This window comes from Meles meles, chromosome 1, assembly GCF_922984935.1.
Source record: "Meles meles chromosome 1, mMelMel3.1 paternal haplotype, whole genome shotgun sequence".
Taxonomy (NCBI): Eukaryota; Metazoa; Chordata; class Mammalia; order Carnivora; family Mustelidae; genus Meles; species Meles meles.
Genome location: NC_060066.1, coordinates 137,386,430 through 137,902,496, shown reverse-complemented (window position 1 = coordinate 137,902,496; position 516,067 = coordinate 137,386,430). Strand labels below are relative to the sequence as shown.

Here is a 516,067-nt window from a genome sequence, read left to right as displayed (position 1 = left end):
GGCCAAGAAACGAAATAAGAATCAGATCTACACTCTTGGACACTAGAGGAAGTGATAACTGATAGAAGTCTAACCATGGAAAGGGTCCAGAAAGCAGCCTGGTGGAATGGGGAGCTTAATAGATGAGAATCTACAAGTTCAGTAAGTCACAGACTACAATAGACAGAAATCAGTTGTTTTGTATATTAGCAATGAAAAATCCAAAAAGCAAGAAAATTCCATTCATAATAGCACCAGAAAGGATTTAGTACTTAGTAAATTTAACAAAAGAAGTATAAGATTTGTGGGCTCCTGGGTGGCATAGTCAGTTAAGCTTGATTTCAGCTCACGTCCTGATCTCAGTGTCTTGAGATATGAGCCGAGGGTCAGCTCACACGGAGTACAGCATCTGCTTGAGATTTGCTGTCCCTCTCCATCTGTCCCTATGGCTCTTGCTCTCTCTCAAATATTTTAAAGGGCTGGGGGGGTGGGGAGCAGGCACCTGGGTGGCTTAGTCCAGGTAAGTGTCCGACTTGGTTTCTGCTCAAGTCATGGTCCCAGGGTTGAGAGATCAAGCCCCATGTTGGGCTTAGCACTCAATGTGCAGTCGCTTGAAGATCTCTTTTCCTCTCCTTCTGCCTTCCTGCCTGTGTGCTCACTCTAAAATTAAAAATCCTTAAAATTAAATAAAAGCATAAAACTTACAGAGTGAGAGGCGCCTGGGTGGCTCAGTTGGTTAAGCGTCTGCCTTCAGCTTGGATCCTAATCCCAGGGTTCTGGGATCAAGCCCCACATCAGGCTCTCTGCTCAGCAGAAAGTCTGTTTCTCCCTCTCTCTCTCTCTGCCTCTCCTCTGCTCATACTCTCTCTCAAATAAATAAAAATAAACATCTTTTTAAAAGTTGTATAATGAGGGGCGCCTGGGTGGCTCAGTGGGTTAAGGCCTCTGCCTTCGGCTCAGGTCATGGTCTCGGGGTCCTAGGATCGAACCCCGCTTTGGGCTCTCTGCTCAGTGGGGAGCCTGCTTCCACCTCTCTGCCTGCCTCTCTGCCTACTTGTGATCTCTGTCTGTCAAATACATAAATAAAATTTTAAAAAGAAAAGGAATAGTGTTAAAAAAATAAAGTTGTATAATGAATACTATGAAACAGAAACATTAAAGAAGGTATAGAGATATCCCATGTTTATGAATTAGAAGTTTCGATTGTTAAGATGAAAGTCCTCTGGGGCACCTGAGTGGCTCAGTGGGTTAAGCCTCTGCCTTCGGCTCAGGTCATGATCCCAGGGTCCTGGGATCGAGCCCCACATTGGGTTCTTTGCTCAGCAGGGAGCCTGCTTCCCGCCCCCCCCCCCCGGCCTGCCTCTCTGCCTACTTGTGATCTCTGTCAAATAAATAAATAAAATCTTTTAAAAAAAAGATGTCATTCCCTGACATTAAAAAAAAAAAAAAGGATAGTCCTCCCCACATTGCTAATAGATCACTGCAATCCCTTTCAAAATCCCAATAGGCTTTTTTGAAATATTTCAAGCTGAATCTAAAATTTCTAGGGAAATACAAAGGATTTCCAAAATATCCAAGACAATTCTGAAAAACACTCCCTGATCTCAAAACTTACTACAAAGCTAGAGTAATCAATACAGTATGATACTGATAGGCATAAAGATCAGAGCAGCAGAGGTTCAGCTGGGAAGATGGCCAAGTAGGAGGATGTTAAGCTCTTCTTGCCCCACGGATACAAGGGGGTAAGACATCAGTATAAACCTAAAAGATGACCTGAAGCCTGGCAAGATAAACCCCACAACTAAATAAATGATAGAGAAGAGGCCACATAGAAGAAGGTAGAAAGGGCCATGATGTGGTCTGGGAGCAAAGCGGACTAGGGCCATCCCCATTGGGAAGGGAGCCTGTAGCACAAAGACAGAAAACCAACTTTCACACTGGGGAGCCCATAAATGGGGAGGATGAATCCCCATAATACTTGCCTTTGAAAGTGAGAGGAGGCCAATTTCTTGAGTTCTTACAACCAGTGGGACTTAAACGGCTGGAATTTTTAAATCAGTGGCCTCAATTCCAGGAGAGCCTGAAGGGTATTAGGAAGTAGAGTTCCCATGCCTAAAGAATCTGGACAGATGCAGCACAGAACCAGCAGTTCGAAAAACGCCAGGGGGTAGATGGGAAGGAGAAGGATTTGTCCATCTCAGAGCATGGCCTGGAGAGAGGGATCACAGGGAGACCCATCCAGAAACAAAGGAGCCGGCAGGTTCCATATCCCTCCATCCCCCTCTGCCCCCCACATAAACAATGGATACCTGCAGGAATCATTGCAGCACTAACATTTATCACCTAACTTGGCTTACATGAAGCCCCACCCCCACACTTCTGTGAATCCACCCTTCCCAATCACGGTCACCTTAGTCTAGTCACTGGGGGCCCCCTCTCCGAGAAGACTAGTGGAAACCTTGCCAACACCATGTCTGGCTGGCACATTGTGCAGAAATTCCGATCTGGGAGCAGGTCTCATTTCACTAGCAGACCACCACACACCTTGCTAAATGCTGCCCACAATAGGCAAACAGCCTCTGCAGACAACTGGACTGAAGAAAAAAATAAGAGGGCAAGACAACAGTAGAGCACACACAACACCCATAGGAGACATTCCCTGAAGCACCAGGCCCCTGAGAACAACACTGCACCCAAAGACCTCTTCTATATGAGGCTATTATAGTTAAGAGCAAGAGAAGTAGCTGACTTTCCTAACACAAAGAAATAGACACAGGAAGTCAGACAAAACAAGGAGACAGAGGAATAGCTCTTAAATGAAACAGGAAAAACCACAGCACAAGATCAAAGCAAAATAGATATAAGTGATAGGCCTGATAAAAAAATTTAAATTATGATCATAAAGATACACATTAGACCTTAGACAAGAATGGAGGACATCAGTGAGACCCTTAACACAGATAAAAAGGAACTAATGAGAAATGAACAACACAATAAATGAAATTTAAAATACATTTGATGCAACATATAGCAGGCTGGATAAAGCAAAAGAAATAAAAATAACAACTTGAAGACAGCTGAACAAAAGAGAGGAAAGAAAATCGTGCAGATTGAGAATTGTCTTAGAGAATTCAATGACTCCATTAGTGTAATAATATTTGCATTATAGGGATTGCAGAAGAGAGAAAGGGTGGCAGAAAATTTATTTAAATAAGAGCTGAAAAATTCCCTACACATCCAGGAGGCATAGAAATCTCCCCCATACCCTACCAAATTCAACCCAAGGAATTCCACATCAAGACACATAGTAATTAAAATGGCAAAAAGTAGCAATAAGGGAAAAAAAATTGCAGCTTTTTCAGCAGAAACTTTGCAGGCCAGAAGGAGTAGCAGGATAAAACCTAGAGCCAAAAATATTCTATCTAGCAAGGATGTTGTTCAGAATATAAGGAGAGATAAGAGTTTCTCAAACAAAAAAGGAGTTCATGACCACTACTAAACCAGCTCTATAAGAAATATTAATGGGGACTCTGAGTGGAAAGGAAAAACCTTAGGTTGAGCGCATGAAATGTAGGAAAATGCAAAAGCAGTAAAATAAGCATTTCTGTAAAAAAAAAAAAAAAGTCTGTCAAGACTGGTGACTGGGTGGCTCAGTCATTAAGCGTCTGCCTTCAGTTCAGGTCATGATCCCAGGATCAAGCCCCACATCAGGCTCCCTGCTCAACACGAACCCTGCTTCTCCCTCTTCCACTTCCCCTGCTTGTGTTCCCTCTCTTGGTGTGTCTCTCTTCGTCAAATAAATAAAAAATCTTTGCAGGAAAAAAAAAATCAGTCAAGGGATTCACACACACACAAAAAAGATGTAAAATATGATACCATATACCTAAAATTTGTAGGGGGAAAGGAGTAAGGAGTAAAGAATGTTTGAACTTAAGTGACCATCAACTGCTATATGCAGAAGATACCTAATATTATCACAAATAAAAAAACAGTAACCAATATCAAAGAATAAAAAGAAAGGAATTCAAGTACATCACTGAAGAAAGCCGATAAACCATGAAAGCAAGGATCAGAGAAAATCTACAGAAACAACAAATAAGCAACAAATTGGCAATAATTACTTACCAATAATTATTTTGAACATAACGACTAAACACTCCAAATCAAAAGGTATAAGGGTGATAGAGGAGATTAAGGGGGAAAAAAAAAGATCCATCTCTCTGCTGCCTATAAGAGACTTGTTTCAGCGTGAAAGACATACTTACTGAACGTAAGGGGATGGAGATACATTTATCAAGCTAATGGATGTCAAAAGAAAGCTGGAGTAGCAATACTTACATCAGACAAAATAGGCTTTAAAATGAAGACTGTAACAAGAGACAAAGAAGGACACTATATACCAAGAAAGGGGATAATCCAACAAAAGGATACAATAATTGTACATATTTATGCACCCAACATGGGAACACCCAAATAAATAACAGGTATAACAAACACGAAGTAATTGATAGCAATATAATAACAATAAGGGATTTTAATACCTCACTCACACTGATGGACAGAACATCCAAACAGCAAATCAATAAGGAAACAATAACTTTGACACACTGGACCAAATAGATTTTACAGGCATATTCAGAATATGCCATCCTAGAAGAACAGAATACACATTCTTTTCAAGTGCATATGGGATGTTTTCCAGACTAGATCACATTGTTAGGCCACAAAATAAGTCTCAACAACAACAATAAGAGAACAAAATTAAAAATAAAAGTCAAATCATGCATCTTTCCTACCCCAACAGTATGGAAATCCATCACAAGAAAAAAATCTGGGAGAGAATACAAATACATGGAGGTTAAATAACATGCTACTAAACAGTGAATGGGTCAACCAAGAAGTCAATGAGAAAATCAAAAATTACATGGAAACAAATGACAATGAAAGCACAATAGTCCAAAATTTCTGGAATGCAGCAAAAGTGGTTCTAAGAGGGAAGTTTACAGAAATACAGGCCTACCTCAAGAACCAAGAAAAATCTCAAGCAACCTAATCTTACACCTAAAGGAGCCAAAAAGAAACAACAAATGTAACCCCAAATAAGTAGAAGGAATAAAATAATGACGATTAGAGCAGAAATAAAATAGAAATTTAAAAAAAACAATAGAGCAGATCAATGAAACAAAGGGTTGCTGGGGGAAGGTGGGATTGGGGGAGGGGGAGCGGGCTATGGACATTGGGGAGGGGAGGCGAACCATAAGAGACTATGGACTCTGAAAAACAACCTGAGGGTTTTGAAGGGTCAGGGGTGGGAGGTTGGGGGAACAGGTGGTGGGTGATGGGGAGGGCACGTTTTGCATGGAGCACTGGGTGTTGTGCAAAAAGAATGAATACTGTTACGCTGAAAAAATAAATAAAAAGGGAAAAAAAAAATTAAAAAAAAAAAAAAAAAGGGTTGGTTCTTTGAAAAGATCAACAAAATGGATAACTTTAGCCAAACTCATTAAAAAAAGGGTGGGGACCCAAGTAAATAAAATCACTAATGAAAGTGGAGAAATAACCAACACCACAGAAATACAAACAATCATAACAGAATATTAAGAAAACCTAAATTTAGGCCAACAAAATGGACAACTTAGAAGAAATGGATAAATTCCTAGAAACCTATTTATGTTACCAAAACTAAAGCAGGAAGAAATAGAAAATTTGAACAAATGGACAGTAATTAAAATCAGGTAATCAAAACACTTCCAAAAAACAAAAGTCCAGGATCAGACAGCCTCATAGGTGAATTCTACCAAACATTTTAAAGAAGAATTAATACATATTACTTTCAAACTCTTCCAAAAAATACTAGAGGAAGGAAAACTTCCAAATTCAGTCTATGAGGCCAAAACCAGATAAAGATACCACTAAATAAATAAATAAATAAATAGGCCAGTATCCCTCATGAATGTAGATGCAAAAATCCTCAACAAAATATTAGCAAACCCAATCCAACAGTACATTAAAAAAAAAAAAATCATTCACCACAGTCAAGTGAGATTTACTACTGGATGGAAGGCTGACTCAATATGTGCAAAACAATCAATGTGATCAATCAATAAGAGGATAAACCATATGATCAAAATTTCAGTAGATGCAGGAAGAGCAACTGACAAACTACAATTCATTCATGATGGAAACCGTCTGCACAGTAGGTCTAGAGGGAACATACCTCAACATAATGGAGGCCATATGTGAAAAACCTACAGCCAACATACTCAGTGGTGAAAAACAGAGGTTTTCCCTAAGATCAGGAATAAGACACGGATGTCCACTGTTTCTTTTTCTTTTTTTTAAAGATTTATTTTAGAAAGCATGCATGAGTGAACACCCAACGGGGTGGCGGGGGGAGAGGGATAGAAACTTTAGCAGACTCCACATTGAGCACAGAGCTTGATGTGGGGCTCAATCCCACAATCCTGAGATCAACCACCTTAGCTGAAACCAAGAGTCTGACCCCTAACTGTCTGTGGCACCTAGGTGTTCTTCTATTACTTTTATTCAACATAGTACTGGAAGTCTTAGCCACAGCAACTCAACTACATAAATAAAAGGCATCCAAATTGTTAAGGAAGAAGTAAAAGTTTCACTCTGTAGATGACATGATAGTATATATAGAAAATCCTAAAGACTCCACCAAAAAACTACTAAAATGAATTCAGTAAAATCGCAGGATACAGAAATTAATCTACAGAAATCTGTTGCATTCTTTCATAATGAAATAGCAGAAAGAAATTAAGAAAACAATCCCATTTACAATTACATCAATAATTATAAACTATCAAAGAATAAACTTAATCAAAGAGGTAAAAGACCTGTATTTGGAAAACTGTAAAACATTGGTGATACTGAAGATGAAACAAAGAGGGGTGCCTGGGCGGCTCAGCCGGTTAAGCATCTGTCATGGGCTCATGTCATGATCTCAGGGTCCTGGGATCGAGCCCCACATCGGGCTCTCTCTTTGGTGGGGAGCCTGCTTCCCCTTCTCTCTCTGCCTGCCTCTCTGCCTCCTTGTGATCTCGCTCTGTCAAATAAATAAAATCTTTAAAAAAAAAAGTCTATAGTACCCAAAGCAATCTATATATTTAATACAATCCCTATCAAAATACCAATAGCATTTTTCACAGAACTAAAACAAACAATTCTAAAATTTATAGTGAACCACAAAAGACCTCGAACAGCCAAAGCAATCTTGAAAAAGAAAAATCTGGGGCAACTGGGTGGCTGAGTTGGTTAAGCATCCGACTCTTGATTTTGGTTCAGGTCATGATCTCAGGGTCATGAGATTGAGGCCTGTGTCTCCCTCTGTGGTCAGTGGGCAGTCTACCTGAGATACTCCCTCTCTCCCTGCTCCTCTTTACCTCTCTCCAATTAAAAAAAAAAAAAAATCTTTATAGTGTGTGTGTGTGTGTATGTGTGTGTATTATATTAGTAACCATACAATACATCATTCGTTTTTAATTAAGGAGGGCACTGGGGGTTATAGGTAAAAAAAAAAAAAACTTTGAAAAAATTGGAGGTATCATAATTCCAGATTTTGCTATATTGCAAAGTGGTACTAATTTAAACAGTATGATACTGGCACAAAAACGGACACATAGATCAATGATATGGAACAGAAAACTCAGAAATAGACCTACATTTTTATGGTCAATTAATCTTCCACCAAGGAGAAATAAATGTGCAGTGAGAAAAAGACAGTTTCTTCAACAAATGGTGCTGGAAAAACTGGATAGCCACATGCTAAAGATGGAAACTGGACCACTTTCTTACACCATGCACAAAAGTAAACTTATAAATGGATTAAAGACTTAAATGTGAGACCTGAAACCATAAAAATCCTAGATGAGAGAATAGGCAGTAATGTCTCTGACTATATAGGTCTCCTGAGGCAAGGGAAATAAAAACAAAAATAAACTACTGGGATGACATCAACATGAAGTTTCTGCACAGTGAAGGAAACAATCAAGAAAACTAAATGGCAACTACTGAAGACGAGACGATACCTGCGAATGACATATGCAGTAAAGGTTTAGTACCCAAAATATATAAAGAACTGATACAACTCAATACCCACAGAACAAATAATCCAAGTAAAAAATGAGTAGAACATATGAACTGACGTTTCTCTAAAGACATCCAGATGGCCAAAAGACGCATGAAAAGATGCTCAACAGCACTCATCATAAGCAACATACAAATCAAAACCACGATGAGGTATCACCCCACATCTGTCAAAATGACAAACATCAAAAACACAAGAAACAACAAGTGTTGGCAAGGGTGTGGAGAAAAATGAACTCTCCCTGCCCTGTTGGTAGGAATGCAAACTGGTGCAGACACTATGGAAAACAATATGGATGTTCCTCAAAAAATTATATATAGTACTACCCTATGATCCAGTAATTGCACTACTGGGTATTTATCCAGTAGTACCAGTAATTCAAAGGAATATACAGCATTATTTACAATAGCCAAATTATGGAAGCTGCCTGTGTGTCCATCAATAGATGAATGGATAAAGAAGATGTGGCATTTATATACAATGGAATATATTTTTCAGCCATAAAAAAAGAATGGAACCTTGCCATTTGCAAGGACATGGACAGGGCTAGACAGTATAACGCTAAGCGAATAAGTCAGAGAAAGACAAATGCCATATGATTTCACTCAAATGTGGAATTTAAGAAACAAAACAAAAAAGCACAGAAAAGAGAGAAACCAAGAAACAGACACTTTTTTAAAAAAGATTTTATTTATTTATTTATTTGACAGAGATCACAAGTAGGCAGAGAGGCAGGCGGGGGGTGGGTGAGGAAGCAGGCTAAATAAATTCAGGCTAAATAAATTCAAAGTGGATAAGAAACCTAAATGTCAGAGCTGGAAGTATATAACTTTGAGAGCAAACAGAAGAAAACTTACATGAAATTGGTTTACAATGAGAGTTCTTACATATGAGGCCAAACATTCAATCCATAAATTATGGATTATACTTTTGAAACTTTCTGACTTAAAACTGACTTAAAATTTTCTGACTGAAACGGACTTAAAACTTTGTCAGACTTCATCAAATAGAAGAGGAAGGAAAACTTTCAAACTCATTCTATGAGGTCAGCATTAATACTGAAAATAAAACTACAGGCCAATATCTACAATGAATATACACACAAAAACCCTCAACAAAATATTAGCAAACCAAATTCAACAATACATTTAAGAAGTTCTTCACAACAATCAAGTAAGATTTATTCCAGGGATACAAATGTGGATCAATATTTGCAAATCAATGTGATATATCACATTAGTAAGACAAAGGATAAAAACCATACGATCATCGTACATCTGTTCCTGAGAAAAACTCTCAACAAAATGAGTTTAGAGGAACATACCTAAACATAATAAAGTCCATGTATGAAAAACCCACAACCAACATCACACTCAGTGGTGACAAACAGCTTTTCCTCTGAGGTCAGCAACAAGACAGGGATGTCCATTTTCTCACCACTTTTATTCAACACAGTATTTGAAGTCCCAACAACAGCAATCAGACAACATAAATAAATAAAAGGCATCAAAATTGGTAAGGAAGAAGTAAAACTGTCACTACTTACAGAAGATGTGATACTATATCTAGAAAACCCTAAAGACTCCACCAAAAAACCTAGCAGACAGCTCTGCTAAATGAATTCAGTCAAGTTGCAGGATACAAAATTTACAGAAATACATTGCATTTCTTTACACTAATAATGAAATAGCAGAAAGAGAAATAAAGATAACAATCCCATTTATAATTGTACCAAAAAGAATAAAATACCTATAGGTCTTTAAATTCCTCCTTAGTTAAGGAGGTGAAAGACCTGTACTCTGAAAGGAATTGCATTCGATGCTCATGGTTTGGAAGAATTAATACTGTTAAAATGTCCATACGACCCAAAGCAATCTACAGATTCAATGTAATCCCCACAAAAATACCAATAGCATTTTTCACAGAACTAGAACAAATAATCTTAAAATTTGTGTTGAACCACAAAGACCTCAAATAGCTAATGAAAGCTTGAGAAAGAACAAAGCTGGAGATATCATAATTCCAGAATAAGCATACATTACAAAGCTACAGTAATCAGAAGAGTGTATAGTACTGGAACAAAAACAAATAGATCCGTGGAACAGAATAGCCCAGAAATAAACCCATGCTTATATGGCTAACGAATCTACAACAAAAGAGGCAAGATTACACAATGGAGAAAAGACAATCTTTTCAATTAATGATGCTGGGAAAACTGGACAGCCACATGCAGAGGAGTAAAACTGGACCACTTTCTCACCCATACACAAATTAATCTCAAAATGATTAAAGACATAAATGCGAGCCCTGAAGCCATAAAAATCCTAGAAGAAAACAGAGGCAATAACCTCTCTGACATCAACCTTAGCAAATTTTTCTAGCTATGTCACTTCAGGCAATGGAAACAAAAGCAAAAATAAACAATTGAGACTACCCCCAAATAAAAAGCTTTTGCACAGCAAAGCTTTTACCTTAACAAAATGAAAAGGCAACCTACTGAATGGGAGAGGCTATTTGCAAAAGATAGATCTGATAAGGGGTCAATATCCAAAATATATTAAGAACTTGTACAACTCAGCACCAAACAAATTCCAATTAAAAATAGGCAAAGGAAATGCACACCAAGAAAACAAATAATCCAATTTAAAAATGCACAGAAGACATAAGCAGACATTTCTCCAAAGACAGATGGCCAAATGAGGGGGGCGCCTGGGTGGCTCAGTGGGTTAAGCCTCTGCCTTCGGCTCAGGTCATGATCTCAGGGTCCTGGGATCGAGTCCCGCATCGGGCTTTCTGCTAGGCAGGGAGCCTGCTTCCTCCTCTCTGCCTCTCTCTGCCTGCCTCTCTACTTGTGATCTCTCTCTGTCAAATAAATAAAATCTTTAAAAAAAAAAAAAAAACAATGAGGTACTACCTTGTACCTGTCAGACTGGCTAAAAATCAAAATCACAAGAAACGAGGGTTGGCGAGGATATGGAGAAAAGGAACTCTCTTGCACTGCTGGTGGGAATACAAACTGGTGCAGCCACAGTAAAAAACCATATAGAGGTCCTTCAAAAAAGGAAAAATAGAATGGCCATATGATCCGGTAATTGCCCTATTGGGTATTTACTGGGTATTTACTTAAGGAATATAAAAACACTAAGTCCCTATGTTTAATGCAGTATTATTTACAATAGCCAAACTGTAGAAGCAATCCAAGTGTCCATCCACAGGTGACCGGATTAAGAAGAGGTGGTGTTTGTGTATACTGTGTGTGTATGTATATGAATATGTACACACACAATGGAGTATTACTTAGCCATAAAAAAGAATGGGATCTCGCAATTTACAACAACGTGGATGGACCTAGCAAGTATAATGCTAAGTTAAATAAGTCAGAGAAAGACAAATTCCGTATGATCTCACTCACATGTAGAACTTAAGAAACATGAAGAAAAAAAGAGACAAAGCCACAAAATTGACTCTTAACTCTACAGAACAAACAGGGTTACCGAAGGGGAAGTGGGTAGGGGGTGAGTAAAATTGGCAAAAGGAATTAAGTACAGGTACACTTATAATGAGCGTGGAATTATGTACAGAATTGTTGTATCACTGTGTTGTACACCTGAAACTAATATAACACTGTATGTTAATTATACTAGAATCAAAATTTTTTAAAAAGTAGGCGGAGGCCTGGCTGGCTGGTACGGTAGGTACCAGCACTTTACACTTTAGTGTCCAACTCTTGCTTTCAGGTCAGGTCATGATCCCAGGGTCCTGAGATGGAGCCCCATATCAGACTCTACACTCAGCACAGAGTCTGCTTGAGATGCTCTCCCTCACTTGCTCTCTAATAAATCAATCTTTTAAAAAAATAAAATAAAAAATGGGCAGAGGGCCTGAATAGACATTTTTTCAAAGACAACAGATGGCCAACAGACACATGAAAAAATGCTCAGTAGTACTAATCATCAAGGAAAGGCACATCAAAACCATAATAACATATCACCACAAACTAGTACAGATGGCTAAAATAAAAAAGACAAGAATAACAAGTATTAACAAAGATATGAAGAAGACAGCCCTTGTGCTTTGCTGGAAGGAGTGTAAATCAACACAGCCACTGGGGAAAACACTATGGAGCTTCCTCAAAAAATTAAAAATAGAAATACCACATGATCCAGTAAACCCATTATTGGGTATTACCCAAAGAAAACAAAAATACAAAATCAAAAGGATATACGCACCTCTATGTTTATTGTAGCATTATTTTCTTTTTAAAGATTTTTTATTTATTTGACAGAGAGAGGCACAGTGAGACAGGGAACACAGGCAGGGGAAGTGGGAGAGGGAGAAGCAGGCTTCCTGCTGAGCAGGGAGCCAGATGTGGGGCACGAACCCAGGATCCTGGGATCATGACCTGCGCCGAAGGCAGACGCCCAGGCACCCCTATTGCAACATTATTTACAATAGCCAAGATATGGCACAACCCAGTTCCAATGATGAATCCAAGCTCAGATGGAACAGATGGAACAAAGAAGAGGTGATGTACACACACACACACACACACACACACACACACTCACTCACACACACATATACATATAATGGATTATTACTCTGTCATAAAAAAGAATGAAATCTTACCATTTGTGCCAACAAGGATAAACCTAGAGAGTATTACTCTAAGTGAAATAAGTCCAAGAAAGAGAAATACCATATGATTTCGCTTATGTGTGGAATCTAAAAAAAAAACAAAGACTTTTCAATACAGTGATCAAACTGGTACTTGCCAGAGGGGGAAAGTGTAGAGAGATGGGCAAACTGATGAAGGGGATTAAGAGGCAACAACTTCCAGTTATTAAAAAAATGTCATGGAGATGAAAATACAACATAGGGAAAATAGTAATATTTTAATAATGCTGTATGGTGACAGATGGTGACCATAATTAAGATGAATACTGATGAATGTATAAAATTGTTGAGTTAATGTTATACAACTGAAACTATTAACACTGCATGTTAGTTAAATGTCAATGAAAAAAAAAAAAAGACAAGAAATAACAAGGGTCGGCAAGGATGGGAGAAAAGAGAACCTTTGAGCACTGTTGGTGGAAATGTAAATTGGTGCAGCCGCTATGGAAAACAGTAACGGAGGTTCCTCAAAACATTGAAGTAGAGGGATGCCTGGGGTGCTCAGTGAGTTAAGTGTCTGCCTTTGGCTTAGGTCATGATCTCGGGTTCTTGGATCAAGCCCCACATAGGGGTCCCTGCTCAGCAGCGAGTCTGCTTCTCCCTCTGCCCCTCTCCCCACTGTGACACACGCGTTCTCTCTCTCTCTCTCTTTCTCTCTCTCAAATTGATAAAATCTTTTTAAAAATTTCAACTAGAATTACCATATGACCCAGTAAATTCCGCTTCTGGGTATTTATCCAAAGGAAACAAAAGCACTAATTCTAAAAGATATCTGCACCCCCATGTTCACTACAGTACTATTTACAATAGCCAAGACATGGAAACAACTTAAGTGTCCATTGACTAATTAATGGATAAAGAAAATGTGGCACATATACACAGAAGAATATTACATATCCATAAAAAAGGATAAGACTAGGGAAAGGAAAACACCACCTTCACCAAGTGATGAAGGTTCCCGTCGGTCCCTGATGCTGTCATGGGCGTGTCATATGCTCCCTGATATGTGGGATGAGAAGGCACTTCACCTCTGCGGTATTCTTCCCCAAAACCATAACCTGGGTCTAATTATGTAAAATCAGACAAATTCAGTTTGGGCACACTTCTTCAGGAAATGTGGCCAGTACCCCTCAAGGCTCAAAATCATGAAATACAAGGAAAGACTGAAAATTTGTCACAGACCAGGGGATACATACCCATTAAATCCAGTATAGTATCCTGGTATGGATCAGAACAGAAAAGAGGACATTAATAGAAAAACTAGTCTGGAGTTTAGGTAATAGGAATAAGCCATGACAGTTTCTGAGTTTTAACAAATGCACCAAGGAAATGCAAAATGTAAATAATGGGGGAAGGTGGGTGAGGGGTATGTGGGAATTTTGTACTTTTCTGCAACTTTCTGTAAATCTAATTATTTCAAAATTTAAAGTTTATTTTATTTAAAAAAAAAAAACGGGCTGGCCACAAGAAGGGATGCAAAGATAAGAGAAGCTTGCCCTCAGAATCTTCTGCCTTCCTACAGGAAGGAGCCATGACCAGGTTAAACACCTTGAAGGAACATGCACCCTGGTTTGCCTGGGGCAGTCATGTAATTAAACAGCATCATGTTTAATTACAAGCACCTCCTTTTACTTCTAAAAGTACTGATTTGGACATTAAATTTTATGATCACACCACATAAAAGCACAGAGTATGCTGTGGTGGTCAGAGATAAGAGGGAACACTTGTGGTGGCAGGGAAGGATAGATGAGGGTTAAGAAGTGGAAACAAAGGGAGAAAAAGGAGGAGGTCTGGCCCAGACAGGTGCAGCCTCAAGATGCATGGCCCAGAGGCAAGTAGCACCCAACATGTATTCTTTTTAAGACATGGAAATCTGAAGTTGGAGAAAACAGAAAAGCAGCAAACATGATTAAGAAGACGGAGTCAGGGGTGCCTGGGTGGCTCAGTGGGTTAAGCCTCTGCCTTCAGCTCAGGTCATGATCCCAGGGTCCCAGGGTCAGGATCCCCCCCCACCTCCACCTGCTCTCTGCTCAGCAGGGAACCTGCTTCCTCCTCTCTCTGCCTGCCTCTCTGCCTACTTGTGATCTCTGTCAGTCAAATAAATAAAATCTTAAAAAAAAAAAGGGGGGGGGGCGCCTGGGTGGCTCAGTGAGTTAAAGCCTCTGCCTTCAGCTCAGGTCATGGTCCCGGGGTCCTCCGGGGATCGAGCCCCGCATCAGGCTCTCTGCTCAGCAGGGAGCCTGCTTCCTCCTCTCTCTCTGCCTGCCTCTGCCTACTTGTGATCTCTGTCTATCAAATAAATAAATAAAATCTTTAAAAATATATATTTTAAAAAAATTTTAAAAAAAAGATAGGGTCAAATAGAGTTGGGAGCACATTAAAAGGACTAGCACTCTACTGGGGCAGTATGTATTTTCAAGAAGATGGGAGGGAAAGGGACTATACCACCCTACAAATGAAAAACCTACAAAAATCAACTTTCTTGAGAAAGATCCTTTTCCCTGGGGCCCTTGTCTCTTCTTCCCTAACTTTTCCTATACTTTCTCTGGACCCTTGATATATATACGGAGCTCCAGCTCACCCAAGCTAACTCTCAAGGTATTGCAAGATATCTCTGGACACGGATATTTCCAATCATTCAGCTCTCAACATATGCAAGATTCAAGCAGCTGCTTCCCCAGCCTTGGGTGTCTGACCCAAACTGCGGTTCAGTCATATGCTCTGCTGACTCAGAGCCTGCTCGCCTCCTCCCCAGAACACTAGTCCTTGACCTCCCACGTGGCCTTCTCTGCTGTTGAAGTAAAGGGTCACCTTCGATAAAGCATAACCCTCAAGCCTTCTTGTGAACTCCAAATTTCAGAGAAGGGGAAGAAATGTTTGACAAAAACCCTGTTGCTCTTTCAGGGAAGGAGGCTGCATTCTAAATAGTTTTACTTCGAAAAGTAAACTGTGATTCAGTTTCACTTTCTATTTAAATACTTCAGGAACTAATTCATATGCTATTATTTTCAGAGAATGTGGACTTTATGTATTTTTTAAATCTTGTCCTTTGAATCATTTCATTCCCATGTGATTCTCAAACACTTAAAAATCCCCAAAATACCACCAAGCTTAATATACTTCATGGAGTCTCTCTACGGGGTTATTTAGCATCTTCTGCTTGGTGTCAAGTCCAAAAACCAGCTGATCTGCTTATTTTTGAAGATTTATCTAGACCAAAGTAAGCGATACCATTCTGAAATCTGAGTATCTTTAATAGCTGCACACTACATGCCCTGGTAGAAAAACAAGTGTAAGAATGTCTAGAAGCCCATCTCTCCTGGGCTGTGGGTATAGTGGGGAGCAGGGGACTTTTCCTCTGCAACGCGCCCAGGAGGCCTGGGCAACTGGGCCTGGCTTCTGTGGCCTCTGCTGCCCAACGTGGAGGCTGAGAGGTGTGGGGCAGTGGTGGCCATGGATGCTCTCTGAGGCCACAGATAAAATTCTCCGATGAAATTTGTTCTTCCTCCATGAAACCTGCTTTCTCTGGAAATTCCTATGTCCTCTTCCAAATTAAAGCAGCAGAATAGGGGCTTTCATAAAATCTGCGCCATCCAGCCCTCTAGTCTCTAAATTTTCAAAATTCCTTAAATTTCCTTTTGTGTGTCCTTCCCTCAGCAAAAGGGCTCATGTTTTAGAAAACCGACTGCCAGTGAAGTAACAGGGAGGTAGAATTAGACCAAACACGATTCTATGAGAGCAGCTACCCCAAGCCATTCCCTCTAAAGGAGTAGGCCTCACTTCTGGGGCCAGTGGAGAGAAGCCCACTCCAAGGTGTTAGTCTTCAGGTGGCTTCCCAGCACCTCTGCAGTCATAACCAAAGCGAAGGAGAATATTGCCTGACTTCAGAAGAAAGCCGGCCACTTTGCAACATCTTCAGGAAATTCTGCACTCCCCTAGGGCTTGCAAAACTCCCTATGTCTTGCAGCCCAAAGGCAAGATCTCAGTCACCTAGCTCTAGTTTGCATAACTAAAGAAAGTGGAAGCTGGTTGTTTTCTGGGTGACCCTTGGCCCAACCAAGCTCACATAATAAGCTCACAGAAATAAGGCAGCAATAAAATGAACTACTGCAGCAGTGAGAGCAGGAAAAGCCAGGCCCCTGGGTGTTCATCTGACCCCTTAATCTGTGAGGGTCCCATGGCTAAAGCAGGGTCCACTGACGGTACTCTAAGATTACTCTTTTGAAGATGACACACGGGCAACTTAATGTAATTTCATGTCATAATCCATAAGACTTTTCAGAGAAACAATTGACTAAAATTTTCTATAATACCTTTTATCTTCCTTTCTGATGTGGAAAAGCATAGCCTGTGATCTGTTTTTTACCTTCGTTACCTCTTTCTGGTCCTTCTTCCCCTGTCCTATTAACATATTATCCATCTCTGGGGAAAAAATTAAAACACATACACACAGAGGTTCAGAGCCACATCCAGTACGACCACACAGAGGGGAGAAAGTCCCCCTTCAAAGCCAGCAGAGCAGCGCTACGTCTTCCACATGGGGCATCCAGACAGTTTTCCTTTGTACAAACAGTCTCACTACTGGGGGAAAATTTTTGAAAATCACTGAGTTACTCTAAATCCCCTCACTTTAAAGAAGCACAAATCAAGACACAGATAGGTTTACTTGGCAGGAGGTCACTTTTAGCAGAGCAATCACTAGAAACCAGACCTCAAGCTCCTAGTCCGTGGCAGCAAAAAAGCCCTAAATTAGTTTTGGAGAGACAGAAGAAGCGCCACATGGGCCTCTTTCAATCAAAAGCCACCTGGGATTAGGGCAGCCACCCTGTCTGCGGAGCTAAACTAAGAGCCCTCCCCACCACCCCCACTTCCGTTGCAGAACAAGGGTCAGGGCCACGGGAGAGCTGAACCTGTGGACTGGGTTCTGGTTTGAGTCAGAGCACAATTTGGTTTTCAAGCCCAGAATTTTTTTGCTTGGATACTCCAGCCTTGTTTAGAAGTTGAGAGACCTAGCAGCCCTTGGCTTTTCAGAGTTTGAGAAAGCAACTCAGTTGCACTAGGACAGAGAAGGAATATTTACTAAGTGGGAGAGGAAGCTGCTGCTGAAGACCTTTCTAAGCCACTTCTGGAAGGTTCACTTCAATAAAACCAGTAAACATACCTATCACAACTTTGTTCTGTGAGTAAAACCTTGAGAGAGAGAGTGTGTGTGTGTGTGTGTGTGTGTGTGTGTAAAGTGACACAGCAAGCAAGCTAGCTTGCTCATTTTAGCAAGACCGAGGGTATCTACAGAAGTGAGGTTCTGGGTCATTTTGAGGATGGGAGTAATAAATTTAGCATTAATATGAAGGTCTGTGGCATTTTCTGGATTCCTTTTTTTAGAAATATATATATGAAATTTCATAGTCTTCCTCTTGTGCAGCTCCAGGCCCTGGGAAGCAGGCTAGCTGGGGGTTAAGTAAGGTGCAGGGGAGGGACCCAGGCCTGGCCCAGAAGCCCCAGTTTTTTAGCATCTAGGCAGCATGGAATTTTTGAGTCTCCCCTAAAGTTGTCCCCTCCCCGCCCCCCACAGCCTGCATTCCTGGGGAGTGTCCTAACATCTGCCTGGGGCTTCGAACCATGCACACTCAGTCATTCACTCAATAATATTTATTGAGCACTCACCTCAGGCCAGGCCTTCCCATCTGGGACCACTCACTAAGTGCCCTCCAGGGTGCTCTGTGCCCTTTCGCAAAGACGCGTGGAGGACCAGATCCCACAGACTCCTGCACGCCCCACAGTAGCTTACGGTCAGCCTGCGCTTATAAAGCACTCAGTAAACCCATACGCACATCAGGCAAAATGAGAATAGGCTGGAATTTGTGGCCAGACTGACCCAAACGAAATCCAAACATCGGGGCAACTGGCAGTAACTAGCTGCTTGATCCTGAGCAGGTGGTTAAACTTCTCTGAGCCTCAGCTTCTTTAGATGAAAATGGAGGATAAGAAAAAATATTCCTCAGACACCTGGGTGGCTCAGTCAGTTAAGCATCTGCCTTCAGCTTGGGTCATTATCCCAGGGTCCTGGTGTCAATTTCTGCATTGGGCTCCCTGCTCAGTGAGGTGCCTGCTTCTCCTTTCCCCTGCCTGTGCTCTCTCTCCTTGTCTTGCTCTGTCTGAAAAATAACATCTTAAAAAAAAAAGAAAATATATTCCTTATAGGGTTATTTGTAAGGGACATAAAGACATATTAGGTAAATACACAGGGACTACCAATATTAGGTTAAAAACTTTTTTAAGATTCAGCACATTTTTATTTTAATATATTTAATGTATTATTTTAATATATTTAATATATTATTTATTTGAATATATTTCAAAGTAATGCCTGCACATAATTACAACAGTAACACCTGTACAGGGCACTATTCCAAATATTTTACACAGATTAAACTTATTTACCCTAACAACAATCTTCAAAGATAAGTACAATTACCTGGTGTTCAACAAATGATTTAACTGAGGCACAGAGAAGTTGAGCAACTTGCTTAAGGTCACACAGCTAGCAAGTGGGCATGACCTGCTTCAAATCATGTCCATATTCACACATTTCAATAATTCAAAAATTTCTGTAAGACTTCTTTTGAAAAGCAGCCACTCCCTGCATTTCCTTCCCTGGCATTCCCACTCTCTGTATAACCAATGCTTATAGAAGATAAGGATTTAAGTTTCTTTCACCATTACTGGAAACCACAGCATCCCACTCACACACCACCCTTCCCCTCTTCCATCCTTTCAGTATCATTTTTTAGTTGAATGTAATGTTTACATCATTATCACTTCTTTTTTTTTTTTTTAATATTTTATTTGTTTGACGGAGAGAAATCTCAACTAGGCAGAGAGGCAGGCAGAGAGAGAGGAGGAAGCAGGCTCCCTGTGGAGCAGAGAGCCTGATGCGGGCTCGATCCCAGGACACTGGGATCATGACCTGAGCTGAAGGCAGAGGCTTTAACCCACTGAGCCACCCAGGCGCCCCACATCATTATCACTTCTAACACTATTATAGGCTCTGCAGGTTTCCATCATTCTCTTTCCTCCCTATACAGCTACTACCTAGAGTTAAGACTCCTCTTATTAGTTTGTTTAGCTTCATTGCATCTTCCACGAATTCATCACCAAACTCTCCATGTTATTCTCCTCTCCATTTATTCACACACATCAGAAGTCCTTCGATCCCTTGAACACAGCTCTCCCAGAGCCTTTCTGCTCCAGCCTACACTGGACACTCCTAGGCTTCCTGCACGGCCATATCTCAGGAGCTCCTTTCATCATCCCTAGAATTACTTTTACTTCTTCCTTGGGCCAGTTCACCTGGGTCCTTTACAATTTTATGAAGTTGAATTTCTCAACATTTTCTTTCTTTCTTTTTTTTTAAAGTTTGTGTCTTGTAGATCCTATTTAAGAAATCTTTTCCTCCTGTGAAGTAGTGAAATTTTTCTAAAATTTCTTCTAGAAGTTTTATACTTTTAGCTTTTATGGTTCAGGCTGGGATCCATTTTTTAGTTGCTTTTTGTGTATGGTGTGAAGTGAGGGTTGAGGTTCTTTATCTCAATATAGATATCCACTTGTTCCAGCATCATTTCCTTAAGAAAAATTGTCTTTTTCCCTATTGAAATACCTTGGTCTCTGTCAAAAATCAATGGACTATTTATGTGTGATTCTTTATCTAAACTCTCTACTGAGACACCTGGGTGGCTCAGTTGGTTAAGGGTCTGCCTTCAGTTCAGGTCATGATCTCAGGGTCCTGGGATCGAGCCCCACGTCAGGCAGGGAGCCTGCTACTGTCTGTGCCAGCCGCTCCCCTGGTTGTGCTCTTTCTCTCTGACAAATAAATAAATAAAATCTTTGAAGAAAAAAAAATAAACTCTCTATCATTTTCTATTAGTCAATATATCTGTATTTATGCCAGTAACAGAATGTCTTGATAACTAAATTTTAGAGTGAATCTTCAAATTAAGTAGTATAAGACTTCCTTTCAACTTTGTTCTTTTCAAATTTGTTTTGGCCATTTAAGTTCTTTGCATTACCCTATACATTTTAGAATCTGTTTGATTGTGATTACACCGAATCTACAGACCAATTTGTAGAAACTGTCTTTTTTTGTTTTTTTTTTAAACAGAGAGAGAAAGAGAGGTGGGGAAGGGGCAAAGGAGAGAGAGAAAGAGAGCCCTAAGCAGACTCCATGCCCAGTGCAGAGCCCTGCATGGGGCTTAATCTCACAACCCTGATATCATGACCTGAGCCAAACATAAGAGATGGATGCTTAACAGACTGAGCCATACAGGTGCCCCTGGAGAAACTGACGTCTTAACAATATTAAGTCTCCCATCCACAAACATGGCATCTCTCTTTATTCACGTACGTCTCCTCTAACACAGCAATATTTAGTAGTTTTTCGTTTGTTTTGTTTTTTAAGATTTTGTTTATTTATTACACAGAGAAAGACACAGCAAGAAAGGGAACACAAGCAGGAGGAGTGGGAGAGGGAGAAGCAGGCTTCCTACTAAGCAGGGAGCCCGATGCAGGGCTCGATCCCAGCACCCTGGGATCAGGACCCTGGGATCATGACCTGAACTGAAGGCAGACACTTAATCAACTGAGCCACCCAGGTGTCCCAATGTTTAGTAGTTTTTAGTGTAAAAATCTCAAACAAATCTTGTAAAGTGTCCCTGACTATTTCATGTGTTTTCTGTTTGTTTCTTTAGAAAGAGACTCGATTTTTATAGAGCAGTTTTAGGTTTACAACAAAATTGATGTACAGAATTTCCATGTAACTCTGCCCCTCCCCTCCCAAGACACACACACACACACGATCTCTCCCAGCTAGAGTGCTTTTCATGCTACTGTAAGTGGTATTTTTATTTTTTATGTTTTGAAACAGTTTAAGCTTTTAAGGTTATTTATTTAAGTAATCTCAGCACCCAATAAGGGGCTCTAACTCATGACTCCGAAGTCAAGAATCACATGCTCTTCCAACTGAGTCAGCCAGGTGCCCCTCTAAATGGTATTTTTAAAATCCCATTTCAAAATTGTTCATTGTGAGTATACAGAGGGAAAAAATTAAACATTAATCTTGTATCCTATGAACTTGCTGACCTACTTATTAGTGCCGGTAGTATTTCTGTAGAATCCTTAGGATTTTCTACATACTCTATCATGTCATCTGCAAATAAATATTATTTTACTCCTTCTTTGTCAATCTGTATGTCTCACTTTACAGCCCTGGCTAGAACCTTCAGAAGGATATTAAATATAAGTGATGAAAGCTAACATCCTTAGGTCTTAGAGGGAAATACTCACCCTTTCACCACGAAGTACAGCCTCATTTGTAGGTTTTCACGGAGGCCCTTCACCAGGTTGATGAAGTTCCCAGGTACTCATAGTTTACTGAGAAGTTTGTGTCTTTTTAAATCACAAGTAAGTGTTGACTTTTGCAAAAGTCTTTTTTTTTTTTTAAGATGTATTTATTTATTTGAAAGAGACAGTGGGGAGAGGCAGAGGAAAAGGGCGAGAAATCCTCAAGCAGATCTCTCACTGAGGTTGGAGCCCGACATGGGGCTCGATCCCAGGACCCTGAGAGTGTAACCTGAGTCAAAATCAAAAGTTGGGTGCTCAACCAACTGAGCCACCCAGTCACCTTGCCAAAGGCTTCTATGCATCTATAGAGATGATATTTTTTCTCTTCATTTCTACTAATGTTGTTAGACTTGATAGTATTTAAATATTAAATTAACCTTGCACTCCTGGGATAAGCTCCACTGAATCATGATGTATTTTCCCTTTAGTACTCATTTTGCTAGTTGATTGTTAAGGTTTTTACCTATGATCATGAGGGATATTGGTTTGTAATTTTTTTCTTGTAATGTCTCTCTCCGGTCTTAAAATCAAAATAATATTGGCCTTATAAAATGCGCTAGAAAGTGTACTACCCAATTTTACCTTCTGAAAGTTCTGCGTGGCTGAAGGATGGTTTTACTTCTTCCTTAAATGTTTGGTATAATTCACCAGTGACACCATCAGGGCCTGGGAGTTTTTTGGTGGAAAAATATCTTTTTTTTTTTTTAAGATTTTATTTTATTTATTTGACAGACAGAGATCACAAGTAGGCAGACAGGCAGGCAGAGAGTGAGAGGGAAGCAGGCTCCCTGCCGAGCAGAGAGCCCGATGCGGGACTCGATTCCAGGACCCTGAGATCATGACCTGAGCCGAAGGCAGCAGCTTAAACCACTGAGCCACCCAGGCGCCCCTTCTTTTTTTTTTTTTTTAAAGATTTTATTTATTTATTTGACAGAGAGAGATCACAAGTAGGCAGACAGGCAGGCAGAGAGAGAGGGGGAAGCAGGCTTCCTGCTGAGCAGAGAGCCTGATGTGTGCCCCTAGCTTCTTAAGGCAAAGTCTAGATCACAGGTTTTAGACCTATTAAAGATACAAATTTTTTATATAAGTTTTCTTCTAAGGACTGCCTTAGCTGCATCCCATGAATTTTGAAAACTTCCTTCTTCATTCAAAATATTTAGAAATTTCCTTTGGTGATTTCTAACTTTACATTATTTAGAAGCATGCTGTTTTTTCCAAATATCTGTTATTAATTTTTAATTTAATTCCATTCTTACCAGAGGGCATACTCAGTATGATTTCAGTTGTTTTACATTTACTGAGTCTTTTTTTATGGCTCATCATATGGTTTAATTTGGTGAATGTTTCATATGCACTTGAAAGAAATGTGTATTCTGCTATTGTTAGGTAAAGTATTCTGTAAATGTCAGTTCAGTCAAGTCTGCTGATATAGTTTATTATCTTCTATCTCTACAAATTTTGTCAGTTTGTTCTATCAGTTATTGAAAAAAGAATATTGAAATCTCTAAATCCGAGGTTTCTTTCTCAATTTTTGCTGCCTGTATTTTGAAGCAGTTATTGGGTACACACACATCTAGAACACACATTGGTCCTCCTGACCAATTGTACTCTCAATTATTATGAAATGATAATTTCATGTGACATTTCTTGTTCTAAGGAATACTTTAATATTAATATAGCCACTCTAGCTTTCTTATGATTGGTGCTTGCATGGTATATAACTTTCCATCCTTTCAATTTTAATCTATGTGTAAATTTGTATTTAGCTGGGAGCGCCTGGGTGGTGCAGTCAGTTGGGCGTCAGACTTGGTTTCAGCTCACTGGTGATGTCAGGGTCATGGGATTGAGCTCTGCATTGACTCTGCACTGAGTGCAGAGTCTGTTTAGGACTCTTTCTCTCTCTCCCTCTGTCCCTCCCCCCCACACCTACACATGCCCTGTCTCTATCTCTCAAATAAATGAATCTTAAAAAAATAAAAATTAAAAAATAAAGTGGGTTTCCTCTGAACAGTGCACAGTTTGAACTTGCTTTTTCTGTCCCGTTAGTCTAACCATCTCTGCCTTATAACTGGGGTTTTTAGACCCTTTATAATTAATTATTAAGATGATTTGGCTTAATTCTACCATCTTTGTGTTTGTTCTTTTGGTCCTCTCTGCTCATTTTTCTTTTTTTCCTTTTTGGTTGCCTTCTTTTGTGATGTTTATTTTTAGACTCCATTTAATCTACAATATTGGTTTATTAGCTATACCTCATTAAGTTTTTTTTTAGCAATTGTTCTAGAATTTTAAACATGCATATTTTACTTATTACACTACACCTTTAAATAATGCTATATCGCCTCTGGTATACTGTAAAAACCTGTTAACAAAAATATGTTATCATTCACTTCTCCCATCCTTTGTGCTACTATTGTCACACACTGCACTTCTATAGATGGTCTGAATCCTACCATGCATGTAATCTCGGCTTTAAGTCCTCAATTATATCTTAAATACGTTTTAAAATGAGGGAGAAGAGAGTGTTTTATATTTACCCACATACATGCCATTTCAAGCACTCTTCATTCCTTTGTGTAAATCTGCAATCCCATCTGATATTTTTCTTCTGCCTTCATGAATAACTAATATTTTTCACACTGCAAGTTTACTGACAACACATTCTTTCAGCTTTTGTTTATATGAAAAAGTTTTTTTTTTTTTGGCTTTCACTTTTGTAGAAGTTTCACTTATTTCCATGTTGTTTTATTTTTTTTCTTTTGGCACTTTAAAGATGCCATTCCACTGTTGGTTCGGCTAGCTTTAGACCTGAAGTCTGCAGTCTTAATTTTGTTTTTCTGTGCACAGTCTTATTTCTATCTCTTTATCATTAGTTTTTAATGACTTGATTATGATATAGTTTGATGTGAATTTTTGTGTGTGAGTTTATTCTGTTGAGTTTCTTGTGTCTTTTTCTTGGCATTTTCATCTAATTTAGAAAAATTTTCAATTTTTTTCTTACTATTATTTCTTAGTAATGAGAAAGACAAGATTTCTGGAGAACTTTTCTGTGTAACCCCCTCTCATCTGGAATTCTTCTCACAACTTTCAGCTGCCTCAGTTTCCCTAAACTCCAATCTCTCTCCTCAACTAAGTGAGACCACCATGCTCTACTTGGGATTCCCCTCCCAGCTCCATGGTCTGGAATGTGCTTCCAGGTAGAAACCTAAGTGAAAATAGAGCTTACCTCATTTGTCTCTCTTCTCTCAGGAAACACAATCTGTTCTACCTCTAGTCCAATATTAGGAAACAGGTATTTCATGCTTTTATACAGTTTCTGGTTATTTCTGTGGCAGGATAAAAGGGGCTCTTATTACTCCATCATGGATTAAAACAGAGTCCATTTATACTTTTCTAAAAATCCATTTTCTGACAATTTTTGGAAGGTAGTAGAGAGTAAACATGTGTTAAATCCAACATGCTTAGCTGGAAAGCCACCTTAATTTTTAAATCTATAAACAAAACATAATAGTTTTAAAATTAATAGGTACTCCAAACAGTGAGAGATAGTCGTTTTCAACTTTTCGCCGAGGTGTCTGTAGTCAGTTCGGTGAAAGAATTATACATCAAGTTCCAGTAGGATCTTCTGATAAACTAATTATGCCAAAAGCTTGTTCTGCTTTTTCGCCAAGCCCAACACTTAATTATTAACTTTGCATAGGCTGGTTATTCAAGCATCTCCACATTAATATGACCTGTATGTAATTTTGCTCTAAGAAGTACAATTTTAAACAATATCTTTATACTTTTGGTCTCTTCTTTACATTTAATGACAAAACTAATCAGTTTCCTACACTCACTCTAGAAAATATAACTTGATTTACCACAGAGGTGATCACCCTTTATTTGAAAACTATGTTAAAATTTGCTGGCTTTGTGCCACTATAGGACAAAGTGTCAGAAGAAACAATGCCCTTGGGGACTGTTACAATGCAATAAAGTCCAATTTTCAAACATTCAGTAATATAGTTCCTATTTGAACATCTTTTTTCTACGTATTATGCTAAATCAACAGTCTTATAGGTCATTTTGTCCTAGCTCATACAGATTCATGCTGTATATTCATTCCTACTGAAACTGTATTCAATATTTACACATACAGAATTCGGTATTAGGCTATTAATAATATTTTCTTCATCATCAATGGCACCCTTTAATTATTTTTGATTTGTGAGATTTAATACAACACAAAAGTAACAAAAATATAAATTTTTGCAACTAAAAATCTCAATGATGTAAAACACATTATACAAAATTATCTATAATTGACTACTGAAATTAGCTATGATGAATTGACCAATACAGTCCTTGCAGTGAATGGATAAAACAATTATTAAGAAGGTAATAGAATTTCTATGGAAATCTTAATTAATCTTACATTTAAAATTAGCTAAGTATATGTGAACAAGATTGTTTCATAATTTTTTCCTCTAAAATCATCAAACCACTTGCGAACTCCCTGATAAACCACTAGAGTTTCACAGACCATCTCTGTAAAATCCTGTTTCAAAGATACAAATTTGTATTTTTAATCAGTGGTAGCAATTACTGATTTTCAATGATTGATATATGGAAGATATTTAATACCCATCTAATAAATTATTAAGCAGCAGTTTTGGAATTCATACTTTTTTTTTTTTTAAAGATTTTGTGTATTTGTTTGACAGAGAGAGAGAGAGATGACAAGTAGGCAGGCAGAGAGAGAGAGGGAAGCAGGTTCCCGGCTGAGCAGACTGCCTGATGCAGGACTTGAGCCCAGGACGCTGAGATCATGACCTGAGCCAAAGGCAGAGGCTTAACCCACAGAGCAGTGCCCCGGGGTTCATACATGTTAAGCACTATTCCAAACTCTGAGGATAGAGCAGTGAACGAGACAGATATTGTTTCTATTCTAGAGGCACTTCCTATCTAGGGAAAAGAAGGAAACAGTACAAAGAAAGCAGGTAAGTTCAGAAAATGTTAATGATATGAAAGAAATAGTGTAATGAGATAAAGTGTGACTTAAAAGAGTTACTTTGGATGGGGTGTTCAAGAACTCACTGAAGTTACTGTTGAACAGCATGCTGAGTGATGAGAAGGAGGCAGGCATCGAGGAACTGAGACCATTCTAGGCAGAAGGCCCAGCAAGTGGAAAACTCTGAGGCAGTGGTAATGGTTTGGCCTTTTGGGGGAAGAGAGAGAAAACTGAGGTGCCTGAAGCAGATTGAACAAGAGGAATATGGGATAAGAAGAGGTTGGGAAGGCACCCATGGACCAGAGTAACAGAGCCCTGTCGGCTGTTGAGTTTGGGAAACTACTGGAAGACTATAAACAGGTGAGAGATAGGAGCTAATTTACATCTATAAAAGATCACTAAATGTTCCATGAAGTACAGAGGAGTTGGAGAGAGGCAGAGTGAAAACAAGGAGACCGGTTACAAGGGTATTTAATAATCCAAGCAAGATGGAGCCTCTGGGTGACTCAGGCAGTTAAATGACGGCCTTCGGCTGAGACCATGATCCCAGGGCTCTGGGATCAAGCACCATGTCAGGCTCCCTACTCAGCAGGGGAGTCTGCTTCTCCTCCTTGCCCCGCTCATGCTCTCTCTCTTGCTCACTCTCTCTCTTTCAAATAAATCAAATCTTATAAAAAGAATCCAAGCAAGAGGTCACTAGGGTGGAAGCAGTATAGATGCAGAGAAGTAGATGGAGTTGGGAAGTATTTTTCATACAGAACAAGTAAGACTTGTCAACGGATTGAATGAATTAATGCATAAGAAAATTAATGAACAGTCACTAAAATGGGGAGACTTGAGAGAAAGTTTAGCATGTGCTACAGAAGCTAAGGAAAGCTTTCTGGAGGAGGCAGAATGAGAACTGGGCTTGAGAGATGAGCTAGCTATGGCTCAGAAGTACAGCAGTAGGGATTCAATTCCAAACAGAATCAGTGAGATGGGAATGAACTTCAGTGTGTCTGGGGACTCATGAGGAACAGCCTGCTAACAGAACATTGATGAATGAGCAGCACGGTGGGGTAGAGTGGGATGGAAAGAGCTGGATCATGGAAGATCTGGAAAGTCTAGAAGGATGAACACTGTGTCTATCCCTATCCAATCCCCAGAACAGCTGAGGCTTGAACTTCCTACCAAGGAGAATGGCATTGAGCTCTTTGTCCTAGTTCCATGCCTGAACCCAGGCACACATCTAAATGCCTTCCAAGAGAGGCCTCAAATGTTCACTGGGTCTGCCCAACATCAAGGTGACCTGCAAGGCAGTGAGCTGGAAGATGGAACAAGTCCCTGCGACATTTCCCATCCTTGAAGGATAGGGCAACACTTAACATCTATAAATGCTTCCAATAACAAATAAACTACCCCTTAAATTCTGAGCTAGAGGCATCAGTCTGTCTCTGACAAAATGGTGGGTCTTTCCCAACATCAGGTGGCGAGCATTCCCAGGATTGCCTTGGAGACCACGCACACCCAGAGCTCTGCCTCCTCCTTCTCTCAGCAGTCTGGCTCCCTAGACTTTGCTGTCTCTACCACGGAAGGATCGTACCTCACAACTCCATAATAAGACACCTGTTACACCTGGAGAGGAGGCCTGGATTTCAAAATGCCAGACTTTCTAAGAGACCCCATTGAGTAGGTAAGTTTAGATTCATAGACCCTGTTCCTCTGTGACTGCACCAGAGACTTCCTTGCCACGTGTGAGCTCTATAGAGGCAAGGATGCTGTCTGTGTCACACACACTTTTCCCCAGAAGCTGTCACAGGGTGTTTAGACAAAAAATAAATAAATAAATAAATGATTGACTATGAAATGTATGTTAAGGTATAGGACATAAAAACTACTCAATGCCTACACAGCACCCCCCTTTAAATCTGCCTACCTCCTCCATGGAAACAAGAGCTGCCTTTTACTTGGTGGTGCATAATGTATGACAAAGGTGCGAGGCACATTTCCCACATTACTTCACTTAATATTCACAACATCCACCCTTGATGTGCATTTCTTTTTTTTTTTTTTTAAGATTTTATTTATTTATTTGACAGAGAGAGAGATCACAAGTAGGCAGAGAGGCAGGCAGAGAGAGAGAGGAGGAAGCAGGCTCCCTGTGGAGCAGAGAGCCTGATACGGGGCTCGATCCCAGGACCCTGAGATCATGACCTGAGCAGAAGGCAGCGGCTTAATCCACTGAGCCACCCAGGCGCCCTTGATGTGCATTTCTACCCACGTTTTACTGAGGGAGGAATTGAAAGGCAGACAACCTAAGGTCACATACTAGCAAGAGGCAAAGCCAGGTCTCCCACTTGCCCGACAGCTAGGAGGTCATCTCCTAACTCACAAAATGAGATGCTTTCCAGTAGTCCTACAGCAGTTCTTTGGGTGAAAGCACAGGAGTCTCCCACCTGCCATTCTGGAGGGCAATTCAGCAACCCTTTAGTTTGCCCTCCCACCTCAGCAGGAAGCCGTTTATCAGATTAACAACCCACCTGCTCCCACAGCAGAGAGCAGGGCTCTGAGGAAACAGAACTGGGCTTGGTTGGGCTCTCCGTGGGGGCCAAGGACCCAGGGACATCTTGGGCCTTACAGCTGGGAAGACACTTTGTGCTTTTGCCCTCCCCAGGAGGAGACTAGAATGTGTTCTTTGACCTCACTGTCAGCATGAAGTAATGGGAAGAACAGGATTTGGAGCCAGACAGATGTGGGTTTGAGTCCTGATAAGCTTTTATGATCTTGGTCAAGCCACTTAGACTCTCCATGTCTCAGTTCTTTCAGCCAACACATGGCTTAATGCCCTCATGGAATTATCTTGGGCATTAAATGAGATGGCATATTTAAGGAGCCCACACCACAGCTGGCACCCAACAGTGCTCTCAAGCAAGAGCTTTCCTTTCCTCTCTCAACTGGGTAGGGCAATCATCATTGGGTCTACTTGTCAGATGAGCAAACTGAGGTGCCAAGAGATTGAGTATAACCTACAGCTAGTAGAGGTCATTTCCTAACTCACAAAATGAGGCTCTTTCCACTAACCTTTTTTCTTCTTTTTTTCTAGCTTCTCAAAGGCAAAAACAGGTCATTCTCCCCAAAATTGGTTGTTTTGCCTTAAATATGTAACTCTCTGAGCCCTTGTTCTCTTCTCTTTGCTTCCCTTCTCTAAATCCTTAACTCACCAGTCTCTGGAACACACAAATCAGACAGCTCATCATAAAGTAATAGAGTCACAAGCAGAAAGAGAGGTAAATACAATTCTCTCCGCAAGCAAGACAAGCCCTCTCTGTTGGTGCAAAATCATGACTCATTCGAAATCTTTTACGATGGCCAGATGCTGAGCACATCTAAATTGCTTCAAATTGCTTCTACAGTGTATGTTAGTGGTGGGGAGGGGAACAACCAACATCTATATATATTTATACATTTACCAGGAAATGTGTTTATATTGTTTTCCAATCAGGATTAACCACAAGCCAGAAGTTCCACACCTAATGAATAAGCTAAACTCAGCCCACTGTCAACAGTGAATAGTCCTTCTCAAACATAAAAGATTTTAAATCAAAATAGATGTTAGAAGAGCATGATTCTCAGGGCAGCCAGAGCTATCTCTAGCAGCTGGCAGGGTGAGTGATGGGTGTTTCTGGGCTCAAACTTTATCCTGGAAACCTTAGAAGCTAGGAAAGGGAGGCTTCCAAGGAAGGAAAAGATCTCTTTTTGGCCTGCAACTGCTCCACATTTAGGTCATTGGAAATTCCTGGTGCGATCTCTAACCACCCAGAACCCATCCCTGAGTTGGCCCACAGCCAGCAGTCCAAGTCACTCTGGAGCTACAACTCGGGTCTTCCCCAACGCAACCTGACCCTAGAGATCTGTGTGGACTCACTATGCCTAGATGTAACATCTTGTAGACTTAGGCCACTGTCCAAAATATAAAACTTCTCATTTGTTATCACATTCTATACTGTCCCATGTCTCTTCTCCCAAACACCAACTGCTCCTCTTTCCTGCAAAGTTTCCCTCTGTGCCCACTGGAATCCTTTATTCCATGACAAATAAATCCCCTTCATCCTTCACATTATCACAGAAGGCTCTCTTCTCTTCTTGAACTTCCCTGAGACCTAGCTATCCCCAGATCACAAGCATCTTCTACAGCCATCCTGAGGGATGATTTCTCGTTCGCCCATGTCTACGTACCCACCTGGTTCAGCAGATGAAGCCACAAGGTGGGATCAGTGTCCTCACACTCCTATGTGTTTCAAGACCATTACTCTCCCCTAGTAACTCCTTTGGGAATCGCACTATCTAACTACACCAGCTTCCTTGCATTTCTCTTTCTCCCTACTCCTGCCATCTTCCTGGAGCAGTTCAGTGTGCAGGCAGAGAACCCTCCAATGCCATAAATTATGTTCCTTACATTAAATGACCCTGATCCCCCTTCCACATCCATCACCCACTGCCACAGCCACATTTTTCCTCATCACTTCCAAATACAACGTTTTCTTTCTTTTTTTTAAATTATTGGTTTAGGGTGCCTGGGTGGCTCAGTGGTTTGGGCCGCTGCCTTCGGCTCGGGTCATGATCTCAGGGTCCTGGGATCGAGTCCCGCATCGGGCTCTCTGCTCAGCAGGGAGCCTGCTTCCCTCTCACTCTCTCTGCCTGCCTCTCTGCCTACTTGTGATCTCTCTCTGTCAAATAAATAAATAAGAAATCTTAAAAAAAATTTTAATTATTGGTTTATTCATTATGTAGTGATTTTTTTTTTTTTTTTTAAAGAGGAAGGGAGAGGGAAAGAGAGAATCTCAAGCAGGCTTCACACCCAGTGCAGAGCCCAACATGGGGCTCGATCTCACAACCCTGAGATCATGATCTGAGCTGAAAGCAGGAGTAGAATGTTTAACTGACTGTGCCCCCCAGGTGCCCCATAAATATGCCATTTTCTGACATGGCCTCCCAGCCATCTAGCTGTCCATCTGTTTTTTAGCCTTTCTGAGATCACTAATCCCTTGATCCTTCCTCTTTCTACCAGTCCATCATCCTCCAGTTTTCTTTTATTTCTGACAAAACTTGAACTATTCTCTCACCCACACCCTCCAAGCTTGGCACTCCTGTTCTGTTGCTGCCCTCCAGTCCTGTGCACCAGGTTCCATTCAACTTCTCCTTCTCCTTTCCGCAGTAGCAGCTGAGAGCTACAAAAGAAAACACGTGCCCCGCTACTCCACAAACATACCTACATCAGAGACTGCTGGTTGCCAATCCCAATATGTCTGTTAACACCATTTTAGAATCCTGATTTGGAATAAAAATCCTTATAATCTTTAGAATTTTGATCTTGAATAAAAGTATTTCCCAGCATCCCCTGGAGCTAGACAAGATCACATAATTCAGTTCTGGTCCATAAGGTAAGTAGAATTATTGTGTAGCAGCTTCTGGGAAATTTCCTTATGATATACTTATGATGTGACCTTTGTCTCTCCCCCTTCTTCTATGCTCCTACTGGAACATGGATGTGATGCCTGGAGTGCATCTTAGACCATAATGATGAAGGCTACATCTGAAGGATAGCAGGATATAAAACTAGAAGTAGTCTGTATTTCTGAGAACGACAGAGCCTGAATTGCCTATAATAGACTTCTTTGTGTAAGAGGAAAATGAACATTATCCTATGTACTCCACTATTTTTAGGGTTTCTGTTACTCATAGCTTCTCACAGTGGAACAGACTCCTACTGACACAATGCCCTGAACACACAACCAATTCTTCTTCTTGCACTTGGTTTGCTTCCTTTCCTAATACCCTCGGACTCCAGGCCAGCTCAGCCCTGCCCCCACTGACCCTAACACATTCAATTCCCACCCATTCTCTTCTCTTACCATGTAACCTTACATTCTTTGGTAAGGTGGCTAAATATATGATAAACATAAAAAAAGTGTAACTTTATTCTACCAGCAAGTATTAGCAAAGAAAATGAGTAAAGTATTACATTTAATCAACCAAAATAATAACACACTTACAGATCTATTTAATTAGAAAGAAACAGGCTTAAATGAAATAAATGCACTGGAATATATACAACAAGATCTTGAAAATGGAAAGTTATGCTGTGTTCTTAGGGAAGAAAACCTACTAGCTTAAAAAGTCAGCTTCCTCAAATTAATATGTATATAGAATTTGTTCCTATTAGAATCTAAACAATACTTTTAATGAAATCTCATAAAATTATCTTCAAACTCTTATGAAAAATGACTGTAAATAAAGAAGAAAGTCATAAAAAGAAAAGTTAGAGTCTTCCTTTACAGAACATATTATAAAGTCAAACAGAAATGGAAAATTGGTAAAACAAAAGAGAAAATCCATAAGTGACAGTCATATTTATGAATTAAGAAAGTAAAATGGACTCTAATCTTATATATTAACACAAAAAATCCAAATGGATAAAAATATCAGAGAACAAAACTGAAAAAAAATTGCAAGAAAAATTTGGAGACTTTATTATAAACTGAGGATGGGGAGAACTTCCGAACAAAGACTGGAAAGTTGGAGGTTCCAAAAAAGATGAAAGGCCCTCAGACCCGTGTCTCACTCCACATTTTACCATGACTTTCACAAGAAACCCTTTCCAGCACCCTACATGGATAATGATTCTTACTTGGGAAAACTCCGGGCTTCTAAAAAACTGCCATATAAGAACCCAATTCACCTTGCTCAGCAATAGGAACCCTGGAGTCAGTTCAGCTCAACTACCACAAACCTTCATGAGGGAGGAGGTTTATGGTTTTGATCCTGAGATACCAAAGGATGACCTGGATTTCTGCCTAGCAGCCTTGTACAACTACCACACAAGGACATTCGAGAACAAAAGTGAGATGCACAGCAGACCACCCAGGATACCCATGAAATCATCAAGACTCAATACCCTAAAATGTTTTTACCCTTTACTCTGCTACCTTCTATCACTTCCTGAGCTAATATCAGACACTGGATCAACCCCAAGAAGGAGACTGTCCACAGCATCAAGGGATCCACAGTGTCCCCTCACACCGCGGCCACCAATGGAGGCTATTCCTGAAAGAATGATGCTGGTTTCTTCTCTCTACCTAGTGTTGACAGGCCCCTGCACTAATTAATCATAGTGGAACATTCTGCTGCCTACTTCGATTAAATAGATTTGTGACAGATTAAAAAAAAAAGGTGAAAGATATATTTGACTATAAACTTTACAACTTTTGTACCACAAAGGCCACAGAGAAAAGATGTGGAAAACTATTTGTATTACGAATTTTAAAAGTTAATTTTTGTTAAGAAGTAGGTGAATATGATCCAATGAGTATATTAAAATGATCCCAAAGATCATGCATGTATATGTATATGTGCATATTTATGCAAAGATTTTGTTGGGACTCCAAAGGATTCTCCATGAATAGCACCCTCTTTCTTGTCCAAGATCCTGAAAAAGTTGAAAGACTAAAGAGTAAATATGGGAGCCAAAATATTCTATTTTTATTGATAGAGGCTAAGTTCCCTCGCCTGTATTCCTACCAGACTGTCAAAGCTTTAAGCCTCTCCTCTATCACATTCTAGGTGGCTCACAGCCAGGCTGCATATCTACATCATTTTTCATTCCATCTCTAGAAAAGAAGGTGGCTCTTCTGGTAACTCTTAAGGCCTCTATCTTCTCCTTGGTTCACTGTTTCTGAGTATACTCTTACATACCTAAACTGATCATAGTTAATAAATAAAATGAGACATGATGATTGGCTTAAACAATCAGACCCTTGCCTGAAGCTGGAGGGAAGGGTGTCAGTAATACTAACTAGGAGGTTAACTATGGGGGAGGAATGGATTTCCCAAATGGGAAGTCCAAGAACTTCCTGCCAGAAAAGAGGGAAAATGGAAGTGCAGAGTTAACCAGCAAATGTCCCCTACCCTCCTTGGAGCGTGAGGTCCCCAGCCTTGGAGGGTCAGGCAGCAGGCAAGCTGAGACCTGAAGAATGAAAAGGAATTGGCAGGAGAAAGGAGAAGTGAAGGGCTTTTCAGGCAGAGCAAATAGGATGTATAACATTCTGGGGATAAGAGACACAGAACACAGGCAGGAACTGCTAGTATTTCAGAGTGCCTAAAGCACAGACCTAGCATCTCTGCTCTCAAAGACGAAACCATACCTAGGTAGTATCAGTAAACATTTGTGGACGAAAGGACTAGCATCCCATGAGTCAGCCTTATGCCCGGATACAACTCCTTACTCCAACAGTCCCTCAGCATCCCCCTCCTGCTCTGCAGTGCCTTCCTCAATCTCAAGGAACCCGCAACTGCCAAAAAGCACCCAAAGCTTAGACATAAAGCCTCCAGAGATGACTCTGCCCCATAAATGTACTTGGCTACCAAATCCTGAAATGACACAGCAACTAGAGCTGATGGAGGGCTGGGGAGGGCCTACAAGAAGGCTAAAAGAAGTCACAGCTGCCTGAGGGAAATCTGGAGAAAGCTGGCTGAGTGAGACTTCTCAAAGCCTTTGCTGGTCTCCTTCAGAAGCCTGGGAACCTAACTCCCTCCAGCATAAACTCTGGAGCCTTAGCACCCTTTTCAAAGCATATGGAAGTGAAAAGGCCCACAGTGTCTGAAGATCTAGATGTTGGGTTTGCCACACCATCTCCCTAGAAGCTGAAGGCCTTTAGGCCTCTCTGTTCAGAAGCTCCAGGACACAGACTTTTTCCAAGTACCCATGAAGGGTCTAGGGAAATGGCCAGTGTTAACCATACCATACCCACCTGATCACAAACATGCATAGTGTGTAAGAGCTTAGACTTTGAACACAGAACTGGATTCGAACCTTGGCTCTGCTACTCACTGTGTGACCTTGGGCAAGGCACTTTACATCCTGACCCTTAATTTTCTTATTTGTAAAATGGGGGTGGTAGTGTTGAGAAGATAAGATATGGTAACATATATGAGGTGTTAGACGTAAATATTCTTTGTACATTTTAGCTCCTTTCCTTCCCTTGATGCCACCAGTCTCTTTTCCCTAACCTTGGATCCTTTCTCTTGTTCTTCAGACCCTATCTTGTCTCCTATTATTGCTGTGAAAGGACTGTCAGGAAGCTGTCTCCTTGGAATAACTGCCTCCCAACCCAAGGTACTTGCACTTAGGAGACTCAGGCAGTGAACTGATTCAGTCATGTGAATTGGACACTGTGCCTGGTTTTAATGCCAAGTATGGGGGATACCATGGAGAATAAAACACAGACTCTTCCTCAAGAAGCTCTGCTCCAATGGGAGAAAGTGGTACAGAAGAACTTATAACAATACAGCACAATAACTTAGAGGTAAAAGGAGTCTGGGGCATCAGGGAGGAAATGACAGATGAGTTAATTCTTAAAAGGATAAGTAGGTGCCAGCTGAAGGAAGGAAGGTCAGGAAAGAGCCGAGGGGAAAGCATTAGCATGTTAAGGAAAGGACATAGAACCCGGAATGTGCAAAGAAACGGGCAGTTCTGGGCTTCTGTTAGTGGCATACAGCCTATAGGATAATAATAAAGTGGCATACAGCGTGTAGGATATGCCCAGTTGTGTCTGGATAAGCATAGAAAAGAATCTGATGGGAAGTACACTAAACTGTTTACCTAGTTGAGGTTAGAAATATAGGAGATGGGAGTCTTTTGGATTTTACTTTATTTTTTTATTTCTCTTATTTGAGAGAGAGTGAGAGAGAGAGAGAGAGAATGAGCACAAGCTGGGGGGATGGGCAGAGGGAGAGGGAAAAGCAGACTCCCAATGGAGCAGGGAGCCCAATGTGGGACTCGATCCCAGGACCCTGGGATCAAGACCTGAGCTGAAGGAGATGCTTAACTGCCTGAGCCACCAAGACATCCCCCCCCCAGGTTTTACTTTATATCCCATTACATTGTTTCAAATTGTTACAAGTATATATTAATTTTATAATTAAAAATGTACTGTTTTGAAAATGTAAAACAGTTAATTTTGGCTACCATGCATGGAACTACTTAGAGTGGGGCAAGTCTGAAGCAGAAAGACCAGTTATAAGGCTACTGCAGGTGGTGGAGTTCTAAACTAGAGAAGTGGTTCTGGGGATAAGGAGAAGAAGTCAAGGGCGTCAAGACTGTAGAATTGTGTTTGGGTGGTGCCTTTACTGAGACAGAGACCATGAGGGAAAAGAGATCTGAGTTAGAAGACAGAAAAAGTAGAGACAATGAGAGCAGTTTTGTCCCTATGGCCACTGAGGTAACCGTGGGATATCTGAGCGGAGCCGCCCAGCTGATAACCTGAATATATGGGTCTGACATATGAATTTGAGAAGTATCAGCATGTAAATCATAAAAGTCATGAAGACAGATGATATGTGTCTATCCCCAGGAAGAGTATGGCAAGGGAGAAAAAGAGAGGATTCAGATGGAGAAAGAACTCATGAAGGTGTCATAGAAGGAAAAGCCAGAGGAGTAGGAAGAAAACCAAGAGGTCAAGGTTCCTTGGAGGAAAAACAGTTGGGAAGAGGGACTGTTGCCAAATACTTGAGCACTGGCTACAATGCACAGAACAGTTTAGAGTGGGATAAGTCTAAGGCAGAAAGACCAGTTACAAGGCTATTGCAGGTGGTGAAGTTCTAAACCAGAAAAGTCACTATGGGGATGGGAAGAAGGAGAAGTCAAGGGTGTCAAGACTACAGAATTGTGTAGGTGGTGGTAACTTTACTGAGACAGAGACCATGAGGGAAAATAGATGTTCAGAGGTCATGGAATTGAGGACTCAAAAGTGACCGTGACATGCCCAACAAGATCTCTGGGTTTCCTGGGAGGTGTCACTCTGAATGATCCTAGGTGGGAGGGATAGGCTATGGAGTCTTCATCCTGCTTATGGCTGTAACTTAGCCAAGATTTGCCCTTTGCTTTCTAGTCTCAATGATACAGGACCCAAATCTTGTCACTATAGTCTCAGCCTGGTTCGGTACATCTGGAGCTCTAGAGAGTCTCCTCAAAAGGAAAGGGCCAATACAAGCAAACACCTGGGCATCCTGGGAAAGGTACTCATCCTGGTGCAACCCTAATTCTCTCTTTGACCCTGAGCAAGCCACACTCCTCAGTGGGCCTCAGTTTTCCCATTAGTAATTTAGAGGGCAGAGGGAATAATTTTTAAGTCCCCCTTCCAACTCCCATAGTCCATGATCCAATAAACCACATGAAGAGACAGACTCCCACCTAGATTTTTCTGAGCAGAGAATATTTTAAAAATCTGATTTTCTGATGTAAAAAGCTTGCTCAGAGATCACAGGCTCTGTGTTAATTAGCCATGGGTAACAAAGCATAAGGCCTGCCTGAATGACTCCCTCACTCTGCCTCCACATACAGGACCTACAGTGAGCTAGATTTCAAACACAATGAAGAAAGGATATCACACTGAGTAGCTGTTTGACTTCAGAGAAAGCCCTATTCTTTAAGCCCTTCTTTGGTGCCACTATACAAACCCAGCTTCAAATCCCCACTTATGAGCTGTGTGACCTCAGGCAAGTTATCTAGCCTTTCTGTGTACTGGTTTTCTCTGACATTATATAGGGATAATAATAGTATCTACTTCATAAAATTGAGGTGATGATTAAATGAGTTAATATTTATAAAACACACAGAACAGCACCTGGCACATAAGAAACATAACACTCATGATTGTTAAATAAAATAATAATAATACATACAGTCACAATTTCTGCCCTCCTGGGGCTTAGAGCCTAGAAAAAGGCCACCGTAGCCCAGCACAAGGAGAGAAGCCAGAACGTGACAGCGTAGAGGAGAATCACTCTACTTGGCCAGGTCAAAGAGCAAAGGGGCAAAAGAGAGTGGGAGTGAAGGTTCTTACAGAGATTCCCAGAAGAGGTGAATCTTGAAAGAGAAGTGAAGCTTTGTCAGGTGAGGAAAGGGAGAAGGAATTTCCAAGCACAGAGCACCAAATGATCAAAGGCACAGAAAATGCAAGTAGTTCAGAATGATTGCATGTAGGGATGGGGAGAGGAGGAAGCAGTCATGGAAGAATGGGGAGATATGAGATGGAGAGGCCAGCAGACCCCAGTTCAGGTCAGATCTGTGCTGAAATCTATGTAGCATTGGCATGAACTCAACAGTTGAAAATCTGAGGTAAGTTGAGAATAAGGAAAAGATCACGCAGAACAAAAGGAACCAGTAAAGAGCCTGAAAATGTGTTACCAGAGAGGTAAAAGAACTCGAGTAAAATAGAAGGAAAAAACATTTTTAAAAGGAAAAGATAGAAAGTGGCAGCTATTGCAAAGAGATTAGGCAGGATACGGTCTGAGAAGACTTGTGATTAGTAATTGATGTTGACCTTGACCTCTGACAGAGCCGCTTCAGTGATGGCCAAAAAGCCAGGATTGCTTAGAATTCAGTAACCTGGAGTTAAAAGCTGAATGACAGTCAGCTACTTTTATCAAAATGTTTATATTTTACAATAAAATATGTATCCAAATACTTAAAATATGCCTTCAGGAACTTCTCTGCAGAAATTTGTACTAAAGAAATAATCAGGACTATGTGCAAAGATTTATTTACAAAGATTATATCCTTATGTTAATTACAGCAAATAATTGGAAATAATCATGTTATATTATTTAATATGGTTACATAAATAAAAGTAGCCATCAGTGGAAAAAAATTTTAGGTCTTATTTTAGAGAGATAGAGAGCAGGGGGAAAGAGCAAAGGGAGAGAGAGAAGGAATCTTCAGCAGACTCTGCACTAAGAGCTGAGCCCAATGTGGGGCTCCATCTCATGACTCTGAGATCATGACCTGAGCCGAAACCAAAAAGTCTGATGTTTAACTGGTGCTCCCATACAATGGAAATTTTAATGCAATGATTAGAAAAATACTGATAAAGTGTCAAGTTACAAAAGAGAACATCCAGAATGCCCTCTAAGTAGATCTCAAAGCCTAAGAAATAAGATTAGAAGGATATAAACCAAAATGTTACCATTGGTGGTTACCTCTAGAAGTGTGATTATGGGTGTCTGAAACATGTTTGAATTTTTGTACTTCCCAATTTTCTCCTACTATATTATTTTTGTAATGAGAAAAAAATTTAAGAGCTTGCCAGTAATGAAAAAAGAACACGATTAACCAAGAGAAATATGGCCGGCTTTCTTCTAGGTTGAGGAAGACTTGAGTTTGTTTACGTGTGAAGGGAAAGGAAGAGGAAAGATCGAAGCTAGGAGAGAGGTAGTAAATGAAAGAGCCAGGAACTCAGAGATAAAGGGGATCCTGGGGAAGAGGTGAAGCTGGCAGAGAACCAAAACCAGTGGGAAAGAGCCGTGATCACGGATGCATGATCACCTGCCACTCAGTGTGTGCAGAACAGGGAGATTAAAGGGATGGAGGAGGGTGGAAAAGGTTTACGACAGCTGCTGTAGGGAATTAGGAAATCAATTAGCAGTAAGTGAAGGGATTGTAGAGAGGCTCCAAGGGAGGGCCCAGCTGCCAGTGAGGAGCAGGACTTGATCCCACTGCCAGTTAATGTATTAGCTGCAGCCAAAGAGAAAATGTACAGCCTGGATCTAACCAATGAATGTCCAAATAATATCCAGAAAATATGACCCCGAATAACTGCAACACTAAGGACTATATTAATGTATTAACTAATTTAAGCCCTGTTTTTCTAGTTAGTCTCAGGCAGTTGTACATCTTCATTGTAATCATTATTTTAAGAGACAAATAAAGGAAGTGGGAAAAGGTAGTAAAATGAAGAAAGATTTAGGGAAATGACACTTTATCACTCAAAATGATGAGTGTTAAAACATCACTAATATATTGGTGCACGATATATAGCCAGTTGTTTCCAGGACTGCTGGTGCTTGTTCACTCCCTGGACGAGTGTCTATAGAAGTCTTCCTAGTGTCTGACAATAAACAGTCTCTTTGCTTCATCCTTGCAGGTAGATAACTAGAAAGTATTCCTGTTTCATAAATAAATGGTATCAGACTTTCCTATCCGACCAGTATAAATCAATACAATTTACCTTGAAGGGGAAGTATCAGGAAATTCAAGATTGTTAGAATAAAGTAGAATCCTCATCTAATATGGTTTGTGCTTACTGGAATAACTTCCCGGACTGAGGGAAAGCAGCTACCATCTGTTAAGCATCTACTATATGCATGTTCTTTGCTAGGCCCTTTATTTTCACTGCTCTCATTTAATCCTCCCAATAGTTCTGCAAGGCAGATATAACTTTCTTCATTTTACTGACAACAAAAGAAGCTCAGACATGGCAAAACAGTGAAAAATGATAGCACTGATCTCATAAGACTATTCTGAGTATTAAATGAGATAATAAATGTGAAGCATTTAAGATAGAGCAGTACAGAGTACTCTCCCCATAAACATTAACCACAATAATGACTATTGGCCATAATAATATGCCAGGGTTTATGCTGTTGTTTGGCAAAATTAAGGTGGGTCTTCTTATCACTATTTCCAATTTACAACAAATGAAATAGGTTTAGCCAAGGTTACAGCAAGATCACTATAGTCAGTATTTCAAATATCACTTTCACTAGGCTCTGCTAGACCACCATGCTTCTGCACCAGATTCAGGTTCATTTTATCTTCCTTTTGTTCCCAGTCAAATAACTTTACAATCCCTGGAGCACAAATCAGTGAGAGTGAGGACAAGCCAGAGAAGCAGCTTGGGTTCCGACAGGAATAAGTCTGGAATCAAAAAAAGCTCTAAAACATAAAAACCCAGAGAAGGGAAAATATTTTCAACAAATAGTGCAACAAAACTAGATATCCACATGCAAAAGGTTGAAATTGGGTTCTTACCTTACACCATATACATAAATTCACTCAAAATGGATCAAAGACCCAAATATGAAACATAAAAATTTAAAACTCGTAGAAGAAAATACAGGGAAAAGCTCCGTGACAGTGGATTTGGCAATGATTCCTTGGCTATGACACCAAAAGCACAAACAACAACTGTGCATCAAACGACACTGCGATAGAAAGAAAAGGCACATGTCTCACAAAATGGAAGAAAATATTTGCAAATCACTCACCTGATAAGGGACAGATATAGGGACTAATAAGGGAACTATAAAACCTCTTATAACTCAACAACAAAAATAATCCAGTCAAAAAGTGGGCAAAGGGGGCGCCTGGGTGGCTCAGTGGGTTAAGGCCTCTGCCTTCGGCTCAGGTCATGATCCCGGGGTCCACGGATCGAGCCCCACATTGGGCTCTCTGCTCTGCGGGGAGCCTGCTTCCTCCTCTCTCTCTGCCTAGGTGTGATTTCTCTCTGTCAAATAAATAAAATATTAAAAAAAAAAAAAGTGGGCAAAGGACTTGAATACCTATTTCTCTAAAGAACTTAAACAATGGCCAAGAAGCCCGTGAAAAGGTGTTCAACATCACTAATCACTAGGGTAATGCAAATCAAAACCACAACGACATACCACTTAACATCCTTTAGGATAAAGATTATTGGTAAATAACAAATGTTGTCAAGGATGCACAGAAATCGGAACCTTTGTGCGCTGCAAACAGGAATTTAAAATGGTGCTGCTTTACTGGGTATTTACCCTAAATATACAAATGTAGTGATCGAAGGGACACCTGCACCCAACTGTTTATAGCAGCAATGTCCACAATAGCCAAACTATGGAAAGAACCTAGATGTCCATCAACAGATGAATGGATAAAGAAGATGTGGTATATATATACACAATGGAATACTATGCAACCATCAAAAGAAACGAAATTTTGTCATTTGCAATGATGTGGATGGAAGTAAAGGGAATTATGCTGAGCAAAAATAAGTCAATCAGAGAAAGACAAGTATCATATGATCTCTCTGATATGAGGAATTTGAGAGGCGAGGCGGGCTTTGTGGGGGAGGGAAGGAAAAAATGAAATAAGATGGGATCAGGAGGGAGACAAACAATAAGAAATCTTAATCTCATGAAAGAAACTGAGGGTTGCTGGGGGAGGGTAGGTATGGAGAGGGTGGTTGGGTTAAGGACATTGGGGAGGGTATGTGATATGGTGAGTGCTGTGAAATGTGTAAGCCTGAAGATTCACAGACCTGTACCCCTGGTGCAAATAATACATTATATGTTAATTTTAAAAATACATTATATGTTAATAAAAAATGGTGCTGCTATGGAAAACAGTATGGTAGTCCTCAAGGAATTAAGTACAGAATTAGCATATAAACCAGCAATTCCACTTCTGGGAATATATCCATAAGAACCGAAATCAGGAACAAATATTTGTACATCATGTTCATAACCATTATTCACCATAGCCAAAAGGTAGAAATTACCCAAATTTCCATCAATGAACAAATAAACAAAATGTGGAATGAACTTACAATGGACTATTATTCAGCCCTAAAACAAGGAAATTCTTATACATGCTACCATGTGCATGAACCTTAAAAATATAGTGCTAAGTAAAATAAGCCAAGAACAAAAGTATTAACATTCTATGGTTCCACTTACAGGAGCTAACTAGAATAGGGAAATCCAGAGATAGAAAGTAGAATAGTGGTTACCAGGAGCTGGGGGAGAGAATAATGGGGGGGGGGGGGGTTATTGTTGATTAAAACTGAATTCAGTTTAGGATGATGAAAAATTTCTGGAGATGGGTTATCATAATAGGGGCACAATAATGTAAATGTATTTAATGCCGCTGAATTGTACATTTAAATATGTTTAAAATAATATATTTTATATTATATATATTTTATCACAAAAAAATCTACTAAAAAAGTACTGCATGTAGAAAAAAAGATGGGAAAGAAGTCAATTTAAAGGTTCACAGTGGTTGGGGCGCCTGGATCGCTCAGTGGGTTAAAGCCTCTGCCTTTTGCTCAGGTCATGATCCCAGGGTGCTGGGATCGAGCCCCGCATTGGGCTCTCTGCTTTGCAGGGAGCCTGCTTCCTTCTCTCTCTCTGCCTGCCTCTCTCCCTACTTGTGATCTCTATCTGTCAAATAAATAAATAAAATCTTTAAAAAAATAAAAAGATTCCATTTATTTATTTAAGAGAGAGTGAGTGAGAGACAGAGCACAAGCCAGAGAAGAGAGGCAGAGAGAGAAGCAAACTCCCCACTGAGCAGGGAACCCATGTCAGGACTCAACCCCCAGACCCTGGGACCATGATCTGAGGCGAAGGCAGATGCCCAACTGACTGAGCCACACAGGTGCCCCATGTTTATTTCTGTGAACTATTGTATTGCCACTGGGATAATAATGGAGATGATATGCCACCAAGCACCAGTTTCTAAAATGTCAGTGATGATTTTCTTCAGATCAAATGATGCAGTTTATCTTAATATTATATACATTGAAAATAGTTAAAAGGTACTCCATTAACCTAAACAGGGATGTAAACTGAGGCAAGGTCAAATTACGAGAAATTCAAGTGTATTTGGGAATTGCAGAGGGAACTGCAATTTGGGAAACCTGCTGTATCAAGCTACAGGTGAGTCATTTGAGGATTTGGGGCAGGCTGTACTTATGAGTAAGGAGTGCAAGGAGGGGGAAGGCCTGCCAGGGAGATTCTTGGTGGATGTTCATTGGTCAGGAGATAAGCCTCGATCTTCTGTAAATCAGGCATTTACAAGAAATCAGTCTCTCAGTTAAATTCCATTCTTCTGGGGGAGCATGCATGAGAGTCTCCACTTCATATCCTCCAGTTCAATTCTAGATTGAAATCCTCTCATGACTTCATTAATTTATTATTTTATTTAGCCACTTCCTTATTTGTGCACATCTAAGTTGCCTACGATTTTTGTGCAATTACAAAAATGAAATAAAATCGCTTGAATATTTATCCTGGTAAACTCTTATAACTCTTTTGAAGGAAAAATACCTAAAAGTGAAATTGCTAGATCGTGTCACACACTTTTAATTTATGCTCCTTAATCATACCTTCTAACCTATGCAGGCCAACCTAAAGCTATCTCAGAACAAGGTACAAACACATAGGCTGGGGATTTTACTTTCAATAGACTCAAAATTGAGGAGAGAATTTTGTGTTTTGTGTTTTTTTTTTTTTTTTTTTTCAGGAAGCCCACATAACTGGGAGTGGGTCAGGAATGTTTGGTGGAGACAGGATAGATTGTGAGATTTTACTCTATGTACTTCACTCACTTTTTTACCTTCTTATTTAGAAAACGGAAAACCATTCTGGATAACTGTCTATGGCTCATTCCAATGAACAGAAGGAAGACATCCCAACAGAAGAGGCTGCCCCGCAACAGAACTAGATCTCCTGAAGTAACTTTCCATCCCTTGAAATTGTTCACGCTCAGGTGAAATGGTGCACAAGAGAAGCCATACATTGCGCTAGTTTAAAAAAAAAAAAAAAGCACAGACCCTGGAGTCAGGATGCCTGGATTTGAATCCTGCTTCTGATACTTCGATGGTAGATCTTGGGCAAGTTAATTAGTCCTCTGTGCCTCAATTTCCTCATTAGTAAAATAACAATAATAACAGTACCTACCTTATAGATTGTTATGCATCACTTCTTCTCTCCAGTTTTAAAAATATCTTTCAAAAGAAACACAGAGGAAGTTAGCTTTCTAAGATTATATGCCTTGCAGCAGTTTAAAAAAAAAAAATCCCCATAGAAGTTAAATCCAAGATGAGGCTCGAGAGGGAAGACAACCTAAGGGTAAGACACTGATCAAGAATTTTGGCTTCTAATCTCCCAGCACTAGAAGCAGCATCATAACAAGGAAACTAATAAAACACAGGAATCACAGAGAATATTATGAGAGAATTCAAAGTACTTTTAGGAAATTCTCTGGAGGGAAGTAAAAAGGCATGCATCATACTCCACCAAGGTGAAGTGAAAAGAAAACCGGATGGCAATCAGGCACTGGGGTTTTAGTTCTAAATCTGACACGGTGCCGCCCTGCCCAACTGACTTCACCTGTTTGAGCCTCATTCTCCTCAAAACTAAATCATCTCTTTGCATTTTACTTTCATCAGCTCTCAAGATCTTTGACTCTAGCAATCACTACTTAAGTTGAAGAGATGTGACAGTCCGGGCCCTCACAATGAGACAAATGAAAGTCTGTAGAATGCAAAACCCCTCCATCAAGAAGGCAAATCAAGAGAAGTCTAGAGGGCTGGCATGTGGATTTGGGTGTTCATTGAGGACTCTGTTCTCTGGGGAACAATTTGGTTCAGCTGCCGTTTTCAAAGTCCTAAGAACCACAGTCTGCCAGAACTGGAAAGTACCCAGTCTCACCCTCTCATTCTGCAATTAAGAAGAGGCTCAGAAAAGCTAAGTTCACTGGCCAAGGTCATCCAGCAGGACATGAGAGTCAGGACTAAACATCAACCATTTTGATAGATCAGAGTTTTGCCCACTATCCTAGCTGTCTGGAAATGTGGGAACTCAGGGCCTAGCACACAGCAAGTAATCAATTACATTTGGATTTTACTCAAACAGCATCCTGGACTCAAGCAGGGCTGAGGGCTAGGGTAGTGAAGGAGACACTAGTGCCGGGTGCAAAATTAAACAAGAGGGGGTCAAAAAACCTCAGTATTCAAAACGGTATTTTAATGAACTATTTAGAAATAAAAAATTGAGGGGCCCTGGGTGGCTCAGTTGGTTAAGCGGCTGCCTTCAGCTCAGGTCATGACCCCAAGGTCCTGGGATTGAGCCCCGAGTCAGTCTTCCTGCTCATCAGGAAGCCTGCTTCTCCCTCTGCCTGCCGCTCCCTCTACTTGTGCTCACTCTCAATCTCTCTCTGTCAAATAAAAAAATAAAATTATAAATAAATAAATAAATTGAACAAAATACAAAATATAAAAACTGTAAAATAAAAAAAAACCAAAACCCTGTAAAATAAAGACAATCTGAACCTGCATTTGTACAAACATGCCTCATCCATCTTGCTCTAATTCTGGCCCTGGTTCCAGTAAAATTTTGTTTACAAAAAAAAGTTTGACAAGCCACAGCCATAGTTTTCAGATTTGATTCTTTAAAATACCGCATTAAAATATGATTTATCTTGGGGCATCTGGATGGCTCAGTCGTTAAGCATCTGCTTTCGGCTCAGGTCATGATCTCAGGGTCCTGAGATCCAGCCCAGCATCAGGCTCCCTGCTTAGCAAGAAGCCTGCTCTCCCTCTCCCACACCCCCTGCCTGTGTTCCCTCTCTTGCTATCTCTCTCTCTAATAAATAAATAAATTCTTAAAATAAAATTTTTATCTTGATTTCTGAGCTTTTTGATGCCTCCCTTAAATTTTATGCCCAAGGCTAGTGCCTCACTTTTTTCACCTTGGTCCTGCCTGGGCAAGACAAGGAATGTCAAGTGCATCTCACCAAGGCATCTGCACCTAAAATCCATGGTTTCCTAACCTTGGGTCCATGGTTCCCCCCATGGAAGTCCGCAGATGGGTTCTGGGGATCCATGAATCTCCTCCGGTTATAGGCAAAATACTGTGTTCACATATCTTTTCCTAGGAAAACAACGGGTCTTTAATTTTAACAGTCTCAAAAAGACTCCAAAAAGGTAAAAAACCACCCTACCTGCCATTTTCCTGTGTCTTCATCACTCTCTATTATTCTTCCTGCACAAAATATGCATCTATAAGAAGAAACTACTATATTCATTCTCATAGAAGTGCAAAGGATGTAAGACATAAGCCCTGTAGTAGTTTATTCATCTTAGCTCAAAAGCCTTGGGCCAATGTTAAGAGTCTCTTGGGCACCAGGGTGGCTCGGTCAGTTAAGCATCTGCTCAGGTCGTGATCTCGGGGTGCTGGGATGGAGCCCCTATGGGGCTACCTGCTCAGCGGGGAGTCTGCATCACCCGCTCCCTCTGCCCCTCCTCCTTCATGCTCGGGCACTCTCTCTCGCTCTAATTAAAAAAAAAAAAAAAAAAAAAAATTCTCTTAAGGACGCAATTTAAGTAATAGGTACAGGCTTCAGGGGGACATCTCCCGCCCCACCCCACCCCCAAATAACACGTCTAGGAGACTTCCTTAACCCCTCCCTGTCTTTCTCATCTACAACCCTTTCGACAAGTCAGTCGTGAACAGTGGGAAGGACAACACCTGCTAAAAATGAAAGAATCTGGGCGAAGACAGCAGCTCAGCAATCCCACAACCTGACTTTTTACCAAGGGTTCACCTTGAAGACCCATCAGGCCTCAGAAAGGCTCAGACACCAAGTGCTCAAGACCGGAAGTGCGGAGGCGGGACCCGCGCAAGGGCTCATGGGGAGGGGGCAGGTCACGTCACCCAAGAGCCAGGCGGGCCCTGATTGAAGGTTGATAAGTGGCTTCTTGTTTCACGCTACCACTGTTGCTGCAATCAAAGTGGCAAATATTTACCTTGGAATCTGACTGACTGAAAATATTTGGTTGGAGCCAGATGCGTCGCGTGTCTGTCCCTGAAATATTAGCTAAAGGAGTGATTTAGGAAAATAAAATGGTGGGTGGGGTACCTGCCTAGCTAAACTATTTACTTTCCTCTGCCTCCCGCTCAGCGTGTGGAGCTTCTAACAATCCTGTAGGGAATGTGAACAGCTGGGAAGCAGGTCAGACTGGGAGAGAGAGAGTGAGACGGGGTCTGTTTTGCATTGGGCGGATAGTTTTATATAAATCAGAGATGTGGACATAGACATCTTCCTTAAAGGTTCTTGGAAATGTTCTCAAAACAGTTTACCCAGGAGAAGTAAACTGTGAAGTGGTTTTGTTACATCTTTAGTTCTAGAGTGCATCTAAAATAAGGGTACTAGTTACTTGGGAATCAACAAATCCTTTCAGGAATGCTGCTGCTTTCTGAGCCGCTCGTCTGCCCTGGGGTGTGGGCGAGACAATTCACAGAGTGTAAGGTTGAGCAAGATGCTTACTATGCGCCTGCCACTGTGGTCAGCATTATTGGCCCGCTGTCTAGCAATTCTCACAACCCCAGCAAACCCGGGATGAGTTATCATTAGCTAGCTCTATTTTCCAGATTAGAATCATCTTCAGAAACACAGAATAATTTGATTCCAAGACCTCAGGACTCATGACTGGTGAAGCTGGGATTGGAACCCAGACAGTCTGACAATCCACTCTTTGCCTCCCTTTGAGAGTGCTGGTGATAATGAGGTGCATCTCTGGTCTGTGATTCTACAGATGAAGGGAATGAGATTCATGCTGCCCACTGGGGAGGTTTAACGAGTCTGTGGCTAAAGGTGACCTCTTAGGTTGATCCTCTTTGCTATTTCATGCAGTACTAGGAAATGCTGCTTGTGAGGAAAGCAGAACTAAAAATAAATGTAACTAAAATAAGCTTCTACTTAAAAAAAAAAACTTTTAAAATGATAGAGTCAATATTTTATCTTTTTTTCAAATGTAAAGAGAATACAAAGTATATGAAGTTGTGGACTCAAGTGATAGAAATTTTGTCTCCCAAGGGCAGAAACAATCAGAGGAGGCAAATTGAGCATTTGACACCCATTACAGATTATTTCTGCTTGCTCCAACCTTCCTTAACTTACTCTTTAACTAGAATGTTAAACACATGACATTTTAAAAAAGGTTAGATTAATCAAATAGTTACTTTGAGAATGACCGATGGTTTTTAATCTGATTCTATTAAAAGAAGCCATTTATCAAAATATAATTTTCAGCTTTCTAGTCACTTAGCCTAGAAACCTTCCAATTATTTTAGTCTCTGTGTCACCTTTGCTAGTCACAACCTCCTTAAAACTTTCAGGGGTTCCCCTCTGCATTGAGATGACCATGTACCTCTAGCCTGGCATTCTAGGCACTCCTTGATCTGTCCCACTGTAACTGGAAGTTCAGTCATGGGAGCCAAGAGAGCTCAAAGTCTAATTCCATCCCCACTACTGAATAACTGAGGGAATTTCCCTTTTCTGTAGGCCTTAGTGTCTTTATCTGTAAAATGAGTGTTGGGATAAATGATTCGCTGGTCCTTTGCTGATTATTTGCATCTGCCCCTTAAGACTTCTTTCCTGTGCATTCCCTTCATGTACCATGGGCTTGAGCCCCCGCTATACCGAGGACCCAGCACATGCCCTGCAGAGTCCTATCTCTGCCTTTCTGCCTTTATCTAGAATGTCCCTCCTCCTTCTCCAGATGACCAAATCCTTTACTCAAAGACTCAAATATAATGCCAACTCCCTCATGAAGCTTCCTTGATTTCCTTCTTGCGAAGTCAGTTATTCAGTCTAGGAATTACTTTAACTTGGTATCTGACAGTTGGGGACCAGCACAAGAAGTCCCAGGGGAGGGAGAGAGAGAGATAGAGAGAGAGAGAGAGAATGGTGGGGAATTAAGAAAAACAAGAGTCAGAAAGCTGGGATCGGGAGGATCTGATGGGCTGATGACCCAGTGAAGTCCCAACATGCATGAGAGACTTTATTTTATAGTTCAATAACAAGAATGTTTATCAAGGAGCTTGAGGTCAGAGGACCACAAGTCCCACGTGACTGCCTTGCTTAAAAACAAAAGAGTTTACTCAAGCATATTTACAGAGGAGCTCAAGGACCGTGTCAGCTTGACCCAGAGTGCTTATGTAAGCCAAACCAATTAGTGAGTGACCTGCAGGGATTGCGGGAGCTAGCCCTCGGCAAAACTCCCTTGACTACAAGGACCATGTCAGCTTGCAGTCAATTCCCCACATCTGACCCAGCTTTTGAGCACAGAACTGTATTTGGATTATTCATATATCTTCAGGGTCCAGGTTATCTTTGTACCTCCCCATTGCCAGGCAAAAAGAAGGCATTTTAAGAGCAACAGGTAATAAATGGAAATGAAATGTTAGCTAGTATTAACTACCAGCAGGTAGGAAATACCTATTAAATGTGAGCTATTGTTTTTAATACCAACGTTGATAATTATAGATGTTTATTGAATGAGTGGAATGATGAAATAAATTTCAAGCCAAAAGACCTATGAAAATATGCCAAGCTTTGTTAGGCTGGGTCTCAAGACAAAGTAAAAGGGCATACACTCCTTAGTAACATTGAGGAAACTGAGGCAATATTCGGGGTCAACTTTTCTAGTTGTATGCAGGTAGACATGTTTAAAATTTAAAGAGCCACAGGAACCTTAAAGTTTTGAACAAGCCATCTGTATCAGATTCCTTAGTTGGGAACAGAAGGACTCACACCACACCCAAATTCAAAGTAACATCCCAGGAGGCTCCCTGCCCTCCTCGGTTAGCAGCTATCACACCTACCAGGTTTATCTTTGGAACTGAGCCAGTTATCTTCCATACAGAGTTACAAGTAGGCCTGGAGGACGTTGTATCACAATGTGTGTAAAGTGCATGAAGCGTAGGCCTTCGCATCTATGAATTAGAATGATGACAGGGAGATTCAAGGAGTTCAAGACAGTCAGCTGAGGCAGGGGTGAATTTGAAAACTCTTTATGTAACCCGGGGAAAGCAGAGTGGGTCTGTTGGGCCGCCTACATACTAACAACCTAACTCCAGTGTGTTGATGCAGACCTCTGAGCCTACTTTTAGGAGCTCTGGAATTTTTTCCACCCTGGCTAGGAAAGTTGTCTTTAACATGTCTCCTCTGACTGGAGGCTTTGCTTTGACCCTGCTCAGTGGCCTCCAAGTGTGTCAGGCTCTAGTATGAGGGAAAAGAGCCACTGCTTCCTACCTGGTGGGACCTGAATTTACTGTGAGTGCAAGATGGCCACTCACCTTGACAAACTATTTCTTTTTCTTTTAAGATTTTACTTATTTATTAGAGAGAGAGAGCACACACGCCTGAATGAGGGGGCAGGGCAGAGAGAGAGAGAGAGAGAAGCAGACTCCCCGTTGAGTTGGGAGCCTGACCCGGGGCCTGATCCCATGACCCTGAGACCATGACCTGAGCGGAAGGCAGATGCTTACCTGACTGAGCCACCCAGGCACCCCCACAAAAACCATTTCTGAACCTGTTTGGAGATTTCCTCTTTCTTTCAGTTAATGAGAATTTGAAAGTATAGAACCATACAATTTGAACCTCTCAATAAACCAATCAATAAAATAAAATAAAATTGAAACAATACAGAGAAGATTAGCATGGCCCCTGTGCAAGAATGACACACAAAATAGAAATAACAGTCATAGTAATAATAAGTTATTATACTATATAATAAATATAAAATGATAACATGCAAGATGCTGTTCTGAATCTTCTAGATGCTATTACTATTACTTTTTAAAAAATATTTATTTAATTGAGGGAGAGAGACAGAGATAGCGAGAGCGAGCAGGAGCAGGGAAGAGAAAGAGAAGCAGGCTCACCTGCTGAGCAGGGAGCCAGACACAGAGCTCAATCCAAGCACCCTGGGATCATGACCTGAGCTGCAGATGCTTAACTGTTTGAGCCCCCCACGCACCCCAGCTATTACTGTTACTTTCTTTTCTCTTTCGTGTTTTGCCTTCTCTTGAATTGACTTTTTTTTTCTTTTTCTAATTCCGTTTCTCTCTAACCGGTTGGAAAGTACGTGTGCTTGTATTTATTATTTCAGGAATTAAACTAGCTAGTTTAGCATACTGATTTAACAAAATCTGAAGTTCATATCTTTACCTTACTCCTAAATGATCAAGGACCTTGGATTATCTTAATGCTAGTAGATAAGCCCAGTATTTTAATTTTAGTCTATTTTCCCTTCAAAAATTAAGAGTATATTGTTACATTACGTTATTCTGTAGTCAGTGTTTGCTGAGATATGCCCTCATACTTACCAAAATGTTTTTGTTCCATGTGTTTTTTTGTTTTGTTTTGTTTTTTACATCTCAGGCTTTTCTTTTTTTTTCTGCTAAAGTATATATCTTTTATGATTTCATTTAGTGATTGTCTTTGAGTGATGCATGTTCTCAAGTTATTGAAGGGGAGAAGTTGTTTTTATTGGTTTTCTCTTTTGTTTGCCTGGAAACAATATTCTTTTTTTTTTAATTTTATTTATTTATTTGAGAGAGAGAGAGATCACAAGTAGGCAGAGAGAGAGGGGGAAGCAGGCTCCCTGCTGAGCAGAGAGCCCGATGCGGGGCTCAATCCCAGGACCCTGGGATCATGACCTGAGCGGAAGGCAGAGGCTTAACCCACTGAGCCACACAGATGCCCCTGGAAACAATATTCTTATACAATCCTTTTTTTGGAATATAACTTCATTGAATGTGGAATTCTAAGTTGATGGCTATTTTCTTTCAACACACTGAGGAAATTCTCACATTGTATTCTCTTCCTTAGTTTCTCTTATAAAATGAAATGTCAGTCTAATTGCCCTTTTATATAGGTGGTTTTCTTTTCTCTTTGGCTACTTTAAGATCTCTCTGTTTTCTCTCTGTCTCTCACAGATTCATTTGTATTCTGCTGTTTCACTATGATGTGTCTAGGAGAATAATTTTTTTTTACGTATTTTCTGGATCTAAGAAACACTGGCTCTTTTACATTCTCATTTTTTTAAAAAGGATTTTTATTTATTTGAGACAGAGTGAGAGAGATCACAAACGGGGAGAGCAGCAGAGGAAGGGGAAGCCAGCTCCTTACTGAGCAGGGAGCCCATGTGGGGCTCCATCCTAGGACCCTCGAATCATGACCTGAGCCAAAGGCAGAGGCTTAACCGACTGAGCCACCCAGGCGCCCCTGCATTCTCATTCTTACATCCTTCTGGAATTCTGTTGGACCTTCATACTCTAGTCTTATTTTTCTCTCACTCTACTACATGTGGATAAGTTCTTTAGATCCAGTTCTCTGATTCTTTCTTCAGCTATGTCTGGTTTCTTTTTAATGCACTGAGGTATTTTTGTACAACTTTACCAAGGCATAATCAACATACAATACTCAGCACATATTCAAAGTGTACACTTTGATAAATTCTGACACATGCATACACTCATGAAACCATCACTACAACCAATATAATAAATAAATCTTTTACCCTTCAAAGTTTCTTATGTCTTTTTTTTTTTTTTAAGATTTTATTTTTAAAGTAATCTCTATGCCAATGTGGGGCTCACACTCACAACTCCTTGGTGGCACATTCACCAACTGGGCCAAACAGGTGTCCTTCCTCATGTCTTTTTTTTTTTTTTTTAGATTTTATTTATTTATTTGACAGAGAGAGAGAGAGCAAGCGCACAAGCAGCAGGAGAGGCAGAGAGAGAGGGAGAAGCAGGCGCATGGCAAAGCAGGGGAAACCTGATATGGGACTCCATCCCAGGACCCCTGGATCATGACTTGAGTCGAAGGCAGTGGCTTAACCAACTGAGCCACCCAGGCATCCCCCTCATGTCTTTTTGTACTGCTTTTCTCCAGCTCTTCTCTATCACTACCTTTCATCAAATAACCACTTGCTATCACTATAGATCAGCTTGAATTTTATAGAATTATGTATATATATAGAATGATACAGTATGCCTCCTTTTTTTTCTGGTCTGATTTCCTTCACTCAACAAAATTATTATGATGTTCATCCATGAACATTGTTAGATCTATATGTAGTTTATTTATTTTTATTGCTGAGTAGTGCTCTATTTTATGGATATACCATAGTCTTCTTATCTTTTCACTTGTCATTGGACATTTCAGTTCAGCTATTACAAATAAAGTTGCCACAAACATTCGGGTACATCTCGTTATGGACATGTGCTTTCATTTTTCTCAGGTAAGTATTTAGGAATCGAATATCAGAATTATATAAATTTAACTATAATAAATAAATAAATGTTTTACCTATTTTTAAATTGGGTTATCTCCTTATTATTGAATTATAATACTTCTCTGCATATTCTAAATAAAAGAATTTTATCAGATACATATTTTGCAAATATCTTCTCCCAGTCTATAGTTTATCTTTTCATTTTTTAAATTGTGTTCTTTGAAGAGCCAAAGCTTTTAATTTTTATGGACTCCCATTTATTGATGTTCTTTATTATAGTAATGATGGTTTTTGTTTTTTATTTTTTTTAAAGATTTTATTTATTTATTTGTCAGAGAGAGAATGGGAACCAAAAGCAGGGAGAGCAGGCAGAGCAGGCAGAGGGAGAAGCAGGCTCCCCTCTGAGCAGGGAGCCTGATGTGGGGCTCAATCCCAGGACCTGGGATCATGACCTGAGTGGAAGGCAGATACTTAACCAACTGAGCCCCCCAGGTGCCCCATCATTACTATAGTTTTTAAATAAGTTTTGAGATCCAGTGGTGTAAGTACCACAACTTTATTTTTGGTTTTTTGTTTTTGTTTGTCTTATTTTCAAAGTTGTTTAAGTTATTCTAGGTCCTTTTCATTTCTATATAAATTTCAGAATCCACAGGTCAATTTATCAAGAAACAAAGTCTGTTGGGATTTTGATTGGGATGTGTTGAATCTATAAGTCAGTTTGGGGAGGATTGGTATGTTAATTATCTCTAGTCCATGAACTTGATATGTTATCTCTCCATCTTTTTAGGTCTTCTTTAATTTCTTTCACCAATGTCTTATAGTCATCATTATATAGTTATTGTACATCTTTTGTCAAATTTATTCCTATTTCATATTTTTATTCTGTTGTAAGTGGTATTGCTTTTGTAATTTTTTTAAAGATTTTATTTCTTTATTTATTTGACAGAGAGAGAAATCACAAGTAGGCAGAAAGGGAAGCAGAGAGAGGGGAAGCAGGCTCCCTGCTGAGCAGAGAGGCCGATGAGGGACTCAATCCCAGGACCCCGAGATCATGACCTGAGCCGAAGGCAGAGGCTTAACCCACTGAGCCACCCAGGCACCCCAGAATTCAGTTTTTCACCATTAGGCATGATATTAGCTGTAAATTTTTTATAGATGTCCTTTATTAGGTTGAGAAAATTCTCTTCTATTACTAGTTTCCTAAAAGGTTTTACGAGGAATAGATGTTGAATTTTGTCAAAATGCTTTTTCTGCACCTACTGAAATAAGCAACTTGTTTTCTATTTTTTTAGCCTGTCAATATGGTGAATTATATTGGCTTTAATAGCAATCTTTTTTTCAACATAAATTTAGGTATTTTAAATCAAGAGTCAGATGCTTAACCGAATGACCTATCTATGTGCCCCTGTTATTCTTTTTATGTATTGTTGGATTTGATTAGTAAAACTGTTACGAATTCTTACATCTGTGTTCATGAGGAATATTGGTCAGTAGTTTTATTATAATGTCTTTCTTTGGACTGGGTATCAGGATAATGCAGTCTTCATAGAGTGTTACAAGAAGTCGTCCCTCCTCTTCACTTGTCTGAAAGAGTTTTTATAAAATCTGTATTATTTCTTCCATAAATTTTTGTAGAATTTACCAGTCATGCCAGTCATGAGCACTGTTTTCTTTCAGAAAGGCCTAAGATCAATTTCTTAAGTAGACAGAGAGCTAATTCAAGTCATCTGTTTCTTGAGTGAGTTTTGGCAGTTTGTGTCTTTCAAGGAATTTGTCCACTTTTAAGTTGTTGAATTTATTGACATAAATTATTCATAATTTCCTTATTATCATTTAATATCTATAGAATTTATAGTTATACCACCTCTCTCATTCTTTTATCTTTATTATGCTCAGTTACCCGACATAGAGTACATCATTAGTTTTTGATGTAGTGTTCAACAGTTCATCAGTTGTGTATAACACCCAGTGCTCATCATAACACGTGCCCTCCTGAATACCCATCATCCGGCTACCCCTCCCCTACACCCCTCCCTTCTGTGACCCTCAGTTTGTTTCCTGTAGTGCAGAGTCTTTCATGGTTTTTCTCCCTCTCTGATTTCTTCCCCTTTAGTTTTCCCTCCCTTCCCCTATGGTCCTCCGTGCTATTCCTAATGTTCCACATATGAGTGAAACCATATGATAATTGTCTCATTTTTGATGTGGCAATTTGTCTTCTTTTATCCCTGATTAGTGTGGTTAGAAGTTCATTTTGTCTGTTTTCCATTTCATTGGTTTCTGCTCTTATCATTATTATGGCCTTTATTCTGCTTACTTCAGGTATAATTTGTACCTTTTCTAGTTCTCTTAAGGTGGAAGCTGAGGTTATTGACTTAAAAATTTTCTTCTTTTCTAATATAGGTGCTATAAATTTCCTTCTAAGCAATGTTGTGCTGAATTCCACATATTTTGATATGCTGTATTTTCATTATCAGTTTAAAATATTTTCTAACTGCCTTTTTAATTTTTCTGATTTGTATGATACTTAGAAGTGTATTGTTTAGTTTCTAAATATTTGGATATTTCAAGATACCTTGGGGCGCCTGGGTGGCTCAGTCGTTAAGCGTCTGCCTTCAGTTCAGGTCATGATCCCAGAGTCCTGGGATTGAGCCCAGCATTGGGTTCCCTGCTTGGCAGGAAGCACGCTTTTTCCTCTCCAATCCCCCCACCCCCCACTTGTGTTCCCTCTCTTGCTGTCTGTCAAATAAATGAATAAAATCTTTAAAAAAAATCTTTTCGTTATTGATTTCTAATTTAATTCTGTTATGATCAGAGATAAACTTTGTATTATTTGAATCACTGTAAATATATTGGTACTTTTTCTATATCTCAGAATAAGGTCAATTTTGGCAAATATCTTTTTTTACTTTAACAAGAATATATATTCTGTGTGTACTTTAAAAGATTGTGTATGCTGCTGTTGTTGGATGGAATGTTCTCTATAGGTCAATTGAATCAAGTTTTTTCATAGTGCTGCTTATGTCTATTCTACCAATTATAGAGAAAGTAATGTTGAAATTTTTGATTGTAATTGTGGATTGATCTATTTTCCTTACAGTTTTGTCAGTTTTGCTTCATGTATTTTAAAGCTCTATTTTTAGTTGCATAATATTTGTGATTGTGTCATTTTCTTGAGAAACTGTCTCCCTTATCTCTATGAAATTCTCTCTTTATTTTTGGTAATATTTTTACTCTGAAATCTGTTTTTTCTGGCATTAAAGCAGGCACTCCAGCTTTCTTTTAATTAGTGTTACCATGGTATATCTCCTTCCATTCTTTTACTTTTAACCTATTTAGTTCTATATCTAAAATCTTTTTTTTTAGGGATGCCTGGGTGGCTCAGTGGGTTAAAGCCTCAGCCTTAGGCTCAGGTCGTGATCCCAGAGTCCTAGGAATGAGCCCCGCATCTGGCTTTCTGCTCAGCGCTGCTCGCAGGGAGCCTGCTTCCTCCTCTCTGCCTGCCTCTCTGCCTACTTGTGATCTCTGTCAAATAAATAAAATCTTTAAAAAAATAAAAATAAAATCTTTTTTTAAAATTCAGCATATAATTAGAACTTGCTTTTTCTATCCACTCAGATAATATCTCTGACTTTTAAAAAGATTTTATTTATTTATTTGAGAGAGATTGGGAGAAAGAGAGAGCACAAGCAGGGGGAGGGGCAGAGGGAGAGAGGGAAGGACAAGACTCCCTGCTAACCTGGAACCCAATGAATGTATTCATCCTAGGACCCCGAGATCATTACCTGAGAGGAAGTCAGACACATAAGTGACTGAGAAAGCCAAGTACCCTGATAATCTCTGACTTCTAATTGGGATCTTTGTTTTTTGTTGTTTTTTTCTGTTGTTTTTTTCTTTTTTTTATAAAGAGAGCACAAATGGAGAGGAGGGGCAAAGAAAGAAGGAGAGAGAGGATCTTAAGCAGGCTGGAGCCTGATGCAGAGCTTGATCTCATGACCCCAAGATCATGATCTGAGCCAAAATCAAGAGTCAGACACTCAACCAACTGAGCCACCCAGGCTTCCCCTAATTGGGTTCTTTGGAAATGTGCTATTAATACAGTAGCCACTAGCCACTTATCCCTATTAAAATTAATTAAAATTTAAAAGTCAGAGGCGCCTGGGTGGCTCAGTGGGTTAAAGCCTCTGCCTTCGGCTCAGGTCATGATTCCCAGAGTCCTGGGATTGAGCCCCCGCATCCGGCTCTCTGCTCCGCAGGGAGCCTGCTTCCCCCTCTCTCTCTGCCTGCTTGTGATCTCTGTCTGTCAAATAAATAAATAAAATCTTTTAAAAAAATTAAAAAATAAAATTTAAAAATCAGTTCCTCAGGCACACTAGCCAAATTTCAATAGCCACATGTGGCTAGTAGCTGGTATATTGGACAACACTGGTTTAAATCATTCACCTTTACATATAATGGAATTACTGATATGGTTAGGTTGGAGTCGCACATCTTGCTATTTATTTTCTACTTATCCTATTTTTTCTTTGTTCTCTTTTTATTTCTGAAAGTTCTATTTGCTTTCAGATCTGCTTGGTCACTCTTTATTGTCATTATTCTCTGCTCATAATTTCACATAGTCACTTAATTTCCTTAAATATATTAAACATAGATATTTCATATTTTGTGTCAGTTCCAACATCTGAAATGTTTGTGTGTCTCTATTTGCTGGAATTTGTTTCTGAGGGTTCTCATTCATGGTGTCTTATTTCCATTGTGTATTTTGTGATTTTTTTTTTTTAAGGCTGTCCATTTTCATTGGAATCAACCAGTAAGAATTCTTTTTTTTAAATTTATTTTTATTTATTTATTTATTTTTTTTTTTAAGAAATTCTTTTGAGATCTGAACTAAAGTTAAATTCCTCCTGAGAAATTTGCATTTGTTTCTATCAGTTTCCTGGGGTGCTACCAAAGTGGAACTATAATTAGATTAAAATTTTAACTTAAAATTCCCCCATTTAAATTAAAATGAATCCTGACAAAAGCACATGTGAGAACCAACTGGCTTTATGAATTCTCAAGGGGGAATTCTGTCCCTTCCACCAGCACCAAGGTCAATATAGGCATTTCTTCATTATCTCCCGTGCAGTGTGATTTCTTATTCAACCTTGCACTGAGGGTGTGATAAGGTAGCTTTCCTATCAGATTCTCCACCTCTGTCTGCCTCCTGTAACTCCTGGCTCCATGCTCTGCTTCACACAGCTGTCAAGGAGGAAAGTCTGGTGACAGCTGGCTTGGAACTTGTTTCCTGACCATATTTCCTACCTTCATTACTGGTTTTGAAATCAACAAATTCTTTACTTTGGATGTATTTACAATTATTAAAAAATATTTTTACCCAGAATTTTAGTTGCTTCAAACTGGAGAGGTTGTTCAGGATACTTAATCCACGATACTACTACAAGAAATGGAAATTTCCAGCTCTATTATTTTTCAAATTGAGCGCTAGGTGATAAATTTCAGAGCCAATTGTTAACCCTGATAGCATAATAACTATTACATGTTGAATGCCTGCTCTGGTTCAGGCAGTTTGCACATATAATCTCCGATCTTCACAATAATCCTACAAGCAGGTATTATTCTTTCCATTGAACAGATAAAGCAATGAGGATTGAATTATCCAGTCACACAACTAGTCAGCAAAGGAATTTGAATTCTGCTCTTTGCAGTCAAACCTGATCTCCCTTTGACTCTGCAGAATCTTTTCTCTTAATATTGAAAATACACGATGGCTTTTATATTTAACAGCAGGCAGTGGAAGCAGGTTGAGCAGAGAAGAGATTTTAAAGGATACGATCTTCCCAATATGTAGGCTCCTGTCATTTCACCCCGTATCCCTGAAACACTTCATCAGATTCCAAATGCTATGCAGTGAAACGGCCATGCAGAAATTTGCTTCATAACATTAGAAGCCAGAACACTCAAATCTCCCCATTCCCCTTCTATTTCCAAAGCTCCAAGTGGTCTTTATTTGTGTGAGACACAAAACCAGTTCTTTCACCTGAATTCTGTTTTAGATCCTAATATACCTAATGGGACTTTCTCATAACTGCAGCTTATAGATGTCATTTTTCTTCATTTTGGGGGTTGGTGGCTTTTGTCCTTAGCAGCTGTGGCCTTCGACTTTATCTGAGTTTGCAATCAGGAAGCTGTGATACTTCCTGAGACTGCTCAGGGTACAATTTACACAATACAAACTGAGTTCACTTTCTTCACTTTGGAGTTGCTCTGGGGTCCTGAAAGGGTTGACTGTACTCTGTCCAGTTTTCTTTCTACAGGTTGAATCCAACAGTTGGTGAGAACCAACCTCTGTGGTTTACAACCACTTTTATTTCCTGAGCAACACAAGTAGAGAATTTGGAAAGAAGGCAATGATTAGGATTGGAGTCTAGAAAACCGTTAAGAAGGAGGAAGTTTATCAACTCAGTGGGAGTAAATCTCCAAACCACCTTCAGAATGCTAACACGCACACACTGTTTCTCATTGCCATGACCAATCAGCAGGTTGTTGAAGAAAACCAACCCAATACCAGAGGCAGAGAGAAGTTGGAGAGGAATCATCATTTTTAGATATGCAGATTCCTTGGCCAAAGAGAGCCAGGAATGGCATTGATTGGTGCCACTTATTATATACAAGCTTTTTCATTTGTGAAATGCTCCCAAAACTTGACCACCATTCTGTTTTTAAAGTTGTTTCCTTGATAGCTATACTTTGAAACTCTGTGACTTAACCTGTTTTTATATGTATTGATATAATATTTATACCACTTTCAAATACCGTTAAAATTTTTGATTAATTATTCCAATGACTAAAAAGAAAGGATAATTATGCAACATGATAGAAGTACTAAGTATCACTGTAATGGCAATAATAGTACAATATAAAAACATATCAAATTAACATGTTGTACACTTCAAATTTATACAATGTCGTATGCCAAATATATTTAAATTAAACATATCTTTAAAAGCTTATTACTGGGGCGCCTGGGTGGCTCAGTGGGTTAAAGCCTCTGCCTTTGGTTCAGGTCATGATCCCAGGGTCCTGGGATCGAGCCCCGCATCAGGCTCCCTGCTGAGCAGAGAGCCTGCTTCCCCCTCTCTGTGTCTCTGCCTTCCTCTCTGCCTACTTGTGATCTCTGTCTGTCAAATAAATAAATAATATCTTTAAAAAATAAAAAAAATAAAATAAAAGCTTATTACTGAGTTTGGGTGCTAAGAGTCTTGTTTCTGGACCTTCCTGCTTAGGGTCCTGTCTTTGTTCATTTTGGTGAGAAGACCAGGGTAGGAAAGGGACAAAGGCACAAGTCAGAATCTGTGTGAGCAGATTTGGTAAAGAGAAATTGGTGAGCACAGGAGTGGCCTGAAATTACGGATCATGTCTGAATTAGAGAGGTTCAGCTTTGCTGGTCTCCACAAACAATGATGATCCAGAGCTCAATGTCCACCACTCACTGCCTGATCACCAGAAAATAACATGGTGTTTTTTTTTGTTTTGTTTTGTTTTTTTAAAGATTTTATTTATTTATTTGGTAGACAGAGAGATCACAAGGAGGCAGAGAGAGAGGAGGAAGCAGGCTCCCCGCTGAGCAGAGAGCCCAATGTGGGGCTCGATCCCAGGACCCTGGGATCATGACCTGAGCCGAAGGCAGAGGCTTTAACCCACTGCGCCACCCAGGCGCCCCAACATGGTGTTTTTTGATAGCTATAGTGTCTGTCCTCTGAAATCCAAAATATTGCTTCCCTAAACCCCGCAAAGTCCCTGTGAACTGAATGAGTAGTAGTATTGGTATTACCATTCTCACAGAGAAAGGGGTAGGGGCAGATATGCAGGCATGAGACTGCTGATTCTCATTAGGCTGAACTTTCTCCTCACCCATCACAGCCACAGAAGACTAGACTTCAAGTCTTGACTCCAACACTTCGTACCTGTGTGACCTTGGACAACTATCTCTCTGGGTTTCTTTTCTCATCTATAATACAGGCATAATGACAATTACCTAACAGGACTTTTGAATTGGGAAAATACAGACAAAAACTTGACACATTATTAGCACTTAAGAGATGTATGTCTTTTCCCTTCCCCCATGGTTCACAGAACCTAACTTGTCATTGCGAGTCTTCTATACTTGGAATGGAACAAAAGTATCTGAGTGTCCCCGAGGCTGGCATTATATGCAGTCAAACCACACTCCATTGAAGACGTGCTAAACGAGGTATTTAAGAAAGTGACCACATGGGGGAATAAAAGAGACATTTATAATGGCAACCAAAACAGAAAAACCCACAAGGACACAATGAAAACTGAAACCACAATAATCTCTAAATAGAGAAGTAATAATTGTAGCCTATATTTAAGTGTACGGGAAGCAAGGGTTTGGGGAGGGGGGTGCCTGCCATGGAGATCATGCTTATTTTTTCCAAGTTTGTGGAGAGAACTAGAGCTGATTTTTTTTTTAAGTCACAAAATGTTTCAGCTCTCTCTAGTCTTATCTTAAATGTATACAAATAAAAGAAGAAATAAAGCATGATGCTGAAGGGAATGGGTTAGGGGTAGAAATATACAGGTAGAATCAATGATATTGATTAATTCTAGTTTTTTAGCTTGGGCTGGGATCATAGTTGTTCAATTTAATTATTATACCCACAACTTACAATTTCATTACATATGTTCTTCTTTATGTAAAAATGTTACATAGTAAAAATTTTAAAGTGAATTGGAAATGGCTCCGTGAGTTCCACAACAATTAAAGAGAATAATCACTACCTAAAAGGAGATTTTATCTGCAATCAAAGTGATACATGTAGTCCCACTTCCCAAATGCTGCCAGAAACATATTCGCTTTTTTGATTTTAGAATCAGTAAGTTAGTGAACAAAGAGAGTGTAGCTTTACCTCTGGACATCAGTAAAGCCCTGGATCAGGTGTCTCACACAATTGTACTTATTCAGGGACACAGAAAAGCCTGGGTCTCCATCAGGTAGGTGGAAATAACTCAGGTGATGGGATCAAAGGGCACCAAGCAGGGTAATAATCTCAGGCTGGGGATGATGTCTAAACTTCAGGCCTCAGAAATGAGTGGCTAATTTTTATATATCCTCATGAATTGTTTGAAAGAAGATATCACTTCTGTTAATTGAATGTTTGTGATTTAGTAAGTCAGATTATCAGGATTTCCAGAATAAAAATTTGTCATGACCTAATTGAGAAATAAAAATAATCAATGACATGAGCTGGCCCCAGAGAAGGGTGCAAATCATCTGAGATCAGCCTTGAGCGCCAGATTGCCTGGTTCTGTCTCTCTAAACAGCCTGATCAATATAGTACTTCATAGGGGCACCTGGGTGGCTCAGTGGGTTAAAGCCTCTGCCTTCGGCTCAGGTCATGATTCCCAGAGTCCTGGGATTGAGTCCCGCATCGGGCTCTCTGCTCAGGAGGGAGCCTGCTTCCCTCTCTCTCTCTCTCTCTGCCTGCCTCTCTGCCTGCTTGTGATCTCTGTCAAATAAATAAATAAATAAAATCTTTAAAAAAAATAGTACTTCATAGGAATATTGTTAGAATTAAATGAGAAAATGTATGCATGCCGAGAACTTAGCACAGTTTTTGCAAAGAGTAATTCTTTTGAGAGAGAGAGAGAGGACACATGCATGTGTGTGCATACATGCGCTTATGCCAGGGGGAGGGCAAAGGGAGAGGGAGAGAGAGACAATTTTAAGCAGGCTCCATGTCCAGAGTGGGGCTCGATCGCATGACCCTGAGATCATGACCTGAAATGAAACTAAGAGTCGGTTGCCTAACTGACTGAGTCACCCAGACACACCTCAGACTAATTCTTAATAAGTGGTGGTTACTAATATTAGAACATAACAATAACGATAAAAATGTTAATGATAATAGAGCTATTTATTGAGGTTCTTCTCTGTGCCAGACTCTTGACATATACAATGTGATATTTTTGCTCCTTTTTTCTTTTTGCTCTAGATTTATCCTGTACATGTGTTTAATTTGTAAGGTGGGTGGTGAGTAAAGGAAACCAGATTTTTCAAAGAGATAATGATCACAGTGAAACTGAAAGTATAAGCTAAGGAGAGATCAATCACACCATTTTCTCAGGGACCAAAAGAGCTTTTGGATATCCACAGTGTATTTGATACACAAATAAGGAGTAAAACTAACTCCTATACACCATGGGACTAAAAAAAGTCAGCTACACTCTTGAGTTACAAGGCAGCTGCTTATACTCTGAAATCGGCCATCATCCTGTGTAGGTACAGCTTGGCATATGTTTACTATGATAACGTGGAGAAAGTGCCGCTCAACTGATTGCTGACAGCAGATGCTCTGTGGCCTGGAGAAACAGTACTTGCACTCTTAATGGTAACCTTTCTGGGCCCCCACACTTCAGTTAAACCGTGAGGGATAGTCCGTTACTAGCCTTTTGCTCATGCTCATTATTCTGAAATTCTTAGTGTCGATAGTAGACTCAGGCAAGATTAAAACACTACTCAGTAGGTAAACGTATGATTGTATTACTAACATATTCCCCCCACCCAGAAATTCTATTGCCCTGAACTTAGACTAAAACTTCAACAAGGTTTAAAATTTTTTCATTCAAAAAATATTTGCTACATGCTAGGTACTTTTACAGGCACTGAGGATGCAGTAGTAATTAAAATAGACATGATCGCTGACTTCGTAGAGTCTAAAATCCAACAGGGAGTCAGGCAATAAACAAGAAAACAAACAAATTGCAAGTCACCAGAAAAATGCAGAAAAGAAGAAAAGTTGTGAACATAATTACTTTGACATAGCTCAGCCTTTTGTGAAACCCTCTTCTAGACTGTGTGGGGCTAGGTGTATATAGTCTTTATCCTCTGGTACTCTAGAATCCTAGGGAAGAAGCCCAAGTGGTCATCGCTTTTCAAAGAAGAAGAAGAAGTTTCATGGCCACATTAATCTTTGCACAAATACCTGGTAAAATTGGGCTGGCCCCATGGCCCAGGTAAGGCTACACCCTGGGAGAGGTGGTCACCTTGATCTATGGGAACTTCAGGAAGTGAATAAACTTCTTGGTGAGTAAAATCCTTGGGGACAACCCTGATCACTGTTCTTCACTATTGGACTGTCTGAGATCTTCTCCAAGCTTCGTGTTTTCAGGGCCCAGCCAAGGGTTTTGATAGGATTACAGAACATAGATGGTCAGAGGTGGAAAGTCCCTTAGAGAGCCATTAGTCCATCCTCCTCACTGTATAGAGAAGGAAACAGTCTCAGAGAGGGGATAAGCCCAAGTTCAGAAACTCTGGCACTGACTGGCTAGATGCTCACCAGTCCCCATATTCTTTTCCTTGGCACAAAGGAAAATTACATTTTCCAGCCTTCTTTGGAGATAAATCGGAATCATTTGTTGGTATTCTGACCAATGGAATGCAAACAGGAGTGACCTATCCCATTGTCCAGTCTGTCTTTATAAAGTCCCCTTATGATTTTCTAAATATTCTCTAGCTTCATCATCAGCCAGCTAAATGCAGATAATCCAGCAGAGGATCCCAAGAAATCCTTAGAAGATGGCAGCACCATTTGACTACAGATAGGGGTGGAGATCTCTCAAACACCTGTGAAGGCAGCAATCTGAGCACACCCAAACCAACAAATAAGCTATTGCGTAAGCCACTGATTTTGGAGCAGTTGTAGCAACTAGTGCTCCTTACTCTGACATACACATACGCTGGAAGTTTAGAAACTGTGATGGTTAATTTCGTGTGTCAATTTAACTGGCTCACAGGGTGCCCAGACATTTGGTCAAACATTGTTCTGGATTGTCTGTGAGAGTTTTCTGGATGAGATTAACATTTGAATCAATTGACTGAGTAAAGCAGATTTTCATTCTTAATACACAAAGGTTTCACCCAATTAGTTGAAGACCAAACCAATTGAATAGAACCAGAAGGCTCCAACGGAACTTTGCCTGCCTAACTGATGAGCTGGGACATTGGTCTTCTTCTGCCCTTGCACTAGAATATACATCATCACCTCTCCTGGCTCTCAGGCCTTTGAAATCAGACTGGAACTACAGCAAGGGCTCTCCTTCCTGGGTCTCCACTTGCTGACTGCCAGTCTTAGGACTTTTCAGCATCTATAATCCCATGAGATATTTCTCATAATAAGTAAATCTCTCAATCTCTCCCTCTCTCACAAGAGAGGGAGACAGATCTCATTGGTTCAATACTCTAGAGAACCCTGATTTATTTAACCCTGTACAGCAGACCTCTTGACTCCTGATTCAATGGTGTTTTTCACAAAATGATACTGTTTCTCCAAGCTAAAAGAGACAAAATTCCTCAGGAAACTTCATACTCACTTCCCATACTTGTAACCTCCCCATCTTGAACCAAGAGTGACCAGTGAAAAATAAATCTCCATGTGGATGCCAGGGGATCCTTAGGGATATACAAAGTATAAGTTCATGGGTGCCCTGGGATCAGCTACACCTCTGACACTAGTAATTGGACTGCAAGGTGTCTTCCAGTCTACTGTCCACTATTTCATGTGCCTGTAAGAGCACATGTGCCCAGCAGTCTGTCAGCTAGAGAACTCTTTTTTTTTTTTTTCCCCCAGAGAGAGAGAGAGAGAGAGAGAGAGAGAGAGCGAGCAGGAGGCTGGGGCAAAGGGAGAAGGAGAGAGAGGATCTCAAGCTCATGCTGGGCATGGAACCTGATGCCAGGCTCGATCCCAGGACTCTGAGAGCATGACCTAAGCTGAAATCAAGAGTCCAGGGGCACCTGAGTCCAGGGCTCAGTGGGTTATGTCTTTGCCTTCGGTTCAGGTCATGATCTCAGGGTCCTGGGATCAAGCCCTGCATCAGGCTCTCTGCTCAGCAGGGAGCCTGCCTGCCTCTCTGCCTACTTGTGATCTCTCTCTCTCTCTCTCTGTCAAATAAATAAATAAATAAAATCTTAAAAAAAAAAAAAGAGTTGGGTGCTTCACCGACCGAGCCACCCAGGTGCCCCTAGAGAACTCTATCTTGGTTAGTACTTCTACATACCAGTAATGACCTAAGGCTTAATTTGTGAATCAAGTAAAAATTCAGTAAAATTTTAGTGTAGTATGACTTTGGTCTAATCTGATTTTACCCATACGCGGTACAAACATAGAACCGCAGTCCATTAACACAAACCTATAAGCGTCCACTGACTAGAATTGCTTACTCCTGTCCTCTCTGAATCACAGATGAAGAGACAGATTTCCAGATGGAATAGGTAGTCACAAAGCTTCCATCCTTGGTCAACCAGCAACATGGAACAATCTGGATCTCTTTTTCATTGCTCCCTAATATTAACTCTCTAAGGAGTAAAAGGACTTAGCGGGATACTCCTGAACTATGTCTCTGTAGTTGTCAGTTTAGATTAAACCCTTAGAAAAAAAGGAAGGACTTAAAATCAGAGAAACTTCGGATTGGGACAATTTTAGAATTCACTTGATTCTATCTTTAGTTTAAAATTTTTATCTTATGGGTTTTTTTAATTTCATTTCATTTATATATTTTATATTTTCTTTTTTAAATTTAAATTCAATTAATTAATATATAATGTTATTTTAGATAGTACCTAAACATGATACAACCAATGACCATGCAAAGATAAATGAGAAAGATGGTATGCAAAAATATGATACTGTCGTGGGATTCCCTTGGCTGAGTTAAGAACTTGCTGCTCTTGCTTATTGGAGTCCCATAAACAATTTTAGTAAAAGGAAAGAGGAAGTTGAATTTGTGTGAAATCTCTGGGAATGTATGTCCAAGAAATGAAATACCGATAAGTCTTCCAAAAGGCAATGAAAGATTGGTTTCTGACTCTTCCAAAAAGTCATAGGAAAGATCCAGTTAGCCTTTCCTATCCTAAAAACAACTAAGGAATTGAAGTTGCAGCAAAATCTTATAGAGGCAAGCCATTCGGTTCTATTTCTCAGAAAGTGCAACCTAGAAGTTGTCTAATTCATGTTAAAAGACAGAATTGAAACTATGCTTCCTATTTTACCAAAAATAAAAAAAAAAATTCTCAATGAAGTTCATAAAACTAACATCAAGAAGCAAATCTAACTTCCTGCTTTCGCTTGTCCTCTACAGTGACCATAAATTCAGGCTTAAAAAACTGAAAATTAGGTTTTCCTTGAATACCAGAAAATGAATAGGCAGAGTAAAGCAGTATCTTATTCTTTTGCACAAACTAATCGAGTACTTTTCTCCTCTAAATGTGTGTGCGTGATCAAAATTTTGCACACACGCAAAATCAAACAGCTGCAGAAACCAAAGTTTTTTTACTGGAAAAAATTACTGGAAATTTTATTTATCTTTTTAAAGATTTTATTTATTTACTTGAGAGAGAGAAAGAATGAGAGAGAGAATGAGAAGGGGGAGTGTCAGAGGGAGAAGCATAGTCCCCACTCCCAAAGGCAGTTGCTTAACCACTGAGTCACCCAGGTGGCCAATGATTGGAAATTTTAAATGCACTTCTAAGTACTCCCTCTGTTAAGTTAAGAAATCTTATTAATAAAATGTGAAAATAAAGGAAAGTATGCTGTAAAGGAAAGGAAAGGAAAATATGCTGTAAAAACTGTTAAAATAGAGAAGTTTGACAAAATTGGCAAGGAAACGATAATGGCACAAAAAATATTACTATGAAGTACTGAATATAATTTTAGGTATAAAAGAGATTTTTTTGAAATCAGGGAATACTCTGATTTTTTGTGCTATTTCAAACTGTTCGCGTGTTTGGGTTGCTCAGTCGCCATCTGCCTTCAGCTCAGGTCTTGATCTCAGATGTTGGGATCAAGTCCCACATTGGGCTCCCTGCTCAGTGGGGAGTCTGCTTCTCATTCTCCCTCTCTCTCTCAAATAAAATCTTTAAAAATTTTTTAAATAATAAAAAATAAAGCATATACTATTTCATACTGTTTTCATATTGATTTTTAAATATAGTGGCAATTAACTTCTTAAAGGAAACAGAACATTCCCTAAAAGATGTCATTATAGCTGGTTTAAGAAGAAAGCAAAAGTCTAAATAGAACTATTATAATGAAAGCTTAAAATATACACTCTCCTTTCCCCTTACACACACACACACACACTCACACACACACACACACAGGCCCAAATGAGCTCTATCAAGCATTCAAGGAACATATAATCTCAATCTTTCACAAATTGTTCCAGAAAACAGAAAAAGAGGAAATGCTGCCCTACTCATTTTGAAATGAGTTAAACCTTGATATCAAAATGACTTATGAGTAGTATAAGAAAGAAACATTAAAAGCATAAATGCAACAATCCCAAATAAAGTTCTGCAAACCAAATCAGTAACATAGATTTTAAAAATAACCCAGTTGAGGTTTATTCTTCCCCCCAACAATACAAGGATAATTCAACATTAGAAAATCTACAAATGTCATTCACCACACTGACAAAGTAAAGAATAAAAGCCATCAGATTTAGAAATTAACACTTTTCTCAACAGATGCCCCAAAATCATACAATAAAATTAAATACGCAGACACACAAGCAGAAGTTCTTACCAAATAGAAATAGAAATTCTTAACCTGATTTTTAAAAAAGATTTTATTTATTTATTTGACAGAGAGAGATGATAAGTAGATAAAGAGGCAGGCAAAGAGAGAGGGGGAAGCAGGCTCCCTGCTGAGCAGAGACCACCACCCCCCCCATGCGGGGGCTTGATCCCAGGATCCTGAGATCATGACTTGAGCCAAAAGCAAAGGCTTAACCCATTGAGCCACCCAGGCGCCCCCTTAACCTGATTTTTAAAAAGTTATCTACCAAAACCAAAACCTACCCAAAGTATCAAATGAAATTATGAAAAATTAAAAGCATTTCCCTAGAAGAATAAGACAAGGATACCTCTTATTCTGTCTTTGTTCAATACAACCTTGTCTTGTGCAGCAAGTCAAGGAGAGTATGTTAGAAAGACCAAACAAGGGGCACCTGGGTGGCTCAGTGGGTTAAAGCCTCTGCCTTTCGCTCAGGTCATGATCCCAGGATCCTGGGATCGAGCCCCGCATCGGGCTCTCTGCTGGGCAGGGAGCCTGCTTCCTCTCTCTCTCTCTCTCTCTCTCTGCCTGCCTCTCTCACTACTTGTGATCTCTATCTGTCAAATAAATAAATAAAATCTTTAAAGAAAAAAAAAAAAAGAAGAAGAAGAAAAACCAAACAAGGGGCACCTGGGTGACTTAGTCATTAAGCGTCTACCTTTGGCTCAGGTCATGATCCCAGGGTCCTGGGATCAAGTCCCGCATCAAGCTCCCTGCTCCACAGGAAGCCTGCTTCTCCTTCTCCCACTCCCCCGGCTTGTGTTCCTGCTCTCGCTCTCTCTCTCTGTGTCAAATAAATAAAGTAAAATAAAATAAAATAACCAAACAAAGCTATAATCATTTGCATATTTTATGACTATCCTACATAGAAAATCTGAAATACCCACAACAAGCTAAAAAGTTTCGGCAAAGTTACAAGACACAAAGTCAATATACAAAATATAATAATATTTTGTAATAGTAATAATAATTTTGTTCCTATATACCAGCAGCAGATAGTTAGAAAATGCAATTAAAAAAAAACAAAAAACTACAGGGCACCTGATGGCTCAGTGGGCTAAAGCCTCTGCCTTCAGCTCAGGTCATGATCTCAGGGTCCTGGGATCGAGCCCCACATCCGACTCTCTGCTCAGTGGGGAGCCTGCTTCCTCCTCTCTCACTCTGCCTGCCTCTCTGCCTACTTGTGATCTCTGTCTGTCAAATAAATAAATAAAATCTTATATAAAAATAAAAATAAAACTACAATAGCAATGAACAAATAAAAAAATAAATCATGCCAAAAATTAGTAAATGTTATTAAAAGATGTAAAAGAAGACCTAAATAAATGAGCAATATACCTTATTTATGGATAGAAAGGATTAATATCAAAACGATTTCCATTCCCCCAATTAAATAATAAATGAAGTACAAATGAAAAATCCAACAGAGTTTTTCACAAGCAAGAGCCAAGATATTCCTGAAGAGAACAAAATAGGTCAGAGAGAAACCTTCCTTACTAGCCACTGAGTTTATTACAGCTTTAATTAAGATGTTGTGGAAAAAAAAAAAAAAAAAAAGACATGATGACTTTGGCATACAGATGGACAAATGACCAGTGGAGCAGATGAGGAAGCCCAGAGAGAAAACCATACAGAAACAGAAACTTGACATATGACAGAGGTGGCTTTTAGTGGGAAAAGGATATATCTGCAATAAATAATTTTGGAGTAATTGGTAATCTATGTGGGAAAATTTTTTTAAATTAGATTCTATTCATACCCGTATAAATAGATTAAAAAGCTAATGAACCTGGGTGGTTATTTCAGTTGAGTGTTCAAATCTTGGTTTCAGCTCAGGTCATGATCTCGGTTGTAGGATCGAGCCCTGCATTTTGATATCTGCTTGTGATTCTCTCCCTCTCCCCTCTCCACTCTCACACAGATGTGTGACCATGCACATACACGCTCTCTCTCTCTCAAATAAAAATAAATAAATAAATAAATAAATAAATAAAATCTTTAATAAAAAATAAAAAACCTAATGTTATAAGCCAACATTTTAAAGTTTTTAGAAGAAAACTATAGGGAATGAGCTTATGGCCACCAATCTGGGAAGAGTTTTTTATTTAGGATATAAAAAGCATAAACCACAACCAGAAGACTGATGTATTTGACTACAATAACACACACACACACAACAACAAATCTTTCCTTCAAGCAAAACAAAAAGGCAAGCTACAGACTGGAAGATGTGGGCAACACATTTAAACTTGCAGAACAGTGAGTGCTTAGAACACATTTTAAAATATAAATTGGTATGGGATGCCTGGGTGGCTCAGGTCATGATCTCAGGGTCATGGGATGAAACCTCGTGTTGGGCTCTGTGTTCAGGAGGGAGTCTACTTCCCCTGCCTGCCACTACTCTTCCCTTGACCCATGCTCTGTCTTTCTCTCAAATAAATAAGTAAAATCTTTAAAAAATAAAATAAAATATAAATTGATGTAAAGCAAACAACCCAACTGAAAATGGATAAAGAACATGAACAGGCATTTCACAGGAAAGGAAAGCTGTAAGACCAATAAACTTATGAAAGGATACTCAACCCCACTAGAAATCAGGAAATGCAAATTAAAATAACATTTCACTTCCATCTGATTGGCAAACATTTTTTTAAAAGATTTTATATATTTATTTGACACAGAGAGAGAGATCACAAATAGGCAGAGAGGCAGGCAGAGAGAGGAGGACGCAGACTCCCCACTGAGCAGAGAGCCCAACGCGGGACTCAATCCCAGGACACGAGATCATGACCCGAGCTGAAGGCAGAGGCTTTAATCCACTGAGCCACCCAGGCGCCCCATGATTGGCAAACATTTTTTAAAGTCTGACAATACCAAATGTTGGTAAGGTGCGGAGAAATAGGAGTTTTCCTACATTGTTGGTCAGAATGTAAACTGGTACAACCACCTTGGAAAGCAATTTGATAATATCCATCATTTCTACTCCCAGGAATATACCCTAAAGAATCTTGCTCACAGGAGACATGTGAAAGATTGCTTACTTCAGAACTGTGTGTAATAGGAAAATGGGAAATAACCAAAACTCTCCCAACAGGAGCATACAAAAGTAATCACCAAGTACTCATACAATGGAATTCTTTATGCAGTAGTTAGATAAATGAACAAAACTGCATGTACCAAATGGTCAAATCTCAAAAAGTGTTGACTGAAAATAAAGGTAAGGTGGCAGAAGGATACATAGACTATGATACGATTTATGCTAAATAGTATTATATGTAGTTTACGGTAGTATGTGTAAGGAAAGGTATAAAAATAGTCATGGCGATGGTATGTACCTATTTCAGTATAGCAGACGCCTCTGACGAGAGAAGAAAGGGAAAAGGGTTAGGGAGGAACATATTCCACCAAGATATTCGACCATGTCTGTAATATTTTGTTTAAAAAATAAACCCTGGGGGTGCCTGGGTGACTCAGTGGGTTAAGCCTCTGCCTTCGGCTCAGGTCATGATCTCAGGGTCCTGGTATTGAGCCCCGCATTGGGCTCTCTGCTCAGCAGGAAGCCTGCTTCCCCCTCTCTCTCTGCCTGCCTCTATGCCTACTTAGGATCTCTCTTTTTGTCAAAAAAATAAAAATAAAAATAAAAAAATAACATAAAATAAATAAAAATAAACCCTGAAGTAAATATGGCAGAATTATATTTATTATATTATTTGTTATTTCTCATATGTTTGAAATGTTTTATTTAAAAAGTGAGTAACTTCAAAGTAAAATCGGGAAATATATTATCTTTTTTTAAAAATATTTTTATTTATTTGACAGAGAGAAATCACAAGATTTCTAGGCAGAAAGGCAGAGAGGCAGGCAGAGAGAGAGGAGGAAGCAGGCTCCCTGCAGAGCAGAGAGCCCGATGCGGGACTCGATTCCAGGTCTCTGGGATCGTGATCTGAGCCGAAGGCAGAGGCTTCAACCCACTGAGCCACCCAGGCGCCCTGGGAAATATATTATCTTAATGATTGATAAAATCCTAATAAAAATACATTTCAATAAAATGTAATCATTAGAACTGTCAAAATTCTCATCGTAAAATATAGACATTTCAGTTTTAAGTATATGTCCATATTATAAATAAATATGAGTTATCTAGACATAAACTGCAAATTACCCTGATCACGGGGTTTAAAACATAAAATCTAAATATACATACACGTGGGTAAAGATTGAAAAGCAGCACTAAAAATAAAACAAACATAAACTTCTAAGCTGGGGTGAAATTTCTTTAATTTTTTAATTTTTAAAATCTGACTTAGTAAAGGAAATGTTGCTAAAGTAAGTGTATTATGTACTTTCTGAAAAGTTTTTTCCATAGAAATAATATAGCTGCAGAGATTTAAACAATAGTTCTCTAGAAATGTACAGTACAAAGTAGTCAGGTCCTTTCAGGCCTTCTTCTAAATTCTCTTCTTTCTGTTAAATTATCAGGTTAAACAAACAGGAACACAACAAAACGATGTGGGTCAAATCACTATCGCCACCCAATTTTTCAAGGGCGACGGCACTCAAGAATTTACCTGGGAGTGGTGATACTTTGCTATGCCTTTAATTAAGGTGGGCCTTTTAAAACTCAATTGTTCCATTCGTGTCTCAAATCAATCAGATGAAATTCACCTTTTACGTGGCCTGAATCCTGATAGCTCGGCACACTTGATAGGTAATTTAATCATCTCTGGTGTAGATGAACGCAAACTCAAATTAGCTAGTGAAAGAGCTGGTCTTCTCTGAGATAGCTGTGCTTTTCCACTTTTATGCAAGAGCTGAGCTTCACCAACTGGCTAGCTGGAGGTGTTATTAAAAATTTAGTGAAAGAAACAAAGGTGTGCTCTGGTGTCTCTTGTTACCCTTTCTAGTGTTACTCCGGCAGACAAAAGGCATAGAGCCTGCCTCATGAATAATGTGACACGGAATATTCACGATCTATTTTTAATGGAGTCAGGTAATAACATTAAAAGAGATATTTGCAATCTTCAAATTTCACACGGTAACAGTCACAGTAATTTGTTTTGATTCTGAACTGAGGATATCAGGATGTGGTTTTTTTTTCCCCTAAAAAGGCATACTGTTAACATCAAAATTACAACTTCTCATTATAGCATAAACAAGGATTATGAAAATGGCCCAGAAGTTCTAAATGTCATAAGAGAAGGATAGGACAGATAACTAGATTTCAATCAGTCTACTTACCTCTCGATGCAAGTTCTCTACTTTTCAAACCAGGTCGGAAATAATCAACTAGTGTGTACAGTGAATTCTGTGGGAAGGACGTTTTGTGATCTTTATTCATTGGGAATTTTGTTTCCCAGGACACTAGGAAGAGGTTCATGGATGTTGTACTGGTTCACCCATCGGTTCTGAAAAATTATCTTACAGTGCATTACAAACAAATTTAAATTTTGAATGACAGTAAACTGACATGGAAAGACATGGTGTTGAAAACCAGGTGAGTGCAACCAAGGACTGAGATTTGGTGAGAATGGAGAAGAGCAGTGTCGAAGCCCCCTTACCCACCAGCCCAAGCGAGTCCTGTGTTCAGTTGGTTTCCTAAGGTCTCGAGCAATTTGTCTTCCGATTGTGCTCTAGAAAGCAGACGTGGGTAAAGACTTGACTGTCAAGATGAAGCAGGATTTTATTTTCTTTGCTTATTTACCTATTATCTCAGCAAATGCCTACTGATCTCCTATTGTGTGCCAGGCACTGTTCTGGGAGCTAAAGATTCAGCAGTGACCCAATAAATAAACCTCCACAGGACACGGTGCTCACTGCTGTGTCCCCACCACCTAGAACAGTGCCAGGCACATGTTAGGTACATAGTCAATATGTGTGAAGTTGATTTGAATTGAAACGGACAGTCTACTCATGGTCACCATTGAACCATGTATAGCTTGGCTGGGAGACATTAGAATGAGCACAGGTAGTCGGCATCTAGGTCAGGACCTTATTCCTTTATTCTGGTTTCATTCTCATAAAGGATTGATTCATGCAAGAAACTCCCACAGGTCGGATAGAGCCAGAAATAACCCAAATTCCAATTTTACTGCCCCTGATGGGTCTTTAGATTGAGACTTGCCGTAGGTGAGGCAACTAACCAGTATCACATACTTTCTCTCCCTTCCAGTCTCGACAGAATCAAATAGTCAGGGCTGGATTGGAATGACAGGGCCATATCCACATTTTATGGTCAAGGAAATAGGAAGCAGGGAGGCCAAAGAAAGTGCCTAAGCCACACAACATATTGGTGACAGAGCTTTGACTAACACTCAATTTCTGGACCTAAGACCTGTGATTTCTTTATTTATCTGGAGCCGTCTGGCCTGTAAAACAAAACAAAACAAAACAAAACCCAAACCCACCCACCAACAAACCAACAAACAAAAGCAGCCCTAAGTCCTCAGAAGCACCTATGTTCATGTGGACCCACTAGCGACTTTATAAGGTAGGAGCTTAGTTTTGTATACCTAGTTTTTCTGTTAAGAAAGAAAGGATCTTAGAGGTATAGAAAGAGAAAACAAATGAAAATCAGAGCAATTGGATTTTACTCTCTTCTGGATACTGGCTTGTCTGCTTTGCTCTTAATACCCCACTGTGGTTTCTTTCAGTGCCAGCTCCTGCCACAGACTAAAACAAAGGTCTTTCCCAAATTCCCTGCCTAAAGGAAAAGCACTAGGTCGGAGTCTTAATACTTTATTAACTTAAAACATCATTCTAATAAATACGTATTAACAAACATAATGCACTCCAGGAGATCTAAAAACATTTACAAACCTCATCAAAGTAAAAATACCACTTTTTTTTCTTTATAGTACACATGAAGGGTCACTCCACATGCCTGCTAGCTTAGACATCTTAAAAATATCAGCTTAACAGTAAAAAACTGAATGTACACATGGATCTTGGAAGTATCTCTTCAGCTATTTTGTTGTTGTTTATGTTTGATAAAATCCAAACGTCAGAAAAGAAGAGTCAAGATTTCGTTTGGTCTTCTCTGAATTCCTTAGGAGGGAAAAAACAGATTCAGTCACTTGGGGGTTCAACTGTTAGCTTTTGAGGCCAGGGGCACAGCAGTAACTTTAATCTCTGGCTCCCTAATGCCTAGCACAGGCCTGGGACCTGGTGGTCAATAAACACCTGCTGGGTGAGGGGATGGGATCTTGTCCAGAGGTGGTGTTCTGTCCTTCCGCCTCCAGTGATGGAGCCTTCACAAGCCTCCTGCAGAGAGGACTCTCCTCTCCTCTTCTCTCACCACCAAGTCCATTTTTCTTTTGCTCCTGCCTGCAACAGGCTGCCCAGGGTACTTTGTAACTTCAAAAGTATGAAGCTCCTTCCCCAAATCATTTCCTGAACCAGTCTTTGAGTAGGAGAATTGATTCCTCCAAGATTGATAGGCAGCACCCAGTAGAAAGGGGTTAACAGACACCCCAGAAAGGAAAAAAAAAAAACACTCATTTTTCATTCTAGATAAAAGCATTAGCACGTGTCTACTTTGTAAATGATGACTTCTCCTCCACACAAGTATCTGGGGTGGGGCAAGAGGAGGGAAAAAACTCGGAGGACTTTCCTGTCTGTGGAGCAGGGCTGGAAAAGGGAAGAACTGCAGGGCCCGAGATTTTAGCTGATCCCCTCTTGACTTCGAGGCTTCAGGTGTCCGGGAGCCTATTCGACATGTCCAAAGCCCAGTCAGTCATTTGGTTCCCCCTCTGGGCTGAATATTGAAAAGGGAACTTATCCCTTTTTGCAGTTCCCGGAAGTAAGGTGAAGGGGCTCACTCTGCTGGGAGCTCTGGACTGGACTGGAGGGTCTGAGAAGTCAGACATGGACAGTAGCAAGTGGGGAGGCTGCCCTCCGTAGTGTTGTGTAACTGCTACTTGCAGCCGGCGGCCAGGGCCCTCATTTGAGCCCATGCTGGGTTTCCCGGTGCCGCCTGAGATCCACCTTCCTCTGGAAGCCCTTCCCACACAGGTCACAGCCAAAGGGCTTGAAGCCTGTGTGCTTCCGGCTGTGGGTGATGAGGTTGGAGCTCTGGCTGAATGCCTTCCCACACACCTGGCATTTGTGGGGCTTTTCACCTGCGAGGAATGGAGGAGGGGAGGGGAGGAAGTGTGAGTTTATGATGAAGCTAGAGGGGACTCACTGTGGCCCACATGCTCTTGGCAGCAGCTGGCTGCATCACAGTCTAAGGCCTTCAAGCGACTTGGAGGGTGACATGTTGCAACCAAGTCCTGGGAAGTCACGGGTGCACCAGGTGAAAGGGAGACTTTCTGAGTGTGGGCTCCCAGCAAAAGGCCTCAAACCGTTTCCTGCTAAACGGAAACAGCAAAGGCCACGTGCCCAGACTCACAGCTGAATCCACCCTGGCAAGACACCCTGACTTTAGAAGCAGAGAGCACCCGCAGCAGATGTTCAATGTGGGGGTGGGGGCCATGTGACTCTGCTCTAATTCAGAGGAAGTTTTCAAATCTGTGTTTCCAAGTGGGTGTTGGTGTGTATGGACCAGTGAGCCTGCACTCTTTCTTGCTCTTGAAGGACAATAGAATGTATCTAAAGCATAGACATGTTTCAAAGTCTTATTTTTAAAATAAGACCCCACATTTGGGTCACAAAGAATTTCTTTAATAGTGGCTCCTTTCCAACTTGATTTTACTTTCTTTTTATGAGGATTCTTTATACCCTAGCAAGTCTTCACCATAAATTAATAAGTAACAAAGAGAAAAAGTTTCAGGGGCGCCTGGGTGGTTTGGTTGGTTGAGCCTCCAACTCTTGGTTTCAGCTCAGGTCATGATCTCAGGGTCATGAGATCAAGTCCCCTGTCTGGCTCTATCCTCAGCATAGAGTCGGCTTGAGATTCTTTCCCTCTTCCTCTTCCTACCCTCCCCCCACCCTCTGTCTCTTTCTCTCCCAAATAAATAAATAAAATCTTAAAAAAAAAAAAAAAAGGAAAAGGAAAAGTTTTGTCTTTCCCCCCAATTCATGTGCTATTTAATATTTGGGTAAGTAGCATGAATTTTCAAAGAGCCTCAGCATGGCATTACTGTCAGGGTTTGGTCTTAGAAAAGTACACAAAATAGATGAGGTTTGTTTTTGAGGAAACTTCTGTCCCTCTTGCTGTGCCCCTTTTTGTCTTCATGCTTCTGATTTCTTTGATAAGGAACCACCCATCAAAACTTAGCTTATCCCTTTAGGATCAAACAAATCTGAGAAACAAAGTCTAGCTATGAGGTAAATGCTTGATAAAGACTTAATGTTTCATTGATTCATGATCCTAGTTGCATTTTGGTAAGGGTCTTGAATACTTTTACTTAAAAGGAGTGAGTTACAAGGAAATTGCAGGTAAGGGGTCATGATTAAAGTAGGATATTTTTCTGAGTTTTCTAAAGGGATATCTACACTGCCCAAACATATCTATAAGCATCAAAGGTAGGTGTTTGGAACACACTGAAATTTGTTTTGAATCAGTACTCATACTCCGGAATAAAATAAAATTCTGGGTCTCCTGTACTTGTCTTATTTACTATTAAAGAGACTGCTCCTGGCATAAAAACTCCCACTGATATACAATCAAAATGTTAGAGAAAGATCTCAGGATTGGAATACAGAGCGTTCCATGACCCTAATATTTACTCTCAGTCTGATCTTCAGTAAATCATTTCATCATTGTGGTTTCATCACCCTAAGGCTACGTACTGGGGTGGGAGTGAAGATCAAAAGAAGGGATGGGGTGCCTAGGTGGCTCAGTCACTTAAGCATCTGACTCAGGTCATGAACACAGGGTCCTGGGATCAAGCCACATGTTTGGCTCAGCGGGGAGTCGGCTTGTCCCCCTCCCCACCCACCATGCCCTCTTTGTCTCTCTCTCTCAAATAAATGACTAAAATCTTAAAAAGGGGAGGGATAGATTTTTTTTTAAAGAAGGAATAGGTTTCAAAGCAGTTTGTAAATTGTAAAGTATTATAATAGGTAAAGAATTACCATTATTATGGCATGAACTTGCTGATATTTCGAAAAAGGCAGTAAGTGAACAGAAGCTTTCTACATCTACCAACTCTAATGACTCTGAAAATAGAAAACAGTAAGTCATCAAGACAATAGATATTAGAGGTCAGAAAGAATGAATTTAAGTCCTGGCCCTGCTGCTTGCTGTCAGGGCCAGGGCCCTGGACAGCTTACCTGACCCTTCTGTGCCTCACTTTCCTCAGCTCTGGAATGGGGATAAGGAATAGTCTCTACCTCCCAGAGTTCTTATGAGTATAAAATGAGATAATGCATTTAAAAATGCTTAGCAGACAGCTCAGTAATATTTACCCTGTTTTTTTCCTCCTCTACCAGAGTAAGCTCTTAGACTGTAAGAAATTCAGCCAAGAGACCACACATAATGCCTTCTGCTCCCCTAAAAGGCTGGGAGGGAGCCCTGGGGAAAGACCTCACTTTCTGGAGCTTAGTATTTCACCCAGAGCAGGCAGCAGTTGGTGCAGCAGCTAAACTAAAGGAAAATAGTCTTTGCAAAGATGGAGAACCTGAGGTTGACCAGCTGAGTGGTTCTTCAAATGCAGCCCCACACCAAGTCCCCTCTGGGGAGAACCTTGTATGTAAATAAATCTAAGAGAATCCACCTCCTTGTTTTCTTGAACACATTGCAGTGATTAACTCCGTCTAGAAGGCCTCATCTACCACTCACTCTGTAGCCAGAATATCACAGCAAAGGTGAATTATATTGGCATATATCGGGGAAAGAACAATGCTCTTCCATGCCAGCCTTCACTAGGTGTTTTCAGACAAGCCAAGGGCCTTCAGCTTACCAGTGTGGATGAAGGTGTGTTTTTTCATGTCTGACTTCTGGTGGAACCTCTTGCCACAGTACTGACAAGGGTAGGGTCGGGTGTCTGAGTGGATGAGCAAGTGTGTGGACAACGTAGATGACCTCTTGAAGCTCTTGCCACAGATCTTACAGTCAAAGCTGCGTTCCTGTGGGTAGAAAGACGTGGCATTCCTACTGTAGTCATGAAGGCTGCCATCTTCTTCACCACTACATCGACCACAAAATCCCCAAAACCAGGGCTCTCCCTTCCTTCAGGCTCCCCTTTCACTTAGCCTGCCCCATCTTCTCTCTCCCCAGATTTATTTCCAGCCTTCGTCCTCCTCACCCCAGCCTCTTCCCCTTTAACACTTTTTCTACCCAAACACTTTTCACCCACAACCCTCCACACCCCACAGCAAAAAACTTATCCCCACCCTGCTTTTTTGACACCCATTTACAAACACTTCTCCACCCTCCTCAACAGGGGGTTTAGACCTCAGTCACTTGAGACCACCGCCCCCTCCAGCTCCTGTTGAGATGGAAAAATAGTACTCTTTTTAGTAAATAAGTCTCTGTAAGTAAGCATTTGCTTGTCATAGATACTTGTGTACTTAATTGCTTATCTATCCTCTGTCACTCAACTAAACTGAAAAATTCCAGAGTGGCACCCTGTCAAGGACCTGGTGTGTTATTGGGTTCTCAAGAGTCTAGCAGCTGGAAGTTGGACAACAAATACTAATAAAGGAATGCATAAAGGAATAGAGGACAGATATGCTACTGGACGCTCCAAATGAGCGAACATGCCTTCTTTTCAGTTGGGAGGGGTCAATAAAGATTAAGTGACAGTCATTTAGTGAAAAGACTCGAGACAAAAAAAAAAAAAAAACAAAAAACCCAGAGCTGGGGCGCCTGGGTGGCTCAGTGGGTTAAGCCTCTGCCTGGCTCAGTGGGTTAAGCCTCTGCCTTCGGCTCAGGTGATGATCTCCGGGTCCTAGGATCGAGTCCCGCATAGGCCTCTCTGCTCGGAGGGGAGCCTGCTTCCTCCTCTCTCTCTCTGCCTGCCTCTCTGCCTACTTGTGATCTCTCTCTCTCTGTGTCAAATAAATAAATAAGATCTTAAAAAAAAAAAAAACACAAACAAACCCAGAGCTAATAAATCTGATATATCAGCAGCAAGAGGGCTTAGAAACCCTCCTCAAACCCAGAGTAGTATCTGGATCACCCTCTGGAGGCTTGACAATGACGTAACACCAAACTCCAGGGCTGCCTCAAAGCCGGATCCGGCCACCTTTCCTTATACACCTACCTCTCGGCAAAGGGACATGGTGGAGGATACTGGGGGCAGTCCAGGGAAACCCAAGGGAAAAGCTGCCAGGAGAGTGGCCGGTGCTGCACAGACAAGCAGAACACCCCCGATTGCGAAAACCTGAACAGGGCCGCGGGCGGCCATGCGCACCGCGCTTACCTGCGAGTGCACGGCTTTATGCTGCTCCAGGCTCACCGCGTGCCCGAAGGTCTTGCCGCACATCTCACATGCAAAGGGTCTCGTGCCGCTGTGGGACCTGCGCACGTGCACCTCGAGCCCGTGCGGCGTGGAGAACACCTGAGGCGGGTGGGGCCGGGGAGAAGGCCGCTGAGAGGGGCCAAGGGGCGCGGGCCGGGGGCGCGGGAGCGGGGCCGACAAAGCCAGGCGCGCGAGAGCCTCACCTTGCTGCACTTGATGCACTTGTAGGAGCCGCCGCCCAGCAGCAGGCGGGTGCACAGCAGTTCCGACTCCACCTTGACGCCAGCGCCCTTGTCCGCGTGCAGCCCGTGGCCGCGCTCCGAGTACAGCCCTCCCGCCGCCGCCGTCGGTCGCTCGTACAGCCCTGCGGCCGCGGGCCCGAAGTCGCCGTACAGCCCCAGGCCCGCGCCGCCCCCAGCGCCGCTTCCTGCGCTGCCTGCCCCAGGCGCCCCGGCCCCTGCGCCGCCCGCAGCCCGTTCGGGGCCGTAGAGCGCCGCCGGGTGGCCTGGCTCCGGTGCGCGCTCACAGAAGAGGCCCAGGCCGGCGCCGCGCTCTAGGGCGGCGCACGGCCGGTAGCTGTGCACCAAGTGCCGCAGGTCAGAACCCGCCAGACTGCTCCAGGAGTACGGCTTGAAGGGCAGGGGGAAGGGCTGGGCTTCGTCCAGCGACGGGCACGCCGACTTCTCCGAGGCTGTGGAAGCACAAGGGGGCGTCGGGTTAGGCTTCAGACGGCCGGGCGGAGGCCGCCCGGTGGCGTCTGCCAGTCGCCGGGCACTGGCGGAGTACTCCGTGCGCCCGGCGCCGCGCTACGTGCCATAACGCCCTCAGGATAAAACGCGCACGGGTCTCTGGGGCCTCGAGGATCACTGGAGGCGGCAGGGCGGCAAACGGATAATTAAAATGACATCGGTCGAGGAGATGGGTAAATTCGGCGCCAGGGGAGCGGAAGTGTTTGGAGGGTCTTTTCTGGCGGGACCCGAGCACCTCGCGGTCCCGCAGAGAAAAGCGCGCCAAGCTGTCTGTGCGGCAGAAATGTTCTGAGCTGAGCTAAGCGGGAGAAGGTGGCCACCGTTAGCGTCTGGACAGTGCTCCTACGCAGAGGACTCAGCCAGCGTCCAGCGCCAACACTCTCCCGGGCCCTACAGGTTCCCACTCCGTCTTTTACTTTCCGGGATAGATAAGGAAGGAAGGAGAGGACCAATAAAATACGGCCTGGCCTAGCGAAGACATCTGTTTGAAAAACAAAAAACACAAAACGGGAAGGTGTTAACATTCCTAACAGTTATTAAATAGCCAGTGCAGGTAGCAAAGGGGCAGAGGGAAGAGGATTTGGAGCTTGAACTGCCTGCCAGATACTCCTATTCTCATTACTGTCATAGTTATATGGGGGGACCCCAAATTTCTCAGAGAATAATAACAATTTACAATTATGGTTTAGCCACCACCTGCCGGGGACATAGCTTTCCCATATTCGTGGCCATCTGCACCCCCTGCCCAACGTGAATTTTTATAAAACCAAATACCCAAGCTATCCTTTCTCCACTTTGCAGACAGATTTACAAATCTGTTTCCACCGCATACTCCAGGCTAGCTGTGTGACAGGCTGCACCCCAGGTATCTGTCGGAGAGATTCTGGTGGCATCCAGTCTTGCAGGCCTTGTCCTGAACAGCCAACTAGAATCCTCTGGTCGCAGGCTCCCAGACACACTCCCTGGAGTTATGGTTTTAGCGTAGTCAACGCACTGAGTGTGGGATGGGGTTGGGCCTATCTTTTAAAACTAGTAAACACAATCTGGAAATAACAGGCACTTGGCAGAATCTGTCTGGTTTACGTCCTCCTTCCCTGGTCAGAACCCAAGACTTGCTCCCACCCAACGTTTGCTCAAACCTCAGCTGCTGTCTAGAAATTAAGTCAATGGCCTGGTCCCCAAGGCTGGGCCAACCAGGCAGAACGAAAATTGAAACAGGCCCCCAATCCGCGCGTACGAAGACTCAGAGAAGGGCAGAGATTTTCGTCCCGACCCGTCCCTCCCGCTTGGCGCCCAGCTCCACCAGGCCCGATGCTGCTGGAGCCAGAGGAAGTTTTAAAGACTGCCCAGTTCTCCGTCTGAGAGTCAGGGATCTGGGTTTTGGGATTCCAGATCTTTCTAAGCAGTCAACTGATGAGAAAACGAAATGTCGAGGTTGCTGTCGGTCAAGACGACTTATTTATTTTCTCTCCCCAAGGGTCTCCGTCGAACGAATGTTAGGAATGAACAACCCGGGTCCAGCCGCCTCGGATCCAAGCAGCAAACAGTCCCAGGAAGCCAGATGCCTCCCCCACAGGCCCTTTACCCCTTGAACAAGCTCTCTCCGCTCGGAAAGACTCTCTGCCATCCATTTAACATTTCTCCACCCACAGCTGCCTCAGTTTATTCTCTGCTGTCCCGGCCCCAGAGCTCCCAACGGGTTCCTACCTGGAGACACAGAGGGCGATGGAGGCCTCCAGAAGTCCTCAAACTCTGAGCTCCGGTCGCAGACGCTGCCCTCACAGCTGCCGGGGGATACGGAGGATCTCTCTGGGGCCTCAGTCAACTGTGACTCGGGGGACAGACGACCCCGGGGCTCCGTCTTCGCCCCGCCTGCGCTCGAGGTGCTGCCTGCGGAGAAGAGGGAAGATAGGAGCTCAGGCTGGGCCTGATTGGGCCCAGTGGTTCTCAAGAGGCGCCCCCCAGACCGTGGCACCCCAGCGTCCTCCTCTTTTCCCAGACCTGACGGGAGCAAAGAGGCCGTAGCACCTCGGCGACAATCCCGGAAGGCACGCGGACGGTAGGAAACGAAAAGGCAGCAAAGGGGGTGTCAGGGTCTCCCTGCCGGGTTCCTGGGTGATGGTGTGGCGGGGCTCAGAATCTATATCCCTGGGAGCCCCGTTCGGCCCCCACACTCCGTACCTGCTCCGCCTGGCGCCAGGACATTCTCCAGGCGGAGGGAATAGTCGGGTCCCGGGGAGCGCGGCTGGTGGTAACTGTGAGCCTTCTTGCTCTTGACAAGGAACGAACGCGGCATGGTGGTCGGGCGCGCTCTCCGCTCGGCTCCCTTAAGCCGCAGTCAGCCCACTGTTACCCTGAGTGCTTGCTCAGCCCCAGCTCTCCGCAGACCTGCGAGAGGCGAAGAACCGGATGGAAACGCGGGTCCGCACGCCCCGGGGCCCGGGACTGGGCAGCCGGGTGGAGAGAGAGCTCCGGCCGGGAGGAGGGAGGAAGGCCCGAAGGAGGAGGGGCTTGGCCCAACTGCGCCGCGCTCACCAGGTGGCACTCGGACAGGTGGCGCGAGTCCGCCGCCGCCGCCACAGCTGAGCGGTAAAACCCGTCCCGGGGCCCAGGCTCAGGCCTCTTCCTTCTGCCCTGCCCACACCCCTTTGGCCCCTCCCCTTCCCTAGCAAAACTCGCTCTCACAATCAAAGTCTCCGGAGAGCCGATGTCCCCAACTGTCCGGTTACCCTCAACTCGACCACTCACTGCCTGCCTGGCCCTGTTTTCGGCCTGGGGAGGAGGGCAGGAACGCGCTGATCAATTTAGGGCTGGGAGATGTGTTCGTGGTCGAGGACCGGGAAGGGGCTAGGAGCCAAACCTTCCAAGAGCCCGCTAGAAACTGGAGGGGGGCGGGAGGGGAGGAGCGCACTAAGCCCGCTGAGGAGCAGGGTCGGGTGACAGCAGCAGAGGGGCTGAGGGTAGCAGAGGCTGGAGAAGGAAACCAGGAGAGAAAAGGAACGGGAAGGTGGTGGGAGGGGGTATGACAGAGGACCGACCCCGGCCCCCGGTGGAGCTCGCATCCCGGTGATCTCCCTCCCTCCTCGCTCGTGCCTCACGCGAGGAAAATGTTGATTTGGAGACCCAAGTGCGGCGGAGGCAGGAAAAGTCTGGGGCAAGACATTCCAGACCATGGAGACCTAACCTCGGAAAACCAAGTCCTAGGAAAAAGCACTTTTCGTTCTGCTCACCGAAAACCTTCTTTAGGGGAAGTCGAGCCGGATTCGCGCGCGCGCCGGCTGTGAACCGCGCGGGGTCTGGAGTCCGAGGAGAACCAACAGTTTAGCGGACCCGGAGAGCGCAGGGTGCTCCGCCGCGGCCAGAGCACGGGGGGTCCAGGCGGGGGCCCGAGAGAGAGCTAGCAGCCTGCCGCGCCACTCTCATTAACCCCCAATCAGTTCACCTAATCCCGGGGTCGAAACCTGAGCCCGCGGTTAGGCGGGGCAGCGCCTCCAGCTCAGCGCGGGGCTGCTGGGGGCGGAACCAGACCGGCTCCTAGGTCTGGGGAAAACGAATTTGCCTTCCTCTCGATGGAGGCCGGGTTCACATGGGAGCGCAGGCTCTTCGGGCACAGCGGCTGTCCATGGGTTTGTCTAGTTCAGAAACAAGGGTGCTGGGGTCGCACAAGACCCCTCGTCCTTGGCCTTCGCGAGGCTTAGGCTGCCAGATTAGGAGCAGCGCGGCTCTCAGGGCAGGATGCAGGACTTAGGTCTGTCCGTTGGCGCTCCGAGTTCAAAACGAGTTCTCAGGGACTGGTTCCCTAGAGGGCATTCCACGTCCCACCGTGGTGGGGTGCCACCTGTCCCCGTCTAAGTCCGCCCCTAAGGTCGAGGCTTGGAGGTGCTGGGGCTGCCCCAGGACGCTGTTCTGCCACCACAGTTTCCCCTGGGCCTCTGCGTGAGCTGCCACTTCGGCCGTATAATTAGACACCACAAATGCAAAAACGAATTCCTTAGACAGCCGTGAAACTCGGAGGTAAAGGAAAATGGGGTGAAACGGTTTCGAGAGCCCTGCTGAGGTGTGGGTCTGCGTCGGCCCGAAGTCGGGCGGAGGGGCGGGGGGACAGAGGAGGAACTGTCCCCTCGGGAGCTGAGCCTGTGCTGCCTAGGACCGCGCAGGATTAGGCGGGCACAGAGGCGTCCTCTCCACCCAGGCGGAGGCCCGCGCCCCTCTCTCCTGCTGGCTGGCCCGACCCGATCCTGGGAGAGCGGAATGGACTGGGGGTGGTAGGGACCAGGGCTGAGCGCGTGGGAAGGCTACCTCGCACAGCAGCTGGCGGCGGGAGGGCGGGGCGGCCCCGGGGCGCACGCGGGCCGAGGCCTCTCTTCACTGTCTGGGCCCGGGAAGGCGGGAGTGGAGGCGCCGAGGGACAGCCTCCCGAGCCCAGCTGCCACCGCCTCCCCACCAGATGTTTCCTTCCTGGATGAATCCTGCTCCCCTGCGCCAAAATCCCTTGCGGATAGCGTTCTCGGGGCTCCCGCACAATGGCCAGCAGCGGGGGGGCAGGGAAACCGGCAGCGCCCTCTGGTCGCCCCCGCAGTGGCGGTGCCCGGTTAGTCCCCGCGGCCGCCCCCAGCAGGGGGGCAGGCGCAGAACAGGCGCAGCGGACCTACCTGCGGGGTCAGGGCGCGGGCACTGCGCTCCGAGAGTTTTCAAACTGAGTTGCTTTCGGGAGAGACTGCGCTGTCTCTGACTTTTTTTTTTTTTTTTTTTAATCTCCTTCCGAGCACAGCCCCCAAAACCACAAGCTTCACTTCCTGAGCGTTAAGGAGTAGCTCTCTTAGACCTCTCAGACCTGCCCCCCCAACCCCCAGTCTGGGCGCGCTCCTTTGCGCAAGGGGCTAGGAGGCGGACAGGGGGCCCGGCGTTTTCAGCCGCTCTCCCAGGAGAGTTTTTGCTCTGTGGGACTGCGGGGGATGGGGAGACCCGGAGGGCACTAGAAATGACTCAAAAGAAAATGAACCATTCTTGGCTCTTGGGAGACTTCCGCAGCGAGAAGAAGTCACAGATTCAGGACACAGATTGACTGGAGAACCAGCTCGGAGGAGGTCTCCCCGCCCCTCTGGCCCGGGACATCCCCACCCCCACCCCAGCCCCGGCCGACTGCTTGGGCAGTGCCGCCCCCGGGTCGGGGCGGTGAATCACCAGCCGGTGGTGCCGCCGGCCTGGAGCCCGGCAAGTGGCCGCGGCGTCCGCAGAGCGAAACCTGCCGCGCTGCCCCGAAATAGCTTGTTGTGGAAACACTTCGGGATAAATACGCCCAACAAGGCTGAAAATACCTTGACACCCAATCCGAGAGGTTTGCTCATTTCCCTTCGGATTTAGGTAATGGTTAAATTTGGAAGAGGTGGGCGAGCGCCGAGCCCCCGGCGGAGAGGGCGCTGGCGGCGCGTCCCGCGGGCGCCCGGCTAGGTTGGCGGGCGCGCCCTCCCCACGCGGTGCTCACCCGCGCTCTGCCGGGTCCCCTCCGCCCGCGGCTAATTTCCGGTGGTCGGAGCTGCGAAATTAAAGACTGCGCCGGACGGAGAGAGTGGGGGCAGCAACGGAGGCAGCTACGGCCGCGGCTCGGCTGACCCCGCCCTGCCAGGGCCAGCCCGGGAGAGCGGTACCTCGGGCACCTGGTCCTGAGAGGCGATGCGGCGCCATAAAGGCACCACCCTGATGACTCTTGAAGAGTAAATCTTCGCTCAGGCTGTGTGTTCCTTGAGGGTAGGCACGGATCTTCACTATTATTTCCCTGGTACGCTCTTAAGAAACGAGTGTGGACTGAATAAATGAATGAATGGAGTTAGTTTTATTAATACAACAGGTGAAAAAATGTGAACCTCACCCCTAAATAAACAAATGCAGCAACTTCCAACGCTAGGATGTCTGCCATGATCCAAAGAGGGTGGCCTGCTGTGTATGCTTAAACCTGAACCCTTTCCTGACGGGGGTGGATATCGTTATAATTACGTTACTTACCTAAGTGAATTGAGTTAGCTTTTGGTCACTACTTCGAGCACAGTAAGTCTCCAATGTCAGATCCCGGGAGAAGGGAGTGTTGCTCCTCAGTTCTTGCAAAATAACGTACGGTATTTTAGATTAACCCAAAGTTGTCACAGAAAAATAAGATCCTTATAGCCATTTCGCTAGAGAGAAATGTTTTTTAGAATGATTTTTAATTTGCCTTGTAAACCGGAAGATTTACAGAAAATATTTGGTTACCATGGCAGTAGTCCAAGCATGTTTTAATAGATGAGACATTTTATAAAGCAATGGTCCCACACCTACTGTGCGCTAGGTGCTGGATTAGACACATCTTAATAGTCTTCTTAGCTATTTTCCTTACAGGACTGTTCGTTTGTTCAATACCCCTTTCCATATAAATTGGTTAGCACCCAGAGGTAAACAATCTCAACCATAAGAATTTAAAATACTGAATAAACTGAAAGGGAAATTAAGGCATTTTGTACATAAACTTAATTCTTACATGTTTTGTCCTGGTATAAAGTATAAAAATCTCAAAGCAGTCCAAAACAGATCTTTCCCTTATTCCTTCTATCCTATGCAACAATAGAAAAAGGCAAAGTTTCAAAAGAAAATTATAAATGGAATAAAAGAAAATGTATTATCAACCAAGTTCTAGAGAAAAGGTTGAACCATTTCCTTTGCACATGAGCAAGTTCAAATTTCTTGAAAAGGCACTGTGACTAGTAGTTTAGTTGAGTGTTGCTGTTTGAAGTCTCAGAAAACTTGAGGGAGGCTATGAAGGGAACAAATAATCACCTTGTGTAGTGTCACTTTAGAATAAATCCCTTTCATGCAGATTAAATCTAGTCATCTTGCTTAGTTTGCCATTCACATCCTCTGAATTTGCAAAATAAAACTGAAGACGAACAGGGACACCCAGAGAAAAGCAGGCAGGAGGGAGAACGCACAGAATTTCTCTTTATGCTCTTTTAAAGTTTTGAACCATATGGATGGATGTATTACTGATTCAAATAAATAAACATAAAAATATCTGACTAGAGAGATCAGGTCATTCTCCAGGTATATGGTCCTGACTGCCACACTTAGGGGGAACAGAAGGTGAAAAGTAAGAAGAAGCATACCCAGAAAGGTTAAGAAACATGCCAAGGAGCAGCTAACAGCTAGCACTGGAAATGATGATACAATGAACTTGACTTCCCGCTACTTCAAACTACCTCTCATTTACCACTAAATGGAGAATGAAGACAGTTAAGTCACCCCTGCCCCCAGAGTACACATTTTCAAAAAGAAAGAATCGCTCTCCCAGTGTGCTCCTTTGGAACTGAAATAGATGGTAAGCAGAATTAGGTTTGGAGCATAGTTTTTCTATACATACTGGTTTTCCAAAAAGAGGGTGTAAAATTTGCTGTTTTTGTGAGTAATTTGTTTTTATTAAATAATAACATCTGTAGATGCCCCCCCCCCCCCCATGATGTTCTTTATATCACAAACATTTCCAAGCCCTGGCCAGTGGCTCATTTATTTCAAGTAGCATCTCAAGATCAGAATTCCCCTACAACAAAAGATTTGAGAAAAGAAGAAGAAGAAGAAGAAGGGGAAGAAGAAGGAAGGAAGGAAGAAAGAAAGTAAAGTAAAGTAAATTGTAACAGGCCATTACCAGTGTATTGTTTGTATTTTCACAAAGCTTTACGGTTACCTTCTCTGTTCTATTTGGGATAGGCATAGGAAGAGTGGGGTTCTTGAAACCACAGAGAGGGGCAATGCCTCCATTTCCAGCATACTTTTCTGTAATGTTTGCCTCATTTGATGCTCATAGCAGGGCTACCGGGAGCGGAAAGAGGCTGGGCTTTTTGCAGACAGTCTTTTGTGGAAAAGACTCTCTGTTCTGCCAGTGACTAGCCCTGTGAGCTTGGGCAAGTTAGCTCAATCCTCCCAGCCTCAGTTTCTCACCTGGAAATTCAGAATAACTACTTACCTTATAATACCACGGAGCAGCCCTGTGATATCCAGTCTTCATGGGTTCCTCTGCGCACCAAAAATGGAAGAATTCTCCCAGTGAGGGTGTCCTAGGTTTAGCTTTCTTGTTCTACATCCTGCTTCAATTTATTCAAATTTGCATAAGTAAACTTCATTATAGTAATTTGCAGGGACTTGCATTTTTTTTTAATCAAAGGTCAGAGGAAAATGAATCAAGGATCAATTTCCATTTCTAGATATTCTAAGATTTATTTAGGGGAAGTTAAGGGAGTCACTGTCAGGACTTAGCATGCCCATCTTTAAAATGAGATTCCTCCCATGTGTCAAATACCCTGAGCTATTGGCTGAGAGTAGCTATGGAAGACATACTGAAAGTAAAAATCAATGTTTAAGAAACACAGTAAAAAAAAAAATCACAGGATGGGACTGGATATGAAGCTTCTTCACAAGCCGGACAAGAGATTTTGTGTATAAGAAGGCAGTGGCTTATTTTTAAAAAATAATTTGACTATAAATTATCATATATTTAATTTGATAAAGAAAAAAAGAAGAAACCCCAGTAAAACAACATTCTAGTATTTTTGTTCTGCCTTTAAAAATCCACATAATTATAACCATATCATAGCTACAAAAGTGTGTTTTTTTCAGTGAATATTATAATCATATTTCTATTCTCTTTATTTTTCAGATTTTCTTTAATAGTAAAAAAATAACAAAATTACTGAAATAAAAATCATAGCAATCATTTGCCTTTAATTCTATCTTCCATCATTCTCAATTGCCAAAATAGGATTCTAGTGTCTAGATTACTATAATTCATGCAATCACTCCCATCTTAGCATTTAGCTTATTTTCAGTTTTTACTATTTTAAATAATGCAATGGAAAGTTTTCCAGATATAGTTTTGCCCACATTTTTTTAAAATTTTTTTAAAAATAACTTTTTATTTATTCCTTCCTTATTTTTTCTCTTTTAATTTATTTATTTTTTTCAGCATAACAGTACTCATTGTTTTTGCACAACATCCAGTGCTCCATGCAAAACGTGCCCTCCCTACTACCCACTACCTGTTCCCCCAACCTCCCACCCCTGACCCTTCAAAACCCTCAGGTTGTTTTTCAGAGTCAATAGTCTCTTATGGTTCGCCTCCCCTTCCATTTTTTTTTTTATAAACATATAATGTATTTTTATCCCCAGGTGTACAGGTCTGTGAATCGCCAGGTTTACACACTTCACAGCACTCACGATAAGTTTTGCCCACATTTTAAATTGTTTCTTTAGGCTATATTTTTAGGGGTGGAATTTCTGGGTCTAACAATGAATATTTTTAAGGCTCTTGATACATACCAGAAAAAAAGTGTTTTGGATAGCATATTTATGTAATGCATATGCCAAAAGAATTGATATCACTTAACAAACAGTTAACAGGTTATAGAAATCAACTATGGAAGAGTTAGACGGTGGTTAAAGACCAGACATAGAACAGGTCTTTATTTTGTACACAAGAAGCATTTGCTAGACAGTGGTCTCACCCTGTCATATTGCCATGGTTTTTCCTCTGGATATTAAAAAATTATTTATCTCTTGTCTTTGGGGTAGCTGTTTTGGTGAGTGTAGTCAGATAGAAATACAAGTTTTACCTATTTTCTAAATTGTATCAGTTCAAAGAAAATAAATGCAGAGTGATAATTTTGTGATACTTAATTCAAATGTTAGGTAATATAATTGTCTTCCCTCTACTCTTGTTGAGTGGCAGGCTATCAAAATAAAATTCAAATGACACCATAAGTCAAAATAAGATTAGATGGTATCATCATTTATGGAAAATGGGTAATGCTTTTTATCAACATATGCAAAAATTGGGAAATGGGGTAAAGGAGAAATTTGGAGATAAACAAATTAATGTAAGACTTATGCTATGAGTAAGACCTAATCTCGTATTAATATTTGGAACATTTTCTAACAAAAACACTGTTTTCTTTTAATAAACATTTTGCGACTGATATATTTAAATTTGTCATACTATAAAATATACTCCATTACTATGAAAAATTTAAACTTTTACAGTAATGATTTCAAACATCTAAAGACATAGAGGCGCTCAGCTTTGGTGTTCAGAGTTCAAATAAGAACGTTGTTAACCTCACCACATATATATTTTTATATTGTTCCTAAGAACAGATTGACTGAATAAAGTGTCATCTTGTGTGTGGGCTGTATGAGATGACTCTTCATAGAAGCATACCCAGCGTGAACTTTTATGGAAAAAAAAAAGGGGAGTAGATTTTACTGGTGAATGGAAAATGTAACAAGAGAGAAATGTAGAATTATTTTTCTTTTGAGTTTTTCATCATTTCCTCCAGGATGTCTGGTTATCATTTTACCCTACCCCAGATGAAACACTTACCTTTAAAACAGAAAAGACTCTATCTTGTAATTTTAAAAATTATTCACAGAACACAGCTCCCCTAGATGTGATGTCTGACCCCAAATCTAAAGGGAAGGTAGGAGCTGGGGATCCTGGAAACCTAAGCTCTGAGGCTCACATGACCTCCCCAGGCTCACCCTGAGAGGCAGATCCCTGGGCAGACAGCATGAACCTCTAGTAGGAGGTGCAGCCCACTGGATGTTCTAGCCCAGCTGCTGCTCTGCTGACCTCATGGAGGAGACGGGAAGGCTGAGAGATCTGTGAAGCAGGCATCAAGAGTCTCTCTTATTTCCCGCATAAGGACGCCAGTGTTTAAGAAGCCCAGGTTCTGATAGCTATCAGCTTTCTAAAACCCAACCAAATCTGTTAATTCCAAATCTTGTCTCTTTCTACCAAACCACATTGAATCAGTAGATTGAGTAAAGAAGATTGCCCTCACCATTGGTTGGCATCATGCAATTTATTCAGGGCCCTAATAGAACAAAAAGGTGGAAAGGAAGGGTGAGCTCTCTCTCTGTCTATCCATCTTTCTTGAGTTGGGATGGTCATCTTCTATTGCCCTCCTGGTTCTGTGCCCTCAGGGTCCAGGTCCACCAGCAGTCCTCCAGTTCTCACGTGTAACTGGAGTTACACCATCAGCTACCCTGATTTCCAGGCATTTGGACAGAGAATGGGTTATGCACTGCTCCCCTGGTTCTCTAGCTGGCAGAATGTGGCACTCCTTGGCTTCCATAATGGTGGGAGCCAATTCCTGTAATAAATCTCTTCTTACATACAGGTATCCCCTGCTTTTCAAAAGTTTTGCTTTGTGCCTCTTGCTTTCACGAAAGACCTAGTTAGTACCTGGTTTTGCTAACAGAAAGGAATCTGAAGAAGATATTGACTTGGGCGTTTATGCAAAAATTAACCACGCTAGAATGTTAAGATTTATGTGCTTTTGTTTGCATATAATTTATACATACAGTAAAATTTTATTTAAAAAAAGAATAAAGCACCAAAGACTTTATTTCTAGGGCTGTTTAAGAGGATATGAAAAAAGGCTAAAAAGCAAAAATAGTATTCAACATATTTTGCATCAAGCACTTACAGAGGCTATGCACACCCTGAGGAGTAAGAGTGATCCCACCGAGCTCCTTGCTCAGGAGCTGCACTCAGCATCTCAGCATCAAGTTGCCATAGCTTTTTGGTTGTTGTTGTTTATGATTTATTTATTTAAGAGAGAGAGAAAGGGCACGAGTGGGAGGGGCAGAGGGGAGGAAGAGACAATCTCAAGGAGACTCCCTGCTTAGCCCGGAGCCTGATGCGGGACTCGATCTCACAAACCCCAAGATCACAACCTGAGCCAAAACCAAGAGTCAGAAGCTTTACTGACTGAGCCACCCCGGTGTCCCAAGTTGCCAAAGCTTCATACAGTGTCTGTGAGCATCTGTGCTTTATCTGGACTTATTTTGTTTATCCGTTAGCAAGATGTGTCCTAAGGTATTAGAAAAGCCTAAGAGAGGTTATTTTGGGGTCTGGGAACACTCAAAAAATGTTCAATATAAATGAATGGGAATTGCTTTTTTGCTTTATACCATCTCAGCTTACAAAAGGTTTCATATGAATGTTCTACTTCAGGATAGTGGGGAAAACCTGTATATCTCTAAATATCCTATTGATCCTGCTTCTCTGGAATACAGAGAATACTGTATTCCTCACTAATACAACTGCTTGACCCATTGCAGTTTGTGCTACAGATCTGAGACTCAAGGAATATGAAGCAGGGCTTAGGATTTTGGAGCATCAAAATATCCTGCTGGTTGCAGAAGAATGTGATCTACTTTTTCCATAAAGATATTTTTGCATCTGCTTTGGGAAGTATTTTGCAGTTTGGATTGTAGAAAGGCATCAATTTTAGCATATTCCATACTTCTCTTACCAAAACTTAATGTTTTTGCTAGGATTCTCAGAGGAAGGAGTCAGAGAGGGTAGATAGACAATTTCTTTCTTTCTTTCTTTCTTTCTTTCTTTCTTTCTTTCTTTCTCTCTCTCTCTCTCTTTCTCTCTTTCCCTCTCTTTCTCCCCCCCTTCCTTCTCTCTCTCTTTCTTAATTTCTAATTGAGATTAATACTATTAACTATTTTTGGTACCAAGATCAGATATAATTTTCCCTGGGGTCCTTAAAAAATGGTTAATATGATAGAAATAAACACCATTTTCAGATATCCTTAAAATAGATGCAACAAAAGTTACTGTGTCTCATAACACTAGATATACATTGTTGACATCACACAAAAGTACAATTAGGTAAAATATATATGCTTGGGAAACTATGACACTGTCTAGCAAGGTGCCAGCTGTCTGTTGAACTGGTTTAATCCATGGATATGTTTTAGCCTAGATTGTTTGAAAAAAATGCATAAGCTGATGTATACTTTAAATAATCCTCCCTGAAAATTGCTTCTCCCTACTGCGTTTTCAAATAAATATTGGATGATAAAATGAGATTATACTCCCTGCTAAATCCTGGACTATAGCTGTTCTAAGTTATCAAAATTCAGACACATATGCCTTAATAGACAATTCAGAGTAGAGTATACCCTATTATGAAAGCTGAAGTACGAAGGACAGCTAGCTGTTTTAAAGGTATTTCTCACCTACAAGGGAAAACTGAAGTCAGGTGTAAGGTTTTCTCAAGGATATTGTTTTGAGTCTGCATAGCACACAAATGAGATCCTAAAACATTACTGCCATAGAACATGGCCAAAATAACATTCTTCCAATTTTATTATATTTTCATACAGAAAAGCTCAAAGAGTAGTATAATGAACATCCAAATAATTTCAGCTGGATTTAGCATCAACATAATCTTAATATATAAAAACATCTTTTGGGCGCCTGGTTGGCTCAGTGGGTTAAAGCCTCTGCCTTGGGCTCAGGTCATGATCCCAGGGTCCTGGGATGGAGCCCAGCATCGGGTTCTCTGCTCGGCAGGGAGCCTGTTTCCCTTCTCCTCTCTCTGCCTGCCTCTCTGCCTACTTGTGATCTCTGTCTGTCAAATAAATAAAATCTTTTAAAAATCTTTAAAAAATATTAACACCAAATTAAAATCTTAATTAAGCATGCCCAGGAGTCACAGCTTGCTACATCCTGCCATATCTTCTGGGATCAAGTATTTGTGGTGTGCCCGTAAATAATTAAAAAAAATAACTTATATAACATTGTTGTATCATCATAAACTAGTTACAAGATGAGAAATATCTACCAAGTACCTATGAAATGTAAATTTATTTTGCAAATATCTAACTTTTGGGGCAGTGATTAGTCAAGAGAGTTTTATCAGGAGCTGAGTTTGAGATAGTAAGAATTATCTTATCTGCACAGAGAATAGTGCTTGCCCTTCAGTTTTGACAACGGAAAGAGTAACCTTACTCATCTATAAAAACTATTTCGTTGCTCAGGTTCTTTCAGATTGAATGTAAGTGCTAATAGGGGGCAGCAGAATAGATTGTGCCCGTGTTGAACTTGTGTAGTTGGCCTCTTAACCAATTCCTGCCAACAGATCCGAAGGCTGAGAAAGTTCAAGGCAATAAATAGTAGAATGTTGGGAGAGAACAGAAAATTCATATCTAAAGTCTGCCTGGGGGTTGCTTGGGTGACTCAGTCAGTTAAGCATCTGCCTTCATCTCAGATCGTGATCCTGGGTTCTAGGATCAAGACCCGCACCAGGCTCCTTGCTCCATGGGGAGCCTGCTTCTCCCTCTCCCTCTGCTACTCCTCCTGTTTGTGTGTGTGTTCTTTCTCTCTCAAATAAATAATCTTTTTTAAAAAAATTCTAAAAAAAAGTCTGCCTGAGCCCAGCACAGGGCTTGATCCCAGGACTCCAAGATCATGACTTGAGCCAAAGGCAGACACTCAACTGACTGAGCCACTCAGCCACTCCAGTCTGCCTAGTCCTCATGTACTCAACATTAGCTTGATAAACCTGGGTTCGATATTTGTCAGTCGAGCTAGTAACTAATTTGTATTGGTTGTTAACTACGAGAGTGTGCCAAGTTCTTTCACCATATCATCTTATGGAATACAACAACCCTTGAGATAGGCACTGTTATTATTATTATTCCTATTTTGTGGGTAGGGAAATTTTGCCCAAAGTCACACAGTAATTTCATGGCTTTCAAACCTAAGTGATTTTGACATTAAAGCCCAGACTTCTAACTCTTGTTATGCTGTGCCCCTATAGGAAGCAAACATGCTAAATTGTCTTTTATTCAGGCAGGCTTTATAAAAGATGACATAAATGATGTTATTCTGCTGGGTGTGATCATGCCTGTAGATGGAACAGGTAAGTAATTTTATATTTTATTTATATAGGATATATATAAGGATCAGAGCTTGTAATTACAGTAATTCTTAAACAACTCTAGAAATAGTCTTGGGTGCTTTATTCTCTTTTATAGGCCTTTATTGATGTATAATTTATATACAGTAAAATAGCTTGGTTAATTTTTACATAGCTAAACATCTAAGTCAAGATCTAGAAGATTTCCAGCAAATCAGGTACCTTATTGAATTCATATTTTTAAAAGATGTATGTATTTGAGAGAGAAAAAGAGTGTGTAGGGGAAGAGACACAGGGAGAGGAAGAGAATCCTCAAGCAGATTCCCTGCTGACCTTGAGACTCTGAGATCATGACCTGAGCCAAAATCAAGAGTGTGCCTCACTGAGTGAGGCACACAGGCTCCCTGAATTCACATTTTTTAACCAGTTGCTTCAAGTGGAAGACCATTACTGAATCCAGTTAGAAACTGGCTTGTAAGCTACAAAAATACAGGCCATCAACCGTGGTTTGTAGAGTCAGGTACAATGAGCCTCCCCTGAGCCAGCTCATATCTGGGCTACAACTCCATCATCTTGCCTTAGAGATTATGTTTAAATTGCCAAATCTAAGGGCCTAAAACAGTTTCCCCCACATGTTCACAGAAAAGGAGGTTTTATTTGTGTGCATCTGTGTGTGTGTGTGTGTGTGTGTGTTGTGGGTCATATCAAACATACATAGAGAGAATAGTAAAATGTATCCTCTGTACTTACCATGGACTTCAACATTAAATTTACGGCCAGTCTTAAACATACCTCCCCACCCACTGCTCCCCTTCTTCACCTGACTATTTTGAAGTAAATCCCAAATATCATACCATTTCTTCTGTAAATATTTCAGGATGCATCTATAAAGAATAAGGACACATTAGCAATAGCTGTTGAGGCAAAGAAAAATTATAGAAGATCTTTACTTTTATAGTGGGGTTAGGTGGTTATTCCAGATTTAGGTGTTGTGTGTGTGTGTGTGTGTGTGTGTGTGTGTGTGTGTGTGTGTCTGTTTTAATCATCACTAAGCCTACTAAGATTTTGCTGGCTATCTTCTAGTCGTTGACAAATCAGGTCTAGGAAGGTGATACCTTTATTTCTGGTGAATACTAGTTATGAGTTTTCTACAGACAAAGCAGTTTATTTAAAATTCAGCTAATAATCATCAATGGAATGAATAAAGAGCCCAGAAATATACCCACAATTATACGGTCAATTAATCTTCAACAAAGAAGGCAAGAATATGTAATGGTAACAAGTTTCATCAACAAAGGGTATTGGAAAAATTGGATAGCTACATGCAAAAGAATGAAACTGGACCACTTTCTTACACCATGCACAAAAAGAAACTCAAAATGGATTAAGGACCTAAATATGAGACCTGAAACTATAAAAATCCTGGAAGAGAACACAGGCAGTAATTTCTCTGATATTGGCCATAGCTGGTTTTTTCTAGACATGTCTCCTGAGGCAAGGGAAACAAAAGCAAAAATAAACTATTGGGACTACATCGAGGTAAAAAAAACTTCTGCACAGCAAAGTAAACAGTCACTAATAGACAACCTACTGAATAGAAGATATTTGCACATGACATATCTGATAAAGGGGTTGTATCCAGAATATATAAAGAACTTATACAACTCAGAATCCAAAAAAAATAATCAATTAAAAAATGGACAGAAGACATAAACAGACATTTCTCCAAAGAAGACATCCAGATGGCTGACAGACACATGAAAATATGCTCAACATCACTCATCAGCAGGGAAATGCAAATCAAAAGTACAATCAGGTATCATCTCATATCTGTCAGAATGACTAAAATAAAAAACACAAGAAACTAGTGCTGGTGAGGATGTGGAGAAAAAGTAACCCTCATGCACTGTTAGTGGGAATGCAAACTGGTACAGCCACTGTGGAAAAACAGTATAGAGATTCCTCAAAAAGATTAAAATTTGGACTATCTTAAGATCCAGTAATTCCACTACTGGTTACTTACCCAAAGAATATAAAACCACTAATTGGAAAAGATACATGCACCCCAATGTTTATTGCAATAGCCAAATTATGGAAGCAGCCCAAGTGTTCGTCAAAATTTAAGTGGATAAGGATGTGGTATACATCTACACAATGGAATATTACTCAGCCACAAAAAAGAATGAAATCTTGCCATTTGCAACAACATGGATGGAGCCAGAGAGTACAATGCTATATGAAGTAAGTTCAGTCAGAGAAAGACAAATACCATATAATCTCACTGATATATAGAATTTATTTTTAAAATATTTTATTTATGTATTTGACAGAGACAGACACAGTGAGAGAGGGAACACAAGCAGGGAGAGTGAGAGAAGGAGAAGCAGGCTTCCTGCTGAGCAGGGAGCCCGATGCCAGTCTTGATCCCAGGACCCTGGAATCATGCCCTGAGCCGAAGGCAGACGCTGAACAACTATGCCACCCAGGCACCCCTGATACATGGAATTAAAAAAAAAAATGAAAAGAGACAAATAAAAAAAAAGACTTTTTTAAAAAGAGAATTTATTTATTTATTTGACAGAGAGAGATCACAAGTAGGCAGAGAGGCAGGCAGAGAGAGAGGAGGAAGCAGGCTCCCCGCCGAGCAGAGAGCCCGATGTGGGGCTCGATCCCAGGACCCTGGGATCATGACCTGAGCCGAAGGCAGAGGCTTTAACCCACTGAGCCACCCAGGCGCCCCAGACTTTTTTTTTTTAAGTAGGCTCCATGCCCAACATAGGGCTTGAACTCACAACCCTGAGTTCAAGCATCACTTGTTGTACCAACTGAGCCAGTCAGGTGCCCTACAAAAAAGCAGACTCTTAACTTTAGAGAACAAACTGATGGTTGTCAGAGGGGAGCTAGGTGGAGCAATGGGGAAACAGATGAAGGAGATTAAGAGTACACTTATGGTGAGCGCTGAGTAATCTATAGAATTGTTGAATCACTATACTGTACACCTGAAACTAATATAACACTGTTTGTTAACTATACTAGAATTAAAATTAAAAAATAAAAAGTAAAATTCAGCTAATGGGAATCACTAGGTATTTGAACGCTCTTGGCCACCTTACTCTCCTCTGTGCTTTGGCCACCTTAGTAAAATGCCTCAGTATCACAGCTCTAGGACAAGGATGTTTTTCGTTAAGCCAGAGAAAAGATAACTCTATGTATAATCTGGAGTATTTGTTCTAAGGGTGGTTAGAAGCATAATAGTGTTAATATATGTTATAACTATGGCCTATGAAGCTATCTCTCAGATTAGAGAGGAAAATTTCCCTCAAATATATTTAATACTGGGGCACCTGGGTGGCTCAGTGGGTTAAAGCCTCTGCCTTCGGCTCAGGTCATGATCCCAGGGTCCTGGGATCGAGCCCCGCATTGGGTTCTCTGCTCAGCAGGGAGCCTGCTTCCTCCTCTCTCTCTCTCTCTGCCTGCCTCTCTGCCTACTTGAAATCTCTGTCTGTCAAATAAATAAATAAAATCTTTAAAATATATATATATATATATATATTTAATACCACAAGATTTCATTTATAATGAATGTCTTCAGTTTTAAATTAGCTGATCTGTTTCCAAAAGTATGTTCTATAAGGAAAATAAATATTTCTTCCTTTTTTTTTTAAAGATTTTATTTATTTGACAAACAGAGATCACAAATAGACAGAGAGGCAGGCAGAGAGAAAGGAGGAAGCAGGCTCCCCGCTGAGTAGAGAGCCTGATGCAGGGCTTGATCCCAGGACCCTGGGATCATTACCTGAGCCGAAGGCAGAGGCTTTAGCCCACTGAGCCACCCAGGTGCCCCTATTTCTTCCTTTTTTAATACTTTATTTATTTGAGAGAGAGAATGAACAGGAGGAGGGGCAGAGGGAGAGGGAGAAGCAGAGTCCCTCCTGAGCAGGGAGCCTGACTTGGGGCTTGATTCCAGTACCTTGGTATCATGACCTGAGCCTACTGAGCCACACTGGTGCCTGAAAAAATAATTATTCTTTTATATTACTAATGGAAATGTTAATTTGTGGAGGGTAATTGACATAATGTATCACAAAAAAGTATTCAAAATATCTAGGAATTCAGTTTTTTAAAAAGATTTTATTTATTTATTTGACACAGAGAGCGAGCACAGATAGGCAGAGAGGCAAGCAGAGAGGCAGGCAGAGAGAGAGAGGGGGAAGCAGGTTCTCTGCTGAGCCTAATGCAGGGCTCAATCCCAGGACCCTGAAATTATGACCTGAGTCGAAGGCAGAGGCTTAACCCACTGAGCCACCCAGGCACCCCAAAATTCAGTTTTTAGTAACATACCATAAGGAAATAATGATATGTGTTATAAGTTACTTTAAGTAGTTCCATGGCAATAATAGGAACTAATAACATGCCCAACAATAAAACATTGGTTAAATAAATTTAAGATTGTTTCAGCCATTAAAATATGTAAAAAAAAAGTTAAGTTAAAAAATCGTCATGTAACGATGAATACATATATCCCAAATTTTGGAAAATGACTCACTAAATAAGAAAACCGAGAGAGAAAAAGACAGGCAAATTAGAGGATAAATCCAGGAGCCCCAGCATCTCACTAATAGAATGAGAAGGAAAGTTATTATAGAAACAACTAAAATGTTTCCAAATCTGAAAGACATAAGTCTCTCTATTGAAAGGAACAAGTAAGAGCACAATGCAATGAGTGGGAAAAAAGCTCTATACCAAAGGACAGCATTGTGAAAGAATGCAAAGACATTGGGGGACATTGGGCAGTCTCTGCCAAACTGCCCAAACTGTCAATCACATAGAATAAAAATATTTTCAGGCTAGCAATATCACATTTAACTCCATACACCTTCCTTGGGATATAACTAGAAGATGTAGTATAATTTATCTACAATTTGGGATTGATGACAAAGATAAGAAAAATTGCATCTCTTATTACTTATATACTTATATATATTAATTATATTACTTATTACTTATATACTTATATAACCTTGGGCAAGTGACTTTGGCTCTTTATGCATTAATTTCCTCATCTGCAAAGTGAATTACACTATTGTGATGATTAAATGATTTAACATAGAAAAAGTGCTTAGCTAAATGCAGTGTGGTATCCGGAATTAGATCTGGAATAGAGAAAAAGGGTATCTGTGGAAAAACTGGTGGGATCTAAAAGCCTACAGTTCAGTTAAAACTATCATACCATTAATGATCTCTTATTTTGACAGATGTACAATATTTGTGTTAGACATTGCACGAAGGTGGGTAAAGATTATAGGGGAACTCTCTGTACTATCTTTACAACTTTTCTGTAAATCTAAATGCTTTCAAAATAAAGGTTTAGATTTTTAAAAAAAGTACTCTACCCCTACCTCATATGGTATACAAAATGGATCTCGATCTAAATTTAAGAGCTAAACTCTCAAACTTCTAGAAGAAAATATAAGGACCTTGAATTAGGCAATAGCTTCTTAAGTATGACAGCAAAAGTACAAGCAACCAAAGGAAAAATAGACAAAATAGATTTCATCAATACTAAACACTTTTGTGCTTCAAAGGATACCATTTGGAACATGAAAAGACAGCTTATGGAATAGGAGACAATATTTGCAAATCAAAACATGGGAAGGGACTTGCATGCAGAGTAAAGAATCTTACAAATCAAGAACAAAAAACCCAAACCCAATTTAAAATGCATAAGGGCTTTGAATAGACATTTCTAAAAAAATGATAAGGGTTGGTATCCAAAATCTATAAAGAACTTATCAAATTCAACACCCAAAAAATAAATAATCCAGTCAAGAAATGGACAGAAGACATGAACAGATGTTCTCCAAAGAAGACATACACATGGCTAACAGACACATGAATAAATGTTCAACATTACTAGCCATCAGGGAAATACAAAACAAAATCACAATTAGATACCACCTTACACGAGTTAGAATAGAAAAATTAACAAGATAGGAAACAACAAATATTGGAGAGGAGGTGGAGAAGGGGAAACACTCTTACACTGTTGGTGGGAAAGCAAGCTGGTGTAGCCACTCTGGAAAACAGTATAGAGGTTCCTCGAGACGTTAAAAATAGAGCTACCCTATGACCCAGCAATTGCTTTACTAGGTATTTATCCCAAAGATACAGATGTAGTGAAAAGAAGGTGCACATGCACTTCAGTGTTCATAGGAACAATGTCCACAATAGCCAAACTGTGGAAGGAGCTGAGATGTCCTTCAACAGATGAATGAATAAAGAAGATATGGTTCATAAATACATTGGAATATTATTCAGCCATTAGAAAGAATGAATACCCACCATTTGTGTCAACATGGATGAGACTAGAGGGGATTATGTTGAGCGAAATAAGTCAAGCAGAGAAAGACAATTATCATATGGTTTCACTCATATATAGAACCTGAGGAATAGCACGGAAGACCACAGGGGAAGGGAAGGACAATTGAATGGGAAGAAATCAGAATGGGGACAAACCATGAGAGACACTGGACTCTGAAAAACAACAACAACAATGACTAAGGGTTACAGAAGGGATGGATGGCGTTGGGGGTAGGGGGTGATGGGTATTAAGGAGGGAATGTGTTGTAATGAGCACTAGGTGTTATACGCAAGTAATGGATTGCTGAACACTGCATCAAAAACTAATGATGTACTATATATTTGCTAACCAAACATAATAAGAAAAAAATCTAGGCTCTCCCCCCACCCCCACACACAAAAAGATATACAAAGAGTCATTAAACACATGAAAAGATGCTCAACATCATTAGTCATCAGGGAAATGCAAATCAAAACCACTATGAGCTACCACTTCACACCTAGTAGGATGCCTAAAATAAAAAGGACAGACAATAATAAGTGTTGATGAAGGTATAGAGAAATTGGAATCCTCATACATTGTTTGTGGAATTGTAAAATACTGCAGACACTTGAAACAATCTGGTAGTTCTTCAAAATATTACCAAAAAAGTTACCATATGACCCAGAAATTCCACTTTTAAGTATGTACCCAAGAGAATTGAAAAACCTACATCTACACAGCAGTAGCATCATTCATGATAGCAAAGAATAGTAACAACCCAAATGTTTATCGAGTGATGACGGGATAAACAAAATGTAGTGTACCCATACACTGGAATGTTGGGGTGGGGGGGGGGAGGAAGGAGATACTGATATATGCTACAACATGAATGAGTCGCAAAAACATTATGCTAAGTGAATCCCACACAAAAGTTCATCTATGGTTTCATTCCATGTATATGAGATGTCTCAGACAGACAAATCTATAGAAACAAAGTAGACCAGTAATTGCCTAGTCATAGTAGGGACTAGGGGGAGGAGAGAATAGAAGGTGACCACTCATGAGTATGGGGTTTCTTTCTGGCGTTATGAAAATATTCTGAAATTGATGTGAATATTCTGAAACTGGTGTGGGCCATTGCCATTAGTGATTGAATAACTGTACATATACTAAAAATTATGTAACTTTATACTTCAAAGGGCCAAATGTTTTGGTGCGTGACTTATGATAAAATTGTTTTTTTAAAAAAAATGTATTTTGGGACGCCTGGGTGGCTCAGTGGGTTAAATCCTCTGCCTTCAGCTCGGGTCATGGTCTCAGGGTCCTGGGATCGAGCCCCGCATGGGGCTCTCTGCTCAGCCCGGAGCCTGCTTCCCTTCCTCTCTCTCTGCCTGCCTCTCTGCCTACTTGTGATCTCTGTCTGTCAAATAAATAAATAAAATCTTTTAAAAATGTATTTAGAATAGTTAACAAAGTAAGTACCATGTTTCCAAATATTCACGCTTCTCTCTGGGGGAGTCTGGATCATGTGACTTACCTCAGCCAATGAAATATGGCTGGAAGTGAAGTGTATCACTTCCTGGCAAAAGTTTTGGGAGCATGTTGTTTATCATATCACTCTTCCCTCTGCCATAACAATCAGCAATGTTCAAAATAGAACTGGCTTCACCAGCTGGGGTCCTAGAGTAAAAACAGTGGAGAGAAGAGCCGTGGGCAACTTTTGATGGATGTGGGGCATGAATGAGAAAAGATGCTGTAGGCCACTGAGATTTTAGGGTATGCAGTAACAACAACAAAAACAACAAAAAGAACAACTGCTATTATTACCACTACTGGCAGAGATAGGAAACAGACGGTCAGGCCAGCTCTTCAAACAACACATTTATGTGGAAATACCCTGTTGACAGTGGGAATACAGAACTGAAAGGCAACGGGGAAGTCAAGGCAGGAGAAGGAACATTTAAATCAAAAACTATTTTCTGAGGGGCTTGTATCCATTGGTTCTGGGGATTCAGAGATGTGACGCACAATCTCTTTTGGTTACCATTGATGATCGCTTACTCACTTACTACGTGCCTAGTCCTTTTGGGTTTTGGCTCCTGTGTTGTCTCCTGTCTCACAAAGAGCAGTTTGGTGATGAACAAGAAGCTTCTCCAATTTTGACCCACAAATAGACAATTCTATTTTAGAGAAATTAGTGAAGCAAATGAAAGGCTGTGGGATACGTTTAAAATAGCTACAGATTGTTCAGGGCTGTGAGCCAGACCAAACAGCACACCTTCCCACATGCCCCACTTGGCCCTGTGATTACTCAAATCCCAGCGTTGGCCCAGGCTGCTGCCCGCCACGAACATCCCTCCAAAGAGCACAACTGGAAGGTCGTTGGCCAGGAAAGGGAAGCCCTGGACTGTACCTGGGAGGGGGAAATGCATGACATTTTCCTTTATATTTATAAGTTTATGCTTCACATCATGACTCCCCACTGTTTGGTTTTCCACCTCCTCACCTGGCAGTTTGCAGAATGGGCTGGCACTTAGCCAGGCTGACGAGGGAGAGAGGAGGGACCTGGCTCAGAGACCTCTTTAGGCTGAGCAGCCTAAGCTAGACTGGAAGCTTATCTAGGAGCACGGAGGCTGCAGAAATGAACACACCAAAGGTTTTAAACTCTTTGTAAATGGAGCGTGGTTGGTCCGATCCTGAGCTCTGGTGACGGACACAGGGACAGAAGCTGGACCTTGAGACATACAACACAGAAGTGACAATGCAGGGCCGTGGGGAATAGAGGCCGCCTCTTCCCCCCCACAGGAAGAGTCAGTCTGGTCGAGGTTAGGCAGGGCCCCGCATAATTGTGTCTTGAAGGTAGATGTGCAGCAAACACCGAGAGGGGCACCTGGTCTGGTCATGGGGTGGGAGGGGCAGAGGGGACACCAGAGACCACAAGGGCCTCTGCCTGAAGAGGAAGAAGAGCCCTTGGCCAGGGAGGAGACTCCAGGTTCAAGGCTTGGTGACTTGACGGGTTGCTGTTCTCCACTCTCTGTGGAGGGCTGTGTGCGGTGGTTGCTGGTCCCACCCCCTGAAGCAGAGGCAAAGAACAGTTAGGGGCTCCCAGGTGCATCTCAACTGCCACAGCATCTTTCAGCCTTGGAGTCTCTCATGTGTACAGTATGCATTTCCTTAAAAAAAAAAAAATCAGAGAAACAACATCTTTAAAGCCAACTAGTTTTTTTCCAACTAGCCCTGATCTCTCCCGTTACTGAGGACAGCCTCAGAGAAGATCCCTCTCAGTCTCTGACAAGCAGCCAGCCCGGGCGACAAGGGGGTGAGGACACAGCAGCCGGTAGATCTCACATGGACATGGTAGCCGCTACCTTGTGAGAGTCCATTCAGGAGGATTTAGAATGGTTCTCTGGGCCTGAAATCCCACATACTGGTTGAAAGGCTTCATTTCTAGATATCCATGGTGAAATCTAGAATGCAGGAGGGATGTGGCCATGCGCTCAAATCAGGAGATATCAGCACATAGGTATGAGCAGGCCATTAGACAGGAGATAGTAGGGCACCCCAGGCAGTTGTGAGGAATCACAGGCCCAGCCATGGGGCAAGATGGGGCTTCTGGATGAGTGGGGAGCAGGGGAAGTGTCCTACGCTGGACATAACCTTTGAATTCTCATGACATTGTATCTGTGTGTGAGGACAGGAGTTGGTCTGCTTCCTCCTTGGCCTCCTCCTCAGAGCCTGCTGGATGTCTTGTGCCAAAGCAGTGTTCAGTAATTAGAGGTCCTAGGAGCTAGTTTGGCTGCTTTGGGATTCTGGGGTCTCCACTGACATTTATGTTTCCAAAGATGTTTAGCCCATTTTAATAGTAAAAGTAGACAAACTGAGGTAATGTGATTTATTCAACTATTCATTCATTCAACAAACATTTTTTTTTTTTTTTAGATTTTATTTATTTATTTGACAGAGAGAAATCACAGAGAGGCAGGCAGAGAGAGAGGAAGGGAAGCAGGCTCTCCGCTGAGCAGAGAGCCCGATGCGGGACTCGATCCCAGGACCCTGAGATCATGACCTGAGCCGAAGGCAACGGCTTAACCCACTGAGCCACCCAGGTGCCCCTCATTCAACAAACATTTATTGTGGGCTAAAGCACTATTCTGAATAACTGGGGATAGAGCTTTCAATCTCGAGTTGGCCAACGAAAACGAATGAAGATGTAAAATGTGTAGGATATCAGACAGTTGTCAATGCTATGGAGAAAAGTAAGTCTGGGAAGAGACTTAAAAATGAACGGTCAGAAAAGGCCTCCTCTGGGGGTGATACCTGAGCAGAAACCCAAGAGGAGGTGGGGAGCTAGCCTTTGGGGAACATGGCCAAACACCAGTCCAGGACAGGCAAGATTCTGGATGGGAGTATAAATTTTATTACTATTCAGGTTTTAGTTTTTTCTCCCTTCTATCTTTATTTAAGCATACTTAATTAGAAGCTGACTTAAAGTTATTAGCATGTCTATTTTTTTTTACCATTTTAACAATTTTTAAGTGTACAAGTCAGCAGCATTAAATACATTTGATGTTCTGCAACCATCACCACCAAAGTCCATTTTCAGAACTTTTCATTACCCCAAACAGCAGTTCTGAATCAATTAAACAATAACTCCCCTTCGTCCCACACCCCTCTTCCCTCATAACAGCTACGCTATTTGTCTCTTTGAATTTGCTATGCTAGCTACTTCTTATCAGTGGAACTGTATTATGTATTGACCTTATTTTATTTAGCATGTTTTCAAGGTATATCCCCATTGTGGTATGTATTATAATTTCTTTTTTGGGGCGCCTGGGTGGCTCAGTCAGTTAAGCGTCTGCATTCAACTCAGGTCATGGTCCCAGGGTCCTGGGATAGAGCCCCGTGTCAGGCTTTCTGCTCAGTGGGGAGTCTGCTTCTCCCTCTCCCTCTGCCTCTCTCCCTGCTTGTGCTCGCTCTCTCAAATGAATAAATAAAATTAAAAAAAAATTCTTTTTTATCATTAATATTCCATGGTATGCATGCCGCATTTTACTTACTCATTTACCTGTTACTAATGGTCATGTTGCTTCTATCCTTTGGCTATTGTGAATAATGCTATAATGAACACTCGTGTACAAATATCTGTTTGAATCTTTTCTGAGTATATACCTACAGGTGGAATTGCTGGATCATGTGGTAATTGTTTAACTATTTTGAGGAACTGCCAAAATTTTTCACAATGGCTGCACCATTTTACATTCCCAACAATGCATGAGTTCCAATTTTTCCGTATCCTTGCCAACACTTTTTCTTTAATTGCCATCCTAATAAGTGTGACTGGCACCTCATTTTGGTTGAGGTTTTGCTTTTCTTACTGACTACTAGAAAGAGTCAAATTTGCGATCTGTCTTCAATAGATGCATATATTTTTAGCTTTGGCCCGAGGGGGCTCATTGTCTCTTGACCCACTTCTAAATTTATACCACAGATTCTCAACGAGGGGTAATTTCCATTCTCAATCTTCCTTACTAGGGACATTGGCAACAACTGGAGATCTTCTGCGTTGTCCCAACTGAAGGAGAGCTGGTACTGGCATCTGGTGGGTAGAAGCCACATGTGTTGCTGCACAGCCCTACAATGTGTGGGACAGCCTCCTGCCACAACTTGGTCTCAAATGCCAATAGTGCCAAGGTGGACAGACCCTGGGTTACAACTATCTATTCATATTTCAGGTACCTTTATAAAGTGTCTTCAGTCCTTTAGGACCAAAGCAGAATATGTAGTGAACTACTGCTTCTGAAGTAAGCAATGTTAACATTGTGATAAAGATGCAAAAAACATAACTTCCTTTTCACAACAGCATATTCAAATTATATATCTGAATATACTTATTGGCTTCATTGCTAATCATTTCAATGACCTAAACTACAATTTGAGATAAAACTATCACTATTAATATTTGCAAAAAGTTAGCATGTTCCTGGAGGAAATAGCAAATCTAGATGTCTTGCCTTTCGTTAACCTGAAAAATGTCATGTACCAGGCTCTCTGTCTGACACTAATTATACATGGGTGGACCAGGTGGATATGCGCCCTTGTACCCACGGAGCACAAACCTCACTAATAAACATGTGGTGTTAGGCCAAGCATTGTTAATAGTGTTTTGATGCCTCTCCCCTTTTAAGTTGAATAGTTTAAGGAAACAGAAATTCTTATAAAATGAAAAACTTTAATAATTGTTTAAAGCAAAGGCACAAGTAAACATTTCAGGTTATCATACAATGTTACAAAAAGAAACGCCAACAGTAAAATGCATAACATTATAATCTTGCATCTCTATAGTATACCTAATTTAGTATTCTATCATCTTTTCTTGGGAGTGAAAAGACAGGATAGGCAGATCAATGGATGTGCTGTAAAAAGTTGGATTATAAATAGCATCCACTCCACTTTTACCCAGTAATTTTAATTTCAGGAGAATGAATTAAAGTAAAATTAATTAGTTTAAAAAACTGTTTTATTAATGATGGAGCAGCAATAACCTTCAGGCTAAAGCACACTGTTTTAATAAAGTAAATCACTGATTTCATAAAACATTAGCTGTTGACATCTTGTACTACATGATAAATAAGCTGGCCATGAAAGGGCTTTACTGAAACGCAATTCATATATTTATTTTACTTTAAATCTGAAAATGATAGTGTATTATGTAAAAGATAAAGGAGAATATGGAACCAATTTATTTCTTATGATGTTAGAAACAAAATACTTAAAAAGGCCTAGACCTTGTTTTCAAAGGCACTATCAGGAGAGTAACAGGCTGCACGCTCAGAGCTAAGTTTTTGTTTTTTGTTTTTTTTTTCTTAGGTGAGACTTGACATCTCAATTAGTCATCAAACACCGAGTACCTAATATCTATCAACAGAAAGGGCAGAGATTGTGTAATGTGTATCTTTAACCACTTTCTTCACGGAGAAAAAAAATATTTTACCATTGATTCTTAAAAGGCTGTTGAAATATTGGCTTGATCTAAAAGTTCTGTTTCATTACATCAATGCGATTTCCATTTTATTCAGATCACCCTGTAGCTTCTACTTTTAGCTTTTCAACCTAGATGGCAACATCACCAGGAAGTAACTATCCTAAGAGAGTACTTTTGTGTGTGTGTGTTTGTTACTTATTCACTTAGTCCTCCCTGAATATTCTCCAGCTCTAAGTGTTTAACTGAATAACATTTAAATGATACAACCTAATTGTGTCAGGGATTAAATAAAATCTATCAAGAGGACATTTTCCAATACCTCATAAATCTTAATTTGAATATCAAATCAGAGCTTAGTATCCTGTTGCATACTAAAAACCAGGAAGATTCTAACCCCTTCTAAAGAGTATTTGAATCAAAGCTCTTGAATGAGACGATTGTTGTTTCTAGTTTTCCCATTTCCCAAATTACAAGAACATCAATGGGTTACGGTTCACTTACCATGATTCTCACACCTAATTCCTAACCAGAAAACAGTACTTAGGAAATTCTCTAAGAATATCTTTCAGATTTAGAATTCAAACATGATTCTAGAAAGATGTTCTTATTTTAAGTCAAATTATAACATCAGCTCATTGATGCATACCCTAAAGGCACATGCCTGCTTGAGATAGAGCAGTGCTAGGATTCTGGAATTCTTCCCTTTCTTTCTCCATTTCCAAAGGTAGAGATGTCCTTCTGAATTTGTCTTTGGCATCAAAGACTTCATGATATAAAACAGCTGGAACATTTTCCATTTAGAATAGTTATGAGTTTAAGATCCACCAGCAAATTTCAGTCTTCAAAACCATTAGTTCAACACCAAAAGCAAATAGTTTGATCTTCTACTGAGACAAACTTAAGATGCAAACCTGCATTTTAGAGGGTCTGCAGACTTCTTCTCTAAAGTGCCAGACAGTAGATATTTGGGGCTGTTTGTGCCCTATGGTCTCTGTTGTAACTACTCAACTCTGCCATGGTACACAAAAGCAGCCGCAGACAATATGTATATGGATAAGCATGGGTAAGCTCCAAAAACATTTTATTTATCAATACTGAATTTCACATTTTCATGTGATACGAAATGCTATTTTGATTCCCCCCGCACAACTATCTATAAATATTAAAAACTACTCTTAGCGTGTGGGTCACATAAAAACAAGAAGCTGGCTAGAATAGCTTCATGGCCTGTAGTTGCTGACCCTTGGTTTAGATCACTAGATTTCTTATTGTGGGGGTGAAAGCAATGTGGCCATGACTCATCTCATTTTACCTGGGCATCAAAAGCCCCTAGGCTGGCAGTAATGAACCCCAAAAGAGAATTCTAAAAGCACCAGACAATTCTAGTAGACGATTCTAGTAGAGCTGCGTAGAGTTTATGAGTGCTGATACATCTATACACAGATACTGATCTATATATATTCAGGAAACACATTTAAATCACATTAATTGAAGAAAAGCAGAGAATTGAGAAATTCATTAGCTGAACCTTTTCAGCTTGGTGTCGGAGAGATCTTGAGTAAAATTTTGGCTCTGCTACTTAACTGAACTTGTAACCACAGGTAAATTACTTAACCACTACAATTTGACCTGGTGATATGGACACAACAGGCATCTGGTCAATCTTGTTTCTCAAGCAAATAGCTACAAAGGGCTTGCTGGAAAAGCATAATCTATCACGTACCATAAACCCTGACTTCGGGCTTTAGACAAAAAATGATTTTGTTTCTTCTACTCCACTCTGTCATGTAAATTTTTTTTCTGCATGGAACATATTGTGCAAAATTGTGCCTCCATATATACTGAATTCTACTTTTCTCTTATCCTTGAAGGCTATTTTTTTCACAGGCTGCTGATGAAAATGGAAGTGGAAAGGATCCAGTCAACACACTCTTGTTATCTTTACGTCATCTCAGTGTATTCTGGTGTTTCCACCAATTTATCAATGACAGGCATTCAGGTTTCCAGGGGAAAAATGTCTGGATGAGAAAAAGGAAGAATTGGTAGTAAAGAATTCTTATGGCTTTATCTATGGATTAACTGGAGAAGCTGAAGATAATGTTCATAGATTATTCGCAGATACAGTTTTTGTGTATCTTGGACCTCAGTCCATTGCTTAAATTACATTAAGTAGATATTAGCACTAAGTAATATGTGCTATAACCTCTTTAATCATGAAAAATTTATTGTTATATACACATGAAGCAAAATATGTCACCAATAGTGTTTTGAACAAGCATTAGTTCACTTATGAATCTGCTAGTGTTGAATGCCAAGCAAAATACTAAAGCTATTAAAATATTAGTGTTTGGTTTTATTTTCAATTTTCTTTTAACCTAGTATTTACAGAAGTACTGTTAGAATGCTGAAGGCAGTCATTTGCAACATGTACATTCTCCATATAAAATGATTTTCAATGTGGGTGATGTAGATTTATAAATATGTACAAAACTCCCAATTTATTTGTAGTTAACCTACTACTCTGACTAGTAGGCAATACATGGAAGCATCATATGACATCAAAATTAGAAATTAAAACACAACTTAAGACTCTCAAGACAGATGACTGTTCATTTGTGTCTGTAAAATTATATGGGGGATAAAAAAAAGCTTTGTATATGGGAGTTTTCAGCGGCCCACTACCAAAGCAGTAATTTTAACTGAAAAACAAAAAAAACCAAAAAACCCAGAAACACTCCCCCACCACAAAAACCCAAGATAAATTAGATGTATATCCTGGTCAAATGTTTGTAGACACCTGCCCTGAAAACAAATTGATAAATATTCAATTTGTTAAATGAGCATGAAATATTGCACTAGAGCAGTTTTGTCTGAAGAAAATTCAATTTTCCATAGTCCTGAACTTCAAAATGCTTCCCACATATAAATTGCATTTTCTAAATAAGAAACATTAATATCCAATAATACTGTTAGAACCTTATTTTTCCCATTAACCATATACCAGTCTATTTTATGGCAATGGTAGTCAGTGGTGAAGATTTGGCAAAGATAAAAAGGCAGATAAGACTGTAAAATATATATATATATATATACATATATATGTATATACGTATGTACATATGAAACAAGTATGTTCCAAAAACCCTTAATCATATGATAACTGATCCCTTAAAAAACCCCACAGTCTAGGTCACAGTGATGGTCAGACAGTGGTTGAGTATGACTCTCTTCTTGGGGGCCGCTCCTTTCGAGCCACTCGGTTGCTGTCTCTGGTCTCCAACGCACTGTCTTCTGTTTCGCTTTCACTACCATCTGCCACAGCGGGGTCCAAAGACATCGGGCCAGACTTTCTGTGCAAAGGAAAACCAACGCCACTTTCCCGTAAGGAATCATCCATAAAATCTTCATCAGAGGAATGGAATGATTCATCATCTCCTATTAAATGGTTGACAATGTGGATTCCATCAAAAGGAGGCTGGCCTGAGAAGACCCTCTGGCCTTTTAGGCACCTGAGCTGTCAAAACAAAACCCATGTTAATATACTCAACTGGGGAAACACACACACCAAGAAAGCAAACATTTCATGTTTAAAAAAGAAGATAACTTACCTTTTATTATTTTTTTTTTTTTGCCATTTGTAGATAAAATAGTAACTACCAATTTTTATATGCCTCCTATGTGTTATGTAATGGACACATAACTTGTTATTTTTTTAAAAAGATTTTATTTATTTGACACAGAGAGAGAACACAAGTAGGCAGAGAGGCAGGCAGAGAGGCAGGCAGAGAGAGAGGAGGAAGCAGGCTCCCCGGCGAGCAGAGAGCCCAATGTGGGGCTCAATCCCAGGACCCTGAGATCATGACCTGAGCTGAAGGCAGAGGCTTAACCCACTGAGCCACCCAGGCACCCCAGTAACTTGTTATTTTAATTGAATTATCACAACAGTCCTATGTGATAGATTTTATCATCTTCATTAGAGATTAGAAAATGGAAACTCAGGTAGGGGTACGACTGTGGACACATAGGTAATAGCAAAATTTAGATTCAAATTGAACCTTCATTATATTACAGATAATATAATGAACACCATGCACCCTTCATCTAATTTCAATGATTAACAACATGGACAATCTTATTACATTATACCTCTCCTGTCTCTGGATTACTTTGAGGTAAATCCCAGACATTCTGTCAGTTTACCTGTAAATATTTCAGCATGCATTTCTAGAAGATGTGGACTTTAAGACCATACTCTGAATTACCACACATACTGTCTCAAGAGCATGTCCCCATAATAATGAAAATCAGTTACAAATAATAAAAATTTGCTATGAATCTCCATCCTATTATAATATCCCAAAGGCCACCAAACCACTATCACTCACTCACTCACTCAGGGCAGGAATGCTTCTTTCTACTAATGAGATCTCTCTCTGCAAGGAAGGAATGCCAGTAGTATATAATTTTGCCTTCTCTCCCCTACTCTTCCCCAGGGAAAAGGAGCAGCTTCCCTAATGAGGGAATAGGGGAGAGGAATGGCATGTATTGCTCAGCTATTTCTCTTCTCTTTCCACCTTTCAGAACCAGGTTTTGGCTATCCCAGGCGCTTCCCATGGCCACACCTTCATTGGGACATCATATGCTCCCTGTTATTGGCTGGGCAAGTCTGACCAATTCTAGAGTTCATTTTCTAGACAAAAACCCATTGTTGTCACAAATCTAAACCATGTTCTCCAAAACCAGCCTTTTCAGGATTAAAGGTGACTTCTTTCTATCATCCCCCACTTCTTTGCCCCAGTTACCTTAAACTCCCAAACCCACTGCCATGGATACAACCACTTCTACTACCATAGAATTGAGACATCAGCCCTGTCGTCCTCAAGAGCTTATGTCTTAAATAGGAAATCTAATTTTGATATTGTCACTTGTTTAATTTCTCCCATACACCATGAGTTTTCTCCTACAACAGAGCAGAAGAGCTAAAAACAAAACAACCAAAACAATAACTGAAAAAAGCTAATTACCAAAATCTACCTTGCCTTGCAAGAATTTGGCTGAAAGAGATCCCATGCCTCCTACCCTTATCACTACTATTAACCTTCAACTTTGTTTCTCAGGGACAAACTCCTGGTCACTCACTATCTTTCAAATCTTAAGATAAAGCCTGTGTGAAATATTCAGGAAATATTACATATACTTTCAAAACTAACGGTTCTGAAAGTAAAGACATTACAGCCTTGCCATACACCTGCCAGCTATCCTGACAGACTTCCAGGAAGAAGTGAAGAAATGTCAGCACTTCCCTGCTGGTGTGTGAACAACGGGAAACAAGAAGGATGCTCAGACTTTGAACAGTGATGTCTGCCTCAGGTTGACCTTCCACCCTGAAGAAATCCCTATGCCCTAGGCCGAGAGAACAAAATTACAGTGATGTGCAATGTAATTTAAGTAACACTGTCTCCCTTGGCAGGGCAGAAAGGATCTAAACTCGAGGGTGAATTTTTAGGGAAAGGGCTCAGAGCACCACAAGGACCTCCCCATAGCTGTGATACCCATGGCAATACTACAACTGCCACGTTCTGATGCAACATCCTATCACCACATTGCAACACACGATTTAGCGCTCCAAGTGTTAGATTAAGTCAGTTAATCTCTTCCTTTCTTTTCTTCCCAAACCCTTTTGAAGAAATAACACAGAACATGTGTCTTCCTTTTCCCTGGCTGTTACCAAAGGAGTACAGCAGGGGAACCACAACTTCCCAATTATCTGGAAAGCTGTAGCTCTAACAAATTTTACTGCAGTTAAAAAACTGCAGCCTCTTATCAGATGTCCTAAGAGACCTCAAATATTAAATAAAACTAATTCTAGGTGGAGAGGTCATTTCCTCAATGTCAAAGGGGATGCAACTAGAGTTTTTTTATTTGAGAACTGCTTATAAAGAATAGCAAAAAAAGGAATTTCAGAGAAGAGAAAGGTGAAGTTAAGAGACTCTCTGGTAAAACTGAAGCGGTCCCTTAGTTACCTCTTAGACCTGAAAGCATGCATACTGGTTCTGAGGGGAGGGAGGCCTGTATATGTCCTGAAAAGGGACATCTGCTCACTGAGTTCCCATCATGTGGTCTAGAAGGGGCTGAACTTCAGGTGAGGATGTCTCGGGGGACTCCTCTTCCTATGGAGAGAGGTTTGGCTAGAGGAAGGCCAGATCTGGGCCTTCTAATGTATAGTCTTTGGTGTCTGGATCTGAGAGCTGTACTAACTAGACTTTTAGGAGCTAATTATATTTAAACAAACAAAAAAAACCCCAGACAATTTTCTCAACCTACACCCCCCAAAAAGACTTCCACAGATATTATTGTTGGTAGCACACTTAGATTAGAATATCTCAAAATATGGTCCACTGATTATCTCTATCAGGATAACCAAGGATGATTATTAAAAATTCAGAATCCATACCCCGATCTAAGGAATCAAAATCTGGAGAGCGAAACATTTTTTTGAAGTTTATTTATTAATTGTTTAAATAATCTCCACACTCAGCGTGGGGCTCAAACTCACAACCCTGAGATCAAGACTGACAGGCTCCACTGACTGAGCCAGCGAGGTGCCCTGAGAGTGAAACAATTTTACAAGCATCTGAGGAGATCATGATACCTCACAGTTTGAGAATCACTGTGGTAGATCTGTCCAAACCAAATGAGGCTGAGTCAAAAAGGAGTTGATTTACCTGCAATGGAACTCTTATTCACAGTAAAAGTGCTTCTGAACAGGGAACAACTGCCCGTGTGTCTGGTATACAGAAATGGATACCACCGTTCAGTAGTACAAGCAAGCTGTTCAGACCCAATCCACTACGTGATGGTTGAAACATGGAGCAGTCTGTTTAAATGCCTTTTCCTGAAACTTTCTCCTGGCATAGGATAGGATCCAGGAATGCATATGTTCAAAAGACCTGAATAATTCTGATGCGCATCCCAGAGTAAGGACCACTACTACAGGCAACATTTTGTCTGTTTGTTCAGCTTTGTTTGGTGTCTCCTATGAATCAATCATAGGATCAGGAATCTGACAAAAGCTACTGACTGTTTCTTGAAAAGTACATATATGTATTTTTGCATATCCTTCTGCAGCCCCTTGTCTTTTCTAAGTTTTGGTTAAAGACTGTTAGAACATTTTTATAGAGCAACAACAAAACAACTAAACTTTGTGAAATGCCAGTAACACACTCCTATCATGAAAAAGATTTAAAAGGTATTATTCTTCTAGGCGAAATGAGACATAGGTTTTAAAGGCACTGAATGTGACTGGAAGTACTTTTGAGATTCACCAAGGATTGGAATTTTAAGCAAAGGGACTCTTCTCTAGTGGAATCTTAGGATTTCCCCCAAAGAAGGGTCTCAGCTGATCATAGTCAACAAACTCTATCCAGGCATTCAGAACTTCCTGTTAGCTTTTTAAGTTCTCCAGGCCTAATGTTTGAGCAGGGAGTCGGGTATTTGAAAAAACCATCTAAGAGACGCTGGGGGTGGGGGTGGGGGGACGGCAACTAGGAGGAAACAGACTATTGGTGAAAAGAAAACTGTTTAAAAATCATTTATTTCCTCTGAAGAAACTGCATCCATGTAAAACAAAAAACAAAACCAGAAAACCCAGGACACTCTACAAGAGGTTTCAGACATAATTTTTTCTGACCTGAAAGACATGTGCTTTGAGATTGAAAAAGCCTACCAAGTATCCATCACAATGGATAAAAGTAGACTTACACAATGGTACCTCATAATGAAATTTCAGGACACTGGGAACAAGAAAAGATAAAGCATCCAGCCAAAACAAAAACATATTTTATATAAAAGATTAAGAATCACAATGATAGGGACACCTGGGTGGCTCAGTTGGTTAAGCCTGCCTTCGGCTCAGGTCATGATCCTGGCTCAGCAGAGTCTCCTTCTCCCTCTCTGCTGCTCCCCCTGCTTGTGCTCTCTCTGGCTCTATGGCAAATAAATTAAAAAAAAATCTTAAAAAAAAAATGAATCACAATGATATCAGACTTCTCAACTGTAAACAGAATAGAGCAAGGCCTTCAAAATTCTGAGAAAATATTTCCAACGTACATTTAAAAAACTGAAATTATCTTAAAAAACACTTTAAATACATGGGATGATTTACTGGATTCCCATGTTGTCATCATCTAGCTATCTGGAAGCAAATGAAAAAGGATTTTTATTTTTATGGTTTTTTTCTCTTGATAAGTATGATCACATTTATTTTCAATAGATTATATTCTGCCACAAGGAATATTTGAGCATGTCTATTATATCCAGCCTTGGCCAGCATGACCATTACATATTTTTCTCCATCATAATTTGCACTATCATTGTGATTTTGTTTCTTTGATTACTGCTGGGATAGTTGAGATTTTCTTTTCTTTTTTTCCAGTATAGTTAACATATAGTATTATATTAGTTTCGGGTGTACAATATGGTGATTCAACATTTACATACGTTACCCACTGCTTGACACAAATGCCCTCCTTAATTCCCATCACCTATTTCACCCATCCACCCCACCGCCTCCGCCCAGTAATCATCAGTTTTTTCTCTATAATTAAGAGTCTGTTTCTTGGCTTGTTTCTCTCTCTTGAAATACAGTTTTTAAATAATGTTAGACTATTGAACTAGATGTTTTAGAAAAATATAATACATAACCTTATTCTGTACTTCAGATTATTTTATTCTCAAACATGAATACATAAAATAGTAAAAACAAGCTTATTGTATGATAAAATGTTTCCTTCTAATGAGTGCCTTCTAGTTCTATAACATTTAAAATTTACATATTAAGTAGATTTGCCATTTTCCAAATATCAGTTAAAAGACCCACAAACTACCACAGAGATGATCTCACAGACTATTCAACTCAGTAGGTCACTCTGGAGTCCTTACTTTGTGGAGAATGTCGATGTTAACAGCACCCTTTGACTCCCTAATTCTCTAGACCAATAATTAATAAATTGTGTTACGTACAAGAACCTCCTGGGATTGTTTTAAATATATATAGACTCTTGGGCTCTTCTCTCAGACAACTGGATTCATCAGGCAGGACTCAGGAATCTATTTTAAACAAGGACTCCAGGGAGTTCTGAATAGGATGATCTGTAGATCACATTCTGAGAGACACTGCTCTAAATGGATCATATTTAGGAGTTTACTATATTAGGATCATGTTAAGAAAATTTGGTAAGGATAAATAAATTTGAACTCAAGATGTTCTGGTTAATTTATCACTGCCACACTGGCCATTGTCATATTTTAAAAATACAATGGCCTGATGTGGACACACAACCAACTCGGGGGGAAAAAGCAAATAAAAATACGAAGAACTATAAGGTAAATAAATATTTTAAGATATGACACCTTCACCATCTAGTTTCAAATCTATTTCTTGTGGGGTGTTTCAGGGGATTCATTACTGAGGAACAGCAACCAGTTTTAGACATCTCAACATCTGAGTTTATATCAAAGTGAGAGAACATATGTTTATAAAACAGTCAGAGCCTTCTCTTCTCCTTCTCCTATCAAATGTCAACATGCAAATTCAAACTTTATTCTGAGGATCAGCTTCATATTCTGGTGACAAACTATACCTTTTGAAGGATAACATGCCTAACCTTAGGAGTATAGTTCTAGCTTTAGAACCCTTGATAGAAAAACTATTTCTTTTCTTTTCTTCTTCTTCTTTTTTTTTTTAAAGATTTATTTATCTTTTTTTTTTTAAAGATTTTTATTTATTTATTTGACAGAGAGAGATCACAAGTAGGCAGAGAGGCAGGCAGAAAGAGTGAGAGGGAAGCAGGCTCCCTTCAGAGCAGAGAGCCTGACGTGGGACTCGATCCCAGGACCCTGAGATCATGACCTGAGCCGAAGGCAGCGGCTTAAACCACTGAGCCACCCAGGCGCCCCTTATTTATTTATCTTATAGGAAGGGGGAGAAAAGAGGGAGAAGGAGAGAGAAACTCAAACAGACTCTGTGCTGAGCCCAGTGCAGGGCTCAATCTCAAGACCCTGAGATCAGGACCCAGTCAAAGCCAAGAGCAGGTTGCTTAACCAGCTATGCCACCCAGGCACCTGTAAGTAGCCTGATATTAAAGAGTCCATTCTGTATGGTTCCATGTAAATAGTTCAAAAAAAAAAAAAAAACAGCTTAAAAACAAGCAAAAAAAGGAAAAAAAATTTGAAGTTCAGTGATAGATAACACAAAGTTCATTAAACTTATTCTCCCTGCATTTGTGAACATTTGAAAATTTCCATAATAAAAAACATGTACATTAAAAAAATAAGGTCATCAATAAAATCTCTCAAAAATACTTCCAAATTCATGTGTAGCTGACAATTTTGATAAGGAGTTAGACTCACCATAACAAAACCCCCAAATAATCCAATGGAAAAAAAAACCCCAAAAGATAACTGCTTCCTTTACATTTGAAAGTATTTCTTTTTTGTTTTCTGGTATTATTTTGATATTAATAGTTTAAAATATTAGCATCTTAATAATTTTTATAACATATTTAATACATCCATAGGCATAAATATTTTCATAAACTTTAATACTGTATTGATTGACACACATATATATTGGAGTGTATTATTACAGATAAATTTTTTCCAAGTTATAATGAATACTTAAAATCGGCATTGTCTGGATGGCTGTTCTACATATCTTCTACCACTTCCGTTAGCCTCTCATGATGGTGACTGTTTCTTAATCATTTTTGTATCCTAGAACTCAGCACTCTGACTGGACAAGAGTGGGCACGTAAGAAATATAGATGAACTACAATGAAAAGATAACAGGATTCTTGAGAAAGCCCTCTGGTACTCATAATTCATTTCAGAGGAGAGTGCTAATATATGAGACCCCAATAATGTACTGTTTCTTACCTGATACGGGCTGCTTCATCATGTTATGCATGAAGAGACAGAGTAAAAAAATAAAAACATACAGAATTTGTTTAAATAATACTTAAGATATGCTGACATACTCATAGCTTAAAAAGCTAACAAAATCTTAACCTCTCACGAGCTTCAAAGAGATTAGATTTTAAGATTTCTCTCCATGTATTCAACAATGCTGACCCAAAGAAAGTATTTAGTAATTAGAAAAAGAAAGTGTTAAGATATTATACAACTTATAAAGAATATAGCACAAGAGGCAGTATAGCTAATAAGAAAACAGGAAACTGTCATGTTCATAGTCTGATGAACGTAGGTTTTGACAGGAAATAGCAGAGTTTCTAACTGCATGATAGTAAAAATCCAAACACCAAAAACTAGTATTAAAACCTATTACAGCTATTTCACATAAAAATTATCAGTAAAATTTGAAAGCAGGGAGAAGAATGTGCAGGAATGAATGTTCTGAAGGCCCAAAGGACTTTATAATCATTAAAGATACACAAGTATTTAAAAAATTGTTCATTAGTCTACTTCATTAGCTAAACCTCTAGAGGTTAAGACAGAAGTTTCTTTTTTTTGTAAAACAGGGAAATGTTACAGCACTAGAGATTTGTAGCCTTTAAATATAACTTCCTAATAAATAATAGAGAAATCTGTGCTGAGAAATTTGATCATCTGGGCCAGTGTCCATGTGGAGAGAGAGTACATGTTCTCTATGTGTTTGCTTTCTTCCAGTAAATTATAAACACTGGGAACTAGAAAAGGTTTGGGTTGATTTTTGCATTTGATTTTAAAGAGACACAACAAGTTATCCTTTCTCAATTTTAATGTGTAGGGGTAGTAAAATTAATAATAAACCCTTATAATTATGTGAGGTTTTACAGTTAAAAGGGCTTCCATGCATATTATTTCAAGTAGTTAAAAAAATTTCCCCCCATGTGTGACTGGAGGCTGAATTGTACAGACAACTACCACTTTCTGAGATTCAAAAGAATAAGAAGCGCTGCCACTGAATATTCTGAAAGACAATCAGTCCACAACAAAGTGGAAAAAAGTCATCCACACACCAAAAAAACCCCTAACCAAATGAACTTTGATCACTACTAGACAGGGTTTAAACCATTTAAGTGAGTCATGTGATACCAAGTGAACTGCAAAACAGATGCAGTAAGTTTCCAAGACTGAGTCATATCAGATTATAAAAGCTTCTATTTGTACGTTTGGGTTTATATATCAATCTTTGTAAAACACTGAACTATCACTGTTAAAGCAACATGTCTGTAAGTGATATATAAGATATAAAATTTTAAATAACATTATCCTTTACATGAGAAGATGGACATAAAGTTCAATAATCACAAAGATTTGTATTTCTATGTTCTAGAGGCTTTGCTTTCTTTCTCCAAAGTATAATTGGTAATTTTGATGAAATCCTTACATAATAGTTTTAATAGTTTTTTCAGTTTGTGAAATGTAAATGTTTGTAAATGTAAAAGGGAAATGATGTGCTAAATCTCAATTATCAGCTTCTTTCAAAAATGAATCGTACACATGATAAAGATTAAAACTAGCCATAAGCACCCAAACCAAAAGATTTCCAGTGAATCAAAACAGGAAACCAATAAAAGCAATCAATTGGAGGTCATGACTTTTCGATCATTGTATTATATAGACAGGAGCAAAAATTCAGACCTAGAATATTCAAAAGTAGATTAAGTTGAAAAGTTTAAGAGTTTTTTTTTTAAAATAGTACAAAATATACAATGTTGAAAATGGTTCTGGCTTTAAGCTAAGTAAATTATTTTTAAAAACCAGATAAAGTTTTAAATTTTAAAAACATACAGATTGTAAAAAATATATAAAACGCAATAGTTAAAACGCATGCTTTTAGAAGCAAAGAAAAAATATGTACCAACAATGAGAAGTGAAATAGGTGGAAAGGAAAGTCTGGCACTGAAGAAATTTATACTGTGTATTTGTTACCAGAGAAGTAGAGAGAGGGAAGAATTAAGTCATTTACAAAGAACTCTAAGACTTTCTATAGTGTATACTTAGATTTATCCAGCATACTATGGCAAACAAAATGAAACTGCGTCGTACTCTTCCTGGCAGCTGACACATCTTGATAAAATTGAAACCATTAACATTATTTAGAAGGTACTCTAATGTCAATGGTGATGAGGTTAGGAATATGTGAGCTTCTATGTAAATTTATGACCAATTACAGGAAATAAATCACTTCACACTTGTTTCACTCTGTACTTTTATAGCTACATCAAAGTACATTTCATTTGATTTAACCTTCAGCTGAAGCACTGAAAAAATTCAAATGTTTAGCAAAACATCCTTGTCAAAACGAAGTACTTCTTTTCTATCTGGACTGAACCGTTAAGAAGAATCATTCCTCTCTAAAGCTAAGTCATGGGTTTTATCAGTCTATCTAATTACCCAAATTTTAATCATTTATCTGATAAGGGATTTATATCTAAAATATATAAATAACTTCTACAAATCAATTATAAAAAGACAACCCAATTACAAAGTGGGCAAAGGATCTGGGTAAATATTTCTCTAAAGAAGATATAGATGGCTAATAAGCATATGACAAGATGCCCAATATGATTAGCCTCCAGAAAAACACAAATCAAAACCAAAATGAGATGACCTTCATAGTTACTAGAGTTGGCTGTCACAAAAAGGAGAGATAATATCAACTACTGGCAAGCATGTAGAGAAACTGGAACCCTCAGACACAGCTGGTAGAAATGTAAAATGGTACAGTTCCTTTAGAAAACAGTATATGGCAGTTCTTCAAACGATTAAACATACAGTGACAATATGACCCAGCAATTCCACTAGTAAGTAACATTCAAGACAAATGAAAACATATGGTCACAAGGAAATTTGTACATAAATGCTCACATCAGCATTATCTATAAGAGTCAGGAGGTGAAAACAACCCAAATGTCCAGCAACCAATAAATGGATAAATACATGTGGTATATACTCATTTGATGGAATATTATCAGGCAATAAAAAGGAATGAAGTACTGATACATGCTACAAATGAATGAACCTTGAAAACATGCTAATAAAGAAACCAGTCACAGATGACCACATATTGTATAATCCCATTTACACGAAATGTCCAGAATCAGGAAATCTGTAGAAGCAGAAAGTAGATTAGTGGTTGCCTAGGGCTGTGGGAAGGGAGCTTGTGGGAAATGAGGAATGACTGCTAATGGGAATGGTATTAGCTTTGGAGTGATAAAAACATTCTAAAATTGTGGTAATGGCTGCACAACTCCGTGAATATACTAAAAACCACTGAACTGTACACTTAAAATGGGTGAACTGTATTATATGTGAATTATTTCTCAAACCTGTTTTTAAATATGTATGTGTATATAAATCGGATAGCCATTTGGTGGGTATATTTCCAATGGAGATACTGCCACACTGAAAATAAATAATTTCCTATTCAGGAAATGTAGAAAATTTAATTGATTTAAAAAATTCATCAACAATGGGAATCTTCAACATCCATTTTTTTCCTCAACAGAAAAAAGAAGTGGTGGCTACCTTCTCCAGCTTCATTTTAAGAGGCAGAAAATATTTGCAGTAAAAAGTTTAATGCTTTAGACAGAAGTATTAAGTAAAAGGAGATTAATGCATTTGTAGCATTCAGTTTTTTCCAGAAACTAATTTTAAAAATACGTAATATACATATATAGCCATAGACCTACACTCTTTTGTCACTGAACACAAAATGAATTATCGAACAGAAAAGGTTAGTATCCCTCTCTTCCTCATTCTGAGGTGCTCATAGGCTGCTTAGTTAAGATTGGGCACTTGTAAACCACATGACCTCATGAATGCTATCTTATCATATCACAGGTTCCTCAGACAGACCACAACAACTTAAATCAGACAGGCAGCAAAGTAGCACGAAGTCTTTGACACATATTATTGGTATGACATTTTAGCTGTCCAGTTCGTGGAGAGTGAAAATCTGATTATCTCAAGTCCAACTGCATCTGTGAGATAGGGTCCATAAAAAGCACATGATTTACTGCACTAAAGACTTCCAACCACAATTTAAAATTTTTAGTTTCTGTAAATCTGAGGGAGCTAGTTCATCTTTTATCAATGCTCCTTTCATTGGCAGTACGTAGAACACATTTACAAATGTTCCTAGTTTGAAAAACTGTCAATACTATGTTACTGTTTCTTTTAAAAACTAGCATTTTAAAACTGAATTACTGGATTTACTGGATTTAAAATAAGGTTTTAAAAATGACTGGCTACATTACAAGATCTTGGCATAGCTGAAGAAACTGGACTTTTAGATTTAAGAATATATAGCACTAAAAAAATAGGTGTAAAGTATTGGGTAGCTTGGGTAACAGGAAGAGAGTATCTAAATTAAATGGAAAAGACTCAAACTGGCTCTCAAATGCTTTGTTTGGGCCAAGGTCTTAAACAGAATACAATTCAAAACATAATCAGGGAAGAAGACTCTATTTTATGGATTTCCTCTTGTTTGATTAAGAAAGCTTTATCCTCAGCCATCACATCAATATCTCTGCATGCTATTCTCAGAACCACACATGACAAACTGATCAGGCTAAGTCTCTAGTTTCAGAAGCACCCATCTCTACTGATTTCCCTGTTATTTGTAAAGCTGCTTCTTCTCTCTCTCCTGAGCTCTTTACTTGCCTCCAAACATTTGTATATGATGCCCTCTCTGCCTAAACACTCTTCTACTCTCCTTTTCCTGGTTATCCTCTACTCCTCCTTCGACACAGTTCAGGTAGCCCCATACCCAGAGACTTTTGGACACATTTCTCATGGTTCTACCACAGCGCTGTCCATACAGACTATTCTCCCTACCAGTCTGAATTCCTTCACAAGTGGGACTATGACTTCTAGATACCCAGCGCAGGACTGGGATGGAATGCACGTTAAAGATTACTTAGCATGACTGCTTTAGGATGCAGTAAATGAGGCAAGGCCTGAAGCATGTGTGGGAGCTAAATGATGTCCAAATGCTCACTGACTGAGTGACTGTATGAAGTAAACCGGCATCCTAAGGGCACACAGTTAACCAGTGATAGAACCAGGCCTAGAATCCAGGTCTCCTGACTCTAAGCCCAGTGTTCCAAAACTGATAGTGTCTCAACCATGTGCAATAAGTTCTTTTTGGAGAACAAAGACACAAAATTCAGAAACAAAACTAAACATCAAATTAAAAAACAAAAATCCAGAACTGTTATTAAGAATTTGATAAATTGCACATATATCTATAATTTTTCCTATGTGTCCAATGTGTTTAGAAATACTGGCATGGTAATGAAAGGAGAAAATAAGAGTTAGATGGAGAGAGGGATAATTAATTAAATTTTTTTTAAAGTAGGCTCCCAACCAGTGTGGAGCCCAACACAGGGCTTGAACTCATGACCCTGAGATTATCACCCGAGCTGAGATCAAGAGTTGGGAGCTTAACCAACTGAGCCACCCAGGAGCCCCAGGATAATCAGCTTTTAAACAAATGAAACATTTTAAAAATGAGTACACAAGTCTAAACCTGAGTATATGAGTAAGTTCACTGGATTTTCAGACTCTGGCTCATTTAGTTGCCCAAATCACGCTGAATGAAATCTTTAAGCAAAACCCATTAGTTTCACTTAAATGTTAACAAGTACTTCTAGTACTGTAGTCATATTAAAATCTTACTGGTATCATACATATTGATGAAATGGTTTCTTTAAAAAAATTATATGGTTTATTTTGTGTAGTGTAAGTCAACAGTTAACCATGTAATTCATTGTAGGGGAGAGAGAGACTCTTAAGCAGGATCCATGCCCAGTCTTGAGCCCAATACGGGGCTTGATCTCACAACCCTGGGATCTTGATCTCACAACCCTGGTATCTTGACCTGAGCTGAAATCGAGAGTCAGAGGCTTAACTAAGCCACTCAGGTGCCAATGAAATAGTTTGAGCATTTATATCTTATTTTTCTCATATCTAAGACTGAAGAATATGCTATTAGATGGTGTTTTCATGGGAATGCTAATGGACTAAGTCTCTCCTATCCTTAGTCAATGAAATCTATTTAAGTACTGCTATAATCAAACCTGTCACTATAGGTGTTATAGTTACTTCTAGTTCCTTTAAGAAATGCTTATTATTGGTGCATTTAGGTGGTTCAGTTGGTTAAGTGGCTGACTCTTGATTTCAGCTCAGGTCATGATCTCAGGGTCCTGAGATCAAGCCCTGAGTTGGGTTCCATGCTCAGCAAGGAGTCTGCTTGAGGATTTTCTCTCTTCTTCTTCCTCTGTCCCTCCCCTCACTTGCCCTTTCCCACTCTCTGTTTCCCTAAAATCAATCAATCAGTCTTAAAAAAAAAAAGATGCTTATTATCTGTCTTTACTTTTCATGATCTAAGTGGTATTTGACATCCAGTTTCCCTTAAGTGGTTTTAAAAAAATTTTTTTAAAGATTTTATTTATTTATTTGACAGAGAGATCACAAGTAGGCAGAGAAGCAGGCAGAGAGAGAGAGAGAGAGAGAGGGAAGCAGGATCCCCACAAGCAGAGAGCCTGATACGGGGCTCCATCCCAGGACCCTGAGATCAGGGCCCGAATGGAAAGCAGAGGCTTAACCCACTAAGCCACCCAGGTGCCCCATCCCTTAAGTGGTTTTCTATGACTTATATTTCCAATCTAATTGTTGGAACCACTTATTAAGCAATTTATAGATTAGCACTAATAGGCACTGTCTCACCACAATGTATTTGAAAATCTAGCTATTCTCGTTTACTGTAAAATACTATTTTAAAACTTGCTACTTAGTGGGGCGCCTGGGTGGCTCAGTTGGTTAAGCATCTGCCTTCAGCTCAGGTCATGATCCCAGGGTCTTGGGGAATTGAGTCCTGCATCGGGCTCCCTGCTTGGTGAGGAGACTGCTTCTCCCTCTCCTCCCTGCTCCTACTAGCTTGTGCTCTCTGTCTGTCTTTATGTGTGTGTCTCTCTCTCTCAAATAAATAAAATCTTAAAACAAAACAAAATCCCCCCCCCAAAAAAAACTTGCCACTTAGTACCAGAAAACACAGAAGTGCTCAAAGACTAATGGGGTTTTAGAAAGAAAAGAGAAAAGAAAAGAAGAGAGGAGGGGAGGGGTAGAAAGGAGGAGAGGGGAGGGGAAGGGGAGGGGAAAGAAAGGAAGAACAGAAAAAAAAAAAAAAAAGGAAAAGAAAAGAGAAAGAGAGAGAGAGAGAGAGATGTTTGAAAGACTTTCCACTGATCAAATTCAGGACAATTTGATTACCAAGAGAACTGACTGAATCCATGAGTTCATAGTACTTTGTTAGGATTTTTGAAAGACTCTAAGAAATATAAGGCTGACTAAGGCATAGTCTTTGCCTCAAGGAACTCACAGTTTAGCCTGTCCCTAAGCATCAAGGACAGTATAACAACTCTTAATTAAAATAAGCAAAACTGGGGCGCCTGGGTGGCTCTATGGGTTAAAGCCTCTGCCTTCGGCTCGGGTCATGGTCCCAGGACCCTGGCATCGAGCCCCACATCAGGCTCTCTGCTCAGTGGGGAGCCTGCTTCCTCCTCTCTCTCTGCCTGCCTCTCTGCCTACTTGTGATCTCTGTCTGTCAAATAAATAAATAAATAAAATCTTTAAAAAAAAATAAGCAAAATATGTGCTGTGTTATCTCCCATTTCTGAACTATTAAGTACTCACTATCAGTATCAACCATATAGTGTTTGTTAAATTAAGTGTTCCACTTTCCCCCAGCAGATTGTAAATTCTTTGAGAGTGAGACTATACTGCACTTTGCATAGCACAATCAGAAAAATAGCCCACTGGACATAGTCTTGTAAAGTCTGACTTTACAATTCTAACTGGTTCTGTTCCTTGGCCAGTGGAACACTGTCTCTTAAGGTTATTTATTTGGTCCTTCAGTTCTGAGTACCAGATTCAAATCCCTCATTTCTGATTGATTCTATATTCTCTAATTTGGCTGCTCACCCAGATTTTATCCCAAAAATCTCTTAACTCTTTTGAGGCTTATCCTTCCCTAGTCAATGACCCGAAGAAGCTTCTTTCCTGGGTATCTCATCCTCTCTAGGGTCTAATTCCTTCTCTTACCTTGTTTTTTACTTTTAATTTCCCTTTTTTAAGTGATTTCATTATCCCACCTTATCCTCTTCTACTGGACCTATCTTTTTTGTAGGTCTTTGTATCTGAGGATTCAACTCCAGTTCTTCAATATTATCATCATCAGAAACACATATTTTCATCAGCAAATTTAAACATCTTTTTGGACCTATAGTAGGAACAGGATACATACAGAGAGGCATATAATTGGGTCAAACACTGCCCCCCTTCTATGAATATAGCATAAAACTGGAATGTGGTCTAAAAGTCTTAAATAAAAAGTAGGGTACCCTGTGTGGGATTATTATAGTTTTTCCTCTGTGTTTAATATTCCTTTTGGAGGCAAAGAATGAATGGAAAGATATACAGTCTTGGAAATTTTAAGAAATTAGCCTAGAAATAACTGCTGGAAGTTTGGTCACAAGTTAAATAATAAACTCTTGTAGCAGAATGTATTGAATAGCTGAGCTTATTTATGTCCTTGGGTAAGCTTGTATTTCTTAAATAATAGGTATATCTGAAATGGGGTGACTATTTTTATCTAGTTCTATGTTTCTGGGAATGTCAAATTTGGCTAAAAAATATCAGTTGACTCTGTTTTCAGAAAATCATTTAATATTTAAAAGTTAAGATTTTAGTAGCACCTACTAGAAACTGAAGCAGAATCTCTAGGGTCAAGTCACACTAATTCCCCAGTTTCAGAAGGAAGAGAAATCCAGAATCTGATGCTGGAAGAAAAGTAAAGAATACTAGGCGGTAGTCGAGTTCTACTAAGTAGACGTTAGGTTTCCCTCTGAGAGAAGTAATTAATTTAATTTAATTAAACCCTTATAAACCCCTACTACATCTAACATGTGACAATTAAATGGGTCGGCAGGACTGTGGTAGGACAGTGGGATGTAGCAGATCAGAAGTCAGAATGCCTGGGCAGTAGTTCCGGCTCTGCCACTAACTAGCTGTGTAACTTTGGGTAAGTCCCTTAATGCTTATGCCCTCAGCTTCCTCATTTATCAAGTGAAAAACCAGATAAACTTTAAGAACATGCCTGGCTTTAAAAAATGTGAATCTGAAATCACAGCTTTATGTCTTCTACACAGTAATATTATTGCAGACATTAAATATTGTACACTGTACAGTTTAATCTTATGACTTCAAATAAGATAAATTATCTGAGATTAAACAGCATATATAAAAGGAATAGGAATAACAACACCAATTTAAAGAAGTCATTAAGAATGAATTTTTAGGGGTGCCTGGGTGGCTCAGTCGGTTATCTGTCTGCCTTTGGCTCAGGTCATGGTCTCAGGGTCCTGGGATCGAGCCTCTCATCAGGCTCCCTGCTCAGCCTGCGTCCCCACCTCCCTCTGCCTGCTGCTCTGCCTCCTTGTGCTCGCTCTCTCCCTCTCTCGAATAAATAAAGTTAAAAAAAAATGAATTTTTAATAGGAAGTTAAATGGAGGTTGTAAGATTTAAAAACAGTGCTAAACATTTTTTTAAAGATTTTATTCATTTATTTGCAAGGCAATGCACAAGTAGGGGGAGTAGCAGGCTCCCAGCTGAGCAGGAAGCCTGACATAGGACTCCATCCCAGGACCCTGGGATCATGACCTGAGCAAGAAGGCAGATACTTAAATGACAGAGCCACCTAGCTGGCCAGAACTAAACAGTTAATTTAAAGAGCCTTAAAGCAATTTTCATAGGAGTACAAATACAATCTCTCATTATCTACATAAGACCTTCAGCAGCAAAAAAACCTCAATTTTCCTACAGAAAGGCTTGTGTGAGCTCCTGCATGATACTTTACATTGCTTTAACTAGAGAAAAAACAAATTTAAGGGAATACGTTCTTTTATTAAAAAGTTGCCACACTAGGGGGTGCTTGGGTGGCTCAGTGGGTTAAGCCTCTGCCTTTGGCTCAGGTCATAATCTCAGGGTCCTGGGATCGAGCCCTGCATCAGGCTCTCTGCTCAGTGGGGAGCCTGCTTCCCCCTCTCCCTCTGCCTACCTCTCTGCCTACTTGTGATCTCTCTCTCTGTGTCAAATAAATAAATAAAATCTTAAAAAATAAAATTGCCACACTGGGAAACTGGGCACTTTTTACTGTAACAATATGCATGAAAGCTTATAACTCCCATCTATGGAAATTTTTTTAAACAATAATTCTATTTATTTATTTTTTTTTCAGCGTAACAGTATTCATTCTTTTTGCACAACACCCAGTGCTCCATGCAAAACGTGCCCTCCCCATCACCCACCACCTGTTCCCCCAACCTCCCACCCCTGACCCTTCAAAACCCTCAGGTTGTTTTTCAGAGTCCATAGTCTCTTATGGTTCGCCTCCCCTCCCCAATGTCCATAGCCCCCTCCCACCTCCCCCCAGCAACCCCCAGTTTGTTTTGTGAGATTAAGAGTCATTTATGGTTTGTCTCCCTCCCAATCCCATCTTGTTTCATTTATTCTTCTCCTATCCCCCTACCCCCCCATGTTGCTTCTCCATGTCCTCATATCAGGGAGATCATATGATAGTTGTCTTTCTCCGATTGACTTATTTCACTAAGCATGATACGCTCTAGTTCCATCCACGTCGTCGCAAATGGCAAGATTTCATTTCTTTTGATGGCTGCATAGTATTCCATTGTGTATATATACCACATCTTCTTGATCCATTCATCTGTTGATGGACATCTAGGTTCTTTCCATAGTCTGGCTATTGTAGACATTGCTGCTATAAACATTCGGGTACACGTGCCCCTTCGGATCACTATGTTTGTATCTTTAGGGTAAATACCCAGTAGTGCAATTGCTGGGTCATAGGGTAGTTCTATTTTCAACATTTTGAGGAACCTCCATGCTGTTTTCCAGAGTGGTTGCACCAGCTTGCATTCCCACCAACAGTGGAGGAGGGTTCCCCTTTCTCCACATCCTCGCCAGCATCTGTCATTTCCTGACTTGTTAATTTTAGCCATTCTGACTGGTGTGAGGTGATATCTCATTGTGGTTTTGATTTGTATTTCCCTGATGCCGAGTGACGTGGAGCACTTTTTCATGTGTCTGTTGGCCATCTGGATGTCTTCTTTGCAGAAATGTCTGTTCATGTCCTCTGCCCATTTCTTGATTGGATTGTTTGTTCTTTGGGTGTTGAGTTTGCTAAGTTCCTTATAGATTTTGGATACTAGCCCTTTATCTGATATGTCGTTTGCAAATATCTTCTCCCATTCTGTCAGCTGTCTTTTGGTTTTGTTAACTGTTTCCTTTGCTGTGCAAAAGCTTTTGATCTTGATGAAATCCCAATAGTTCATTTTCGCCCTTGCTTCCCTTGCCTTTGCCGTTGTTCCTAGGAAGATGTTGCTGCGGCTGAGGTCGAAGAGGTTGCTGCCTGCATTCTCCTCAAGGATTTTGATGGATTCCTTTCTCACATTGAGGTCCTTCATCCATTTGGAGTCTATTTTCGTGTGTGGTGTAAGGAAGTGGTCCAATTTCATTTTTCTGCATGTGGCTGTCCAATTTTCCCAGCACCATTTATTGAAGAGGCTGTCTTTTTTCCATTGGACATTCTTTCCTGCTTTGTCAAAGATGAGTTGACCATAGAGTTGAGGGTCGATTTCTGGGCTCTCTATTCTGTTCCACTGGTCTATGTGTCTGTTTTTGTGCCAGTACCATGCTGTCTTGATGATGACAGCTTTGTAATAGAGCTTGAAGTCCGGAATTGTGATGCCACCAACTTTGACTTTGTTCTTCAATATTCCTTTGGCTATTCGAGGTCTTTTCTGGTTCCATATAAATTTTAGGATTATTTGTTCCATTTCTTTGAAAAAAATGGATGGTATTTTGATAGGGATTGCATTAAATGTGTAGATTGCTTTAGGTAGCATAGACATTTTCACAATATTTATTCTTCCAATCCAGGAGCATGGAACATTTTTCCATTTTTTTGTGTCTTCCTCAATTTCTTTCATGAGTACTTTATAATTTTCTGTGTATAGATTCTTCGTCTCTTTGGTTAGGTTTATTCCTAGGTATCTTATAGTTTTGGGTACAATTGTAAATGGGATTGACTCCTTAATTTCTCTTTCTTCAGTCTTGTTGTTGGTGTACAGAAATGCAACTGATTTCTGTGCATTGATTTTATATCCTGACACTTTACTGAATTCCTGTACAAGTTCTAGCAGAAACGGAAGGAAAACTTCCAAACTCATTTTATGAGGCCAGCATCACCTTGATCCCAAAACCAGACAAGGATCCCACCAAAAAAGAGAACTACAGACCAATATCCTTGATGAACACAGACGCAAAAATTCTCACCAAAATACTAGCCAATAGGATTCAACAGTACATTAAAAGGATTATTCACCACGATCAAGTGGGATTTATTCCAGGGCTGCAGGGTTGGTTCAACATCCGCAAATCAATCAATGTGATACAACACATTAATAAAAGAAAGAACAAGAACCATATGATACTCTCAATAGATGCTGAAAAAGCATTTGACAAAGTACAGCATCCCTTCCTGATCAAAACTCTTCAAAGTGTGGGGATAGAGGGCACATACCTCAATATTATCAAAGCCATCTATGAAAAACCCACCGCAAATATCATTCTCAATGGAGAAAAACTGAAAGCTTTTTCGTTAAGGTCAGGAACACGGCAGGGATGTCCATTATCACCACTGCTATTCAACATAGTACTAGAAGTCCTAGCCTCAGCAATCAGACAACAAAAAGAAATTAAAGGCATCCAAATTGGTAAAGAAGAAGTCAAACTATCACTCTTCGCAGATGATATGATACTATATGTGGAAAACCCAAAAGACTCCACTTAAACAATAATTCTAAAATTAAGATTCATTTATCAACAGAATACTGTATTTATTCCTTATTTCTGCCTCCACCAGTATACTGTTGCTATCAATACAGTTTGTAAAAATGTCATTCTTAACCTCAGTAAACTAGGTAATATACTTGGAGTTCTGCAAGATTTAAAAGGAAATAAAGACTGGTAGAAACAGGCAATTACAGAATAAGCATACAGTTAAACAAAAATATTATTATTCGGTTTGAAATAAAGAGAAAAAAAATAGCTGCCAATAATTACAGCCGAATTACTAAGTTCCTTTCTACCTTTGATATTCTGATTTTAATGCCTAGATGAAGATCCATGTTAAATTGATCAATGTTAAATGAGTCTTTAAGCTTCTTCATTAAAAGTTTGGGGCACCTGGGTGGCTCAGTAGGTTAAAGCATTAACCTTGACTCGGGTCATTATCCTGGGATTAAGCCCTGCCTGGAGCTCTGCTTCTCCCTCTCCTCCCTGCTCATGCTCCCTCTTGCTGTCTCTGTCTTTCTCTCTTTCTCAAATAAATAAATAAAATCTTTAAAAAATAAATAAATAAATTTAAGTTCACGTGATTTTATTAACTACTTTTAAACTGGGAATGTAGAGCAAGGAAAAAAAGATACACAGTTACAAAAGGGTAGTCTGTCATTTGATTATAAAACCTCATTTCAAAAATTCTAGTTTTGGGGCTCCTGGGTGGCTCAGTGGGTTAAGCCTCTGCCTTTGGCTCAGGTCATGGTCCCAGGGTTCTGGGATCGAGCCCCACATTGGGCTGCCTGCTTGGCGGGGAGCCTGTTTCTCCCTCTCTCCCACTCCCCATTCTTGTGTTCTCTCTCTTGCTGTCAAATAAATAAATAAAATCTTTTAAAAAAAATTTCTAGTTTAACAAGTGAGTAGATACATTAAACATTAATAATGGACAGGACATTCAAAATACTTTCTGCTAGACACTTTATTAAATCTATAGCTCAAGTATAAACCATTATCAGAATTGAAAAACGATTACTCACATATAAACATTTTCTAAGGCAAACTTCAGAATGGGCATTCTTTAGATTTCCTTTTATTTATTCAAACTCCTAATTTTGTACTTGGCTGGTAGAAATAAAAGATTCCTGTAACATACAGTAACTTAAAAAACTGTCTTCCTTAACAAAGAAGACAGGAAGACAAAAGCCCTGGGTACTGGGAATGAGCACAGAGGCTATCCTTTAAATGAAAGTTGGCTTCATCTACCTGGGTTGTATGTTATTTATAGCATCCTATAACAGTGTTTTATGTAGTTTTGTTTCTGGCCTGCTTTGTCCTGAAATAGCTTACATTTCTTCAAGTTCTTCAGGAAGGGGGTCTCAGTAATTGTTCAGTGACAGACAATTCCTCCTGTCAAGTTCTTTCATAAATCATCCATCATTCTCTAATAAATGGTTAAAAAAAATGCTGAAGATATCTTTCTTAATACATTTGTTCTTTAAGAGGAGAGAAGTTTATAATTTAATTAAAATAACTATGTTGAAATACTCTCTTCTTGAAAGTCTCCTTTCTGGGGCTCCTGTATCTACAGTCGCCAGTTTCCCTCCCATCTCACTGGTAGTTTTGATCTCCTTTATTGGCTCTCTTGATCTTATAGGTCAGGAATAACACAGACTTGCTCCTAGAACCTCTTCCCTTTACCTATGAATAACATTTATAGGCCATTAACTACTATACCTATTTTTAGCCCCAACATCTTTTTAGAACATCATACATACCCATTGCCTACTCCATATTTTCATTTTAATGTTTAATAGGAATCTTAATTTTAACATAAACAAAACAGAGGTCTTGATAGTCTACCCTTCCCAACCTCAGTAAATGTAACCAACCAATCATTCAGATATCAAGTAAAAAATCTCTGGAGTCACTGACTGTTTTATCTTATGTCCCTCATACAATCCATCAGCAAGGGGGTATAGCTCAGTGGTAGAGCCTTTGACTGCACAATCCATCAGTAAGTTCTCAACTTCGAAAACCTATCTAATACATTCCATTTCTCCCATCCTGCTAAGGATGTGGCTAACATTTCCACTTCTCTCATCCTTCTAAGCCACCTTTGCTCTTACCTAGACTATATTAACAACCTCCATTTCCCTGTTTCTATTCTTGCTCTCTTATAATCAATTCACCATACAGCAGGCAGGGTAAATCAGATCACATCACTCTTTACTTAAAACCATACAAATGCTTCCCACTGAACCAAGAATAAAACAGTTTATTTATCCCGGCTTATAAAGCACTATTTAGGATTTGATTTCAACTACCTCTTTAATCTTATCTCATACCATTTTCTTCCCCACCCTCCACTATACTCCAGCCACATTTTAGTATGATTTCTCACGAAGTCCACTACATTTCCCTCAAGGTCTCTGTACTAGTTGTTTCTTCTGCCCGGAATGTTCTTTCCACTGATTTTCTGCACATCAGGAAGCTTCTTTGCATTCCTATCACAGCTTTGACATTACCCTACTAGCAAAGTCTTTTGAAATAATTTACTAAATTTTTTTTCCCATGGAGTATCCATTACAGGGCAACATTGTACTAGGTACTGGCTGGCGGGGGGGTAGGGTGGGGAGTTACTCAAGTACACATTAAAACCATAATGAGAAACCTCTGCACAGCCAAAGAATGACTAAAATTAGATAAAGACAGACAATCCTACATGTTGATGAGGATGCAGAGTAAGAACTGTTTACCCTGCTCATGGAGTGTAAAATGGCTTAACTGCCTGTAGCAATGTTCTTTCTTTCTTTCTTTCTTTCTTTCTTTCTTTTAAGATTTTATTTATTTGACAGACAGAGATCACAAGTAGGCAGAGAAGCAGGCAGAGAGAGAGGAAGGGAAGCAGGCTTCCTGCTGAGCAGGGAGCCCAATATGGGGCTCGATTCCAGGACCCTGAGATCATGACCTGAGCTAAAGGCAGATGCTTAACTGACTGAGCCACCCAGACACCCCTGCAGCAATGTTCTTAACAGACCAAACTGGAAATAATTCAAATGTTCACCAACAAAAAGATAAATAAATTGTAGTATATTTATACAAAGAAAAATTACACAGTGATGAGAATGAATAATCTATAGCTACATTTTAAAATAACATGGTTAAATTTCCCAATTTTAAGCCAAAGAGGCAAGACACACAAAAAATATATACTATAAGCAGCTATTTATATAAAATTCAAAAACTTAAACTATTGTATGAAAGTTGAGATCATGGTTATCTTTGAAGAGGATGGAGCGAGTAGTGGTTGCAAGAGAGTATGGACCTGGGGGGTAGTTACATGGGTGTGATCACTTTGTGATAATTTATTGAGCTCTAAACTTGTCACCTGGGCACTTTCCTCCATGCTGTACTTCTATAATAGGTTTTCAAAGAGTCTGTTCTTTAAATTGTTCAATTTTTATGATTATGAACCCATTCTATTATAGAATGTTAAGGATAACAGCTGGTCTATAATAGCTGATCATACTAGAAGGTTTCGTTCACAGATAAGCAATGAAGAAACTGTGGTTTGATCTTGCCATCAGAAATAGTTGTGTCTGTCCTAACAATTGGTCTGTTTTCATTATACATTCATTCTGACATGTTTAAAGTGACCAGGTTTCCCATTTTTGTTTAGACTCCTGAAAACTTTAGAGCCAAGTTTAAGGTCCATTTATAAGAAATATATAGACACTCCTGTGGTATGCATTTTTGAATGGGTCTTATTCATGCCTCCCACATTACATTCCTATAGTTTTCTTCACTCTGTCTCACAAAATTGTAGTTTGCTATTTTGCATCATTTACAAACTTGCTTCATTATGTCTCAAACAAGGCAGGGTATTTATTAATGAACAAAAATGCTCTAAAGATTTTTTTCTTTCTTTTTAAAAAGATATGGTTTGTTTTGTTTGCCTTCATATTCTAAGTTTAGTACATTGCAGTCAAATGAAAGTCCTACTTCAAGCTTCTGCTACTTACTGATAGGTGGCTGTGGGTGGACATGTTATTTGGCCTCTCTGAGACTATATATAAAATGGGAATAATAATTTTCACAAGATAATTGTGAAGATTAAAATAATCATCCAAAGTATTTACACCCAGTCTAGCAACTATCACTAGCAAGCTTAATGAAAAAAGGGAAAAGTTGCTCTATGTATAAAACTTACTAAGCAAATATGACTAGAATTAATTTTTTGAGATTTTAAGGACATAAAGCACATTAAAACTATTATGACAAAAAAATTCAGCAAAGCAGGGACACCTGGGCGGCTCAGTCATTATTAAGCGACTGCCTTCAGCTCATCCCAGGTTCCTGGGATTGAGCCTGCATCAGGCTCCCAGCTCAGCGGGAGGCCTGCTTTCCCTCTCCCACTTCCCCTGCTTATGTTCCTGCTGTCACTGTCTCTCTATGTCAAATAAATATATAAAATCTTTAAAAAAAAATTCAGTAAAGCTGTTTGATAAAAAAAGATTTAATTTTTAGCATAAGTGAATTATCTTTAGATGGGAATAAATTTACCTGTTCCTACAACATCTACCAGAATATATCACATCAAGAACAAGTAAAAACATAATTTATATCCAAAAACGTATTCGAATCAGCTGTTTAGTATGCATTTTCCTACAAAGTAGTACTGTAAAAGGCAGCAAGGCTCCAAAGGGCCCAGAGAACCCCAGTCAACTGGTAATCGTTGGGTGAACAATAAGATTATACTTCTCAGTATGTCTATGCCTACATGAGTCCTGAGTATATTTCTTTTAGCTTCTAAATGAGAATAACTTTCTACCTTCTTCTACCTCCCTTTCCTGGCATTTAGAAAATATTCTTTGTCTTCAGTGGTCAGTAGCCATAAGAAGACAGACCTATGTTGCAAAAGTACATGGCTTATTCATTCCTGGAACCTACAAATTTGGTTTATGTATCTGACTGATATGTTCCTGATGCTCTGTGTGACAAATTTCTTCTCATTTTTCAAAACCCAACCCAGATGTTGTTACCATTTTATTCCTATATGTTTCAAAGGAGGCACAGCATATGGTAGTTAAGTGCATGAACGGGTTTGGTGTCCTATAGTCTGAACTAACCTCCTACTTCTATCACTAACTACTGTATGACTATGGGGAGTTATTTATTACCCCAGAACCTTAGTTTTATTACATGCAAAACACAAATAATGATGATGTTTCCTATTTCATAGGAATGTTGTGAAGAAATGATATAAATATAACATTTAGGACAGTGTCTGGTATAGAGTGACTATTAAATGAATGGTAACTACTATGCAGTATTTTTCATTATGTATTATAATTTATTTGAATACTGATCTCTGTTGTTAGGCTATGAGTCCCTTGGGGGATAGGAATTGTGTTTCAATCTGTATCTTTAGTTCTAAACACAGCACCTAGTAGGTACTATAATGATAGATGGTTGGGAGGGCAGGAGGTGGGGAAGATGGAATAAGGAAAGACTTGAACTGGGATCCAGGTTCTTTTCTGTGTATGCCATGAGGACAGGATGTACAGATAGGGGAGGATTTAACCAAGGCTCTTGCCAGATCTGGGGCAGCAAGCATTTCTACAGTGGCTTCTATGAGGGTCTTCGCAGGGTGTAAGAGGCTCCAAGTTAAAACATCCTTATGTGAAGTAGGTAAAATTAAGAGCATTATTAGCTAGGTGGTGACAGTAGGAACTGCTGTGGTTGGAAGTCAGAGAAGGCACTCGGATGGATCACAGTACATTGCAGTAAGTGAAGATAAATCTCCATTTGCTACACTGACAGAGAGGGAGAGGGAGCTCTGGGTGCTAGGTCAACTGCAGAATTCACTTCTAATGTTTCAGGGAGGAACAACACAGTTAAAATATTGTCACTAAGTGCCATTCTTTAGATTTTTAAATATTGATGACATGTTTTCTAATCTAATGTCTGTAAACAGCACAGAAAAGGATAGGCCAAATTTGATTCAATCCTGGCTCAACCGTTTACTACTTGTATAACCAGGGCAAGTTACTTAATTATTGTGACTGTTTTCCTATTTATTCAACTGAGAATACTACCATCATGTGGGAATATGATGAGGGTTAGTAATAATATATGTGAAGTATCTGACATAATGCTTGACCAATAGAGGGTATTCAATAAACAGTAACTACTATTGTTATATTATAGACCTGCAAAGTTTCTCTCAACATTTCCTTCAACATTTTAAGAAGTATAATAGAGTGACTACTAAACAGTCACATGTTCACATATAACCTTAATATCTGAAAGTTAATTTTTTGTTGAAAGCTAAAGATTCTGGCAAATTCTAACACAGAAGGCAAAAGTTAAGTTGGAGAGATTAGACTGTCTTTGGTTATGGGCTTTTTTCTCCAGTGTGAAGTGCTATATAGCACAAGAATGAAAATCACTAGAATAAAAAAGTGATACCTTATGTAACCCTCTTGAGAAGCTGGTCTAACCAATAGTATATGTATAGTTAGTGCACTTACAACCATTACCTTGCTTTAAAATTTCATTTGTTTTCACTTAACCTTTCTTTAGTTGTAAAACTTTGAAACAGGTCAATGTACTAAAACCTGCTCTGAAAACATAATGAAAAGGAACCCCTAACTGAAGACCTATAATGATTTCATTTTATCTAGTAAATTTAATCTTGTCTAGCTTTGAAGATTCACCATAAGCTGGTTCTATTCACTCTGCCCTCACTTCCTACCACCTAATCACATTAATTTTTAATCGCGTCTGGCCTCTAAATCCCATACCCATGCTGGCTTACTCTCACCTCTGCACTCTTGTGTGGTCCCCAGCTGCACTTGTACTTACCCTCTTCTCTACACATTTTCTCACTGGGGCCTACTTAAGCCCAGGACCTGCGTACTTTGAATAACACAATTAGCATCTCATCACAAACTGTTCTAGTTTTTACTTTACACAATCTAGCTCTTTACTTTAACAGTAGAAAATTCTACTCAGTTAATTTTCTTTCCATGTTCGTGCAACACAAAAGATTACTTTCACAGCCCACACATACAGAAGTGACATTAGAGTGAGACCTCTCATAAACTGTTTTCTGCCAGTCCTGATGAGGAGATTATCCTTATTTTCAGTTAAGGTACGTGACAGGCAAAATTAATGTTGGCTGATTTTTAGACGAGTCTTGGAAATAAGGTCAATCCCCATACACTTTTCTTAATTCAGCAACATTAAAGCTTCCTAATCACTCTAAGTCAAAATTATAAAGGGAAGATGGCTTTATTGTAGTCAAAAATTCCTTTGAGAAAAGCTTCTGAACACAAGGAATTCCTAGGGTTCTCAAAACAATAAGAATTTCTAGAACATCTTATTTATAATTTGTTCTTTTACAAATGGTTATTAGATCAGAACAGATTATAAAAACTGCACACAAATAAGTAAAGATTATACATAATCCTGAATCCCTTAAATGCTATCATGGTTAAAAAATCACAGGAATGACCCCCAAAATTTCAGGATAAGTCACATTAAGCCACATTTAAGATTTATCATTTTTGTCAATGTTTTGTTTCTCCATTCAGAACTTAACTTAGATTGACTACCTCCGGGAGGTATTACCCAAAACACCCAGCTTTAACTGAAGGGTGTAATACCAGGAAGGAGTAATGTCCAAACTTTTTCCTTTGAGGTTTAAATTAATTTAGCATTCAAAATGAGTTTCTTTCTTAACAAATGAGGTTGTATTACCCACTCAAATCTTACCATTGTGAATAAACCTTATTGTACAAATAATTCAAGATAAGAAACATGCTTTTATATTAATATTTGGATAAGTCCTTATCATTAGAAAATAATAAAGGACAAGGAAACTGACCTAGAACCACATTAACAAAAAGTATGTCTCTAATCAAACACTTTAATTTGAATTACTTGGAGTACTTAATAATAGTATTTGACAATTTCATGAGTTGAATCTCACAGATTCAAGGTAGTGCCAGTTTAAAAAGTGTTTAGATACTAAGAAATCTGTTAACTGATATTAGGCAAGTATCCTTTTTTGCAATCTCAGTAATACCACCATAAGGGAATAAGAAGACAAGAGTAAAAAGACTTCCCTCTATCCACAACGGTGAATAACACAAATCTATTTTAAAAGTATAAAGAAAACTTAAGTTTAATTGAAGTAACTTAATGACACCTGTACAAGCTATCAAAGATTTTTAGATCACAATAAAAAAAATTTGCTGTGCAAATATTAATTGAACATTTTTAGATCATGATAAAAAGGTTTGAGGAAAATTAATTCTCAACATTGGAACAGAACAATTCTTACTAAAAAGACAAATTTCTAAAATATTATTATTTAATTATAATCATGATCCACAGATAATATTTATCATGAAAGAGTCAGTCATAACCAGTAATAAACCAGTAATACAGTGTTGTTACAATACAGAGGAAGGAAGAAAGAAATATGTGAAGATCAAAATTTATCACTTACCTCATGATTCAGCTCTGCTATCTGATCTTTCAGTTCCCTAATATACTGGTTAGAATCAGACTTGTTAAGCTGTCCTTGAAGCTTTCCTTCTTCTTTCTGTTTTGGACAATAAAACAAACCAAAAACAAAAGACAAATTTCACAGCATGTACTCAAATATTTGAAGATATAGGACAGGATAAGGGCATATCCTTTAAATGGCTAAATTCTGAACTAATCTGTTCTCAAACTATCTCTGGAAAGTAATTTATAGTAAACTATACCAAGTACGTCTAAATAATGCTTAGTAGAAGCTGTTTATAACACATACAACTTATGTACTTTTGGAGATACTCCTAGAAACCAACAACTGAATGAGTCTAGAGTGAAAAAATTACCCTAGAATTTCAAAGTCATTCTAGTTACCTTGAGCACAAATGATTTTCTATCCATACCATAAGGGATTCAACGTTTAGTTGAGAAGGTAGTAAGCTTCCCACAGCTACACTGGGAATCAGCTTTTGCTTGGTGAACACAGAAGAGAAAAAAGAAAGGTTCTGCAAACCACTCTTAAAAGGGGAAGGAGAGCTCTGAATCTCTTCTATTTAATTAACTTAGGAATGTATATTGGGAGTCCTAGATATAGCTAATTAAAAGGTGCTCCAATACTAACAGCTAGATCCAGAACCATAATGTGATCATTTTCCAGGCATACAGATCGCGAGGGAAGAAGCTGCCTTTTCCTTTACCATTTGAAAACAAATGTGAATTTTAAGACATAGGGCTGGGTGCCCAGGTGGCTCAGTTGGTTAAGCGTCTGTCTTCTGCCCAGGTCATGATCTCAGGGTCCTGGGATTGAGTCTGCCCAGGACTCCCTGCTCAGCCAGCAATCTACTTCTCTCTCTCCATCTGCTGCTCTCCCTACTTGTGCTCTCTCTCTCTCCTTCCCTCTCTCATTCTCAAAAAAACAAAAAACAAAGACATAGGGCTTATTAGAGGATGAAATTGAATTTTTAACATCTCCAGATTCTTTTTTTTTTTTTTTTTTAAAGATTTGTATTTATTTATTTGACAGACAGAGATCACAAGTAGGCAGAGAGGCAGGCAGAGAGAGAGGAGGAAGCAGGCTCCCTGCTGAGCAGAGAGCCTGATGCGGGGCTCCATCCCAGGACCCTGGGATCATGACCTGAGCCAAAGGCAGAAGCTTAACACACTGAGCCACTCAGGCACTCCAAAGGAAGCTTTATTTTTAAAGAATGTATTTTCCAAATCCCATATGTGACGTGAAGAAGAACAGCCACAAATGAGTAGGTAGATATATTTCCAAAGGGGACTAATTTGATGAGAATCACTCCTTTGGGTATGTGTTCAGCTGTCTTCTTTGATGGTCTTTGAGTCTAATTTTAGCATCATGCCATATTAATTGCCTTGAAATCATTAATTAAATGGAAAGTGCAATCAACTACTAGGAAGAAATCCTTGTGGATGAGATGGAAAGGCTAGATATTTGTGGGCTGAAATCGGATTTACAAAAGTTGCCTTTAAATCTGGTTCCCAGTGAAGGTGAATTTCTGAAGGATTTTGGATATCCCATAGCATGAATATCATGCAGGACAAAATAAAATTCTCAGGGTGAATAAAATTAGAAAGTCTAAGGTAAGTTCTAATGTGGTGAGACAGTCATTCAAGAATGCAAAATACCTTAGGTTTGAAAGGCTGTCAACTGACCATAACCAGGATTAATACCAATTCTTTCTTATAAGGAAACGTGTATGAAATAAAAATTTGGCATGATAGGAATCACTAAACCTGTTTTACAAAAAGTGACTAAGTGACTCCAAAGATCTGTTTTCTCCAAAGGTGGATCTTAGTAAGGTTTAGCCAAAAATTTTACACCTTGATTTCTTTAGAGGAAAGGCAGTATTTAACAAAAAAACAGAGCAATTGAGAAATTTTACAATAAATAAAAGGAATGTTTTAACTTAGGGGGAACAAAAAGACTCCTGAAAGGTATTTGTAAAAATCAAAGAAGCCCTCTTTAAGAATTTATTACTAAAAAACCCAGGTGTTCCTTGAATTTCTATTCATCGTAGAAAAAAGGCAGAATTTCAAGGAGAAAAACTTTATATATTTGACTAACATAACTGCATATAATTGTTCCTTTAAATTTAAATATAACCGTATATAAGGTTAATAAAACGGTTCTTCTGGAAAGCTTTTACATACAGAAAGTCAAAAGTTTACCCAAAAAAATCTCTGATGCCCATTAAACCATTATTTCTGTAAACACACAGAAACACACACATACCGAAGTAACAATTTGTAAGGACAAACTGAAGGCAAAGGAAGGATAATTAAGCAGCTCTGTGCTCTAGCAGTGACCCCATCCCTGCACAGTTGTCACACATTAGTAGCAAGCATACCAGTGTGACAGACACACCAGTTGGAAAGCTCTGCATAAGGTATTCCGATTTAAGTCTACTTAAGGGAATATAGCTGATATTTCAAAAACTAAAGTAATCTGAGAGATGTCCTAAATGCTATTTCATAAATTAAAATATATAAATAGCATTTTATCTAAAAATCCATGGTTTTTATGTTCTGCAAATGGGCTCTCATTTAAATATATTGATTCGAAGCTCTTTAGGGTCCTTGGTAAAGGTAACTAACACATTTACAATGCCAAAAAAAATACCCAGTTAACTATTATATTCTAAAAAGTGGGCAACTGAATTTCACTTTTGAGACAATTTATTCGATTACCTAATGTTTAAGATTCTTTTTTGCAAGCATTTTTATAGCTTTCTATTTTCAAGCAAGTCCACATGGTTCTTTCTGATAAGCAGGTGGGAAAATGTCAGCTATCCTAATAAATTTCCAGTAACCTGGATTTTCTTGGATGTTTTCTTTTGGTCTAGCTGATAACAACAACAGATTGCCAGTTAAGTGGTTTCCTAAGCAAAACTAATTAGGTAAGTGACAAACTTAAAGAGCTCCAACACATCAACAAGTTTGGTAATTCTATAATTTCAGTGAACAGACCTTAAATATATACCTTTTTGTCTTGCGATAGAAGAAAACTCTGTATTAAGAGAACATAAAGTAATACTTATAAAAGGCTTAAATTCACTTTCACTCTTGGATCTTTCAGTAATTATTTTAGCAATTACCTTCAGGATGTTTATAATAATCTAATTCATATTAAAGCCTTATGCTATAGAATTCCATGTATGAGTCTCTTAGTCAAAAGGTCATCAAAAACCTAAAGATGTGCATGTTTAAGTGATTAGGGACAGAGTATAACTACTTTACTTTAACTTACTCTGAAATGCACCAAAAAAATAAGACACCTTCAGTGGTAGATGGGTAAGTATCTAATAAAGCAACAATAAAAGAAATATATAAAAATATTAATTCCAGATTGGAGGTGATGGATGTTCACTGTACAACTCAACTTTTGTGTGCTTGAAGATTTTCATAGTAAAATACTGGAAGAGGTCATCAATAAGAAAACAATACAAGCCCGCCCCTCCCGCCACTAGAAAGAAAGCATTTAGTCCATACCATGGTTCATTTACATATATGAGAGGTATTTATCTCCCACAGGTTATTTACTGATTTTTCATCTAAAAATCTACCTTCTGCTCCAAGATTTGTACGTTCTTCATATTTTACTAGAAATGTAAGAAACTGAAAAATACTAAATCATAAATTAGCACTTCATTAAAACAATATAATTTTAGATCAGGCTGAGTTACAGTTCATCTCTATAACACTTTAGAGTAGATTTTATGGTTGTTACATCGAGATCTATTTTCTCTCCTTCATTACATAGTGGTCATACAATAGGAATTATCCCCATCCTTAACCCCACAGGTAAGGCCCTGATTGGTAGGGTTTAAGCCAAACAGAACAATCACATGTTTGCACTGTGGTTGGTTCAGGTTTTGCTCAAATAGTGTAACTCTCAAAACTTTTACTGGAAATTCTGGGTTATAGCTTCTTATTCTGGATATTATGATAAGTAGCTGCAAGGCTCATTTGTTAGCCATTTTAACACAATGAGAAAAACCTCCTACGGATGAAAAATGAGAAGCAGAAGGGTGCCTGGGGTAGCTCAATCAGTTGAGTGGCTGACTCTTGATTTTGACTCAGGTCATGATCTCAAGATCTCATCCAGCTTTGTGCTCAGCGAGCGGCCTGCCTGAGGATTTTCTCTCCCCCCACTCTGTCCCTTCCCCTACTACTCACACACGATCGTTCTCTAAAATGAATAGATTTTTACTTATTTTAGATTTTTGACTTTAAAAAAAAAGAATAAATCTTTTTAAAAAATGACAAGCAGAGCAGAACCTTCAGACTCATGCCTAATGCAACAAGTTGGAGCCCAAATCAAACTTTTCCTGAAATATATCCTATTTCTAGACTTTTCAGGTACCTGAGCCAATAAATCCCCTTTATTATTTAAGCCATAAATAAACACAGAATGTAGTTTTCTATTATCTGCAATAAAAAACATCCTAATGGATATTTTTAAAAATATGGCTAAGTAAAGTAATACAATAATATAAACAACATAACCTAGGAAATGCTTAAAACTGTTATTCCCAAAGATGACTATGGTTGGGAGTTTTGTAAACACACTGATTAAGACAATCTATTTCTGACCTAATGAATTCTAAATATTTGTGAATGGGGTTTGAAAAATCTGCACACTTTGAAAGCTACAAAGGTGGTCCTGATACAGCCAATGTGTAGACTATACTTGAAAGACACTAGTTTGTACCACCTATGAAAATGAACTATTTCTTAAACAGAAATTCAAAATTATATTTACATGCCAGTTATAAAGTACTTTTATGTTTTAAGAATCCCAAATAATATTTTACAAGTCTATACTCATAGAATTTACTTAGTATACTTTTACACATAAAAAGTGGTAAATATTTCTTTTAACTTGGTAAATGACCAAGACTCATAAACAAATAGTCTTTATATTCCCAGAGCAAATATATTTTAAAACAAAGGAAAACTGGTAAGGTTTCTTAAATTAATTTCTTTTCAATTCTGCTACCAGTTTCACTTCATATTATTTGTTAGTTTCAGCCAGTCAGTTCCCTGTCTACAGAGGGTGGTTCATTTTGAACTCTAATCCCTTTCTTGGTTAACCTAACTCTCAAACAGATGATATTACTATTTTAAAACTTAGTAATATATGATGAGGACCTAAATAATGTTTAAGATCAAGAAAAAAATCCCATATATATGACCCCTATGACTGAATAGTAAGGTAACTGTTCAAAAGAATAAAGAAAAACCAAAGATTTGAGGACCAGCAGAATAATTACTGAAAAACATAAAAGTATCAGCATCTATGAGGACATATGCCAATAAATAAGGGATCCAATTTTCTATAGTTTTTATTAGGTAATGGGTTGATACAGTCAAAAAACTTAATTTCTTTTCAGTGCTCCAGAATTCACTGTTTATGCACCACACCCAGTGCTCCATGTAATACGTGCCCTCCACAGTACCCACCACCAGGCTCACTCCCTTCAAAACCCTCAGTTTGTTTCTCAGAGTCCACAGTCTCTCAAGGTTCGTCTCCCTCTCCAATTTCTCACAGCTCCCTTCTCTTCTCCATCTCCCCATGTCCTCCTTGTTATGTTCTTTAATATAACCATAAATGTGTATAGAGGACAATACGGCAGGGATGTCCATTATCACCACTGCTATTCAACATAGTACTAGAAGTCCTAGCCTCAGCAATCAGACAACAAAAAGAAATTAAAGGCATCCAAATTGGTAAAGAAGAAGTCAAACTATCACTCTTCGCAGATGATATGATACTATATGTGGAAAACCCAAAAGACTCCACTCCAAAACTGCTAGAACTTGTACAGGAATTCAGTAAAGTGTCAGGATATAAAATCAATGCACAGAAATCAGTTGCATTTCTGTACACCAACAACAAGACTGAAGAAAGAGAAATTAAGGAGTCAATCCCATTTACAATTGCACCCAAAACTATAAGATACCTAGGAATAAACCTAACCAAAGAGACTAAGAATCTATACACAGAAAATTATAAAGTACTCATGAAAGAAATTGAGGAAGACACAAAAAAATGGAAAAATGTTCCATGCTCCTGGATTGGAAGAATAAATATTGTGAAAATGTCTATGCTACCTAAAGCAATCTACACATTTAATGCAATCCCTATCAAAATACCATCCATTTTTTTCAAAGAAATGGAACAAATAATCCTCAAATTTATATGGAACCAGAAAAGACCTCGAATAGCCAAAGGAATATTGAAGAACAAAGCCAAAGTTGGTGGCATCACAATTCCGGACTTCAAGCTCTATTACAAAGCTGTCATCATCAAGACAGCATGGTACTGGCACAAAAACAGACACATAGATCAGTGGAACAGAATAGAGAGCCCAGAAATCGACCCTCAACTCTATGGTCAACTAATCTTCGACAAAGCAGGAAAGAATGTCCAGTGGAAAAAAGACAGCCTCTTCAATAAATGGTGCTGGGAAAATTGGACAGCCACATGCAGAAAAATGAAATTGGACCACTTCCTTACACCACACACGAAAATAGACTCCAAATGGATGAAGGACCTCAATGTGAGAAAGGAATCCATCAAAATCCTTGAGGAGAATGCAGGCAGCAACCTCTTCGACCTCAGCCGTAGCAACATCTTCCTAGGAACAACGGCAAAGGCAAGGGAAGCAAGGGCAAAAATGAACTATTGGGATTTCATCAAGATCAAAAGCTTTTGCACAGCAAAGGAAACAGTTAACAAAACCAAAAGACAACTGACAGAATGGGAGAAGATATTTGCAAACGACATATCAGATAAAGGGCTAGTATCCAAAATCTATAAGGAACTTAGCAAACTCAACACCCAAAGAACAAACAATCCAACCAAGAAATGGGCAGAGGACATGAACAGACATTTCTGCAAAGAAGACATCCAGATGGCCAACAGACACATGAAAAAGTGCTCCACGTCACTCGGCATCAAGGAAATACAAATCAAAACCACAATGAGATATCACCTCACACCAGTCAGAATGGCTAAAATTAACAAGTCAGGAAATGACAGATGCAGGAGAGGATGTGGAGAAAGGGGAACCCTCCTCCACTGTTGGTGGGAATGCAAGCTGGTGCAACCACTCTGGAAAACAGCATGGAGGTTCCTCAAAATGTTGAAAACAGAACTACCCTATGACCCAGCAATTGCACTACTGGGTATTTACCCTAAAGATACAAACATAGTGATCCGAAGGGCCACGTGTACCCGAATGTTTATAGCAGCAATGTCTACAATAGCCAGACTATGGAAAGAACCTAGATGTCCATCAACAGATGAATGGATAAAGAAGATGTGGTATATATACACAATGGAATACTATGCAGCCATCAAAAGAAATGAAATCTTGCCATTTGCGACGACGTGAATGGAACTAGAGTGTATCATGCTTAGTGAAATAAGTCAATCGGAGACAGACAACTATCATATGATCTCCCTGATATGAGGACATGGAGAAGCAACATGGGGGGGTAGGGGGATAGGAGAAGAATAAATGAAACAAGACGGGATTGGGAGGGAGACAAACCATAAATGACTCTTAATCTCACAAAACAAACTGGGGGTTGCTGGGGGGAGGTGGGATTGGGAGAGGGGGAGCGGGCTATGGACATTGGGGAGGGGAGGCGAACCATAAGAGACTATGGACTCTGAAAAACAACCTGAGGGTTTTGAAGGGTCAGGGGTGGGAGGTTGGGGCAACCTGAGGGTTTTGAAGGGTCAGGGGTGGGAGGTTGGGGGAACAGGTGGTGGGTAATGGGGAGGGCACGTTTTGCATGGAGCACTGGGTGTTGTGCAAAAAGAATGAATACTGTTACGCTGAAAAAATAAATAAAATGGAAAAAAAATGCTAAAAAAAATGTGTATAGAGGAATATTTAGTAAAATATTTAGCAAAAAAGAGCAGTGATTCTGGTGTTTGACTACCTGCACTGTTTTTAATAACCTTAGGTATACACATTCATCTGTTTTATCCCTGCAACCACGGGGAGCTGTAATCCAGGAAAGGATGCGGTAGAGATGGAACATGCCCAAGATGTGTCCCATATTCTGTTACAGTTGATTGGAAAATCAGTACATGCTATAGTCAGCAGAAAAGAAATGAGTATTTATCCATGCAATGTGTATGTAGTCACAGTAGAAAGTGGACATTTTAATCAGAGAGATCATCACCTACATCTGCTGCACTCCAACATACTCTTTAAGAAGTTGAATAATCAAATGTGTTGGTGGTTCAAGCTAGAAGAATTAAGTAAAAATGTGAAACGTTTTCTCTATAGCTCTAAGCAGCTTGTTTTTCATGTGTCATATTGTAGCAAAACCGAGACGATGTAACTTGCTTTAAACAACTGGGGGAAAAAGTGGGGTTTAGTAGCATATAATATTGAAAAATACTGGGAATTGAGAGAAGAGGAGGCAGAGGCTCAGGTTTGTTTAAACTCACAAATTAAGTCTCAATTTTTAAAGTGACATTGTAATAGGCATGTCTAAGAGTCCATTCGTGTTTGTTTCTTTATCTATGCTTTTAATGCAGGGTATAATTTACCCTATCTTGCCACAGGAAGGACACTTCCTTAGAGACAGGAAGATAGCAGATTTTAAAAGCTGTGTTCAAGCCATAAGCTTTTTAATACTCTGTGTGACTGAATAATTTGCTTAGAAGTTTTTGGGTTTTCTTAGAGAATTTAACCAGTTAATACCCAGTTAATGTACTAGATGCATATTTGAGGCAGTTGAAAATACAAAACATAAAAGCACCTAGTATATCATTTACATTCTGCAAAAGTTTCCTTTAGCTATTCAGTTTTCAGAATTTTCAAATCTACAGAGGAGCTGAAATAGTATGATTTTAGCTATAGTCACTCATCACTACTTTGCCACATTTGCTTTCGTTCCTTCTCTCTGGACGTACAGATATCTTCTGAACCATCTGAATGTAGATTGCAGACATGACATTTCAGTACTATATATTTCAGCATGCATTTCCTAAGAACAAGGAACTGTTCCACGTAACTAAATGCCATTATCACACTTAAATAGTTTAATTCCACAGTATCATTGAATATGTAGCTCCCATTCAAATTCCCTTAAAAGGGCCCCAAATGGATTACTACTGTCCAGAATCAAACTCAGGTTTATGGTTACATTTGGTTATTATATCTCTTTGCCCTTTTTTAATCTGTAATGGTCCCTCTGCTTTTTTTTTTTTTTTGTCATGATTCTGTTAATATTTTTAAGAGTCCAAGTCTAGAGACTATATTATGCAAGGTAAAATACAAAAATCTCCCATTCCAACCAAACTCCAAGTACAGTTCTGTTTTTATTCTTCTTTTCAAACCAAATAGGCAGCAGGATAAACCCAATATAGTGTATATTTAATGGTTGGTTAAGGGAGGAAGCATAGAAGATAGGGGCACAGAAACTTAGGTATCTGAAGTCAAAGACTAAGAAAATATGTAGGAACAGCACTAGAAGACAGCATTTTATTTATTATTCCAGTAAACATCTACTTGTTATATTATTAATATATTATATTGTTATTAATAGCATATTATATAATTATATTTTATTATATTATTTTTAGATATTTGATAAATGAGAAACATAATAAATATTAGTAGTTATATTTTTTGCCTCTTATTAAGAAGCAAACCAATAAGTTTAACTCTTCAATTCTTCTGAGATCCAAAGAACTCTCTCCATACCTCACATCACTTTAAACACACAAAAGCCCTTTAGCCTTGCTGTCTTTGTGAAAATATTCTACGTTGTAGACAGATGACTTTGAATTCTGGGAAGAGCACAGGGATAGTCACAGAGAAATCACTGAGAGGGAGGACTTGTCATAAAAGGAAAGCATCCAACAGCCACTTATTAAGCTTTACCTCATTCAGTGAGACAGTGCTCACAGCTGGAGAAAATGGTAGCTGAAAAAAATGTCATGCATCTGCTGGATGGCTGGAACGTCTTATTTTAATAACCTCATATTCCATGTCATGAGGGTTTATCATCTCAGTGAGAGATTCATCTCTGCTTTTGTTTCTTGGCTTAGTGTTTTTGGTTTTTGGTTTTTATTTTGTTAAAGATTTTATTTATTTATTTGACAGAGACAGAGGGATCACAAGTAGGCAGAGAAGCAGGCAGAGAGAGAGGAGGAAGCAGGCTTCCTGCTGAGCAGTGAGCCCGATGAGGCCCGATCCCCAGGCACTGAGATCATGACCTGAGCTGAAGGCAGAGTCCCCAACCCACTGAGCCACGCAGGCGCCCCTTGTTTTTGTTTTTAATACCACAAAGTTAAACACCAAAGAGGTGTGCACCATACAGCAGCTTTTGTCTTGCTCCTTTGCCTATGAGGAAAGGATAAATGATGATACCCTGTTCACTAATGGTAAACACTGTCAGGCTAGGCTAGGTTAAGACCTGCCAAGTCCTTTGGGAGTGCTGTCTTGGGATACTGAGACTTTTGAAGAATTAGTTTCAAAAAGCCTTTCTAAATCTAAGTATACATCATTTCACTTCTTGCCATTCTACTACCCAGCACTGTTATTTCTTGAGATCCTCTTCTGTTAGCTTAAAGACCTTTTGCTCTAGACTACTGTTTTCATACTCTAGATTCTTATCACCACTTCTTTCTCTTAGCAGCATTTTCTCCAGCCTGATAAATAAGCTGTCCTGTTTTTTGGCATGGCCCCTGTACCTGTGCATTACCCTCACAGGTGGCTTGATCTAAGTATGGCCTAGATCCAACAGCACGAGAGGACTAAACAGACTTACTGGCTAATGTATCAAGGATCACATGGAAAAAGCTGGTAGAAATCAGGTTTCGCTCCTATGTCCATATTTGTGAGACAAACCACAGCAGGATTATGTGTTAGAATTGTTTTTCTAAAAATGGTGTTGATAATTTTATGTTTGATTCATATATCTTTTCCTAGACCCTCCATAAAGAGCAACACTCAGCCAAAGTTGGGGAGTACAATCCTTAGCTGTCAAAGTTTGTCATGTGTTCTTTAGCACTGAATGACTAGACAGCTTTCTATATATTCATCTCACTGATACCACATGCTCTTCTCTCATTTTTCCCCCCAAATGTTTATTTAAATTCCAGTTAGTTAACATATAGTGCTATACTCGCTTCAGGAAGTGATTCATCACTTACGCATAACACCCAGTGCTCATCATAACAAGTGCCTTCTTAATGCCCATCACCCATTTATTTTTTTAAATTTTTTTAAATTAACACGTATTACCTACCACCCATTTTAATGCATCCCCCACCTACCTTCCTCCATCAACCCTGTTTGTTCTCTATCATTAAGAATCTCATGGCTTGCTTCCCTCTTTTTCCTTCCTATATGTTTATCCATTTTGTTTCTTAAATTCCACATGAGTGAAATCATATGGTTATTTGTCGTTCTCTGACTTATTTCACTTAGCATAATACACTTTAGCTTCATCCACATTGTTGCAAATGGCAAGATTTTTTTTGATAGCTGAGTAATATTTCATTGTATTTGCAGTGATTATTGTTAGGTATGAATTTAGTGCCATCGTAAAGCTGGTGTTTCTGGTGATGTTCTCTGTTCCTTTCTAGTCTTTATTGCGTTTGGTCTTTTTTTCCCAAAGAATCCCCTTTAATATTTCTTGTAGGGCTGGTTTAGTGGTCATAAACTCCTTTAGTTTTTGTCTGGGAAAGCCTTTCTCTCACTTTCTATTCTGAATGACAGCTTTGCTGGATAGAGTATTCTTGGCTGCACATTTCTTTTCTCATTTGTTTAAAAGAAACATAAAGAGCTGATTTTGCCAACAAGAAGTTTTATCAACTTATTACATTATTGTAATACTAGAATTTGACAGGGAGCCAGCCATTTTTATCATGTAGAGGAGAAGGCCAATATGGAAAACCAAATTACAATTACTTATCAATTCAGTAACTCCTTCCCATATTAACTCAAGGGAGAACAAGGTATAAAATCAAAGATAGCACAAAGATAGTATCAATAATATTTTATATATTTGAGATTATTAACTAATACTATAAAATTAATTTCCTCTCAACAATTTCAACGAGATGGTTTGGCCTGGCTGTGAATGTACAGTTATTGAGTCATTTTTTTCCCCTGAATATGCTCCTCCATCAAACATTCATCACCTTTAGCTTATGATTTAGAGTTCACCTGTTATATAGAAGAATTTAAAGGCCTGAGGGGAAAAAAGTAAAGAAAAACAATTTCAATAATCAATGTTAACATCCTAGAGAATGTACACCCAGCTTTTTTAAAAAAGAGAAATAATTGTTTCTGTAAAGTTATACAGGTTTACCTTAAATAATTCACACAAAAGAAAAAATATAAAGATGAAAATTAATCTTAAATTTTAGCTAAAATTGATAGAAAATACAAGGAACATGAGTCAGGTTTCTATCTAAATCTGCATCCCTTGACTTGCAATTCTAATTTTCCAAATAAATGTCCAAACATGGGGTTACTGAGCTTATATGACTGAGAGACTGATTTTAATTTTGTTTAACTTAAATCAATTTAAATATAAATCACCATTATGTGGCTAGTGCCTATCAATGCAGCAGAGCCACTGCTCCATTGGTTTCTGGCATTGAATATGCTGTGAGAGATGTGGACAAGTCTTAATGTTCCTTACAACTCTGTGCATAATCTGCTTTAAATGTTTATGGAGTATTCTGTCAAATTTTCCAAGAACACAGGGTATTCTTTTGATTTGTGTATTTGAATCTTTCTGAATTTCAGGGATGACTTCTTATCTATATATTTTTTTAACTGAAGTATAATAAGCATACAGTGTTATATTATTTTCAGGTGTATAATACAGTGATTCAACAAGTCTATACATTACACAGTGCTCATGAAGGTAAGTATACTCTTAATCCTCTTTATTTCATCCATTCCCCTACCCTTCTCCCCACCAGTAATCACCAGTTTGCTCTCTGTATTTAAGTCTGGTTTGTCTCTTTTTTCTTTCTTTGGTTTATTTATTTATTTACGTAATCCCTACACCCAACATGAGGCTTGAATTTATGACCCCAAGATCAAGAGTTGCACACTCTTCTGACTGAGCCAGCCAGGTGTCACTGTGTTGGTCTTAATTCCACATATGTGAGAAATCATGTGGTATATATACTCAATGGAATATTACTCAGTCAAAAAAAAGAGAGAATGAGATCCTGCCATTTACAATGACACAATGTACCCAAAGAGTAGAAGGCTAAGTGAAATAAGTCGGTTAAGGGAAGACAAGTACCACAATCTTACTCAAATGTGGAATTGTTCATATTTTTGAATATATCTTCTTTCCACTTGTTGTGGGACACCAGTTACCTTTATGTTAGATTATCTACCTTTCATCCATACCTGCTAGCTATACTTGTTTTACATTCTTAATCTCTGCATTCACTATGATTATCTCAAGCTTTTCAGCATTATATATTGAACAGACTATCTTTTATTGTTTCCGCAATCATATATTGGGTTTCAATTTGTTTCCTTAGCAGTAAATCTTAACTGGGTTTTTTAAAAAAAATCATTTTATCTTTTGATTTCTTAATTTTATTGAATTCATGGTTGTTTTATAGTGGGCATCAACTGTAATTCCTCTCTTATCCTTGACTTACCTTTCTTCTTGGCTGGGATCTTTTTAAAATGGTATTTCTTTCACTTTCTCTGCTATAATAATATAAATCAAATTGCCATGCCATTTCTTCTTCTCATAGCTAGGTGACTAACCAGATATTTCTAATGTTTAAGAATATGGGTTACTTATTAACTCCCCTTCCACCATATTTAAAATCTATTTTCTTTGCCCTCCAAGTTGAAGTTTGTTTTGACTTTTCTATAGCCTGAGGGATAGCACAGGGAGGGAAGAACCTGGCTAAACAAGGGCTCTGTTTATTCGTCTAAAATTTTGTCAAATATCTGTATTACCTAACTGGGGGATATATGTCAAAACCTGCATTTAGGATTCATATAGTTCCCCAAATTCAGTGTGTTGTCCCCAAGGTCTTCATATAAGTTAAAATTCAGATGTTCACTTTTTAATATCTTTGACTGGGTTATACCCTCCGGAAATTGTTACAATTCCTCAGTAAGAAAATTACATACTCATTTTCTTTCTCTCCATGTTTGGGATATGATGAATCAATACTTCTGGGGATTTTGCTGACTTACCTATATAGCTTGGTGAGGGACAGGAGAAGGAGATAGTTCAGGTTAGAAGCCAAGCCCTGCTGGCTCTCTTTGCTCTAGTCTAGTCTATTTCTTTCTTAAGCTGTCACGTTTAAAGTTTATCGCACTAGGTTTTGCTCTTTTTCCTCTCAGGCTGCTTTTAGTAGAAAAGTATGTGCCTTTAAAAAAAAAATCTATTATTTACTATTTTGTTAGATGGTTGGATAGGAAATTATAGGATCAATTTCAATCTACTTCTGGGGCAGCATCATTTAAATAAATAAATCTTTACATATATAGTTCTTAGAACATTCTACCACCTCTTATGGCATAGAATATCAAACTCCCTTACACATGGCTGTTTTCTGTCCTAAGATTCATCCTGCAATTATTTTTTTTAAAGCTTTTATTTATTTATTTGACAGACAGAGATCACAAGTAGGCAGAGAGGCAGGCAGAGAGAGAGGGGGAAAACAGGCTCCCTGCTGAGCAGAGAGCCCACTGCGGGGCTTGATCGCAGGACCCTGAGACCATGACCTGAGCCAAAGGCAGAGGCTTAACCCACTGAACCACCCAGGTGCCCTCATCCTGCAATTATTTTTTGAGCTCCTGTTATATGCCAGCCAAAAGGCAAACTGCAGTAGATAAGATAAACAAGATTCTAATATATTATATGTGGGAGGGATTTAATTCTTAAGGTGAAGATAATTAAAGACCCTGAGAAGAGTCATAAATAATATAAAACATGATGAAACACAGAGTAACGGTGTGAGGGGCCAATTTTACAAAGGTGGTCAGGAAAACTCTGAGTGGGTGGCTTTTAAGTTGAGATAAAAACAATGAGAGGGAACCACCAGGGGAAGCTCAGGGAGCATAATGTTCCAAATGTACGGTAGAGCAAGAACAAAAGCCTTAAATTAGGAATGCATAACCTTGGTTCAGGAAATGAAAAGTAGGATGAGGCTGCTAGAACATAACATGTGAAGCAGAGTGTGATGATACTGTAGTCAGAAAAGTAGGCAGGAGCCAGAAAACTCAGGGATGTCAAGGACGCAGAATGAGTATGGCACTTTTGCTAGGTGGATCAAGTTGTCTTTGTTGCTATTTTCCTATGATTATTTGGAAGTTCTAATTCTTATCTCCTTTCTAGCAATGATTACCTTAAAAGTTATTTAAATGTATATTCATTTTAAAAATTAACATAGTAATAAGTTCATATAGTGTAAAAAGTGAATTCCGGTCCCTTATTCTTTTGCACCAAGCCCTCTACTCTCCCCAAAGGGAACACTGTTAACAGCTTTGATAGGAATCACACCAGACACCCTGATGATTTTAAGTATGTGTAAAACAAATAATACACACACATATACTTTTAAAAACACATGGAATTATGATCTACATTCTGTCTGTAATTTGTTGTTCTCATTTACTATGTCTTGCAGATCTTTATTCTTTTGTAATGGATTTATTATGGCTTAACAATTCTCCTACTGATGAGTAATTACCAATATTTTAAAATAATAAAAATGATGTTGGATTTAGGCATCCATTTAAGAAGTTACATAAAGAACGCAAAATAAGTATAAAATGGAAGGAAATAGTAAAAACAAGAACAACAATAAAACAGAAAAAAAGTGGCTTATCATTAAGTTTGCATTTGCTTATTAGTATTCTTCTAGACAGTGATATCAGAAGTATTGGCTACTGGAAGTAATGTTGTTTTTTCTTTTTTTGAATGTTCTGCAGATGTTTAATATATCATCCAATTCTCAATTAAAATGTATAGTTACTACATTTTTATAACTTTAGGAAATCAATATTTAATACAGTTTAACATTTTAAGCCTCACATATTAAAACTTAAAACATAGTTTACAAATAGACATCACACCCTTAAAGGAAATAACAGAAACAATTAGTAATCTCTCTATGCTCTCTTCATAGAGATTTCAAAATAAATCTAAGGTTATACATAGGATGTGGGTTTTTCACTGGGAGTAGTATTACAGAAAGTTTGTGGTATTAGAAGGGTCATGACACAATGCAGGTTGCTTAGTCTCAAATGCAAGTGTAAAGCTTACATTTTAAAAATATTTTAAATTACACTCACAGATGAAAAGTGTAACACAAAGGGAGACTATGCTAAAAATATATCAAGTTCTCTCTCTCCTTTGTAAAAGTTAAACTATTTCAGAGACCATAAGAAGGCATTATCTTAACTGTTTTTAAGGTTAAATAATACTTTTTCAAGGCTATATTATGAAACTATGTTCAACGGTCACAGAAGCAACCATATTAACTTGTAGCAGGGAGACAATTTTTAAGTCCTAATTTGATATTTTCAATGCATATATTAAAGCAAAATGTATTAAGCAAATTATAACTGCATGTGAAATTACTATAGTAGAAGAAAACCAATGATTTGAGTAAATCCCTGACAGTTGATAAGTAATCACTGTGATTAATCAACATAACCTTACTGAAACATCAATAGCAACCACTAAACTTTAGTAAGTTATTACTGATTTGTACTTTGCCCTAAGAAAAATTAATCATAATAGTAAATGTGGGAAATGGTAGCCTCCCTGTGACTTCAAGGTGACTCATTTGAAACATCTAAAGACAAATCATATTCATATCATGTACCATTCTAAGTTTCTAAAACAGTTTCCGGTAATTTAAAGTCATGGACAAAAAGGTTTGAATATTTTTTATGGTTTAGTAACTAGGGGAAAAAAGTACATATAAATACTTTTAAGAAAATAATAAGGTAATTTGTAAAAGTATGGAAGCGAGAATAAATTCAAATTTTTTTTCATGCTAAGACTGACTTAATTCCATTTGAGAAGAGAAACAACAAATACACACATATTTTAAAGTGAACTTTCTTATAGGACCAACTACATGCCCACATGAAAAATGAGCATTTGCACAAGGTCCAAAAGCTAGAAAATACTTCTTTAAATCATAGTTTAATTAAAAGCAAAGCAATTTTGTGACAAATAATTAAATTTATATAATTCCAAGGGTCCCTAAAAACCATGAAATTACATAAAATATTTTTTACAACAGACTTCTTAAAGAACAGTTTCGGGCTTACAGAAAAAATGAGAAGACAGTTTCCGTATACCTCCTGCACTCAATTTCCCCTATCAATAATATCTCCCATTAGTATGGTAAATTTGTTACAATTAATGAACCAATATTGATACCTCATTACTAACCAAAGTCTATGACGTGTTCAAATTTTCTTAGTTTTTTGTTTGTTTTTAAGCTAATGTCCTCCTTCTGTCCTTCTCCATAATGTAATATGGAGAATACCATTACATTATATTACCATTACATTACATTTTGCTGTCATGTCTCCTTAGATTCCTCTCCTTAGGTTCCTCTTGATAGTTTCTCAGACTTCACCTCTTTTTGATGAGCTTGAGGAGTGTTGGTCAAGTATTTTGTAGGATGCCCCACCATCGAAATTTGTCAGGTATTTCTTCTCATGTTAAGACTGGGGTTTAAGTGTTACTGGAAGACTACAGAAGCATTATTTTCATCACACCATAGTACATACTATCAATATGATTGATAACTACTGATGTTGACCTTCATTATCTGGGTGAGGCAGTGTTTGTCAAGTCTCTCCACTGTAAAGTTACTCCTTTTTTCCTGCCCTTTCCATACTATACCCTTTGAGGGAGTCATCGTACACAATCCACACTTATGGAAAAGGACTTCTTCTTCCTCTCCTTAAGAATACAATATCTACAACAATTATTTGGAATTCTTCTGCATAGAAATTTATCTCTTTCCCACTTGTTTATTTAATCGTTATTTTATCAGTGGACTCATGGGTATTTATTTTATACTGTGAATTAAAATCTACTATTTTAAACATTTTTTCCTCATTTGTTCTATCTTTGGCCTTCAGGAACTCTTTCTGTTGGTTCTTCTGTCCTTTTAAGATACTCCTATTAATGTAGGGTTTTGTTTTGTTTTTAAACCCTTCCTTTCTCTAGTATTACAAGGTGTCTAGGCTCATCTTAGCCTTACTGTATTTCCTCTCCCAGTATTGGAATCAGCTATTTCTCTGAGGAGTCTTGGTTTCCTTCATTAAAGAATGGTATGAGAAACCAAGATGTATATGCTAGGTGTACACAAATTAACTTTTATTAACACCAAGATGATCGCTGATATTATGGTATCTAAGAGTCTAATCCTCCATCACTAATTCTTCAGATGCTACAATGAGCTCATGTTGGGTATCTGAATGATATTCTTCATTTCTAAATACAGCAATACCTTAAAAGCTTCTAGGTACCTAATTTCTTTATAGTTAACTGTATACTAAGTTTGGGTACCAAAGAATCTGAGCACTTAAGTAAATAAAATTTTACCTGAATTTTATAATCCTTAATGACTACATAGCAAGCTGAATAAAATATCCTACATACCTAACTTCTTCTGTTGAGAATTACTGTTAAAACTAGATAAAATTAGAGAGTAGCTAATTTTTTAACTTTAAAAGTGTTTAAAATTTTGAGAAAATCATTTAAGAAAAATGAAAAATACTTCAAGCAAATTGCTCAAAACGGAAACCATTGTACTTAAAGGGGAAAAAGAATCTTCCAAAAACAAGTTTGTTAGCCAAGAGTTGGCATATCAACTACCACCTGTTGTGAAACTATTAACAAATTAGCTCAGGAAATTGAAAAGTACAAACTGATCACAAAACTTTATGATTAACTCCACTATTTAGTAATGTCACTGCAATTTAACATTATTAAAACATGTATTTTAAAGTACAGTGATAAAGATTTTATCACTTCCTCTCCATCTCTGCCAAAACTGCATACTGATCTGGGCACACTGATTTAAACCTAACTCATTCATTTTAGGTCAGAACAGAATTTTGAGTGGGTGTTTCTTAAGCCTAGAGTGGTTGGGGTATTGCCCATCTGAGGCATCCCTAGAGGTTATCTGCTGGGCAAACTAACGAAAGTGGGTAAATGTTACTGGATACCAGGAAAAGAACAAAAAGTTGAATTTGAGTAGAACTATACAGTTTTAGATTAAAATTTTTCCATTACTGGGGCGCCTGGGTGGCTCAGTGGTTTAAGCTGCTGCCTTCGGCTCAGGTCATGATCTCGGGATCCTGGGATTGAGTCCCGCATCGGGCTCTCTGCTTGGCAGGGAGCCTGCTTCCTTCTCACTCTCTCTGCCTACCTCTCTGCTTACTTGTGATTTCTCTCTGTCAAATAAATAAATAAAATCTTTAAAAAAAAAAATTTTTTTTCCATTACTTATAACAAAGCAGCATTAATTTTATAGATGTGCTTGACCCACAGAAGCTTTTAATATGGTTATGACAAGTTAATATGCTTATCTTTATAAAAACCAAAATACAAACTCAATTCTGGGTTAAATATCAGAAAGCTTGAGTTCAATTCCCACGTGTTTTCTTCAACTATGAGCAAAAATTAATTTTTCTGTGTTTTGTTCCACCACCCGCAAAGCAGATCAAGTTTTATTCAGTGTGAATATAAAAATAAAGCCTTGGACTAAAAAATAACATTTGGATCAATAGAATAAAGGTGGAAAATTCCACCAAGAGGAGGAAACACTTTTTAACCACCATTTCCTTCCTCCTAAATTAACTATGAATTACTCTTATAAGAATTTTATTTCTGAATCAAGCTCAATTAAATTATCTTAATAGGTTAAATATCTACTAATTGATCACTCCTATGCTCAAAACCCTCTAATGACTTTCCATCTTACTCAGAGAAAGGCCAAAATTCTTAGGCCCTACCTGATCTGCCCTATTTACCTCTCAGACTTCCTCTACTTCCTCTCTTACTTCACGCAGGGACTCTACTCAGACTTGCTCCTGGCCTTAGGCTCTTTGCCCTGACTAGTACCTTAGCACACATTGCTTTCCCCAAATCTGCATGACTTACAAACGCTTTCTCATTTAATACCAACAGCTCTAAAGCAGAAAACGTTCAGATTCTCTGTTCTGAATGAATAAATAAAAACGTAGGTTAAGTTTCTTGTCAAAGATACTTAGTAAGTAGTTTGACTTCAAAATCTTATATTCTTAACAAATACAAAATCTTTAGCAATTATGAGAAAACAAAAAGACAAAAAGTTGTGACCACAGAGTCATTTAGGATTTAAAATCTGCTTGTTCTTAATAATAATTAAATTTCTTGAAGCTTTTTATTCTGATCAGTTTCTATCAAATTTATCTTTGTAGGCTATTTAAATAGAGAAACCAGAAAATCAGCTTGTAAAGTATATGTGCAGATAGGAAGAAAAAACCAAAATTCTCCCTTAAAAGGTAACAACTCGCATCACCTCAGAGTAACTCAGATGTAACTGAAGCCACTGACGCCAACAATAAACATATGTGAATTTTCAGAGGTTTAAATTCTATTCAACAACCTTTCAAAGAAGAGACCCACGTTCAGTCCCTCCTTCTATAAGATGACAAATGCATTTAGACAGTCTTGAGATCATTCTATCATCCTCACCAGTGACCTAATGATAAAAAAAGTATGCAAATTGATGCGTGTGTGAAAACAGTGATAATCTCTGAACTTTAAAAACTGGAATACTCAAAGTATATACAGTAAGAGTCACTTGTAGAAACAGCAGATGAGCGAATTATTGTATTACTTTAACATCTAATACAAATAGTTGAGCGATGGCTATGTACCAAGCATTATATACCAAGTGCTGAGATATACAGCAATGGAATGACTGGCTAGAAATTCCTCATACTGAGCTTCCACTGGTGGAGAATGTGGACAAAAAGAATAACAAGAAATGTATATTTTATGGCAAGAAATAATTGTTTTGATGAAACATGAAGTGGCAGAAGAGCACAGTGATCAGAATAGTAGTATTATTTTGGAAAGAAATATAGCCAAAGGAGTTTTATCTAATAAAATCATAGAGACCTGAATGAAATGAAAGGATTATATAGTATTTAAAATTCATAATGGTAATTCTGAATGGCCAAAAGATATTAAAATGACATACATGGTATAATTTTTATGTTTAATGAAAACTTAAGAGTTTAACCTCTTAATTTTATAGGTGTATATCTGCTCGAAACAAGCATTATAACAGAATCATGACTAAAACCCATCATTTTGATGTAAGGAGGAAATCTAGTTAATAACTTTCTCAAATAGTTCTAAGAAAATGGCTAAAATTTGAAAATTGCTACACTTAAAGAAGGTTAAATTCACTGTGAGACACTAATATAAAACAGCTCCTCCAAAGACAAGGAGGAAAAGATTATAAAAATCTTAAGTATATTACAGATACAGATACCTCAAATAATAACATAGGGAAATATTATAAACTTTAAATCAGAGCAAAGATTTCAAAATGACTAAAGAATCTTTGAAATCAAATTTAATAAACTTTAGCCTCACAAATGTGTCTACCACTGAACGCTAGTGTTTATAAAAATGAATATTTGTTCATCTAATGTATTTCCTTATCTAAATAGGATACTTTTAGAAGTCTAATTTTCATGAATACTTTAAAAAGCAGATCTTAATCATATCAACAGATTGCATAATAACATAATTTATTAAATGAAGAGTTAGAGAGAAATTGGTTTATGGGGAAAAATTTATTCACAAGAGAGTAACATTAATTGGAAGAGTTGGTCTGAAGAGATATGAAGTACAAAATATTTGACAGAGTTCTCCCCCTAGTGGAACTTGAAAATGATCTAAAGTATTTCCATGACTAAGAATAACCTAAAATGTACTCTTCTTACAATTGAGAAAGGAGTTTCAGATTTTAGCAAGAGATCTACGATGGATCTGCATGTAATAAGTAAATAAATGCATGAAAGTTGAATCATCAAGACATTTACTGAAAACACATTTACTAAATATATTAATAGCAAGGTAACAAAGCACAAATCAGTAAAAAGAAATACCTTAAAAGCAGAGGACTAGGATTACAGAGAAACACAATTTAGGAAGATACAGCAGCTTGCACAATGGTACAGAATTTTGAAAATATGTGAAAATTTTGAAGAGTGTGTGTGTGTGCGTGGGTGTGTGTGTATGGGGTAAGGAAGGAGTATGAAGAGATAATGCTGAAAGATGAGATGGGCAATGAAGGTTTGGGAAACAATGAAAAGGTAAGCATTTTAGGCTGAGAAATTCTGATATATTTGCTAGGTAAAAGGCAGTCAGTAAAAATTCTTATTTTTTAGAAAGCTAACTTGGATAGCTCTGTGGAAGAGCTGAGGCTGGAGAAGTGAAACTGACTAGGAAGTTACTATAATAGTTCAGGTAAGGCTGCAGAAAGAATAATTCAGGGAATGGCCAGGGGAACAGAAAGGCTAAGAGAGGTTAAAAGAAAAGTTTCTGAAATTAAAATCACCTTTGATTTGGTTTTAGATTTATTCCAGACTTTCCTCTTTTGAAGGAACTGAGGAGTTGGGCAAGACACTTCAGTCTTCATGAGTTATTAAAAATTATCTGAAAGTGGGACACCTGAGTGGTTCAGTTGGTTAAGCAGCTGCCTTTGGCTAGGTCATGATCACAGGGTCCTGGGTTTGAGTCCCACAGTGGGCTCCTTGCTTAGTGGGGAACCTGCTTCTCTCTGCCTCTGCCTGCCACTCTGCCTGCTTGTGCTCTCTCTCTCTCTCTGACAAATAAATAAATAAAATCTTTAAAAAATTATCTGAAGGCAAAACTACAAGAGTATGTGAGAAGGTAAAATGTTGGTTATGTTAACTAGCACAAGCACTTTGTAAAGAATTTGATATTATCTAGTAAAGTTGAAAGTTTACATATTCTCTACATAGCCTTCATGTAGAGGGTTAAGAAAGGACTAAGTGAAGTTCTTACTAGGTTGAACAATCTGTTAAGCGATGCTACCACTGATAAGACTAGAGATACAGAAAGAAAAAAAAATTTGGATGAAACAGGAACACATAATTTTAAACATGTTGAATTTGAAGTGCCTGTGCAACTTCCAGGTGGAGTGGTCTAGAGTCCATTAAAACTACTAGTCTCCTCATCAAAAGACACAATAAGTTAAAGAACAACAAAAGACAAGTCAGAGTGGAAACAGGTATTTACAAAACATAGCATCAATAAGTAAATAACTACACATCCAAAGAGAAAGACAAAAACCTACCAGAAAAATACATACAAAAAGACTTTAGCAGACCTTTACAAAAGAGGAAATCCAAACGGCCAGCCTCATTAATAATCAGGTAAATGGAAATTAAAACCACAACAAAATATCACTGCATACCCACCAGAATGGCACAAGTTAAGACATCTGACACCACCAAGTGTTCCGAAGGATATGGAACAAGCAAGAACTTTCATACTTTCAAGAACTTTCAAACTCTTGGGAGTTTAAAATGGTACAAGCACTTTGGAAAATAAAGTTGAAGATTTGCATGCTCTGTGACACAAACATTCCACACTAGAGAAACATGTACCTGTGGTCAGTATAGTGCACAAGATTGCATATAATCACAGCACTGTTCCAAACAATCCCAATCCACAAACCCCCAAATGACCAATAATATTAGAGTGATACATTGTGATATAGTCATAAAATGGGAACACATGACAATAAAAATGATTACTCTTACTAAAATAATGTTGAACAAAGAAAAAAGAGAAAGATATTTAAGAACACTCTATTCAAAGTTCAGAAACAGGGAAAACTAAACTGTACAAATCAGAGAGGCATATGAAGATGACACAATTATAAGGAAAAGCAAAGGAGAGACTACCATAAAACTCAGGACAAGGGAGTCAGGTGTGATTGGGTAGACTTCTGGATACAGGCAATATTCTGTCTCTTGACCTCCACCATGACTATATGGGTAATGTGTTTACCCATATTATAACGTAGCTTTGTATTATGAACTTCTTGGTATATTGTGCTAATAATTTTTAAAAAGATTTAAAAATTATTGCTTGCGGGAAACATGTAAGGGCTAGAGTTACATTAGGATCTGTTGTACAGATGGCTTCTAAAGCCATGTAAGTGAGATCCTTCATTTGAATACAGCCTTTAAAAAGCCAAAAATTTGGGATTCTCAGAGGAATACAAACATTCAGAGATGATAAGAAGACTAAAACAATAAACAAGAAAGAAGTAAGGCAAAAGTGAGTGGTGGTGGGAAATCTATGGGAGGAGAGAAGGTAAAGAGGACAACTGGTCAACAACGATAAATGAGATAAACCTCAAGCAGGATAAATAGCAAAAAAATAGCAATGAATTTAGCAATTAGGATTCCAGGGATTATTTAATCAAGAGCCATTTGATGCCAACATATTCCTGATAGTAAAAATTTCATGCATTTTCTATTTTCAGAAATGATGTAACATGCTGCATTCCATTTTATATAAAACTTGCAGCATATCAGGCTCTTCACTTTCATAAGTATTTCAGAATAAATAAAAACAATGATATAAATCTTGCTGTTTGTGACTAACATGCATAGAAATGTAGCAAAATTTCATAATTTTCTTGATGTTAGAAAACTCCAGGCTTAAACTAGAATTGAATATGATAGCATGATTTTATTTATTTTTTTTAAAGATTTTATTTATTTGACAGACAGAGATCACAAGTAGGCAGAGAAGAAGGCAGAGAGAGAGGAGGAAGCAGGCTCTCTGCTGCAGAGAGCCCGATGCGGGACTCGATGCCAGGACTCTGGGATCATGACCTGAGCTGAAGGCGGAGGCTTTAACCCACTGAGCCACCCAGGTGCCCCAATGGCATGATTTTAAATCACTGATTACAAATATGTCATGAAGTCAATTCATGTTTGGAGTTTTTCTGAGTATGTGCTACTTTACAGGGAATATTAGCAACAGAACATAAAGGCTAATTTTTTAATAAACTTATACAAATCATAATGTATCATGATTACTTTTGACCCAGATCAAAAGATGAAGCTATAATACATGTAAGTCTTAGAAATTAACCAAATTTTAAATTGAAATTTGGTTCAAAGGATATTTTAAGTGGGAATAAAATTCTAGATGTTGCAGCAAAAACTGTATTATGGCTTGGAATAGAAGATAACACATTTTGAAAGAAATAAGATTTTAAACACAATATTTTTCCCATATTAGAAATGTGAATTTCCCAAAAAGAAATAGGACATAGAGTGACAAAATATTTAGTCTTGAATCTTCTTTCAAAAATTGCTTTGGCAATGTACAAATATGGTAAACTATCAAACGTGGACTTAAGCAGAGGCAACAAAAGAACAGGACTAAGTTAAGTTGGACTTCAACAAAAATAAAAACTTTTGTGCATCAAAAAACAGTTAACAGAACAAAAAGGCAACCCAAAGAAAGGGAGAAAACATTTGCAAACTATCTAACTGATAAGGGATTGACCCTAAGGATATATAAGGAACTTCGATAACTCAAAAACCTGATTAAAAAAATGAGCAAAGGACTCATACAGACATTTCTGTAAAGAAGATATACAAATAGCAAAAAGCAAATGGTAAGGTGGTCAACACACTAATTAGGGAAATGCTAATCAAAACCATTATGAGCTATGACTTCATTCTGATTAGGATGGCTACCACAAAAAAACAAACAACAACAAAAACCCCAGAAAATTAACAAGTATTGGTAAGGACGCGGAGAAATAAGAGCCCTTGTGCACTGGCTAGCAAGAATGTAAAATGGTGCAGTGCTGTGGAAAATAATATAGCAATTCCTCAAATAATTAAAAACAGGATTACCATATGATCTATCAATCGCACTTCTGGGTAAATCCCAAAGAAATGAAAGCAGGGATTCAGAGAGATCTGTACAACATCTGTACAACCATGTTCACAGAAGCATTATACACAATAGCCAAAAGGTGGATGCAACCCATGTGTTTACCAATGGATAAACAAACAAAATGTGGTATACAGATACAATGGAATATTACTCAGTCTTATAAAGGAAGGAAATTTTTCATATATTATTTTTCACATATTATCCATTACACATGGATAAACCTTAATGACATTATGCTAAGTGAAAAGATCCAGTCATAAAAAAACAAAGACTGGGGCAACTGGGTGGCTCAGTTAAAGTGGCCAAGTGTTGATTTTGGCTCAGGTCATGATCTCGGCGTCCTGGGATTGAGCCCTGTGTTCTGTAGATGGGTCAGTTTGTAGGTTGATCTGTTGGGCTTGCTCAGTGGGGAGTCTGCTTTCCCTCTCTCTTTCTCCCTCAGCCCCTCCCCTGACTTGTGCACTCTCTTCCTCTAGAATGAATAAATAAATCTTTAAAAAAAAAAAAAAAAAAAGACAGGGAACCCTGGGTGGCTCAGTCACTTAAGTGTCTGCCTTCGGCTCAGGTCATGATCCCGGGGTCCTGGAATGGAGTCCTTCATGGAACTCCTTGTTCAGCAGGGAGACTGCCTGCCGCTCTCCCTTTTTGTGCGCACTCTCTTTCTCTCTGACAATAAATAAAATCTTAAAAAAATAAGACAAATACTATATCGTCTTACTTACATGCAGTACCGAGTAGTCTAATTCAGAGATAAAAAAATGGAATGGTGGTTTCCAGGGGTTCGGGGAAGATGGGCATGAGGAGATGTTCAATAGGCAGATTTTCAGTTTTGCAAGACGAAAAGAGTTCTAGAGACTGACTGGTTGTACAATGTGAATGTACTTAATGTCAGAGAACTTACACTTTAAAATGGTCAATTTTATGTTATATGTTACCACCAAAAAAAGAACTTGGAAATGAATATGTGTTGAAAATAGAATCATAGTCATTAAGAGGAAGATACAAGTCACTCTTCAGGTACAGAGAGAAATTATTTTTATGTGTACTTTATTATTTTCATATGGTACCTGGATTTCTAGCTCAGCAATGTGCTGCTGTAATTCAGCCACAGCAGCTATGCTATCTGCTTCCCGGAGTCTCACAGCCATCACTTCTTCCTTGTTCTAGGGCGGCAAACAAAACAAACCCAAAAATAAAACATGTGATAAAAGTAAAATATGCTTCAAATTTTGAAAACAAAATAGATTAATGATTAGATGAGAAAAAAAGTGCCATTATTTCCTGAACTTGATATAAATGAAGACCAAATATATAGAATAACATTCTATCTTTAAGCATTAAGAAACAACACTCAGATAAACAAGTGCTGCATAAAAAGTTAAAATTAAAAATGAACTTAACCTTAAAACAATTCAAATCACTGGTGACTGTGAAAGCTGTTGATTTTTATGCAAGAACAAAAATTGAGAACTTTCAAACACTTAATTTGAACAGATTAACAGAGAATACGGATACTGAGAGAGTATATTAACTAGATAATATTTAACGATAATATTCTTTCTGAAGCAATAAATGTTAATGAACATTTACGTTACACTACAAAAGAGAATAGAAGTTCAATTCTATTAATGCTAATCTTCCCAGGAAAAGCACAGTACTTTACTACCTCAAAATTTCACAAAGAAAAACCCCAAAACTGTATTCTACAATACCGTAGCTAATTAATATGATTCAGAAACAACAAAATATGAAGAAAATATGTAACAGAAAAGTAGGGTATGCAAAATATTTTTCTCCTCCATTAACTCCAGTTGAAATGTAGCAATCTTTTGTATCAAAAATTTACAGCATGGTGATCGTTGGAGAAATTTAGCACCTGACAGTACTATAATATCAAAATTTCTAAATACAACAAATTTAGAAGTGTAATGATTAAACTACTTATTCTTGTATCTTAGATACTTCTGCTTCACGTTAAGTAGATACTGCTTTAAATATTTTTCCAGTCTGCATATGGTCATATGTGTACCCTGTGCTGTGCTAATAAATGTCTAAAAATCAGGGGCACCTGGATGGCTCAGAGGTTAAGAATCTGCCTTCGGCTCAAGTCATGATCCCAGGTTCCTGGGACTGAGCCCTATGTCAGGCTCCCTGCTTGGTGGAGAACCGGCTTCTCCCTCTGCCTCCCTCCCAGTCCCCCGCCTTATGCCCTCACCCTCGACCAAATAAATAAATTCCTTAAAAAAAATGTCTAGGGGGGCGCCTGGGTGGCTCAGTGGGTTAAGCCACTGCCTTCGGCTCAGGTCATGATCCCAGGGTCCTGGGATCGAGCCCCGCATCGGGCTCTCTGCTCAGCGGGGAGCCTGCTTCCCTTCCTCTCTCTCTGCCTGCTTCTCTGCCTACTTGTGATCTCTGTCTGTCAAATGAATAAATAAAATCTTAAAAAAAAAAAAATGTCTAGGGGGAGAAGCAATGTGCTGCTTCTTGGCAGAGGAGCAGCAGACTGAAATGACATCAGGTCCCAGGAGTTCAGCCAGGGAGTTACCAAACCATTCCGAACACCTACAAACTCAACAGGAGATAGAAGAGAAGAAGAACAGCAATTCTAGGAACAGAAAATCAAACACTTTCTGGAAGGTACGATGTGTGGAGAAGTGAATCCAAAATGACAGGAAGAAAGACCATGGCGGGGTGGGGAGGGGCTGACTCCCAGCAAGTGGTGGAGCAGCAGAGCACAAAATCAGAACTTTTAGAAGTCTGCTCCTCTGAGGGACATGGCTCCAGAGGCTAAGCGGGGGTAGAGTCCTTGCGGGGACAGTGTGGGATCAGGTCCCGTGGGGTCACACAAAGATTGGGGTTGTCTGAGTGTGATACAGCTCCCAGGTATCGGAGCGGGGAAGCCAATACAGAGACAGAGCCGAGGAGTGAGCTCTCAATTCAGGGTTACCTTAAACCATGATCCAAGGCATAGGTGGCCACTGCTCTTCCAGCAGGGACCCCACAAGTGGCAGATCCAGAGAGACCCCCTCCTTCCTTCTCCAGGAGGAGTGGCACAGAAACACACAGCAGGAATCTGCTGGGTTTGGAGACTTCAAATGGGGCCGCGTGCCAGAGATAGAAATGCTCGGTCACAAGCCAGGTGAGTACAGAGTGTAGCTGGAGACCTGGGAGACAGAAGGATTGACTACTTTTCTCTGAGGGTGCACTGAGGAGTGGGGTCCTGAGCTCTCAGTTCCTCCAGGCCCGGAGATTGGGAGGCCGCCATTTCCATTCCCGTCCTCCAAAGTTCTATGGAAAGCATTCAGGGAACAAAAGCTCCCAAGAGCAAACCTGAGCAGATTACTTAGCCTGGCCCCTGGCAAAGGCAGTGCAATTCCGCCTCGGGCAAAGACATTTGAGAAACACGGCAACAGGCCCCTCCCCCAGAAGATCAGCAAGAACATCCAGCCAAACCAAGTTCACTAATGAGAACTGCGGAACTCCAGAGCTAGAGGAATGCAACACATGGAATTCATGGCTTTCCCCCAATGATCCTTCAGTCTTGAAAAGTTAAATATTTTAAATTTTATTTTTCTTATTCTCTCTCTTTTTTAAACTTTTCCTCTTTCTTCTTTTTTTTTTCTTTTGAAAGATTTTTTATTTCCTTATGTTAACAGGGAGAGAGATCACAAGTAGGCAGAAAAGCAGGCAGAGAGAGAGGAGAAGCAGGCTCTCTGCTGAGCAGAGAACCCGATGCAGGGCTTGATCCCAGGACCCTGAGATCATGACCTGAGCCGAAAGCAGAGGCTTAACCCACTGAGCCACCCAGGCGCCCTTCCTCTTTCCTCTTTTAAAGTTTTTTAAATAGCTTATCTTAACAATACCTTTCTAAGAAAAACATATATTTTTAAACCTTCATTTTAATAGTCATATTTTATCCCTTCATTGTATTTAACCTTATTTTTTGTATACGTACAGGTTTTTTTTTTTTCTTTAAAATTTTGGGATACAATTTCTTCTAATAGATCAAAATATACCCTAAATCTAGCAACATGGCTTTGTTCTAGTCTCCAGTCTGAACACATTCTCTCCTCTTTTTTTTTTCTCTTTTTCCAACCAACTTATCTTATCAATTCCTTTTTTATAATTTTTAAAAAAATTTTCAACTTTACAGTCATATTCTATCCCTTCATTGTGTTTACTCTTATTTTTATAGATATATAAGTTTTTCTTTCTTTAAAACTTTGGAAGGTAGTTTGTTCTAAGAGACCAGAATACACCCAAAATCAAGTGGGTGGCTCTGTTCTATTCACCAGTCATATATATATATATATATATATATATATATATATATATATATATATATATAAATTTATATATATATATATATATATATTAATTTATATATATATATATATAAATTAACATCCTCATTTCTTCTCCCCCCGGTTTTGGGTCTCTTCTGATTTCATTAGCATATATTTTTCTAGGGTCTTTGCCAACCTTTTAGTATTTTATTCTGTCGTTCACATGTTCTTATCTGGATAAAATGACAAGGCAGAAAAACTCACCACAAAAAAAAGAACAAGAGGCAGTACCAAAGACTAGGGACCTAACCAATATGAATATTGCTAATATGTCAGAACTACAGTTCAGAATGCTGATTCTCAAGGTGCTAGCAGGGCTCAAAAAAGGCATGGAAGATATTACAGAAACTCTTTTTGGAGAAATAAAATCCCTTTCTGGAGAAATAAAAGAACTAAAATCTAACCAACTTGAAATATAAAAAGCTATTAATGAGGTGCAATAAAAAATGGAGGCTCTTACTGCTAGGACGAATGAGGCAGAAGAGAGAATTAGTAATACAGAAGACCAAATGACGAGGACTAAAGAAGCTGAGCAAAAAAGAGACAAATAACTACTGGACCATGAGGGAAGAATTCGAGAAATAAGGGATACCATAAGATGAAACAATATTAGAGTAATTGGGATTCCAGAAGGAGGAGAGGGGCAGAAGGTTTATTGGAGCAAATTATAGTACAGAATTTTCCTAATATAGCAAAGGGAACAAGCATCAAAATCCAGGAGGCACGGAGAATCCCCCTCAAAATCAATAAAAATAGGTCCACACCCCGTCATCTCATAGTAAAACTTACTAGTCTTAGTGACAAACAGAAAATCCTGAAAGCAGCTTGGGAGAAGAAGTCTGTAACATACAATGGCAGAAATATTAGATTGGCAGCAGACTTATCCACAGAGACCTGGCAGGCCAGAAAGAATTGGCATGATATATTCAGAGTACTAAATGAGGAAAAACATGCAGCCAAGAATACTATATCCATCTAGGCTATCATTGAAAATAGAAGGAGAGATAAAAAGCTTCCAGGACAAACAAAAATTAAAAGAATTGTAAACACCAACCAGCCCTACAGGAAATACTGAAAGGGGTCCTTTAAGCAAAGATAGAGCCTAACAGTAGTAGACCAGAAAGGAACAGAGACAATACAGAGTAACAGTCACCTTACAGGCAATACAATGGCACTAAATTCAGATCTTTCAGTAGTTACTCTGAATGTAAATGGGCTAAATGCCCCAATCAAAAGACACAGGATATCAGAATGGATAAAAAACAGAACCCATCAATACGCTATCTACAAGAAACTCATTTTACACCCAAAGACATCTCCAGATTTAAAGTGAGGGGGTGGAAAACAATTTACCATGCTAATGGACATCAACAGAAAGCTGAGGTGGCAATCCTTATATCAGATAAATTACATTTTAAGCCAAAGACAATAATACGAAATGAGGAAGGACACTATATCATACTCAAAGGGTCAGTCCCACAAGAAGATCTAACAATTTTAAGTATCTATGCCCCTAACATGGGAGCAGCCAATATATAAACCATTTAGTAACAAAATCAAAGAAACGCATCAACAATAATACAATAATGATAGAGAACTTTAACACCCCCATCACTGAAATGGACAGATTATCCAAGCAAAAGATTAACAAGGAAATAAAGGCCTTAAATGACACACTGGACAAGATGGACATCACAGATATATTCAGAATATTCCCTCCCAAAGCAACAGAATACACATTCTTCTCTAGAGCACATGGAACATTCTCCAGAAGAGACCACATCTTGGGTCACAAATCAGGTGTCAACTGGTATGAAAAGACTGGGATCATTCCCTGCATATTTTTAGACCACAATGCTCTGAAGCTAGCGAGAACTCAATAACAAGAGGAAAGTTGGAAAGAACTCAAATACATGGAGGTTAAAGAGCATACTACTAAAGAATGCATGGGTCAACCAGGAAATTAAAGAAGAACTGAAAAAATTCATGGAAACAAAATGAAAATGAAAACACAATTGTTCAAAATCTGTGGGACACAGCAAAGACGGTCCTGAGAGGAAAGTATATAGCGATACAAGCCTTTCTCAAGAAACAAGAAAGGTCTCAAGTATACAACCTAACCCTACACCTAAAGAAGCTGGAGAAAGAACAGCAAAGAAAGCCTAAACCCAGCAGAAGAAGAGAAATAATAAAGATCAGAGCAGAAATCAATGAAACAGAAACCAAAAGAACAGCAGAACAGATTAATGAAACTAGGAGCTGGGTTTTTGAAAGAATTAGTAAGACTGATAAAGCCCTGGCCAGACTTATCAAAAAGAAAAGAGAAAGGACCCAAATAAATAAAATCATGAATGAAAGAGGAGAGATCACAACCAATACCAAAGAAATACAATTACAAGAACATATTATGAGCAACTATATGCCAGCAAATTTGACAATCTGGAAGAAATGAATGCATTCCTAGAGACATATAAACTACCAAAACTGAACTAGGAAGAAATAGAAAATCTGAACAGACCCATAACCAGTAAGGAGACTGATGCAGTCATCAAAAATCTCCCAAAAACAAAAGTCCATGGCCAGAGGGCTTCCCAGGGGAATTCTACCAAACATTTAAAGAAGAATTAATTTCTATACTCCTGAAACTGTTCCAAAAAATAGAAATGGAAGGAAAAGTGTCAAACTCATTTTAGGAGGCCAGCATTATCTTGATCCCAAAACCAGACAAAGATCCCATCAAAAAGGAGTATTACAGACCAATATCCTTGATGAACACATATGCAAAAATTCTCACCAAAATACTAGCCAATAGGATCCAACAGTACATTAAGAGGATTATTCACCATGACTAAGCAGGATTTATTCCTGGGCTGCAAGGTTGGTTCAACATCCACAAATCAATGTGATACAATACATTAATAAAAAAAAAAGAACAAGAACCATATGATACTCTCAATAGATGCTGAGAAAGCATTTGACAAAGCAAAGAACCTTTCCTCATCAAAACTTTTCAAAGTGTAGGGAAAGAGGGTACATATCTCAATATCATCAAAGCTATCTATGGAAAACCCACAGCCAATATCATTCTCAATGGGGAAAAACTGAGAGCTTTTCTCCTAGGGTCAGGAACATGGCAAGGATGTCCACTATCACTACTGCTATTCAACATAGTACTAGAAGGTCTAGCCTCAGCAATCAGACAACAAAAAGAAATAAAAGGCATCCAAATCAGCAAAGAAGAGGTCAAACTCTCACTCTTTGCAGCTGATATGATACTTTATGCGGAAAACCCAAGACTCACTCCAAAAGTGCTAGAACTCATACAGGAATTCAGTAAAGTATGAGGATATAAAATCAATGTACAGAAATCAGTTGCATTTCTATACACCAATAGCAAGACAGAAGAAAGAAAAATTAAGGAATCAATCCCATTTACAATTGCACCCAAAACCATATGATACCTAGGAATAAACCTAATCAAAGAGGCAAAAAATCTGTACTCAGAAAACTATAAAGTACTCATGAAAGAAATTGAGGAAGACACAAAGAAATGGAAAAACGTTCCATGCTCCTGGATTGGAAGAACAAATATTGTGAAAATGTCTATGCTACCTAATGCAATCTACACATTTAATGCAATCTCTATCAAAATACCATTAATTTTTTTAAAGAAATGGAACAAATAATATTAAAATTTATATGGAACCAGAATAGCCAGACGTATGTTGAAAAAGAAAGCCAAAGTTGGTGGCATCACAATTCCAGACTTCAAGCTCTATTATAAAGCTATAATCCTCAAGACTGGTACTGGCACAAAAACAGACACATAGATCAATGGAACAGAATAGAGAGCCCAGAAATAGACCCTCGATTCTACGGTCAACTAACCTTCAACAAAGAAGAAAGAATGTCCAATGGAAAAAGAACAGTCTCTTCAACAAATCGTGTTGGGAAAGTTGGACAGTCACATGCAGAAGAATGAAACTGGACCGTTTCCTTACACCACACACAAAAACAGACTCAAAATGGATGAAAGACCTCAATGTGAGAGAATGATCCATCAAAACCCTTGAGGAGAACACAGGCAGCAACCTCTTCAACCTCAGCCGCAGCAACTTCTTCCTAGAAACATTGCCAAAGGCAGGGGAAGCAAGGGCAAAAATGAACTACTGGGACTTCATCACAATCAAAAGCTTTTGCACAGCAAAGGAAACAGTCAACAAAACTAAAAGGCAACCAACAACAGGAGAAGATATTCGCAAATGACGTATCAGATGAAGGGCTAGTATCCAAAATTTATAAAGAACTTATCAAATTCAACACCCAAAGAACAAACAATCCAATCAAGAAATGGGCAGAGGACATTAACAGATATTTCTGCAAGGAAGACATCCAGATGGCCAACAGACCCATGAAAAAGTGCTCCACATCACTCGGCATCAGGGAAATACAAATCAAAACCACAATGAGATACCACCTCACACCAGTCAGAATGGCTAAAATTAACAAATCAGGAAATGACAGATGTTGGTGAGGATGCGGAAAAAAGGGGAACCCTCCTACACTGTTGGTGGGCATGCAACCTGGTGAAGCTGCTCTGGAAAACAGCATGGTGGTTCCTCAAAAAGTTAAAAATAGAGCTACCCTATGACCCAGCAATCATACTACTGGGTATTTACCCTAAACATACAAATGTAGTGACCCGAAGGGGCACGTTCACCCAAATGTCCATGATAGCTAAATGATGGAAATAACCTAGATGTCCATCAACAGATGAATGGATAAAGAAGATGTGGTATATATATACAATGGAATACTATGCAGCCATCAAAAGAAATGAAATTTTACCATTTGCAACGATGTGGATGGAACAAGAGGGTATTATGCTTAACAAAATAAGTCAATCAAAGAAAGACAATTATCATATGATCTCCCTGACATGAGGAATTCGAGAGGCAAGGTGGACAGTTTGGGGGGTAGGGAATGAAAAAACCAAACAAGATGGGATCCAGAGGGAGAGAAACTATAGGAGGCTCTTAATCTCACAAAACAAACTGTGGGTGCTGGGAGGAGGGATGTATGGAGAGGGTGGTTGGGTGATGGACATTAGGGAGGGTATGGGATATGGTGAATGCTGTGAAATGTGTAAGCTGGACAATTCACAGGCCTATAATGGGGCAAATAATACATTATATGTTAATAAAAAAAATTGTCTAGCAATCAGCTTTCTCCTAGGGCTGTTTGTGTGTGTGTGTGTGTGTACGTGTGCTCGTGAATAAGTTTATTATATTTTTAATATAAACTGATATAGAGGATATATAGAATACAACATATAGATAATAAGATATACAATATTCATTGCCCATTCTGTGTAGTCACTGTATTCTCACAGAATGCTTTCACTGATTTTTTTCTAAACTACTGCATCCATGAGCCATCCATGGTTGAAACTGGGGAAAAAGTAAAGTTTTGATATAAATGTTGACTGAATATTTTTGTTAGAGAAAAGATGAAGGTGAAACAAAGAAGACTTATGTTACAATTTCACTCACTTGTTAATAATGTGAGCAAGTTTTTTGTTGATTCTGGTAACAGTAATCAAATACCGAAGAGAAATTTCCTTAAAATTTTTGTGCTAATCATAATGCATAGGCTGAAGATACAACATATTTTTAAACTTTTATCTGCATTAAAAATCAAGCACAGGCATCAAATGCCTTTCCTTAAAAGGCCAGATAGTAAATATTTTAGGTTTATGGGCCATATAATGTATCACCAATATTGTACCTGCCATTGCTGCAGTGTGAAAGTGGCCACGGACAATACATAAAGAAACAGGCAAGGCTGTATTCCAATAAAACTTTACTTCTAAAAACAGGCAACCAGACAGATTTGGGTTATGGGCTACAGTCTGCCAACATCTGGTCTAGATAGTCAACAAAAAAATCCAGTCCTGATTTGTAGTTTGACAACTAATGTGATGTAAATCCGCCCACCATGGCTCCTTTTAAGCTATCAACGTTAACATTACTGAACACTGAGTTGGGAAGAAATATACAGTGGAACACTATTATATGGTATTTCTACCGTATAGATACAAGGGGTATAAATAACCTCAAAAGCACAGATAGTACATGGGTGCCTGGGTGGCTCAGTGGGTTGGGCCACTGCCTTCGGCTCGGGTCATGGTCTCGGGGTCCTGGGATCGAGTCCCGCATTGGGCTCTCTGCTCGGCGGGGAGCCTGCTTCCCTCTCTCTCTCTCTGCCTGCCTCTCTGCCTACTTGTGGTCTCTCTCTGTCAAATAAATAAATAAAAAATCTTTAAAAAAAAAAAAAAATAAGTAGGAAATGTTAAAGTCTGATTACTTATTACCTTTGTCCTACAATTTAATTATGTTATATGACTTAATTGTTCATATGGCTCTTTTAACAAGCAAGTCACAAAATTCCTAAAAATTTAACAACTGGTTCTTGGAAGCCTTTACTGGCTGGCTCCAGCAAAGCACTGTGTCTCTATTTCATAAAATTCAAATCTCATTTTGTCACTCCCTTAGTTTAAATACTTTATGGCAGGGGCGCCTGGGTGGCTCAGTGGATTAAGCCGCTGCCTTCGGCTCAGGTCATGATCTCAGGGTCCTGGGATCGAGCCCCACATCCGGCTCTCTGCTCCGCAGGGAGCCTGCTTCCTCCTCTCTCTCTGCCTGCCTCTCTGCCTACTTGTGATCTCTCTCTGTCAAATAAATAAATAAAATCTTAAAAAAAAAAATACTTTATGGCATTCCACAGATCTTGAGATAATGACTCAGGTCCTTATACTGCTGCCCCAGTTTGTATATGATTTCACTCCCTATTCACTGCTCCAGCCTCATATCTTACCATATTCCTTATGATACTTACCTCCAGCTACAATGAACTTTTTTTAGTTCAAGCAACCTCTTCTTTCTTCTTATTTTCATTCTTCACATATGCCATTCCCTCTGTCCAGTGAACTCTATTTATTGTCTTTCCTTAACTCCTACATAGCTTTAATGTCTTAGCTCAATCATTCCTCAGTTAGCCTTTCTTGAAGCATTATCCTAACACTAAACCCCCATTATAGTGTCCTATATACCTCCTCAATCACGGCACTACTCATACTGCATTGTGCTTGTTTCTGTACTTGTCTAAATCCTTTACTAAGAGAAATCCCCTCGAGGGCAGTGATGTCTCCAATAGTTGGTACCAACTTTCAACCTTGTGAGAGGGCCACCTTAAAACACCTCATCCTTTAGCTCCAGTTAAGCCTTCAGATGACTGCAGCCTCGTAAGAGACTCTAAACCAGAACCACTTGGTTAAACTGCTCCTGAATTTCTGATCCAGAAAAACTCTAGGATACTGATGCTTATTGCTATTTAAAGCCACTAAGTTTTGGAGGTAATTTTATAAATAGTAATAGATAACTAATACATTTATAGTTTCCTAATTTTAGTTAACAGTGTATAAAAATTATATTAATCAAATAAATTATATTATTTATAATATAATATATAATACTTATAAATGTATATATTATATGCAACATATATATTACTTACAAATGTAAATATTATAAATTATACAAAATTACGTTAATCACGTAAAAAAAATTCCCCCTAATCTTCTCCCTTTCCAATCTAATCACCAAGTCCTGTTGGTTCTGTACAAAAAACAGATTGTGAACTTATCTACTTCTCTTTATTTAAATGTCAATACCTGAGCCCAAGCTAGTACCTGTCTTGTACTATTTACTGAAGATCTCATAACAGATCTGTCTCCAACCCCAGCCAAACCTCTCTCTACACACAGTGGTATGTGTGTTCTTTTGAAAAATAATTACATTAATTGCTATAAGCAATACCCCTAACAAATGCTAAAATTAGTTGCTGAAACTTTAAGGATATTTTCATGGCCTCAAAACAGTTCCCCCCAAATATTTAATAATTACTGAGGTGGTTTTAATATATGTGCACAAGTTTTTTGACACTCTTTTCTTGAGGGGGTGTAGGTTAACATCCCTACCTGCTGTCAGACTGGGCTGGACTTGGTAACTTACTTGTAATGAACAGAGTATGAGAGGAAAAAAGCTCTGTAGTGGAGAAAACTTGGCAGACACCAACTTAAATGATCAAGGTTAACAGCATTAACATATTAATACAAAATGCCTTCTAACATGATGTGCTAAGAAGGACACTTCTATTCTGTATTCTTTCCTAAAATACATTATCTCAGTCGAGTCATGAGAAAACATACAATCCCAAGCTGAGGGATATTCTACAAAATAACTGACCAGTATTTTTCAATATTAAAGGTCTAAGGAAAGATAAGAAAGCATTAAGAAACTGTCACAGATTAGAGGAGACAGAGATCTAATGGGGAGATCTGAATAAAGTCTATAGTTTCATTCACTTCTTAGTAGTGATAAATGTATCATGGTTATATAAAATGTTAACATTAGGAGAAGCTGATTAAAAGTTATATGGTAACTATACTATTTTTGCTGCTTTTCTGTAAACAAAAAATGTTAAAATTAAATGTAAAAAAAAAAACCTGAAGGAAATATAGCAAAACAGAAAAAGTCATAGTTGATTTTCTGCTTAAAACCTTTCTATGGCTTCCCACAGCACTTAAGAGTGAAACCCAAACTTATTAGTATGGGAAGTAAAATTTTATATGGTAAGAAGTGGAGTCCCAACCTCTTCCCTGGTTCTTATGTCATTGGCTTTTTACTTTATACAAGACTCAGCAACCAACTTTTCTGCTTTTGGATCTTGAACTCTGCGACCCTTTCATGGTGAGGATCTTCCCCTGGCTCTCCACATGGCTGCTGCTTTCCTATTCTTCACATCCCAGCTTCGTTACCACCTCCTGGCACTCCATCTTAATCACTACTTCCTCTTACCTCCCACTTTAGAGTACATCATTAGTAATGATCTTATGTATTTTTTATTTATTGTGTCAATAAACATTGTGCTCACTTTCTTCACTACTGAGTCCCCAGTGCCTATAATACTAACAAATAAAGACTGCCCAAGTATTTGATGAATATGTAAACAGATGCCATAATTCTTTGAAGTCTCATAATCTCACCTCCTCCCACCCTTATTTGAGAATCACTGTTCCAAAATATGCAAGTTACATCTACTTAAAATGAAAAGGTTTGGCTATACACTTTGTAAGTACCTTTGTAAGTAACATAATGGAGAAAACAGGTACTATCATGCCCTCTTGGTCAGAGTACAAAACAGTTCAACCCTAAGAAGTGTCGTCTGACAAAATTTTATGAAAGTACAAATGCATTTACCCATTGACCAATCTAAGGGAACGTGTGGATATACCTCTATAGGTACAGAATGTGTATATAACTCTGTATGTCTGAAATTATATATGTACAAGAGGTTATTCACTATACTGCTTGTGGCAGCAAAAACATGGGGGACAATCCATGTGCCCATCAATAAGAATCTAGTTAAGTATACTACGATACATCCGTGCAATGGAAAACAATGTACCTTAGAAACTAACAAGGAAGTACTGATATTGAAAGCTCTATCAAACATAATGACATAAAAAAAAACCATAGTGACAAAAAAAAAGCAAGGAGAAGAACACACAATATGTTAACATAAAGTAAAAAAGTGAAAAGAAAAATTATGTACTTGTACTTGCTTGTATTTGCCTAAAAGAAACTCTGAAAGAGGGGCACCTGGATGGCTCAGTCAGTTAAACATCTGTCTTCTGCTCAAGTTATGATTGCAGGTTCCTAGAATGGAGCCCCACATCAGGCTTCCTGCTTCCTGCCCAGTGGGGAGTCTGCTTCCCTATCTCCCCTGCTACTCTTCTCATGCTCTCTCTCTCTCTCACTCACTCTCTCTCGAATAAATAAAATCTTAAAAAAAAAACTCTTCGAAGGACATATCAGAAAATAAAAGCAGTCACCTAGCAAAAAAATAAAAGAAAGGGTATATGGTAGAGTCAGGAAGAGAATGAGATAAAAGGAGAAAGAGTGTGAGCAATGCTTTCACTTATACTGTTAAAAAATCAAAGCATTATGAAAAAATGCATATGTATTAAGCTATTAAAGTTTATATTAGGGAAGGTGGGTGGCTCAATCAGTTGAGCATCTGCTTTTGGCTCAGGTCATAATCTCAGGGTCCTGGGATTGAGTCCTGCATCAGACTCCTTACTCGGAGTTTGCTTCTCCCTCTGTCTGTCACTCCTCCTGTTTGTACTCTCTCTCTCTCTGACAAATAAATATATATATATAAAAAAGGTTTATATTATATATAAGCACCAGGTTTATTTTCTTCCTGTTTCCTACTTGTCATTACTACAAATATGTACAATGTTATAATCATAGTAAAATACCCTGACTTTCCTACTTAAAATTACTTATCATATAATTTTACAAGTTTATGTATGAATTACTGTACTATACCTTTTCCACGGATATATACATATCCATATTAGTATCTCTCTTTATATATGTAGAACTAGAAAATATAAAATCTTTCTATACTCTTCAAATTTAGATTTATGTAGGAAATCCCACAATCTCATTACTAAAATCTCGGGGACTAAAGATGTCATAGAATTTTTTATTTTTTAGATTTTAGAAAAATAATAAGATACATGAACCATACATTAGTATTATCCACAAGGTTGCATCCATAATGAAATACCTTGCTCACTACTAAACACAATGAAACTGTGAAGTATAAATATTCACACCAAGAGGGATAAAACAAAAATTATAAATGGCCACCCAAATGAATTTCTGTGAAATTTATGAGAAGATGTTTGGGTTTCAGAGTGTTTGAATTTTCATATTGGGGGGGCTCCCTGGGTGGCTCAGTGGGTTAAAGCCTCTGCCTTCAGCTCAGGTCATGATCACAGGGTCCTGGGATCGAGCCCCGCATCGTGCTCTCTGCTCCGCAGGGAGTCTGCTTCCTCCTCTCTCTCTGCCTGCCTCTCTGCCTAGTTGTGATTTCTCTCTGTCAAATAAATAAAATATTAAAAAAAATTTTTCATATTGGAGATTACAGACTTATACTATTTTCATCTTTAAGTGGGAACATTCAAATTCAGTTGTAGAAGGAAAATAACATTAATACTAAAAACAGTATCCTGATATATTACATAAATTTAATAGTTATTTATCAACAAATTACAAGCTATAATCATACATAACTAAATGAGGGGTGGGCACATAGGTGACTCAATCAGTTAAGTGTCTGCCTTCAGCTCAGGTCATGATCTCAGGGTCCTGGGATGGAGCCCAGAGTCCGGCTCCCGGCTCAGTGGAGAGTCTGCTTCTTCCCCTCCCTCTAACCCTCTGCCCAACTTGTGTGCATACCTATATATATGCTCTCTTGCTTTCAAATAAATAAAATCTAAAAAAAACCTAAATGAAAATGAACCAGATTTCCATAACTGAAGAACTAGCTTCCTTGAAAAAGTTAGGGTTTGTTCCTGAAGTGTTCCAGTATAACAGGTAAAATATATACACTTAATTACAATGTACTAGGTGCTACGGTAATAACACACTGGTCATTCTTAAAATCTACAAAAGGTATTACAAAATATTGAATAAATCAATATACAGGTTAAACACACACACAGATATAAGAATCAGCATCTGTAACAAATTTCACAGATTTATTACTGAACAGTTAAAAATAAAATAAAATAGGATCTTAAAATTTTCTAAAATTCTGAATCTGAGCCTATTACTTAAACTTAAAAAAAAATATATATATACATATAGACATATGTATATATATATATACATATAGACATATGTATATATATATATATACACATATAGACATATGTATATATATATATTTTTTTTCATCAGCAAATCCCAAAAATTATTTCCAAAGAACACCTTACTTTCCTTAAAAGGTGCTAAGGCATTTGAGGAACAATATTAAATCCAGTAACAGTGTTATCAACCTATATAAGAAAAACCCCAATAATTTGAAAAGAGATTAAGTTTACCTCTTCATTAAAAATAAGTCAGCACAGACAATATGGCATCATAAAAATTTAATCACATATTAGAAAGACAAATCAAACTGATATAACCTCATGTCACATTATTTTATTTTTAAATTAGTCTAGTCACATCCTTGTAGAGGGACTAATTTTAAGTTAGCACAAATTTCAGATTTCTGTCAGTGTAAATTGCAACAGCCATGCATATTTATTAGGATGTAATTTCATCTCTGGATTTCAGTGACACTGATAAACCACTCAAGCTTCACTCCTGGTTTTTAATGACACCAGAACAAGTTGATGGAATTACAGCTTCATATGTACCAATGAAAGTCTTATTTCTTATCATAGAATAATAAGGCTAGAATCTTAAAGGGCATCATTCCTGCTGTATCACCATGGAAAGATGGATGCCAACTTTATTTTTAAAATTCCATAACTTGTCCATAGTAATCTATTCTAATGCTGAGACCACAGTCATATCTTTAGTTATTTCTCTTTCTCTCACACTCACTCTCTCTTGTTCTACCCCCCCTCCTCATCCTACCCCACTCCTCATCCCCTCACACTTTCACCACAGTTGCACTGGAAACTGACTTCAGGAAAACATTTACTTGCATTCAAATAATTTTGAAGCTTTATAAATCCAAATACTTCATGCATAACAAATAGAAAAACTGATTAAAATAATAATGGGAAATGTACACAATTTTCCCAAACCATGGGCAAACACACTTCTTTTGCTCTCTACCCAGAAAACATATATCAATACTGAGTGCATACTATACCATACCAATCAAAGCAGAGTTGCCCTAATCTCCCTAAATTACCTATCTTTTTGGTTGTGATTTTAAAAGCTTTGGTTTTAAAGAGCTACAAGTCAAAAGAAAAATTATAAAGAGATACCAATTTTCAGCCAATTGGTTAACTTAATTTCCTAAACTGGCATTAACCAAGTGGGTGAAATGAGATTTTCTGCTTGAAATCCACCTCACAGCAAGATGAGCTAACCCTGTCTGAAAGCAACCACCAAACAAAATCCAGGAAAAGTGGGAAATCAAACTAGCTCCTTTTGGTTTTACTGCCTTTAAAATGATGAAGAGACAAAACAAAAAGCATTATTATATTGACAAAAACATTAGGTAGCCAATATATTTACCTTGCATTCAATCTCTGCTTGTTTGCGCTTTGCTTCACTTAATTGAGTAAGGAGTCCTTTGTTCTGTGCCGAAAGATACTGCACTTTCTCATGCAGACTAATAACCTCTTGTTCCGCTCTTCGAAGATGGTTACTGTTGATCTGATTCTAATAATTAAAAATATAAATACTCAAACTTTAAAGACCCCCCAAAAATCTACAAATTTTTACCTCCCCATTATATCTCAATAACATTATGTAAAATGCTATCATTAGTTACAGGTGGATTTTATTTAACATATAATAGTTAAACGCTAAAAAAAAATTATAAATGTGCTTTAAAAATCGAGTCATCCAGAAGATACTTAAGGTCTATATTAGAATCTCTTCCTAACTTTCTGTTTATACAATAACTATCTACAAACTTAAAGAATGTTTACACAGACCCTGAAGTATTAATTTCTGAAATAGACAGTATCATACAAATGAGTAGATACAGAAATATGATGAATTTAACTCCTCTTTCCCATTCCCAAAAAGACAGCCTGCTTGAAAAGTACCATCACCATTTACTAGAATGTAAAATCCTTTTTGTCATGAAATGTGTCACATGCACTTCTGTATTCCAATGTACAGCACAGTCATTTTAAGGAACATGAATTGGTTTTGAATTCTGACTTGTTATTTGGTGATTAAGCAAACTAGTTATAATATTTCTATTTTTTTTATTTGAAAAATGTATATAAAAATACTCCCTATTTCTCATTCAGGTCTCTTCAGTATTAAATGAGAGATTACATGGAACAGCACTTAATTTATAGAAATAATTCAATAAATGTTGGTGTTTAATGTATTAAAACTATAGAACATGCTAAAAAATATATAGAGACCTTAATTTGACTGACATAAAGTAGTTTCCCAATGCAGGCTCCACATGGCCTGATTTCTTTCAACCCTAAGATTCTATTAGGCGTCTGAAAGAAACAGTAGGGATTTTACAATTGAAGACAGAAGAATCTGGTTCCTCATTATACAGTTCTTCAACCTTGCTAAATTTACCTAATCCCATCAAATCCAGTACACTGGTACAAGCATAGATATTATGACTAGACTTCAAAGGCTGTGTTGTAAGAATCACATGAGAAAAGTTTATGAAAGGAATCTCACGTAATGTCTGAAATTAAACAGATACTTAATAAATCCTTGGTTGTTATTATTACATCTATTCTACCTCACTCAATAAAAACGACCCAGCCTCCAGTTTTATTAAAAAATCTGCATCATGTGGGGCGCCGGGGTGGCTCAATGGGTTAAAGCCTCTGCCTTCGGCTCAGGTCATGATCCCAGGGTTCTGGGATCGAGCCCAGCATCGGGCTCTCTGCTCAGTGGGGAGCCTGCTTCTTCCTTTCTCTCTGCCTGCCTCTCCGCTTACTTGTGATATCTGTGAAATAAATAAATAAATAAATCTTAAAAAAAAAAAAATCTGCATCATGTAACAGTTTTAAGCTCCAAAACTTTATACCATTTTTGAGTTTCTTTATTTTTACTTTTACTCTTCTTCCTGACTCAGTATTTGTCTACAAAATAGTGATCTTCTTAGTACTCAATACTTAGATTCAAAATGTTTTGCAACTTCTTTTTACTGTCTTCGCTTCTACCACTGAACAAATAACTACACTTCAAAAGACATAAATTCAACATAAGCTGCAAAGAATTCCCACAGATAGAACCCCTCCCTCAACCCCTCACTACAAGTCCATGATTCAAAATTATAAAACTCCACACATAAAACTGAAAATTGACAATGAGTGAGAAATTGTAGACAAAAGGATAACAAGAACAGATTCTTTAAAAACTCTAGATAATAATCATGTAAGGACTTTGTATAAAATAATTTATTTAAAATGATAAGACATAAAAAGAGGGAGCAAAAACATAAGCAAAGAACAAGTAACTATCAAAAAACATTTAGCAAATTTGGGGGTGCCTGGATAGCTCAGTTGGTTAAGCGTCCAATTCTTGATTTCGGCTCAGCTCATGAGCTCAGGGTCACGGCATGGAGCCCAGTGTCCGGCTCCCCACTCAGCACAGGGTCTGCTTGTCCCTCTCCTGCTCTTCCCCCCACTCATATATGTGTTCTCTCCCTCTCTCTCAAATAAATAACTGAATAATCTTAAAAAAACAAACAAACACCAGATTTAGCAAATTTGAAAAACAACCAAATACAACTTCTAGAAGTTAATATAGTCAGTAATGTTAAAAATTAATTAAAGGGTTAAACAGAGAATTAGCTACACTGAAGAAACAGTGTTCCAGAAGAGGTCAAGAGACATAGACGAGAGTAAGGAGGTACAAAATACACCTAATGGAGGTTGCAGAATAAAACAGAAAACAAAGGAAAAAGTGAGCTATGATAGTCTAGGAGATGACAATACTTAAGAATTTTTACAACTGGAAAGTTATATATATGAATCCACATTCTGGGAAACTCAACTAGTTTTAGACAGGATAAATACAAATAAACCCTCACTAAGAAACATTTTAACAAAACAGAATGCTCACAAAAAGAGATAAATCAAGGGCAAAACTGTATCTGGTAAGGGGGGAGTGAAATACTCAGCAGACATCACAAAAGGAAAAGTTTGTAGTGCTTAAAAAAATAAATTTCATCCTACAATAGTATATTCAGCTAAACTATCATACCAGCGTGAGGAAAAAAGTACATTTACCTTTAGGAAAGTAAGAGTTTACAATGCATGATTGAAATCAGAAAGAAACTGTTAAATAAAAGTAACAGAGAGCAGAAAGTTAGCAAATAGACAAATCCAAATAAGCAATGACTCCATAAAACAACAATGGAAGAAAAGCACATGAAGATCTTCCAAGGCCTTTATACAGTTTAGAAGGAAGATGGAGATGATTATCAACATCAAACTTTGTTCAGTCAGGTGAGCATTTTTTATTTTTTTAGGTAATAAACACTAACAGAAAAGGAATCATAAAAGTCAAACCAGTGGTAGAAAAAGAAACATCTAAATTAATCCAATAAAAAAGGAAGAAAGGAGGGGAAAAAATAGAAAAAAGGGAAGAAATAAATTGAAAAAAATAATTTTAAATAGATACATCATAATAAAGAGTTTTGATTCCTGATGGGGTTGTAGAATATAAAGAGCACTACTCCTATTCTTAAAAAAAAAAAAAAAAAAAAAAAAAAAAAAGCCAAACTCTAAATTCGTGATTCTTGTTAAAACCAGAGAGGAAAGGTTACAAGGCAACCAACTATCCCCAAACCTAAGGACACAGGGCAGATGTAAGAATAATTCACCCAGAATATTATTAAATTGGTTGTGGCCAAGTGTTGGCTGGCTAGAGAGTGTGGAGCCCAAGGGGAACAGCAGAGTTTACAAGCTCTTATACACTTTCTCTTCATGGACCCAAAAAGGTACACACAAAAAGACTGAGGAGAGTCTTGAGAAAGAGATCTCCACAGCATAGGCCTGAGGGAGAATAGAAGGCAATGGAGAAGGAGCACTAAACCTTCCCTCCTCTAGGGAATAAAAGGTTTCACAGGCCAAGAAACACTGTTCCCCTGGAGCACTGGGGAAACCACTACACCTGAGAATGGGACAGGACTATATTGTGGGCCTAGGAGTATGCTGGTGTGGTCAGGCAGAGTGCTAAGAAAGTCAAACACTCCAGATCCAGGGACACAATGCAGCCTAAGACTAAGGCTTTATCAGAAAAATGGGGAAGGCTTCTGCCCCTCCAACTTCCTGCAACAAGTAACATGGAATACTCTGGAGACTGACTCTCTCTGAAATGCTGTGTAAATGGAAGACCTAAAGACACTGAGAAACCCGCTGGCAAACCAGCCCCCAATCTAAAAATAAGATAGTGCTAGAGGAATTTGAAGCCTGTGGTGCAATGAGGGTAACCACAGAAACAACAAACCTCAAACCCAGCCCAACTCCTGACTATATTAACTCAAATCCCCCACATTAAAGGCCTAGCAGAGGAAAAGGTATGCCCATTTCCAGGCATTAAAAACTACTTACCTTAGCCTATAGTCCTACTCAAGATATTCAATTTTCAGCAAAAAATTACAAAGCATAGGAACAGGTAAGAAAAAACAAAACACTACCAAGAGACAAAGCAATCCACAGAATCAGCCTCAGGTATGACACAGATATTAAATTACCTGACAAGGAATTTACAGTAACACTGATTAATATGCTAAAGGCTCTAACAGAAAAGTGAAAACCATGCAAGATCACATAGTTAGTACTGACATAGAAATAAAAACTAAAAGAATCAAACGGAAATGCTAGAAATAAAAAACACAGTAATATATGTAAAGAATGCCTTCAATGGCTCATCAGACAACTCACAAAGTGGAAGAAAGAATCAGTGAACTTAATCGTAAGTCAACAGAAATATTTAAGTCAAGAGAAACTGAAACACAAAGGGAACAAATAATGAGGGGGAAAAAAGAAGAGAACATCAAGAGTTACTATCAATATCAAATAATCTAATGTATGTGTAATGGGAATCCCAGGAGGAGGAAAGAGTATGGTGGACAGAATATATATTTGAAGAAGAAATAACTAAGAATTTTCCAAATTTCATGGTAGACACAAAGCCAGAGGGCCAAGAAACTCAGAGGAAAACAAACAAGGCAAAAAAGTACATCAAAACGTTTCATCTTCAAACTGCTAAAAGTAAGAGAAAACCTTAACGGTGAACAGAAGGACAAACACATTACAAGCAGATGAACAAAAACAGAATACGAAAAATCCAAAATATGAGAAATCTGAACGTGTTGTGTATGTCTCTGTATGTGTGCTGTATCATACACTTGTTTGTTCTTCAGTATTTTGATAAATATAACTGGTTTGCTTTGCAATCCTATTATTTTACTTTATGCATTAAAAAACATTATTTTGAGAAAGGGTCAAGAGGGTTCAGACTGCCAAAGGAGTTTATAGTATAAAAAAGAGATAAGAAACCCTGTCCTGAAGAAATTCTCGGAGCTATCCACAGGGAAACATGTACAAGAATGTTCAGAGCAGCACTATCTGTAAGAGCAAAAACTGGTACACAGGAAGAAGAGTGGGGCTCAGTAAACTAGGGTGGACTCCCTAGGTGGTATTTTCTAAAAGGCACTGCAATGAAGGAGCTGAAATGTATCAACAAGGACAAATCTCTTAATCTGGATGCTCGATATGGACCATCATCAGTTTAAGCACTGGCATTTAGGAAACAGTACTTTATGTGATTCTTCTTCCAAAAAATCGATCCAAAATCACACTTAATCAGGTATAATTCAAAATACAAATTCTTAGGAAGCCTTTTCCTAAACCATCTAGTAGGAATTAATTTTGCCCTCCTATTTTCCACAGCAGTTTTCATCAAACTCTTTAATTACCAAATTTCTGAATTATACTTTTTTTAGATTTTATTGAGATATAACTGATACAGAGCACTGTGTAAGTCTAAGATGTACAGCATAATGACTTGACTTACATTAATCAGAAATGATCAGTAACCATTATGTCATATAGTGAATTATATTAAATGTAGTTTTGTGCATGCCTGATTTCTTAGGTGTTAAGTTCTCTGATGGCTGGACAGTGTTTTGTATTCAAAAGTTCTCAAAACGATGTTTATGAATTTGATACATTTATCCCTCTTAAATATAATCTGAGGCGCCTGGGTGGCTATGTCTGTTAAGCGTCTGCCTTCCGCTTCCATCATGATCCCAGAGTCCTGGGATTGAGCCCCTGGTTGGGCTCCCTGCTCAGCAGGGATCCTGCTTCTTCTTCTCCCTATACCCCTCCCACTGCTTGTGCTCTCTCATGCTCTCTCTCAAATAAGTAGATAAAGTCTTAAGAAAGAAAGAAAACTTGAACAATGACTTAAAAGCTGTGCTTGCATCTTTAATATGTACATGAAGATAAAATTTGTTATAAAAATAAAACTTCCCATTATAAAAGCTAGATTTCTAATTTTCATAATCTTACTGTTATTTTTAATTTTAATGAAAAATACAAGAAAATAACTTTGAACAATGTAAAACAAGATATATTTAACCTAAAGGATTTACAGATTCTTGTTATCATGTTCAAGTTCGGATGATCATTTTGCACATAGGTATGCAGAATGATACCTGAGTTAACTATGCCCCCTACTGACTAGATATTTTGAAAACCAAATAACATTACAGAGAATACAGAATATGGTCCACATAAATGTACCACATAAAAATCAAATGTGGCTTATAATGCAAATGAATTCCATAAAAAGGATTTTGCAGATCTTAAATCAAGTATATTTAAGGTAGAATTTATTACAGAAAGGGGAGATCTGAGAAGTATAACTTTGGAATTAATGCTCAGAGTCACCAAATTACACATAAGGAAGAATCATTCACATTATAGTCTATACCAATTGTTCTCAACCAGGGGAAATTCTGCCCCAAGGGGACATCTGGCAATGTGTAGAGATACTTTTGGTCATCACAATCTGGAGTGGGGGGGGTACAGTGACACTGGGATCGAGTTGGTAGAGGGATGCTGGTAAACATCCTGCAATGCAGAGGCCAGTCCCCCAAATAAAGAATTACCGGGTTCAAAACCTATTTTAATAGTCAAGGTTGAGAAATTTTGCTCTACATGACTATTGCCTCTCAAGTTATACAACAAGGGAACAAAGTTAAATGTAGTTTTATGACTTGTTCAAACTTTGCGGAATAGGTCAAAGAAGACACTAAATCTCTGATACCAAAGACTATAATTTTTAGCCCTTTTTCCTTGGGCTAGGAAATTAGTCTAGACAGTTTCATATATCCATCTTTTAGCTCTATTTTAGGGATGATATAACCCGTGCATAAAATTTTGATATGCTAATAGATTTTGTTTTTGTTTTTAGAGAGAGAGTGAGAGCATGTGAGGGGATGCGGGAGGGGCAGAGAGAGAGAGAGGGAGAGAGAATCTTAAGCAGACTTCACAACCTGTCTGGAACCCAATGTGGGGCTTGATCTCATGACCCTGAGCTCATGACCTGAGCCAAAAATCAAGAATCCAGTATTTGTGCTCGCTTCGGCAGCACATATACTAAGAATCCAGTATTTAACCAATTGAGTCACGGAGGCACCCTATGCTAATGGTATTTTTTTTTTTAAGATTTTATTTATTTGATAGAGATCACAAGTAGGCAGAGAGAGAGGAGGAAGCAGGTTCCCCGCTGAGAAGAGAGCCCAAGGCAGGGCTCAATCCCAGGACCCTGGGATCATGACCTCAGCTGAAGGCAGAGGCTTTAACCCACTGAGACAGCCAGGCACGCTGCTAATGGTATTTTTTTAAGCTACCAGGCTTTCCCATCATACCTGTGTTTCCATTTCCATCATCCTTTGCTTTATTTCTCTTATTTCTGCCTGAGTTTCAGCTTCTCTAAGTCGAATGGTCATCAGTTCATCCTGTAACTCATTCACAGCATTTTTCTTAGGTGGGTCTTTCCACCTCCCAGTAGTACGAGCTAAGTGGCGCTAAAAGACAAAAAAAATTATACTGCAACAAATATTCCCACTATCAAAATAAGAGCTAACTTTCCTGGCACTTATTTCATGCCCACTACTATATTCAGCACTGTATATACATTATTTTATTTAAGCCCCAGAAAACCTTAATAGTTAGGCACCATTATCGTCATTATCCAGGTCAGATGACGGAAATGGTGATTAAGTAACTTCAAAAGGTCAGTATAGCCAACAAGTGGCAGATCTGGAATACAAGCTCAGATATAGTTCAAATCTGTTTATACTGTGGCAAATTGTAAAGAATATAATTTTTACCCTAGATTTATTATAAGAGATTCCCACATTTTTAATGAAATCCCAAGGAAAAAAAAATGGGGTCATTCATGAATTAAGGGAGGAATATTAGGAGTGTTCTCAAAATATCCATGGTGAAGCATTAGTTTTCTTTTGTTTTTAATTTAGTTTATTGCTGCCTGACATTTCTGGGGAAAGAAAAAAGCTGTGGCAATGTTAAGAACTAATTTCAGTCTTTGCTAGATGTAGCCCCACCCCAAATTCAAACCGAAGTCACTATTCTGAAATGGTATATAGTTTCTTTTCCTTCCCTCTCTCCCTTCTTGCTCTGTCTTCTAGACTTGTTTTTGTTTGTTTGTTTGTTCCTTGTCAACACTTCCCCTTATATGTGAATAAACTGGCAGACATATAAATGCCTGATTTTGTGAGATAACCAATTTTCAAAAGTTTACAAAGGTATAGACAAATTTATGTTAGTGTCACCCTCTGTTGTTCCATACTAATGGATTTAATATCAACAGAAGAAATATGCCCTATATAAAGGAAAATTTTTTGATTCATTGTATATAAATCACAATAATACATGACTTGATCTCTATTTTATCTGTTTTTTAATTAAATGAATTAAAAAGGGAGAAACAGCTTAAAGGTACCTTCAACTTATAAATGCTCTCAGATTTCTACATTGAAAGAGTCCTTCTCATTTTAAACTCAAGTCCTAGTGTTGATCATCAGCTACTTCAAATTCACACAAACTGGGTATTCAGGTTTAACCTGCCTTTTAAAAAACATACAAAATATGATATACCTGCCAGTGTTCCTCTAAATCCTTGACTTGTTGTCTAAGTTCTTTCAATCCCATAACAGCTTCTGCTTCTCTCAGTTTCACAGCAATGAGCTCTTCCTGAAGTCTTGCAATGTTATTCTCATCAGGAAAGGAGTTGTTTCTCTGAAGCAAGAGAAAATACAGTATGGAATTTTTAAATTTAAAGAATAAAATTAAATAAAACATACGTAGTAAGAGCTATTTTGTCCCATATGTAACTATACTTAATTTTACACACTTTTACTGAGATATAAATCACAAACCATAAAACTTACCCTTTTAATGTGCACCAGTCAGTGGTTTTAAGAGTATTCACAGGGTTGTACGACCATCACCACAATCTAATTTCAGGACATTTTAATCACCCCAAAATGAAACCCTATACCCATTAGCAGTCACTCCACATTTCCCCTCCCCACAGCCGTGACAATCACTAGTCTACTTTCTGTCTCTTCTGGACATTTCATATCAATGGAATCACACAATACGTGGCCATTTATGACTGGCTTCTTTCATCTAGAGTGTTTTCAAGGTTCAACCCTTTTTACTGACAAATAATATTCTATTGTGTGTATATGCTACATTTTATTTATCCATTCGCAGCTGACAGAAATTTGAGTTGTTTCCACTTTTTGACTATTACGAAAATGTTATGAACATTTGTGTAAAAGTGTTTGTGTGGACCTATATTTTTAATTCTCTCGAGTTTATACTAAGGAGCAGAACTGCTACTTTTAAGAAACTGTTAAGCTTTTCCAAAGCAGATTTATTGTTTTACATTTCCATAGGGAATGTATGAGGGTAACTGCATTGAATTTTGAGGACACAAAAAGTCTAACTGCTTTACTTAATAAAACAGTAATCAGAGTTTTAAAGCAACATGAGTAAGATGTTTTTCAACATGGCAATAAGCTTACTAACCCCTGATTAGGACTCCAAGCAAAGCATGGACATCATTCATATTTTAAAGATCTGTGGAAACGAATTGTCTAAAGCCTGTTTTGTTGTATTTTCTCAGCATGTCACTTTGGAAAGGAGTATAAAATCTTTAAACATTAGTTATTATTTATATTTAAGAAATTAATACCAAGGTGATCTAAATATTTGCTTAAAGAGTACAAGATTTAGACTAATCTCCTGCTCTACTGAAAGACCCACCTTAGGATACAGGATAGCCTTTATTACTCTGGGCCATGACCAAGAGATCCTAAATTAGGCCTTAGTAAAAGCTCCTTGAGTCAACTGAGGCACTACTGAGATTTCAAGTACCGAATCTATGAAATTTTATAACTCTAAAATATTTCTAAAATATGACTATAAAATAGGACGTGAAAAATTTAGCCCACAGAGATCATGAATAAAGCTATCCTTCCCAACTATACAATTTTATGATGGACTAAATATTTTCTCAATTGCATACCAGAAATTTACTGTATATGCATAAAAAGAGAATCCTACATGAAGAAATTAACCATAGGAAGCATGAAGCCTTCTAATTTCCTTTCTACTATATAACACGAATACCAACAATGTATTTAAGAAATTCATTTTTAAACTGGATCCAAGGGCATTTTTTTCTACCAAATATTCAAAACTGAAAGATCAAGATTCTTATCTACATTATGCTACCCACAGTACTCCTAACTTAGAAACCTAATATTTTATTATACATTTTTTTATGGCATTCTTGCTGGCTTTTTCTCAACAAATAGGAGAATAAATTCTCCAAAAATAATATAAAAATAGCAAGTATATTTCTAGCAAAATTACTTCACTACTACTTACAAGTAGTTGGATCCTGCTTTATTTCAATTTGAGGCTGTCATGTTCATTATGTATAAAGCTTTGATTCAATAGCTAGATACTACCTAATAGTGAGAAGAACAAACTTAACATAAAGCTCAAGCCATCAATAATTTTACAGATGACAAAAAAGAGATTCATGCTTTGTGATCTAGAACAGACTTTTGAGTCTGAGAATTTTAAGAAACCTAAAAGCATTTCTGTTTCTTATCTAATCCTTAAAGTTCTTTAGTTACCTTGAAAAGAGGAAATTATCGTCTGTAAGTACACCTTAGGCTAAGATCTTCCCACATATCCCGAGGTGGCTTACAGTAGCTTGGAAAGTTTTAACAGTAACACTCAGATGAGATTTTTTTCTGAAATGTTTATGTATTAGTCATATCCTACCTCTTGCAGATGAAGGTATAATATTTGAAGACAACCATTATTATGTATACGTTAAGTTTCTCTTCTTCAATAATTAAATATTATTCATATCAAATTACCCTGGTTATCTTCCTTTAAAAGGGCTCTACTCCTTTTTTTTTTTTTTTAACCCTTAAAAAAGGGGCTTTGAGTAGTATGGCAACAACGAATAATTAAGAATCTTCTTTCTCCTTTACTCTCTTAGTTACTAATATATAAGGTTTCCAATGCATAAAAACACCAAGTCCAATTTAACTGTTTAATAAGTATATCTATCACATGTCCCTTCTAATTTGGGAGTGACAGTATTTACATGTTCTCACCTTCTCTATATCCAGGACTTTATCCTGCATCTCCTTTAATGCACACTGAGACTCAGCTTCACTCAGACGGGCTTGGACCAATTCCTTCTCCAGTTGTAGCACAAAATCTTCATTGTAGTTGGAATTGCATTTATGCTGTAAGTTACAGATATATAATGAAATTTCGTAGCAACTGGAACATGTACATATAACATAAATAAACGCAGTTATACAATACAGCTATTATGAGTAACCAAATGTAAAAGTTCCAACTACCCACAGCTTCTAGCTTATCTACTCCAAATAACTTTCTAAGGAATAAAAAAGTCCAGGCTTGGTATCTACTGATGCCACACATTATTCTATGTTGATAACTGGTTATTATACAAATCAAATCCAATTCATGAAAGATAAAATCCCCTCTGATCTATCCATCCATCCAGATACTAAGAATTTGTTCCGACTCTACAGACATACCCTGGACAACAGTGTAGTCATTAGCCACATGTGGCTACCCAGCACTTGAAATATTGCTAGTGCAAATGAAAAAGGATGTAATTGTAAACATAAACTGAATGTTGAAGACTTCATATGAAATAAAAAGGTAAAATATCTCAATAATTTTTATATTGATTACAGGTCAAAATAATATTTTATACACATCGAGTTTAAGAATATTAATTTTGTCTGTAATTATTACTCTTTTTAACATAGCATTTTAAAATACATATGTGGGTCACATTATATTGCTATAGGACAGCACTGTCATACACCACAGAAATATGCATTTACTGAAAATTCTATTTTCAAATAAAAATGTTTAAATAAAAATAAGGCATCTACAATAACATGAACCATCCTAAATCCCAACAGAATAAAAACGTCTTTGCTCTTAGAATGCAGACCTCTTTCATATGCATGAAAATCACTGCTGGAAACAGAGATAAAAAAGATGCCGTACAAAGAAATTAACCACGGAAGCATGAAACCTTTCCATTTCCTTTCCTGCTCTTTTTAATGTGAGTACCAATGCAGCCACTTAAGAAATCCCTTTCTAACCAGTTTCTATAAAAAGCTGTTCCAAAAAAAGCAAAAAGACATCAATTCACCATTATGTAAGACTTCCTAAAAGAAACTATTAGTTCACACAGTAAAGAAAAGAAACAACTCAAAATTCCAAAATAGTTAGAGTCATCTCCTATTAAACTAGCTTGAGTAAAGAATAGTTCCTCTCATTCTTTAATACATTAGGAGTAAGACTGGTGTCAAAATAAAACTTTATTTAAAAACTATTAAATGTTTAATTAAAATGATACTCCCTTTTCCCAGCTACCCCAAAAGATGATTTTTTAAATGAATAGTTTACTTATTTAAAAAACGAGGACTTTTTGATTCAATGTATTACAGATTATTTCTCCTAGGAATTTTCTGGTACTATTAAAACAGTATTTCTATACAAGGAGTACATCTACCACACGTATATCACTTTAGTAAATACTTACCTTTCTAAATAGGGAAAAGGCACTCTCTCTTTTGGAATGATCACATCCAAAAGGCAGGTGCCATAATTTTTGTTTAATGAGATCATGGCTATTTCACGAGTAATACTAGAATTTTTTGCCCTAGTGTAAAGCCTGACACCTGTAGTCCACGTTTGTTTGCCAAGATTCTATATCAGGGGATCCCCAGGAAAATACCAAGCCCAGGCAGCCCATATGAGAATGGAATCACAGGATCTGGTATAAACCAGTTGATATAACCAAGCACCCCCAAAACCTCTCAAAAATGGTACTAATATTGGGAACACATTTTTACCAAGAAAATTTACAAAACTTCTAATTGCCTTCTCTTATTCAAGGGATAAGTTCTAAATTCCATACTTTACACATGTTATTTCTCCTTTCATACTTCCCACTGAGGGAAGGTTTGTTCCTCAATCCACTGTAAACTAGCTTTAGTTCTCAACCATACTGAAACTGTTCTAATCACTAACAATATCAATACGTAGTAATGATATAAAAACTCAAAGGTAAATAAGCCCTTTATTCAGCTCTTACTTTCACTAGACAGTCTACGGAATTTAACACAACTGATCACCCTTAAAACTTTTACTTAGATTTTGAGGTGCTACTCCTCCATAGTTCTACTACCTATCTTCTCTGCTGTTTCTGCCAATTCTACTACTTCACATAGGTATGTATGACTATATGTACATGTGTATGTGTCTATCAGTCCCCAGGGTTTCAATATTGTGTTTTCCGTCAGCCTTCGGTTTTCGTATTTTGTAGATTCATCCTTTGTGATTTCGTCTACTATCTAATATAGTCTATATGTATAGGCATAAAGGGCATACATTAAATATTCAGAATGAATCTAACTCCACTAAGTCAGTTTCATTCAATTATCAATTTTCTAAATGGCAATTAGCCCTGTCCAATTATATTCATGTGCATTTTTACTGGACAAAAAGTACTTTCATGGGAATCAGTTCTTAATAAGCATACAGGCTCACTCTGCAGAGATTCTGCATTAGTGTTGCAAATTAGGGAGTTAGAGAAGGTTCTAGCATTTGTTTGGTTGGCTGAAACATGGCCACAAGGTGGCCATTGCGAGTGAACTGGAAATGCCAGATATGCCTTGGTTTAATGTGGAGGAAGGGAAAAGTGATGACAAAGAAATCCACAGAAGATGTAAAGAGACATCTCTAAATGGGCTAAAAACATGAAGACATTTATTTGTGCTCCATGGGAATGCTCATCAAAGGGTGACCTCCGCAGAGGATTTTAAAAATCAATTGGATAGGATGACCTATTTTGTGGATTTCCTCAGCCACCCATCACTGTCCAATAGGCTTATGAACAAAGCAGCCATAGTGGGAAGGATGGAGGTTATGCATGGGTTCAGCAACACAGACTTCCATTCACTGAGGTTATGGCCACTGCTGAGAGTCTAATCTGCCAGCAGCAAAGATTAACCCCGAGCACCTGATATGACATCATTCCCTGGGGTGACTTGCCAGCTATCATGGCATGTTGCTTACATTGGATTGTTTTCATCATGGAAGGGGCAGCATTTTGTTTTCACTGTTAAAGATACTTTGGATATGGATTTCCCCTCCCTGCACATAAATGCTCTTGTCAAAACTACTATCTATGGACTTATAGATGCCTTATTCATTGTCATGGTATTCCACAAAGCATTGCTTCTGATCAAAAAATTCACCTAATATCAAAAAAAAGTGCAACAATAGGCCCATGCTCATGGAATTCACTAGTCTTGCCATGTTTCCTAACATTCTGAAGCAGCTGACTTGACAGAATAATGGAACGACCTTTTGAACACTAAATATCTTAAAGGTTTGGGGCAAGGTTCTCCAGAACGATGAATGTGCTCTGAATCAGCGTCCAATATATGGTGCCTTTTCTCCCACAATCAAAATTCACAAAACCAGGAATCAAGAGGTAGAAATGAAGAAAATATGTGGAACAGAAGATCCTTTAAGATTGCGTCTCTTAGTATTATCATGCCCTGTGATTAAGGTCAATGAAAAATTAGGAAGGATTACTAATGGCCCAGACTCCTCAGGAATGAAGGTCTGGGTTATCTCACCAGAAAGAATTAAAATCAGCTGAAGTGCTTGTTGAAAGCAAAGGGAATAGAGCGGATAGTGGAAGATGGCAGTTATAAATAGTAGCTATGACCACATGACAGAAATGTGGACTGTAACTGTCATGAATATTCCCTTCTAATTTTGCTATGAATATGTGTATGTGTTTTCATTCCTCTTTTACTTCCTTACAAAGATGAAATGATTTTATATCAAAGTATTTAAGAATTGTTAATTTTACATCATAGTATTTAAGTTTTAGGATATCAAGAAAACAACACTGAAAGACTTTTATTTCTCTTCTGGGGAAGGCATCAGTGCATTTTCAGCTGTGCACAGACTAATCGTATCATGTTAGGCAGAATTATGACCTTGTTGTCTTTATGTGGAGACTAAGTATGGTTCTCAAGCTGACAAAGGTTGGACTTATGATGGTTAATTTTGTGTGTCAACTTGACTAGGCCATGGGGCCCAGATTAAAACATTACTTCTGGGTTTGTCTGAGGGTGTTTCCAGGTGACTCAGTAGATTGCCCTCCCAATGTGGGTGGGCATCACCCAAATCACTGAGGGCCAGAAGAGAACAAAAAGCGAAGGGAGGATGAAGGAAGGATTTACTCCCCGCCTGCCTGCCTGAGCTGGGACATGGGTCTTCTCCTACCCTTGGACTGGAATTTATACCATCAGCTTCCCTGGTTCTTAGGCCTTTGAACTGTAACTAGAATTATGCTACTGGCTTTCCCAGGTCTCCAGACTGCAGATGGCAGACATGGGATTTCTCAGCCTTCATAACGGTATGAGCCATTTACTCTCAATAAAACTCTTTGTGTGTTTGTGCGTATGTGTGTGTCTCCCCTACTGCTTCTGTGTCTCTGGAGAACCCTGACTAGTGTACAATAAATTTTACAAATAAGATTAAATTTAGTGATTTAGAAGTTTTATTTTTGTCTGGGTTTTGGTCCATTTCAAATATGACCCATTAGAGCTTCTGCAATTGAATCTGTTTTTGGTCATTATTTCTATCATTTCCAATTTTCTTGGTTCAAATTTTTTCTTTCTTGGTTCAAATTTTTGCATATCTAAATAGGAAAGTGATGCTTCTGCCAATGTTTAGTCTACTGAAAATTTTGCCATGTCAGTTTTAGCTCTTACCAGCAGCCTATGACATTTGCCAAGCAAGCTGGTAGAATAATAATAATAGAATAATGTTAATACTAATCCTAATATTAGGTATACCATTTATTAATCCCTCACTATGTGCCAGGCAAACCCTAGAGTACCAACTCCCTTAAGTCTTAACAACCCTCTATAATACACAGGACAAACTATAGCACAAAGAAGTTATGTAACTTGTCTAAGTACACATAACCTGTGACTGGAAGAATTGGCATCAAAGTGACAATGTTGGGGCGCCTGGGTGGCTCAGTGGATTAAGCCGCTGCCTTCGGCTCGGGTCATGATCTCAGGGTCCTGGGATCGAGCCCCGCATCGGGCTCTCTGCTCCACAGGGAGCCTGCCTCCTCCTCTCTCTCTCTGCCTGCGTCTCTGCCTACTTGTGATCTCTCTCTCTGTCAAATAAATAAATAAAATCTTTAAAAAAAAAAAAAAAAAAAAAAAAAAAAAAGTGACAATGTTAAAAAATGGTACCGTGGGCTATAAACTACCTGTTTCCATTTTTTTTTTAAATTTTACACAGGAAAAGAGAAAGTATTATTTATAAGACAGGGTGTTTTGTTTGTTTGTTTTTATGAAGAAAACTTAAAAAACCTAGCAAAGTCATACAGCAATTGCCACCTCTGTTAATTGGAGTATGGGCTGCAGGGCCCACATTTTTAAACTTTTAACCATTTAAGGATTGAAATACTATTTTTAAGAAATTAATATACTGTTCCAATATATATTATTTTAAGAATTGATGACATAATATTAAAAATCTAAGCATCTGGGCGCCTGGGTAGCTCTGTTGTTGAGTGACTGCCTTTGGCTCCGGTCATGATTCCAGAGTCCCAGAATCAAGTCCCACATTGGGCTCCCGGCTCTACAGGAAGTCTGCTTCTCCCTCTGACCTTCTCCCCTCTCATGCTCTCTCTCACCCTCTCTCTTTCAAATGGATAAAAAGAAAAAAAAACTTTAAAATAAAAAAAAATTTTAAATCTAAGCATCTAAAAATAATCTAAACTTCTCATGTAACATTCTTACAATAAATTTTTTTTTTAAAAAGATGTTATTTATTTATGACAGAGAGAGACAGTGAGAAAAGGAACACAAGCACAGGGGAGCTGGAGAGGGAGAAGCAGGCTCCCCACTTAGCAGGGAGCTCAACATGGGGCTTGATCCCAGGATCCTGGGATCATGACCTGAATCGAAGGCGGACACTTAACTACTGAACCACCCAGGTGCCCCTATAATAAATTCTTAGAAAAGTTTATTTCATATTGACATTTGTAACCTGGACAAATATGGGACTTATCAAATGAAAACTGCTACAATTAATGGCTAATAAGCCAACAAGGAACAATTTAATCAAAAGTCTATAAATAATGAATGACTTCCCTATACTTAACATCAAGTTCACTTGAATCAATGAATCTTTTTATGTTTCTATGATACTCACAATCCCTCTCCAATGAAATAGAAATTGCTTTTAGTAGGTGAAGTCTCTGCCTTTCAATCCCATGTTTTTCTGGTGTTACAAAAGTTACAAAGGTTAAGATTAGTTACAGTAAAACCCTTAGTTATCTTTTTTGCTTGTGTCTTGAGTAAAACAAAAAAATAAATTCTCACATTCAGTATTTGAAGGATATATGAGTGATACAGTGAAAAGCAAAAATTTGTATTTAGAGAGGTTTCTTATATTATGAAGTGAAAAAAAAAATTCCAACTGGACAAAGGATTGTCTACACAGATATATCAAATATTCCCTGAATTTAATTATAAATTAAGTAACTAAGTTCAAAACCTGATAATTATAGGTCCTGTTTGGGAACCCACACATTTCATGTAACTCTATATTCTCTTTTGTAGTGTATATCTCAGTTCTAATTAAATAACTAACTGTGCAATTCATTTGTAAAATATTTATCTCTATATATACAAGCAAAGCCAGAAAGCTTGACTTATTTGCTACTGTACTGTCAGAATAAACTGTGCTTTTCATATTAAATGAGCAAGCAATATTTGCTGAATAAAGTAGTCAACTCTTGGCTCAAAATCAACAATATGGGATGCCTCGGTGGTGTGATCAGTTAAGCATCGGACTCTTGATTTTGGCTCAGGTCATGATCTCAGGGTCATGAGATTGAGCCCCATGTCAGGCTCCATGCCAGGCATGGAGCCTGCTTAAGATTCTCTCTCCCTTTCCCTCTGTCCCTACCCCACCAGAAAAAGGGAAGGAAAAATCAACAACATGAAAAGAACAGTACAGGGAATACAGTCAATCATAGTAACTTTGTATAGTGACAGATAACAACTACACTTACTGTAGTGGGCATTTCATAATGCATAGAATTTTTGAATCACTATGTTGTACACCTGAAACTAATATGTCAACTGTGCTTTGATTAAATAACAACACCCCTCCCTCTATTACTATTATTATTATATACCTCTATACTGTATGTTAAGCATAGGGTAACTGAATGTTGCAAAAATAACCTATAAAATCTATTTGTTTCAAAAATAAATAAAATTTATAATAGTATGGAAATACGGTACATATCTACTGTCACATTTAAAGCATTCGAAATGGGGCACTTGGATGGCTCAGTGGGTTAAGCTTCTGCCTTCAGCTCAGGTCATGATCCCAGGGTCCTGGGATTGAGCCCCACATCGGGCTCTCTGCTCAGCAGGGAGCCTGCTTGCTTCCTCCTCTCTCTCTGCCTGCCTCTCTGCCTATTTGTGATCTCTGTCTGTCAAAAATAAATGAATAAAATCTTAAAAAAAAAATAAAGCAATTGAAAAAACTATTATTATACAAGGCAAGTAGTCCAGACTAGGATTCTGTACCACAAAACAAAATCATAGCAGAAAAAAATTAAGTAAAAAATTTTATCTTACAACAACAGTAACAACAAAGAGAGAAACGGACTCATAAATAGGAGTGTTTGCCAAAGGTGAGGGGAGAGGAGGGCTGTGTGAATTAGGTAAAGGGTATTAAGCAGTACAAACTCCCAGTATTAAAATAAGTCACAGGATAAAAAGCACAGCATAAGGAATATAGTCAATAACATTGTAATACACTTTTATTGTGATGAGCATTTTGTAATGTACAGAATTATTGAGTCATTGTTGTACATCTGAAGCTAACTTAATGTCAACTGTACTTCAATTTAAAAAAAAAGTTATATCTTGCTCTCACCCTCAGCATATGACCCCAAAAAGATGTCTGTAATCCTCTGTACCACATGCTCCAAATAGCTATTTTTTTAAAAATTCAAGCAATATGGATGTACTATTTAAAGATCTACCACACTGAATTTTTTTGAAAAATTGGTATATCCTTCTAAGATGATTTGTTCCCAACATCTTAAAAAACACATACATTCTTTATGGCAGAAGTTTGTCTCTGCTTATTTATATACTCAAACTGCAAGATTTTTTTTTTTTAATGCTGAAGAAAATGTTAAGAAAACAATACTTCCATTAAAGTTAAGGCTCATTTATTATTTAAGCAGATAAGAAAAGAAGACTACATATGAATATAAAACATTTAATTTTAGACTAATATCAAAATTAGTTTTGAAAGAAAACTTCTGTCCAGATTTATAGGCATATTGATGAACAGTGTTAAGACTTTACAAAATGTGTAAAGTCATTACTTTATTTGAATTTTTAGAAAGACTTAGGTAAACTTACCAGTAGTTACAAATTAATGGCTTTTTTTTGAAATGTCACTGAGGTAGAGCTAAAGGTTTAGAAAGCACGAAGATATGTTAAACATTAACTCCCATATTCATAAAGACAAGTAAACCCACTGGGTAAATCAGGTGTGGAGTAATTTCCAATGCTGCTGAATAAACACTTTTTCTAAAATAAATTATCTAGATTTCACAACTTCCACTGAGAAACTGGTTTTTAGTTTATTAACCTTTATTTGTGTGTTCATTTTATTTGATTTTATTATTTTTAAAGATTTTATTTATTTGACAGACAGAGATCAGATAGGCAGAGAGGCAGGCGGGGGGTGGGGGTGGAGGAGGGAAGCAGGATCCCGGCTGAGCAGAGAGCCCGATGCAGGGCTCGATCCCAGGACCCTGAGATCATGACCTGAGCTGAAGACAGAGACTTAACCCATTGAGCCACTTGGGCACCACTTGTGTGTTCATTTTAAGTAAGATTAGTTTTTATTCCTCATATCAAATCCTTGTTTTGTTTTGTTTTTTAAAGATTTTATTTATTTATTTGAGAGACAGAGAGCCAGCAAGCAAGCACAAGCAGCAGGGAGGGACAAAGGGAGAAGCAGACTCCCCACTACCAGGAAGCCCAACATGGGCTCAATCCCAGGATCCTGAGGATCATGGTCTGAAGCTGAAGGCAGACACTTAACTAACTGAGCCACTCAGGTGCCCCAAATCCTTGGTTCTTCAAAGTATCACATAATTCTTTCCTGTTTTCTTCTGGAATTATAGGAAAAGGAAGGAATGTCAGAAGAAACCTTTTCTAGCCTCCCCTTAAGTACTTCCAATGGTCCCAAGAACTTCAAAAGTCAGTCATTTTAGCACTCAGCAGCTTTAACTGTTAAAATTCTTGTTTATGCTTGATTCTAGCCAACAAACTGCTGGACAAAACTGCTTATTCAGAATTACCTAAATGATAAGCACTCATGTATAGGGCAAAAAACCTTTAAATAGCTCAAGCAAGACTAAAGGACAGTTGGTTACCAGGAAATTTTGTGTAAAAATCTATTCATGTCCCACCACACTCAAAAGGGTCAGAGTCAAACATGTAACTGTATGAAATATCATTGGATCACTTCTACTTCTATGTACTGCATGGAACACGTAAAACAAATACTTAAAGGAATGGTTTAATCTTAATGCTTGGTTTTATCTTATGGCTAGTTCAATATTTAATATTTAACATACTATTACTAAATACTAAGTATTAAACTTTATTTAGTGTACTAAATACTAAATTTTCTAATAAATTCACTAGATCATTTTCAAAAACCAACAATATCATATTCAAGCTATCAGGGTCAGCATAAAATGAAAATGTCCTAAGACAATCATTATTTGCAACTGCAGAAATGCTTTTTAGGGGTGCCTGTGCGGCTCAGTCAGTTGAGTGTCCAACTCTTGGTTCTGGCTCAGGTCATGATCTTGGGGTTGTGATATCAAGCCCCAAGTCAGGTTCTACCTCAGTGCAGAGTCGGCTTGAGATTCTTCCCCCTTCCTCTCCCTCCCAATTTGCTACTCCCCCACTTGTGTGTATGTGTGCTCTCTCTAAAATAATTTTTTTAAAAAAGATTCTATTTATTTGAGAGAGAGACAGAGTCAGAGATAGAGATAGCAAGAGAGAGCGCAAGTGGAGAGGACAGAGAGAAGCAGGCTCTGCGCTGAGCCAGGAATCCAATGTGGGGCTTGGTCCCAGGACACCGAGATCATGACCTGAGTTGAAGGCAGATGTTTAACCAACTAAGCCACCCAACCACCTCTAAAATAATATTTAAAGGAAGAAAAAAAAGAGAGAGAGAAGGAAATGCCTTTTAAAGAACATCAATAATCAAAATTAATTAAAAATAAAAATTTACCTTTTAAAAATTGCTGCTCAAAAGTTGTATATTATTGTGAAATAAGTATGGCATATAACTATAGAACAACAGCATTAAAAATAATTAAAAATCATATGAAACATTGAACAAACACAAGTCCATGAATCTGGAGTGATATGAGAGCCCATAGTGAGTGAGTATAAGAGATTAAAGAGGAAAAAAGAGAAAGGTCTCTTTATAGAGGAACATTAGCTAGTATGTGTAGGGAAATATTAGAAAATATGAAAACACCATTCTGGAAACCCAGTCAGTGGATGCTAAAACCATTAAGTAAAAACTGAATAGAAGATATTTATTTGATACAGAAGTATTTACCAAAAGATCACTTAATAGTTGCATAGAAAAAACCTTATCTTTACAAGGCAGAGAGGCTGTGGTAACCAAACTCAGCATGGTAACCAAAGTCAGTATTACTACAGCAGGATCAACTTATGTGCTTTCTGATTTAAAGCAAAATAAAATTCACAACATTATCCACCACTAGATGTTAACATTTTTTAACTCAATCTAATTTGTAGGAAATATAACACCATGAAGAACAACTCCAGAAAATGAGACAAGACAACTTGGCTCCATCTGTCAGAAATCAGTCATCCCTGACATTGATTACTGTTTCTTCTCCCTTTAGTCAGTCTAAACAAAATCTTATCAACTTTATTCATGATTTCAAAGAACCAACACTTGGTTTCATGGATTTTCTCTATTTTTGTCTGTTGTTTTTTAGATTTTATTTATTTGAGAGACAGAGACTGATAGAAAGCATGAACATGGGGAGGGGCAGAGGGGGAGGGAGAAGCAGATTCCCCGCTGAGCAGGGAGCTTGATGTGGGGCTTGATCCCAGGACCCTGGGATCATGACCTGAGCCCAACCAAGGCAGATAGCTAACCGACTAAGCCACCCAGGCGCCCCTCTATTTTCGTTCCGTACTGTTTTCAATTTCACTGATTTCTATTTTTTTTTCTTATTCCTTCTACCTGCTTTAGATTGGATTTCCTCTTATATGTCTAGTTTCTTAACCTTAGAATATTGGTTTGAGACTTATTTCCTTTCTTATATAAGCATTCAATGCTATAAATTTTCCACTACATGCTGCCTTAGGTGAATCCTACAAATTTTGATAATGTTGTGTCTTCATTTAATTCACTATATTCTAACTTCCTTTGAGATTTTTCTCTTTGATACATGGATAAAAATGTATTAATTTCCTAATATTTGGGGGATTTTCCAGATATCTATTATTAATTTCTAACTGAATGCTGTTAGAGTCAAAGGAGACACTTTGTATGATTTCAATAACTTTAAATTTGTTAACATTTGTTTTATGGACCAGAATATGATCTTTGTAAATGTTCTATGTGCACTTGAAAAGAATATGTATTCTAAGGTTACTAGGTAGAGTGTTGCATAAATGGACAAGCAGGTCAAGTTGGCTGATAACCTTGCACAGGTCTTCTACGTCTATACTGATTTTCCAACTACTTGTTTCATCTGTTACTGAGTCAGGGATGTACTGAAGTACAGGGATGTACTGAAGACTCCAATCATAACTGTGCATTTGTCTATTTCACAGGGATGTACTGAAGACTCCAACCATAACTGTGGATTTGTCTATTTCACCTTTCAGTTCTATCAGTCCAGCTTCACACTCCTCTATTGTTAGGAGCACACACGTTAGGAGACATGTATTTATAAACACACACAATCCTAAATAAGATAGTTACATGTTCTTTGTGAGCTGACCCTATAACCATCATGATTTTCTCTATTCTAGGAACTATTTCTTGTTCTGAAGTATACTTTATGAGATGTAAGTACAAACACTCCAGCCTTCCGCTTAGTGTTTGCATAGTGCATCTTTTTTCCATCTTTTTCCATTATTTCCCCAATTGTAACTAGTATGTTGTATCCAGCAGTTATAGGCAGACCACCTTGATCCTTCACTCCTAAAAATTCACTGTGAGGGAGTCACCCTCATTAACTATTAAGCTATTTAATTTCCAATATTCATCTCAACGTGACCACAATTAAGACATGCCCAGCCCCAGCCCCGAGGGAGCCCTCATTCTTCTCAGGTTCTTCATACAAAGCTAGCTCACTTGCTTCTGATCCTACCCTGACCTTAACCAATGGGTTCCAGGACTGCGACGTAATACATTCTCCTTATTCCCACCATCTACTGCAATCACTCAAACTAAAGGTGTTATTTCTTTGAGCCTAATACACACCTTCATTCCTGTCGTCTCTTTCTTTAAACAATTTATGGAGGCAAAATTCAAACAATCATTTTAAAGTGAACAATTAGGTGGCATTTAGGATATTCAAAATGTTCTGTAACTACCAATTCTACCTAGTTCTCGAACATTTCCATCAGCCCAAGTAAAATCTCTTACATATTAAGCAGTTTCTCGCCCTTTCCCACTAAACCTTTTGGCAAACACCAATCTGCTCTCTGTCTGCACGGATTTACCTGTTCTGGTTACTTCATATAAATGAAATCATATGTGTTCTTTGTGTCTGGCTTCTTTCACTTAGCTTAAGGTTTTGGAGGTTTATCCATAGTTGCTTTACTATACATCTGTAAGTACTTCAATCCTTTCTGTGATTGACTATTTCATTGTATGCATATACCACAATTTGTTTATCTATTCTTCCACTGAAAGACTTTTGGGCTATGTCCACTTCTTTGTGGATAATGCTGCTACAAACGTGTACACATACTTATTTCAATACCAGTTTTCCACTGTTTTGGGGTACACACCCAGAAGATGAATTGCAGATCATGTGATAACTGCATGTTTAACTTTTTGAGGAGCCACAAATTTCCACAGCGGCTGTTTTATATGTCCACCAGCAGTGTACAGGGGTTCCAATCTCTCTATCTCCTTGCCAACTGTTTTTTTTTTTAATTGCTATTCTAGTGAGTGTGAATTGGTACCTCATTGCGGTCTGCATTTCCCTAGCGACTAATGATGTTGAGTGTTTTTTCATATACCTGTTGTCCACTTGTATATCCTCTTTGGAGAAAGGGCTATTCAAGTCCTTTCTTCATTTAAAAAAAACTTTTGAGGCCAACTGACATATAATATATTAGTTTCGGGTATAAAATGTAAAGATTTAATGTTTGTTTATATTGTGAAATGATCACCACAGTAAGTCTATTAAACATATCACCATAAGTTTACAAAATTTCTCTTGTGATGAGAACTTTTAAGTATCATATTGTTTTGATTACTTTAGCATTGTAGTAAGTTTTCAAACTGGGGGTGTGAGTTCTGCAACTCCATTCTTCTCTTTTAAGATTGTTTTTAATATTTAGGGCTCCTTGCAATTCCATATGAATTTCATAAGAACAAAAAACAGAATTTTGCAAAAGACAGAACTCTGTAGATCATATTGGGTAGTGTTGATATCTTAACAATATTAAGTCTTCTAATCCATAAACATGGACTGTTTTTTCATAGTTTTCAGTGCAAGTCTTTCATCTTCTTGGTTAAATGTATTCCTAGGTACTACAATGAAACATCACCTCCAATTACTGGATGGCTATTACTAAAAAGCAAGATATAAAACCCCCCAAAAAACCAAAAAATAACAAGAGTTAGTGAGGAAGTAAAGAAATTTATTAGAACTCTTGTACATTGCTGGTGGGAATGTAAAATGGTACAGCCATTGTGGAAAGCAGTTTAGTGGTTCCTCAAAAAGTTAAACAGAATTACCATATGATCCAGCAACCCCACTTCTAGTGATATATACCAAAGAATTAAAAACAGGGATTCAAACAGATCCTTGTATGTTAATGATCACAGCAGCATTATTCATAATAGTCAAAAGGCAGAAAACCAAAATGACCATCAACTGATGAATAGATAAACAAAATGTGGTATAAACATAAAACTGAGTATTATGCAACTACCATAAAAACTAATTAAATTATTATACATGCTACAAAAGGGATGACCCTGAAGATATTATGCTAAGTGAAATAAGCTAGACACAAAAGGACAAATACTATATGACTCTACTTATATCAGTTACCTAGAAGAGGCAAATTCATACGAGCAACAGAAAGTAGAATAGAGATTATCAGGGGAAGGAGAAAGGGAAACTATTTTTTAATAGGTACAAGCCTTCTGTTTGGGATGATGAAAAAGTTCAAGAAATAAATGCTGGTTATTATTCAGAGCACTGTAAATGTACTTAGTGCCGCTGAACTGTGCACTTCAATGGTAAATTTATGTTTTATCTTTTTTACCACAATAAAGAATAAAATTGCCAAAAAAGAGTGAATATGCTAACTGAAAGAAGCCAGACACAAAAGCCTCATACCTTAATGATTCCATTTATATGAAATTCTTAAAAAGGTAAAACTACAGTGACAGCAGAATGGTTGCTGGAAGCGGAGAGATGACTGCAAAGGGAATGATAAAAAATTTGGGGGGATAGAAATAATCTGTATTTTGATTGTGGTGATGGTTATGCAACTAGATACAGTTGTTAAAATACATCAAACTATACACTTAAATCTGATGAATTTTATTGCATGTAAATTATACTTCAGTAAAGTTCATTTAAATAGTCAGAGACTTGAGGTGGTCTAGCCCTATGTAATCATTTTAGAGAAAAAAAAACTGAGTCCTTGAATATCAAAAGTCACACAATTAGCGAAACAGTCTGGCTAGAATTCAGTCCCATAAATGAAATCCAAAGCTCTTTAGATCATATAAAATGACACTACTGTAATAGAGGGTGATGGTGGTGGATGACTGTATTGGTAATTCAATACCTCCTCCTGGAATAAAGGTTTGAAACCTTTATTCTGAGTTCTGAAATATTCATGAGGTTATATTGGAAGGTTGAAATCAAAACATATAGCAACATAAGTTCACTTCCTACCACTCGTATGCTCACTACTTTGCAAAGCAACTACTCCTTTTGTCAAAATTCCAATGAGTAAGATTTTGTATCCATGGACCTTAAACACATTCTGCCCTCTGAAGCAATATCAAAAAAGGCTAATCACATTTCCATAAGATCACTCCTCAAATACTTGTAAATGACTCTATCTAAGATGTTCTCATAAAGTCTTCTTTAGTACAGTCTAAAAATATCCAGAGCTGCCACAATCTTTCCTACACTGGCCACAATGCAGTGTGTAGACAATGCACATGAGTCTTAGTTTTCTTTTTCTTTTTTTTTTTTTAAGATTTTATTTATTTATTTGACAGAGATCACAAGTAGGCAGAGAGGCAGGCAGAGAGAGAGGAGGAAGCAGGCTCCCTGGTGAGCAGAGAGCCTGATGTGGGGCTCGATCCCAAAACCCTGGGATCATGACCTGAGCCCAAGGCAGAGGCTTTAACCCACTGAGCCACCCAGGCACCCCGAGTTTTGGTTTTCAAACGAAAAACAACACTACAAATTTTTTTTCTGCAAGTTACTTAGAATTAAATTGGATCTTCCAGGAAGACTACTTGGGATGGGGGTGGGGAGGGTAAACTGTATTGCATTACTGGCCAATTCCTGATTTCCTATCAATTAAAATTCCTAGGTCTTTGTTATATAAAGCATCACTAAGACATCTCTCTGAATTTGAAAATTAAGGGCAAGGCTATAGATTTATTTCTATAAAATAATCTTTTATTTTTGTTTCTTATTCTGAATATACTTTTTTTTTTAAAGATTTCATTTAGTTATTCATGAGAGACAAAGAGAGAGATTAAAGAGAGAAAGAGAGGCAGGGGCAGAGGCAGTGGGAGAAGCAGCCTCCCTACACCAAAACTCGATCCCCTGGGATCATGACCTGAGCTAAAGGCAGATGCTTAACCACTCAGGCGCCCCTGAATATACTTTAAATATATTTTGGAATCTTTATTCACTGTGTAATGTATTAGCTACATTTCTAAAATATTTCATGTATAAAATTATTAAACATACCTTGAATATAAGGGTTTAATAACATTAAAATACTTGGAAGCATAGGTTTAGGAGACAAAGACATCTCTGATGTATTTTTGCTTCAACATGGATAACCTCTTGACATAGTTAATCATATATAAAACCAATTAAGTTTACTATTTTCATCTCTATTTCTCTACCTTAACCAGAAAGATATCATGAGAGTACCTAACAAATTACTTTTAAAACTACACTTATGGCATTTTAAAGTTTTTCTTTACTGCAGAAACGAAGTCAGTTTTGACTTATATATAGTAAATTCCCTTTTAAAGAGTAAAAGTCACTTTTCCGATTGTTTACAAACCAGATGTTCTAGGAATTTTTAATGAAGCATCATCAAAGTCACTGGTTCTTTTTTCAGATATCTAAACATTATTATTTAAAGAGCTATGTTTTGCCCACCTCAAAGTCTTCAGTATCTCTTATTTTCTAAAATCCTTTAAAGACAATAATATTCCTGTATTCCTGTATTTTGCAAATTATTTTATTATCTAGAAATATGCATTTGCTTTGAAGTTAGAAATTTAACCAAGGCTCTGTTACTTTTGCCTGTTTTGTACATCACTGCTTTTATGTTTGTTTTACATTTTATTCCAGTTTAGAAGAATGTCTGCCAAGTGAGAAAAAAATGTGAACAAAATCAAAGTAAAGATCTGCATTCTACTTGTTATATTTTAGCTCTACAATGTGAGTCTATCTTGTCTCTGAAACAGCACAGAGATTCTTTTGTTATATTTTATTTTCTAAAGTTTTAGTTCATTCTGGCCATTTTTACTTGCCCATTTTACCTTTTTCATCATAAAGAAGCTTTCTTATTTTTATGTCCTAAAAGTCTCAATATCTGAAAAAGCATGCAAAAAAAGCTAGTAATTCGTGATTCTAACGGATTATGACTGTAGCTTATGCTACATGAAAACATAACACTATCTTTCCCTATAACAAAAGCACATTACATTGATAACTCAGTTTAACCAATCCTAAACAGAAACCCCCAATTCTGTTTCTTCCATTTTTTATGCTTTGATATTGACACTTCATACAAAGGCAGGACAAAACATTTGCGTTCCCAACTTTTTAATATTCTTTTACCACCTTTCTATTCATTTTTCTTAATGATCTTCATTAACATTATAGAAAAAAAATTATTTTTTTTCAATTGTCAATTTCTTCTTGCTTTCAGTTTTTGATATCCATAGCCAGGTTATGATAGTGTTTCTTAATTTTACTGAATAAAAGTAATGTCCAACTTTGAAGTAATTCTATTTGCCTTCCTGACCCATGTAGAGTTCTAGATTTAACATAACTTTTTCTGCCTACTCCTGTTACAGTCTAACTCCTGAGAACAGAAAACTGAAACAAGAAACAATATCTTTTTAAAAATAAACAACTGGCTTTTCTTTTTAGCCCTCATATCCTTGATTAAGATTATACTAGTCTGAATTTGCCAGTGGAAAATGCTGTCTAAGCTGCAAGATACCTGAGAATAGCTGTTTAGTAACCTAAATTAGTTAACATAACTTGTTAAAAATTCATTTTTTCATTTTGAAATTCTCTCCTCTTAAAAAGATGTAAACATATATCTTAAACCATAATTTGAGGTCTTGATGTAGGAAGTTAAGGCTGTAGTTTTTCATAAGACATAAATCCCCACATTATCAAACTTTAGTGAGATAATTACACATATTCTTCATGTTGGATAATATTTCATCTGCACAATTAACAAGAACTAGCTGGAGTTAAGAATCAAAAATTACCCATGGTAAAATACCAATATGAAACAGATTTCTAAAACCTAAGAAGCAGGTCTGACCAACATCACTTATTTTCTGTTACTTAAAATATAATGTAAGAAAAGAAAATATTACCTATTTCTAACAAAACCGTGTGGACAGAGAAAGAATGTTAGAATGAAGAGTCTTTAGACAACAATAAGACCCCTAAGTATTACAGAATATAAAATTGATTAAGAATTCAATTAAAGTAGAAAACAAAATTACTTAAAACAAGAGCACAGAAGTTGTGCTTAAAAAAAAAAAAATAAAAATAAAAAAGCTTAAAGGGAAGGGGGATGAGAAAGGTGAGAAAAAGCACTACCAGACTCCTTACCCATTGTTGTTGGTGCTGGAGCTTCCTGATGGTATTTTCAGCTTGCTCCAGTTTAGCACTGGCCTCATCACTCTGCTGTTTGATGGTGGCCAACTCCCGTTTTATGAGGTAGTTTTCCTCAGCCTCCTGGGCTCTTGTCACTTGTCCCTTAGGACATAATTTGTGTGTGTGTAAAGCAATTTAGGATAGAGTCAAGAAAGACTGCCTTTGTGAGGTTTAATTATTTACTGTGACATGTTAAAAAAATAATAACCTCAGAGAATAGAACAACCTAAGTAATTATTAACCAGCAGCTCATTATTGCTCCAGCAAATTTTGGGAAACTAAATTTAAAAAATTATCTGATAATCTTAAGAACAATTCTTCGTTCAGTCAATAAAAATTCTCAATTCATGCAATATTACTGAGTTGTACATGCAGGACTAAAATTTTCAGTGTACAGCAGTTAATTTCGCAGAATCCACTGATTGGCATTTTGGAATAAATAAGGTTAGCTTCAAAACGTGCAAAAGATGTTTAATAAACCAAGATAACACACTGTTATCAAAAATTAAGTTTACACACATATATACCAGCCCAAAAAATTATTTCTAGAAAAATGCATGTAAAATTCATGCATTAAAGTGTGAATTTCTAGGTTTAGGACTTTCCTTAGAAGTAAAGTTAGAGAAAATGCTAAAAAACAAACAAACAAACAAACAAAAACTATACCTGTATCAATCTATCTGCCAAGGAAGCACTTTCCTACAAAAGGAAAAATTCAGATAGAAATTTAAGAGAAAGAAATAAAATAAAGGTGCATAAAATTAGGAATAAGAAGAAACAAAGCATACCCAAATTCCATCTACTTTTCATTGTAATTAAGATATTTAGATTTGATTTTAAGACTATTTACTGTGTTCATTATTCTTAACCTTTAAGAAAAATATATCAAAATAAGGATAGACTACAGAAAATCATATGCTTCTAGAAGACCAAACACAAATTCCAAGATGTTCTTCATCATTTGAGACAAGCAAATAGCTTCTTTTTAAAGCATACTTTTAAGTCTTCATGTTTGGAATCAGCCATATTGTCAAACAACTTATAGGAAAGGGAGAAGGAATTTGAGTAAGCAATTTCACTTATAAAGTGTGACAGCAATTTGTATAACAGCAACTTCCAAAGAAGCAAAGCAAGGAAAATATGACAAGTGAAAATAATGAGCTCACCATAATAAACTATAGCAATAACTCAATAATTAAACATTTTGGTTACAGAATTTAACTGATACATAAGTATTTATAGAATTCGAAGCACTACAGGACAGACCTAGGCTATGTAAGCCAGTAGAAAGGTACCTAATTTTCTAGAAGTAAAATCCAAACTTAACACTTTCCTACAGCACCTTTATCTTTCTGACGGTTCAGTTAAATAAAAACATTTTCTCTGTGAAAATAGCTCATTCCAAAGATAAAAGACTCCCTAAGAAGACAGATATTATAAACTGAGTATTGAGTGGGAAAAAAAATATGCAATTAGAACAACTTAACTAGAATAAGCTCAATGTTTTTTACAGAGTCACCAAAAGAGTAAAATTATTCTCAAAGCAACTCTAATAAGATGAAGGAAATACAGGAAAACTATTTTTGATTTAATATAATGTACCTGAAATTATTATACAACCAAAAGATATAAAATAAACATCCTATCCTTGTGTGTGGTGTGATGCTTTCAAACAAAAGACAAATAACCAAACTATCCATATCTTCATGTTTTCTCTCTTGAATACTGATCTGTAGATTTTCAAGGAAGATTTTAACCATATCATTTATTAACCTACTTACTCTCATCTTTTGTTTAAAAAAAAAAAAGCCCTTCCAAACACCAAAAGACTTTGTGAATTCAGGTTTTCTTTTAATAAACCAAAACTCTTAGACTATAATTTCATTACTCAATATTTTCTTATAGCATCAGAACTGTAATAGACATTGTATCAAAAGCACAATATTAAAAATAATGCAAAACTTTCCACATTTGCCCAGTTATTTTATATGAAACAGAAAGGAAGAAAGAGGTAATAAGTAGTATCAAAATAAGTTTGAGAACCAAATGTTTAATTTAATTTTAATTGAAAATCAACACCATGGTGAATTTACATATGAGAAATCCGTCAGTCATTCTGACTAAACTAAAAGGAATCCTAGACCTTAAAGGAATCACTGACACATTTAATATGTGGCTAGAAAGTCAGGGTAACATTTGAAAGTCATTTTTAAAATACTATATAGAATGAATTCTCAATTAGGCTACCTCTAAAGAATGTACTTCTTAGAGATTATATGTAAAGAAAACAAATCAATGTTACTCTAATAATAACCTTAATTAAAACTTTAAAAGCTTAAGGACTCATAGTGATCAGTTTTTATTAATGACAAGTTATTTAGTTAAGTGGTAAGCTAGGCAAGCTAAGCAGTTAATATCACAACTTTGGAGACACGATAGATTTCTTGTAACTTTATTGAAATAAACAGAAAATAGTACTGTGCATTCAACAGAAACTTGCATAAGTAGGTATTTACTTACTTTTTCTAATGTTTCAATGCGCTGTTTTAAAAGTCTATTTTCTGTGCGTAACCTCTGGAAAAAAAAAAGGAAAAAAGAAAAAAAAGAAACAACAAAAAAAGAGGTTTGTTTGCAAGCATTCCTGAGGAAAAGATACTTAAATCGTAATCCTTAAAATATACCACCTTTTATAAATAGGAAAGCTAAGGAATGGTTGGTTACATTACTGTCTGTCAAACTCCTATAAGCTCAGAGTAGGAAATATATAGTAAAGGAAATGAAATTTATCACTCCAGCTGTGACTGAATTTTAAATATAAGCTACAGGGGCGCCTGGGTGGCTCAGTGGATTAAGCCGCTGCCTTCGGCTCAGGTCATGATCTCACGGTCCTGGGATAGAGCCCCGCATCGCATCGGGCTCTCTGCTCCGCAGGGAGCCTGCTTCCTCCTCTCTCTCTGCCTGCCTCTCTGCCTACTTGTGATCTCTCTCTCTATCAAATAAATAAATAAAATCTTTAAAAAAAAATAATAAGCTACAGTACATGTAGAAATAACCCCTTTCTTTAAAGTACCTACCATGACTCATAAACAGCATTTTCTTATCTGTCTTAACATCCCCATTAGATAGAAAAGACTCTAACTCATTTACCTCCTACAGATACTATCTACACAAACAGTATTCAAATGTTTATCAAATAAACAAATAAGAAATCTGAAAAAGGCAGCTCATAGGATATTCAGAACTAGACCAGCCTTCATCTATGCCTTATATATGCAAAGCTACAAAATTCCTTACATTCTGAAAATATAAAGATTGAGTTGTTTTCATTGAATTAATTATTTATGAGTTGTTGTGACCTTAAAAAAAAAATGGAGGTACCTTGCTGACTCAGTTGGTAGAGTATGGGACTTGATCTCAAGGACATGAGATCAAAGCTCCATGTTGGACATGGAGCCTACTCAAAAAAAGGGTAAAAATTTTTTAAAAAATACCAAACTTAAAAAAATGAACAGTTCTGATTACTAGTATTTTCTTATAGTTCAAAAAGCAAAACCAGATTTGGGGTGCCTGGGTAGTGCGGTTGGTTAAGAGACTGACTCTTGGTTTCGGCTCAGGGCCTGATCTCAGGGTCCTGAGATCAAGCACCATGTTAGGCTCTGCACTCAGCACAGAGTGTGCTTAAGACTCTCTTCTCCCTCTCCCCTTTCCCCCCTTCCCACACACTCTCTCTCTCAAATACAATAAATCTTTAAATGACAAAAAAGAAAGTAAAACCAGATTTAAAAAAAAATCTTCACCTAACCATTCAATATCTGACCCCCCAAACCCTATCAAATTACTATTAAGTATTAAAACTAAAACACTCTACATAAAAAAGTCATCTTCTTGCATATTCCATTAACATTTTCATATAAATCCTGACATGTTATACTTTCATTTTAGAATCCTTGGAGTTACTTCTCCATTTTACCATCATTGAAATTTCAAATTTCCCTTACCTTTTGTACAAATTTACCCCAGAACTTAATCCAGCCTTCTTCCAACCCTACCATCGCCTAATTTCCTGCTTTTAAAAATGTCTTCCTCAAGGGCCCCTGGGTGGCTCAGTTGGTTAAGTGACTGACTGCCTTTGGCTCAGTTCATGATCCTAGACCCAGGATGGAGTCCCTCCTCGGGCTCCCTGCTCAGCAGGGAGTCTGCTTCTCCCTCTGACCCTCTCCCTTCTCGTGCTCTCTCACGCTCTCTCTCAAAGAAATAAAATCTTAAAAAAAAAAAAGAAAAAAGTTTCCTCAGAAATTTCTATTGTCAAACTATCATTTTTCCAGTAAAGGCTAAAATATAGTTTACATAACAAAAAAGTCTCATACCAAGGAAATAAAGATTCTATTAATTATTATATCTTATTAAGTAAATCACAAATTGGAACAAATAAATCAGAGTTATTATAAAGATTTGCAAATTAGATTTTCTTGTTCTATTCACTTAGAATATATTTTAATAATTAGAAATCAACTATTAAAAATTTTTTTTGAAAAAGAAATCAATTATTACTTTATGTGTGATTTCTGACTACAAAATAGCTTAAATTTGAGAAGAAAATGTTTCTCATTTCTTGGCTGTTTTATTATGTGTAGCACAGTGGTCTAGACAAATAAGCAATTACTAAATGGTTTTAAAATCTGCAAATCCAAAGAAACAAACGTGATTCTCAAAATGTTCTTAACATACTTTACCAAAAAAATAAAATTTTGCTTATCCTAAATGACTTATTAGAAAGTTCAGACAACTGAGTAAATATAGTTAATGTTACAATAGAAATGATGTTAAAATATTACAAAACTTAGAAAACATTTACCTGGGTTTCTCTCTCCATTCCCTTTAAATCTTCTCAAATTTTGCTATAAATAAAAATCTAAATTGGTTTCTTCCCCAAACATCTACCCAAATGTCTGAATATCACTTTTTAAATAAACCAATTCCCCATGTATGTGACATCGATTTCATCATAAATTGATAAATATAATAGACTTTATCAGTTATTAAAGACTATTTCAGGATTACCTATTAAATTTCCAGTGTTTCCATCCTTTTTTTGGACTAGCACCACAATATTTTGTTAATTATAGCTTTGTAATCCCCTTTAATGTCTGGTGGAGCTAATTTCCCCCATCCTTATATTGTCTTGTTTATCTTCCCCTAACCTTAAGTACTAGTATAGTAAATTAGTTAAGAGAGTGGGTTTTGAAGTTAGGTAGGTTTAGGCTCAAATCCTCACTACAAAATTAACACCTGTTCATTATGTTTACTGTTGCTCAATATTGTAGACCATACATTTTCTCACCTAGAATATTAGAGTAATAAAACCTACAATGACATGGGAAGAATTAATGAGACAGCATAATACCAAAAACTTGATTAATGATAAGGATTGCTCATAATATTCTTGAAGTCAGGCATGAATACTATTTTACAATTTTTTTTTCTTTTTTTTTTCCTTTTATTTATTTTTTCAGTGTAACAGTATTCATTCTTTTTGCACAACACCCAGTGCTCCATGCAAAACGTGCCCTCCCCATTACCCACCACCTGTTCCCCCAACCTCCCACCCCTGACCCTTCAAAACCCTCAGGTTGCCCCAACCTCCCACCCCTGACCCTTCAAAACCCTCAGGTTGTTTTTCAGAGTACATAGTCTCTTATGGTTCGCCTCCCCTCCCCAATGTCCATAGCCCACTCCCCCTCTCCCAATCCCACCTCCCCCCAGCAACCCCCAGTTTGTTTTGTGAGATTAAGAGTCATTTATGGTTTGTCTCCCTCCCAATCCCATCTTGTTTCATTTACTCTTCTCCTATCCCCCTACCCACCCATGTTGCTTCTCCATGTCCTCATATCAGGGAGATCATATGATAGTTGCCTTTCTCCGATTGACTTATTTCACTAAGCATGATACGCTCTAGTTCCATCCACGTCGTCGCAAATGGCATGATTTCATTTCTTTTGATGGCTGCATAGTATTCCATTGTGTATATATACCACATCTTCTTTATCCATTCATCTGTTGATGGACATCTAGGTTCTTTCCATAGTCTGGCTATTGTAGACATTGCTGCTATAAACATTCGGGTACACGTGGCCCTTCGGATCACTATGTTTGTATCTTTAGGGTAAATACCCAGTAGTGCAATTGCTGGGTCAATTCTATTGAATTGGTATTCTATTGAATTGAATGGTAGTTCTATTTTCAACATTTTGAGGAACCTCCATGCTGTTTTCCAGAGTGGTTGCACCAGCTTGCATTCCCACCAACAGTGGAGGAGGGTTCCCCTTTCTCCACATCCTCTCCAGCATCTGTCATTTCCTGACTTGTTAATTTTAGCCATTCTGACTGGTGTGAGGTGATATCTCATTGTGGTTTTGATTTGTATTTCCCTGATGCCGAGTGACGTGGAGCACTTTTTCATGTGTCTGTTGGCCATCTGGATGTCTTCTTTGCAGAAATGTCTGTTCATGTCCTCTGCCCATTTCTTGATTGGATTGTTTGTTCTTTGGGTGTTGAGTTTGCTAAGTTCCTTATAGATTTTGGATACTAGCCCTTTATCTGATATGTCGTTTGCAAATATCTTCTCCCATTCTGTCAGTTGTCTTTTGGTTTTGTTAACTGTTTCCTTTGCTGTGCAAAAGCTTTTGATCTTGATGAAATCCCAATAGTTCATTTTTGCCCTTGCTTCCCTTGCCTTTGCCGTTGTTCCTAGGAAGATGTTGCTACGGCTGAGGTCGAAGAGGTTGTTGCCTGCATTCTCCTCAAGGATTTTGATGGATTCCTTTCTCACATTGAGGTCCTTCATCCATTTGGAGTCTATTTTCGTGTGTGGTGTAAGGAAGTGGTCCAATTTCATTTTTCTGCATGTGGCTGTCCAATTTTCCCAGCACCATTTATTGAAGAGGCTGTCTTTTTTCCACTGGACATTCTTTCCTGCTTTGTCGAAGATTAGTTGACCATAGAGTTGAGGGTCGATTTCTGGGCTCTCTATTCTGTTCCACTGATCTATGTGTCTGTTTTTGTGCCAGTACCATGCTGTCTTGATGATGACAGCTTTGTAATAGAGCTTGAAGTCCGGAATTGTGATGCCACCAACTTTGGCTTTGTTCTTCAATATTCCTTTGGCTATTCGAGGTCTTTTCTGGTTCCATATAAATTTGAGGATTATTTGTTCCATTTCTTTGAAAAAAATGGATGGTATTTTGATAGGGATTGCATTAAATGTGTAGATTGCTTTAGGTAGCATAGACATTTTCACAATATTTATTCTTCCAATCCAGGAGCATGGAACATTTTTCCATTTTTTTGTGTCTTCCTCAATTTCTTTCATGAGTACTTTATAATTTTCTGTGTATAGAAAGCCCAGGGCCAGACGGCTTCCCAGGGGAATTCTACCAAACATTTAAAGAAGAACTAATTCCTATTCTCTTGAAACTGTTCCAAAAAATAGAAACGGAAGGAAAACTTCCAAACTCATTTTATGAGGCCAGCATCACCTTGATCCCAAAACCAGACAAGGATCCCACCAAAAAAGAGAACTACAGACCAATATCCTTGATGAACACAGATGCAAAAATTCTCGCCAAAATACTAGCCAATAGGATTCAACAGTACATTAAAAGGATTATTCACCACGATCAAGTGGGATTTATTCCAGGGCTGCAGGGTTGGTTCAACATCCGCAAATCAATCAATGTGATAGAACACATTAATAAAAGAAAGAACAAGAACCATATGATACTCTCAATAGATGCTGAAAAAGCATTTGACAAAGTACAGCATCCCTTCCTGATCAAAACTCTTCAAAGTGTGGGGATAGAGGGCACATACCTCAATATTATCAAAGCCATCTATGAAAAACCCACCGCAAATATCATTCTCAATGGAGAAAAACTGAAAGCTTTTCCGCTAAGGTCAGGAACACGGCAGGGATGTCCATTATCACCACTGCTATTCAACATAGTACTAGAAGTCCTAGCCTCAGCAATCAGACAACAAAAAGAAATTAAAGGCATCCAAATTGGTAAAGAAGAAGTCAAACTATCACTCTTCGCAGATGATATGATACTATATGTGGAAAACCCAAAAGACTCCACTCCAAAACTGCTAGAACTTGTACAGGAATTCAGTAAAGTGTCAGGATATAAAATCAATGCACAGAAATCAGTTGCATTTCTGTACACCAACAACAAGACTGAAGAAAGAGAAATTAAGGAGTCAATCCCATTTACAATTGCACCCAAAACTATAAGATACCTAGGAATAAACCTAACCAAAGAGACTATTTTACAATTTTTGTCTTTTGTTTATAACTATTCTTTAGAATTTTTTAATGCTCTTCAAAATCAGAAGAAATTAAATGACTGGACTTGTTAATGTGTATTTGATGGGGGATATCATAACTTCATTTAACACAGAGTTCTTTTTGTCCCTCCCCTTCATTCACCCTTTTTAAATGCCTTTATGCCAAGTTTTTCAGTGATAATTTATTAGGTTCTATCCTATTTCCTAGATGTTTTTATTCCTATTTTAAGTGGAATTTCTTTTTCTAAGATATATATATATATATATATATTTTTTAAAGATTCTATTTATTTATTTGACAGAGAGAGATCACAAGTAGGCAGAGAGGCAGGCAGAGAGAGAGAAGGAAGCAGGCTCCCCACCGAGCAGAGAGCCCGATGTGGGGCTCGATCCCAGGACCCCGGGATCATGACCTGAGCCGAAGGCAGAGGCTTTAACCCACTGAACCACCCAGGCGCCCCAGATATATAAATTTTTTTAAGTTAAATTTATTTTCTTTTAAGATTTTATTTATTTATTAGAGTCAGAGAGAGAGAGAGAGAGAGAGAGCACAAGCTGGGGGAGCGGCAGGCAGAGGGAAAGGGAGAGGGAGTAGCAGGCTCCCTGCAGAGCAGAGGGAACCTGATGTGAGGCTCAATCCCAGGACCCTGGGGTCATCCCAGGACCCTGAGATCATGACCTGAGCTGAAGACAGTCGCCTAACCAATTGAGCCACTCGGGCACCCTTTTTCTAAGATAGTTTGATACACAGGAAAATTGATGACTAAAATCTATCATTTGATTGAATGATAATTTTTTTGAGTACCTATCTTTTTAATTACATTTGCCAGAGTAAATGAAGAGTGTTTTCTAAACTTTAAAGTGAAAACCATAAAGAGGAAGACAGATACATACTTAAAAAAAAGAGGGAGAGACTTTTGACCTATCAAATTAGAAAAAAGAAAAAAAAATTAGAAAAGAGAAAATGAAGAGCGAGAGCAAAAATGAAATACCTAATGTAAGCAAGGTGTTAGTGGAATGGAAACTCGCTGCCAAAAAGAACATACCCTGGAAATACTCTTTAGGAAATTTACTGAAAAATACCAATATCCTATAATTCAATAATTCTACTCTTTACAACTGGGTAAGAAAACATAAGGTGCCGAAAACTTTATATACAAACATGCTAACTATACGTGCTATTTTTAATGGTGAAAAATGATTTAAAAAAAAAAACAACAATAGAACTAAATATCCCCAAATGGGGAAATTTCAGTTTCTAACAACTCACTTTATTCTTGCCATTTTATTCTTATTCATTTTATGAAATAACCCAAAGGCAATAATCTTCCTCGTTGAGACAATCCATTGATCCTACCAACTTTCCATTGTCCCTCACTCTGATGTGCTCTCTTCCCCCTTTATAAAATATAATTTCCTATCATTATAGATGTTCCATTTCTTTTATCCTCCACTCTGCCCACTCTTCCTTAGGAGACAGCATGCTTGCCTGATAAAACCACCACTCTGGGTTAACATACTGACAACTCTGTGTCTGTGCCTATGTTGGTAAATATAATTGAAGGAAAATAAAACAATGAAGTTTGTTTAAATTAATTCAGTTTAATTAAATTCAGTTGGACTACTAATGTGCTCTAGCAGCAATAATGTATTTCCTTAGACCATGCCTTGTCTCACCCTTTCAGACCCCTAATTCATACTTGTTCCTCTTTCTTCAAATCAGGATCCCTTCACCCCACTGTCACTCTAACAATCTTGTTTCCGATTTCACTGAAAGAACTGAAGCAGTAAGAACAAAACTTTGCAAGCTCCCATAACTACATCCTACCTCTTACCTACATTTTCCCCATATATTTTAGGTTCTCTCTTGTTCTTATGAATTAACTATCCACACTAGGAGACCTAATCTCCTACTATGGGCTAAATCCCAAACCACGCTGACCCTAGCAATTACCCCCTGCCGTTCACACATCACCAGTTTTTCCTACTTGGTTATCACCATGAAAACATAGTTATTTTTCCCATCTTAATAAAAAGTAAAGAAAAATCAAAATCTCCTTAACATCATGACCCTCTCTAAGCTACTGTTCTATTTCTCTCTTCTTTATAGCAAATTCCCTGAAAGATATCTATACTCCCTATCTCCATTTTTTTCTAGTTTCAATCAAGTTTTAGTTCCCACTATTTCTCTGCTCTTTTCCAGCTTACCTCCATGCTGACAAATTCAATGATTATTTCTCCATCCTTAACTCAAAAGAACACTCTAGCACTGACAGAAAAATCCTTCTCTTTCTAAAACTCTCTTTTCTCATGCCTTTAGGACACTTGGACTTCCTTTGTGTTCTCCTGTTTTGCTCTCATCTTTCTAACTTAAATGTTGGCTTACGATCAGGCTCCATTCTTGAACTCTCTTCTCTCATCTACACTCATTCCCCAAGTAATGTCATCCACTCTAAAGGCTTTTACTATCATCATTCTGCCAATAACTTCCAAATTTATATTTTGAGCCTGCCCTATCTTAAATTCAACCCTGAATATTCAAGAAGCTACTCTGAATATCTCCTCGGCATCTGATTCTTAAAATATCTCAAACTAGGCTCTTGATACTCCTTCCCAAAGCAGAACCTCCTGCAGACTTCTCCATCTCAGGTCCTGGGAACTGCAACTTTCTCCCTACTAAAGCCAAAATGCTTAATTCCTATTTCTTTCATACCTCCACAATCAACTTGTCAGCTTTATCTTTAAAGTCTATTCAGAATCCAATCACTTCTAACCACCTCAGTCCAAGCCACCATCATCTGTAGCCTGCAGTACTTCATCAGCCTTTATTAGTCTTCCAGTCCCCTGCAATGTACTCTCAGCATACCTTCTTCTCCATTGAAAACCCAAATGGCTTTCTAGGTTCAAAGACAAAATCTTGACATGTTCAACAACAGCCAGCTCCTGTTACTTTCCTGATCATGTATACTGTCCCATCCACAATGGTTTCCTTACTATTTCTTCCTGGCCACATTCCTGACTGTCCATCAGGCACATTCCTACTCTCCGTCCAGATATCTATTTATCTAGCTCGCTCACTTCCTTCACCTATTTATTCAAAAGTAATCTAGTCAACTTCTCTAAATTTTCAATCCAAACACCACCATTTTACTCTCTCTTCCCAGATGTATTCTTTTTTTAAGGAGAATTTTTTTTTAAAGATTTTATGTATTTATTTGACAGAGAGAGATCATAAATAGGCAAAGAGGCAGGCAGAGAGAGTGAGAGGGAAGCAGGCTCCCTGCCAAGCAGAGAGCCTGATGTGGGACTCAATCCCAGGACCCTGAGATCATGACCTGAGCCGAAGGCAGCGGCTTAAACCACTGAGCCACCCAGGCGCCCCCAGAGGTATTCTTTTCTCTGTTTAACACTTAACCTCATCAAAATATTATATATTTTACTTTTCTGTTTATTGTCTGACTCCCATACTAGAATGTAAGCTCCATGAGGGCAGAAATTGGTCTATTTCAGCAAAATGTTTCAAGTGCCTAGAATAGTGTTTGGACATGTAGTAGGTTCTACAAATACCTAGTAAATGGATGACTTGAATAAACTACGTTACTGTATCACCCCCATTGGTATTATTATATAGCCATTCATTTTTTATTGAAAGTTTATGATGCCACAGAAAAATGGGCATCTGAATCTTTCTTACATCACAATGTATTAAGTCTTTTTTGGAAAGCAGCACAATGTATACATTGACGAGTATGTATGGGTCTTAGAAAAACATAAATCAGATTTCAAATCCTTGACTTTCACCACTTTCTAGCAATGTGACCACTAGCATATTTTGTGAGCTTTTTGAAGCTCAAAAAGACAAGGAAAAGAACCCTTTCATAAGGTTATTAAAAGAATAAAAGTAGACGATACATGTAAATGACGCCTTACATATTAAGTGTTAAATAAATGTGTCAATACTAACACTTCATACTGATTGTTAAATGTAACGCCTGGATGACTCATATAACATTTCTCATGTTTTCCTTTTTTACACCAGACAGTGAATACACAAGTGTTTTTATATTATTCTCTCTTTTTCAGCATATCTGGAACACTTCATAATTTTTAAATTTAAAAAAAAATTGAACTTCTGACTAAAAAGCAGTCAGAATCTCTAACTCTTCCCATTTGCAGGGCTTAAATCTCTACATCCCAAAGCACAAAATTTAAATATGAATGTTAGATCATCAGCTCAACTGTCAGTCTTAAATAGAGTGGGGGAATAAAGGTTTTCTTTACAGATTTGTGAGGTACTCTAATATAAACTAGAATTTTAATTTTTCTTACCTACTCCCCCTCACCTGAAAGATCAATAGATTGGAAAAGGATACTAAGAAAGCCGTTTCTATTAATAAAAAATTTCACACAATAAAATGTAAGATTCTCCATATAAAACAATTATTATCAAAATCTTTCTGTAACACTTTCAGAAAAGGGTTGGAAAGTACTTAAAAGTTACACCTTCATCATGGAGCTTCCAGATATAATTCTTAGACAAAAAGGTCCACAACCCAAAGGTCTTAGAATTTTAAGTTAAAAAAAAAAACAAAAAACTTTATCAATGGCAGATTTTTTACTTCCACACCAAAACATCAAATAATTTGTTAATCATACCGTTTGCCTATATAAAAAACAGTTTAAGATTATCTTTCTGAAGGCTTTGAGAAGGACTAAGGCAAGAAAGCATTAGTTTAAGAGAGCTCATTCCGTTGTTTTTACAAGGGACCCTGGAAAGAAGGGAAGACAGTGTGACTAAGGAAGTGGCATTTCCCATTTTAGAGAAAGCCTCCAATAATACATGGCTAACTATCTGTAAAGGCAGTGGTCATTTGATTATGATTGAGATGAGTTGCCAGGTCCAAGTAAAAAATCAGACATACCCAAGCTTATATAAAGTAAAAAAAAGATAGTGCAGTACTACAAAAATGGTCACGGCTTTGCCCTTTTCGGTGGCAGGAGGAGTAAAGAAGGAGATGAAAATGGTTTGAGAATAAGAAAAAACTATGTTGAAACAAAATTTCGTAAAAAGAACAAACTACCTTTGAGATCAGCAGATTTTATTTACCCAATGTGATACTAACTTTTTGAACTTTCATTCTCCTTCACCCCCCAGTTTCAACTCTATAAACACTTTGTGCCATCTGTTTTTTCCCAAGACACATGGAACTGGCATTCAGAAGGATTCTGTGAGGTATATTAACTATAAATTTCTCCCAAAACTGAAGTTTCAGAAAAACTGCAAATACAAGCTAAATTGTGCTAAAGATCTTTCAGAAAGGCCTCTTGGTATTCCTACTATTCATGTGATTTAATTTTAAGAAGAAACTTCTTTAAGAGCAAAGATTGTTCATAGAACTGTGATTTTTTTTTTTTTTTTGCAATGACATAGCATGGTGAAATGAACAGGATGGCTTCCCATCCTCAGATTCTTGATTTGCAGTTCCGAATATTCGTGGTATGCGATAACCCATACTCTCTCCCCACTCATCAGGATGACGTACTTTTCTACTTTCAGTAGGTTGAAGTGGAGGGTATGATTTAATGTTACTCTTACTCATGGTACCTAAAAGAAAAGCAAATAGTAGAGCAGCATTGGGTGACATAATTTTTAAAAAGGAGGGATAAACAACCACAAGGGTCTTTCCTTTCTCTCTGAAAAATGTAAAAGTATCTATTTCCAATTAATAGGGAACACTGATAGAAATGAAAATACAACATCTAGAAAAGGGAAATAGATGAGAGAGAGGTCACACAGAAACAAAGGAGAGGTTTCTCTGAGAAGGCTTGAGGCTTTTGAGAAGGACCATAGCAAAAAAAAATACCAATTTCATAAAACTCATTCCCTTACTTGTAAAAAGGGCCTGTAGATGTGAGTAGTGAAGAGGTACTTTATAGCAAAAGTGATTAAGTCACGGCTAAATAATCGTTAAGTAAGGTGGTCATCTAATGTCTTGCCAGGTTCAAGTCAAAACTCAGACACATCCAAATAAAGAGTTTTTAAAAAAAGGGGGAGAGTCACTCAAAACTTGTTCTTTTATGTTTTTTGTGGGGTTTTGTTTTTTTTTTTGGAAGGGGGAGATTCAGAACAGACAAAGAGATAAGAAATTGGATCAGCGAGTCACTGAGTTTCTTCACTAACTCCTGCTTCTACTCATTATCTCCATCCTGAAATGTCAACATAAAACCTATAGAACTTTCCTTAACTTCCAGCTGAATAACGCCAAAGATCCTCAACTTAAGAACTTCTGACCTACAGGGGGTACAAATAAAAATTTTAAGGTATACATAGAAATTTATATATCCCTCAAAATTGGCAAGATACCTTCGTTCCTGTGGAGAGTTCAAAAGTATAACCTTTGCTTAGAGATTAGAAAATTAAATTAGCCCAAGTTTCCTGAAGCTCTAAGGCAGCTGTAATTAGTTCTGATGCAATGATTTGCTCTATTTGGTGTACTCAGACTACACTGCTGCTAGTCTATGTACATTATAGATAGACTTCTCCGCATTTTTAAAAACATGCTTAAATGAAGTGGTCATTATCTTCCCCGTAGAAGTATTTTCTCTTGACGACCCACCAACAAGTCTAGAAACAGCTGTTCTCACACTAGAATGAAAACCACTTGTTGCATTATTCTGGATTTTGAAATATCTATTTTTAACTATAACGTAGAGGGATGATAAATAAATTCATCAGTAAGTAATAACAAACATCGCTGTTAAATGTGCTATAGGAAACAGATATACCAATATAACCAAATGACTGACTTTAATAAGTTTATGTTTGGCACTTTAAAAAAGTCCTGAGATGCTTACTTTAATTTCGACTTGCTCTTCCATTTCTTTAGTTTTTATTGTAGTGTATTCTTTTTCAAGCCTAAGAAGGAAAAAAAAAAAAATTAAGGATATGTTTTTATTTAGTTACTAAATTATAAAATTTTAACCTATTTATTAACACAAAATATAATTCCAGTAAGTACCCCCAACTTACAAATTGAGATACTTGATATTAGAAAAATAATCTGAATAATTACATGGATTCTTACCTAAAAAACTATTTCACAAATAACAAAAATGAGAACCACACACAAATAAACTTTAGAAAGTGAAATACATAAGGCATTTAAGAACTGAGTTTACAGATTCTATTTAGCCCTAAACTTATAAAAAGAACTATCATTCTTCCTCAGATTAAAATACAATGGTTAAAATCCACTTCAACTAAAAAAAAAAAAAGGTACTAAAAATGGTGTTAAAAGTTATAATGGGGGAAGAGGAACAACTCTTTTTTATTCTTAAAGATTTTATTTATGTATTTGAGAGAGTGAGACAGAACAAGTAGGAGGAGAGCATAGGGAGAGGGAGAAGCAGGCTCCCCAAATGAGCAGGGAGCATAATGTGGGGCTTAATCCCAGGACCCTGAAATCATGACCTGAGCCAAAGGCAGACATTTAACTGACTGAGCCACTCTGTTCCAGGTGTCCTGGAACAGCTCTTTCCAACAAAAGGATTCCTGAACATAGAAAGAATGAGGCAAATAAAAAATCACCATGAAAAAATAGTAATAATAAAAATAAATAAATTAAAAATCACCATTAGAATTCCCCCATAAGCAAGAAAACCCCCACAGGCAAGAAAAACCAGTGGAAGGTAAAATTAGTAGGTAAAAAGTAAAAAGCACAGTCTTAAAGTATCTCTCAAAATATTTAGATATTACCAAGGGAAAAACAGTAGATTTGTACTACAGTATCTTGACAGCACCTGAACTAACTGATCAAGGTTAGTACTACTAATAATATATGTTGATATCAAGCACCCCTTGTTAAGATGCACTGAGGAGGGTACCTCACCTTCATGATATCCTTCCCAAGAATGTATATCCTCAATCTAATCAAGAGAAATCATCAAACTCAAATCAGCAAACCCACTAACTGGCTCACTTCAGAAATATCAAGGTCATGAAAGATAAAACTGAAAAACTGAAGAACTGTCACTAACTGTAGAAGAGTAAGAAATGACAAATGCAATGTACTACATATATACTACTGTAAGTATAAAATTATCTTTACAAAAATTTATAGGCCATACAAAAGTTATTCCCACCAAGTTATTTTTAGATCTTACTCTGGGCCAAAAATGTTAATAACAAGTTTAACTACTCCTAATACTAAAAACCTAGGCCTCCAAAACTTAGAGCTGTCAAAAATCAAATTCTCCCTTAAAGGAGAAAAACCTATTATTTACTATATATAAAATTTAACTCACAATAACTTTTTTTACTGTGATAAAATACACATAGCAAAATTTACCATCATAACCATTTTCAGCTACACAGTTCAGTGGTATTAAATACACTTAAAATGTTGTACAGCCATCACCATCATGTCCATTGTTCTGTTCTTTTCATCAACTGAAATTCTATACCCTTAAATAAGAAAACCCATTTCTCTCACCAGGTCCTGGCAACAACCATTTTACATTCTATCTCTATAACTCTGACATTAAGTACATCATATATATGGAATCACACAGTATTTGTACCATTGTGAGTAGCTTATTTTACCCAGCTTAAAGTCCCCCAGATTCATCTATATTATACCTATGTTGAGCATCTTTTTATGTGCTTATTGTCATTTGTATTTCTTCTTTGGAGAAATGTCTATTCAAGTCCTTTGCCAATTTTTGAATCCACTTGTGTTTTTTGCTGCTGAGTTTTAGTTCTCCTCAGTACACTGTGAATATTAATCATTTATCCAACACATGCTTTGCAAGTATCTTCTCCCACTTTTGAGAGTGTCTTTGGATGTGCAAAATTTTTAAATTTTCACAAAGTTCAATTTGTCTATTTTGTCTTTTTGTTACTTGAACCTTTAGTGTCAAATCCAAAAAGTCATTGTCAAATCTAATTCCAAGCTTTTTGTCCAATGTTTTCATCTAACAGTTTTACTGTTTTAGTTCTTACATTTAAAGATTTTTTTTTTATTTTTATTTATTTATTTGACAGCGAGAGACAGGAGATCACAAGTAGGCAGAGAGGCAGGCAGAGAGAGAGAGAGGGAAGCAGGCTCCCCGCCGAGCAGAGAGCCCGATGTGGGACTCGATCCCAGGACCCTGAGATCATGACCTGAGCCGAAGGCAGCGGCTTAACCCACAGAGCCACCCAGGCGCCCTAGTTCTTACATTTAAATGTTTGATCCATTCTGACTTATATTGTGCATATGATATTAAAAAAGGGTCCAACTTTGTTCTTCTGCATCTGAATATCCAGTTTTCCCAGCATCATTTGTTGAAAAGACAGACCTTTCCCTACTGGATGGTCTTAGCACCCTTGTCAAAAATCATCTGAGCATATATGTGAGGGTTTATTTCTTGGGAGTGCTATTCTATTTCATTGGTCTAGATGTCTATCTTTATTCTAGTACCCTGCTTTGATTATGATAGCTTTATAGTAAGCTTGGAAATCAGGAAGTATGAGTCCTCCAGCTTTTTGGTTCTTTTTCAAGATGGTTTTAGGTATTTGGGTCCTTTCAGTTTACTAATGAAGTTTAGGATGGGGTTTTCTATTTTTGCAAAAAATATCATTTTAAGAGAGACTTCAGTTCACTCCATAGATCATATTGTGTAATACTGATGTGTTAACAATATTATATTGCCTTCCAATCAATGAACATAGAATATGCTTTTATTTATGTCTTCTTTAATATCTTTCAGAAATGTTATACATCTTTCACTTCTTTGGTTAATTCTCCATATTTTATTCTTTTTGATGCAATTGTAAATGGAATAGTTTTCTTAATTCCTTCTACGTTATTCATTGCTAAGGTATAGAAATGCAACTAACTTTTTGTGGGTTGACTTTGTAACCTACTACTTTGCTGCATTCATTAGCTGTTTTTTTGTAGAAGGGTTTTTCTACATAAAAGATCAGGCTGTCTGTCAACTGAGATAATCTTAATTTTTCTTTCCCAATTTGGATTTTTATTTCTTTTCCTCTTTCTTTTGCTACTTCCAGTACTATGTTGAACAGAAATGGCAATATCAAGGATCCTTGCCTTGTTTCTGACCTTAGAGGGAAGGTTTTTAGTCTTTCACCATTGAGTAAAATGCTCACTGTGGGTTTTAATACATGGATGGCTTTTATTATGTTGAGGTAGTTGCCTTCTTTTCCTTCTCTGTTGAATGTTTCAATCATGAAAAGATACTGAATTTTGTCAAATACACTTTATCTGTCAATTGAGATGATCCTCTTTTCTTTCCCTTTATTCTGTTAATGTGGCACATTACATTGATCAATTTTTATATGTTGAATTATCCCTGCATTCTAGGAATAAATCCCATTTGGTAGTGGTATGTAGTCTTTTTAGTACACTGCTGAATTTGGTTTACCAATATTTTGTTGAGGACTTCTGCATCAATGTTTTTAGGGATATTTATGTATAGTTTTCTTGTAGTGTCCTTATCTGTCCTTATCTGGTTTTGGTATCAGGGTAATAATGCTGGCCTCATAGAATGAGTTAGGAAGAATTCCCTTCTATTTTTTGAAAAAGTTTAAAAAGATATTAGTTCTTTAAATGTGTGTAGAATTCACCAGTAAAGCCAACAAATCCAGGGATTTTCTTCTTAAGAGACCTTTGATTATAGATTCAGTCACCTTACTAGTTATAGATCTACTCTGATTTTCCATTCCTTTGCAATTTAGTCTTTGTGTGCAATGTGCACTGGCCATAATCACTTTTTTTTTAATTTATTTATTTGACAGACAGAGTTGACGAGCAGACAGAGAGGCAGGCAGAGAGAGAGGGGGAAGCAGGCTCCCCGCCGAGCATGGAGCCCAATGTGGGGCTCGATCCCAGGACCCTGGGATCATGACCAGAGCTGAAGGCAGAGGCTTTAACCCACCAAGCCACCCAGGCGCCCCCATAATCACTTTTTAAGATATTTTTTAAATGTTTAAAATTTTACCTCCAGTGTAGTTAACACAAAGTGTTATATTAGCTTCACGTATACAGTATCTACTCTTAAATTATGTAGAAAACAAGGGGCGCCTGGGTGGCTCAGTGGGTTAAAGCCTCTGCCTTCGGCTCAGGTCATGATCCCAGGGTCCTGGGATCGAGCCCCGCATTGGGCTCTCTGCTCAGCGGAAGCCTGCTTCCGCACCACCCCCCCCACCCCGCCTGCCTCTCTGCCTACTTGTGATCTCTCCCTGTCAAATAAATAAATAAAATCTTAAAAAAAAAAAAACAAAACTAGACATTTAAATCTAGTAATGTAGTAATTAGAAAAATCAGAGTCTCCCCTCTCCTCAGAGCTTGCTGTTTTTTGTTACTGATTTTGTCTTGTTGATTGTTATAGGCTACCTTTGTGCTGAAGATGAACCTGAGCTGTAAACTATCTCGGGACTTTTCTGAGACTTTCCCTGGGCATGCACAGTCACTTTGTCATTTCCCTCAAATACGCAGTTTTTTTGAATGTCCAAATCTTTCCTATCTGTCTCCCAAAAGGGCAAAAAAAGAAAAATAAGGGGAAGAGAAAGGATGATGTCCTTTAAATCTCTTGGCAGTTATGTCAGCTGGAGGAAGAGGGGACTTGCAACAATGGGGAGTGGTGCAACACCAATGGCTGCTCACTTCCTTGCACCTATGATCAGGAACAGCACAGCAATCATTGATCAGAGTACACAGATCCCTGATATCTACAAGACAAGGTCATTTTTGCCCACCCTGGTTCCCACAACTGCATGAAGGTTGCTCAAGAAATACTAGTACAGCTACCTACCATGAGGCTGAAGGGTAGAGGATAGTGCTAAGGGGTACTAATGTGCTAAGAGTTAAAACTGACCAAACTAACCACAATTCACCATCGAAGTCTTCCCCTAAAAGTTCAAAGGTTTAGAGTAAGCCCCAGGGTTCCAAAATAATCCCATCAGATTCTGCTACTGCATTTTTTTTTTTTTTTTGGTGGGAGACAGATTCCTGGTGCCCTCTACTCCATCTTCCCACAATCCTCCCTCAAATCTGACTTTTTAATGCAGGTTGTTATGCCCATTTGGAGGCTAAGAAAGATTGAGAAACTTGCCTAAGGTCACACCCTTGACTGCTGTACTACCATGTACTACCATGTCTCTTACTTTAGTATACCTACAAGGATAGCACATCCTAAAGTTTATAGAAGACTCTTAAGAGGTACAAAATGTTTTGAACAATGGCTGCACTACTGGAAGTTTACAGTCTTCACTAGTGCCTACTTTGAAGTGAATATTTTGTTCTGTGTAGGTGATAAATGTTATCATTACTCACTCATATGCCTAAAACAAAATACTAGAAATCATCATTTAATCCCTGCTTCCCTATTCAGTCACCAACCACATTCCATTCAACCTTCTTAACAATGCTCTAAAATATATTATTCCTCCTTCAACTGCACTGATAGAGGTTTTTTAATAAACTTTGTTTTTTGAGAAGAGTTTTATATCTACAAAATAAGTAAAAAGAGTATAGAGTTCCCATATACCTTGTCCCCAGTTTCTCCTATGTTTAATATTCTACATTAGTATAGTACATTTGTAACAATTAATAAACTAATATTGATACACTGTTAACTAAAGTCCATACTAAATTCATATTTCTAAATTTTTGTCTAATGTCCTTTTCCTATTCTAGGATTCCATCCAGGGAATCACATTACATTAAGTTGCCACGTCTTCTTAGGCTCCTCTTGGCTATGATAATTTCTAAGACTTTCCAGGTTTTTGATGACCTTGATTGTTTGAGGAATACTGATCAGGTATTTTGAAGAATATTCCTCAGTTGGGATTTCTCTTTTGTGACTGTATTGAGGTTATGGGTTTGGAGGAAGACCACAGAAGTCAGTCCCATTTTCAGTCCCATTTTCATTTGATCATATGTATCAAGGGTACAAATTATCACCAGGATATCACTATTGATATATTGACCTTGATCAGTGGGCCAAGGTGTGCTTATAAGGTTTCTACGAAGTGACTTCAAAGTAGCTATAGAGCTACACCATTCTTTTATTGGCAGCATTTTTAGGCCTTCATTATACCTTGCCTTAATTACCAGAGGATACTCATAATTGTTCTCTCTACTGCCAGTTTCATAATTCAATCTTTTCTGCACACTATTGCCAGGATGACATTTTTACAATGTTGATTTGGATCATGCCACTCCCAGAGGCCAACTGTTTCAGTGTCTATCCATTACCTTCAGGCTGCATTTTAAAGGCTTACTAAAAGAAATCAAGGCTCTTCGGAGAAACTATTTGCTCCTGTGCAGGAGCAGGTAAGGCAATAAGATGATCCTAGAGCTTTTTGTTGTCTTAAAATAAGGAAATTCTCAAAGAATCATGGGGACATGTCAAAAGGACAAAACAGTCAGCTTAAAAGGACTCCTACTGGACAAAGCAGGGACAACTGGAGAGTAATGAATTATAATTCACCAAATAAAAAAAGAGCCTACAAATTCACACTTATATAAATAAATGAATATATTAGCAAAAAGGAAAAGCTCTTCCTTACAGTAGAATGCCAATTAATAAAGAAGGAATGAGAGAGTGAGAAAATCATAAGTGGATGTAAATTTGGTGAGGGAAGGTGTGGTAAGGAACAAGATATTATATAATCTCAAAGCATCTGGAAACAAACAATAATAGAAGACAAAGCAATAACGTTATAGTAGTTAAGCTTGGCAGACATCACTTTAAAATAACCCAGTGATTAGAGATATCATCATCAAATCTGAGATTAACCAACGGCACATATCTACTGCATGGTTAATTGAGAAGATACATCATTGGTGTACCTGCCAAAAATGTACAACCTAAATCTACTCACGAGGAAATGTCAGAAAAACCCAAACTACAGGATCTTCCACAAAATAGCTTATACTCTTCAAATACATCAAGGTCAAGACATAGAAGAAGAGTGGAGGGAGTGCTTGAGATTAAAGGAGATTGATCTGACACAATTAATGCAATACATGATCCTGGAGTACTTAAAGTGGATCCAAAACCCAGGAGGTGAGGGGTAGGGAATGGACAAAAGAGGATTTGGTGGGGATCTACAAGTAGATGAAGTAAATGACAAAATATTAATGTTGAATCACTATAGTGCATACCTGGAACTAACGCTATGTGTTAACTATATCAGAATTAAAACTTTAAAAAGATGAATATTAACTGTTTAATCTAATGATAAGCATATGGATATTTATTATTCCAGTGTCTCTCTGTATATCTGAAAAATGTCCCGAATGAAAAAAAAAATGGCAGATAGAATATGAGGTGGAGCTAATGAGTAAACTAATCTTTCCTTCACAACTGAGTTTCATAAAAGAAGAATGAAATGCTATGTTGAGGTAGGTTTTATTTTGTTGTTTTTAAGTCAGAACTCAAAAATACCTTTGTACATTGACGAAAATGAAACAGTAAGAAGGGATGAAGATAGAAGTAGAAACAGCTAGTATAGGAAGGACCTGCAAGAGATGGAAATAACATCTTGAATTAACCCTGTAAAGGCACAGATATACTATTTTCTGAAAAGGGGAAAAAAAGAAATATGGCTAACTCTGTAAGCTGGAAGTCATAGGAGAAGTTCAGAGTGCTTGAAAAATGATGGCTGATGAATTAAGAAGCAAAATAACCTGCGAAGAGTTAGGGCAAAATGGGACAGAATCTGGGAAAAATGACAAAGTTTGAAATAATCGCCATGGGGAATGGGAGAATTAACCAAGGTCAATAAAAATATACATGAAGTGGCAATGGAGATAGAACTTAATGCCAGCAATCTGTTTATGCAATTTCCTCCAACACCTGGCTACATGAACACAGGGTCCAAGACATCAGACAAGGTATACCTATTTGGATCAGAGGAAGGCTACTTAACACCAGAGTAGAGATCCTAAAGTGGAACAGAGACATTGTATGAGAATGAAAGTGAAAGAACTAGAGGGTCATAAGTTTGAAAAGTAAATAGAATAACTAAAATTTCAGAAATGGGATTATACTGGTGATAAAATCCAAAAGGAAAATCAGTTATGTTGTTCTCTGTAATTGAAGTGAAATAAATTGTTTATTTGGCTACTGTGATTTAAATGTGGTTTTACCAAGAGCTGGAAGTTGACGTGGCTCCTAAAAGTTTTATCAATTATAGAACAGAATTGCTTTTTGGTCAATAATGTCTCAAAATCATAGTGTAATGTAATTTAGAAAGTTCACAAGTAATTCATTAATAAGAGAGAAAGCCCATAAATTGGCTTGCTTTTGCAAATTAGGGCTAATTTTATTTATTTATTTTTAAGATTTTATTTATTTATTTGAAAGAGAGATAGAGAGCAAGCACAAGTTGGGAGGAGGATCAGAGAGAGAAGCAAACTCCCTGCTGAGCAGAGAGCCTGATGCAGTGCACAATTTCAGGACCCCAAGATCAGGAGCTGAGCCAGAGGCAGATGCTTAACCTCAGAATGAGCCACCCAGGTCCTGCTAGAGCTAATTTTAATAACATAATTATCACTCATATTCTAATACACTTCCGGGGGTAGGAACATCCATGGGAGTATGTGTTACATTTGAATGGAATTTTATGTTACAGCAGTGAAGATATTGAGAAATGTTAGCATATAGTATTGCTATCATTTTAAAGTATCTTGTACCACAGAAAGTAGTGTCAGAAATGGTAATTATGACCTCTGGCTAAGATTTATTTAAATACTGGAAGCTGGAGGAACAAGAGCTGTCATTCTTAGTACCTTTATCACATTTCAAAAAATTAATCTTTGGGAGCCAAGACTGGTTACCTTGAACTTCCATTAAATATATATCAAGAAAAGTTTCATTAGAAAATAATACACAGGGGCACCTGGGTGGCTCAGTGGGTTAAAGCCTCTGCCTTCGGCTCAGGTCATGGTCCCAGGGTCCTGGGATCGAGCGCCACACTGGGCTCTCGGCTCAGAGGGGAGCCTGCTTCCTCCTCTCTCTGCCTACTTGTGAACTCTGTCTGTCAAATAAATAAATAAAATCTTAAAAAAAAAAAAAAAGAAAAGAAAATAATACACAATAAAATAAAAACTTAAACTCTCAATCTATGCCTCATGCCTATCTTGTTGGTTAGGCTAATCCTGAACTTAAGTGACACTCGGGCTCAGCAGAAAAGAACATCAGTGAAGTTGGATCACACCACAGAAGTGGTTTTCAAAATAACATCACACTCACAGCTATACATTTACCAGGTGCCTAATTCCAGTCAATGTAGAATGGGAAAGAGGAGTTTCACAGGTAGTACATAATGGTCCCAAGCACCACTACTAAGAGACGTATGAAATTCCAACATTAAATTTATGTTATATTGAAACCAGTACCACCAAGTAAAGGGCTACAGTTCTATAAACTGAGGAAGAATACTGCACTTATCACTGGACTATTTTGATACTTCTAGTTATTCTCCTATATGCTTCAACAAATAACCATGACTAAACACCAAAATTATAAAATACTTACTTCTTCATTTTTTTTGAGTTATATTTGACTTGGTAAGCTGCCTGGATTAATTTGTCTGGACCACCATCAAACTGATGTGGAATGACCTTCTGAAAGTGCTAATAAAACACAATCAAAGAAAAGTACAAGAACTACTTAGTGTTTTAGTTATTTATTATTAACTAAAAACTTAGTTATTTATATAACCATAAATTCATATAAGTACATTTATATAGATACAGAGTTATTTATATAATTATAAACTTAGTTATTTATTATTAACTAATTAACAGTAAAATCTGAAGATACTCAGGGAATCATGAACCGACCTACCTGTAACATCCCTTCCATGTCAAGTTGCATCAGTTCTGCCTGATTCATCTGAAGAAGTGCTAATCCTACTCGAAACACTATTTCTAAACCCTGTGGAAACACATTTTTATAAAGCCAAATTTATTTTACTCTTCCACTGACAAAAATTAACCATTCAAAAGAATACTAAGGTAAACATTTAGGGATCTTACTAGAAATTGGCAAACTTGTCTTGTAAGGAGTCAGACAGCAAATATTAAAGGCTTTGTGGGTTATGTGGTTACTGTTATAAACATCCAACTAAGACCAAAAGCAGATAGAGATAACACAACAAATCAGCATAGCTATGTTCCAAGAAAACTACAAAATAAGTGAAAGGACAGATTTGGTACCTGAACCAGATGGTCAGTACACAAATCATAGTTTTCTGGCTCCAAACTAAACTAATTTACTAGGTAATATAAACTAATCTTCCCAAGATGTAATTAACAAAATTAACACTGGGTTTGATTAAGATGTTCTATTTATGTGTTTATGTATTTATGTATTTAATTATTTATTTTTAAGTAAGCTCTATGGCCCTGAGATCAAGAGTTGCATGCTCTCCTGGCTGAGCCAGCCAGCCATTATTAGTAATAATTAATAACACTTTCAAGTGCTATCTACCATTTGTCACCTAACCTTACCTGCCTACCTTCTCATCCAAACTACAGAATAAAAGACAAAGGATGATCACAACTTTGCAATGACAATTAAAAGGACTACCTACAATATAATTAAGTAGAAGAAAATTATATTCACTACTTCTTGCTCTTTCGGTAACAGATGCAGAGCAATAATATTAGCTGTAAGGCAAATTTCACTTTTCACTAATTCTCACTGAATCAATCAGGAAGTGATACAGAGGTTTAAGAGTGTAGGCTCCAGGGACGCCTGGGTGGCTCCGTGGGTTAAGGCCTCTGCAGAGGTGCTCAGGTCATGATCTCAGGGTCCTGGGATCAAGCCCCACATTGGGCTCTCTGCTTGGCAGGGAGCCTGCTTCCCTTTCTCTCTCTGCCTGCCTCTCTGCCTATGATCTCTGCCTGTCAAAAAAAAAAAAAAAAGAAAAAGAGTGTAGGCTCCAGGTTTTGACTGCCTGTATTTGAACAATGGTTACTACACTATTTACGTGCTGTGTGTCCACAGACAAGCTACTCAACCTTCTTCTAAGTCTCAGCTTCTTCATTTTTCATCTATTAAATGTACTAACAGAACTTGATAGCGTTGTTACAGGTTTAAAGGAGATTATCTAGTAAGTAGTTTAGTATGGAACACATGGATCTCCCTTTATTGCTCTCCTCACTGCCCTGCACTAATGATTAACCCAATGATTCCTTTGCTCAGCCTGCCCACTAGCTTACCTCAGACATAAAGATATCAAATATCCTTGTTGCAATTGGTAATGGAAAAGTCGTAAGAAAGATCGTTAGAAACCAGGATGATGCATACATTGAGGTATGAAAACTCTGAGACTGAAAATGCACAAAGAGCTCTGGAAGATGCTCCTAAAGAGAAGAAAAGAATTAATTAAAACACAGTAAAATTGACCATTTTAAACCAGATTACTCTGTGTCCACTAGATAAGCCTATACCAAACACGAAGATCATGCATCACTTGGAAAAGTTAAGATGCAGAAATTGATACATTCAGGATGATGGTTAGTATCAGGGGAAGGGAAGGGGAGTTAGAACTTAGTCTGTACCTGTAACATTTATTAATAAAAGTAACAAAACAAGTAAATCAAACTTTAATATTTGTTTGATCATGTTGGTAGGAACATGGGTCTGATATTTTCAATACTTTTCTATAAACTATAATTATTCTAAAACAATTTTTAAAGGAAGCAAATGCTATGCTCAAATACTTTCAGGTGCTATTTACCTATCATTGATTACCTATCCTTACCTTCCTACCATCTCACCTAAAATACACATGCTTCCTCAATTCTAGTAATTCAAAACAAAAATGACACATTACCTGAAAATAAATCAAGAGAGATTAAGGTTGGTTAAAAACAAGCCTACATGGGTGCCTGGGTGGCTCAGGTCAGGTCTGAACCCCCAGTCCCACAATGAGCTCCCTGCTGAGCAGGGAGTCTGCTTCTCCCTTTCCCTCTACTCCTCCTCACTCCTCATGTGCACTTGCATGCTCTCTCAAATAAGTAAATAAAATCTTTTTTTAAAAATCCAACCATTTCAGAAAGAAAAATTTAACTAAGAATCATCTCAAGACCTATTTTGTTATTTTCTTTAAAATGTGCCAACATTTTGCATATCCCTTTTTTCCCCCTGACACATACCGAAGTAAGGATTTTGAAATTCTTATAGGTAAGGCTGCCCTGGGAAAGGTGACTTGTAAAATGTAAAAAGCTCTTATGTCAGCTGAATCATTAACCCAAATTCTTAAAGTTCTGCTTATCTAACTGAAAATTTAAGTAAATGAAAATATTTACACCATTATATTACCAGATAATACAGTAAGCTAATTTATATAATATATATGTATTAGTTAATAATATATATTAGTCTACTACATATATATGTAAATTAACTCCAGAAAGGCAAAATATTCCAAAAAGTATTTTTCACTTGATTTTGATTCCTCTCCTCCTCTTCTGTACACCCTCGCACAGTCACTAGACTCTCGGTCTTAAACTAGCAACATAAAAGCCTTATTTTAAGAAAAGATTACAGGTAGCAAAAAGAGTGAGCTAAAAAGGGAAAGGCAGGAGAAATGACTGAAAGAACCAGAAAAGACAAGTCTCAAAGGAAATTAAGGGATGTCAGTGTCATGTCATGAGCTCCTATGACAGCACAGTCCACATAACAATAGAATACAATAGGGCATAAACAGAAAACTCATGCATTTAGGCAATGTGGTTGTGAAAGATTTGGCACAAATGCTTAAAGTCTGAATATGAAAACTGCAGTCAAGCTCCAGACTGTGATCTACTTGCGAACAGCATCTAACTGGAAAGTAGCCTAAATTGTGTTAACCAATCAAGAAATGATCACATGATTAAAACACTAATTTTTCAATTGTTATAATGCTTTTAACATTAAATTTGCTTAGTTGTCACTCAAACCAATATGATGCAAATATAAAGGCAATATGCCTTTTTGTTAACACTACAATTTTACCTGTATCATGCATTCAAACTGGTACATACAAAGCCCCAATTCTGCCATACTTGGTTTAAAAAGTTCGCGAAGTCTATAATCTTGCATTAATTTAACAAATACACAGAAAGCTTCTTCTTCTGGCATCTACATTAGGAGGGGGAAAAAAGGCAAACAGGTTAATGTTTTGTGATACACAAATAAGCTAAATTCTATTTAAGCTAAGTACCCCTCATCTTTATATAAACACTGTTTTGAGTGGCCATGTGATACAATGTTAAGAACAATGAAGGAGGAATCAAAAGGTTCTAATCTCCCATTCTTAGAATGAGAAGTCAAACAAATCTTATATACTGTGAGACTAACTGCCTCACTTGCCCAACTCTTGAATTCAATCAACCAATATTCATTTAGAGCCAGATACTTCTGTTGTTCTGGGTACAGACCAGTGAACAAAATAAACACTTTACCCTCATGGAACTTGAACATCCTACCAGGGATAGAGAGACAATACATGTAATAAATCAATTAATATGTAAGCCAGATGGTTTTGAGGGCTACAGAAATAAAACAGAGTAGGGTAACAGGAAATGCTGGAAAATACACTGCTACTTATGTAGGCAGGTTAAGGAAAGTCCCTTGATAAGAAAGCACTTGAACAGAATAATGAACAAATAAGGGAGCAACTGAGGAAAGAACAGTGCTGGGAGAATGAATAACACAAGACCTTGAAGTAGAATCACAGTTTGCATATTCAAGGAACAACAAATAGGAGACTACTAATTAGGAGGAATTCTACAAGTGGTGGTTAAGTTATGAAGGAGAAATACAGGGAACCAAATTACACAGGGTTTTAGAAGCCACTGAAAGGATGTGGACGCTTGCCTTATGTGAGATGTGAAAACTTTCAATAAGCTAGCCCCCTCAAGGTTCTCGAAACCTTATTTCCAAAATTCCTTAGAGACTTAGACTATCCCTAACCCCTCCCAACTTGAAAGTATATCATGCGTCACTCCTCATGACCCCAGTGCAACTCTTTCTGACCATGGGTCCCGTTCCTGTGTTTTAATAAAACCATCTTTTGCACCAAAGACATCTCAAGAATTCTTTCCTGGCTGTTGGCTTTGAACCCAGTATTTTTCCTACATTATTCATGGGGCAGCCTCTGCCACCTCCCTGTGCTTCCTTCCTTACTGTCTATTCCCCATACAGCGTGGAGCTGCCAGAGTGATCCTTTCAGAGCACGAATTAGATCATTTCACTCTACTGCTCAAAATATTCTAGTGGCTTCTCATATCCTCAGTAAAAGTCAAAATCCTTACAAGATCCTAAATTGCATGACCCCTTACTACTTCTCTAACCTCTTCTCCTCCCACTATCTTCCCCTTTGCATTCTGCCCCTACCACCCCTAATTTTAGTCACAGTGGGAATGAATAAATTTTTTTGTCTTATAAGAAATTTTTCTTTTCGGAACATATCAAAAAAAGTTTCATTCTCTTCCTCCTCTGCAATAGTACTGATATGGGAACTGACAGTATGTTTTAAAAAGTAAGTTGAAGTAATTGAATAAAAGCCCAAAAAGAAAAAAAAATCAGTGGGCCATTCTCAAAAAGATTGAAACAATTGTCACAAAATGAAAAAGTATGACAGCAAGTAAAATATAAATATGAAAAACAATCACCTAGTTGTTTTATAGCCACTCATTTCTTTTAGAATCTGGGCCCTTGAATCTCACATCAATTGCACTACTACATACTTTCTCCATGATGCTGACTTAACAAGAATCCATGCCTTTTGAAAAGGTCTAATGGTGACCAAAACATACCTAATTTTATAGGAGTATTAAAATATACACAAAGCAGGCACCTGGATGGCTCAGTTGGTTAAGCAACTGCCTTCGACTCAGGTCATGATCCTGAAGTCCTGGGATGGAGTCCCACATCGGGCTCCCTGCTCAGCAGGGAGTCTGCTTCTCCCTCTGACCTCTCCCCTCTCATGCTCTCTCTCTCCCTCTGTCACCCCTCCCCTAGCTCTAAATAAACAAATGAACCTTAAAAAAAAGATACACACACAGCATATATCCAGCAATTTTAGCTTTTTTTTTTTTAAGATTTTATTTATTTATTTGACAGACAGAGATCATAAGTAGGCAGAGAGGCAGACAGAGAGAGAGAGGAAGGGAAGCAGGCTCCCTGTTGAGCAGAGAGCCCAATGCAGGGCTCAATCCCAGGACCCTGAGATCATGACCTGAGCTGAAGGCAGAGGCTTTAACCCACTGATCCATCCAGGTGCCCCACTTTTAGCTATTTTAAAACAACATGTACTAATTACGCTAACTTTGCAAAAAATTTTTCTCAGACTCCAACTTGTGTTGCCTAGCTGTTAGAGATAATACAGCGAAGGGTATAACAGAATAAGCTTTAGAAACTAAGATAGGGTGCTTTGGAATCTGGCTGCACCATGCTTTCTAGCTTATAACCCTGGGCTAGAATAATATTACTATGGTAATGTATTAGCTGCCACTGACAATACTAGCTAAGTAAATTCATCACTAAATAAAAGTACCACTACCAGCCTACAGTATCCTGAAGGAAAATGTGATCGCTCCTGAGGATTCCTACAGAGCTAGGTCTGCTGTTATGAGATTCCTAATTCAGGTAAGGAAAAGCTGCTCTTTAAATCCTCAATAGAAATGACTACAGAAAGATTATTTTGGAGCTAATATGAAAGTAAAAGGCATAGAATTATGAAAAAAAATCACTGGACTGATAATAGGAATGCTTGAGGTCAACAGTAAAAATCCTACCAATATTAATCAATTACAAATTAGGAAAAAAACACAATTGTACAAAACCGTTATACCTCAATATTAACAAATCTAGTTTTGTTTTATTATTAACAATCCAATGTCACCTAGAAATGGACATCTGACATCAGTGTCTCTAACATCAGGTTTATTCACTCAGAAAAGTAGTGTGACAATTACAGAGCTTTAAAACTCAGGCAGAACTGTTGGGAAATTGAAGAAAGTATAGGGGAAGAGTTTCAGATTCTTACTCTGCTTTTATTTACCAAGAAAAGTGATCTTGGGCAAGTCCCTGAACTTTTATTGCATGTCTACTATGTGGCAAACATCATAATAGGTTTTTATACTTATTATCTCATATGACCTCACAATGAATCTTAAAGTAGACAGTATTACCTAATTAAAGCTCAGAGAGAGATTAAATAATCTAGTCCACATTCAAAGAATTCAGGGCAGTACTGAGATGCAAAAACCAGCACGTATACATATACATGACTCAAATCAAGCTATCTCCAAGGTTTCTCTTCAGATTACATTTTAGTGTGAGAATAATATAGAGTATGATGGACTGAAGAAAAAAATTTCAATAAAGGTGAAAAGAAAACACTACTTGCCATTTCCCTTCAAAGATATAAACTGATGACCCTATCCCTGACTGAAAACATCCCACCCAAACCCACTCCAAAATTATTTGCCTGTAATGGAAATATAGGTTATATCTCTGGGACAGTAAGAGTAATTGAGGACCTCTATTTTAGAGCCTATAACAAGATAGGCATAACAAGCTCTCAACTCTATGACAACCAAAATTTCTGCGTAAATTTGCAAAGATGTATGATATTAGTAAGATTTTTATACCAACACCTCAGTCATGTCCTAAAGACGAGTTCTTATTAAATACTGACATATAAGTTAAGATTTAAAAGTAGATACAGGCTTTCTTGGAATATTATGGTCCAAATGTAGATACCAAGACGTTGAAATTTTGTTTAGTGGCAGGATATTATTGTTTACATGCTATTTTCAACACTTTTAATATTTTAAACAGCAAACTAAATATCCCTATTTAAATTATGTCTAGGGAAAAATTCCCACTATCTAATGCTAAATAAAAACAAGGATGATTTTTAAATTCTCCAATCCAACTCAATAAAGAACTTAATCAGACATTTAATACTTGTACTAACTTACCTGCATAAGCAACAATCCAACTATAAAAGCACTTCCTTGACAGTAACCAACCTCACGATCCACTAAAGAATAGGCCTAAAAAGTAAAAAACATTCAGAATACTTTAACATGATATATCTTTCTTCTCTAGTATATGTGCTGCCGAAGCGAGCACTATCTTTCTTCTCTAAAAACCAAAAAAATCATGACAGAGTGGAGTAAAGACATTTTTCTTAGAAAAACTTTTGCTTGCTGTTATACACGTTACCCTACAATTGTTTATAAAATAGATGATTTATTATAAATTTGTAGATATTTAAATATTTATTAAAAATATTAAATATTTATATTTAATTAAATATTAACTATTTATTAAATATAAAAGTAAATGATTATATAAAATTTTCTTTTGACAATTTCCCAATTAGAAATTGACAGTTCCTAAGGACAAGAAAATAAAGGAATTTGTACTCAGTAAAGTAACAAAGTTTAAAAAATGTTTATCTGAGATAAAACCAGAGTAAGGTTATGGTAAAGCATTGGAAAAACTGAAATGGTTTAAGAAGAAATTAGTATTTCACAGAAGTAGTTGAAAGGGAAAGGAATTATGAGAAGAAAAAAGGCAATATCGAAAGAAAAAATTACATTAGCAAACACGTTTAAGGGCTAAGAAATTTTAACAGTGCTAGCCACAGTAAGCAGAAAATTTTGTTCTGGATTGTAAAACTCACAGAAGATAAATTATCCATTTTCATAGATGCTCTTTCCATGATGTATAGTGATTTACAGGTTATTTGACTTCAACCAACTAGTACTAAGTAAAGTGATGGATTTTCTAAGTTCTCCAAACTAGACAGTAATGTAGCATCAAAAATAAAGCAGAAATTAGGCTAACAACAAATTTCTGCAAAAGAAACTCATTACTGTAGTGAAGGTTCATGCTTCATTATATATATAATTTCAATCTTCTGAGAATTCATTTCAAAAAATGAATAAATAGAACTTACCTTCATTACATTAAATAAAACCTCCTGTCCAAGGCTATCTTTTTCCTTAAAAAAGTTGTGTTCAGGATAAGTTCTAGCAATGTCCCTTTTGATCAATTTTTCACACGGTGAGGTCATTTTTAGGAGTTCTGAATACTGATCCTTAATTGGCATACTTTGTGCACTGCATAAAAGTTGCCAAACTATTGCTCTAAAGTGGTGGGGTATCCCTTTACGAACAAGCTCCTAAAAATAAAAAAGTAAAATAAAAATTTTTGAACGAACCATTTAAGTCTCCTACCTTAAAAGCCAAAGAAGACTTACGGGGGGGTTGGAATGGGGTGGAACATTCTATCAAATTTATAATTCACAAAGCTACTCTTAAGACTAGGGAACCTTTTACCCAAGGCTAAGACTTGGCCCTTGGGTGTGTCCTATTCTGATCAGAGAGCTACAATCTCATGGATAAATTCTTGACATTTCTCCCAAAGTATGGCCTCTAAAGCTATTAAAGAAGTAACTGATAATCTGCAGAGCTGTGAATGAAAGCACAGTAACCATTACCTTTCAAAGAGGTGTTTTAGGCAAAAAAAAAAAAAAAAAAAAAATGTAAGATACCAATAATTCAAAGATGTCAGAAGGTACAACTTCATTCCTGAATGTATAAAATGTGAGGATTTAATCTCCAAAATAATTTTCAGTTATATATTTCTACCATTAGAAGGCACCTATAAAAACTGTATCTACAAGTCAAAACTTTAATGGGCACAAATAAATGAAAACATATAAAGTAGAGCTCTTTATTACAGCACTTGCAAAGTACTAGAATCTGATTTTTTTAAATCTTCTATTAATCCATGCCTTGATGCCCCTTTGGAATAAGAGGAAGAACTTCAACAAGGAATATGAATACCTTAACTTGCTTTTCCTTCTTCTTGCGTACATCTTCCCATTCATTAACAATTCTTCCCCAAAGAATCCAAGAATCTTCTTCAAGGTGGCTGAGGTTGCTAGAGGCTGATGAACTTGATACAAGGGAGGAGCCACTGTTTCTTCTTGACCCATTTACAGATCTTAAAGACTTACTATCCGTCTCTAATAATCTAAAACATAATTAAAAACCGCTCAAGATCTAATTTCACAATGATGAAGCAATGATGATACTTAGAGCTTCACTATAGCCATGGTTTTAGAATATGCATAATTTCAATAATATCTGATTGGCATCAATAAAATTACTGCTATATTTTTTTTCATTTAAGCATACCAATTTCAAAAAAATTTTAAAGACTATTTATTTGAGAGACAGAGAGAGAGAGCCGGGGTGAGGCAGCAAGGTAGGGAGAGGAAGGAGGTAAGACTCTTGAGCTGACTCTACACTCTCACTGAGCACAGAGACTGACATGAGGCTTTATCTCACATCCCTGAAATCATGAGCTGAGCCAAAACCAACAGTTGGATGCTTAACTGACTGAGTCACCAGGCGCCCCACAATTTCAGAACTTGATAGTAAATTATGTTAAATATTTTAGTGCTATTAGTCCCATCGTAATTTCTCTTCATCTCCACTAAAAATACAAATTAGGAGAAATCTGGTAAGAAAAATAGTTGGGGAAAGGGGCTTCAGGAAAAAAGAAACTACAGTTGGAACAGGTATAAAAATTCTATGAACGAACTAATTCTAACATGTTTAGAATATGTCCTGGGCTAGAAAAAAGCAAGGCAGAGCCATACAAATCATACAAATCCCTTCTCTCTTTTTATTTTTCTCTACCCATACTTATATCTGCCCAAACAAAGTGTTTTGTTTGGCCATGCAGTGTTTGTATAAATTCAACAATTATTAATATTAAAATTAGAAGATTTCACTTATTTGTTTATATACATATATTTATATTTATTTACAATTCTGGGGATTCTCTTGAAAAATAAAAAGATAGGGCAAAACCAGACCCATATTTCTGCATAGGAACAACAAGGTATAGCAAAGTAAGAGCTTCTTTCTTTAGATGGAGGATTTTAATCCACTCCATCTGCACAATCCCTGCTCTCTCTCAAAAACTCAGGCCTCTAACAGCTGTTATTTATCACTGGGTTCGCACTCTCAAACTAAGACTTCTTCACTCTTAAGGCCCTATCACCTTTGTGTTTTCTTATCTGTTGAAAGATGAATTAAGATAATTTCAGAGACCAATTTCATGACTCACCACAACATTAAACCCATTATTTCTTCCATAAAGTAATAGTCTATAAAGAAAGGTTGGAAAATGTGGCTCCATCACTATAAAGATGTAAATTACATGTCATTCAATAAGGGTCCTAAAAGATCTATTTGTTTTTAACATGGATACTATTTACTTCCAGTAATTTCTTGAGAAAGTCATCTGCTTAGGATATAAGAAATGCTCCAGTAGTAATTTAAGATAAATAAAAACCAATAAAGAAAAGATACATATGTGCCAAACCCTACTAAACAGACTACAGAAACACCCTTTGTATGGGAGATTTATAACTTACTCATCCTTATATCCCTGAGAGCATTTAACTTGATTCAAAGTAAATAAATATTGACTGATTGAAATAAAATCAAATACCCATATTAAAAAAAAACTTCAGGGGCGCCTGGGTGGCTCAGTGGGTTAAGCCACTGCCTTCGGCTCAGGTCATGATCTCAGGGTCCTGGGATCGAGTCCCGCATCGGGCTCTCTGCTCAGCAGCGAGCCTGCTTCCCTCTCTCTCTCTCTCTCTGCCTGCCTGTCTACTTGTGATCTCTCTCTGTCAAATAAATAAATAAAATCTTTAAAAAAAAAAAAAAAAAAAAAAAAAAAAAAAACTTCAAATCCCAAATATGTCATATTCAGTAATACAACATAGTAACACAAATTGAACAAATTCTAACCTTATTGATGGGATAATTTAATACATTTCCATTTCAATAATTTATTAAAAATGTCCAAAATATGATAGAAACAGAAAAATGTATACAACCAAGCTAATTAAGGGCCAACTATTTGCTATATTCTTTATTAGAAAAAAAAAATGTTTACTTAAACACTGTTTTTTCCCTAGATACTATTTCAGTAAGTCCACAATATATCCTATGGAAAAATTAATATATATATATGTAAATACTTTTATGTATGAGTCTAATCCCTCAGAACTCTAAATGGGATAGAGAAACAAACTTTACTGAAACAACTTGAACCTAAGTCCTATATTTCAGTTCATTATTCATTGAGTGCTTGCTATATGCCAAGTAATTAAACTACAGTACTACCATCAATAGAGAGACATGCAGTTAAAAAGAAAATAATTATGTTTCCCAAGCTAAATATAACTTTGAGATATAATGGAAGTATAGATGAAAAAGTACTTAAAACAGAAGGCTTTTAGAGTCAGAAAGGTCTCAGAGATTGCCAAGCTGTAACTTCTGGTAAAAGCAGGAATGCCAAGTACAATCATGAGTGAGTTAGAGAAGAGGGTAAAGCAGTTTATCTTCAGAGGACAGTGAAATAATACTAAACAAATATACAGAACTGTAAGAAAAATGTATAAATGAAGTATTACAAATAAAGATATGTTATTTAAAATATTGTCCCTGCCTTAACTCACATGACATACAAAAATGACTCAAATGGACAACAGCCATGAATATAAAAGTTAAAACTACTAAAACTCCTTGAAGAAAACAGGAAAAAGCCATTACAACCCTGGAGGAGATAAAATGTGTTAATGAGACACAAGGAAACACTAACCATAAAAGAGAAAACTGATTAAAAAATAAAGTGGACTTTATCAAACTTAGAAACTCTGCTCTTCAAACGATACTCCTGAGAAAATGAAAAGGTAAGCCACAGACTGGGGGAAAAATGTTCTCAACATATGTATCTAACAAAAGATTAGTATCCAGAATATACAAAGAACTCTTAAAATCAATAGTTAAGAAGGCAAAAAACATAGCTGTTTAAATGAGTAAGAGACTGAAAGTGATAGTTTACAAAACAAGATAATCAAGTGGCCAATAACCAATGGGACATCATTAGTCAGAGAAATGCAAGTTAAAATCAAACTATGTATACAGTAGAATGACTACAATTTTTTTTTTTTAAAGATTTTATTTATTTATTTGACAGAGAGAGATCACAAGTAGGCAGAGAGGCAAGCAGAGAGAATGAGAGGGAAGCAGGCTCCCTGCCGAGCAGAGAGCCCGATGCGGGACTCGATCCCAGGACCCTGAGATCATGACCTGAGCCGAAGGCAGTGGCCTAAACCACTGAGCCACCCAGGCGCCCCTAGAATGACTACAATTTTACAGATTGACCATAACACGTGTTGCCTTGGATGGGAATAATTGTAACTGTCATATACTAATGTCATACTTCAACCACCTTTTAGAACTAAATACATTTTCATATGATCCAACAAGAGAAAGACTTGAAGTTCACAGAAGCTTTATTCATAATAGTTAAAACCCAGAAACAAACCAAATATCCAGAAAAAATAAGTGATCAAATTATGATATATTTATTCATTGCAATATTACTCTGCGATAAAAAGAAACAAACTGCTGACACATATAATAACACAGACCAATCTTATAAATGCTAGGTTGAGTGAAAGAAGCCAGATGCAAAAAAGCATATACTACATGATTCTGCATATGTTAAGTTCAAGAACAGTGTAGTATAGAAGAAAAAACAGGAGTAAGTCCTCATGACTCTGGGTTAGGTAAAGCCTTCTTAAATATGACACCAAAAGCACAAGTGACTAAATAAATCAATACATACACACACACACACAAACTGAACTTAACAAAATTAAAAAAATATTTCACACCTTCCTGGATGCCATCAAGAAAGTGAAAAGAAAACTCACAGAATGGGAAAAAATATTTGCAACCCAGAAGACTTATATCTAGAACATATAAGAAACTTACAACTCAGTGATAAAGACAAACAGCCCAACTAAAAAATGGGCAAAGAACCAGTATAGACATTTTTTCCCAAAAAAGATATACAAATGGCAAGTGAGCACATAAAAAGTTGTTCAACATCACTAGTCATTTGGGAAATGCAAACCAAAACCATAATAACACACCACTTCACAACCACTAGGATGGCTGTAATCAAAAAGACGTAATAACAAGTGCTGGTGAAGAAATGGAGATATAGGAATCCTTAGATACCACTTACGGGAATGTAAAATGGTAAAACCACTTTGGAAAACAGTATGGTAATTCTTCAAATAATTAAACAAAGAATTATCATAAGAACCAGCAATTCCACTCCTATGTATATAACCAAGAGAAATGAAAATCTGTGCCCAGGAAGGGATAGGGGGTGACTGCTAATGGACGTGCAGTTTCCTGGGGTGACAGGTACATAACTTATACAACAAATGTTCAGCACTATTCATACTAGCCAATAAAGTGGAAACAACCCAAATGTCCATCAACTGTTAAATGGATTAAAAAACACTCATATAGGGGACACCTGGGTGGCTCAGTGGTTTAAGCCTCTGCCTTCAGCTCAGGTCATGATCTCAGGGTCCTGGGATCGAGCCCCGCATCAGGCTCTCTGCTCAGTGGGGAGCCTGTTTCTCCCTCTCTCGCTGCCTACCTCTCTGCCTGTGACCTCTCTCTCTGTCAAATAAATAAATAAAAATATTTTAAAAAAAAAACTCATATAGCCATATAAAGGAATATTATTTCATCATGAAAAGGAGTAAAATATTGGTACATGCAACAACATGAACAAACCTTGAAAACATTATGCTAAGTGAAAAAGTCACAAAAGGAAACATATTGTAGGTTTCCTATATAAAATATCTAGAACTAAAAAAGTAGATTAGCTTTTGCTGAGAACTAGACTAGAAGTGAGAGGAGCAAGAAGCAAAGGACAGTGACAGCTAATAGACATGTGCTCTCTTGTAGTGAGGATTATACAACTCTGAATATGTGAAAAAACACTGAATTGTGTACTTTAAACTGGTGAACTGTATGTATATGAGTTATAGCTCAAAAAGTGTTATATTAAAAAAGAACAGGTAAAATACATCGATGACAATAAAAATCAGAAGAGAAATTTCAGTGGGGTGAAGTTGCTAGAAAGGGCACAAGGGAATTTTCTGGGATGATAGGAATTTTCTAACATGACAGAAACCATCTATGTGTTAATGGGCATGTGGGTTATACACAAATTTGTCAAAACTCAAACTATACTTAAGAACTGAGCATTTCTCGGGTGCCTGGGTGGCTCAGTTGGTTAAGCAGCTGCTTACAGCTCATGATTCCTGGGTCCTGGGATTGAGCCCCACATCAGGCTTCCTGCTCAGCAGAGAGCCTGCTTCTCTCTCTCCTCTGCCTGCCGCTCTGCTTAGCTGTGCTCTTTCTCTATCTCTCTGTCAATTAAATAATTAAATCTTAAAAAAAAAAAAAGAACTGAGCATTTCTCTGATTGCATATTATATATCAACTTGAAAATATTTTATTTATTTATTTGACAGACAGAGATCACAAACAGGCAGAGAGGCAGGCAGAGAGAGAGGGGGAACAGGCTCCCCGCCGAGCAGAGAGCCTTATGCGGGGCTTGATCCCAGGACCCTGAGATCATGACCTGAGATGAAGGCAGAGGCTTTAACCCACTGAGCCATCCAGGCGCCCCTATATATCAACTTTATAAAAATTTACAGAAAATACCCTCTGTGGTTAATGACACTAACAGCAGTGACAATTAGTTGAGAAACTACTGTTTTCTACTGTTGAAAGTCCTTAAAAACTTTTTTTTTAATAATGACTATTATTTTGAAAAGGACCTTTTTTAATATATTAAATGTATTTATTTTGTTTTGTTTTGTTTTTAAGATTTATTTATTTGAGAGACAGAGAGAGACGGCATGAGCCAGAGGGGCACAGGGAAAGGAAAAGAGAGAATCCGAAGCAGACTCCATGCTGAGCACAGAGCCCAACGTGGGGCTGGATCCCAGGACCCCAACATCATGACCTGAGCTGAAACCAAGAGTCAGACTCTTAACCGATTACACCACCAGGTGGCCCTAAATGTAGCTGTCGTGTTAAGAAAGGAAAATATGACCATTATTCCATTTTTTTCCTTTTCTTAATAATTGGTCATTCTAGCAAATTTCAGATTTTTCTAAAGATAAAATTTAGAATTTTTTTCAATGCTATAGGTATAATGAAGAAGTCTTCTGTTAAGAGAGTTGGAACATTTTCCAGAATTAATACTTGAATTGAGTATTAATTTGAATAATTGAATTGAGTCAAGACTCTCCCTGCTGAGCTTCCAAGTCATGATACACAGGAAAAGAATTTACACAGTCATTAAGAAAATGTAGACGTAGGGCACCGGGGTGGCTCAGTTGGTTAAGCATCTGCCTTCAGTTCAGGTCAAGATCTTAGAGTTCTGGGATTAAGCCCCACATCAGGCTCCCTGCTCAGTGGGAGTCTACTTCTCTCTCTACCTCCGCCTCTTCCCCCCTGCTCATGGTCTGTCTCTCTCTCTCAAATAAATAAAATCTTGGGGGGGAAAAAAGAAAGAAAATGTAGACTTTATAGAAAGTGTAGTTAGAATCAAGTATTTTTATTCCTTTTTGCTAAGTACAGTGATGAAACAACTCAGGAAGACTCCTAAACTGGTTGCCACGTAGTTTCAATATAATTGAAATATTCTGACACGGTAGCAGAGGGTGCGTACTACCTGAAAATGTCAACAATTTCCAAAGACTTCAGGCCAGCAACTGGGAAAATGGTAATACTGCATTACTCATAGGTCCTTGGACTACTGAGAAGTCTATTCAAAACATACTTGCTTTCCTCTTTCCAGAGCAAGTGGGTTCATGGCCTTGCACAGATTTATTGCAAAAAAGGACACTACCTTTCCATCCCATCGTAAATTCCATATGACTAATTTAAGAAGAAATTTATCAGATTCAAGGAAAAGAATACTGGCCCAGCAGGAATATTGTATGCTACAATCAAAGGCATTACCCACAGATCTGCGTGGCCTCCTGGACATTTTTTAACCTGCCACTGCTTTACAGTAATTCTCAAGCCCAAATCTACTCATCTCTCAGAATGCTGTCAGATTAAGACATCAGAGGTTGGATCTTCACTGCCTGGAGAATACATAACCCTCAGTCTAAGTAAGCGACTCCAAGTTTTTGTTAGAGTAGTTCCAGCTCTAAGGACAGCATTCAAAATGGCTATAGCCCCACATTATCTGAGATGGGGGTGCTAAAGCTAATTTTCAGTTAGACTTCACTTCAAGTAGCATCAAAGAGAGAGAAAGACTAGGTTTGGCTGCTTCCAGAAGCTTAGAAGACTTGGCAGAGAAAAAGCATTTCTAGTTCCTAATGTAGAGAACTTGTGACTAAACTGAGAACAAGGGAATATACCAACACAGAGTTTTATTTTTGGGGGCAGATTCCTTCACCATATCTTTGCTACTGAAAACTGAACCTTATCCTTACCAGGGGTCACCTATCTAAGGAAAACCACAGAGTGTGTACTTCATGATGGGCATGTGAGAAAAAAAGGAGTAGCTTGTGTGTGGCAGTGCACACTTGATGAACATCAAAGAAAATGCCTCTCACAATAACACTATGATTGAAAAATACAGTAGAGGAGAAGGAAAACAATGGGTTCTCTTTTGGGTATTTGAGAGTATGAAGTACTTGGGGGACATCAGTATAGGTAAGAAGCACAGCAATGGAAAAGATAAGTGTGAACCTGAGAAGAGAGGTGAAGCCTGCAAATGGAAATCTGGCAATTAATGTAGGGTCCCACCCCCCGCCTTTATTCGCAGCTTCACTTTCCTGCAGTCAGTTACCCACGATCAACTGGGGTCCATTAGCAGATGATTCTCCTTCTGACATATGGTCAGAAGGTCAACACTGACCTAATGCTATGTCACAATGCCTAGGTCACTCACCTCACTTCATCGGTAGGCATCTTACCATCTCAAAGCACCACAAGAGAACAGTACATTAAGATATTTTGAAGGAAACCTTATTTACACAACTTTTATTACACTCTATTGCTGTAATTGTTCTATTGTATTATTAGTTATTGTTGCTAATCTCTTACTGTGCCCAATTTATAAATTAAACTTTATCACAGGTACGTATGTATAGAAAAAACAGTATATACATAGTTCAGAACTATCTGCAGTCGCAGACATCCACTGCCATTCTTGGAAATGTATCCTCCACAGACAATGGGGAACTACCCTACTTGAGAAGAGTTGATAGTAAACTTTGTTAATTCCCTTTTGTACTCAGCATAACACTTTCCTATGGATACCGGAACTAAAAGATCAGGATACAACAGCAACAGGTCATCATACCATTTGGAAATGTTTAAACTGCTAAGATAATTTACAAAGACCCAAGAAAAGATCTAAGAAAAGCTAAGGTAAAAAATTGCTATATAAGAAAAACACTTGGAAAGCTAAATACACTGGCACTTACTGCAGGGGAATCAGCTTTCCAAACATGGGATTCAAATATCTCTTGTAATGTTACATCAAAGAAACAGGATATGAATGTACTGGGAGAAAAACAGCAACTAGCAAGCTAAAAGAACAGCAGATCAGCAGCAACAAAATACTTGCCTGACTCACAAGGTAGTCACACCCTTTCACATCAACATCATCAAGCACAAATTCAAGTCTCAGAGGAAGAAAAACAAAAAGGGGAGAATTAAGAGAAAGCACAAGGAATTAGCACAGGAAACAATTCAGAGACAACTCTCAGTGGGGTGCCTACATGACAGGGATCTCTTTAGTTCTGAAAGCATGAGGGCTTTTCTTTTGCTTCTGTTTCTTTAAGATGAGGTCTCAGAGAAGGCAAACACTGGAGACTTGCACCTCCCTCCCAAATATTCTGACCAGAAATTGATGGTTTGGGGATTACTTTTATGTAGACATTCCAGACAGACAAGCACAGCGGATTTAACTTCTAAGATATCTTAATTTAAGAACACCATGTGAGGGGCGCCTGGGTGGCTCAGTGGGTTAAAGCCTATGCCTTCCGCTCAGGTCATGATCCCAGGGTCCTGGGATCGAGCCCCACAAAGGGCTCTCTGCTTGGCAGGGAGCCTGCTTCCCTTCCTTTCTCTCTGCCTACTTGTGATCTCTGTCTGTCAAACAAATAAAATCTTAAAAAAAAAAAAAAAGAACACCAGGTGAAGCTAAGCTAGCTGCAACAGAAAATGTAGTTCAATAAATTCTCTTAATTACATCATCAAATTCCTTAGGAAATCAGATAACTGATACAAAATGCAAAACAATCCTCGATGAAAAGAAAAAGAATAAGGAATTTGTGTGAAGATCTTAAAGGCCTCTCCTATGATTGAAAATATATGAACTTTTTAACAGAGAAACTTGGAAAGATCTATTTTGCTTCCAAGCTTTTTAATTCCTTAATATTCTTGGCTGTGTTATAGAGTATCCTCAGGAAAACAAACAAATAATGCTTTAGTAGTAAAATTATAAACATAAGATGAAAGTTAGATCATCTAGATCAGCCCTGCCCAAGAGAAATGTACTGCAAGCCCCTTCAATCAGTTTAAATGTTCTATAAGCCACATATAAAGTATAAAAAAAGTATAGTTAATTTTAATAATTTTACCAAATATAGCCAAAATACCATTTTAGCATGTAATAAAAATTTAATTAATGAGGTATTCTTTTCCTCACATCAACTCCTCAAAATCTGGTATACATTTTACTTTTCTAGCACATAACAATTCAGACCAGCCACATTTCAGGTGCTCAACTGCCACATCTGGCTTATGGCTACCAACTGGACAGTATAGATCCAGATGTTGGTAGGATAAAGCTATATAAATTAAGGTTTCAAAGATTCCTGCTTACTATATTTAAACATACATAAAATACATTTACTTTAGTTTAAAACAACACTTATCCATTTCCTTAATCTCATATCCTCACCTCCAAAAATCTGTTAAAAAGGAAAGAATGTAAAAGGAAATAAACATGGTTATAAATGCCAAACTTTTAAACCACACAATGGCCCATTAAAAATTTAAATTAGCCTGTGAAGTGTGTAAACCTGGCAATTCACAGACCGGTACCCCTGGGGCTAAAAATATATGTTTATAAAAAAAATTATTTAAAATTTTTTTTTTATTTTTAAATTAGCAACATTTCCCCTCCTTAATTAAAATGCACTGCTATCACACTTGAAACTTACCTTCCTAAATTCATCTCTGCCAAAGCCTTTGTATTTTTAAAATGAAAAACACATTTAACACACAGGAAAAAAAATAAGTATCCCATTTCAACTTTAAGGCTATCAATTATTAACTTTCATCAAACAAGATCTTTGATATTGTACTGAACCATTTCTTCACATCCTCCTGGTGTTGCCACATGCACTGATTTTTAAAAGTTATAACTGCAGTAAAACTATGAGAAAGAAAAACAGTTCATTTGAGTTTTGATATTTTCATGTTTCTTAAATTATCATTTTCTAAAATATTGCCATTTTTATACTTTCTGAAATTAAAGAGTTAAGTAACAGAACCAGAGATTCATCTATATCAGGAGAAAAGAATAAAAAATCCTAAATAAAAGTGTTTTTCTTGGGCGCCTGGGTGGCTCAGTGGGTTAAGCCGCTGCCTTCGGCTCAGGTCATGATCTCAGGGTCCTGGGATCGAGTCCCGCATCGGGCTCTCTGCTCAGCGGCGAGCCTGCTTCCCTCTCTCTCTCTGCCTGCCTCTCTGTCTGCTTGTGATCTCTCTCTGTCAAATAAATAAAATAAAATCTTTAAAAAAAAAAAAAAAAGTGTTTTTCTTTTTTTTTTTTTAATATTTTATTTATTTATTTGACAGAGAGAGAGAAGTCACAAGTAGTCAGAGAGGCAGGCAGAGAGAGAGGGAGAAACAGGCTCCTCACTGAACCGAGAGCCCGATGCGGGGCTCGATCCCAGGACCCCGAGATCACGACCCGAGCCGAAGGCAGAGTCCTAAACCACTGAGCCACCCAGGCGCCCCTAAAAGTGTTTTTCTAATATCCCTTGTTACAAGTAGTAATTGAGTCTCATAATTTTTACTTTAGTTATGTAACTTGCATATCTACATCATAAACCACAGAAGTGGTCAGAGAAAATATAAGTTGTTATTTTTATAATTTGTCCTTGGACTTAATAGGTTGGCAGAACAGAGGGAGGAAAAGCTGGACCTAGTATTTGCCATTTTATTTTTTATTAGAGTCAGAGATATGTTTTTCCACCAGGATTGTTCTAAAGCAAAACAAGATGTCATTACATTCAGACATTCTCTACACATAAATTTTTCCCATGGATTTTGAGTTTTAATGACAGGGGGGAAAAAAAGGAAAAGAAAGAGAAGAAACTTGAAAGCCTCAAAATGTGAACTTGAAAAGAGTACAGATTTTGAGTAATCCACACAACAAGGGTGACAACCTTCTGCTCCTTTTATTTCTTCAAATTTACTTGTCAAAACCTCTTTGCTGGGGCGCCTAGGTGGCTCAGTGGTTTAAACCGCTGCCTTTGGCTCAGGTCATGATCTCAGGGTCCTGGGATCGAGCCCCGCATCAGGCTCTCTGCTTGGCAGGGAGCCTGCTTCCCTCTCACTCTCTCTGCCTGCCTCTCTGCCTACTTGTGATCTCTCTCTGTCAAATAAATAAATAAAATCTTTAAAAAAAACAAAAAACAAAAACAAAAAAAAAACCTCTTTGCTAAGCATCTTTTTTTTTTTTTTTAAGATTTTATTTATTTATTTGACAGACAGAGATCACAAGCAGGCAGAGAGGCAGGAAGAGAGAGAGGAAGGGAAGCAGGCTCCCTGCCAAGCAGAGAGCCCGATGCGGGGCTCGATCCCATGATTCTGGGATCCAGACCTGAGCTGAAAGCAGAGGCTTTAACCCACTGAGCCACCCAGGTACCCCTTTTTTAAGCATCTTCAAACTCTAGTAATTATTCTTTAGATATTAACATATACACAAGGCACATCTGGTATTCCCAAATAAACTGTGAATTACTTGGAAAAAAGTTCATCTATATCCATACTTCAGTCACAATAATTTTTAATATAGTGATTTATATATTTTAGTTGTACAATAATTATTGATCGCAACCATAAAAATAAATTCAACTCTGGTCACTTAAAACTCAGCACCAAAAATTATCTTTTTGCAAACTATTTTTCCATATAAGAACCAATTCAAAATTTACAAATACTTCATTCCCTTTAGCACTATCTGTAAGTGCTTATTAGGCCATTGAAATTTACTGTGACTATATTTCTGTATGTTTGAAATTTAAGTACTTAAGACATACATACAAATAACACTTGGTTCCAGCTTCTAGAGATAAGCCACAATGTGAGAGATGAAAAACACACTGGATGGGATTAATGGCAAATTAGACATGGCAGAAAGCAATATTAGTGAACTTGAATACACAGCAGTAGAAACTTTCCCCAAAAATGAACAATTCTCACTGAGCTATGGAACAAGATCAAGGGACTTAGAATCTCTTAAGAGGAAAGCAACAAAAACTTTTGAATAAAAAAATGATCAAAAAGTTTCCAAATTTGAAGAAAACTATAAATTTACAAGAAGTTCAACAAAACTCCAGTATAAGAAACAAGAAGACAAGTACAGGAGCGCCTGGGTTGCTCAGTTGGTTGAGTATCCAGCTCTTGGTTTTGGCTCAGGTCATGATCTCAGGGTCCTGAGACTGAGCCCTGCTTTGGGCTCCCTGCTCAGCGGGCAGTCTTCTTGTCTCCCTCTCCCTCTGCTTCCTCCCTCACCCACACGCTCTCTCATAACTTAATTTTTTAAAAAAGCACAATAAGGCACCTCAGAATTAAAGTGCATGAACCAGAGATAAAGAAAAAAGCAATTCTTAAAAAGAGATGGGGGAAAAAGATACACAGGAACAAAAATAAGCAAAGGATTAGATTTCCCAATGAAAACAACGCAAGGGGCACCTGGGTGGCTCAGTGGGTTAAGCCTCTGCCTTCAGCCTGGGTCATGATCTCAGGGTCCTAGGATCCAGCCCTGCATCAGGCTCTCTGCTCAGCAGGGAGCCTGCTTCCCCTCTGTCTCTGCCTGCCTCTCTGCCTACTTGTGATCTCTCTATCAAATAAATAAATAAAATCTTTAAAAAAAAAAAAAAACAATGCAAGACAGAAATCAATGAAACATCATTAAAGTACTGTGGGGGGAAAAGAGCTATCAACCTTTACACAGAGAAAATATCTTCAAAAATCAAAAGAAAAACAAAACAAAGATTCAAACATGTAACAGCAGTCCCACACTATATGAACTTTTAAAGAAAGTCCTTCAGACAGAAGGAAAATTTTATCAGTTGAAAATCTAGAGCTAAAGAAAGAACCAAAGAGCTCCAAAGGTGGAAACCATATATGCAAATACATGAGACTTTTTCTTATTATTTCAATCTCTTTAAAAAGTAATTGGCTTGAAGCAAATATCATAATATTGCATGGGGTTTGCAACATATATAAAAGTAAACTGCTTGACAAAACTAACAGGAAGGACTGGAGAGGAGAAATGGAAATGTACTATTCTAAGTACTTACACAACATGTGAAATATGTTGTGTGAAATATGAGATCCCTTTAAGGCAGACAGTGATAAATTAAAGATATCTACTACTGACCTTAAAGCAACCAGTTAAAAAAAAAAAGTTATAGCTAATAAATCGAAAAATAAAATAAATAGAATCATTAAAAAATATTCCATTAAGTCAAAAAGTAGGAAGAAAAATCAAAAGGAAACAATATAAAACAAAATGACGGATATAAACATAAGCCTATCAATAGTCACATTAATTATTTTCAGTGTAACAGTATTCATTCTTTTTGCACAACACCCAGTGCTCCATGCAAAACGTGCCCTCCCCATTACCCACCACCTGTTCCCCCAACCTCCCACCCCTGACCCTTCAAAACCCTCAGGTTGTTTTTCAGAGTACATAGTCTCTTATGGTTCGCCTCCCCTCCCCAATGTCCATACCCCGCTCCCCCTCTCCCAATCCCACCTCCCCCCAGCAACCCCCAGTTTGTTTTGTGAGATTAAGAGTCATTTATGGTTTGTCTCCCTCCCAATAGTCACATTAAATAAAAATGACCTATTTTCCTCAAAATCTAGAAAGCACTATGTTACATGAAAGGAGCCAAAGACCACCTATTGAATGATTCCATAATGAAATGTCCAGAAAAGGCAAACCCAGAGATAAAAAGTAGATTAGTAATTACCAGTGTCTGGAAGGAAGGTAAAAAGGTGATATTAATGATACTTTCTTCTGGGGGGTGGGGTGGGGGGATTAAAGTGTCCTGAGGGGCCGCCTGGGTGGCTCAGTGGGTTAAAGCCTCTGCCTTCGGCTCGGGTCATGATCCCAGGGTCCTGGGATTGAGCCCCACATGGGGCTCTCTGCTCAGCGAGGAGCCTATTTCCCCCTTTCTCTCTCTGCCTGCCTCTCTGCCTACTTGTGATCTCTGTCTGTCAAATATATAAAAATAAAATCTTAAAAAAAAAAAAGTATCCTGAAATAGGATAGTAGTAATGGATGCACAACTTTGTAAATACACCCAAAACCCACTATATCTGTACACTTCAAAACGATGGATTTTACAGTGTGTGAATAAATTAAAAATACAGTAACACTATGACGAAAAAACAGGAAAGGGGCACCTGGGTGGCTCAATGGGTTAAAGCCTCTGCCTTCAGCTCAGGTCATGATCTCAGGGTCCTGGGATCGAGCCCCGCATTGGGCTCTCTGCTTGACGGGGGACCTGCTTCCCTTCCTCTCTCTGCCTGCCTCTCTGCCTACTTGTGATCTCTGCCTGTCAAATAAATAAATAAAATCTTTTAAAAAAATAATAAAAAAAAAGGAAAAAAGCAGATGAAATATTAATAATAAAGTACATATCTTCGGGGCACCTGGTGGCTCAGTTGGTTAAGCCTCTGCCTTCAGCTCAGGTGATGATCTCGTGGTCCTGGGATGGAGCCCCATATCGGGCTCTCTGCTCAGTGAAGAGCCTACTTCCCCCTTTTTCGTTGCCTGCCTCTCTGCCTACTTATGATTTCTCTCTGTCAAATAAATAAATAAAATTTTTTTTAAAAAGTACATATCTTCTTGGATCCATCCCTGCAAGAAGATTGTAATTCCCACTTCACTCCATAATGTCTGGGTATGTGATTTCCTTTGGCCAATAAAATCTAAGCAGAAGTTATGTGGATCACTCCCTAATAGATACTTTGAGGTATTTCCACTCTATCTCTTTTCCATTTGCTACAAGTCCCATTGTTTGTGGACAGGGGTAGGTCACTGGTCCTTGAATGAAGAAGTGTGGAACAAAGATGTACTCAATCTGCAGCTTGAGATGAATATGAAATGTAAGGAAGAAAGAAAACATTGTTGGTGTAATTTTTAAAAAAATAAATGGTCTAAATATTCCAATTAAAAGGCAAAGATTGTTGGTTTATATTTTAAAAAGCAACACCCAATTATGTGCTTCCTCGCACAAAAACTTGAAGGATAAAGAAAAAAGAGAAGGATTGAAAAACATGTAAAATTTTAACACTATTCAAAAGAGGGCTATAGTGACTATATGAGATAAAGCAGATTTCTTTTTCAAGATTTATTTATCTTTTAGAGAGAGAGAGAGAGAGAGAGAGGATCATGCAAATGAGAACATGGGTGGGGTGGGGGGAGGAAGAGAGAGAGGCTCAAGCAGACTGACTCCCTGCTGAGCCTAACCCAGGGCTCAATCTCACTACCCCAAGATCACAACCTGAGCCAAAACCAAGACTTGGCCCCCCCCAAATGACTATGCCATCCAGGTGCACCAAGTTTATCTTGGACAATTTCTTTCTTTCTTTCTTTCTTTTTTTTAGGATTTCTTGTGAGGAATTTTTTTTTTTTTTTAATTCAATTACTTAACATATAGTGTATTACTAGTTTCAGAGGTAGAGGTCAGCAGTTCATTAGTCCTATATAATACCCAGTGCTCATTATATCACATGCCCTCCTTGACATCCATCACCCAGTTACCCCATCCCCCAGCCCTTTCCCCTCCAGCAACCTTCAATTTGTTTCCTATTAATAAGAGTCTCTTATGGTTGAACACAGCTGTTGGGAAGATGGCAAAGCAGGAGGACCTTGGCTCACCTCTTGACACATGGCCACCAAGAAACACCTACATTGGCATAAATAACCCAAAAAGCAACCCGAAGACTGGCAGAACAGACTCTCCATAGTCATACTATATAGTCATACTCTATAGTCATAGTCATACTCTATAGTCATAGACGCAGACAAGAGGCCACAGAGAAGCAGATCCACCCCCTCCGACTGCTCTTGGAAAGATCCCATCAATGCAGTGCCACAGACAATGGTCAGCACCACTGCAAATTGAATTCTGCTCCAGGGAGAAGGGAAGATAACCACACACCAGTCTGTGAGCCCAGCACCTGGGAGAGGTAGCTTGTCTGACTGCAGGCCCCACCCACCAACAAAGCTTCTCAGTGAACAATACATGAAAAGTGCTCTACAGTTTGGCGCCACTTCATCTCTAGCAAACATCTGGTCTTACTCAACTCAAGCCCAAGGAAGGCCCAGGCCAGCCAACTAACAACACAGGTAACAGACTCTGCCCACAATAGGCAGAGACCCATCCAAGAGAGGACTGAAGGCAAACAGAGGTCCACCACAATGGTAAGACACCCCTGTAGCACTCCTATGTAGACACATAGGAGACACCTCTGAAGCACCATTTTCTGGTGAAAAGGAGACACTGTACTGAGGACACTACCGGACCTCTTCTTCATAAAGCCACTACCTTCAAGTATGGGAGATGTAGCTGACTTTCCTAACACACAGAAACAGACAGAGCAATAGACAAAATGAGGAGATAGAGGAATGTGTCCCAAATGAAAGAATGGAATAAAATCATAGCGAGAAACCTACACAAAATGGAGATAAGTAATATGTCTGATAGTGAATTTAATTTAAAACAAAATTTATGCTCATAAAGATACTCGCTAGAATTGAGAAAGGAGTGCAGGACATCCATGAGACCCTCCACCAGGAGATGGGATACCTAAAAAACAACCAATCAGATATACTGAACTCACTAAATGAAAATAAAAAAGGACCACCTGGAATAAATAGCAAACAATAGGAAGTAAAAGAACAGATCAAAAACCTGGAGGACAGAGTAATAGAAAGTAATCAAGGGGCGCCTGGGTGGCTCAGTGGGTTAAAGCCTCTGCCTTCGGCTCAGGTCATGATTCCAGCGTCCTGGGATCGAGCCCTGCATCGGGCTCTCTGCTCCGCAGGGAGCCTGCTTCCTCCTCTCTCTCTGCCTACTTGTGATCTCTCTCTCTCTCTGTCAAATAAGTAAATAAAATCTTTAAAAAAAAGAAAGTAATCAAGCAGAGCAGATGGGAGGGGAAATACTCAAAATGAGAATAGATACATGGAACTCAGCAACACTGTCAAGCATAATGGTCGCATGATAGGGATCCCAGAAGGAGAGTAGCTAGAAAAGGGGGCAGATTTATTTAAAGAAATAATAGTTGAAAACTTTCTGAATCTGGGGAAAGAAAGAGAAATCCAAATCCAGGAGGCAAAGAGAGCCCCCAACAAAACCAAACCAAAGAGGTCTGCACCAAGATGCAAAGTAAATAAGATGGCCAAAAGTAGTGATAAAGAATTTTAAAAGCAGCAAGAGAAGGGAAAGCAGTTACATACAAGGGAAACCCCATAAGGCTATCAGTGAGTTTTTCAGCATAAACTTCACAGGCCAGAAGAGAGTGGCATGATATACTCAAAGTGCTAAAAGGAAAAAGAATCTATAGCCAGAATACTCTACCCAGCAAAGCTTTAATTCAGAATAGAAGGAGAGATAGTTTCCCAGAAAAACAAAAGTTAAAAGCAAAACCAGCCATAACCCTGTCACACACAATGCCATCAGCCTATGGGTCTCAAATTCACAATCCAGCTGCCCTCCTGCCCAAGTCAGCATGCACAGCCTACCAGCGGCTCAATGCCAAGTCAACATGCCTTCACTTCATATTGACAAGGACTCAAACTGACACTCTTCCCCTCAGATTCCAGTCCCTGTATTCAAGTCTGTGCACAAAAGTGGACATAATTGTAACAGCAGAATGAAGCAACCCAAATAGTGACACTAATTCTGTGGAATGTATAATGAATAAAAGGAGTAAGCTAGGCTGAGACCATCTCCAACAAGCACATCAAAGGACAATACATACAACATGATTCTGGTTAGTAAAAGAAACACAGGAAAAATAAAACAAGATGAAATCAGAGAGGAAGACACCCCATAAGGACTCTTAATCAGGAAACAAACTGGTGTTTGCTAGAGGGGAGGAAGTGGGGGATGGGTAACTGGGTGATGAGGATTAAGGAGGATACTAGATGGAATGAGCACTGGGTATTATATAAAACTGATAAATCACTGAAGCACTAATGATGTACTATATGTTAATTAACTGAATTTAAATTTAAAAAAAGAGTCCCTGCCCAAAAAAAAGAGTCTCTCATGGTTTGTCTCCCTCTCTTTTTATTTTTTCCTCTCTTCTCCCATGATCCTGTTAAATTCCACATATCACTGAGATCATATGATAATTGTCTTTCTCTGATTAACTTATTTCGCTAAGCATAATACCCTTTAGTTTCATCCATATTTTTGAAAATGGCAAGATTTCATTTTTGTTGATGGCTGTGTAGTACTCCTGTGTGTGTGTGTGTGTGTGTACACATACATACATACATACCACATACATACATACATACCACATCTTCTTTATCCATTCATTTGTCTATGGACATTTGGGCTCTTTTCCATAGTTTGGCTATTATGGACATTGCTGGTATCAACACTGGGGAGCAGGTGCCCCTTTGGATCACTACATTTGTATCTTTGGGGTAAATCTCTAGTAGTGCCATTGCTGGGTCATAGGGTAGCGCTACTTTTACCTTTTGAGGAACCCCCAAACTGCTTTCCAGAGTGGCTACACCGGCTTGCATTCCCACTAATAGTGTGAGAGACTTTCCCTTTCTCTCCACCCTCACCAGTATCTGTGAGGTGGTACCTCATTGTGGTTTTGGTCTGGATTTCCCTGATGCCGAGTGATACTGAACATTTCTTCAAGTGTCTGCTAGCCATTTGTTATGTCTTTTTTACAGAAATGTCTGTTCATGTCTTCTGCCCATTCTTTTGAATGAATTATTTGTTTTGGGGGGGGGGGGTTCTGAGTTTCAGTTCTTTACAGACTTTGGTTACTAGTCCTTTAATATGCCATTTGCAAATATCTTCTCCCATTCTGTCAGTTGTCTTTTGGTTTTGCTGACTGTTTCCTTTGCTGTGCAAAAGGTTTTTACCTTGATGAAGTCTCAATAGTTCATTTTTGCCCTTGCTTTCCTTGTCTTTGGGGATATTTCTAGGAAGAAGTTGCTGAGGCTGAGGTCAAAGAGATTGCTGCCTGTGTTCTCCTCAAGGATTTTGATGGATTCCTGTCTCACAGTGAGGTCTTTCATCCATTTTTTTTTTAAAGATTTTATTTATTTATTTGACAGAGATCACAAGTAGGCAGAGAGGAGGCAGAGAAAGCCTGATGCGGGACTCGATCCCAGGACCCTGAGATCATGACCTGAGCCGAAGGCAGCGGCTTAACCCACTGAGCCACCCAGGTGCCCTCATCCATTTTTTAGTCTATTTTTGTGTATGCTGTAAGGCAGTGATCCAGATTCATTCTACTGCATATGGCAGTCCAATTTTCCCAACACCATTTATTGAAGAGACTGTCTTTTTTCCACTGGATAGTCTTTTCTGCTTTGTCAAAGATTAGTTGACCATAGAGCTGAAGGTTCACTTCTAGGTTCTCTATTCTGTTCCACTGATCTATGTGTCTGTTTTTGTGCCAGTACAATGCTGTCTTGATAATTACATCAAGCTCTATTGTAAGAGAACTTGAAGTCTGGGATTGTGATGCCACCAATTTTGTTGTTTTGTTTTGTTTTGTTTTGTTTTTTTAATATTCCTTTGGCTATCAGAGGTCTTTCTGGTTCCATATAAATTTTAGGATTATTTGTTCCAGCTCTGAGGGGAAAAAGTTGATGGTATTGATAGGGATTGCATCGAATGTATACATTGCTCTGGGTAGCATAGACATTTTAACAATATTTGCTCTTCCAATCCATGAGCATGGAAGGTTTTACCATTTCTTTGTGTCTTCCTCAATTTCTTTCATGAGTCTTCTATAGTTTTCTGAGTACAGATCCTTTGCCTCTTTAGTTAGGTTTATTCCTAGGTATCTTACGGTTTTTGGTGCAATTGTAAATGGGATCAACTCCTTAATTTCTCTTTCTTCTGTCTCATTGTTAGTGTATAAAAATGCAACTGATTTTTGTGGATTGATTTTATATCCTGCCATGTTGCTCAATTCCTGTGTGAGTTCTAGCAATTGTGGGGTGAAGTCTTTTGGGTTTTCCACATAGTGTATCATGTCATCTGTGAACAGTGAGTTTGACTTCTTCCTTGCCAATCTGGATGCCTTTTATTTCTTTTCGTTGTTATCTGATTGCCAAGGCTGGGACTTCTGGTACTATGTTGAGCAACAGTGGTGATAGAAGACATTCCTGCAGTGTTCCTGACCTTATAGGAAAAGCTCTCAGTTTTTCCCCATTGAGAATGATATTCGCTGTGGGCTTTTAGTATATGGCTTTTATGATATTGAGGTATGTTCCCTTTATCCCTACACTGTGAAGCATTTTAATCAAGAAAGAATGCTGTACTTTGTCAAATGCTTTTTCTGCATCTATTGAGAGGATCATATGTTTCTTGTCCTTTTCTTCTTTCTTTTATTAATGTAGTACATCACACTGATTGATTTGCAGATGCTGAATCACCTTTGAAGCCCAGGAATAAATCCCACTTGCTTATGTTGAATAATCCTTTTAATGTACTGTAAGGTCCTATTGGCTAGTATCTTGGGGAGAATTTTTGCATCCATGTTCCTCATGGATATTGGTCTGTAGTTCCCCCTTTTGGTTGGGTCTTTGTCCAGTTTTGGGATCAAGGTAATACTGGCCTCACAGAAAGAGTTTGGAAGTTTCCTTCCATTTCTGTTCTTTGAAACAGCTTCAAAAGAACAGGTATTAATTCTACAAAGTCGATTTCTAAGCAAACAATATTACCAGGGATAAAAAAGGCACTTCACAAGAGGGCATAACAAATCCAAATGTTTATATACTTAATAATACAACTTCAAATTATATGAAACAAAGACTAAAGGAATTTAAAGAGAAACAGACAAATCCAGAATTATAGTTGGAGGTTTCAGTACTCCTCTGTCAATATCTGATATCACAAGTAAGGAGAAAACCAGCAAAGATATAGTAGACTTAAACATTATCAATCAAACTTATTTGATCAATGTTAACAGAATTACTCCACCAAACAACAGCTGAATATACCTTCTTCTCAAATTCACATAAAATGTTTAACAAAATAAGACTGTATTCAGGACCATAAAACAAGTCTCAATAAATTTAAATGGCTACTGCTAAAGCAGGGCTTGAAAATAAATGCACAACATCAAACATCTATATTAGAAAAGATAATATAAGGACAGAGACAGTACATAAAATGTCAAAAATCCCAAGACAACTACAGATCAATATCCACCATGAACACAGATGCAAAAATTCTAAATATAATTTCAGCAGATCAAATTCAACAATATTTTATAAAGACAACGTATCATGACCAAGTGGGTTTATACCAGGAATGCAAAGTTGGTTTAACATTCAAAAATCAATGTAATTCATAAAAAAATTAAAAAAAAATAAATGTACTTCATTATATTAAACTATAAGAGGAATACCACATGACCATTTCAGTAAATGCAAGAAAAGCATTTGACAAAATCCAACACCTATTTCTTTTAAATTCTAAGCAAACAAGGAAGAAAAACAAACTTCCTCAATCTGATAAAAGCCATCTACAGAAATCTACAGTTAACATATTTAATGCTTTATCCCTAAGACTGGAAAACAACAATGCATGTTTACCACTTAAACTAAAATTTGTACTTGAGGTGCTAGCCAGTTGCCGTAAGGCAAGAAAGAGAAACAAAGGCTCCCAGATTGTAAAGGAAGAAGTAAAAGTGCCTTATTCACAGATGACAGGGTCACCTACATACAAAAATCTCATGGAATCAGAAAACAAAAACAACATAACCTACTAGAACAAGTTTAGCAAGGCAGCAGGATACACGAGGCAATAGAGTTCCAATCAAAATCTCAGCAAGTATTTTTGTGGAAATTAACAGCTTGATATAAAATTCACATGGGAATGCTAAGTTCCAGTAATAGTCAAACAGGAGAACTATCTGGAGAATTAACACTATCTGATTTCAAGACATAAAGTCACAGTAATCAAAACAGTAGTGTTTTGGCATTAAGACAGAAAACAGATCAATGGGATAGAGTAAGTCTAGAAATAGGCCTACCCATAGAAATAGGCCTACAACTAATTTTTGACCAAAGCTCAAAGGTACCTAAGTGAAGTAAAGGATAGGCTTTTCAATAAATGGTACATGAACAATTAAATATATATATTCAAAAAATGAATTTTGATCTATACTTTGTTCCATATACAAAACTAACTCAAAATGGATCAGACCTAAACATAAAACTTAAAACTATAAAACTTCTGTAAGAAATTATGAGTCAAGCTGTGTGACTTTGAGTGTCCCAAGAGCACAATCCATAAAAGAACAATTTCAAATTGGACTTCATCAAAATTTAAAACTTACATTCTTCAAAAGATACTATTTAAGAGAATGATAAGCTACAGATTGGGAAAAAAATATTTTAAAAGTATATATCTGATAAAAGCATATATCTGATAAAGAACTCATATCCCAAATATACAAAGAACTCTTGAAATACGATGATAAGAAAGCAAACAACAACAACAAAAGAAAGAAAGAAAGCAAATAACCTAATTTTTAATGGGCAAAAATTTCAAACAGAGAAGACACATCAATGGCAAATAAGCACATGAAAAGATGCTCAACACCATTAGAAATACAAATTAAAAATACAAGATACCAATAACTGTTAGAATGGCCAAGATTAAAGCCTAACCATACCAAGTATCAGCAAGGATGTAAACAAACTAAAAATTTCATACACTGATGGTGGAAATGTGAGAAAAGTACAGGCCCTTTGGAAACTGTTTGACAGTTAAATGTGCACCTATCATATAAACCAGTCATTCCAAATCTAGGTATCTGCCCAGGAGAAATGAAGCATACATCTATGTATACAAAGGCTTGTATACATAAATAATGTTCACAGCATTTCATAACAAAAAGTGAATAAACATGATATAATCCATACAATAGAATATTACTAAGCAATGAAAAAATGATCTATTCATGGACACAACATGGATGAATCTCAAAATAATTACTCTGAATAAAATACTCCATTTAAAAAAAAGTACATACTATATTATTCCATTTCTATAAAATTCTAGAAAATGCAAACTAATCTATAGTAACTGAAAGCCGATTAATGGCTGCCTGGGGATAAGAAAGGGGATAGTGAATTTGTTCATTTTCTTGAGTTTGGTTATTATTTCACAGAGAAATACATGTGTCAAAACCTGTCAAACGGCACACCTTAAATATGTGTACTTTATTATGTCAATTATATATGAAAAAAGCGGTTAGAAGTTGTCTCTGTGGGGTGCCTGGGTAGCTCAGTTGGGTAAATGTCTGCCTTTGGCTCAGGTCATGATCCCAGAGTCTTGGGATCGAGCCCCACATTGGGGTCCCTGCTCAATAGGGAATCTGCTTCTCCCTCTCCCTCTGCCTGTTGCTCCCCCTGTTGTGCTCTCTCTATTATTAGAAAAAAAACAAGTTAAAAATCTTAAAAAAAAAAAAAAAAAAAAAGTAGTTGTCTCTGTTATTACCCTTAAAGCCAGTGGTAGTATATATCCTGACTGAACACAAAGGGCTTTTCCAATAATTTTTTTGTAGCTGATGGCCAAAAGAGCTTCTGATAATAATATAGTGAAGGGCACACAGGATTCAGAGTATACATTGTCTGTGTATATATGTATATATGTGTGTATATGTATGTATGTATATATATACATAACAACTATTTTATTTCATTCCCATTAAGAGAGAAGGATACTTTGCCTTCCTTAAATAAATTAAGAGATTTCCCACTCTAAACCATAAATTAGGTATCTACCCTAAATTAAATTACTTTACAAATTAACCAAAGGGGACTAGTTTGAGAATTTAAATCAAAAATGGTAGTTTTAGGGGCACCTGGGTAGTTCAGTCAGTTAAGCATCTATTTGCCTTCAGCAAAGGTCATGATTCCAAGGTCCTAGGATCAAGCCCTGTGTCTCAGCAGGCGGTCTGCTTTTCTCTCTTCCTCTGTCCTTCCCGCTCCCACTCCCCCGACTTATGCTCCCTCTCAAATAAATAAAGTCTAAAAAAAAGAAAAGAAATGGTAGTTTTACTGCCTTAAAAAAAATTATAAAATTCAGGAACAATTTAGGGAATTTGCCATCTTAAGAAAATCTCTAAACCTATCTGAGCCAGAAGAAAATTTTAGTACTTTAGTTTTAAGACCAACTCCTCCAAAAAAGACTTAAATACTGTTAAGTAATTTTCATAAACAAGGAGCCAAAGACTAGAAAATAAACACTCAATGTAAGTACATTTTGATTATGGCATATATATATATATAAATGGATGGTTGAGCTCATATAACTGCAAAGAAAGAAAAGCCAAGCAACTTCACTCACCTATTTTGTTCCTCCAGTTTAGCCAGGAGTTCTAAGTCGTCGGGACTCAACTGTGAAGGGGAAGATGGTGAAAGGGCTGGTGTAGATAGTGTGGTAGATGAGGATGTAGTGTGTAATGAGGCAGATGGACTTGCCACCTGACTGGCCATCTGACTGACTGTATGTGATACTGTGTTCTTCACCCATGAGAGAGTAGAACTCAGCTTTTCTGCAACCTTGTCTGTCGCCACCTACGGATAAAAATGAAAGTTGAATATATTTTAGTTTTATTGCATTCATTACCAAGAACATGATAATCCTGTTAAGTTTTACTTAATAATGACCATCACAATATTTTCTTTGAGGTGATAAAGGTAAAACCTACTTTAGCAACAATTATCCTAACACCTGGCTTTTGGAAAATATTTTGGTTCTGTAACATGAACAAACTAGAACAGTGTTTTCCAAACTACAGGATAAAATCCATCAGGGAGTAATAAAACCAATATGACAGGTAACACCTGCATTTTTAAAAATGACAAAGAACATAAAATATCAGTGTAAATATACTGCCTTATGAAATTGTTGTTAACTTACATATATGTATTAAAACTATGTACTACCTGTACATATATTTATGGGTATATTTAGTTGGGATGTAAAATGTATTCTTTAGTCAAAAACATTTAAAAGCGGGGCGCCTGGGTGGCTCAGTGGATTAAGCCGCTGCCTTCGGCTCAGTTCATGATCTCAGGGTCCTGGGATCGAGCCCCGCATCGGGCTCTCTGCTCCGCGGGGAGCCTGCTTCTCCTCTCTCTCTGCCTGCCTCTCTGCCTACTTGTGATCTCTCTCTCTGTCAAATAAATAAATAAAATCTTTAAAAAAACAAAAAACAAAAACATTTAAAAGGAAAGGAATTAAAACATGTCCCCTGGGTGATGAGGATGGGGAAATGCTGTAACATGACCAATAAGTCAACAAAAACTGGGGTTGCTTAGCCTAAATAAGATGTAAGGAGACCCGTGGTACCTGCCTCCAAACAGCCTAAGAGTATTTTTGTAGAAAAGGGACTCTTTCTAGAGGAACAAAATTATGATAAATGGTTGAGTGAGCAGAGTGGGAGAGATGCAAGGCACAATTTTCACATAGAACTATTCTGAAGGGGCACCTGGGTTGCTCAGTGGATTGAAGCCTCTGCCTTCAGCTCAGGTCATGATCCCAGGGTCCTGGAATCGAGCCCCACATCGGGCTCTCTGCTCAGTGGCGAGCCTGCTTCCCCCCTCTCACTCTGCCTGCCTCTCTGCCTACTTGTGATCTCTCTCTGTCAAATAAATAAATAAAATCTTAAAAAAAAGAACTATTCTGAAATAGAACGGGATGACTATGAAGAGTAGACATCCCCACCAATGGCTATAATAAAGCAGCTATTATAAGAACCAAATGTCAGAAGTTGAAGATAACTTTGTTTTAAATGGGCAACCAGAATTTTAAAAACACTTAAGATCCCTATTTCTAAGATTAAGTGAATTACACATATGTCCGTAAAGTTACCATAAATTATGCCCATCTCCTAAGCAGATATGTATACAAATATGTATACAAATACAGCTGAAAAACAAAATATACATAAATAATATTTGAACATGGCATCATCACTTCACTAATAAAAAAAATAATAGCCATATTTGAATACCTATATAAAACCAAACATTCTTAAAATGATTTTAAAAATAAGGTGTTAATAGGCTTTTTAAGGGACCGTATTTTCTAAAAACTATCACAAAAAGGGCTCCTTGATTGTGAAGGACTTAGATTTTTTTTTTTTTTTTTTTTTTTTTTTTTTGACAGAGAGAAATCACAACTAGGCAGAGAGGCAGGCAGAGAGAGAGGAGGAAGCAGGCTCCCTGCAGAGCAGAGAGCCCGATGTGGGGCTCGATCCCAGGACCCTGGGATCATGACCTGAGCTGAAGGCAGAGGCTTTAATCCACTGGGCCACCCAGGTGCCCCATGAAGTACTTAGATATTTAAAGCTGAAAACTTTGACATGCTTTCATGTGCTTTGAGAAGATCTTAAATTTTATGTCACAGGTAAATGGCTAAAGCACTGCAAATTATTTTCGGATTCAGCACAGTCTCAGCTAATCTTAACTATATATAGCAATTCATACACACAGAAATTAAAATACCAAGGCATATAATCCCCACTGAGACAATTTTAGCAATCACTATTCTCCTCATGGGTTGCCCAATGCTTTTTTCCTCACCTCAATACACAGATGAGACTCTATCCCTCTGCCCCCCTCAAACCAGCAGGATTCTTTTTTTTTCTTTTCAGCATAACAGTATTCATTGTTTTTGTACCACAGCCAGTGCTCCATGCAATAAGGGCCCTCCCTAATACCCACCACCTGGTTCCCCCAGCCTCCCACCCCCCCCCTTCAAAACCCTCAGGTTGTTTTTCAGAGTCCATAGTCTCTCTTGGTTCACCTCCCCTTCCAATTTCTCTCAACTCCCTTTTCCTCTCCATCTCCCCATGTCCTCCACATTGTTATCCAGCAGGATACTTTGATGTAAGGAAAGGATAAAATGGAAAAGGGATTCTAAGATCAAAGTTAAGCAACTCAATATGAGGCTGGAACTTAAAAATTTGATAACAAGTGCTGAAAGGGCCAAAAAGTTTTATTAATCTTAGAATACCTCTCATTTTCAGGAACACATTTTAGAATTTACTTCTCTTGGAAACAGTATTACAGAAGGGACAAGGGAACTCTTACTATTGAGGGAAGAATCCCCAAGAAAGACAAGCAGGATACAGCATGGGGCCCAAGGAAAAAGAGAAATGGGCAGATCATTTAGGCTTCCAGGCAAAAGAAATCCTCACCAATGCAGAGACCAGCAGCACAGCTCCTCAGGGCAAAAAGCCAGACAGGAACCAAAGAAAGGAGCCATGGTATATCACAAGATAACCTATTGTGATTTGTTACCCTATTGATCTTTTCTATATAATTACAGCCACGAATTCAATTATCAGGATTGCACTAATTTGCATCCCCCAATCACAGTAAAACAGAATACCTAACACATAAATTTACAGAAAAATGTTACCCCTTAATAATACCAACCATTAATTTCAAGTATGCTTGCAACTTTTAAAAATTAATATTTCATATTTCCATTATATACAAGTTCTCTACTAGAATTAACTGTAGGAAAGGCAAAAGAGTCCTACTTTGCTTTTGTTTATTAAAACAAATTTATCATACCCCTTCTGCACACTGTAGCAACAGGCTTCCATTTAGAGAGTCTGGAATAATGAAGAGCACGATCCTGACATCCTTTCAACTTTGCTGAAATTCAGCTGATATGAGATTCAATCTAGAACTACTGAAGGCTCGTAACTCATCTTCATATGTTAAATACTGAAATATAACCGAAGTATTGCAGTTGCATTTTTAATAGTTTAATACGCATGGTTCTAGAAATCCCACAGGACTGATTTTTTTTCATATACCATCATGTTCTATTTTTCCTTTAACTCTATAGTACTTTTCCAAATCTTCACCCTGTCACCTCTAAATCTCCTATGGTAAACTGAGGTCATGAAGACATAGTAAATCTGACAATGCCATTACATCACAAAGTTCCTGTCTACCTCATAGAGGGGTTGGTTATGCATTTATTTTTAAATATGAACATATTTTGGAAAGGTTGAAACTATCATTAAAAATGCTTAGTAATCAGGCACAAATGACCACATAGTGCAGGGCTCCACTTACATAAAATATCCAGAATAGGCAAATCCAGAAACAGAAAGTAGATCAGTGGCTTCAAGGGCCCTGGCGAAAGACTGCTAACGTGCATGGGATATCTTTTTGGAGTGACAAAACGTTCTGGGATTGGAGTGTGATCATGGTTATACAACCTTGTGAATAGACTAAATGCCACTGAAATGCACCCTTTAAGTGAATGGATGGATTTATGGTATGTGATTTATTATCTCAGTTGTAAAAGAACTTAGTCAATCTCAGGAAACTTCATAATACATTATTCCAACGATACAAAAAAGGCAAAACAATGGAGACAGTAAAAAGATCAGTAGTTGCTAGGAGTTGGGAATAGGGAGAGATGAATGGGCAGAGCACAGAGGATTTTTAGGATAGTAAAAATAGTCTGTGTAATACCATCATGATGGATATGTGTCATTGCACATTTGACCAAATCCATACAAAGCACAACAAACACTAAGAGTGAACACTAATGTAAAGTAAGGATTTTGAGTGATTATGATGTGTCAATGTAGGTACAACACTGATAACACATGTACCACTCTGGTAGAGAATGCGTGTTGGGGAAGGGGCCGGGAGTATATGGGAAATCTCTGTACTTTCCACTCAATCTTGTTATGAATCTAAAACTGTTCTAAAAAAGCAAAATCTTAATAAAATAACAAAGTTTAGTAGGAATCTCAGATATCACTACAATATTTTAATAGGATCTCCCATGAAAAACAATCATGGTTCCTCTATTGCTTTGTATTTTAAGTTATACGGATGCTCTTAACTCCCCAAAATGACTATTTTTATTTCTTTTCTAATTTTTAATTATTATTTTAATTCCAGTGTAGTAATCACAGAGTGATGTATTAGTTTCAGGTGTACACTATAGTGGCTTAACAATTCTGTATATTAGTGCTTATCGAGACAAGTATACTCTTATTAATTACCTTTACCTATTTCACCCACCCCTCAACTACCTCCCCTCTGGTAACTATCAGTTTGTTCTCTACAGTTAAGAATCTGTTTTGGAGGGTTGCCTGGCTGGTTCACTCAGTAGAGCATGTAACACTCAATCTCAGGGTCCTGAGTTCAGGCCCCTGTTGGGCAGAGTCCTACTTAAAAGTTTTATTTTTGTTTTGTCTCCCTTTTTTCCACTGTTTGTTTCTTAAATTATACATATGAGTGAAATCATATGCTACTTTTCTTTCTCTGACTTATTTCGCTTAGCATTATATTCTCTAGCTCCATCCATGTTGTTGCAAATGGCAAGTCTTCATTTTATGGCTGAATAATATTATATATATCCTATATAACACGTATATAGGATATATATAACCTATATAATGTGTGTATATATATGATATAGGTGTGTATAATATAACATATATATATATATATGATATATCTCACCTCTACTTTATTCATTCATCTATCAATGGACACTTGGGCTGCTTCCATAATTTGGCTACTGTAAATAATGCTGCAATCAGTGTAAGGATGCATACATCCTTTTCAGTTAGTGTTTTCATCTTCTTTGAGTAAATACCCATTAGTGCGATTACTGCAGCATATGGGAATTCTATTTTTAATTTTTGGAGGAAAATCCATACAGTTTTCCACTGTGGCTATGACAGTTTGCATTCCTATCCACCCTGCAAAAGGACTCCTTTTTCTCCACATCCTTGCTAACACTTGTTTCTTGTGTTTTTGATGTTAACCATTGTTAGGTATGAGGTGGTTTTGATCTGCATTTCCCTGATGCTGGGTGATGCTGAGGACCTTTCAATTTGTCTGCTGGCCATCTGTATGCCTTCCTTGGAGAAATATCTTTCATGTCTTCCGCTCATTTTTAATTGTATTACATGTTATTTGTGTGCTAATTTGTGTAAGTTCTTTATATATTTTGGATACTAACCCTTTATTGGATATGTCATTTGCAAATACCTTCTCCCATTCTGTCAGTTGTCTTTAAGTTTTGTTGATTAGATCCTTTGCAGTGCAGAAGTTTTTATTTTTATATATTTCCAATAGCTTATTCTTGCTTTTGTTTCCCTTGCCTCAGGAGACATATCTAGAAAAATACTGCTATGGCCAATGTCGGAGAAATTACTGCCTGTGCTCTCTTCTACGATTTTTATGGTTTTAGGTCTCCCATTTAGATCCTTAATTCTATTTTTGTGTGTGGTGTAAGAAAGCGGTCCAGTTTCCCCCAACGTTATTTGCTGAAGAGACTATCTTTTTCTTGTTACATATTCTTGCATCCTTTGTCAAGGATTAATTGACCACATAATCATGGGTTTATTTCTGGGCTCTTCATTCTGTTCCATTGTTCTATGTGACTGCATTTTGTGCCAACACCATACTATTTTGATGACTCTAACTTTGTAGTATATTTGAAATCTGGGATTGTGACACATCTAGCTTTTCTTTTTCAAGACTGCTGTGGCTATTTGGTTTCTTTTGTAGTTCCAAATTTTAAGATTGTTTATTCTAGTTCTGTGAAAAATGCTGTTGGTATCCTGATAGAGACTGCAAATATCTAGATTGCTTTGGGTAATATGGACGTTTATCAGTATCTTCCAATTCATGAGTATGGAATGTCTTTCCGTTTGTTTATCTCATCTTTAATTTCTTTCATTGATATTTTATAGTTCTCAGGGTACAGGTCATTCACCTCCTTCGTTAAATTTATTCCTAGGTATTTTATTATTATTGGTACAATTACAGATGGGATTGCTTTCCTAATTTCTTTTTCTGCTGCTTCATTATTTGTGTATAGAAATGCAAAGGATTTCTAAATATTGATCTTGTATCCTGCAGCCTTATGGAATTCCTTTAACAGTTTTAGTAGTTTTTCTGTGGAGTCTTTAGAGTTTTCTATATATAGTATCATGTCTTCTACAAATAGTGACAGTTTTACTTCTTCCTTACCAATGTGAATGCCTTTCATTCCTTTCTTCATGTCTGATGCTGCAGCTAGGACTTCTAGTACTATGCTGAATAAAAGTGATGAGAGTTGGGGTGCCTGGCTGGTACAGGCCATAGAGCATGCAACTCTTTATCTCAGGGTTGTGAGTTCAAGCCCCACATTGGTTCTGTTCAAACTTTCTATTTCTTTCTGATTCAGTTTTGAGAAGTTGTAGGTCTCTAGAAATTTATCCATTTCTTCTAGGGTGTCCAATGTGTTGGCATATAATTTTTCATAATACTCCCTTATGACCCTTTCTATTTCTGTGATATTGGTTATTTCTTCTCTTTCATTCTTGATTTTTTTTTTTTTTTATGAGTCTAGCTAAAGGCTTATCAATTTTGTTGATCTTTTCAAAGAACCAGCTCCTGGTTTCATTGATCTGTTCTACTGGTTTTTTTTTTTTTTTTAATCCATTCCATAACCCTGTATCTTTTGATTGGAGCATTAAGTCCATTTACATTCAGAGTAATTATTGATAGCTATGTATTTATTGCCATTTTGTTGTTTGCTTCATGGTTGTTTTTTGTAGTTCTTCTCTGTTCCTCTCTTCCCTTACTCTCTTCTCTCATGATTAGTTGGCTTTCTTTAATGATATACTTAGTTTCCTTTCTCTTCTTTTCTCCATACCTATAACTGGTTTTTAATTTGTGGATACCAGTTTGAATATAACATCTTCCGCATATAGTAGTCTATATTAAGTTGGTGATCACTTAAGTTTGAGCCCATTCTTTACTCTTCTCCCTCCCAAACCCCACCATGTTTTAGGTATATGGTGTCATACTGTATATCCTTTTATTCTGTAAATTCTGTACTGGTTTTTACAGACATACTTATTTTTACTGCTTTTGTGCTTCCTACTTTTCTCTTACTTATGGTCTTTCCTTTCCACTCAAAGAGTCCCATTTAACATTTCTTGTAGAACTGGTTTAGTGATCAGGAACCCATTAGTTTTTGTTTACCTGGGAAACTCTTGATTTCTCCTTCTATTTCGAATGATAGCCTTACTGGATAGAGTATTCTTGGCTGCAGATTTTCTCCTTTCAGCACTTCGAATATATCATGCCACTTCCATCGGCCCTGCAAAGTTTTTCCTGAAAAATCCACTGATAGTATTATGGGGTTTCCCTTGTATGTAACTGTTTTCTTCTGCAAATTTTAGAACTCCTTCTTTATCACTATTTTTTGCCATTTTAAATATTATGTGTCTTGGTTTGGACCTCCTTGGATTGATTTCTGACTGCCTCAATTAATAATATATATCAAAAATGATTACTGAAACTTACTCTTGGAACCAGCCACCAAGCTGTTGAGAAACCTAAACTGGCCCACACAGGGACCACAAGGAGAGGTCAAGTACAGGCAGTCTGGCTAATAGCTGGGGTTCCAGCATCAACCACTAGATAGGAATGTGAATATACCATCAAATGATTCCAGACCCTAGATGAAGAATCAACCCCAGCCTCTGAGTCCTCTCAGCTTCTCTGCTTCACAGGCTTTTTTTTTTTTTTTTTTTTTTTTTATTTATTTATTTGACACAGAGAGAGAGAGAGATCACAAGTAAAGCAGCAGGCAGAGAGAGAGGGGGAAGCAGGCTCCCTGCAGAGCAGAGAGCCCAATGCAGGGCTCGATCCCAGGACCCTGAGACCATGACCTGAGCCGAAGGCAGCGGCTTAACCCACTGAGCCACCCAGGCGCCCCTTCACAGGCATTTTTGAAGCAGAGACAAGCCCTTCTGCTAATGCTCTGTCCAAATTCCTGACCTGCAGAATCCACGGAATACTAAAGCAATTATTTTAAGCTATTAAGTTTTATGGTGGTTTGGTATACAGCTACAGTACCTGGAACAATATCATACTATCTCACAAAATTAAAATATTTAACAAAACTTGAAATGAAATGAAATCAGGAAATTAAAGTATAATTAGCAAAGACACCATTCTGAACTTGTTTTTGAGGGGATCAAGGGCTCAGATGGTTGAGAAAAAACATCTTTTTACATACCTGTAGTGTGATATAAGTAGATACAAGGACTAAGAAATGTAAATAGACATTAGAACCAGAGAATTAGATTAATGCTTCAGAGGCCTGAGAGAACAGCATTTAATTCAGTTAGGAAAATTTATCATTGATTTGTGGCTCAGAGTCAAATGCATTTAAACCACATCATTACTTTTCCACTACTATTAAAATGGCATTTTGATTAGCATGCTAAAGCAATGCCAAGAAATCAGAATTTCAAGGAAGCCTTTTGTTTAGCAAGTAGGCTATCTTCTTAAAGTAAGAATCTTATTTTGGGGGACATGTGGTTAAGCAACTGCCTTGGGCTCAGGTCATAATCCCAGGGTCCTGGGATCAAGCCCCACATGGGGTTCTCTGCTCAGTGGTGCACCTGCTTCTCCCTCTCCCTCTGCCTGCTGCTTTGCCTACTGTGCTCTGTCTCTGATAAATAAATAAAATCTTTTTTTTTTTTTTAATCTTGTTTTCAGGGCTCCTGGGTGGCGCAGTGGGTTAGGCCTCTGCCTTCGGCTCAGGTCATGATCTCAGGGTCCTGGGATCGGGGCCCCATCGGGTTCTCTGCTCAGCAGGGAGCCTGCTTCCCCCCTCTCTTCGCCTGCCTCTCTGCCTACTTGTGATCTCTGTCTGTCAAATAAATAAATAAAATCTTTAAAAAAAAAAATCTTGTTTTCTGAGTGATAGATATAATTAATTCGTTATAAACATTTTTATTATAAAATAAATCATAAATATATTTATGTTTTACTATAAATATTTATTTATTTATTATATGTATTCTCACTAAGAGACTAAAAATAGAAACATTTCGGTACAGATATACAAAAGAGCTTAGTTCAATGGCAAAGCAGTTTGTAATTAAATTTACATTTTAAAAACTTGGGTCACAGTTATAAAAAGGAATGAAGTGCTGACAGATTTAACATGGATAATCTTGAAAACATTATGCTAAGTCAAAGAAGCCAGGCACGAAATACCAGATATGATTCCGTTTATAAGAAATGTCCAGAATAGGCATTATCTATAGAAAGAAGGTTGATTAGTGATTGCTTAGAACTGCAGAGAGTGGAGGGGCAGTGAGCTACAACTAAAGAGTTCAAGGTTTCTTTTTGAGATAATGAAAACCACTGACTTGTACACTTTAAATGGGAAATTGTATAGTGTATGAATTATATATTAAGAAAGCTGCTCTGGGGGCGCCTGGGTGGCTCAGTGGGTTAAAGCCTCTGCCTTTGGCTCAGGTCATGATCCCAGCGTCCTGGGATCGAGCCCCGCATCGGGCTCTCTGCTCCGCAGGGAGCCTGCTTCCTCCTCTCTCTCTGCCTGCTTCTCTGCCTAGTTGTGATTTCTCTCTGTCAAATAAATAAAATATTTAAAAGAAAAAAAAAAGAAAGAAAGCTGCTCTGAAAAATTTGGTATGAACAAATTGCTCCATAAAATAACAGAGTAGATTCCGATGCAGGGAATCCTTGACCACTCTCTTCGTTATGAATCAAGTTTGTATTTTGAACATGACCACTTTAAAACCCTCTGACCTTCTCTACTCTGGACTGGTTGCCTTCTACTCCTGGTGCTCAACTGTCCCTGGGGAGCTCCCTTCACTGTGATCCAGGTATTTCCTTCATCCCTCTTTGGACTGGACAATGTTTCCAAAACCCCTTGTCTTTTTCTTCCTTTTTCTTGATACATTCTCTCATTTTGGTGAGATACCTCCTCTCATAGCTTCCTGAAAGGTAAGTTTAAGACACTGCCTATGTGAAAATATTTATTCTACTGTAACACTTAAAAATTCGGCTGCATTATAAACCAAATTGGAAATAATTTTCCCTCAGATTTTTGAAGATACTGCCTTCAGTTGTCTTTTACCTTCCATTATTTTTGATGAAGAGTCTGAAACCACTCTTACATTAATTATCCTATTTCCCTTCACTTCTCGGAACTTCTCCCTCTTCTCTTTGGTCCCTTAGTTGAAGTTTGCAATGAAATGCCTTGATGCAAATATTTTTTTATTTTATTTAGCACGTTGATGGGCTCTTTTAACTTACAAACTCATGACTTCAGTTCTGGGAAGTTTTCCTGATTTATTTGTTTGATGATATATTTCCTTTATTTCTTCTCTTTCTTAGATTCTACTTCCAGCATGTCTACTTACTACTGATATTAAGCCTCAGCTTCTTATTTGTAAAACAGAGATAATAATAATAAAATGTAGACAAAGTATTTGGCATATACCTAGCACTCAATAAACGCAGCTATTTTCCTACTTTCATTTTTTTCTTCTCTTTTCCCTGGCTTTTATAACAATATATTCTGAGGGTTTTCCTTCTACTTTTCAGGACTCTCCTTTGTTGGATCCTTTCTCTGCTCTATCAGATGTTCTCCCCACAAATCTATCTTTGGCCACTTTTTCTTTTAATCTAGGCTGGATCAATACGAACTCCATACCCAGGTTCTAGGCATTTCTACCACTTACTAGCTGTCTGACCTTAGGCAATTTACTTTAACCGCCGATGCCTCAATCCCTCTTCTGACAAAAGTAGATTAATAAGCATATCAATTGGGATGCTTGTGTGGCTCAATGGGTTAATTGTCTCCCTTGGCTCAGATCCCAGGGTCCTGGGATTAGAGCCCCGAGTCTGCTTCTCCCTCAACCTCTGTTCCTCCCCACCCCTCTAGTGTGGCGCACACACACTCTCTCTCTCTCCCTCTCTCAAATGAATACACTCTTTAAAAAAAAAAAAAAAAAAAAAAAAAAAAAAAAAAAAAAAGGCATATCAATCCTATACTCTTTCCATGAAAATTAAACGTTTCATGACACTTAGAACACTACCTGGTATAGTAAGCACTCAAATGTTTTCCATTATATACTACTACCTCTACTACCTCTGTTATTACTACTATTACTACTATTACTACAATTACTACTAAAAAGGCCCATCCATGTCTTCCCAACAGATCTCCTAAGCTGCTTCTTACAGAGATGTAAACTAACTATACATTTCAGAACTATATTTGGAATCTTGCTTGTTTCTTGTCCCCATCTCTAACAGTTTACAAAGAATCATCTTCCTACTCCTCCTCCAGACCTCTGCTGTTACTGATGGTCTCAAAATCAGTATGTTACTATTTCTTAAAGAATTTCACTCATAACTTAAGCAAGGGAGATACCTGAATACTGACTAGCATAATGAGCCATATTCTGATAACCTCAGCACATTAAGGAATTGCCAAGAAAAATATACTGTCAAAACTGAAGGGAACAAGGGTTCATTTACAAATATTTTAGCACCTGTTATTTCTGAGGTTTGATACTATTTAAAATACCTAACTAACCCTACAAAGAAAAAAGGTATAGTAGAGGAAAAAACTCCTGAAGGAAAGGAATAGAAGTAATGCTTTTTAAAGATTATTTACAAAACATGACAACACTCAAAAACTCTAGGCGATATAATACATGAGTAGTACGTCCAACTATTAGACGCAAAGTTTGAAGAACACACCGAAATGCAGGATAAATTCACAGATTTTGCTTTATCCAATTAAATCTCAATTTCCAAGGGTATACAACCAATTTCTTCAGCTTTTCCTCATACAAATAAAATTGGTACATTTTATTTGTACTTTGTACATACTTTGTAGTTTATAAAATAGTTTCACACAGCTGATCCTTAACAGATCTGAGAAGGAAACAGTCCAGTGTTACTCATTTAACAAGTATTTCTTTATTCAGAACCTCCTCTAAAGTACTTTACTGGGTGTTGAATACATATGAACATATAGTCAAAAACAAAACAGACAAGTTCTTTCTCCTCATCGAGCTAGTTGAAAGTAAAAGACTGAACAAACAAATGCAGAGAAAGATATATGACATAAGGGCAACAAACAATAACTTAATTTGATAGAATGGTTAAGGACTTTCTCAAGAGGCAATATTCAACTTAAGATCTAGAAGATGAGCAAGCAGCAGCCACTTGTACAAAGAGCTAGGCAAAAAAAAAGGCGGGGGGGGGGGGGGGGTAGGGACGACATGTACAAAGTCCATGAGGAATTTAAAAGCTTGGTGGGTTAGAGAAGGGCTCTCCAATACAAATACGAGGTTAACCACAAATGCAAACCACACTAGTTATTTTAAATTTTCTAGGAGCTATACTTGAGAAAGTAAAAAGTAAGTGAATTTATACCTTTTATTTAACCCAAACATATGCAAAACATTATTTCAACAAATATCTAATGAAATATTTTACATTCTTTAATACTAAGTCTGAAATGCAGTGTGTATTTTACACTTACAGCACATCTCAATTTAGACTAGCTACAGCTTAAGTGTTCAATAGTTAATGTGGCTAGTGGCCTCCATGTCGAACAACACAAGTTAGAAGAACTAAGAGGAGACCATTATGGCTAACACATAGTAATTTAAATGAAAGTGTAGAAAGATGAAAAGTCAATGGGTGCCCAATCATTAAGGGTCTTATAAGAAAGTAATTTGGAATCTATTTGGAGTAGAATTGGCAGTCACAAGGGTTTTAAACATGCAAAGAAAAATTTTCTTTTCTGTTTTACAAAAAGAGTACTCTGGGACACCTGGGTGGCTCAGTCAGTTAAGCATCTGCCTTTGGCGCAGGTCCTAGAGTCTTGGGATCCAGTCCCATATGGATCTCCTTACTCAGCAGGGAGCTTGCTCTTCCCTCTGCCTACCACTCCCCCTGTGTGTGTGCGCTTCCACGCCCTCTCTCTCTCTCTCACTTTCTCTGACAAATAAATAAATAAAATGAAAAAAAAAAGAGTACTCTTTTTAAACAACAAATTACAGAGGAAAAAACAAGTAGGGAGACTAGCAAGAAGACTATTACAGAAGTATGGGTGAGATACAATTAAGGTTTAGGCTATTGTGGGGGCAGGAGAGACAAAGAAAATAGATGCAGACAAAACAGATGCATGCAAGATATTATGGAAGTCAACACAAATTAACTTTTTGGGGGGCACCTGGGTGGCTCAGTGGGTTAAAGCCTCTGCCTTCAGCTCAGGTCATGATCTCAGGGTCCTGGGATCGAGCCCCGCATCGGGCTCTCTGCTCCGCAGGGAGCCTGCTTCCTCCTCTCTCTCTCTGCCTGCCTCTCTGCCTAGTTGTGATTTCTCTCTGTTAAATAAATAAAATATTAAAAAAATAAAAAATAAATAAATAAAATCAGATATAATACCCTCTGCTGGTAATATATTATTCTTCCATAATTCAAAAATAAAAATAATCCATTAGGATGTGGGTAAGTAATGCCTCCTATACATATACCAGCAAAGTCCTCAATTAAAAGGCCTATAGGTCTCTTAATAATTCTTTTGTATTTTGAAAAATGAAAAGGAAAACTTTAACTTCAGTTAATATACCTAGAAGTCTAAAATTAAAATCTACAGATAACATTTTCGAACCCAAGCTCCAAAGAACAATAGCATATTAAAGTCAAATATTGGAGTGCCTGGGTGCATCAGCTGGTTAAGGCACAGACTTTTGATTTCGGCTCAGATCATGATCTTAGGATTGTGATAATGAGCTGTACAAAGGGCTCTGCATGGAGCCTCCTTAAGATTCTCTCTCCTTCTCCCTCTATTTCTCCATCACCCTCTCTTCCTTTCTTAAAAAAAAAAGTAGCCAAATATCATGACTTCAAAATCAGTGCCAAATTCCTACAGCCAAAGTAGAAGTAGTAGTTCAGAAGCTAACCATGACTACTCTTCAGAAGAAACAAGGTGACCTTACATGCTATCTGACAATGACTCAAAAATCTTGCTACCTCAGCCTCAGGGATTTAATATTCCCTCTCAGTTCTTTACTTCCAATACAACTCTATCAATTTCACTCAACAAATACTTAATAAGGGTAAGTACAGGGCCAGGCATTGAGTGGGATGATGAGTAAGACACATGGTTCCTGTCTTGTTCTATCCTCAAGTAGCTCACCACTAATGGAGTATGAGGAGAAAAACATGGAAACAATTACAATATAACAAATGCCACAGAAAAGTATATACAGTTGACCCCTGAACAACACAGGGGCTAGGAGTACCAACCCTCACACTACCTATGCAGTCAAAAATCCATTTACAGTTGACCCTTGAACAACTTCGGTTTGAACTGTATACATCTACTTTATACAGACTTTTTACAATACAGTACTATAAACGTATTTTCTCTTCCTTACGATGGTCTTAAAACCATCTTTTCTCCAGATTACTTTATGTAGTATATAATATACATAACAGAAAATGTTAATCAACTGTTTATGTTATCAGTAAGGTTTCCAGTCAACAGTAGGCTATCAGTAGTTAAGTTTTGGGGGAGTCAAAAGTAATACATGGATTTTCAACAATGCAGGGGCTCAGCACTCCCTAGGCCCCATGTTGTTCAAGGGTCAACGGTACTGTCATTCTTTCTGGCCACACAACATCTGAATCCCCATTAGTCTGGGATTTTCCATGTAAGTCTAAAAAGTACCATGTACTCATTTCTCCTCGTCTCCCTTGAAAATAATTCATAAGCATGAGACCAAGTGTCCCACATCTACGTATATATTTCTCTCTTTTTTTCATCTGTTACCCTCAAATCTAGTAGCTTAATACACCAAGTATTTATCATCTCACAGTTTCAGCAAGTCAGGAATTAAGCTATAGTTTAGCTGAGTGATCCTACTCAGGACCTATCATAAAGTTGCAGACAAGATCTTGTCCAGTGCTATAATCTCTGAAGGTCTGACTAAGGCTGGAAGATCTGCTTCAAGATGTCTCCTGCACATGGTTATTGGCAGAAGGCTTCAGTTCCTCACATGAGAAACTCTCTAGAAAGCTGGTGAGTATCCTCACAACGTGGCAGCTGGCTTCCCCCAGAACAAATGAGCAAAACACAAGATGTAATAACTTATATGACCTTGCATTTTAAGTCACACTCATTTTTGCAATAACCTAATTGATTCCACAGATCAATTCTATTTAGTGCGAAAGGAAACTACACAGAATGTAAATCAGGAGCTGGGGTTATCAGTGCTAAGTACCTTATGTAACATATTGTGGCTATATGTTGTATTGTTTATAAATACATACATATTCATGAGTGTAAAAACGTTATGTTTGGAAAGAGAGGAGGCACCATGGTTACAAGTGCATTTGTAATTGCATTTGTTTTCTTTGTTAAGGTGGGTGATGGGAATACAGGCATTTATTACACTTTTCTTTATACATTCTGAGTTTGAATACTTCATTACAAAAAAAAATCAATGCTCTGCATAAAGTAAAAGAGTATTTTCAAACACATTACTTTGAGCACATATATTAGTAGAGCTGTTTTGAAGGACTATTTGGAAGTATATATAACAAAATTTATATGTACATAAGCTAACTCAGGAATCTGTCCAAAAGAATTATTTACCCAAATAAACAAGGATCTATGTACTAAAATTAATCACAGAACTATTTCTAATAGCAAACAACTGGTGATAACCCCGATGTCCATTAAAGAATGAGCAAATAAGTTAGGACACCACCATACAACAGAATGCAGCCATTAAAAAAAAAAAAATGAAATTCCCAATATGATGGAACCAATCAGTTATTGGTGAAGAATAGGATATGCAGTATAATTCCATTTTTTGATAGGTTATATATCAAACTATTTACAACCACTTCAAGAGAATGAAAATTAAGCAAGAGAAATAAAAGCAGAGAGAGAAAACTTCCCTCTTGTGTTTTAAAGACCTCCATTCTTGGGGCACCTGGGTGGCTTAGTGGGTTAAGCCTCTGTCTTCAGCTCAGGTCATGGTCCCAGGGTCCTGGGATCAAGCCCTGCATCAGGCTCTCTGCTCAGCGGGGAGCCTGCTTCTCCCTCTCTCTCTGCCTGCCTCTCTGCCTACTTGTGATCTGTCTGTCAAATAAATAAATAAAATCTTAAAAAAAAAAAAAAGACCTCCATTATCAAAATTCTTTACTATCCTCTACAGGCATACCTCAGAGATACTGTGGGTTCTGTTCCAGACCAGTGCAATAAAGTGAATGTAGCAATAAAGAGGCAAATGAATTTTTTGGTTTCCCAGAGCATATGAAAGTTTACAATGTAACTGTAGTCTATTAAGTGTGTAAAAGCATGTCTGAGAAAACAATGCACATACCTAATTTAAAAATATTTTATTGCTAAAAAATGCTCACCATCTGAAATTTCAGCAAGTTGTAATCACTGATCACAGATCACCATGACAAATAATAATGAAAAGGTTTGAAATATTGTGACAATAACCAAAATGTGACAGATACACAAAGTAATAAGCAAATGCTGTTGGACAAAATGGTGCCAATAGACTTGCTTAGCCACGGTTACCACAAACCTTCCATTTGTAAAAAAAAAACAGTACCTGCAAACACAATGAAACAAAGCACAATAAAATGAGGTATGCCTATACTTTGGTAATTTCTGTGGTTGTTTTGGTTTTGTGTCAAATAGACTTTATTTTTTAGAATAGTTTTAGGTTCACAGCAAAACTCAGCAGAAGGTACAGAGATTTCCCAAATCCCCTTGCCCTCACACATACATAGCCTTCAATACCAATGTACTCCATCAGATAGAATATTTGCTACCACTGATGAAACTAATGACACACCATTATCACCCAAAGTCCATCATTTACATTAGGGTACACTCTTGTGCTGTACATTCTATAGTTTTGGACAAATGTGTAATGACAAGTATTCCTCATCATAGTACCACACAGAGTAGTTGTACTGCCCTAAAAACCCTTCTGTGCTCTGTTTCGCCCCACTCCCCCCAACTCCTGGCAACCACTTATCTTTTCACTGTCTCCACAGTTTCACCTTTTTCAGAATGTCATAAATGGAATCACCTTGTGTATAATCTTTTCAGACTAGCTTCTATCACTTAGAAATAAGCATATAAGGGGAGACTCGGTGGCTCAGTTAAGCGTCTGACTCCTGATCTCAGGGTTGTGAGTTCAAGCCCTGCACTGGGCTCCACACTAGGTGTGAAGCCTACTTTAAAAAAAAAAAAAAAAAAAAAAAAAAAAGTAGAGGAAGGAATGGAGAATTTAAGTATCCTCCATGTCTTTTCACGGCTTGATGGCTCATTCTGTCTTAGCACTGAATATTATTCCATTGTCTTGATGTACCAATTTATTTATCCATTCAATTGCTGAAAGGTATCTTGAGTTCAAGTTTCAGCAATTAGGAATAAAGCAGGTTTTTGTGCAGACATAGTTTTTCAAATCCTTTAGGTAAACACCAAGAAGTAGGACTTCTGAACTACAGTCATATAAACTTCTGAATTTAGTTTTATAAGAAATTGCCAAACTGTATTCTAAACTGGGTGTAGCATTTTGCATTCCCACCAATGATGAATGAGAGTTGCTGTGGCTCTACAGCTTTACCAGCATTTGGTGTTTTCAGTGTTCTAGATTTTGGCCATTCATTCCACTAGGAGTATAGTGGTATCTCATCATTGTTTTAATCTGCATTTCCCTCATGACACATTATGTAGAGCATCTTTTCATGTGCTTATTTGCCATCTGTAGATCTTCTTTGGTGAGGTATCTGTTAAGATCTTTGGTCTATTTTTAAATCATGTTGTGTTCTCAATGTTGAGTTTTAAAAGTTCTCTGAATATTTTGGATAACAGTATGCTATCAGACACGTCTTCTGAAAATATTTTCTCCCAGTCTATAGCTTGAGAGAAATTTTTAATTTTAGCATAGTCTAAGTATCAATTCTTTTATGAATGTCTTTGATGTTGCATCTAGTAAGTCATCACCAACCTAAGGTCATCTAGATTTTCTACTGTTATCTCCTAGGAGTTTTATAGTTTTGCATTTTACATTTTTGTGTTGGATCCATTTTGAATTAATTTTTGTGAGGGAAGTAAAGTCTAAACTTAGATTCATTTTTATGCATGTGGAAGCCTAATTGCTCCAGTACCATTTGTTGAAAAGACAGTCTTAGCCACTGTATTGCCTTTGCTCCTTTGCTGAAAATCAGTTGACTGTACTTATATGGGTCTATTTCTGGGCTTTCTACTCTGTTCCATTGATCCATTTGCCTATTCTTTCACCAAATCGTATTGTCTTGATTACTGTAGCTTAAGAATGTATCTTGAAGTCAAGTAGTATCAGCTTTCACCTTTCTTCTTCTCCTTCAAAACTGTGTTGATTATTCCGGGTCTTCTGCCTCTCCATATGTTTTCGAATCAGTTTGTCAATAGCCACAAAATAATTAGCTGGAATTTTGACTGGGACTGTATTGAATCTACATAGCTGGGAAGAACTGACTTTTTTAATATATTGAGTATTCCTATCTATAAACATGGAATATCTCTCCATTTATTTAGTAGTTCTTTGATTTCATTCACCAGAGTTCTGTAGTTTTCCTTATGTAGACCTTGTACCTATTTCACTAGATTTACATCATGCCTTGAACAAATTTCATTAGATTTATATATAGGTATTTCATTTTGTGCAATACTATTATAAGTGGTATTGTGTTTTTAACTTCAAATCCCACTTGTTCATTCCTATATACATAGGAAATCACTTGACTTTGTGTGTTAACATTTTTTCCTGTAACTCTACTATACAAACAGTCCCTGACTTACAGTGGCTTGACTTATAATTTTTCAACTTTCTGATGGTGTGAAAGTGATACACATTCAGTTGAAACTGTACCCTGAATTTTAAATTTTGATCTTTTCCCAGGCTACCAACATGTGCTACAAATGCTCTTGTGAGCAGTGGCAGTGAGCCACAGCTGCCCGTCATACGCACAGTCGTAAGAGTAAGTAACAATACACTTAAAACCATTCGACACCCATACAACTGTTCTGTTTTTCACTTTCACTACAGTATTCAATAAATTACACAAAATATTCAACACTTTATTATAAAATGGGCTTTAAGTCATTATGCATATGTTATACCTTTTGTAGTTGTCCCAGAGTTATTGAATATTGTTTTTTCCACCTTTTTTCTTCTCTTTCCAGTTTTAGCAGTTTCTATTGATATTCTCACACTCAGAGAGTCTTTCCTCTGCCATTATAGTCCAGTCTACTAATAACTCCACCAAATGGTTATAATGCTTTTCTGTTACAGTATTACAATGTATGGGGCACATGGGTGGATCAGTGGGTTAAAGCCTCTGCCTTTGGCTCAGGTCATGATCCCAGGATCCTGGGATCGGGCCCCGCTTCGGGCTCTCTGCTCCATGAGGAGTCTGCTTCCTCCTCTCTCTCTTTGCCTACCTCTCTGCCTACTTGCGATCTATGTCTGTCAAATAAATAAATAAAATCTTTAAAAATATATATTACAATGTCTTTGATCTCTAGCATTTCTTTTTGGTATTTAGAATTTCTCTAACATTCCTTATCTTTTCTTATATGCTGTCTACTTTATCCATGTAGAGCCTTTAGCATTTTCATCATAGTTATTTTAAATTATTTCTTGGTCTGATAATTCCAATATCCCTGCCATACCTAAGTCTAGATTTGATGCTTGCTCTAGCTCTTCCAACTGTCCTTTTTGTCTTTTAGTATATCTTGTAATTTTTCTTGATAATTGGATACGATGTGCTAAGTAAAAAGAACTGTTATAAATTGGCTTTCATTATGTGGCGGTAAGATGTGAGAGGAAGAGAAAATACATCAAAATTAAAACCTGATCTGACCAAAAGGAAGGACAAATCTATAGATAGCCAAGCTCTTCCATCTACATCTTATATTATCTACTATACTTCCAGTCTGAAATTGATAATTTCAAGCATCTCAAGTTTCACCTTAAGTTTCACAGGAATCCATAAATTAACAGGGAAACTGGCAGGTAGGTAAATGACAGGATATTGCATTTCTGGGAGCCTTACTTAAACTACAACCCTGCTTATAGAGGTTACAAATCGCAGAACTCACCAACTTCTAACACCATGCTTTTTCAGTAGGTTTTCATATAAGTGTTTATAATGCCAAATGGATCCAGGGAAGTCTTTTCTTATTTGCTTCCAAAATAAACAGCAATGTATCCAACTTAGAAGTACATTCTAAAATGTTTGCTCAAATTTCCAAATAGTCTATGTCAATGTAAACAAAAAATCCTTAACTTTTACTTGTATACATTGTTATTCTCTTCATTCTTCAAAGTTCTGGAAATTCTGAGCCCATGAAAAACTTGATATTCAACTGAATAAATGTGTGAAAAAAAAATTATTTATACTCAACCTTGTTCCAGTAGGATTTGAGGCTGGTACAAATGTAATACACATCGTCAATTTTTTAAGCAAGTTATAAGAAAGTATTGCTCCACAGGTGCCTGGGTGGCTCAGTCAGTTAAGCATCTGAGTCTTGATTTCAGTTCAGGTCATGATCTGGGGGTCCTCAGATCAAGCCCCATGTAGGGCTCCATGCTCAGTGTGGAGTTTGCTTGGGGTTCTCTCTCCCCTTCCCTCCACCTTTCCTCCCTGCTTGCATTCTCTCTCTCTCTCTAAAATAAATAAAATTAAATCTTTATTTTTTTTAAGATTTTTTTTATTTATTTGTCAGAGAGAGAGAGCACAAGCAGGGGGAGCAGCAGACAGAGGGAGAAGCAGGTTCCCTGCTGAGCAAGGACCCTGGTGCTGAACTCAATCCCAAGACCCTAGAATCATGAGCTGAAGGCAGATGCTTAACCGACTGAGGCACCTAGGCATCCCTAAAATAAAATCTTTAAAAAATAAAAATCAGATGTCGTAAAAAGAAAGTATTGTTCCAATTCTTCAAACATGGGAATAAATATTATAAATAGCAATGTCTTGCACATTTTGAGTATTATCAATAAATACAGGGCACAGATTTTAAAACATAGCCTGTAAATATCCACAAACAATATCAAACTATGTCCTTCATTTATGTAAGTTAGCAGTTGTTAAAGAGAGATGGAAGGGAAGATATAGAGCACTGGTTTCAACAGGAATCAAAAAATAAGGCAGATATTACAGTGAAAGGGAAAAAAAAAACCAGGAAATAAGAGCAACACTACTAACAAGTCTCCTTCCTTTAAATGTCCACATGACAAATTTCCAAGTTAATTTATTTTCTGTAGGCATACGGTGCATTTCCATCTCTCTCTAATCCCTCCTACCTCTAGAGCTAAATTTCCGAAAAAGTGAAATTTGTATACAATGATATACTACTTACTACTGCTGCTACCACCATCATCTACTATATACTTTACTATATACCAAGCACTATGAGATTTACATCCATTAGCTTATTCAATCCTCACAATCACCCTACTACAGGTTTTACTGATGTTTGTGGAGGTTAAACAACTTGTCCAAGATCCATTAGCTAATAAATGATGGAGCCAGGATAGTAACCATTTGGTCCCCAAACAAAAATATCTTGACAAGTATAAATCACTTGATAGGACGGTGAGCTAAAACTATAGAATATAAAAGGTAATAAACTAGTACATCTGAACATGTCATGAGCCTAAGGATTTTGACAGAACAGAGCCTACCCAAAACCAATATGATTGCCAATTTAAGGAGTTAACTAAAATACTGAGATGGAAATTATATTTGAAAATGAAATTATTGGGGCGCCTGGGTGGCTCAGTGGGTTAAAGCCTCTGCCTTTGGCTCAGGTCATGATCCCAGGGTCCTGGGATCGAGCCCCGCATCGGGCTCTCTGCTCAGTGGGGAGCCTGCTTCCTCTTCTCTCTCTGCCTGCCTCTCCGCCTACTTGTGATCTCTCTCTGTCAAATAAATAAATAAAGTCCTTAAAAAAAAAAATTTAATGAAGTATTTTTACTGGCCATTTCAACTAATACCCAGTATTAAAATATCTTTTGTTTATAAATTCATATATTATTAGGTTACACTTATTTCTTCAGAAATAGTGCCCCTTTAAACCATCTTGATCAAATAACAAAAATTACCATGAGTTATAGATCTGAATTAAGTTTTACTAATGCCAAAAAAATGAAGTCTTATTTAATGCTATACGCTTCAGCAAAGAATCCACAAAAGATATTACACAAACCTAGAATCTCTCCTGCTACTATGCTAATCCTAACCATCCAAAGAATAAGATAGTATTTTTAAGCACACACAATATATCAAACAACAATCATTTGGTAGATATTATCATTAATCACACTAACATATTAGGAAATGATCTTATAGGTAGTTTTAGTAATCCAACTCGCTATTTTGGTAATTCAAAACTGAATATAAAACTGAAACTAATCCTGCTATCAGACAGATCTTTCTTATATACTTACTGTGCATGGGCATGAGGAATGCAAATAACAGATGTAAAGAACTTGGAGCAGTAGCTGGCATGGGTTTTATGTTCAATATAAATAGCAGCTGTTATTTTGTGATTGTGATGTTATTAAAGGAAGACTAAAAAAAATGCCGAAAGGACAAATGGAATTTATATGGAAGGTAATATATAAGGAAGATCAGATCTGCAGATCTGATCTACACATTTTCTGGTAAAGAAACAGACCAAGAGAGGTTAAGTAACAATGAAAATGACAAAGCAAAATGCTTGTTTACTACATCGTGCCACATTTTTTTCCTATTCATCAACTCTTATAACGAAATCATTTATAATACAGAATTGTACTAGATTCTCGGGGCACCTGGGTGGCTCAGTGGGTTAAACCTCTGCCTTCCACTCAGGTCATCATCTCAGGGTCCTGGGACTCGGCTTAACAGGGAGCCTGCTTCCCCCCATCCCCTGCCTGCCTCTCTGCCTTCTTGTGATCTCTCTCTCTTTCTGTGTCAAATATATAAATAAATACATAAATATAAATATAAATATATAAATGCCAAATATATAAATAAATAAAATCTTTAACAACAACAAAAAAGAATTTTCTCAACAAAATTGCCGAAGTTGATGGGTAAGGAATTTAGTCTGTTCCCTGACCTCAAACTTCCATTGTTACAAACACAAAACTATTAAAAAAAAAAAAAAAAGATATATCCGCATACACAATTTTTTCCTGGCAGCAGCAAGAGTATGTACCAAAATACCAGTTTTCCTATGTTTCAATGAAGTCTGAAAAAAAACACAAATTCAGAACAAGTACCTCCTAAAATATATCATATATTACATGAATTTTTTATTTAGTATACACAATATACAAGCACTGTGTCAAGAAGTACGTTAAGGGGTGGTTCAGTTGGTTAGTGTCTGACTCTTGATTTCAGCTCAGATCATGGTCTCAGAGTTGTGAGGCTGAGCCTTGTGTGGGCTCCACAATGGGCGTGGAACCTGAGATTCTCTCTCCACCCCCCACGTTATCCTCCCTCCACCTGCTCATGTACTCTCTCGCTCTCTCTTAAAAAAGTGTGTTAAGCGTGTCACTCCATACCCAATGTGAAATAAAAATGAATTACCACCATTCTGAAAAATCCTAAAATGGCAATAAGAATCTTCAAAATAATTCTCCAAATGGGTTAAATAATACACAGATCACAGCCAAGTCCTAAAACTTTTACTTTAATGCTAGTCATGTTAATTAAATTACACTGATATTAATAAAGGAAGAGTAATCAAATTATGAGGGGGAATATATGTCAATCAAAACTGGATAAAAGAATACATATAAAAATCAGGAAATCCTGGCACAAATATAGTATCAATGAAATAATAATTTTTAAAAAGGTCCTCAGCATCTCAGCTAGGTAAAAGTACCAGGCTCTATTTATAAGATACATGTGGCCTCGGATGGAACTAGAGGGTATCATGCTTAGTGAAATAAGTCAATCGGAGAAAGACAACTATTATATGATCTCCCTGATATGAGGAAGTGGAGATGCAACATGGGGGATCTGGGGGGTAGGAGAAGAATAAATGAAACAAGATGGGATCAGAAGGGAGACAAACCGTAAGTGACTCTTAACCTCACAAAACAAACTGAGGGTTGCTGGGGGGAGGGGGGATTATGGACACTGGGAAGGGTATGTGCTATGGTGAGTGCTGTGAAGTGTGTAAACCTGGCGATTCACAGACCTGTACCCCTGGGGATAAAAATACATTATATGTTTATAAAAAAATAAGAAATAAATAAAAAATTAAAAAAAAGAAAAAGAAAATGAAGAAGACACACACAAAAAAGATACATGTGGCCTCTACAAGTTACTTAAGTGCCTCCAAAGTTATTTAAGCTCTTTTTCCTTGTTAGGAACTTGAAAAAAGGTTGAAGTGAATGTTATCTCCAATGCTTTCCTGTTGTAACATTCTAGAGTCAACAGAAAATTGATACAAGCTTATATAAGCAGATTTTTTTAATGCAATAGTCTCAATAACAGAAAAAAATCCCAAAATGCTGCACCTAGAAAACTAAGGTCTTACTCTCTGAAACTCATATGCTAGGCTACAGAAACAAACAGAAGTTTTGGGGACAAGCCAAAACAATGAGAGTATATTAGTAGGACAAAATTTACATAGTTACACAATAACCTTAGACTTTCAGAAGATGACCAAGAAGCATGTAGGATTTTTTAAAAAATCTGATAATACTGAATAAAACTAAAATATTATAAACTACGCATAGCCACACCTCTCTAAGTCTCACCTGCCATAATCAAGTGGGTCTTCTGCTTCATCAACTCAGAAGACCTCAGGTTCTTCCAGTTATCCTGGAATTCAGGCAATCTCTCTCTCCATCCCAGTTTAAGCTCTCAACTTTCAAACATGCTGCTCTGTGATATTTAAAAAATCTCACTGGATCTTATTTATCCCTCTAAGTATCCCTGGTCTCCATCCTGCCATTCTTCATAATTAAGCAACTGGAAAGATGTTTAGCTTTTCATTCCCTTTCTCACCTCCCACTTTTTCACTGCAATCTGGCTTCTACCCTACCATTTTACTGAAACCACACTTACCAAAGTCACTCACCAAGAGCTTCTTTGTTTATCTCTCTGGAACATGTGACCCAGTATAATACTCTATCCTTTTATTGTGATTTTTCTGATTAGAAAATATGTTAATTAAGAATTGAAATAGGGGCGCCTGGGTGGCTCAGTGGGTTAAAGCCTCTGCCTCTGGCTCAGGTCATGATCCCAGGGTCCTGGGATCGAGCCCCGCATCGGGCTCTCTGCTCCACGGGGAGCCTGCTTCCTCCTCTCTCTCTGCCTGCCTCTGCCTAGTTGTGCTTTCTCTCTGTCAAATAAATAAAAAATATTAAAGAAAAAAAAAAAGACTTGAAATATCACAGAAAAAAATGAAAAGTTTAAATACTCTGTAATCCTATTCTCAAGGACTGCCTGTTAGCAATACAGTCTATCTTCATCAAGATTTCTTTTCTCAAAAAAAAAAATACATATACTAACATATAAGAATGTATGTGTTGTTTTAACTTAACAAAAGTTTAGATCATACCATACATATTTTTCTTCGAGAATTTTTTTAATGCACCTTGATCTTCTATCCTTGTTCCTATTAGTAGCTTGATTAATGGCCTCCTGGAGAGCTCTTCATCATAATACCCAGACCTAGGAATTTTACCTTAAATGGCAAAAGAGGCTTGGCAGGTTAAGTTAAGGATTTTGTGATGAAAAGGTTATCCGGATTATCTGGATTGGGCTCATGTGAAGATACTAAACTGCTGATTTAGGAAATGGAGGAAGGGGCCATAGAATGCAAAGCAGGGAACACAAGGAATGCAATTCTAACAGCTGGAAAAAGCAAGAAAACAGATTCTATCCTTAAAAACAACCCTGCCAATACCTTGACTTTAGCCCAGTGAAACACTTCAGACTTCTGGCCTCCATCACTGTAAGAGACTAAATTGTTGTTTTAAGCTGCTAAGTCTGTTAATTTATTACAGCAGCAATAGGAAAATAACATACATACAAACCATATTACATTAGTTGTATAACATTCTATCATAAGAATTATCATTTTTGTATAGCAACCCTTTATTGATGGCTATTTAGGTTGTTTTCAACTTTTTATTATTATATACTAGGTGCCATGAATACCTCTGAAACACATCTTCCACATTTGTTTTTCTCTAGGAGTTAGTCCATAAAGCATACCTGTAAGATCAAGAAATGTGAAATTTCATAATGCCTGGCTGGTTCATTGGGTAGAATGTGCAGTTCTTGATCTCAGGGTTTTGAGTTAGAGCTCGACATTAGGTATAAAGGTTGCTTAAAAAAGAAAAAAAAAAAAGAAAAAGAAGAAATGTAGGGTACCTGGGTGGCTCAGTGAGTTAGGCATCTGACTCTTGATTTCACCTGAGGCCATAATCTCAGGTCTGTGAAATCAAGCCCTGTATCAGGCTCCACACTAGGCAGAGAGCCTGCTTGATATTCCTTCTCTCCCTCTCCCGCTCACTACCCACCCTGCCTCCCACCCCCACTGCCACCCTTCGACCCCACTGTGCAACCACTCTCTCCGCCCCCCCAAAAAAGTGATATTTTAAATTTTAAGATATAGATATATAAAATTAACCTCCAAAGAGGCTATACTTATTACTTATTTTTTCCTCACAGTAACAACAGTCAAGCCCTTTTCTCGTTCTTCAAAGTCCTCAAATTCTGTTAAATCAGTTTCCTGACTTATAGTTTCTGTTAAATCAGTTTCCTGATTTATACTGTTTGTTAAATCAGCTTCCTGATTTGTATTTCCTTCTGCAGTGGCTACTCCTTCTGTTCTTTTGCAGACTCCTCTTCATCAGCTCATTTCTCTAATGTCAAAGGCTCCCAAAATTCCCATTCCAACCTGGGTCTCTCCTCACTACACACACATCCAGAGCTATCTCATCTACCTCCTTTTACCCCCAATTACTACTTACAAACAAAACAGAATTATTGCCCTCTTTTCCCTCCAAAATCTACTCTTCAACTGTATTCCCTCTATTAATGATTGCCACACTGATATTTAGCAGCCTATGACAGATACATGGGGGTCATCTGATTCCTCTCTTATCCTCACCCCACACACCATAGCTCTAGAATCCCTAAGCTTCTCTCCTACCCTATCAATTTCTTGAAACAGGAAGACATGTAATTTCCAACTATATTACTTTACTGTGTGTTTTCCCTATCTTAAGTCCTGTGCTCCACTGTACCAGAATAATCTTTCTGAAGCTCAATTTTGATTTGTCACTTAAGTAGACCTTTCACAGACTGCTAATTGGATTGTAGAATGATATAACCACTTGTGAAAACTGTACAGCAATGTCTTCTAAAGTTAAACATATATGTGCCCCATGACCCAGTAATTTCACCCCTAGTTATTTATCCAAGAGAAATTAAAATGGATGTCTATAAAGAGACCAGTAATCAAGCATTCATGACACCTTTATTCATAATAGCCAAATGGGAGAATGGATTAACTATGTTATAATACAACGGAGTACACACCAACTAAAATGAACAAATGACTGGTATGTATAAAAACTGTTAAATCAGCTAAAATCAAACTGTTAAAACAGCTAAATTTCAGAAATATTATGTTGAACAAAAGAAGCCAGACAGAAAAGAATACACATTAATTTATTCTATTTTTATGTGAAGTTCAAGAACAAGGAAAACTAATCTGTGGTAAAAGAAAAAAAAAAAAAAAACGAACAATAGGAACTGACTAAAAGAATCCTGAGGGATTAAGGGGGTGGGGGTGGGGTCACAAAGGCATATACATTTATCAAAACTCACTGTATTGTATAGGTAAGGTCTATGCATTTCACTATACATAAATTTACCCCAAAAACTTTTAAAGCAAATATTAAGATTTAAAACCTACTTCACTTAGCATTTTCCCTTACTAGTTATAAAAAGCCTCAAGATTTAAGACAAATTAATCACTTAATTACCTTTTTTTTACACCTCACTCAGAAACAATATATCAACTGTGCCTTCCCATAATTTGTAAATTTTGTGAGAGCAAGGATTTTATCTATGAAGAATAGATCACCATTACCTTCCCAATACCAATCATTATGTTTGACACATAGGAGATGCTCAATATGTGTTATCTCTGGTGGTTCTTAATGGCTTATTGATAATTTTGTAACTTCTTTAAAATTCTAGATCACTTATTGATTCATTTTTCCAATCCTGTACATTACATTGAAATGTACTATCATGCTTGACAACCTTTATAAACCTTGCTCATCTGACATTAGAAAAGCAGCTTCTCCACATTTTCAGAAAGGCAGTAGAATCTTTAACTCTGTGCTCATCTGTTATATGTATTTCAGATAAATATTCAAAGGTATAAGACTTCTCATGGGGTTACTCCCTAAAATTCATTTTCAATTTACTTAAAGCTCTATCTTCTCACCACCATGTCTTCTAAACTATCCTGATTTCTGGCACACCTGAAGATAATAAATTTTTCTTCTTTCTCTCATGTATCTCATTTAAACATCATATTACACAATTGTTCATTGAAAGTTTGCTTTTATCCAGTATCTATTAACATTAATCTAATAAACCTACTACCATAATCTATGAAAATGCTGGATTCATTTCTGAATCTGAATTCACTTCTGAATAATAAAAGATCCGTACCAGGCCAAAAAAGACAGCTATTAATCATTTTTTTTAAGATTTTATTTATTTATTTGACAGACAGAGATCACAAGTAGGCAGAGAGGCAGGCAGAGAGAGAGGAGGAAGCAGGCTCCCCATGGAGCAGAGAGCCCGATGTGGGGCTTGATCCCAGGACCCTGGGATCATGACCTGAGCAGAAGGCAGAGGCTTTAACCCACTGAGCCACCCAAGCGCCCCAGCTATTAATCATTTAAACACCAACTCAAAGTTAGACAAAATCCCCATCTTCACATCAGTGCTTGCACCTTCCTATGAAAAACAAAACAGAGCAATGACTGCTAATAAAGCCAGCTCTGTTCCTATCTCTCATCAAGGTCCCTTCCAAGAACATAGGAACCATCAGTTCCTCAAGATGAGAGTCCTAATCATGAACCCACAAGACAATGAATAACAAAACCAACAATGAAGACCCAGATAATAGCCAGTTTGACCAGCTTCATGGAACACTCTTCAGAGTACAACTGTGAGGGCTGGATTAGTACAAAGAACAATTAACAAGCACTAAACCCACATTATCTTTGGCCACTTAAGGGATAAACTGCAAACTGCACAGGCAGGGGAAAGCTCTCTTCAAGTACAGATACTATTAAAACAAGAGCTGGAAATGGCAAAAAATACAATACCAGGCAATCTTAAGTAATGAGAAATGGGATGATCTTTTCTGAGCAAACATATATGGGGCCACAGTCAAGAGGTTCTATCTACAAAACATTAATTAACCTCCATGTTTCCAAGAGGAAGGACTAGCAAATCACCAAGATAGATAGTAATAACTGATAATGTTATCTTTTATTTATATTTTAATTTTATATGCAAACAAAAGGAAAATAATTGGTGGAGGAGCAAAAGGCCACTGGGAATTGTGGGCAATGTTAAGCAGACTTTCGTATTTCACAAAACTTGTCAAAAATTAATTTGAAGAGCAAAATGGGACTGGCAGCTTTTTATGTTGCCAAATAAGGACATTACAGAAAACAAACAAACACCACAAATTTCTTATGAAAAGAGACATTTTAGCATAGAAAATGATGAACATAATTTAAAGGGAAATACTTTAAACTGTGTAACTTTAGCCTAAGAGAAAACTAAGAGATTTAAAAAGATATAACCCTCCAAGCAGGATACAACAGTGAACAGCAGATGGCAACACATTTTTGGATAAAAAAAAGCAGATGATGGACTTCCAGGTTAAGTTGGCAGATTGAACACATACAACTAATTTTTCTCCCTCCCCAAAACTCTACTAAAACAAGGATAAAGAAAATGCTGTTGTTGTGTTCTGTTTTTAGCTCATAAACCATAAGGACAGGAGAATGGAGGAAGAGATAATGGCAATAAAATTTTGGAAGCTGAAAAGATGGAGGAGTGGTAACTGATTTTGTCAAAGACAGCCAAATTATAAACCAGCAGTGCTGGCAACTTAGAACAAGCCCAATTTATACCATACAGTCCTCAAAAGGCTCAGGGATGCCAGAACAAAGAAGGGAGAATAAAGTAAGAAAGGTTCAGGTCAAAGCTGTTACAGTTAGAAACCTAGACCCCATTTCTCCTCTAAGCTACTAAGTGGCCCTTCCTCAATGCAGCAGCTGATGGGAGATTTATTCTCTCAAGAGGATAAACCATACATGGTAGAAGACACAGGTATCCCAAGAAAAAGAGGCAAATTATGTGACCTTATATACTAAATGTTGTACAGCTCATTATTCAGCCCTCCTTCTTGAGTTCTCAGATCATTCGCAACCAAATCTCTATCCTCCAAGCAAAAATTAGAAGAGACTCACGGGGAAATCCCACCAGACCAAAAAGACAGGGACACTGGAATAGCTTCAAACAGTCCAACCAAACCAATGGCTTCAATCTTGGCCACACAAGGGAATCACCTGGACAACTTTAGAAAATACTGATGTTAATCTATGGAGATAGAAATCAGAATAGTGGTTGCCTCTGGGCAGGGAGTGGGGAAGACAAAAACAAAGGGATATAAACAATTTTCTAAGGTTTTCACAATAATCTGTATCCTGTGCTGGTAACACAGGGTGTACACATGACAAAAATCAAACTGCAATGCAATCTTATCTAATTGTTTAAAAATATTGCTACCTGGCTCCTAACCTCAGAGATTCTGCTCTATTTGGTTTAGCAGTGTGCGTGTGTGTGTGTGAGAGAGAGAGAGAGAGAGAGAGAGAGAGAGAGAGAGAGAACGCGAGCGCACGAGCACACAACAGAGAATTTTTAAAGCCCCCCGCCCATGTGATTCTAATGAGCAACCAAAATTGAGAACCACTGTTCTATGCAGATTCTAGAGTAAAACTGAAAGTCAGTAAGCCCAACCTACAAACTCAGGGCTTCCTATCAACTTTTAGATGCCCACTCTCACTCATAAACAACCAACCAAGGATTATCAAAACTCTAAGGAGGGCCTTTATTGCTGAGGCTACACCAAACAGAAAAAATGTATCTTGGAGGAAACAAACTATGCAAGGAAAAGAAAGCTAAAAGAAACTATCTTTCACATTCTCAGAGAGATAAGATATGGCATCCATGAAACGAGAAAGAGAAGAACATGTAGTTGGGTAGAGGAGATGAAGCCAAACTCACAGGTCTGCATAAGGAATATGGTCAGGTAGCTGATATGCCTCAATCACAGAACCCCAGGAAGGCTCAAGAGTTGGGAGTCTCCAGATAGTATGTGGTCAGTGGGAAAGAGATGGGGCTGAAGAACAGATTAGTAATGTAAAGTCTGCATCAATCTGTATTATACAGACCCTATAGTTTCTCTTCATTTATACCATCTCATAAATTTATTCCCTAGAAACACTGATGTGGAGAGACTCCAGACTCCAAAGAATGGAGTAAGGCTAAGGCTGAAAGCCAAAGAATTAAGCAGAAGCATGTATAGTGAATAGCAGCCCCTACCTACCCACAGCCACATCCTCTGCTTAGCCCTCAGAACAGTGGGAGCCAGTCGGATTACCTCCCGGACTCCCACCCCTGCTCAGTTTGATTTAAATGTCCTTTTTGTATGCTGCCAAACCAATTTTCATAATAGCACTTACAGTGGAGGACAAAGGTCTCTTCTTGAATTTCTACTTATCCCTCCTAAACTCTAAACCCCTTAAGGGCAGGAGCTGCATTTTAATCAGCTTTGTATCAGTAAAGTCCCAACACAGAAATTGTCAATATACTAAACACTCTATAACTCCTTAATTGGTCCTAGAGACTACACCAAAAAAAAAAAAAAAAAAAAAAGAAAGAAAAGAAAAGAAAAAGAAAGAAGGAATGAACCAACTTGGAAAAGCAGAACATACCAGGTATAATTTGGATTAGGTCCTGAATGAAGATTAAACACATGGATCGACTGCACTTCTACATACTGGCCACAAATATTTTAAAATATCATTTACAATAACACCAAAAAATTTCAAATACCCAAGAATAAATAAAAGATGTCCAAGACTTTTACACAGAAAACTACAAATTATTGAAATTTTAAAAGGCCTTAAATAAATACAGGTATATGCCATGCTCATAAACTAGAAAACCCAATATTAAGATACTCTCCAAACTGATATATGTATAGATTCAATTCCAATTTCCAAAATTTGTTGAAATTGACAAGAAGATTCTGAAATTTATACAGAAATGTTAAGAGCCAAGAACTGCCCAGTATTAAAAAACAAAGTTGGAGGCCTTATACTATCACATATCAAGGTTTATTATACAGTTACATTAATTAATACAGTGATACCGGTGCAAGGATAACAAATAGGCCAATAAAACAGAAAAGAGTATCCAAAAACAGAGCCACACTTAAACAGTCATCTGATTTATGAAAGTGCCACATAGTGCAGAGGGACAAGTATGGCATGTTCCAAAAATGGTGCTGGGTCAAAAAGATATCCACCTGGTTAAAAGTGAATATTGACCCCTTACAATCCATCTGTGATTTACTGTAAATTGTACATCTTAAATGTGGAAAGTAAAACAAAATAAAACTTCTGTAAGAAATATACAAAAATATCTTCATATTCTTAGGCTAGGCAAAATGTCTTAAATAGGCCACAGAAAGCAGTACTCATAAAGAAAAACAGTAAATATATTTCATTAAAATTAAAACTGTTCATCCATCAAAAAAAGGGGCGCCTGGGTGGCTCAGTGGGTTAAAGCCTCTGCCTTCAGCTCAGGTCATGGTCTCAGGGTCCTGGGATAAAGTCCCGCATCGGGCTCTCTGCTCCGTGGGGAGCCTGCTTCCTCCTCTCTCTCTCTCTGACTGCCTCTTTGCCTACTTGTGATCTCTGTCTGTCAAATAAATAAATAAAATATTTTTTAAAAAACCATTAATAGGGCGCCTGGGTGGCTCAGTGGTTTAAGCCGCTGCCTTCGGCTCAGGTCATGATCTCAGGGTCCTGGGATCGAGTCCCGCATCGGGCTCTCTGCTCCGCAGGGAGCCTGCTTCCCTCTCACTCTCTCTGCCTGCCTCTCTGCCTACTTGTATCTCTCTCTGTCAAATAAATAAATAAAATCTTTTAAAAAAAAATAAAAAAATAAAAACCATTAATAGAGTGAAAAGACAGAGTGGAATAAGATAAATTATGTATAGTTTATAGAGAGGGGTGTGTGTGTGCATACCTTCCAGAAAGAACTCTTATCCATAAAACTGTAAATAAAAAAATAAGACTCAGACATCTCACAAAAGAAGATATATAAATGGCCCATAAAAGATAAAACTACAATCATCAGGAAAATGCAAAATAAAACCACACTAATATATTACTGCACCTCTACCAAAATAGCAAATATGTTTCCAACTGACAAGCATCAGCAAGAATGTGGAGTAATTGAATTATCATTCCCTGCTAATTAGCTCAACCACTTTGGAAAATGTTCAACAGTATCTAATACTAAAGTTTTGTCATTCAAGTATTTCACAAACCAACAATTCCACTCCCAGGTATAAAACCTAACCTAGAAATATTCTGTTTCTTGATCTGTGACGGTAAAAATTCTTTACCTGCACTCTTAGGATTGTGCACTTTTTCTGTATATTATACTTCAATAAGTTTTCTAAGTTTCCCTGACACAAAGTTCTCAGATACCTTGGGCCAGCACTTTAGAACAGAAAAGGAGCCTCAGGTAAACTCGAGAAAGTTTACTAATAAAATTAAATACCAAAAAAAGAAAGAAAAAAAAAAAAAAAGCTACTAACACGTTATCAGTCCAGAACAAAGGTAAAAACTACCAACCGACAATTCTTCTTGAACTTCAAGAAGCACTGGATTTCTTGCACAGAAGAAAGGAGTTTATTGTTCTACACTGTAAACCAAAGAAAAGATTATCTTTGCAAGAAAATGCTTTTCAAAGTCACCTCTAACAGCAATGGATAGGAGAAAAGCAAAGGTACCACTGCAAAAGTTTTAGTTAACTCTTCGGTGAAAGGATGACAACCGGCTTGATCTAAGATGCCCCAAAACAGACAGACACAAAGAAATCACGGCAATTCTAAAGCAAACACCAACACCACACTCCAATCTACCGGAAATTCTGCGGTTAATTTGAGGCTTGCCCCGCTAGTCATAAGGTGATTCAGTGATGGTTACAAACGCTCTCCAAGTGCATCGTTGGGAGTCACCTAGCACACCTGGCTAGCCCATCACCTGCCTGGAAGCGCTACCCTGCGCAGAATCCCGGGAGCCAGATCAAGACGCCAACTTTGCAAGTAAGGGGAGCGGGCGGTCTCACTCCATCAGGACACCCAAAAAGAACGGACTTCTGGCCTTGAGGGTGGGGGTGAAAGGTCAGTATCCACCCCCCACGGGATTAGTGAGGAAGCACCCCCGAAGCTGCCCGGTCTCTCCACCTCCCGGGGACTCTCCTGGAAGACCCGCTGGCTAGTTTCCTCCCCAGCGCCCACGGGAGGAGGGTCCCGGGCCGCCGCGGCCTCAGGGAACTTAGGCCCCGGCGGGGCCGGGCACGCCCGCCCCGCTCGTGCCGCAAGTTTGGTGGCGGCCCCACTCGCCGCGCCCCGGCCCCGTCGTGCGCCCCGCAGAACCCGAGCTCGCGGCTCGTCTGGCCTCCCGGCCCGCCCGGCCTGGCGCGGCGCCCCTCACCTTGGAAACGTTGGGTGGACTCCGCCGTAAACATTAACTTCCCATCCAGCCGGCAGCCTCGCCGCCGCGTCTCAGCGCCTCGGCCCCGCTCCGGCTCCGCGGGCCGCCTTCCCCGCCCGCTCAGGAGCGCCGCGCTCACTCGAGAGCTCAGAGTCGTCACCCACCCTCACGCACGCCTCCGGGCGCCGCGACTGCTTTAACTACTACCCGACCCCTACCCTGCCAGCCCGCTGGCTCCTCCAGGGTCCGGCCCGCCGCGTCAGGAAAGCCCAAGGCGCAGGCGCAGCAGGGCCTTAAAGAGACCGGCCGCCTCTACCGCATAATGGGTTCGAGCAGGTTAGGGGCCGGGCGGCCGGTCGAGAAAAGGAGAAGCCGAAGGGATTGGGCCGTGGGGATCGGGGGCGGGGAAATCCCGCTCCCTCCTCCGCCTCTCTTTCAAAGCGCCAGCCCTCGGCCTTACAAATTGCAGACTTCCCCAGTCTCTTGGACCGCCCCTGGTATGGAAGAGCTGCTCAGGACACACCCCCTCAGGGGTCCGAGAAGACCCCTAGCTCGGAGCTGCGGGCCTCGAGCTACCGCGACGCTCACGGGCCTCCCAGGCCGCTGGCACGCGACGCCGACGCGCAGGCTTCCGAAAGGCCTTCCGAGCTCCCCGAGAGGTGACCTAGGTCACTCTCAAAAACAATAATCAAGGTGCAAATAGCACTTGTGATTGCAAATCCCTCTACCTTCAGTCGTTTCGACGCACTGGGTTTGTGCAGAGTCCGACAGGGGGCAGAGCATAGGCACAAACGTATGAAGTCCAGCCGGGCAACCAGCCAATACCAACGAAGAAATTCTTAGAAGTACTTAGTTTGGGACCGAAACTAATTCCGGTCCAACTCCAAGAAAAACGGGCAAGAAAAATAATGAAGGCAATATAAATTACTTTCATTATACATTTATAAATTACAAAATGACAGTAATTATCAGCACACAGACAAAAAAATTAACCTCCAAATTGTTTGCCTAGAAATTAGATAGCCCGTGGTTATTTTCTGATATAAATTTGCAGTCTCCGGAAGGGATTCCACTGTAGTAAGCATTTCAGAAAAAGAAAAACTCTCCATTTTTTAAAAACAGGCTTAGGAAATACTAAAATAGAGGAAGTAGAGCCATGCCCTCGACCCAGCTAAAATCTTTGAAACCTTGAAATTTTATGAGGCAAAATTTATCATAACTTTTAGGTCAGGCCGTTATTTAAAGTTAACTTCAATCAGCAATTTTATTGAAATGGAACACATTCTGTATAAGAAAGTTAAAAGATATCTTGAAAATCTACTTTTCCCTCGTATAGTACATCTATCAGCAAATCCTGTTGATTTTAGCTCTGAAATTTTCCTTGAATCTATTATCCTGTATCTCTTCCATCACCACCCTAGTCCAAGCTATGTGGGTGAGGGTGAAGGAGTGCCTAACCTACTCTTCTCAATAGCTTACCCATATGTGCCCTAGTTCCCCTCTCATCTCTTCACCACACAGAAGGCTATATGACCCTGTCCCTTCCTAGGTAAACCAATTACTAGCTTCCCATTCTCTTAGACAAAACCTTTCACTAGCCAAGCCCTATGTGGTCAGGTGCCTTGAGCATCTCTTCTCTCCACCTCTTCTCACTTCTCAAACTACTGCTGTCTCTTCCATCCTGCTGTCTCTCTTCCAGCCATAGTGGCCTCTTCTGATCCTTCAAATCTTCTTCCCTCCACAGAGCTTGTGTATATGTTTTCCTCAGTGCCTGAAAAGCTTCTCCAACTTTCATCCTTCTGACTTCAGTCAGATTTTGTCTCTACCTACACACACACACACACACACACACACACACACACGATGTATATACTTACATGTATATGTAACCATACAAGATATCTACTTCCTATTTTTATATATGTACATATATAATGTACACACACATATCCCAAATAACCTAAATAACCACTGCTGTGTTAAATGCCTGAGATATTTTATCTTAAACGGCCTGAGGAGAGAGGCGTACACCAGTAGGTCTGACCCTCTAGCAATCTCCCTGGTTTACTCCTTTCCTTTTCTCACTCAGTTTATTTGATGAAAGAGTTTACACTTGAGCTTTTCACTGAAATAGCTCAATCCAACAGAGAAATAGCTAATTCTGATCTCTCACAAGAGCTTGAGCACTTGCGTAAGCGAAATTCTACTGTGTGAATTTCACACCACCACCACCTCTGCTCTAGCTCTCCACCTCTCTGCTGTTCACACTCTGAAACTTCAAAATAGAGGAAGCATGGGTGCAGTGGGCAGTGGCACCCTGCTTGGAGAAAGTTAAATTAGAGGGAAATTCGGTTAGCAATTCAAAAGTTTTCTATGTTCTAATGCTGTACCCCCTTGGCATTGATTCATGTCAACCATACAGGAGAGGGCCTGAACTCTACTCTCTAAACCGGGCAAGGGTTAAATCTCAGAACACCATGCTCTCAACTGCCAAAGGTGTTTTATAAGTCAGCCATGTGAGTCATTGCTCACAGAAATAAAAAGCAAAAGAGGAATTCTCCTGAGAGGCAAAAACTACCCAGTATACGGAAGGGGAAGTCACCAGTGGAGTCAACCCCATTTGTGAACAACACCCACCCTCACCCTGGGCATCTGGCATTTGGGGTTTCCTTAGAGAACCAGGGCATCTCAGTTACATTCTAGGATTGCACTGTCCGAAACAGCAGCCACTAGGCTCATGTGGTTGTTTACATTTCAACTTAAATTAAAATTTCAGTTTCCCCTTTGCATTCACACATTTCAAGGGCTCAGTAGTAGCCATATGTGGCTACTGGCTACTATCTTGGACAGCACAGATATAGAACATTTCCATCTCTCAGAAAGTTCTCCTGGCAGCCCTCTTCTAGAAAAAGGAGAAACAACACTCCATTGAGACTCCCAGCTAATGTTCAAAATATCTTGCTTTGGAAAAATAAAGGCTCATGATGAAACCCTATTTCACTTGGCTTATTGCTTTCCGCAACATGAATCCAAATTCAATGAAACACCGAAGTTGTGGCCTCTCAGTGTAATGAGGTTATAAGAATGGCTTTAACCTCACATCTAACACATTTCATTTGTTTGCTAGACTTGCTGTCTTAGAAAAGAACATTGTTAAGAAGCTCACAATTCTATTGCCATCTCTTGGCTCTTTGTGCACAGGTAGAGACTATATCTGCCACAGTTGTGGTAAAGAAACTGCTCTCTGGCTCGAGAGTTTGGAATAATTTTCAAGATTTAATTAATTTATTTATTTGAGAGAGAGATCACAAGTAGGCAGAGAGGCAGGCAGAGAGAGAGGAGGAAGCAGGTTCTCTGCTGAGCAGAGAGCCAAGATGCCGGGCTCTATCCCAGTACCCTGAGACCATGACCTGAGCCCAAGGCAGAGGCTTAAACCCACTGAGCCAATCAGGTGCCCTTTATTTAGCTTTTATTATGAACTGTGCTCCCCTAACAACAGGGAAGCAATGGTTGCTGAAGTCATCACTGAAAGACCACACAACCTTCAACATTGCCACCAGATGGAATTTGTGAATGAATACCATGGTGACCCAGTCATCTTCTCGGCTGTCCTTTCTCTCCACATGAGAAATTTGAAGGCCTTATGGATTCCTCTGAGAATGTACCCTCAAAAAAGATAACCAGCAGCCAATTATAGCAAGGTAAAGAAACAGTATTGAAATACAAAAATTCAGTTACTAAAATACCTTTCTTATGGTATGAAATTAAATCTAATGTTCCATAAATTCTTGTTAATCCCTCAAATGGCCGTAATACAATAACATTCTTAAAATAAAACTGAGGAAGTGTTAACAAGCTTTTCCTGTGTTTTGAAGACTAAGCAAAGTATATAAACCCTAACTCAGTAGCAAAAATATTTCCTGTTGCAGTGCTTACATTTTTATATGTTTTGATATAAAATCAAACATTGTCGGCAGTTACCTGTTTCCCATTAGTATTTCTAAAGGCAGCAGTCATTTTGGTGGTAACCATGATAAGCAGAGAAGATGGGGAGCCTGGGGATTTGAATTGAATTTATAGCTGACTCACAGGGAGTGTTTACAATGGCATCGCCACTGGGATCCACCCATTTAACACCCTTTCGGTTCCACCTTATACATTTGTTAGGGAGGACCTTTAAGGGAAGCTGGGAATGTGGGGGACTAGAAATGCGGTAACCAACACTTTTTGGTCTTTTGAGAAACTAATCGATTTGGGGGTTATTGGTTTTTTTTTTTCACCTTTCCTTCCTTTCTCCTTTCCTCCCCACCTTCCCTCTGTCCTTTCTTCCTTTCTCCATCCTTCCTTAAATGACTTGACTTGTCTCAGAATGACAGCTGTCTATAAACTGTTGTTTTGGGAGTGCTGATTCTGAGGCATGGGCTAGAAGCTGCTAAATATTAAGTAGTTTCAGCTCCTAGAATTTGACACTAGACAATGTTCTTAATCTGGTAGAATTTACCTTTTGGGTTGTTTTTTTTTTTTAACTCTTTAGCTCTTGGAATACTTCAGGCTATTGCATCCTATTAATGGATATTGCATTTGTATTACTCAGGACTATTAATTGAAATTTTACTGTGAAATACAGAAGCAAGTGATATGCTTTGTGAGAAATAGCTAAATGGAGATATTCTATTTTCCATTATTTTCCCATTCTCTTGAAAGAGATCCAATAAGATATGTTAATTTTAGAAGATTTCCTCTCTAATAATGATAGCTTATTTTTGAGAAGTCTTACCATGAGTTGGGCTTTGGAAGCACTTTTCATCTATCCTCTCACTTAATCTTCACCATAACCCTATTATGATCTTAATTTACAAGTGAATCCCAAGCAAGTCACTAGGAATGTTTCATTTATTTACTCTCATTCATTCATTCATTCACCACAAACATATTATCTACAATTGTGTCAAGTACTTTCCTAAGAGGAACTATAACTAACACTCTCACTTACTACAACATGTCAGCAATAACATTATGTGCTTTCAAGTGAGGCAGCCATCATTAGGCCCACTTACAAGATGAGGAAACTAACACTGATCCAAAGTCACAATAACTATAAAAAGAAAAGCAAAAATGCAAGATAAGTCTCTCTTCACTACAGAGCCTATATTGTTTAGAGTTACAAAAATGTAGTACCTGTGTTCAGGCTCTAATGTAAGAACATATAGTTTGATGTAGAAAACAGACATAACAAATAAATAGACAATAATGATATATTCTATCATATGGAGATATGTTATGTTGGAAACATACAAAATGGGTAGTATCTAACCCTGTCAAAGGAGTTGTACTATTTTTATTTGCTCACACACCCCTTCCATGTTCTATTAATAGGTGTAGGTACCTGACACAAGCTAAACCATATTACCCCAAGACCACACTGACTGTGTTAAGGGTGTAGGCCTGAGAGAGTTGTGCCCTGGGATTTTTCAAACCAGACCTGCACAATTAAAGGGCCTTTCTTTGCCTTCTCATTATGAAGCTCTAAGGGTATGAAGACAGAGACCCAGGCTATACTCAGAGAAACAAAAATGAGATGGAGAACATCCTGAAGATATTAGAATCCCTGATTCCAGTCAGTCCTGCTTTTCCCAAGCCTCATATACATTATATAATACTTATTAAAGCTGGTTATTTTGGGGGCCTGGGTGGCTCAGTCGTTGAACGTCTGCCTTCAGCTCAGGTCATGATCCCAGCGTCCTGGGATTGAGCCCCACATCAGGCTACCTGCTTGGCAGGAGGTCTGCTTCTCCTTCTCCCACTCCCCCTGCTTGTGTTCCCTCTCTCACTGTGTCTCTCTTGGTCAAATAAATAAATAAAAACTTAAAAAAAAAAAAAAGCTGGTCATTTTGACAGGCGCTATTCTAGATACATGTGATAGCCATCCTCTACTTTGGCCCAGTGATTTTTGCTGCCTGTTCTTCATGCGCTTGTACAGACCCTCGCATGTTGAATGAGGGCTGGTCTGTGTAACCGATAAAGTAGCGCAAAAGAGACAGAGTACAGACTCGGAGGCTAGTTCATCAGGACACTGGAGTTTCTGCCTTTTTCTCTTAGAATGAAATCTTTGGGGGAAGCCAGCCACCATGTCTGTGGAATTCTTTAAAGAAAAAATTCCATTAGCACCGAGGACAAACCTGGCGGCTACTCACTGAGCCACAGTGGAAGTGGATTGTTCAGCCACCCCAGAGAACATCTTCAAAGGACATATGTCTGAATCTCATGTGAAACCCTAAGCCAGAACCAGTCAGAAAGCTGTTCCCAAATTCCTAACTCACAGAAACTGTAAGAGAGGGACACCTGGCTGGCTCAGTTGGTGGGGTGTGGGACTTTCAATCTCAGGGTGTGAGTTTGAACCCCACATTGGGTGTAGAGATTAGTTAAAAATAAAATCTTAAAAAAAAAAGAAGAAGAAGAAGAAACTTTAAGAGAAAATAAATGTTTACTGTTATTTTATGGCACTAAATTTTGGGGTTTTTTTTTTAACCACAAATAGCAATAGATAATTAGCCTATCAGTGACCAAAAACAAACATAAACCCTACATGATGGAGCTTAAATTATAGTGGGAATAAGCAGACAAAAAACAGATATGTACTATAAGTAAAAAATATGTAGTAGGAAAACAATATCTACATGCAAAAAAATAAAGTTGGATCCTCACCTTTTACCACACTGGAAAATTAATCCAAAATATCAAAGACTTAAACTCAGGAGCTGAAACTATTATACTCTTATTTTAAAAATAGGGAAAAATCTTTGTAACATTGAATTTGGCAATGATTTTTAAGTATGACACCAAAAACATAAACAACCAAAGAAAATACACATAAATTGGACATAATCAAAATTTAAAACGTTTGCGGGGCGCCTGGGTGGCTCAGCCGTTAAGCGTCTGCCTTCTGCTCAGGTCATGATCCCAGGGTACTGGGATCAAGCCCCGAATTGGGATCCCTGCTCCACAGAAGGCCTGCTTCTCCCTCTCCCACTCCCTCAGCTGTGTTTCCTCTCTCACTGTGTCTCTCTCTGCCAAATAAATAAATAAAATTTTTTTAAAATTTTTAAATGTTTGTACATCAAAAGACACTATCAGAAGAGTTAAAAAATAACCCATGGAATGGAGAAATATTTTCAAATTATATTTCTGATAAAGGATCAATACCTAGATTATATAAAGGACTGCTACAAATCAACAAAAACAAAAATAAGCCAATTAAAAATGGGCAAAAAAATTAAATAGACATTTCTTTAAAGAAGGTATACTAAGCACATGAAAGGATGCACAATATTATCAATCATTAGGAAAAGGCAAATCAAAACCATAATGAAATGTCACATTATACCCCCTGTGATTGCCATTATGAAAAAAGCAAAAAAATCACAAATGTTGGCAAGGATGTGTAAAAAATTGGAGTCCTTGTGCCGCTGGTGGGAATGTAAAAACTGATGCATCTGGGGAAAACAGTTGGCAGTTCCTCCAAAAGTTATACCTAAAATTACCATATGACCCTGCAATTCCACTCCAAGCCACTTAAAGGAATTCGAAACAGGAACTCGGATACACCAATGTTCACAGCAGTACGTTTTATAATAGCCAAAAAGTAAAACAACCCAAGAGACCAAACCAAAAATGATATATCCATACAGTTAAATATTATTCAGCCATAAAAGGGGATAAAATTTGGATACATGCCAAAATGCAGAAGAGCCTTGAAAATATTATGCTAAATGAAGTAAGCCAGACATAAAAGAATAACTGTTGTATGATTCCACTGGTATGAGGTATCCAGAATAGTCATTCATAGAGACAGAAGGTAGACTGGAGTTTACTAGAGCCCAGGGAAGGGATAAGTAAGGAGTTACTTCTAAATGGACACAAAATTTCTGGTTGGGGTGATGAAAGGGTTTTGGAACTAGATAATCATGATCGTTATACCATATTATGAAGGTACTCAATGTCTCTGAATTATATGCTGAAAAATGGCTAAAATGGCAAATTCATGTTATGTCTATTTTTCTACAATAAAAAAAAGAAAAGAAAGCTTCTTAGGAATTTAGATCATCTTGGAGAATGAAGAGAAAGGATCTTGATTTGACTTAGTTGAAATGATAAATTGAACACATAAATAGCAATAAAAAATGTGTATGAGTTGGTGTAAGTGTATGGAGAAAACTGAAACAGGGAAGGGGAAAGGGAATATGGAGAAGGGTTATGTCTTAAGGAGGATAGTCAGGGAAGACCTCATAAAGAAGGTGGTTAGAGAGCAAGCCATCTGGCAATAAACATCCCAGGCAGAGAGAAAAGCAAGTACAAAAGCTTTGAGGGAGGAATGCGCCTAAAGAAGCCAAGGAATGACAAGGAGGCTAGTGGTGCAATTAGAATGGCATGAACCAGATAGAAAATTCTAGGATCTGAAATCAGGAAGAAAGCAGAACCAGACAACATAAGGTGCTTAACTGGCCATCTTTTACTCTAAATGGGACAAATAAGCGAGTGACATGATCTGACTCATGTTTTCTGTTTAAAAGCATCATCTGAAAAAAAAAAAAAAAAGCATCATCTGGCTCCTGTACAGTGAATCAGCTCTAAGCAAAGAGGGAGATGGGGTGACCCGTCAGAAGCTATTGAGATATGATGACGGCATGGACGGGAGTGGGAAGAGCAAGAGGATGAGAAGCGAGCAAATGTGGATATGTTTTCAGCCAACATAATTCCCCTTCAGACTGGCTATGGGATAAAGAGAGAGAAATCAAAGACGACGCTGGGATTTGGGGGCTGGGCAACTAAAAGCTTAGAGTTGCCATTTACTATGACAGGGAAGACTAAGGGAGGAGCAAGGAGAGGTGGTGGGGAGGCAGCTGGAATTGGGTTTCTGTCATACTCAATCAAGAGTCTCGAATAAGGGCGCCTGGGTGGCTCAGTGGGTTAAGCCGCTGCCTTCGGCTCAGGTCATGATCTCAGGGTCCTGAGATCAAGTCCCACGTCGGGCTCTTTGCTCAGCGGGAGACTGCTTCCTTCTCTCTCTCTCTGCCTGCCTCTCTATTTGTGATCTCGCTCTGTCAAATAAATAAATAAAATCTTTAAAAAAAAAAAAAAAAAGAGTCTCGAATAATACCAGGGTGGTCAAGGAAGTTTTCACAAAGTAAGTGATATGTGAGGCAGAGCGTAGTGAACAAGAATTCCATGAATTTCTAAAGGGAATTCTTTGGGGCAGTGCTTCTCAAACTTTCATGTGTATACAAATCACCAAGGGATTTTCATAAAATACAGATGTTGTAGACTGAGTAAATCTACACTGGGAGCTTAAGAGTCTGCATTTCTCATAATTACCCGGTGATGCCAATGCTGCTGGTCTCAGATCAGGAACAGGAAAAGAGATGAAAAATAATCCTTTGCTGAGAGGTGGGAGATGAACTAATGAGCAAAGATATAGGAAAATATGTCGTTTGATCTAAAGAAATATCTGTTTTTGTTTTTTTTTTAAGATTTTATTCATTTATTTGACAGAGAGAGAGAGAGATCACAAGTAGAGAGGCAGGCAGAGAGAGAGAGAGGAAGAAGCAGGCTCCCTGCAGAGCAGAGAGCCCGATGCGGGGCTCGATCCCAGGACCCTGAGATCATGACCTGAGCCAAAGGCAGCGGCTTAATCCACTGAGCCACCCAGGCGCCCCAAGAAATATCTGTTTAATGCTAATTTGGAGGATTAAGAAAAGGATAAAACTAAATAATAATAATAATAATAGCATTTAGGTTGGGATGACCAGAGTTAAAGTATTCAAAGTTCGTTATGTTGTTATGGAAAGAAGATATTAACTTTGGATATGGTTAAGAATGCTTTAAGGGTGATCCTTGAAAGAACAGAAATAGACTATGCTATTTCCAAGCTAGTAAAGGGGAGAAGATGGAATATGATAATATACAAGTTAACAACAATTTTTTTAAAAGCTTAATGTAAAAAACGAAAGGCGACAAAGAAGAAAAATAGCATATGAGAAAAGAAAAAGAAAAAATAGAAATTGGAAACAAGTAGAAATGTTACTAATTTAGTAAATGTAAATGTGTTGAACTAGCCTGTTATAGATTGAATTACAAAACAGAAATAAAATCTGAGATAAACTATTTGCAAGAGATACACCTGAAATATAAGAACATGGAAAGGTTTAAAGTGATAGAAAAAAGGCAAATTATCAATAGTAGTAACCTGGTTGTGATATACTACAGTATTGCAAAATGTTATTATTACGAGAAACAGGGCAAACATAGAAGGGATTTCTCTGCATTATTTCTTAAAATTGCACATGCAATTATCTCAATAAAATTATACTCTAAAGCAAATTCATTTCACTTTTAAGTATTTTTAAAGATATATTTAGGGGTTCCTCGGTGGCTCAGTCGGTTAAGCACCTGACTCTTGGTTTCAGCTCAGATCATGATCTCAGGGTTGTGAGATCAAGCCCCACATCAGGTTCCAAGCTCACATGAAGTCTCCTAGAAATTCTCACTCTCCCTCTCCTTCTGTCCCTCCCCCTGCTCTCTCTCTCAAATAAATAAATAAAATCTTAAAAATATATTTAAACAGGGGTGCATGGGTGGCTCAGTCAGTTGTATGAGTGGCTCTTGGTTTTGGCTCAGGTCATGATTTTGGGGTCCACAGATTAAGTCCCATGATGGGCTCCAAACTCAGTGGGAAGTCTGCTGGAGATTCCTTCTCCTTCGCCTTCTGCTTCTCCCACCACTGCTTACACACACACACTCTCTCTCGAATAAATAAATCTTTAAAAATATGTCTATATCTCTATTTAGACAAAGTAATTAAGAACCTTGATTTATTACCTAAAGATAGAAACCTATATCCAATAATTTGAGAATACTCATCATCTCAAGCATACATGGACCACATTTCTAAAGCCTGACCACTTTTCAGTCAATAAGGCATGACTCAATAAGTTTCAAACAATTGGAATTATATGGAATATTTTCTCTGGACAAAATGCAGTTAAATTAGAAGTCAACAACAAAAATTTTATTTATCTATCTTAAAGATAAAAAGAGAAATCAATTTTAATCCCCAGAGATCTCAGTATTTGAATATAAACTTCTCAGTGCCTCTGAGAGGCAACTCTCAGCACGTAACTCTACAGCACGGAAGCATAGGAACAGCGAGCCATCTGTGCCATACAGGTATACTGAATTACTGAGTAAAATGTACTCATTACTTGGGTTGCAATGAAAAAAGCACAAAAGCTATTGGCCTAGAATAACTTGTACACATGTGTATTGGGAGACAGGTTTGAGAAAGTTCATAGTAGCATTGTTAGTAATAGAAAAAACTGAAAACAGACCAAATATCCCCTGATAAGTGAATGTATATGGAATGTTAACACATAGGATATTATGTAACAATGCAAATTACAGCCCCATACAACAATGTGGATGAACCTTAGAAACATGATATTGAGTTACAGAAGCAACTTATAGAAAGCATGATAAGGGATGATGTTATTTTTAGGAAGTTCCAGAAAGAACTAAATAATACATTGTTTAAGAAAATATACATACCCAATAATATAATATTATTATATTATTAATTATTATAATATAATATCCATTATTAAAATAGATATGGAAATGATAAATTTAGGTTAGTGTTCTTTTTCTCTGGGAGACAGGCAGGTGAACAAGGAGTGGCACAAATATGTGCAAAGGTACTGGTAATGTTTAGTAACCAAGTGAAGTTCCAGGTTCAAGTCTGTTGTTTTAATCATTGAATTTCATTACACATAGATGGTTTCTTCTTTTTTTTTAGAAATATGATATAATAAAAAAATTTTAAAGAAAAATACTGATTTTGTAAATAAGAATGCTATTGAAATTCCAATTTTAGGGAACAGAAAAGCATTCAGTGAATTTTGATTCTACTTCAAAGAAAATTCCAGAGCCTAAGATCCTTGATAGGATGGAATCCTTGAGCCTTTCGACCTTTTCATTGTCCTTCCCCAGGAGAATGTCCCTCTCAATCATTCAGCACTTGTAAAATATAATTAGGTCCCCTCCTGGATAGTGCAAGTCAGTTGGCATGATTTTGATGTCCAAGGCTTCTTCTCTCCCACCCAGAAGATACTTCTTCTTCTTTTTTTTTTTTTTTTTTAAGATTTTATGTATTGGGCGCCTGGGTGGCTCAGTGGGTTAAGCCGCTGCCTTCGGCTCAGGTCATGATCTCAGGGTCCTGGGATCGAGTCCCACATCGGGCTCTCTGCTCGACAGGGAGCCTGCTTCCTCCTCTCTCTGCCTGCCTCTCTGCCTGCTTGTGATCTCTCTCTGTCAAATAAATAAATAAAATATTTAAAAAAAAAGATTTTATGTATTTATTTGACAGAGAGAGAGACTGTGAGAGAGTGAACACAAGCAAGGGGAGTGAGAGAGGGAGAAGCAGCCTTCCCGCTGAGCAGGAAGCCCAATGCGGGACTCCATCCCAGGACCCTAGGATCATGAGCTGAGCTGAAGGCAGATGCTTAACGACTGAAACCACCCAGGCGGCCCAAGACATTGCTTCAAATCCGCATGCTTCTCATTATTTTCAAAATGTTCTGATGCTTTGGGTAGGAGAAGACTGTTTTAATGTTTATTGGATAAGGCACCTGGCTGGCTCAGTCGGTAGAGCATGATCTTGGGGTTGTGAGTTTGAGCACATTGTGGGTAGAGATTATTTAAAAATAAAATCTTTAAATAATAATAACAATAATTCCAAAATACAATTAAAAAATAACAATAAAGTTTATTGGGTAAGTCTGTATCCCTCCAGCCACGAATACTTTTTTTTTTACCTGATTACAGAAACAATACACATTAATTGTGGTAAAATGTGATTACAGAAAAGCAAAGATTAAAAACACTTGTAAGCTCAGGGCGCCTGGGTGGCTTAGTGGGTTAAAGCCTCTACCTTTGGCTCCAGTCATGATCCCGGGGTCCTGGGATCGAGCCCCGTATCGGGCTCTCTGCTCAGTGGGGAGCCTGCTTCCTCCTCTCTCTGCCTGCCTCTCTGTCTACTTGTGATCTGTCTGTCAAATAAATAAATTAAATATTTTTAAAAAATAAAAAATTAAAACACTTGTAATCTCATGATCAAGTGATAGCCACCATTTTTTTTTCTTTTTAAAGATTTTATTTATTTATTTGACAGTTAGAGATCACAAGTAGGCAGAGAGGCAGGCAGAGAGAGAGGAGGAAGCAGGCTCCCCGCCGAGCAGAGAGCCTGATGTGGGGCTCCATCCCAGGACCTTGACATCATGACCTGAGCCGAAGGCAGAAAGGCTTTAACCCACTGAGCCACCCAGGTGCCCCCACCATTGGTTTTTTGGCCTATTTCCTTTCTGTCTCATTTCTGAGTGTATGAATACTTACCCTTTGTTTGTTTTTAAAAATGAAATCAGACTTACTGATACTTTTCTTTTAAAGCCATGAAATTGAATTAAGTGAGTGAGTATAGATGAAAAAGAGGAGAGGATCAATGGCCGACTCTTTGCTAGGGGAAAATTAAAGGTTGGGCAGAAGAGGAACTAATGAGAGAGACTGAGAAAGAGCAGCTGGTAAAGTGGAAGGGAAGCCAGGACAGCATAGTGTCTGGGAAGCCAAGAGGGAAAAAAAATGTTTCAAGAATACTGAGTCAATTGCTATTGATGGGTCAAGAGAAATGACCATAGGATTTAGCAACATAGAACTCATTGCTGATCATAAGCTGGAACAGTGTAGGCAAAAGTCTGACTGAAGTGGGCCCAAGAAAAAATTAAGGAAACAAAGTAGAATCAGAAAAACAGACAAAACTTTGGAGTGGTTTTGATATAAAGGAAAGGTGAAAAATGGAGGAGTGGTTGAAGAAAGTATTTTTTCCTTGTTATTAATACCATTGTGTTTGAATGCTGATGGGAAAGATTTCTCAGAGAAGGCAAACTGAGAGTGCAGTGGAGAAGAGGGAGAATTCTGGGATCGACATCATGGCATAGGTGAGAAGGAATGGAGTCTAGAGCCAGAGGGGAAGAATTAGCCTCAAAAGGAATCCTGGACAGCGCACCCACTGTTAAAAGATAGAAAGCATGGAGATGGATGGCTCATGGGAATTCGTGGACATTCTTTTCCGGTTGTGCTTATTTCCTGGTGAAATAAGAAATGTCATCATCTGAGAGTGAGGGTGGAAAAAATATTGGCAGTTTAAGGAGACAAGAAAAGGTATGAAAGAGTTGTCTAGGGGAGTGAAAAAATGAATTCACTAGAGAAATATAGTATGATTGCCAGGCATCATCGGTAACCTACCTGAGTTCACAGTCATGAATGTAAAATGAGGGCATTTGGCATGGTTGAGTGTTTTACCCCAGGGCTGTTGAATCACCTGGGTGTAGATACAGAGTGGGTAGCGACATAAATGAGATCAAAACTCAGATTTTGATCAAATGAACTATAATTTTCAACAATTTTGCAGCTCCATTCGTCCTCAAATTATTTCTTTCATGGAAAATAGGATGAAACAGAGTTCTAGCCCAGAAGTGCCGACAATGCTACTCCACCTTTGGCCCTCCATCTTGTTCATGTCATGCAATGCTCTCCCTCTGGGCTATGTGTTCCAGGCCCCTTACAGGTGGATGTATGCCCTGACTGGAATGAAGGAACACTTGTTCTGATCTTCCCTAAAGTTGCTTAGATAACTACCAGAGATAATGTTGTCTTTTCCCTTCTTTCCCCTCTGGCCCTCAGGTGGTGCACGAGGTCTGTTAAATGTTAAACCCTTGACCTCACCACAATGACCTCTGCACATCACTTCCTCTATAAAATCTGTGGATTAAGTTCCAGACTTTGAGCAGAGTAGCTGCACAGTACATGCATAGTTGTCTGCCTGATCTCTCTGCCCCCTCCTCCCATCAGTAGGTTACCCTCAATAAAACTGTGTAAATGTATGAAGTGGTTGCCTTAGCTCCTATCCACTGGCATTATAATGATCTTCTTGCTCCATTTTTGGAAACAGTTTCTAAATGAGAAGAAAGTTTCATTGAGTTTTAATTAGAAAATATAAGTAGATACTACTGATTATTTTCTTGAATTTTTTGTAAGATTTATTTATTTATTTTAGAGAGGGAGAGAGAGTGTGGTGGGAAGGGGCAGAAACAGAGGAAGAGAGAAATTTAAGCAGGCTGCACGCTGAGCAGAGAGCCCCATGTGCTCCTCAATCTAAGAACCCTGAGATCAGAACCTGAGCTGAAACCAAGAGTTGGACACTTAAACAACTGTACCACCTACATGCCCCTATGTACTTGTATTTAAATCAGAGGAAGCCCATTATTTTGTTTTTAAGTTTGGTTATTTTTAAAAATAATCTCTATATCCAATGTGGGTTTTGAACTCACAACCCTGAGATCAACAGTTGCATGCTCTTCTGACTGAGCCAGCCAAGCACCCCAGATGAAGCTCATTATTAATCACGATCTGATAAAACTGGAATCTCAGGAAGGTAAAACTTAATGGCAGAACAGAAAGAGGGGAAAAAAAATGCTGGTAGTAGGTTAAATGTGACCCATGGTACAAGAAACTTAAGGGAGATAAAATTGGCCATATTTAATCAATTAATATTTATAATACAAAAAAAAAAAGTTTCTCCTTAAGACAGTCCACACTGGTAGGATGCATCTTAGGTTTCCATTTGTTCAAATGGCTTCCAAATCTCAATAATGTCTTGATTTTTAAGTAATCTTAAGCAATGTGTGAAACAAGTGGTTTTTAAGTCATCTAAGTTGAATTTTTAAAACCTGAATCATCAATATGAGTAATGTCTAAACAAAATCTGAAGTAACTGCTTCATCACCCAGGTACAGCAAATAGTTTATTTGAGGTTTAATTAACAGTTTGGCCCCCTTTGGGACCCTAAAACAGCAAATTCCAACTCTGATCCCAATCACTATGTTATATCTGTGTTCGTTTTGGAAACATATAACAGCTAGTACATGACATAAACCAGGAAAGAATCCATCCTTGGAATCCTTAGGTGTTGGAGGAGAATTTTGTTCCCAGGCATTTCATTGCAAGTTACTTTGTGTCCGGAGCCACTCAGAAATAGGAGTTTGGGAGGGCCAGACTACCTGCAGTGATTCTCTCTCTCTCTCTCTTTTTTCTTAAGTAGCCTCCATACCCAGTGTGGAGTCCAACGCAGGGTTTGAACTCACAACCATGAAACTGAGACCTGAGATTAAGAGTCTACACTTAAGGCACTTAACCAACCGAGCCATTGAGGTGCCTGATTCTTAAACAATGTCATTCAGTCTTCAGTCTAACTGTAAAACCCCTGAACCATGAAAACAGAGGCAAGTCTGATAGCTCCTTCTGGGGAATCCCAGAGGGCCACAGTGAAAGGGGCATGGTAGAGCAAGCAACTCACACTGGGAGAAGATCCTCAGTAATAGTGAAGTGAAAGTTCAAAAGTTCTCCAGAGGGACCAGGACCAGCTTTATGTAAATACTTTGGGTTACACACTAGTTGAGGGACTCCCACTTCGTGTGTAAGTTTTAATTGGGTATAGTAAGCTGTATAGAGGATCTTAGTTCTCTTAGAACTTCTCTTGCCCTCTTTCCTTCTTCCACTGTATCTAGTGGATTTTCTAAAATTCTTGTGTTGATCTATGGCCAAACTATACTAAATACAAAATATAATATAAATATAATATATTACACTAACTGTATCAGTCAGGGTTCTCCAGAGAAACAGAACCAATAGGAGACACACACACACACACACACACACACGCACACACACACACTTCCTTTATTTTAAGGAGTTGTCTTATGTGATTTGGGGGATTGGCTAGTCTGACATCTGTAGGGCAGACTGGCAGGCTAGAGATTCAGGAAGGAGCTGATGTTGCAGTCTTGAGTCCAAAATTTGTAGGGCAGGCTGGCAGACGAAAAACTCAAGCAGGATTTTATCTGCATACTTGAGGCAGAATTTCTTCTCCAAGAAGCCTCAGTTTTTGCTCTTTTTTTTAATTTTCTTTTTTTTTTTTTTAAGATTTTATTTATTGTTTGACAAAGGGAGAGGGAGTCAAGAAGCAGGGAAGCAGCAGGCAGAGGGAGAAGCAGGCTTCCTGTGGAGTACGGAGCCTGATGTGGAACTTGATCCTAGGATCCTGGGATCATGACCTGAGCCAAAGGCAGAGGTTTAACCAACTGAGCCACCCAGGTGTCCCTCAGTTTTTGCTGTTAAGGCGTCCAATGATTAGATGAGGCCTATTCACATTATCAATGGTAGTCTCCTTTACTTAAAGCCAACCGACTATAGATGTTAACCACATCTACAAAATACTGTCACAGCAAGACCTACGTCAGCATTTGATTAAATATTTAGATACCATAGCCTAGCCATGTTGACACATAAGACAAACCATCATACCCCCATCATAAAAATAATTACAAAAATAGCTATATTGTATTTATTATGTGCCAAGTATAATGCTAAGCACTTTACATGAACTTACATATATTTTTTATTGGAGTATAATTAACATACAGTGTTTGTTAGTTTCAGGTGCTCAGCATAATGATTCGACAATTCTGTCATTATTCATGGCTCTGTAAGATAACTGTAGTCACCATCTGTCGCCAAGTAATGTTATTATACTATTGACTATATTCCCTATGCTGTACTCTTCATCTCTGACTTACTTATTTTATAACTATAAGTTTATACCTCTTAATCCCCTTTATCTATTTCACCCATCCCCCCCAACCATCTTCCCTTTGGCAACCACTGTTTATTCTCTGTATTTAAGAATTTGGGTTTTTTGGGGCGCCTGGGTGGCTCAGTGGGTTAAAGCCTCTGCCTTCAGCTCAGGTCATGATCCCAGGGTCCTGGGATCGAGCCCCACATCGGGCTCTCTGCTCAGCAGGGAGCCTGCTTCCTCCTCTCTCTCTGCCTGCCTCTCTGCCTACTTGTGAACTCTGTCTGTCAAATAAGTAAATAAAATCTTAAAAAAAAAAAAGAATTTGGGTTTTTTGTTTGTCTCTTTTTTTGTTTGTTTGTTCATCTGCTTTGTGAACTGTATTATTTAATAGTCACAACTCCACGAGGTATTGTTAGTCTTTCTTTTACAGATTAAAAAACTGAGGTTTAGAGCGGTTAGGCAATTTGCTAAAGTCACACAATGAGTAAACCATTGAGTCAGGACACAAACCTAAGCTTAACTCCCGACAAGCCCATGATTTAGAAAATCCCTTTGGTCTCCAGCAGATCTCCTGTGCTTGCTCAGTCCCCAAGTCTCCAGTGAAATCATGGAAGCTACATCTAAGGCTCCACAAGTCTGAGTGGGCCACCACACTCACTGTGAGCCTCAGTTCTAACCTTCAGTTTCCAAGACCACATGAATTTGCAGAGAAATTAGCCAGATAATTCCAACAGAGTGGGTAAGCAAGCTAAGAGAGGCACATAGGCAAGCCTAACCTTTCGCTCTGTCTTCTAAGACCACACCCACAGACTGAAGCTTCCCCTCTCCGTATCAGCTTTTCTAACATTGCCCAGACTCATAATCTGCTACAATATCAGGATTTTGCAGATGGACTCTCTGAACTCTGACATTTTAATCACTAAATCTTTTTGTTTGTCTTTGGAACACTCTCTTCTCAATATTCTTTTTTTTTTTTTAAGATTTATTTATTTATTTGACAGACAGAGATCACAAGTAGGCAGAGAGGCAGGCAGAGAGAGAGGAGGAAGCAGGCTCCCTGCTGAGCAGAGAGCCCGATGTGGGGCTCGATCCCAGGACCCTGGGATCATGACCTGAGCTGAAGGCAGAGGCTTTTAACCCACTGAGCCACCCAGGCGCCCCTCTTCTCAATATTCTAATTGTTTTCTCTTTTTATGATTATCAGAAGTCCGTTGCTCTCCATATTTTCTCCTTCATAATAATCTCATTCAAAACCCCTCTTTTTAGGAAAAGAGTATGTAAGAATTATTCACTCCAGAGTTGTTTCCCAGCAGTGTTTGTTTTTAGATATGAGCAAAATCTTTACCTAAGCAGCTAGAATTCTGATCATGGAATATTACCCATCAGTTGAGGAGGCATTCGATAGCTATGGAACCTTCCAGTTGCAGTCCTTCTGAAGAATCCATTTTACCACTTGCCTGCTTTGTTTATGTCTAGTCCTACTCAGTAGAAACTCCCTTTGTGTTTAGGCCCTAACACTTTCCCCATATTCATTTCAGGAGATAAACCTGAAAACCAAGACGATGATGAAATATCAGTCTAAAAATTAGGCATATGTGTTTTTCCATCAATAACTATTAATAAGAAAGAACAGAGAATATTTCTCTAACCCTTTCAGTCCTCCGGGAGGTAGGTACTATTATTATTGCCATTTTCCAGATAAAGAATTTAAGGCTCAGAGAGGTTGTGAGTGGAGAAGCCATGTCAAAATTGAGAAACTGCTCACTCTAAAACCCAGGACTTAACAAGAACAGCTAAACGAAGAAGAGGATGCAAAAGAATAGGTCATGAAAGCCACACAAATGAGCTTTCATAATTTAAAAAAAAAAGTTTTCAACATAAATCTGGGGAGATTTTTTTTTTAAATCTGGGGAGATTTATCAAAATTAACTCTTAGGTACATCAAAATTCCAGTCTTCCATCCCATTTTCTAATAGTTACCTACTTTATTTTTTAAATTCTTTATTCAAATTTAATTTAGTTAATGTATACTGTATTATTAGTTACTGGGGTAGAATTTAGTGATTCATCAGTTGCTTATAATGCCCAGTACTCATTACATCAAAGTGCCCTCCTTAAATCCCATCATCCAATTACCCCATCCCCCGCCAGTAGCCCTGTTTGTTTCCTTGAATCCAGTGTTTCTTATGGTTTGCCTCCCTATTTTCTTTCTTTCTTTTCCTCACGAGTTTATTTATTTGTCAGAGACAGAGAGAGCACACAAGCAAAGGGAGTGGCAGGAAAAAGCAGGCCCCTCACTGGGCGAGGAGGCCAATGCGGAACTCGATCCCAGGATCCTGGGATCCTGACCTGAGCTGAATGCAGACGCTTAACCGACTGAGCCACCCAGGTGTCCCGATGCACCTCTATTTTCATCTTACTTTCTTTTTCCTCCATTCCTCTATATTCATGTTTTCTTTTTTCCTTAAATTTCATGTATGAGTGAACTCATATGGTATTTGTCTTTCTCTGACTTATTTCACTTAGCATAACACCCTCCAGTTCCAACCATGTTGTTGTAAATAGTAGGATTTCATTCTTTTTGATGTCTGAGTAATATTTCATTGTATATATAATATACAATAAATATATATAATAAATATATTTTATACATATAAAATATATTATATATACCACTTCTTTATCCATTCATCTGTTAATGGATGCTTGGGCTCTTGCCACGGTTTGGCTATCGTGGATCTTGCTGTTATAAACATTGGGATGCAGGTGTCCCTTTGAATCACTGTTTGTACCTTTGGATAAATACCTAGTAGTGCAGTTTCTGGGTTATAGGGTAGCTCTATTTTTAACTTTTTGAGGAACCTCCATACTGTTTTCCAAAATGGCTACACCAGCTTGCATTCCCACCAAAAGTGTAAGAGGATTCCCCTTTCTCTGCATCCCCACCAACATCTGTTGTTTTGAGTTGTTAATTTTAGCTATTCTGACTGGTGTGAGGTAGTATCTCATTGTGGTTTTGGTTTCAATTCCCCTGATGCCAAGTGATATTGAGCATTTTTCATGTGTCTGTTGGCCATTTGAATGTCTTCTTTAGAGAAATGTCTGTTCATGTCTTTTGCCCATTTCTTTTTTTTTTTTTAAGATTTTATTTATTTATTTAACAGACAGAGATCACAAGTAGACAGAGAGGTAGGGGGAAGCAGGCTCCCTGCTGAGCAGAAAGCCCAACTTGGAGCTTGATCCCAGGATCCTGGGATTATGACCCGAGTCGAAGGCAGAGGCTTAACCCACTGAGCCACCCAGGCACCCCTGCCCATTTCTTGACTGGATTATTTGCTTTTTGGGTGTTGAGTTTGAGAACTTCCTTATAGATTTTGGATACTAGCCCTTTATCTGATAAGACATTTGCAAATATCAGGGACGTCTGAGTGGCTCAGTCAGTTAAGCCTCTGCCTTCTGCTTAGGTCATGATTCCGGTACTGTATCAGTTCCTTGCTCAGTGGAGAACCTGCTTCTCCCTCTGCCTGCTGTTCCCTCTGCTTGTGCTCTCTCTCTCTCTCTGACAAATAAACAAATAAAACCTTAAAAAAAAAAAGACATTTGCAAATATCTTCTCCCATTCCATATTGCCTTTTACTTGTGTTGACTATTTCCTTTGCTGTGCAAAAGCTTTTTATCTTGATGAAATCCCAGTAGTTCATTTTTGCTTTTGTTTTCCTTGCCTCCAGAGAAGTGTCTAGTAAAATGTTGCTACAGCCAAGATCAAAGAGGTTGCTGCCTGTGTTCACCTTGAGGATTTTGATAGATTTCTGTCTTGCATTTAGGTCGTTCATCCATTTTGAATTTATACTTGTGTGTGGTGTAAGAAAATGGTCCAGTTTCATTCTTCCGTATGTGGCTGTCCAATTTTCCCAACACCATTTGTTGAAGAGCCTATCTTTTTTCCATTGGATATTCTTTCCTGCTTTGTTGAAGATTAGTTGACCACAGAGCTAAGGGTCTGTTTCTGGTTTCTCTATTCTGTTCCATTGATCTATGTGTCTGTTTTTGTGCAGTACCAAACTGTCTTGATAATTACAGCTTTGTAATAAAGCTTGAAGTCTGGTGTTGTGATGCTGCCAGCTTTGATTTTCTTTTTCAACATACTTTTGGCTGTTTGGGGTCTTTTCTGGTACAAATTTTAGGATTATTTGTTCCAGTTCTGTGAAAAAAGTTGATGGTATTTTGACAGGGATTGCATTGAATTTGTAGATTGCTCAGGTAGTATAGACATTTTAACAATATTTGTTCTTCCAATCCATGAGCATGGAATGTTTTTCCAGGTCACTGTGTCTTCCTCAATGACTTTTATGAGTGATCTATAGTTTCTTTAGCACAGATTCTTTACCTCTTTGGTTATGTTTATTTATTTATTTATTTATTTTAGATTTTATTTTCTTCAAATAAACTCTACATCCAGTGTGGGGCTGGAACTCACAATCCCAAGGTCAAGAGTCACACTCTCTATCAACTAAGTCAGCCAGGTATTCCTGCTTACCTACTTTAAAGTAAGATATATTGGGGCACCTGGGTGGCTCAGTGGGTTAAAGCTTCTGCCTTCGGCTCAAAGCCTTTGCCTTCGGCTCAGGCCATGATCCCAGTGTCTTGGGGTCAAGCCCCGCATTGGGCTATCTGCTCAGCGGGGAGCCTGCTTCCCCCTATCTCTCTCTCTCTCTGCCAACTCTCTGCGTACTTGTGATCTCTGTCTGTCAAATAAATAAATAAAATCTTTAAAAAATAATAAAATAAGATATATTTCTGCAAAATTTGGGGGATGGGAGAGGTAGTGTTTAAAAAACAGAACCAGTAGATTCTTTAAGGTAATACATAAAAAGCTATTCTTATTACATGGGTTTTAAATTTCCAAATTATAAAGTTAAGCAATAGTTTTACTTCCTTTTAACTTAAACTGTCAGGCTTGAAGATTTGTGTCAGGTAGTGCTCTACCTTCCCAAAATAATTATCTTTGAGGATTATTTCAGATTCAACTGGGAAACTTCCTTGACCCTCAGAGAGCTCAATCCCTCCTTTCTGAGATCTATAAAATCCAATGTCTTAATCAGGATTTCTGTTAATTCCTGGTGGGTTATGATTCCATAGTCATCTCTGTTTTTGGCTCATATTTTGGGGCTTGCTGTTGCTGTTTTTGTTCCTCTTTCTTTAATACTTTCCCAGAATTCAGCCCTTCATGTGTTGTCACAAGACATTCACTTCCAACAACTTGTGAATTTTGGTAGCCTTCACTGAAGATATGTAAAGCCATGTAGAGGGGTCAACCCATAGAAAGCCAGGGCAATGGCTTCACTCTCCTCTGTCTCCCTCCCTCTCTCTCTTATCCACCCTACTCCTTCTCAGAAAAAAACAAATTCTTCACCTGGCTTTCTGCATAGCAATTTAGCAAGCTTGCTGTTTGAACATGTCTTTAGGTCTCACCCTTCACCAGCATCTTTACCAAGAATTTTCTCCAGTAAATACTGAGCTCTCCCTGAGAGGAATTCTAGTAGAGTGAGAGAGAAAAGAAAAAGTATATAGTCTCTCACAGAAAAAAAACAAACAAACAAAAAACAAAACAAAACTGAGTTTGTTTTGAACAAAATAGTTTATTTTCTGATTCTCTAACAAATATGTCACATAATGGTAACAACAAAATGTAAAAAGTCTGTCATCTAGAAAGTCTTATTAATTTTACACTCTTGGTGGGCAGAAAGTTATTCTAAATTGATTGGTTTTAAAGTAAAGAACCATTTTATAATTTTTTTTTTACCTGGCCCTTTATCTATGATTTAATGTTTTAATGATCACTGCCATAATTAAACAACCAAAGAAAGTACACACAGTAAAATAAAGACAAACATTCCAGTTTAGTAGAGAAGTTAACACTATACCTACTTGTGCCCATACTAATGCTGATCAGAACCTGTTATTCCAATGTAAACATTGAGACCTAAAGTTGGGCAAAGTTCAAAAGGCTCTCAATTGCATTACTCAAAAACTAAAGATAAGACTGTAACCATAAGCCAAGACAGGAAGCCAAATATTGTGGGTCACTGCAGATAATGAACTAGCAATGGCTTTAGGATTTCTACATAGCAGGGGCATGGGACAGACAGCTTTCTGGGTGGGGAAGGTAGGGTGGGGGAAAAGATCTTGAAGCTGCATTTACATGGTACTAGAGAAACTGAGAAAATACTAATTGTCTATATTAATTACTGTGGTGCTAATGAAGATTTTGTGCATGCTAAACCTCATTCTCCCTCTTTGATGCTCCCTGGGTCTGGGGCCCAAAATGGTCTAGGGTGTTTCTGGTTTTTTGGTTTTAAACTTGAAGCCATCTCAAAATTGATTCAGTCCCTTAAGGTCTTCAAAATATACAATTCACAACTACTGAGCCTCAGACAGTCTTGAAAAGGCATCCCACCCTGAGATGGTCTTCGCCTTAACCAAAGACTGGTAGCAGGTGTTCATGCCTTAAAGAGAGGGACAAAAATTAGGAGACAGTGGGGCCGGGAAATACAATCAATTCCATGCTAAAGGGAGTATGTCCATCCTTGTGTTATAGAAGATTGAAATACAAAAGACAGTTGTGGCACACATAGAGATTGTTTCATATTTTAGGGCCAAACTCACAAATGATGTGAGTATGATCTGTATAATGTCCATAAAGTCTTGTTCTAATTCCTGGTTTTAAGAGAACAGCACTTTGATTTTTTTTTTCACTTTTTAAAATTTCTTTTCAGCGTAACAGTATTCATTTATTTTTTATTTTTTAAAGATTTTATTTATTTATTTGACAGAGAGAGATCACGAGTAGATAGAGAGGCAGGCAGAGAGAGAGAGAGAGAGGGAAGCAGGCTCCCTGCTGAGCAGAAAGCCCGACTCGGGACTCGATCCCAGGACCCTGGGATCATGACCTGAGCCGAAGGCATCGGCTTAACCCACTGAGCCACCCAGGTGCCCCAGTATTCATTGTTTTTGCACCACACCCAGTGCGCCATGCAATACGTGCCCTCCCTATTACCCGCCACCTGGTTCCCCAACCTCCCACCCCCCGCCCCTTCAAAATCCTCAGGTTGTTTTTCAGAGTCCATAGTTTCTCATGGTTGATCTCCCCTTCCAATTTCCCTCAACTCCCTTCTCCTCTCCATCTCCCCATGTCCTCCATGTTCTTTGTTATGCTCCACAAATAAGTGAAACCATATGATACTTGACTCTCTCTGCTTGACTTATTTCACTCAGCATAATCTCTTCCAGTCCCGTCCATGTTGCTACTAAAGTTGGGTATTCATCCTTTCTGATGGAGGCATAATACTCCATTGTGTATATGGACCACATCTTCCTTATCCATTCATCCATTGAAGGGCATCTTGGTTCTTTCCACAGTTTGGCGACCGTGGCCATTGCTGCTATAAATATTGGGGTACAGATGGCCCTTCTTTTCACTACATCTGTATCTTTGGGGTAAATACCCAGTAGTGCAATTGCAGGGTCATAGGGAAGCTCTATTTTTAATTTCTTGAGGAATCTCCACACTGTGAGAACAGTACTTTGAATTGTAAAGTCATTTACTGACACCTACTGAGTCTATCATTAACCACCTTCTCTTCCTGAGGCATTCACCCATCCCCTGAAACACACACACACACACACACACACACACTCTAACTTGCTCCTGCTCTTCTGTAACAGAAGGAATCTTGACAAACTTCTCCCAGCCTTTCATCAATATTCTACTCATATATCTCACAATTTGGGGGCCAGTAGCCAGTAGCTGCCCTCTTCTTCAGGTAAAGTTGGATGTAGAAGAGTTGGTCATTTGTTCATTTTCCTATTTGCCTTTTGCTTCTTGAAATACAGTTTTATGGTCTGACAGCTTTCTGATTGCACTCCCCCTTCTGGTTCATAGAGGCACCGCAAGCAATGCCAAACTAACCATAATCAGCTGTAAACTTACATATGTCAACAAATAATTCACATAAAATTGAAAAGTGAACAACAACCCAGGAGGGAAAGAAATAATGTCCTTATTACATAAAGAACACTTACAAATCAACAGGGGAAGACATTAACAAGCCAATAGAAAAATTGGCAAAGACTGCAAACAAGTAGTTCAGAAAGGGTTGTTCAGACAGTGTTTGCAGAAGCCATGATTTTAACCCAAGTCTGTTCAGCTGCACAGAAGGAGGAATATTTGAAAGAGGAGTTAGTTAAGAATTAGAACACTTTAGGGGCACCTGAGTGGCTCAGTTGTTAAGCGTCTGCCTTCAGCTCGGGTCAAAATCCCAGGGTCCTGGGATTGAGCCCCACCAGCATCAGGCTCCCTGTTGGGTGGGAAGCCTGCTTCTCTCTCTCCCACTCCCCCTGCTTGTGTTCCCTCTCTTGCTGTGTCTCTGTCAAATAAATAAATAAAATCTTAAAAAAAAAAAAAGAATTAGAACACTTTTGATGTGTGGTCAAAATATACTTACTGATCTTTTTATTGATATTTTAATTTTTATTTAATATGACTATTTAATAATGGAGGAGGAAAGAGCAAGAATTCAGTCCTAGTGGAAGTCCATTTGAAGGGGTTTTTATGAAAGCTGGAGAAGAGCCACAGGAGGCAACACCAGAGGTAAAGTCCAGAGAGAAATGGATTTTTTTTTTAGCATAACTAAGCATAACTTTTTAACATGAGCCCAAGAAAAGTGCAGCTATTATATAGGACCATTCCGTACATACCAATGTTTTTACTGTTATAATGTTTTGTTGTTATAATAATTTCTCAAAGACTGGTTTAATTAGCACAGCAGATTATATTTTTATTTTTTATTTATTTTTTCTTAAAGATTTTATTTATTTGACAGAGAGAGAGATCACAAGTAGGCAGAGAGGCAGGCAGAGAGAGAGGAGGAAGCGGATTCCCTGCTGAGCAGGGAGCCCGATGCGGGGCTTGATCCTAGGACCCTGAGATCATGACCTGAGCCGAAGGCAGAGGCTTAACCCACTGAACCACCCAGGTGTCCCCAGATTATATTTTTAAAAGATAGCTACAACAACATCGCCCATTCTGCATGTGCTTCTAAAGCCATGCCACTTCCCCATTAAGAGGTGAAATCCATGTCTCTTCCTCTTGGATAGGCCTTTGTGACTGCCTTGACTAGTGGGGTACTAGAGAAATCAAACTATGCCATGTATTTCTACTTTGTTCTCTTAGAACACTCAGTCTTAGAACTTGGCCATCATTCTGCGAGGTAGCCCAAGAAGTCACAGAAAGCCCACATGGAGAGGAACCAAGCTGCTAGCAAATACTGAGCTCCAACTTACCAGCCGTGTGAACGAGCCATCTTGAATATGGATCCTTCCAGCCCCAGCTAAGCTGCTTTAGCTGTTGCCAAAGGGAGCCAAAATAAGACTTCCAATAAGACTTGGGAATTCTGCCCAAATTGTAGATTCACAAGTGAAACAAATGAGTATTATTATTTTAGGCCTCTATGTTTTGAGGTAGATTATTACATACCAATTGGTATGTATGTATGGAATAATTAGAATAAAAGATCAGAGATTATAGTGTGCCTAGCATAATATCATACCATTTCATTTACTGTGTTATTTCATGACAAGCTCTGTTCTTCATGCTGAGAATACAGCAGTGATTGTAACAAATAATGTCTCTTTTCTCCCTTCATGTAGTAGGAAGGACAGACAGACTATAAACAAACAGATTTATAATTGGTAGGTGGTAATAAGCACTATGGCAAAAAAATAGGAAATGGGAAATAGAGAACAATGGAGCATTCTAATTTAGATGACCTTTATGAAAAAAAAATAAGACAGTTGAATAGAGAATGAAGTAAATGAAAGAAGGCAGCACACCAAATGAATATCTGGGGGATATACAGTCAAGGCAGAGGGAATAGTTAGTGCAAAGGCTCTGAGAAAGGGGCGGCTTAGAGGCCAGTAAGTTGGAGTCAAGTAAGAAAGGGATGGAAAGAATAGAGATGAAGTCAGAGAAACCTGCAGGGAAGGCGGAGCATATAGGGCTTCATAGGCTGTGGTGAGGACTTTGGTCATTGGAAGGGTTTGAGGACAAAGTTGACATATTCTTTTTTCTTTTCTTTTCTTTTTTTCATCATGATAAATGTACCCTTTTTCTTTTCTTTTCTTTTTTTCATCATGATAAATGTACCCTTTTATCCCCATCTCCTCTTTCTCCCATCCTCCCATCCACCTCCTTGCTGGTAACCATTGGTTTGTTTTCTATAGATAAGAATCTGCTTCTTGGTTTGTCTCTCTCTCTTTTTACCTGTATTCGTTTGTTTTGTTGTTTAAGTTCCAAACGAGTGAGATCATATGGTATTTGTCTTTTTCTAATGGATTTATTTCACTTAGCATTATTCTCTCTAGATCCATCCATGTCATTGCAAATGGCAAGATCTCATTCTTCTATATGGCTAAATGATATTCTATCACATCTTCTTTAGTAAGTCATCTTCTTTATTAAGTCATCTACCAATGGACATTTGGGCTGGTCCCATAACTTAGCTATTGTAACAATGCTGCAATAAGCATAGGAGTGCATGTATCCCTTTAAATTAGGGTTTTTGCATTTTGGGGATGAATACCCAATATTGTGATTCCTAGATCATAAAGTAGTTCTATTTTTATTTTTTGAGGAACCTCCATACTGTTTTCCACAGTGGCTACCCCAATTTGCATTCCCACCAACAGTGCATGGGTTCCTTTTTCTCCACATACTTGCCAACACTTGTTTTTTATGTTTTGATGTTAGCTATTCTGTCAGGTGTGAAGTGATAGCTCATTGTAGTTTCGATTTGCATTTCCCTGAAAATGGGAAATGTTGTGGGTCTGTTGTGACATATTCTGACTTACATTTTTAAAAAGTCAGTGTGGGGCGCCTGGGTGGCTCAGTGGGTTAAGCCGCTGCCTTCGGCTCAGGTCATGATCTCAGGGTCCTGGGATCGAGTCCCGCATCGGGCTCTCTGCTCAGCATCGAGCCTGCTTCCCTCTCTCTCTCTCTCTGCCTGCCTCTCTGTCTACTTGTGATCTCTCTCTGTCAAATAAATAAATAAAAGCTTTAAAAAATTTAAAAAAAAAAAAAGTTTAAAAAAAAAAAAAAGTCAGTGTGGAGTGGGGCGCCTGGGTGGCTCAGTGGGTTAAGTCTCTGCCTTCGGCTCAGGTCATGACCTCAGGGTCCTGGGATCAAGGCCCGCATTGGGCTCTCTGCTCAGTGGGGAGCCTGCTTCCCCCTTTCTCTCCGCCTGCCTCTCTGCCTACTTGTGATCTCTGTCTGTCAAATAAATAAAATATTAAAAAAAAAAAGGCAGTGTGGAGAATAGGTTATAGGAGTACAAAATTTGAAGCAGAAAGACCTATTAAGAGGTTAATGCAATGATCCAGGTAATAGATAATGGTAGCTTGGACTAGGACACGAGTAGTTGTATTATTTTGTGTGTATATCTGAAGTGCAGCTATGTACTTAGAACTTGATTAAAAGAGTGGCATCAAGTATGACTCTAAGATGGGATGCCTGGAGGGCTCAGCTGATTAAATGGCTACCTTGGCTCAGGTCATCATCCTAAGGTCCCGCATTGGGCTCCTTGCAGGGCAGGGAGCCTGCTTCTCCCTCTGCCTGCCACTTCCCCTGCTTGTGTGTGCTTTCTTTCTCTCTGATTTTTTTTTTCTTTTTTAAGTATGACTCTAAGGTTTGTGGTATTCTCTGCTCTATAGCAAATGCATCTTAGGTGCTTGTTTTGTTTCCTCCATTAGAGGAGGAAAGAGAGTAGTTCTTTGTATTCAAACACTCATTTAATGACTATGATGTCAGTACCAGTGACTTTCAAGACACTGTGCCTTTAAGCACAGACTCCCTAAGATGCTGACCATACACAGAAATGCAGGAATGACTCAGAGCATTATGACCATCACTTTGAAGCTGTCTGTAACAGATATAATTACACCTTTTTTGTTTGCAATCTTTTCTTAAAGAAGTTGACCTGGGAGACAGGAAGAATCCAGAAATTGGCTTTACTGTCATGGGCTAAGGGGAGAATCAGCCACAATAATTTATGATGTTTCTCTCAAAGTACTTGGTGGGCTCTCATTGGGCCCAAGGTAGCTGAAGAGGGACACATATTACCAGCATCATTTAACAAGTGGAATCTCGAAAGGATTTATAAAGCTAGTCATTAGTTATATAGTTAGCCTTGAAGAACAGGCAAAATAAGACTATCGCTTATGATGATTCCAGGAATGATGTAGACACATACATTTAATTCCCAGGTAAGTTTCTTACCACCTAAAACACTCCTAGCCAGCTTCTTCCCCCTAATTTCATACCTCACTTCAATCCTGTGGCAAGAAGATATTTTTTTAGGCAAATAGGATATAGGATAACTGCCCTTCAACCAGCATTTCTAAAGTTTAGCAATCCCTAGACATTTCTAACTTTTTCTTAATGACTTATAATAAACCTAGTCTATAGGAAAACATCTAAATATTACTGAATCATTCCAAAAAATAAAAAAATAAATATTACTGAATCATTATACACTCTGACTTTCGTATATTAGCTAACCATCTAATAAAGTGGTACCGGACTTCCCAGATTTCTCCTGAGACTGCCTTCTTTAGGCTTCAAGGGTTTCCCTCTTAATTCTAATACTATGGGTTTTGTCGGTGAACAAGACTAATGTCTCTAGTTCATACTCAGCAGAGCTTTATAAGACTTCATTTTCTGGAATTTAATAATCTTCCAGGTTCAGAAGATAAGCAGTTTACAAGCTGCAGTTTCACCTTTATTCTAAACAAAATTCTTTGTTGTTAGTCTAAGCCAAAGAATGTTTATATCTTTGTCAAACAAACAGACTTTGGAATATGTTCTAAAGTCAAATATACAGTCTTGTGACTATTGAGAGCCCTTCTTTTAGCACAGTTTAAAGGCAAGCTCAGATCCGAAAATTACACTGATGATAGCCACCCATGTTCCACTCTAGTTGGCTGTGGAAGCCACTGCTTTATTTATAAAACGTGGGTAATGATACTATCTACTGGAGTTGTTTGAGATTACATGAGATAATGTGAGAAATCCTCAGCATAGGCTCTGGCACACAGTAAGTTCTCAATAGATGTTTGTTATTTGTATTATATACAAACCCTATTGCCCCCTCCCTTATCCCTGTAAGGGCCTACTTAGCGAGAGCGACCCCATCTCAGTAGAATAGCCATTTTGTTGTTTACGCAGTGAACTTAGATCGACCCTCCCCGCTCCCCCCACCCCGAGGAACTTACTTAGAAACAAGTCTGGGAAACCAGTAAAATATGGCCAACCAGTCCCTGATAAAAGGGCCCAGATACCAGGACGAGTCAGGCCAGGTGGAGGCATCCAATCAGTAAAGTGCACCTACTATCTCCCTAACCTGCAAAGAATGTAAACCCCGCCTTTTGGGCACCAATTCTTTTTTTTTTTTTTTTTAATATTTTATTTATTTATTTAACAGAGAAAGAGGTCACAAGTAGGCAGAGAGGCAGGCAGAGAGAGAGGGAGAAATAGGCTCCTCACTGAGCAGAGAGCCTGATGCAGGGCTTGATCCCAGGACCCTGAGATCATGACCTGAGCCGAAGGCAGAGGCTTAAACCACTGAGCCACCCAGGCGTTGGGCACCAATTTGACCAGAGTGATAGGCTAGTTCAAACAGCTACTACAGGGTAAATTGTAATTCAACTGGACACCTGCATGTGACCTAACATGACTATGCAACTTTCTCTGTATGTTACAATCTCATTGGCCACCTGTGTGTGGCCAGGCTCAACCACATGGCCTTTGCTCTATAAAAGTAGTTTGTGAGGGGGGCGCCTGGGTGGCTCGGTGGGTTAAAGCCTCTGCCTTCCGCTCAGGTCATGATCCCAGACTCCTGGGATCGAGCCCCGCATCGGGCTCTCTGCTCCGCAGGGAGCCTGCTTCCTCCTCTCTCTCTGCCTGCCTCTCTGCCTAGTTGTGATTTCTCTCTGTCAAATAAATATTTAAAAAAAAAAAAAAAAAAAGTAGTTTGTGAGGCTGGGAGGGGTCGCTCTCTCCATAAGGGACGGCCCTGGCTGGTCAATTTGATTCTTGGTGCTGGCGCGAAATAAAGCTTTGCTTGACCTTTGCTTTGTATCAGTCTCGCTCCTTTGATTACAGACCCCATCAATCCCCACTCACTAATCCCCCAGTCAAGTCTGAGTCACTGAGATGATTCTAGTAGAAAAGTACAACAGGAGGGGCTCAGACATTTCAGATCCTAATGATCTTTGGTGGGCATGAAGTTTTCTAAAGTTCTTGCCTTTGACCCAGCAAGAGGGGCCCTGACCCAAGCCCTTGCCCAGGCCCCTCACTTTATAATATCCTGCACATCACAAAACACACAAAGAAGTAAATTTATTTTATGATAAAGCAAATTTATGAAAGAATGCTGGGCTATGTCTGCCTCTGTCACATAAGACTTGACATTCACCTCTGACCAGAAACCCTAAGCATCTGCTTTGGTAATCAACACCTTCCAGGCCCCAGGGCAATACTATTCCACTTTTCTTGTGCTGTGTCCTTGAAACAAAAGGCAATTGTATCTGAATGTCATGAAGGTTCTGGGTTTGTGCTGCTGTTGACAGTTGAAATAGACACTGCTTTGCAGTGCAGGAGGATTTGAGTAATAGAAAACATTTTAGGAAAGAGGAAGAAAACAAATTAACTTTTCAAATCCTTTCTTTGTGATAACAGGAACCCCTCGAATTCTACCATAACAAAGTATTATGTCTGAATAGAGCCCAAACTCCATTTGCTTGTTTACCTTTATGTTCCATTTCCTGGTTCCAGAGGTATTCGTCATGTTAAAAAGATTTGATTTAGATAAGACATGAGATGCTATAGAAGAGTTAAGTGAAAGAAGAGAAGGTACTTGAATAAAGAGCAAATCAGAGTCTGGAAGAAAAATGAATTTTGAACTTGTGCTATCTAGTTATACACATAGTATTGCTTGCTTTTAATAATAATATAGGTGTTCAAAAATACATCTAATTATTATTATTTATTTATTATTTGACAGAGAGAGACACAGTGAGAGAGGGAACACAAACAGGGGGAGTGGGAGAGGGAGAAGCAGGCTTCCCACTGAGCAGGGAGTCCAATGCGGGGCTCCATCCCAGGACCCTAGGATAATGACCTGAGTGGATGGCAGATGCTTAACCAACTGAGCCACCAAGGCACCCACGAAAAGATCTAATTCTTAAGAAGATTAAACTTTTAGACAACTTTTTTCTAAATTGAATAAAACTGCATGAGAAATATTCAACAAATGTGACATTCCAATTAAATATAAAGAAATTAGAAGAAAACAGAAAAATTTGCATGACTGTGAAGAAGAAAATTCATGTACAAATAAACCTGAAACCAATTTCTATAGAGATTATTTTCTGACCTTGATAGATCAGTATATAGTCTGGTTGAAAAGACATTTGAACAAACTGGACAATATAATATTTTTATTGTTCTTTATCACACCACAGCATTGAAATATTGGAAGAAGAATAACAAAACCTATGTGGATGTGGATACTCTGTAAGAAAGTAAAAATCACAATAAAAGTGTGTTATAGGGGCGCTTGGGTGGCTCAGTGGGTTGAAGCCTCTGCCTTTGGCTCAGGTCATGATCCCAGAGTCCTGCGATTGAGCCCAGCCCGGCATCAGGCTCTCTGCTCAGTGGGAATCCTGCTTCCTTTCTCTCTCTGCCTGCCTCTCTGCCTACTTGTGATCTCTGTCTGCCAAATAAATAAATAAAGTCTTTAAGAAAATTAAATAAATAAAAGTGAGCTATATGACATGGCAAAATATCTAGTAAGTGTCTATTACATTCTATTAAAAACAATAATTTATCATATATGACACCATTGCATTATTGGAATGTGATACATAAAAATCATGATTCATTTCCAAATCTAAATAGTGTATTGTTTCAGCATAACAAAATTTCTCCTAATTGAAATTAATAAAAATTAAGTAAGAACTTCAAGAAAGTTCTTTCCAAGAAAGACTGTCCAATTTGGCATTATTGTCTGTAGAACACAAATGATGTAATATCTTAGTGGTAACAATGTAGAATTTTTGCTGAAATGAAGGTATGAAAAAGAACTTAAAAAAAATTATTTATTTATTTGACAGATAGAGAGAGAGACAGCCGGAGAGGGAACACAAGCAGCGCGTGGGAGAGGGAGAAGCAGGCTTCCTGCTGAGCAGGGAGCCAGATGCCAGGCTTGATTCCAGGACCCCGGGATCATGACCTGAGCTGAGGGTAGATGCTTAAGGACTAAGCCACCAAGGTGTCCCATGAAAAAGAACTTTAGTGGGATAAATATATTAATTGTGTATATCTTTGTTTTATTAGTCATTCAATACCAATATCTTATCAATAGAACATCCAGACATAACTATGGTGGCAATCATAATTATGTTTGGTTGCCTTTGATATTTCGCTGACTTTTGGTTCCGTAAAAACCACAGATTTACACATTTTTAAAGTTTGTTTTTTCACTGAGGGAGGATAATTACTTTTTCCTAGATAAAACTAGAAGTCTAAAATATTTCTAATGGATTAATATCAATGAAGAGAATCCAACCATAAAGTAGTCCATACTATTTGCACAATATCTTTCAGTGTATAACCATAAATTCAAATAAAGCAAAAATCAATTGCAAAGAAAAAAAATTGATATAACATAGGATGCTTTTTGATCATAATTATTAAAGTTGGTGATTTGAGTACAGAACCAGCTGATTAGGGCAGTAAATAGTTATCTCAAAATCATAATACATAAGTAACATCCCAGAAATCTTTTCATATTTTGGTGTGAAACCATCAGAATAATGAAAGAATCACTGATTTATTTCCTATTTGTAATATGTTTGACATATTTAAATTTGACAAAATTGAATTCACTTTCATTTCAAATAATAATAAATATTTGCCACTGTAGCAAGAATTGATGTTTTCTTTTTATTTTGAAATAATTTCAAAATCACACATTTGTTTTAAAAATAGTACAAAGAATTTCCACATACCCTTTTCCCAGATTCCCCATTGTTAACATTTTAATACATTTGCTTTATTATTTTCTTTCTCTTTACAAACACACATACATATGTGTATATGTGTATACACACACATACACACACATATGAAATTTTTTCCTGAGCCATATGTTGAGAGCAAGTCACAGAAATAATGCCTATTACTCCAAAATAGTTCAGAGTATATTTCCTAAAAAACAAGAACAGCTACACATAACCATAGTATATCTATCAAAGTAAAATTAACATTGATCTATTATTACCATTTAATCCACAGATTCTTTTTTTTTTTTTTTTTTTTTTTTTCAGATTTTATTTATTTGAGAGAGAGAGAGAGCATGAGCAGAGGGGAGGGGCAGAGGGAGAAGCCACCTCCCCGCTGAGCAGGGAGTCCAAGGTGGAACTTGATTCCAGGACCCTGAGATCATGACCTGAGACAAAGGCAGATGCTTAACTGATTGAGCCAGCCAGGCACCCTAATCCACAGAATCTATTCATATTTCATTGATTGTTCTGAGAATGACCTTTTTACAAATGAAATTAGTCTTCCTTTTTATCTTTTTCGTTTCCTATCCAGGATGTAATCCAGGATTACACACTGCATTCAGCTGTCTTGTTACTTTGGTCTCTTTCAATCTGGAATAGTTCTTTTCTGTTGTTGTTGTTTAAAGATTTTATTTTTAAGTAATCTCTACACCCAACATGGGGCTCACACTCATGACCCCAAGATCAAGAGTCACATGCTCTACTGACTGAGCCAGCCAGGCACCCCTGGAACAGTTCTTTAGTCTAATCCATCATGATTTTGTCACTTTTGAGAAATAGAGACCAGTTACTTTGTAGAATGTCACTCATTTCGGGTTTGTTTGTGGTTCATCAGGTATCAGAATAGTTAAATTATGTAATTAGACCAAATTACATAGATTTAGTAGGAAGTACTTTTGTGTTCTTCTAGTGCATTATATATATCAGGAGGCACACAAAGTTGACTTGTTCCATCACTGGTGATTTTTAACTTTTACCACTTGAACAAGATTATGTTCTTCAAAGGTGCTAGACAAGTTTCCCTGGCTCCCAGTGTTACCAACTGCCCTGGCTGAGGCAGCCAATGCTAGCCACAACCCCCCCCCCCGCCCCCCTGAATGCAACCAAGGGGAATAGATACATATGTTTTTAATTTTGTTGTAAAGATTTATAAGTAAGAGGAAGAAGGATAAGGAGGATAAATATGTTTAATTCAACAATGTGTTAGGTGGCTTTGTAACTTCTAAATATTCAGATGCCTCTATGTGGGCCTTCATACATACTCTTGCCCTAAAACATGCAAAAATTAGGGGTGGACATATTTCCAGGGAGACTTTCCTTCTGGTGCTTCCACCCTCCAGGGTAAGCAGGATCTGACAAAGACATGTGGCATCTTCCACCACTAATAAATTAATGAACCACCAAAACAAAGATCTTTAAGTATTTTCTATAAATACAAATCACACAGATATTTCCTTATGCTTTTCTTTTTTCCCTTTTAAAGATTTCATTTGTCAGAAAGAGAGATAAGCATGAGCACAAGCAGGGGGAGCTTCAGGCAGAGGGAGAAGCAGGCTCCATACTGAGCAAGGAGCCCAAAACAGAACTTGATCCCATGACCCCGGGACCATGACCTGAGCCGAAGGCAGACACTTCATCAACTAAGCCACCCAGGTGACCTCTTCTTTCCTTATACTTTTGATGGTTACTCAACAAAGATTGAACCATACTTGCTTACGAGGAGTGTTTTAACATTTCTCCTTGAGAGCTCTGTTGATAATGGCCAGAGTGGACTCCATGTATATTTTTCCTGTTATATATGAATTGAAGCTAGAGGAAATTGGCATCATAATTCTAATTTATTCTAGTGGCAGTTTTTTGGAGCCCACTTAACCTTGTCATCCTGTATGACAGACTCTTCTTTCTGCTCTAACATTGAGCAGTTGGTGCAATGACTTTTTCCTGCTAGGTTAAACATATGCATACTCATCTCCCAAGAATAAGTTTAAATCTTTGAAGGATGGGAGTACAGAGTTAACGTTCATTCTGAGGATGGTAATATTTTAAACGGCTGTGTGGGTAATTGGTCTTCTTTTCCTGGTAGAGTCAGTATATTCCATTACTGGGCAAAACAGGATTTGTTTTCTGCTTTCTTTTTTTTTTAGATTTTGACAGCAAGAGCCAGAACAGAAGCAGAGGGAAAGAGCCCACTTCCCTCTGGGCTCCATGTGAGGCTCAATCTCAGGACCCTGGGATCATGACCTGGGCCAAAGGCAAATGCTTAATGACTGAGCCACCCAGTCACTCTGTCTTCTGCTTTCCTGAGACCTCCTGAACTGATTAAGATTGAGGCCAAATTTAAAACGCAGATTCCTGGACTTCAAACCAACAAGTTTCATTCAGTAGAGGTGGGGGATATTCAGATTTCTGCATTTTAGCTAATACCCACGTGATTCCCATGCAATAGTCCAAAGACCACCTTTGAAATGCTGTTTGGTAAGGGCATACTTTCTCCTGAGCTGCTTTTTTTTTTGTTTGATTGGTTGGTTGTTGATTGGTTCGTGTGTGGAGAATGAGTCAGCTCATTCCTTTGTTAGAATGAGTTTTAAAAGAATTGGGGGGAAAAGGACTTAGAGAAAAGTTAAGCTCTGACTGGCTCAGAGTGATGGAGGGAGGGAAAACGAAAGAAGCTGTCAAAGATCAGGAAACACGATGGAAGCAAAGGGAAGAAGAAAACAGAGCGGTGAGTAGTTCTTTTATCATTTAACAAACACCGAGCACTTACTGAACGTCAGCACGTGTGCTGCTGGAGATTCAAAGTGAACTGGGGCAGGAGGGCCCACCCTTAGAGAGTTCACAGGCAACAGTGGACTGAAGGAAGTTGGAAGGTACTGTGGGAAGGCAGAAGGGGCCCTTCACTCTGGTTTGAAGGACTGGGATAAGGCTTCCAGAAGGGATTCTGTATGCTCTGGAGCAGGACGAGTAGTCCAGGAGGTGGTATCCTGGAGGGGGCCAAAGGGCTTCACAGCAAATATATTCTATTTAGTTTTAAGTATTTTTTCCTATTTACAAAAATCATATATGTTTGTTATGAAGCAACTTATTAGCATAGGAAACTGAAAACCTCTTATAATCCTCCCGGCTACTGTTTACCGCCCATCCCTGTGGCGATTACCAGCCCGGAGTTTGGGGACTCAGTGGCACTGAAGTTCTGTTACCGCCTGGCGAAGTCCGGCATCGGTCCTCCCGCCAGCAGGGGACGGTGCAACGCACGCCTTGAGCTGGCGCGCTCTCTCTTCCACACGTCGCTCGCGTGATCGTCAGTGCTACATACTGCGCCTGCGCACGAGCCGAGGCCTTTTCCCCCCGCCGAGTGTTGCTGGGCCTGCTGGTCTGTGGCGAGCCGCGGACGCCGGTCTCTGATCCGCAGGATGGTGAGTCGATACTTGGGAGTCTGGGCTACGTCTGCACGGGGGTTCCCTGTCCTTCCCCAAACGCCAGCGTAGGGTCCGTCTCGCACGGTGCAGGGGATGGATGGCGTTGGATTGAGGGTTCTGCTGTGGTAGCGCTGCCGCTCCCAGCGTGGCCTTAATGGCTGCCGCCGGCCGCGCAAACTTTGGGGGAGGGGTTGACGGAGAAGATCAGGAGCTAGGGCGGCGGATTGAGAATGGGGAATGAATTTAGTTGACAAGTTTAGGGGATAATTCCGGCTCGTCCGACCTGGCACCGGCAGTGCGGAGGATTGCATGCACTTGGTTCCACACTGGGGGTGGGGTGGGGGGAGAAGATTCCTGAGTGGAGATGGGCTGCGGCTCTCCGGACGCATCCACCACTGACTTGTTCCATGTTTTTTTCGGGAGAGTGTGGGGTTGGTGGATCTTTCAAAAAGTGACTTTTAAACCTAGCAGTCAGCCTGGAGGCTGTGGCTTCTCTGGGCCCCGGAAGGGAACTCATTTAGTTTGGTATGTGTTTTCTATCTCTTTCTCTAGACTGTTGCAGCACCAGTTTTTAATGATTTTTGGGATGGGATGTGTTGCTTTGATAGGTGGAAAACAAGGCTGATTTAATCGGAAGTAATTGCCAAATATGCTCTTGACCAGATGAGTTCCGTGGCAAGTGGTTTAGGCTTTGGAAAAACGTGCCTGAACAGTACGGGGGAAATTGGAGGTTAGGTTTCCAAACTGGGACATAGAGTGGTCAGAACAGACTGACGTTAGGCGAGATTGATTGCTGTCTAGACCAGCGCTTTGGAAAAGTGACTGATGGGAAGCAGAAAAGGTGATTCTTGATCCCCTGTGTTTTGAGAAACTGGACTCCACAAAGTGACAGTTGAATGGGTTCACTTTTGAAGTTAAAGTGTTATTTTGTTATGCAGTTAACTCAGATGTCAAAAATATAAACAATTTATCAAAGTTTTAATAACATTCTTTTTTTCTTAAAGGGGTTTGTTAAGGTTGTCAAGAATAAGGCTTACTTCAAGAGATACCAAGTGAAATTTAGAAGACGTCGAGGTATGGTCACTTACTCATGTTCACAATTTTAGAAGAATCTGCAGTGGAATAGACTTTTCTTAAGTTACTTTTTTCTTTCAGAGGGTAAAACTGATTATTATGCCAGGAAACGCTTGGTAATTCAAGATAAAAATAAGTACAACACACCTAAATACAGGATGATAGTTCGTGTAACCAACAGAGATATCATCTGTCAGGTAAGTTGTATTCTAAATTCAAACAATGAGTAGTAACCTCACCTCTTTAACTCGCTGCTGGAGAAGTTGTGCTTAAGCAAAACATGTATGGATTAAAAGATCCCTCTAGTGCCTGGCATTCTAAAAACATTGAGTAGTACTTTTCCTTTTAGTAGGTCTAAAGTTGGAACTTGAGTGGGGAGGGTGGTACTTGAAAATACTCTACTGAAAATCAGCCATGTGTGGCAATCCTGACCAAAGTAGTTTAATCTTGTTTTCTAATGGGCAGAAAGAGGATTAGAGAAATCTAGGCTACTATGCTATTTTATAGGGGTAAGAGGATAAATTTGAGGCCAAGTAGAAGGTTCTTGCCCATTGCAGTTCCAGTACAATAACAGAAATCGTCATGGACTAAATCCTGGCCTGCTGTACATAGCCTTATGTGCCACATAACCACTTCTTATTGAAGAGGTAGGTAGTTGTGAAGTTTTAATTAGGCTCTTAAGATTGTTTTTATTCCTGCTTCTGTTTGAAATAGGTTTTGATAAATAGGTATGAAGGTTTTTCCCACATAAAAGACCTCCCCAAAGTGGCAGTTTGCTCCTAGAAATGAGTTTTCTGGACTATTACAACTAGAGTAAATTTTCACAGTTAAGATTTTTTGAGTCTTTGCAGGGGGCAGCACACCTCTTTTCTGGGCAAACTAATTTTTTGGTTGTGAAGACAATGTGTTCCTTCATACCTGAGTTCAGATAAGTAAACAGTGTCAGAAACATTGGACTTCGATATGTGTAGTTCAGAAGTTGTTTGAAATAATGAGATTTCTTTTTCAATTAGCAATAATCGCGCCTCGGATAAACCTCATTGGCTACGATACTGCCACTGCGCAAAGCTAATGAGATTTCTTTTTGACTTTTCACTATGCCTCTTTAATTCACTGGCTGATGCAGCTAAGAGTCTGTTTTCAGTATTATTATTATTATTATTTTTTTTTTAAAAGATTTTATTTATTTATTTGACACAGAGAGAGATCACAAGTAGGCAGGGAGGCAGGCAGAGAGAGAGGAGGAAGCAGGCTCCCCGCGGAGCAGAGAGCCCGATGCGGGGCTCGATCCCAGGACCCTGAGATCATGACCTGAGCCGAAGGCAGCGGCTCAATCCACTGAGCCACCCAGGCGCCCTGTTTTCAGTATTATTAGGAACAACAGTCCCTAACTTACTCAGAGGCATTTCAGTGTTTATTGTCTATATGGTAATTATTTGCTCTATTTGTGATATTATCACATACATTTACAGAAGTAGTTGACCAAGCCATAAACTCATTGAGTGGGTTTAATAAAGACAGATTCTAAGTGTTGCAGATTTGTATCCTGCTTTTTTTTTTTTTTTAAATCCTTTGAAAAAGAAGGCACCTAGAATAAGTAAGCAAACAGTTTGAAAGCACAGGTGACTAACCTCTTGTTTCTCTTACAGATTGCTTATGCCCGCATAGAAGGAGATATGATAGTTTGTGCAGCTTATGCTCATGAACTCCCAAAGTATGGTGTGAAAGTTGGCCTGACAAATTATGCTGCAGCATATTGTACCGGCCTGCTGCTGGCCCGCAGGGTATGTAGAAGATATCTTCAAGTAGTATATTTTGGACCTAGCTCATTGTTTGGAGTTGTCTGTAAGGTAGATGTTGATACATGAGGAAGATACCCTCAGCTGTGGCTTCTAAGGAGTGTCTGCTGTTGAGCTGTTGCTTATGGGGTCATCAGGGAGGACAGCTTTATAAATACTGAATTTGAGATAGCAGTGCATTTTCCAATACTCTGGGAAGGTAATTTTTCCGGGTTTTTTTGCATTGAGTAGGTCTAGATCAGTGGAATCTAAACCAAGAATGATAGCCAGCAGCCACATGTAGGTGTTGAACATATGAAATGTAGCTAATGCTACTGAGGAACTGAATTTTTACCTTAGTTTGAATAGCCATTTCTGGAGTTAGTGGATACCTTGACTTTGCTGACCTTTGCTACTTAGAAGTATTGATCTTCTATCAATCAGCGTACATTTAAAATGCAGACTTTACACCCTTGGAATCTGTATTTTAATAGGATGTCTAGGTTATTTATATATATGTTAAAGTTTGAGAAACAGTGTCTTAAATTTGGGTTGGGGGGTTAGCCATGGGTAGTGGATTTGGTTTTGTTTTAATTATCTTTGCCTCTGGGTGGCAGCATTTCCTATAATATGCAGGAAGATGGAAATGTGATTTTGTCTTATTTTTGCTTTCTCAAGTTACTGATCTTGTTTTGCATTGGAATTGTTAAGCATGCATCGTTGTTAGGGACTATATCTTCATTGATTGTAGACAGGTTTGGGTAAGAGTGGGGAACAATGTCATACATGAGAGGAATATTGTATACAAGTCACACTGGTGAAACAGTAGCTAAGTGTACTGGCAGAAGATTCACCCTTACTAACATTAATGTAGTTGGAGAGTAGAGGCATAAAAGATGTTCTCTTATGCCCAGATGCTTCTAAGATTTTAATCAAATTAATCAAATTACATGTGGTAACATTTAATACTTGGTTCTTGAGTTACTATAGCCAAGTAGGACTGAGGAAATATGGAAAATAAATTCTTGAATAGATATGTTACATTTTTTTTTTTAAAAGATTTTATTTATTTGAGAGAGAATGAGAAAGAGCATGAGAGAGGAGAAGGTCAGAGGGAGAAGCAGACTCCCCAAAGAGCCAGGAGCCTGATGTGGGACTAGATCCTGGAAGTCCGGGATCATGACCTGAGCCAAAGGCAGTCGCCCAACCAACTGAGCCTCTCAGGCACCCAGTATGGTTACATCTTAATTGATTATTGCATAAATCAAGTATGGACATGTAGGAAGGATTCAGAAGCTATAAGACAAAGGGGTGGTGAAATTGAATATTTGAAGATTGTTTTTGTAGCATCTTAGTACTTAAGTTAGTACAGAGGATTAAGTGAATTTTGAAGGAAAATTTTTCTAGGTGTCAGGTCATTAAAGTTGTGACTTTTTTTTTTAAGATTTTATTTATTTATTTGGCAGAGAGAGGGAACACAAGCAGGGGGAGTGGGAGAGGGGGAAGCAGGCGCCCCGCTAAGCAGGCATCCTGATGCAGGGCTCGATCCCAGGACCCTGGGATCATGACCCTAGCCGAAGGCAGATGCTCAATGACTGAGCCACCCAGGCGCCCCTAAAGTTGTGACTTGATAATGTTAGAATTATTTGAATATATTTAGACTAGCTTTTTTGTTAATAGCTCCTTAATAGGTTTGGCATGGACAAGATCTATGAAGGCCAACTGGAAGTGACCGGAGATGAATACAATGTGGAAAGCATTGATGGTCAACCTGGTGCCTTCACCTGCTATTTGGATGCAGGGCTTGCCAGAACTACTACTGGAAATAAAGTTTTTGGGGCCCTCAAGGGAGCAGTGGATGGAGGCTTGTCTATCCCTCACAGGTAATAGAGTATTCAAGGCTTCATTGCTTGGACTCCCAGTATTTCCATTCTAATTGGTTAGACTTTGGAGATTACTAGATGAATCAATTAAATTAGTATGTTGCTATCCTTGTGTACCTTGTATACCTGCTATATGCTTAGTACTCTACAAAAGGAACCTGGTGGGGCAGGATGGAATTGTAATGTGTTTTATAAATGAGATTGAGGTTCAGAGGTAAAGGATTTGTTCAAAGTTTTTGGAGCCAGTAGTGGAAAAGCCGGGATTGAAACAACTAGCTTTTGTATTGTAGCTTAGTTTTGGTTAGAAATGGGCACCTCAGGTCCACTCCCCTCCCAGTGTATTTTCTTTTCATTCTGAATGAAAATTGGTTTACTCATTTATGGGAACTCTCAGCTCTAGAAAAAAGTTTGAGAAAAGGCTTATGACAGCTCTCAGCTGGAAACAAAATTGTAGACCATTCTCAAAAATTTAAGTAGGTTTGAATTTGTTAATTCCTAGGTTTTGAATTAATGGTTTTGCTCTTGTTGAGTAGATACATCTTTAAAAATGATTAATCAGCTTCTTAGGGATATTTTAGAGGTTGGTGAATCCTTAACAAAAATACTAGGTTTTGGGGTTGGGGATGTTAGCCTTTAAAATGTAACCTAACTGGAACTTCTGTAATGGTGGGGCATATTTTTTTGAGGACCTGCAGGTCTCTTGCAAGACACCTGTCAGATGTGGTTTTCAAAAAATCGCTTATTCTCATGTGCCCTGAGGCAGCACTGAGAAATTCTAGGATTTGGAGGGAGCAGTTTTGAAACCCTTTCTTGTGTTAATAAGGAGAACTCATTTTAGTGGTGGAAGCTTGGTACATTTCATGGCTTTAAATGTACTTGTAGCGTGATTTTCTCTTCTATCCTGGAATTCAGAGATAAGCTGCTGAATGATGATATCCCACTAACTGAGCAGTCAGTAGTTGGTCCTTTGGTTGCATATGATGCAATTAATTGTTTCAAGACGGGACTGATGGCAGCTACTGAAATGAATTCCGGTTAGTGAACTGATTTTAATCTTTATAATACTAAAATATGAAAAATTTTATTTTAGTACCAAACGATTCCCTGGTTATGATTCAGAAAGCAAGGAATTCAATGCAGAAGTACATCGAAAGCACATCATGGGTCAGAATGTTGCAGATTATATGCGTTACCTAATGGAAGAAGATGAAGATGCATACAAGAAACAATTCTCTCAATACATAAAGAACAACGTAACTCCAGACATGGTAAAAAATTTTAACTGAAAATGCCTGTATTAATTATAATTTATAGCTATTTTTTTTTTAAGACTATTTATTTGACAGAGAGATTACAAGTAGGCAAAGGAGCAAACGGTGGGGTGGGAGGAGCAGGCTCCCTGCTGAGCAGAGCGCTTAGTGCAGGCTCTATCCCAAGACTCCGAGACCATGACCTGAGCACCATGACCTGAGCGGAAGGCAGAGGCCTAACCCACTGAGCCACCCAGGCTGCCCCAATTTATAGGTTTACTACTTGAATTTGGTGGGTATGTTAGTAGTTTTATTTCGGGTTAGTAGTTAAAAGTTTAACATGAGTATGTTAATAGGTATAGATAGACTTAAATAAGCAGTTCTTATCTTAAAATGGAGTGACATGACGTTGGGATATTGAGTGAGGGTAAGTTAAAAGTCAAATAGGGTAGGTAATTAGAAAGAACTAGACTTACCAACATGCTTTTAGGAATTTTTTAGGTACTGAAGGCAGGCCTCAAGGATCTAAATATGAAGCCTCTGGTGGCTTTTACATATTTGACTGTTCTAAATCTGTAGACTTAATTCCTGTGGTCATAGTTAGAATCATCTGTCCTGATACAAGATTCTAGTTAACTAGACTCATTTTGAAACCATGTGGAAGAAAGGTTCTTTTTAGCAAATAAGTTCTGTGTTACGGAATTTCTGAATGTCTCAGCATGGATGTGGGGAGTTGTACAGATTAGATCACCAGTTCTTGATGTTACAAATGTGAGTTTAATGTTGGAAATTTTATCAGCCTAAAGTTGTATCTTTAAGACTGACTATTAACGTACTGTAGTCGTGGAAGATAGGCATAGAATATAAAAATAGCACTGATTTATAAAACTTGTACACAACTATGGAGTTGTAAATAAATTAATGGTTACCTATCAAATGACTGTTATGTTAGTGCACAACTTCTCGTTTTACACTGCTTTGGTTATGAAAAAAAATTTTTTTGAGTGAGTGAGTGCATAGTGGGGGAGGGGCAGAAGGCATCCAGCATGGGGGTGCCTCAATCCCAGGACCCTGGGATCATGACTGAGCCAGAATCAGAGTCGGATGCTTAACTGAGCCATCTAGGCACCCTGTGAAAATTGTTTTTATTAAAAAGAGTTGTAATTGGGAAAAAGATCGCTTTCTGCTTTTTGTATGCTTAGTACACAGTCTGGGGCTAATAAACACATAACTTGAGTTTTTTTGAGCTAGGAAAAGGGTAGTATGCCATTAGTTTTTATTAGTAAATGCAAGTGCACATTTTCAGAAACCCATACTTGTATATTATTTAATTGCCCTTGTTCACTCTGGTAAATAGGCCTTTTACTTGTGATTATAATTCTACTTGGCCTGCATAATTTTTCTTCTAAGATATCTCTTGCTCTGGTAATGTTAAACTTGTTCAAAAACTTAATAATCTCAAGCTGCTTTCAGATAGCCATTTCCTAATGCTTTCCTATATATTTGATATATTTCAGCTGGACCACTCTTAGGCTGATGTACTTTTCCTGGCTAACTCATAAGTTTGATCTTTGGAGGCCTCTTACGCATGCCTGCTATAATCCTCTGCTGACATCTGACATGTCTCCAAGAGGAAAGTGGTCTTTACTTAAAATTCAGTGCTATTATCTACATACATGGTTGTGAATCCTGTTTGTCTCTTAGGAAGGAATGGGCCGACTTGTTTAGATTTATTAAATGACTACATTTGACATCATCAGATGGATTTGTTAAATACAGTGGAAAGCCATAATAGAGTGCAGAGGTAGAGAAATTAATTTTCAGGAGGGATTTAGGTAGTTGAGGTCTCATGCAGTGTTTGCATTATTTTCATGTGCTAAGTTTTACACAGATGCATGTAGTAATCACATTTTCTCTATAGTGAAGAGTTGGATTACTTTGACTATTCTTTAGGGGCATGTAATTGCTACTAGATTGGGATAGTGAACATTCAGGTATTTTATAGCTGCTTCATGACTTCATCTTCCATAGAATCAATAATCATTATTGAGAGGTGGTACTTGAAATAATTCAGAGAATTTCAGCATTGGTTTTTGATGAGTTTTAGAACAAAATTCTCTTTTTAAGATCTAATTGATGGTGTTTGGGGGTTTTCTGGGGCAATTCAAACCTTCTGTTTCCACAGACACCTAGTAGTAGTAGATAAAAGAGGTCCCTGGTATGCAGTTCTGGGAGTAGCATTGGAAGGACCTGTCAGATACTGATGGAAAATACAAATCTAGGAAATAATGGGAGAACAAAAATGAATTTATAGCAATTGCTTGTACTCCTCTCCATATACTCTCCCTCTTATCATCTTAAGTACTTTGTTTTGGCACAAGTCCTCACTTGAATAAAAGAATTTTGGTCAGATAATACTTTAAATGAACATAAATGTTTTTACAGAAACCCATTTGCTCTCAACTTGCGTGACTCGAAGTATAGCTGAATTCCTCGGAAATACATGCAAATTTTTGAGTGTGAGTTTTGTGAATAGTGTCAGTTCACATTGCCAATGGTAATTTCTTAAGAAACTGGGTTACATGTAGAATTTAAAGAGATACCAGGGTTGACCTAGTTCCTTTTGACAGTCTGGTTTAGGGATAAAAATAGAACTAGTAGAATGCAGTGCACATTATATGACTGTTAGGGCATGTGAAATGAAACCAAGTACTGTTTGCTTTGCTTTCTTTCAGATGGAGGAGATGTATAAGAAAGCTCATGCTGCTATACGAGAGAACCCAGTCTATGAGAAGAAGCCTAAGAAAGAAGTTAAAAAGAAGAGGTATGCATCTTACTGTTGTCTTTTCAAGAGAAAGGTTAAAAGGAGTTCCTTATGTTGTTTCTTCTTATTCACACTCTCATTGAAGTTGTGCAAACTCGATCACTAGCTCTGCATGATGTTGCAGAAGTGAGGGGAACCAGGTTTGCTAAAGCAATTGTGGTGATAGAAATTTATTAGCCTCAGAAGGTACTTACTGAGCTGACCTATTCTATCCCAGTACAGTATAACTACCAATTACTGCATTTAAACATTATTTTTTACCAGTTACTCCATTTTAAAAGTTAGATTAAGATATAAATAAGTATGTGTATTAGAACTCGGATTGTTTGACCTGATCACAGTCTTTTTCAATCAGAGTAAACTATTTTCTATCCTCTATAGCTGTGGTATTTAAAAATTACATTTATCTCTTTATTTTACTTTGTTTTGTAGGTGGAATCGTCCCAAAATGTCTCTTGCCCAAAAGAAAGATCGGGTAGCTCAGAAGAAGGCAAGCTTCCTTCGAGCTCAGGAGCGGGCTGCTGAGAGCTAATAAACCAAACCACAATTTTCTATGAAGATTTTTCAGATAAAGACAATAATAAACTTATTCATCAAGCAGCTATCTGTGTTAAACTCTTATTAATGAAACTGTAGGAAATAACCTGAAATACAAAAGGAGAGGAGTTGGCAGGGTTTTTTTCCTTTGAGAAACAAGTATGACTTCACATACTGACTCAAAGTTCACACCTGCTTCTCAAGCTTGTTTTCCCTGACAGGAGTTATCCCTCTGGTTGTATGATGTGCAGCCCTCCCAAAACAGTCTGGCAAGCAAGAGACCAACTGTGCACTAGGAAATGTTTCTTCTATTCATTTATTGTAACCAGATGGCTGGTGGGAAGAAAAGTACCTTCAGAGTAAACAATTTTAAAATAAGCAAAACTGGTGCTAATCAGTGGCTTTAATTTTTGAGAGAAAGCTGTTTCAATGAAGTTCACATAACTGTAACACTTCAATCAGGTGAAACCTTCGAGCAGAATATACTGGGTCTTCAAAAGAGGTGTTCCATTTTATGGTGATGTTGAAAGGTACATGCCAGATCTTAAAAATAACATTAAAGGGCAAATAACTTGCATATCAAGTTTACATGAAAAAAATTTACATGCCTCTTAAGAAATAGCCCTTTGGCCAACAGGAAATACTGTTCAAAAATGGAAAATTGTTACTAGAAAGTTACATGATTTCAGAGTCTGGCTCCTAATGTCCCACTTCTCCATAGCTCAGATTCAGATAGATGGATCTGGATTGGGTTGATGGCCTTAAGAATGTCAGTTCTGAAGGAGTGAGCTCATGGACACTAAGAAGGACCCATCAAATCTAGAATGATGAAAGCTCATCCAGTTTCAGCCTCTAAAATTTGCAATTACATATTGCCAAGTAGAACATGTTTTGATGGATTTTTAATTTTAAGAGGCTAATAATCACTCAAAACATTCTGAAGCCATTTAGCATTTGATGTCTAAATGTTTAAGTCTATAAATACAACAAACCATGCTATTAACCCAACATCCGTTTTTAAGTAACTTTACCTGCTTTGCAGTCTTAATTTCTGTTAATGTGCAAACTTTACCATGCTAAGACTTCAGTAAATATGTATAGTTTTTTTTTTTTTAAACAGCAGCTTCAATGCAAACAATTCCAGCAATGGTATTTTGGCTAACAAATCTACAAAATACTCTCACTGTTGATGTTTATGGAATGAGGATTTCACAGCATTATTTTAGGTCATTAGTCAAAATAGTTACACAGTGAATGTACTGGAAAATCTACCAGGGCTTCCAACAGCAGGATGAAATCTTTGGACCTGTTCATCCTATACCTCCTGCCATTACTTCAGCAATCAACATGTATCTCAAGATGATGACTTCTTAAAACCAGGGGAAAGGGGTTTGTGTAACTGGCAGGGATTTGAATCAGAAGCCATCTTTTTTTAAAATGCTCAATTTTCCTTAGAATTGTTTTCTATAATCACAATGTTCAAATGAATTAAGAGTCATTTGTATAGGAAATTTTCTTCCACAGTAATGTTTTTAGGTTATTTAGTATCAAAGAATGTTCCATTTCCATTTGATTTGCTGTGACTTTGAGAGCAATACAAGAATAAAGTTGCTTTTCCAGTTCTTCACGAATTTCACTTGGAGCACCACGCAGTAGGTAGTCTTTGAGTAACTGACAGGCTTTTGCTAAGTTGGGTTGTATCACTTCTGAAGTACACTTCATTGTACTCTGATCACAGCTAGTTCGACAATCAGTGCCATAAACACAGTCCAAATCAGACTCACAGTGACGATCTTTTATAATTTCTTTCAGGTTTGTCTCTGGCACAATTTTTCTCATGTCCACCATTTTCAAATCATACTTATCGTTATATCCTAGGTTTTTGGCACTAATATCACACATTAGGAAGTTTCCATAGGGCCCGTGGAAAACATCTTCCACAAATTCTAGGAGTCCTATGGCTATTTTAGCCTTTCTAGGCCATGATGGTGTGAAGAGTTGATCCATGCTTCTTCTGAACCCAGATGGAATAAAAAGTTCAATGACCCATGGAAGGCTTATTCCATAAAGAGAGGTATATTCAACACTTTCCATCACATAGAGATCACCACAGAATCCCATTAATTTGGGGGTATGTTCTTTATCTTGAAGTATCACCATGAGAAGAAATTCATTTAGTTGAAGAAGTGCCCATGCTGACTTTGCTTCTCCCAAGGAAACCTGGCCATCTTTGTCTCCATCAGCCACCGTCAAGATGAGATTAACCAGTTCAGAGAGATTTCCTTGGTCACCCAACTTTTCCTAAAACGGTAAGAATTTAGCCAAATATAGGTTTGAAAAATTCCTCATATGTAATATACATACTAACTTTATGGGGATTACCATGCTAAGTAATAATCTTGTTACTGAGTCTCCATAAAGGAACTTAATATATCTCCAAATATTTATGATAATACTGATTTAATTAGAAGTATGTTTTATATAATTGTAGTAAAACCGACGTAAGTATATTTAAGAAATGGGCCACCCTAGCTCCCATAGCTCCCTGGGCCCTGTTGATACCCAACACATAAATTATTCTGTCTTATTCATACATTTACTTGCAAAATTGCAGTGTAATGTGCTCATGTCTGAAGTTACAATAAGGGTCAAATAAGGTCTGAAGTTAGAATAAGTTACAATAAGGGTCAAACAGGAGAAAATTATTTTCTCCTGTTTTGTAGTCAACACATTAACAACTCTGTTGTTCAAATTGTATTGTTCCAATGGTGGTTAAAAAATATGTCCCTGTTAAGTTTCTTAAAATAGTACAAAAATGTAAACTTAAAAGGAAGATTTTGACTGAAAATATGACACCAATAAAAAGATTCTTGGGGGGACGCCTGGGTGGCTCAGTTGGTTAAGCGGCTGCCTTCGGCTCAGGTCATGATCCTAGCATCCTGGGATCGAGTCCCATATCAGGCTTCTTGCTCCGCAGGGAGCCTGCTTCTCCCTTTGCCTCTGCCTCTCCGCCTACTTGTGATCTTTCTCTCTCTCTGTCTCTCTCTCTCTGACAAATAAATAAATAAAATCTTTAAAAAAAAAAAAAAAAGATTCTTGGGGAGCCTGGGTGGCTCAGTGGGTTAGGCCTCTGCCTTCAGCTCAGGTCATGATCTCAGGGCCCCGGCGTCAAGCCCTGCCCACATGGGGCGCCCTGCTCAGCAGGGAGCCTGCTTCCGGTGGCCCCCCACCCCCTCGCCTGCCTCTCTGCCTACTTGTGATCTCTCTGTCAAATAAATAATAAAATCTTTAAAAAAAATGATTCTTTCCAATATTATAAATTTTTTCTTTAAAATATTTAATCTTTGTATGAATATTTCTTTAAATTTTTAAAAAATAATTTTCAGTCAGGGCATGTATACTAATTTTAGCTCTTCCCCACCTTTTAAAAAGTGTGTATCAGGTACAGTGTCAAACTATACAGCTGCTCATCTACTTAACTCCCCTTTCATATCTGGACATTTTTAGCTAGCATAAATAATGTAGGCATCCTCCTCAGATTTTGTTTGTTTGAATTTTTTCCTCAAGATGGAGTCCTGGGTATAAGTTAAAGAATAGCAACATTTTTATGGCTTAGGATGAGGTCTTGCTAACTCTTTCAGAAGAATGTACCACTTCACACCAGCAACATGTGAATAGATATATACTTACTTTAAAGAGACTGTAGACCATTTCTTTGAATTTCTGTACAGTAGTTCCCCTAGTTGGCTTATCAAATAGCACTATTTCTTTCCTTGGTTCCAATTCAGTGCCAAAATCAAGATGAAGTGCTTGTTCCATTTGACATTTCACAACACCTGGTAGATTACCCCAAATCCCTAAATACATCTACGTGAAAAAAGAATGACAAATTAGTCCTTAGGCTGAGCAGAAAACTTTACCATGTATTTTTAGTGTTTTCTTCCTCTTACAAAAACACACAAACAAGTAACAAACATTGAGATTTAGATTTTTCTGTAACTTTTAAATTATAAAAGTAATTCATGCCTAAATAAACATATTTTTGACCATGATCAATTTTATTTTTTCCAATTTTTTATTATAAAATATTAAAAACATAGAATTTACCATCTTAACCATTTTTAGAGTACACCTCAATGGTATTACATTCACAATGTTGTGCAGCCATCACCACTATCCTTTTGTAGCACTCTTCATCTTGTAAAATTGAAACTCTATACCTATTAAATAATAACTCCCTATTCCCCTTTCCCACCCCCCCAGGCCCCTGGTATCACCATTTTACAATGGTGATATCTTTATAATTTTATCTTTATAATTTTGACTTCTCTAAGCATCTCATATAAATGGAACCATACAAAATTTGTCTTTTTGTGATTGACTTATTTCACTTAACATTATGTTCTCAAGATTCATCCATACAGTTGCATGTGCCAGAATTTCCTCCTTTTTAAAGCTGAATAATAGTCCATTGTATGGATATACCACATTTGCATTTCTATTCATCTGCTAATGGACCCTTGGATGCTTCCATGTTTTAGCTATTGTGAAAAATGCTGACCTGAACTTGGGTGTAAGAATATCTTTTGGAGACTCTGCTTTCAAATTTTTTAGATAGGTACCCAGAAGTAAAATTGCTGGATCGTAAGAACAGTATATTTTTAATATTTTGAGGAACTGTTTTTTTCAGCGGCTATGCCGTTTTACATTCTCACCAACAGTGCAAAATGTTCCAATTTCTCTCCATCCTTGTCAACACTTGTGAATTTCCATTTTTTGACAATAGTCATCCTAACGTGTATGAAATGGTATCTCACTGTGATTTTGATTTGTATTTCCCTAATGATCAAGTGATGCTGAGCATCTTTTCATATACTTATTGGCCATTTGTGTATCTTTTTCTAAGAAATGACTATTTAAATCCTTTGCACATTTTAAAATCTGGTAGTTTTCTTGTTGAGTTTTGGAGTTCTCTCTCTCTCTCTCTTTCTTTTTTTTCTTAGTAAACTCTACACATATTGGGGCACAAATTCATGACCCTGTGATCAAGAGTTGATTGTTTTACCAACTGAGCCAGCCAGGTGCCCCAGGAGTTCTCTATATATTCTAGATATATATTTTTTAAGATTTTATTTATTTATTTGACAGAGAGAGATCACAAGTAGGCAGAGAGGCAGGCAGAGAGAGAGGGGGAAGCAGGCTCCCTGCTGAGCAGAGAGCCCGATGCAGGGCTCGATCCCAGGACCCTGAGACCATGGGCCTGAGCCGAAGGCAGAGGATTAACCCACTGAGCCACCCAGGCACCCCTATATATTCTAGATATTAATCCCTATTGGATATATGATTTGCAAATATTTTCTCTCATTCTGTAGATTGGATATTCTTTTGATATACAAAATTTTAAAATTTTCATAAAGTACAATTTGTCTCTTCTTTTGTTGCTTGTGCCTTTGGTATCAGAGCCAAGAAATCCTTGCTAAATGCAATGTCATGAAGATTTTACCCTTTATTTTTTCTAAGAGTTTTATGCTTTTAGTTCTTACATTTAAGTCTCTGATCTGTTTTGACTTGATTTTTACATATAGCATTAGGTAAAGGTCCCACTTTGTTCTTTTGCATGTGGATATCCAGTTTTCCCAGCATGGTCTGTTGAAAAGACAGTCCTTGGGGTGCCTGGGTGGTTCAGTGGGTTAAGCCTCTGCCTTCGGCTCAAGTCATGATCTCAGGGTCCTGGGATCGAGCCCTGAATCAGGCTCTCTGTTTGGCAGGGAGCCTGCTTCCCCCTCTCTCTCTGCCCGCTTGTGATCTCTCTCTGTCAAATAAATAAATAACATCTTAAAAAAAAAAAAAAAAAAGACAGTCCTTTCTCTATCGAATGGTCTTAGCACTCTTGTCAAAAATCATTTGACCAGGGGCACCTGGGTGACTCGGCGGGTTAAGCCTCTGCCTTCCGCTCAGGTCCCGATCTCAGGGTCCTGGAATCAAGCCCTGCATTGGGCTCTCTGCTCGGCAGGGAGCCTGCTTCATCTCTCTCTCTGCGCCTGTCTCTCTGCCTACTAATGATCTCTCTCTCTCTTGAATAAATAAATAAAATCTTTTAAAAAAAATCATTTGACCAAATATGTGAGAGCTTATTTCTGGGTTCTCTATTCTATTGATCTGTATGTCTGTCTTTATTCCAGTACATACTGTTTTGATTACTGTAGTTTTGTAGAAAGTTCTGAAATCAGGAAGTATGAGTCCTCCAGCTCTATAGTACTTTTTCATGACTGTTTTGCTATTCGGTGTCTTTTGAGATTCCATTTTGGATAGGTTTTTCTATTTCTGCAAAAAATGTCCTCAGAATTTTGATAGGGATTTCTCTGAATCTGTAGATCAGTTTGGGTAGTATTAGCATTTAACAATACTAAGTCTTCCAATCCATGAACATGGGATATGTCTCCATTTGTTTATAGCTTTAATATATTTCAGCAATGCCTTGAAGTTTTCATTGTACAAGTCCTTCACCTTCATTGTACACTTTCATTGTACAAGTCCTTCACCTTCCTGATTAATTCCTAAGTACTTTATTCTTTTTGATGCTACATAAATGGTTTTCTTTTTCTTTCTTTCTTTCTTTTTTTTTTTTTTTCCTTAGATTGTATATATGTATGTATGTGAGACAGAGAGAGAGAGCATAAGCAGGGAAGAGAGGGAGAAGCAGGCTCCCCAAGAGCAGGGAGCCCAATGCAGGGTTTGATCCCATGAACCCTGTGATCAAGATCTGAGCTGAAGGCAGATGCTTAATGGAATGAGCCTCCCAGGTGCCCTGGAATGGTTTTCCTAATTTTCTTTGTGGATTGTTCATTGTTACTATACAGAAATACAACTGATTTTTGTGCGTTGACTTTGTTTCCAGCTACTTTGCTGAATTCATTTATTAGCTGTAAGAACTTTTTCCTACATAGATAAAAGGTTTTTCTACCCTCCATAAAATGTTTTTCTACCTCCCATGGTCTACATAAAAGATCATGTCATCTGCAAACAGATATAATTTTATTTTTTCCTTTCTAATTTGGGTGCCTTTTATTTCTCTTTCTTGTCTAACTGATTTGGCTAGAACTTCTAGTATTATATTGAATACAAGTGGCAAGAGTGGGCATCTTTGCCTTGTTCCTGATTTTAGAGGAAAAGCTTTCAGATTTTCTCCACTGAATATGATATTAGCTATGGGTTTTCCATATGTGTATTTTATTGTGTTGAGGTAGTTGCCGTCTATTACTATTTGTTGAGTGTTTTTATCATAGGAATGTACTGAATTTTGTCAAATACTTTTCCTGCTTCAACTGAGATGATCCTGTGGATTTTCCCCCCTTCATTCTATTGATCTAATGTATTAAATTGATTTTTGTATGTTGAACCATCCCAGCATTCCAGGAATAAATCCCATTTGGCTGTGGTATATGATCTTTTTAATATGCTCAATTTGGTTTGGTAGTATTTTGTTGAATATTTTGCATTAATGTACACAAAGTCTGTAGATTTCTTTCCTTGTTCAAGTGTCTTTAGCTGGGTTTGGTATCACGGTAATGCTGTCCTCACAGAATGAGTCAGGAAGTATTCCCTCCTTTTCAGTTTTTTGGAAAAGGTTGAGAAGGACTTAAATGTTTGGTAGAATTCACCAGTGAAGGCAACAGTCTCACAGCTTTTCTTGTTGGGAGACTCTTGATTACTGATTTAATCTCATTACTAGTGATAGGTCTATTCAGATTTTCTATTTCTTGCTAAGTTTTCTGTTTCTAGAATTTGTCCATTTTGTCCAGGTTACCTAACTTATTGGTGTACAATTGTTCATAGTACTCTCATGTAATCCTTTTTATTTCTGTAGAGTCAGTAGTAATATCCCCACTTCATTCCTGATTTTAGTAATTTGAGCCTTCTTTTTTTTTCTTAGACCATCTAGCTAAAGGTTTGTCAGTTTTGTTGATCTTTCCCAAGAACCAGCTTTTGGTTTCATTGATTTTTCTCTATTGTTTTTCTGTTCTCCATGTCATTTATCTATGCTGTAAACTGTATTATTTATTTCCTTCTTTTAGATTTGGGTTTAGTTTGTTCTTTTTCAAGTTCCTTATATTGTAAAGTCAGCTTGTTGATTTAAGATCTTTCTTGTTTCTTAATTAAGCATTTATAGCTACAAATACATTTTTAAGTCACATTACACAGAAAGATGAAAGGCAAAACTCTTCTGTTTCCATTTCCCTAATACCATACCCTAGAATTAGTCACTATTAATTAATATAAGATCCACGAGGGAAGTAATCTTATCTATCTAAATCATCACTGAACTCCTAATAACTGAACAGTGTCTGGAATATACTGGGAATAAGGGATTAATAATAAACATCTGTTGGATCAGTGAATCAAAGTATACAAAATTGAAGTATATAAAATTTCCTAATGCTCTGGTTCAAGAATTCTAACAATACTTCATTTAAGGTAAAATTAGAGTGCACTATCATTCTGGAATGTTTATTTGTAATGTCCATACCTGATTGTTGGGCTTGGTGGATAAGCATTTCCCAAAGTAAAGAGTTTCTGTAACACAAAGGCTATTACATGCGGGCCCATCAATAACTCCGGTCTTGTACTTGTCACACTACGAACCAGGAAACAAAAAAGTAGTTAATAGAAAAATGTTATAAAAAGAAACAATAAACAATGTAAGGAGATATCTGTATTCTTTAAGATGAAGTTCTATGATGAAAAGAACTCAGGCTCTGGATTTGGAAAGACCTGAATTTGAATCCAAGCTCTGTCCTTACCAGCTATATGATGATGAAAGACCTTGCTGGGACTAGGGTGTGCACAGAATTTGGAACATATTTTTCCCACTTAACATGGTCTGAGGTGGTATGATACCTGCTCTCCCTAAGATTAGAGTCACTCTTTTAAAAAGTGGCTGTGGTTTTAAAATAAAAAACTAAAGTTAAAATACCAAAAATAGGGGCATCTGAGTGGCTCAGCTGGTTAAGCCACTGCCCAAAGCCAAAGCTCAAGTCATGATCCCAGAGTCCTGGGATTGAGTCCCATATCAGGCTTCCCCTGCTCTTCAAGGACCCTGCTTCTCCCTCTCTCTCTGCCTACCACTCTGCTCACTTGTGCTCTCTCTCTGTCAAATAAATAAATAAAATCTTAAAAAAAAAACCCTAAAATACTGGGGTCCCTGGGTGGCTCAGTCAGTTAAGCGTCTGCCTTTGACCCAGGTCATGATTCCAGGGCTCTGGGATTGAGACCCACGGCAGGCTCCTTGCTCAGCAGGGAGTCTGCTTCTTCCTCTCCCTCTGCCCTTCCCCCTCTATTCATGCTATCTCTCACTTTCTCTCTCTCAAATAAATAAAATCTTTTAAAAAGTTCTCAAAATATTTAAAAATAACAAAATGAAATTATCTCTGTCATCTGGTCATCCTTGAGATCACCCAAAAACAAGAAAATAAGAAAAATGAACACAAACTCCATCTTTGATAAGGTACCAAGTTAACCCTAAGACACAATTAGTGAAGATGGCCTACAAAGTTGACTGAAAATTACCCCAGAGTCCAGAGTATGTTGAGATTAAGTACCTGCTGTGACTTTAGTTCTCGATGTTAGCACAGCACTAAAGAGGTAGTACACCTGAGGAGGAGAACCATCACCTGATTTACATTGAAAGTCTAAGGGGCACAAGCTGTGGAAACTTTCAAGGACTCTGGCATCCCGAAGTAGCAGGACAAGGCAGTGCTTGCTGAATGATAAATTCCTTCAAAATGTTATCTATGTTGGAGGCAGCCTGTTAATGAAACGGGTTGAGGGAGAATATAATATGAGCATCTGCTGGGGAGATAATACTGGCTAAGCATGATCTGTGTGTGTATTTTTGTCTCTAGTTTCTCCTTTTTTCTCTTTCTCACACACGACACACATACGCAATCGGCCATAGCAGCCTCACTATTAGCACAATTCACTGCTCCAGTTGATTCCTGCAAATACCTGTTCAAGAAAGAACACTTTTCATTCGATAATGAGTAATAACCAAAGGAAAATAAGATCTATACAGCAAGTCTACAAGAAAAAGGAAGAAAGGAAATGAAAAGCTAATGTTATAAAGAGACATTTTCCAGAAAAATGTTGCCATGAAGCAGACCAAACATAATGCTGTGAATTCAAAGGACTTAATGAAACAGCTTAAAAAACAAGACCTCAAAGCAGAGGAAGTGATGCCGAGACATCAGAAGGAAATGTAAAATAAGCTAGCAGAAAGGAATAAAAGGAAAAAAATCCTAGAAATTAAAACCACATTATAGGTGGGGGGCAGGGGAAGAAGGCAGATAAAGATGACAACACAGTTAGACTTAAAAGAGGGCTAGGTGTCCATACATTGGGGAGGGGAGGCGAACCATAAGAGACTATGGACTCTGAAAAACAACCTGAGGGTTTTGAAGGGTCAGGGGTGGGAGGTTGGGGGAACAGGTGGTGGGTGATGGGGAGGGCACGTTTTGCATGGAGCACTGGGTGTTGTGCAAAAACAATGAATACTGTTACGCTGAAAAAAATAAATAAATAAAAAGGGAAAAAAAAAAAAAGAGGGCTAGGTTAAGAAAAATGAGAAAATGGCAATGGAAAGTTAAAAAGAACTAAAAATAATTTGAGGCAAAATTATAGATACAGAAGACAAATGATATCCAGCATGTCTACATGAAGGAGAATAGAACAAGTGGAAATGAAAAAATATTCAAAGTATAATTCAAGGCAACTTCATGTAAGTGAAAAGATACTTTATAAATTGAAAGGACACAATGTGTCCCAAGAAAACTGATATAGAATGACCCTTGTGACCTATCCCATTGAATTGTACTAGACTTCAAAAATAAATAATCTTTTCAGCATTCAGGCAAAAAGATCAAGGCACCTTTAAAGGGAAATAAATCAGATTGACCTCAGATTTCTCCACAGCCACATCAATGGTAGATAATGGTGCAATGCCAGCAAAGTCTTTGAGAAAGAAAGTGTGACTTGCCTGGATCTTAATTTGTTAATTTTAAAAGGGGATATGGATAATACTTGACTTAGAGCATAATTATGAAGGGGCCCAGGTTGGGCATAGAGCTTTCCTAAAAAAAAAAAAAATTTGAAATAAATAGTAAAATTATAGCATTATTATGAGGTAAAATGATATAATAATGAGTACAGATCATCTGTGATTTTAATGAGTGCTCAATAGTAGGTACTATTATTTTACATAGTTAAACTTGTTTCAAGTAAAAGGCATCAGATGCTTTTGAACATATAAGGATAGAAAATAGAGCTCCATTACTGTCTCTTAAAGAACTACCAGAGAATGGATTTTAGGTAACCAGCCGATGAACAAAAGAACCTGAATGTGGAAGCCCCCTGAAATGTAGGATTGGGATCATAACAACCCTGGGAATCTACTTCATAATAATTAATAAAATATCTGATAATCACCAGATGCTTATTATAGGTCAGGCACTGTTCTAGTGCTATAATTTCATTATCATGAAAACAAACCTGTGAGGTAGAACCTAATGTTATATACATTGTAAAAACAAGGAAACAATTATCTATTAAGTAACTTGCTTAAGGTCACACACCTAAAAAATGATAAAGCCAAGATTTCAACCTAGGCAGTCTGGTTCCAGGGCTCATTCTCATAATAATTATTATATAATTGTTCAGAATGTTAATATTATTTTTTTAAAAGATTTTATTGGTCAGAGAGAGAGAAAGAGAGAGAGAACACACAAGCAGGGGGAGCAACAGGTAGAAGGAGAAGCAGGCTCCCTGCTGAGCAGGGAGCTCGATGTGGGACTCAATCCCAGGACCCGAGATCATGACCTAAGCTGAAGGCAGACAGTTAATGGACTGAGCCACCCAGGAGTCCCAGAATGTTAATATTATAAACTACACCAGTAAAAGTAGTAAAAGTAACAAAAACCAAAGTTGCCAAAAGGATTGATTTCTTTATCTTTAATATTCAAAGTCAAAAGATAATATGCCTTATAAATCAAATAACAGAGACAGAAGTATATTCAAAAGTATACCAACAACGACTAGAACAAATAATAATGTATAGATTAAAATTAGGTGGAGCAAAGGAGATGAGAATGGAATTATAATTTTGTCACTTCTTATAATAAGTAGATTTAAGAAATACAGGATAAAGTACATTTTTTAAAGCCACAGTATAAAAAGCTAAACACTAGAGGAGCTAAATACAGAATACAAACCTTCCTGATTACCAGAAGGAACATGCATAAAATAAAGAAATATACACTATCTAGAGAAAGATACAAAACAAATGAATCTTTTTTTTTTTTAGATATTTATTTATTTATTTATTTGACAGAGAGAGAGAGATCACAATTAGGCAGAGAGGCAGGCAGAGAGAGAGGAGGAAGCAGACTCCCTGCGGAGCGAGAGCCCGATGCGGGGCTCGATCCCAGGACCCTGAGATCATGACCTGAGCCGAAGGCAGCGGCTCAATCCACCGAGCCACCCAGGCGCCCCGAATCTTTTTTTTTTAAAAGATTTTGTTTATTTATTTGACAGAGAGACACAGCAAGAGAGGGAACACAAGCAGGGGGAAAGGGAGAGGGAGAAGCAGGCTTCTGAGCAGGGAGCCTGATGTGGGGCTCAATCCCAGGACCCTAGGATCACGACCTGAGCAGAAGGCAAATGCTTAACTACTGAGCCATCCAGGTGCCCAAACCAAATGGATCCTTAAAAATGGAAAGTAGGTCATAAAATGTGCTCTAGAACTAAGTCATATCTATAAATGTCAGTGGGATAAGCTCATCTATTGAAAGAAAAATATCCTCAAAAAACAGAGTCAAAAAGTTGAAAAAAATAAAAAAAGGACAGTACAGGTATATCAAACAAACACAAGGAAAATACAATTAAGTCACAATCTTACATCAGAAGAGGTTGAAGTCAGAGGTGGAGAAAGCATTAAATAAGGTTTAAAAAAAAAGGCCTCCTTATAATGTTAAAACATAAAATCCACAACAAAGATATTACATTCATGAGTTTCTATAAAGCAAATAAAGTAGAATTAAAATTTATTAAGCAAAATCTATAATAGAAGAAATAAACAGAAAGGCATTAGGGGAGAAAACCCTAGTTCACTTTTCTTAGCCCATGACAGATCAAGAAGTCTATGAAAAAAGGATATAGAAGAACTACAAAACCTGACTAGTAGAGTAGATTTAAATGCCTTGACAACAGACTTTTCAAATGTCCATGGAACACTTTACATTCCACTTAGTAGAAATGGCAGAAACAGTATTCTCCAATCACAATACGATAAAACTTGAGGAGCGCCTGGGTGGCTCAGTGGGTTAAGCCTCTACCTTCAGCTCAGGTCATGATTTCAGGGTCCTGGGATCCAGCCCCGCATTGGGCTCTCTGCTCAGCAGGGAGTCTGCTTCCTCCTCTCTCTCTGTCTGCCTCTCTGCCTACTTGTGATCTCTCTCTGTCAAATAAATAAATAAAATCTTTAAAAAGAAAACCCGGGGCGCCTGGGTGGCTCAGTGGGTTAAAGCCTCTGCCTTTGGCTCAGGTCATGATCCCAGGATCCTGGGATCGAGTCCCGCATGGGGCTCTCTGCTCAGAGGGGATCCTGCTTCCTCCTCTCTCTCTGCCTGCCTCTCTGACTACTTGTGATATGTCTGTCAAATAAATAAATAAAATCTTAAAAAAAAAAAAAAAAAGAGGGCGCCTGGGTGGCTCAGTGGATTAAGCCGCTGCCTTCGGCTCAGGTCATGATCTCAGGGTCCTGGGATCGAGCCCCGCATCGGGCTCTCTGCTCCGCAGGGAGCCTGCTTCCTCCTCTCTCTCTGCCTGCCTCTCTGCCTACCTCTCTGCCTCCTTGTGATCTCTCTCTCTGTCAAATAAATAAATAAAATCTTAAAAAAAAAAAAAAAAAAAGAAAACCCAATAGGATAAAACTTGGAATTAACAAAACATCTATCGATAATTAAATTCTTTTAATTCTTGAAAGTCAAAGAGAAAGTCCAAATTGAAATGTTAAGTATCTAGGAAAAAACAATAACAGAAACTGAAAATAAGATTAATGATAAAATCAAAGAACCGCTTAAAGAACACTAATTATGTTCATAAACAGCAAAGAACAAAACAAATGAATTAAAAATTCAATAAGTTAGAAAAAAATTCATCCAAAGAAAGCAGAAATAAGGAATTAACCAATATGAAATAATAATACAAGGTTATGGTATGTTCCTGTAGTTGCAAGAATTCCTCTGACCTTCATCTCCCAATCTTTGCTTTAGATCTCTTGCTCTTTTGGTTTTTGCAATTACCTTTTGATGGTTCTTCCCCAGAATTCTCCTTTTCTGTTTGGTTCCCTCAGTCTGATGACATAATGCTGCTTACAGCTCAATCTCGCCCAGCTCTGGTTCTTGGGATTGTGCAACCTATTAGAGGGCCAACATTGGGCTTCTCTTATATGAGATAGGGATTGTGGATAATTTCTTAAGCCCTTCATCTTGCGGGCTTAAGGTTTTCATTGATCCAAGGAAATGGCCAAAACACAGTCGAGTCTGTTAAGTACTCAGTTCTTGAAAGGGCCCCCTACCAACACTTTCTACATTTTGCTGTGAGGATGAAGATAGCTTTAGTAGAGATGGAGAACCCTGCCCATCTGAAGAAGTAAGTGCCAACAACCAGAAGCTGGGTTCAGCTGTCACTACCAGGGAAGTTCCCCAGTAAGCTGTGACCACGCCTGCTTTCTCCTGCAGACCTGGCTGTAACCAAGAACATGACGATTCATTTTCACAGGAGGAGCAGAGCAATCTAGTTCCCAGATTCAAGTTTGGGGGGACCACATGGGAGATACTCAAAACTTTCTTCCCCAGGTCAACCTCTGATTTTTAGGGAAAGCAGAACCATCTGTTTGGTATCTCTGCTTGTAACCGATGGCCAGCAATTTCACCGACATAGGTCTTCAGTGAGGCAAAGGTTGGGGGAGTTCCAAGGCCTGACTTAGGAGCTGGCGTGAAACTTCCTACAGCTATAGGTTCGAGTTTCTAGTGAATTTAGATCACATAGACCACATCCTTTGGCCACAAAGATGTAAAAAATCAACAATAAAAATAATGTAAACATAAACACAGACATGTTCAGAAACTAAAAAGCGCATTCCTAAGTATTTTGTGGACTAAAGGAGAAATTACAATGGAATATACATACTAACACTTGTGAGATGCAGCTAAAGCAGTTCTTAGAGGGAAATTTACAGCTTCAAACGCAATGATGAAAAAACAACTGACTGAATATAAATAGTAAGGACTCAACTAAAGAGTCTTAAAAAGACCCCAAGAGTAACAGAGTAAACCTCCAAAAGAAGTAGAAGGAAAAAAAGCAGAAGTAAAAGAAAAAGATCAATAATACCAAAAACTAGTTCTTTGAAAACTTTAACAAAGGAGATAAACCTTTAACAAGATTGATCAAGAGAAAAAGAGAAGGCACAGATAAAGATTATTCGGAAAGAAAAGATAGTGAATAATATAAACAACACTATGGCAATACATTTGAAATGAACAATTCTTCTAGGAAAAGAAAAACAATAGAAAACGATACAAGAAATAGAAAATCTGAATAAGACTAATCAACATTAAAAAATTGAATCCATAATGAAGAATTTTCCTCTCTAAAAACAGCAGGTCAAGGTATAGTCTGGGAGGACCTCAGGCTGCCAACCATAATGTAGTACTGTTTCTAGGTGGAAAATGGGTAAAACAACACAAATGGTCATTAACAGGGGGATGGCTGAATAAAGTGAAGTGTGTTCATACAATGAAATACTATACAATAATTAAAATGAGAGAACTGAGGCTTGGGGAACACTCTTGCACTGTTGGTGGGAATGCAAACTGGTGCAGCCACTCTGAAGAACAGTATGGAGGCTCCCCAAAAAGTTAAAACTGGAACTACCCTATTATAGAGCAATTGCACCACTTAGTATTTACCTGAAGCATACAAAAATACACATTCGAAGGAGGACATGCACAAGGATGTTTATAGCAGCATTATCAACAATAGCCAAACCATGCCGTGTCCAAGTGTCAACTGACTGATGAAGGGATAAAGAGCGTGTGTGTGTTTGTGTGTGTGTGTGTGTGTGTGTGTGTATGTGTGTGTGATGGAGTATTATTCAGCCCCTAAAAATAATGAAATCTTGCCATTTGCAACGACATGGATGGAGCTGCAGTGTATTATGCTAAGCAAAATACGTCAATCAGAGAAAAATACCATATGATTTCACTCGTGGAATTTAAGAAACAAATGGTTGAACATTTGGGAGAGAGGAAGAGAGAGAGGGCAACAAATCATGAGACACTCTTAACTATTGAGAACACACTGAGGGATGATGGAGGGAGGTGGGTGAGGAATGGGATAGACGGGTGGTGGGTCTTAAGGAGGGCACTTGTTAGGAAGAACATTGGGTGTTATATGTAAATTATGAACCACTGAACTCTACTCTTTTTTTTTTTTTTAAAGATTTTATTTATTTTTGTGCCAGAGAGAGAGATCACAAGTAGGCGGAGAGGCAGGCAGAGATAGGGGGAAGTAGTCTTCCTGCTGAGCAGAGAGCCTGATGTGGGGCTGGATCCCAAGACCCTGAGATCATGACCTGAGCAAAAGACAGAGGCTTAACCCACTGAGCCACCCAGGTATCCCTGAACTCTACTCTTGAAACCAATATTAAACTATTAGATGTCAACTAACTAGAATTTAGATTAAAGAAAGAAAGAACGAACTCAGGCTACATAGATCAGCATGGAAAAATGGTGAAAACAGTATCAAGTGGAAAAAGTTGCAAGATGATATGTGCAGTTCAGTATCATTAATTCAAGTTTAGAAACATATAAAGCAATGCTATATATTATTTATGTACCCGTATACACATAGTGAAAGTATAAAAACATGATGGTAGGATGCACACCAAATTCCAGATGACGGTTACCCCTGGGGAGGGAGGAGGAGAATATCAGGGAGAAGGAAGAAAGCTTCACTTTTACTTGTAATGCTTTTTTCTTTTAAAAATGAAGCAAATTTGGCAAAAGCTTGTTACCTAGATGGTAGGTACATAGGTATTTGTCATATTGTTTTCTATATATCAACATTATTCTAAGAGATTTTTATGTTTTTTCTTTAATCTTTGCAACCACCCTAAAAAATAGATTACCATTATCTCCATTTTTTAAAAAAGATTTTATTTATTTATCAGATAGAGATCACAAGTAAGCATAGAGGCAGGTAGAGAGAGACGGGGATGGGGGGTGGTGGGGCGGGAGCAGGCTCCCTGCTGAGCAGAAAGCCCAATGCGGAGCTCAATCATGACCTGAGCGGAAGGCAGAGGCCTTAACCCACTGAGCCACCCAGGCGCCCCACCATTATCTCCATTTTATTGATAAAGAAATAAAGGCAAAAGAGGTTAAGAAATCTGCAGGGCAGGTTAGTCGTGGTGCTGGAATCTGAAGCCAGTTAGTCTGCCTCCAGAGCTTGTGGTTTTAATTAGCCATTGAGGTAAAAGAACCAGAATTACTTAATCTTGGAGAGGAGCACGTATAGCAGATTTAATAATGGCTGGGTCAGATGCCCATCCACAGTGTTCCTACTAAGGGACTCTGGTCACATTCATTCCCTCTGCACAAGCAACTCAAAGCAGGGACAGGACTTCCACCTTTATTTTTATCTTGGGACTTGCACATTGCCTGACGCATGATCAGATGTGCTTAAAAAGTACTTGTCGAATGAATGAATAAATGAACTCTATTCCGAGTATTTATGCAGAAAGAGCACATTGTATTATGAACAGCTTCTAGAATAGGACTTACAGAGTTATTTGCTTCAAATGTCCCAATCTTTGGCTTTTGAATCTTTTTCTTTTTTTTTTGGCTTCTGAATCTTGAGGAACACTCTACTCATAACCCTGCCCAAGGTCAAGATTTAAATGTGGCCCTTTCCACCACAACCATAATCTTGACACTGTATATTTCCTTTCTGATCCTACATCGTTCCTCTCTTCTATCCTTATATTACCAAATCTAACATCACATGTTATCCTCCCTGGTGGAAAGTAAGCTGATTCAAAGGCAGAAACAAGGTCATATTCATCTTTGAACCTCCCCTTTCTAGCACACAGATCAGAGTTTAGTATTTTAAATGATCACTAAATGTTTATCAAATAACTATGATTAAAAACACAGTAGTTTTTTAAAATTTTTTATTTATTATTTTTTTATAAACATATAATGTATTTTTATCCCCAGGGGTACAGGTCTGTGAATCGCCAGGTTTACACACTTCACAGCACTCACCATAGCACACACCCTCCCCAATGTCCATAGCCCCACTCCCCCTCTCCCAACTCCCCCTCCCCCCAGCAACCCTCAGTTTGAAAAACACAGTAGTTTTGATCTTAAAACATTACTAAGAATAAAATCAATACTTTCCTATAATGCATTAAACATTTTTAAAAAGGAATAAATTAGTATCTTATTAGTGAATCGTTAAGCAGTGAATATAAGCCTGACATTCAGCTACAAGAATCAGATTCCTGTTTTGAGCTAAGTCCTCAAGCCAACCCTGCATCAAAGAGGTGGTCACAAAGAACAGGCTCTTGAACTTGTGGCTTCCATCACAAACCAAAAGCAAATTTCCCATATGCTTATATGAAAAGTATGGTTGGCCACATACAGCTCTGTTTTTCAGGCATGGCCATACACACAAACTATAATATTGCCAGTAATCTGATCTCCTAGCTAGAAAGACACAGGTTATAAAGAAGTTCAACTTTACAATAGGATACTCAGCAGAAAATATTAAAGTTTTCCAGTGGTGAGATTTTATTGCTATGAGGATTCTACCATGCATCTTGCCTTTGTTTGCACATACCTGGTAGTACCAGAAGATGGCACTCTTCAGCTACATTTTACAAAACCCATTGGCGCTGAAGGGGTAATTTCATGAACTGTGGAAACTGTATCTCAAAGAGCAATAACAATGAACAGACATATAAATCCTAGGTTTTAAATCATTTTCTAAGATTTCTTTTCTTGCCAATTCTTCCTTAGGAAAAAAATAGGAGAGTCGGGTTGCCTGAAAATTCTTCAAGTCCAGTTAGTGCCCTCTCCAATTCCCCACATCAGCTATTTTATTTTATTTTTCACATCAGCTATTTTAATCTTCACATTCTCTGCACTCTCACTGTATCATCAACATCTCTTTTTCTCTCTTCCCTGAATTCTTTCTCTCAGCCATAAATTGTGCTCATCACACACTCTTCCTCTCCCTACACACACACACACATATGCACACACATACAAGAATCCACTCTCTCCTCCCTTTCTGTTATAATGTCGTTAATGTACTTCAAAATTCTTCAGCAGACACAATGTGATATTTGTGTGTTTATAGTCCAGGAAAGTATAGGGTTAGAGAGTCCTAATGAGGTAATAAAGAAGCATGTGCTCTGAGGCAACTACTACACCCGCTTCTATCGTCCATATCCTAGTCAAGATTGATCCATTTCTGGGATTTTGTTAATTAGCAAATAACGGTCATATGAATGTTAGAAATGGACTGTCATTGGTGAAATTGAATATGTAGATATGTAGATTGGCTGAAATATGGGATATCCCTTACCTTTTTCATAATGGGGGTAGAAGAACCAGTTGAAGCTACAAACTTTATCTTTGGGAAGGTACTCAGAGTTAATTATTTTACAACAGAGATTCTCAAACTGTAGTGAGCTTCAGATCTCTTGAAAGTCTTATTAAAACCGACACAAATGGACCCCACTGTCAGGGTTTCTGACTGATTTGGTTTTATTTTACTTTTTTTTTTTTTAAATATTTTATTTATTTGACAGAGAGAAATCGCAACTAGGCAGAGAGGCAGGCAGAGAGAGAGGAGGAAGCAGGCTCCCTGTGGAACAGAGAGCCGAATGTGGGGCTCGATCCCAGGACTCTGGGATCATGACCTGAGCCGAAGGCAGAGGCTTTAACCCACTGAGCCACCCAGGCGCCCCCTGATTTGGTTTTAGGTGAGGCTGAAAATTTGCATTTGGAGCAAGTTTCGAAGTGATACTAATGCTGCTGGTCAAAGAGACCACATTTTGAGAATCACTGGTTCAGAATTTCTAGTTGCCTGATGCTAATTATGAGGGCAATAGAAGCTTGCCTCTGGAGTATCATTGCTTCCGCCTTGAGTAAATCTTTCATGCAAGCTGACAGAACACCTAAAAGGACACAATTAGAACTTTAATAAATTTACAGACTGATTATATGGAAGGTTTTGTGACTGCTTACAATTAACTATGTGCTGAATGAATGCCTAAATGTCTGCCAGAAATCATTTTCATTACAACCTAATAATAAGGTTGTGTGGGAGAATCAGTTAATACTCACTGATATCAAACATTTTCAGTAGCTACCATTATCTTTCAAAACAGAATCTAAGGAGTATTCATAACCAAACTGGATGAAGTCAATTTTAAATAAATTCTGGGGGCTCCTGAGTGGCTCAGTCAGTTAAGTGTCTGCCTTTGGCTCAGGTCATGATCTCAAGGTCCTGAGATCTAGTCCCGCATCTGGCTCCTTGCTCAGCAGGGAGCCTGCTTCTCCCTTTCCCACTTCCCCTACTTGTGCTCTCTCTCTCTCTCTCAAATGAATAAATAACATCTTTAAAAAATTAAAAAAAAAATTCCCAGCTGAAAGGCAGAAGCAACCCAAGAGTTCACCAATGAACACATGGATAAACAAAATGTGGCATATACTTACAACAGAATATTATTCAACCTTAAAAAGTAAGGAAATTCTGAAACATGCTATAATATGGATGAACCCTAAGGATATTATGCTAAATGAAATAAGCCAGTCACAAAAAGACAAGTACTGTGTGATTCCACTTTTTATAAAGTTTCTAAAGTAGACACACTCATAGAAACAACAAGTAGAATGGTGGATGCCATGGGTTGAGGGGTAGGAGAAATAGGAAGTTCTTGTTTGATGGGTATAGAGTTTTGGTTTTGCAAGATGAAGAAGTTCTGGAGACTGGTTGCACAACAACGAATATACTTAACATTACCGAACTGGACACTTTAAACTAGTTATAAAGCACTGTGAGAAACAGTATGGAGGTTTTTTACAAAATTAAAAATAGAACTACCATATGATCCAGCAATTCCACTTCTGGGTGTATATACAAAGGAAATGAAATCATTATGTCAAGGAGATATCTGTTCAGGTTCATTGCAGCACTATTCACAGGGGCCAGGATAATAGAAACGACCTAAGTGGGGACACCTGGATGGCTCCGTGGGTAGGCATGAGACTCTTGATCTCAGGGTGGTGAGTTCAAGCCCCATGTGAGGCATAGATGTTATTTAAAGAGAAATTTGGAAAAAAAAAAAAAAAAAAGAACTTGACTTATTAAAAAAAAAAAACCCTAAGTGTCTAATGATGAATAAAGAAAATGTGGTGTGTGCACAGATACATACATGCACACACATACAATGAAATATTATTCAGCTTAAAAAAAGAAGGAAATCCTGTCTTTTGTGACAACATGGATGAACCTGGAGGGCATTATGCTAAGTGAAATAAGCCAGACAGAGAAAGACAAATACCGCATGGTATCACTTATATGTGGAATTAAGGAAAAAAAAAAAAGTCAAACTCGGAGAAGTGGTTACCATGGGCTGGGGGGTGTGGGAAATAGGGAGAGGCTGGTAAAAGGGTATAAATGTTCAGTTAGAAGATGAATAAGGTCTCAGGATCTAATGTATAATATGGTGATTAGAGCAGGTAACCCTGTATTGTATAAATGAAATTTGTTGAGAGTAAAACAGGTTTTGTGACTGCTTACAGTGACTGTTTTCACCCCCATGTCCCCCAAAAGTAAATCTATGAAGTAAGGGAGGTGTTAATTAACTCAAGGGAGGGAATCCTTTCAGAATGTATATCAAATCGTCACATTATACCCTTAAAAATCTTACAATTTTGTCAATTACACATCAATAAAGTAAAAAAAGATAATGACAAAACCAAAAGCGACCAAGATGATAAATGTTATGTATATTTTACCACAATTCTAAAGAATTTAAACCAAACTAAAACCAACTATTTCCGGCAGAGCTCCTAGAAACAGTCTGTACTTGATGTTGACATTTATTTCCTCTTAGCCAAACTTAATCTTTCTTTATTCTCTGCCTTATTAAAAGGTGCCATCATCCACCCATGTATCTGAGGGAAGAAACAGGGAGTTGTCTTAAACTTCTTCTTCCTCATCACCCCTCTCCCCTCAACTGGTCACCGAGTGTTGGCAATCAAAGTATCTCCTTAATAGCCTTGAAACTTTTTCTTCTCCTCCTTTCCCACCACCAATGCCATGGTTTAAGCCCTGACTTCTCTGTGCCTGTATTAATGTAAAAACCGTAAAACTGGTTTCCCTGCCTGTGATGTCTCCAATCCAACCTACCCACCCTCCACAACTGATGAAATTCTTCTGAAACCTGTATCTGACCAATGGCTTCCCTGCATAAGGGGTGCCAGGGTGGCTCAGTTGATTAAGCGTCTGTCCTGGGACCAGGGTCCTGGGATTGAGCCTCAAATAGGGCTCGTTGCTCAGTGGGGAACCTGATTCTCCCTCTCCCTGCTGTCCCTTTCCTCCCCCCACCCCCGCCCCCACCCCGCCCTGAGGATAAAAGGCAGACTCCTTGACAGGACATACCTGGGCTTTGTGATTTTGACTGTGCAAAACTGACCTCCATAAGCTGCTCCTCAGGCTCTCTGCTCTGGCCAGGCGCTTCCTGGAATGCAGCATTCTTTCCTGTATCTCTGCAGCTATGCACATGCCTCCTACTGCTTATAAGGGTCTATTCTTCAAAATCCAGTTAAGGCATAACCTCTCCCAGAAAGTCTTCTGGGATGTTCTCAGTTGGACTGCCCAGTGAAATACTGCATTGGACATGCTTATATTGAAAAATTATTAGTTGCTAATTGGCAATACTTGGGATATACTTACACTCAAAAAATAAACTCACTGTTTATTTTAAAATAAAATTTAACTGGGCATCCTGTTTTTGTGTTTGTTTTGCTAAATTTAGCAACCCTACTCCCAGTCTCAATTACATGCTTCTTGTTTATTTTTCCGTATCCTCTACTAGTCTGTAAGCATCTTCAGGGCGGGGACATGTCTTATCTCTGTATCTGCCCATTCTAGCAAGCACTGGTAAGCACGGAACTAAAATAACATGTTGTTTAACTGATGGTCTATTTCTTCTAAACTGGCTTTAACCCTTAGTCTCTTTACTGCTTCTCAGAATTATGGCTAATAGTAACAAGACCACTTGTTTCAGGATTACAGTGACCATCACCTGATACAAGAGAGTGCCCCATAACACACAGAGGACACCAGAAATGCTACTATAACCAGTTAACATTATTCTTAGACTAGGGCTTATGTTTGTTAAGATTTGAAATAAACTTGTTTAGGAAATATTTTTCTGTAAATTCACCAAGAAGAGATTGGCAATCCAACTCAAACTGGCATAGAAGAAAACAATACTATTCTTAAAAAGAAAAAATTAAGCTTTTACTCTGAAAACAGTAGGTTCCAAGTGGATTCATCCCACATATTTTTTTTCTTTTTTTTTGAAAGAGAGAGTGAGAGAGAGAATGAGAGGAGAGAAGGTCAGAGGGAGAAGCAGACTCCCCATGGAGCTGGGAGCCTGATGTGGGACTCGATCCTGGGACTCTGGGATCATGACATGAGCCGAAGGCAGCTGCTTAACCAACTGAGCCACCCAGGCAGGCCTCATCCCACATATTTTAAAGACAAAAGAGAACAGCACAAAATGAGGGGTGCCTGGGTGGCTCAGTGGGTTAAAGCCTCTGTCTTCGGCTCAGGTCATGATCCCAGGGTCCTGGGATCAAGCTCCACAAGGGGCTCCTGTTTCCTCCTCTCTCTCTCTGCCTGCCTCTCTGCCTACATGTGCTCTCTGTCTGTCAAATAAATAAATAAATAAATCTTTTTTTTTAAAAAGCACAAAATGAACCTCTAGAGTCAAATAATAATGTTGACCCTAAGCAAATGCAAAGCTAAATGAAATAATTATGTACTACTAATTAAAACCATAGTTCCCAATATTACTAAATTTAGTGTATGTTAAGCTAGTTGTTTTAACCAACAAACCAATGTCTCTAGAAATTAGATCTTAAAAGAGACTGTAATAAAATTTAGGGGCTCTTTCTTTTTTTTATAGCTTCCAAGTTAAAGCATGTGCTCTCTCTCTAAAGGAAAAACAAAACAAAAACAAAAACAAAAGCAAAAACAGAAAAGGGGCACCTGGGTGGCTCAGTCAGTTAAGAATCTTGATTTCCACTCAGGTCATGATTTCGGGGACGTGAGATGGAGCCCCACATCTGGCTCCATGCTGGGCCTAGAGCCTGCTTAAGATGCTCTCTTCTCCCTCTTCCTCGACTCCTCCCCCATTTCCTCTCTCTCTCATGAATGAATGTATAAAGCATGTGCTCATATAATACAAAGGTTCATTAGAATGGCAGTGGATGATTCATAATTATTACAAGACATAACCTCAAAACAAACTCAATCATATGGGAACATGCCAGAAATATCACTACTAAGCAATGTTGTCCTGAACATTGTATAGAAGAAAAATTTCTCTCCCTTCCCCCAATCTATTTTTCTTTTTTAAAGAACCCAGCAAACTACACAAACGGTGCAAAATTTCTTTGTAAGGTTAGTCACCAAATAGGACTTGCAGAAATAATGAGTGAATTAGTGATTTCTATAATCAGAGAAAATGTACAATGAATTATACAATGTATTATAATTAGCTTGCTGGATAAAAGAAAAAAGAAAACTGGAAAAAATAGATCCTTCCAAGCACATCTAATTAGGGTTAGTTGGTGGTTGCCCTCAGTTTCAGAGAAAGCTGCCTTTAAACAAAGAAGAGCAGAACACTGTTCTCAGTGCTTACAACCTCCACAAGTTAACCTTGGCTTCCCAGGATACACACTCCCCCCCCACATTTCCTTCTCCAAGTTTCAAAAGCCTACTATTTAAAAGGCTATTATGCATTTCACTGGAATCAAGCTCTAAATAATGGATGTGACTATGGAAAGTATCATACTCTTATTAAAACCTGAACATAAGAAACTTAAATTCAAATCATACATCAATGTATGATGTATAGAATTAATTCCAGTTTTGGCTCCTAGCTTCCTGGAAGCTTAAATAAATCAAGCTTTATGCCCATTAACCTTACAACAATGCCTTTTAATAAAAATTATCTGTTGGTTAGCGAAAACATCTCAGGTAAATAATACTAATGTTCTATAGTGATTTCCAATGTTGAAATTATGAGAAATATGCTTGATTACTAAATTAGACCAATTCACACATAGCACATAATTTATATGACATATATATTTGATTTGATCAACATTCTAAACTTGTTTTTAAAACTTACTATAAAAAGACAAAAGAGGAAGATATGCTTATTTATGGGCAGCCAAATGGCTTAACAACCAAGGCTGTGGTTCAGTGGCTACTGCTGCATGGTTTTGGGAATTCTCAGATATAATGTTAGTCAGCAAATTGCTCTTTGGGATGAAAGCACTAAAGCGAGCATGGTTTGTAATTAAAAGGAGAAAGATGCTCCTCGAGAGCCTACCCAAATCTTTCTATTTTCTAAGGCCTACAGAAATTCTATGTTCACTACAAAGCCTTTCTCTACTATTCTACCCACAGTGATCTCTGTGATTACTGAAGCCTTCTTTCTTTACATTTGCATAGTACAACTATTTCTGGTACAAACGAAGAAACCATTTTAATCTGATCAATGGTCTTTGGATGTATCAATTTAGCTACGCTTCAGTCCTCAGTTAACAAAGCAAACAATAATCTAGGTGTTGCTGTGAAGGTTTTTGTAGCTATAACTGAAGTCCATAATCAACTGACCTTTTCTTTAAACATTTTATTTTACTTATTGGACAGAAAGTGAGAGAGAGAGAGAGAGAGAGAACACAAGCAGGGGGAGCGGCAGGTAGAGGGAGAGGGAGAAGCAAGCTCCTCGCTGAGCAGGGAGCCTGATGCGGGACTCGATCCCAGAATCCTGAGATCATGACCTGAGCCAAAGGCAGATGCTTAACCAACTGCACCACCCAGGTGCCCCCCATGATCAACTGACTTTAATGAGAGATGATCCTAGATAATCTGGGTGGGCCTAATTCAATTAGTTGAAGGGATTTAAAAGAATTACTGAGGGACGCCTGGGTGGCTCAGTTGGTTAAGCAGCTGCCTTCGGCTCAGGTCATGATCCCAGCGTCCTGGGATCGAGTCCCACATCGGGCTCCTTGCTCAGCGGGGAGCCTGCTTCTCCCTCTGACTCTGCCTGCCACTCTGTCTGCCTGTGATCCCTCTCTCCCTCTCTCTCTCTCTGACAAATAAAAAATAAAATCTTAAAAAAAAAAAATTACTGAGGCTCCCATGATGAAGAAGAAATGCTGTCTCTGGACAGCAACTACAGCCCATGCCCAAGAGGTCTGGCCTGTCCTTGACAGCCTTCCCTATGGATTTTGGCCTCATCTAGCCAGCCTCCGTAACTGGGTAAGTCAACTCCTTGCAGTAAATCTCTTTTTTAAAAATTTCGATATAACATTATCTTAGTCTAAGGTGTACAAGGCTTTTTTTGGTGGGCACCAAAGCCAGGTTTATTGAGTGACAGCAAAGTGATGGTACAAAGCTCCTAAGGAGGAGGGAAGCTGAAGGGGTTGACCTACAATACAGTATTGTTAACTGTAGTCTGCTTTATGTTGTATCTTCATGACTTACTTATTTTATAACTGAAAGTCTGTTCCTCTGGACCCTCTTTACCTTTACCTTTGCCTCTGGCAAACACTGATCTGTTTTCTGTATCTATGAGCTTGTTCTCCTGTTGTTGTTGTTTTATTTTTAGATTGCACATGTAAGTGAGATCACACAATATTTGTCTTTCTGTCTGACTTATTTGACCAAGCATAATGCCTTCAAGGTCCATCCATGTTGTTAGTAAATAACAGTAAATAAAAACTTAAATAATAAATCTCTTAATATATATTTCTTATGGGCTCTGCTTCTTGGCTTGAACCTTGACTAATCAGTGAGATTGTATAATGTTCTGTGTATGTCTTATCTTCTCAGGTCAGACTCAAAGGCATATACTTGGCAAAATTGTAATAATGATGATTCACTGAGCACTTATTTTGTGTCAAGCATGGTGTTAAGGCTTTCAGTAGATGAATTCCTTTTATCCTCACAACTACCAGGTGAGACAGACAGTATTATTAACCCCCATTTCACACAGGCTAAGACAGAGCTATCCAGCTAGGGAATGGCAAGCTAGGGCGCAAGCATGAAGTTCCATTATTCCAGTGCTTCTGCTCTTACCCGCCACAATAGCTATGACCTCACCCGCAAATGCAAAGAGATGGGGAAAGACAGAGGTATACAGACAAGAAAGCTATGTAGGACAAGACAGACTAGGATTCTTAAACATAAGTGAACTGCTTATCACACTCTGTTGATCACCTATGACATCTAACTCCTACACAGTGATTTAGCTTGGAGGCAATGCTCGGAATGGGGCAGTCATAGCAATTTTCTAGGGAAATTTCTGAATTACAATGTTATAGTTACAGCGACATCAACATTAAGGTACTTGCCCTGGGCCAAATAGAATCAAGTCAAAGACCCGAGAACCTTCTTTATATTCAATAGATATGTCGGGGTATCATTCAGTGAGAGAAAGCCATCATAACTGGTTCAATTCTCCTTTATCTCCATAAAATCCATGATGTAGGTGGGGCAAGCAGGGATAGTTTTCCTACATGTACAGACGACTTAATAGAAGTCAATGAAATGAAGTCACTTACTCAAACTCAAGTAGTACATCACAAGGAAGGGTAAGTCTCGTGCTTTGACTTCAGCCTAGTAATTTTCCCAATAAACTAACATGATATGGTTGAGCTGCTTATTATCAAGAAGTTCTCCTTACTTGATGAATTGTACCTTCAATATCCAAGATCTTAAAATATATATGATATGACTAAAGTAATGAAACAGATTTTTAAAAAAGATTTTACTTATTTATTTGACAGACAGAGATCACAAGTTGGCAGAAACGCAGGCACAGAGAAAGGAGGAAACAGGCTCCCTGCTGAGCAGAGAGCCTGATGTGGGGCTCGATCCCAGGCGCCCATGAAACAGATTTTTATAAAATTCATGAAACCAACCATATTTTCTAACCTCACGTCCCTCTTTGGGCATTTACTCACTGTCATTTCTCCTTAAATGCTTTTTGTCCAGATATTCATACAATTGCTTCCTTCCCATCAGGTTCAAATTCAAAATGCCATCTTCTCAGGGAAGGCGTTCCCAGCCACTGTGGTTAAGGTAGCATGCCCTAGCCATTTTCTACAAAATACTCCTATTATTACATCCTTTGTTATTATGCTTCTTAGTCCCTGAAGTCATTTGTTTATTTGTTTTTGTTTTTATTATACATATTCCACTACAAGAATTTAAGCTCCTGGAGTGCCTGAGTGGTTCAGTGGGTTAAAGCCTCTGCCTTTGGCTCAGGTCTTGGTCCAGGGGTCCTGGGATCGAGCCCCGCATCGGGCTCTCTGCTCAGCAGGGAGCCTGCTTCCCCCTCTCTCTCTGTCTGTCTTTTGATCTCTGCCTGTCAAATAAGTAAATAAAATGTTAAAAAAAAAAAAAAAGAATGTAAGCTCCTTAAGACATGGATTCTGCATATCTTGCTTCCCATTATATCACCAGCATCTAGAATAATGACTGACATGTTTAGGTGTAGTGGGTGTTCAAAAAATACTTGTTGACTGATACTTCTTCTAAAATTCTTCTAAAATATCTCTTACATGATTGCTATGTGATAGTAGTTATCTTAAAAATAAGTATTAAATGATTAAAATAGGAAAAAAAAAAGAACTAGAAAAAAGTTAAAAGTCAAACTGCCAACTTACAAAGGAAAGGAAAGAACCCACATTGTTAAACTTCAGCAAGAAATATTTGTAGGGCCTCTTTGGGATCTTCTGTATTTCTTTACAATCTTCCTTAGTTCATGAAGATGAAATTGAGGATTCTGATGTAAATCTGTTCCGTTTATACACAGGATACTAAAAATCCTTTGGCAAGCATGTTTTTGCTAAATGTGGTTTTGAGATAATGCAGTTTTATATTTTTATATCCAAATTGAAAATCAGCCATCTTATTATATGCTCTGGTTCAGTTCAGTCCACTTAAATAGGAGAACAGTCTATGCAGTAATACAGACGGAGAAAGAAAATCAGTTTAGACTCTACATTTCATAACAGGAATTACCAGGACCAAAAAAAGTATATGTGGATATTGCCAACATTTGTGAAAAGGCCAGACAATTACTTAGACAGACATTGTAAAACTAAAACAGAGGAGAACCAAATTTAAAAAGTATTACATTTCACACCCATAAGGGCTGATTTACACTTATTTTTTTTCAGATTTTATTTATTTATTTGACAGAGAAAGAGAAATCACAAGTAGGCAGAGAGTCAGGAAGAGAGAGAGAGGGGGAAGCAGGCTCCCCACTGAGCAGAGAACTTGATGTGGGGCTTGATCCCAGGACCCCGAGATCATGACCTGAGCCAAAGGCAGAGGCTTAACCCACTGAACCACCCAGGTACCGCTGATTTAGACTTTAAAAGGAGGTATAGTTTGTGTAATATAAAACTTACATGAATATATATAGCTTTGGTTTTTCCTTTAAACATCCCCCTTTTTTATAATTTATATATTTGCATGAATTTTTTCCTATTCTTTTATTTTCAATCCATCTGCATCTTTATATTTTAAAAGCGTCTCTTGTAACTATAATACAGTTTTAAAAAAAATTTTAGTACAATCTGATAATCTTTCCCTTTTAACTGAACCATTTGGTCTATTTACATTTAATGTAATTACCAACATATTTGGGTAGAAATATACTACAGCCAATGCCATGGTAAGTCAGCCACATCTTGTCTAGAACTGGGGCACTTTTTCCCTCAGCTGTTGGGCATATAAGTAGTCAACAGCTGTCAGCTGAATTTTTCCTTGGGACTTGTCCTCAGTCCTAGAATACAGCTTTACCCAAGGTCATGTCTCCTTAAGAGAGGGTGGAAGAGGGTAGAAAATGTATCCAATGACTGGTCAGTGACAGGGTATAAATGCCTGGACATTTGCAAGGCTACCTCCAGTTCCAAAGTCCTAGTAGAATCAACTGAGGTCTTTGTTACCACTGCACTGCAGTTTAACTTCTCTGGTTTATCATGTTTCCTCACTTCCCCACAGATCTTAATCTTAATTAATAATTAATATTAAAGCCCATCCCAATAAATATCCTGCGGGCAAATCTCAGTCTCTGAGTATGTTTCCCAGGGAATTCAATTTGTGACACATATTGTCTTGTTATGTATTTTTACTTCTACTACTTATATGTTCCTTTTTCTTTACTTTCTTGCCTTCTTTAGGACTGAGTATTCTTTTATTATTCCATTTTTCCTTATTAGTTTGGAGATGATACACTCTTTTTCTATTCCAGAGGCTATCCTAGAAATAACAATAGGCATATTTCAGTCAACAAAGTCTAAAGTCAATTGAGGGACATTTTAAAAAAAAAGTGTTAGTACTATCTTGGTACTACTGATCTTAATATTACCAGTTTTGGTAAGTTTTAAAGAACATAATCCCAAATGCAGAGAAACTACAATTTTTTTAAAGCCAGCCTCAGGGGAAAGATATGTTTTAGGCTCAGAAAATGTTTTTATTATTTTCAAATTTTAGTAAGATAACCATTAAATTATGCTAGAACTATTATTATATTAGAATTATTAAATTATGCTCGAATTCTGCTTCCATTTATTATAAAGTGAAATTAAAGGAAAAATCATGAAAAATACTTCAGTAATAAAATATTAAAATAAATAAAATAAAAAATATTTCACAAGTATAACTCATTTGTAACAGAATATTTACCATCATATGCCTTATAATTTGAATATTATTGTATTAACACACAATAAAAGCATACCTATTTCATTTTATTTTAATCTCTTTTTACAGTATTTCTAACATCACCAGATGATGTTAATAGTTCTTCCTGGGAGTTGTGGTGGGATGAATTTTTTTCCTAATCAAATATATATGCTTTTTCTGGAGATGCACAGTACATATTAATATATTAAGTATCTTGGGAAGTCCTCAGTAAAGTCACTTTTTATCTTTGTTTAACCTGCTGTTTTCAAATATATCTGATGGCAGAAAGCTTTTTATCCATGGGATACTTTTTAATATGTCCCAAGAAACCTAGTTTGAGAGCAGTGCCTTCGAAAAAGAGAAAATAGACATTTCAAATAGTTTTGGCTATTTTAGGTTATTATTATTATTATTATTTTTAAAGATTTTATTTATTTATTTGACAGAGAGAGATCACAAGTAGGCAGAGAGGCAGACAGAGGGGGGGGGAAGCAGGCTCCCCACTGAGCGGAGAGCCTGATGTGGGGCTCAATCCCAGGACCCTGGGATCATGACCTGAGCCGAAGGCAGAGGCTTTAACCCACTGAGTCACCAAAACACCCCTATTTTATGTTATTATAATTGATTATATAACTCCTGCTTCTTTCTTCTTCATTGAAGGTAAGCAGGTGAGTTTTGTGGGTTTTTTTCTTAGTTTATTAAACTATAATTTTGTTAGTCTTTTCTGACATAGGGTAGCAGAAAGAGTCTGAGCTTTATATAGAAGCAGAATTAGGACCAAATTCTGGCTTCATCATCAACAAGCAAATTCTGTATCTTAGTCATATATACATATTATATATACTTAATTAAAGCCATAGTTGACATACAATGTTACATTTCAGGTGTACATATTTCTTTATTTGTAAAATGGGCTTGGGGGACTTTCATAGTATTATTTCACGTGTTTCTGACCAGTATGCAGTACACTACCTCTGGCCCAGAGGTTCCTATCTTAAAATCCTTCCAGGATCTGGGGGTACCCAGGTGGCTCAGTCAGTTAAGTGTCCGCCTTCAGCTCAGGTCATAGTCTTGCAGTCCTGGGATCAAGTACTGCATCAGGCTCCCTGCTCAGTGGGGAGCCAGCTTCTCCCTCGGCCTGCTGCTTCTCCCCATCCTTGCTCTCTCTCTCAAATAAACAAATCTTAAAAAAAAAATTCCTTAATGATCTGGGATGGCCAATTGAAATGGACATATAAGACTGACGCCTTTGAACTTGATTTGGGACTCATCTTTACTAATTCATTTCCCTGCTTGTTAGACCAGTAGTTCCTCCCTTGACTACTTATGAGGCTGTAATACTCCTGGGGAATAATTTTTTATCTTAATTGAGAATGCCTAGAGTTAAACTGATTTTCATTTCCTTAGAACTTTGGAAAGCTTCAGGTCTCCCTGTCTTATGTTCCTATAACACTTGCTATTGTAATCATTATCCTACTTTACTGTATTCATTTTCTTCCCTGCTGGGCTCTAAGTTCCTATGGTCCTGACAGCCTGTTCTCAGTTATATGCACATAACTAGCACCATTGGCCTAGGTGAAGAGTAACTACTTAATAACTATAGAATCTTTAATAAATTATAATAATTGGGACCCCAACAATCATCATTATCAAAAATACATTTCTCAGATGCAATATTATCTATATCAGAAGATATCAGAGGAAAACAAGGAGTTAAATTTACAGATCCTCAAATGTATAACCAATAATCACTAGAAATCTTAGACTGCTAGAGCAATTTTCCTGAGATGTGTACAATCATTAGGACAGAAAATAAATACTAAATATATACTATGTTTTTCAGATACATTTTTGATATTTGACTCCATTTATTCAAAAGATGTGTTCCAGTAAGGTTGTGTGTAAATAATAGTTTTATACTCTAAACATTTAAAAACTCATCTGATGTGAGTAAACTAAATTATTATATATATTTTTTTATTTTTTTTATTTTTTTTTTTTTAAGATTTTATTTATTTGGCAGAGAGAAATCACAAGAGAGGCAGGCAGAGAGAGAGGAAGGGAAGCAGGCTCTCCGCCGAGCAGGGAGCCTGATGCGGGACTCGATCCCAGGACCCTGAGATCATGACCTGAGCCGAAGGCAGCGGCCTAACCCACTGAGCCACCCAGGCGCCCATATTATATATATATTTTTAAATCCCTGTCTGTAGTGAGGATGCTCTCACACAAATCTAGTATTATATATTTAGATTTCTGAATTGTAGGTTTTTCAAGATGTGGAACACTCCTACTAACTTGGCCACATCAAAAAGCTACAAAGTTCAACACAATTCTAAGGTCAAATTAACTTTTACTTTTTGAAAACAATTATTACTAAGTATATAAGATATGATTAATATAGATTTCTACATACTAGGAAATCAAGAATACTTACTATTATTTTCTTACAGTCCTTCCCTCTGCATAGTTCTGTATAGGTAGAGTACTGCACATATATAATCCAGCTTCCAACAAAAACCGCCAACCAGGAAAAGAAAAGATATTTCATCCGCACATATGAAAAGCGAGCCTGTGAGCAAAAGAGCAAATAACAATCATTCATTGAGCACCAAGTCAGCATTCACTGTCCTAGAACGTGATTCCCCCCCCCACCCCGCTTCTTGGAAGAACTCAATATATATTCTAAGCTTTCACACACCAATTCTCCTAGAACAAAGTGTACTTTCACAGAATCCAAACAGCACTGGTTTCAGAAAAGAAGCTCCTTGGTCCTGCCAAGGAAAAAGGGAACAGAATACTCTTTAAAATGTATAACCTTTCAAATACCACCAGCATCGAAAGCTACTTAGGAAGCACGAGCACGTGCACCATGCTACCCTGGGTACTTTGTGAGATAGGTAAAGAGAGACACGATTCCTACATACTACGAGCTTACAGGAGACGATTTCCCATAAGAATCTTCAAGTTCTTCATGGATAATCAGCATAAAAATAATTTTGTTTTAAAGAAATAAGAACGGGGAATTTGGCTATTTGTTTAATGTCTCATAGGGAAGCCAACTGCTCATTCTTATTTCTCGGTCTATGCACCAAGGCTTTCTGTTCCTTCCATTCAACCAAATGCTTCACCTAATAGGTGCTCTGGAAGCTTGAGAAGAATGTTTTTACAGCTATTAAAGGAAAAATGACTGGAAAAGACGGGATAGGATATATAAAGAATAAACTTCTCTTTGCACGTCAGCTTGGAAAGCTACACAATGGGATCCTCTTTGCATTGTTTTGCTCCCAGTTCTCTGTTATCTAATTGCAACTTGGGCCAGTTAACTTACTGCCTTTTCTCCGCCGTTCAACAACATATCAAACAGTTTAATCTTCAAAAGTATCAGTTGGTCAAGATAATTGGACATTTATTTTTTGAGTCTGGATCTCCAAGGGTCTGGTTTTATAAATGGTAAATTTGGAGGCTATGGAGATAAGTGAACAGAATAAATTATAGATATGTAAACAAACAATGAAAAGCTACTTTTTCTTTTATAATCACGAGCCAGTTTCTCACACTGGGTAACAGTAGGATACTGTGAGCACTGCGAGCATGCAAAGAAAGCAGAGAGAGATGAAAGGGACCCAAGCGCACCTGCAGAAGACAATGAGTGCAAAGGAAAATACGGAATCCTGTTGGCCCTCTTTGCGATTTAGGTATCTGTCTTTGTGAGATTAACAGATGGTGAATTCCAGTACCAAAAAGCTTGAGCACAACGAATTCACAGTGAAGTGACAGGTCTTCGAGCTTTAGTATTAAAATATAAAAAATGCTTTTAATGTAATCTCTTTTTGTATAGCTCTAGACGAATCCAGTAAAAGAAAATTCGTACAGAATTCTGAATTAAATCACATAAGTGACAATGGGGTGCCCACGGAAGGGTTTGTTTGACAGACATTTAAGATCACTTGACCCTACTAAAGGGGTCTAGTCATCAGACAAAAATTGATATGTACCAGTATTATGAAGCTTAAATATGATTAGATGACATAATGCCTATAGAACATAAGCACAGTGTGAGGCACACAGAAAAGACCCAACAAATGTTAGCTGAATCAGTTTGCAAGGCACTGAACAAAAAGCCAAGAATGCTGTCACTGTGATTTGGCCACCACCTTCTTTTTGGACTTGCAAAAAGAATACTGAATCTGAATCTGAATAAGTCTTTAGCTCCAACTACCAGTTTACAGGAAATACAGGAGACAGGGAAATACAAGTGATACCTCTGTAAGTGACATTATTGGGATAAAATCAGCAAACTCCAGGCTGTGGAAAACATTGCAATACAAACAACTCAGTTTTCCAACAACATAAATGATATGGGAGAAAAGGAGAAGATGGAGAAAACTGAAGACTAAAAAATATTTAAGAAATATATCAAATAATCATAATCTGTGGCTCTTTTTTGAATCCTGATTCCAATGAAAAACTTAAAAAAAGAGATATTTATAAGGGAACTGAAAATTTGAAGACAGGATACCTGAGGTCACTAAGAAATTGTTTTAATTTTTCAGGCATGATAATGTAATTTTTTAAAGAAAAGAGCCCTGATATTTTAGAGACAGACATTGAAATATTTATAAATAAAGTGATATATTTGTAATTTGCTTCAAAACAACAGAGAAAGGAAAAATGGGTGGGGTATGTTTGAAGCGAGACTGGGCATGAGTTGACAATTTTCAAGCTGGGTGATGGGTGCTTGCCTTCTTTTGTGTAAGTTTTTCTCTACTGATGTAAAATTTTTTATATTATACAATAAGGCATACTTTGACACCAAGACACCTCCTTCCCATACATTCATTCAGCCGCTATTTATTGGTTGCTCTATCATTGTTATTGCCTTTTGCTAGGCATTTTATGACCATTGCCAGTTACTGGGGCACTTGGGTGGTTCAGTCAGTTAAGCGACCAATTCTTGATTTCCACTCAGGGTCTTGAGATCAAACACCGTGTGGGGCTCTGCACTGGGCATGGAGCCTGTGTAAGTTTCTTTCTCTCCCTCTTCCTCTGCCCCTCCCGCCAATCCCCCACCCCCACCAATGCTCACACTTGAGCTGTCTCTCTCTAAAATAAAACAAGACAAAAAAATCTCCAGTGGCAAGAACAAATTATGTATCTACCATACAACTGTCCAATAATTCAGAGGGTCACCTGAAGGACCACAGCATAGCATGATTTTACTTTTGGAAGTCCAATCTAACATAAACATCTTATAGGATTTTTTTTGTGAGGCAGGGTTTTTTGTTTTTAATATTTCATTTATTTATTTATTTGAGAGAAAGAGAGAGAGAAAGAGCTTGTGACCATGCATGGGGGCAAGGAGCTGAGGGGGAGGGAGAGGAAGAGGGAAAGAATCCAAGCAGACTCCATGCTGAGCCAGGAGCAGGATGTGGGGATGGATGTGAGGCTTGATCTCCATCGTGCCCTGAGCTGAAACCAAGAGTCGGAGGCTTAACTGATTGAGCCACACAGGGGCCCCTTGAGGCAGGGCTTTATTTTTTTATTTTTATTTTTTTTAAGATTTTATTTATTTATTTGTCAGAGAGAGAGACACACACAGAGAGAGAGAGATCACAAGTAGGCAGAGAGGCACGCGGAGGCAGAGGGAGAAGCAGGCTCTCTGCCGAGCAAGGAGCCTGATATGGGACTCAATGCCAGGACTCTGGGATCATGACCTGAGCCGAAGGCAGCCGCTTAACCAACTGAGCCACCCAGGCGTCCCGAGGCAGGGCTTTAAAATAAGATTAGTTCAATTCATTTTAAAAAGAATCAGGGAAGACATTCTATTTTTCTTTTTCCTCTTGCTGCCTTGCTCTACAGCAGGTATATGTCACAGAGAACAGGAAAACAACACAGACCTAGTGAGTAGGGTTTTCCCCAGCATCCAGGTTGGTCCTATCTTACCTTCTTCTTGACACTACCTCAAGGAGTCTCGTGATATTAACTACCTTCTATCAATAATTTTTCTTCAGGTTTTTGTATACACGTTTAGTAAAGCTACTGTAAAATGCTTTCAAATGCATATGAAGCTTAACACATGTAGGCAGCTAAGGCTTTTGTACATTTCTCTCTCCTGCATATTCAATTTAATAAAATTTGAAATCATTTTGCTTTTCTCTCTCTCTCTCAAATAGCTACATTTTTTTAATTTCCTCTGGCATATGTTTAAGCTGAAAAACACCCTGTGAACTGGCTTGCCTGCTGAGTGCTTGTCATGATACCGAATGCCAAAAATGTTGGAGAGGAAGTTAGATTAATAGCGTTCCCAGCAGGGCACTGGACATCACCTGTTGTAGACATAATGACAAAAGGAGTGAGGTATTTTTATTCCAGCACTCCATGGAAAAATCACTGTGATTTGGGGGTAACACAAAATCCTTACAAGGACCTTCATGTGTCCTCTAATATCTGCAGATCCTGCTGCTTCACATTTTAGAATAATGATTGAAGAAAAACAGCCACAAATGACATCTCTGGCTATTAACTAATTTTATTTCCCTGTGTGGTAATCACTAAAATGTTTCCAGTGGTCTGTTCTGTACCAATTACCTAGACAACCCAGTCTTTGATTAAGAAATGAACTTACCACTTCTGATCTTTTTATTTATGCTAAACTATCCAAAATACTGCCTAGCCGCTTTTCTGTGCTGGTTTTGTGCCCAGCTACTAATGGTACACTGCTTTATCTCAAATTTTACTCCTGAAAAACTGATAAGAACTTTAGTAAATACACTATGGCAGTGATTCTCAACTGGAATTACTTTTGGCCCTTGGGAGACACCTGGCAATGTCTGGTGACATTGTTTCATGACAGGGGAGTGCTACAGTATCTTGGTGGGTAGAGGCCAGCGATGTCGTCAATATCTGAAAATGCACAGGAGAGCCTCCCACAATAAGGAGTTATCTGAACTCAAATGTCAGTAGTGGTAAGGCTGAGAAATTTTGCATTATGGTTACATTATAAAATGAAACCAAAAATGGAAAGAATCAAAATTGTATCACGTTCTCATTTTACATTCAATTAGTACTTAGGGCATCAACTACTACTAATTAGAAAAATTTAACATGTGCCTGGAAATAACAGTTAGAAACAGTTCTTTATGACTAGAGTAAATGATTAGTAGTATATTAGAGAAAAATCACTAGAGATGGCAAATCTATAAATAATGAAACAAACTTTCTCTACCAATTCCACTCTAAAGAATAGTGATGACTTTTCTTTTCTATATTGTTTGATCTCATTGCGATAACTTTTTATTTCAAAAGAAATCTGAACATCTTTGATCTTATTTAAATAATTTTACATTAAGTTTTTTAAAAACAGGTATAAAGAGGCAACGCATAAAAATTTAAGGCTACTTCTATTGCTTATCTTTTTCATATTTAACATATTCTGTAAACATATAAAGCACATGGTCCCATTTGATTTACTGCTATTCCCTACACAGATGTTCTTAATTTTGAGAGGCAGGGAAAAAATATCATATTTTTACTTTTACCTACAAATATTTTAGTTAATATATTCAGTGGACTTGAACATTCAGAAAACATAACAAATTGAAAAGGTTATGACTTACGCAAACTCAAATATAATCATTTAATCATTCATCATGCTAAAGAAAAAGCTGAGATGTGCATTTGTCTTTTTTTCATGTTTTTCAATTACCAGTTATTCAGAAATAATCTTCAAAAGATTTTTTCCCTTATTGTTATATTGACAACATTGTAGCTGGCTAACTTCTACTGCATATTTAGGACTAATCTAGCTGAGAAAACTAGAGTAAAAATTATGGATAAATTTCCCCAGATATAACTCTTACCCTTTTCTTTAAATACATTTTATTTATAGTGACAGTACTTTTGAAAATAGTGCTAGCTATAATAAACAGAAATATGAAGAAACCACTTAATAGGGTAAATATTTACTGTATATCACAACACATGCAGATAAACTTTATCTGGAACAGATCCTCTACCTTTATTAAAAGGGTATCTCACTACGAGCTGGAGGGCTATTGGGAAGCCATTAAGAAGAATGGATAAAGAAGGGGCTCCTGGGTGGCTCAGTCGGTTAAGCTTCTGCCTTCAGCTCAGGTCATGATCTCAGAGTCCTGGGATCAAGTCCCGCATTGGGCTCTCTGTTCGGCGGGGAGCCTACTTTCCCCTCTCTCTCTGCCTGCTTCTCTGCCTACTTGTGATCTTGATCTCTCTCTCTGTCAAATAAATTAAAAAAAAAAAAAAAAAAAGGAAAAAAAGAATGGATAAAGAAGAAATGGTCCATATATACAATGGAATATTACGCCTCCATCAGAAAAGATGAATACCAACTTTTGTAGCAACATGGACAGGACTGGAAAAGATTATGCTGAGTGAAATAAGTCAAGCAGAGAGAGTCAATTATCACATGGTTTCACTTACTTGTGGAGCATAAGGAATAACACGGAGGACACTGGAAGATGGAGAGAAGTGAGTTGGGGAAAATCGGAGGGGGGGACAAACCATGAAAGACTGTGGACTCTGAGAAACAAACTGAGGGTTTGGGGGAGGGGTGGGGGGGATGAGTGAGCCTGGTGGTGGGTATTAAGGAGGGCACGTATCGCCTGGAGCACTGCATGTGGTGCATAAACAATGAATTTTGAAACACCGAAAAGAAATAAAATGGGAAAAAAAAAGAAAAAAAAAGTCTAAATGTACCAAATATAAACTATCCTAGTGTTAACTTTCACAAACATCAAAAGGCAGCTATGATATTGAAAGAAACATTACAAAAAAAGCAACAACACAAAAAACCTTTTATGTCATTCCAAACAAGGAAAACTCTGGGTTATTATAAGTTAAAAGTAGTGAAAAGAAAGGTTCTAAAAATGTCCATGCTCCCCAGCTTGTCTTGAGCATGAAAATGCTTATTTTTATGACAAAACTTTTAGAGAATTCCTTGTGAAACAATATTAGTCTACTGGTCAGAGGTTTGGTTTTTTTGTTTCTTTGCTTTAGCATTTTTCATCTTTCTAAGAGGTGAATTTTCACATTCATAGGAAGAATCCTGGTTGTTCCCTGACCTAAATTCTAAAGGTTTTATTTGCATGCACATATTCTGTGTTTTGATTTTCTTGTAGAAACAAAATTCCAGTAAGAAGTGAATAATTTTCACATTTTCTCTGAATGCTGCTGATTCATATTTTTTATCTTAGGGGTTGACAGCACCAAAAACACAAGAACACCTGGGGAATTAATTGCATGGGGTGATCCATAAGTCTGTGGCTAGTTTAAATGGTACATTACTATTTCAAAGAAGTGTCAAAGTATGGGAAAATGTTCGTGATACAGTAAGTGAAAAAAATCAGTTTTCGAAAACAACATGTATGGTATGTTCCCAATTCTGCTTTTTAAAAAACAGAAAAAGTCACCAATAGACTACAGAAACTGCAAGGAAATAAACCAGGGTGTCAAGGGTAGTTATCTCAAAATTTTAAGAGTGGTGGAATCATGAATGATTTTTATTTTTCTTCTCTGTTATACAGATTTGTCTATAATGAATATATTACTTTTTAAATCAGAAAAAACCCCTACATATTTGTACATAGGTGCTTAGCACATCTATTTAAAAATATATCTAAAGGATCTACAAGTCTCCTGACTGCTCCTTACGAGCAGGAAGACAGCTTGCATTCTACAAAGCATGTGTGAAGGAAGTGTAGCTTCCATTAGCCCTCTACACACAAGGAATATTAGCATTTGCAATAGCAAATGAACTGTCATGGGTTCTTCAACATACCAAGGCAGAAAGATGGGGTTAAGAAAGCCAAGTGTTCCCATTTTCTATTGCTTTATAACATATTATCCCATAACTTAGTGGCCTACAGCAAGAATTTACATCTCTCATGGCTCTGAGGGTTGACTGACTCAGCTGGTCAGTTTTTGCAAGTTTTTCCTGCATTTGTGATTAGGACTGAAGGCACGTGAAGGAGGACTGACATGGTTGGATATGTCCAGTCCTCAGCTGGAATGGCTTCATGTGGCCAGCTGGACTTCTTCAGGTTCTGGAGCTCATGGTAGTCAGGCCTCTTACATGATGGCTGACTAACCCTAGAGCAAGTGTTCCCAGAGACCAAGATGGAAGTGGCCTCATTTCTGCCCCACTTCTCATGGTATCACGGGGCCCGATCAGATTGAATATGGGGGTATTCCATAAGGGAATGAATAGCAAGCCCCTCACAGAGGGGTCACCTCTGGAGACTAGTCACCTCTGCAGGGCAGAATCAGGAAAGAAGAGTCTACAGGTGAGGAGAAAAGCAATATGGAGGTCCCAGCCTGAAGCCAGAAGAGAGACAATTTTTTTGGCCATTCTGATTAAGGGTTCTTCTTTCTTCGTTAGTGGGGAAGAATTGGAAATTGCAGTTAAAATCCATTAATAGTATGTGTAGTTGTATATAGTCATATTTAAGGTGACTGAATATAGTTCTCATTCCCTATCATGAACTCAAAAACTACTGACAAATCTTTAGCTTATATATGCAAATCCCAAGTTAAAGAACCACTGGACATATGGTTATAGATAAGTTTCTATATAGGATTCAAATTACCTTTTTATTTCAGTTAAGATTCTGGCACCTAGAATGGGAAAATCAGATGTCTGTTCTCCCCTTTTAGTAAGCCTAAGGCCTACTGGGTATAGAATTTACTGAAATATACAGTAGTCACAAACAAATCTTACATGGGAATGCTACTGGGCATTTAAATTCACTAACAATTCACTTACTAAAAATAAATTTTAGCTAGGTTTTACTGAAACCTGAAGATTAAAAAGCACAGTCCCTTTCAAGTTCAGATTCTGAAACACATTCTAGAGCAAAGTTTATTTGGAATAAGTATTTCTAAGGTTGTACAACTCAATTTTCTTTTTACGATTTTATTTATTCACTTGAAAAAGAGAGAAAGAGAGAAAGTGCATGAGTGCATACACAGGCACAAGCTAGGAGAGGACCAGAGGCAAAAAGAGAAGCGGACTTACCAGCTGAGCAAAGAGCCCAATGTGGGACTCAATCCCAGGAGCCTGAGATCATGACCTGAGCCAAAGGCAGATGCTTAACTGACTGAGCCACACAGGCACCCCATTTTTAACACAGTTTGGAATCTTGGATTCTCTTGGAGAATCCAGAGGCTAACTGATTACGATTTAGATGAAAGTTGATTATTGTAAAGGGTTCTTTAAAAGAAATTAATTTTAGTTAATATTTTGTGATACTGATGAACTGTTGAGTTCTCTAGCTTTCCTTCCCAGTATTTATTTTATCGGACTTCTAGGCACAGTGGCTATTAACTATTGAAACCTAACCTCTCTCTGATACATGAGAAAAGCATTTGTGTATGTTCAAACACTGGGGTGGCCGGGGAAGGGGTGTTGTTGTTCACCTCTGTACAACAACATTCTGCCTTTTATCACTGAAAGGACTGTGGCTGCTAGGGGAATGTGGTCTGAAAGGAGCTACTGTTCTTAAGACCTGAGAGACGGTATAGGGATTCTCTTCCCATTGGTTGGTATCCTGCCACAGTTTTCTAGAAGCCCTAGCACAGAACAACTTTTCTTGAAGTGAAAAATAAAACAGCTTAGAGAGTGTTCACATAGTCCATCCTAATCAGACATCTCTGAGGGTAAACTCCTAAATTGTTAAGCAATTAAAATGTAACTGATATAAAATAGAAACTACATCAGAGTTCGAAGAGTCCTCAGTGGAACCAGATTCTATTTTTTTTTTTTTTTCAGATTCTATTTTTTTGTCATCAAAATACATTACCAGAAAATAGTACAGGCCTGGTATAGGAAAAAAAATGGACAGTAAAAAAATTATGTAATTCCAGTTATAAGTAAGTTGTGGGGATGTAATGTACTTCATGGTGAATATAGTTAATAACACTGTATTGTATATCTGAAAGTTGCTAAGAATAGATTGTAAAAGTTCTTATCATAAGATGGGGATTAAGGACTATACTTGGCGTGATGAACACTGGGAGATGTACGGAATTGCTGAATCCACTACATTTACACCTGAAACTAATATAACACTGTATGTTAACTCTATTGGAATTTAAAATAAAATTTAAAAATTAATTAATTAAAAGTTCTTATCATAAGAAAAAAGTTGTAGCTAGGTATATATATTTTGCAATATATACATATATTAAATCATTATGTTGGACACCTAAAACTGATATCATGTTACACATCAACTATATCTTGAAAAAAAAGAAAGAAAGAAAGAAAACAGTAAGTGATCCAGTTTCGTATGTTCCTTTTGTAATTGTTTTCTAGTATGTGTAAAAAATACACATCTTTTAAGAAAAATAAAGTTGGGATCTTATGTTAAATATCATTTCTCTCTTTTTTTTTCCCACTTAACATAATGCAAACGTGTACCTAGGCCATTAAATAGTCTTTATATTTTATTTTTTATTTTATTATTTTTTTATTTGACAGCCAGAGGTCACAAGTAGGCAAAGAAGCAGATAGAGAGAGAGCAGGAAGCAGGCTCCCTACTGAGCAGAGAGCCCAATGTGGGCCTCCATCCCAAGACCCTGGGATCATGACCCGAGCCAAAGGCAGAGGCTTAACCCACTGAGCCACCCAGGCACCATATGAAATTTAAATGAATGTATAACAAATTTATTTATTTAACCCTATCTCTATTGCTGGATTTTTTTTATTTTGTTATTTCCAACATTGTTTTGTAATAATAGTAATAACAATACTATTACTGAGAACCAGTATTTATTAGTCCTACTCTCCCAGGACTGTTATAAGCACTTTCTACACATTAATTTCCTTAATCTCCATAAAAGCTCTATGGCCCAGGGTGACAATTTGGTTAGGGGTGAGAAAACCGTGGCCCATGAGCCAAATCCTATCAGCCCCCTGGTTTCGTAAATACTGCTTTATGGGAACACAGCCACCCCCTGCACGGATTTCCTGTCTACAGCTGCTTTCCTGCTTCAACAGCACAATTGCGTGGCTGCAACAGAGACTGTATGACCAGCAAAGCCAGAAATATTTACTATCTGGCTCTTTATAGAAACAGTATGTCAACCCTTGATGCAAATAGTCATTCCCTCCCTTTGCCCCACTTTGCCTGCCTCACTGATGTTGGGCTTGGCCCTGTGACTTGTTCTGGCCGATGTCTGTTAGCAGAGGCCATGCAAAGAAAAGCATATAATTGGACTTGCCTTCTTATATTTCAGACACCACCAGGAGAAGGCCAGTCCCAGGTAGGCCACTGGCCCCAGGAAAGGAAGCAACACTGCAGCTCACCTGAACCCCGACCATGGCCTGGTATGGAGTGCAGCCCAGAAAAGTGGAATACCAGCTGACCTGCAGATGTGTGACTCATCAGACGTCACTGATGTTCACTAGATGTTCACTAGATGTTAGTTACTGAGTTTGGGGGCAATTTATTATGCGGCATTGTTGTGGTAGCTAATGGATACTGGAGGAGATTACTGGCGCCTGGGTGGCTCAGTGGATTAAGCCGCTGCCTTCGGCTCAGGTCATGATCTCAGGGTCCTGGGATCGAGCCCCGCATCGGGCTCTCTGCTCCGCAGGGAGCCTGCTTCCTCCTCTCTCTCTGCCTGCCTCTCTGCCTGCTTGTGATCTCTCTGTCAAATAAATAAATAAAATCTTTAAAAAAAAAAAAAAGAATTCTGTGAATGGGGGACTATTCTTTTTATAGATGAAGAAACTCAGAAAAATACCAAGGTTAAAGCAAGGTTATACTATACTATACTACTATAGTAGGCAGGATAACCAGGATTTAAATGATGACAACCTGGCTTCAGAGCCTCTACTTTACTCTATTGCCATAATATTAAATATGTAAATATTTGCCAGAGTATCTGATTATTTCTTCAGGAGAGACTTCAGTTAGTAAAACTTCTAGGTCAAAGAGTATGTAGTTTTACAGGTTTATGATACATACTATTACCATGTATACCTTCCAAAACCTTCCAAAAGGTTTACAACAATTAACATTCACTTGTTTCTCAAATGCACTTATCTTACCTTCCCCCACATTCAATTTTATAGGCAAATTAAACAGTTTCAGTTTCATTTCTTTGACAACGGTCTTGATGCTTTTAATATGCTCTCCGAATCTTTAGTATTAGTTGTGGCAAAAGCTAGTCAAATTTTAAAGTACCCCCAAGTTAGTGATGACCTTAGAAAAATTCAGGTATCCTAAGAGCTACCGTGGTTGAATGTCTTAGGCCTGACCTAAGTAAATTGTTCTAAAGAATAATTAGAAGCACAAGGGAATCTAAGATGGAGCTTCAGGTTATGTGAGTCCAATGAATGGGAAATGTGACCTTATACTGTCCATATCAGAAGAGGTAACAAGCATTCCTTCTTGGAATGATATCACCAATCTACCTATCACAATCTACCTATCCTCCTTTCAGTTTGATAGTAAAAGTTGATAGGTGAAGCAGTTTTTAAATTAAGTACTACTTTAGGGGCACCTGGGTGGCTCAGTCGGTTAAGTATCTGCCTTCGGCTCAGGTCATGATTCCAGGGTCCTGGGATCAAGCCCCACTTTCACTCCTTGCTCAAGCAGGGAGACTGCTTCTGCGTGCCACTCTGCCTACTTGTACATGCACTCTGTCTCTGTCAAATAAATAAATAAAATATTTCAAACAATTAAGTATTATTTTAGAATAGCCTAGAAGTCTGTTTAGAATGGCAAGATTCTATTTTTAAAATATTATAAATCATGAAAACCAGATGGCCATCTCTAATTTTGGAATTTCTCAGACAGGTGCTAATCTAAAATTGTCTTCCCATTTCTCTTTTCAATTCCAGAGAAAGAAAACAAAACAAAAACAAAGCAAAACCTATAGAAAATATTTGAAAGACAAATGGCAGTGATTTTGATCATAGCAATGTTCAGTTACAAGAAAACGAGCTGACTTATAAAGGGAGCTGTACTGTACTGAGACAGTTTCTATATGAAAATGTTTTTCTGGCCTTGTGGAAAGTGAGGGGCCTACCCACACACTGGCAGTTACTTATTGCAACACAAGAACTTAGAAAAAGACTTTGGCGGACAGGAAAATGCTGAAAAGTAATGACCAAAAAATCCTCATGAAATTACAGTGATAGAATTATCTAGGGTGCTTAGGATAATGGATAGCTTATAAATAAATTATGTTTGTAGTGACTGTTGCTACCAAACTCTTAAATATGCAACATATAAACACAAAAATCCCAGTGGATTTTTAAAATTATACCAAAGACTAAGCTAACTTGACACTGTTTTAAACTTTCAGTTTCTCTTCCACAACCCACTAATTCCTGAAATTCCTAGTTATTAATATATGGACCATAATAAGGCCTTATCTGCTTAGAAATATTAAGCCAGAGATTATGTCTTAGATGGGTGAGTTTTAGCAACAGCATGGAAGCACAAACTGTTTAGAGCTAAAAGAGGCCTTGTAGATCACATAGCTGGAACCTTTAATTTTATAACTGAGGCCCCAAATGGTTTGGGATTTGTCAAATATCACTCAGTAAATGATGTGTCCTTGGGCAAGTTACTAAGCTTCCCTGAGCTTTAGCGTCCTCATCTATAAAATGCAGATGTGAAAATAAAACAAAATCACAGACAAAAAAATACTTAAAAATTCCTCTTCATAGAAGTATATTAATACAGTGACACATATATCAGGGATATGTGCTCAAAAAATTTCCCAATAGAAATACACAATGAAAACTGTGGGGATCATTGAAAAAAGGCACAGTACCTGGGGCCTGGCAGTGTTCATTTCTCCCAAGTAAGTTCAGTTCTAGCGCTCTTGCTCTTGTCACTATGCCGTGGGTCTCTATCCAGAATCTAATGACCCCAAACCAACCTAGCTGTGAAAGAAAAAGGGCTGGGTTGTCTGTATGGAGGAGCCTAAATTACCTCTTATTTTTAAAGATGGTCCCTTGGAATTAGAAATGCATCCAGTGATGGGCCAGTCTAACAAGCTTCCATTTTGGCTGCCTCCACTGTACCTATCCTGTGAATAACTAAACAAAAGAGATCAGTTTCTTGGCTCTGCTAGCTTCTTTAAATGTTTGTTATTCAAGTACATGACAAAATAATTTAAACTTTTAAATGTCCATATTTAGTTGCTAGGAGTTTAAAGGTATGATTTAAACAAATTAATTGGGAAAATAGTATAATAGAGAAATTAAAAGATGTTGCATAGCCCATAAATACTAAAAGTTTTTAAAATTTTGGGGGCTCCTTTGGACATTCTCTCTCAATAAAAATGCAGAATTCTTTGTAAGATAAATAAAAATAGCCATTATTTATACTGCTTTACGTACATTTATATATAAAAGATTCTCAATAGCTATTGATATAATTTAAATTTTTTTCTGGACTAATTTTCCCTATCTCCTCAGCTCTAAGTATTTCCAAACTGTAAAGGATATGTGTGTGTGTGTGTGTGTGTGTGTAAGTATACTTACATATACGTGTGTGTTACTGTATTTATACATGTATGTGTGTGTATAATTAAAATAGTGTTGAAATTATAAGTTAACTTAAAAGGTTAGTCTAAAATAGTTCTGATCATACTTAATAGGGTAGTTTATAGATAGAAAATCAGCCATTATTTTCTTACCTATTTAAACTGAACTTAATAGTAGAAATTTTATCTTCACTATTAAGCTCCATGTCAAGTATTTTTCTTTAAAAAATACACTTAAAAATATTTTTAAAAGGGGTGCCTGGGTGGCTCAGTGGGTTAAGCCTCTGCCTTCGGCTCAGGTCATGATCTCAGGGTCCTGGGATTGAGCCCCACATCGGGCTCTCTGCTCAGCCTGTTTCCCCCTCTCTCTCCCTACTTGTGATCTCTCTCTGTCAAATAAATAAATAAATAAAATCTTCTAAAAATATATTTTAAAAAGTTCAACCAGATCAGGGGTTACTTTGATGGGTGACTGATTGGGAAGTATCACCAGAGAAATTTCTAGGGAGACAGAAATACTCTGTTTAATAGAGGGTGAGGGTTACATTAGGTAAATGCATTTGTCAAAGCTGATACAACTTAATATCTGAGCATTTTGTTGTAAATTAGACGTCAGTAAGAAAATTTTAGAAATAAATATATCAAGTACTGAAATACCGAAAAATGTCTATCTCTTACAGAGTCAAGAAAGAAATCAGGGTGCAACTACACTGGAATTGTGGTCATGAGAAATGGCAGGAGGAAAAGGGTTTGGAAGATAGGAGGTAGAATAATCAGGATTTCATGGTTAAATGAACATGTGAGTGATGGTGAGAGGGGAATCAAGGACTCCTAGGTTTCTGGCTGGATCATGGTGTCATTTCCTAAAACTGGGAACACTGGAAGACAGAAATATTATGGGAAGACTAAAAGGATGAGTTCAGTTTTGCACATGTTGAGACAAACATGTCCATGAGTCACACAAGTGATATTTAGAAGGCGGCTGGATGTACAGGTCTATGGCTGAGAAAACGGGGGTCAGAGCTGGAGGCAGAGGTTAGGGAGTCATAGAGAAGGCTCAGCAGAAGCATGGGAAAAGTAATAAAACCCATGGCAATGTGCTGTCAGTTACGAAGAACTCGGAGTGAGCACAGGGTTTAGGACTGAGCCCTGAGGTACTTCCCTAGTTAACGGCTGGGTGAATGAGGAAGAGTTGTAACAGAACACGCAGGAGCAGACTGCCTGGAAGAAAACCAGAAGGATGCTGTAACGTGGAAATCACGGGAAGAGGATTTCAAGAAGCAGAGAGCAGTCAACAATGGCAAACGCAGCTGAGAGGCGACAAAATTATTCACTGGACTCAGTGACATGGAAGTCAGTGTTGACCTTGACAAGAGCAACTTCATGGGAGAGAGGTCAGACTGCAGTGAGCTGAAAGCAGGGGGTATGAAAAGAAAAGACAACCAGGTAGATAAATTTTTTTTTTTTTTTTAGGTAGAGATTTTTTTTCTTTTCTTTCTTTTTTATTTCTTTGAGAAGAAGAGCATGAGCAGGTAGTGGAGAAGTCACTAAGATTTCAACAAGGGGCCAACTGAGCATCCCAAAAAGGTAGAACAGGACAATTTCTTTGCATCTGTTTTTCAGTAACAACAATCATTTTAAGCATATCTCATTACACTCCACTTTATTGCACTTTGCAGATATTGTGCTTTTTACAAATGGAAGGTTTGTGGCAACCCTGTGTGGAACAAGTCTGTCAGCACCATTTTCCAACAGCATTCGTTCATTTTGTGTCTCTGGATCATGTTTTGGTAATTCTCACGATATTCCAAACTTTTGAATTATTATATATTTGTTATGGTGATCTATGATCAATGATCTTTGTAATTGTTCTGGGGAACCTCTCCCATATAAAATGGTACACTTAATAAATGTTGTGTGTTCTGACTGCTCCACAGAGTGGCCAATTCCACTACCCCCACCTCATCTTTCACCCTCCCCTGGGGCCTCCTTATTCCCTGAGACACAATAATATTGAAATTAGACCAGTTAATAATCCTACAATGGCTTTTAAGTATTCTAGGGAAGGGAGGAGTCACAAGTCTCTCAATTTACGTCAAAAGCCAGGAATGACTAAGCTTAGTGAGGAAGGCATTTCGAAAGCTGAGGTAGGCTGAAAGCTTGGCCTCTTGTGCCAAACACTTAGCCACATTGTGAATGCCAAGGAAACATTCTTAAAGGAAATTAAAAGTGCTATTCCAGCGAACACACAAATGTTAAGAAAGTGAAGCAGACTGATTGCTGATACGGAGAAAGTGTTAGTGGTCTGGATGGAAAATCGAACCAGGCACAACATTCCTGTATACTAGCCTAAGCCACGGCAATAGGCGCTAACTCTCTTCAATTCTGTGAAGGCTCAGAGAGGTGAGGAAGCTGCAGAAGAAAAGTTTGAAACTAGTGGAGGTTGGTTCATGTTTAAGTAAGAAGCCACTTATAGAACCTAAACGTGCAAGGTGAAGCATCAGGTAATGACACAGAAGCCACATATCCAGGACATCTAGCTGAGAAAACTCAGGAAGGTGGCTACATTCAACAGAATAGACGAAATGGCTTTATCCTGGAGAAAGATGCCGTCTAGGACTTTCATAGCTAGAGAGGAAAAGTCAGTGCCTGGCTTCAGAGCTTCAAAAGGACAGGCTGATTCTCTTATTAGGAGTTAATGCAGTTGCCGACTTGAAGTTGGAAGCCAATGCTCATTTATCAATCTGCAAATCCTAGAAATTGTGCTACATCTACACTGCCTATACTCTATAAGTGGGACAACAAAGCCTGGATGACAGCAGATCTGTGTACAACGTGGTTTACTGAATATTTTAAGCCCACTGTTGAAAATAATTGCTCAGAAAAAAGTTTCTTTTCAAAGTATTACTGCTCTTGGTCTTCCAAGAACTCTGGTGGAGATGTACAGTGAGAAGAAGGTTGTTCTCATGCCTGTTTATACAACGTCCATTCTACAGCCCATAGATCAAGGGATAACGTCAACTTTCAAATCTTATTATATATGAAATACATTTCATAAGGCTATAGTTGCCATAGATAGAGATTCCCCTGATGGTCCTTGGCAAAGTCCATTGAAAACCTCCTAGAAAGGATTCACCATTCTACATGCCATTAAGAACATTCACGATCCATGGGAAGAGGTCACAATATCAATATGAACAGGAGTGTGCAAGAAGTTGATCCCAGTCCTCATGGATGACTTGGCGGGCTCAGGACTCCAGTGGAGGCAGAACAGCAGATGTGGTGGAAACAGTGAGAGGACTAGAAGCAGCAGGGGAGCCTGAACATGTGACTGGATGGCTGCGATCTCCTGACCGAACTTTCACGGCCGAGGGGCTGCTTCTTATGGATGAGCAAAGATAGTGGTTTCTTTTCTTCTCTCTCTTTTTCAAAGATTTTATTTATTTATTTGACAGAGAGACACAGCGAGAGAGGGAACAGAAACAGAGGGAGTGAAAGAGGGAGAAGCAGGCTTCCCGAAGAGCAAGGAGCCCAGCAGGGGGCTCCATCCCAGGCCCCTGGGATCATGACCTGAGCAGAAGCCAGACTCTTAACGACTAGCCACCCAGGCGTCTCAAGACAGTGGTTTCTGGAATCTACTCTTGGTGAAGATGCTGTGAAGATGGTTGAAATAACAACAGACGATTTAGAAGATGACAGACACTTAGTTGATAAAGCAACCAACTCCAGTTTTGAAAGAAGTTCTACTTTAGGTAAAATGTAATCAAACAGCAACACATGCTACAGAGAAATTGTGAAAGGAAAAGTCCATTGATGCAGTGAACGTCATTGTTGCCTTATTTTAAGAAACTGTCACAGCCATCCCAACCTTCAGCAGCCACCTCCCTGGTCAGTCAGCAGCCATCGACGTCAAGGCAAGACCCTCCGCCAGCAAAAAGATTACAACTCGCTGAAAGTTCAGGTGGTGGTTAGCACTTTATAGCAAGAAAGTATTTCTCAACTAAGGTATGTACATTTTTTTTTTTAGACATAATGCTACTGCACACGTAATAGACCATGGTAGAGTGTAAACATAACTTTTATATGCACTGGGAAACAAAAAACTTCATTTGACTTGCTTTATTGCGACATTCCCTTTAATGTACTGACCTGGAGTCAAACCCAAGGTCTCTCTGGGGTATGCTTGCACTTGGATTTGGAGGAGGAAACAAGGATGGGTCAATTACTGTAGTTGTAATTTCATACACAAAAACTAAAGAATGAGGGGCACCTGGCTGGCTCAGTTGGAAGGGTGTGTGAGTCTTGATCTCCGGGTCATGAGTTCAAAGCCCATGTTCCGTGTAGAGATTATTTAAATAAATAGATATTAAAAAAAAAAAAAACAAGTAAGGAATTAAGGAGTACATTCCTTTCAGAGCCTACAAAGTGCTTCAGCATTCCTCACCCTGGCAGAGCATTCCCTTTATGCAGTCTAGGTAACTAAAGCAGGCGTCTCTGCCTTCTTTGTACAAATAAATCACAAGTGGTGAGGCAGGACGCTCCATCATGAATAAGAACCGAGGGCAAGTTCCTTTCCGTTCAGTTCTTGTTGATTCAGAGCAAGTACATAACTCAGTTTGGTTAAACATTCTTTTTCTCGACACGTGGGTGTTTGAAAAATTTTATCAGTACTTTGCTTTTAAAATTCTCACCTAACCACAAATCCTCTAGGCCACAAAGGAATTTAAAGGGCTCCTATTTATTCACCCTAAAAATTGTAATTCAGTATTTCTCAAAGTGCAGCCCACTGATCTCTTGAATCAGAATCAGCTGATGTCATTGTTTAAAAATGCTGGTTGCCAAGATCTACCACCTGACCTATTGAATCAGAATCCTTAGTGATGAAACCTGGGAACATGCATTTTAAAAACCCTCTAGATTATTCACATTAAATTTAGGGGAAAACAGTTATGGACAAAAGCTAAGTTGATAATAACTTCTGAGGGGAAACACATTTTGGCTTACTAAAATGAGATTATATTGAACAGCTGCTTTACTGGCAAGAATGCCTGAAGTAGAATGTATCATTGAAGGTCCTTTCCGTTGCAAGATTTCATAAAATAACAAATGATTTTTTAGTAATACGTAATAATAACTATTATTAAGAGGAATATGCTATAGTTCTCAAAAATTTGAACCAATAACTTAGTCATTTATGATTAGATTTCTGTTTTGTTTTGTTTTGTTTTTAAATAACTGAAGAATCCCACGTGGTAGGTTTGTATACCCTCTGCTGCGGCCGCATACACAGCAGTTTCATCACCACAAGGGTCAGGCCCATGTTGCCCTTCTTTAACCACATCCACCTTTATCCTCTGCGCCTCTTCCCTGGCAGCCAACAATCAGTTCTCCATCTCCACCGTCTGAGGAAGGTTATATAAATGGACTCACACAGTATGGAAACTTTCAGGGCTGGCTTTTCTCACTCAGCATTTCTTGGAGTCTTGCAGGCTGTTGTATGTCTCCATCATTCCTTCCTGTTTTATTGCTGAGTCATATTCCACCATATGTACACACCAGTTTGTTTAACCACACTTATTGAAGGACCGCTGGGCCAATTCCAGTTTTAGAGGATTACAGATAAAGCTACCGTCAACATTCCTATATAGGTTTTTGAGTGAAAATAAATTTCCATTTCTGTGGAAGAGACAGACACCCAAGAGTGTCACTGCTAAATCGTATGGTGGTGACGGGTTTCGTTTTTAAAAGAACTGCCACACTCTCTCCCCAAGCGGCTCTACTGTTTTACATCCCTCCAGCAATGTGCAAGGGTCTGGTTTCTCCAGAGCCTCATCAACTTTTGGTACACTCACTGATTTCACTTTGTTTTAATCCCTGTACATTATAAAAATGAGAAGTGATACGTATCAATATAAAGATATTTATGATTTCATCCTGGATTTAGGATGAAAACATTTAGGCTCCTGTCCCCTCTCCAGCACTTACTAACATGGACAAACTTTAACTTAAAACTCCGAGGTTGTGATAGGTTCTTGGAGGTTAGTTTCATATGTAATAGTTTTCTATATATGTGTGTGTTACAGTTTTATAGCATTTGTTTATAGTTCAGTATATACTATAGTATAGTTTTATAGTTTATAGTATGTGTTTTTACAGTTTTATATACATGTGTATGTATGTATGTGTGTGTGTGTGTGTATGCGTGTGTATGCCAAACATTCATGGAATATTTATTTATTTATTTGAGAGAGAGAGAGAGATGGAGATAGCAAGAGAGAGAGCACAAGTTGGGAGAGGGAGAAGCAGGCTCCTACCAAGCAAGGAACCCAATTCAGGGCTCAATCCCAGGTCCCTGGGATCATGACCTGAGCTGAAGGCCAATGCCCAACCGAGCCACCCAGGTGCCCCCATTCATGGAATTTTTAAAGAGGACAAAACACCTCCCATTATTGATCTCAAGAATTCCTTTAGACCTAAGTGAAGAAAGACAGAGAAAAGAAGTAGTCCGTGAAAATATAAATGTAATTTTCAAAATACTACAGAATATTAGATACCTGTAAACATGTTTTACCTACTTGAACCTTCAGGTCCCACATACTCTTCCCTCCAAGGCTTGATGAGTTAAAAGATCTAGAGTTCACCATCCTCTTTAAAAATTTCTCCAAAACCCAAGTGGTCATGAAAAGCTACAAGTCAGAAGCTAAGTTTAATAAAACACATGCGGTTTTTTTTTTTTTTTCCTGATATATCACCAGCCATAATGCCATGTAAACATACGTGTATATAGGGAGCCACAGAGTTAATTAGGCCATTATTTCCAGTCACCTTGCTCATGCCAAAACATATCAGCTTGCTTGCTTTTCCTTCCCTCCCTCCCTTCTTCCTTCCTTCCCTTAATGAATTGTGGGTTGTGTGTGTGTGTGTGCACTTTTTTTTTTAAGTTTTTATTTAAATTCCAGTTAGTTAACATACAGTGTCATATTAGTTTCAGGTATACAATATAGTGATCCAACACTTCCATACATTACCCAGTGCTCATCACTAGTGTGCTCCTTAGTAGGGGGTAAAAGTCAATCCTGGCTCAGCACAATGGTGATTTATACAGTTGATTCCCAACCTCCTCAGTTGGTGTGTGAGCTAGGGTTAGAGGTGGTCAAGATACTGGTTGCCTCAACCTCAGGCCAGTGACCTCCTGTCGCTAGTAACCCTATCTGTTTACCCTAGTGTTTTACAAATTATCATTCTCTTTCATGCCAAATGTGAAAAACATGGGGAAATACCAGTCTATTCATTAGTCTCCCTAGTTGGAGAACATTTCTGCTTTGAGACTACTACAAAGATGGATTCTGAGTCAGTAAATAAAGATAGCAAAAATACCCAATTTATTCTCCCTATTTTCAGTCCCTTTGTATAAATTAGGGTGAAACTAGGTACTGTGCATGCTCCATATTGTACTTTTTATAAGAGAATTTAGTCTCTAAAATTCCTTCTAGCTCCATGAACTGTAACCAAACTACTTTATCGAACTGACAAATAAGGGCAACATAATGTAACCATGCCATATATAGGTATGTAAGATACATAGAGCCCAAGGCCTCCATCACTTCTCTCACAGCAACTGCTGTCAGAGGCTTGCATTTTGCCCCTCTCTGACTATCTCCTCTAGAAGGTACCTTTATTTCTCCTCCTGCCAGGACTTCCTTCTCATTTTGCCAAACTTAGAAAATAAAGAACAGGGGCGCCTGGGTGGCTCAGTGGGTTAAAGCCTCTGCCTTCGGCTCAGGTCATGATCCCAGAGTCCTGGGATCGAGCCCGCATCGGGCTCTCTGCTCCGCAGGGAGCCTGCTTCCTCCTCTCTCTCTGCCTGCCTCTCTGCCTAGTTGTGATTTCTCTGTCAAATAAATAAAATATTAAAAAAAAAAGAAAATAAAGAACAAATCATTATTGTCATCCTGGAAAAAAAGTAAGATAACTGGCAAGTCTTAAGTCTTTAAATCCAACGTGCACACAAATGGACAATCTTGTCATACAAACTCTGAGACATTCAAGCAAAACACAATTTTTTGAAATCAGAGAAAATCAGTGAAATGATTATAATATGCAGAGAATATAATGTACACTGATACTCCATTCTACAATTTCTTTCATTTGTCTTTCTGACTTCCCATTTGGGAAAGAAAGGGATTGAAAGGGTAGAAAAAGTAGGAGCAAAAAAACCAATGGAGATGAACAGGTACCTAAAACAGTGCCTCACACAGACTAGGTAATCAATAAATAGGTGTCAAGTGAATGGATTAATGGGCATGAAAGGTATGAAAACTCTTGAAATGTGGCAGTGGGGGGGGACAGCATGAAGGTGTTAAACAATGGCTTGAACTAGGTGCTTGTATCATCAACACTTCAATTACATATACAGGAAGCTCTTGAATACGAATGTTTCATTAAAATAGGAATAGCAGGGGCACCTGTGTGGCTCTGTCAGGTGAGCAACTCACTCTTGGTTTCAGCTCAGGTCGTAATCTCACGGGTCAGGAGATGGAGCCCTGCAGGGGCTTCTCACTCGGGGAGTCTACCTGAAGATTCTCTCCCTCTGTTCCTCCCCCAACTCATGAGCACACACATGTGTGTTCTTGCTCTCTCCCAAATAAATTTTTAAAATAAATAAATAAATAAGATGATACAGGAATAGGAAGTACGAGGGAGGCAGTAAAGGAGTGAGGGAGGAGGAATACGGCAAAGGAGGTCAGGACGGGAACAAGAGATCACACATAAGTAGGTGAGCACATGGGGCACTTGGGTGACTCAGTCAGTTAAGCATCTGACTTTGGTCCAGGTCATGATCTTAGGGTCCTTAGAGTTCTATCAGGCCCCATGCTCAGTGGGGAGTCTGCTCGTCCCTCTCCCTCTCCTTCTACCCTTACCCTTTGCTTGTGCTCTCTTTGTCTCTTTCACAAATAAATAAAATCTTAAAAGAAAGAAAGAAAGAGAAAGAAAGAAAGAAAGAAAGCAAGCAAGCGAGCACACACCCCACACACCCCACTGGACTTTTTTTTTTAATTTTTAATTTTTTAAATGTCTTTTCAGTGTACCAGAATTCATTGTTTATGCACCACACCCACCCACCCACTGGACTTCTGACCAGTGTTTGTTGAGTTCAAGGCCCAGTCTCTATTTTTCTTCCTCATCTTTCTTTGCTCTAACAGCCCGGTGCTAGGCCACAGAGCATCTGCAGCTCCATCTCCACCACACTTTCAGGGCAGCAGGACTGGGGACCCAGGATGTTGAAATGGAATGTCCACATGTGTATTCCAATATGTGTATGAGTACACATTTTTACTTAATATTTATGGACTTCAGATCCATGTCAAAGTAGTTTACTGAAGGGAAAGGAAGAAATTCACACACACACACACTCTTACATACACACGCCCCCCACAAATGTATATTCTCTCCCTATAAAATATAATTATGGGAAAAATTTGTATCATTCATTACCAATTAATAAGCATAAGAGCCAAAACACAGTCTAGTGAAGAAAATAATACGGTGACCTCATTTTACTTACAATGGATCTTAAAGCATTTACAGTCTCCTCTAATAACAGTGATGACAAGAATAATAAGAATAGTTGGCATCTATTCAATATTTTCACCATGCCAACTATTGCCTTGAGAACTGGAAGAGGAGGCGCCTGGCTGGCTCAGTCAGTAGAGCATGGGACTCCTGATCTCGGGGTCATGAATTCAAGCCCCATGTTGGGCACAGAGCTTCTTAAAAAAAAAAAAAAAAGAATTGGAAGAGGTATCAACAGATCATCAAAGAACACTCATACATTGTTGGTGAGATTGCAAAATGGTACAGCCACTTTGAAAAACACTTTGGCACTTCCCTAAACATAGAGGTGTCATCTGACCCAGGAATTCCACTCCTATCTATATGCCCCTTAAAATCTGAAAATCTATGTCCACACAAAAATTTGTATACAAATGTTAATAGCAGCATTACTCACAATAGCAAGAAAAAAAAATCCAATGTTCATTAATCAAGGAATGGATAAACAAAATGCTGCATACTATACAATGGAAAATATTTTTTAAAGTTTTATTTATTTATTTATTTGACAGGCAGAGATCACAAGTAGGCAGAGAGGCAGGCAGAGAGAGATGGGGAAGCTGGCTTCCTACTGAGCGAGAGCCTGATGCGGGGCTCGATCCCAGGACCCTGAGATCATGACCTGAGCCGAAGGCAGAGGCTTTAACCCACTGAGCCACCCAGGCACCCCTATACAATGGAATATTATTCAACAGCAAAAAGGAAGTGATGTATTGGCATGTGTTCCAACATTGATAAACCTTGAAATCATTAGGCTAACTCAAAGAGGTCAGACAAAAAAGCCACATATTGTATGACTCCATTAATATGAAGTGTCTCCAACAGGCAAATCCAAAGAAACAGAAAGATCAGTGGTTGCCAGCAGCTAGCAGGAGGGAGGAATGGGGTGTGGTTGTTGCTAATGGGTTTTTAAAAATGTTTTAAAAATAGATAATAGTGATAGTAGCTTTTATTCAACATGGTACTGTAAGCCCTAGCCACAGCAATCAGACAACATAAAGAAAAGGCATCCAAATCAGTAAGGAAGAAGCAAAACTTTCACTATTTGCAGATAACAGGAAACAGATACATAGAAAACCTGGAGGGGCGCCTGGGTGGCTCAGTGGTTAAAGCCTCTGCCTTCGGCTCAGGTCATGATCTCAGGGTCCTGGGATCGAGCCCCGCATCAGGCTCTCTGCTCAGCGGGGAGCCTGTTTCCTCCCTTCTCTCTCTCTGCCTGCCTCTCTGACTACTTGTGATCTGTCAAATAAATAAATAAAATCTTTAAAAAAAAAAAATCGAATGCAGAATCTCAGCCTCCAGAGGGGGGTATGAAAATGCCAAACTATTTAAAAAAAAAAAAAGAAAACCTGGAAGACTCTATCAAAAACTGCTGGAACTGATAAACAAATGCAATAAACCACAGGACACAAAATCAACCTACAGAAATCTGTTGCATTTTTATACACCAATAATGAAGCAGCAGAAAGAGAAATTAAGAAACCAATCCCACTTACAAAGGCACCAAAAATAATAAGATACCTAGGAATAAACCTAACCAAAGAGGTGAAAGACCTATACTCTGAAAATTATAAAACACTGACTAAAGAAATTAAAGACAACACAAGGAAATGGAGAAGCAATCCATGTTCATGGACTGGAAGAACAATACTGTTAAAATGTCTATACTACCCAAAGCAATCTATAGATATGATGCAACAGCATTTTTCACAGAACTAGAACAATCCTTAAAAATTTTTTTTAAAAGATTTTATTTATTTGGTATATATAGAGAGATCACAAGTAGACAGAGAGGCAATTAGAGAGAGAGGGGGAAGCAGGCTCCCCACTGAGCAGAGAGCCCGATGTGGGGCTCGATCCCAGGACCCTGGAATCATGACCTGAGCCGAAGGCAGAGGCTTAATCCACTGAGCCACCCAGGTGCCCCACAATCCTTAAATTTATATGGAACCGCGAAAGATCCCAAATAGCCAAAGCAATCTCGAGAAAGAAGAAGTAAAGCTGGTGTCATCACAATCCTGGACTGCAAGTCATAGTACAAAGCTGTAGTAATCAGAACAGTCTGGTACTGGCACAAAAATTGACACACAGATCAGCAGAAGGGAATAGAAAACCCAGAAATGAACCCACAACTATAGGCTCAATTAATCTTTAAGAAAACATCAAAGAACATCCAACAGAAAAAAGTCTCTTCAACAAATGATGTTGGGAAAACTGGACAGCTATAAGCAAAAGAATGAACTGGACCACTTTCTTACACTGTACACAAAAATAAATTAAAAATGGATAAAGGACCTCAATGTGAGATCCGAAACCATAAAATCCTAGAACACAGCACAGGCAGTAACTTCTCTGACATCTGTCATAGCAACTTTTTTCTAGCTAGGTCCCTGAGGCAAGGGAAACAAAAGCAAAAATAAACTATTGGAACTTCATCAAAATAAAAAGCTTCTTCATGGCGAAGGAAACAACCAACAAAGAGTAAAGGGTTACTATCCAAAATATATAAAGAACTTATTTAACTCATGATGGCTGGCTGGCTTAATCAATAGAGCAGGCAACTCTTGACCTCAGGGTCGTGAGTTCAAGCCCCACATCGAGCATGAAGTCTGCTTAAAAACAAACAAACAAACAAAAAAAGTATACAACTCAAACCAAAACCCCTAAATAATCCAATTAAAAAATGGACAGAGACATGAATAGACATTTCTCCGAAGAAGACATCCAGATGGCCAACAAACATATGAAAAGATGCTCAGCATCAGTTACCATCAGGGAAAGGGAAATCAAAACTACAATGAGATACCATCTCACACCTGTCAAATGGTTAAAATCAACAACACAAGGAACAACATGTGTTGGCAAGGATGTGGCAAAAAAGGAATACTTTTGCACTGTTGGTGGGAATGAACACTGATGCAGCCACTCTGAAAACAACAACAACAACAGTATGGAGGTTTCAAAAATTAAAAATAGAACTGCCCTACTTCTAGTAGTCGAACTACTGGGTATTTACCCCAAAATACAAAAACACTAGTCTAGGGGCACCTGGGTGGCTCAGTGGGTTAAGGCCTCTGCCTTCAGCTCAGGTCGTGATCCCAGGGTCCTGGGATCGAGCCCCACATCGGGCTCTCTGCTCAGCGGGGAGCCTGCTTCTCCCCCCTCTCTCTGCCTGCTTCTCTGTCTACTTGTGATCTCTCTCTCTCTGTCAAATTAAAAAAATTAAAAAAAAAAAACAAAAACACTAGTCTAAAGGGATACATGCACTCTTATGTTTATAGCAGCATTATTTACAATAGCCAAGATATGAAAGCAGGCCAATTATTCATCAATTGATAGATAAAGATGATGTTGTGTATATATATACTATGGAATGTTATTAAGCCATAAAAAATAATGAAACCTTGCTATTTGCAATGACAAGGACAGAGCTAGAGAGTATAATGCTAAGCGAAATAAATCATACAGAAAAAGACAAGTGCCCTTGAATCCACTGGTATGTGGAATTAAAGAAACATAACAAATGAGCAAAGGGAAAAAGAGTGAGCGAGTGAGAGAAATCAAGAAACAGACTCTTAACTATAGAGAACTGATGGTTAGCAGAGGGGAAGTGGGTGGGAGATGGGTAAAATGGGCGATGGAGATTAAGGACAGCACTTGCCCTGATGAGCAGTGGGTGATGTATGGAAGTGTTGAATCACTATACTGTAAGCCTGAAACTAATATAATACTGTATGTTAACTAATTGGAATTAAAATTAAAAGCTTAAAAAATCGTGATGGTGGTACAAATCTGTAATTATACCAACCACCACTGACTTAAAAAGGGTGAGTTTTATAGTATATGAATTTTATCTTAATAAAGTGGCTATTGGGGGCGCCTGGGTGGCTCAGTGAGTTAAGCCTCTGCCTTCGGCTCAGGTCATGATCTCAGGGTCCTGGGGTCGAGCCCCGCATCGCATCGGGCTCTCTGCTCAGCAGGGAGTCTGCTTCCCCATCTCCCTCTCTGCCTGCCTCTCTGCCTACTTGTGATCTCTCTCTCTGTCAAATAAATACAATTTTTAAAAAATAAAGTGACTATTAAAAATAATCACATTTGAAAAAATCAGATTCGATCCATCTTAAGTAATATGAATAAATGAATCGACCACAACAATTTTCTAATTTTTCTTAAAGATTTTTAAAAATGGGGGCGCCTGGGTGGCTCAGTGGTTTAAGCCGCTGCCTTCGGCTTGGGTCATGATCTCAGGGTCCTGGGATCGAGTCCCGCATCGGGCTCTCTGCTCAGCAGGGAGCCTGCTTCCCTCTCACTCTCTCTGCCTGCCTCTTTGCCTACTTGTGATCTCGCTCTGTCAAATTTAAAAAAAAAAAAAAAAATGAAGTTTACAGTCTTCCCCAGGTGGGCATTCCAAGTATTGTATGTCCTAAGAATGTTCCTTTTTTTTTAGGATTTTCTTTTTTCTTTTCTTTTTTTAAAAGTGATCTCTACATGGTACATGAGGCTTGAACTTACAACCCTGATATCAAAAGTCACCCGCTCTTCCCACTAAGCCAGCCAGGTACCCCAGGAACGTTCCTTTTTATAACTTCCTAGGGAAGTTAAGGTTTTCTTCTTTCCTAGGGGGTAATTCTTTGACTAAGACAGAAAGAGGAAAGGGTTCAGATTCCAGAATGCTTCCTTCTTTTTGGTGTAAAAGTCCCAGAACAAGAATAATCTGAATTGACAATCTGAAACTTTTCAATAAATAAAACTGGAAAAATTTGAAGAGACAGTTTATAAAATTTTACCATTCACCCATCATTCTACACTAGAACAACAGATGTTTTCATTATTCTTTTTTCCCTCTAATCATCCACATGTAATTCGTTTTATACACAGCTGTAATCAGTGTGTATATAATTTTGTCTTCCTTTTCTCATTATACTGTAAACATGCTATGTTGTTAACATGGTTTTTTATAACAATCATTTTCAGTGTTGCAATATTTCATCCAGTTGATGTATCATTATTTTCCCAACTCTTCCCCTTACGTTGATTTTAAAGTCATCTTTCCCCAATTTTTCTGTGTATAGACAAGCTGTATATAGATTTTTATATTTCCCTTCTTTTGAACTATTTCCTTAGGTTGTTCCTCCGCAGTAGCATTTCTGGGTTATACAGTATGAACACTTTTTAGTTTCATACTAAACTAGTATGAGTTTTTCAACACTATTTTGCATTGTGGTGTGTATGGGTGTGGGAAGATATAGACAGGTTAATTTAAGCATAAAATGGTACTAAAGGCTCTACTATTGAATTTGATTTTGTAAAATGGAATCACATTTACTTTTTAGTTATAAGAACAGCAAATGTTCATTGTCAAACTTAAATAACTTATAAAGGATACAAACAAAAAGGGAAATTTGAGTTTACCTCAGTGTGAAATGTGATTTAATGACCAGAAGTTCTAAGATGCTTCACATAGAAACCCTACAGCCTGACAAAAGTCCATGGAAGGAAAAAATATCCAAGTAGAGGACTGTGGGATGTGATGGCCAGTGGGACAAGGAGAAGATATTGGGTTAACACATTCCACAAGGAAAAAGGCAGAAGCTGTAGTATGTTTTTGAGAGTAAAGAGATGAAAAGGGAGGCTAAGATAATCTCAGGGTACTCTAGACTTAGGGACTTGGCAGAAACACAGGGAGACAGGTCACATAAGCAATAAACAATCTCTCAAGCAAATTGAGTATCTAGAAGTATTAAAAAAATTAATGTTAAATATACAGAAAAAAATAAATTTGTCTCATTTTTATACTATAAAGCTCAAAGATGAATGCTTGTTGGTCTAACTTAACTACAAACTACAGAAAATTAAAAGTTTCTGATTTACAAGTCCATTCCTCAGTTTTGCATTTTCTATCTTTGATGGAAACTGTTTTTCTTAAGCCGAAAATCAGGTTGCCTCTTTTTTTTTTTTTTAACCAACTGCCAAGTTGCCTCTTTGTAACCCTGCTCCTAATCATTCCTATAACCCAATGTCAAGATTGTGCTTACATACTGTCTTTATAATTTTAGTTTGCACTGGTCTGTAGATTGCTTGGTGAGGGCTCTAAACTGTTTGTATGGGATATTCTGTATCCTCAATAAGACCATAAACTCCAGGAAATGGCTTCTTTTCATTCTTATCTACCAATACAATGAACATTAAAATGTAGCTAGGTGATCACAGAATCTTGCCTAATGCTATGAGGAAAGAGGATGGAAAATAGCAATATTTGGCTTCACACTTAGATTATTAATACCACCAGCTATTCTGGAGTCTACCATTCTCTTAACTAAGCAGTGGTTCAAAGTTAAAGACCTTGGCCCTGAAAATATTGCCTATTACCTTTGCTTCATCTCCCAGCTCAGCTCAGCTCAGCCCACCCCATCCCATCCCCATTCTACTGAATTTTATGCTGCAGAGATACCAAAGTATTCATGTTTCTGGAACATATGGTGCTTTTTCAAATCTCTAGGCCTTTCATGTGCTTTCTTCTCACAGGAGTACCTTTCATCCACCTGATCATCTGGATTGTCTTTCCATTCTTTATAACCCACTCTGAAGCCACCTCCTCTAGAATCCCCCATGTCCACCCCCAAAACTGTATGAGGCTTTCTTCTGTTCTACCTCTCTATCTGGAACAAACTTCTACTGTTACAGTGAATGTACTGTACTGTAATTAACCTACTACATGTATTTATTCCATTAGATGAAATTCCAGGCTTAGTAAACATTTATCCAGGAAAGGAAGAATGGGAGGAAAGAATGGAGAAATAGAAGGAGGGAGATACAAGGAAGTTTCTGTGATTCCCTCTAAGCAAGAACCATGTCTTACTCATCTCCATATCTCCAGGGAGTAGGGCAGGTCTTAGGACATATAGTACTCACCAAATGTTTGATAAGTTGTTTTGACATATATCTTAAAGGAAAAAAAAATAAAACACCTTGGCATGAAATTCTTAAAGGAAAAACTGCCATTAATCAAAACAATGTATTATTTGAGCCAAATCAATTGTGGTACACATAAGCACATTAAGGACCCAGCTTGAGACTCTATAGATCTTAGTGTCAAGAACTAAGCCAGACACTAAGAATTCAAAAATGTATGAGACATAATTTTCTCCCTGAAAGGGCTCATATTTTAGGTGAGGAGTTAGATTCATAAAAAGATAATTACCATATAACATGACAAAACCTATCTCCAGGACACATTTAGCATATGAGGGCACAAGGAAGACACACATGTTATGTGGCTGGAGATGATGGTGGTGGGGAAAGGGGGGAATTCGGGAAAGGCTTCCTGAAGAAGATGGTCCCTGAGCTCAATCTTTTTTTTTTTTTTAATATTTTATTTATTTGACAGAGAGAAATCACAACTAGGCAGAGAGGCAGGCAGAGAGAGAGAGAGGAGGAAGCAGGCTCCCCACGGAGCAGAGAGCCCGATGTGGGGCTCAATCCTAGGACCCTGAGATCATGACCTGAGCCGAAGGCAGAGGCTTAACCCACTGAGCCACCTAGGCGCCCCCTTGAGCTCAATCTTAAATGACCAAGACATGCGTTAATATGTTTGGTTGGTGGGTTGGTCTGTGAAGGGGACTACTTGCTCTATGCTGGAGAGGCAGGCAATACTCTGTCTTCAAGTAGATCAGATGATGAACCAAATAGAACTGGATCTCAAAGGACATTGTGTATCAGAGCATGGGGGTCACAGAAGACTTTACCAGAGCAGCCAGAGTATAAGAGGAAGCAAAGAGGTGTGGGATGTGATGGCAGAGATAAAAACACTCAGGGACCCAGGCTGGAGGAAATAGCTACCCATGAAGTAGCCCAGAAAACTGTATTCCAAGACAGATTCCAGCTATCCCTGGGGACTCTGACTTAGTTGGAAAAGAGTTTGGAGGAAGACAGAGTTTCCACAGTTGGGAGGCTAATGCAAAGCCAGAGAACTATCACTTGCTGTCCTTATGTACACTTTATTATTATTATTTTAAAACCCAGGTTACTTTGTCCTATGCTGTGTAAGAAAAGTATGAGACACTATTCCAGCCACCAAAGAGTTTACAACTGTGTTGAAAAGCAATTGTTTTCATTTTTAAGTGCATCAGAAACACACTCAAGATAGAAGAATTATGAAAGATTTCCCAGAAAAGGAGGGAATGAAAGTAGAATGCAAAGATAAGAATATCAAAGTCCAGAGGATATTTACAGAAAACATATTGTTTGGAAAAAAAAAAAAAAAAAAAGAAGTAAGGGGTGCCTGGGTGGCTCAGTCAGTTAAGCATTCAACTCTTGATTTCAGCTCAGGTCATGATCTCAGGGTCCTGGGATCGAGCCCCGTGTCGGGCTCTGCTTGAGGATTCTCTCTCTCCCTCTCCTTCTGCTCCTTCCCCCGCTTGTGTGCTCTTTCAAAAATAAGTAAATAAATCTTAAAAAAAAAAAAACTGAAGTAAAATAAACTGCAAAAACAGGCCTGCTAATTAGGAGAATTTGGTGGTAGAGAGTTAAAAATAAGACAACGTGCTACATTCTAAGTCCCATCAGGATGGTAGGAGACTGGCTCCCTCCCCAGGAGCTGGACTCAGGTAGGACAGCGGCTCCCGGGTAAAGTCTCAGGCAGTAAGATCACAGTCCAGAGAAAGATAATTCCTTAGGGCTGGACAGTAGTCAAGAACTGGATCCAAAGTGAAGGGCCTACCAGATTCTGACAGATGAGGTCAGGGGAGGTGTCTGGAAAGATTTCCTGAGTCAGAAGTAGCATGTACAGAGAACCCTCCAAGGAGTCCTCAAGCAAGAGGTGAGCTGTTAACAGTCCCCAGCTGGAGCAGACAGGCTCCCAACAAAAGTGCCTGACATTAATTATCTTGGGTTGCCCAGGGTTGGCAGGCAGGGAATGAACAAGTGGAACTAACCAGAGCCAGCAAGACAGTGTTTTGCATTTCTCTTCAGTTATCTGAGAAGCAGGGGTGCCCGGTGGGCTAGAGATTATGGTGCCGTTAGGTGTGGGTGTGGCTAACGATGTGATCCTACCTCCATTTTCATGTGTCAAAACAGGATAGTTGCTAAGAAGCCCAGGCAAATCACTGACAAAAAAGGTACAAGGCAAGAGAATTCTGTTCTCAACCCTTGACTCTCCAATTACCTGGAAATCCACCACAATCAATGGTCATCTGAATGCCCTCTTACTATTTACTTCAGGTTGGAAGACATTGCACAAGGGTATTAAGATGTCACATTTGTCTTATGGTCTGCTTTTAAAATTAAAGAATTTTTGGAAGTTGAAAAAGGTCAACATTTTATATGTTCCCCTTTATATTGTTTTAGCTAATACCATATTTTGAATAACATTTGCATTCTCTCATTTAATTAATCCATGAAATCTTAATTGTTTTTGGCTCTTGCTTGTTCCACTATTTTTTACGCCCTTTTTTCTTGCTTAGCAATATCATTTTCATCAAATTTTTAGGTTTTTTTCATTGAAAATAATACATGCTCATTTTAAAAGTTGAAAAATAAAGGAAGATTAAAAATCATAGTCTCATAGTAATCATTTGTTTAACACTTTAAAGTATTTCCTTTCAATCGTTTTTTCTGAGAAGTTTTTCTTTTCTTAATTACTATACTGTAATGTTATTTATTTGAATTTCTTGTGGTAAACAGTGCCTGAGGGAGAAGATTTTCCAGATGAATTGTTTGTGCCCAATTACACAATTTTGTCCAGTGGGAATAACAACTCATGAGGAAATTGTTTGCTTTTAAGTTAATCCAGATACCACAAGATACACATTCTTTTGGACTCATTGGTGTCCTCTCTTCCATCCACGTGGTTTGCTAGGATGAGGACTGTACTAAAAACCTGTGTGGCCTTCTGTTTACTGGTAGTTCCTTAGAACTCTGCCAAGCCTTTCATAACATATATTCTGTTAAGTTCTTCATTTTGATTTGTTTTTCAGTCAACTAAATTTTTTTTTTCCCAAGAGGTTATGTGAATTGTTGGCAAAGTTTTGAACCCTGCTACACAGGAATATCTATTATCTTTATGAATGAAACAAAATGCATCCAGGGATCACACTGTAGTCGCCATCTTCTCTCCTGAAAACTGGCTCATCTTCTGACTTCTGATATCATCCATAGCTACCAGCTCTCCCAGTTTTCATCTTTTATGTTCCCAGAACATTTCTCAAATGTGTTCTCCATTATCATTGCTTCAGTATACTTCAGTATGAATTCTACCTTTTACTGTCTCCAATTATATTTTAATTCCGCTATTGCATGTTCAGTTTACCTATACCTGTCCATCCTTCCTGCCCTCTTCTCTCTTTTTTTTTTAAAGATTTTATTTATTTATTTGACAGACGGAGACCACAAGTAGGCAGAGAGGCAGGCAGAGAGAGAGAGAGAGAGAGAGAGAGAGAGGAGGAAGCAGGCTCCTTGCTGAGCAGAGAGCCCGATGCAGGGCTCAGTCCCAGGACCCTGCTGAGATCATGACCCGAGCAGAAGGCAGAGGCTTTAACCCACTGAGCCACCCAGGCGCCCCTCCTTCCCTCTTCTCATCTTAGCCTTCTTGTGCTTCTGCTTTTATGCTTCAGTTCAATAAGGACAGGTCTTCCTGCACCAACAAAGGATAACAGAAAAGTTCCAAAATTTCTTAGAGTTCTTTTTTTTTTTTTTAAGATTTTATTTATTTATTTGACAGAGAGATCACAAGTAGGCAGAGAGGCAGGCAGAGAGAGAGGAGGAAGCAGACTCCCCGCCGAGCAGAGAGCCCAATTCGGGGCTCGATCCCAGGACCCTGAAATCATGACCTGAGCTGAAGGCAGAGGCTCAACCCCCTGAGCCACCCAGGCGCCCCTCTTAGAGTTCTTATACTAAAAACTATTCAGAGTTCTTCTTCCTTTAAATCTTCTTAATGATGTTCCCCTTCACTTTGTTCTAAAAGTTTTATAAGTCCTGGGAAGGGGAGCTAAGATGGCATAGTAGGAGATCCCTAGGCTTGCCTCATTCCTTGAACACAACAAGATAAATATCAAATCATTCTGCATATCCAAGAAGTTGAACTAAGGACTGACAGAACAAACCACACAACTAGGGGGAGAGGAGCCCACACTGTGGAAGGTGGGAGGTGCAGAAATGTGGTTTGGGGGAGAAACAGATGAGGGCTGCTGTGAAATGGAGAGAGCCCTGATTATGGAGAGAGAGACAGAGACAAAGAGAAGCACCCAGGGGATTGCATAAGGAAAACACTTCCTCAAAGCATGGGAAAACAAGAGGGGCTGATTTTTATAAGTTTTTACAACCATTGGGCTCAAAGACTGAAGTTTCATAGGTCATGGCAGGGCTGGTGTGGAGCTCCAAGGGCACTGCAGTGCTTCTGTGGAGAAGGGCACATAGCCCAGGGGGTGATGGCACGATCTGAGGGATGCACTGGCAGAGATGGTTCCCTCTTTGTGGAACCCATGCAGGATATGTGGCATTTCCTCTCTGGGGACAAAAGACCCAGCAGGCACCATTTCCCTCCCCTGCCACTCAGCATAGGCACAGAGATACCTGTTGAGGACACCTAACCTGGACACTTGCTGTGGTTTACTTCAAACTCCACACCCCTGCACTTTGGCGCAACTACCCTTCTGGGATAAACCTGCCTCAGTCCTAGAAGAGCAAGACCCTTCCCCAGAGACCAGTGAGAGTCTCCACCATGCCAGGTCCCTAAAGTCTGGAGTTTAAAACTTAGCTGGGCTACCTGGGATAGAGTCCAAGGTGCAGATGGCCCAGACACAGACAGGGTGAAGGCAGAAATCTAAGGGACACCTGGGACATAGGAGAGGGGGATTGCTCGCTCTTCTGGGAGGGCTTTCCAGATAGTAGTGGGCATCCTCAGGGGATGAGGAAGGGGGCTGGTGCCATTTCTCTACACTGCCCCTCAGCATAAACTTACTTCGTAAGCAGCACAGCAACAGCGGTAGCAGTGTAAACCACTTACACCAAGCCCCATCTCCTGTGCTCTGCAGGGACTGCTTTCCTCACGCAAGTATGCCTGAGTATGAACCTGTCTTTGCCACCTTATTTTAATTTGGATTTTTTTAAAGATTTATTTACTTATTTTAGAGAGAGAGAGAGCAAGACCCTCCCCCAGAAGACCAGTACAGAGACCCCCGCATTTACCATATCTACTGACCAGAGTTCTAAAAGCTTCAGCTCTAAAGGGAAATAGCATCAGGTCTCATTTAACAACCAGATAAGAGCACACCTAGTTAAAACTTGCCACACTCTGGCCAAGGTCCAAACACTCACCACTGCAGGCAAGGAGAAACTCTGCAGAGGATTGACTTGAGGGAAAGAGGAGCCAAAACACAGCAACAGAGTGGACCCAGCATTTACCAGAGATATTTCCTGAAGTGCCAGGCTCTGGACTGTATCTGACCTCTTCTTCAAAAAGCCATTACTCTCAGGAGCGTGAAACATAATTGGCTTTCCTAACACAGAGAAGAAGACAGAGATGTACACAAAATGCCAACATGGAGGAATTCATCCCAAAAGAAAGAACAAGAAAAGGTCACAGCCAGGAATCTAATTGAAACAGATCTAAGTAATATACCTCATCCAAAATTTAAAGCAATAATCATAAGGATACTAGACAGGCTTGAGAAAAGCATAGAAGACACCAAAGAGTTCCTCACCACAGAGATAAAAGACCTAAAAACTAGTCAGGCCAAACTGAAAAATGCAGTAACTGGGATTCAAAAGCAGCTGGGTGTAATGACCACAAGGATGGAAGAAGCAGACTAATGAATAAGTAATATAGACAATAAAACTACGGAAAATAATGAAGCTGAAAAGAAGAAAGAAAGAATAATATTGCATCACAAAAGTAGACTCTGGAAACTCAGCAACTCCAAAAAAGCACAAAAACATTCGTATCTTAGGAATTCCAGAAGAAGAAGACAGGGAAAGGAGGCATCAGGTTTATTTGAGCAAATTATAGCTGAAAACTTCCATAATCTGGAGAAGGAAACAGACATAGAAATCCAGGAGGCACAGAGAACTTCCATCAGAATCAACAAAAGCAGGTCAACACCAAGACATATTGTAGTTAAATTTGTAAAATATAGAGATAAAGAAAAAAAATCCTAAAAGCATTAAGCCAAAGGAGTCCCTAACTTATAAGGGGAGACCGATAAGGTTAGCAAGACCGGATGTCTCCAAGAAAACTTGGCAGGAAGAAGCGAGTGGCATGATATATTCAACGTGCTGAATGGGAAAAATCTGCAGCCAAGAATACTCTGTCCAGCAAGGCTGTCATTAAGAATAGAAAAGGAGATAAAGAGTTTCCCAGACAAATAAAAACTAAACCAATTTGTGACCACTAAAACAGCCCTACAAGAAATATTAAAGGGGACTTTCTGAGTGGGAAGGAAAGATCAAAAGCAACAAAGACTAGAAAGGAACAGAAAAGAAAAAAAAAAAAAAACAAAAAACTCCAGAGACAATAACAAAACAAGTAATATAATGGCACTAAATTCATATCTATCAGTAACTACTCTCACTGTAAATGGACTAAATGCTCCAATCAAAAGACATAGGGTGTCAGAAAGAACAACAACAACAAAAGACTCATCGATATACTGCTAACAAGAGACTCATTTTAGATCTAAAGACACCTGCAGATTGAAAGTGAGGGGATGGAGAAACATTTATCATGCAAATGGATGTCAAAAGAAAGCCAGAGTAGCTGTACTTATATCAGACAAACTAGACTTAAACCAAAGACTATAACATGAGAACAAGGGCACTATATTATAACGAAGGGGTCTATCCAACTTAACAATTTTAAGTACTTCTGCTCCCAACTTGGGAGCATCCAGGCATATAAAACAATAACAAGCATAAAAGAACTCATTGATAATAATGCAGTAACAGTAGGGAACTTTAACACCCCATTTAGATCAATGGACAGATCATTTAAGCAGAAAATCAACAAGGAAACAATGGCTTTGAATGACACACTGGACCAGATGGGCTTAATAGATATATTCAGAACCTTCCATTCTAAAACAGCAGAAGAGCCATTTGTATGTATTCATTGGAGAAGTGTCTGTTCATATCTTCTGCCCATTTTTTGATATGATTATCTGTTTTGTGTGTGTTGAGTTTGAGGAGTTCTTTATGGATCCTGGATATCAACCTTTTGTCTGTACTGTCATTTGCAAATACCTTCTCCCATTCCATGGGTTGCCTTTTTGTTTTGTTGACTGTTTCCTTTGCTGTGCAGAAGCTTTTGATCTGGAAGAAGTCCCAAAAGTTCATTTTCGATTTTGTTTCCTTTGCCTTTGGAGACATATCTTGAAAGAAGTTGTTGTGGCTGATATCGAAGAGGTTACTACCTATGTTCTCCTCTAGGATTCTGATGGATTCCTGTCTCACATTGAGGTCTTTTATCCATTTTGAGTTTATCTTTGTGTACGGTGTAAGAGAATGGTCGAGTTTCATTCTTCTACATATAGCTGTCCAGTTTTCCCAGCACCATTTATTGAAGAGACTGTCTTTTTTCCACTGTATATTTTTTCCTGTTTTGTCAAAAATTATTTGACTGTAGAGTTGAGGGTCCATATCTGGGCTCTCTAGTCTGTTCCACTGGTCTATGTGTCTGTTTTTATGCCAGTACCATGCTGTCTGGGTGATCACAGCTTTGCAGTAAAGCTTAAACAGGTAATCATATCAAAAAATGGGCAGAAGATATGAACAGACACTTCTCCAATGAAGACATACAAATGGCTATCAAACACATGAAAAAATGCTCACCATCACTAGCCATCAGGGAGATTCAAATTAAAACCACATTGAGATATCACCTTACACCAGTTAGAATGGCCAAAATTAGCAAGACAGGAAACAACGTGTGTTGGAGAGGATGTGGAGAAAGGGGAACCCTCTTACACTATTGGTGGGAATGCAAGTTGGTGCAGCCACTTTGGAGAACAGTGTGAAGATTCTTCAAGAAATTAAAAATAGAGCTTCCCTATGACCCTGCAATTGCACTACTGGGTACTTACCCCAAAGATACAGATGTAGTGAAAAGAAGAGCCATCTGTACCCCAATGTTTATAGCAGCAATGGCCACGGTCGCCAAACTGTGGAAAGAACCAAGATGCCCTTCAACGGACGAATGGATAAGGAAGATGTGGTCCATATACATGATGGAGTATTATGGCTCCATCAGAAAGGATGAATACCCAACTTTTGTAGCAACATGGACGGGACTGGAAGAGATTATGCTGAGTGAAATAAGTCAAGCAGAGAGAGTCAAGTATCATATGGTTTCACTGATTTGTGGAGCATAACAAAGAACATGGAGGACATGGGGAGATGGAGAGGAGAAGGGAGTTGAGGGAAATTGGAAGGGGAGATGAACCATGAGAGACTATGGACTCTGAAAAACAACCTGAGGGTTTTGAAGGGGTGGGGGGTGGGAGGTTGGGGAACCAAGTGGTGGGTAATAGGGAGGGTACGTATTGCATGGAGCACTGGGTGTGATGCAAAAACAATGAATACTGTTATGCTGAAAAGAAATTCTTAAAAAAAGTGAAAAAAACACAAAACAAAACAGCAGAATACACATTCTTTTCAAGTACACATGGAACATTCTCCAGAACAGATCCCATACTAGGACACAAATCAGGCCTTAACAAGGACAAAAAGAATGAGATCATGCCACGCATATTTTCTGACCACAACACTATGAAACTGGAAATCGATCACAAGAAAAAAAATGTGGAAAGAGCATAAATGCACGTAGGTTAAAGAATGAATGGTTCAACCAGGAAATTAAAGAAGAAATTAAAAAATTCATGGACACAAATGAAAATGAAAACATGATGTTCAAAAACCTCCAGCAAAAGCAGTCATAAGAAGGAAATATATAGCAATACAGGCCTACCTCAAGAAGCAAGAAAAAGCTCACATATGCAAACTAACCTTATACCTAAAGGAGCTAGAAAAAGGACAACATGTGAAGCCTAAAGCCGTCAGAACAAGCCATCTAATAATGATTAGAGCAGAAATAGGTGATACAGAAACTAAACAAAATAAAACAATAGAACTAATCAATGAAAGTAGGAGCTGGTTCTTTAATAATAAAATTGATAACCCCCTAGCCAACTTATCAAAAAGAAAAGGATCCAAATAAATAAAATTATGAATGAGAGGGGAGCTATTACAACCAATGCCACAGAAATACAAACCATTATAAGAGAATATTATGAAAAATTAAATGCCACCAAGTCAGACAATGTGGAAGAAATGGATAAATTTCTAAAAACATACAAACTATCAAAACTGAAATAGGAAGAAATAGAAAAGTTGAACAAACCATTAACCAGCAAAGAAATTGAATCAGTAATCAAAAATCTCCCAACAAATAAAGTCTAGGGCCAGATGGCTTCACAGGGGAATTCTACAAAACATTTAAAGATTAATACCTTTTTTCTCAAATTGTTCCAAAAATATAAATGAATGATGGCTAACTGAATTTAAATTAAAAAACAAAAACAACCTCCCCAAAACCAAAAGAATAGAAATGGAAGGAAAACCTCCAAACTCATCCTATGAGGCCAGCATTACCTTGATTCCAAAACCAGACAAAGATCCCACTAAAAAAGAGAATTACAGGCCAGTACCCCTGATGAACATGGATGCAAAAGTTGTCAACAAAATACCAGCAAATTGAATCTAATGGTACATTAAAAGAATCATTCACCACAATTGAGTGGAATTTATTCTTGGGGTGCAAGGTTGTTTCAATATTTGCAAATCAACGTGAAATGCCACGTTAATAAAAGCCAAGGATAAGAATAATACGATCCTCTCGATAGATGCAGAAAAAGCATTTAATAAAGTACAGCATCCACTCTTAATAAAAAACCTCAACAAATTAGGAATGCAGGGAATATCTTCAACATCATAAAGGCCATATATGAAAGACCTACAGCAAATACCATTCTCAATGGGGAAAAACTGAGAGCTTTTCCTCTACAGTCAGGAATAAGACAGGGATATCCACTCCTACCACTGTTATTTAACATAGTACTGGAAGTCCTAGCCGCCACAATCAGACAATTAAAAGAAAGAAACGGTATCCAAATCAGCAAGAAGACACCAAATTCCACTATTCACAGATGACATGATACTCTATGCAGAAAACCTGAAACACTCCACCCAATAACTGCTAGAACTGATACACAAATTCAGTAAAGTTGCAGGATACAAAATCAACATACAGAAATCTGTTGCATTTCTATACACCAATAATGAAGCAGCAGAAAGAGAAATCAAGGAATCAATCCCATTTATAACTGCACCAAAACCCTTAAGATACTTAGGAATACACTGAACCAAAGAAGTAAAAGATCTGTACTCTGAAAATTATACAACACATCTGAAAGAAATTGAAGATGACACAAAAAAATGGAAAAACATTCCAAGCTCATGGATTGGATGAACAAATACTGTTAAAAGGTCTGTGCTGTCCGAAGCAATCTACACATTTCATGCAATCCCTACCAAAACACCAAGAGCATTTTTCACAGAGCTGGAACCAACAACCCTAAAAATTGTATGGAACCACAAAAGACCCCAAATAACCAAAGCAATCTTGAAAAAGAAAAGAAAAGGCATCACAAGTCCAGACCTCAAGTTATATTACAAAGCTGACGTCACCAAGACACCATGTACTGGCCACAAAAATTGACACATAGATCAGTAGAACGGAATAGAAAACCCAGAAATGAACCCACATCTATATGGTCAATTAATTTTCAACAAAGCAGGACAGAATATGCAATGGGAAAAAGACAGTCTCTTCAACAAATGGTGTTGGGAAAACTGGACAGCAACATGCAAGAGAATGAAACTAGACCACTTTCTTACACCATACAGAAAAATAAATTCAAAATGGATGAAAGACTTAAATGTGAGACAGGAAACCATCAAAATCCTAGGGAACACAGACAGCAACCTCTTTGACATTAGCTGTAGCAACTTCTTACTAGAAATATCTCCAGAGGCAAGGGAAACAAAAGCAAAAATGAACATTGAGACTTCATTAACATAAAAAGCTTTTGCACAGCAAAGGAGATAATCGACAGAGCTAAAAAGCAACTTACAAAATGGGAGAAGATATTTGCAAATGGCACATCTGATAAAGGGTTAGTACCCAAAATCTATAAAGAATCTGTCAAACTTAACACCCAAAAAACAAATAATCCAGTGAAGAAATGGGCAGAAGGCATGAATAGACATTTTTCCAAAGAAGACATCCAGATGGATAACAGACACACAAAAGATACTTAACATCATTCATCATCAGGGAAATCAAAACTACAATAAGATACCACCTCACACTGGACAGAATAGCTAAAATCACCAATACAGGAAACAACAGACAGGAAACAACAAACAGATTTTGGCAACGATGCAGAGAAAGGGGAACCCTCTTACACTGTTGGTAGGAATGCAAACTGGTGTCTCAACAATATGGAGGTAGTTAAAAATAGAACTCCCCTACAGTCTAGCAATTGCACTACTAGGTCTTTACCCAAAGGATGCAAAAATAATGATTTGAAGGGACACATTTACCCCATTTTTTATAGCAGCATTACCAACAATAGCCAAATTATGTAAAGAACCCAAATGTCCACTGACATTTCGATAAGGAAAAATGAATGAATAAGGAAGGATGAATGGATAAGGAAGAAGTGGTACACACACACACACACACACACACACACACACACGATGTAATGTTACTCAGCCAAAAGAATGAAATCTTGCCATTTGCAACTATGTGGATGGAACTAGAATGTATTACGCTAAGTGAAATAAGTCATTAGAGAAGCACAAATATCATATGATATGATTTTACTCATATGTGGAATTTAAGAAATGAAACAGATGAACCTAGGGGAAAAAGAGAAGCAAACCATAAAACAGACTCTTAACTGTAGAGAACAAAGGGAGGGTTGCTGGAGGGGGAGGTGGGTGGGGGGATGAGTTAAATGGGTGATGGGTAGTAAGCAATGCACTTGTGATGAACACTGGGTGTTATATGTAAGTGATGAGTTACTAAATTCTACCCCTGAGACTAATATTATACTATATAACTAACTAGAATTTAAATAAAAACTTGAAACTACAAAAAAATAGAAAGAAAGAAAAGTTTTGTTAATAGTGGCTGTACCAGCTTACATTTCCACCAACAGTGTAAGAAGGTTCCCCTTTCATATACATGATGGAATATTACTCAGCCATCTGAAAGGATGAATATCTACCATTTGCATCAACATGAATGGAACTGGAGGGTATTACGCTAAGTGAAGTCAAGCAGAAAAAGAACTTTCATATGTTTTCACTCATACGCAGAATATAAGGAATAATGCAGAGAACCATAAGGGAAGTAAGGGAAAACAAAATGGGAAGAAATCAGAGAGGGAGACAAACAATGAGAGTCTATGGACTCCAGGAAACAAACTGAGGATTACAGAAGGGAGAGGGTCGGGGGCATGGGGTAACAGAGTAATGGGTATTAAGGAGGGAATGTATTGTGGTGAGCACTGTGTGTTATACGCAACTAATGAATTGTTGAACTCTACATCAAAAACTCATGTTGTAGGGGCGCCTGGGTGGCTCAGTGGGTTAAAGCCTCTGCCTTCGGCTCAGGTCATGATCCCAGGGTCCTGGGATCGAGCCCCACATCGGGCTCTCTGCTCCGCAGGGAGCCTGCTTCCTCCTCTCTCTCTGCCTGCCTCTCTGCCTAGTTATGATTTCTCTCTGTCAAATAAATAAAAAAAAAAACAACAAAAAAAAAACTCATGTTGTAGTATATGTTTGCTAATTGAACATAATAAAAAATAAAAGTTTTGTTAAACCCCATTTAGCTCATTTAATACACAGGACCCTACATAATATTATCTACCTCCTTAGTTTCACAACCCACATTCCTCCAGAAACAATCTTTCCCATAACTAAGGAAAGAATTCTTTGTAATTTCCTGTTCATATCATGCTGATTCTTAACTCTGTGCCTTTTCAGATGCTATTTTATCTGTACAGAGTATTATCTCCTCAAGGTGCTCATTCCCTAACACACAAGCTTTTATCCAGTCAACTATTATTCACCCTAAATACTCTGATAGGCCTTTCCAGCCACTCTTCTTCCTCCCCAACCCAGACTAACGTGGTCCCTCCTTGAGTCCTGTAACAATCTATATACACTTCTGACAAAGCAAACATCTCCCCAATCGTTTATTTCCTTACTCCATAAACAACACTCTTTGAAATATGTCTTCCATAATTTAATATTTCTAGTACTTCACTCTTTAGTACCTTGTAGATATTTAACAAATGTCTGTTGAATGAATTAAGAGATATACCCTTTTTTGCTTTTAAAAAAATTAACACATTTATTTCTTAGAGCAATTTTAGATTTACAGAAAAACTGAGCAGAGAGTTCCCATATAGTACCCCTTCTCTCCCCACCCCCATTTACATTAAGGTTCACTCTTTCTGTTGTGTAGTTCTATGAGTTTTGACAAATGGATAATGTCATGTATCCACCATCACACAGAATAATCTCACTGTCCTTAAAATCCTTAGCTCCACCTAGCTATCTTTCCCCAACTCCAACCCTGGATAACCACTGTTCTTTCTACTGTCTCCATAGTTTTGCCTTCTCCAGAATGTCATATAAGTTGGAATCATGAATTATGTAGTTTTTCTGGACTGTCTTCTTTCACTCAGCAACACGCATTTAAGTTTCTCCATGTCTTTTTGTAGCTTGATGACTTATTCCTTTTTATGACTGAATAATACTCCATTGTTAACAAGTAACAGTTTGTTTATCTATGTAGCTACTGACGGACATCTTGGCAGTGTCCAAGTTTTTTTTTTTTTTTTTTAAGATTTTTTATTTATTTATTTGAGAGAGAGAGAGAGAAATTGTGTGTGTGTGTGTGTGTGTGTGTGTGTGTGTGTGTGTGTGACAAGTTGGGGGAGGGACAAAGCAAAAAAAACTCAAGTAGACTTCCTGCTGAGTGGGGAGCCCAACACAGAGCTCCATCCCACAACCCTGAGATCATGACCTGAGCCAAAACCAAGAGTCAGACACTTGACTGAGCCACCCATGCACCACCTCCCCCAAGTTTTAACAATTATAAATAAAGCTCCTGTCAACTTCTGTGTATAGAGTTTTGTGTGGACATAAATTTCAACTTATCTGAGTAAATACCTGAAAGCATGATTGCTGGATCTAATGGTAAGGTGCTGTGCTTAGCTTTGTAAGAAACTATCAAACTATTTTCCATAGTCACCACAGCATTTTGTATTCCTACAAACAATGAATGAGAGTTCCTATTGTTTCTCATTCTTACCAGAATGTGGTATTGTCAGTGTTTTGAATTTTAACTATTCTAATAGGTATGAAATGGTATCTCACTATTGTTTAAATTTTCAAGTCCCTGGGGCGCCTGTGTGGCTCAGTGGGTTAAGCCGCTGCCTTCGGCTCAGGTCATGATCTCAGGGGTCCTGGGATCGAGTCCCACATCGGGCTCTCTGCTCCGCAGGGAGCCTACTCCCCCCCCCCCCCCGCCTGCCTCTCTGCCTACTTGTGATCTCTCTCTTGCTGTCAAATAAATAAATAAATAAAATCTTTAAATTTTCAAGTTCCTAATGGTCTATTATACAGTGCATCTTTTCATATGATTATTTGCCATTTCTATATCTTTTTTTTTTAAGATTTTATTTATTTATTTGACAGAGAGAGACCACAAGTAGATAGAGAGGCAGGCAGAGAGAGAGAGAGGGAAGCAGGCTCCCTGCTTAGCAGAGAGCCGGATGCGGGACTCGATCCCAGGATCCTGAGATCATGACCCGAGCCGAAGGCAGCAGCCTAACCCACTGAGCCACACAGGCACCCCCATTTCTATATCTTTTTTTAATGAGGTGTCTGTTTAGGCCTTTTGCCCACTTTTAATTCTCTTTTTTGTTGTTGTTAAGAGTTTTTTGTATATTTTGGATACTAATCCATTACTACATATGTGTTTTGCAATTATCTCCTCCAGTCTGTCGCTTGTCTTTTTTTTTTTTTTAAGATTTTATTTATCTATTTGACAGAGAGATCACAAGTAGGCAGAGAGGCAGGCAGAGAGTGGGGGAAGCAGGCTCCCTGCTGAGCAGAGAGCCTGATGTGGGGCTCAATCCCAGGACCCTGAGATCATGACCTCAGCTGAAGGCAGAGGATTTAACCCACTGAGCCACCCAGGCGCCCCATGTCTTTTCATTTTTAAAGTGTCTTTTGCAGAGTAGAAATTTTTAATTTTAATCAAGTCCCACTTATCACTTTTTCTTTCATAGACTATGCTTTTGGTGTTGAACCTAAAAACTCATCACAAAACACAAAGTCACATAGATTTTGTTCCCTGTGTTATTTTCTAGCTTTATAGTTTCGTGTTTTACATTTGGGTCTATGCACTCCATTTTGAGTTCATTTTTAGTACAAGGTGTAAGGTCAGTGTCTAAATTTACTTTTCTGCATGTGGATGTCCAGTTGTTCAGCACCATTTGTTGAAAAGACTATCCTTTCTCCATTGGATTGCCTTTGTTCCTTCATCTAAGATCTAAGATCTAAGATCAATTGAAAGAGACATTCTCTTGGGCAGAGTTTTTCAAAGCAGAGGTATTTAGTGGACTATAGCCAGCATTTTATTTTACTTATTTTTTTTAACGATTTTATTTATCAGAGAGAGAGAGAGAGAGCGTACAAGCAGGCAGAGGCGGAGAGAAAAGCAGGCTCCCTGCCGAGCAAGGAGCGGGATGCGGGATTCGATCCCAAGACCCTGGAATCATGACCTGAGCAGAAAGCAGCAGCTTAACCGACTGAGCCACCCAAGCATTCCTATTTTACTTATTTTTTTAAAGATTTTATTTATTTGAGAGAGAGAGCAAGAGAGCAAGAGACAGCGGGGCACCTGGGTGGCTCAGTTGGTTGAACAACTGCCTTCAGCTCAGCTCATGATCCTGGAGCCTCAGGATAGGGTTCCGCATTGGGCTCTCTGATCAGCAGGGGATCTGCTTCTCCCTCTGCCCCTCCCCCTGCTCCTGCTCTCACTCTCTCTCTCTAGTAAATACATAAAATCTTTTAAAAAGAGAGAGAGAGGGGCGCCTGGGTGGCTCAGTGGATTAAGCCGCTGCCTTCGACTCAAGTCATGATCTCGGGGTCCTGGGATCGAGCCCCGCATCGGGCTCTCTGCTCCGCAGGGAGCCTGCTTCCTCCTCTCTCTCTGCCTGCCTCTCTGCCTACTTGTGATCTCTCTCTCTCTGTCAAATAAATGAATAAAATCTTAAAAAAAAAAAAAGAGAGAGAGAGAAAGTACAACTGGGGCGGGGTAGGGGGAAGGGCAGAGGGAGAGAGAAAAGCAGACTCTCTGCTGAGCAGGGAGCCCCACATGGAACCGGATCCCAGGACCCTGACCTGAACCAAAGGCAGATGCTTAACTGACTGAGCCACCCAGGCACCCAAGAGCCAGCATTTTAAAAAAATGAAATGGCTTAGACTAAGGAATATCAGAATGCAGGATAATTAAGTACTGTTAGTAAAACTTTTGTTCCAGTTGTGTGTATGTATGTATGTGTGTCTGTCTGCACTGGGTTATAGTATAAAATGTATTTTTTTACTGCAGGTTGGGGTTGAAAAGGTTTGAAAGTTAATTGCTCTAGAGAATCTACTAGAGATGCAAGGCCATAGCCATTAAACTTAAATAACTATCTGCCTTATTCACCAGAAATTTTCAGTTATATATCTAAGATGCAAATCTAATGACATTCTTCTGCTTAAACCTTTTAAGATCATTCTGAAAGCAATGGAAAGTAAAATGTAGTGAAGTAAGAATAAATGCAGCAGGGCCATTCAGAAGAACGTGTAATGAGCTAGGCAAATTATGATAAAGACCTAAAATAAGGCAGTGGCTTTGGAAGCAGAAAGGAGACGATTCTAAGATCTGGAGACTGGATATGCAGGGAGCAGAGATGAGGATATACTGAAAGAGAAAAAGTAGTGATATTTACCAACCCAGGAAATACAGAAAGTGGACCAGTTTTAGAGTAAAAGAAGGTAAGTATGGTTTTGGATATGATCAATCTGGGGTGGTGACAGGGTTTCCAACTGGTGAGGTTCAAGAGGCATTTGAATATTGAGGCCTGGAGCTCAGCAAATAAGGAGTAGTGGAAATCATGAGTGTAAATAAAGCCACCTAGGACAAGTAAATAGAGTAAGAAAAATAAAAGGTAAATAATAAGATCTTGGGGATCATAAGCATTTAAGTAGTGAAGAAAAAATGGCACCCCCCATACACGCAAATAAATACTCAGAAAGGTGTGAAGAGAACCAACACAGCAGTATTACGTAAACTAAGGGAGGCAAAACAAGATAGCAGATTTAAACTCAAACGGATCAGTAACAACATAAAATATGAATCAACAAAATGCTATAAAAAAACAAAGATTTTCAGCCTGTTGCAAGACAAAGATTCTAAAAGATAAAAACAAAACAAAATCCAATGAAGTGCTATTCATAAGACTCACATCAAATTTAAGAACATAAAAATGCTGGAAGTAAAAGAATGGAAAAAACTACGCTAATCAAATACAAACTGAATGCTGCTGTGGCTATAGCTGATACTACAGGTAACAGTAATAACTTTATCGGTACACAGCCAAAATAGACTTCAAGGGATACATCGTAATGATAAATGAGAAATCATCATGAAATATAGCATTTGGGGATTAACAGGTTGCAATTATACAATCTCAAGTTACATAAAGCAAAAATGACAGAACTATAATAGGAAATTGACAAATTCACGATAATGGTGGGAGATCTGAACACCTCTCTCATTAACTGGTAGCATTAAGTAGACCCAAAAAATCAGTAAAACTGGAAAAGGTTTGAACAATGTGACAACATGATTTGAAAACTTGACTTAATACAGAATATTTCACCCCACACTGCTACCTATATGTTATTTTTACACATACATGGAATTTTTTTTAGTGCTGAGGTATAAATTTTGTCTCAACAAAATTCAAAAGGTTCAAATCATATAAATAAACAGCTAAAGCACTAACAGGGGTATCTATAGCCTTAAGACCACAGATCAGAAAAGAAGTTTAAAAATTACAGAGCCAAAAGATCTGAAGACACCTCACCAGAGAAGATATACAAGTGGCAAATAAACATATGAAAAAATGTTCCACACCATATGCCATTAGAGAATTGCAAATTAGAACATTGGGATACCACTATGTGTTTATTAGATGGGCTAAAATTCAAAACACTAATAATACCAAAAACTGGCGAGGATATGGTTCAATAAGAACTTTCATATTGCTGATAGGGATGCTAAATAGTACACACTTTGAAAAAATGGTTCAGCAGTTTCTTATAAAATGAAACATACTCTTACCATTCAATCCAGCAGTCATGCTCCTTGTTATTTACCCCAATTCACCAAAAACATGTCTACACAAAAACCTGCACACTATGTTTATAGCAGCTTTACTCACAGCTGCCAAAATTTAGAAGTAACCAAGATATCCTTCATTACAGGAGTGGATAAATAAACTGTGTACAGTCAGATAATGGATATTGCTCAGTCTTAAAAAGAGATGAGCTATCAAGCCATGAAAAGCCACAGAGGGGCCTTAAATGCTTATCATTAAGTGAAAGAAGCCAATCTGATTGATTTCAAGTATACGACATTCTGGAAAAAGATAAAATATAGAGACAATAAAAAGAACAGCGGTAACCAAGGATTATAAGGTGGGAGAGAAGGATGGGTAGAGCAGAGGATTTTCGGGGCAGGGTAACTATTCTATACAATATTGTAACAGTGGGTACGTATCATTATGCATTTGTCCAATCATACAATGTACAACACCAAGAATGAACTCCAATGTGAACTACAGACTTTGAGTAATTATGAAGTATCAGTGTAGGTTCATCAACATATAATAAATGCATCACACTGGTGGAGGACCTTAGTGGTGGGAGAGGCTATCTGGAGGCAGGGAGTGTATATGGGAATTCTACTTTCCAATCAATTCTGCTATGGATCCAAAATGCTATAAAAGTAAAGTCTGTTTTAGGGAGGGAGGAGCAGGGAAAGAGGGACAGAGAAAGAATCTTAAGCAGGCTCCACATCCAGCACAGAGCCCAACCAGGGACCAGATCTCATAACCCCAAGATCATGATCTGAGCTGAAATCAAGGATCAGACTCTCAACCAACTTAGCCACCCAGGTGCCCCTGAAGCCTATTTTTTAAAAAATTAAATAGCTAAACATACATCTCAAGAAGTTAGAAAAAGAACAGAAAAAAAAAAAAGGAAAAAAACAACCAAAGAGGTAGATGGAAGAATATAGAAAATAATAGAGAACAACCTAAAATAAAGATTAACAAAATGAAACTTTGTTCCTAGAAAAAAAAGTTCCAGTCAGTTCCTGACTGGCTCAGCCAGTAGAACATGTGACTCTTGATCTCAGGGCTATGAGTTCAAGCCCCTCCTTGAGTACAGAGATTACTTAAAAAAAAAATTTTTTTTTTAATTAAAAAAAAGAGTTCCAAAGAGAAATAGAAAATGTGAAGAGTTTCTACGTTTACAAACTGAAGAAGGAAATAGTGTCAAAAAAGCAGACCTGGTCAACAGTACCCAATGGCATAAAAAAGTAAACAATTACAATGGAAAATTGCCTGATGACTCTGGGGATAAGGAGATTACTAATTACTTAGCCAAGAACAGTTTAAGTAGAATGGAATGAAGTAGCTTCTAAATGGAAATGAACTAACTTCTAATGAACTAATGAACTAGCTTCTAAATGGAAAAAAAATCTTGGAGATGTTAACATCAATGCTAATATTGTACATCTGCAAGAAGCTAGATTTTATTTATTTTTACCTTTGCACAGCATCTCCCAAAAAGATGCTCAAAACATCATTTGCAAATTAATTCAGTTCGAGGAGAAAGTATTACATATAGAGGGCTTTAAATGCCTGCCAGTATTGAGAACTAAATTAAGAAGTCTTAAGATTTCTAAACAGATACAAAGCCTAATAAAAGTGATGTTTGAAGACTGATCTGGATTTGAGCTTACTCTGTGAGAGGGAATACCTCTCCCGGCAGGGAGCCTACATGGAACGCTATTGCCGCAGTCTAGGCCCGGCCTTGATTAGGACATGCCAAACGCAGTAAGATGAACAGTGAAATCTGAGAGACATTATGAAAATAAAATTATTAGGATTTGTTAACTAGTGGATATGCAAGTTAGGAGAAAAGGATGTTAAAGCTATCTGGAAGACAGGAAAAAATTAAGAAAATGAAGGATGGCAATCAATGGTGACATATAATGACATTTTAACGGCAGGTGGTCCCCGAAGTCAATTGGTGAGACCTTACAATGGTGCAAAAGTGACATACATTCAGTAGAAACTGCACTTTGAATTGTGAATGTTGATTTTTTCCCAGGCTAGCAGTATTCCATACTATCCTCTCTTGTGACACCTGAATACGAGGGTCAACAACTGATACACTGACAACCATTCTGTACCCAAATGACCAATCTGTTTTTCACTTTCAGTACAGTATTCCCTAAATTACATGAGATATTCAACACCTGATCATAAGGTAGGCTTTGTGTCAGATGATTTTGCCCACCTGTAGGCTAATGTAAGTACACTCAGCACCTTTCAGATAGGAGAAGCTAAGCTACGAGGCCAGGTGTAGTAAATGCATTGTCAAATTACTACAGGTTGATCACGATGTAACCTGGTCGTCATTAAGTCCAGGAAGCTCTGTAAATGCAGCTTCAACAAGACTTATTCCTATTGAATAAATAAATAAATCTTTAAGAAATTGATATTGAATTTTCAGCCTTTATCTTTTGGTTACAAATTTTCTCAAACAAGTAGATTTTATCTAGTTGTTAACAGGGATCTTTACTAAATGAATAAACATCAGTAGAAAATTTATTCAAACTCAAATACTTTTACCTTTATTTCCAGAAGGCAAGATAATGGGATAGTTTTGAAATATCTGTGGGAAATGTCACAAATAAAAGATAAAGTTTTTTTTTTTAAGCAACTGAAATCTAGGAGACTAATTTAAAAAAATTAGGACAAGTCAAATGACAAATGTGTAAGATTTTAATATTACATACATATATCAGAAGTTTTCAATATATGTAAACACACACATCACTCATACAGTTCAAGATCATTTCCAGAGTCAGCATACACTGTGGAATTTTTCCTGCCTTCCTCTTTCCATTTCATTTTGGCTCACCTCTACCCTCGAAACATCTTGAAACACAGATAGTATGGAAACAAAGAACATAAGCTGTCTCTGAGAATATTTAGAATGAAATAGCTCAGCATTCCTTTTCTTTTTCACTAAACCATGCACTGCACCACAAAATTAAACAGACATCTCTAGGGACAAAGATTTGCCAAGAGTGTTTCTGGCAAAAATAAAATCTGGCCCTTCTCCAGACTTCTATACATGGATAACACTGACTGCCCTACAGATGGAGATTGATTGCTGGCTGGCTGGTCTGTGGTTACTTAGTAGTGTCAAGATAAAGAATAGGAGGCACAGATCATTTTCATGTCTAAAGACTTCTGACAACAAACTTGCTCTGCTTAATTTCTCACATTCTGCAATAATGAGAGTTATTTACCGGAGAGACAGTTTTAATTCTAGTCTTCATTCCTTATTGTTCAGACAAGCAAACCAAAGTGCAGCAAAGGTAGGTCATTTGCCCACAGTCACACAGCTAGTTGGGGACAATACCAAACACAGGCCTTGAGATTCCCAGTTTAATAATCTTTCCACCTTTCTATTAAGCAGTACTAGCTTTCTAAATAATATCTATAAGAGAGTGTCACTTGTATACTAAACTTTATTTATTTATTTAGATTTTATTTATTTGACAGACAGAAAAAAACACAAGTAGGCAGAGAGAGAAGGGGAAGCAGGCTCCCCACCGAGCAGAAAGCCTGATGCGGGCCTTGATCCCAGGACCCTGAGATCATGACCTGAGTGGAGGCAGAGGCTTAACCCACAGAGCCATCCAGGTGCCCCTTAAACTCTTTTTATTTAATCTAAAATTTGAATGTCATATGCTCTTCCTCAATCAGTATTTTACTAAAAATGGCAATACACTTTTATTTTGTGACCCTGTACATAATAGTTTTTAAAAGGACTGTGTATTTTAAGTCCCAGAGACACCAAAGTAAAATGAGTCTGGAACTGGACTCCAAACTATTAAAACACATCTAAGAAATTCTGTATCTTTTTTTTTTAGATTTTTATTTATTTATTTATTTGACAGAGTTCACAAGTAGGCAGAGAAGCAGGCAGAGAGGAAGGGGGAAGCAGACTCCCTGCCAAGCAGAGAGCCGAATGCGGGGCTCAATCCCAGGACCCTGAGATCATCACCTGAGCCGAAGGCAGAAGCTTTAACCCACTGAGCCACCCAGGCGCCCCACCCACGAGCCACCCAGGTACCCCAGAAATTCTGTATCTTTAAACTTGGAAAGATTTTTTAAAAATTATGGCCCAATGTATTTAAAAGTGTCAGGTCACTGGAATTAGGATCATAGCTAAGAATTAAATCTTAGCTCTGCTAATAACTAGGTATGTGATATGGGCCTTGTTTCCTCCTTACCTATAAAATAAGTAGGTTGGATTGGGATCATTATACTTAGGAATTCATCTTTTCCATCATTTAAAGATTTATTTATTTATGTTAGAGAGAGAATGTGTGTGTGTGTGTGTGTGCGCGCGCACGCGTGCATGCACACACTCACACAGAAGGGAGAGGGAAAGGGAGAGAGAAGCAGACTCCCTGCTGAGTGTGATGGGGGGGGGGGGGTGGTTAGTCCCAGGACCCTGAGATCATGACCTGAGCTGAAACCAAGACTTGGATGCTTAACGAACCGAGCCACCCTGGAGCACCAATTCCATCATTTAACAATTCTTGGTAACTTGATGATAAGACCTTTATCTAATCCTTATTATCTTACAACATTCAAATAACAGAGGAAAGAAATAAACACAACAATCAATATTTGGTTAACTAAACAAATTAAAACACCAAAAATTCCTCCACTATAAAAAAGCAGTAGATCTGACTCTGTATAGTCAGAGAGAAGGACACTATCATGAGAAAATGGTAGTACATAGTTGAATTTATGGTGATTTAGATCACTTTCTGCATTCATTTCACCAAGTAGTTTTGAAAACCCAAGTCTAGTTTTTCTGAAAAAGGAACAGAGAAGCACATAAAAGCTCAGAGTGGCTGTTCAGTCTGGCTCTACCTGAAGTACCACACACCTCTGTCAGATACAAAGAACCCCGATCTATTGCTGTACTGGATACAGTTACATATGGCCCTGGAGGATTTATGTTCAAGACTTCTAATAAGTGGGGCACTCAGATCTTTTTTTTTTTTTTTCATCTACCATTAGGAGAAACCACTTTTACCTTCATTTTTTTGAGACAGTTGTTAGTTTCTACAGACTATAGATGTTCATTACATGCAATTTACTGTTAGCTACTTTAGGGAAAACCAGAAGGTATAAACATAGTCTCTGCAACCACCAGCCCAGAATTTTACAACTGAGTAGGATCATGCAAATTTGATGACCTCTGAGTTATACTTATAAAATTAAATTCTCACCAGCTTTTATGTCTAGTTTAACTGCATTTAGGTCCTATGTCCCTTTGCTAACAGACATCAAACACAAGTTCATTTATGAGGTGCTAGAGAAATGGATTAAGGCATCGTAAAGAGCTAATCCAACTGATGGCTGTAAAGAGAAGACAACAGGAAAATGTGAGATTATTAAACTCTATGCACTGAAACCCCTCCAAGATCCAGCTCATTCAACAGACCTAAAATATTTCTGTTTTGATTAAACACTGAAGCTTTATATCCCTTTGAGAGAATAAATCGTATCTTGGGCCTGTCTGTATCTCTGATTCAATTTGCCTAGAGCAGTCTTGTAAAAGTGGTTGGGTCAGAGCATTAAGAATAATAGGGAGGGCACGTTTTGCATGGAGCACTGGGTGTTGTGCAAAAACAATGAATACTGTTATGCTGAAAAAAATAAATAAAATGGGAAAAAAAAGAAAAAAAAAAAAGACCCCATCGCGAAAAAAAAAAAAAAAAAAAGAATATCGGGTTATCAGTTTTATCAAATTATTTACCAGGATAATTAAAAACTACTGAATTTCCGGTTTTCCCTCTGTTAAACTGGGACAATAGTACCTGTCTTGAATCATTGAATACTACCTCAAAAACTAATGATGTAGGGCGCCTGGGTGGCTCAATGGGTTAAGCTCTGCCTTTGGCTCAGGTCATGATCTCAGGGTCCTGGGATCAAGTCCTGCATCGGGCTCTCTTCTCAGCAGGGAGGCTGCTTCCTCCTCTCTCTCTCTCTCTCTGTCTACTTGTGATCTCTCTCTGTCAAATAAATAAATAAATAAAATCCTTGGAAAAAACAAAAACAAAAAAACTAGGGGTGCCTGGGTGGCTCAGTGGGTTAAAGCCTCTGACTTCGGCTTAGGTCATGATCCCAGGGTTCTGGGACCAGCCTGGCATTGTTGGGCTCTCTGCTCAGCAGGGAGCCTGCTTCCTCCTCTTTCTCTGCCTGCCTCTCTGCCTGCTTGTGATCTCTGTGTGTCAAATAAATAAATAAAATCTTTAAAAGATTAAAAAAAAACTAATGATATACTATATGCTAGCTAATTGAACATAATAATAAGTTTAAAAAAGAAAAAAAAGAAAAAAGAAAACCTTGCCATGCTAGTTACCATAAGGATCTAAATGAAAGTACTCAGCAAACCGTTCTATAAATGAAAGGTGATATTATTATTGAGCTTAGATTTTGGAACCTTTCATATAAAGTCCAAAGCTAGATAATGTCAGATCAACATCTTTCTCCAATCACTCCAGCTTCCTTATAGCACATTTACTGGTGACTAAACCCATCATGAATAACTTGTAAGCATTACTTCACAGTTACAGGATCTTATACTTCTATCTAACCCCAGCGAACATGACATTCAGCCTAGGGGAATCTCAATAAAAATCCATACCTGCTTTATTGTGCTGGAGCTTAAACAGCAAATCAGAAAGAAACACAGGTCTTAAATGCTCCTTCAGTCTCTTTTGGGGCTAGGATTGGAACTCCTTCTAGCAGTGAATGACCCAACCATCACCAAAATATTCATGATGCTTTTTGAAAGATCTCAGCAAAGGTCATTTGACTATCAGTTGAGGGAGGGGGAATGTCTTAACCTCTCATTATATCATTTACAAAGATTGATCCCTAATGGACTATAATTCTAAGTATGAAAGATAAGACAACGAAGCTCAGAGAAAAACATATCTTTGTGAATTTAGAGTATTTGAAGTATTTGTATCCTCTTAAATAGGACATAAAAACTTCAACCACAAAAGAAAAAAATTGATAAATATGATTATATTAAGAATTTATGTTCATTAAGAGACACCATTAGTACAGCAAAATGACAACCCACAAAAGGGGAAGAAGATCTAAAAATAACATATTTGAAAATGACTCATATAGATTTTACATAGAGAATTTCTGTGAATCACTAAGAAAAATATAGACCACTCAACAGAAATGTGAACAAAAGATGTGAACTCGTGTGACTTTCCAAAAGAGGCTATCTAAATGGCAAATAAACCTGAAAAGACGTCCAGCTTCCTTAGTCATCAGGCAAATGCAAATTAAAACCACAATGTGATATTATTCTAAACACATCAGAACATCTAAAATGAAGAGGAGTTACAGTACCAAGCAGTGGTGAGGATACGGAGCAATGCAAGGAATGCACATACACTGTTGGTGGTATAAACTGGAACAATCTTTCTGGAAAACTGATTGTAATTATTTGTTAAAACTGAAGGTAGGCATATCTAGGACCCAGCAATTCCACTCCAACAGAAATGCTTATAAATATTCGCTAAAAGACAAGCACTAAAAAGTTCACAGCTTCAATATTTGTAAAAGCTAAAAACTAGATGCAAACCAAACAGCCATTAATAGTAGAATGGACAAATAAGTTGGAGTATGCTCACATAAAATATTACACAGCAACGAGAGTGAAGAGGTTTAACTACATGTGACAGTAAGGAAGATGCTCACAAATATAATGCTAAACTAAAGAGGTCAGACCCAAAAGGCATGAATCCATAGGTATAAACCGAAACAGTAACAGACAAAATCAATCTCTTCCATTGGAAGTCAGGACAGTGGGCACCATCATGGGGGCGGGGCTGACAACATACAGAGGGCTTCGAGAGTGCTGACAAGTTCTATTTCTTTTTTTAACTTTTTTTTTTTTTTAAAGGGAGAGCAGCAGAGGGAGGGGGAGAGAGAATCTCAAGCAGGCTCCATGCCAGCCTGACAGGGGGCTCAATCTCACAACCCTGAGATCATGATCTGAGCGGAAATCAAGAGTCAGATGCTTAGCCAACTGAGTCACCTAGGCACCTATTTTTTTTTTTAAGATTTTATTTATTTATTTATCTGACAGGGAAACAGCGAGAGACAAGAACATAAGCAGGGGGAGTGGGAGAGAGAAAAGCAGGCTTCCTACCAAGAAGGGAGCCCAATGTGGGGCTCAATCCCAGACCCCTGAGCCAAAGGCAGACAACTAACTACTGAGCCACCCAGGGGCCCCAAGGTCTTTTTTTTTTTTTTTTTTTTTATCAAATATGCACTCTTCCGTATTCATTTAAACTTCAGTAAAAAGTTAAGGAGCAGTACCTTTCCTTGTTATTTCGTGTTAAGCTTCTGACCTTTCACATAAAAAATCAGCCCTCCTTGAATAAATGTCAAAATACACTGTAAGAGCTAATAGTCAAACTGATTTTAAGTTAACTGCAGATTAACCTTTAGCAAATTCACAGCTTCACAGAATTAGAGGTCTAGTAACAGTCTAAGGTAAGGAATTTGCTCTTTTCTGATTTGAAAAAATTAAAAAAGCATTAGAAAAGCAATGATTTTCTTATCCCTCCCCTTATCATCGTTCTTGCTATAAGAGCAAGGTGCACTACATACATTATTTCATTTCCTTCTCCTAACTCCATGAACCAATTTTATCATCTTCATAATTTTACAGTTAAGGAAATACAGGCTGAGTATGTTGTCTAAAGGCAAACAGCATAAATGTGGTTGAGTTGGTACCTAAATCCTGGTGAGTCTGACTCCCAAGCTGATGTCCTTCACCACCATTATGTCCCCGCCTCATTGTCATACTGGGGACTTTACAGCATAGGATGATGATAATCTTTGGCTTTTGCTTAATCACTTTAGAAGGCTACATATGAACTGAACATCCTCCCAACCTCTCACACGTTTTTGTTTTTTTAAGATTTTATTTATTTATTTGACAGACAGAGATCACAAGTAGGCAGAGAGGCAGGCAAAGAGAGAGGAGGAAGCAGGGTCCCCGCTGAGCAGACAGCCCGATGTGGGGCTCAATCCCAGGACCCTGGGATAATGACCTGAGCGGAAAGCAGAGGCTTTAACCCACTGAGCCACCCAGGCGCCCCTCACACACACTTTTTAAATAAAGACTTGTAGGGGCATCGGGCTCTCTGCTCAGTGGGGAGCCTGTTTCTCCCTCTCTCTCTGCCTGCCTCTCTGCCTACTTGTGACCTCTCTCTCTGTCAAATAAATAAATAAAATATTAAAAAAAAATAAAGACTTGTAGAGGGGGCAGCACCTGGGTGGCTCAGTCAGTTGAGCGTCCTTTGGCTCAGGTCGTGATCTCGGAATCCTGAGTTCGAGCCAGGCATAGGGCTCCCTACTCAGTAGGAGTCTGCTTCTCCCTCTCCCTCTGTACTCTCTCTCTCTCAAGTAAATAAATAAAATCTTAAAAAAAAAAAAAAAGATGGGGCGCCTGGGTGGCTCAGTGGGTTAAAGCCTCTGCCTTCGGCTCAGGTCATGATCTCGGCGTCCTGGGATTGAGCCCCGCATCGGGGTCTCTGCTCGGCTGGGAGCCTTCTTCCCCCCTCTCTCTGCCTGTTTCTCTGCCTACTTGTGACCTCTGTCAAATTAATAAATAAAATGTTAAAAAAAAAAAAAAGACTCATAGAGGGACTGGGCTGTTAAGTGAAAAGTGGGTGTTAGGACAAAAAGCCCATGTCACCAGCAGACCTGCAATACAAATGTTTAACAGCTTATTTTTTTTAAAGATTTCATTTATTTATTTGAGAGAGAGATAGAATGAGAGAGAGCGAGTGTGCATGTGTGTGTGTGTGCACACGATCTTCTTTATCCACTCATCATCCATGGACACTTGGGCTGCTTCGATATCTTGGCTATTATATATAATGCTGCAATCAACACAGCAGAGCATGTATCCCTTTGAATTACTGTTTTTGTATTTTGTGGGTAAATATGCAGTAATGTGATTGCTGGATCACAGGGTAGTTCAATTTTTAACTTTTTGAAAAACCTCGATACTGTTTTCCACAGTGGCTGTACCAGTTTGCATTCTCCAAGTGCAAAAGGCTTCCTTTTTCTCCACGTCCTCACCACCACCTGTTTCCTTTGTTGTTGATTTTAGCCATCTTGACAAATGTGAGGTGATATCGCCCTATAGTTTGGATCTGTATTTCCATGACTAGTGACAATGAACATCTTTTCATGTGTCTGTTGGCCATCTGAATGTCTTTTTTGAAGAAATGTCTGTTCATGCCTTCTGTCCATTTTTAAATTAGATTATTTTTTTTCTGGGTGTTGAGTTTTATAAGTTCTTTATATATTCTGGATACTAACCCTTTATCAGATATGTCATTTGCAAATACCTTCTCCAATTCCAGAGGTTGCCTTTTAGTCTTATTGTTTCTTTCACTGTGTAGAAGCTTTTTACTTTGATGTAGTCAAAAGAGTTTATTTTTTAAAAGGTTTACTTATTTGAGAGAGAGAGTGCATACACGCAAGCACACTCAAGTGGAGGAAGGAGGAGAGGAAGAAAATCTCAAGCAGACTTCCTGCTGAAAGGGGAGGCTGACACAAGCCTCAATATCAACCCATGAGATCATGACCTGAACCGAAACCAAGAGTCAGACGTTTGACCCGCTGAGCCACCTTAGTTTATTTTTTTTTAAAAATTTACTTTGTTGAAGTTTAAGTGATCTTATAATTGTGGGTTTATTTCTGGGTTTTCTCTTCTGTTCCATTGATCTATCTATTTTTGTGCCAGTACCATACTGTTCTGATCAACACAGCGTTGAATATAACCCACCCACTTAGATGAAGTGCATCCCTTCATGTCCCTAGACATACATTTACTACATGACTCTTGGAAGTGTTTATACATATGGGAAGAGCGTGCAGCTCTCTTTAGTAAACACAGAGAGCATTCATCTATATCTCCATTGTGTTATTCTGTCTAGGCCGTTGCCTCAAGTAGAAATGTAAACTGTTTTCTTATTTGAAGTTCTAAAAATATATTAGAAGAAGCTTTTCCACATTAAGGAACATATATATGCCATTTTTAATTGAAAATGAAAAGGAAATTTTGTGACTTTGTAGTGGGTTAAAGCATTTATCATCATACAACACGACAGTTTCTATATTCAATATGACAGACTTTAAAAATAACAGGCCTATCAATTTTGAGAAATCTTTATGTAATGGGTATAGTAACAGATGTCAATAAGAAAAAATACATTGATTTCTCCAAGGTAGCCAAAAACATAAACAAATAGACAGTTTGAAGGGAGAAACTGGCTATGTCACTAATCTGATTTCAAAAAGTTCTTGAAATAGGCAAGCACACAACATAGATGGTCCTAATGTGTGCTTTTTATTTTTTTTTTAAAGATTTTATTTATTTATTTCACAGAGATCACAAGTAGGCAGAGAAGCAGGCAGAGAGAGAGAGGGAAGCAGGCTCCCTGTTGAACAGAGAAGCCGATGAGGGGCTCGATCCCAGGATCCCGGGATCATGACCCGAGCCGAAAGCAGAGGCTTTAACCCACTGAGCCACCCAGGTGCCCCCATAATGTGCTTTTTAAAAGCCTTCAAAAGTTTATTAATTTTTGGATATCATAACATTTTATGAGGAAGCTAAAGCATTCCTCTTTTATTACTGAAAATATTGTTACTAGGGAGGTAAGAAAGAACTTTCTTATCAACCATCATTATCATCTCACCAGTAAATGAAAATAATAAGGCTAATAAAGACAAAGGGCTTGATATAAGGCAAATCACAGGCTTGAAATGCTAAAGCATATTACTCATCTTAATATATTATAACATTAGAATTCTTTCAACTTTTCTTTAAGTTCAAAATCACTTCAATAAAAACACTTGCTATATAAGACATCTATAACACAGTACTATCATTTTGTATGGTTAATTTCTATCACCTTTGGGGAGGGAAGTCTATGTAACATAATGATTTTCAAATTTATTTGGTAGATCAAGCTATGGGCCACTTTTATATTAGTCTGATTTAATGGGATCTATTTTAGGTTAATTAATCCTCAGAGATATAAATTCCTTAATAAAGCAGTCAGCAGTATTTTAAAATATTAACCAAAATATTCATAAATCATGTTTCAGCAATCCATTAGCAAGACCAAAATACCTTACTTTCTGCTTCTATTTGCAGCTTTCAAAGCATAACTCTGCTTCCCTACCTTCCCAAACACCCCCTTGTATTCCATAACCCTTTCCCTCACATTCCATTCCCCTCCCAACTAGGAAACAATCAGATTAATTTACATCTATCAAGTGACGGCAGTTAATTTACACTAGAACATTAGCTAAGCCCAAAGTACTGGTGTATATTAATTAAGTCAGCTAATGGTGAGATGGAAGGTTTAACCCCCTACTTAAGACTGGGATGTCATCAAGCATAAAGAGAGTTTTTCTTTTTGGGATGTAGAAACAGGAAGTCTGAAATCATGCATTATCTAATGGTTGTAGTCATTTTAGGATGATGAATATCCCTTGTTCCTCTGCCCTCCCTAACACAGACTGCTAAAAACACAACCCTCCCCTGCCTCACTTTCCTTTTTTCTCTTGCCTATTTAGAATGCAGCAACTGAACACACCTGTACTAATTCAAAAAAACAGGCATTAAAGGCCAATGACAGCATCTAAACACAGCACAACTCTTCTTTCTTTTTAATCCCACCCTTGACTGGCAACTCCCCGGTTCTTTAATATTTATTTTAACTACCTCTGGCAATTAAGATTTTGACTTTTTTTTTAATAATTTATTTATTTGAAAGAGAGAGAGTACATAAGTAGGAGGGGTAGAGGGAAAGGGAGAGGAAATCTCAAGCAGACTCCACACTGAGCCTGGAGCCCGATGCAGAGCTCCATCCCATGACTCTGAGACCACGACCTGACCCGAAATCAACAGTCATATGCTTAACCAACTGCACCGCCCAGGAGCCCCAGACTCTGATTTCTTTTAAAATACAATTTTGGAATATAGCCCCTTCATCAATGGCTACATTATTGAAGGGAAATGTAGACAAATTTCTTTAGCAGCATATATGACTAAATCCATCAACCACCTTAAACTAGAATGTCCATTATTGATCCCATTAAAAAGTGCTGGGGCACCTGGGTGGCTCAGTGGGTTAAAGCCTCTGCCTTCGGCTCAGGTCATGATCCCAGCGTCCTGGGATCGAGCCCCGCATCGGGCTCTCTGCTCAGTGGAGAGCCTGCTTCCCTTCCTCTATCTCTCTGCCCGCCTCTCTGCCTACTTGTGATCTCTGTCTGTCAAATAAATAAATAAAATCTTTAAAAAAAAAAAAAAGTGCTGGGCAAATATCAGAAGTTACCCACTTCCTAAACAGTTTTATAGTTTTGTGTTTTCCATTTATGTCTATGACATATTTTGAGTTCATTTTTACATAAGATTTAGGTAAAGGTTGTTTTTTTTTGTTTTTGTTTTTGTTTTGTTTTGTTTTGTTTGCCAATGGATGTCTAATTGCTTCAGCACCACTCATTAAAAAGCTATTTCTCCTCCTTTTGAATTGCTTTTCTTTGTAAAAAATTAGGCATATTTTAGGTGACTCTATTCCTGGGTTCCCCATGTTACTCCAATGATCTGTGTTTATTTCTCCACTAGTATCACACTATCTTGATTAATGAAGCCATATAGTAAGCTTTGACAAAGGCTTGAGAAATGTGATTCCTCCTATACAAATTATCTCTAATGTAATATATTTTATGTTTGAAAGTCTTTTACTGACAGTGTTACATTTTTTCTCAACAAAAAATCTGTCTATAAATTAAAAATGAATTTGTCTTTATTTTCCGTAATAAAAGACTTTGTGTTAAAACAATTTCTTCTGGTTTGAGTTTTCATTAAATTATTATTACTAACCAATTAAAATATAAATATACTGTAAATTTTGACTTTAAAGATTCTTAAACATAATAAGGAAAACTACATAAAGGAGATGGGTGTAAGGGGAAGTCAGGTGGTCACTGCCATCATGCCACCACCGTCTGGTTTGTTGCCAGAAGGAAAATGGCGGATCTGGAAGAGCAGTTGTCTAATGAGGAGAAGGTGTACAGAGCAGCAAAATTCATTATTCATGCCCCTCCTGGAGAGTTTAATGAGGTGTTTAATGATGTTTGGCTACCATTTAATAATGATAATCTTCTTAGGGAAGGAGCAGCTCATGCATTTGCACGGTATAACTTGGATCAGTTTATTCCAGAAAAATTGAAGGTTATAAAGATCAGATATTGATAACAGAACATGGCAACTTGGGAAATGGAAAGTTTTTGGATCCCCAAAACAGAATCTCTTTCAAATTTGATCACGTAAGAAAGGAAGCAACTGATCCAAGACCATATGAAAGAGAAAATGTGTTGAAACGTGGAGAACTTCAGTAGAGACTGTTCTGTGAGTGTATATAAAAGAACATTATCCAAATGGGGTCTGCACTGATATATGGAAAAAAAAAAAAAAAGATGGATAGCAAAGCATTGTTACATGCAGAGAAAGTCATCAGTTCCAAGGAAAAGACTTTTGGAACCATCACTGGAGGTCAGAGTGGAAGTTTCCAATCACTATTTCAACCACTCAGGCTCAGGTGGTTGGCATCTTGAAAATTCAGGTTCATTATTATGAAGATAGGTAATGTTCAGTTAGTGAGTCATAAAGATATACAAGATTCCCTAACAGCATCTAGTGAAGCACAAACAGGAAAAGACTTTATAAAGATTATAGAAGCTACAGAAAATGAATGGTAGACCACTACCAGTGAGAATTAGCAGGTGATGTCAGATACTATTTTTAAAGCTTTACCTTGACAGTTGCCAATTACATGACTAAGATTGATTGGAACAAGATCCTTAGCTACAGGACTGGCAAAGAAATGCAGAATGCATAAGATGAACATTGTATGACCAGATCATTTAGTGTCTGCATTTTAAGAAAAATCATTGCAAAAGTACTCAAAACTCTCAAACTACCCAATCAGGTGAGCTGTTGCCACTTAAAATCACTGTAATTAATTAGTTTGGTTAGAGCACAGAGCTTAGCTAATTAACCATTATTTTTCATTTCTTTTGTTCAAAGAGGATTACAAATGAGTTTAGTTTAAATGTCTTTTACTTTCTCTTATACCTTTCTTTTTTACAAGTAAGAGATGATTCTTCTAGTTTAATGTTAAAAGTTTTGAAGTGTTTCAAAAATAGTTTACTTATCATGACCCTGAAATTGTTTAGGAAGTGGGTAACTTCTGATATTTGCCCAGCACTTTTTAATGGGATCAATAATGGACATTCTAGTTTAAGGTGGTTGATGGATTTAGTCATATATGCTGCTAAAGAAATTTGTCTACATTTCCCCCTTCACCTTTTCCATTTATGTTAAATTGATATTAGAGGGAAAGCATTTTCTGTATCAATTGTGTTTGAACCTTTCAAAAAGGGTTTTTAGCTAGCTTAGGGTTTAAATAAACTTTTTAAAAATAAGGCCAAGATGGGAGACACATGATGGTGGAGGAGTAGCAGACTGAAGTGACATCAGGTCGCAGGAGTTCAGCTAGATAGTGATCAACCATTTTGAACACCTACAAACTCAACAGGAGATCAAAGAGAAGAGCAGCCATTCTAGGAAAAGAAAATCAATCACTTTCCAAAAGAGCTCTACGGAAAGCATTCAGGAACAAAAACTCCCGAGAGCAAACCTGAGCAGATTTCTTAGCCTGGCCCCTGGCAAGGGCAGTGCAATTTCACCTTGGGCAAAGACATTTGAGAATCACTACAACAGGCCCCTCCCCCAGAAGATCAGCAAGAACATCCAGCCAAGTCCAAGCTCACTGATCAAGAAGAAGAGCAGAACTCCAGAGCTGGGAAGGCAAAGGCATGGAATTAATTCATGGCTTTCTCCCCATGATCCTTTAGTCTTACAAAGTTTATTAAATTTTTTTAATTTTATTTTTTTCCTTATTCTAATTTTTTAACTTTTCCTCTTTCCTCTTTTAATGTTTTTTTAACTAGTTTATCTTAACAATATCTTTTTTTTTAATTTCTTTTCAGCATAACAGTGTTCATTGTTTTTCCTTAACAATACCTTTTTAAAAAAACTTTTTAAACCTTCATTATTACAGTCATATGTTATCCTTCATTGTATTTAACCTTATTTTTTGTATACAAATGAGGGTTTTCTTTCTAAAAAATTTTAGGATACAATTTCTTCTAATAGATCAAAATATACCCTAAATCTAGCACAGGGCTTTGGTCTAGTCTCCAGCCTGAGCACATTCTCTCCCTTTTTTTCCCCCTCTTCTTAATTTTTCCAACCAAATTATCCTATCAATTCCTTTTTTAGAATTTTTGTTTTAATTTTCATCTTTATAGTCATATTCCATCCTTTCATCGTGTTTGCCCTTATTTTTGTATATATATGAGTTTTTCCTTTAAAATTTTGGGAGGTAATTTTTCTAAGAGACCAAAATACACGCCAAATCAAGTGGGTGTCTCTGTTCTATTCACCAGTCTAATATATATTTATTTCTTTTTAATTTCTTTTTGCCCCCTTTCTTCTCCCCCTGGTTTTGGGTCTCTTCTGATTTGATTAGTATACATTTTTCTGGAGTCTTTGCCACCCTTTTAGTACTTGATTCTGCCATTCATATATTTTTATCTGGATAAAATGACAAGGCGGAAAAACCACCACAGAAAAAAGAACAAGAGGCAGTACCAATGGCTAGGGACTTAATCAATACAGATATTGGTAATATATCAGATCTAAAGTTCAGAATGACGATTCTCAAGGTGCTAGCTGGGCCTAAAAAAGGCATGGAGGATATTAGAGAAACCCTGTCTGGAGAAATAAAATCCCTTTCTGGAGAAATAAAAGAACTAAAATCTAACCAAGCTGAAATCAAAAAAGGTATTAATGAGGTGCAATCAAGAATGGAGGCTCTTACTGCTAGGATAAATGAGGCAGAAGAGAGAATTAGTGATATAGAAGACCAAATAACAGGGAATAAAGAAGCTGAGCAAAAGAGAGACAAACAACTACTGGACCACAAGGGGAGAATTTGAGATAAGTGAAATAATATTAGAGAAGAATATAATATAAGATGAAACAATATTAGAATAATTGAGATTCCAGAAGAAGAAGAAAGAGAGTGAGGGGCAGAAGGTATATTAGAGCAAATTATAATAGAGAATTTCCCTAATATGGCAAAGGGAACAAGCATCAAAATCCAGGAGGCCCAGAGAATCCCCCTCAAAATCAATAAAAATAGGTCCACACCCCGTCATCTAATAGTAAAACGTACTAGTTTTAGTGACAAACAGAAAATCCTGAAAGCAGCTTGGGAGAAGAAGTCTCTAACATACAATGGTAGAAATATTAGATTGACAGCAGACTTATCCACAGAGACCTGGCAGGCCAGAAAGAACTGGCATGATATATTCAGAGCACTAAATGAGAAAAATATGCAGCCAAGAATACTATATCCAGCTAGGCTATTACTGAAAATAGAAGGAGAGATAAAAAAGCTTCCAGGACAAACAAAAATTAAAAGAATTTGCAAACACCAAAACAGCCCTACAGGAAATACTGAAAGGAGTCCTCTAAGCAAAGAGAGAGCCTAAAAGTAGTAGACCAGAAAGGAACAGAGACGATACAGAGTAACAGTCACCTTATAGGCAATACAATGGCACTAAATTCAGATCTTTCAATAGTTACCCTGAATGTAAATGGGCTAAATGCCCCAATCAAAAGACACAGGATATCAGAATGGATAAAAAAACAAAACCCATCAATATGCTGTCTACAAGAAACTCATTTTAGACCCAAAGACACCTCCAGATTTAAAGTGAGGGGGTGGAAAATAATCTACCATGCTAATGGACATCAAAAGAAAGCTGGGGTGGCAATCCTTATATCAGATAAATTAGATTTTAAGCCAAAGACAATAATATGAAATGAGGAAGGACACTATATCATACTCAAAGGGTCAGTCCCACAAGAAGATCTAATAATTTTAAATAGCTATGCCCCTAACATGGGAGCAGCCAACTATATCAACCAATTAATAACAAAATCAAAGAAATGCATCAACAATAATACAATAATAATAGGGAACTTTAACACCCCCCTCACTGAAATGGACAGATCATCCAAGTAAAGGATTAACAAGGAAATAAAGGCCTTAAATGACACACTGGACAAGATGGACATCACAGATATATTCAGAATATTCCCTCCCAAAGCAACAGAATACACATTCTTCTCTAGAGCACATGGAACATTCTCCAGAATAGACCACATCTTGGGTCACAAATCAGGTGTCAACTGGTATGAAAAGATTGGGATCATTCCCTGCATATTTTCAGACCACAATGCTCTGAAGCTAGCTAGAACTCAATCACAAGAGGAAAGTTGGAAAGAACTCAAATACATGGAGGTTAAAGAGCATACTACTAAAGAATGCATGGGTCAACCAGGAAATTAAAGAAGAACTGAAAAACTTCATGGAAATAAACGAAAATGAAAACACTACTGTTCAAAATCTGTGGGACACAGCAAAGACGGTCCTGAGAGGAAAGTATATTGCGATACAAGCCTTTCTCAAGAAACAAGAAAGGTCTCAAGTATACAACCTAACCCTATACCTAAAGAAGTGGAGAAAGAACAGCAAAGAAAGCCTAAACCCAGCAGGAGAAGAGAAATCATAAAGATCAGGGCAGAAATCAATGAAACAGAAACCAAAAGAACAGTAGAACAGATCAACAAAGTAGGAGCTGGTTCTGAAAGAATTAATAAGACTGATAAAGCCCTGGCCAGACTTAACAAAAAGAAAAGAAAAAGGACCCAAATTAATAAAATCATGAATGAAAGACGAGAGATCACAATCAACACCAAAGAAATACAAACAATTATAAGAACATATTATGAGCAACTATACGCCAGCACATTTGACAATCTGGAAGAAATGGATACATTCCTAGAGACATATAAACTACCACAACTGAACCAGGAAGAAATAGAAAACCTGAACATACCCATAACCAGTAAGGAGATTGAAGCAGTCATCAAAAATCTCCCAACAAACCAAGAGCCCAGGGCCAGAGGGCTTCCCAGGGGAATTCTACCAAGCATTTAAAGAAGAATTAATACCTATTCTCCTGAAACTGTTCCAAAAAATAGAAATGGAAGGAAAACTCATTTTAGGAGGCCAGCATTACCTTGATCCCAAAATCAGACAAAGACCCATCAAAAAAGAGAATTACAGACCAATATCCTTGATGAACACAGATGCGAAAATTCTCACCAAAATACTAGCCAATAGGATCCAACAGTACCTTAAAATGATTATTCACCACAACCAAGTGGAATTTATTCCAGGGCTGCAAGTTTGGTTCAACATCCACAAATCAATCAATGTGATACAATACATTAATAAAAGAAAGAATAAGAACCATATGATACTCTCAATAGATGCTGAAAAAGCATTTGACAAAGTACAGCATCTTTTCTTCATCAAAACTCTCCAAAGTGTAGGGATAGAGGGTACATACCTCAATATCATCAAGCCATCTATGAAAAACCCACAGCAAATATCATTCTCAATGGGGAAAAACTGAGTTTTTCTGCTAAGATCAGGAACATGGCAAGGATGTCCACTATCACCACTGCTATTCAACATAGTACTAGAAGTCCTAGCCTCAGCAATCAGACAACAAAAAGAAATAAAGGCATCTAAATCGGCAAAGAAGAAGTCAAACTCTCACTCTTTGCCGATGATATACTATATGTGGAAAACCTAAAAGACTCCACTCCAAAACTGCTAGAACTTTTATAGTAATTCAGTAAAGTGTCAGCAATAAAATCAATGCACAGAAATCAGTTGCATTTCTATACACCAACAACGAGAGAGAAGAAAGAGAAATTAAGGAGTCAATCCCATTTACAGTGGCACCCAAAACCATAAGATACCTAGGAATAAACCTAACCAAAGAGGCAAAGAATCTGCACTCAGGAAAAAAAAAAAAAAAAAAAAAAAGAATCTGTACTCAGAAAACTATAAAGTACTCATGAAAGAAATTGAGGAAGACACAAAGAAATGGAAAAGTATTCCATGCTCATGGATTAGAAGAACAAATATTGTGAAAATGTTTATTCTACCTAAATTCTACCTATTCTACCTACCTATGCATTTAATGCAATCTCTATCAAAATGCCATCAATTTTTTTCAAAAAAATGGAACAAATAATCCTAAAATTTATATGGAATCAGAAAAGACCCCGAATAGCCAGAGGAATGTTGAGAAAAAAGCCAAAGTTAGTGGCATCACAATTCCAGACTTCAAGCTATATTACAAAGCTATAATCATCAAGACAGCATGGTACTGGCACAAAAACAGACACATAGATCAATGGAACAGAATAGAGAGCCCAGAAAGAGACCTTCAGCTCCATGGACAACTAATCTTCAACAAAGCAGGAAAGAATGTCCAATGGAAAAAAGACAGTCTCTTCAAAAAATGGTGTTGGGAAAATTGGACAGCCACAGGCAGAGAAATGAAACCAGACCATTTGCTTACAACACACATAAAAATAGACTTAAAATGGATAAAAGACCTCAATGTAAGACAAGAATCCATCAAAATCCTTGAGGAGAACACAGGCAGCACACAGCAACTTCTCCCTAGAAACGTTGCCAAAGGCAAGGGAAACAAGGGCAAAAATGAACTACTCGGACTTCATAAAGATCAAAGCTTTTGCACAGCAAAGGAAACACTCAACAAAACCAAAAGAGAACTGACAGAATGGGAGTAGATATTTGCAAACGACATATTAGATAAACAGCTAGTATCCAAAATCTATAAAGAACTTATCAAACTCAACACCCAAAGAACAAATAATTCAATCAAGAAATGGGCAGAGGACATGAACAGACATTTCTGCAAAGAAGACATCCAGATGGCTAAGAGACACATGAAAAAGTGCTCCACATCACTCGGCATCAGGGAAATACAAATCAAAACCACAATGAGATATCACCGCACACCAGTCAGAATCGCTAAAATTAACAAGTCAGGAAATGAGAGATGCTGGCAAGGATGCGGAGAAAGGGGTACCCTCCTACACTGTTGGTGGGAATGCAAGCTGGTGCAGCCACTCTGGAAAACAGCATGGAGGTTCCTCAAAAAGTTGAAAATAGAGCTACCCTATGACCCAGTAATCGAACTATTGGGTATTTACCCTGAAGATACAAATGTAATGATCTGAAGGGGCATGTGCACCTGAATGTTTATAGCAACAATGTCCACAATAGCCAAACTATGGGAAGAACCTAGGTGTCCATCAACAGATGAATGGATAAAGAAGAGGTGGTATATATATACAATGGAATACTATGCAGCCATCAAAAGAAATGAAATCTTGCCATTTGCAACAATGTGGATGGAACTAGAGGGTATTATGCTGAGCGAAATAAGTCAATCAGAGAAAGACAATTATCATATGATCTCCCAACATGAGGAATCTGAGAGGCAGATTGGGAGGCTTGGGGGGTAGGGTAGGAAAAAATGAAACAAGATGGGATCAGGAGGGAGACAAACCATAAGAGACTCTTAATCTCACAAAACAAACTGAGGGTTGCTGGGGGGAGGGAAGGTGTAGAGAGGGTGGCTGGGTTATGGACATTGGGGAGGATATGTGATATGGTGACTGCTGCGAAGTGTGTAAACCTGAAGATTCACAGACTTGTACATACCTCACATGTTAATTAAAAAAATAATAATAGGGGCACCTGGGTGGCTCAGTGGGTTAAAGCCTCTGCCTTCGGCTCAGGTCATGATCCCAGGGTCCTGGGATTGAGCCCCACATCGGGCTCTCTGCTCCGCGGGGACCCTGCTTCCTCCTCTCTCTCTGCCTGCCTAGTTGTGATTTCTCTCTGTCAAATAAATAAAATATTTAAAAAATAATAATAATAATAAAAACAAGGCCAATATCCAGTGCTGCTTTGAGATTCTGAAATTAAATGAAGATACTTATTTCAGAAACACATTCAATGCTTTTTTTTCTTGTGACACTTACACAAATTAGCTTGAATTCCGTATGTCCCTGAGTTATTTTTATCATAGAGCCACAAAGGTATTATAACGTGGTATATTACAATATATAAAATCCTGAACTCATAAAAAATTAAGTTAAAAAATTAAAAAAGAGATGGGTGAGATCTTTCTTCTTCAATTAGTTCACAATTCCATGCAGTGACTATTATTTATCAACAGAATGATATAGTGTTTGGCACCAATTCTATCCCTACTCTTAGTTTTCATAAAGTTAAATGGTGAGGATCTGGTTTCGCATAAATGATAAGAGGAGAAAGGAAGTCTTGTTAGAGCAATTATTCTCAATTCTTTAAAATTTTTTGAACAATGTTAAAAAAAAGATAACAGTAATATACCATCAAAAATATACCTATTAGTACATTAGTTAATCAGCAAACAAATCAATTAGGTTCTTCTCTCACTTTTGTGAGAGCAAAAAAGTGGAAACTATTTGAATTGCAAAAAGAACTTTTATCTATCATTATGTGAATTGGTGTCACTTAGTCATCCACTATCTTCACACTGACACCAATCTTTTCAATTTTGCCCTTTGGCGCCCTGGGGTTTTTACATCCAGGGACCTTTGTGAGATCTGAAATAGAGCAGTACACCTTTCTTTCTTAATGGTATGAGAAGGGCAACAGTGAACGAGAAGGAGGAGAGCAGACCTTGCTCCTCCATCATAAACACATTCTCAGGCAGAACAATGTTAGGAGAAGTACGTGGGGAATTTAAAGATCTACAGACTGGCTTCCTCCAACCATCTATGCCCCATACTCTTTGAAAAGTGTACCCAATTTAAAGAAAGAAGGGAGGTGCATCTGCCATCTACAGGATCAACACCAGCACAGGGAGTCCACGGAAGTAAGCAGTAAATGCTTTTTGATGAGAGAAACTGCAAGAGCAAAATGACAGGCACCGAAATAGCAACATGATATATCAAAGGAAGAACCCCACTTAAAAGCTAAGAATCAGACTGAAGCAAATTAAGCTGTTGCTTAAAGCATAATAATTAAGGCCTTTACATTTACCAAACTAGTCTGCTATCACAGAACAAAAAGGCTTGTTTATCCCTCCTCTGTCCTAGGGGAATAAATTATCTCATGAACCTTTAATTCACCCCAAGTGCTATTTAAAAGCTAAGAAATGTTTAAGCAATTCATTACATTAATATAAAAATCTTTATAGGACAGAAGTACGATCAAAACCAAAGGGTAGGAAGCACTGAGTAGTGGAAAGGATATGCTGTCTGATGGTAGTGCCCAGATCCCAGTTTTTGCCCGGCTCTCCCCTGCTCTTTAGTCAGATCTCAGATAACCAACCCTTCAACAGCAAGGTTCTCCAACAAGCTGGCCAAACAGATGTCCTGACACTCATTAGCAGGTCACCTATTTTAAGTATTTATTGTCCACATAGATGCCCGATGTTTTTTATGCTTATATTTAAAATTCATTTATTACTTATCCATCAGTGCCAAAACAACTCCCAAAACTCCCCAAAGCAACCTGTGAATTCTAGGAGAGCAGAGATCTACCAAGCCACTGCTGAAAGTTCAGCCCTTACCTAATGCAGACCAGGTTAACATCCTCATTGACAACAGCCTATAGAAATCAGGCACAAAACTGATGCTAATTCTAAGACTCTCATCTTTAACTGAGCAGTTTTTTCTCTTTTTTTACTAAAATAAACTGTTGCTATTATACATGATTTTCTGAAAAATTGTGCCATTAGATCTTTATCTCTCAGAAGTCATTTGCTCTAATTCTCTTGCCTTACATCACTGAAATAATTTATCAATCATGCAAAGCTTAAGTAAATACTGCAGCCATGAAGTTAAACAGGTTAGGTAAATATTCATAAGGGAGACAGTTTAACATTTGTGTCAGGACTTTTAGTTCAAGATGGTAGGTTGAGGATGTGCATTTACTACCCAAAGCTTACAAAACCACAGGCAAATAAGGGAGACAAAAGCGGCAACAAACCTATAATAACAAAAGGAAAGAGAAATGAAGGGGTTCACCAGTGGATGATGGATACAACAAATTTCTAGAATTCAAAAAGCAGATCGAATTGTGGTGATGGAGGAGACACACATAGAAATACACAGCCACACGGTCGCCAAACTGTGGAAAGAACCAAGATGCCCTTCAACGGATGAATGGATAAGGAAGATGTGGTCCATATACACAATGGAGTATTATGCCTCCATCAGAAAGGATGAATACCCAACTTTTATAGCAACATGGACGGGACTGGAAGAGATTATGCTGAGCGAAATAAGTCAAGCAGAGAGAGTCAAGTATCATATGGTCTCACTTATTTGTGGAGCATAACAAATAACATGGAGGACATGGGGAGATGGAGAGGAGAGGGAGTTGAGGGAAACTGGAAGGGGAGATGAACCATGAGAGACTATGGACTCTGAAAAACAACCTGAGGATTTTGAAGGGGCAGGGGGATGGGAGGTTGAGGAACCAGGTGGTGGGTAATAGGGAGGGCACGTACTGCATGGAGCACTGGGTGTGATGCCAAAACAATGAACACTGTTATGCTGTAAATAAACAAATTAAAAAAAAAATAAAATTAAAAAAAAAAAAAAAAAAGAAAGAAATACACAGCCACAAGCCGAACTAAGAGGAGCTGGAAGCCAAAATGCTTGCTGGAATGCTAGAAGGAATCCAGACAGCCAATCTGCCCAGGGATACCTGATGGCTCTGGGCTCCAGGCCAGCAGGTACAAGGGAGAGAGAAGGGGAAAGTGGGGCTAAAGACAGTGGGAATAATTAAAGGTCTGTACTTGGAACTATGCTGGCTGGCATCCCCATCTGCTTCCCCCACCCCCACACAGATCACAGGCAGCCTGGCATTAACCCTCGGTCCAAAAGCCAGATCGCTAAAAGAACATATGACCTGGGGAAAGCCAAGGCATCTAGTGGGAGTACAGTCTACCCATAGTAGAGCACTCCTCTAGCACAGAGGCACAGTCTGAGAACAGGCCTAGAGCAAGCAGGCCAGCCGAGTCATCTCGCTGTACACTGGGGGCTCAGTCAGCCATTCACACAGGTGACAGGTCTAGGGGGAAAGAGACCAGCTTTTTAAATGGCATAGAAAATCCACACCAGTTCCTCAGTCCTTCTTTCTAAAATACGAATAGACAACCAGGGACTACCAGGCCCATGGGGAAAACGAGCAGCACGAGAAACTACTAAGAAAAACATACAGAAAAAATAACAGGAAAAAGAATCTTAAGGGGAACAAATATACTTAAGGGATATAAGACAACATTAAAAAAAAAACTACTATAATCAAAAGATTCAAGAGGGTATTGCACCCATATAAAATAATAGGAAACCACAAAAAAGGAACAAAGAACATGGAAGAACTCTTTAAATTTTTAAAATTCTTGGAATTTAAAAAGTGATTAGAAAAGGAAAGTAAATCAACAGATGATCTGGAAAACAAAATTGACTTCCTCCTCTCTCTCTGCCTGCCTCTCTGCCTACTTGTAATCTCTATCTGTCAAATAAATAAATCTTTAAAAAAAAAAAAAATTGAGAAGCACAGAATCAGAGCATATGGATAAAAAAAATGGAAATAATAAAGAGACCATAAGAGACGTAAAGAGCCAATCCAAGAACAGGAAAAAAGAGTGGGGGAAAACTATTCAATAATAATAGAATTTGCCATAGCTGAAGGAAGACCCAAGTCTTAAGATTAAAAGGGCTCAGTGAGTGCTCAATACAAATAACTGATAAAAGATCCACATCTAAACATTTCCTCACAGAATTTCAAAACAAGTATAAAAAGGAGACCCTGAACAGGGAATGCAGGTCACCCAGAAAGGACTGACAAATTGCTTCTTGTCAGCAATAGAGGATGTTAGAAAACAATGGAACTACGTCTTCCCATTTTCTAAAGGAAATTATTTTCAGCTCCGAATGCTACACCCTCAACTCAACTACAAACCAGTATGAAGGTACAACATAGACAGTTTTAGAAAGGACTCAGAAAGTTTATTTCCCACATATCCTTTTAAAGAACTGATTTCAGGATACATTTCAGTAAAAAGGATGGAATAAATCAGGACAGTGTAAGTGGATCCTGTGGGAGACACAAGATCCTGAGAACAGTGACTCCAGAGTGGATGGAAACCCTCGGAAGACAGCTGTGCAGTGGCCTAGGAAAGCATGTGGGTACAAAGGGGATTCCACAGAACAGAAAATACAGCTGAGAGTAAAGAAGTGAGGCCATGTCAAAGACATATTATGTCTGAAGAAGCAGAAGGGGAGGAGGAAAGAAGAAGAAAAAGAAAGGCAATTAGAAACTCCTTGGGGGGATAAAAGGCACAAAAAAAGCTACATTTTGAATATGAAGCAAGATTACAAGTACCCTGATTATAAGGAGTTAATGGAGTATGAGAAAAAAGGATATAGTTGTTATTGATCACAGAATCTTGAGAGTCCAGGGTTCATTACCCCAGCCCTAGAAGGAAGAAATGTAATCCCAGCACACAAATTGGCTCTGCACTAAATATTTATAGAATCATATTTTAGGGGATACTATAAATAGAGATGCCCTTCATCTTAGGCCAGAACTAACTTTGATACTTGGGCTTCAAGACATAAATATCAGGATCCTAAAAGAAAGACTGGCCAAAAGTGTTTCACTCTTATTTTCTATAAATGTGGCACCAAATGATAGCCAGTTCCGACCTGTACTACTCTCCCTCAAGATGATAGTTGTTTTCATTATTCAAATGGTCCAGCACTCCAGAACTAGCTCACTTTATTTGGATTTGGGGGCAGATGTCAGAAGAAATGTCTGCTCTCTATAGCTGAGCAGGTAACAATCCAGAAAAATAAGGTATAGTGACTGCTCAGAGAAGAAATTGTGGCCTGTGGTAATCACAAATCATAACTCTTGTTACTTCATTACAGATCCCAAAGGCTAGGCTTTGAATTTTTTTTTTTAATATTTTATTTATTTATTTAACAGAGAGAGATCACAAGTAGGCAGAGAGGCAGGCAGAGAGAGCGGGCGGGGCGGGGTGGGGGGAGCCCGATGCGGGGCTCGATCACAGGACCCTGGGATCATGACCTGAGCCAAAGGCAGAGGCTTAACCCACTGAGCCACCCAGGCGCCCCCAGGCTTTGAATTTTTATTCTTTGATTGGAATATTAAAAACTAAGCAAGCATGATTTCTAAGCAAAAAGAACTTTTTTTTTTTTTAAAGATTTTATTTATTTATTTGACAGAGAGAGAGGTCACAAGTAGGCAGAGAGGCAGGCAGAAAGAGAGGAGGAAGCAGGCTCCCTGCAGAGCAGAGAGCCCGATGCGGGGCTCGATCCCAGGACCCTGAGATCATGACCTGAGCCGAAGGCAGCGGCTTAATCCACTGAGCCACCCAGGTGCCCCGCAAAAAGAACTTTTTATAGGGAATGTGCAAACATCACATGTTCTCTTTCCTACTGGCAGAAATATGATTTAGCTTTTGGAAAAGGACAAAGCCTTGCAGTAATCTGCTTAATAACAAGAGGCATTTGTCCTTGTCTGTTAATTCTACCTGCTTTCCTGACAAGGAGAAAGTAACTTAATGCTGCAGTCAGTGGGTTTCAGGTTCATAAGGGAAACTTTCCTTTCTGGAAAAATTAACAGGTCATGACAGTATGATACTATTTATAGTTTTTCATCTTTTAGATTCAACTTATATGGAGATTTGGTTGTCCTTGGTAACAGGACAAAATATAAAAGTTATCAACCTTGACAATGTAAAATAAGTGTCGCTGACAGGAAGTGAGAAGAACAGATGGAAAAAGAAGCACAAGTTCTAATGCCCCTTTTAAAAAAAATGGGTGAGTTGACAAAGACTGTCTTAAGGGATGAAATGAAAAATAGAGTTGTTGTTATCTAAAGTTACTAAGTTAAGCAGCAGAGGAAGTAAATTAATAATACAACTACTATATCAAACCCTGGAAGAAAGAATGAGATGATTGTAAGCTAAACATTCATTTTTTACAGTGGAAAGTCAACAGATAATATCTAAAGTTGATCAATCAAAAAAAAAAAAACAAAAAAAACCCGAACAGATAAAATTCTATTATTTGGAGCAATAGTCCAAATCTTTTTGATTGTACAACCCTCTCAGGAAAATATCTTAGAGCCCAAATCCCTGACATTTGTATATTTCCTTATTTATGTTCCATATAAACTTAAATGTAAATATATATTACATATATATTACAAATATATATTACATATATTTTGTGACTTACATAAAAACAGACATTAAAAGTGTATCAGAATAATTTTGAATGAATTTTTTATGGAGAGAGAACACTTATAGTAATAAACCAGAAACAGAAAATCATCAGCTATTCTGACAAAAATAAACATTTTAAGATATAAAAAAACTATATGAGAACAAAGCACTTCCCAGGATGTGTGCAGTTTTTACACACAGAGATCTAGAAGTTAGAGATGTAGCCACCAGGAAATCCCAAAAGATAGGAGGTTCAAAGAGGCCACCTTTCAGGAGTAAAGTTGGGGATACAGAGAAGTAGAAGGGGAGACTTACCAGGTGCATCATAAGCTCAGCTGTACTTTTTTACTTATTGCATACATGTTTTCTTTTGTATAAAGAATTAATCTAGGGGCACGGGTGGCTCAGTCGGTTATGCGCTGGACTCTTGATTTCAGCTCAGGTCATGATCTTGGGATTGTGAGGTCAACCCTGTGTGGACTATAGCCTCTGGCTCCGTGCTCAGTGGGAAGTCTGCTTCTCTGCCTCTCCCTCTGACCTCCCCCTCCATGTACGCTTGCTCTCTCATTCTAAAATAAATAAATCAGTGGTGCCTGGGTGGCTCGGTTAAGCGTGTGCCTTAGGCTCAGGTAATGATCCCAGGGTCCTGGAATCAAGCCCCACATCAGGCTCCCTGCTCAGTGGGGAGTCTGGTTCTCCCTCTACCGCTGTCACTCTCTCTTCCCCACCTCCACTCATGTCTTCTCTCTCTCACTCTCTTTCTCTCAAATAAATAAATAAAATCTAAAATAAATAATAAAAACTTCATTACAAAATAATAAAATAAATCAGTCTTCTTTTTTTTTTTTAAAGATTTTATTTATTTATTTGACAGAGAGAGAGATCACAAGTAGGCAGAGAAGCAGGCAGAGAGAGAGGAGGAAGCAGGCTCCCTGCGGAGCAGAGAGCCTGATGCGGGGCTCGATCCCAGGACCCTGAGATCATGACCTGAGCCGAAGGCAGCGGCTTAATCCACTGAGCCACCCAGGCGCCCCTAAATCAGTCTTTTTAAAATTAATCTAATCGGCCCCATAAAACTCTGTCCCTACCAGTGTTTACGCTGATTCATTCATTCATTCAACAAACGTTTATTGAACATCTGCTCTGGGCTAGGCACAGGGGATGGAAAAGGGCAACTAACATCTTGGCTCTCAAGGAAATCACAGTCTGGGGCAGAAAAAAAGCTAATAAAACCAGTGATGACAAACCAGTATCAAAAATGCTGAAAGAGAAGTCTGTGCCTCCTATCTTGCGAACAATCTGGGGCACAGAAGTGGACACTAATAGTGTGGGGGGTTTTAGGGACGGATCACTAAAAGGTCACTTAGTTTTGGAATTGAAACCTGAAGGATAAGTAAAACCTGAGAATAAACCAGGTAGAGAGGAATGCAGGGAAATGGGGAAAGGGGATTCTAGGGGGAAGGGGATTCTAGGGCAAAGGAGAAAAAGTGGGGGAGGGTAGATAGGCTGACACATGAGCATGGTGAGTTGGGTAAGGTGGACGTTTTTCAGGACCAGCAGGGCAAACAGTGCATGAGGTGGTGGAAGCAGGAATGAAAGAGCACGATAGAAAGGAACCAGAAATGAAGGGCCATGCTCAGAACTCTGCAGTCTCCTGAACTAGGTCAGATGTGTATTTGGGGGAACATTACTTTAGAAGCAACATGAAGATGGAGCTCAAAGGGATAATGAGGCAGGAAGGCCATTCTGGGGGCTATTATAGTGGGGCCAATGAGACGGAAGTAGAGAATCCTACCAGCAGGAGATAGATGGCCAATAGGTACATGAAAAGTACTCATCACTATTAATCATCAAGGAAATGCTCTTGAGTAACTGGAGAGTATCACTAACTGAAACTGGGAAAGAAGCAAGTTTTGAGGGGAGTAGAGTTTAGTTTAGGACATGCTAAATAAGAAGTGCCCCATAAGAGATTCTTAATCATAGGAAACAAACTGAGGGTTGCTGGAGGGAAGGGGGGTGGGGGGATGGGGTAACCGGGTGACAGACATTGAGGAGGGCACGTGATGTAATGAGCACTGGGGATTATGTAAGGCTGATGAATCAAAGGCCTGTACCTCTGAAATCAATATTACATTTTATGTTAATTAACTGAATTTAAATAAAAAAAGTTTTAGAAATATGATGTGCCATCTCCAAGTAGGTAACAAATAAGCAGCTAGAAGTGCAGATCTAAAGTTCTGGGAGAGAGGTTCGGGCTGGTGGTATACCTTGAGACTCATTAATATTTGGGTTGTACTGGAAGCCAAGTGAAGAGCTGCAATTACGCCCAGAGACTGTACAAGATGAGAAGCCAAAGAAGGCTGGAGTCCTGGGGAAAGCGGGGAGCAAAGGACTGAAGAGACTAAAGGAAAGGGCAGGAGAATCAGGAAAGAATGAAAGAAGGTCAGGGCAACAAGGAGGTAGTAAATGAGCCAGTAAGGGCAGCTAAAATGACAGGTCATGGCATCGTGACTGAATAGGGAAGGGAGGGAAGCCAGAGGGATTGGCTGAATGAAAGGCACGGGAGTGGCAAAGGCCTCAATTAGGAAGACGGTGATAAGATGGTGGTGGCGCTGAGAATAAAGGAGACAGGAGTCTGTGCTACCAGAGCTCAGTGTCTTAGAATGGTTACAGACTAGTTTTGAATGCATGTAAACACATGTGTACTACACTGCACAACCTGAGTATATGTTCAAGACAAAGGACAAGACGAGGGTCATAAATGGGCTCTGGCTTAACAGGATGAGGTGTGCCCAAATGTCAGCTGGCACATTAACAACAAAACCAAGCATTGTCTTCTTCAAGGGGTAAAGAACGACTCTAATTAAATATAGTAATAAGGAGACGTAAGTTACATTTTAAGACAGTTTTCTTAGAGTTTATAAGGTGAAATTTTCATGCTCTTAACTTTCATTTGTATAAGGGTACAAAAGTATTAAGAATAGTATCTGTTGTAAAAACCATTATTTTTGCATGTGATGTTCAGCAGCAATTTGCATTTTCTTCTGTAATAAGTACCCATGATTCCTCCCATAGTAATTATTGGAGTGATAAATACAAATCTCTTGGGATGTCTGACTGGCTCAGTCAGAAGAGTATGCAACTCTTGACTTTAGTGTCATTGAGTTCAAGTCCCACATTGGGTGTAGAGGTTACTAAAAAAAAAAAAAACTTAAAAAAATACAACTCTCTTATAAAATCTGTTCTATGACAACATCTTTAAACCTAATAGTAACGGAAAAGACACTAGTAAAATACTTTAGGAAATAACTGATTTTTTTAATTGTCGGAATTCAGTTGTATTCTTTTTGTGGTAGGCAGAATTCTAAAAATGTCTCTCAAGATTCCTACTCCCTGATTCAAACAACCCAGGTACTGCAATTAAGGGACTTTGCAGCTGGAATTAAGGTTACTAATCAACTGACTTAGAAGTAAATATCCTTGGTTATCTGGGTATACCCAATGTAATCACATGAGCCCTTAAAAGCAGAAGAGATAGGCAGAAGAGCCAGAGCATAGGGCAGAGAGGAAGTGAGAGAGATGTGAAGCATGCAGAGGACTCTACCACTCTTGCAGCTTTTAAGATGGAGAAGGGAGCCATGAACCAAAGGATGTAGGTGGCCTCTAGAAGCTGAGAACCACCCCAGCCAACAGCTAGCCAGGAAATGGACACCCCAGTCCTCTAACAGACTAGAAGCCAATTCATCCCCAGAGCTCCAGAAAGAAACTCAACCCTAGTGACACCTTGATTTTCAACCTCTGAAATCTGGAGCAGAGAACGAGTTAGGCCATACTGGGCCCAGACTTCTAACCTACAGAACTGTGAGATAAGGGTACAAATGGGTGTTGGTCCAAGCTGCTAAATTTGTGGTGCTATGTTCGAGAGCCACTGGAAAACAACACATTTTCTTCAATTACTGACTTCAGATGTGCTCTATCAAATCTCATTTTCTCAACCCTCAATGTAACTTTGGATAGAATTCACACATCTTCCAATAATACTCAGTTATTATGAAATCCAGTCTAATTTATTTTCCCCAAAACTTTTATTTTGAAAATCTTTAAATCTGTAGAGAATTTAAAATAGTATTTAAAAAAAACCCTTATACCTATATTCATCAATTGCTAACATTGTCCTATATTTGCTTGTTTTGTCACTCTCTCTAGACATAACATAAATATCTCTACCTTTCCTGCTTTCTTCTTCTCTGTATCAGTGATCCTCAACTAGGAACAATTTTGCCTCCCAGAGAACATCTGGCAAAGTCTGGAGACATTTTGATCATCACTACTGGGGGGTATTACTGGTATCTAGTGGGTAGAGGCCAGGGATGCTGCTAAACATCCTACAAAACAGAGCCCCACACAACAAATAATTATCCAGCCCAAAATGTCAATAGCACTAAGGTTAGAACATCCTGCTCTTGGGGTGCCTGGGTGGCTCAGTTGGTTGAGTGGCTGCCTTTGGCTCAGGTCATGATCCTGGAGTCCCAGGATCCGGGATCAAGTCCCACATTGGGCTCCCTGCTTGGTGGGGAGTCTGCTTCTCCTTGTGACCCTTCCACTTCTCATGCTTTCTTTCTCTCATTCTCTCTCTCTCTCTCTCACATAAATAAAGTTAAGAACAAAAAAAGAACATCCTGCTCTTTATACATGATGTATATATAAACAATTTTCCTCAATAATTTATAAGTAAATTATAGACATTGCAGTATTTTTTTACCCTAAATATTTCAGTTTATACCATCTAAAAATAAGGACACTCTTTTAAATAACACAGTTCACCAGTGATACAACAATATCATCCAGTGTGTAGTCCATTTTTAAATTTCCCCATTATCTCAAAAAAGTCCTTTAGCACCTTTTTTTTTTTATCTTTTTTTTTCCGTTTTATTTATTTTTTCAGCATAACAGTATTCATTCTTTTTGCACAACACCCAGTGCTCCATGCAAAACGTGCCCTCCCCATTACCCACCACCTGTTCCCCCAACCTCCCAGCCCTGACCCTTCAAAACCCTCAGGTTGTTTTTCAGAGTCCATAGTCTCTTATGAAGTGTGTAAACCTGGCGATTCACAGACCTGTACCCCTGGGGATAAAAATACATTATATGTTTATTAAAAAAAAAAAATTTGGAAGGGGAGGCGAACCATAAGAGACTTTAGCACCTTTTTTAAAAAAAAGATTTTATTTATTTATTTGACAGAGATCACAAGTAGGCAGAGAGGCAGGCAGAGAGAGAGGAAGGGAAGAAGGCTCCCCGCTGAACAGAGAGCCCAACTCGGCACTCAATCTCCGGACGCCGGGATCATGACCTGAGCCGAAGGCAGAGGCTTTAACCCACTGAGCCACCCAGGCGCCCCCCTTTAGCACTTTTTATTCAAAAGCTGGATCTAATCAATGGTACAGAGGTTGGCACGTTGATCAAGGTTTTAAATTTAATATAAATAAGAAGCTCTGTTTTCAAGCAATTGGGGGGCAGGCAGTAAAACTTGTGGTGCCACCTCTAGGATCTGTAAGTCTGTGACTCTGACACCATGCATCTCTAAAATGGATGCAGTAATTAATTCAGAAGGTCATTAGCATGTTGTAAATCTCTCTTGCAACAATATCCTCAAACATGATCACTCAGTTCTTAGGACAGAAAGGGGAACTGAGTTTATATTAACCCATAACCCTATTGAAAAAACACCAATCTGAAACAAGAAATCAAGAAGGAACTTTTTCCAAAGAAGACATGAAAATGGCCAACAAGCCCATGAAAAGATGCTCAACATCACTCATCATCAGGGAAATTCAAATCAAAACCAACCTGGGAGGGGCACCTGGGTGGCTCAGTTGGTGAATCACCTGCCTTCAGCTTAGGTCCTAACCTCAAGGCCTGGAATCAAGCCCCTCATGCAGTTCTCTGCTCAGCAGAGAATCTGCTTCTCCCTCTGTTCTCTCTCTCTCTCTCTCAAATAAATAAAATCTTAAAAAACAAAACGAAACAGTGAGATACCACCTCATACCTGTTAGTATGGCTACTATTAAAAAAACAACAACAACTGGGGCGCCTGGGTGGCTCAGTGGGTTAAAGCCTCTGCCTTCGGCTCAGGTCATGATCCCAGGGTCCTGGGATTGAGCCCTGCATCGGGCTCTCTGCTTCGCAGGGAGCCTGCTTCCTCCTCTCTCTCTGCCTGCCTCTCTGCCTTGTTGTGATTTCTCTCTGTCAAATAAATAAAATATTTGAAAAAAAAAAAAAAAAAGAACAACAACAAAAAAACCAAAAAGAACAAGTGCTGGCGAGGAGAGAGTCCTTGCGCACTGCTGGTGGGAATGTAAATGGTACAGACACAATAAAAAGTGTGGAGTTTCCTCAAAAAATTAAAAATAGAGGGGCGCCTGCGTGGCTCAGTGGGTTAAGCTGCTGCCTTCGGCTTAGGTCATGATCTCGGGGTCCTGGGATCGAGCCCCGCATCGGGCTCTCTGCTCCACAGGGAGCCTGCTTCCTCCTCTCTCTCTGCCTGCCTCTCTGCCTACTTGTGATCTCTCTCTCTCTGTCAAATAAATAAAATAATAAAATCTTTAAAAAAAAAATTAAAAATAGAATTACCCAATGATTTAGCAATCTTGCTTTTGGGTCTATGTCCAAAATAATTACAAGCAGGATCTCAAAGACATATTAGCGTTCCCATGTTCACTGCAGCATTGGCCACAATAGCCAAGAGGTGGAAGCAACCTAATGTCCATAGACTGAGGAATGGATGAGGAAAGTGTGGTCCACACATATAGTAGAATATTATTCAGCCTTTACAAAGAAGGAAATCTTGTCATATGTACAAGTTGGAAGAATCTTGAGGGCATTACACTAAGTGAAGTAAGTCAGTCACAAAAAGACAAATACTGCATGATTCTACTTATATGAGGTATCTGAAGAAGTCAGACTCATAGAAACAGAAAGTAGAATGTGGTTACCAAGCTGGCAGGGAGGGGAATATGGGGAGGTGTAGTTTAGTAAATACAGAGTTTCAGTTTTATAAAATGAAAAAGTTCCAGAGAGCTGCTGCCAACAATGTGCATGCATATATATATAATTTTTATTTCTTTGAAAGAGCAAGAGAGACAGAACAACAGACAGCATGAGTGGGAAGGACAGGGACAAGCAGACTCACTGCTGGACAGGGAGCCTAATGTAGGGCTCAATCCCAGAACCCTGGGACCATGACCTGAGCTGAAGGCAGTTGCTTAACCAACTGAGCCACCCAGGCACCCCAACGATGTGCATAATTAACACTAACATACCATACACTTAAAAATGATAAGATCATGATTTTATGTTGTATGTTTAGAGTCACAATAAAAAAAAAACAAAAAAAAACCCACAATACCAGAATCACATCTAAAAAAGATAATTATTTAATTTCATGAAATATTCAGTCAACTCCCCCCAACAAAAGAATTACTTATTTCTAAAGAAAAATTCATCCACTAATATTTTGGGTTTTTAAAAAATATGTTTACAATATCTTAGTTTTTCTAAATTCATATACTTTGTAGATTAAAATTTAAAAAAAATTATTTGCAAAATATTTGAATGTCTAGAAATATGTTTAAAAATGTGAGGGGCACCTGGGTGGCTCAGTGGGTTAAGCTGCTGCCTTCGGCTCAGGTCATGATCTCGGGGTCCTGGGATCGAGTCCCGCATCGGGCTCTCTGCTCAGCGAGGAGCCTGCTTCCCTCTCTCTCTCTGCCTGCCTCTCTGCCTACTTGTGATCTCTCTCTGTCAAATGAATAAAATCTTTAAAAAAAAAAAAAAAGACATTTAAAAATGTGAGACATTTAACTTTTCAACCAAATGATGTAAAAATATGGTATTTAACAGAATGGTACAGTATTGTTTCAAAGCAACTTTAAGAAATTAAAACACTGGTGGGGCACCTGGGTGGCTCAGTGGGTTGGGCCTCTGCCTTCGGCTCAGGTCATGATCCCAGGGTCTTGGGATCAAGCCCCGCATCGGGCTCTCGGCTCAACAGGGAGCCTGCTTCCTCCTCTCTCTCTGCCTACTTGTGATCTCTGTCTGTCAAATAAATAAAATCTTTTATTTTTTTATTTATTTTTTTTTTATAGATTTTATTTATTTATTTGACAGAGAGAGATCACAAGTAGATAGAGAGGCAGGCAGAGAGAGAGAGGGAAGCAGGCTCCCTGCTGAGCAGAGAGCCCGATGCGGGACTCGATCCCAGGACCCCGAGATCACGACCTGAGCCGAAGGCAGCGGCTTAACCCACTGAGCCACCCAGGCGCCCCAAATAAAATCTTTTAAAAAAAATAAAATAAAATAAAAAGAAAAGAAATTAAAACACTGGGGCCCCTGGGTGGTAGCTGGTTGAGTTCTTGTCTTAACTCTTATCTTAGGGTCAGGAGATCCAGCCCCATGTTGGGCTCCACACTCAGCACAGAGTTGACTTGGGACTCTATCTCCCTCTTGCTCTGCCCGTACCCCCCTCCCCCCACCGCATGTGTGCTCACTCTATCTTTAATCAATCAATCTTTAAAAAAAAAATGAAAATATTAAAATGTATCTAACTGCAAAAAGAAGAAAGAAAAGGAAAGGAAAAAAAGAAAAGAAAAGAAAGAACTTCTCCAGAGAATACAAAACAACTCTATAATACATCAAAGTGAAAACCAGGGCCGCGTTGGAAAGATGCCAATAAAGAAACCAGCCCATGCTACAACCCGAAAGTGTGGTGACGATGCAGTCTGTCTGGGAATTCATCACTTCTTTGAGATCCTAACAGAGGTAAAAAGCAATTAATGGTAATATCAGTGGCTACATTATAACTTTATGGTTGAATTTAAGACATTATGGGATGCATACGCTCTCAATGTACTGACCAGTCTCAGGAAGCTAATTATAGTTTTAGAGATTTAGTTTCAGGCAAAGGCAAAAATTAAGCTCTGAACGGCAGGTCTAACAAACATGATGAGAACCACACCACCTATAGCCTTGGGGGAAGAGGGAACCACTACCTGCTCTAATTATCCTTAGACCTAAAATAATCCTGGAGGCTGAAAACAGGCAAGAAGCCGTAATACCCTTAGTACCGTATTTGTCGACACCATCACCTACTACCAATTAACCTAGATCAGTAACCCCATCTGGCACTAAATCCCACAAAAGAGCCACACAAAGTCATAAAGAACAAAACCATCTATAGCAGTCATGTTTGAGAAAACAGTACTAATAAAACCAAAGAGCCTGGTACAGAAATGTTAAACAAGTGCCCACACCCTGATAAGAACATGCTATCCATCCATTCCTTCAGGGCAGGTCTACTGAACACATCATTGAAACTGTTAGTCATTTTTAAGAAGATGCCTCAAGAAATATAAAACTTTTGCAATCTAAAGGGCTTGAAAACCTTTACAAGTACCTATATGTCTCAAACTTCAAATTCCATTAGAATTGCAGTAGCTTTTTCAATGCAACAGGGCATGCAGACAGAATGACTAGAATGGAAATGTGTATAATCTAAATATAGAGAATTGCTCTAAATTGTCTTCACTTTCATTCTTCCAGGACTTGATGATAGTGAGAAAGAAGAAGGTATTCTAAACTAAAGCCAAGGAATTATAGGGCTGTGTAATCAGTCCCACTCAGACTCGACGAAACCCTAAACAAAGCAGATCCTAATTTGTAGAAAACACACTGCTAAAAACAGATCAACACAGGTGTCATTCTGGGTCACTACAACCCAGCAGGCCACAAGTAGTATCGTCATAATGGTGTGTGGCAAAAAAACACTGTCTGAAAATGGTCTGAGCTGGTTAATAGACCCACAGTTTACGATTTTTGACAGAGGACTCTATTCAGTGTGCCACAATGGTTAGCAAGGCCAGGAAGTACTATCTCTGGGTAAGGCTTCAACAGACTGGCTGGAAAGGATGGAACTCCAAGTTAGTATGCTCTGAGAATGATGCCCTGTCATGAGACGCTTGCTGCTCAGGTAAGTGTTTGCAGGTCGCAAACCTTCCTGGCTGACAGAGGCCCCATAGACAAACAGTACACCAGCTCTGCTTCTCTGGAAGAAGTACTCCCTGCCTCATAAAACTGGCATTGGTGGAATCTGCAACAAGGGGCAGAGAAAAGGACCATATCAATGAGATAAACTCATTTCCTTTCCTTTTTTTCCCCCCACAGTTTTATTGAGAGATGATTCACAAACCATACATTTTATTCATTTAAAGTATGCAATTCAATGGTTCTTGGTATATTCATAGAGTGCAACCATCAACAGTCTCAGTTTTAGAACATTCCCATTACCCCCAAAATAAACCTCATATCCATTTCTCCCCAACCCTCCCAGTCCTAGGCAACAACTAACCCATTTTCTGTCTTTATAGATTTACCTTTTCTGGACATTTCATATAAATGGAACTATATAATATATGGTATTTTATGGCTGGTTTCCTTCATATATTTAATATTTTCAAGGTTCATCCATTGTATACATCAGTTATTGTATACATCAGTTCTTCATTCCTCTTTAAGATTTTTTTTTTTTTAAGATTTTATTTATTCATTTGACAGACAGAGATCACAAGTAGGCAGACAGGCAGGCAGAGAGAGGAAGGGAAGCAGGCTCCCTGCTGAGCAGAGAGCCCTGATGCGGAGTGCTTGATCCCAGGACCCTGAGATCATGACCTGAACCGAAGGCAGAGGCTTTAACCCCCTGAGCCACCCAGGTGCCCTTAAGATTTTTTAAAATTCATTTATTTGACAGACAGAGATCACAAGCAGGCAGAGAGGCAGGCAGAGAGAGAGGAAGGGAAGCAGGCTCCCTGCTGAGCAGAGAGCTGGATGGATGCGGGGCTTGATCCCAGGACCCGAGACCATGACCTGGGCCGAAGGCAGAGGCTTTTACCCACTGAGCCACCCAGGTGCCCTTTCATTCCTTTTTTTGCTGAATAATATTCTACTATGTGGATATACCACACAGTGCTTCATGAGCCATGGAATCTCTTCTGCTATATAAACAAAGCTTTAAGCAGTGATTAGGCCCCCACATTAGCCCACAAATGCTTATTTAATCTATACTACAGCTGAAAATATATCATTAATTGCATAATGCTATAGTTTTCTAGAAGCATTATCAATTATCACAGTGTTATCTGGACCAATAAAAATAGCAGGATTGGGGCGCCTGGGTGGCTCAGTGGGTTAAGCCTCTGCCTTCGGCTCAGGTCATGATCTCAGGGTCCTAGGATCCAGCCCTGCATTGGGCTCTCTGCTCAGCGGGGAGCCTGCTTCCTCCTCTCTCTCTGCGCGCCTCTCTGCCTACTTGTGATCTCTCTCTCTCTCTGTCAAATAAATAAAATCGTTAAAAAAAAAATAGCAGGATTGAAAGTCCTTTATAATGAAGTCAACTGATTAAATTTTTTTCCCTGTAAATTGTAGGAAGAAAAGAACTTGTATGCCCTGAGGACTAAACACTTCAGGACATACCTGTTTTTCACCTCACCCAGTTGAAGACAAACAATAAAATTACAGCTGTATAAAGCTGGTCTCTGCAACTTCCCTCTCTTTCTGCTGGGCCCTTCCTCTTCCAACCCCCCCATCTTTGAAATCCAATTCCTCCTACTCTTCACTCCATACCCTATCCCCCAAACAAAGCAAGATCATTTAAACCTGTTAACTAAAGCATCCTCCTTCTAAAATAATACATTTACATGAAAATGTTACTTAAACCAGACATTTACTTTCTAAAACATTCTCCCAAAACACAAAATGAGAATTAGTTTCTATAGAAGAACTCTTTCTCCAGCATGAACAAGCTGGTGAGGGGGTAGTTTTTTGTTTTGTTTTTGCCAAGAGACCCTCCCCAATCACAGTAAGCCCACTCCATAGCAAATTCAATCAGTCCTCTCAAGGTAATGCATAGCCACAAGGAGGGCAGAGAAAAATAAGGAACTGTTATCAAATTTGTTACATATAATAATTGTATTATGTTTATGTCTAAAAATATCCTTAACTGTTAGAAATGCATAATAAGGTATTTGGATAGAATTATGTGATATGTGAGATTTGTTTCAAAATACTTTAGCTGATTGGAAGAATATTATTAAAATGTCCATACTACCCAAAGCCATTTACAGACTTAATGCAAACCCTCATAGAATACCAACAACATTTTTCACAGAACTAGAACAAATAATCTTAAAATTTGTAAGAAGCCACAAAAACCCTGAATAGCCAAAACAATCTTGAAAAAAAAAAACAACAAAAAAAAAAAACTGGAGGTATCACAATATCAGATTTCAAGGCACACTACAAAACTGTAGTAATCAAAACAGTATGGTACTGGCACAAAAATAGACACATAAATCAATGAAACAGAACAGAGAACTCAGAAATAATTGACCACGATTATATGGTCAATTAATCTTCAACAAAGGAGGCAACAGAAAAAGACAGTCTCTTCAACAAATGGTTCTGGGAAAAGTAGACACCAACATGCAAAAGAATGAAACTGGAACACTTTCTTACACTGCACACAAAAATAAATTTAGAATAGATTAAGGACCTAAATGTGAGACCTAAAATCATAAAAATCCCAGAAGAGAGCACAGGCAGTAATTTCTTTGACATCAGCTGTAGCAACCTTTTTCTGGATATGCCTCCCGAGGCAAGGGAAACAGAAGCAAAAATAAACTTTTGGGACAATATCAAAATAAAAACTTCTGCACAGAAAAGGAAACAATCCACAAAGTTAAAAGGCAACCTACTGAATGTGAGAGAGTATTTGCAAACGACATATTTGATAAAGGGTTAGTATCCAAAATACAAAAAGAACTTATAAAACTCAACACCCAAAAACAAATAATCCAATTTAAAAATAGGCAAAAGACATGAGCAGACATTTCTCCAAAGAAGACAAACAGATGGCCAACAGACATATTGAAAGATGCTCACCATCACTCATCATCAGGGACATGCAACTCAAAACCACAATGTGGTATCACCTCACATCTGCCAGAATGGCTAAAATCGAAAACTCAAGAAACAAGTGTTGGTAAGGATGTAGAGAAAAAGGAAACCGCTTGCACTGTTGGTAGGATGCAAACTGGTGCAGCCACTGCGGAAATCAGTATGGAGGTTCCTCAAAAAATTAAAAATAGCATTTGGTCTTTTAGTGAGGCTGCAGGGGTGGCTGCTGTTCTGAGCTTTGCAATGTCACCCAAGGACAAGAAAGATGCCAGAAAGTCAACCAAGAAAGAAAAAGACCCAGTGAACAAACCTGGGCTAAGACCAAAAGGAAGTGATCCAAAGGCAAAGTTCAGCACAAGCTCAATAACCTGGTCTTGTTTGACAAAACAAGATATGACAAACTTTGTAAGGAAGTTCTCAGCTATAAGCTTATAACCTCAGCTGTTGCCTCTGAGAGACTGAAGATCCAAGGTTCCTAGCCAGGGCAGTCCTCCAGGAGCTCCTTAGTAAAAGACTTAAGAAACTTGTTTCAAAGCACAGAACTCAAGTAATTTACACAAGAAATACCAAGGTGGAGATACCCCAGCTGCTGGTGAAGATGCATGAACAGATCCTACCAACTGTACATTTTGAAAAAACTTTATTAAATACAAAAATTTAAAAAGAATTACCCTATCATCTAGTAATTTCACTCCTGGGTAATTTATCCAAAGAATATGAAAACACAAATTCAAAAAGATTAGCACACCCTTATGTTTACTGCAACATTATCTACAATAGCTAAATTATGGAAGCAGCCCAAGTGTCTGTCAATAGATAGTGGATAAAGAAGTGGTGTGTGTGTGTGTGTGTGTGTGTGTGTGTGTGTGTGTGTATAACTGAGCCATGAAAAGGAATGACATCTTGCCATTTGCAACAACATGGATGGAGCTAGAGAGTATAATGCTAAGTGAAATAAGTTGGTCAGAGAAAAACAAATTCCATATATGGAATTTAAGAAACAAGTGAACAAAGGAAAAAAGAGATCATCCAAAACCAGATTCTTAATTATAGAGAACAAACTGATGGTTACCAGAGGGGAGGCATGTGGGGGGATGGATGAAATAGGTGATGGGGATTAAGAGTACTATTATCTTGATGAGTACTGAATAATGTATGGAATTGTTGTATCACTATATTGTACACCTGAAACTAATATAACACTGCATGTTAACTATACGAGAACTAAAATTTTTTTTTAAATCCAAAAAAAATCCCACTTCAGTTGCAAGGAGGACAATGAGAGGAGAAATGAAAGAAAATACTGATAACTGCTGAGAGCAGGTGATAGGTAGGTGAGAGTTCATTATTCTTTTCTGTCTTATGTATGCATAAAAATTTCTATAGTAAAAGGTTTTAAAAGAGCGAGAGACTGTTCTCTTACTCACAGGTAGTCTTTTGCTTCTTCTCTTTTCCTTCATTGCACCTACTGTTGTCATTATACATTTTTGAGATTATTTAATGTTTGCCTCTAACTAGACTTTAAGCTCCACGAGGATTATAAAGATGTTTGCTTAGCTGTAGTAGAATTGCTATCACCTCACTAAATTTCTGGCATGTGACAGGCCTCCAACAAATATTAAGTCAATGATTTAGTCAATATGATAAGTCATTGTGAAACTGGGTCAATATCAATAAATGCTCAATAAATAAAATGGAGGGGAAAGCCAGAAACCTTTGGATGAAGGAATTCAACATATTTACTTATATGTACTTACCATTTAAATTCACATGCTTTTCTATTTAAAGTTAGTAAAAATGTCACAAAAACAGATTTAACTTCATCTAGCTTGGCTTCACTACACTCATGTGATGTACTCAGTTAATAACTATAATCTCCATTTTATGATATGGAAACTATGGAACTAAAAAGTTAGGAAACTTTTTCAAGGTCATGATGAAACAGAAGCACAAATGAACAAAGATCAGCTCTGTTCTCAGGCCTCATGCTGTTTCTAAAAGAACACGATTTTAGTCTCAGGAAAAATAAAACAATAAAAGAGGAAAGGGAGTACTGTATATATTAATTCAATCTTCAGTGGCTAAGAAACTTGAGCAGCTGTATGACAATCTCAGTTGGAAATGTTTTGACTTTGCCCAAAACAATTTCAAGGTTGAAGTGCCTAGTAGTAGAGAAATTGTAAAACCAGAAGATGAGCATTTAGACAACGGGGAACAGAAAAAGGTGACAATTAAGTAATTTTTTTTTAACTGGTTAAATTGAATTAGTTTAATGAGGGACAACTAACAAGAAAATTCATAAAGGGAATAAATACTAATACCAAGACATTAAGATACCAGTTCCCAAACTTAGGTTCCCAAGTTTCAAGTTTATTTATCTCAAATATAATACTAGAATTAATAATGTTTCTATTTAATTATTATTTTATATAGAGGTAGCCTACTAAAATATCACTATGCTCCTAAATCCTTTTGAAATGGTTAAAATCCAAGTTTACCTTAATTTAGTAATAGATAATGATGTGCACATTCAGAAAGGCAGAACTGCCAAAGGTTTGTGATTAATGGAAATATAACTATTTGTAAAACTAATCTTAGGGGCGCCTGGGTGGCTCAGTGGGTTAAAGCCTCTGCCTTCGGCTCAGGTCATGATCTCAGGGTCCTGGGATCGAGCCCTGCATCGGGCTCTCTGCTCCACAGGGAGCCTGCTTCCTCCTCTCTCTCTGCCTGCCTCTCTGCCTGCTTGTGATTTCTGTCTGTCAAATAAATAAAATTAAAAAAAATAATAATCTTAATTCAGCCAATCTGAAAGCTCTTGAGTTACGGTGCCAAAACATGTCACAGCCACATTTATGGAGAACATTTAGAGACAAACTAATCAAAGTCTAAAATAAAGTCTGCCGCAGACTCTTAAAAAATATATATATATATATTTTTATATATATATACATACCTAGTTTTAGAAAAAAAATTAAATATTCCAATAAACTTATTTTGGGGAGAGAGTCTGGTAAGACCTTTTTTTTGTTGTTGTTCCCATAGAGGGTTACAAAGAGTTATCTGGCCTGGGCTAAATTCTACACTGGGTTACTCTACTGTACTCAAGCGTAATTACTACTGTTGGAGCTGCTACAAGGACTCAGGGCATTCGTTCAGCTTTACTCCTGTAGTCTCTATATCATGGGTTGTCAAATTATGCTTCCAATTTGCAGTACATCATTCACTGCAGGGTAACGATTTACATATGCAATTTCCAAACAAGAATGAAAGATTTACTTGCCCCTTGATGGCTTCTCCTCAACTTTTAAAGTAATTTATAAAAGCGCCAACTGAGCATGACTTCCCATCCCCAAATCATCTATCAATGCCTTAAGCTTTTTAATGTAAGCGGTTAAAGGAGTACTGTCCTCTGAAGGCAGACAACACTGCCGACCCACGCGAGGCACTGATTTGTAGTTGTTTTTCCACTGGGGTGATGGATTTGCGCTCAGCTACTCACGGTGCCTACTAGGTCCCCCTGTTGACCAACAGTACGTGAAGGCAGTAGTAGGGTTCGAAGACACAGACTGGCAGCGGCACAGAGGGTGGAACGGGAAATCATGAAAGATTAACACGCGAACGGTACACATGACATGACTGAGAATTACGTTTGCATTGCTGGGGTATTTGAGATCGGCACCAGACACTGTCCCCTTTCCTTCTGGAAAGCAAACACCCATTCCTCTTTTTCGGGCTTCCGAGTCCTACCTCCTGTTTAAATCACGAGTGTGATGGAAAGACCGAACCGAGGGGCTCAGCACTAGGCACACGTCGCTTCTCGGGGATCTGGGGAAACCCTGATGTGACAAATTGCCATAATTTTCTAAAATATGGTGGAATGACACACCACCTCTCCTACCACCGACCGAAGACACAGAGTCGTGAAAAGCCGACCTGCGGGGCCCACGGGGGAGGGGGAGGAGGAGGAGAGCGCCAGACCAGGGAGCAGCCGGCGCACGTCCCGAGCCCAAGCTGCCAAGCCTCAACTACTAGAGGCGTAGGGTTGCACCCAGGTCACGTCTCGGGGCTCTCGGGATGCTAGGGGCGCCAGGGCGAGCCCGGGCGCGGAGACCCGGGCCCCGGAGCCCGGCGGCCAGAGCGCGAGAGGCGCCGGGGCAGCCATGGGGGGCGCGGGCAGCTCCACCGTAGGGTCTGCGGCTCCCGGGCGGCCGGGGAGGGCGCGCCGCCAGGTACCGGACAGCAGGGGGCAGCGGGTTTCGGGCGGGCGCCGACCTAGGGAGGGAGGAAGGAGGCAGGCGAGTCCCGCACCGCGGGGGAGGGCGCCCAACGGGCTCGCCGCCGGCCTACCTGGAGGTAATAGGGTTTCCTTAGCCAGGCCCCCGGACAGAGACTCCTCGCCATGGTAATCACACATCGCCCCGCCGCGCCGCAGTCAGAGGCGGACCCGAGCGCTGGCGACCCGGCTCCCCGCCTTCCCCCTCCTCCCCGCCCCCAGCCCGCCCGGGCCCGCCCACTCCTCCGCCCCCGCCGCGGCGAGCGCCGCGCTCCCCCCGGCCCCGCTGCGGTGGCGGCGGCCGCCTGCCCGAGGCTCAGCCTCCGGCTCTGCTAGCCCGGCCGCCGCGGCTATCACAGCCGCGGTTGCCGACTCCGCCATAAAGGGGAGTCGCGCCTTGCCTCGGCCGACACAAATCCAACTGCGCCTCGCGCTTAAAGGGGAGGCGTGCGGAGGAGGCAGAGGGTGTCGCGGAAGGCCGGGTGTCGCACGCTCCACGCGGGGAGGGGCGGGTCGAGCTGGGAGTGTGCTGCGCGGGCTGGAGCGCAGACCCTTCGGATCTCCCAGACCCAGCTGTTGGCTCCCGGCTCCCAGCGCCGCAGGCGCCAAGCGTCCCGCCAACGCCGCTACCCTTCCAGTTCGGACTGACGTTCCCTTAGGACTGTGCTCCATCAGTCGGGACGTGTCTGGGCGGGCTGCACGGAAATTTAAGGGAAGCTTGGGGTTCCTTGCATGGAGACGGGCTCGTTCTCCCTCGCGCGCGGCGGCGGGTGCGGCCTGGGCGGGGGGCGTCTGCCGCAGCCCGAAAGGCCTTCGCGCGCAAGCCCCTGAGGACTGGGCTCTGCGCTTGTGGCGGAGCGAACGCGGACAGGACTCCTCTCTGCTGAACTGAGAGTGTCCCCCAAAGCCATTTCGCTTCTTAATGGCCTTAAACTTTTTTTTTATAATGTACTTTTTAAAAAAAATTCAGACTTTAAGTTTGTATTGTTTTCAAACATCTTCAGAGTTTTCCTGGCCCCACCCAGAAACCCTGACTTAGAAAAAAAAAAAATAGTACTGAATTAAATGTAGTCCTGAAAATAGAAGACCTGGGACGTGGCATAGTTACTCAGGGAAGGCTACAGAACCGAAGGGTGTGGTGTCTGTCTTTTGACAGTGAAGTCCAAATAAGGGAAAAAAGAGCCACCCTAGTAGGAGAACAGCTGTTGATCCGAGAGACTCTCGTAATGAAGGAAGACGCGTTTTTGCTTTTTTTTCCACCCCACATACCACCTTTCACGTGATGCCTGCACAGTTTTTTAGGTAACCAGTTAGAACTCTTCCTGGCCTGTTGCTCTGAACAGTGTTTTCTGCAGAAGCAAAACCTTTACTCAGTCTCCTAATGGTGCTTTGCATTTCTAGGGGGGGGAAAGAAAGAAGAAAAAAATAAACTTCGCACCTGCTCTTCCCCCAACCCACATACAGGCACAGATTTTAAACAGGGCCGTTTGTGATTGCTTGCAGATAAATCCATTTTTCATTGATTTTCAGTTTGGATTAAGAGAGCAGTAATTTCTTGAGTTAGCTGAGAATGGCTGCTACCTGTTTCATTCATTCATTCATTAATCCAATAATACTAATCGAGCACCGGGACATTGTTCTAATTGATTGGGTTATAAATCTGAACAAAGCAGAAATGTCAAGCCTTGTGAATATTACATTTTCGGAGTGGGAGCAACAGGCAATAAGTAATAAATACAACAAAGGAAATAAAATAGGGTAATAAAGCTGATAAGGGATATAAAAAAAGGAAAAAATCAGTGGAGATGAGGGGAACCACAGGTGGCGTAGGTTTGAAGAGAAAGATCAGGGGTTCAATTTGGACATGTGGCATTTGAGACCTATCAGAAATCCAAATGAAGGGCACCTGGGTGGCTCAGTTGGTTAAAAACTGCCTTTGGCTCAGGTCATGATCCTGAAACCCCAGGATGGAGTCCTGTATTGGGCTTCCTGCTCACTGGGGAGTCTGTTTCTCCCTCTGACCCTCCCCCCTCTTCTGCTCTCTCTGTCTCTCTCATTCTCTCTCAAATAAATAAATAAAGTCTTAAAAAAAATAAGTCCAAGTGAAGATCTTGAGTAGGTAGTTGCATTTTTGAGTCTGGGGTTAAAGACAGTGGCTCAAGCTAGTGATATTTGAGAGATACTAACATTTAGATGATATTTACAGCCATGAGACTGGACAAGATCACCAAAGGAATGAATGTAAATAGGAGAGAACCAAGAATGAAGCTAGCAAAGGAGACTGAGAAGGAACAGCCAGTGAAGGAGGAAAACCAAAAGAGAGGTGACTGGAAGCAGAGTGAAGACAGTGTATCTAGGAGTGAGTGCTTATATGTGAGTAAGGACTGAGAACTTTTGGATTTAGTACCATGGAGGTTATTGGTGACACTTCAGTGGATCAGTGAGAGAAATTTTGATCCATGTGAGTTTAAGAAAAAATGGGAGGAAGGAATTAGGATGTGTAATACAATTCTTTTGAGAAGTTCTTTACAAAGGGGAACCCAGAAATGAGCAGTAACTTGTGGTGGAAGTGGAGTCAACAGCAGACTGACAAATTGGGAGAAATACTTGCTCTTGATGAGATGATCTGGAAAAGATCTGGAAGATGAAAGATTAATGCAGGATCAAGAAGAGAGAATTGCTGGGGCAGTGTCTATGAGTGGGAAAGAGTTTGGAATCAAGCACGCAAGTGGGAGGATCTTCTGTAGACAGGAGCACAGGTTCTTCTATGGGAACAGGGAAGCAGGTGGATAGGAGGGGTGGTGGGAATCTGGAAATTCTCTTCCGATCATTTCAGTTTTCTCAGAGACAAAGAAAGTAAGGTCATCAATAGAGAGGTCCAGAAGAGTAACAGAGCCTTGAGGAGAGAAGAGGTGTGAAGTAGTTATCTAGGAGAAGGGGAAGATAAATGGACTAGGGAAAAATCATATGCTTACTGAGTGCCATAAAGGGCCCACTTGAGTTCATGGTCATGAATTAAAGTGAGATAAGTTAGTGTGATTGTGCCTTTTTCATCCAGCAATAATTGGCTACCAGACATAGGCTCAGAACAGGTTTCAAATTCTTTTAAATCAGGTTTTACCAAGGGAAGAAGAGCAAGAAAGTTAAAAATGTAAGTAAGGGAGTGATTATGATTCTCCATGGAGTTTAGGATGAGGGAAGAATGAATATGAAGAGATTAAGGACAGAGAAGAAGTTGTAGAATCAATGAATTGCAAGTTTTTGAGGGATTGTAGGAGTCAGAGAATAAAAGGGAATGAGCTAAAAAGATAGATGTATAATAAAGAGTCTGACTCAATTTTTAAAACATTCACTGACAGCTTTCAAGCCCCACCTCTCCTCTTCCCTGCAAGTATCCCACTTCCAGGAAAACTGATAAGATGACTCCTTTGGTGCTGGTGGAAAGTACAAACCAAGCAAGACCCAACCCACTTGAGGGAACTTTCACCCCGGTCCTACTCCCATAAAACCCTAAGACAGTCTCCTTTCCTTATTCCTTTATACCATATTTGTACCAGTTTAGGAACCTGCCCTGCTCTCCGCAGAAACCTTTTTATAAATAATACAATTTTTTTAAAGATTTAATTTTAAGTAATCTCTATACCCAACATAGGGCTGAAGCTCACAATCCTGAAACCAAGAGCCATGCACTCCACTGACTGAGCCATCCAGGCCCAGTACAACTTTTCATACTCTCTCGGTTCGTGTGTGGCATCATCAGTCTCAACATCCAAACCACATTTGAGGTAGAGAAGTCCATCCTACTTTTGCAGAGTAAATACAACAATATGGTTATTAAAGTGGGATACATGAAAGCAAGATTACGGAGAAGTGATGAAGTCTAGAGTAGAAGGCAACAATGGCAGCAAGTGCCTAAGGAGTGCGGAATACAGTGTCTTTGGAAGAGAGTCAAGGAGAGAGTAAGGATTGTCTATGTATATATTGAAAACAAGACTTAGAATTAAGAAAGGTGCTAGAGAGGATGCAAGCAGCTGAAAGATAAAGTCCTTGAAAAATAAGACAGAGTGATACATGAGTGAGTAGGTGACTACCACAATGAGTAAGGTGACGACATCAGAGGACATGAGTTAAAAAACAACAAAGCAAATACTGGGCAAAGGGAGAAATTAGAAAGGGGAGAGGAAGAACAGCCTGAAAGAAGCAATGAACAGCAAGGAGGATTTCTATCCCACCTCCACGTCCAGTGGTATGAGGTCTCTGGAAAGCCTGCAGGGACAATTCCATCTACAGGGGGTGAGCCAGGTTTGCTTTAGAACAATGTGAAGGAAATACTCAGAGAAGAGATTGGGAATACAGAGAATTTTGCTGGTGATGGACCATGAATTCCAGAGGACACAGTGGAATAGTCTCAGAAATTGGGGAGCAGTCAGAAAAGGATTCAAAATAGGTGACGTGAGGAGCCTTGAGGTGGGCCAGTAGGTAGAAGATAAAGGGTGACCTGGAAGTCTGGAATTTTTCCTGGTAAGGGATATAACAAATAGGAATAACAAGGACAAAAGTTCAACCAAATGAGAAGAAATGCTTACTCAGCTCTTATTTGGAATCCACAAAGCTTAAATGTAATTTGCATTTTCTTATTGGAAGGGGAAAATTAGTTTAGATAATTTTCATTTCAAACTTGGGTTGTTTTCCTTGTCATCACATGTTCCAGGAGCCTGTGAGGGAAACGTGGGGCCAGGGCAATCTCCCAGGGTCCACACCAGGAGTTTCACTATAGGTGGGTTTGATGAGTCTTCATACCACTGGACTTGTACTTTTTGTTTTTAAGATTCTATTTATTTATTTGACAGACAGAGATCACAAGTAGGCAGAGAGGCAGGCAGAGAGGGAGAGAGGAGGAAGCAGGCTCACCGCTGAGCAGAGAGCCCAATGTGGGGCTTGATCCCAGGACCCTGAGATCATGACCTGAGCCGAAGGCAGCGGCTTTAACCCACTGAGCCACCCAGGTGCCCCAATGTACTTTTGGTTTTAAATCCTTCTTATGTATTCCAAGATGAACCCAAGCAGGCTGGCCCATCGCAAATTTGAGTAGGAAACTTTCTACCTCTTGATTTGGCCCTCCTGTGCACTCTCATTTACATTAGCTCTGCAAATATGCTGGTTCTGCATTACAAAGACCTAAATTCACGTGCTTACCTGGCACTCATTCATATGGAACTTAAAAGTTTTCTGTTTTTCTAAGTAAAAACTAGCTAATCCCAAACTAATCCATATGATACTGTCCTGAGGTACTAATTTGTCATCATGTAGCATAATTTTGGCCTTCTGGACAAAGTAGCAACTCCAGTAGTTCAAGTAGAAGTGACCTCTGAACAACATCGGTTTGAACTTTGCAGATCCCTTATGTGCAGATTTTTACAGTACAGTATTGTAAATGCATTTTCTCTTCCTTATGATTTTCTAAATAACAGTTTCTTTTCTCTAGCTTGTTATAAGAATATAGTATATAGGGGTGCCTGGGTGGCTCAGTGTTAATCCACTATTCATGTAACTGAAAAGGTTTTCAGTCAACAGTAGGCCATTTAGTTTTCGGAGAGTCAAAAGTTATGCACAGACTTTCAACTGTATGGTGGGGGTGTTGGCTCCCCTAGCCCTATGTAATTCAAGGGTAAACTGTCTAGGAAAATCAAGATCAGTTATCTTTGAACTTTTTTGTTTATATGCTCTCAAAAGAACTTTGAAAAATACATCTATCCCCTTCTCATTTTTATATCAGTGTCCAAAATTATTATCATAAAATAAAACAATAGTAAAGAAAGCAATTTCAATATTACATTGTAAATATTGGCATTTAAAAATAAGAACCACGCAAGTCTTAAATATGTTAGTGGACTATAAATACCACAGCATTTTGATACCATTTAAAGAGTAAATTAAAGAATTTTTCTTTGGCTATCCTAATTGAAACATTATTCCTTCTTCTTCTTCTTTAACTTTTATAATTCCATTTCCCTTATAGAACTTTGTCCTGTTGTATATTTTTACACATTCTAATTTATTTTTCAACCTGTCATACTTCCCTACAATGGAAAATAATTTGGCATGTTAATGCCATTTATGTTCATTTTAAAAATTCGATTTTTGAATATATAATACTCTCATCTGTTTCAAAAAGAGAAACTAAATAAAGTATAGATTGAGAAGTCTTCTTCCTACACTCATGGTTTTCTACCTTATCCCTACCCTACAAAGATAATCACTCATTAATTTTTAATGTATTCTTCCCGGGCCAGTGTTCCTTTATATAAATAAAAACAAAATTGAATATGTATTTTAAGTTGAAAATATATTTCATCTTCCCTTATCTTACATAAAAGATGGATTCCTTTATTATATTTTTAAAAACTGTAGTAATGTACTGATTAGATTAATGAAAATGTACTGATTAGATTAATGAAATGTACTAATTAGACCAATAATACAAATCACATCCCTGACAAGAACTCTTTCTCTTCCTTTTCCCTTGAATGTGGGGTTGGGTCACAAATTCAACTCATATTCTTCAAGGACATTTCAAAACCTACAGTGCTTTTAGTCTTTTGGATTCAATACCAATAAGAGCCAAGATTGCAAATGGTAGTCCTGGGCAGCCATGTTTTGTTTGTGGTTCAACATTTACAGATAGGAATATTTTACTAAAGATGCAGATTTCCGACTCTTGTGAAAATTGGATGATCAGCTAACTCAGCATTTCATTCACCCAACAACAATGAGTTGCGCTGAGTACAGACAACTCCTCTTTTCCAGGCCCATGCTCTGGTTTGCCATAGTCCCCCCTCACTCCCTAATGTTTCTGCCTCAGCCCCCCGCACTTTTTTCTCTTTGCAGGCTGTTCCCTATAGGCATCTGAATTTGTAACCTCAGAGTTAACCTCCTTGTGAATGATTTGGGAAAGGAGACACAATCAGAAGTTTCTTTGAAGCTTTAAAATGGGAGGCAGGAGGGGCGCCTGGGTGGCTCAGTGGGTTAAGCCTCTGCCTTCAGCTCAGTTCATGATCTCAGGGTCCTGGGATCGAGCCCTACATCCGGCTCTCTGCTCCGCAGGGAGCCTGCTTCCTCCTCTCTCTCTGCCTGCCTCTCTGCCTACTTGTGATCTCTGTCTGTCAAATAAATAAATTTTAAAAAACCTTAAAAAAAAAATGGGAGGCAGGAAAGGGACTAGTGGAGAGAATAGAAGGGAGGAGATTAGGCTTTAAATTAGTGATTCAATTAAAAAAGAAGCCCTGTTGAGGCACCTGGGTGGCTCAGTGGATTAAGCTGCTGCCTTAGGCTCAGGTCATGATCTCAGGGTCCTGGGATCGAGTCTTGCATTGGGCTCTCTGCTCAGCAGGGAGCCTGCTTCCCTCTCTCTCTCTCTCTGCCTGCCTCTCTGCCTACTTGTGATCTCTCTCTGTCAAATAAATAAATAAAATCTTTAAAAAAAAAAAAAGCCCTGTTTTATGTGAAATTCCCCAGAGAACAGAATAGACAAAGTATTTATTTACACTGTTTCCTGGAGTACTAATTCAATACCACCATCCACTAGAATGAGAAGGCAAGGTGGTGACTGAATTTACACCCCAGGAAAAACGAAGTCTGTTGTGACTTAGTCATGAAAATATAAGACTAAAATGACAGGGCATTAAAATAAAAAATTTAATAGGAAGGAAGGAGGGAAGGAAGGAAGGAAGGAAGGAAGGAGGGAGGGAGGGAGGGAAAAAAACTAAAATGAGAGATAAGGCATTCATTTATTTTCTATGAAAAGGCAAAGTGATATTGATTTTTAAAAAATACAATAATTCTGGGGCGCCTGGGTGGCTCAGTGGTTTAAGCCTCTGCCTTCAGCTCAGGTCATAATCTCAGGGTCCTGGGATCGAGCCCTGCATCGTGCTCTCTGCTCTGCAGGGACCCTGCTTCCTCCTCTCTCTCTGCCTGGCTCTCTGCCTACTTGTGATCTCTCTGTCAAATAAATGAATAAAATCTTTTAAAAATAAAGAAAGAAAGAATACAATAATTCTCTAATTGTCTGCTGATATCACCACCAAATATTATGAATCTCTTGTGTCCAAAAAATTATAAAATGATGTTAGGAGTATAGAACACAAGAAATTTAATAGGAAGTAGAGCAGGCATTTTGTGTGTCTGGTTTCTTAACATTTAATTTAATTTAATTTAAAGGAATGATTACAATTTGACAGCAAATTCTAATTCATTATTATGTCCTTAATACCTACCGCAGCACCTGGCATATAGAAGGTAATCCATAAACATTTGCTGAAAGGATAAATGAATAAATGAGGCTGTCAGGAGGACAAAAAGTACAAAAACAGAATAGGTTTTAAAGATGTTTTTAACTTAAAAGCAACGTTCAGAATCTGAAACAGAATCATGAATGACAATCTATATTCTATTTATTCTTATTGGTACATTCCCTGAAGATATATTGTGGGCTTTTTGGAATAGTTCCTCAAGAAAAGCAACAGCCTATAATAATTTGGTGCTAGGATTTGTCTGACTCGAGGCATAACACTATAATTCTGGAAATTGAAATTCCCCCAATGAAAACATGGCACTGAAAGACTTCTGTTGAGAGAATTCATGATGACTATAGCAAGCATGTCAAAATTATCATATAAAACTTGTCACTTGCCTGCAATCATGGCATTTCTTAGAACACCTTTGGATTAATCATGAAAACAACTATTCTTTGAACAGCTACTGGAAGAGAAAAAAATTTGTCCCATGGAGTTATTGAAGGGTTTATTTTGTTATGGTGCATTGTGGTCTTCAGCAGGATATCAACTTGTCCTGAGACAGAATATTTTTGGCCTCTGGCTATAGTCTCAGAGTCTCCTATAAAATAAATGTCAATGTCATTACATTCAAATGGTTTCCCTATTTTGTGTATAAGGATATGCCATGCTCTCTACAGAAGGGGAAAATTGTGTAGAGACTGCAGCAAGAGGTGACCTGGTAGCACACTGCCAGAACCTCATTTATTAAGGAGATTTGTAGTGTTGTCCTTCTGAAGACCAGCCCTAAATATTTCCCAGTTCTCTTAAGCAAAGAATAACCATCCAAATCCAGGAAACATCCAATTCTCTCAGATGACAACAGAGATCTTAGGAGACCCAGATGTTTCCTCACTGATTACCCCCAGTAAAATCTAGTCAGAACCAACCAATTCGAAGATATAATAAAGTGTTCAGACTTCTTGGGGAGCATATTCCTTATCTTTTTCCAAGTTGTGTGTGTGTGTTTTCTCATTTTTTTCAGTGTTTGTTGTTTCCATGTAGTGATCAGGAGCTATCTGAAGGCAGATAGATTCTGTTTGTTTCTGCTACTTTCTCACTGTGTGACCTCCTTGGGCAAGTACTTAAAATCTTGATGCCTCGATTTCATCTTTAGTAGTAGGTCAATAAACCTGTGCGACAATTTAATTCGACTGTATGTTGTAAAGTTCTTAACATAATAACACAAACAGGCTAAATACTACATATACACAGATGCTTCAAGTGCCGTGCTGGGAAACCATATGAAATCGCTTTTCTTTTAAGTAGAAAAAACCATAATAGGAGTTTTTCACTTCAAAAGCATAACTGGATAAATAGATAAATTTATAAACTCCTGTGAAATTTGTTATTGAATGAATTCATGGAGCACCAACATCTTCAACAAATCTTCCTCAAAAGCTTTAGGTAAAAATCCATTTTTGAGTTTTAGGGGGAATAAACTTTTCCACACAAATTAATTTTCTTTTTCTTTAAGATTTATCTATTTATCTTAGTGAGGGAGGGGCAGAAGTAGAGGGAGAGGGAGAGAGAGAATATCAAACGCCTCCCTGCTGAGTACAGAGCCTAAAGTGGGGCTTGATCCCACACCTTGATATCATGACCTGAGCTGAAATCAAAAGTTGCCCACTTAACCAACTGGGCTACCCATGTACCCCCACAAATTAATTTTCTTAGAAAACAAAATTAGTCCCTTAGTACCAACTAGTACTAGTACCAACTCTTATAAAAATTGTGACCATTGCAGGGCGCCTGGGTGGCTCAGTGGTTTAAAGCCTCTACCTTCGGCTCAGGTCATGGTCTCGGGGTCTTGGGATCGAGCCCCTCATCGGACTCTCTGCTCAAGCGGGGAGCCTGCTTCCTCCTCTCTCTCTCTGCCTGCTTCTCTGCCTACTTGTGATCTCTGTCTGTCAAATAAATAAATAAAAATCTTAAAAAAAATTGTGACCATTGCTACACTAATGGAGATCTTTTTGAACTTTGTCTCTGTCTTATTAAACAGATTATAATGAACACAGTTTATTGATGAACATAATTTCTTGATGCTATAGGATAATACCATATAAAATCTCATATTTGGCATCTTGAGAGCAGGGTGGTTATGGCCCACTATACCAGAGAAAGGACAAGAACCAGTCTTGAGTATATCCACTGGGATAGGATTGGAACTTGGGGATACTGACATTTTAACAGGTATTCAAAATATTTCAAGGTATCAGGCCATAGTTCATAAAAGCACTTGTCAGTGGGTGGCCCAAGGCAGCAGTGGAACACATAGTCAAGTTGACACAGAGTCAAGTTGACACAAAATCAAATAGCTCAGAGGGAGATAGTTCTCTGGGACTCAGACCAGCAGACTAGAGGTGGTAACTGGAAGATTGTCAGGTTCTATAACCACGACCTGTGTAAAGGGCAGGACTCCAAGCCTAGAGGTGATAACTGTGCTGGGCAGGCAACTGGCAGATTAATTGTGGAATAGAGACCAAGGCAAAGGTTTAATTATTAAGAGTTGGAACACATGAAGAGATCTAAAATCTAGGATATTATTAAGGTGAAAGCAATACACCCTGGGTCTGGTTGACCTGGGTCATGGACTGTGGGGCTGGAGTCAGTTAAAAATCTTTCTCAGGTGGGCACCTGAGTGACTTCGGCTCAGGTCATGATCTCAGGGTCCTGGGATTGGGTCCTGGGATTGAGTCCCACATGGGGCTCTCTGCTCGGCAGGAAGCCTGCTTCCTCCTCCTCTCTCTCTCTGCCTACTTGTGATCTCTCTCTGCCAAATAAATAAATAAAATCTTAAAAAAAATTTTTTTTCTCAGGTAAGGAGAAGTTGGGTAATTTGCCCAAGGTCATGCTATGAAGGTGAACACCCAGAATTATACCACAGGATATCTAACTCTCTACATATTTCTGTTGCTTTGCTTGGTTCACTTTAAAATAAAACAAAGGTGATACTATTCTGGAAAATATAAAAATGACTGAATTTGTTTTTCTGATTCCAAGGAAAATTCCAACTATAAAATTCTAGAGTCACATAATTATAATTTTTGATGGGACAAGAAGAATGAGTTGTCCCTTTATTTTTTTTTAAAGATTTTATTTATTTGAGAGAGAGAAAGAGAGAGAGAGAGAGCCTAAGCAGGGGGGGAGGAGTAGAGGAAGAAGCAGACTCCCCACCAAGCAGGGAGCCCCATGTGGGACTCAATCCTAGGCAGACGCTTAACCGACTGAGCCACCCAGGTGCCCTAAAATTAAACTTTTCAAAAGGAGCCTGTATATCCCTACGAAAATAGCACAATTCAATTAGATTTGAAATTAAATACTAGTTTCAAATTTGGCACCCTAAAATACATTATTGTAAGCGTTTATGAATGATATTTACCCATTTAAAAATATCTAAATTCACATATTCAAAATTTGATAATAAGCTGAAAACATTTAGTTCAAAGGAACAAAATTTTCTTAATATAAAAAATAGAATATTATTAAGAATCAATGATTTCTCAGGGTTCTTATTTTAAATTCTTCTTAGATGATTATTATTTTATTGCCCATATGACCAACAATAAATATCTTTCTTTTGAATCCAGATCTCTTTTATGTTCCCTATCACTGCCTTCCTGAGATTCAGATCTAAAGGAGGCTAGTAATCCCAGTCTCCAATCCTGCATTTCCTTTTTCCCAAAGGGTATTTCCTCTTGATTGCTCCACCTAAAACTCTAAAAATGTCAGTTCTAGAATTGTGAACAATGGTGATGCTTTGCAAAAACAAGTTTAAAAAAATCAAACAGGTAAGGGAAGTTGGAGGTGGATATCTGCTAGGCAGTGGGCGATCAGGCATGGAAAAACAGAAGTCAAGAAGTACATAGAAACCAAAGGATAGAAAGATCAGTACACATGAACCAAAGACAGGCAGAATTCAGAGTGTGCCAGAAATCAGGCAAGGACACCAGAAATCCCAAAGAATGCTTTAAGAAACCAGGAATGCCAAAAAGCCAGGAAGATAGTTAGGAACTCAGTGAGCAAAAGGGTGATCAGGAGGTAAGAGCACAGTCTCTGCAAGAGGTCTGGATGACAAAGCCAACCACCTAGACAAAGAAGTCAATAAGGAAACCTTGATTCTCCTGCCAAACGGTATCCAGCTTGGTACTCTCCAGAGAAGTTGGAAAAAGCAAATAGAGTTGCTCAGGGAATACGGAATTGGACCCACCAGAGCAGGTCCTCCTTTTTTTTTTTTTTTGTGAACACAAGATTTGCCTGCATGACTAGATAGCTGGCTAATTTTCTTCACTTTCGGACACTTTTATCCAAATAAGAATTCACAGCACTCTGTTGCTCTCTTCCTAGGTGATGTGGCATTCTTAATTGGTTCTCACAGATGCTGCACTGATTCAAGTCTTGGCAAGAGATTTACAGCATCTCAGGACAAGTTGAGAACTGAAAATAGATCCCGTCCATTGACTCAGCAGGATTGTAGAGCTTGCTTCTTAATAATCCTACACCAAGTTAGAACTCGTGTCTGAGACATCCTATTCCATCCCAGTGTGGGTCTGATTTTGTTCCAAAGGTAGTTTTCTTATTAAAACAGAAGCATTGACAGCTGGTCCCATGTTATATTCTCCCTCTTTACAGAATGCTAACCAGGTTCTACAGATAGGAAAGTCTGGTGACATTTCTCTCCTCTTTATAAAGTACAGGTCTTGCAAAACCCACTCCCTGTCAAGGCCAACTGGGGAAACAGAATCTTTTATCTTCATTGACAGAAGGATTAATCTATTTCATTTCCTTCTTTTAAGCTAGGGGACAAGCCCCCCCATCATTTGTGGTTTCATTTCCCACAGTTTCAGTTACCAAAGTCAACCACAGTCCAGAAACAGATAATCCTTTTCTGACATAGTCTCAGAAAGTCAACAATAGCCTAACACTACATCACAGGGCCTCTGTCATTCACCTCACTTCATCTCATCACATGGACATTCCATCATCTTACAACATCCTAAGAAGTAGGATGAGTATAGTACAATAAGATATTTTGAGAGAGAGACCACAAACACATAACTTTCATTACAGTATATTGTTATAATTATTCTACTTTATTATTGTTGTTGTTAATATCTTACTGTGCCTAATTTGTGTATTAAACTTTCTTGTAGGTGGGTGTTATAGGAAAAACCATAGTATATATGGGGTTTGGTACTATCCTAGTATCCATAGGGGTCTTGGAACATATAACCTGCAGATAAGAGGAAGGGGAACTACTTTGACAGATAACTGACTTTTTGGTCATGCCTTACCACTTGGGTTGATAGCAGAAGTTGAAGGCATTTCCTCGGAAGATAAGATTTCTTTTACTTTAGCTTCTTGGAATGAGAACTGGTGGATCCAGTTTTTCTTTTCCCTCCTCATTGTCACTACAGGGTCTGACAGACAGCTCTGCACCACATCTAGTCTTGTTGAGGTCCCTGTGGTGAGTGATATTTTCATGGGTTTGGATCAGACTACCTGAGTTTGAATTCCAACTCCATAATTTTCTAGCTATATGTTTTTGGGTAAGTTACCTAATCTCTCTGGTCACTAGTTTTCTCATCTCTGAAAGATTAAAAATGATATTTAAGTCATAGGCTTCTTGTGTGGATTAAACAAAATAACATAGCTGGAAGTGTCTTGCTTATTGGAAGTTTTCTGGGGACATGAATGAAACCATTAAGTAAAAGCTTTGGTACCTGAATGGGGTGGGGCATACACTACTCTCCTTTGACCATCAATCACAAGACCATTTACATGTGAAACTATTCTTTCACTGTGCATAATTTGATTAAAAGACAAAAAACAAAGAACCTCCCCAAGGACTTTTTTTTTTTTTTTTTTTAATAGAGGCTTTTCTCTGGGGTAAATGGAAATTTCCAGTATGCTGGCCCCTAGAGAAAGTTTAGCTTAAATCCCCTTGTAACTTTAACGGTAGCTTGGTATGTAGCTCAGCATCACCATGCACTTAAAGATCAGTGTTCTACAGCCAAGGAAACAGGCTTAGAAAAGTTGGATCATTTACCATAGCTTATGCAGTTAGTCATTATTTAAAAGGGTTCAGTGGCTTAGTAGGTTGCTCTTGAGTACTGCCTTAGTCTCAGTTAACACCACTGTCCCACAAATGTTTGCATTTAGCCACAGGGTTCTTCTTTCAATTCCTCCACTGCCCTGTGTTCCCCTGCCACACAGCATTTGCACATTCTGTTCTCACTTCCCAAAATGCTTCTTGCCTCTCCTGATCCTCTTCCCAAACTCATAGTTGTCCTGCAGATATAAATTCAAATAAGTCTTCCCTGACTCCCAAGACAGGTTCTGATCCCACATCACAAACTCCCAAAGCCTGTTCATGACCTGTAATGACATTTGTGGAATTATATGCTAAGTGTCTTTTCTCACTTCTAGATTGTAAACTTTTGAGGGCATAGGTCATGTCTGTTTTTTGTTTACCATTTTATCTACAGAACTTAACTGCATGCCGGGGACATAGTAAACTAGTAATAAATAAATATTTAGATAAAACAATAAAATAACTGAGTCTGGAGTTCAAGTCTTAGGACATTTTTTTTCTTTTTTTTCTTTCTTTTTTTTTTTAAGATTTTATTTATTTATTTGACAGAGAAAGCAAGAGAGCGCAAGCAGGCAGAGCAGCAATGGGAGAGGGAGAAGCAGGCTCCCCACTGAACAGGGAGCCCGATGCGGGGCTCGATCCCAGGACCCCGGGATCATGACCTGAGCCAAAGGCAGACACTTAATGACTGAGCCACCCAGGTGGCCCAGGACATTTTTTTTCACTAACCAAAACACAATAGTTTGATCTAGACAATATTGACTTCACAAGGGTCTGTGACTTTCATGGTCACTCTAGAGTTAGGACAACAGGCTCTGACATTGATGTCAAGAACACTGGCACTAATATGGTATCACCAGAAACCTTGTAGAAGACTTTGGAATCCAAGTTTGAGTCACGAGAGGTTTAGCATATTACACGTTCCGAAGGGAAAGTGGATCTCACTACCCTTTATTCAACAAAAGAATGGGAGAGGAGCTTTGGAATCCTTTATAGAAATACATGCAATATAACATAAATATACTAACATAAATGAGGAAAGGGGTCAAAGGGAAAGTTAAATGGTAGAAAAATATAATACCTAGAGTTTAGATTAATGTACTATAATATACAATAGAGTATATAATATCCAGGCACTCAAATCATCTGTGAACTTCTGTATAGGCACTGGGAAGCACACATATTTATCTGTTTCCTAGTGGCCAACGGAAGGCAAAGATACCACAAGATTAACAGTGTAAATACAGTAAGATCAAACAGGACAAGATGATCAGGAAGAAACACAGCTTTTTCTACATTGTTGTGATGTACAGACAATTTCTCAGTAACAATACTACAATATGTACAATGATGGAGGTAATGTAGTTGTTTCTTAAAACACCTCTAAGTGTACACTCAAGGCAAAATGATAAAATGTAGGTCAAAAGGGCCATGTCGTGAGGGAGAGGAGTGTTGAGACAATGTGGCCCCCAAAAAAATCTCTCCAAGGATCTGTCTCCAAATCTGACAAAATTCAGAATGTCTAGAGAAGGGGTCCATTCCCATTAGGCCATTCTCCCTGAACATGGTTTTTACAACCAAACTTTTGTTAACAATTCAACACCAGGTAATTCAAGGTTTTATTTTCTGAGAAGAATCTGAAGTGTTGAAGTTCTATGGTGTAATTAAGCATAATCAACGTAGAATTGATTCCTTTATGAAATGAAACATCTAATCAGTATGCCAAAGTCGAAGGCCACCAAACTTTCGCATGGAGGTAGACTGGAAAATGCAGGGCCAAGGTTTTCCTCAGATTATATTTTTGGATCCATTTTAATACCCACACCTAATGGGCATACAGCATTAATTTGCATCAGAAAAAAATTTAAAAGAGAATCAAAAAAAAATTTAAAATTCTTTAATTACAAAAGAATAGGCACTTGTGAAATATTCAAAAGACACAGAAAGCCTTCCTACCCTCATCCTCTCTATCCTCACTGCCCCTGGGTAACCAGGGATGCTTTCTTGGTCTCCTGCCAGATCTTTGTCTGTGTATAATCTTAAGAAAATCCCTGAGGGAGCTAGAGGGGATCCCGAATCCCCTAACACTGTTATATGATGATTCTCTCTCTCTTTTTCATGGAAAGCAGGTAAGATGAACAGGCTGTAACCATTGTCTCTTATTCTTAAGCAAGGCACACCAAAATCTGTGTGGTCTTTCCAAGAAGATAAGACTCATATCTTCAATAAAGGAAAATTTACAAAGCACCCCTAAAAACCCTGCTTTAAGCTTCTTAGTGTAACAAGCAATGCTTTTTTTTTTTAAGATTTATTTATTTATTTGATAGACAGAAATCACAAGTAGGCAGAGAGGCAGGCAGAGAGAGAGAGGAGGAAGCAGGCTCCCCACTGATTGGAGAGCCTGATGGGAGGCTCGATACTAGGACCCTGAGATCATGACCTGAGCTGAAGGCAGAGGCTTTAACCCACTGAGCCACCCAGGCGCCCCAATGCTTGTTTTTTTATATTTCTACAAAAGACTGAGGAGAAACCTGTCACCCCTCAGAGTCTCGAGTAAGAGTCCTAGACTGACCATTACCATGGGTTCATAACTTCTGCCCTGAGGAAATTAGTAGAAATCATCAGAACATCTTCCTGTTTTGGAACGTTTACTTGTTTGTTTTGGCAGGGGTTTGCAGGGGTTTGGCAGAGGGAGAGGACATCCCTCCTGTTGTTGACCCTCATTGGCTAGTGAGCAGAACTCACTCTGGGGCCCAATCCCATTCAGATCACTAAGTAAGCCCACCTTCATCAGATGGGCAAGGATAGCATGGCTGTTATCAGGGTATTGCTTGGTCAAAATTACAAGACATCATACACATGCACACACACACAGACATATACACACACTCCTCACTTGCAATAAAACAAAACAAAACCTCTTTTCCAACTCTCTCTCAGTATCCTTTGATTTTTGTCTCATTGTAATCTTTTAAAAAAATGAAAATAAGGTCCTAGTCAGAGAGACAAGAAATCAAATTTTGAAATCAAATTTCAAAATCAAATTTTGAAAAACTGTACAAGTGTATTTTTTTTTAAAGATTTATTTATTTGATAGACAGAGGTCACATGTAGGCAGAGAAGCAGGCAGAGAGAGAGGAGGAAGCAGGCTCTCTGCTGAGCAGAGAGCCCGATGTGGGGCTCGATCCCATTACGCTGGGATCATGACCTGAGCCGAAGGCAGAGGATTTAACCCACTGAGCCACCCAGGCGCCCCAGTACAAGTGTATTTTTAAATACATGAGATTCTATTTTATACACTGTAATTTGCTTTTTATTTAAAAGTTTATCACCTACATGCTACCACTTAAATTCATCCTATTCTTTATAATAGTTTTATATATATACTATAAGGCCATAATAATAAAAGACCTTGTTAAAAAATTATTTTAAAATGTACCATCATATGAATGCACCATAATGTATTGAAACTTTTTAAATTAATAAATGTTTTAGGGGCACCTGGGTGGCTCAGTTAGTTAACAGTCAGACTCTTGAGTTTGGCTCAGGTCATGATCTCAGGGTCATTATATCGAGACCCGGTTGGGCTCCATGCTCAGTGCAGAGTCAACTTGAGATTCTCTCTCTTCCTTTCCCTCTGCCCCTACCCCTGCACATGCTCGCACTCTTGCTCTCTCTCTCTCTCAAATAAATAAATAAATAAATAATCTTTATAAAAATATTTTACTTGGGGGGGGTGGGAGGTTGAGAAACCAGGTGGTGGGTAATAGGGAGGGCACGTACTGCATGGAGCACTGGGTGTGGTGCAAAAACAATGAACACTGTTACGCTGAAAATAAACAAATTTAAAAAAAGAAATAAATAAATATTTTACTTGGACTCCAATTTTCATTCATTGAAATAATACTTTAATGAATATACTTATGCAGAGTTTCCTGGCATGCCATTTCCTGCAAATTAAGTTGCTGGTCAAAGGACATGCATTTGAAATTGTGGTTGATATTGGAAAATTTTCTCCACAAGTATAGTACCAATTTATACTCTCACAGAAGTATATTAAAATATCTGCTCAGATATTAAGGAACTAATGAAACTTTGTCAATCTGCTAGGCAGATGAAAAAGTATCCTCCTTTTACTTTAATAATTGTTTCTGTAATTAGAAGTGACATTTTTGAAATTATGCATCTTTTTTATGTTTTCTGACTATTTATATTTCTTATGTGAATAACTTCAAAGTTAGGATTAATTCTTTAGTGAAACTGACCCTTTAGAAGGCTTTTCAAGGGCTAAAACTGGTTCATTAGGGTTCTCTTTGGTTAGCAGGCTGTAGAAGGGTAAGCAGTGTAGCCTAAGTGGGCCCCAAGTGTGACTACAGCAGGGACTGGAACATCTTCAGAAACTTTTGTTCAGTCTTCACTGCCCTCTGCATTCTGGCTTTCTTGAAGATGGTCCCATAAGTTCCGGGACCTCCCAAGTTCCCCTCTCCCATATTTGTCACACTCATTGGCCTAGCTGAGATCATGTGTCCATCATGTGACCAACGAGATGTTAAAATGACCGCTACCCCTCAGTAGAATCACACACTTTGTAAGAGAAGAGGAGGAATTTCCAAAAAAGGAGTGGATATGGCAAAGACTAGTTAGATGTCTCTCAATATCCTTGTTCTCCTTTTTTTTAGATGTATATGATTTATTTATTATTAATGTATAATGTATTATTTGCCCCAGGGGTACAAGTCTGTGAATCATTAGTCTTACACAATTCACAGCACTCACCATAGCACATACACTTCCCAGTGTCCATAACACAGCCACCCTATCCCTCCCACCACTAACCCCCCAGCAACTCTCAGTTTGTTTCCTAAGATTAGGAGTCTCTTATGATTTGTCTCCCTCTCTGGTTTCATCTTGTTTCATTTTTCCCTCCCTTCCCTTATGATCCCCCTTGTTCTCCTTTTACCTCTGACTTTTATCTGTGCACATGGAACTCTGAATGAAGATAGCATTTCTTCGTTCTCCCTGACTGTGTGTAACTAACTTCTAGCCAGTGGGATCTAAACTAAAGAGTATATGCAACTTCTAGGAAGAGTCCTTAATAAGAGAGGCATGCTTCTTTCTTCCTTCCTGCTACTTGGAATAGAAGTGTTTTGGTTGGACCGGAATAGCCAGGGTCATGAAGAGGAAGCTGTAGCAACAAATTACAAGAAGGAATCTGGATCCCTGGTAATCATGGAGCCACTCCAGAGCTGTCCAAATTTTTGGAAAGAGAAAGCAAAACTCTAGCTTGTTTTAGCTCCTAATATTTTGCATTTACTGTCACTTCCAGCCAAAATTAATACTGATGAAGAAAGTGCTGTTTTACCAGAAGAAGGGAAATTTGCTTGGGCGGAAGGGGGGGAATAAATGTCCACTGCAAAGACTTGGTTGATAATTTTTAAAAACTTCACATTTGCTATCCACAAGACTAACTTCCTCACTTCCTTCAAGTCCTTGCTAAACTATCACTTTTACCATTTTTAAATACTTTTATCAAGGTATAATTGATATACAGTTAATTGCATATACTTAAAGGTACAATTTGGTAAGTTTTGATGTATGTATATACCTGTGAAGCAACCACCACAGTCAAGATAGGGAATGTATTCATCACCTCTACAAGTGTTCATGTACCCCTGTACCCCTCCCTAGGTACTCCCTAACCAGATAACCACTAATCTAGTCTCTGTCACCACAGGCCAGTTTGCATTGTCTTCAGTTTTAATAATATGGGTTGTACTCATCTTTTTATTTTATTTTATTTTGGCCTGAATTTTTTCACTTACCATAATTATTTTGATATTCATTCATGCTGATGTATGTACTCATAGTTCATCATGTCCTATTCTGAGTAGTACACGGTTGTATGGCTATATCACAGTTTGTTTATCCACTTACCCATTAATAGACAGTTGGGTTGCTTTCAATTTTCGGCTATTACAAATAAATCTGCTATGAACACTCATGTACAAGTATTTGGATAAGCATATGTTGACCTTCCTCTTGGGTAGAGACTTAGCAGTTTGGCTGGATCATGTAATAGTGTATATTTAACTTTATAAAAGACTTCCAGACTTAGGATATTGTCTTATATTTCCAATGGCAGAGTAGGAAGTTTCCGTTTCTCCACATCATTGCCAATACTTCAGATGGTCTATTTTCTCATTATAGTGGTATCACGTTGTGGTTTTAATTTGCATTTCCCTAATGATTAATAATATTGGGCATCTTTTCGTGTGCTTACTTGCCGTCCATATATCTTCTTCGGTGAAGATATTAAAATCTTTTGCTCACTTTTTATTGGATTGTTTGTCTTCTTATTGAGTTCTCCTAGTCGGTGGTTTACCTTTTCATTTCCTAAATAATATCTTTTGAAGAGCAAAAGTTTTTAATTTTGATGAAGTCCAATTTATCGATTTTCTTTTATGGATTGTGCTTTTGTTATTATATCTGAGAAATCTCTACCTAAGTTAAAATCAAAGACATTTTACATTGTTTTTTCAGATCTGTTATTTTTAGATATTTACATTTTGAGTTAATTTTTGCATATAGTATGAGGTATGAATTTAAGTTTATTGTTTTGTATCTGTATATACTGTTGTTCCAATACCATTTGTTGAAAAGACTGTCCTTGTTTCACTGAATTTGCTTTGTACATTTGTTGAAAATCAGTTTTCCATAATATGTGGGTCTTTTTCTGAAAGTCTCCATTGAATTGATCTATTTGTGTATCTTTACACAACTATCACATAGTCTTGAATGGCATCACTTTATAATAAGTCTTGAAATCAGGTGGTGTTTACCCTCTGCGTTTGTTCTTCTTTTATTCAAAATCATTTTGACTGTTAAAGTATGTTTGCATTTCCACATGAATTTTAGGGACAGCTTGTCAATTTCTATGAAAAAGCTGACTGGGATTTTCATTGAAAACGAATGAATCATTGGACACAACATCAAAAAACTAATTGATGTTCTATATTCTAGCTAATTAAACATAATAAAAAAATAAAATAAAATATAAGTAAAAAAAATAAGTAAACTTAAAAAAAGAATTGCATTGAATCTAGAGAACAAATTGGGGGAAGTGACATCTTAACAATATTTAGTCTTCTGACTCATGTACAAGGTATAGCTCTCAATTTATTTAGAGTTTCATTTCTTTCAATAACATTTTATAGTTTTCAATGTATGGGTTTTTCACATCTTATGTAAGATTAAACCTGAAGTATTTTATATTTCTTATACTATTGCAAATGACATTTTAAATTTTGATTCCAATTTTTTGTTGGAAACAGGAATACAATAGATTTTTGTAGATTAATTTTTTGTAAACTCATTTATTCTTGTAGATTTTTAGAGATTCTATCAGATTTTATACATAATCATTTCATCTGTGAACTGTATCCTTTCTGATCCTGATGTGTTTTGTTTCTCTTCTTTGGCCTGTTGCTCTAGCTATTCAATAATGTTGAATAGAAGTGGTGAGAATGAAAATCATTGGCTTGTTTCTAATCTTAGGTGGAAAGCATTCTTTCACCATTAAGTTTGATGTTAGCTATAGGTTTTTGTGTTTTGTTTTAAAGATGTATTTATTTATTTCAGAGAGAGAGAGTATGAGCAAGAGGGGCAGAAGAAGAGGGAGAGAGGACCCGAGCAGATTCTGCACAGAGCCCAACACAGGGCTTGATCTCCTGACCCTGAGATCATGACCTGAGCTGAAACCAAGAGCCAGACACTTAACCAACTGCACCAGCCAGGTGCCCTTATAGGTTTTTGATATATGCTATTTGATATATTTGATATATGCTATTGTCAAGTTGAGGAAGTTCCTTTCTAATCTCAGTTTGCTGAGAGTTTTTATTGGCAATGGATGCTGGATTTTGTTCAGTGTTTTTCCTCCATATATTGAGGTGATCTTATAGCTTTTCTTTGTCCGTTCATTAACTTGATAAATTACATTAATCAATTTTTCAAATGTTAAACCACCCTTGTATTCCTGGGATGAATCCAATTTGGCTATAATGTATTATCCCATTTATTGTTGGATTTGACTTGGTAAAGATATTTTTAGAATTTTTGCACTGTGTTCACAAAGGATATTTGTTCAAAGTTTTCTTTTCTTGCTATGTCTTTGTCTAGTTTTGGCCTCAGGATACTACTAGTCTTATAGAATGAGCTGGGGAAAATTCCTACTTTTCAATTTTCTGAGAGAGTTTATGCAGAATCGGTATTATTTCCTCCCTCCTTTCCTATACTAGTTATATAATTTGCCAGTGAAGCAATCTGGGCCTGGAGTTTTCTTTGTAGGAAGGTGTTTTTTTTTTTTTTTTTTTCTTTTAAAGATTTTATTTATTTATTTGTCAGAGAGAGAGAGAGAGAAAGAGCAGCAGGCAGAGGAAGAAGCAGACTCCCCACTGAACAGGGAGTCCAATGCCAGACTCGATCCCAGCACTCTGGGTTCATGACCTGAGCTGAAAGCAAACACTTAACCGACTGAGCCACCCAGGTGTCCCTGTAGGAACGTTTTTAACTACAAATTTAATTCTTTAAAAGATACAGGGCTGGGGTGCCTGGGTGGCTCAGTGGATTAAACCTCTGCCTTGGGCTCAGGTCATGATCCCTGTGGGATAGAGCCCCGCATCATGCTCTCTGCTCAGTGGGGAGCCTGCTTCCCCCTTTCTCTCTCCCTGCCTCTCTGCCTACTTGTGATCTCTCTCTCTCTCTGTCAAATAAATAAATAAATAATATTTTTTTAAAGATTTTATTTATTTGACAGAGATCACAAGTAATCTTGGATTATTTATTCTGGAAGAAACCAGCTTTCATGTTGTAAGGAAAGGTACACGCAGTGAAGAAGGGGGCCAACAACCATGGGAGTGAGTCATTTTGGAAGCAGATCCTGGGCTTTGTTCGAGGCTTGAGATGACGGTAGCCCCAGATGACATATTGACTACAACATCGTAAGAGATCTTAACCAGATCCACCCTGCTAAGCTGTTCCAAGAGCTGACCTTTGGAAACTGTGAGATAATAAATATTGCTTTAACTGCTAATTTTGTTTTTTGTAATAAGAAATTATTGTTATCTGTGCAACAGATTCACTGTGGAATAGGACTTTCTGGGACTTGAGGTAAATATTAGCAGGCTTCTAGAACTCAGAAGGTACCAGGTAAATTCCTTTGTCAGATTCTATATGAAGCACTCAGAACACTGATAGAAAAACAATGACCAAAAAAAAAAAAAAAAGAAAAAGAATGACAGATTCAGAGAGTCCAGGATGATGGGAGACAAATGTTTTAGTGATGCAGATTTCTGTGGTAAGTGGTTATAGAGAAGTGGTTTTGAAAGCACCAGAAAATTTTTATCATGATAAAAGAGCCACACAGATTTTAGAAAGTTCAAGAGAGAAAAGGCAAAGATACTAGAGCTCAGGAGTTAGAGCTATTTTCTGAAGCAAGGAAAGAGTTTTCTTTACCTTTTCCCCTCTAATTTAATAGTAACACATTAAGAAATTTTTAAAAATACAGGTAAACAAAAATAAGAAAATAAAAATTACCATATAGAAATAATCACTCTTAGTATTTTTGGTATGTTACTCTGACAGATAAATAAATATAGACAAGTGGGCTGACAAAACTTGGTACTCCAGGGGCACCTGGGTGGCTCAGTCATTAAGTGTCTGCCTTCAGCTCAGGTCATGATCCTGGGGTCCTGGGATCGAGCCCCACATCAGGCTCCCTGCTCAGCGGGAAGCCTGCTTCTCCCTCTCCCATTCCCCCTGCTTGTGCTCCCTCTCTCGCTTTGTCTTTCTCTATCAAATAAATAAGTAAAATCTTTTTTTAAAAAGTTGGTATTTCACTTGCCATTTTGGCATTTTTTGAGCTTCGCTGCATCTTGATGGTATGGTATACGATCAGATCAGTTGGACCCATATATTCAAAGGTCTGTTCCTGTACCTTTGCTCGAAAGCAGACTGCCTGATTGAATATTATCCTGTGTGGGATTCCAGCATTTCATAAGCTCCTGGCTCAGGCTCTCTTAGGAAACGAAAACTCACACCTTGAGTACATATTATCCTTATAAGAGTGAACCATTAGCTCTTTTAGAATAGGACAATTCTGAAAGGCCTTGGTGCCTCAGTCAGTTAAGTGTCTACCTTCAGCTCAGGTCATGATCTCAGGGTCCCGGGATGGAGACCCACATTGGGCTCCCTGCTCAGTGGGAGTCTGCTTCTCCCTCTCCCTCTGCCCCCCCCCACCTCCACTGAGCGCTTCCTCTTTCAAAAACAAACAACCAACCAAAACCAGGACAGTTTCAATGTCCAGGATGATTTCCTTGAAAAAATAATGTTACGTTGTAGGCATAATGTTGGTCTCTGTTGCTGACAAGATGGTCAGAGACAGGGGTAACTAGATTGGCCTTGCTAAAAATACGAGTCCATGCTCTTGGGCACAGATGTAGCCTCCATCTCTACCACATTCCATTTATATGTCCATCATGTCAATTCAGAGATTGCTGATAATGCGGCCTTGTTAATATCAACTGGCTGAGCCATTTTGCCTACTCTGTTGTTTGGCATCTGGTAGGTGCTTTCTGGTGGGTGTTAAAATGAAATACAACACCCTTCACACTTTGTACCTACTCCCACATTTCTACACACATTCCTCTACACAGACCTCTTTGTCTCTGGTCTTCCAGTCCTTTTCATTCCAGGTCTCCAACTAGACAACCAAACCATTACCAATGACCCAGGAATTAATACGTATTCTAAACTCAGGTCATTTTTCTTTTCCAAAGCAGATGACCAGACACTGTTCCTAGGTTTGTCCTTTAGAAGGATTTTTCCTCTTCATTGTCTTCTAGGACCACTTCTGAATACAGCTATAACCCATTTTGAAATGACTAATCCATTTCAGTCTGTATACACTTAATGAGTTGACCCATCTATAAGGCAATCTTGAGCTTTTCTCTCCATTTTGACTGGTCATGTGAGACCCTTTGTGAGGCCATAGTACAAGGCATAGGAGGGGAGTTCATGTAACTGTGATAAGCGACATGAAGGTCTGACCTATTTGCTCATACAACTAACTTATGCCTTCTAGTCCTGCTTGGACTTGGTCCTGGATGTACTAGTTCTATCTTATGAAGAACTGATAGGATGTAGTTTATAACGGGACGTTCCAAGTACATAGGTCATTTGATGCTCCATAGTCAAGCATTCTGCCTCTACCAAAGTAACTTTTCCTCTATAACTTGCCAAGAACTGTTTTTCAAAAGATGTATAATTGGCATTTCAGGGGCACCTGGAGTACCAGTTCTCTGCTGTGGATAGCATGAACTTTTCCCCATAATTTCAGGCATCGGCCTTATGATTCTCCCACCGGAGTTCTCCGTAGGTCCCTTACTGCATATTTTGCTACCACTGATGCCTCCATCACTGTAGAGCCTGCCGGATTGTATGACACAAGAGGCAGTGCTGATTGCACCACCTTTTAGACTGTTGGAGTGCTCTTTCTTGCTGCAAGGCCCCTCAAAGCCGACAGCTTTCCATGTCACTCAGTATGTGGGCAGGAGCAATATTCCTAAGTGTGGAATATGTTTGTTTCCAGAACCCAAAGAGACCCAGAGGCTCTTTTCTTCTTTCTTTATGGTAGGGGTGAAAGATGCTACAATTTGTTTTTCCCTTTGGAGAGGTTAGTCTGGCAAGCCTGAACCACTGGACTCCTAAAAACTACACTGAGGTAGATTGTCTCTGAATCTACATAAGGTTTATCTCCCAACTCTGGGATACATGTGTCTTACCAGAGCCTCTAGCCACTTCTATCAGACCTCAGGACACCCAACATGAAGTGAGTTGCTCATCTTAACTGGGAGCTGTCTGTACCATCAAACCATAAATTTGGTAAGCTGAGCATTTTATCATCAAGGGGAAATGGCATATGTAAAATTGGTTTTAAATAACAGCCCATTCTTCTTCTTCTTCTTCTTCTTCTTCTTCTTCTTCTTCTTCTTCTTCTTCTTCTTCTTCTTCTCCTTCTCCTTCTCCTCCTCCTCCTCCTCCTCCTCCTCCTTCTTCTTCCTCCTTCTCCTCCTTAAATAATTTCTGAGGGGGCACCTGGGTGGCTCAGTGGGTTAAAGCCTTTGCCTTCGTCTCAGGTCATGATCTGGGGTCCTGGGATCGAGCCCTGCATCGGGTTCTCTGCTCTGAGGGGAGCCTGCTTCCTCCTCTCTCTCTGCCTACCTCTCTGCCTACTTGTGATCTCTGTCAAATAAATAAATAAAATCTTTAAAAAAATAAACAAATAAATAAATAAATAATTTCTGAGATCCAAGGGAAGCTGCATGAGCAGGTATCTGTCACTCGACCCACACCTATATTCTTAGGGAAAATTCTCTATGAACAATTGACAAAGGAAGAAGAAATTCAAGCCTGGATTACAGATGGCTTTCCATGATGTGAGCTTACAAGTCAAAATTGCTCTAGCAGTCCAAATTAGGTGTGTCATGAAAAGACAATGAGGAATGGAAATCCTCCCAGTGAGCATAATTTTGGCCAGTACATCTAATGGTCAGTTTGCCAAGAAGGAGAGAGATGGACTGAAATATAGATCCATATAAATTCAAAGACAGCGGTTAAGGGTTTGGTCACATGCTCAGAAACTTGGAGGGAAGAACAAACAGAACATCATGGGATCGGTAGCTGGAGGGTTAGGGAAGATGTATGTAAATGAATATCTTGGAATGATATAAGAATACGAGAATATTTGTGTCCTTTGTGAATACCCATCAAAGATGATCTGAATAATTGGGTGGACAAGATTATTCATTTTGTGACTCTCATATTCTTTCCCCAAACATTCAGTACTTGCACAGTAGGCTCATAGTGTCAGGGATGGAGATTATTCGTGAATTTAATATGAGGCTCCCTTTAACAAGGTTGATCTGGCTACTGCCACTGCTGAACGTCAACCTGATCTTTTGGCCTCAATGCCACCTTCCTTGAGCCCTGAATTCTGTACTACACCCGGCTAGAAGAGACTGTCACCTAGTGGCAGATTTATTATATTGCTCTTGCCCCTTCTATTCCTATGATTAAGGAACTGGGTAATTCGTCCTCATTGGGATAGAAATGTATTCTGGATAATCTTTCTTGCCTACCATATATCTTCCAGAAATATTAAGCATGTTCCTAGTTTATGCGTCATCCACCACTATGGCATACCATACAACATTGTTTCTGATCCAAGACAATTCTTTACACCAAAAAAAAAAAAAAAAAAAAAAAGGTAAGGCTGTGTTTATGGACCTCACTGTTCTTAACTGGTCTTAAATTCTAAGCAGAGTTGTGTTATTCTAGGTAATCTATCCCAAATTAGTGGAGAGCCCGCTCCTGGGAAATGGGATAGCAAGAATGAGGTGGAAAAGCTGGACCTTGTCTTTTACATACAGCTTAGAGTAGAAATCTC

General features: G+C 38.4%; 4 protein-coding genes, 3 non-coding genes and 5 pseudogenes across 17 annotated transcripts; 8 read left to right on the top strand and 4 right to left on the bottom strand.

Moving 5' to 3' along the window:
• The first annotated feature begins 33,801 nt into the window (after positions 1–33,801).
• Positions 33,802–34,293, top strand: LOC123953851 (annotated as a pseudogene).
• A 17,901-nt stretch (positions 34,294–52,194) lies between these two features.
• On the top strand, positions 52,195–52,281 carry LOC123928293 (annotated as a pseudogene).
• A 23,126-nt stretch (positions 52,282–75,407) lies between these two features.
• GFI1 (growth factor independent 1 transcriptional repressor) lies at positions 75,408–88,263 on the bottom strand. 5 transcript variants are annotated; one of them, XM_045981283.1, is made up of 7 exons: positions 88,195–88,263; positions 85,724–85,930; positions 85,250–85,432; positions 82,997–83,484; positions 82,755–82,892; positions 81,291–81,456; positions 75,408–78,563 (listed from the first exon to the last, which is right to left on the bottom strand). In XM_045981283.1, exons 2-7 carry the CDS (start codon positions 85,836–85,838, stop codon positions 78,385–78,387), a joined length of 1,269 nt encoding a protein of 422 aa, XP_045837239.1. In that variant the 5' UTR covers positions 85,839–85,930; positions 88,195–88,263; the 3' UTR covers positions 75,408–78,384. The 5 variants fall into 5 exon arrangements, with proteins under 5 accessions (XP_045837239.1, XP_045837247.1, XP_045837220.1 ...); XM_045981291.1 differs by lacking the exon at positions 88,195–88,263 and adding an exon at positions 87,842–88,158; XM_045981264.1 differs by lacking the exon at positions 88,195–88,263 and adding an exon at positions 86,773–86,961.
• A 23,426-nt stretch (positions 88,264–111,689) lies between these two features.
• On the bottom strand, positions 111,690–312,355 carry EVI5 (ecotropic viral integration site 5). Of its 5 annotated transcripts, none has more exons than XM_046014873.1 (21): positions 311,913–312,355; positions 276,482–276,711; positions 251,499–251,688; positions 250,607–250,831; positions 249,621–249,695; positions 245,644–245,769; positions 243,864–244,007; positions 242,485–242,574; positions 242,173–242,270; positions 232,480–232,540; positions 219,802–219,855; positions 217,948–217,980; positions 217,237–217,383; positions 198,821–198,955; positions 196,272–196,412; positions 195,020–195,178; positions 187,657–187,803; positions 171,203–171,298; positions 144,049–144,144; positions 122,541–122,553; positions 114,919–115,119 (listed from the first exon to the last, which is right to left on the bottom strand). In XM_046014873.1, the coding sequence occupies exons 2-21, from the start codon at positions 276,628–276,630 to the stop codon at positions 115,070–115,072; spliced, it is 2,229 nt and encodes a 742-aa protein (XP_045870829.1). In that variant the 5' UTR covers positions 276,631–276,711; positions 311,913–312,355; the 3' UTR covers positions 114,919–115,069. The 5 variants fall into 5 exon arrangements, with proteins under 5 accessions (XP_045870802.1, XP_045870811.1, XP_045870820.1 ...); XM_046014881.1 differs by having other exon boundaries at positions 122,541–122,550; XM_046014846.1 differs by lacking the exon at positions 122,541–122,553 and having other exon boundaries at positions 111,690–115,119; positions 311,913–312,351.
• A 37,763-nt stretch (positions 312,356–350,118) lies between these two features.
• Positions 350,119–359,654, top strand: RPL5 (ribosomal protein L5). Of its 2 annotated transcripts, none has more exons than XM_046011195.1 (8): positions 350,119–350,240; positions 351,248–351,317; positions 351,399–351,514; positions 352,967–353,101; positions 354,776–354,978; positions 356,069–356,246; positions 358,967–359,052; positions 359,485–359,654. In XM_046011195.1, exons 1-8 carry the CDS (start codon positions 350,238–350,240, stop codon positions 359,582–359,584), a joined length of 891 nt encoding a protein of 296 aa, XP_045867151.1. In that variant the 5' UTR covers positions 350,119–350,237; the 3' UTR covers positions 359,585–359,654. The 2 variants fall into 2 exon arrangements, with proteins under 2 accessions (XP_045867151.1, XP_045867144.1); XM_046011188.1 differs by having other exon boundaries at positions 350,120–350,240; positions 358,964–359,052.
• Positions 352,266–352,387, bottom strand: LOC123927760 (annotated as a pseudogene).
• LOC123928565 lies at positions 355,900–355,995 on the top strand. The gene has a single exon (XR_006815777.1). It is a non-coding gene; the product is annotated as a small nucleolar RNA SNORD21 (small nucleolar RNA).
• LOC123928642 lies at positions 359,140–359,276 on the top strand. Its single transcript, XR_006815784.1, has one exon. It is a non-coding gene; the product is annotated as a small nucleolar RNA SNORA66 (small nucleolar RNA).
• A 235-nt stretch (positions 359,655–359,889) lies between the features above and the next one.
• DIPK1A (divergent protein kinase domain 1A) lies at positions 359,890–488,327 on the bottom strand. Of its 2 annotated transcripts, none has more exons than XM_046011167.1 (5): positions 488,217–488,327; positions 393,158–393,292; positions 368,117–368,224; positions 363,280–363,456; positions 359,890–361,890 (listed from the first exon to the last, which is right to left on the bottom strand). In XM_046011167.1, the coding sequence occupies exons 1-5, from the start codon at positions 488,268–488,270 to the stop codon at positions 361,078–361,080; spliced, it is 1,287 nt and encodes a 428-aa protein (XP_045867123.1). In that variant the 5' UTR covers positions 488,271–488,327; the 3' UTR covers positions 359,890–361,077. The 2 variants fall into 2 exon arrangements, with proteins under 2 accessions (XP_045867123.1, XP_045867133.1); XM_046011177.1 differs by lacking the exon at positions 488,217–488,327 and adding an exon at positions 471,177–471,202.
• Positions 456,541–457,411, top strand: LOC123946101 (annotated as a pseudogene).
• On the top strand, positions 484,113–484,475 carry LOC123946107 (annotated as a pseudogene).
• An 8,504-nt stretch (positions 488,328–496,831) lies between the features above and the next one.
• On the top strand, positions 496,832–496,897 carry LOC123928631. The gene has a single exon (XR_006815783.1). It is a non-coding gene; the product is annotated as a small nucleolar RNA SNORD58 (small nucleolar RNA).
• Positions 496,898–516,067: the final 19,170 nt, after the last annotated feature.

Coding starts and splice junctions, on each gene's coding strand:
- GFI1 (XM_045981283.1), bottom strand. CDS start 85,838: ATGCCGCGTTCGTTCCTTGTCAAGAGCAAGAAGGCTCACAGTTACCAC. Junction 83,485..85,249: donor ATCGCCCTCTGTGTCTCCAG/GTAGGAACCCGT, acceptor GTGCTTCCACAG/CCTCGGAGAAGTCGGCGTGC. Junction 78,564..81,290: donor ACACACCTTCATCCACACTG/GTAAGCTGAAGG, acceptor CATTCCTCGCAG/GTGAAAAGCCCCACAAATGC.
- DIPK1A (XM_046011167.1), bottom strand. CDS start 488,270: ATGGCGAGGAGTCTCTGTCCGGGGGCCTGGCTAAGGAAACCCTATTAC. Junction 393,293..488,216: donor GGAAACCCTATTACCTCCAG/GTAGGCCGGCGG, acceptor TTTTGCTCACAG/GCTCGCTTTTCATATGTGCG. Junction 368,225..393,157: donor AGGACTGTAAGAAAATAATA/GTAAGTATTCTT, acceptor CCTGGTTCGTAG/TGTGACAAGTACAAGACCGG.
- RPL5 (XM_046011188.1), top strand. Junction 351,515..352,966: donor ACAGAGATATCATCTGTCAG/GTAAGTTGTATT, acceptor TTTCTCTTACAG/ATTGCTTATGCCCGCATAGA. Junction 356,247..358,963: donor ACAACGTAACTCCAGACATG/GTAAAAAATTTT, acceptor GCTTTCTTTCAG/ATGGAGGAGATGTATAAGAA.
- EVI5 (XM_046014846.1), bottom strand. CDS start 276,630: ATGGCCAGTCAGGTGGCAAGTCCATCTGCCTCATTACACACTACATCC. Junction 245,770..249,620: donor TTGGATTGTTGCTTATGCAG/GTAAGTTAGTAC, acceptor CTCCTAATGTAG/ATGCCAGAAGAAGAAGCTTT. Junction 217,384..217,947: donor TGGCAGATAGATTGATACAG/GTATAGTTTTTG, acceptor TTATGTCCTAAG/GGACAAGTGACAAGAGCCCA.